The sequence below is a fragment of the Mesoplodon densirostris genome, chromosome 2, assembly GCF_025265405.1.
Source record: "Mesoplodon densirostris isolate mMesDen1 chromosome 2, mMesDen1 primary haplotype, whole genome shotgun sequence".
Lineage (NCBI taxonomy): Eukaryota > Metazoa > Chordata > Mammalia > Artiodactyla > Ziphiidae > Mesoplodon > Mesoplodon densirostris.
In genome coordinates, this window is record NC_082662.1 from 37,661,876 (window position 1) to 38,215,870 (window position 553,995).

Here is a 553,995-nt window from a genome sequence, read left to right on the forward strand (position 1 = left end):
GTGGCCAAGGTCTGGGGTGGGGCAAGCAGATGGGACGAGTGAATTTTCGGAGACAGATGAACTGAGTCCAGTACAGGCACATATACACCCTGGGTAGACTGCCTGGCTGCTGGATTAAGTGACTGAACTAAAGTGAACACTGAGCGCAAGAACAAAAGAGGACCACGTGGGTTCTTCTGCAGCCCTGTGAAACCACCAGGAAAAACCGCAAGATAGCCATCAAAGTTGGGACCTTAGCAACTGAAGGGCAGAGAACCCAGGACCCAAGGACAGTGCATGGCAGCCCCCAGACTTGGCACAGCTGAGAGAACCCAGACTGGATCCGAAACCATTTTATCTGATAACTGGAGAAACTGCTTCTGCCATTCTGAGTCCCTGTAAGCTATGTAAGATAGCATAGTGCAGTTATAGGGAGAGTGAGCGTGGAGAGAGCCTGCTCAGGTTTGCATCCTGGCTCTATCCGTGACCTTAGGCAAGTCACATATTCTCTGAGGCTCAGTTTCTTCATCTCTATAGTGTAGATAATACTAGTACCTATTTGTTATTAGAATTAAACATGCTTAGCACCGTGTCCTGCATAAAGAGTGCAGTAAATATTGGCTGTTACTATTATTCTTGCCCCTCCCCCGCCCCTCTTCCAACTCCTCTTCCCACTGTGACCACCACCATACCACCTCCTTGCTCCCCCACGCCCAGCCCCAGTCCTCTGCTCCAAGAGCAGTGGAGCGTAGACCTGGCCATGGCTTCTTCGCTCTGCTTTCCCCAGGGCTCTTCCCTATGAGCCTGAGCCATTCATCTCCCTGGTGACCTGAATCTGAACTAAGAGATGGATGTGGTGTGGCTGAGGCCAGGGTGGTAATGTGCTCCCTTATCTCTGTGCCCCTCACTGGGGCCTAGTTAATTTTCCCTTTGATTTTAATATAGATTTATTGAAAGTTTCAGTTATCAAAACAAACTGCAGCAGCAAATTGGTGTTCTTTGCTGGCCTACAGGTGCCTATAAAGCTGCCATGCTCAGGAACGAATGGCGCTCTCCAGGAGGTCAGTCATGGCAACAGGAAGTCCCTGGGGACATACACACTGCCGTTTAATATTTTTCTTATTAACCTTTTTCTTCTTGGCTATCTAAGCCTCCCCTTTAAATCGGAAATCAAATGGAGCCACCTGCCCAGAGAGGCTCTCTTCCCCAAGCTGCTCCACTGTTCCTTCTCCAGTCCTAGCCTCCCCACCTCTAATCCTCTGACTTCTCCCAACCTCGCCCATTGTTCCAGAGAGAGTTGTGATTCACATGCCCCAGAGGTATGGCCCAATGCCCCATCCCAACTGTGGAAGGTTGGCTTAGGCTATCCAGCCACTAGTCAGAAACAAAGAATCCCTAGAAAAGATTGGGGCCTCTTCCAGATCTGGTGCTCAGAAGGGAGGAAAAAGTTTTTTTTTTTTTTTTTTTTTTTTTTTTGCGGTATGCGGGCCTCTCACTGTTGTGGCCTCTCCCGTTGCGGAGCACAGGCTCCGGACGCGCAGGCTCGGCGGCCATGGCTCACGGGCCCAGCTGCTCCGCGGCATGTGGGATCTTCCCGGACCGGGGCACGAACCCATGTCCCCTGCATCGGCAGGCGGACTCTCAACCACTGCGCCACCAGGGAAGCCCGAGGAAAAAGTTTTTAAAGCAAAAGAGTTGTTTTCCAAAGGGCAGGCAGTCCTGTCAGGAGCTACTGAACTCAACAGAAGCAAAAAGGAGATGATGATCCTAGAGATTGGGCAGATTTTCCTTCCAGCCCAAGAACTGTCTGATTTCATTCTCACATCCCCACTGCCATTCCCAATAAGGCCCCTCCTCTCAATCCCAGCTTGATTTTTGAGACCCTCCATTTTCTGGTACCAATCTGCCTCTCTAAGTGCAACCTGGGTTCTTGCTTGCCCCAGTGGCTCTTATAGGTAGAACCCTCACTGCCACCTCTAGGCTCTGGAATCAGTCCTGTCCCAGGGGAGAGGCTTCATGACCTGGTAACCTCTCCTCTCCCGGTCATCATCTCCTCTTTTGGGCCTGAGGTGCTGCTGGGTCACTTGTAGATGCCGCATCCCAATTCCCAATGGCTTCTCCTTGCTCTTAAACATTCCCTGCCAGCAACAAGGGCTACTGCTCTTCCTTGGAACTCAGACTATGACTAAAGGTCCTGACGGCTGTAGCTGTGCAGCTAGAGTGGTGGAAGGTGCAAGGGTTTGGATCCAGAGAGTCCAGGAGTTGAACCTTGGCTCTGACACTTGCTGCCTCTGTGAGTTGGGGAACCTCTCTGTGCTTTCGTTGCATCTTGTGCTTGCATCTACTCTTTTCTAAGGACCACTCTATAATGAAATGACTTGTCTGTATCGCTCACCTACAATACTCTGAGATCCTCAAGGAAGAAGACTGTGTTTTAATGGTCTTTATATTCCAAATATGTCTATTTGATGAATAAGTAAAAAGTCTGTTTCCTCTACTATAAAATGGAGATAATACCTACATAAACAAGAAAGCACCTACCACAGTGCCAAACCAACATGAGGTAGGGGCTCAGTGAGTGAAATTTCCTTCATCAATTTTCCCTTGAAGTTGGTCATCAGCCACCAGCACTCCCACTTTTTGCCTGTTCGCATCTCGACTTCAAGTTCAGCTCTTCTCTCCTGTTGCCTGCTGGAGCCCTTCCACCACAGTTCAAGTGCCAGCATTCACCCTGGCCCCTTTAAAGTGGTGCCAACTTCTCCTCTCCTCTAGACCAGGCTCCCTCCATTTCTCCAAATCTACTCACAAACTTCTGTCTCCAGGTGGCTCTATTCCCTGGACTACCTTGTAGTTCATCTATAGCAGTGCAGATGCTCCCTACCGTCTATACCAGCTGGTGATACCAATAAATTTACATTAATGCTAGTACACCAATGTTGCTGATTCTAGGCCCCCGCCCGCTCCTGTAGAAATATTGGTCCCCTGCAATGTTCCTTGAAAAAAGCCTCAGTTGTGCCCATGGAGCAATACAAGCTACTATGATCCACTGGCTTCTGTCATTAAGTGCACCATGGATGCTGGCCTTGAATGCCTCTGCCTGATGTGCTCAATTCTCATGGTACCATGACAGTGTGAGAGCATGGCACTCTCTCACAAAGTAACAAGATGACTCCCTCCATATTACATGCAGCTAGGGGGATGTGAAGCCCCACAACAGGGAGGTTTGAGCTCTTAAGTGTTTCAGAGGCAGGTCTTTCCACTTATTTAACCAGTCCTTTTTCTTCCCATTTTGTACATCTACTAACAAACACCAGAGGAGCGAAAATAGGGTGAGTTTAATAAGAGCCATCATACTGAACCAGACCCACGATCCCTCTTCAACCCTTAGTCCTATTGTGGAGACTGGCTCATCTGCCAGAACCCCCTCTCCTCTATCATTAGGTTTCTCTCTGGAGCTCTGCTGGCCCTTCCAGCAATATGGTGTCCACTGGGTTATCCAATCATGCTGGTGTATACCTGATCCAGTTATGGGCTTGGTTCAAATTGTTTCCTCTGAGAGGATTTTCAGCCCCATGTAAAACTGTGGACTCAAATAGATATTTGGGTCAGGGGATGTTGCCTGGCTCCCCACGCTGGATGTAGCCAAGTATCAGCTCCAAATCCCATAGGACCACCATTACACTAAATTTCCCCCCCAGGATTTAGTGAATAAATTCCTTTTACTGCCTACCACCTTCTGTTACCTTCCCAGACTAGTGGGGCCTTGTCCTTACACTAGACCCCTTGTGGTTTCATAGCTCCTCCTTCCTGGTCTTGACTTGGTGTTCAAGTCCTCTACACTCAGGCTTCAACCTATGCTTCCAGCCTTATTTCCTAGTAGTTCTTTAACTCCCCTTCTCTTCCAGGCCAAAGGGACTGATTATTAGTCATCAAGGAGCTTTGTATTTCTCTGCCTCCAAGACTTTGCTGGTGGTTCTCTCAACGGGGAGTGCCTTCCCCATTCCCATCTCTCAACTGAACCCCGGGAGAAGCGTGCCCTGCTCCAGGAAGTATTTCCTGATCCCCAAGTGTCTATTCCTTCCCCTCTCCTGAGTCCCCAAACCCTATCTGCCTGTCACACCCTGCATGGTAGGTGGTAATGCACAGGCCGGAGGCTTGCTCAACATTCTTGATCTCTAGGCACTGCCCGACCACAGCCCCCAGGACCTGAGAATGCTGCTGTAGGGCTTTTAAGAGGGCATCCAAGGCCTTCAGGGGATCTCCTCCAGCAACCCCAGCTGAACTAAGAGCTTGTGTGTATACTTTTTCAAGATGCAACAAACAGTCTTTGAATGTCTGGTTTGTGCTAAGCTCCTTGAAAACTCAGGACAGGAACATGAGCCACAGACACAGTTCTTGCCCTTGTAGAGCTTACACTCTACTGAAGGAGACACATGGGTAAGGAACCAAGTGTCACTCTGAGTGATAACTGTGATCATAGAGACCAGTTGCCATGAAGGTTTTAGGATGAGGGGTCAATCACAGCTGGAAAGTTTTCTCAGAGCAGGTGACATTTAAGTCAAGTCTTAAAGGTTGAGCAGGACTTTCCCAGGCCCAGGAGGTGGGGAAGAAAAGAATGAAGAGGGCAATACAGGCAAAGGGAATAACATAAGCAAAGGCTCAAGGCAAAGAAATGGCCCACGTGTGGGTGGGAAGAAAGCCAGTACTACTGGAGCAGAAAGCGTGGCAAAGCGAGTGGTGAAAGAAGAGTTTGAAGAAGTAGCCAAGAGTTAAATTCATGTGTAGTCTTATAAGCAAGTCTTCTTAAGGTGTTTGGACTTGATCTTGAAGGCAATAGAGAGCCGCCCAAGGGTTTAAAGTAGGGCAGTGACTAGGTCAGTTCGGTGTTAGGGTGGTACTGTTCAAACTTTAATGTGCTTGCATTCCAAGCACCTGGAGATCTTGTTAAAATGCAAATGGTCATTCTGTGGTCCTGGGAAAGGCCTCAGATTCTGCATTTCTCAGAGTTCCCTGGTGACGCTGATGCTGCTGGTCCTCAGACCCCACGAGAAGTAGGCAGGTCTTAGTGCGATCTCTCTGGCCCTACTTCACACCTTCCCCAATGCATCCACTCACAGAGCATTCTTCTTTTCACTGAAAACGGTTCAAGGCTGCTGTGGCTCTTCACTTTTATTTAGCATCTATATTTTAGAAGTTGTTAATTGATAATTTGCTCCACGTCCAGCAAAGGATCAGGTGCAGAGGGCGCAGGGCTGGGGGAAGACAATAAGCAAGACATTTTCCTGCCCCAAAGTGTTCAGCGTCATCTGTGAAGGGGCAGTTTTCCCTGAGCTGCCCTCTGCCAGACTTGTCATAAACATGGTAAATGAGGCCTGTCTCAGTAGTGCTCCCTGGGGCCCCACCTCCTCGGCAGCCCCATCCAGAGATGATCCTGTTTATCCCTAACGGTTGTCTGTGACCTCTAAATCAATTCCCTGTCTGATACTAAAGCCTTGGTCCTCCCCAATCCTCCTCCCAATTCCAGGCTATGTCAATTTGTAAAATTGGAGGCACGTGTGATGACAGGCATTCTAAGCGCAGGCTCTGAAGTCAGACTGCCTCGGTTCATGGCCCAACTCCACTACTTATTAGCTGGGTGACCTTGGGCAAGTGGCTTAAGTTCTCTAAGCCTCAGTCTTCTCATCTGTAAATTGGGGGTAGTAATTCTTCCTGTGTCATGGGCTGTTTTGGGACCCAGATGTGGCAATGCCTATAAAGCACAGCCCCTGAAACAAGCAGAGAGTACCCCATAACTGTTAGCTATTGTTTTTATAAATACGAAAACCTATTGTACAGGAGCTTACCAAAGCCCCGTTGAAACCCTGTATAAGCGAAAATCCCTGTCATCCCCTCTCCACCTAGGATGGCTTTTTCTGCTTGTACCAACCCCTCCCTAATGCTGGAGAAACAGAACACAGCCCAAGGCCGGCAGTGCAGAGATCCCCCGCTGGATAAGGCAGCCTTTGGAGAGCATTTACAGGGCAGGAGTCTTCAGCCTCCCAAAGCTGAGGCTCCGTGTTGGAGGGGGATGATTTGTGGATTCCCTCCTACCTCCACGCATCCCCACAGTGTCCCCTCTGCCCGGGGTCACCCAGGCTGCCCCTCCTTCCGGCTGCAGGGAGAGAAGCAGCTTCAATCATTCATCTTAATGTCTTTATTAAGCAAGGTTATGACCAGGATGAGACAAGAAACAAGGTCTTTTAGTGTAAAAACACGGCTCCCTGGGCTTGGCCCCAGGGGACTCCTCCCCGGCACTGCTGCCGCTCCCAGCTACCGCTTCTGGAGGTCCAGGTCAGGCAAGATGATTCTGCCCTGATTTCTCTCTCTCCCTGCTTCTTTGGAAAGTTCTAAGGGCCTGCCCAGAGCTTTCATGTCCAAAGGGAAGAGCATGACTTGGCATTTGGTGGCAGCCACGGGGTCCTCAAGGCTGTGTTAGGCTTGAGCCCTAACTTGGGATCACTGTCCTCATCACCTCATCACTCACCTGCCATGTGCAGGCAGCGACAGCCTTAGCCACTGGGGCCGGAAGGGTGGGGTCGGGGGCACGATGGGGCCTGACCTGGAGTCTGGGCTCAGAGCCTAGGTGATAACAGTATTCCTGATTATGGAAAGATTGAGGAGGATCCTAACAGGACCATTCCACAAGTTCCCATTACTCAGAGAAGTTTTCAGAGCCATCGTGGAGTCAGCATATGCTCAGACCCAGGCCTGGGCTCTAGGGCAGTAGCTGTTGGCCCATAGAGCTCATGGCTTACTGACTCTTACCCATCCCCATGCGAGGGCAGCGGTTTGTGGGCAGCAACAGGGCCAACCCCCTGACCTGGAGAGAAGGGCAGAGGCTCCGGGAGAACCAGCATCAAAAAGCCTCAACCCAGAACACACAAGAAGGCCTCAAAGGGAGCCATGTGCCCAGACCCACCCTTCAGAGGCATGGAAAGAGTCCCCAGATAACCGTTCCCACATTTTAGTAACGTCACCCTGAGAACGCGAGTCCTTAGCTCACCGACATGGGAGGATGAGAATATGGAGCATGAAGAGGTCAAGGTTCAGAAGGAAGAGACGGGTCACCCAACACAGTTTGCTGACCACAGCCCTGCTAAGCCTCAGGCCACTGACTTGTTTCCCACCGTGCTGCTGCCTTCTCAATGGCCCTGGTTTCTCCCTCTATTTCAAGACTTATCCTGAACGTGACCTTCTCACACGGGCTTCCCTGAGGCAGGCTGGCATAGAAGAAAAGCTCAAGCTGTGGAGTCACGTGGTAAAACTGGGTTCCCATCCTCGCTCTACCCGCTTCAAGCCAAGCAACGCTGGGCAAGTCATTGCTGCTCCCTGAGGGTCAGTTCCCTCTTTTGTTCCTAAAGGTCTTGAGGGGTCACTGAGACAGTCTGTGTTCAGCTTAGAGTTCGACCTGGAACACAGCGGAGGAGAGAGAGATGGAGGAGGGAACCAGGGGTCTCAGTCCTCTTCATCACAGGAAGAACGCAGGGGTGTCCCCTACTCTCCTCCCTGCAGGCTGTGGGTGAGAGGCCTTGGCCAAGGAGGGCCGAGAGAGAGCAGGCGGGCTGTGGAGGGAATGCCAGAGCCGCTGAGGGCAGCACAAAGTCAGAGTGACTTAGCACTGGTCCCAGGGGCTGCATGAGCCAGGCAGGCTTTTACAGAGATATCCAGGGAACAAGAAATACCAGCAAGGAAGTTGCCCCATTAATAAATAAGAAGGCGGGAAATTAATGATGGTCTGAAAATGGCTGAGCTACTGAACTCGTTCTTTAAATCTGTCTTTAACAAGAAAAATAAAGAAAAGAGATTTGGCCAATTAGGGGGTAATGAAGACATTGTAAAAATAGCACCTGACAAAAAGCACACATTGGTGGCGGGGGGAGGCACTGAGTGAACATCTAATGGCCTTGACCCTGCCCCTACCCTGACCCCAGAAGAAGGCTAACAACGCAGGGGAGAACAGGGGATCATTACAGGGCCTGGGAAGGAGTAGGGAAGGACCAGAATGGGGAAACTCCGATTTGGGCTTAATTGATGTTTTTTAAGAACCTATTGTGAGCCAGGTACAGTGTTCTCCAACATTGTCTCCTGTGAAGACTGGAATAAAGGTGAGAATGGGGGCGAGGGGGGCAGATAAAAGGGGAGCCAGAATGAGGGCACATGAGGTGATTGAAGGGTGCCCAGAGATGGGGCATCTCTAAGGGCAAGGAAAAAGCAGGACCCTGATTAGAACCACAAAAAGTCTAGGCCCCTGACATATTTGGGGTGGCCGCTTTGGACCGTATGCCTGTAAACAGCAGAAGGGAACAGCCGAGGAGGCATGGGAGGGAAGGACAAATGTGTCAGAAGGAGAGACCTGGAGCCTAAAGGAGAGGGCACAAAGTGCTTACATGGAGGAAGGAAAGTGAGAGATGGTATTTGGGTGGGGCTTAGGGAAAGAGGGGCGGGGTGCGGGGGCCCTTCTGCTAAGTTCTGGAAAAAGCACACTGCTCGCCAGGTCCAGGGCTCCACCGCGGGCCAGGTGACTCACCCACTGAGCAGCATGGCAGCCTCAGTGACAGATGGCGTCGCAGGGTGAGTGTAAGCGAAGGATCTTCAAGAAATAAGAGAAGGGTGAGCTAGAAAGATGAGGGTGAGAAAGAAGTCCCAGAGAAGGCGTGACCTTGTAGGGCGAGCTACAGGGGTAGAGTCTGGTTGCTGCTCTGCACACCCCACCACCCAGGTCACTGGTCAGTTACAGCAGTACTCATCCCACCCACTCGCCCTGAGCAGCTAGGGACAGGGAGGGTGTCTGCAAGAGGAGCAGGGTCACAGAGGAGGAGATTTAAAGGTGGGCTCTTGGGCTTCCCTGGTGACGCAGTGGTTAAGAATCCGCCTGCCAATGCAGGGGACACGGGTTCAAGCCCTGGTCCAGGAAGATCCCACATGCCACGGAGCAACTAAGCCCGTGCACCACAACTACTGAGCCTGCGCTTTAGAGCCCGCAAGCCACAACTACTGAGCCCACGTGCCACAACTACTGAAGCCCACGTGCCTAGAGCCCGTGCTCTGCAACAAGAGAAGCCACCGCAATGAGAAGCCCACACACCGCAACGAAGAGCAGCCCCCGCCCGCCGCAACTAGAGAAAGCCTGTGCACAGCAACAAAGACCCAGTGCAGCCAAAAATAAATAAATAAAATAAATAAATTTATAATAAATAAATAAATAAATAAAGGTGGGCTCTTGGGAAGATCTAGGCAGGGAGGGAGGGGTGGGGCTTGAGGAAGAAAGTAAGGGAGGGAGCATGCAGGTCCAATCTACCCCAACCCGTGCCCCCTCTTATGTGCAATTGAACGTGGTCCTATGGCTAGGAAGGGAGCCAGTGCATCCTCACCCCTCTCCATCCTTTCCTAGGCCATGCTCCACCCTCCCCTGCAGTCCCTGGGTGCTGCCTTTGGGCTAACCCGCACTGCCCAGGGAAGCCAAGGCCCAGAGCTTCCCCCGGGGACAGAGGTGGTCCAGGGTCCGTCCTGAAATCTGGTTCCAGGATTCAGTCCAAAGTGGCTGGACTGTAACAACACTGACATCGTCCACGTGGGGCATGGGGGGTACAGACAGTGACACTGCAGGAGAAAAGGAGGGCAGTCGGTGATGAATAGGGGCAGCCAGAGTCTCGTTAGAGGGGGTGTGGAGAGGATGGCCACTGCAAGGATGAGCCTGGGGCCTGATTTATCATCTTCAGAGCTGATCTGAGTGAGAGGGGTTAAGTAGCAAGTTAATGAAATCTGCAGATGCTGCTAAATGGGGAGAGCTGGATGGCTAGAGGGGATACAGGAGGGAGGCAAGCAGGCAGGCTGGCCCCTGAAGAAGGGGACTCATGTGGAGGGGAGAGAGGATAGACGTAGCCCAGCTGAGGGGAATCCTGTCACATAGTCCCTGAAATCCGATTTTGTCCAGCCAGGGAGAAAGAGGTTAGACAGACAGCAGGGAGGAAGGGAGAAGCCAGGTCCTGTCCCAGGGAGGTCCGCAGGGACAACAAGCTTCACATCCCCCCCACCCCAATCCCAGTGGGCTTCAGCAAACACTTACTGGGCAGCCCCTGAGCCCCGGAGACGAGCAGGTGGGTGGGCCAGACGGGGCCTCTGCCATCTCTTCCCCCAGGCTGAGTGGTGAAACAAGTAACTACAGTTCGCTGCCGTGATAAGTGCTGTTGAGCAACACAAAGGAGGGAGCAATTAATTCTGACAGGGGAGGGCAGGGAGGTCAGGGTGACATTAAAGCAAGCCTTGAAAATAAGGATTTTACCAGGCAGAAAAGGGAACAGAGGGATGCTAGGCAGAAGGAACAGCACGAGCCGCTGCCAGGAAAAGCGCAAGGGAAGCGGAGGGAAAGGGAGCTGGCCCAGCAGAGACGCCTGTTCAGGGAAGGAAATGGGCCAGGGGAGACCAGCCAACAGCCCTGTGTGCTCCATGCACCGCTGGGCTCAGCTGGGGGCACCGGGTGTTGTGTAGCCAGCCCAGGTCCTGTGGTGGTCTGCATGTGCAGGGCAGGCCCGTGGGCAGCAGGATCCTCGCCAAAAGAGCTGCTTCTGCGTGCCAGCTGCACGCTCTACCTCTAACAGGAGACCAGGACCTCCATCATGGGGTTGACACAAGGATGAAATCAAAACATCCATAGAGCTTTTGGAACAAGGCCTGGCACACAGTAAGTGCTTACTAAATGTAAGTTATTATTATTTTGGTTGTTAATATTTCTAGGCTGAAGCTAAAAATCTGGGCCAAGGGTATGGCTGCAGCTGCAAAATGCAACCAGGGAGCCAGCAGAAAAGTGGCTACTTAGTAAGTAGAAACTAGGGCCCATGAGACAGAAAGTAATTTGTCGCTCTAGTGATGAGGTGGGACAGGATGCTGGTGAGACATCAGGGCCCAGAGATCCCTGAGAAGCGGGAAGACTGACACTAGGCTATCGAAAGGAATGTTGGGGACGAGGCTGTCAACACCTCTTCTCAGACCCGACAGGGGCAGTTCCTGGAAGCAGAGAAGGAGGGCGGTTTGCATCTGAAGGCTAAGCTCTCTGTTCCTTCCTCCAGCCCTCAGATCAGTCCTGGGAAGATGAGTGCAGCCCTTCCTACAGAGGCCCTCCCTTCTCTACTCTTGTCCTGAACAGTAACCTTCTCCCTGTAAAAGAAACTTCCCATAGGGAAGTAGCAAGGGTATAGTGGCAAGACATGTGTTTCACTCCTTTTTATTCTGTATTAACTAGGTATTCAGTGATTGTTTGTTGGATGAAGGACCAACTCAATATGTAAAAAATTTTGAAGCTCTTCTGCATAGCACATTATAATCATACTAGAAAAGCCTCCCCCAACCCCCTCTCCACACCTCTTTCCTCATTCCATCTCATGGCAGCTGGCATGAAGAGAATGGCTAATGGTGTGGCTAGTTAAAGAAAAGGCCTTGATACGATCCAGCAATTCCACGCCTGGGTATTTATCCAAAGAAAATGAAAACACTAATTCAAAAAGATATATGTACTCCTATGTTCATTGCAGCATTATTTACAATAGCAGAGATATGCAAGCAACCTAAGAATCTATCGACAGATGAATGGACAAAGAAGATGTGGTACATATATGCAATGGAATATTACTCAGCCATTAAAAAAAGAAATAATCTCGCCATTTGTGGCAACATGGATAGACCTGAAAGGTATTATGCTAAGTGAAATAAGTGAGAGAAAAACAAATATTGTGTGGTTTCCATTATGCATGGAATCTAAAAAAACAAAACAAACAAAACAGATAAATACAGAGAGCAAACCGGTGGTTGGCAATAGGAGCAGGGTGGGGGAGAAATGAAATAGGTGAAGGGGATTAAGAGGTACAAACTTCCAGCTATAAAATAAATGTCATGGAAATGTAATGTACAGCATAAGGAATATAGTCAATAATATTGTAACAACTTTGTATGTTGACAGATGGTTAATTAGACTACTTATTGTAGTGATCATTTCATAATGTATTAAAAAACTGAATCACTGTTGTACATCTGAAACTAATATAATATTGTATGTTAACTATAATTCAGTTTTTAAAATTAGATAGAAAATAAAATAAAGAAAAGGCCTTGGAGTCAGACAGCCCTGAGATTCAGACTTTGCTCTACTACTCACCAACTCCATGCTCCTTAGGAAGTTACATACCCCCTTAAGTCTCAGTTTCCTCTGCTGTAAAATGGTTATAATAATAATAATACCTACTTCATAGGTTTTTTGGATTAAATTAATAATTCATAATAGTTCTTATAAATAGTACAGTGTGCCTGGCACACAGAAATTGACTCTAAATGGGGTTGGATTCAATAAAATCAAAACAGTAGAGAAAATTGAAACAGTAGTATAGTAAACATCCTAATTCTCCCTTCACCTCCACCTTGTATCCCTTCAATATTTCTCTAGGGGACTGTTCTTTCCCTGTTGCTATATGGGTTTTTTTTAGTCAGGTCCTATAACTTTATTGTTTAGTAAAAACTGGGCTTTTAGACCCACGAAGTCATAAGGTTGTGTAGGCCCAGTAACAATCCATCCTCAGATGGAAGAGACAGATGTGAGACTGAGCATAAGCAGGACTGGAGGGCACAAGCAACCTGCCGAGCAGGTACCCCAGACTCCCCTATTGTCCATGACTGGTGCACCAGTGCGTTTCCTCTGCTCACACCTATTTGCATGGAGGAATGGCCAGGGAGTAGGAGGAAAAAGCCCTACCTTTGTTCTTGGTTGGATTGACTCAATACAGGGGGATAAGCTGAAAATGGACAGTGGCTGCACTGAAAGACAGTGATGAGGGAAAGTGTTCCCAATGGGCAGAGCACTGGTCATCCACTTTGTGTGGAAAGAGAAGTGACTTGGGGATAGAATATATCTGGACTCATGGACAGTGGTTAATGACTGGGCTGACTGGTCAGGGGCCTGGAAGGAGCAAGGTTAGAAGATGACAGACAAGAAAGTCTGGATAGTGGCCAGTGACTGGACCTATGAGAATGGACACAGGGAGATTGGTTCAAGATGGCGGAGTAGAAGGACGTGCTCTCACTCCCACTTGTGAGAGCACCAGAATCACAACTAACTGCTGAACAAACATCGACAGGAAGACACTGGAACTCACCAAAAAAGATACCCCATATCCAAAGACAAAGGAGAAGCCACAATGAGATGGTAGGTGGGGTGCAATCACAAAAAATCAAATCCCATAACGGCTGGGTGGGTGACTCACAAACTGGACCACAGAAGTCCACCCACTTCACTCCACCCAGAGTGAAGGTTCTGAGCCCCACATCAGGCTTCTCAACCTGCGGGTCCGGCAACGGGAGGAGGAATTCTCAGAGAATCAGACCTTGAAGGCTAGTGAGATTTGATTGCAGGACTTCAACAGGACTGGGGGAAACAGAGACTCCACTCTTGGAGGGCACTCAGAAAGTAGTGTGTGCATTGGGACCCAGGGGAAGGAGCAGTGACCCCATAGGAGACTGAACCAGACCTACCTGCTAGCACTGGAGGGTCTCCTGCAGAGGTGGGGGTTGGCTGTGTCTCACTGTGAGGACAAGGACACTGGCAGCAGAAGTTCTGGGAAGTACTCCTTGGTGTGAGCCCTCCCAGAGTTTGCCATTAACCCTACCAAAGAGCCCGAGTAGGCTCCAGTGTTGGGTCACCTCAGGCCAAACAACCAACAGTGAGGGAACCCAGCCCCACCCATCAGCAGACAAGCGGATTAAAGTTTTACTGAGCTCTGCCCACCAGAGCAACACCCAGCTCTACCCACCACAAGTCCCTCCCAACAGGAAGCTTGCACAAGCCTCTTAGATAGCCTCATCCACCAGAGGGCAGACAGCAGAAGCAAGAACTACAATCCTGCAGCCTGTGGAACAAAAACCACATTCACAGAAAGATAGACAAGATGAAAAGGCAGAGGGCTATGTACCAGATGAACGAACAAGATAAAACCCTAGAAAAACAACTAAATGAAGTGCAGATAGGCAACCTTCCAGAAAAAGAATTCAGAATAACGATAGTGAAGATGATCCAGGACCTCGGGAAAAGAATGGAGGCAAAGATCAAGAAGATGAAAGAAATATTTAACAAAGACCTAGAGAGTTAAAGAACAAACACCTAGAAGAATTAAAGAACAAAAAAACAGAGATGAACAATACAATAACTGAAATGAAAAATACACTAGAAGGAATCAATAGCAGAATAACTGAGGCAGAAGAACGGATAAGTGACCTGGAAGACAGAATGGTGGAATTTACTGCCATGGAACAGAATAAAGAAAAAAGAATGAAAAGAAATGAAGGCAGCCTAAGAGACCTCTGGGACAACATTAAATGCAACAACATTCGCAGAAGGAAAAGGAGAAGAGAGAGAGAAAGGACCCGAGAAAATATTTGAAGAGATTATAGTCGAAAACATCCCTAACATGGGAAAGGAAAATAGCCACCCAAGTCCAGGAAGCGCAGAGTCCCAAGCAGGATAAACCGAAGGAGAAACACACCAAGACACATAGTAATCAAAATGACAACAATTAAAGACAAAGAAAATTTATTGAAAGCAACAAAGGAAAAATGACAAATAACGTACAAGGGAACTCCCATAAGGTTAACAGCTGATTCCTCAGCAGAAACTCTACAAGCCAGAAGGGAGTAGCATGACATATTTAAAGTGATGAAAGGGAAGAACCTACAACGAAGATTATTCTACTTGGCAAGGATCCCATTCAGATTCGACAGAGAAATCAAAAGCTTTACAGACAAGCAAAAGCTAAGAGAATTCAGCACCACCAAACCAGCTCTACAACAAATGCTAAAGGAACTTCTCTAAGTGGGAAACACAAGAGGAGAAAAGGGCCTACAAAAACAAACCCATAACAGTTAAGAAAATGGTAATAGGAACATACATATTGATAATTACCTTAAATGTGAATGGATTAAATGCTCCAACCAAAAGACACAAACTCGCTGAATGGGTACAAAAACAAGACCCATATATATGCTGTCTACAAGAGACCCACTTCAGACCTAGGGACACATACAGACTGAAAGTGAGGGGATGGAAAAAGATATTCCATGCAAATGGAAATCAAAAGAAAGCTGGAGTAGCAATACTCATATCAGATAAAATAGACTTTAAAATAAAGAATGTTACAAGAGACAAGGAAGGACACTACATAATGATCAAGGGATCAATCCAAGAAGAAGATATAACAATTATAAATATATATGCACCCAACATAGGAGCACCTCAATACATAAGGCAACTGCTAACACCTCTAAAAGAGGAAATCGACAGTAACACAATAATATTGGGGGACTTTAACACCTCACTTACACCAATGGACAGATCATCCAAGCAGAAAATTAATAAGGAAACACAAGCTTTAAATGACACAATACACCAGATATATTTAATTGATATTTACAGGACATTCCATCCCCAAACAGCAGATTACACTTTCTTTTCAAGTGTGCATGGAACATTCTCCAGGATGGATCGCATCTTGGGTCACAAATCAAGCCTCAGTAAATTTAAGAAAATTGAAATCATATCAAGCATCTTTTCTGACCACAACGCTATGAGGTTATAAAGGAATTACAGGGAAAAGAACGTAAAAAACACAAACACATGGAGGCTAAACAACGTTACTGAATAACCAAGAGATCACTGAAGAAATCAAAGAAGAAATTTAAAAATACCTAGAGACAAATGACAATGAAAACACGATGATCCAAAACCTATGGGATGCAGCAAAAGCAGTTCTAAGAGGGAAGTTTATAGCTATACAAGCTTACCTCAAGAACCAAGAAAAATCTCACATAAACAATCTAACCTTACACCTAAAGGAACTAGAGAAAGAAGAACAACAAACAAAGCCCAAAGTTAGCAGAAGGAAAGAAATCATAAAGATCAGAGCAGAAATAAATGAAATACAAACACAGAAAACAATAGCAAAGACCAATAAAACTAAAGGCTGGGGGGCTTCCCTGCTGGCGCAGTGGTTGGAAATCTGCCTGCTAATGCAGGGGACGTGGGTTCGAGCCCTGGTCTGGGAAGATCCCACATGCCGCAGAGCAACTGGCCCGTGAGCCACAGCTACTGAGCCTGCACGTCTGGAGCCTGTGCTCCACAACGGGAGAGGCCGCGACAGTGAGAGGCCTGCACACCGCGATGAAGAGTGGCCCCCGCTCGCCACAACTGGAGAAAGCCCTCACACAGAAACGAAGACCAAACACAGCCAAAAATAAATAAATAAATAAATTAAAAATCTTTCTTTGTTTAAAAAAAGGAAAAAGACTAAAAGCTGGTTCTTTAAGACGATAAACAAAATTGATAAACCATTAGCCAGACTCACCACGAAAAAGAGAGAGAGGACTCAAATCAATAAAATGAAAAATGAAAAAGGAGAAGTTACAACAGACACCACAGAAATACAAAGCATCCTAAGAGACTACTACAAGCAACTCTATGCCAATAAAATGGACAACCTGGAAGAAATGGACAAATTCTTAGAAAGGTATAACCTTCCAAGACTGAACCAGGAAGAAATAGAAAATATGAACAGACCAATCACAAGTAATGAAATTGAAACTGTGATTAAAGATCTTCCAACAAACAAAAGTCCAGGACCAGATGGCTTCACAGGTGAATTCTATCAAACATTTAGAGAACAGCTAACACCCATCCTTCTCAAACTCTTCCAAAAAATTGCAGAGGAAGGAACACTCCTGAACTCATTCTAGGAGGCCACCATCACCCTGATACCCAAACCAGACAAACATACTACAAAAAAAGAAAGTCACAGACCAATATCACTGATGATTATAGATGCAAAAATCCTCAACAAAATAATAGCAAACAGAATCCAACAACACATTAAAAGGATCATACACCACAATCAAGTGGGATTTATCCCAGGGATGCAAGGATTCTTCAATATACGCAAATCAATCAATGCATAAACCATATTAACAAATTGAAGAAGAAGAACCAAATGATCATCTCAATGGATGCAGAAAAAGCTTTTGACAAAATTCAACACCCATTTATGATACAAACTCTCCAGAAAGTGGGCATAGGGGGAACCTACCTCAACATAATAAAGGCCATATACGACAAACCCACAGCAAACATCATTCTCAATGGTGAAAAACTGAAAGCATTTCCTCTAAGATCAGGAACAAGACAAGGGTGTCCACTCTCACCACTCTTATTCAACATAGTTTTGGAAGTCCTAGCCATGACAATCAGAGAAGAAAAAGAAACAAAAGGAATACAAATTGGAAAAGAAGAAGTAAAACTGTCACTGTTTGCAGATGACATGATACTGTACATAGAGAATCCTAAAGATGCCACCAGAAAACTATTAGAGCTAATCAACGAATTTGGTAAAGTTGCAGGATACAAAATGAATGCACAGAAATCTCTTGCGTTCCTATACAATAATGATGAAAAATCTGAAAGAGAAATTAAGGAAACACTCCCATTTACCATTGCAACAAAAAGAATAAAATATCTAGGAATAAACCTACCTAGGGAGACAAAAGACCTGTATGCAGAAAACTATAAGACACTGATGAAAGAAATTAAAGATGATACCAACAGATGGAGAGATATACCATGTTCTTGCATTGGAAAAATCAATATTGTGAAAATGACTATACCACCCAAAGCAATCTACAGATTCAATGCAATCCCTATCAAATTACCAAAGGCATTGTTTACAGAACTAGAAAAAAAAAGCTTAAAATCTGTATGGAGACCCAAAAGACCCTGAATAGCCCAAGCAGTCTTGAGGGAAAAAAGTGGAGCTGGAGGAATCAGACTCCCTGACTTCAGACTATACTACAAAGGTACAGTAATCAAGACAGTATGGTACTGGCACAAAAACAGAAATATAGATCAATGGAACAGTATAGAAAACCCAGAGATAAACCCACGCACCTATGGTCAACTAATCTATGAAAAAGGAGGCAAGGATATACAATGGAGGAAAGACAGTCTCTTCAATAAGTGGTGCTGGGAAAACTGGACAGCTACATGTAAAAGAATGAAATTAGAACACTCCCTAACACCATACACAAAAATAAACTCAAAATGGATTAGAGACCTAAATGTAAGACTGGACACTATAAAACCCTTAGAAGAAAACATAGGAAGAACACTCTTTGACATTAATCACAGCAAGATCTTTTTTGATCTACCTCCTAAAGAAAGGGAAATAAAAACAAAAATAAACAAATGGGACCTAATGAATCTTAAAAGCTTTTGCACAGCAAAGGAAACCATAAACAAGACGAAAAGACAGCCCTCAGACTGGGAGAAAATATTTGCAAATGAATCAACAGACAAAGGATTAATCTCCAAAATATATAAACAGCTCATGCAGCTCAATATTAAAAAAAAAACAACTCAATCAAAAAATGGGCAGAAGACCTAAATAGACATTTCTCCAAAGAAGACCTAAAGATGGCCAAGAAGCACATGAAAAGCTGCTCAACATCACTAATTATTAGAGAAATTCAAATCAAAACTACAATGAGGTATCACCTCACACCAGTTGAATGGGCATCATCAGCAAATCTACAAACAACAAATGCTGGAGAGGGTGTGGAGAAAAGGGAACCCTCTTGCACTGTTGGTGGGAATTTACATCATTACAGCCACTATGGAGAACAGTGTGGAGGTTCCTCAAAAAACTAAAAATAGAATTACCATATGACCCGGCAATCCCACTACTGTTCATATACCCAGAGAAAACCATAATTCAAAAAGACACATGCACCCCAATAGTCACTGCAGCACTATTTACAATAGCCAGGTTATGGTAGCAACCTAAATGCTCATCGACAGACAAATGGATAAAGAAGATGTGGTGCATATATACAATGGAATATTACTCAGCCATAAAAAGGAACGAAATTGGGTCATTTTGTTGAGACATGGATGGATCTAGAGACTGTCATACAGAGTGAAGTAAGTCAGAAAGGGAAAAACAAATATCGTATATGAAAGCATATATGTGGAACCTAGAAAAATGGTACAGATGAACTGGTTTGCAGGGCAGAAATTGAGACACAGATGTAGAGAACAAACGTATGGACCCCAAGGGGGGAAAGTGGCGGGGAGTGGTGGTGGTGTGATGAATTGGGAGATTGGGATTGACATATATACAGTAATATGTATAAAATGGATAACTAATAAGAACCTGCTGTATAAAAAAATAAATTAAATTAAATTAGAAACAAAAGCAAACAAAAATGGGCACAAAGTGTGACGATTTTTTATCACATGTTAATATACACCAGAGAGTATCTACCATGGAAGGAGCACTAAACCATCAAGTAAACAAAATGACTCTGCTTGTTGGCACTGGCCAGCCTCTGTCATCAGCAACCCCAACATCAACACAATGAACGCATGGATGAAGTAGCTATGATGGCAGGGATGGAGGGAAGTTATGCACAGGCCCAAAAGCATGGGTTGCTACTGACCAAGGCTAATCTAGCTACTGCCACTGCAGAATGTCCAACCTACCAGTAACAGAAACCCATGTTAAATCCAAGTATGGCACAATTCATTGAGGAGATCAATCGGCCAACTGGTGGTAAGTTGACTATTTGGGGCCCTTTCCATTCTAGAAGGAGCAGAAATTCACTTTGACAGGAATAGTTCTACATTCCAGTTATGAGTTTGCCTTTTCTGTCTAAAGGGCTTTAGCTAGCACCACCAAGTGAAGGTTTACAGAGTGTTTGATCCCCAGCATAGAATCCCATATAAAATCCACCACGTGAGACCAAGGGACCCACTTCACAGCATAGGAGGTGCAAGAGTGAGCCCACCACATAGGATCTGTTAGTTGTATCACACACTCCAGCATCTAGAAGCTGCCAGCCTAGCTGAGCACTCTAATAAACGTCCTGCATGCTAATCTTTGTCTCAAAATGTGCTTTTTGGGGAACACAACTTATGACAGTCAAAAAACAAAATAAGATCCCTAGGGACTTCCCTGGTGGTCCAGTGGCTAAGACTCTGCGCTCCCAATGAAGAGGAGGCGGGTTTGATCCCTGGTCAGGGAACTAGATCCCACATGCTGCAACTAAGAGTTTGCATGCCACAACTAAAGATCCTGCACGCGGCAACAAAGATCCCACGTGCCACAACTAAGACCCGTTGCAGCCAAATAAATAAATAAATATTTTAAAAAAATAAGATCTCTATCCATGTTGAGCTTACATTCTAGTGGGGGAAGCAAGCAAAAAACAATAAACATAATAAATAAGTAAATCATTAAGTATGTTGGAAGATGTTAAGTATGATAAGTTCTAAGACATAAAGGAAAAGTAGAGCAGAGTAAGGAGATCAGTGGTGCCAGGGTGGAGGAGTTGGCAGATAGGATGCAGTATTAAATCAGGTGTCAAAGTAGGACTTAGTGAGAGATGAGATTTGAGCAAAACTTAAAGGAGTTGAGAGAGTTGAATGAGTGGATATCTGGAGACATCCCAATTAAAGAGAATAGCAAGAGCAAACACCCTAAGTCAGGAGCCAATGTGTTTCAGGAGCACCCAGGAGGCCAGTGAGGGTAGATTAGGGTGAGCACAAGGGGAATACAATGACAGAAATAGAAATTGGAGAGTTAATGTGGGGCTAGAGGGTCAGATTATATAGGGCCATTTTAAAGATGATGGCTTTTACTTTGAGTAAAATGAGGACTGTGTCTTACTCATGTTCCTCCAGGAAGCCTTCCCTGGCTCTCTCTGGCTAGATGCACTCTCTCTGGTGCCTCCCCTGTGCTCTCACAGCCTCCTGGGTTTCTGCCATGGTTGCATTTATCACATTCTATTGTAACTGCCTCATTGTCTGTGTTACCCACTTTAATCGTGAGCTTTATGAGGACACATGGAGATTGCATTGGTCAAAGGGGATCATTGTGAGGATATAGATGGAAGTAAGGAGGTCAAGACATATAGCCACACAGTGAGACTTCACAGAGACTATAAAAACTTTGAGAACTGGAAGGTTATTCAGGATATAGCATAGTTCTAGAAAGTAGGTGTTTTCATTGCTGCCTCTGAATAGGCATTCATTGAGCTCCGCTCTCATAGTTCACCACTGTAGTCACTTACTACTCTGTCCTTGCACCTAACACTTCCAGCCAACATGAGTTTATATTTTCCAAGAAAAAGGATCTAATTGGTTTGGCCACACCCAGTCAATAACTCTGTTGAGCAGAGCGTTCTTGCTGTACCACTTCATGGACTCCTGGCCAGCCAGTAGTTTGGCTGCCTTTGGGTCAAGTGTCCACCCCTGATCCAGTTAGCTGTGGTCAGAGTAGTAAGATTGCTTGATACAAAGCATGGTCATCTATGAATATGAAAGCACCCAGAACTCCTTCTCCTGACAAGGGGCAATAGATGTGACTGTTATTCACTCTCCAGTACAGACTCCTCTCCATTACAGCACAATGACTGGCAAATAGGGAAGATCAATCAATCAATCTTGTATAAAGTCTACCCCTCCCAAGGGCTAGCACAATGGCTGGCACAAGATAGACAATAGTTATTTTGAAATGGAAGGCCAATGTATCCAAACAGCATTGTACAGAAGGAAAAAGTATAAAAGTAGTGGTTTTGCATGTGGATTCTTGCCCTAGACTGAGGTCAAATCCCAACTCTGCCACCCAGCAACCACATGACCACAAGCAAGATACATAACCTCTCTGAGACTTAGTTCTTGCCACAGATGGCTCTGATATCATAAAAGTGTTCGGTACATTAAATGAACAATATAATAAAGTACTTTTCTACAGTCCCTGGCAGGTGGTGATGCCTTAATAGAAAATGGTGTTATTTTCCTTTGTGAGACTCGTGCTAATGAGCACAGATCTCTAGGCTAAAGCCTGGTTTGGAAGGCAGCAGTCATGTCCCACTTTCAACTGAGTAAGGCAGGGTCCTACCATGCAGAGAGCACACTGATGGCAGGGCCAGGTCAACTGGCTGGACCCACAGTCTTCTCTCTGCCCACATCCACCAGGTTACAATTTCATGGGTCATCCAGGCAGCTGTTGCTGACTTTAGCAAAAAAAAGTACTCTGAAGGATGCACCCCCAAAACCTTTCTGAGTCAGTAATAAATACATTATTCACTGGACAAGCAGGCTGCTATACCTTTAATCTCCTGACATGAGGGGTGTCCAGCAGAGAATGGAGAAGGGAAGAGAGAGGAGGGAAAAATAGAGAGAGCAAGAGCACATTGACCAGAGTCAAGGATTCTATAAGCTATAACTCAGTATCTATCCAAGCCCATCTGGCCTGGAGAAGCCTTCTGGTCACCACCTCTGGAAACACAGGGATCAATAAGAAGATCAAGATAGAGATAGCTGTCTGTGCATTTATGTGCATGCAGACACATTTGAGATTGGAAGCTCATTCAGGGCAGAGAAAAGCCTAGGCTTACACCCTCTTGAGCCCTGCTCCAGGCTGGCACACAGCCTGGGACTGAGAGCTGATGGAAGGTGAGGTTCTTCTCTGGGACCTACTTAAGGAAGGGCTCCTCATGGAAGAGATTGCAAGAAGGTTTGGGGAAAAGAATACGAGTAGTCACCTTGGCTCAGGATATGTTGAAGAGGCACACAGGTAATGGGCAGGGAGAAGGAATAGAGACAGAGAGGGAGGCTGAGTCGCTGCTGCAAGCTGAGTCCTCAGCAGACCACACAAGGACAAAGGAAAGCCCCTTTCTCCATGGAGCACCGCCGTGGCCTGTGCTGTGGGCAGGAGTCTGCCGGCTCCAGCCTCCCTTTAGGACTTTCTGGGGCAATATGGCTGCACTTCTTGGTTCCCTCCAGGTGCTCCAGCTGCTACAAAGCCTTCTGCTCTGCCAGCCCCCCGCAAGGAGCCCCACACAGCAACGCCAACTCCCTCTTACTGTGCACAGCGTCTGGTGGCTTCGAGGTACACTTGTCAAGGGAGAAGTTTCTGTTAGGAGACCAGTTTTCTCTTTGCCCCACTCATTCATCTTTGAATTTCCTTTGAGGATTGGTGGTGCCTGAGGCACCACCAGGGGGCACTAGGGCCTCTAGGCACCAAGGGCCAAGGAAAAGGAAATCCCCGAAGCGTGGAGGTCCCAGGTGCAATTGCTGGGCCCCTGCAGCCCCCTCCGGCAGGACCTTGGCGCAGGAAATCGGGGAAACTGTGCTGGCTTATCTAACGAGAAATGAGAGGACTGGGCCAAAGAGCCCTATTTCTGTCCAGCCCTACACTACCTGCCATAAAATTAAATGATCACAATGAGTACATTAATTACCTGACATGAATGCTTTAACATAACAAAATTATTAGCCATTCCAGATTTAGTGTTTGTACAGCACTTTATATTTGCAAGGGTGTTGCAATAACTTACCCTGCTGAGGGTGCATTTCAGGCCCTGGACAACCTCCTAAAGCTTCTGCCACAGCTGGTCCCCTGTCCTTCTTGCCTTCACTGACTGCTTTTCTTCTTCTCCATCTGCTACCTGGCATCTCCTCCTGGCAGCCCCCTCATCTATTCATCGAATCTCTTTTACTTCAGAGAGACAGTTTTTTCACTTGAGCCAGGTCACCTGACCCTGCAGCAGAATGAAAGGGCTCTAGGGTGGCTGCCGTGGGCAGGGCTGGGGTCAGTGTCCGGCATGTCTCTCTCCAGGGCTGGCTGTGACTGACACATGATGGGCTTGGCGCATAACAGGAACTTGGAGTGTGAAGCCTGATGGCCCCCCAACCTCTACAGGAGTTGACGGCATGTCCTGTCATTTGCAGAATGTCCCCTGCACCCACCCCACAGCAAACCCAGGGCCCTCCAGGGGGCATGGCATGAGGAGACTCACCTCTGTGCCAATTCAATCCCACACTGGATGGGATATCACAGGACACTTCACTAGGAAAACTTGTTGCGGTTGGCCTGGGTGTGAAATCTGCTTCCCGGGCAGAGAGATCAAAAGGCCCCTTGATGGATGGCTGTGTACCCAGCTCTCCTTGCTCACTTTCATCTTCCTTCCAGAAGGAGGAGTAAACATTCAGCTAGTGAGCACTGCAGGTGTTCCCTCGAGGAGTGGAAAGGAATATCATTGAGAGCAGACAGGACCACCAATGAAGGTGTCCACAGGGATATCAAGGGTCTCAAGAAGGAGCAGAATGAAGGGCACTGCAGCAGCAGTTTCAGAATTTCTACATAGGAAGGTTTCTGGGGCAGTGGCAGTTTGGCTGGAAGGCAGTTGGGGGGACCTACCTTGAAGCCGCATTTGTATAGCTTGTATAATACAGAGCAGCGCTATTTCTTAACGTGCTTTCAGTCATACTTTACACAAGTGGAGAAGACATCCGTTTTCTATATAAAGTGTATCTTAATGCACAGCACAGGGGTTAAGAACAGAACTCTGGAGCTGGATTGTTTGAGTTCAAATTCTAGCTTCGCCATTAACCAGTTAGGTGAACTCAGGCACGTGCTTTAGCTTCTCTGTGATTGTTTCCTCATCTATAAAACGTGGGTAACTATAGTATCTACCTCTGGGACTTGCTGTGAGGATTAAAGGAGTTAATCCATTTGAAGCATTTAGCATATAGTAAATATTCATTAAGGATTAGCTACTACTTATTGGCAAGAGACTTGGGAGGGCCTAGGATGACTGTAGCACCCAAAGCGGGTATTGGGAAGTAAATTCCTAAGTCATTCAAAGTGAAGGGGAGGTGAGGAGAGGGAGTTGAGATTTAGGCTAGGAGTGGTATGTGCGGTGGGGTGCTGAGGAGACTCCTGGTAAAGTCCAGAGAATTCCATCTCCAAAGGGTCATGGGAGGGAAGGGCTGGGCTCCAGGTGATGGGAGGGCCTCAAACTTTTGCTGGGCATTAAGTGGTGGGGGCTGCCTGACACCCCTGTTAACTGGTCTAGATGTTTCACCTACAAGTAGTAGGGAGAATGTGGTATTTTCTTGCCTTTTGGAGAACAGGGTAGGCAGTGGAGGTGGCAGGTAGAGGCGGGATGTCTGTGCGGTGGGCAGGTGGCCCTGCACCCCTGGCCTGCCTCTGTCCTGTGCTGCCCATGGCTAATCCCCAGGTTCCTGGCCCAGACCCAAAGTGGTAACATGATGGAGATAAGATAAGCCCGACAGGCAAGGAGACTTGTCCCCTTTGGGTCACACAAAGCCCTAGGCCCACAGGATTGGGGGACATTGGGCACTTCATCCCACATCTCCCTCTTCAATGAAACAAGGGGGTCTGACAAGTTTCCCTTAAAAGCCTCCTCCATCAAAAGGCCCATTTGAAATTCCATGTCTTCTTGTGGTGGCCACCAGGAAAACGATGGAGCAGAGCTCGGTTCTAGGGTTTTGCTACCACTCTTCTGGGCTCTGGAACCTTAAAATTAAGATGACCAGGCCCAGTTCCCTCCTCCCCATGCTCTAGGCAGAGTAGGCTCATCCACCATGAGGTGAACAAAGAGTCCCAGATGCACATGTTTCTTCCTTGGAACCTCATTTTCAGGCAGACTCTGGATTGAGAATCAGAAAGCCAACTAGGAAACTTCTGACCTTGTTACTTGAGGCAACCTTCTGTTCTATGGGTCTTCAAAGGTCAGGAAGAAAATACTTGAACTACAGTTTATATGTATTTTTTATGTAAAGAAGAAAGAAATTTGGGGTTTGCTGATATTTGACATACACATTGAGACAGGCACCCTCACTTGGTGAGTCACTTGGTCACTTGTCATGTAGGGGACATGACGTATCCTGAGGGGAGAAGGGGAATTCAACAATATGGGGTTGACGGGGTGCTTATGACATATTGCAGTTAACACGTGTCCACCTAAGGGATTAACTGATTATATTAGTTAGCTTTAGTTAAACATCTTCATAGAATGGACAGATGGTTTTAAAAGATTCCTGCAAAGAGAACATGACTTTTAAATAATACCAAAAAAATGCAGGCCCAAGCAATCACTTCTATTCCTAGTAGGAGTTCTTAGTCAGATTATCAGACAAAAACAATTACAAGCCTATCAGATCTGACAAGAAAGCAGCAAAAACTTTAAAAAATTATTTAGAAGAGTAGAAGAGTACGTGAAATATGGGTTTACATAATTATAACAAATTCTGCCCTACTGTACCTTGAGATATTAGCCAAGAGTAGTAATTTAGAAATATATAAATATACATATATTGAGGGTGTGTGTGCTTTTTTCCTAAGTATGCATGGTTAAAAAATTTGGAGATCACTATTTTAGCTTGTCTGTGGCTCAGGTTTTGTCAAAAATAATTATTGTTTTTCAGAACAGTGATAAGATAAAACTTCATTTCTCTTAATTTGTGATATGTTATTTAGTGTCTGGACAGTCATTTTCTATCTATGAAACCTCATACAAGTGTCTCAAAACTCTCTGACCTTTGCTTTGATTACCTGTAAATCATTATAGGGATTACATAAAAATGTTTAAATGTCTGTCACATTGTGGGCCCTTGATAAATGGTTGACATTATTACAAAGAAAGATATTGCTAAACCAAATTAAGAGGATTAACAAATTAATAGGAGAAACAATATTTTGGCCAACATTTTTAAAAAATTTATTTCATAGAAGTATAATTGATTTACAATGCTGTGTTGATTTCTGCTATACAGCAAAGTGATTCAATTATACATATATATGTTCTTTTTCATATTCTTTTCCATTATGGTTTATTACAGGATATTGAATATAGTTCCCTGTGCTATACAGTAGGACTTTGTTGTTTATCCATTCCATGTATAATAGTGTGCATCTGCTATTCCCAACTCCCAATCCATCCCTCCCTCACCTGCCTCCCCCTTGGCAACCACAAGTCTGTTCTCTGTGTCTGTGAGTCTATTTCTGTTTCGTAGATAAGTTGATTTGGGTCATATTTTAGATTCCATATATAAGTGATCTCATATGGTGTTTGTCTAATTTGGCATAGATCCTGTGGTCCAGAATTTGGAGCTGACCTTGTCTGGATTCCTGCAACAGCTCTCTGTCTAATCTCCCTGCCTTCATTGTCCCCCACTGTTCCCTGGCTCCAGCTTCCCTTTTCATGTGACCAACAAACCAGTCCTCCTCATCACTTTCATCACTCATTTCCATGCTTACACACCTTCCATAATTCTCTTGTCCTAGACAATTCTCTATCTGTTATATACTGTCTCATATTGTTCAATAATTTTTCTTTGTTAGACTTCTCTTCCAGATAAAACTGTTGTAGTTAGTACTTAGAACTTACAAATAAGGAAAATCAGGTTGCCCTTGAGAGAATTTAACTTAATCAGCAGGTGATGAAAGGAACCCAAGGTCTCCTAGGCCCTTGGGAACAGTTACTAGACAACTAATCAGTGGTATTAACACATCTAAGGAAAGAAAGCTTCAGTATGGTCTGCAATAGAGGAAAGAGAGGAAAGCCAGAGTTTATTAAACTTTAGCTGAATGCATCCAGCAAAGTCCATTGGAGAAAGTTACTGGACACAGGGGTACCTGAGCACTTCAATCATTAGTCTTCAGGGCTGTTACTTCCTCCACCAGGAGAGGTTCTGCTCCATTGTACGTTCTACTTCCCTAGGTAATATACCCAGCATTCTTCTCATCTTTGACCTTCTGGATGAAATAGTCCCCTCTTTTAATTACAGTTGCCCCTTGAACAACACAGGGGTCAGGAGTACAGACCCTCCATGCAGTTGAAAACCTGTGTATAACATAGCTGGCCCTCCAACTACATGGTTCTTCCATATCCAAGTTTCCGCAGGTTTAACCAACCATGGATTGTATAGTATTTACTATTGAAAAAAATCTGCATGTAAGTGGACCCGTGCAGTTCAAACCCATGTTGTTCAAGGGTCAACTGTACTAGTTCTGGGAATACAATCAGGGCACTGGTTTACTAATTCTGCTTCCCAAGCACATCCAGATGGAGACGGAGGCCTCTGTTAGGGGTTCAAGCATTCTGGTCAATGGAAAATTATATCTCTATTGTTTATGTGAGTCTGATAATCAACGTTTGGTAATCTTAGTTTATGTGAAGCTGATAATTAGGTAAAGATCTAAGTGGAAAAGATGAAACTTACAGACCAGGAGAAAATAGAGCAGAACATTTTTTAAATTGTGTGGTTGAAATGTCCCTTTTAAGTACGATATAACATCTAGAAGCTGTAAAGGAAAAAATTTAACTAAGGAAAAAAATTCAAACTTCTATACAAAGAAAAACTATGATTTGAAAGACATTATAGACTGGGATTACATATGTGCAACATATACAAGAAATAAAGGATGAATACCCACTAAATATGAAGAGAAACTAATAATGAATAAGGAAAAGATAATCCAATAAAAAATGGGCAAAGGATATGAATTAGGAAAATCACAGAAAATATGTCCAATATCAATATGTTTTGCACATAGTTGAAAATGGTTCAAACTCACTTTTAACTAAGGAAATGAAATTTAAAAAGCAGTGATATTCCCCTTCCATAAGATTCATATACTTTTTTAATAATATATGAACATATTATTTAGTCTATTTTTTTAATTGAGGTATAACTGACATATAACAGCCTCAGATGTGCAACATAATAATTTGATATTTGTATATATTTTAAAATGATCACCACAGTAAGTTTAGTTAACACCCATTGCCACACGTAGTTACATAATCTTTTTTTTTTTTAAAGATTTTAAAAAATTTTATTTATTTAATTTATTTATTTTTGGCTGAGTTGGGTCTTGACTGCTGCGCACAGGATTACTCCAGTTGCGGCAAGGGGGGCTTCTCTTCGTTGAAGTGCGCGGGCTTCTCATTGCGATGGCTCCTCTTGCTGCAGAACATAGGCTCTAGGCATGGGGGTTTCAGTAGCTGTGGCATGCAGGCTCAGTAGTTGTGGCTCGCGGGCTCTAGAGCGCAGGCTCAGTAGTTGTGGCACACGGGCTTAGTTGCTCCGCGGCATGTGGGATCTTCCCGGGCCAGGGCTCGAACAGGTGTCCCCTGCATCAGCTGGCGGATTCTCAACCACTTTGCCACCAGGGAAGCCCCTTTAATTTTTATCAGAGTATAGTTGATTTAAAATGTTGTGTTAGTTTCTGCTGTACAGCAGAGTGAATCAGTTGTACATATACATATGTCTACTCTTTTTTAGATTCTTTTCCCATATAGGTCATTTTATAATTTTTAAAAGATACATTAGAGGGGTGTATCACTGTATTTAATTGAAAACTTGATAGTGTCTTTAATACAATTGATGAGGGTGTGTGGAAACAGATATTCTCAAAATACTTTTAATGGGATATCCCTTGGTAGAGCTTCTTTTGGAGGATCATTTGGAAGTATGTATTAAAATGTGACGCTTGTTATTATACTTGAAAGACAACTTGGCTAAGAATTGTTGGCATTTTTTTCCCCTCAGAACCTAAAAATCATGGCTCTATTGTTTTTCTGATGTTGATTGTTGCTTTAGCTCTTTTACCCCAGCATTTTCATTCATCCCTTGATTGGTCTGATTTCATCTTAAGTTTTTGTTTTGTTTTTGTTTTCCTTTTCAGGAAGGCATCATATATTATTTATTCCCTAAGTTATTGCTTGTTTGAAAATGTCTGTCTTCAGCTTGTTTACTTAAATGACAAGTTGACCAGATGGGCTGGTCTTGGGCTCACTTTATTTCCCTAGGCACTTTGCAGCCACTGAATCTGGTGGAGAAGACTGAGACAAGCCTGATTCTTCCCTCTTTTAAGTGACCTGCTTTTTCTGCCTAAATGACTGAGTAATTCCTTCTTCCTCCTGAAAACTGAAGGACTTAATCAAGATATATCTTGGTTTCAGTTGCTCATAATCGTTTTTTGTTTTGGAACACAATATGTCCTTTTAATGAGTAGATTCAGTTCTCCATAGTTCATAACAGGAAAATTTTCTTCTGTTATACATTAAAACAGCTTTTCTTTTTAATTTGTTGCATTCTCTGAGAACATCAATTTTCCTTAGGTTGTATCATCTTTATGTGTCTTCCATATTTTTTAAAATCTTCTCTCAAATTTTTTAGAAAATTGGCTTTTTTCTCTGATTCACTTGGTTTAATATTAAACCAAGAATCATTTTGGTCCCTGTTGTTTTACTTTATTTATAAGTTATGCAAGTGTTCATTGAGTCTCTAATTCATTTTCTCTGCTCTATAATATCTCTTTTCATCTCATTCTATTGTTTTATCATGTTGTCTTTGGGTTCTTTTACTTAATCCATGCTTTTAGAAATTTCTTCTGTAGCATGAACCATTCACGGACAATTTTCTTTTCCCCTGGTTATATTTTCCTCAACTGTGCATTCTTTATTTTTTGCATGCCATGTTCCTTTCTTTCATTGACTCTTTTTCTTTTCTATTTGCCATGTTATAATTACACATTTATCATGGTGATGTTGTGGAGGAATTCCTTCATGAGACCTATCCAACATTATTTAGTACAAGGCCCATACACAAATAAGACCGATCAGAATTCTAAGACAATTGGTAAAGGGATGCCTCTTATTTCTTTTTTATATTTAATAGCTTTGGTTTAGAATTACCATAAGAGTGTTTTATAAAATAATGAGGTTAATAGACAATATTTTATAATAACTATAAATGGAATATAACCTTTAAAAATTGTGAATCACTATATTGTATACTTGAAACTTATATAATATTGTACATCAACTATACTTCAATAAAAAATAATAATTTCTAAAAGAGAAAAGAAAATACTTAGCAGTCATAGCAGCTAAGCATACCTCACCCTCACTGTATATTCTCAGGCTACATATATGTAGATAGACTACCCTAGTCCACCCTCAAACTGTAGCTCTTAGGCCAAAACAAATCCCAATTCCAGTGTCACCTCCTCAGAGAGGTTTCCTCTGATTACCCTTTCTATGGGTATCCATGCTCTAGTTACTCTATCGAAGCACCTAGTTTTATGTCTTCAAAGTATTTGTCACTATCTGAAGTAGACTAAATGACAAATCAAGGTGAAGGTAGCAGGGGTTTTTACCAAAGGGTGGAGAAGCAATGGACTCTGAGTACCACTGAGGAGTATCCTCCTCTCCCAACACTACATAGGTATGAGAATATGAGCAGACTTTACTGGAGGGAGTTGCAGGGAAAGTAGCAAAAAGAGAGCCAGGTTTAGATAAGGCAAGAAGCAGAAGGAACATTCAGAGAAGTGATTGAAGGCATAGAGGAGTTGGAATTTCCAGAGGGCTAATGGAAAGTTTTGGCAGGGAAAAGAAAGTGATTTGATTAGGCTTAAAGAAGTATAGAGCATTTTAGGAATGACAGTTCCATAGAGGACAAATTTAGGAGGGGAGCAGATACTTATATTTGGGGCTTTGACCTGTGACAATAGGAATGAAGCTTGGCAGGTTCAGTCACAACTGACCCATGGAAAACAGTGGACACAAGGGCTTAATAAAAGTCAACTGTGGTCTGGAAGGTTCTGCAAGTATATGTTTTGATGCAGAGGTATGATTAGTCACAGCAGATGCAGCACAGGACAGTAGCAGGAGCAAAGAAGCTTGAAGTTCAAGGTTCTTTAAGGGGAGGGGTGAACAGTTGTCCTAAGAAGATTAAATTCTTAAGTTCAGTATCCACTGGTGTCCCGTTTAATAAGGGGTTGGAGGACTTGGTGCTTGTAGCTTGGGATTGGGTGTGTGGAAGGAGGGACTTAGTAGTGGCCCAGGAATTGAGCCTAGATCTTCAGGTGCAGATATAGATTTAGAACTTCCATTAGAGCACAATTTTTATTTTCATTCTCCATGTACAGAAATGATACCTAAACTATTATTTCAAAATATTTACACTTGCTCTTGCAAGTTCAAATTTTACAAGATTTGGGCCATTTCCCCCAAATTTCATTCTTATTGTTAGCATAGTATATATTTGCTTAATTTTTAATTTACAAAATTTGGGGGGTTAAGTTAAATTTTCCAACATAAGAGAAATCATGGTTTCCAGTTGGTGTAATGATGGGGTTCAGAAGTCTTAACAAAACTTAAAGTTGTCACATTTAGGGACTTCCCGGGTGGTGCAGTGGTTAAGAATCCGCCTGCCAATGCAGGGGACACTGGTTCAAGCTCTGCTCTGGGAAGATCCCACATGCCACGGAGCAACTAAACCCGTGCGCCACAACTACTGAGCCTGTGCTCTAGAGCCCATGTGCCACAACTACTGAAGCCTGCATATCTAGAGCCTGTGCTCCGAAACAAGAGAAGCCACGGCAATGAGAAGCCCGCGCACCACAACAAAGAGTAGCCCCTGCTCACCACAATTAGAGAAAGCCCGCACGCAGCAACGAAGACCCAATGCAGCCCTAAATAAATAAATTAATTAATTAATTTAAAAAAATTTTAAGTTGTCACATTTTAGGAAGGAAAGTATAAAGCTTAATTTTTAGTTTATTCTTTTATTTTCAGTGACTTATAGAATCAAGAGGAAATACATTAGCAGAACCAGGCCAGAACTATACAGTGAGGCTCCTTGCGTCTTCTTGCTCACTGAACTTCTGAGATCCTTTTGTCTCTAACACTCGGAGCTTTTTATAGGTATATTCCATTATTTTTTCACAGTGGAAGCTCTTTGTTTTCTACCTACATATAATCACTTCTAAGACACATATTTTTCCACATTTTTACAGCTCTGACATTGGGATGCTTCTTATAATCCAAACTATCTTTGATTAGATGAGATATAGCACTTTGTAGCATTCTCCCATATAACCTAACATAATTTCTGACACACAGTAAGCACTGAGCAAATGTTTGTTTATAGTTTGACTAATACATAATTGAAGAGGCCATTTAATTTGAATTACTTCTTAAATACAAACTTTAGCTTGACCTCTGGCATTTCTTCAAACTCTTAAGGTCCCCAAGTCTTTATTCAATAAAGTGTTAGATTGTTACAAAAAATAGAAGAAAGAAATAAGGAAAGTGTAATTAGTTACTGCTTTTACAATGACTTTTAAATAGATTTAATACTTAAAAGGTGTTCCGTAGTAATACCTACTTCACTTTTGTGTAGAATTTGTCACCAAAACCCCCCTGCATTACAGGAAGAAAAAAAAGACTAAACGAATAACAGAGAACGTATATGATTTGCCCAAGTTCCACAGCTAGTCAAAGTCTTGCTTTCCTGGCTCACAGTACTTGTTCTTTTCACTGGGCTGTACTGTCCCATGGAAAGGCAAATGGACTAAAAGCATTCTTAAATGCAGCCCATTTTTGCAAAGGTCATCTTAAAATTGATTGCCATGAAGTGAACTTCAAACTACACATGTGCTGTTGCCTTCATCTCCTTCTAGTCTTCAAAAGAAAGGGCGGGAGAAGATACTGCAGACCTAAAGCATAATTGCTTATTAGGCATCATTCAATGAAGGAGGCAGTAAGAAGTGAAACTACTATTATTGCATAGTAAAGAGCAGCTTATTTAGCTCTTGGGAAAGACCGAAGGATATTTACTACTAAAATGTAATTTTCACTCACTTTGAAGGAATCACCACAAGTGTCAATTCATTTTCCAACTTAGAACCTTTAAGTCATTCTCATGAAATGTTTCGTTAATAAATTTATTTATGTATGTATTAATTAATTTATTTATTTTGGGCAGCATTGGGTCTTCGTTGCTGCGCAAGGGCTTTCTCTAGTTGCGGCAAGCGGGTACTACTCTTCATTGTGGTGCACAGGCTTCTCATTGCCATGGCTTATCTTGTTGCAGAGCACAGGCTCTAGGAGCACGGGCTTCACTTCAGTAGTTGTGGCACTCGGGCTCAGTAGTTGTGGCACGCAGGGTCTAGAGCTCAGGCTCAGCAGTTGTGGTGCACGGGCGCAGCTGCTCCGAGGCATGTGGGATCTTCCTGGACCAGGGCTTGAACCTGTGTCCCCTGTATTGGCAGGTGGTTTCTTAACCACTGCACCACCAGGGAAGTCCCTCATGAAAGGTTTATATTCTTTTGTCTTGTGTGGCTCTTCTGCACAGTCCTCCATCGTGTCACTCCACTGCTTAGCTTCTATTCCACTTTTGGAATACCTTTCACTTCTACACACACATTTCCAGGCTCTCCTTAGGTCATCCCTTTCCTGCTCTTGTGTTCATGGCAATGATGTCTTATCTGACATCCATTTTAGCCAAGATTAACTTCCATTTGGGCAGACAGCAGAAGCAAGACTGCAATCCTGCAGCCGGTGGAACAAAAACCACATTCACAGAAAGATAGAAAATATGAAAAGGCAGAGGGCTATGTACCAGATGAAGGAACAAGATAAGACCTCAGAAAAACAACTAAATGAAGTGCAGATAGGCAACCTTCCAGAAAAAGAATTCAGAATAATGATAGTGAAGATGATCCAGGACCTCAGAAAAAGAATGGAAGCAAAGATCGAGAAGATGCAAGAAATGTTTAACAAAGACCTAGAAGAATTAAAGAACAAACAAACAGATGAACAATACAATAACTGAAATGAAAAATACACTAGAAGGAATCAACAGCAGAATAACTGAGGCAGAAAAATGGATAAGTGACCTGGAAGGCAGAATGGTGGAATTCACTGCTGTGGAACAGAATAAAGAAAAAAGGGTGAAAAGAAATGAAGACAGCCTAAGAGACCTCTGGGACAACATTAAATGCAACAACATTCTCATTATAGGGGTCCCAGAAGGAGAAGAGAGACAGAAAGGACCCGAGAAAATATTTGAAGAGATTATAGTCGGAAACTTCCTTAACATGGGAAAGGAAATAGCCACCAAAGTCCAGAAAGCAAATCAAGCCTCAGTAAATTTAAGAAAATTGAAATCATATCAAGCATCTTTTCTGACCACGACGCAATGAGATTAGAAATGAATTACAGGGGAAAAAACGTAAAAGACACAAACACATGGAGGCTAAACAATACGTTACCAAATAACCAAGAGATCACTGAAGAAATCAAAGAGGAAATAAAAAACTACCTAGAGACAAATGACAATGAAAACACGATGATCCAAAACCTATGGGATGCAGCAAAAGCAGTTCTAAGAGGGAAGTTTATAGCTATACAAGCTTACCTCAAGAACCAAGAAAAATCTCACATAAACAATCTAACCTTACACCTAAAGGAACTAGAGAAAGAAGAACAACAAACAAAGCCCAAAGTTAGCAGAAGGAAAGAAATCATAAAGATCAGAGCAGAAATAAATGAAATACAAACACAGAAAACAATAGCAAAGGTCAATAAAACTAAAAGCTGGTTCTTTGAGATGATAAACAAAATTGATAAACCTTTAGCCAGACTCATCACGAAAAAGAGGGAGAGGACTCAAATCAATAAAATTAGAAACGAAAAAGAAGAAGTTACAACAGACACCGCAGAAATACAAAGCACCCTAAGAGACTACTACAAGCAACTCTATGCCAATAAAATGGACAACCTGGAAGAAATGGACAAATTCTTAGAAAGGTATAACCTTCCAAGACTGAACCAGGAAGAAATAGAAAATATGAACAGACCAATCACAAGTAATGAAATTGAAACTGTGATTAAAGATCTTCCAACAAACAAAAGTCCAGGACCAGATGGCTTCACAGGTGAATTCTATCAAACATTTAGAGAACAGCTAACACCCATCCTTCTCAAACTCTTCCAAAAAATTGCAGAGGAAGGAACACTCCTGAACTCATTCTAGGAGGCCACCATCACCCTGATACCCAAACCAGACAAACATACTACAAAAAAAGAAAGTCACAGACCAATATCACTGATGATTATAGATGCAAAAATCCTCAACAAAATAATAGCAAACAGAATCCAACAACACATTAAAAGGATCATACACCACAATCAAGTGGGATTTATCCTAGGGATGCAAGGATTCTTCAATATACGCAAATCAATCAATGCATAAACCATATTAACAAATTGAAGAAGAAGAACCAAATGATCATCTCAATGGATGCAGAAAAAGCTTTTGACAAAATTCAACACCCATTTATGATACAAACTCTCCAGAAAGTGGGCATAGGGGGAACCTACCTCAACATAATAAAGGCCATATACGACAAACCCACAACAAACATCATTCTCAATGGTGAAAAACTGAAAGCATTTCCTCTAAGATCAGGAACAAGACAAGGGTGTCCACTCTCACCACTCTTATTCAACATAGTTTTGGAAGTCCTAGCCATGACAATCAGAGAAGAAAAAGAAATAAAAGGAATACAAATTGGAAAAGAAGTAAAATTGTCACAGTTTGCAGATGACATGATACTATACATAGAGAATCCTAAAGATGCCACCAGAAAACTATTAGAGCTAATCAATGAATTTGGTAAAGTTACAGGATACAAAATGAATGCACAGAAATCTCTTGCATTCCTATACAATAATGATGAAAAATCTGAAAGAGAAATTAAGGAAACACTCCCATTTACCACTGCAACAAAAAGAATAAAATATCTAGGAATAAACCTACCTAGGGAGACAAAAGACCTGTATGCAGAAAACTATAAGACACTGATGAAAGAAATTAAAGATGATGCCAACAGATGGAGAGATATACCATGTTCTTGCATTGGAAGAATCAATATTGTGAAAAATGCCTGTACTACCCAAAGCAATCTACAGATTCAATGCAATCCCTATCAAATTACCAATGGCATTTTTTACAGAACTAGAACAAAAAAGTCTTAAAATTTATATGGAGACCCAAAAGACCCTGAATAGCCAAAGCAGTCTTGAGGGAAAAAAGCAGAGCTGGAGGAATCAGACTCCCTGACCTCAGACTATACTACAAAGCTACAGTAATCAAGACAATATGGTACTGGCACAAGAACAGAAATATAGATCAATGGAACAAGATAGAAAGCCCAGAGATAAACCCACGCACCTATCGTCAACTAATCTATGACAAAGGAGGCAAGGATATACAATGGAGAAAAGACAGTCTCTTCAATAAGTGGTGCTGGCAAAAACTGGACCGCTACATGTAAAAGAATGAAATTGGAACACTCCCTAACACCATACACAAATAAAACCTCAAAATGGATTAGAGACCTAAATGTAAGACCAGACACTATAAAACTCTTAGAGGAAAACATAGGAAGAACACTCTTTGACATAAATCACAGCAAGATCTTTTGTGATCCACCTCCTAGAGTAATGGAAATAAAAACGAAAATAAACAAATGGGACCTAATGAAACTTCAAAGCTTTTGCACAGCAAAGGAAACCATAAACAAGACGAAAAGACAACCCTCAGAATGGGAGAAAGTATTTGCAAATGAATCAACGGACAAAGGATTAATCTCCAAAGTATATAAACAGCTCATGCAGCTCAATATTAAAAAAACAAACAACCCAATCAAAAATAGGCAGAAGACCTAAATAGACATTTCTCCAAAGAAGACCTAAAGATGGCCAAGAAGCACATGAAGAGCTGTTCAACATCACTAATTATTAGAGAAATGCAAATCAAAACTACAATGAGATATCACCTCACACCAGTTAGAATGGGCATCATCAGAAAATCTACAAACAAATGCTGGAGAGGGTGTGGAGAAAAGGGAACCCTCTTGCACTGTTGGTGGGAATTTACATTGTTACAGTCACTATGGAGAACAGTGTGGAGGTCCCTCAAAAAACTAAAAATAGAATTACCATATGATCCAGCAATCCCACTATGGGCATATACCCAAAGAAAACCATAATTCAAAAAGACACATACACCTCAATGTTCATTGCAGCCCTATTTACAATAGCCAGGTCATGGAAGCAACCTAAATGCCCATTGACAGACTAATGGATAAAGAAGATGTGGTACATATATACAATGGAATATTACTCAGCCATAAAAAGGAACAAAAGTGGGTCATTTGCTGAGACGTGGATGGATCTAGAGACTGTCATACAGAGTGAAATAAGTCAGAAAGATAAAAACAAATATCATATATTAACGCATATATGTGGAACCTAGAAAAATGCTACAGATGAACCGGTTTGCAGGGCAGAAATTGAGACACAGATGTAGAGAACAAACATATGGACACCAAGGGGGGAAAGCGGCGGGGGGTCGTGGGTGGTGGTGTGATGAATTGGGTGATTGGTATTGATATGTATGCACTGATGTGTATAAAATTGATGACTAATAAGAGCCTGCTGTATAAAAAAATAATAATAGTAATGTTAGCTCTGGGTTTTTTGCAGATGCTCTTAGAAAGTTGACACGATTCCACTCTATTCCTATTTTTATCATAAATGGGTACTATATTTTGTCAAATGGATTTTTTCTGCATCAGTTAATCTGATCATGTAATTTTTAATCTTTAGCTTCTTGATAGGTGGTTTACATTGACTGTTTTTAAAATGTTGAACTAGTCTTGAATACCTGGAATAAATTCCACTGGGTCATGGTAAAAAAAAAAAAAAAGATTAACTTCCATTTGCTCCTGAATATTTGATTTTTCTCTACCTACAAGCTTGTTTTGAAGCCAGATGTGTCCCAATGTGGAAGGGTCTATTTTCCAATTTCACTGAAGTTACTTCTTGGAATTACTTCTCTCCTGGGAAAAGCAGGGTGCCTTGCAATGAAGATCACTACTCCAGAAAATAATGGGCACTGATTTTACAAGTTAGAATGAAGGATCTTGAGAGTAGTGGTTGCCCTGCATTATGGGGAAAGTATCATATTGATGACTTATTTCTCCCTTTCTACCCAAACTGCTTGCAAGTTATCAGAGAAGGGACCTCCAGTGACTTCCAGATATTTCCCCCTTTGACTTGTTTTTTCAATTATTTGCTTATATTTAGTTAGTTAGTTTTACTTTATACCTATGTTGTACTTTTTAGCTATGTTTTAGCTAACTTTCTGAGCAGATTACTTAATCTGAGCATCAATTATTTTAACCATAAAATGTAGATGAAAATGCCTACCTATCAGGGGTTTTGAAAGAGTTAAGTGACAGCGCTTGTTTAAGAGTGGCTAGCTGTTTCATTTCATAGTTACTTCATCAAAAATGTTTCTCAGCTCAGTACTTTCCTTCACTATTTGCGACTTGAAATCACTCTAATCCCTTGCCATGCTCTTGTCCTAAATGTTCCTGCCCTGAACTACTTCAGCTTTTCCACATTCATGTGGTCTTCTAGTAGACTGACCATATTATTTACTTGGACATTTTTGAGAGTGTAAGGGGGCAGGAACCACCGGTTATTATGCTACGACAACAAGTGTCAGCTGGGAGTGTCCTAGGCAAATTCGAAGGTATCCTACTCATTAGTCCTCTCTTGGCTACAGCAGACTGCTTCCTACCCTGGGAAATATCTTTATGTTGTCCTTTCAAGACTCAGTTGTTTCACTGACCTCCTTACTCAGTATAAATTCTTCCCTCTGTCACCACTACTATCAGTACCTATGTTCAGAACTGCATATGTTTATTTTCTAAACCACTGTCCTTTAGCAACTTCTCCATTTCTGTTGAAGCCTAGACCACACTTCAGAGTTTATCTTTGACTTTCCATATTCCTTCATATCCAGCCAATTGGCAGAGATTGTCAACTTCAATTCTATAAACACTTATTGAGCATTTACTTTGTTCCAGAGACTAAATGAAGTGCTAGGGATAAAAAAATAAGATACAATCCTGATATACAAGAAGGCTCACATTAAATAATAAACATGAAACTAAATAATTGCAATTTAGTGTGTGAAGTGCAAAGAGGTAGTGTTTTTGGTAAAGTGGTGATGTCGACATGGAAGTTATCAACTCTGCTTGGGTGGTTCAAAGAAGGATTTGCAGAAATAAAGATGAAGTTGACCTGTGGCTTAGTATATGAATTAATTAATATTTTATTAACTACAATTTACTAGACACTATGCTATGCACAGGGAATACACTGATAAGCATGACATGTATGACCCTTGTCCTCTTGAAGCTTATAGGCTATTAGGGAAGGCAGACAGTACAAAAGTGAGAAGTATTAGAAAAAAAGAGGGGGCATCACGTGAATACATAAAGGGAGAACTAACCAACTCTGCAACCAAGTCCATAACAGTTAAGTTGAACTGTGAAAAGATGAATAGGAGTAGTTAGGTGAAGGGCAGAGATTGATAGGAGGGGGAAAGAGAGTAAAATCTTGAGGTGGAGAGAGTATGAGGTATTAAAACACTGAGAAGAGACCAATAGGGCTGGAGAGGAAAGAGGAGTGGGGAAAGGGACATGGCATGAAGCTGGAAATGTAGGCAGGGGTCAGAACTTACAAGACCTTGTAGACCACATTAAGGACTGTGGACTTTACCTCAGGTCAATGGGCAGCCATAATTTAAGCTTTGAAAGCAATGTAAACTGATTTGCTCTTTCTAGAAGGAGGCTGTTGCAGTAGCTTAGACAAGAGATGATGGTGGTAGAAATGGAGAAAATGGTGATTTTTAGAAATATCTAGAAAGTATAATGACAAAATTGGTAATTGATTTGTAATGAATGGTAAAGAAGGAATTGTCAAGGCTGGCTCCCAAAACAGCTGGTTCTGTTATTTACTGAATTACAGAACACCAGAGAAGGACCAGGTTTGGGAATGAAGATAACAGGTCCAGGTTTTGATATGCTGAGTTTGCAGTACCAGTGAAATATTCAGGTGGAGAGCTTATGTAGGCAGTTGCATATGTTTGTCTGGAGCTACAGATTTGACAGTTTTAGGTATATCAATGGTAATAAAGCCAAGGGAGTGAATGCATTTACCTCAGGAAAAATTCCAAGTGGGAAGATACATTAGAACAGAATGTGCAAAACATTTAATGGTTGTATAAAAGAAGATCTATCAAAGACGGTTAAGAGGAAGTAGCTAGAGAAGAAAGAAGAAAATCAGAAACATGTGATGTCACAGAAGTCAAAGGAAGAAAGCGTTTCAAAGAGGGAATGGTCGTGTAAAATGAGAAATAAAAATGGATGATCTTACTGAGAACAGTTTCTGAGAAATGGCAGGCACAAAATCCAGATTAGTGGGTTTAGGACTAAGTGGGAGGTGAGAAAATAGAGGCAGAATATGTAGGTAACACTTGCCATAAGTTTGGGAAGGAGAGAGGGGAGAAAGCAGTGAGACCTGAAGAAAGATGTGGATGAAGGACTGAGGGGGATCTTTCCTTTCCTTTCCTTTCCTTTCCTTTCCTTTCCTATGAGAGCTTCTTGAGTACATTTAAATACTGAATAGAAAAGAACCATTAAAGAACGGTGGAGAGTAAGTTTCCACACTGGAGAGTAATCAATAAGTGGTAGAAACAGGGTTCAAATTTGGATCTGTCTTCACTCATTCTTCACTTCCATCTCAATTTTAATAACTCTTACCATTGCAAACACACTTTGTGGTGCAATCACAAGTAAATTTTTTCTTGACAAATTATGCCATTGACATTATTATTTTTTTTTTTTAGAAATTTCATGTAATGTCTGAAACATTTATATTAACATATTTCCATACAAATAACCCAATGAAAGTTTAGTATTAGTTGTTTTGTTTGTTTGTTTATACTGTAGGTTCTTATTAGTCATCAATTTTATACACATCAGTGTATACATGTCAATCCCAATCGCCCAATTCAGCACCCCACCATCCCCACCCCACCACAGTTTTCCCCCCTTGGTGTCCATACGTCTGTCCTCTACATCTGTGTCTCAATTTCTGCCCTGCAAACTGGCTCATCTGTACCATTTTTCTAGGTTCCACGTACATGCGTTAATATATGATATTTGTTTTTCTCTTTCTGACTTACTTCACTCTGTATGACAGTCTCTAGATCCATCCATGTCTCAACAAGTGACTTAATTTTGTTCCTTTTTATGGCTGAGTAATATTCCATTGTATATATGTACCACAACTTCTTTATCCATTCATTTGTCGATGGGTATTTAGGTTGCTTCCATGACCTGGTTATTGTAAATAGGGCTGCAATGAATATTGGGGGTGGCTGTGGGCATTATTTTTGTGATATTTTCCATTCTTCAATATTCAAATCCTACCTCTTTAATGCCCTACTTAAATCCCACCTTCTCCCAAAACACTTCAGGACACCTCAAACCCTGATGGGTTCTCTGGCTTTTAAAATCCTGCAACAACCTGCCAGTGTTACTCATTTGATAAATTTTACCTGCATTACAATTGAGTTGGATATTATTTCACTTTTCTTTGTTTATTATTTAACATCACAAATCTATAAGCTTCTCAGAGGATAGGAGGTGCATTGTATTTTTTTGTTGTTTTTTTGGACTTTTTTTTTTTTTTTTTTTTGTGCTATGCAGGCCTCTCACTGTTGTGGCCTCTCCTGTTGCGGAGCACAGGCTCCGGACGCGCAGGGTCAGTGGCCATGGCTCACGGGCCTAGCCGCTCTGCGTCGGCGGCATGTGGGATCTTCCCGGACCAGGGCACGAACCCATGTCCCCTACCTCGGCAGGCGGACTCTTAACCACTGCGCCACCAGGGAAGCCCCGGACATCTTTTAAAACTTCATCCTAATGCCTTAAAACTTCATCCTAATGCCTTATCCATAGTATGTAGTCAATAAATATTTGTTGATTGATTGCTAGGTCAATCTCATCATTGATACTGGTTGAATATCTCTGAGAACTGTCTGCAACCACTTCAGAAAGTTTCATGTTGATATCATTCTGAGAAATGCAAGAGTTCTTATTTCTGCTGTGGATTTATTTTTTCCTTTTTGGTTATAAAACTGGGAATCTCAAAAAGACCCTTGGTTTGTATGTGTGTGCGGGGTGGGGGGGCGGCCCTTTTGAAAGGGATGGTGGAAAAAAAGCAGACCTTTTATTTTGTAAAGTTTTTTTGAAGCTTACAAGTTCTCATAAGAAGAAGTCCAAGTTGGTCGAACTTGAAGTTCCCCTCCTACTTTCTCCTCTTGCAGAACCTTTTTCTAAACCTACTTCCCTTAAAATGACTTTTATTGATTTTCGCTCAATGAGAGTTATTCTTCAGAATGAGGATGGAGGGGTCAGAGAGAGAAATTTACCCTGTGTTACCTGTGGAATAGGTGTACCTCCGTATCCAGTCTTGCTTTATTTGTTCTCTTTCCTGGATCCAGAAATCTGCACGCGGGGGATCATTAGGTCCTCTGTGTCTTGGTCGGAGCTTGAGTACAGTATACTAATAGATCAATTTATGTGTTCATTCATTCAGCAAACATTTATTGAGCAGGCATGTCCTAGGCATTGGAGATACTAAGATGAATAAGATGTAGTCGCTGCCCTCAGTGACCTCCAGATGTACACGAAGACACCAGCTTGCTGGGGGTTGGGGTCAGGGAAGGCTTCCTGAACGAGGTAACTGAATATCCTCCTTTGGGGAATCCTAAGAGAATGAAGAGATCAGGCTCATAAAATAAATATAAACATCTAATCAAGTTAGCCAATTAGAAAGACATTTAGTAAGACAGTCTTTTACCAGTATGTCCGTTGTTTCTTTTGCAATTTTCCCCTGATTTCTTTGTTTCTAGTCTACATTTAAAATTGCCAGGACTTCCCTGGTGGCACAGTGGTTAAGAATCCACCTGCCAGGGCTTCCCTGGTGGCGCAGTGGTTGAGAATCTGCCTGCCAGTGCAGGGAACACGGGTTCGAGCCCTGGTCTGGGAGGATCCCGCATGCCGCGGAGCGGCTGGCCCCGTGAGCCACAATTACTGAGCCTGCGCGTCTGGAGCCTGTGCTCCACAACAGGAAAGGCCGCGATAGTCAGAGGCCTGCGCACCGCGATGAGGAGTGGCCCCCGCTTGCCTCAACTAGAGAAAGCCCTTGCACAGAAACGAAGAGCCAACACAGCCATAAATAAATAAATAAATAAATAAATAAATTAAAAAAAGAATCCACCTGCCAATGCAGGGGACACGGGTTCGAGCCCTGGTCCGGGAAGAGCCCACACGCCGTGGAGCAACTAAGCCCATGCCCCACAACTACTGAGCCTGCGCTGTAGAGCCCGTGAGCCACAACTACTGAGCCCACGTGCCACAGCTACTGAAGCCTGCGCGCGGCTAGAGCCCATGCTCCGCAACAAGAAAAGCCACCGCAGTGAGAAGCCCATGCACCGCAACGAAGAGTAGCCACAGCTCGCAGCAACTAGAGAAAAGCCAGCATGCAGCAATGAAGACCCAACACAGCCAAAAATAAAATAAATAAATAAATTTATTTTAAAAAATAAAATAAAATTGCCTCCAATGTTATTTTTCTAAACCCTGATCTGATCCTGTCATTCCTGTCTTGAGAATTTTTAATGGCTACTCATTCATTCTGCATATTCATCCATCACCTACTGTGCTGTGTCAGGCAAATATCAACTGTTTGGGATGAGCAAACAATTCCTCCCTTCAAGAAGCCTATAGTCTAGGGTTTCCCTGGTGACACAGAGGTTAAGAATCTGCCTGCCAATGCAGGGGACACGGGTTCGAGCCCTGGTCCGGGAAGATCCCACACACCACGGAGCAACTAAGACCGTGCACCACAACTACTGAGCTTGCGTGCTGCAACTACTGAAGCCCGCATACCTAGAGGCCATGCTCTGCAACAAGAGAAGGCACTGCAATGAGAAGCCCGCACACCACAACAAAAAGTAGCCCCCCTTGTCGCAACTAGAGAAAGCCAGCGTGCAGCAACGAAGACCCAACACAGCCAAAAATAAATAAATAAATAAATAAATACAATAAAATAAAAAAGAAACCTATAGTCTAGACCGAGAGACAGACAAGTAAGCAGACAGTTTCCGTACAGTTTCATACTAGCTTTGACAGGGCAAGCAGATGTTTCTGTGGGTGTATACAGAGGCGCGCCTTGCCTGGTCTTGTGCTTCCTGAATCTTGTCCTCAGATTTAAATCAATGCAGTCCAACAGATACCAGTATCTATTGTGCTAAGTACTACGCAAAACAACTGCTTTTAAGCAGATCAAAGTCTAGTGGAGGAGCCTGAGAACTTAATCGATAATTCCTGCACAGTGTGGTCCGTGGATAGATAAATGCATAGGATGCTAGAATAACAGGGGTAGAAGAGGAGAGAGGACTGGTAGGCGGCAAAGCTTTTGGAAGAGATCATGCCTAAGCCGAGTCTTGAAGTATGAACAGGAGTTAGCTAGACGCTGAAGCATCCAGTTCCTTAACGTGACAAACAAGACCCTTCACAATCTGTTGCTCTACTTTGCCAGCGCACCCTTGTGTCTTCTATATCTTTGTTTTTTAAATTAGGAGCAAGGACCCCTGGATCATTTAGTGTTACACATGGGATATGAGAAAATACTGGATAAATGTGGTGCGTCTTTCTTAAGCATCAGTTTTACCAGATGATAAATAATATAAAACATTGTTTTATATTAAAGCACAATATATTTGTGGACTTCAAGGCAAATTTTGCATTGATTTTTTTTCAAGATAAAACAGGGTACATAAATTCCAAGCTAATGACAAGTCATTTGTGGCTTGCCCTTAGACACCACCATCAGCCACCACCCCTTTCTTGTGGAAAAGTTTGAAATGCACTATCTGAATGCACCAGGAACTTTCAGGTCTCTGTGCCTTAGCATATGCTATTCCCTCATCCGGAGTGCTGTTCCTACTTTCTCCCTAGGTAAACTCTACTTATCCTTCAAAGCTAACTTAAGTGTCATCCATAAGAGGGGACAGTTAATTTAGCACAGTTAAATTTTTTGGACACCCACTTACATCTCTGCCTCCTTTCCTAATAGCGCCAGGCAGAGTTAGGACCACCTTCTTTTGTGCTCCCACCACACTTTACCCAGAGTTTCCATTACAGCACTGCTCACACTGTACAGCGAAGCTTACTGTCTGTTCCCTTATCCATTGCTGCTGCTGAACTGTAAGCTTCTCTAGGGAAGGGACTATTTTTAACTTTATTTTATTTATTTATTTATTTGTTTGTTTCCGGTACGCAGGCCTCTCACTGTTGTGGCCTCTCCCGTTGCGGAGCACAGGCTCCGGACGCGCAGGCTCAGTGGCCATGGCTCACGGGCCTAGCCGCTCCGCAGCATGTGGGATCTTCCCGGACCGGGGCACGAACCCTCGTCCCCTGCATCGGCAAGCGGACTCTCAACCACTGCGCCACCAGGGAAGCCCTAACATTATTTTTATGTCCTTAGTGACTGGCACTTGGTAGCCCCTCAATCAATGTTTGTTGAATGTTGAGTTTATGGACCATCCCTTACTCTACATCCCTTCTGCTCTTACATTAAGTAATATCTCCTTTCCTTCTCATCTTCAGGGAGTGATGTGTTCCACAAAAGCCTATTTTCCAGATAAGTGAAATTTACCTCCTAAAGTATCAAAATCTGCTTTTGGTGGGAATTTACTTTTTTTAAAGTTTTTACACGCTTCCTCTCTTAAGTAAAATATACTAAGCATAATGTGTTCCTGATGACTTATCCCTGAAAGTACCAGCTTTATGCTGGCTTGGAATTCATAACATCCTCTGGGGACACTGACGGGATAGGACTTTTTGCCTCCACACCAAATAACTCCATTCTCTTCTGGTTTGAGAGTTCTTGTGCTCACTTCTTGTGTTTTGGTCACCACTTCTTAGTGTCAGTGTGCTCGCTCTAACAGCACTGCCTTTTGCTCCTGTTGTCTGTGTTTTAATGGATATTAAAATCCCAAAACTAATATATGTTCATTGACACACAAACAGAAACACTTAAAGTCCAAGTCCTTCCTTGTTCCTGGCCCCCCACCGTCCCCCCCACATTCACACTCCCACTCTCTAGGCATAAGCACTGTTAGCAGTGTAATGTACATCCCTACAGGCCATTTTCTTTTAACATGTGTGTATACTTGTGTATATACAAATATCAAATCATATTCTGCACACTGTTCTATGACTGGCTTTTCTTCCCACTTGACAATATACAATAGGTATTTTGCATGTCAGTACATCCAAGTCTATCTCATTCTTTTTAATGGCTGCCCCCTTTTAATTTGACAATCTTAATCAGCAGTGAATGGGAAAGCCAAATAATCAAGCTTATTAGAATTGTACCTAAGAAAGAGTAAATCGGCTCTGAGTGAAGGCTTGAGGAATTCTCCTAGGAGTAAAATGTGTTAACTTTAGTGCATAGTCTTTGTAATGTTTATCTTGGCTACTCTGGGACCCCTTTTGCTTATTTCCTGGTTCATTGTGTTTTGGATAGCTAAGGTTGCTGGATATATGACCTGTGAATTAGTGAGGTATTACATATTCGATTTTGCATTATATGATTATGCTGTGGTTTTGTGAGGGTTGTGCATTTAATTTTTAAATTTAGACTGTCTTTGTAGACAGGGATTATTTCTTCTAATCCTAAGTACTTGCATCATAGTGCAGACCATTGCATATGGTAGCAATTAGAACGTTTGGCTTGGTGATTGACATGGGGCTTCTTATCTATATCATCTACCTGTGAGATTGTGCACTGGATTTATGGGAACTCTATAAGCTCATCTGAGGAAGTATTTTACTACTAATGAACATCAAAGTACTGACAGCATCTTGTCCTATAAATAATAAAATCCTTTTTAGGATTTATATAGAGTTTTCTGCCTTCATCTACTATAGTAAGTGACTAAATCCTGTTAATTCCACCTTTTAGATTTCACTGTAATGTGTCCCCTCTTCTCCATTCCCACTGCCCTAGTACCTTGGTTCAGACCCTATTATATCCCAACTGAATTACCTGTAATAGACTCCTTAATTGGTCTCCCTACCTCCAGTCAAAACTCCACACTGCTCACCCAGTAACTAGTGCTCTCTTTTTTTTGTACTTTTGCTCTTAGAATTGGCATTTTATTTTATTATTATTATTTTTAAATTTATTTTGGCTGCATTGGGTCTTTGTTGCTGTGCATGAGCTTTCTCTAGTTGAGGCGAGCGGGTGCTACTCTTCATTGCGGTGCACGGGCTTCTCAATGTGGTGGCTTCTCTTGTTGTGGAGCACAGGCTCTATGTGCACGGGCTTCAGTAGTTGTGGCACGTGGGCTCAGTAGTTGTGGCTCGCGGGCTCTAGAGCGCAGGCTCAGTAGTTGTGGCACACAGGCTTAGTTGCTCCGTGGCATGTGGGATCTTCCCCGACCAGGGCTCAAACCTGTGTCCCTTGCATTAGCAGGCAGATTCTTAACCACTGAATCACCAGGGAAGTCCCTAGTGGTCTTTTTAACACAGAAATTCTATCAGGTCACACCCCTGAAAAACGCTCTAGGGGTTTCTCATCACCTGTAGAATAACGTCCACTTTCCTTAAATTAGTATACGTAACTTTTTTATGATTTGTCCCACTTCCCCTGATTTTCTCTTGCTACTCAATGCTCATACTTCAATTTCTAGGGAAATCAAGTGGCTTGTAGTTTCTCCAACACACCACACAAGAGAGTTCCCAATAAATGTTTGTTAATTGAATGAAAGAAACACCTTATGTAGTTAGAGTGACCATTCAACATGCTTGGTTCAGAATGGTCCCTGTTTACCCCTTCCACCCCAGCATAATTATTAATAGTGCTTCTTTTCACTATCAAACTTATCTCAGGCCCAAAAATTACATGGTTACCCTAATTATAGCAGTCATCAAATTGTTTTCTAACTCTAGTCTCACCTACTAGATAAGGAGCCCTTTGGGGGCAGAAATTTTATTCATTTTACTTTTATATCCTCATTTATTCATTCAGCTAAGAGACTGACACTGTTAGATGCTGAGGTATAATGCTGAATAAAGCAAACATGGTTCTTGCCTTCATGAAGCTTACAATCCAGCAGGAAAGAATAATCTAGCAGGAAGAATAGTGCCTAATACATTAAATGCCACTGTATGAATGAATGACTCAACGTGGAGATAAAGACTTAGAGGTTCCTTAACAACCCTGATCTCATGAATTACAGAGACAGAAATAGTCGTAAGCATAGACCTCTAGGTTGATCAAATTAACTATTTACTTAGAGTTGCTAACTAAAAATTTTAAATACAAACAATGCATACAACACATGTACACCTAAACATACATAATATTTAGATGCTACCTTAAAGTTAAACGTAAGAAAAAAGGGACCATGAAATAATAGCAAGAATGAGACTGTGAGGGCTCTATGTTTTTAGACGATTTGTAACCCCACGTGGTTCTTTGGAGGGCGGATTATCAGTATGTACTCCCCACCCCACCCCCCTTTTTTTTTGAGTTGAGAAATCTGTGATTTTAGAAATTGAGCCACAAAAAGGCGGGATTTCTTAAACCAGGATTAGATTTTGGTTGGGTTTCCCTTCCAGAGTTTGGAATACCTGCTACCCTAGAATAGTTAACCGTGTTCCCATGGGCAAGTTACAAAACCCTTTCAACCTCAGTTTCCTCTTCTATATATAAAATAGTGCTAATATTATCTCCAGAATTGATCGAAGGATAAACGGGATTATGTAAAGGCATTTAGTCCCATAACCCAGCTTCTAGAAGGCACTCAGGGAATGTTAGTTCTCCATCCATTTCCCTTATTTATCTTTCTGTACGTGGTGAATTAAAGGATGATATAAAATTATTTGAAAGGAAAGAACTGTAAATATCAACACCAATAACAATTTTTGTCTCAAAAATGCGTGCTGAACTAGGCCCTCTCCATCCCCTCTGCAAGTAACAGTTTTATTTATATTCATTTATTATCTTATTATTATAGGCAACGACCCAGAGAAGCATTCCAGGAGCAAAGTGATAGGTAAGATTTTTCTGGGAAAAAGGCAGAGTTTATGAGGGAGCCAGGATTTGGGAGTCATTCAGCTGCAGTGGGTGTCAGTATTAAAGATACCCATTTACTCTTGGTCGCTTTTGGTTCAAGAGAGGAAGGACAGCAAACCACCTACTGAGATCTTTCAAGGGGCGTAAATGTGAACAAAACCAGGAGCTCTCTTCAGTTTCCACAGCATCTCGAAACCTCAGGACTTTCGAGCTCTCTCGCGAAGGCCAGCAGGTCTGTGCTCCAGGAGTGTCCTGGCTCTGGACTCCATTTCCCAGAGTCCCTTAGTGCCCTAATGTATTCAGTGCTCAGAGTGCCTGTATGTGTGTGAGTGTGAATGTGCGTGTGTGTGTGTGCGCGTGTGTGTGTCTCCGAGTCCCTGGGAGAGTGGAGGCTCATTCACTGATTAGAGCCAGCGCTGAGAGGCAGCACTGCTCCTTCTCTTACACCAACCGAGTCTCTTGATCTGTACATGCAATCCCAGGCAGCTCGCGAACACAAACCCGGGGCCAGCCGCCTACTGCTGCTACTGCTGCTGCTGCTGCCGCTGCCGCCGCCGCCGCCGCCGCTGCCTCCGCCGGCTCTGCGCACCCGGGACTTTTCATGCACCACACTCACCGCCTCCTTCCCTCCGTGTCCTGAAAAGTGCGACCTTTCTCCCAAGGAATTTCCACGGCAAGTATGGAGACCAGAAAGGGGTGTGGATGCGTGTGCGTACATAAGAGGGGTGGGTGCGAAGGCAGCCGGCTGGCTCAGGAACCTGGCTAACTTTCCGGGTTCGTTTCCTAGGGATTCGGGCGGCTCCCCGCCCCCCCACCCCCCCGACAGGGGAAGGGGCTGGGATCTGGACTGGCGCGTCTCAGATCTTCGCGACGGTGCCTCCCGGCATCGGTGCCCTGCGCACTCCATGCGCTGCTTCAGTCAAACTTTCCGTCTTGAGTTTTCCTTAATGTGTTTTATTTGGGGGGTGCGAGGGGGAGGGACCACACGCGGGAACTGGACAAGTAGGAAGGGTGAGGGGGCAGGGGCGGCGAGGGAAGGGAGCGGGACTCCTTTTCTCCATCTTTTAATAAGCCACATTCCCACTTTGTTTGGGTCGAACGCTAGAATGCCCTCTTGCCCGGCTCCCCAGTGGATCCCGCGGTGATTTCCGGCGGGGCCCGGGCCGGGTGGTACTCAGCGGGGAGCCCGAGGCTGCTGGCGGGATGGGGAAGGGGCGATCCGAATGAGAAAGGACCTCGACCGCCCGCACACAACACACGGCCTGCCCAGTGGGGTACCCGGGGAGAGGCTGGAAACCTGGGGCCTCCGGGGGCTCGGCTTACTTTCCTGGAGGGGGCGGGGGTGAAGGGCGTGGAGGAGGTGGAGGTCGGGGTGGGGGAAGCCCCCGCGGGCAGGAAGGAGGCAGGTGCTGGCCCAGAGGTGGACCGCTCGAAATGCGGCGGGTAAACTCCCTGCTCCGCTCGGCCCGCGGGCCTGGTCTCAGAGCAGCCCGACCCGTGAGGGGTCTCCCGGGATTTTCGGGGCCGGGACTCTCTCTCCCAGCGGTTCCACCGAGCGGGGCGGGAGGACCGCCGTACAGACAGCGGCGCGGAGCTCTTTTTGTAGTTTTATTTTTATCTTAGACCTGCCTTAAACTGAGTAACAATTTCTCTTCTTCCGACTTGAGAACAAAACTTTTCAGCGAGCACGCCGGGCGCTGCAGTCCTGCGGCCACCGCAGCCGCGCTCGTCAGCCCGGGCGGAGCGACCTTCTCCGCCCGGAGCCAGGCCCGCCACCTCGCTCCCGAGCCTCTGGTCGCCCCTCTCCCCAACCTCGAGATTTTCAGGGCTCCGCCTGAGCGTTTCGCCTTTGTGCTTTGTAAGGGAGAGCCTTTTCTTCTAGGGCACAACAAACTTGGGCGGAGAGCTTCCGTGTGGCCCCCCGGGCGAGGCCGCCCACGGTGGTGAGGCCATCCGAGGGGATGCCCGGTCTGTCCTCCGCTCCAGGAGCCCCTCCAAGAGCTCGAGGTCCGGGTGGACCCCGGCCGGCCCGGCGCGCAGGAGCCCAGAAGTAGCGGGGACTCGGGCTACCCGAAGGCAGGGGGAGAGCTCTAGCTTCCCGATCAGAACGCGCTCTCTCGAGCCCGGCAGCGACTCCAGCGGAGGGCCAGAGCCCGGGCCCCGAGCCGGGCGCACGTCGCACCGGGGGGGGGGGTGTATGGGGCGGGGGCTCTCGGTTTGGGGCTCAATCCTGCCGGGCCGGGCCGGGCCGGCAGTCTGGGGTCTCTGGCCCGCGCCGCCTTCCGCCCTGGAGCAGCTCAGAGGGAAGAATCGGGCACTCTCTGCCCACGATGCCCACCAGCCACGTCTCGCCTCTCGCCTCCGCACCAGACTCGGCTTGAGGGGCAAAGGGGAAGGAAAGGAAAAATAAAGAGAAAAAAAGGGCCGGCCGGGAGGAAGCGGCGAGTCAGGCAGGAGGGAACAGAGCGGTCAGGGGTGCCGGCCTCCTCCTCTGCCCGTCTCGGGGGTTCTTCCCGCAGATGGAAAATGAGCCGAGGTGGGAAAGGCAGAAAAAGCGTCGAGGAAAAGCGATGAGGGCGTCTTCCATGCCGATCTCTACCGGCTCGCGGAAACCCAGCGAAAGTGGCGTCAATTCTCTCGCCGTACTCCGGGGCGAGTGGGGGAAGGCCGAGGACAGGGCGGCGCCGCGCCGCCGGTGACAGACGGGGCCGGGCGCCGAGCGAGTGGGGACCACACACCTGCTCTGCGAGTCGCGTCGTGTGCGGCGGCCGAGCGGCCGCGGCGCGAGAGGCAGAGCCCTCCCTCCCGCACTCCAGGCCCGCTGGCCGAGAAACGGGAGGGCCCGGCTCCCCTGCGCCTGCCCGCCTGTGCAGGAGCCCCGCAATCCAGGAGCCTGGTGGCTGCCCGCCGAAGCAGTGGCGCGCGGCGACAGGACCCGGGTGACCTGCGGGGCGGGGCTGTGCAGGGGCACGAGGTCCTTGGACTTTGATCGAAGGCAGCCTCCTCCGAGCTCCTGCCCCGCAGGTCATACCCGGCCGCGGACGAGGGCCCGTCGCACTTAGCGGTTCTTGCCTGGCTGGAGCCCCGGTTCCCCAAAGTTACAAACAGATGTTTCGCGCGGAGGTTGTTGGAACCTAAAGTATTGTTTGTGCAAAGGCAACCGAGAGCTGGAGGGAGAGGTCAGGCCGAGGAGTGGTGGGCTCGGCTCTGCGTTGGCCCTAAGTTTATGCAGGTTTCGCCTTCACTTCTTCTTCCTCCGTTTTCCCTAAAAGAGTTGGGTTTTCCCGGTTTGAAGACTTAGAGGCTGAGCTGTGCACCCGCTCGCTGAGCGGCAGCCCCGCGGCCCCGCACTCTCGGACAGGCCGGGTGGTCTTGGCTTCCCACCCGCTGGCCAAGCCGGGCCTGAGTCGGGGCCCAAACTTGGGACAGATACCAGGCCAAGTGTGAATCGCAGGCGTTGGCCCCAGCCATGGAACCGTGTTAGCCTTCTGCTTCCTGAGCTCGTGCATATGGTGGTAAAATTTCTGTTAGAGCGGTATTTCCAAATACCCCCGGGCATTTGGCGTTCGGGAATTCTCTTCAAGCTAAGAAGTCTGTGAACTTAAAAAAAAAAAAAAAAAAAAAAAGCTTCCCTGAGTTCTTCACAACCCTCCACCACCCTGGCCCCATTTCCCACTGTTCTTTGCTTTTTAAGATGCCTGTTAATTTTTTTAAGTTTATTTATGCAAAGGAAAAATATCGTTTAATTTGTTCTATTATTTTAATTCTTTGCTTTAGGAAATGGTTCAGAGACCACAAAAATGTCACCTGTTGTAATAAGCAGAGGGGGGTTGTGTGTGCGTTTTAATTACCAGCAGAGTCGTAGTTTGGTGGGCGTTCAGAGCTCGGGCTCCGGGAAAGAGGCTTTTGCAGCTTTCTTTGTGGCAGTCATTTGCAAGTGGGTTTGGCTCAGGGCAGCAGAAGCAGCCGCAGCTCCTCTTCCTTTTACGCCGATCCCCGGCGCGGGTCAGGAAAGACCCTGGACAGGGATGGTCAGAGGCTGGGGTGGGAGATTGCCCGCTCTCTGAGACTTTCTCTCTGGCTTTCGATTTTTCAATGGGAAAGTGGCTAGTTCGCGCCGGAGAGCGGGGAGCGCTGCGCATCAGCCCAGTTTCAGACATGTTCACGTTCCAAACGCCAGCTTCTTCGTTTCATTTGTCTTGGTTCTGGCATGTTTAACCACGCAATTAGTGATCTCACTAATTATTCAGTTAGCTGGCGTTTTGTAATCACTTTAAACCAGGGTCGGCTGTGTGATTTAGCAAACTGCCACACATACAGCCCTGAACCAAACCCATCACGTCAAGGATTTGAAATTTTAAAAACTCAATATTTGTTGGTCCCTCCGTCCAACCTCACTGCCTGCCAGACAATTTATTTAGCTTCGTGGATTGATCCCTCCTCCTTGTTTAGTTAATTCAACAAAGACTTTTTGCAATCTGTTTGGAGTTTGTCTGATGCCGTGGAAAAGTAGCTGATGATTTATTTGGTTGCTTTTCGATTTCTGTCTTCAGCCCTTCTTTCTCCTCCTTTCAGCGGGGATGTCAGCTGTTATTACTTCCTATTGATCCCTTTGCAAAGTGAGAAGTGAACTAAAATTAATGTCAATTCCACTGCTCAGATCAATAGCTGGAGTTATTTTAATCTGGATTTGCACGAAGTGCTAAATTTAAAAAAATCAGCATAGAGGCAGAAAAGTAACAGTTACTTACTTTCCCTTTGGCCGGTTCTTTACAGTCACCCAAATGCTCCATCAAGCTGATTATCTTACAATCCATATTTTTTTAATTAAGAGGGTCAGTTTTCTTATTTGGGGTTCTGTGTTTAAACCCATGACATTTTGACATTGGGAGTGTATTAACTATAGATTTTCATAATGACTGTGGTCTGCTGAAGCCTCATCTATACAAGTTGTTCATGTGAGGAGGGGGTAAGAAAGAAAAGGGAAAAGAAAAAAAGCACTCCCCCTTCCCCCACAGAGACCAACGCCCACACAGTGGAGTAAAAGAGATGTGGCCTGGGAAAATATTGTTGATTTATTTTCAGTATAATGAAGTTTCAAATGAATAACCAGGTTTGAGTGATTCACTGTGTTCTGTTGGAGTGTCCAGTGCTGTTGCCAGATTACTAATTTATTAAACTCATTTAAGATAATGAGGTGACCCAGGAAGTAAAAATAAAAAGCAAATCCTCTGGGTGATGGTTATTTTGGGGGGGAAAACATCCTTCTCCTCGCCCCTAGTGTATTATGTTTGCCCTTTTCTCCAGCTTGCCTCATATAGTATTGCTTGTTTGACAGACAAGTAGTTTGTTATTTCTGTTGTGAGGAGCTGCTTAGAACCCTTGGAACAGCCCTGGACCCACTTTCGGAGCATCCATGTTATATGACCATTAATCTGACTTGAAAACAGCCAAGAATAGGATGCCCAGACTTGTCAGGCTAACTGGCTGTCCTTGGCAGATCATTCCCTGCACTGCTATAACTTGAGAGGAAAGTTATTTAAAATTTGGGAGAGAGATAAATCCGTTAATGTGAGATACATAATCTGGTAATTTAGCAATGATGTCTATAAGGAAAGATGCCAAATGAGGAAACAGTCTGATGGTGTGCACTCATCTTCCCAATTAATAACAGTCATTGACATGTCTGATACAGGATGGGAGAAGGAAATACTCTCTATGCACTGCATTAAGCCGGGAGGATTCATCTACTGCTTAACTGAGGTCACTCTGTTTGAGGGAATATCAGATACTCCTTTATCTAGGTGTTTTTTTTTAAGGGAGGGGGTAAATTTATTTGAGACATGACTCTCAATTTAGAGGTTGTGATTTGTAGCAGATGGTGCTTTTTGCTTACACTTTAAGTTTCATTAAGTTTTTATTTAGTGTACATTCTTGAAGCTAATAAGTCCTAGTATTCATCTTATGTTATCCTGACTTTCATACACAGCCCTTCTCCCACCCCCTACTCAAAATAAATTTTTTTTTTCAAAATAAATTTTGAAACAGAATCAGTGGCTATGAAAATGTACAACCTAAATTTAAACGGGAAATTGAAAGAAGTCTTTCTGAACTACAATTTGTTCCAGGGGTCTTTAGCGGACATCAACTCTGACTGGGCCAGTAAGCAGAGGAAAGTAAGTCAGAAATTTTGTTAACATTTTGCTCTAAATGTCAATGGCAAATTCAAGGCAGTTTACAAATCTACTTAAGAGTGAGTGCATTAGTAACTAAAATTACCAATCAGTTCTTTGCTGCCCCTGGAAGACAGACGCTTCCAGAGAACATATGCCAAAGACACCCGTTATGTTTCTAAATATTGCCAGAGACGCCAGGCACTTTATTGATGAAGGTTTTGTTCCTTCTCAGAAAAGAGAAAGCCTATATGATTAGGGAGGGGTGTGGATCAAAAATAATGCTGCTGTTGTTTCTTCACATAGTACTTCTTTCTGGAAACAGTCTTAGATGATACATGAAGATGTGTGTTTATGTATGAGCCAATGTGTGTGATTTATCCACATGTACAATTTGTACCAACTAACACATGGAGGTGTTCATGATCTAGATGTGCTTGACTTAGGGATTTTTCAGTCTCAGGGCATTGTTAGGGAAGATGAAAAGAGGATGCGGATGCAGGGGGTCATATGAGTAGAACCTGGTCTCTGTTTGAACACCGGGCCTGCCATGAGCAGTGTATGCAGGTGCAGGCCCTTTAAAATATAGACCCCACCTAATCTACTGGGTGACTTGGCCTTCCAAAGCTCATTTGCTCAGGGAATATTGTATTTGAAGGTTTTATTTTATTTTTTTCCTTTGCTGGGCTCAGGCGCATTTCACCCGGAACGTGTAGGGACCAAAGTCGGCTACGCGTACATCACAGTAAGTTGTCTATTGATTTTCCTGAATGAAAATGGTCTGATGCTGCTGCCCACTGGCTCCTAAAGCCTGTGGTGTCTCTTGCCCCAGCATCTGTAAGCCAGAAGGATGGTGTTTTGATCACTTGGGGTTTCCCTTTTCTTTCCTCCCCTTGACCTTCCTCCCCCCTCTTTCTTTCTCTTTGCTGTTTCCGCAGGTCTTAGAAGGGGATGATTCCCCAGTAATATTCCCTGCCCTGATCCCAGGTGCCACTCCCTCCCAGGGAAGACTGCTTCTTGTGTGACGTCGGCCATAGAAAGAGACTCCGATGGACTTACACCGGGCAGCCTTCAAGATGGAGAACTCATCCTACCTCCCCAACCCGCTGGCATCCCCAGCACTAATGGTCCTGGCGTCCACGGCTGAGGCTAGCCGTGATGCTTCCATCCCTTGTCAGCAGCCACGACCCTTCGGTGTACCTGTCTCGGTAGACAAGGACGTGCATATTCCATTCACCAATGGTTCCTACACCTTTGCCTCTATGTACCATCGGCAAGGTGGGGTGCCGGGCACTTTTGCCAATCGTGATTTTCCCCCTTCTTTACTACACCTCCACCCTCAGTTCGCTCCCCCAAATCTAGATTGCACCCCAATCAGTATGCTGAATCACAGTGGAGTGGGGGCCTTCCGTCCCTTCGCTTCCACTGAGGACCGGGAGAGTTATCAGTCAGCCTTTACGCCGGCCAAGCGACTTAAAAACTGCCATGACACAGAGTCTCCCCACTTGCGCTTCTCAGATGCAGATGGCAAGGAATATGACTTTGGGACACAGCTGCCATCTAGCTCCCCCGGTTCACTTAAGGTTGACGACACTGGGAAGAAGATTTTTGCTGTCTCTGGCCTCATTTCGGATCGGGAAGCCTCATCTAGCCCAGAGGATCGGAATGACAGATGTAAGTACTTTGGTGCAGCCCTCCCCTAACCCCAGTAAGCCCTGCCTTACAATAGGATTCAACAGGTCGGTGGCATTTTTCATGCTCCTAGTAATGGGAAGGGCCGACTCCCTACCATTCAGTAGCTGTGGAGCGCTGACATTTACTTGTCTCTTGTCAATGAGCATTGATAGTTTTTGTAGGAAATGTTTTTCTGAAGGTAGCCAGAGGCACATTGGCCTGCACTGCCCTTCCCTCCAGGGCACCATTGTCTTATTCTCTGGGGACTCTGGAGTGGAGGGGGTGCTGTATATGGACCGGAGTGAACGTCATTTCATTAGGAAGTGTAGGTTCCTAGGGAATTTGCGGGGCTCGAAGAAACCGTCCATCCCTCCTCTCTTTGCTATTCTCATTATGTTTCTCTGATCTCGGTATTATTTTTTTAGTTTTTCCATTGTATCACATCCAGCAGACTCCACGTGATTTTATTTTTCACAACTCTCAGCCCTACTCCAAATCAGGCTATTTTTTCAGAGAAGGACAAAGGTGTCGTCAATCACCATAAAGCATTTCAAACAGCTGTGTTTTCCTTGCAATCGCAAGGCTAGAAAGTCGACTTCTCTTGGGATTTAACAGGTTTTCTGGGTGCTTATCCTGGGGCTCCCTTTTAGGACTAGACACAGCTGGCCTGTGTGGCGGCTCCATATTTGATGCTCACAACTATTATTAATTTCTGCTTAGGGAACAGCTCTGTCATGTTCTCCAAGTGCCTTGCTGGGCTCCGGCTACACTCACTAACAGTTGGGGCTAAACCTTTACTTGGAACTTGTAGAGTAGGAGCGTTGAACCCTGCCATCTTCACCTCTAATATAATCAGAAAATAATTGTGTTTTGAAGCTTTTGGACTATGGGTAGACCCCACAGAGCAGTTTTCTTCAAGCCTGGTGAGAATTTATGAACTGAGGGTGTTTTTCCACCCGATCCTTTGTTCTAAGATTTGCTTCATTTTATTTTCTTAAGAAAACTACATCTGAGGTTTGCTTTCCCCTCTTCCCTATTTTTTGTGCTCCCGTCCTCTCTATAACCACCGCCATGAATGTCATTTTTTTCTCTTCTCTTTATGGTGCCGAGGAGAGTAATAGAGACATTGCAGCTCTCTCCCCTGTCGGCACTGCTTCCTCAGGCTGTCTCCTTGAATTAGGCACTGTGTTAACTTTCCTGCGCTAAAAGGCATCTGCCTAAACCCAGCGTACCTTTTCAATAAAAGTCATCATAAAATCAACCTGCCTTGTAAATCCATCGCTCTTTGGTTTTGAAATATGTTGCGAGTGTGTCTTTTATGTCAGCGTCTGTAAGCCCAAGACCTCTCCACTTAAGGGAGAAGGCTGCTATCTGACAGCACAACTGCCCATGTTCTCTCTCTCTCTCTTTTGCTTTAGCTCCTATTCCACCTTTTCCCTTTCTGTACAGCTGATGTGTGTGTGTGTGTGTGTGTGTGTGTGTGTGTGTGTGCTGATCCTGCTTTGGGAATATACTTGCTGAACACAGATTGGCGTTGTATCGGTCTGTTTTAGTTTAGTGTAGTTTAGTTTTCATTTGTCGAAGTGCAAGTGATAAAGGCAAGCTCTAACCTGACCTCTGGCCCAAACTGTCCTGGGTTCGGGTGTGACAGATTCTGCTTTTTTCTCCAAACACTAGTTGAATATGAAATCCTCTTAAAACTAACATGCCACAGAGTAACACCTGGAGATCAAGATTCCTTTCTTCTCTCCTAACAAATCCAGCTTGTCTCCATTTTTCCATTTTTTAGCCCAAACCTGTCTCAGACCCCCAGAGCAGGAGGAAGCTTGTTAGTCAGGTCAGCACTCATAGATATGGATATCCATTCCCCTCTGAGTGTCAAAGCCATAACTCTTCCGTTTGCCTGGTTTGCATTGTGTAGGGGTGCCATCCCCCATGGAGATGGATCCCTCACACAGGAATACGCCTGGGTGGAGAAAAATTAAATGAGTCTGTCTCCCAAAGTGAAATGGAATTCTGACCTTGAAATTAATGAGATTCTGATCAGAAGGGTGGGGAAACTTCTTTTTTTCAAACTGTAGTGTTGTATAAATTGGAGCCCTTTCCCCTTTTATTTGTTTAAAATATCCTTTCTTTAATGAGTATTTTGTGTTCTCCTTTTTCTCTTACACAAACGTTAGACCTGTAGGCGTGTCTGTGAGTGTAGACTGTCCACTCACATTATTATCTAGAGTTGCATTTGTGACTGATCTTAAATGAGAAATAAAGGTACAAAGTGAATAGGAGACTGTTACCCTGTGATAACCCTGGATTTGTGCTTCTTTCTCCTTTCCTTCCCTTGGGTGGGGTAGCAGCCTTCACAGGGTTGTACTGGGGAGCATTTTTGCTTTTGATTTTGAGTATTTGGAAGGCTGGGGAAACATTTTTCTGTAAGGAAGGGTCGAAGAGGCACCATGACAAAGTCTGCTGCAGCTTTCTTGGCTCCTGTCATATGCTGACGTGTGTCGGAATATTTATGGTCTGTTTTATGTAAATACATATTTAAGGGCCGTTAGAAGGCCTGATTATTCCCACTAGATGCCTTTCAGGTCCTCCCTACAGAACCGTTTTGAAATAAGTAATATTTCTCAGATAATCGAGTGACAGTATACAAGACTGCTTCCAAGGGGAGAGCTTGAGGGGCAGATGGGGCAGTGAGGGGGTGGGGAGGCAAGAAGAGAGAGGATAGAAAGTGTTCAAAAGAGCAAAGTGATAGGATACAGTGGCTATTGCCCAGATTACCAGAAATTAACCGTGTATATTTTAGGTTTTGTAATTCTTAAAATTTAGAGTTAATCTTAGATATGGTTGACTGATTTTTCAGTTCTCTTCATATAAATAAAATTTTTTCATAAAATGTAAAAAAAGTTTTAATTAAATACAACAGTAAAACTCCTAAATAAGCATGTAGCTTTAGGGGTTTGCTGCGGGGTGGGATGAGTATGGGTGTGTGTGTCCCTTACTTAGAGTAGCAGTTTTATGCCTGAGTTCTAAGTCAATGAAAAAGAATCAGTTTTACAGTGGAAACACTGACAGTTTTTACTCTCGCAGCCTCCCCCTGCTCACACACTGCATCCATATGCAGATATGTCCACATCTGAGAGCATTTGAAAGAGGGGCCTGCAGACATGGTGTAATGCCCACGTGTTCTTTCCTTAAATCTGGGTACTGATAGGCAGGGTTTCTTTTGTGATTAAATATGCATTTTTGTAGAAAGAAATGTAGCTATTTGGGTGAAGTATTGTCTCTCCTAGTAGATGATTCCAGTTTGCTTGCCTGTTCATCTACCTGGCATCACAGGTGATTCCTGAGGTAGGTGTTGGGCTCTATGGAAAAAAGAAGCCTTTACTCAACAGGACTGACTTATGTGCCCTGGAAAAAGGGAGAAGTATTTTGTGAGAAGCCATTCGTGGAGGATGCATGATTCCCCAGGAAGGGGACTGAGGTAACTCCTGTTTATTGTCATGCCCTGAACCCGTCTCCAAGGCTCCTTGTCCAGGGAAATGAGGTGAAAATTTATGGACCAATTATGAATAGTCCACGTGTGTCTTACATATGAAGTGTCTACAGATATGTTTCCCAGGGCTTTTAAAATAAACATTTCCTCATTAAGGAAACTTTACAACAAAAGGGAAAATAAGTATTCTCTGCTGCCTTGTGCTAGAATCTATACATTTATTACCCCCTTAGCACTCTGGCTCTTATCATGTGCATTTCCTGATTGTTCTCTGTAGACCACTCCTGTGCCCAATTCCTGTCTGGGTGACACAGCAATTGGAGTTGGCTAGGATGCATGCTCAGCCTGAGGGCTGAGAGGGATCAGAACTGCCCTTGGGAAGTAATGACGGGCCCTGCCTTCTGGCTCACCTCAGAGATGGGCACTGGGCACTGACCCCAAGTGGCCCTCTTTCTTTGCCCTTCCCTGTGGTCAGGCAGATTCACAGGTAGGCAGGGAACCCTGTGGCTCACAGCAGTTCCCAGATGTTCTGCTTTGCTCTCATCTTTGATATATTCGAAGTTATTCAAATTTGAAAAGCCCTGAGTAGGAGAGATGGTATTTTGACTCTGAGATGTGTCTTTACAGTGGCACGTATCCTTGAAGACCCTATGTCCTAGGAATCAAATCAGCTGAGCCCACATAGGCCCAGGGCAGCCTGGAATGAGCAGGGCTGGCCACATCATGGGGGTGGTGTTGGGGGGCTACTTCCCAAGGGCTCTGGGACTACCCAGGACTACCTCTGGGTAGGGACCTTGATCTGGGCTTTTAGGAGAATTGCTCTTGCTGGGAAGAATGTTTGGGGCGGTTCTCAGGTCACCAGGCTCAACTTCTGGATTGTAGCTGGAGCAGATGACCACTCTGAAAGGGTGCAGAAATCACCAGAAAGATAGGTCAGATGGTGCCCTCTGTACTGATTGCCCAGACCTAGCCCGGTTGTCGGCTCAGCTGCTCCTGGGGTTCTCGTGGAGTCCCTTTTCCCTCCCCATCTGGGGTGGGTGAGGGAGGAGGGGGCGAGAACTCCTGTGATGTGTGTGGTTGTTTCTGGTTGTTCACTCCCAACACAGTCATGGAGACTCCTTTTCATGCTGCTGGGTTTAATTGTCTTGTTGGGATAAAGAAATGTTTGCACAGCTAAAGTGGGGCCGGGCTGGACGGGAGCAGTCCCTGATGGCTGCAGAGCCATCTGGCCTGGCTTGGCTTGGCTCGGCGCGCCGCTGGCCCGCCCGGCGGCTGGGCTCGCTCCCGCTCCCGCTCCCGCTCTTCCCCTGCCTTCGCTCCACGCCGCGCCGCTCTGGTCGGCGGCTGCCTCCTCGCACGGCCGGAATGCCTAATCACCATGGTGAGAAAACGGACACCGCAGCCGTCCTCCCTCCTTGCCTCGCGCCCTCCCTCCCATCAATTGTCATGCAGAAGTGATCCGGGCTGCCGTTTCCTCGCGGCCGCCAGCCAGCCCCTCGCCGCTCCCGGCAGAAGGGTGGCTAGTAATTGATCGTTTGGGGGAGGGGGCGCGGAGAGGCGCGAGGCCGGCGAGGGGGGAGGAAGGACCACAGAGTGGGCCCCGTTGGCTCACTTGAAAAGGACCCCCAGCCTCCGCCACGGAGATGGCGTTCAAGTGGTTTCAGAAATGTTGGTGACCTCGCCGTCGCTCGGCCGGACTCGGAGGCTGCGGGAGAACGCCGGGCGCTACCCCGAGGCCGGGCGAGCACCGCGCCGCCGCCGCCGCCCGCGGCCGGAACCCGAGGGCTGCCTGGTCCCCCACCCCCGCCCCGCCCTCCACGCCCAGCGCCCCCAGGTCGCACTGAGAACCGAGCCCTGGGCCGGTTTCCTGTACGTCGTCCGAGCCGCAGAGAGATGGGGTCGGGGTGAAGGGGTGGGAGGGGTTGTGGCCGAGGAGGGGGCGCGCCCACGCGGAGGTCGGGGCGATCGGGGTACCCGGAGGGAGGTGCAGATGGGTGGGTAGCGGAGTGAAGAGGCTAGGGGACACTGAGCGGGGAGGGGGCTTGGGGGGCGAGGCTGGGGGGAGGCGGGAGTGGGAGGAGGGAGCGCGGAGGGCACCGGGGCGCGTCGAGCCGGGGGCATGGACGTGTGCACGCGCGCATCTGGATCTGGCGTCGCCACCGGCATCCGAGGACTTTGAGGTTTCTCACGTAGGTTCGAAATGTTTTCCCCGTCCGTCTTGCTTTTCAAGTCCGGGGAATGTTTCCCGAGTCCCGGGGTTCGTGAATCGGCAGGATGGCTGGTATTCGGGCGAGGCGAGTCGCGGTCACCTCTGACCGTCTGAGGCTCGCAGCCAGCACAGCGGGGCTCGTTAATGTCCGGGCAATTTCTGGAACTCTTCCCACGGGAAGTTTTCCGGGGCTGCCTTCCGGTCAGTGGCCCCAGGTTGATTATTTGGTGGCCCTTTTTTGTTTGAAAACAAAAAACACACATTGTATCCAAATAACAAAAGTTGCTTTCCCTCCCCACCCCTTTTCCTCATTAGGCAGGGAAGAGGAAACTAAAAAATAGAATTATATTTTTATATTGGTTTTTCTTATTTTTAACCCTTATTAACTACACCCATCTGGTTAATAAATATTGGCACACTTTGAAATAGAGTCTTTGTAAATACTCGGGATTTGGAGTGACAATACACTTAATAGAGTTCTATTTTTATGATGGATTTTCATATTTTTAACTCTTTTTAACCACATCCCTCTGGTCAAAAAATTTCAGAACACATGTTGGAATATACTCTTTATAAATACTTGAGATTCGGAGTGATGTTACATTTTATTGTAAAACCCACACGATTTTAACACCAAGATAACAATAATTTTTGCATTTAAATATTCTCTTCACACAGTTCCGCAACATTTCCCAGTGCCGTATTACCCCTCCTAAAGAGAGATGAGCTGGAGACCTAAGGATGACCTATTGCTACATAGCAACTAAAATGCCTTAAATTTTTTTTTTAAATGCCACTTAAGTTGTGGCATTTGTGGTTGAAAAGAGTGTGTTTTTATCCTTTGGAAGCTCAAAAGTGTGTGCTACAGAGTAGAAATTTCTTAAATATCTCTTTCTTTGGGGCAAGGAGGAGAATTTTCTGCAAAAGAACTTTCACCTACTTAGTAACTCTGTTGTGCCTTTTCCAAGAAGAGATCCTGAGTTGGGGCTATGGGTTTAGGCCTGGAGAAATGAGAGGCTGTAGTATGAATCAGTCAACCTGGTAGATGCTAAGCAAACAGGAGTAAATCATGCCCTTCCAGCCTTACCCAATGGATCAGACTTTTCTATTATCTCAATCACATTTTAGTTTCAGTGTTAAAAAAAATTTTAGCACTAAATCAGTACCAATCACAGCAAAGCGTTCAATAAGTGTTAGTTGAGTATTGAATAAATTGATGGTAGTGATTATAATCTAATTTTTACTTTAAGTTTTCATCAATTTGCCACTCTTCAGCCTTGCACTGGATAGTATCCATAAAACTGTGCTATCCCAAAGGTGTAGTGGTTTGAGGAAAGAAAGGAATAATTTATATACCTTAAGTTTTGATGAGGAGGGAGTTTTAAGAGATGTGCAATTACCTTTCTCAAATACAGATTTATTGTGTTATTTTGGTTAAAAAACTTTCATAACTTAAAAAATAATTTAAAATTTGCTTTTCTCTCCTAACTCTCTAGAAACCTAAGATTGGAGTCTATCCCCTACCCAAATGTTTTCCCACAGCATTACATCACCTATCATGGAGTCTACAAAAATAGATCTTCTTTGGGTGTGTGTTTTAGTAAAAAAAGTTTCTACCTAGATCCTGGTTGCAGCTGGAACCAGACAAGTGATGTGGGAGTTTTGTAGACACATACAACCATCTGGCAATTCAGATATTTGACTGGCAATTTTCTCTGTGGAATGTGTTCTGAGTGAAGATGACCTAGAGGAAATGAAAGTTGTGTTTCTGGGGGGAGACGTGGTGCTGCATCCAGTACATTCTGTTCAGCAGACACGGAGCTTTAGGAAAGTCTAGAGCTGCATGGGTGAAGAAGGAACCTCTTGGTACAGTCTCATGAGAAATCAAGCCCGGTAAGCCTTAGTGTGACTCACCAGATGAGGGTTGTCTTTTTCCACTGAAATTCATTTGCAGGCTGAGACTTACGGCTTCGCATCCATCTTAGAGCAGCAGACAGTCAGAAAGCTGTAGGGAGGGGGCAAGGGCCAGCCCTGGAGAGACCTTTGCTTTATTTTCAGGTATATGATTTCCATTTAGGTGCTAGCTGATCCTATATCGCTCTCACTTGACCTTGCTTTTCAGAGTTTGATGTACACTGAGTCAGAATGGCCTAGCATAATAAATACCCATTAGAGGGATAAATACTGTATTTGCCCCTTTGAGCCTCAACTTGAAGGTGTTTCACATCAAAGGTGGGGAGGCAATATAACATAGTGGCTATGAGTTCAGCCTCTGGAGTAAAATCATGACCCTTTAGCTTACTTGCTCTGTGACCTTGAGCAAATTGCTTAACCTCTCTGGGCCTCAGTACTCTCATCTGTAAAGTGGGAATTACACAACCTAAGAGGGTTGTTGTGAAGGACTGAATTAGATTAAGCACACTGATAATGCTTAGAACAATTCCTCACACATACTAAGTGTGCAATACATAATGACTATTACTATTTTCAAGGACAATCTGGTGGTATAATCTTCCTTGTTAGAAGCACTGATGTAGACAAACACAGGGTCATTACTGACTAGCATGTATGTAGGATCCTTTCACGCACTCATGCCTTATGGCGATGTGGAAGAGGGAGGGAGAAAGGCTCAGAGCCCTTTTCTGTGATAGCAGCTGCTTCACCTCCCTGCATTATTATCCATCCACCAGGATTAGCCCTGGTGGCCCTCTGACCTCTTTCTTCCTTCATTTTATAAAGAAGCAAGGTAATATTATAGTTAAAGAAACTGAGTCTCTGAGTCAGGAAGGGACTTGACTAGGATTAGATATCTAGGCAGTGGCCCAGGTTAGAGAATCTGAATCTCATATTTTCTTATTCTGGAATTTTGTTTTATCCGATATTATTAGAAATAAATGGGCCATTAGAATTTGTGTGTGCTAGAAATTTGGGCCATATAAAATAGGATTTGCTTTAATGGTATTTGACTAGTATTAGAATTCAGAGTCCCAGAGTTTCTAGTATGTCCTCAGATTTTAAGTTATACAGTCACTTTTCCCCTCTTGCCTATGTGAGAGAAATCTGTGAACCTTCCCCCATCTGTGTGTGTCACAGTCCCACAGCATGATGGATTGTCTCTGCTTGGGGGAGGCTTAGGAAGGGGCTTGAAGAGGCCTTGTAGGTCAGGAGAGAAATACAGCAGCAGGACTGAGCCCGGGGGGGGGGTGCAGGGGGCTGCTGGGGAGAGATTAGCAGGGGAAGGGGAGGGCAGGGTTGGGCGGGGATAGGCCTCTTCCATAGTGTCTGTGTGCATTCTCCTAGGAGTAAAAGAGGGCTGTCCATTACCCTGAGCGCACAAATAAACTCAGTGTTTTTCTCTTTGTAGAAAGAAATCCCCAGGGGGCTTGGGAACACCAGAGAATGACTGTACATCAGTAGGAGAGGTGGGGAGTAGGAGGATGGGAGTGGGAAAGACTGACCCTCTGCCCGAGGACCTTGGATTTGAGTCTGTTATTTAAATATAGGTTTCTCTTCACATATATACATAGCAGAAATAGCCATTGGAGGCCAGTTGTCTGATACTTCAATCCTCATCCGTTCCTTCATGGCTCCATTTAAGAGAAGGGGTTCAAGTCGCTCTGGGGGGCAAAATGTCTCTGTAGATCATAGAGCACCTACTCCTCTCTCCCAGTCCCCAGTCCTTCCCACACACAGACACAGAAACATATGGGATGTAGGAAGGGAAACAATGAACATTCTTAATTTTGAGTTTTTAAAGAAGGGTGGAAAGTCTGGGATTTAGGCCCAAATGCCACAGTCATAGGAAGGAACTCTAGGAAAGAGTTGGGTCTGAGAGGTAGATAGGGAGGTAAAGGCAGCAGCGCATGCGAGGGTAAGTAATCAGCAGGACTGCAGTTAGGGCCTAGGCTTCAGCTTCCTTCCTGAGCAGTAAAATTAAAAAAAAAAAAAAAAAAAAAATCCTTAGAACAACAAAAGTCTGGACGCATGGGCTTCCTTCCTGACAGGCCAACCTGGTGGGGCTTCATTCAGCCTGAGCAGCAGTCAAGGCTGATTTACGGGTAAGAGGTCCCAGACAGACATGTGCTCTTAACCCTTTCCTAACTACTGAGGTGCCTCCTTGCAAATGCTGCCCTCCTCTTCCAGTTTCCCATCATGGCGTGGGTAGCTTTTTATTGTTGTTGTTTCTTTATTCAAAGAGAGTACCTGCTGCTGAAGGACCTAATATCGTCTCCATGAAAAAGCTGGGTCTCTGGAAGTTGATTGACTTGAAAGAGATCTTACCATCCAGTCTGTGATGGCTGGCATTGTGGCTTTGGCTGGTATAACTCTCAGGCTCTTGGTGACATTACATTGACTTTGGAGTGTTGTGTCCATCTCAGATCATGGGAAATGCCTCCTGGAATCTGTACTGGGGTGATCCTGTGAGCCTCCGATCTACATCTGTAAAATACTGATACTGCAGAAGGAAGGGTGCTGCTTCATCTTGGGTGTTTTTTGGTGGCATTGTGGGTAAAACTGCAGCAGAGTACAGGAGGCATGGTTCAGTTTCCAACCTGATAGAAAGTATGATACACTCATCAATTCATTTAATCATTCAACCAGTATTTCCTAAGTACTTGTGTCCTTCCAGACACTGTGCTGGGTGCTGGGGATACTATGATGAGCAAGACAGATTAGAGTTGCTGCCTTACTGGAGCTGAAAACTTAACAAGCAGTTGCAGGATGTTGTGAAAAGTACTCTAATAGGGGAAATATAAAACACCATGGAGTTAGAAACAGGAGCACCTATCTTGTCTATGAGTCAGGGATAGCTTTCTGGAGGGAGTGACCTTTAAGCTGATATCTGAAAATCAAGGAGTTACTTATTCAAAGAGGCTAGGTGTGGCAGTTTGCTTTTCTGGACCAAGTATGGCATCTGAATGCGGAAAAAAGAACTCCGGAGCTTCCAAGGATTGCTCATGATTGGAGTAAGAATAGAATTTCTCTCTACCAGGGCCTCAGACCTGACCTTGGGTCTCTATTATATTTCATCCTATAGCCAGGCATTCTTGAGAATGTCCATTTGGTGCTTATATGGTTCTGAGGCCCAGTATCATGTAGGATCTTGCTTTTAAAGTATCTTTCTAAAGATCAGTCACTATAAAATACTTTCTGATGACATATGATATCTTAAGACCCATGAGCACTCAGAACCATGCTTGGGATGGAGTAGACACTCAGGAAATATTTGCTGAATGCAGGAGGACCATGACCCTGCTGATGTTTAGTTGGATAGATTAAGTGCCCTAAACTTTATACTAAAGTTCATGCTCAGCTATGTACTTTGCCCTGCATGGAGACCTGATGGATCTCAGGATCTAGAGTACTTCCTGGCCGTTAAACTAAGCCACATCGCACCCAGGATTCTTGGCAGGATTTCTTGGCAAAGTTTCCTATGGGAGGTGCATTGCACAGACTTGACTTGCACGAGGGAGGTTAGGAGTGTAGTGCGAAGACTACCGAAGAAGGAAAAAAGGAAGGCAAAGCCAACTGTTGTCCCAGCCTGGCTCATGTAGGCATCCTAAAAACAGTTCCTTCCAGCCGGGGCCTCGGGACTCCGCCGTCTCTGCTGTGGTTTTCCTTCCCCAGGCCTCTTATCGCCATTGTCGTCGCTCTACATGCACAGCATTTCCTGAGCTCCTGTGTGTAGAGCCCTGGGCTCTGCGCTGTTTGTGGGGGAGTCAAAGAGTTAGGAGATGATACTTCCTCTTCTTGAGGGCCTTATGGTTAAGGTGAGTAGTTAAGATGTATATGTGAAAAAGAAACGATCGTGTAAGATAACAGACAGATAGGGCTCTGGGATTTCAGGAGAGGGAGTAATCCCCAAGGCTGGTTTCTCAAAATGTGATCTAAGGACCACCAGCATCCTGATCACTTGTGGTTGTGGTGGCGGAGGGGGTGGGTTGGGGATGGGGGAGAATGTTACTTATAATGCATATTCCCAGGGCCCACACCAGACCTCCTAATCAGAATCACAGGGAATGTGGCCTGGAAATCTGCATATTGAGCAAGCACGTGGTTCTCCTTAAAGTTTACTCTCCTTAAAGTTTATGACCCCCTCCTCCAGGGTGAGAGTCTCAGAGGGAAGCTCTGGCAGAGGAGTATGGCTTTGGAGGAAGGGGAGTCAGGACCAGACAGTGGAGAGGGAGAGGCTGGGATTCCACTGAGGAGCCCAGGGCTGGTAAGGGTGAAGACTCAGGGCTTGCCCATGGCAGTACCTTCTCCAGTCTCCTGTCGTGGGTGGGATCTGGCCGGCTGCCTCTCCTTCCCCGCGTTGCCTTCACTCCTCCTCGTGTTGTTTCCCTCTCCCTCCCTTATTGCCGATACAGCTGACTGTATTGGCGCAGACCTCCCCTTTCTTGGTGCAGCATTGTAATTGACATGGCCCAGCGGAGGGGTTCATGGTGCTTAGCCAGATGTGAGGGAGGCCAGTGAGCGCTTTGGTGCTCCTTGGGCTCCAGCCAGCTTGTCTTCTCACTGCTGTTATACTGCCGAGAAGGGGCTGGAGAGTATTTTTTGCCAGCCTCCTCTCTCCTCTTCCCCCTGAAGCTTCTGTTGCTGAAATGCTCATTTGGAAAGAAAGAAGGGTTAGAGGAATCTCACAGTGTCAGAATCGGTCACCAGCACCTGCAAGCTGGCTCTCTGCTTCAAGCTTTAACCCTTCTGGGGGCAGCTGCCAGTGGGCAGGAGGTTAAATGAGCCGCGAATAGGGGCCTGGTCCAAGGTTCGGGTGGCTGCAGACACCTGTATGCGAGTGGTTGCTCTTGTCAACCTTGGTAATGGACTTGGGGTGGTGTTCTTTTCCCAGCATACTTGCCCCTTCTTAAACACTCATCACTTTGTATTGTAATTATTTGCTTAATTGTCCCACCTCCAAGGACCCATGTCTGTCCCCTGTGTGACTCTATGCAGTATTTCTCCTCGTGTAGCACCTGGCTCAATAAACATTTGTTGGGAGAGTAAGGGAACCCAGGATCACTGTTTCCTGGGCCAGGTTATGCTGAGTGTTGCCAGCTGGCTCTACCCACTTTGACCTAGTCTGAAGGACCACACAGGATCCACCAAGGGCTGGGCACCCTGTGGCACATTTACACGTGGGAAGTGATGACAAGGAATAGAGGCGTTGCGTACAGCTCAGCAATGAGGCAGGAGCATAGAGCCAGAAGCTCTGACTTGTTATTTGCTAGTTGTGTAACTTTGGGTAAGTTGCTTTGTTTCTCTGAGCCCCAGCTCCTCATGTATAAAACGGGAAGTGGCAGATAATCTTTGCCCTACCTTATAGGGTTCTTGAATCAGAAAAGATAATACAGATGTATTTTGGTTATCTAAAAGTAACCATATAAAGGACACACAATATATATTTTATATATATATATATATATATCCCCTTCCAAGAACATCTGTCTAAAGCGTAAAATGGTCTTAGGAGACTAAAGTAGTTTATGAAATACCTGAGTGTTCAACCTAGAGGGAGCCCTCTTACATACTGTTTCATCCTTGAAGTTGGCTCCATAAGAGAGGCTGCATTCCCTGACACTGGCTGCAGCTGTTTATTTTCCTAGGCAGTTTGGGACAAAAGTTGTGTAGACTTTTTGTGAACGTAGGTTGGCAGGCCCTTTCTAAAACAGATCTGTAACATCTCAGCTGATATTTTATCTTGCCAGATTCCCATTGAAAGGAATGTACCCTCTGCCTTTCTTCTCAGCAAAGTTCAGAGCATCTTTATTTTTCGGTTTCCAGGGCCAGTGACTCTAATCCTACTTCGAGGAGGGAAATGTCTTGGCTCAGAGGCATAATGCTTCGGTCTAAGGAATGATAGGCAGAATCAAGGTGAAGAGGGCTTTCTGCCCCAGAGACCTTTCCTAGGCTGCGAGAATAGCCATGCTCTACAGGCGAGTAGGACAAGATGAAGAGGCCCTTGTCAGATATGGAAGGATTTGGAAGGGCCTTCCCTTAGGGGAGAGCTTTAGAAGTCAGAGCTGGGCCAGGAGGATTGGAAAGAGCAAGCATTTGAAAAAGGCTTTACTTGTGCGGTAAACTTCACTGTGTGATTATTTAATAGACCATTAACAAGCAGATTCATTAACAAGATCTTAATTAACAAGTTCCAGGGTTATTCCTCCAACTTCCCAAGGGAACTGTTCTCCTCCTATTTAGTCCCAGAGACTTCCTATCCTCCTTAAACTAACCACACCAGATGCATTTAAATTCAGTCTTTTTATTGCGAGTGAAATGACTGTGGGCAAAGACAGGCACAGAGGCCGCCCCTAATAAGAATAGTAACACCTTTGGAGCACTTTCTAGGTGTCAGGCCCAATTCTGAGTGCTTTACAGGCAATCATTTATTTAATCCTCATAACATTCCTATGAGATAGATATTGCCATTTCCATTTTACAGATGAGGAAACTGAGGCCCAGAGCGTTTTAGCAACACACTGTACTCATTGTCACAACAGTAGGAAATAGCAGAGATGAGATTCAAGTCCAGGCAGTCTGGCTCCAGAGTCAATGGGAAGGAGGAAAACCCCAGAAGAGGGAGGCCTGTGGGTCAGATTCATGAGGAAATAAGAATAAGAATAATCCTTGTATCTGCTCATCTGTGCTGGACACAGTTCTCAGTACCACATGTACGTATGTCAGGCTGTGTCCTTCTGCGAAATCTTCTATAGTGAGCAGCTGTTAGGTACAATCTGTTGGCCACTCACAAGCCTTTGTCACCCTGTCTCCACTGTGAGTTCTTATTCATCTCTGTTCTCAGTACCTAGAGTGCTGCCTGGAACGTACTAGTTATGATCTAAAACAAAACAAAACAAAACAAACAGTTTGTTAAATGTACCCCTTGATGGAAGGGGGAAGATGCTTTAGCGTCTGCTAAGTCCTAGTGCTTCTCACGGTGCAGTGCCTGCCTTTGGGATACTTCGCACTTTACAGATACCACCATTCAGAAGACCTAACTCTGAGACAGGACAGCTTCATCTCATCTTTCTGTGCCTCAGTTTCCTCAGGATAAAGTGGAATTAGCACTAGTACCAATCCCCTAGGGTTGTTACAAGGATTAAATGTGTTCATATAAAATGCAAATAAAGTCCTAAGAACAGGCCCTGGCACAAAGTAAGCCTTTAATACGAGTTAGCTAGAATCACTATTACAGGGGCTTGGGCACAGATCTGAAGTCTCTTGAACCAAGCTCTTCCCCTGACCCCCAACTTCTACTCTTGATAACATTTCAGGGACGGTGAACTCTGGTGAGCCCTGATCTCTTATGGGTTTGTACAGTTTGTGACAGGCCTTTCTATAGCCAAAAGAATTCCCGATTGATATTAAGGAGCTGGTACCCACAATGTTGTCCTTCCTTTTTGGCTCCAGTTAAATGGGGCTGGGGCAAGAAGGACTAGAACTCACCTGGTGAAACCCCCCCCCCCCACCTTTTTAACTGCCCTCAAAGGCATAGGGTGGAAATAACTAGAACTCTTACCCTGGAAAGGACAGTGAACCATCAGGACTTTCTTTTGGGATAAAGGGCTTGGTTAGTCTTGTTGTTGGCCTCTGCCCTGCCAGCCACTCAAATAGCAAAGTCTGTGGGCCAGCTATACTGGGGAGAGGATAAGGGAGTGGCAGAATGCCTAGAATCATTGGGAAATTTGAGCTAGGAAGGAACTATTGCAGGTTGCTTTATTTTTCTTATTATTTAATTACTTACCTGAAGCTTAAGACTGTGTTTTCCCCTTTATCCTAAGGGGGAAAAAATCCTTTTTCACTATCTAGATTCTCATCCCATTCGTACATTCTACAAAAACCCTTCTCCTCAATCTCAACTTGAAGACTTCCTAGAACACCTGTTCTCACAGCTGGCCACTTTTTTTTTTTTTTTGTGGTACGTGGGCCTCTCACTGTCGTGGCCTCTCCTGTTGTGGAGCACAGGCTCCGGACGCGCAGGCTCAGCGGCCATGGTTCACGGGCCCAGCTGCTCTGCAGCATGTGGGGTCTTCCCGGACCGGGGCACGAACCCATGTCCCCTGCATCGGTAGGCTGACTGTCAACCACTGCGCCACCAGGGAAGCCCACGGCTGGCCACTTTTGCTCCCACTCCAGTATCCACCCCCTGCCCCATCATCTGTAGTTAACGATCAATTGATGCTCATAAACCCCCAAACTGGCCTCCCTCTTCCCAACTTAGCATCCTTGTGTTCTTTCTAAGTAGCATGGCCACAATATCACTTTCTTTAGCAGCATTCTAACTTCTAAGAAGCTTAATAGGCAAGGAGATTGTGGGCTCTTTGACTTTCTCTGAGCCTCAGCCCTAAGTGGTTTATTCTATTAAGCTGATTCTTGATGGTGCATAGAGCTTCGCTGGATAAGAAGTTGGGGGCAGTGGGGGTGGGGTGCAGTTAGAGGCATAGGATGTTCTCAGTCCCCCTTCCACTATGCCCCTCCCTCCAAGCCATTCCTGCCCTGTGATTCTGTTTTCAGAGCTCAGGAATGAAGGGAGTGGTAATGGAGCTAAAGTAAAGAACATTTCTTAGAGGACTTAAGAAGTTGGCTTTTTTTCCTGAGCTGTGCTTTGCACTCTCCCCACTATCCTTCCTGCCCATTTGTTGCTGCTCTTCAATCAACCACTTTGGGATTTTTTTCCTTTCTTTCCTTCCACCTTAACTTTTGCCTCCACTCCCATTATAACCACACACACAAAAAAGAGTAATGAATACAAATTAAGAACTATTGATTCAAAGGCAGGAAATCCAGGTGTGGAATGTAGGAAAAAATAACAGATTCAGTTCTAAAAAGGAAACAATGCAGAATTCTTCTTGATATTTTTCTTCAGAGTTTTGCCAAGATGAATTTCTTCCTTCTGATATTTGGACCCAGATTAAAGATTTTCGGGTTTCCCTATGAACATTCTTTCTTACTTCAGGAGGGCCAGCAGGTTGGAGAGCAGAAGAGTGTCTGTTTTTTACTGAATCACAGTCAGCTGCAGAGAAACTTTAAGGGAACTTTGTGAGCAGGAGAAATGGGGCTGTTGGAGAATTGAGGGAAGGGAATCACGAGTGTAAGTGTAGAAAAAGTACAGGACAGACTTCACAGAGGAGGCAGGAAGAAAACCAAAAATGATCAGAAAGCTAAAAAGAAGGAAAGAAAACTTGAAGACGGAGGCAGGAAGACGATGGAAATTTTGAAGCATTTCAAGGAATTAAACATATTTTGTTTGATAACACAGTCATTGTTGGTGAAGGTATGGGGAGACAGGGTCCTGTACACATCATTGGTGTGAGTATAAAGTGGTACAGTCTCTTTGGAGGGCAGGTTAGCACTATTTGCCTATGAAAGTTTTAAATGCAAATATCCTTTGATGAGATTCAACAATAAGAAATTATCGTACATATATTTGGTCGAGTACCTAAAGATGTATGTACTTTATAGTATTGTTTGTAATTTGAAAAAACAGAAGCAACCTAAATGTAGATTGATAGGGAATTGATAAAATAAATTATGATACATCTGTATAATAGAATATTAGATAGTGGTTTTTAAAGATGAGTTAGAGCCATATGTGCTTATATGTAAAACAAGGTACAGAGAAGTATATGACCCCTTTGTATAGAGAAGAAGATACGTATATATCTTTATATTGATATTTGCATGCAGAACTTTTGAAAGGGTGTAAAAGTAATTGTTGACAGTAGTTTCCTCTGGGGAGTATGACTGAGATGGTAAGTAGGAGTAGTACTTTTTATTTTATGCTCTTCTATGGTATTTGAATAGTTAACATGTACATGTACTATTTTTATAATTTAAAAATCTGGTTTATAATTTAAAACAGATAATGTGGAAGTACTGGAGCAGAAAAAGGACGCTAGGTAAAAACTACAGAAATCCAAATAAAAAGTATGGACTTTGGTTAATAATAGTGTATCAATATTGGCTCATTAGTTATGACAAAGTACCATACTAAAATAAGATGTTAATAATAGGGGAAACTGAATGTGAGGGATATAGGAACTTTCTGTACTATCTTTGCAACTTTTCTGTAAATCTAAAAACGATTCTAAAAGATTTATTTTAAAAAAGACAATTTGGAAGACTATTTTATGGGAAAGATCCATAGCCTAGCACCTAAAGATTGAATATAAGAGAGATGAATTGATAAAAATGAATGATTCATCTGGTTCTAGAACTAATTACTAATTGGTTCCATTTCTTTCAAACGGCCAAGTGGGATGAGATGTACAGTCACAATTGCTGGACAAGTGTCTGATTTCTTGTTGTTGTTTATTAAATTAATTTTCTTTTCTGAATTAGTTTGTAAAAAAGTTTAATTGATGGTTGTTTCAGTTTCAATGTCCAAAAAGTACAGACTGGTCTGGGAGCTATATGGTGAAGGAATTTCAAAAATGAAGAGACTTAAAGGTGGTCAGATGCTTGCTGCTTTCTGCAGATGAGCAGGGTGGGGTGGACAGAGAGCGGATGTGAAGGGTATGTGGACTCCCACTTAACTAGCTCCGTTTATGGCCATTTCTGTGAGATTTGCCCCTCACGTCGGCACTGCAGCCAAGTAGAAGCAGGCCAGAAGACTCCATCCCTCGCCATCCTCTAAGTGGGGTCCCTTTCCTCCATGTACCATGAGGGCTAGTGGTGGCCATTGGAAGTTCTTTGCAGCATTAGGGTCTAGAAAACACAGACCTGCCATTGGCTCAATATATGTCCACATCTGTGTTTCTGCCACTGATGGTAAGAAATGGTTAAGACCACGTATAAGAAATGTTCCCTCTGAATTAGTTTACATGCCAACCAGAGGAAGGAGGACTTGGTTTTACCTTTCCATGTAGTGGAAGGAGATCTCTAGGCCCTGTGCCCAGTTGGCCTTGGCACCCAGTTCAGAGGAGGGATCCTCTGTAGTACTGGATATAACTGATGACTTCATCCTTCTTGGAATTCCCCTCCCTTGGCTTCTGGGACATGATACTCCCTTGGTTCTTTTTCTACTTCTTCAACCGTGTTTTTGTTCCCATAATACCTGGTGTTTCCCCTTATTGCAGCACTTTTTTTTTTTTTATCATGATAGAGAGTGAAGTGTGCAGGTGAGGGGAGTAGGGTGCTATGTTACTCTGTAGAGGAATTTTAAAACAACAATCAACTAAAAGTTTGCTTGCTTTTAAATACCATGACATGCTGACACTTTTAAACAATGTTGATTATAAAATATTTCTCCCCGAAAATATCTTTTGTTGGTCTAAGTTCTGAAAAATTGCTGTGGTTATTGAGTTTTAATAATACATATGTAAGTTTCAAATTTGCATCTTTTTTAGTATTTATTCTTTAATAAACATTGCATTCTGTAAGGAAGAATGGGGAGAACTTCCAGTTACACTGTGGGCCACTACATCTGCAGACCCGCTTCAAGTGTAAGTGCCTAACAGCTCAGAAGCATCTGAGCTCACTTAGGACACAGTTTCTATCCGTATTCATATGCAGGAATATGCAGTATCCAAGTCCTGTGATACTGCATATTCCTGCATATGAACAGTAGATTCAAAGTGAACAATGAGAGCATGTTAATTATAAAGAGGAGGAAGCATAAATTGAGTTATTTCAATTCTGCTATGCTTTGTGACCACTTGGAGTTCTTATTTATGTTTAAATTTTGGAACAGTGAAACAAGCTGTGAACTGAGGGGTGGGACATTTTTGTTTGGTCTGTGCAAATTTTAGTTCACCTAGTAAATAGTTTACTAAACTAGAATATCTCTAAAAATAAAACATTCCTTTAATATTGTCAATCATTTATGTTAAAACTAAAGAATTAATCAAGAAAATAGCTTTATGATTGATTATGTCATAAAAAATGTAAAACATGATATGCTGTGTCAAATATGCCTGGTATGCCTCTGGAGGTGATGTCTGAATTGAAATATGAGTGATGAGCAGGTGACAGCCACATAAGTGTTTGGAAGAAGGTTGTGTTGGCACATTTAAAGAGCAGAGAGAGGGCTTCCCTGGTGGCGCAGTGGTTGAGAGTCCGCCTGCCGATGCAGGGGACGCGGGTTCGTGCCCCGGTCCGGGAGGATCCCACATGCCGCGGAGCGGCTGGGCCCGTGAGCCATGACCACTGAACCTGCGCGTCCGGAGCCTGTGGTCTGCAACGGGAGAGGCCACAACAGTGAGAGGCCGCGTATCGCAAAAAAAAAAAAAAAAAAAAAGAGCAGAGAGAACGTCTGAGGGCTTGGATGGGGTGAACTTGGGGGGATGCAGCAAGAGATGAAATGGGGAGAGGCTAGACCTCCACGAATCTTTAGGGTCACAGAGAGTTTGGATTTTGTTCTAGATGCAACAGGAGGCCGCAGAGCGTTTAAACAGGGAGATGTACCATGTTGTCATTTATCATTTAAAAAGATTACTCGGGCTGCTATGTGAATAACCGACTGAAGGCAGGTAAGTGTCAGTAAAAGAGGACCACTGTAAAAAGGCCATTGCAGTGTCACAGTGAGAGAGGGGGAAGGAAGCATGTCGTCTTACACTTCTTGAAATATCCACAATGCCTTTCCCATAGTAGGTACTTAATAAATACTAAATAAATAAATTTATAAAGCACTAAGTGTCTTAAAACAAAACAAAACAAAACCAAAACTGCAACAGAACAGATGCTGAGTAACATGGTGTTAAGCCAAGAACCACTGACTATGACGCTCAACAGATTGGATTTTAGTCACAGCTCAAGCACTTATTAGCTGAGCTGCTTTGGGGCAGGTCATTTAAACTTTTTTGAGCCTCAGTTTTCATGTCTGCACAATGGGAGTGAGCTGACTCACCTTTTTGTTTTATTGAACAAATTAAATGAGCTAATGTATTTATAGCATGGTGCCTGATCTGTGGTAGCCACTCAATAAATAGTGACTGTTATGGTTAGCAGGACATGAGACAGTGGTCACTGGAGCTTTGATGTGGTTCCAGCCATAGGGACAGGGCATCTGAGACTCCTTAGGGTGTGAGGAACACTTTGGATCTTTTCACAGTTGAGATTCTGTCTCGTGAATCCAAACTTTCACTGGCTCTTGAGTAACTGGGTTTTCAAGTCTAATGAGGAAAAATAAGAAGAGAACTCTGGAAAGAGAAAGTTAGGGTTAGATTATTCTCTCAGCTCAGTTCTTCCCTTTGATTTTAGGAGGAGTCATATCTCCTGTCCCTTCATTTCCAAGTGGAAGAGTGAAGTCCTAAGGTATGTGCTTCCTTGCACACAAAATAGTTGCTCCCCAAAGCAAGTTTCCAGTTTTCTCTGCAAAATCTCCACGGAGCACAGGGAGCTATAGTCTTGTACCTAGTTAAATGCCTGACTTAAGGATGCAATCATAGCTGTTTGTCTCTGTAAATCATTTCACCCTCACCTAGAGCATTCCAGGTCTCTGGAACTGCAGCAATGACCATTCAGAATCTTTGAGGACAGGGTGGAGCTGGAGACAGCATTTATCCTCAGAGAGGAGAGAGCCACCTCTTTGGGGGTGATATATTTTTTCTTTCTCTTAAGGTTTTCTTGCCAAGATGTGTGTGTGTGTGTGTGTGTGTGTGTGTGTGTGTGTGTGTGAGAGAGAGAGAGAGAGAGAGAGAGAGAGAGAGAGAAAGAGAGAGAGGAAAAAGGCCCAACAGTGTAGAGAAACTGTTAGCACAAAGGCCAGGGGAGGGACTTTCCAGGGAAGACAAGGAAGTGATTTTGCCCAGTTTAAATCCCACTTGAACCGTGTGGTTTCTGAGTCCTGAACCTTTTGAGGTTCAAGTTGAGTGCACTCTCTACAAAACGTGATTTTCTGGTTCACATCAAAAAGGCTTTAAAAGACTTCGAAGTCTTTTCCTTGGGACATCAAACAGCCCTCCACAAAGCAGGATGCTGATGAGATGCGTGCAAATGAACAGATTCAGCTCTCCTGTGAGGATTAGATTCTCCTTAAGAAGCATGTGAAGTTGGAAACACGGGAGACCGGGCTACACCAAATATACTCCCACGTGGGGACCCCGGCACCCTCCCGCCTGTTTACCCTCAGTACCTCCTGGGCCTGGAAGCTGACCTTATTTGTTATAAGGTTCACATCGGAGTACCCAGGGAATTAGAAGCTGAAAACAAACTCTTCTGTATTCTCTACCTTGCCTAAGGCAACACTTATGTCCCCCAATAAAAGGTGTAAATTAACTTAGGAAAGATAGATCATTCCTTTGAAAAATTGTCAGTTGTCTAGGTGGCTTAGAGCAGAATTTTGCTTATTGAACCAACCTCAATCTTTAGAGAAATAAGGACTTAAATATCTGCTCTCTTAAGGTAAGTGGACTAGCCGACTTTGAGTTTGGGGTAGGAAACCAACCAACGCAGTAGACTGTTTCAGAGCCAGCAGCAGATGCTAACTGCATAGACACGGCTCTGGGTAGGTCTACAGCATATACACAGTCTCTATGCTGAGGAGCTAAAATGTTAATGATTAGCTTTAAGGTGAAGCAACTCCCCTGAAGAAACCATAATTAGCAATTAAAGTATATTTAAAAAACTGTTCCAACAAGCAGCTTCTAAATAAATAATTGTCACTGCTGATTGAACCTGTTTTCTTTCCCTGTGTTTCTTATCTTGTTCCTCCCTTGCATAACTTACAACCCTGTAAATGCTCAGTAGCTTTTAATATGATTCTGTCAATACGTTTACCATGGTGACTTGGGCCGTATTTGGCGAGCATTTGAAGAAATCAGTCACTGGTTGGAGGGAGGAAAGACAAGCTGTCGATATCCAGGGAGAAATGCTAATAACCCTGGTGACAAATCATCCTCTGGATTCTCCAAGGGTTAAGAAAAAGCACCTCTTAGACATGGGAGCTCAGGGCTAAGTGGTGGTGACTTGTTAGGAAGCACAGACATTAGCTGTCACAGACCTGCAGTGTCCTTTTCATTGTCTTACTTTGTACCTCTCAAAGACACAGATGAGTTTTGGAGACAAATGGGCCTGGATTTGGGTCCCGATTCCCCTGCTTTTTAGCTGTGTGACCTTGAGCAATGCCAAACCTTCATTTTCTCATCTGTGAGTTAGAGATTGTAATACCTAGCCTCAGAAGGGGGTGGAAAAGGCCTTGCACAAAGATATTATTCACCGCTTCTCAGATTCTTCTGGGAAAGGACACAAATGATAGAAGAAAATAAACTTCTGGCCCCAGCATTGTAATGATGAATAGAGAGTATAACGTATTTAGGAATCTTGCATTATCTAAACTTTTTGTGAATTTTGCGTTCTGGGTTTAATTTATCAAAATAATGTTTAAATATGCTTTATCATGAATAGAATTGGTGCTCTGATATGATACATTAATTCAACACATATTTATTGAATGCCTACTATGTGCCAGGCAGTTATAGACACAAAGGGCACAGCAGTGAATAAAATAGGTAAAGTCTGGACTACCAGTGAGTCTACGACTGCATCAGTCAGGAAACCTAGTACTGGCTATCTCTGAGGTCCTCTGTGACCCATTTGAGGGGACATCAAACCCTATGCCAGAGAATCCTGGGGAGGACTGGCTAGTTGCCATAATTTTAAGCAGGGAAAGATAGTGAAACATCTACCCAGAGAGAACTATTAATATTTTGGCATATATCCTTCGAGATTCTTTTTATGAGTAGATAGGTAAGTTAACAAAAATTTTATAAAAGTAGGATTATGTTAACATGCTAGCTTCTGACTTCCTTTTTCACTTTTTCATTTATTATAGATAGTGCTCTGTGTCAGTAAATATAGATCCATAACACGACTTTTAATAGCTACTTAGTATTCCATTGCAGGGATGTATCATATTTTATTTAACCAACCTCTGGTTGTCTAATTAGATCGTTTCCAGCTTTCCAGTATTATAAACAACACTTACAGAGAACATCTTTATAAAGTCACCTTTGTCAAGTGTCTGATCATTTTCTTAGGATATATTCCTAAAAGTAGAATCGCTGGATTAAAAGTATGCATATTTCAATTTTTATGCTTGTTGCCAGATTACTTATTTCTTTATGCTCTTATCAACACATTAGGATGAAACTTTTTAATCCTTGCCAATTTAATAAGCAAAAATGGTATTATGCTAATTTAATCTGCATTTATTTAGTTACTAGTGAAGTTAAACATTTTTTAATATTTTTTGAGATTAGTTTATCTTCTTTTTTGAACTGCCTGTTCATTTCTTTCTTTCTTTTTTTTTTTTTTTGCGGTATGCGTTCCTCAGTGTTGTGGCCTCTCCCGTTGCGGAGCACAGGCTCCCGACGCGCAGGCTCAGCGGCCATGGCTCACGGGCCCAGCCGCTCTGCAGCATGTGGGATTTTCCCGGACCGGGGCACGAACCCGTGTCCCCTACATCGGCAGGCGGACTCTCAACCACTGCGCCACCACGGAAGCCAACCTGTTCATATCTTTTATCCACGTGGTGTCCACCTTTCTCGTACTGATTTTAAGTACTCTTTTTTTTTTAAAATTAATTAATTAATTTATTTATTTATTTTTATTATTATTATTATTATTATTATTATTTTTTTTTTTTTTTTTGCGGTACGCGGGCCTCTCACTGTTGTGGCCTCTCCCGTTGCGGAGCACAGGCTCCGGACGCGCAGGCTCAGCGGCCATGGCTCACGGGCCCAGCCGCTCCGCGGCATATGGGATCCTCCCAGACCGGGGCACGAACCCGTATCCCCTGCACCGGCAGGCGGACTCTCAACCACTGCGCCACCAGGGAGGCCCTAAGTACTCTTTTTATTAATCCTTTTTAATCTATAATTTATGTTGTATATTTTTTTCCAGTTTATCATTTGTCTTGATGTATTGGTGGGGTGTTATTGTTGTTGGGTTTTTTTTTTTTTTTTTTTTTTGGCTGCACTGGGTCCTTGTTGCGGCTCTTTGTTGCAGCAGGCTTCTCTCTAGTTGTGGCGTGAGGGCTTAGTTGCCCCTTAGCATGTGGGATCTCAGTTTCCCAACCAGGGATCGCATCCACAACCCCTGCATTGGAAGGCGGATTCTTAACCTCTGGACCACCAGGGAAGTCCCTGTTGTTGTTTATTTTGCATATAGAAGTTTTTAATTTAATGAGGCATTTTATTATTCCTTTCCTTTTTAGTTTCTGACTTTTAGCTTGTCCTTAGAAAGGTGTAAGGCCACTCCTAATCAATCCCTAAAGCTTCCAATGTGCAGAAGTTACCTCAAAGATAACAGTCCCCAACTTGGAAAAAGCCTAAATCCTAAGGTCCCGTGGATGTCCACTCAAAGGGAAGAAAAGAAGTATCCATACCTGAGAGAGGAAGTCTGTAGGGCCTCAAGAACACCAATGAAGTTTACACCCTAATGGAAAATACAAAACAGTAATTTAAAAAAAATGTGATGAGTGATATTATAGGAGAAGGGTAGAGGATGCTATGGAAGGTAACAAAGAAGAAACCTGAGTCCAAGGTCTCAGGATATGCATCCTGGAAGAATAGATATTCAAGCTGAGATTTTAAGACTGAGTAGAAAAGTGAGGAAATACATTTCCATGCAAGGAAATGGCAAATGCAAAGACTTACAGTCTAGAACTGTAAGTTATGGTAGCCACTAGCCTTGTGGGGCTATTTAAAGTTAAATTAATTAAAATTAAAGAAGATTAAAATTTTATCTCCTTGGTCCCACTAGCTACAGTTCAAGTGCTGACTAGCTACATGTGGCTAGTGGCTATTATAGTGGACAGCTATAATATGGAACTTTTTCATCATTGCAGAAAGTTCTATTGGACAGTTTCTGTGGAGAAAGAGCTTGATGTATTCAGGGAACTGACAAGAGTTTACTCCAGCAGATACATACTTTGCCAGGGAGGGGAGGGGCGAAAGATGAAGAGGACATAGCAAAGAATGGAGGGACTTAGTCAAAGCTGACCCTGGGATTGGGGCTGATGTTCCCAGCCTGTTATAGAGGAAGTAAAAGGGAAACCGGGAAATAAGTTTAAGATTTATTATACAACAACCCTTCAGGTAGATATCATCTCCATTTTATAGTCTCAGAAGATTTAAGACATTGACCAACACACAGCTAGTTAGTGGCAGAGCTGGGATTCAAAGCCAGACCTGTCTGATGCCAAAAGCTTGTGCTTTTTCCCTGTATCACTGCAACAGATTGCAGAAATCTCTACCAAATGATCCCTTCAATCAGGATAGAAGGGATTCTGACTTAGAACAGACTCCTTCTCAACTTGGTCCTTCTTCTGTTGGGGGAATGTTAATCATGGGTGAGCTTGGGACCCCGCCTGGAGGTACAAGTGAGAGCTTAGAGGCAGAACTTTCTTTGGAGCCTTAGGCCTCCTGTTCCCTGAGTCTCAAAGAGAAACTCCTTCAGATATCTTACAGACCTTGATATTAGCCAAATTCAAGCAGGAGCTCTTCTCAGGACCTGGCCCTCAGAACCAGGACAGCATTGTCAAGGAGAGCAGCCAGCTTGAAGCAGCCCATCTGAAACCTGGCAGTGGTACTCCTATGTATCAGAATGTGTCCCTTGATTCATTCCCTGACCTAGGACCTGTTGTGGTGGCCACTTCCAAGATACTATCTTTGGAAAGAAAGAGTGCCCGTCCCCCATTAAAGGGGAATTCTTTGCCCTAGTACAATCCCATCTCATCCAGCAGTTGAGAGAAGTGTCAGGCCGTGCTTGCCCCAGCCCTAAGCAGCCATGGGGACCGAGGCTTTTAGTTTGCTGTCACAACTCCAGGCATTTTCTGAGCCTGTGAAAGTCATGCATGACAGGATATTAAAGAGAATTACCATCAGGATGTGAATTCTAGATTAGTCTGTTTCCCTAAGTACAGTATCTATTATTTTCTAGGGTGAACATGGTACCTTCACATTCTCTGATCTGGTATGAATGAATGAGGGGAAGATAAAATGTAGAATCATTCAGAACAGGAATAACGAAGGATACAAATCTGGGGAAGAAATACAAGAGATACGGTCAAGGTGATAGATAAAAGGATTAGCCTTGGAGATGAGCAGTTATTCTAAGAAGAGTGAAAGAAGAGAAAAATTTTAATTGATGGGGAGAAAGATTCTAGTGAACTCTACCTTTAAAGTAGGAAGTGAAGAACTGTGGAGGAAAGGACAGAGTAGCAGCTGAAAACTTAATGCATGGAGAAGGTTTGTGATCTCCGTTGAATGTAGTGCATAGATTACTCAAGACATGATTATAAGAAGAGTAAGCAGCATTTCTTCATTCATTCATTTATTCCACAAATTTATTATTATTTATTTGACTATATATTGTGAATTATTAGTTCGTAAGAATCCAGTGTAAACAAGATCCAGCTTTCCTTCAAGCAGCTTACAGTTGTGGAGAACACAGATATATAAACAGCCAAATACATTACATTGCAGCAAGTATTTTAAGACAGATAAGTTCATGGTATAGTTCACAGGACTTGTACCCAACCTAGAATTAGGTCAAGGAATTTTTTTTTTCAGTTTTATAACTTTATTTGACCATCAGCTATAAGTTCTCATCCAGATTTTTGAAAGCAGTGACAGGTACATAGGTATACAGCGTATAGATCTTGTTTCGTGGACCTTCATCCTCAGTATGTTTTCTGGACAACCACACCTGGACAGATACAGTATGGGGGATTCCTTATTCTTTTGGCCCAGACAGCTTTGTTGAGCCTGGTGTCAGTGCACTCAGCTGGAGTTCCCATTTTTTTCATGGCAAACTTCCAGATCTCTTTGAGTGCCCGAGGGGCATACTTCTTGAACTCTACTCCATGGATGTTCATGTAAATGTTGATGGTGTATTCTCTGGTCACTACCTCATTGATTTCAGAACAGTCCTTCTTGCCACCTTTTTTTATGGGACCCAGATTGGAAAGCAGGGGATCCTTTATGTTTCAGTTCACATGTATGTATCTCCTATGTGCAGCCTTTTCTGATTTCTTTCTGATTTTCAACAAAGCAGCTTTTCACTTATAAACACATCTAGCAGTACATAGTTGTTTATGTACTTTTTGTTTTTTTCCTAAGTACATTAATTTTTTCTTTTATATTGTGAAATATAGCATACCTGGAGAAAGATGCACAAACTATATGTGTACAGTTAAACAAATAATTGAACCCTCATGAAACCACAGCCAGCCCAAGAAACAGAACAGTTCCAGCATCCTAGTAGTCCTTTGTATACTTCTCCTTGGTCACAACCCATCTCTCCCTTACTTGGATAATCACTCCCTTGACTTTTATGATGATTACTTTCCAGCTTTTCTTTATAATTTTATTACCTATGTCTGTATCCCTAAACAATATAGTTTAATTTAGCATTTTTGGATCTTTATATGGGTAAAATCATGTTTTTGTACTGTTTGGGTCTTGTTTCTTTTGTTCATCATTAAAAGTTTAGGATTCATCCATATTATTGCATGTACTTGGAGTTTATTCATTTTTATTGCTGTGTTATAGTCCATTGTATGAATACACCCTGATTCATGTATCCATTCCAATGATGATTCATATTTAGGTTATTTACAATTTTTTTCTTATGGAAAATGCTACCATAAACATTTTTTATAAGTGTCTTGGTGTACAGGACACAAGTTTCATTAGGGTAGAGACCTGGAACTAGAATTGCTGGGTCCTGAGATAAGTGCTTCTTCAACTTTACTAGCTAACGTCAAACTGTTTCCAAAGAGGTTCTGCCAGTTTGTTCTATTACCAGCACGTAGAATTTTTGTTGTTCCACTTTCTTACCAATACTTGGTATTGTGAGACCTTTTTCATTTTTGCCAGGCTTGTGGATATATAACAATTTCTCAGTGTGTTTCTTACTTAAATTTCCCTGGTTACTGGGTAGAGTATGTTTTCATGTGTTTATTAGCCATTGATTTTCCTTTTTTTGTGAAGTACTTTTTCAGAGTTTTGTTGATTTTTCTATTGGGTTGTCTCTAACCTGATTTCTTCATGTAGACATAGTATTTCTCCTTCTAGTCAACCTATTCTCCCTATGAGTATCTCTTACAAATATATTCTTTTTTTTTTTTTTGGCTGCGCCTCATGCCTTGTGGGATCTCAGCTCCCCAACCAGGGATTGAACCCAGGCCACGGCAGTGAAAGCCTAGAATCCTAACCACTGGACCACCAGGGAATTCCCATCCTACACATATATTCTGTATTTTCTAACTGCTCTTCTTATCTCTAAACTCCATCCTCTTCATAGCTACCAGAGTTCTGTTTCTAAGACAAGCCCTGTTCTTGTAACTCCCATGCCTGGAACCCTTTGGTGACCCCCATGGCCTCACAGACAACACAGCGTGGAAGGCCCTCCATCATCTGCCCTCTGCCCAACAAGCCTCAGCTCTTACTGGATCCTCCCAACTCCTCCTCCCTCCTTTTTTACTGTAATTTCCATCTCTACCAAACTGCTTGCAGTCCCCTGAACACATAAAATTGTTTTACACCTGTCTTTGCCAGTTATCCTTTTTCTTCCTTTTGCCCTTCATTTGGAAAATACTCATCTTTTTAAAACTCTATTCAAAGGTCACTGCCTCTATGAAACCTTTCCAGCTTGCCTTCTCATCTCTCATTAACCTCTCCATCTCTTGTCCTTCTACTAAGCACACTATTGTTATTTCTAGCAGGGCATTTGTTTACTCTATTTCATGTATTGGTCCATATACCTGCCTCCCCCATCAGACTGTACATAAACCCTCTGAAGGCATGGGAAGCCCCTGAATGTAAGGAAATTTCTTATTCCTCTTTTCATTCCTAAGGCCTAGCACAGTGTCTGGTACAGAGCAGCTGGTGGTAAATAGCACAAATTGTTATTAATGTTATAACTATCATTAGGAGTACTTGTCTATCTGTTTTCCTTATTAGACTGTGAATTCCTTGAGGGCCCTGGTACTTGGGTGGCATGCAGTGACATTTGTCTAATGAATGAATAACTTATAAAAACTTCTGAAAACAACCATTGCTCTATAGCAATATTTGGAGTAGGAATATAGAAGTCATGAGTATTAAATTTGCAGAGAAACAAAACTGATTTACATCCATCTCATGAGAATGAAATTTTAGGCTCAAACTAATTCAAAGCAAAATTTTATAAAAAGAAATGTAAAATGTTATGCTTGGGTTAAATTTTTTTAAAGTATTTATGCCATAAGTTTATTTACAAACATATCTAGGATGTTGAGTTCAATCCTTTTTTCAAAGAGATTGCACCTCTTAAAATGCTCCTCTGCATATCTGTCTCATGGATTTTTTTTTTTATATTTATTTGGCTGCATCGGGTCTTAGTTGCGGCATGCAGGATCTTTGTTGCGACATGCGGGATCTTTTTTTTTAGTTGTGGCACACAGGATCTTTTAGTTGCGGCATGCGAGCTCTTAGTTGTGGGATGTGGGGTCTAGTTCCCAGACCAGGGATCGAACCCGGGTCCCCTGCATTGGGAGTGTGGAGTCTTAGCCACTGGACCACCAGGGAAGTCCCTCATGGATTATTTTTTAAGCAGTTGTTGTCTTACTATAAAGAAAGGTGCAGCAAATCCAGACCCAAAGTACGAAGTCATCATAGTTAATAACCACCGCTTGTTTTCCATTGAAAATGGTAAATTATTCCCTGGACCTTCCTCATAGTGGCTCTTACAGACCATAGAGGTTGTGAACCTCTCCGGATGCTCTGTTCCAGCATAGCGTTGTTGGGAGCTCTGAGAAAGGCGCAGAGACTGAAGGTAGAAGAAATGGCGGCAGCACCTGGGTTATAATATTAAGCTGTAAAAGTAGGAAAAACTTAACTTGTTGGTTCAGATGGAAAAGGAGTTCAAATTTGTTAGATGATACTGTCCTCCATCTAAAACAGTTAAGTTCTGCAGAGGATTATAATTTGCGTGTGACTGGAAAGATGAAAATCTAAGGAACACAGTGTCAGGAGATTATCCATTGGTTAGCACCTATGTCTGCTGTCTGAAGAGCTTGTCACTGTTACAGTGAAAGCTTGTACATGGCCCAGCTAAGACTTTCTTTGCTCAAGAAGAGTGCCTGTTCCTCCGAGTAACCATTCTGAAACTGTTTCCAAGATGAAACAATGGATGAAGTTCACATGCATGGTACTCTGTCATAGACAAACCTACAATGAATGATGTACAATTTCTGATCCACGACCTCTGCTTCCACCTCTTTCTCTCCTGCCCCCAAGAAAGCATATCATAATGGAAGTGAGCAGTAGTGACATTATTTATTATAGTGATAACCTTGATCTGTTCCAAGTTATATTTTCTAAAAACTCAATCATTTCTCTAAACTTTAATACTTTGTTAGTGGTAAGAAATTACTATATTCCTCACAATTGACATCTTGGTTGAGAACCAAGATATGTAGAGGTATATTTGTAGGAAGAAGAGAGATATTGGAATCACACCAACTATAATTCATATTGCAGTTCAGTCACTGCCATGTGATCCTTAGCTAGTTGCTTAATATCTCTGACTTTTATCTGAAAAATGGGCTACTTTATAAGTTGCTGTCAGGACTATAAATAATTATGTAAAACACTCAGCATAGTGCCTGCCTCCTAAATATCTTTCAAATCTGTATGTATGTATCTCTCCCAGCTCCCCACATCTCCGAGGCTGCATCCCTGTTTTAAGACACTAGCATCTGTGTTCTGGATTACTGCAGCATTGTTCTTACTGGTCTTTTGCCCCCGTCCTTTCTTGCCCTGTTTTATTCAGAGCAAAGGATATTCTTAACCCCTAACATATGGAGACAGATATGTAGCTACTGAGCGCCTATCACATGAAAGGAGCTGGTCTAGCATTTTATGCATTATCTCATTGAATCCTCACAATAAGCCTGTGAAGTAGGTATCGTCATTCACCTTTAAAGAACTAGAGGTTGCAGAGATTGAATGACTTGCCCACAGCCACTCTGCTAGGAAGTAAGGGGCGCTGTGTGTGTCCAGGTTTCTCTGGTTTCAAAGTATGTGCTTTGTTCCTGTTTCACGCTGCCTCTGCATCAGACTCAGAGCCTGGTGTTAAACCTCCTAATCCTGTGACTAACTCCCTGTGTGCTGATTCTGGGCTTACCACATGGTCTCCTAGGAATCTGGCTTTGCACATCAATTGGCTACAGGGAGATGATGATGGAGGCAAATATCTGGTCATATATTAATAACTGACACTCTAGTTTTATACTTCGGTTTTTTATGACTTAGTGAACATGCATAAAGCTCCCTGGGTTCTCTCAACTCTGACAGGATTGAGTGTCTAGACCAGTAAGACTGAGGGCCAGACTCTGGACTTTGATAAATTTGCCAAGGGAAATACCACCTGGTATGGGTCTTCTGGCAGCCAGCCTGCTGCTTCAAGTTACAATTTTCTGATGCCTACAATTAACCTTGATGACATTGATGAAAAATCTTATATTTGGTTCGAGACTTGACTGCTTTTATAGAATTTTAGCTGGTAAAAGAGATGCAGACACTCTCTGCACTTGGTTTCCTGAGACTTAGGCTAGTCTTTGTGAATGGTTGCTCATTTCTTAATGTTTTCTCAAGCATTCTATCAACAAACATGTTTAGAGCCCTATAACAAGGGGGAATACAAAGACATTTAGTAGTTTAAGATACTTACAGTGTAATGGGGATCATTAGACATGAAAAAAAGAAATGAGTACTTTCACATGATAAGCTTTCTGTGAATCAAATGGGTTTGAAGTGAGTGTTTGATGTAACATGTGTCTGGAGCTTATGTGGGAGCTCAATAAATATTTGTTGAATGATTGTTGAATGTTGACCTTCTAGATACCACTCTCGTGGACAACTTCTAATCCATACCTCTAGCCCTGACATCTCTAACAAGCCGCAGACTTGAGATATCCAACTCTCCACTGGACTGGTTAGCCTCAGTGAATAGCCCATGAGCACCTCAATCACAACATATCAAAACTGATTTTATTAACTTTCCCTCTTTGGAGAAGCAGTATAACCTCAGGATTAAGAGCACAGAGTCTGGGATATTGGCTATACTTATGGCTAAGTGACCTTAGGAAAGTCTCTTAGCTCTTCTTTCCTCGTGTGAGGGAAATATAAGGTTTTTCTTCAGATTCAATGAGATAATGGATACAAAGCATTTAACATAGTACCTGCACATAGTAATCATTAAATGTTAGCTATTGTCATAATATCCCCCGAACTTCCTGTTTTCCTTATTTGGTAATGATATCATTATCCACTCCAACCCTCTCCTTCACCACTCGCATCTAATTAGTTACCAAAAACTGTATGTTCTACCTTTTTACTATCTTTATGATTCATTCAACATATACTTACTCAACATCTGCTGAATGCCAAACATATTGCCAGGCACAAAAGACACAGAGATGAATATTTACCAGTTTCTGTGTTTGCAGAGACAGATACATACATAGTTGCAGCCTTCAGATGATCCACATAATGGAAATGCACAAAGTGTGTTAAAAAGAGCCTGGAAGAGATATCTCTTCCGCCTTTCAAACCCAATGCTCTCGCTTAAGCCTGCATCACCTCTTACTGTAGATACTGCAGGAGGTTTTTTTTCCTTCTTCTTTTGATTGATTTTGAAAATTTACAGGTAAAACAGAAATACTTGCTATAATAAATTACAGAACACTAATTACAAAGTAAAAGTCTCTTTTACTCCTTTAATTGACTCCCCTCCATAAAGGTAAGTACTGTCTACAGATTAGTATGTACCCTTCCAGACCTTTTCTTGTTTATACATGTGTACATTTATATATTTTATGGTAGATAAAAATATAGTTTTTTACACAAATGGAATCATACCATAAACATACCTCTTGCTTTTTCCACTTAATGATATATCTTTAAAATTTTTCCATGTCGAAATAAAAACAAAAATAAACAAATGGGACCTAACTAAACTTAAAAGCTTTTGCACAGCAAAGGAAACCATAAGCAAGACGAAAAGACAACCCTTAGAATGGGAGAAAATATTTGCAAATGAAGCAACTGACAAAGGATTAATCTCCAAAATATACAAGCAGCTCATGCAGTTCAATATCAAAAAAACAAACAACCCAATCCAAAACTGGGTGGAAGACCTAAATAGACATTTCTCCAGAGAAGATATACAGATTGCCAACAAACACAAGAAAGGATGCTCAACATCACTAATCATTAGAGAAATGCAAATCGAAACCACAATGAGGTATCACCTCACACCAGTCAGAATGGCCATCATCAAAAAAATCTAGGGGCTTCCCTGGTGGCACAGTGGTTGAGAATCTGCCTGCTAATGCAGGGGACACGGGTTCGAGCCCTGGTCTGGGAGGATCCCACATGCCGCGGAGCAACTAGGCCCGTGAGCCACGACTACTGAGCCTGCGCGTCTGGAGCCTGTGCTCCACAACAAGAGGCCGCGATAGTGAGAGGCCCGCGCACCGCGATGAAGAGTGGCCCCCGCTTGCCACAACTAGAGAAAGCCCTCGCACAGAAACGAAGACGCAACACAGCAAAAATAAATTAATTAATTAATAAAAACTCCTACCCCCAACATCTAAAAAAAAAAAAAAAATCTACAAACAATAGATGCTGGAGAGGGTGTGGAGAAAAGGGAACCCACTTGCACTGTTGGTGGGAATGTAAATTGATACAACCACTATGGAGAACAGTATGGAGGTTCCTTAAAAAACTAAAAATAGAACTACCATACGACCCAGCAATCCCACTACTGGGCATATACCCTGAGAAAACCGTAATTCAAAAAGAGTCATGTACCACAATGTTCATTGCAGCTCTATTTACAATAGCCAGGACATGGAAGCAACCTAAGTGTCCATCAACAGATGAATGGATAAAGATGTGGCACATACATCCAATGGAATATTACTCAGCCATAAAAAGAAACAAAATTGAGTTATTTGTAGCAAGGTGGATGAACCTAGAGACCGTCATGCAGAGTGAAGTAAGTCAGAAAGAGAAAAACAAATACCATATGCTAACACATATATATGGAATCTAAAAAAAAAAAGAAAAGGTTCTGAAGAACCTAGGGGCAGGACAGGAATAAAGACACAGACACAGAGAATGGACTTGAGGACATGCGGAGGGGGAAGGGTAAGCTGGGATGAAGTGAGAGAGTGGCATGGACATATATACACTACAAAATGTAAAATAGATAGCTAGTGGGAAGCAGTCACATAGCACAGGGAGATCAGCTCGGTGCTTTGTGTCCACCTAGAGGGGTGGGATAGGGAGGGTGGGAGAGAGACGCAAGAGAGAGGAGATATGGGGATGTATGTATATGTATAGTTGATTCACTTTGTTATGCAGCAGAAACTAACACACCATTGTAAAGCAATTATACTTCAATAAAGATGTTAAAAACTTTTTTTTTCTCCATGTCAATACATAATAGAATTACCTTGTTCTTTTAACCCCCAAATGCTATTCCATATTTTGTAACTACCATGATTTATTTAGTTATTTCCCTGTTGGAAGCTTTTCAGTTGCTTCCAGTTTTTTACTATTACAAGCACTGCTACAGCAAACTTTTTGCAGAAATATGCAATTATTTCTGCAAGTAAGTCTCTAGTAGTAGAAGTGCTGGGTTAAAAGATGTGAGAATTTAAATTTTTGTTAAAGTGTGCTCAGTTACCCTCCAAAAAGACTGCCATCCAACAGTGAATGAGAATGCTCATTTCCCCACATCTCATCAATACTGGATATTATCATTCCTTCAATTTTTGCAACTCTAATGAATTAAAAAGCTATACTTATATTTTGTAGATTTGCATTTCTGTGGTTACTAGTGAATTTGAGCATGCTTTAATGTATTTATTGATTATTTGTATATTTTCTGTGAATTGCCTTTCTATGTTTTTTGCCTGTCTCTATTAGATTGTTATCTTTTTCTTATTGATTTGAAGGCTTGCATCATTTCATTGTGATATTCTTTCTCTGTTACATATGTTACAAATATATACATATATATTTTAGTCTATTGCTTGTCTTTATTTACAGTGTCTTACATAATACAAAAGGTTTTCATATGTAGTAAAATTCATCAGCCTTTTCTATTATGGCTTCTGGGGTTTGTGTTTCTCTCCCAGAAGATTTTATACATATAATCTTTTTCCTCTCAATACTTTCATAGTTTTATTGTCCAAGTTAGATCCTTAATACAATTAAAATTAATTTTCGTCAATAGTGTGAATTAGGATTTTAACTTTAGTTTTTTCCTAAGAAAATTTTAATTGTCTTGACACAATTAATTAGTCTACATTTTTCCAACTGATTTGAAATGTCAGGTTGTACATGGGTCTGCTTCTGGATTCTATCCTGCTCCCCGGACTTTTGGGGTCCATTTTTGTACCAACACCACACTGTTTCGATTATTGTAGCATTATAAAATGTTTTTATACCTTATGGGACCCAAACCTACATATACTACCATTTTTTCTTTGTCACATTGTTTTTCCTTCTCATAATTTTCTTGGCTGCTTTTGTACATTTCCTCTCCCAGGTGAACTTTAGAATAAATTTACCCAGTTCCATAAAATATCCTATAAGTATTTTGATTGGAATTTCATTAAATTTATAGTTTAATTTGAGTCTCATCCAAGAACATGATGTATTCTTCATTTATTTTTGTCTTTTTTTTTTTTTTTTTTTTTTGCGGTATGCGGGCCTCTCACTGTTGTGGCCTCTCCCGTTGCGGAGCACAGGCTCCAGACGTGCAGGCTCAGCAGCCATGGCTCACGGGCCCAGCCACTCCGCGGCATGTGGGATCCTCCCGGACCAGGGAACGAACCCGTGTCCCCTGCATCAGCAGGCGGACTCTCAACCACTGCGCCACCAGGGAAGCCCTATTTTTGTCTTCTTTTAAAAACAACTAAGTTTAAGATATTTGCATTGATGTTCTTAAGTAAACTGGTAGTTTTCTCCTTCGTCTGTTTTTCCTGCTGGAGTAATATTAGTTTAGTACAACAGTTCTCAAACTTTCTGGTCTCAGGACCCATTTGTACTCTTAAAAATAATTGATGATCCTCAAAGAACTTTTGTTTATGTGAGTTTCCTGTCACTATTAGAATTTAAATGGAGAAAAATTTAAAACACAAGAATGTACAAGCATACATCTTCTTAATTGCCAGAGCAATGACATCATCACATGGCATTCCATCAGTCTCTGGAAAACTTCACTGTACACGTGTATGAGAAAATGAGAGTGAAAAAGCAAAAACATCTTAGTATTGTTATCAAAATAGTTTTGCCTTATGGGCTCCCAGAAAGGACTTCAGGGATCCCTAGACCATACTTTGAGAACTGCCAATCTAGCAGAATGAGTTATAATTTTTCCATATTTCCTGTGTACTAATATAAATAACGTAGAAATTATTTATGTCTTGAAGGTAGAACTAATCTGTAAATTATCTGGAACTGATGGTTTTTGGCATGATATAACTTTGCCTACCATTTCAATTTCCTATATGGTTATTATCTTCCTCACGTTTTATATCTCTTCTTGACTCAATTTGTACGTTTATATTTACCTAGAAAGTCATGGAATTTCAGGTAGATTTTTATTTTTTAAGTATAAAGTTATGCTTAAATTACAGTTTTTAGATTCTCTTTATGTCAAATATTAAACCCTCTCTTTTATTTTTGTTATTGTTTGCCTGTATGTTTTCTTTTTTATCCTTCTGTTGCTAGAGGTTTATCTGTTTTAAAGTCAGATTTATTGAGGTATAATTTACATATAGTAAAATTCACCCTTTATAGTGTACAGTTCTATGAGTTCTGACAAATCAATACAACCATGTAACAACCGGTACAATCAGGATACAGAAGAATTCTGCCATCCTCAGAAATTCCCTCATTCCTCTTTGTAGTCGATCTTTCCTTTCATCCCCAGTTTCTGGCATCATATTCCCTGTTTTAGTTGTTTATTCCTTTTTATTTCTGAGTAGTATTCCATTATACGGTTATATTGAAGTTATCTGTTCACCAGTTGAAGGATATTTGGGTTGTTTCCAGTTTGGGGCGATTATGAATAAAGCCACTATAAACATTTTCAGATAGGGTTTTTTTTGTGTGTGTGTGTGGTATGCGGGCCTCTCACTGTTGTGGCCTCTCCCATTGCGGAGCACAGGCTCTGGACGCACAGGCTCAGCGGCCATGGCTCACGGGCCTAGCCACTCGGCGGCATGTGGGATCTTCCCGGACCGGGGCATGAACCCGTGTCCCCTGCATCGGCAGGCGGACTCTCAACCATTTGTGCCACCAGGGAAGCCCTCAGATAGGGTTTTGTTTTTATTTTTCTTGGGTAAATACCTAGGAGTGGGATTTCTAGGTCATATGGTAAGTATCTGTTTGACTTTATAAGAAATTGCCAAATCATTTTCCTGTCATTCTCGGTTTAGTGGATTTCTGTTTCTTTTGTTCTTTCCTTTGCTTCTGTCAAATCTCTTTTTAGAATGTGTTTGGTCTCCTCACACTGATTCAGATAGCAAGGGCATGCCTCAAACATAAGATGCCAGGGAGGACACCTCAGTGACAAGACTTTGGAAGTGGTTGAGCAAGATGATATTATGTTTTCTGAATTGAGACACCCATGGGGGTCATAGGAGGGAGGGAAGGAAAATGGGATAGAAAGAAAAAGAGAGCAAAAGAAGAGGAAGTGGAGCTTCCCTGGTGGCGCAGTGGTTGAGAATCCGCCTGCCAATGCAGGGGACACAGGTTCAAGCCCTGGTCCAGGAAGATCCCACATGCCGCAAAGCAACTAACCCTGTGCACCACAACTACTGAGCCTGCACTCTAGAGCCCACGTGCCACAACCACTGAAGCCCGCGTGCCTAGAGCCCGGAGAAGCCACCGCAATGAGAAGTATGAGCACCGCAACAAAGAGTAGCCCCCACTCGCCACAACTAGAGAGGAGCCCGCACACAGCAATGAAGACCCAACACAGCCAAAAATAAAAATAAAAATAAATTTAAAAAAAAAAAAGAGGAAGAAAAGAAAAGGAAACAAAATGGTGCCTGAAAGGGGAGTGATGCATGCTACCCTATAATACCTTAATGTAACATGATGATGTCATGGGAGCCTACAGAGAACACTGACCTTGAGGACAGTAGGGGAGGGAAGGTGGACCAGGAACCATTAATGCAGATCCTGAAAGCCTGTGGTTCCAAAGTTCAATCTGAGTAAAGATAAGCTGTTATGGGCTTTGGAAAAGGGGAATGATCTGATCCCAGTGATTGTTGTGATGGGACTGGGGTTTGGGAAAAGGAAAGAGGCTGGAGGTGGGGCCAGCAGTGAAGCTGCTGTAAGAGTCTTGGGGGGCTCCTGGTACTATAAAGGGAAAGAAATTTGTGGGCTGGAAAATGTGGTAGGCATCCCATCAATACTTGTTTAATTAATTAATTAAGAAGTTTGATATTTTAAGTTTGTTGCAAGAAATAGAGGTTTGTTAGAACTGCAAATGAATGAACTGGAGATGGTGAAAACATTGAAAATGATATGGAAGAATGAGTAGGTTGAAAGGGGAAAAGAATCCTGAAAAATGAATTTAACAGTCTGGGGTAAGGGAAGGAGTTGGCAACAGAGACAGAGAATCAACTAGTCAGAAAGCTATGACTATAGCACAGGCTCTTTGGAATAAACATGGAAACCTGGTGAAGATCAAGGATGACTCTTGAGTTCTCTAGCTCCAGCACCTGCCATCTGTCCCTGATTGACCAGAGCTCGTCCTGGGACACCCTGAAGCCAGAGAGCCAAGTGATGAGAAGGAGAGCTCCTGAGGGGGTCTCAGCTTTGGGGTGGGGGTGAGGGCAAATTAAATGACCCTCAAGAACCTTTCTAGCCTTGGGAACTTGTGAAAATATTGCTAGTGAAATATTGCTAGTGATTCTAGTGAAAATATTGCTCAAGTGTCATATTCCCAGAATAAGAATAAGGACTCTCTTGATTTGGAGAAAGGCCCTAAGACCTTCAGAGGAAAAGACTAAGTAAAGGCTATGGGGTAACCCAAGCCAAGACAATTACCATTCATCTCTGGAGGTGTTTAATTTAGGAGAGAATCGGTTCTTTCCACTGCAGAATTTGTGGAATTTTTTGTCCAGTGCTCCTATAATGAGGTATGGTTACTACATGTTGTAGGAAAAGGAAGAAATCAGGCGGCAGGACAGATGTCTTCTCCCTTCAGATTACATGATTTTTGTTCATAGCTTCAATGGCACATTAAGGAAGAATTCAGTTCCCCCTTTACAAGAAAGGCCATTTACTTCTCAGAGCACCAAAAAACCCATGGAGTTGAGTCCTATGTAAGAAAATAGTGTAGTGTGAAAAATGACATCATAACGTTGCATTATTTATGTAACATTTGTTAGGAACCTACTAAGTGCTGGGTGCTGTTTCAGGCACTAGAAACACCGTAGTGAACAAAACACACTGAGGCCCTGCCCTCAAGAAGCCTCTGAATTTTGGTGGGAGCACATGGGAGAAAGTATTAACCTCACCTGAGACCAGGGAAAGCCTAAGAGAAGAGTGACACTTGTCACCCTCACTGTCTGTTCTCTACACACAACCAGAAGGATTTTTTTGAATCACAAAACTGAAAATGTTATTTATTCCCTTGCTTTGTTTCACCAATGGCTTCTCTGTGCTCTTCTGAGAAAGTTCCAAGTTGCATTAGCATGACCGGGTAGCACCCTGAGGGATCTGGCCTCACACCCGTCGCCCACAGTCTCCCTTACGCTCTGCAGTCCTGCCACCCCAGCCTTCTTTCAGTATCTCAAACATGTCTCCCCTCCTGCTTCTGCCTCTGGGTCTTGGCACCTGCTGTTCCCTTGATCCAGAACACGTGTTCTCCCACCCACCTCTTTGCCCCTACCCACCCTTGCCTCCAGCCCACTCTGCCCAGTTAATCCCACTGCCCTTCAGATCTGATCCAAAGTTCACTTCTCAGAGTTTTCCCAGCATTTGCCTTTTCCTGCAACTTTCGTAACAGCCTGTGTTTACTTTCCTGTCCCCTCTTCCTTTCTCCTCTCCTCCTTCCCTCAAACGTTAAACAAATGAACGCAAAGAGAAATAGAAAACGGTAAATTGCAGTAAATGCTTTGAAGGAAAAGAACAGCTTATAACATTTCAATAAAGACATATAATTATATTATTATATATATTAGTTCATCATTCACACAAATAGATGTCTAAAATCGTGTTGAATAAATGAATGAAGAATAATTATGAGTAAGATTTCTCTCATCGGAGGAGGTAGTAAAGAGAATTCCAGGCAAGGAAAATGACACGTGCAAAGATACAGAAGCATGAATGGGCATGAAGTAATTGGCAAATCACTAGAAATATGACTAAGTGGATTGGCTGGAGTTAAGATTGTAAAGGTGAGGAGGATCCTGTTTGTGACTTTGGCTTTTTTCCCTGTTGGGAGTGGGAGAAGGTGGTGGAAATCAAAGGTTTTTAAGCAAGAGAGTGTTATATTCAAAGAGGGATAGAGAGATAACTGATTCTTCATCTACTGCTATTTCATCCCCCAAATTTTAAATTCTAAAACTGAGAACTCCTACTCCTTCAGCATGGCTAGTTTATCAAAATCAGTTAAATCGGGAAATCATCAAAAATACTCCATATATGTTTTCAACATCTTACTCTAATTTAGAATATACAAATGCACTTGCTAATCTTCAGGTAGAGGGCCAAGGCATTTCCGTAAGTGTGGAGTCTTTGATTCTTTTTTTTTTTTTTTTTTTTTTGCGGTACCCAGGCCTCTCACTGCTGTGGCCTCTCCTGCTGCGGAGCACAGGCTCCGGACGCGCAGGCCCAGCGGCCATGGCTCACGGGCGTAGCCGCTCTGCGGCATGTGAGATCTTCCCGGACCAGGGCACGAACCCGTGTCCCCTGCGTCATCAGGCGGACTCTCAACCACCGCACCACCAGGGAAGCCCGAGTCTTTGATTCTTGAGTGACCGCACCCATATTGAATCATCTAATTGATTTCAACAGACCAAGTAACTTAAATATTTCTTATAAAATAACCTTGCCACAGACTCCATGATTATGATTTTTTTTCAGGTGTTTTTACATGATAGCATAATGGTTAAGAGCACAATCTCCCAAGCCAGACTGCCTGGCTTCAAATCCTGGCTGCACCACTTCCTAACTCGGGCAAGTTGTTGGCTTCTTTGTGCCTCAGTTTCCTCAATACTCACTTCAGAGAATTATTGTGAGGATCAAATCAATATTTTATATAAAGGCTTAATGTAGTGCCTGGCACATAGTCAACATTCAGTAGATGTTAACTATTTTCCAGTTGTCTCACCCACACCCAATTCAATAGCATTTTAAAGAGACTTTCCTTTATTGGGACTTTCCAAAGCATTTAGTTTAGTGTTCTTAGAAACAACAGTTCTCCTTCTTTTGTATCACTGTCTTACATAATATTTAATTAAATTATGTAAGTACAGTAACTACTACTATTGGCATAAATAAATTCTGGAACAATCACAAAGACTTACACTCAACTTGTGGAAGTGGATGTGGACGTGCGAGAGGGTAACCTACTAGCCAGGACCAGGCAGGGTGCTGTGGCCATTAGCCAGGGTGTGTTACAATGGGAAGGGGAAGTTCTAGTGAGCCCAGTAGGTCAGTAAAGAAGAGATCAGTTAAGAGAGCATCTACTCTTAGGTGACAACCTCTATCCTTCTTGCGTCCCCTCTCCTTTGCCCTTATAGCTATGCTTTAATTTCATCAATTCCCTAGGCCCAGGCCAGACCTGTAATCTTCCTAAGCATCAAAAAAGAGACAGCTCCCCTGTGGAATTTTTTTTTTTTTACATCTTTATTGGAGTATAATTGCTTTACAATATTGTGTTAGTTTCTGCTGTACAACAAAGTGAATCAGCCATATGTATACATATATCCCCATATCCCCTCCCTCTTGAGCCTCCCTCCCACCCTCCCTATCCCACTCCTCTAGGTGGTCACAAAGCACCGAGCTGATCTCCATGTGCTGTGCAGCAGCTTCCCACTAGCCATCCATTTTACATTTGGTAGTGTATAGATGTCAATGCTACTCTCTCCCTTCATCCCAGCTTCCCCTTCCTTCCCCCTCACCCCCACCATGTCCTCAAGTCCATTCTCTACGTCTGCACCTTTATTCCTGCCCTGCCACTAGGTTCATCAGTACTCCCCTATGGAATTTAAAATAAAAACAATACTAAATTATAAAATAAGCATAAGGAAGTCCAGTAAAGTCTGACTTTTCCCATGGTGATTATTTCGGTGCTTTTAAAAAAGTTTTCAGGTTCTGTCCCCAGAATTGTTGCAGAGGTTCCCTTTGCTTTGCTGGTGCCTTGAGAATATGTTTATCTATTGGGTAATCCAGCACTGCCTTTGACCCTTGCATTTTTTCCCAACCTCTCAGCCTCTGCCTAGAATCACTTTCCTCCCTATCAACCCTCGATCCCAAGATCCATCACTTTTAACTGCTTTCTTGCCAAAATCTTCTACCCCATTTCCTCACATACTTGTCCTTACACAGAACCCATCCAATAGCCCCCCCAAACATTAGATATATTGAATTTGAGGTGACTTTTCACTCCCAAGTAGAAATGCCCAATAGACAGTCGAACATAAAAGTCTGGAACCCAGGAGACAGAGTAAAAGTAGATAAAGGGATTTAAAGATCTGCAACACATAAGTGAAATTTGACCCCATGTATGTAGGTTACATCACCGAAAAAGGGCAGGTTGAGTGGGAAGAACAATGGCTGAGTTAAGAGCTCTGAGGAACATCACTGTGTAAGGGGCAGGGGAAGCAGGAGCTGCTGATGACAGAGGGAAGCTTGACATGCAACAAAGCCTGAATCCAAGGCAGGAGGGCTTGAGGAAGTGATGGTTACCAGTGTCAGACATAACAAAGAAGTGAGGTAAGATTAGACAGGGCCTGGCACCTGGTAGGTACTCCAGTGCCTACTTCTTCACTAAATAATACATTAGGATTGAAATCATTAGGATGTCATTGGTGATCTTGGTGCTAGGTTTGAGTTTCCAGAGAAGCAGACCTTGAGACAAGGATTAGTTTATTTGAAAGGTGAGGGAACACTGGGAGGTGGGAGAGAGTGAAATGGGGCCCAGGAGCAGCCAATAAAGGATGAGTTATCAAGCCAGCAACCACTGTGGGCAATTAGCGTTAATCCCGCTGGGAAAGCTCTGGAAGTCAGTGCAGAACACTCAGCTCACAGTTACCCCTCTCAGGAGTTGAGGGAGCTGGGGTATTATATACCGACTCCTGCAGGTCATTTGTTGAGGGCTGCTCTTAGGGGCATTAACTTACTGACATTTCCAGCCTGATACTTGGGCAGCAAAGCAGACCCTGGTTGCACGAAGAAGCAAATGAATGCAGGTGCTGGCAGTTGGAAGTCGGGTGTGCACTCAAGTAGTAAGGGCAGGGATATGGACAGGGTGGCAACAGCACCTTGGAATCTGCAGTTTCAGTGGCAGAAGCTAGAATTCTATGGACTGGTAGGAAGTTGGAGGTGAGACCTGGAGGTGATAACTGTAGATAACTATTTCAAGATGCTTGGCTGAAAAAAGAAGATAAAAGATACGTCAGTAGGCTGACTCAATGGAGGGCAGAAAAGAAGGGCAGAATAGGGCTTCCCTGGTGGCGCAGTGGTTGAGAGTCCGCCTGCCGATGCAGGAGACACGGGTTCGTGCCCAGGTCTGGGAAGATCCCACATGCCACGGAGCAGCAGGGCCCGTGAGCCATGGCCACTGAGCCTGCGCGTCCGGAGCCTGTGCTCTGCAGTGGGAGAGGCCACAACAGTGAGAGGCTCGCGTACCCTAAAAAAAAAAAAATAGGGCAGGATATAATGGGAGATCAGAACTTCCTGGTGATGGTGATTGAGGAAATTCTCATTTTCCCCTTCTTAGAGTGAGAAGTAGCGAGCTGCTCTAACTACTTCCCACTTCAGGGTTCTTCTTCAGCTTCCTTAGATCAGCATCCAGTTTTTTCTGCTGGGTTTGGGGACCTGAGTTCCCCCACTGAAGAAGCCCTGCTGAGCTAGTCTTTTCCAGCCTCAAGGTTGCAGAGATGCTAAGCCTGAAGAGCCAGAGGGGTAGACTGACTGTGGGTGCTGAGCAGATTGGGGCAGGAGTGGAGCCCAGTGGCAGACTCTGAGCCCACGGAGAACCACAGGGTCCGAGGAGAGGCCTGTGGGCTTTTCCACTGAGTGGCTCCTCGCTTGCCTGGCCTTCCTCTCTCATGTCAGCAAATGGCAACAATAGGTTGGGTTGAAGCATAACAGGCAAAACCACAAAGGAAACATTCTTGTGCCATTCATCTCAAGTATGGCTCTTTATTTGATTGCTGTCTATCTCAGCTAAAGCATAAGCTCATGAGGGCAGGGACTATATTCATTTTAGCACTATTGTATCCCTTGTGCCTGGCACATAATCAGTATTCAATCAATATTTGCTTAATGGGGAAGAAAAAACAAGTAATGCTGTCTATTGATGGTGCCTAAACCAATAAGAAGCTGAGATTTTTACCCCCCCACCAGAAATGGATTGTCTATGAAGCTAATGAAATTTAAACTTAAGGGCCCCTTATTTGCATGAGCTCCTAGGAGAGGCCTTCATGGTCACATTTTTTAAATTTGCAAAAAAATACCTTAATCAAAGCTGAAGATGACCACTGTTTCCACTCTAACTTCGTACTTCTCCTCATGTGGAATGGCTTTGAAGTAGCTGTGGGTGTTTTGGGGACCTGGTTAAAGGGAAGTTGAGTTGGGAATATAGTTTGTTTACTTGGATTTAATGGGATCTATTTATGCGGTTCACAGTCTCTTCTGTGCAGAGTTAACTTACTACTGGCTGTGCTGGTGTAGAAGTGGCTCTCAGGAGACCTGTTATTGCCCACTATGCTAACTCACTGGGGACCAGGACACAAAGGTGCATGGCCAGAGCTTCTATGGGCATGAACGTGCCCTAGGGTACCCTGCCATGGAAGAGAAACAAGACTAAAAATGTATGGTTCCAGAAACTAGTCATCACATATGTAAAATTGTAAGTGGAAATTTTAGTTTTTACTGATGCCTGGTCAAAACAGAACCTCTCACCTATCAGGAATATATTCCTTAATGCAGTATATACAATGATAAATGTATTATATATATTTTTCTTTTTTTGATGGGAATCACATGAGATAGAGTTTATTAAAATTCCTGTGTTTATAGGGCATAAACCTGTAGCAATGCTACTAATAATAAGTGCATTCTTATGTGAAGTTATGTTTTACACATTCCCAAAATATTGACATCACTGAAGATAACATAAAACTCTTAATGTGCACTATAACTAGGACATCAGTAATAAACTGGTAAAAGAATGTCAATAAAGTCCAAAAGTATTCAGGAAAATTTGAAATGCCCTGAATGCCTATATGAAAGAAATTTGATAGATGTTTCCCCAAATTTCACAAGAATCCTTTAAAAATTATATAACAATACTAATAGGGAGTTTTGAAGCTGAAAGAAATTCCCTATATTTTCAATAATAAACAAAGTTTGATCAATAATGGTAGATAAAAGACTGAATTATATTTCCCTTTTCTTTACAGAAAATTACAGTTAAAAATTGTTGTTCATATGAAGAGTTAATCAGAGTATGCAGTCTGTTAAAAAAATTTGTGATGCTTATGATTTTCCTCAACTTTTAACATTTTGTAATTTGTTGTGCTATCGTTTGTCATCCTGAATACTCACTTTTGAACCTGATTTATATTTGTAAGTTTTTAAAGAGAGCTCTCAAAGCTGTACATGCTAAGCTTCAACACATGGATCTGCTCCTGTATCCTCCCTCTCTCTTCCTGGCTTTAGGTGATTTTGGATGTGAAGCAACAGTCTTTAGAGTCGCAACTGTAGATAATTGGTGTATGACTAGTTGCCATGGAGACATTTTAGATGATGCCTGACCTCCTTTTTTGGTTTATAGAATAAATTGAGTTTCTAGAATTAACCAGGAGCTGAGGACCACTCCCTTCTGATACACTCATGGAGCTTGAGTTTTAATCTTACCCAGCTTCTTAATTCTAGAGTCTCTCTGAGCCCAGGCCCCAGGGACAGATTCCTTCTTCCTTTGCCATTTGGCTGGCTCTAGAATGGAGGCAGAGTTGAAGGGAAGAAGGGGGAAGAGCATCACATGCATTCTAATTCTAATTTGATGTCTCTTTGGGGGCAGTGCCTCCTAATTGGTCCCAGTTGGTACATCTCGTAGGAAATTTGGCAGAAATGAGAAAGGAGAAGACATACAATGACCGGTTGCAGTTAGTGGGGATATTTAGCCTGGAGAAGCAATGCCTCTGTTGGAAACCTGTATCACAGGTTTGAGCTTTTGTCACAACATTGTATAACATGTCTACTCAAAACTCAGTGCCATAACGTGGTTGGTGTTTTTTCTTGAATGCACAGGTATGTGGATCACTGAGCATCAGCTGATCTCAGCTGGGCTTAGCCGGGCTTGGCTTCAGGCTGCAGGTTAGGTCCGTGTCTGCTCTATGTTGTCCTTTATCCCCCTTGAACCATCAGCCACCAAAGGCGTGCTTTTCTCATGGTGAAAGTCAGGAGCCCAAGAGACCGATGCCAACCATGCAAGCACATTTCTAGCCTCTGCTTGCACTATGTCTGCTAACATTCCATTGGATGAAGCACATTAATGGCCAAGCCCAAATTCAAGGGTAGGAAAATCATCGCACCCTGCTTTGAGGGCAAGGCAAGTTATATGGGCAAGGCAACATCAGTGGGGCAGGGAAGATGGAGGTGGGGGAATGGAGGGGGTGAACACTTGGTGAACCATTATGTAATATATAAAAGAAAGTGCAGATTTCCTCACCTCTCAGTCCTCAACTCACCAGAGTCTACCCTCATTCCCTGCTTTTACCAAAATCACTGTCTTACTTATTTTGCCTCATTATACATAGAATCTGATTCTTCTTCATTCTCACTGAATTGCTTGCCTGCATTGCTGCTGTAGCCTGCTAACTGCTCCCCTTGTCTCTGGTCTTCTCCTTTCCCAATTTGTCATCCACAGAGCTGCCAGCTATTATCAGTATCACATCAGCATCAGCAACAGCATCAGCATTATTGTTATCTATTTTGCATTACACTTACTGGTTTATGTGCCTGCCTCCTTCATTATACTGAGAGCTTCTGGATGGCAAGAACTGGGTTTTATTTATCTTTGAATCTCCAGCATCCTGCACTGGGCCTGATGCATGTAAAACTTCAATAAGTGCATATGGAAAGAAGGAAGCAGAGAAGAAAGATGGGATTCCAATTTGAGTCTATATGACCTTAAAGCTTAAAATCTTTCTACTCTACCATAATTTAGCCTTAGTCACAGATGTGTTGCTGATAAAAACAAGGATAAAGCTCAAACCCTCTCACTCCTACAGTGGTGGAAAAGCAGGCTACTTGATCTAGATTAACTAAAGATTGTTTCTCCCATAGTAGCAATAATCCTTCCTGATCCTAATTCTTCAAAGATGGAAAGGTCTAGAAGCCACAAAATGTTTTAAATGGCCATAAGCACTTTAACTATGTGAAAAGATGCTCAACTTCACTCTGAGAGAAATGCATATGCCATTTTTTACCTATCAGGTTGGCAGAGATCAAAAAAGTTTGTAACGCTATACTGGTGAAGGGTGTGGAAAGAGATACATAAATTGCTGATGGGAGTGTAAATATGTTCAACCTCTACAGAGGGCAATTTGGCAATATCTTTCAGCTCTTTATGTACTGATATGGAAGGGTCTCCAATAGACCCTGTGTTGTAAGTGCAAAGGCAAGATGCAGAACACGGAGCAGAGTTACCTTTTGTGTGCGTGGAAGGAAGAAAATCAGATATACATATATGCTGTTATTGTTCAGACAAGCTCTGGAAAGATATATAAGAAACTGTTAATAACACTCCCTTTTGAGGAGGTGAATTGAGCTGGAGAACAAGGCTGAGAGGAAGATTTCTTCTTCACTGTATATTCTTTTGTATCTTTTAAGTTTTGTTCCATATAGAATAGAATTGTTTAGGTGACAGAAATGCTGTCAGAAGATCAACAAACTGGAAAACATATTTGTAACATAATATGGCAAAACGCCAATTTCCTTAATCTACAAAGAGTTTATAAATCAGTTAAATTAAGACAGAGAGAGAAAAAGGGAAGGGATATAAGAACTAGTTTTAGAAAGAAATACAAATGGCCAATATTTATATGAAAAAGATGCTTAACTCATACATTATTAAGGAAAATAAAGGAAAAATCAGAAGGAATGCTTCAGAGAAGAACTGAGCTCTGTTATTAGATGTGTTTAAGGAGAGACTAAGTGACCAATTATTAAAGTTGTTTGTTGAGAGGTTTCTTTCAAGCATCTGATAAAGGAAAGATTTCTAGCGTCCAAAGGAACTAATTATTTCCAATCATTAGGGTCTTTAATTCCTTATGGTGTTGACAAGGCCAAGCAAGCAAGCCTAGGGAAAGAAGGGAAAGGAAAATAATGGAAGTTCACCTAAAAGCACAAAAATCTCAGAAACGGAAGGGATCTTGGAGCTCATCTTTCAAACATCCCACCTAATGCATCGTCTCTTGGGGCACAGTTCCAGATTTGCCACTTAATAACATTGAGCAAGCTTATTACCAAATCATTCATTCGTTCAATAAATATTTACTGAGTTCCTTCAACGTGTCAGGCACAGCCCCTGTCCTCATGGAGACAGACATTAATCAAATATTTATTCAAACAAATGTAAAACTGCAACAGTGGCAGACTATGAAAGCCTAAGGGTGTGATATGACCCAGACAGGGATTTTAGGAAAGTTGAGCTGATTAGGCTGAATAGGAGTTTAACCATGCACCAGGGAGAGGGAAAACACACCTAGGCAGAGCCAACGGCATGCGCAAAGGCCCTATCAGGAGAGCTCACGACAAGGCCTATGACGGAAAAGACTGAAAATGGTGATGAGCATGTGGTATGAGGCGAGGCTGAGGAGCTAGCAGTCTGGCCTTGAGGGGTCCGTCATGGAGAGCCCTCAGAGGGTTTAGGGAAGGAGAAAAAGGGGACAAGTGCCTTGATCAGATTCACATTTTGAAACTATTAATCTGGCTACCTAGTGGAGAATGGATTGGAGGGAAGCAAGAGCAGATGGGCACAGGCGAGTTAGGAAGCAGATGCAATAGACGAGAGAGAATGGTCACTTAGATAAGAGTGCTGGCGGTGGAGCGATCTGGGCAAATGTGAAAGAGGTTTAGAAGTAAACTTGACCAGACTTGGTGATGGGCTAGATCTGATGACTGACAGAGAGGAAGGAACAATAATATTTCCTAATTGGAAAGATGGTGGTACCATTCACTCAGACAGAAAACAATGGAAGACAACTGTTTAGGAGGAAATCTCAGAGTTCAGCTTAGAACGTGCCAAATACGAGATGCTTTTGAGAAGACGTATCAGTCAGTTGGCAGCATTTATTTATGGAGTGTGTACTGTGCAACTGGCAGTGGAATATACAGATTTATTGTTTATTTGTGAAAAAGAAAAAAAAGGATAAACACAATTCCCCTTTTTCTGAGGCCCTTGCTGTTCCACTATTATATTGTCTGTTCCTTCTTACTTCTGTCATTTGTCTGACTCTCTCGACTCCTCATTTGTTGGGTGGAATGATCCAGTACCTCACATTTATGGTTTCTTGGCCTATTAATTTCTAAAGACCACTCTACTTCACTACGTAGTCCCATGGCCACACCATGAACCTTATTACTCAGAACTCATCGACCTTGAACTCCTTTCACTTTCAAACCCTCCTATACCTTCCAGCTCTCCCATTTTTTCTCCATGTCCATGTCTTCCTCCATTTGCTGTCCCATTTTTTTCCTCCCATTATTTCCAAGGCTTTTAAAAGGACTTCCTCCCTATTACGGCCTGACACATAGCAGACATGTAATAAGTATTTGTTGAGAGAATGAATGTCTACTTCCTTATCTCCCATTCATCCCCCAGCCCGTCATGGTCCAGTGTTGACCTCCATCACTCCACCTTTAGACCAGTAAGGCTTCCTACTTACCAAACCCAATGGATACTTTTCAGCTTTGTTTTATCAGAACGTTGCTGCCTTCCTTTTAAAACCCTGTTTCCTTAAGTTCTGCATTTTCTGCCTTTCTGATCACTTTTTCCTTTTTTTTTTTTTTTTTTTTGCGTTATGTGGGCCTCTCACTGTCGTGGCCTCTCCCGTTGCGGAGCACAGGCTCCGGATGCGCAGGCCCCGCGGCCATGGCTCACGGGCCCAGCCGCTCCGCGGCATATGGGATCCTCCCAGACCGGGGCACGAACCCATATCCCCTGCATCGGCAGGCGGACTCTCAACCACTGCGCCACCAGGGAGGCCCTGATCACTTTTTCTTCATATCTTTTGAGGGATCTTAACCCTCAAGGATTGTCTTCAACCTTCTTCATTTCTCCTTTACACATTTTCCCTAAACAATCACATCTGTTCTCTCTGTTGTTAATCCTGAAATATCTATGTCCAGCTTAGAACCCAAAGAATGTGTCTCCAACTGCCTACTGGATATTCTCACCAGGCACCCAGTAGGCATTCATTAAATATTTGTTAAATGAATGAATGAAAATTCCATAAGCACCTCACAGTTGTCATGTGCAAAAAAGAAATCATCTTTTCCTTGCAACCCACTCCTCCTCTTTTTATGTTTCTTATTCTGATTAATGGTAGCATCACCATCTAGTCCTTACTGATGTAAGGAGATCTGATTATTTTCACCCCTAAATGTGTTTGAATCTGTCTCCTCCTCTCTGTCCCCCCTACTACTATCCTACTTCTGGCCCTCATCAGATCCCTGCTGGCTTTTCCTTTCTCACTCTTACCATAGCTCACCTAGATTATTCCAGTAGGTTTAAAATTCATCTCTCTGGCCTTTATCTTGCTCCCCTCCAGTCTTTTTTTTTTTTTTTAATGAGATAAAAATTTACATAACATAAAATTAACCATTTTAATCATCTTGAAGTGTACAACTCAGTGGGTTTTAGTATATTCACAACGTTGTACAGCCATCACCACTATCAAATTCCAGAACACTTCCATCACTCCAAAAAGAAACCCTATATTTCCCAACTCTCCCCCTTCCTCCATCTCTTGACAACCACAAATCTACTTTCTGTCTTTATGGATTTGTCTATTCTGGACATCACACATAAATGGAATCATATAAGGTGGCCTTTTGTGTCTGGCTTCTTTCACTTAGCATAATGTTTCTGAGCTTCATCCACACTGTAACATATATCAGTACCTCATTCCTTTTTATGGCTGAATAATATTCCATCATATGGATATGTCACATTTTGTTTATCCATTCATCACTTGATGGGCATTTGGGTTATTTTCACTCTTTGACTATTATGAATAATGCTGTTGTGAATATTAGTGTACAGGGTTTTTTGTGGACATACGTTTTCAGATCTCTTTGGTATATACCTAGGAGTAGAAGTGTTGGATTACATGGTAACTCTGTGTTTAATATTTTGTGGAACTGCCAAATAATTTCCCATAGTGGCTGCACCATTTAAAGCTGCCATTCCTGGGACTTCCCTGGTGGTCCAGTGGGTAAGACTCCATGCTCCCAATGCAGGGGGCTGGGGTTCGATCCCTGGTCGGGGAACTAGATCCCTCATACATGCCACAACTGAGTTTTCATGCTGCAACTAAAAGAGCCCACATGCTGCAACTAAAGATCCCACATGCCGCAACAAAGATCCTGCGCGCTGCAACTAAGACCTGGAGCAGCCTAAATAAATAAATAAAATTTTTTTAAAGCTGCCATTCCCATTAGCAGAGTATGATGATTCCAATTTCTCCACATCCTGAACAACACTTGGTATTTTCTTTTTTGTTTGTTTGTTTTAATAGTCATCCTAGTGGGTGTGAAGTGATATCTCATTGTGGTTTTGATTTGCATTCCTCTAATGACTATTGATGTTGAGCATCTTTTCATTTTTTAGCTGTCTGTATATCTTCTTTGGATGCGAAGTCTTTTTAAAAAGTAATCTTGGGCTTCCCTGGTGGCGCAGTGGTTGAGAGTCCACCTGCCGATGCAGGGGACACAGGTTTGTGACCCGGTCTGGGGAGCGGCTAGGCCCGTGAGCCATGGCCGCTGAGCCTGCGTGACCCGAGCCTGTGCTCTGCAATGGAAGAGGCCACAACAGTGAGAGGCCGCGTACTGCAAACAAACAAACAAACAAACAAAAAGTAATCTCTACAAACTATGGTGAAATGCAAAACACAAGAAAAAAAAGCAATCCCATCACTGTACTTCAAAAATTTTAACCCCTCCTTATTGCTGAAATAATCAAATAAAAATTTCTTAATGTAGTACATGAGGCCCTTTCTGTCCCACCTCTTCTAACACTCTCCTCCTCACTCTTTACTTTTTAGCCATATTGAACAGAGGAGAGGTTGGGGGGATTTAACTTTTGTCTCTTTTTTTGTCAACCCAGTCTCCAACAATAGAGGATGTTCAACCAAAGTTAAGGAAGAGTCATCTGACCAGTGGAATGATAAGGTGGGATTAGGATACCTGCAAATCCCTGCTGGTTTTTCCTTTCTCATTCTTATCCTTCTTGTCTTGCTTCTTGGCAGCACTCACTTTGCCTTAACCAAGCCATATAAGTCCTAGACGGGACTAGATTCATGTCTCTAGACCTTTCTGTAAGGTTCTAGCTTTAGGTCTTCCTGGTCTGTCAGGTGTGTGCTTCCTCCTGTCCCTCCACTTTCTTGGGACTGTACAACCCAGGAGGAGGCAGGTGGGCAGAGGAAGAGGACGCATTGTTTTCTGCAGGCCCCTTCCCTCTCTTGTGGCTGCAAAGGGCTGGAAAGTCAGCTTCTACTGTGATTGTTATAATTTAAGGCAGTGAACATGTGCTCTGCTGGCGGCTATAAAGATTCAAATCATAAAGTTTTACAGTGGAACGGTTTCTGTAAAAGCATCGTTAGGAAGTGGGAACCATGCCTTTACTTCTTATGACATATGGGACTGCCTGGTTTGTTTTGGTTTTAGTGGAGTTTAGTAGGGTGATGGTCTGACTAATTAAAGTCAGGCCCTCTTCCTCGCCACAATGCTGTGCCTCATCCTTGGACAATGTAGGAAGGTGGAACTTTTCTCCCCACTCTGTTCCTTATCTCAGCTTATCAGGGACACAGAACTCTTAGAAATAAAGAATAGCCATTCAATTACTGAATATTTCAAAATCTCCTAACCTATCAGGCTTCATTCCTTGGGGAGTCCATGTCTTCCCTTTACTGGCCCAGGAGCAAATCTAGGCAGTGAAACAAGCCTAACTGAGATGATTGCCTTCAGGGGGATCAGCTGAGAAGCCAGGTGGGCCCAGTAACTAGGTCAACGGTAGAAACAAAGAGAATAATAATATGGTAGCTGTCTTCACCAGCTTCCACCTAACTGACTTGCCAAGATAACCAACACTCTATGCTCTGTGAAACACACTAACTAATGCCTACAGTGTACTCTCACCTGACAGTTACTGTCAATTTTGCTGTTACACAGTATGTTTAACTGTATGTTACACAGTTTCTCCCACCAGCTAACTTGTGTGCTTAACAAGACTCAGCTGTACTTGTTCCTAAACCTGTTTATGCCACTGGTAGCTGTTATTGTAATTACCTCATTTCATTAAATATTTTGTAAACTGAACAATATAAAATTAGAAAGAGGTGTTGTTTGTTGTTGTTTTATGAAAGTCAAGTTGAAAATTAAGGTGAGTTTCTAAAATAATTGCTCTTGAAAGAGATGTGGGTAAGACAGATTGAGGAAAAACATCACAACAATCTAAGAATCTGCACTCTAATTTCTTTAAGTTCTTGTTCCACTATAAAAAACTAAAACCAAGAACTGTAGACAATGTATTATGAGTGTGATTTATGCAGGAAAGGTCTGGAAAGCCAGTCAGCAGCACATGCCCTGGCCTTATATCAAAAAATTGGAGAATGAATACACATTTATATATTTTAAGTTAAAATAAAATGTTCAGGTAAATGTATATCTTTTGTAAGTGATGTTCTGCTTTACAGGACTTTCTGGATAATCAACCAGTGTGTTGGACAAGAAGGTTTCTTTGTAATAGGATTTATCATTTATTGGCGCCATTATTGAGTGTGTTAAATCATTACAGAAGAGGGCATTGATGTCCCCATTTCACAAGTGAAGAAACTGAGGCTTAGAGTGGTTAAACTTGTCCTAGTTCACTCAGAGACAGTGACCATCCCAGGTCTGTTAGCTGTAGAACCAAGAGGAAGAAGACACAAAGGCTAACGTGGAGTACATGAGTAAACAGAACAGCGGAAGAAGTATTTGTGTTTGATCTAAAAAGTAATAATAAGTAGAACCTGACAGACTGCTGGGAATAGAAATTGTTATCATCACTTTGGAAAAACATAGCATTATCTACATTTATTCAATCAGTATCTATTGAGACACCCACTCTGTGCCAAGCACTGTTCTAGATTCTGGGCATAAGACAATGAACAAAACAGACAGAAATCCTGACCTCATGCATTGCAGCTGACATTCCTGTAGAGCTGAGTGCTTAGCAGTTCCATCCCTAGGCATATCCCCTAGAGAAACTTTTGCTCACAAGATGTTCACAGCAGAATTGTTCATAATGGCAACAAAACAAAGCCTGTAAATAACCCAAATGTCCATTAACAGGAGAACGGATGAACAGATTGTGGTATATTCATGTAATTGAATACTATAGAGTTGTGCAAATGAAAGCATTACAACCATATGAATCAACACAGAGAACTCTTAGAAATATAATGTTGAGTAAGAAAACCCAGTTGCAGAAGAATACATATGGTGTGATACCCTCATAAAGTTCCAAAGCAAGCCATATATTGCTTAAAAACATACATTTTTGGTAAACTATAGAGAAAAATAAGGATCTGAGGAGGAAAAAATCCAGGATGGTGGTTACATGAGTGAGATGGAAGAGACAGGAAGATGGAATCCAGAAAGAGCACATAACTTTTTTTGTGTGTGTGTGTGGTATGCGGGCCTCTCACCGTTGTGGCCTCTCCCATTGAGGAGCACAGGCTCCGGACGCACAGGCTCAGTGGCCATGGCTTACGGGCCCAGCCGCTCCGCGGCATGTGGGATCCTCCCAGACCGGGGCACGAACCCGTGTCCCCTGCATCAGCAGGCAGACTCTCAACCACTGCGCCACCAGGGAAGCCCAAGAGCACATAACTATTAGTGGTCATGTTCTATGTCTTAAGTTGGATGGTGGTCCACAAATGTTCATTTATTATTTTGCTTCATATCATATATGATATGATATCTGTGTATCATATAACTCAGATATAACATTTAATACAATTTTAAGCCTCAAAAAAGGAAAAGAAAGTAGAAAAGTATAGAAATTGAAGTCAAAGATCTTGACTTGGAGAAGCTTGGGGTTAGGAAGCCAGAAAGCCAGACCTCCAGAAACAATTCACTTAGCGTGGTAGCTTGTACCAGGATCCAGGTTTTGGGTTTTCTTTCCTCCCCTCCCTTACAAGAGGACCTCCAGGCTTACAAGAGACCCCAGTGTGCAGTCTGTGGCTTCAGAAATATTGCAGAGACTGACATTGGGACCTTGCAGCCGGGGCAACATATGCTACAGGGAGGAAGCTGGAGGTGGCTTGGAGAAGATATATGTTGGAGTCACCAGTGTGTGGGCTTGGAGCCATCAGGCTGATGATACCCTTGGGCCTCAGGTTTTCACCATAGCTTTGAACCAAACTCTGTGTGTCTGTGTGTGTTTTTGTGGGGAAGTTTATGTTTTTGGAGCAGATAGAATACACCAACCAAAGTCTGTGAAAAAATTTGCCCTGGCCTTGGCAGAAACAGCAGATGGCCTCACCTGCATCCATCTTTGACCCCGTCATAATATTTGTCCAGAAGCAATGAAACACAGTGATGGAGAAGGAGCCCATCAGTTAGATTGGTTGGTTTGGTTACCAAAGAGGCAACGTAGTTCCTTGGGAAACACAGCTTATTAGGAAGGGAACAAAACAGTTATTATTAAAAGTAAGAAAAATGGAAATAAATTAAATTACATTTTTAAAGCTGCTTTCCGAGTGGTCCAAAGAGTATGCCAAGTGTTCCCCAACATATCTATTGATAACCTACTATGCACCAGTCTTAATCCTAGACTTTGAGAATTCATTAGTGAATAAATGGACATGGTCCTCTCCTTTACAAGGCTTATAGTCCAGAGGGAAACAAATAAGGAAACATAAATATTTATTGTACAAATGAGGATGAGCACTGTGAAGCAAATGGCACAAAGATATAGAATAATTGGATGATCTACTAAGGGTGGTCTCTGAAGAAATGCATTTAAATAAAGATCTGAAGTTAAGACCTGCAATGAGCAAAGCCATGTTCAAAAAGAAGGAACAGGTTATTTTAACAGTTCTGAGGCAGAAAAGTGCTTGTTGCATTTGAAGGATGAGAAAGAACCAGTGGCACCAGTGTTTTGAAGAATAAGAAAGAACCAGTTAGCTATTGCTACATAATAAACAACTACAAAAATCTCACCTGAATACAGCAGTAGCACTTATTTCTTATGCATCTGTAGGTTGGCTGATCTAGGTTCCACTTGGCCAGGTATCTCTGTTCCTTGCAGGAGGTTGAGCTCTAGTTTGATCCATGGATGTTCATTCTGCAGCTTCGGCTGAAGAGGTGGCAGCTACCTGGGGAGAACTCTTCTCTTCAGGAGGGCCAACCACACAAGCATATTTCAAGCCCATGTTTGGGTCATTTTTGACTCCATATACCACTGGCCAAAATAATCACATAATTGAGCCAAAAATCAAGGAGCAGGAAAGTAAACTCCTCCATGGAGTCTGGAATAATAATCTAATTGATCGCAGTCCACCTCTTGTTCATGACTATTCACAATCCTCTCACCTGTAAAATACACTCACTCACAATCCCAAGACTTGCCCAAATTTTATCTGAATCATTGTTCCTGGCTTAAAGGATCATGTTATATCCATGTCAGGTCTAACTATGGTTTCTCTTGATCTGAAAACCTAAGAAATAAAAAAAAAAAAAAACAACCATCCCCTGCCCCCAGTTCAACATAGAGTGGTGGAAAAGTACATGATAACAGCAATAAATTATTTCATTAAAAAAGGGAAGAACTAATTGTACATTGAAATCACCAGTCCATAGCAGTTCTGAAATTCTACTGGGCAAATGTTGACAGGCCCTACCATGCTGGGAGTTGGGAATGTTCCCTGATTAGGCCCTGGCTCTGCTTCCTGGGAGTGGGTCTCCAATCCATTGTTTTCCATGACTCAGAAAGTCCTACCTTTTCCATCATCCTTGGATAATTCTGAAGAGGACATTGAATAATATGCCTTTTTTGGTGGCTGAGCAGCTTTTTCAGTGTACTGCCTGGCTGTAGAAATCTGGGGACTCAGAGATCTTTTTACGTCTTGAACTGTCTCAGTCCCTTTTAGCTGGAACTGGCAGTGTATTTGCCAATACAACTCTCTCACAAACTTTGTGGGTTTCCCATGTATCCAGTACTAGTCAGTTCTATGTGCCACAAGCCATACCTACAGTTCATACAAGGCATGATCTATCCAGACTTAATTACTGGTACTCTGGATATGTCAGGCTGCTGTAGAACCATGCTCATAAGCTTTCTAGAAGCCTCTTTTCCAACCGAAAGAGCCTGTTAAATGCCACCTTGTTTTTTTCAGAGCTTAATGAAGACCCTCGATTTTAAATTCACCTTGAAACTTTATCTTCTGGCAGCACCATGGATTTGATCTTTAGCCCCAGGATGGATCTTAATTTGAAGATCTTTTACTAGAGAGGCTGGAGATGAGAAAGTTTTATTTTTCAACCCAATAAGTTCTGGGTTCTCAATATTCCTGCTGAACTCTGCTTGCAAACTAGCCAGTTCTCTTTGAGTTTATCTCTTTCTTGTTAGTGCCTCAACAAATGTAGCTAAAAGCAACCAGCTCATGCTTTCCATATTTTGCCATAAAATCTCCTCCTCCAACTCTACTGGTTCATTGGATACATTTTCTGCCTTCCAGATTATTATCGTTTAGCCAAATGCTTTACCACTACATAATACAATTTGCTATTATTCCTGACTTTTATACCAGCTTCCTTGGTGCCCACTATCTAGCTCCAAAGCTGGTGTCATGTATTTCAGATGTTCTGTTGTTTTTGTTATAACAACACCTCATTATTATTATTTTTTTAAGAATCAATTTGGATTGATTGGATCAAAGATCCAACCCCTGGAGAACTCTAACATTTAAATATTTAGTAGAAGAAAAGAAGAAAGTAGTCTGAGAAGGAGTGGACAGAGAGATGGTAAAACCAAGGAGCAGGAGGGGGAGTGTTTTAAAAAAGAACAAATGGTAAGCTTTATCAAATGTTACTGAGAGGTCAGAGAAAGAGACATGTCTTCAGGATTTGGCAATATGGAGGGCGGGTAACCTTGAGAGCCATTTTAGTGGAGTGACAGGGCAAATTCAAATTGACATGAAGAGTTAAGGGGAGGTGAGAAAAGGTATACAGCAGATGTAGACAATATCTTGGAAATGATTGGCTATAAAGAAGAGCATAAAAATATGACGGCAGGTGGAAAGGATGTGGGTTTAAGTGAAGGATTTTTTTTTTGATAGAAGATACGAGTGCACGTGTGTATGCTGATTGAAATGATCCAGAAAAGAAAAAGGCTGGTAATGCAAGAAAGAGAGATGATGATTAATGAAGCAGTTTTTAAAAGGCAAGGAGGGATGGGATCCAGAGTACATGGGGAGGTCTAGACTTTATTATTTATTTATTTATTTAAAATTTCTATTTGTTTCTTTTTTTTTTACATAAATTTTTAAAGTTATTTACTTATTTTTGGCTGTGTTGGGTCTTCATTGCTGTGCGTGGGCTTTCTCTAGTTGTAGTGAGAGGCAGCTACTCTTCGTTGCGGTGCGCGGGCTTCTCATTGGGGGGGCTTCTCATTGCGGTAACTTCTCTTGTTGCGGAGCACAGGCTCTAGGTGTGTGGGCTTCAGTAGTTGTGGCTCACGGGCTCAGTAGTTGTGGCACATGGGCTTTGTTGCTCTGCGGCATGTAGGATCTTCCCAGACCAGGGGTCAAACCCGTGTCCCCTGCATTGGCAGGCAGATTCTTAACCACTGCACCACCAGAGAAGTCCCAGGGCTAGACTTTAATAGGAAGAGGGTCATTGTCTCAGTTGTAACAAGAGGGCACAAGGAGAAGATGGGTGTTAATTCAGAGATAGGAAGCCAAACAATAACAGCTAACATTTTCGGGTGCCTTTTATTTGTCAGCCATTGTGCCAAACGTTTGCATGCAATATGTCAGTCCTGTGAACTTGGGTTTTTTTCATCCCCATTTTACAGATTAAAAACAACAGAGTCTTAAAGAGGTTAAGTGTTTTTCCTGAGACTTATCACCTTATAAGTAGCAGAGCTGGGACTTGAACACAGTCAGTCCAGCGTTGAACCCACACTCTTAACTTCTGTTCCAAGCTGATTCAATACATTTTTCCATAGTGGAATAGTATTTTTTAAAATGAGATTAAACCAAACCAGACCAGCACTGTCCAGTCTAGACCTCTGTAGCCTCCCTTCTTGAGTGGGCAGGAGGAGTGGGGAGAGTGTGCTGCAGTGAAGACGTTCAAGGGAAGGAGGGAGATCAGACGTGACACTAATACCAATCTGTTCCCCTGCATATACTGTATATTTTTCAAAGTATTTTTGCGTTCCTTCTCTCAGTGAGTGATGCATGGCTTAAATGGAGCTAAAAGTCTATCAGTAGGAAGAAAAGGAGCTGTGTTCTGGTAGTCATGAGGTACTTGAGTTCTAGGGGATCGGAAGTGGGATTTTTCCTATTTCACAGTGCAGCCTTGGCACGGCTGATGGCTATTTCAAGCATAGTGTTAACACACACCTTTCCAGGGGTGATTCCCAACTCCTTGTAAGCCAGTTAATTCTGCTCTACCTTGCTTAATGCCAGAAGCCCAGCTTTCAAATACCTGCTCTTGATCAGAAAGAAAACTGAAAGGAAGTATGTGGAGGACTCTCTCCAGTTTCACAGCACCACTATAGAGTAAGGAGAGGGGGAGAGCCACACCCGTATCAGAAAATAGACTCGTCATATTAACACATGCAATGCTTGGTGCCCGTTCATTTAGCAGATATTGAGCCAGGACCGAGCTCCAGGCCCTGAGCCGGCTGAGGGGGTACAGAGACAAATGAGGCTCTTCTCCTGACCTTGAAGAATTCCCAAGCCAGCGGGCAAGCAGATTATCCTGAAAAGGTGTCTGATGAAGATATGTCCAGGGAGCTGTGAGAACAAGCAGTGCCAGACTAGACAAGGAACCAGATCAAGGAGGACCAAAGAGTGTAAGCAGTGGTGCAACTTGATCTGATTTAAGATTATGATTTAGAGTTTGCTTTCACATACATGTTTATTATTCTATTTGAGTCAGATTTTCATATACTTCCCCCTTATTACCTTTTCTCCCTTGAGCCTTCCAGACGCTATCAGAATGAAACTTGCCAGGTGTGTGAAGGACCAAGGAACCGTGAGCAGGCTTTTCCAGGTCCAGCATCTGGGCCCACAGCCGGCCTCAGCTGTCCTAAGCCCCTTATCCTATCCAAGTGCTGAAATGTCTCCGAAATCTGCTTTCCCAGCCTTATGCTCCAGGTTCTCCTTCCTTCCCTGCTCTTCACAAGCTATAGAGCCTCTGAGGAAGGGGTGGGGTCATCTCATTTGCAGGCTTTATTAGCCAGGATAGGGTAATTACTACATCACACAAACCCTGTTTAGAAGGCAGCCTCATGGTGGTGATTTTGGAATTCAGGTTCATCAACCCCTAGGGTTCAGAACCCTCTGCTGGATGTTCTAGCTGGCATTTTAGAAAGAAGGAGAATATGGAAGAGCAAGTGGGAGATCTTTACTGGCCCAGGGGAAGTGGCATACATCCCCTCCACCTGCAATCCAACAAGCAGAGTTCTGTCACATCTCAGGGCAAGGGAAGCTGGGGAAGGCGGTGCAGCTGTGTGCCCGGGAAGGAGAGGAGCTGGGCCTCGGTGGGCACACAGTAGGCTTGGCTGCACGGTGTGGAGCTGACAGAGAGAGTAGACTATTGTGCTCTGGTGAGAACAACAGCGATGACAATAACGGGATCTGCCAATGTCTGGAGGCCTAGCATATTCTAATTCAGCTTTTAGGTTAGGATGTCTGGGAAAGGGACTATCCACGCATTAATGAAAGCCCATGCATGGGGGTGAGGGGTGAGTGAGAACTGCTCTGACTGGGACGGGAGGTGACTCTGGACTGGGAGGGGTTCTCTGCTAGGCTCTCTGAACAATGCTGTAACAGAGTCAGTCTAACGGTCTCTCTGCAGCCCTTTTCAATCAGGATGAGCATGAACGTGCTAAGGCCCCCCTTGAAGGTAATGAATCGGCCTCTCTCCTATGCATGTAGGATGTACCATCTAGATGTACTAGTGGTACCACCCTTGGGAGAACTAAGGAAACAGTTACTCAAGTAATTTTTCTGTTTCTCTGGTTCAGCTGAGGAACCTTGGTGAGAAACACTGCCTGAGAAGATGCAAATAGTATTTTTCTATTGGAAGAAAATTCTCTGGGCTCTTTCCCCCTCCCCTCAATCTCCTGCCCCCTGAAAGGAAGCAAACTGATGTCAGAAGAAATTCCTTTATAATAACAAAAACAAATGGGAGGTCTCAGGGGGATTGTTCGCATGGAGAGAACGTGGTCGTTTTAAGAATGAGAAAATGGTGACTCCTGTTCAGAGTTCTGGTTAAGTACCGGGTAGAAATTTTCCAACATCGTTTTGAATCAAGAGAGACAGTGAAATCACTGTAGTAAAACCTTTGAGTGGGAAAAATGTAAAGAAAACCAAATCCAACTAAGGCTCCTTTTCCCCAGGAAAGGCATTAGTCAGGCAGCCGCTGGAGCCAGCCGCCTTTCAAGAGCCTGTTTGTCAGTGTCACTGCGGTGACTCTCCATGCTCTGGGTTTTAATTCTAGCCTCTAATCTCAGTTGCTGCTGTGATAAATTAATTGTAATGATAGAGGCCCCCCTCACAAGGTCTGCACCGTTTGCTTGTAATGTGAGCGACAGGTTTAGGGCCTGCTTTATTTAAGATGCTGGGGTAATTACATGGGAGTTAGCATATGCAGGCAGAGATATGATTCATTCTTCCAGCCACAAGCATGACACAGCTGTTTGTGGGATAAAATAGGGGAACCGTGTTGTTACAAAATGTTCCCCTTATTATACCTCATTAAAAACAAGGCTGCGATAAGTCAGGGCTGGCAGTGAAGAAAATCTATTGCCCCTCTGTAAAACCTGATAGGAGAGGGGCTCAGAGCTGTGCTGTGTCATTTTATTTTTTTTTATTTTTTATTTTTTTGTCCTTTCTCTGACTCTTTTCTCCCTGTTATTCAGTATCTCACTAAATACTTGGGGAAGGAACAGTCTCCCAGACCTTCTTCCCTTCTTCTTATGATATAGGGTCTGCCCTTTCCCTTTCTTAGATAAAGCTGAGACTTTTCAGAAAGAGAGAGCATTCACTCAGAGCAAAGGAAGGGGGGGTCTTTTGGGTGACCTGTCCCAATTTTGTCCTTATCACCTTCCACAGGAGTCCACGGGCTAAGAGAGCGCACAGAGCAGAGAAAGCTCAGAGCCTCCAGCGGGGAGCAGAGCTTCAAAGTCAGAGACAATCACGGACAGGAGACAGAGGCTCCTTCCTTTTAAGAGACAGACGTGTGCTGTCTTCCCCCATCATCTTGCTTTTTAAAAATAACTTTAAAAATTGGGATGAATTTTGGCCTCATTTTCCTCCTTCTTTTCTCTCTCTCCAAGGGAACTAGTGAGAGTTTAAATCAACCTGCAGATTAACATTGAACTACAGACCCAGGGCCAAATAAATTAGGCTGTTCTTGATCAAAATGGATGGTTAGAAAAGCTAGGAGCCACAGCAGCGAGAACATTCTTCAGGCCATAGCTACTCAGGGCCATTTCAGAAGAGCTGTTCCATGCGACATACATGTGTCTGTTCAACAAGAAAGCTACTTGGGAGGCCAGAGAGCTTAGCGGTCAAGAGCATGGGCTGGGACGCTAGACGGCAGCGTCCAAATCTTAGCTCTACCACCTCCTAGCTGTGTGGCCTTGGGAAAATTGAGTCAATATCTCCATACCTCAATCTCTCCACTCTATAAAATGAAATTGGCAATAATATTACCTACCTCTAGGGTTGTCGTAAGGTATAAATAAGATAGTACATGAAAAGAAGAACAATGCCTGGAAAACAGCAAGTGCTCAGTAAGTGCTATTATTTTAAGTAGCAAAGTTAACAGCAGCAAACTGCTATGAGCAAGTGTGTTAGATCTAAATCTGTGTGATAGATTTGAAAAGACAGTTTTAAAAAATGTTGTTGCTGCCCCGGAAGTAAAGACTCTAACCTGACTTGTGACCCTTCTTCAGAGTTTGGACTTGGGGACAAAGTTTCAAAGTTTCAGTTAGAGACACAGGAAGGGAAGTCTCTGGGCATTCTTAGTTGTTTGAGCTCTAAACCAAAGACCTGGTCACCTTGGTAATAGCGGTGTCTTAGGCCTTTAAACTTTTTACACTGTGATTTACAGTAAGAAATATGTTTTACAGTGTGACTCATTACATACCCACTAACTGAAACAAAAGTTTCACAAAGGTAATACTTATCCATACTTTATGCAATGCACTCTGCCATTTTCTACCTTACTCTATTCTATTGTATTTCATTAAAATACACTCTTAAGTTGATATCACCCTCCACTAATAGATCTCACTTTGCAAGTGACAGGTACTTGGTTAGTTCTCAATAGGTGAAGTATTCTGGAGGAGGGGGTAGAATATGGAAAGAACAAAGACAAGTGTGTGTGGCATGTTCAGGGTGCAGCAAGTTTTAAAATACTGCTAGAATGATAAAAGTTGAAGTTGAAGAGGTAGGGCCAGATAATATAAAATCTTATATATGACACAAGTAAGTATGGTCAGAAAAGCATTAGATCCTAAGAGAAGAGATCATGCAGATTTAGAGATAACTATGAAACACCATAAGAAGAATTCTGAGAAGTTGTGGGAGTTCAGAGAAGATGAGATGGCTTTCAGGAGTTCCTTGTTTTCCTCAGGATTCTGTTCCCCACATTGTTCATGTATTCATTCATTCAATGAATATTTATTGAGTTCCCACTATGTGACAGGCACTCTCCCTTGGCTCTCCTCCATCTCCCTGGTTTCAACCACATGAGGATGACTTGGATTTTCAGCTGCCTATTAGGTATTTTCCAGCATGAAAAAGGAAAAGTCTTTTTCTCAAAACCACAGTTAAAGTCCCAGTGTATCCTTTTGACTTTGACTTGTGCTCATATCTGAACCAAAGCTCTTATGTCTGGGTCAGATCCATCAGCTGGAAGTGAGGGGTAAAATCTGCTTCATCAGAATCTCATAGACTAAAGATGGGGAAAAGGGTGGTCTTAAATACCCTACTTTGTTTCACAACTCTAAGTCTTCACTCATACTACTTCCACTGCCCGGGAAATGGTCTTTCATTATTTTGCCTAACTAAAGAGTTACTGTTTGTCCTTAGAAACCCTGCTCAGTAATTATCACCACTGTGAACTCTACTCTGCTAGACAGAGCTAATCACTTTCTTTTCTATATTCTTTTGTACTTTAAATATAAGTCTGTCGCTGGATTTATCAACTTATATTACAATTGTCTGTTTCAGGGTCATCTCTCCCACTGTACTGTAAATTGCTTCAGTGCAGGAACTATCTTAATTATTTTTGTATTCCCAACCCTCAGCTTGAACATAGTAGGTAATCAACAAATGTTTATTAAACTAAACTGTTTTTCATAAGACTAGTGGGGTAGCAAAATGTAACATCAACTAGAAAGGGAAATACTGGATATCTTTCTTAGGGGTAAAGACAAATAATGAAGGATCAAAGAAGAAATCAAAAGGGAAATTAAAAATTGAGATGAGGGGCTTCCCTGGTGGCGCAGTGGTTGAGAGTCCGCCTGCCGATGCAGGGGACATGGGTTCGTGCCCCGGTCCAGGAAGATCCCACATGCCGCAGAGTGGCTGGGCCCTTGAGCCATGGCTGCTGAGCCTGCGCGTCCGGAGCCTGTGCTCTGCAACGGGAGAGGCCACAACAGTGAGAGGCCCGTGAATGAAAATGATAACACAAAGTTTCAAAACTTATGGGCTGCAGCTAAAGCAGTGCTCAGGGGGAAATTTATAGCTATAAACATCTATATTTTAAAAAGAAGAGGGCTTCCCTTGTGGCACAGTGGTTAAGAATCCGCCTGCCAATCCAGGGGACAGGGGTCAAGCCCTGGTCTGGGAAGATCCCACATGCCGCAGAGCAACTAAGCCTGTGTGCCACAACTACTGAGCCTGCACTCTAGAGCCAATGCTCCACAACAAGAGAAGTCACTGCTGAGAAGCCCGTGCACTGCAATGAAGAGTAGCCCCCTCTCACTGCAACTAGAGAAAGCCCACATGCAGCAACAAAGACCCAATGCAGCCAAAACTAAATAAATTTAATAAATAAATAAGAAGAAATAGCTCAATTCAATAATCCAAACTTTCAACTTAAGAAACTAGAAAAAGAAGAGCAAATGAAGTAAGTCTGAAAACCCAAAGTAAGCAGAAGGAAGGAAATAATAAAGACTAGAGAATAAATAAGTGAAATATAGAAAAGAAAAACAAAAGAGAAGATCAACAAAACCAAAAGTTGTCTCTTTAGAAAGACCAAAAAATGGAGGAAACTTTATTTAGACTGAACAGAGGGAGAGCGAGAGAGAGAGAGAGAGAGAAGAATGAAATTACCAAAATTAGGAATGAAAGAAGAGACATTACTACCAATCTTACAGAAATAAAAAAGCATTATAAGGGAATACTATAAACAACTATATGCCAAAAAATTAGATAACTTAGATAAAATGGAAAAATTTCTAGAAAAAAATGCAAACTACCAACAGTGATTCAAAAAGAAATAAAAACTGTATAGACCTATAACAGGTAAAGAAAGTGAATTAGTACTTTTGAAACTTCCCACAAAGAAAACCCTAAGCCCAGATGGTTTCACAAGTGAATTCAACCAAACTTTTAAAGAACAATTAATACCAATCCTTGACAAACTCTTACAAAACACAGAAGAGGAGGGAACCCTTCCCAAATCATTCTGTGAGACCAGTATTACTCTGATACCAAAACCAGGCAAATACATCACAAGAAAATAAACCTACAGATCCCTTATGAATATATGTACAAAAATCCTCAGTAAAATTATAGCAAACCAAATCCAGCAACATCTAAAAAGGATCATGCACCATGACCAAATGGGATTTACCACAGGAATGCAAAGTTGGTTTAACATATGAATAAATCAATGCAGTACACCATACTAATAGAATAGAGGGCAAAAGCCACATGATGATCTCAATAGACACCAAAAAATGACAAAATTCAGCAGCGCTTCATGATTAAAAAAACACTCAACAAACTACGAATAGAAGGGAATTTCCTCAATGGTGAAACACTGGATGCTTTCCTCCTGAGATCAGGAACAAAGCAAGATGTACACTCTCATCACTTTTCAATATTGAGGTTCTATACAGAGCAATTAGGCAAGAAAATGAAATAAAAGCCATCCAGAGAGGAAAGAAAGGAGTAAACTGAATATTAAAAAGAATAACCCAATGTTAAAATGGGCAAAGTATTTGAATAGGTATTTCTCTAAAGAAGATACGTGAATGCTCACTAGACACATGAAAAGGTGCTCAATATCATTAGTTATCAGGGAAGTGCAACACGAAACCACAGTGAGATTCTATTTCACACCCACTAGGATGGTTATAATCAAAAAGTCAGGCAATAACAAGTATTGGCGAGGATGTGGAGAAATTGGAACACTAGTAAACTCCTTTTGGGGATATAAAATGTTGCAACCACTTTGCAAAACAGTCTGGCAGCTCCCCCAAAAGTTAAACATAGAGTTACCATTTGACCCAGCTGTTCTACTCCTAGATATTTAATCAAGAGAACTGAAACCATATGTCCGCACAAAAAGTTGTACACTGATGTTCACAGAAGCATTTTTCATAATAGCCAAAACAGGGAAACAATCTAAATATCCATCAACTGATGAATGGATAAACAAAATATGATTTATCTATACAATGAATAGTATTCAGCCATAAAAAGCAATAAATACCAAACATTTAAAGAAGAGTTAACACCAATCCTTCTCAAATTCTTCCCAAAAACTGAAGAGAAGGGAATACTCCCAAACTCATTTTATGAGGCCAGCACTTCCCCGATACCAAAGCCAGATAAGGACAGAGCAAGAAAAGAAAACTATAGGCCACTATCCCTGATGACCATAGACCTAAAAATTCTCAAAAAAAAAAAAATTAGCAAACTGAATTCAACAGCACATTGAAAGGATCATACACCGTGATCAAGTGGAATTTATCCTTGGGATGCAAGGATGGTTCAACATAGGCAAATCAATAAAGGTGATACACTATATTAATAGAATAAAAAATTAAAATCATATGACCATCTCAATAGATGCAGAAAAAGCATTTGACAAAACACAACATCCTTTCATGATAAAAACTCTTGAAAACTTGCTTATAGAAGGAACACTCCACAACATAATAAAGGCCATATATGACAAGCCCACAAATAACATCATACTCAACACTAAAAGGGTGAAAGCTTTTCCTGTTTCTGGAATAAGAAAAGGATGCCCATTCTCACATTCCTATTCAACGTAGTATTGGAAGTCCTAGCCATAGCAATCAGGCAAGAAAAAGGGGGGAAAAGGTGTCAAAATTAGAAAGGAAGAAGTAAAATTGTCTCTGTTTACTGATGATATGATTTTATATGTAGAAAATCCAAAAAACTCTGCCAAAAAAGAAACTGCTAGAACTAATCAACACATTCAGTAAAGTGGCAGGCTACAAAATCAACATACAGAAATCAGTTGTATACACTAACAATTAAATATATGAAAAATAAAGAAAGAAAGCATTGCCATTCACAGTAGTATCAATGACAATAAACTACATCAGAATAACCTTAACCAAGGAGATGAAAGATCTGTACACGGAAAACTGTAAGACTTTGATGAAAGAAATTGAAGAAGACACAAAGAAGTAGAAAGATATCCCATGTTCATGGATCAGAAGAATTAATATTGTCAAAACGTCCATACTATCCAAAGCCATCTATAGATTCAGTGTAATCACTCACAAAATTCCAATGGCATTTTTCACAGAAATAGAACAAACAGTCCTAAAATTTGCATGGAACCCCAAAAGGCCCTGAATAGCCAAAGTAATCCTGCGAAAAAAGAACAAAGCTGGAGGCACCACACTTTCTGATTTCAAACTATACTACAAAGCTATAGTAATCAAAACAGCATGGTACTGGCATAAAAATAGACATGTAGAGTGATGGAATAGAACTGAGAGCACAGAAATAAACCCTCAGACAAGGGATCCCAGAATACTCACTGGAGAAAGGATAGTCTCTTCAATAAATGGTGCTAGGAAAACTAGATGATTACATGCAGAAGAATGTAACTGGACCCCTATCTTACACCACTCACAAAAATTACTTCTAAATTGATTAAAGACTTAAACATAAGATCTGAAACCATAAAACTTCCAGGAGAAAACAAAGAGAAAAAGCTCCTTGACACTGGTCTTGACAATGACTTTTTGGATATAACAAAAGCACAAGCAACAAAAGCAAAAATAAATAAGTGGGACTATATCAAACTAAAAAGTTTCTGCACAGCAAAAGAAACAGTCAACAAATTGAAAAGACAACCTATGGAATGGGAGAAAATATTTGCAAATCATATATTGGATAAGGGGTTGATATTGAAAATGTATAAGGAACTTCTACAACTCAATAGAAAAAAATCTGATTAAAAATTGAGCAGAAGGGGTGGGAGGGAGGGAGATGCATGAGGGAGGGGATGTGGGAACAGATGTATATGTATGACTGATTCACTTTGTTATAAAGCAGAAACTAATAAAAAAAAATAGAAAAAAAAAATTGAGCAGAAGGGAATTCCCCAGAAGTCCAGTGGTTAGGACTCTGCACTTTCACTGCTGAGAGCCCAGGTTCATTCCCTGGTCAGGGAACTAAGATCCCACAAGCCACACAGCATGGCCAAAAAAATAAATAAAATTAGCAGAGGATCTGAATAGACATTTTTCCAGAGAAGACATATGAATGGCCAATAAGTACATGAAAAGGTGTTCAGTATCACTAACCATCAGGGAAATGCAAATCTAAACCACAGTGAGATACCACCTAACACATTTTATAATGGCTGTCATCAAGAAGACAAGAGATAAGTGTTGGTGGAGAAAAAGAAACCTTTGTGCCCTGTTGGTGGGAATGTAAATTGGTGCAGCTACTATGGAAAACAGTATGAAGGTTCCTCAAAAAATTAAAAATAGAATTAGTATACCATCCAGCAATCCCACCTCTGTGTATGTATCCAAAGGAAATGAAATCAGGATCTTGAAGACATATCTGCATTCCCATGTTCATTGCAGCACTATTCACAATAGCCAAGACATGGAAACAACCTAAGTGTCCATCAACGGATGAATGGAAAAAGGAAATGTATATACATATATGAAGTAATAGTATTCAGCCATTAAAAAAGAAGGAAATTCTGCCATTTGCGACAATATGGATGGACCTTGAGAGAATTATGCTAAGTGAAATAAGTCAGACAGAGAAAGACAAAGTATGATATCACTTGTATGTGAAATCTAAACAAGCCAAACTCATAGAAACAGAGAATAGAATGGTGGTTGCCAGAAGTAGGTGGGTGGGGGAAATGGAGAAATATTGGTCAAGGGGTACAAACTGCCAGTTATAAGATGAATAAGTTCTGGGGAGCTAATGTACAGTATGGTGATTATGTATTATAATACTGTATTATATATTTGAAAGTTGCTAAGGGAATAAATCTTAAATATTGTCACCACAAAAAAGAAATGTTAATTATGTGAGGTGATGGAGATATAAACTAGCACTACTGTGGTAATCATTTTGCAATATATGTGTATCACATCAACACACTGTACAACTTAAAATTGTACAATGTTATATGTCAATTATATCTCAATAAAGGTGGGGAAAAACAGGAATGAAGTACTGATACATGCTGTAACATTGATGAACCTTGCATACATCATGCTAAGTGAAAGAAACCAGACACAAAAGGCCATGTATTGTTTGATTCCATCTATGTGAAATGTCCAGAACAGGCAAATCTATAGAAAGAGATAGTATATTAGTAGTTGCCTAGGACTGGGGGAATAGGAGGATTGGGGGTAATAGCTTAAAGGTATGAATTTTGGGAGGTTGATGAAAATGTTCTAAAATTCATTGTGGCGATGGCTGCACAACCCTCTGAGTATACCCAGAACACTGAATTTTATACTTTTAATGGATCTATTGTATGGTATATAAACTATATCTCAATAAAGTTGTCTAAAAAAAAGATATCATGAAGACTTGAACTGAAACAGTAATAGTGAGGATAGAAAAGAGGGGATAAACTAAAGATAGATTACAGAACTGGAAAATCTATTGGACTTACTAAAATTTTGATTTATGAACAAGTGAGATTCATGATAAATTCATGATAAAATTTCTAAGTTAGGTGGCTGAGAGTAATTGGTAACACCATTAACAGGAACAGGAAATTTAAAAAAAGAAAAAGACTAAGTTTGGGTGGCAAGATAAATATTTTCCAGCTTTCACGGTACTTGGCACAGAGCAGGTGATGATAATTAAATATCTATTTAATTCAATAGTGCTAGGCACTAAGAACACAACAAGATGATGTCAAAGATTGCCTTCCAAGAATCTATAGTCTAATGGGAATACAGACAACTTGAAAAGTAGTTACAATAAAATGTGGCGAGTGTTTTGATGGGGCTGGTACAATTTGCTTTGGCAGCATGAAGTTAGGGGAACCTAACCTAGTCTAGAGAGCAAGAGAGACCTAAATGATGAGTTCACTAGGCAAGAGGGAATTGGAGTAGGGAAACATTTTGGTAGAAGGAAGACGATGAGCTTTCTAAGCTGAATAAACTGTGTACTGATTGGTCCAGAGGTGAGAGGGGAAAAGAAAGTAAATCAGATGGGCTGGAGCTCTGGGATGGCAGAGATCCGTTTTGTTCACTGCTGTATCCCAGTATTTAGAATAGTGTCTGGCACGTAATAAGTGCTCAATACATGTTCACTGAATGAATTAATAATGATTAATGAATTAATAAATAAATTAATAAGTGGTAAGAGATGATGCAATGAATAAAGAGGACAGTGGCAAGAGATGATGCTGGAGAAGTAGGCCAGGGCCAGTCATGTGGGGCTTTTATAATCCTTGTTAAGGAGCTTGGACTGAATCTTAAAGACAAGGGGAAGCCATTGAAGAGTTGTAGGTGGGGCAGAAATATGACAGATTTGTGTTTTAGAAGGAGCAGTATGGCAGTAGGGTGGAGAATAAAAAGGAACTCTGGGAAAGATTGGGTGACAGGGTGAACAAAGGGACCATCCACCGAGGTGGAAGGATGATTGTAAAGGGAAGAGGGAGGGAGTTCAGCTTTTGACATACTGAATCTTAGGTGCTTGTGGGAAATCCTGGTGAAGTTGGGGATACGGCAGTTTTACAAGGTGGAACCCGGAAGAGGGGTCTGGGCTGGTGATAGGGTCGGTAACATTTACATAGGAACTAAAACTGTGGAAGTAAAGGAGCTATCCCTGGAAGAGGGACCTATAGGCAGAGAATGAATGGGTGAATGAATGAGTGAATGAATGAATGGAATGCACAACCTGCTCTGATTAGCTTTGGCTAAAAACCTGCAGGATGAGGAGTGCTGAGGAAAGAAGGAAGGCTTAAATTATGAACCAGTGCTCCCTCCCAACCCCACACTGCAGGTCTGGATGTAAGGGAAGAAAGCTGTGTGCCCAGAAGGAGGCAAGGGAGACTTGCCACATCACGCTTGCCCTTTGCCACCTCACCAGTAATCGGGCTTTCTAGTCTAGTGTGGTGCTGCCGTGTATAATGGATTTGTGTGATGTGGGTGATGGTCCAGAGCCCAGTTCTTATTCTAGCTTGTCCCTTCCCCCCAACGATGAAACAGCCTCCCCTGTTCACCTAGCAAGTTGCTAAAACTAAAACAAGCATGTTTACTTGGGGATGCTGAGAACAGGGAACTGCTGGGGCAGACAATTAATTATAGTGTGAGAGCTGCATGAGGTGCCTCCAGTTTCTTGTGGTCCCTCTCCAAACTTCTGATGGCCAGAAAGGCTCTGGTGCCTGCCTCCTGCCCACCTGCCTATTGCTTCAAAGGTGAAGAATCCTGGCCAGTAACGTCTCCTCTGTGACACTGGCCTGGAGATGGGGGAGGAGCACCAGGACAATTTTTCCTCTGGCCAGTCTGCCCTTTCCCTGGATGCAGAGAAGAGTTAAACTAGTGTCACCTTTCAAATAAATTCTGGGTCTTAGAGCCCAGAATACCTGGAGCATCTCTGGAGGTTCCTTTAAAACACAGCTGTTACAACAGACATATTTCATTTTTCTATCTTTCTGATTGTGCCCCCCTTATCCACGATCCAGATAGTTTCTTAAGGTTCTTGTTGGTTCTGGGCACATGTGTCCATGATAATTCCTCTCCCCCCACCTCCCCCCAACCAGTATTCTACCCTATGCTTAGAGACCAAGCCCTTTCTATATAAAATCACCTGCCCTTTATGCCCTTGGACCTTTATCCACCTGTGTGGGATAATCCCCTGGAATCTTGAGTAAACACCAGGTCTCATGAGCATATGATCAGACTCCAGTGTATGGCAGTTTCTCTCATTCACCTGTGTGTGATAGCTCCATTGCCCCATCACCACCATGTGATAATCCTTCTCTTTGGCCTTAGTGTTGTTTTACTGAATGAGATCATCTCACCTAATCAAGTCCTCCACATAAAGGCCAAACCCTGTGAATATATGATCATCCTTACTTCCCTTCCCCAGAACATTGATAATCTCCCCATGCCCCCAAGTCCAACAGTTCCCCTTACTCGTGGGTTCATTTACTATCTACATTTATTGAGCACATAGTGTTACTGCTCCCATGACCCCCTTTTACATGTCCCCCTTCTTTCTGCTAGAAGTTGCCTCCTAAATTCTTGGGATACACCTTTCTCCAAAGCTAATGATGTTCCTTTTCTCATCTGGACTCCCAAGGCATCTGGACTGGACCTGGAGGCCAAGATGCCTGATACATGAAAAGCTCCTTGTGCTTCTACAAAAACAGAAGCCAGCTGGGGAAAAGCTTGGCCTGGCCAAGGAGCTTACTGGCTGGAAGCAGTGGATTAGCAGCAACCGGCCCTAACTTGGCCTTGATGACGGTTGCTTCTCCCTAAACCCAGGCATGCCAAAAAGAATCCAGCATTTACTATGGAGTGTATTTGGTGAGCAATACACATCCCTATTTTTTTCATTCATGGGTTTGTCTATCCTTCCAAACTACACTTCTTCCGGATTCCCAGAAGAGAAGGACACATTGGCAGGTGTGAAGTGGAAAACCTAGAGGTCCACAAGCCCCTGGTAATACTCTCACACCTTCAGTTGTAGCACAACCAGCCTCACCACCAAATTCTGCCCCAGGGGCTACCAGGACCAGTGTCATTGTGTTCTCTGTTTATTTCACTCACCACAGAAGCTCCCTGATTCCCAGAAAGCCTTCATCACCTGAACTGTCATCCCCTTAGGGCTCTGAATATCCCATAATCTAGTGGTTCTCAACCTTGCCTGCATATGGGAATCATCTGACAAACTTTTAAAATACTGATATCCTTAAGGTCCCCCTCCCTGCCAGGTTATGATTTCATTCTGGAGTGCAGCCTCAATGCTGGGATTTTTAAGGGTGATTCGAATGTTGGGCAGCCATGGTTGAGAACCACTGCCCAAATTTGACCCTTCTCTCACCCCTCCCCGCTCCACAATCCATCAAAATCCCCTACACCAGTAATTCTCAAATGTTAAAATCATCGAATCATCCAGGAGGGCTTGTGAAAACACAGCTTACTGGGCCCTACCTCCTGAGTTCTGATTTAGTAGGTCTGGAGTGCAGCCCAAAGATCTGCATTTCTAACAAGTTTCCAAGGGTTGCCAGTGCCACTGATCCAAGGACCCCACTTTGAGAATCATTTCCAATATCCTGCTCTCTTGCTTCCTTGACCTTCTCTCCTCCAATGATCTAATTCTCTGCCCCACCTCAGTCATGGAGTCCAACGTTCATCCCCCAAACCTTGTCATGACCAATGACTGTAGCCCTTCATAATGTCCATTTTATGCCTCCTGCCCTCCAGCCACCAATCTGCTCTTTGTTGTGCCCCAATTTCAACCCCAGTGGGACTGTACTCCACTGATCCTACCAGCTTCTCACTGTCCCTCACCCCCATCATGCCCTAACTTCTCCCCTAACCCAGCTTAGATCCCATGGCCCGATTTTATGTTTATTCCCTTGCATATACCCTCAATTCCCTCACTCCTCTTTCTTTCATTATACTCTCCTAGCAAAACTCCAACCCTAGTTAAGTCCGCCTCTTGCCTTCTCTCCGCTTAATTCTTTCTTCTCATTTAATTGAGAAAATGGAGCAATCAGAAGATAACTTCGACCTGCTCCCACCATCTCATGTACCAGTACATTTGTGTCCGTACCATTCTTCAGCTTTCTCTCCTGTTGCTATGGGTGACTGGTCATGCTTCTCCTCCAGAAAGAGAACCACTTATGCTCCGGATTCCAGTCCCTCTCACTTCCTTAAGGACACAGTTCCAGCGATTGTCTCCCCTGCTTACATCTCATCATCATATTTTCTCTGTCTACTGGATCATTCCTGTCAACATACAAACATGCAATGATATTTACCATCTTTTTAAAAACCTTCCATTGGTCCCCTTTCCCCCTACAGCTACTTCTCCACTTCTCCATTCCCCCCTGTGCCTACACTTGTTGTCAACCTCTTCTGCTTTCATTCTCGTTTGAACCCTCGCTAGTCAGATTTTCCCCCATCCTTCCTCTGAAATGGCTCTTGTCAAGGTCACTAGTGACTTCCCCTATTGCCAGATCCAATGGCCAATCCTCAGTGCACATGATGCTCGACCAATTCCCTCCTTGTAGAGCTCCACTTGGCTTCCAGGACACCTCTCTCTCTTGGTTCTCCTACCTCACTGCTTGCTCCTCTTTTGCTGTTTCTGACCTCTAAACTTTGTTGTACCCTTGGATTTGGTCCACAGATTTCTTCTCTTTTCTATCTATACTCCCATCCTACATAATCTCATCCAGTCTTGTGGCTTTTATACCAGCTAAATGCTGGTGACTCCCAGATGTATATCTCTAGCCCAGACCTCTCCCCTGAACTTCACACTCATGTACCCAGTTGCTTACTGGACATCTCTGGTTGCATGTCTAATAGGCAGTTCAAATGTATAAGCCCAGAACTGAACTCCTGATTCTTCTAACTGTACAGGCTCATATGAACCCCTTTCTTTCTGCCATATCAGTAAATGGTGACTTCAGTCTTCCATTTGAACCAGGCCCCAAACCTTGAAGTCATTCTTGACTCCTTTCTCTCACACCTTGCATACAACCTCTCAGCAAATCCTGATGGCTCTACCATCAGGATATATCCCAAATCTGACCACCGCTCTCCATCTCTACCATAGTACCCTGGTGTAAGCCACCATTCTTTCTCACCCAGATCATTGCAACAGTCCCCTAAGGTCTCCCACTTTCTCCCCTTGCCCCAGGACCTTTTAAAACATAAATCAAATCCTCTGACCCCTCTGACTTCATTCTGAATAAAATCCAAACCCCTTATCAAGGCTTCAAAGACCCCACGTTATCTGGCCTCCCTGCTCCTCTCTCATGCTGTTGGGTCCGCCCTTTGATCTCTCTGCTTCAGTCTTTCTGTTCTTAAATCAACAATTTAGAGCCTTTGCTCTTGCTGTTCCTTCAGGCCGGATTCTCCTTTCCCAGACACCCCCTCCCTGTAGGTCTCTGTCTAAATTCTGGTATCCAGAGGCCTTCACGATACGCCCACCACCCCTCCCCCCATAACCTAACCCCCACCTGGCACTCTTTGCCCCTTTTCTTGCTCTATTTCTCTATATAGACTTATACTTGAAATATTATGATTCGATTTGTTGATCGTCTGCCTTGCCCACTAGAATGTAAGCTCTGTGAGGAGGGACTTTATTTTGTTCGTGGCCGTTTCCCTAATGACCATATGGTAGGTGCTCAATAAATACTTGTTGAATTAATTAACTAATTGAAAACGGTTCAGGTCTTTCCTCCCCAGTGGCTGCAGCCCTGTTTGGGGAGGTGTTTCCAGGCTGCCTTTCTCTATTCTCTAATAGCCTCCTGGCCACCACCTGGGCCCCCTCCCTTCCCCAGGGCCTTCCAGACTATTCTAATTGCTCCTGCTGCAGAAGGAGCTAAAGAGGGAGGAGGGAGGGAGGAGCTCCATCTGGTGTCCAGGAAAATAAGGGAGCAAACCAGGGTCTGCTGTGCTAGGTCCACTGGGAGTCCACGAAGTGAGGCCAGGGAGCCTTGGGGCCTGGTGCCCTTTCGGCCCAGACTTGCTCTTGGCTCTTTTCTTCCCCTGTCAGAGGGTGGGCCTTGAGCTCCCCATAGAGGCCCCAACTTCTCTTGGTTTGGCCAACTAAGCTGAGCCCAGCTTTAGGCCCCCAAGATGCAGAAGGCAGTGGGGGTGGGGATGGTGAGAGACAATGGAGAGCCCAGAGCCAGCTCTCCTCTTCCACCAGCCTGAAGTGATACAATGATACAAAGGGAGAGTCTTGTGCAGGGGGGAAGGGGGTGGGAGAGCCCTTTGTCCCGCTATTTTCTACATTGCTGGGGGGTGGGGAGGGGTTGGAAGGTTGGGGAGGAGCTGGTAAGCGGCTGTCAATATGGGGAGGAGTAGAGAGTGGTGCAGAGGCCCTAGAAAGTTTTTGAATTTCAATCAGGTTGGCTTTGAAAGAGTTTGGCTTTTGTTGAAAGAGAGAGAAAGGTTAATGCTAAAGTTGAGGGGGAGGGGGTGGGTTTTGAAGATAGAGTCCTGCTTGCGGGCCAGTCAGCTGTGGGACACCCCAGCTGGCAGAAAGGCTGGGATGGGAGAGCGGAGAAGGAGCAGGGTCCCATCTCCCTTCGCGGGACCAGACTGAGGAGTGCCTGCCACTCAGAGAAGCATCAGGGTTACTACGAATGCGGGAAGGGAAGCACCATGGGGCAGAGCAGGGCAACTTCTTTCTTCCTTTTGCAAGCCTTACAGAGCCTTTGACTTTTTAAGCCAGCAAAGAGCGAAGTTTCCTCCCTCTCTCCCCTCCTTCCCACCCCACCCCATCACAGCAGCAGTGCATTGGCCCGGACTGACTTTGTGACAAGTGCAGGCTTAGGTTTGTTGGAGAGGGGAGGCAAGGGTGGGAGTCAGCTGTTTTCACTGCCTTTGTCCTCTGCTGACCCTCCTCTGCACCCTAACTCCTCCAAAAATGTAACACAAAAATGTGGAGCTATTGAGAAAAAGAAGGGATGCAGAAGCCGTAGCCATGAAACAGGCTAAAGATCTGCAATACCAAGGTTGGGGCTGTGGGGGCCTGGCATTGCCCGGCTCAGTACCACTGATGCCACAAATAACACAGAGTCCTCGGATCCGTCTCGTCTCTGAACTTCAAACACACACAAAAACACACACACACACATTTTTGTGAGTCTCCTGGCTAAGGCTGGAGGCGTGATTCTGTGCTTGGGGAATCCTTCTGGAGAAATCTCCTGCGGGTGGTCAGTTCTCCAAAAGGAACCATTATGTGTTCTTGGCCCCATGGATTATAGACCTGCCATGACACGCCCCCAGACCAATCCCTGAACTCCAGCCTGGAAATACCTGAAAAGAAAAGGTTCTCATGAAAAGAGGAAGAAAATTGGGGAATGGGATCATTCTTTTACATATGCACACAGTGTTAGGCCTCGTCCTCAGGGAGCAAATGTTCGTTCATTAAATATTTGTTAAGCATTCCTTGAGCTTGACATTGTGCCAGGCCCTCGGAGACCCAGAGGGAAGAACTATCCCTGCCCTCAAAGAGCTCACTGTCTAGAATAGAAAAACAAACAGTACACAAAGAATTATAATCCAATGAGATAATAATAATATCTCCATGTCACATAATATACTGTAACATAAATTACATCTAACTTCATTTGACAAGAGAATTCTACAGAAAAATGTGTGAACCAAATTTTAAGACTACATTCACATTTTTGTCTCAATTTTTGGTGCATTTGGAGTGTTTACAAAGGAAAAGCATTGCAGATGTGAAACCTTGCTCCACCAAGCAAGAAAAGGCTTGGATCCCAAACCCAGGCTAAGGGAGAAAGAGGAATGTGTCCATTTTTGTGTGCACACAAATTAATGTGCTAGAAAATGTCCATAGCTGTGCTGCTCTTCATCCAATGCCCCACTGAAAGTATTTTTCTGGTTTTAGTCTTCACCTGTTTTGCAGCCAAAAAGTAATCCCAGACTCCCCACTTCCAACCCCACCACCACCTCCACCAGGAGGTCCTCAGTTCATCTTTTAGGGCCAGATCTGAGGTGAAGAGAGGGCACTGGGATGTCAACCAAAGGAAGATTTCTAGGCCAGTGTTCTCAAAGCCTGGGCCCCAGACCACCAGCGTCATTATCACCTGGGAATTTAGAAACGCAAATCCTCAGGCCCCACCCCAGACCGACTGAACCAGAAACTCCATGTGTGAGGCCTAGCCATTTGTGTTTTAACAAGCTCTCCAGATGTTTCTGGTGCTCCCTAAAGTTTTAACGATGCTGAGCAACATTGCTACTCTTGGTTAGATAGTCCTGATGCTCCTCAAAAATAACTTGCTCTGGGTGGAAGTCAAGCCATGGACCAATCTAGCCCTGCACCTGTCTTTTGGTTAGTTCTTGGGCCCCTCTGCCCAAGGGTATGGACTTGAATGGCTCACACACAGTAGCTTTAAGAACCAATTTACAGGACTTCCCTGGTGGCGTGGTGGTTAAGAATCTGCCTACCAATGCAGGGGACACAGGTTCGAGCTCTGGTCTGGGAAGATCCCACATGCCACGGAGCAACTAAGCCCGTGCGCCACGACTACTGAGCCTGTGCTCTAGAGCCCGCGAGCCACAACTACTGAGCCCGCGTGCTGCAACTACTGAAGCCTGTGCACCGAGAGCCTGTGCTCCGCAACGAGAGAAGCCACCACAGTGAGAAGTCCCCACACCATAATGAAGAGTAGGCCCCGCTCATCCACGCACAGCAACAAAGACCCAATGCAGCCAATTAATTAATTGATAGCCACCCCGTAAACTCATTATTTCCCCTTTGATCCATGAGGATACTGGGGTGTGGAAAGTCTGTTGCTGTGTGGGGTTGCCTAGCCTTGAAGTAGCAGCAGGATTTGAACCCAGATCTGTTCGTTCCTCTTGACCACACCTTCTCAGGAGAGTTCCTCCAGGTCCTGGCTGCCTCCCAGGAGGAGGGACTCTCCTTGAGAGTCCTTCCAACATCAAGGAAACAGGACTCTGGCCAAGTCCACAGGCTGTGTCTGTCCTGGCTGGATTCCCTCTTGGTGAGGCTCAGGACCAGGCCCCGCCTAATTTCTTCCCTTCCCTTCTCCCGGCCAGCTGGACCCCACGCTGTCCTGGCCTGCCTGGCACCTGGGGGAGAGGGCAGAGTAAAGTCTGGACAGGGTACCATGGGCATCCCTTCCACCAAGTGTTAACCCCTGCGGCTGGCCCACAGCGGGGAAGCCCTCTTGCCGAGCTCTGCACCGACTGCTCGCCTGCCTGAGTTTGCATTATTTATTTAATGTCTTGTACCGTAAATAATGGTAACTTTATGGTTATTAGGAACGGGTTAAGGTACATGCGGGTAGCACCAGGCTGCCTTCAAAAGGAACAGTCCTGGCATAAAATGTTGCGATAATTGCTTTACTGCTGAGTGTTGGTCTTTATTTTGTGTCTGATTTGTCCCTTAAGCCAGCGTAACATTCTCCCCACGGCAGGAGAATGCAGAGAGCAAATTGAAGGGCTGAGCATGAACAATGCGACATGGCGCACTGCTGGGTTTTTCTTTTTTCCTCTTTCTTCGTTTCTCCCTTGACCTCCCTCCAATCCTCTCCCCTCCCCTCCCCCCCATGCCCTGCGCAGTCTCCGCCCCACTCTGGTTGGTAGACTCATTCTCCCCACCCTTGACACCTCAGGAAGGTATCCCGTCTTACCCCCTTATTTTGAAAATTAGGTTAAAAAAGCACTCCTATTTCTTACCTCTTCTCTGGGCAGCAAGCAAGACAAAACAAAAGAATAAACAGAAACAAGGAGGCTTCTTTTGCCTGGACCCAACACCAAGCAATGCCCGGGCATCTCAGCTCAGAGGTGGGTGTGCTTCATTTCACACAAGGAAGCTAGGTCTTGGCATGAGCCAGGACACTAATCTTCTCCTTAGGGCCCACCTCACCAACTTGATAGTCCCACCCAGGGCTGCAGTGGTCCGTGGCATGGGGAGGAGTAGGGGGTAGGTGTGCAGGAGGACTGGGTCTGCCAGCAACTTCCTGACAGTGGGACAGGGAAACGACCTCCAGTGGCCGCTGGGACTTTCTTCCTCTTCTCTTGGTACCATCACACCCAGGCAGGAAGACCTCTGGCCCCGCCTGCCGTGTGTCCTATAGAGGAAGGCTGTCATTCCAGGCCGTGGAACAGAGCAGAGGGCAGGGTGCCATGGGGCCCGCAGGCTCAGCCTTTCCCAGAGGTGGGCACTGCTGGCCTTCATCATTGCCCCGAGGGCCATCTCTCAGCCTCTGGCAATGCCCCATAGGCTGGGATGGTCCAAGAAAAGTAAAACCTCTGCCCCCTGTCCCAGAAAGCAGGCCCAGAGTCACCGGAGAGGGCCCTCTGGCTTACTCTAGACCTCAGGGAGTTTGGCAGAGGGGAGAACACTGAAGCAGGAGTCAGGAGGTCTGTGCTCTTACTTTTCCACCAACTTGGCGGGTGCTAGTAAACTTGTGGAGAGGGAAGTTCCTTGGAACCCTTCCATCTCAGTTCTGTCTGTAAAGCGAAGGCAAAAATGCCCACCTTGTGAGATGATGATGATCAAAAGGAGATAATGGATTAATACAAACCCCAGAACAAATGTGCAGGTTTATCAGGGAGGCTCGCCTAGCCCCGCGTGCTCTCTAGCCAAAGGCAAGCGGCTACTTCTGCGTAAGGGAGAGAAGGAGGTGGGAGTGGGGGAGAGCTGGGTGGGGGGGTGGTACAAAGAGGGGGAAAGAGGGTAGCAGAGACCCCTCGGCCCCCATAGCTCTCCACGGAGAAGGAAATCACTGTTGCTCTTTCTCCACCCGGCGGGTAACTCGGCTGTGCCCCGACTTGGCAGGACACCATTCAACCAGCACCTGGGGTCTCCTCTCACCCTCCAGCCCCAAACCCTTCCCCTTCTTTGGCTCGCTCACCTCCGTCCCTTTCTTCCCCCTCTAGGGTTTCTCCAACGGAGGAGACAACAGAGCCCAAGTGCGTTGCCAGCCACTGGCTTTAAGCTGTAGGAGGCTGAGGGCGTTTGTACTTCTCTCCACTTGCCCCACCTCTCCAGAGCCTAGTAACTCATCAGTAGCGGAAATTTGAACAAAGTGGAGAACCTGGGATGAAAGGAGAAAGGCGGCGGTGATTGGGGTGGGGGGAAAGGGGCAGGGGGATGGCTTTAATTAGGGCTTCTTGGCCTCTTTAGTCCCGGGGCTGGTTGGGGTAATCCAGTTAGAGTCCCAGGCTTTCATCTCAGCTGGCTGGCCTCTCTGAGGCCCTGTCAGAGCCTTTAGGGGGCAACAAGTAGCGGGCAGGCCCCGAGTCGGGTGGGGGTGGGTACCGCGCTCACTTCCAGCTGGACGCAGAGGGGGGCGCGGAATGAAGCCCCGCCAGCACAGCAGTTGGTGCCGGGCAGTGAAGTGGCCGGTGCGGGCAGCTTGGGCGCTGGGCGGCTGTCTCCTGACACCAGAAACTCTCTTTATGAAAGGATCAAGTCGGGAGCATTGTTCTCCGGGCCAGGGAACCAAGGGCTCAGAATGCTCTTTTGTGTGGAGGTGCTCCCCACACACACACTCCCCCTTCTTTTCTCTCCCTTTGAGCCACTGCTGGCTGTGCCTCTGCCCCCATGCTTGGGGGGAGCGATGGATGGTGGAGATGGGCTCTGGACAGACAGTCCTGGGGGAGCCATCTGTGCTGGGGTAGGATCCACTGGAGCTGAAAAATTAAACAGCATTTTCAATTAACTTTTCCTCCCTTGTTTGGTGGTGGGCTGAGGGGGGGGGTGGAGCAGGCTGGTTGAATTTAACCTTTGAAAAGCTACTGTGGAGGCGAGGAGGAGGGAATGACCTTTCTTCCCGAGGCAGGGGTGGGCGGGGGTGGGGAGCAGTGAGATTGTTTCCTCAGGCCAAGCAGGGGACCCTGTCCTCTGGTGAATATCCCCAGAAGCTCTTGGTGTCCTCGGCGGAGGTCCCACCTGCATAGAGTGGGTTTGTGCGTGTATCCCCAGAGGGCACACCCCAAGCAGAGATGGGGAGAGCTGCACAGGGTCAACAGGTGGAGGGAAGACAGTGTTGATCAGTAAGAACCTTGTTTCTCCCTTAATTACCCCCTTAATGCCTGTCCCTGTTTCTCTACACATCTTCCCTTCTTTTCCTCAAAAGGGCTGCTTTTTTCACTTCACCTCTTGGGATGGGTGCCCCAGAACACGGAAGAGCGCTTGTGGATGGACTCACTTCAGATATCTGACCCAGATGTGCTCAAAGGGCTCTCCAGCCCTGTCCGGTTGGCAATGTGGAATATAACCAGAATATAACATGGCCAGAAATCAGAGCCCAAGGGTTCAGGTTGTACACTTCTTGCATCACCAGTGCTGCATCCCACAGCCTTCTCCTCCTTCCCTGGGATCTGGGAGCAGATCTTCCTTAGGCTCCACGGGTCTCTTCCTCACTCAGGGCCTCACCTCTTCCTGGGGGCCCAGTGGTGAAGACTTCTCTTGCCATAATGAGAAGAACAGTCTGTAGTTTTCAGAGGATTCGTGCGTCTTCTCTTTGTGTGTGGGATAGATGGATAGGATTAATCCCTTTTTTATGATGAGGAAACTGAGACTCAAGAGAGGTTAATTTTGAAAAATATTGAAAAAATTCTTTGGATGGCACATCAAATCACCTGGGAGCCTCTTTCAAATTGCCCATCCCTACCCAAATGTCCCAAAACTCTCACCCCTCCTCCCCCTATCATGACTTCAGAGTAGAATTGATTAATGAAATTACATCCTGTGCATTTTCTGTTAGCCAAGTACGGAGTCCCATTGACAGGAGAGAAAATGAGGGAGGCCACTCAAATTAGCTGAGGCAAAAGAGGGAATAAACCCAATGGTTTCAGTTGCTTTTTCACCAGCGCTGGCTTTCATCAAAGCAACAGGGGAGGATGATGTTGGAAAACAAATATGGAAACGAGTTGTTTCAACCCTCCTAGGGCACAGTGGAGCATCATCCTCCCTCCCAAGCCCTCTCTTTGTCTCGTATGTCATGCTCAGTTAAGGACACTACACTCAGGCTTCAGCTCGGGGCCCTCTCTCCTTCACTGACTATGTTCACTCAAACTGCTTTTCCTTTGGTTCATCAAATGTACAAGCTTTCCTTTTCAGCATCTTAGCATCTACTTCATTCATCTCTCACCCACCTTTCCTGTCTCTGTGAATTTTACTGCTCAAAGAAGCTTTTCCTCTCCTCCAAAAGCAAATCCTGTCCTCGGATTATACTTTCTCATAGCACCTTGTACTTCCTTGATATAACAGATCATGGTTTGGAGTCATACATGGAGTTGGGACTGTTTAATATCTCTCCTCCACTAGAACTCAAGCACTGTGAGAGGAGGTATCCTGCCACTTTGTTCACTACCCTATCCCCAGTGCTTGTGGTAGGCACTCAGGGACTTAACACATGTTGAAAGAATGAATGAATGGATGGGGAAAGATAGCAACTCACAGAAAAAAATGAGCAAAATGAAAACCAAGTTCTCCCAGAGGTACAGATGAGAATCTCGCTTTGACATCTAGAAAATTACTTTCGAATCCCATAATGGAAGTCAGTAGGCATGAATGGTGCAGAGACCATTTATAGGGTAGCATGTGGGAGAGAACATCGCTGATGGTTGAGGGCTTTTAGGTGAGGCAAGGAAAGCAGGCAGCTGACTTCAGTTTTCCCCCTGTATTTCAAAGATGTCAGTTCATTTTTGGAGCCCTGAGGAGGAGAAGAAGAACGCTAAGAACTGTAACCAGGTGTGATGAAGAATAAGAGAAAAAAAGAGGCTTTGCCTGCTAGAATCGCTTTGGGTGAGGCCGCCCTAGTTTTCTGCAAAATAAAGGGATTGTCTTCAGGAAGCAGCAGAGGATAGATCCTGGGACTGTGAGCAAGAGGGTGAACCAGAGGAAATGGAGAGAAGCTTGAGCTAGTGAAGGGTTAAAGGGAATACACATGTTTAGCAGTATATTGAGGTTCAGGGGAAGGGAAAGGTGGGGGAAAGACCAGCGAGCATATAGACTGCTAATAAATGAAGAGAAGTGGGAGATCCATCTTACCTCCTACAGGGCAGAGATACTCGGCTCATTTTTTAGATCCATCTTTAAGAAGAAAAATGACAAAAAGGAATTTGGATAATTAGGAAGTAAATGCAGACTGTGCAAAAATCGGTACTGATAGAAAGCAGGTAGGAGAATCCTCAGAAAATGTAAAGGTTTCACAAATCAGCAAGCCTGGATGACATCCATCATGGGGTATTAAGGCTGGTGTTCTGGTGATGTGCTGAGTGGGGACCTGATGGAACCACTTATAATTATGTCTGGAAAATCATAGAAAGTAAAAGGAGCCATCAGGAGCCTGGGGAAGTGAAACGATGTGACTCCTGTCTTCTAAAACATGATGCGACGGTCCTACAAATGTTCACCCAGTCAGTCTGGAGATAGATACAAAGAACGGGGAGTGGGATATCTGTCATCTTGGGGAGAAAACTAGAATCGAGCTCAGTGGGGGTGTGTGTGTGTGCGTGCACACACCTAAGGGCCAAACCACACCAAACAGAATAACACTAAGTGATCAAATTGGAAACAGAAAAACAGATGTGTTGTAACGGGTGCGCCACAAGTGGCAGTTGTTAACACAGGTTCGGGTTCTCGCCAGTGGTGTAGGTATGCAAATGAAAACTGCACAGAGAAGAAAAATCGATGGCAGGGAATCCATTCTGGGAGAGGGACACCCTCCCAGTGAGCAGAGGATTCTGAGCCTCTTTAATGAGGTCTCATCTGGGGCTGGGAGAAAACTGCATGCAGCTGAAGAAGCTGATAGGAGGGTGTGGCTGAGGAACAGCACGGGGACCTGGAGAAGTCACCAGTGTGAGCGTCCGGTGATGTGTGCGATGGGGCCAGGTTGGAGCAAATCAATGTGTCTGGCGGGGGGGAACTCCCCCTGCTCTTCCAAGAGGCCAAAGGAAGGCCCCAGAAGCTGCCTTGCTCTGGGAGCTGGGTGCACAGTTTGGGTGTGGAGCCCTTGGGCCTAGAAAGGAGGTGACGCTGACACCCTGAAGTGGTTTCCAAAAAAGAGGGGAAGGCCCCTGAGGGGCCAGGCTGAGAGGGCGTGGCTTCTCATGGTAATGATCCTGTGGACTCTGCAGCCCCAGCGCCTGCACGCTTTTACAAGGTTAAAGCAACAGCTTGAACCTGTATGGGGCGAGCATTTGTTTCCTTTCCAGATTGCCAGCTAATGAGGAAAGATTAAAGGAACGAAATCTGTTTAGCTTGGCTAAGTGACGACCGAGGCGGCGGGAGTGGAGAGGCATGCTGGGCCTGCCCGGCCGAGCAAGCGGTGTGATAACCGTCTGCAGATTTCAGAAAGGTGTGTGTAGCTCCAGTGCAGGAAGAGCAGCTGTCTCGGGTGGTGCAAGGGGCCTCAGCCTCCATCAGTGGGAGGAAACCCATTGTGAGCTCAGCCGCTCGTGGTGCAGTAGGTCGACCTGCGGAGAAGAAGGCAAGGGTCTGGACTTCCCAGCTGAGCGAAGGGAAGGATTGAGCCAACCCACCTGCCCCACCCCCCAGCCTTCACTTGGCCCTCTGCTGACACCATTTTCAGCGTTCCTGAGGGCCTTCTCTGGCCTACAGCTATCCCCACTGCAGTCAGTGCCTTAGGGGGTTTGGAGCCCAAAAAGGTTACCCCACTTTGGAGCCTGTGGCAGATGTTCTTAGTAGCTGGTTTGGCAATTCACAGCCAGGCTGTTCTTTGATGATGTCTTCGGATAGTCTTCTAAGCCTGTGAGATCAGAACCTTCTAGGAGCAGAAAGAACTTCCCCCCAAAGGGGGGTCAACGGTGAGGCCCATGGTCCACTGTCCCAGGGGCCCCCAAGCCTGGACCCTTGGGGGAACTGGGATGCCTCTCATCCTGCTTCCTGTTGGCAATCTCACAGTTAAACACTTAAACAATCTTTCTTCCTCCTCTTTTCTCTCTCCCCCTCTCTCTCTTTCTCTCTCTTCTTTTCAGAGTTGACAGGGGCCAAATAAAGCCCTTTTTAAAAAAACACACAAAACAATTTTGTTCCTTCTGAAAGTGATGGAGTGAAAGTGAGTGCAGATTATAGGCCTGTGAGGCGAGGGCCTTCCTGATGGGGGGAGAAGTAGTGACATGATGGGAACCTAATGGCAGTAATTGGCCCTGGCTTTGACAGGGCCCATATCACAGCTCAGGAAAAGAGAGATGTTTAAAGTAAAAATTTACACAAAATTATATGTTTTCGGGGTGAAAAAGACTATTTGGATTTCATTTTTTTTCTTCCTCTTCTTCCCCCCAGGGCATGTTTCACGGGCCTTCCTCTGCCGGTGTGTGTATGTGTGCGTGTACGTGTGTGTATGCACACACGGACATGCAGCTGTCCCGCAGGTATATGTGCATTTTATCTCTGCATTGTCAGTGCCTTCCGTTTTCTCCCTTACTCAAACGGAGGCATTGCTCAGCTTTGGAAGTTTCTCTTTCTGAAGTAGAAAGAGCCTAAGAGAATGAAGGGAACGATTCCAGTAATATAAGAGGCCACCCTTCGTAATTTGGCCATAACAGAGCTTGTTCGGTCTCAATACAGTCTGCTAGCATCTAGTATTTATCCTTGTAGCTCTTAGTCCTAAATAAGACCAAGTAATAGATTGGGTAATTATATTTGTTTAGTGTCTAATTCCCACTCCAGAATGTGAGCCCTTTGAGTGCAGGTCTCTGTTTATCTCGTTCAGGGCTGTAATCCCAGCACCCAGCATAGCGCCCAGCACATAGCAGGCTTCCAGTATGGGTGGCCCAGGATAACTGAATTCTTTTAAGACAGGAGCTGGTTTGGAAGACCATGCCTTCCTGAGGATAAAATGCTGATAAATCAGACTTTTGTTTCAGGTACTAGAATACTCAGAAAATTGATTCTTCATTGCTTTTTAGAAATGTGGCCTGACAGGAAGACATCAGAGGAGGCACGGCAACGAGACTATTAGGTGTTCATCCTTTGTTGAGAATGCTTAAGACTTTCTTCATTGTGAGCAGTACTAGGATCTCTACAGTCAAACTCCAATCAATTCTTTGATGCTAATGACCATTCCCAGTGTAGGCTGGTCCACTCAAAGCCTGCAACTTACACTGCAGCTCCCTGTTTTACTTGGATTTAGGCAAAGTGTAGGGGCTAAGACGAGAACTAGTCAGCTATCAGTCTACTTTTGAGCTTTCTAAAAAAAAATCCCATTTGACTAACGTAATAACAAGACACACGAATGAAACTAAATTGAATGTTTTATTCACATGAGCTCAAGGTGAAGTACCAGAATCACAGAATCTCAGGTTGGGGAGTGGCTTTAGAGGTTCTGAAGTACACCCTTCACTAGTTGCATGCCTAATCTCTACAATAGCCTCTCAAACTCCAGTTGTGAAGATTGGTGTGTTCAGCCAGCGAGGTAGAGCTTAGAGTCAAGAAGTGCAAGGGCTAGGAGCTGGGCTGAGCAGAAGCCAGCCCTGGGGAAACGGTCCGTCACGAGGAACAAACAGAGTTAGATAGGGGAGACCTAGCAAGGGCTGTGCCAGGGAGTTGCTGTGGAGGTGGGAATCCTTTCTGAAAGGAGAGTCCAGGAGGTTGGTGTAGAATGGGGATGTATACGTAGCAGCAACAGGACCAGGCAGCATTCTATGACCTTCCCGTTTTACCTCAGTGTTTGAAGAAAATTTCAACCCAGGCAACCCAGGAGGTTCCAAGACCACCAGGGGAATCCAGAACACTGGGTGAACGTTGCTGGGGGTGGGACAGGGCATCAGTGTCTAGAATCAAATGGAAACAATGCTTCTAGAGCTGTGTTAGTCACTGAGATGATGTCGAGTCAGTACAATTCAGTGGATGGTTCTTGAATGATACAGGGTGTGGCCCATGTGCTCAGCACTGAGTTAGGTAATAGCAAGTAATGTTGGAAATGATTCATAGGATTGACGTGCTCTAGGAGTAGGGAAGATGAATTGGTCACTTATGGTCAGAATAGAGGCTCTTAAAGAAAAACTGAGGCATTCAGGGTTTTGGAACCATTTATTTGTACCAGCATTTATGGAATGACTACTCTATTCCAGGCATTTTGTATTTGGTGAAAGCCCCTCAGACCTACTATTTAATTTGAGTCACTTCCCTTTTATTTTCCCTTTACATGCTGAATTGAGATTGTAACAAAAAGAAAAAAAATGGCTGGTATTCCCTCCAAGAAAATCACAAAATGTGAAAAGTTTCTCTTACAACCTTGGAGTTCTCCAAGCTCTGTAGACAATCCAAGAGTCTAGGGTAACAGCTGCAGCTCACAGAATTTTCCTCCTCTGGCATTTGGCACAGAGATGGTAACCTTGTGCTCCTATATTACCTCTGCTTAGGAATATTAAAATTGTAAATTACATGAATTTTCCTAAAATACAGTCCTTTCACTGGGGTCTGGAATAACGACTTGGATGCAGGTGCCTCTGTGTACCACTTGGCTTGCCAGTCAGTGCAGCGTGTTGATCTGAAGATGAGATGCTAAACCCTTCTCGTCTGACCCGCTTGGACATGATGTTAGCTGTTACACCATAACCTCCTAAAAGGATAGCAAATGAACTATGGGTGGTATTTGCTTTTTCACTCATCTAAACTTTCTGCTTAAAATTATGGAATCTCAGAACCTTCTTGGCGGTCAACATTTTTTTCGATAGACTGCCTAGTCTAGGTTAAATGCTGGAGATACAGAGGTTTAAAAACAGTGTCTGCTTAAAGGAATTCATAGTTCACTAGGAGACAGCCCACCCAAAGAGATTGTTTCCGTATACTATAAGTGCTAAGTTAGATGAATAAGCAAGATGCGGCACCACCGATAAGCAGCAAGCACCTCAATCAGCTATACCTCAAGGAAGGCTCCACAGAGTTGGCAAAGCTTGAAATGATTCTTTAGGGAGGAAGAGAAGTTTGCTAAGCAGAGAAAAAGCAAAGGGCAGAGTATTCCAAGCGAAGGACATAGCATGATTGTTGAAGACGTCAATTTAAAGTCAACTAATCCTGGCTCTCGGTTCCTTAATACGCTTAGCAGTTCCTAAGTTCACTTTCCTCATTTTTGTGACAATTGTGTGCCATGTACAGGAAGAGTGAGAAAGGGAAAGGGCTTGAAGAGTCACTAAAAGAAAGGAAGATGGGAAGAAAATAGGGAGAGGGAGGAAGAGAGGGAAAAGGAAACCAGCATTTATTGAGTGGCTATTATGTGCCAGGTGGTTTTATATGATCTCATTTCATGTTATGGATGCCGTTTTCTAAATTAAGATGTGGTTCAGAGAGATGAATGAACTCCTTCACCCTCTCTTCACTTTTCAATCCCCTTCTGTCCTCCATTCCCACTGTAACTCTACCTCTCTTTGAAGCTCCCTGCTGCACTTAACCACCACCACTTGGATCTCTAACAGACACTCCATCCAAAATGCTGCAGTAATTTCCCCCACCAAACCCGCTTCTTCTCAACTCTTCCCATGTCACCTCCCCATCCACTTGCTCAAGTTGGAAACCCAGAATCACTCTTTGACCTTCCCCTCTTCCTCAGCCCCACATCTGATGCATCACTGAGTCCCGACCACTCTACCTCTAAAGTGTATCTCAAATGCATTCACTTCTGCCCAGCTTCTCTGGCACCACCTAAAAATCAGGCCATCATCACTCTTGAATAGTCTTCTTGTTTGATTTCTCTCTTCCATTCTTGCCACTTGCAATCCACCTGGCAACCCAGGAATCCTTTTAAGATACATGGCCCTTAGTCCTTCCCCAGCAAGATTTGCTCCCTGTCTACCTTGACTCTCCCCTCTTGGGGTCTTTGCATCCCACCCAGCTCACTCTACCCGACCCCTTCACATGGCTGCGTCCTTCTCATCTTTTAGATCTCCCCTTAAATGTCATTTCCTCAGAGAACTCTTCCCAGAGAGTTCTAAAAACTCTAAAACAGATTTCCCCCTATTTTTCTATTTCTTATCTTTTTGAAAAACTGTAGTGATATATTTATTTGTGTGTCTGTTTAATGTCTCCTCCGCTAAGCACAAGCTCTAGGAGGGTAGTCCTCTGTCTCTTTGTTCACCACTGAATCATCAACATCTTGCACAGTACCAAGCACAGAGCAGGCATTCAGTATGTTATATTTTAAAATATGATATGTTTTTTGTTAAAAAGGAGTATTAAGTGAAACTGGTTCAGGATAAAGAAGAGCTTGGATTTAAACCCATCTCTTCCTGACAACAAAGCCCATGCACTTTCTTCTCCATCACACTGCCTTCCTGAGGATGAGATCCAGCCTGGGCAGTCAGGCAGCGGTCTTCCTGGAGTTTGTTTCAGAGATGAGATGGAGAGGATCCTTCGGAAACTTAATCCTGACTGGACAGTGAGCTCTGTGAAGCTAAGGGCCATTTCTTCACTGTTTAGTAATGTGCCCGGCACAGGGTAGCTGCTCAGTAAATGATGAATGAACCAACCAATGTGCCATGAGAATCTCTCAGGTTTTCATATGAGCAAACGGGCAGAGGTACCATTTACTGAGGTGGAGAAGGGAGAGGAGGAGTAGAGTTATTGGCAGGTGGGGAGGAATGAAGAGTTTAGTTTTAGAATGACATATAGAGAAAGGCACAGTCGCCAATAGGCGTGTGTTTCAGGAACAATGAGAAGTTTATTCATTCAGTCATTTATTCACTTAATCACTCAACCAACAAATGTCTATTAAGAGCTTAGTATATATCAAGCACTATGTTAGGTGCTGAAAATGCGACAATAAATCAGATAAAGTCAAGTGAGGGAAATGGGTAAGAAGACAGATATTCAAATGCAAAGTGGTTAGTGCCATTGTAAAAGTAAGCACTTGGGGCAGTGGGACCTGTGAAGTGGAAGCAGAAAGACCTCCTGGAGAAAGTAAAGCCTCCATCTATCGCCTCCTGGAGGATGGAGGAACTAGCCTGACTAAAAGACAGGGAGAGTGTTCCAGGCAGCGGAAGTAGCATGTGCAAAAGCCCAGTGATTAAAAAGAAAAGAAAAGCATTCGGAGGACAGTACATAGCTCAGTAGGTGGGAGTCATGGTGTTGGGAGCAGGATGCTCTGTGCAAAGTAGTGAGACACCCAAGTTGTGGACCTCCTCGACATGCCCCCTTTCTGTCTCTCCATTGAGAGAGGACAGAGAGAGCTAAAAGTCACACGCAGATGTAAGTCACTGCTCACAGCCATGTGAGTGAAGGGAAAGTGGGCAGAGAGACAGTGGGGCTGGAATCATAACCTTGGACCAAACTAGTAAGAGTTTCAGTTGCCATAATAAAGAGTATGACTTCTAGGGGCAATTGGCAACCATCGAAAGTTTTTAATTGGGAAAGGTGATGGTGGTGGTGGTGACATGATCAGATACATATATTAGAAGTAACACATGGCTAGTATGAAAAATGGATTAATGGAAGCATGAACAGAAGCTACCATATTTTCTGTGAAGACATTCTTCAGATTGAAAATTAAAATGGTAAGAAAATACCAAAGTCCAAGATAGTTTGTATGTGTGTGTTTAAGAAGCTATCTATGTGAGTCTCAGTTCAAGTCTTCCCTACACCTCTCCCCCAGAGACAAATTTAACAATTCTGTTCTCTGGGCTACCGCATAACTCTGGCCGTAACAACTTGTTTGGAATTACTGTTTTTCTCAGCTCTCTCCCAAACAAGACTGTATGCTCCTCAAGGGCTGACTGTGCACGTTTCTTTGTATCCTCAACATCAGGTATGGTTCACGGTAAACAGTAGGTACTCAATAAATATTAGATGGATTGGAATGTATTGGGATACAGACAATCCCCAACTTACAATTATAAGACATGCTTGTTTGACTTTATGATGGTGGGAAAGTGATACACATTCAGTAGAATCCATACTTCGAATTTTGAATTTTGATCTTTTCCCGGGTTAGTGATATATGGTACAACACTCTTTCTGATGCTGGGCAGTAGCAGCGAGATACAGCTCCCAGTCAGCCACATGATCACAAGGGTAAATAACCAGTACACTGACAGCTATTTTGTACCCAGGCAACCATTTTGTTATTCACTTTCAGTCCAGTATTCAGTAAATTACATGAGATATTCAATACTTTATTATATTATATATTATTTATTATATAGGCTTTGTGTGAGATGATTTTGCCCAACTGTAGGCTAATGTGAGTGTTCTGAGCACATTTAAGGTAGACTAGGCTAAGCAATGATGTTCAGTAGGGTAGCTGTATTAAATGCATTTTTGACTTAGGATATTTTCAACCTAGGATGGGTTTATCAAGATGTAACCACATGGTAAGTTGAGGAAGAGCTGTCCTAATAAACTGGGATGATCTCATACTGTGAAATGTAATACATGTAAATTCCTGCACTTGGATCCAAACCTTCTGCACCAGTACAGGAAGGGAGAGCAAGATGATTCATTCAGCAAACAGCTGTTGAATAGCAAGTGTGCTTGACACTGGACATATAGCAGGAAACCACAGAGACGCGTTCTTTGCCCTCATGGAGTTTACAGGCTACTGGGATGACAGATTTTAGATGAGTAGCTAAACATAAGTGAAACGCCATAGAGAAGACCACAGAGTGCAATGGGGATCCAACCTGGTCTGTAGCTACATGGATCGTTCTTGCAGAACTTCACTGTTTCAGATTCACGTTTATTTCTGTTGTCACTTGATTAACGCCCATCACCCCACTACACTATGCACAGTGAAGGGTCTTTTTTTGCCCACCAGTGTATTCCCAGGAGAGTAGGCTCTCAACGGATGTTTACCTGAATGAAGGAGAGAATAAATGAACGAATGAGTGAGTGAATGAATGAGGAAGTGGGCATTCCAGGCAGAGGGAACAAGCACCACAGACCCATATGTCTGGGAACAGAGTGAGAAGAAGAACGACTGTCTGAGAAAAGCTGAGCACCAGCTACACATGTAACAACTAAGTGAGATGGCTGAAAACCTGGGCTTTGTTAAGAAAAATTGTCTCTCTTCTCTGCCTACTCTTTACTCGAGACTGTCCCTTGGGTGTGGTTTTCTTTCCTGGGGACCACACTTTAGAAAGGATTGTGAAAATATTTGCAGAACATTTCCATGTGGGAAGCTCCATCCCATGATGGAAGGAGCATGGGATTTCTGACTCAGACCTGAGTTTGAATTCCAGCTCTACCACTTGCTGGCTGAATCGGATGGATCACTTAAGTTCTCAGAGCCTGTGTTCCTGTCTATAGAGATAATAATATGCACATTCTGAAAGCTAAATAGAATAACATGGAAGATGCCTAACATGGTACCTGGCACACAGTAGGTCCCCAGTAAATGCGAGCCCCCCATCTACTAAAAGAAAAAGAACTCTGGGCTATTTGAGTTCAGGAAGGCTTCTTTTTTTTTTTTTTTTTTTTTTTTTTTTTTTTTTTTGCGGTATGCGGGCCTCTCACTGTTGTGGCCTCCCCCGTTGCGGAGCACAGGCTCCGGACGCGCAGGCTCCGGACGTGCAGGCTCAGCGGCCATGGCTCACGGGCCCAGCCGCTCCGCGGCATATGGGATCCTCCCAGACCGGGGCACGAACCCGTATCCCCTGCATCGGCAGGCGGACTCTCAACCACTTGCGCCACCAGGGAGGCCCTAGGAAGGCTTCTTGAAGGAGGCAAATTTTGAGCTGGTCACTTAAGGACTGGGGGATTCTATTTCATTGAAGAAGAGAGAGAGGCCCTAGTTAGGAAGGTGGGGGAAAGGTAATGGAGCATAGCACTGTGCTGGGCTCTGCACGTGGACAGAGAACCAAGTAGAGCCCAGTCCCCAGCTCCAGGCCAAGAGTTTCCCCACTTCCATCCCTGATCTCACCTTCCCAACAGGAAGGTAATGCCCTGGAACCATCTCTGACTAGGGTATCTCTTTTGGAAAGGAGGGAACCTACAGCCTCGTTCAGGATTTGCTCACAAACAGGCAGCCTCTGAGAGCCTGCATTCTTTGAGCTTGCGTAGTACACACACTCTACTAATGGAGGTTTGAGCAAGTACTTGTGTATGTGTGTGTGTGTGTGTGTGTGAGAGAGAGTGTGGTTGTGAGTGTGCGCCATGTGCACACACTGAAACACACAGTAAAGCCAGAACAAAGCGTGCTACCCACCCTGGGCTTGGAGCCTGGCAGTAACAAGCACCAGCGGCCCATCCAGAGGGTAACTTTGGGTATGGAAGGACTAGTAAGGGAGAAGGGAGGCGAGAGATGGGAAAGAACACATGTTCAAAAATAAACACTGCCTCCTGCTAAATGGTCTAGAAAGCATCTGTGAGAGGGGCTCTGGGCTGTGGGGTTTCCGAGGATGGTTAGCGCGGGAATGTTTTGTCTGTTGGTTGAGGTCGGGGGCTTCCACATCCTGCCCACCGCCACATCTGGGGAAGTCATCTGTGCTGGGCTGATGGCTCCCTGAGCACTCCTGTTTTAATGGCTCGTGGTGCCGCAAGAGGTGGCCCTGTAATGGCCGTTCCAGGCTGCCCTGGGAAGGGTCTGGGGCCCGCCCCAGGCAGCCGGTTGGCGTTTCTCCCACCCCAGCCATCTACCACCTTTCGGCCCCTCTTTGCCCAGGTGAGCTGGCCTGCATCCTGGTTGGGAGCCTCGGACTGGCTGTGGGGCAGCCGTGGGACTAGAGGACTCAGCATTTACGGGGGGGGAAGGATGTGGTCCGACTCTTCTGACTGCCATCCCCTTGATCAGGCACTGGCTCCGGCGTCCATCATGGTTTTCTCTCTTCCTCTGATGCAGTTCTGTCTCATGTCTTTGCCAAAGAGGGAGGTTCAGGGTTATGGGGTCACTTCTAAGACCAAGTGGTGCAGAAAGGGCAGGCACAGCACATTTAGAAAGAACTGCTCCTCCCTGTGAAGCAGGGTATTGGGAAGAGATGTGAAAGGAGCAAAGCAGAGAGCTGTGCCCAGGGTTCCTGCCTCGGCTGTCCCCTCAAGCCTAGAAGGACCCACTAGTAATTTCTGCCCTCACGCTCCAGTGCAGCCCCAACCTAGAGCCAGTCCCTCAGCCTGAGACAGGTAACTGCAGGTGCAGATAAACCTGCTCACCAGTGAACTCTGGAATGACGTGTTTTAATGGCCTGGTCCCCTCACCTTGCTGACAGCTCTGGACAATTACCTGGAGGGCCCGAGAGAAGGAGCATTGTGTGTAGCTACCTGCAGGCTACAAGGATGGGGTAACGGGCTGTGGCTTCAGCAAGGGTGAGACCCCCGCCCCCGAGGCAGCCTGGAGTGAGGGACCACAAGTGCATGAGGAGAAGCTGGAGGGGCAGAGGAGAGAGGAGGGCTTGCTCCTCTCAGCGAGGGCTCGTAAAGCTGCAGGTGTGCGATGTTGTTATTTAGTCTAGAGCCTGGTATGTGACAGCCCGGACCCTCTCTCCTGCGACTGCCGCCACCGCCTCTGCTGGCCAGATAATTAGTCCATTACGACTCTCCCACCTTGGGTGGGTGGGGGCAGGGTGAGAGCCCACCCTCAGACTCCTAGTAATTCAACTTCCTGTGTTTTATAGGAAGGAGGCTGTTGGGGGCAGAGAGCGAAAGGCCCTCCTCCCTAGGCTTGGCCAACCCCTTGCTCAGCGCCCAGCCCCCATCTCCCTCCTTCCACCCAAACCCCGTTGCCGTGGTGACCAAATGTTATTTCCCAGCTCCCTATTCCAACTAATTTGTAAAAGTTTTTTACATCTCTTACCTGCCTGAAAAATGAATATAAGACGGGTATATCTCTTCCCGAGTCTTGCTCTGCCTGTCTCTCTTCCCCTGCATCTCTCCTCTGTCTCTCTATTTTTATTACACGCTTATCGCCTTTTTCCCTCCTGCTTTTGAAATTGATTTCCTTTCCTTTCTCCCCCTATTCAGGACCTAAACGCTGAATGTTCGATATTTCATTTGAGACCGCTAATCGCATTACTGCCCTTGACGTTTTACAGATATCATATTATGGGCGCAAATTTGGCGAATTATTAGCGCTGTAATGTATAGCTTGTCAGAGGTATTTAAGACGCTAAGAGCCCAAGGCTTATCGGGGTTAGCAGAGAGCTCTCGTTGAGCTTTTGAAATGCAGAGAGCCAGTTATAAAACACACTGTGACTCTCTCTTCAGCTGGTGAAAAAAAGGAAAAGAGAAAAAGAGAAAGAAAAAGAAAAAAAAAATGTCACCCGTCTATCAGAGGCTTCCAGGGCTGATAACAAGCAAAATTCTTCTCTGTGGGTTTCACTGGAAATGTGAGAAGCTTTTAAAACATTTCTCAAGCTGTCTGGAAAAGAAAAAAAAAATCTTTATTGAAAGGATGTAGCAATCTTTTTTACTGTGGCCTATTTATCTCTGGGGAAAAAGCTGTAACAAGAAGATCCCCTACCGACCATCAGCCGTGTCAGGGCCCGCCTGGCTTTGGCGGCAGGACTTTGGTGCGGGAGCTTGCTGAGAGAGAGTGGGGCCGCCTTTAGCAAGAAGGGGAAAGGCTTCTGGCTCTAGTGCCTTCTTGTGGAAGAGGCAGCCTCAGCACAACGCCGAGTGCAGTGCTCAGGGCTCAGCAGACACATCTCATCAAATCCTTTTTGAATGAATGGATGACTGAACCAACCAACAAACCAAATCAACAGAGCCTTGCAGCTGCTGCCCCGCTTTGGCCGGCCTAGTAAGTGTGCACTGTACCTGTGGCCCCCTAGTATGGTAAGCAGTGACACCTGTGTGGCCACACGTGTTCTTTCAGACTCCCACGGCCATCCCTGCTCTCCGAGGCTGTGGGAGCCTCTCTGCCTTCCCGTCTCTTGTCTGCTGATGACATCTCCCCTCTACGTGGGAACTTTGGCACTCGGCTCAATATCTCCCTGCTCACCCCTGTCCCTGCCTTCATCCTGGGAATTTCCACGCCCACACAGATTATCCAAATCCTGGGATTCTCGACTCCAGTCTCCTTCACTCCTCCAGCAGAAGTCCACAGGAGCATGGCCCCCCCGCATCTGACCATCTCCTAGAATTTCTTCACCTCAGAAATCATGAACTCAGAAATTCCACCTTCTAACCAGAACCTTTATCCTTACATCTGTTCCACTTCCTCACTCCCATGGAATCTGCTTTTTGACCTCATTTAGACCTTCCATCCTTGGACCATTCCTAATTTAACAAGCCCATCATTCCTCTCCTAGCTTCACTTCCTTCCTTACCCAACCTTGACCCTTTGATCAATCTCTCTAAAGAATTTCTTCATTCAATTTCCTTACCCCTCTGCCTTTCTGCCCCCATCTGTCTGCCCATTTCAAATCCAAATCCATATCCGCACTTGCTTTCTCCTTGACTTCTGGCCTGCGATGCTTGACTAAGAAAATCACATAACCAATCCACCTGGTATCAACTTTATCCAGGCCCTGAATGCATGTCACCAGCCCTCTGGATTGTCCCATAATCGATTCTTTTCCATTTCCACAGCAGTTGTCTTAAGCCTTTCCCTCTCTCAAAAAATGTCCTTCCTTGCCTCTGTTTACCTCATTCTCCATAGATGACTTCACTTCCTGCTTTACAGAGAGAATAGCGGCCAACAGTCTCAAATTCTCCCCTCTAACCCTCCCCTTGGCACTGGCAGTCACCTTCCCTGCTCTGTATCCTCACTCAGTGCTAATTCCCCCACCTCTTGTGCCCAGCACTCCTGCCCCTTGAGACCTTGCACCATCTCTTCCTTTGTATTTTAAATGTCCCTCTTCCTACCAGTGCCTTTCCCTCCCTTCGAGCACCCTCAAATCTCGCCTTTAAACCTTCTTTTCATGTTATCTTCCAAGCACTTCCAAGTTACTGCCCCATCTTCCTCTTTCTTTTTACTAATAAACCTGTTCAAAAGCAGTCTTACTCTTATCCCCTCTACTTCCCCATTTCCAATTCACCCTTCCCATTGTAGACCATGTTCTATCTCTACTGATATTGTGATCACCTCTTTCTTCTTCAGATTATTTTTCCTTAGCTTCTCATTTCTTTGGCTTTTCTCTCCTCCTCATTCTCTTTCCCTAGCTTCTCCACCATCAACAGGGTTGCTCCCCAGAGTACGCTGCTTCACTTCTCTTCTTTCCTTACACATCTGCCCTGGCTGAGCTCCTCCAAGCCCATGGTGTCACTTGCCATCTGAACACTGATGATGCCCACGTCTACAGCCTCAGCCTCAACCTCTCTCCTGAATGTCATGCCCATATTCCAACTGCCAACTCACTATCTCCCCGTGAACCCAGAGCACCTTGGACTCAACATATTCAAAACTGACATTATTATATTCTTTTCAAGCCTGCAACTTAAATGATCCTTAAGCACCATCCAACCAAACACACCTGGTTCAACATAGAGGGGAGAATTCTCCCCTCTTCCCTTCCTTTTATCAGTCCTCTTTTACCTAAAAAGAAAAGAAATCTTTGGGGGTGGGGGGAGAAGTAAGTCCCTTGCCTTGTACCTCATATCAAAATTAATTCCAGATGAATTTAAAAGTTAAATGTAAAGGATAGAGCCATAACTAGATCTGCATCAGATATGTATCTGGTGAAGGAAGGACCTTCTTAGCATAAACACAATGGAAAAAGTCACCAAAATATTTAAATTGCGATACAACAACAACAAAAGCCTCATCATAACAAAAATAAAAGGCAAATGCCAAAATGCCACCTGAGAAACAAATATTTGCAGTAAACCTAGCAGAACATATGATGTCCTTAATATGTAAAGAGCTCTTACAAATCAATAAAAAGCACTAATAGCTCAATATAAAATGAACTAAGGCACGAACAAGCAATTCACAAAAGAAATATAAAAATCTTTAAAATGATAAAGTTAACATAAATTAAATAAATGACATAACATTTGGGTATATAAACTGGCAACTTTTAAAATTATAAAGCTCAATGCTTATTTAATAAGGTTGGCATTAGGCAGATATTCTTTTTTTTTTTTAATTTATTTATTTATTTATTTATTTATGGCTGTGTTGGGTCTTCGTTTCTGTGTGAGGGCTTTCTCTAGTTGCGGCAAGCGGGGGCCACTCTTCATCGCGGTGCGTGGGCCTCTCACTATCGTGGCCTCTCTTGTTGCGGAGCACAGGCTCCAGATGCGCAGGCTCAGTAGTTATGGCTCACGGGCCTAGTTGCTCCGCGGCATGTGGGATCCTCCCAGACCAGGGCTCGAACCCGTGTCCCCTGCATTAGCAGACAGATTCTCAACCACTGCGCCACCAGGGAAGCCCCTAGACAGATATTCTTATATACTATTAGTAAAATTATATATTTGTATAATCTTTCTGGAAGCAGTTTTGTAATGTGTAGCAAAAGCCTTAAAATATTCATGTCCTTTTTTTTGTAATTCCCTTTTTGGAATCTATTCTAAGAAAATAATTGGAAATGTGGTCAAAGATTTATGCATAAGAATAATCATTGCAGTATTATTTATAGCAGGGAAAATCTGAAAACAACTTAAATGTTTGACAACAAGGAAATCATTACATAAATTATAATACAATCATATGATGAGATATTGTGCAGCCCTTAAAAAAAATCTGTTTTTGAAGAATATTTCAGCAGAGATTCCAAAACAATGTTAAGTAAAAACTATGCATAAAAAAATATGGAAGGAATTACACCAACATATTATAGTGCATGGTGGGATTATGTCACTTCATTTCCTTCTTTAGAGTTCTCTTGATTTTCTAAATGATCTACAATCAGTATATATAACTTTTACAATCAGAAAAAAATATATATTTAAATTCTGATCATATAGTCACCAGTCATCCTTCAATGCTTGTGCTTCTACTACCTATGGCCTCCCAATATTTTAGTCCTCTTACAACCGCTGCCAGCGATCTTTTAAAAATACAAGTGTCACTCTTCTTAGATTCCACCCGTGCCTCCTGGAACCCTCAAGGTAAATTTAAGGTCCTCAGTAAGTTGCCCTAAGTGCTTCACAATCCAACCCCAACAGTCCTCAGTCCCATTTCCCATACACCTCAGCTTTCCCTAAACATACCCTGCTTTTGCATGATTCCATGGCTTTGCACATCTTGTGCCTTCTGCCTGTTGTACTCTTACTTCCCTTTTCCGTCTATAAGAGTATTTCTTCCAAACTCGGCTCAAGGACCCTCTCTTTCCCAAGCACCTGTTCTCTCTGTTGTGCACCCAAAGCACTTTGCCAGACTTCTATCATAGCAGTTAACCCCACTAGACTCTAAGAGCTCAGAGGCTAAAGTCTTTTCCTTATTTTTGCTTATTTTCTCAACACCTAGCACAAGGCCTGGCATGTGGTAGATATTCAGAGAATATCAGATGAGTGATTAGACTGAAGATTTCCAACTCTTCCCTGCCCCTTTGATGACAGAGAACAGGAGGGAGAGAGCCCCTCTAGCCATGACATTACAGGGTCAGAAGAGCTCTGGTCCCAACCTCCATGTTTGAATTCCCTCTGTTAGGACCAATTATCATCATCCAATCTCTGCTTGAATACCTCTTATGGGGGGGAGCTCATTACTTTTCAAAGCAGTCCTTATTTGGATATCTCTGATTGTTAGAAAATACTTTTCTTAAAATGAGCCCAAATCTTATGATCAGTCTAAGTTAGCTTTAACTTTTCACCCACTTTTCTTGGCTTTCCCCATGGGGGACACACAGGAATCAGCTCCCTCTTCCTTTATCAGCCTCCTTTTTACAAATTGATGATTCCCCCTTTCTTTCTATGGTGTTGAGTTTCCCACCCTCCCTTGCAGTCCTGTCTCCTCACGTGTGAAGTCAGTACAGATTCTCTCTCTCTCTGTTATTATTATGATGCTGCTGCTGATTCAGAACAGTTTACAGGTGTGAAAGTGCTATGGTTTACAATAGGTCTTCACATACATTATTTGGGGCTCTCAGAGGATGGTGCTCAGACCTGCCCTGCCTGTGGTGACCGAACCAGGGAGAGCAGGAAGAGACTGTCACTGTTTTGTGAATGCAGGTGAATATCATATTGGCTGCTAACTCATATTGAGCTTGTTATCAACTAAAACCCCAAACTCTTTTTTCACTGCTGAGTCACATCTCTTTCATCCTTTTCCTATGCTGTTATGTTTTTAGATCCAAATTCAGACCTTCCCACTTATTGTTATTATTATTATTATCTGCTACTATTTATTGAGTCCCTACTATATACCGAGGGTAGACACTTCAGATATATGCATATATTGACGTCTTTTATCAAATATTTGTATTCCTTATTAAAGCTAGGGTGGGCATAATTATTTCCATTTTACAGGTAGGAAAACTGAAGCTAAGATAGGTAAGCAAATTTCCCAAGGTTGAGTAGCTTTTTTTTTTTTTTTTTTTTTTTTTTTTTTTTGCTGTACGCGGGCCTCTCACTGCTGTGGCCTCTCCCGTTGCGGAGCACAGGCTCCGGACACACAGGCTCCGCGGCCATGGCTCGCGGGCCCAGCCGCTCCGCGGCATGTGGGATCTTCCGGGATCGGGGCACGAACCCGTGTCCCCTGCATCGGCAGGCGGACTCTCAACCACTGCGCCACCAGGGAAGCCCTGAGTAGCTTTTAAGAGGCAGAATTTTGTTGACTTCAAAGCCCATGTTCTTTTTTTTTTTTTTCATTATAAGCGTGCCTTTCAATGGGAAAGAAGGAATAGGACAGTATGACTTGAGTGCTTATTGTGTGATTGACACAGCGTTAGAAGCCTTGCATCAACAATCTCAGTTAATCCCCCCAACAATCCCACGAAAGGCATCCAGAGCCCACCTGCTGTCCACCTAAGTTTCCTACAAATGGGAACAGCCCAAAGCAGAGGGGATGACTGGGGCTTTCTGCTGAACAGCCCCTGAAGACCCACTGACCAAGGTGTGGGAGGAAGAGTAGAGCTCCAGCATCCTGGAGGAATGGGAGAGGCGGCCTGCCAGGCTCAGTAGGACTGAGCCATGGTGAGGCTGTCCCTGGACCTGCACCTGTAAGGACTAGTCTCAAAGGAAGGAGAAAGAGGATGACAAGAAGGTAGAGGGCTTTCAGTATCACAGAGATGGGCGTTTGCCCCTTCTCTCTGGTTTCGGAGGGGACTCCCTGGCTTTGAGAGCCTAACGCATGCTGAATTAGTGGCTGTTGTCTGAAACAACAGTAAACAAAAGTCCCCAGAGGGCTCTGGTCTGGGGTATTTGTGTAAGCTGAAAGCTTCAGTCCAAGTTGGTTCTCTCAAACTGTGCAATAAATAAAAACATGTATTAAGTGCTTGGTCTGGGCCAGGCTCTGTGCCAGGTGCTGGGACTCAAAGAGTAAGACACCTGCCCTGAAGCAGTTCAAAAGCTACCAACTAAGGCAGAGGTTAAGTACAGGCATGTAAAGGGTCACCTAGATCAGACTGAGGTCGAGTGCCAGAAGAGGCTTCCTCAGGAGATAATGCCAGACCCAAGTTATAAGAAGTTGGCAGTGGAAAAAAAGTGGATGGGCATTCCAAGCAGAGAAATCAGAATGAGCACAAGCAGAGGTACAAGAAAGCATCCTTTGTTAGGGGAAACTAGACCCAGTTCAGCACTGTAGAGGCATTTGGGTGAGGGACAGAACGCAGAAGATGAGGCTGAAGAGGGAGATGGACACCAGTTCATGGAAGCTCTTGTGGCCTCTGCTCGAGAGCTTGAACTTAATTTTTTAGTCAGTTCACATAATAGTTGCACCTAAATCCCAAGTACCATTTGTTTGCTGTTGGACTCTGCCAGAGCGATGGTATTTAGTCTAGTTTAGAGACATGAATCACCCTTTGGCCCACCGTTCTCTCCTTCAATCTGGGAATCCGAATGAGGTGGTCATTCCTTTATCATCACTGCCATCATCATCATCATCATCGTCATCAGAATAACAAAATAACACTTGGAATTGCATAGAGGGGAGAATTGTGATCCTCCATTTCATCAGCCTAAAGTCGGTGATACATCAAAGCATGTTTCTGACATTAGAAAATGGTCAAGTGGTCCTTCTCTGGCCATTTGTGATCTGACTCAGACATTTAAAGGGTGTAGAGAATTAAGACAACAAAGAACCCATCTAGAACAGAAGGTTATGACATATTTTTAAGCTCTTCAAGTGGAAATGTTATTCCAAGGGGAACTGAGTTGTCCAGATTACATATGAGAGTTACAGCGTCTCCTCGTGTTAGGAGGTATGAAGCTTTCTGGCTTCGTGGGGGTTGGGGAGGTAGTACAGAGGGAACAGCTTCACATATTTCCTTCCTTCCCTGTAGGGAGGGGCTTCTGATATACCCTCCCTTCAGGAGGTCTCTGCTTCTAAGAAATTTGTGGAACTCCTACTGACCTTGCCTTGCCTTGTCTACCATTAGGGTTCTTTGGAAGGAGCCCAGAGTCTAGGACAGTTGTGTTCCAAGTTTGAATTTCATTCGTGAATTAGCAGATCCACTGTGAATCAATAAATGGAGTATAGCTGTTTGGGGTACATCTCCAGCCTCTGAAGTCAACATCCATTTCCTGATACCCACGTGCATCCTTTGGTACACCGAGACAGCACAGAGCAAGGTGGAATTGACTTGCTGTCCTTCTGCCACGGCTCAAAGGGAACTACTAAGGTGGTGTCCCCTTACAGGTCTGGGATGATGAATGGGGCCTAGTTAAGGCTTCTAGTCAGAGAGTTCCGTTTTAAGAATCGGCTTCTTTGACCCTCTGTCGCATTCCTGACAGTGAGGCTGTTGGGAGTTGGCCATGTGCTGTGGGTGCAGGCAGTTCAAAAGAGACCTTGCTAGGAGGATATAGTGAGAACTCTGCAAACCCTCCTTCAGCCTAGGGAGGAGTGAGAAGGGCTGAAGAAGGGTGACAGGGCCCTGAAGCCTCTTCCTGCTTCCTTACTAAATAAGGGGACTCCTAAAATCTAAAACCTGAGAAGGAGGCCTTCTCTGTTTCCTGATCGCAGCACTATTATGGCCTTTCCTGTGTTTGCTGGTGATGATGGAGTAGTGACCTTAAGAGGTGTGGCCAGGACCCAATAGACTGGCTGGGAAAGCTGGGACTTCCCTCACTTACTCTTAGCTTCTCCCAGAGCGCTGAGTGGAGGCTGGGTTTCCAGAGTATCTTGAGGGCACAGAGGCAGAAGGGAACTCTGCCAGAACTGCTGATCTCCAGAACATCTTCCCAGAATAAGGCTGCCTTCCCTAGAACTCACCAAGTAGGCACTTTGGGGATAAGGCAAGTGTTACTTTGAACTGGGTCACTCTGGAAGGTTGGAGAGCAAGTGGTACAGATTTACAAGATCTCATAAAACAGCCATGGGACTGTTACAGGCTTCTGTGGTTGGAGGTTCTGGGCTGTCCAAAGGACTATAGGCCCTGTATCTCTGGGGCCCAGCACTGTAGGCTTGCAGCCTTCCTCGGCTCTCTCCTCCTCGCTTTCCTCCTGAGCTGCTGAGATGGGGAAGGATGGGATCTCGTTGCTTCACTCTCATGAAATGGCGCATCAGTAAGTGCTACTTAAGAAAACACATGGTCTGCCCCTCGAAAAGGCCCCCCTCCGCTGCTGCCGCCACCAACACCTTTCTTTATTCCGCCCAAACCTCACCAAGGGGAATTCGAAACAACTGTGGTGATAAATCCGCCTGCAGATAATTGGCAAGAAAACAACACTTGTGCAGTATATAACGTTTTATGGTTGTTTCATGTACTTTATTATAATACTAATGAGCAGTTATATATCAGGAGCTAACTGCACGCCGGATTAGCTTGTTAGCATGATATGAAATGGCAGAGCAAACAGTCCAGGCCCCTCGCTCCCTGCATGTTTCCCCCACCCTCCCTCCCTACCCCTCAGTCCCATTTGCACTCAGTAATTAGTATGCAAATTAGGCCCTGGGACCACACAAGTTCTAGTATATTACAAGGGCTTTATTATGCTCTTGTGAGTACATGATGGAAACGGCCCATGACAGTGTTTATCTCACTACCTCTGTCTTGCCACCTTCTTTATCTCTTTCTAACCCTCTGCACACACACACACACACACACACACACACACACACACACACACATCTTCCTTTGCATGGTCTGCAACCAACCTCTTCCTGAATCAGACCTCCAAACTTGATAGAGGCTTAACTAGGTCTTTCTACCTCTATTGAACATATGCAGTAACAGGAAGCCTGCTCCTTCTGGAAGCATGGTTCCATTCCAATTGCCATACTTGAACGAAAAGTCTCCCTTTTTCTGTGGTTGTGTGTGTGCCTGTGTGTGTGTCACAGACCCCTTTAAGAATTTAGGGGAAATTCTGGAAACTCATAGACCCCATACGTATTCACATATACACAACATTTATATTCAGTTTTAGGAATCCTAAAACCCATGCAAAGAGGAGGATCCATTGACTTTTTACCTCATATTGAGCCAAAATGCGCCTTTATTTAATTCTCATCCTGGAGTTAAAGTTCTATCCTTTGAGTCTCTTCAGAGAAAATGTATTATTTTTTTTACTCTATGATGAACTGCCAAATACTTAAGAATTCCTATCACATTTCTTAATGATTCTTTCCTCAGCTTCTCCAACCAATGATTACAAGTCGTGATTTCAAGACATCTTTCCATCTTGACCAAATCTGCCCTAATCACCAATGTCCCCCAAACAACATGAAGGCCAAATCAGAGCAGAATGTTCCCACTGCGCTTGTGGTGTGAGTGGCCTCCTTTGTTCTGTTCGCTGTATCTCTGCTAATGCGGCCAAGACCTTCAGAAGTCTTTTGGCAGATGTACATTCACCCCAAACTCCCAGGTCTTCTTCCCATGAATTCTTCTGAAGACATAACTCTTCAACACGTTCAGAATTTATTTTTAGCCTACATGTAGAACACTTACCTTTATCTGTTAAACTTCCAACTTGTGGAAGTAACTTTTGAATCCTGATTCTGTATTCCATCTTGTTGACTTGTCCCTAGCTTGTCTCACTATAAATTTGTTAGCCATATTGTTCATGGTTTCAAGGTGTTGATCAAAGTGCTAAACAGGGAAAAGGACAAAATCCTGTCCTATGTCACTGAAGACTTCTTTTTCAAACACTGACCAGTATTCTTTGGGAACAGTTATCCAGCCAGCTCTGGATCTACCTGTCTCTCTCCATGTCTCCTCTATCACCCTTTCTTTTCTGTCTGGTTTACCCTATAAAAGTTCTTTTCTATTTATTTATCTATTTATTTTTACTTATGGCTGCATTGGATCTTCGTTGCTGAGCACGGTCTTTCTCTAGTTGCAGTGAGCAGGGGCTACTCTTTGTTGCGGTGCGCGGGCTTCTCATTGCTGTGGCTTCTCTTGTTGCAGAGCACAGGCCCTAGGCGCACAGGCTTCAGTAGTTGTAGCATGTGTGCTCAGTAGTTGTGGCTCGTGGGCTCTAGAGCGCAGGCTCAGTAGTTGTGGCGCACAGGCTTAGTTGCTCCGCGGCATGTGGGATCTTCCCAGACCAGGGCTGGAACCCATGTCCCCTGCACTGGCAGGAGGATTCTTAACCCATGCGCCACCAGGGAAGTCCATATAAGTGTTCTTTAAACTCCCTCTCCTTCCTAAAAACAACTACCCTTGATCCTGTATATCTCCTGAAGCTACCCCTAGTTTTCTCATTCTCCTTGTAGCTGCACTTCTTGAAAGACCAGTCTACACTTTCCCACTTCCCATTCAGAGGTGACCTGGCTGGTCTGGCCTCTGCCCTCATAACTCCAATTAAACTGCTTTCACAAACTCAGTAACAACCTCTGAATTGCCAAATCCTGTGGACACTTTTCTATCTTTGTCTTCCTTAATTTCACTTTCACATTTGGCACCAAAAATCATTGCCTTCTTTTCAAAAGCTCTATTCCTATGACTCACCATGAGCCCATGATGTGACCCTCCTAGATCTTCCCTAACTCTGAGCATTTCCTTCTTGCTCTCCTTGGGTGGCTCCTGTTCTTTCACCTGCCCCCAAACCCTCAGCTTTCTACCTATAGTTGTGTTTTTCCTCTTCTTTTTATTTGTCCATTAGTTTGTGTGCTTATTCAAAATAAGTACCACTGAGCAATTTTATGTGCCATGCACCATATTAGAAGGTAAGATACAAGGATCAAGGTAGCACGGACTCTAGCTTCAAGGAGCTCGGGCTAAGAGTCCTAATTCAATGTGATGAGTGCTTGAAGGAAGATACAAAAAAGGCATTATAGGAGCCAAGAGAAATTAGTGAGCCAACTTGGAGAGGGTAGAAATGATTTCACAGAAAAGGTAATGTTAAAATCGGTCTTAAAGGATGAGTAGGGCTTTACTAAGCTCTCCTAATAATCCTTCATTTCTGAATCCACTATTTTATCATTTTTCATCTGTATCACTATACCACTTCCAAAATTTTCTGATTTCCATCTCACTCCTTGCTCCTATGCCCCTACCCAATCTGCTGTCCACACCCATCATGCAGAAGAGTCTAAAATGCAAATTTGATTCTTTGTAAAATCCTTCATTGACTTCCTTTGCTATAGGCTAAACTCCAGACTCTTCTGCATAGTATGCACAGTCTTTCCTATGAATCTGGCCTCTGTTTAACCTGCCAGCTCTCTTGGGGGGAAGGGGGCTTTTGGTTGGCAGGTGGTCCTGCCCACTGTGCTAGGGTGGGCAGGAGTTGGCCATGAGAAATCCAGCCTATAAAAGACATCCTCCCACATTGGCTTCAGTTGAATTTTGAAGAATGCTCCCCCATCCCACCCGAGCTCAAAGTCTGCACCTGATGGCTTCCCAAGGATACCTCCGATCCCCCTTCCTCTTCCGCTGCCCACATCTCCTTCCCAGGCAACAGCAAAGCCCCTCAGTATAAGCAGACAGGAGAGAGCGGGAGAGTAGCTACCCAAAGGAGAAAGATCAGAAAGGAAGAATCTGTAAAGCATGAGCACAGAATAATGGGCTTCATGAATACTTAGCATAAGGAAGAAAGGAAAAAAATCTGTGTAGCAGGCAGTTTTTGTAAAGCGTTGAACTGTACCACACATCACCCCCTGACAGGCCCTGATGTTAGCTCCTGGAATGGATCACAAGAGACTCATTAGAAAAAACAAATATTATCGCACGCTGAAATGATTTATGGAGAAAAATGAAAAATTTGGTGTTGTTGCGTTCCCTCTCACTCACTCCCCCTCGCCTCTGCCTTCTTATGGGGAAGTTATTTATGGCTCCAGACCCTTAACAAGAGAACAGCAAAGCTCTGAGCTGATCACTCCTGCAAACTGCCTACATTTGATTTTTATTAGTGACTTAAAGCTTCCTTTTTTTTCTTTATTGTCCTGGGCGAAGGCGAACCAAAATGCATTTTAATGCCTGCTATTCAGGCCAGATAAGAAATGTGTATATGCCTCCCCCACAAACCAGCCACTGCAGCATCTCTATCCAGAACGAAGCGTTCTGGGTGATGGAAGTGAGGAGGGAGAAAGACCAAACTCTGAGTGGACAAGCCAAGCGCCACGAACAAGGGCACTAATACATCCTCCTTTTGTGGTGGCTGCTGAGTACAATGAAACAGGTTTCCTTATTGAGGCCAAGGCTGAACCAGGTAAGTTTCAGACAAGGAAAGGAGACAGTCATTAACATTTATTGCGGTGTTTGCTATATGCCAGGCATAATTCTAGGTGTTTTCCCTTAGATTATTTCACTTAATCCTCCTAACAACTAGGAGTTAGTTAGGCTTATGTGCTTCCTTTTATGGAAGAGGAACTTGAACTTCAGAGAAGTCAAGTAACTTACCCAAAGTCACACAGCTAGTAATCAACTGAGCCAGGATTCAAATCCAGGTTCATCTCACATGGTTGTCTGGATTTTCTTCCTCTGTACCCACTGGCTCCTAGACTGAATCATGACATCTTTAGAATCATAACTTCTGAGCACTAATTGGAAGGCTCCTCAGAGAGCTATTTCATAGCCCCATCTCCTGCCCACCACAGAAGCTCCCCTTTTCCTGTGCTGGACAGGTCATAACCATTTCCCTGCTGGAAGCTGCTGTTTTCCAGGGCCTTCTGGGGCACTGTGGAACAGCTCCAGAGGGTCCCACATGTTTCTCACACTGATGGAGCATCTCCAGTCTGGTCAGATGCCTTCCCATTCTGGTCACCTCACTCTGGAAAATTATAGCTGTTAGCAGCCCTCTTAGCATGCATCTCCTGGATATGGGTAATTTTATAAAATGAAATCTTGAGAAATCCCTCTTGAGAAAAATTTTAGCCTTTGACATCCCCGTGTAGAGTGTGGTCCTTGCTTCCAGCACTGTGGCAACCAGGACTGGCGCTACAGGAGAATGTGGGCTTGACCTAACTAACTAACTGACTCGCCTAACCTGCCTAACCTTGTTTCGGCCTGGTGTCCATGGCCTTTGACCTCTGTCTCTGAACGCTGGTCCTCCAGGCCCTAGAGTCTCTCCAGCTGCTTCTCGGTACAGATGATGGTAGCACTAGGCCAAGAACACAGTGGGAACCAGTGCAGACCCCCTCCGACCCTGGAGGCAACTTTGCAGTAACCATCATTTTTCCTTTTCCTAGTTATTTCCATTCTGATTCAGAGAACAGTGAGCTCCTCCTGTGGAGCAGGCAGCTAACAAAGTTAACAGCTTCGTCTGTCCCGGGATGGGGAAGATGCTGGGAGTGGAGGAGTGGTCACCAAAGTGTAGGGAACCACTGTAGGGACAGTTTGGGAGCGCAACTCTGTGCTCTCTGCTCCACAGCTGGTCGGGGAGGGAAAGGGGAAGAGAGGATGGTGTTATTGACGACATGGGGTGGGGAGCCCCAGATGAAAGGCCACGGGGGCTGCACTTCGGTGCTATCCGTAACTCACTCTGACATCTGGACAGAAGGAAGGGCAGCAGACTAAAGAGTAGCCCCTCCCCCTCCCCTCCCCCTCCCTTCCCCCTCCCCACCTCTTCTTCATCCCAGGAGAACGGGGAGCCCAGCCTGGGGGCATCGCTAGCCCTTCCACCTGAGCAAATAAGGCTGGGCCAAAGGAGCCTGGAGAGAGAAGCAAGGGAGTGTGAGTCTGGAGGGTCTGAGCTTCCCGCCCTGCCCCAGCCCCTCCCGGGCCTGCTCTAGGCCAGCCGCACTGGGCCTCATTCCTGCAGGGCCCCGTCTCTCTGGGCCTCATTCCTGCAGGGCCCTGTCTCTCGGCAGTGTTGCTAGGTGCGGTGAGCCCGGCCCAGGCTCCGCCCGGAGACCACTGGGGAGGCTGGGAAGAAGGAGCCGTATTATTTGGTTGATCCCTCCCTCCCTCCCTCCCCCAGCCTCAGCACAGTGAGCTTTCCGGAGGGATGGTTATGAGCCAGCCCATCCCTAGGCCTTCCTCTTTGTGCAGAGACCTCCCCGTCAGACCCCCCACCTTCGCTCGCTCCCCCCTCCCCCTTCCCTCTGGTTCAGCAGAGCCAGAGTTAAGCCCGGGGTTAATGCCCAGTGACACCTGCAGGTTGGCTAGTGTTGTTGACATGGGGGTGGGGGGAGGGGAGGGGTGAAGGGGGAGATCGTTGGTGGCTTTATTATGGAGAACTCAGCAGGCCTGGGGCCTTCTATTGTCCAAGTGGCAAATAAATAAATAGGAGAAAGTAAGTCTTCCCCATGGCTTACCGACGGGAGGTTAACAGCTGGACATGACATGACAAATTGGGCATTTTTCTTTGGGGACTGATCCTTACAGCAGCTAGCAGGGAGAATGAGAGAGAGAGGGCGGCGGGGGGGTGGAGAGTTGAGAGGGAGAGAGAGAGGGAGAGAGAGCAGGAGCACAGACCCATCTAGTCACCGAAGTCAACGTTGAAGCCGCGTGTGCACGTCCATGGGTACGTCTCTGGGGTGTGCAGGGGACATGATATCGTATGTTGGATATCTGGGGGGGAAACAGGCATTTTGCGTGACTGCCTCAGGCATAAATCCCAGAGCTCCGGAAGCTGGATATCTGGCCCTGGGGAGAGATCTCACCCCTGGGATCTGTCTCCTTGGACCCCCCTCCCCCGCTCCGGCCAAATGGAAAACCAAAAGGTCAACATTGGCACGGATCCTAAAGGATCTCCTCCCTCCAGATGGGTGGGATTACTGGGCAGTTGGAAGCTGTGGAGCAAGCAGCGGCCTCAAGCCTGAGACTGCCCAGCGGCCTCTCACAAGTATGCCCAGTTGGCTGGAACTGGCCCCAGCTGGGCAGCAGAGCATCCCACTTGTATCTGTAGCGGGGGTCAGGGAGCAGCAGCTCTCCCTGGACCCCATCCCACCTTCTTTCTCTTCCCCAGGGAAGGCCCAGCAGGGTCTGGGGGCCCAGAGGAGATAACCTCTCCCAAACGATCTCAGTTGCCCACCATGAATTGGAGGAGGTGGGGGTGAAGGACTAAGCCGGAGCAGATGGAGAATGCTTGGTCTCTGCCGGGGCCCCAGAACCATTCAAGCCCAGGTCTGCTCTCCATCATCTTTTTCTGAAGCAGCAGCAGGTCATGGTTCATCGCTCAGACCTGGGGTCCCATCCTGTTCCTCCTCTGCTCAGCTCTGTGATCTTGGCACGTTAGTTAACCTCTCTAAGCCTCGATTTCCTTATAGATAAAATGGGGATAATACTAGGCTGATGGGAGGTTTAAATGAGTTGATGCCTGAAGTGCTGAGCGCAGAGGCTGGCACGTGATAAATCCTTTAAAATGCTACTTAAGATTGCTCTGGGGCTAGCCAGCCTTTTCCTTCCTTTTGCCCCGTGTTTTAAATTCACTGGGGTGGGGCTCTATGGAACTGTCCTCTGAAAAGGGAGGGGAGTGTATATCCAGTTCACATTCACAAAACTTGTATATCCACTATCTCCAAAGGCTGAATACAGACCAGGCTAGAGCCTCCATAAAACCTTGCCTGCAAGAATCACCCCCTTCCCTTCATCCTTCCAAAACTCATATTTCTAGCAGCAGGTGGCAAGGAGAATCCTTGCTGGTAGTGATTCTGCTCCCTACTTGCTCCATGGGGGGAAGCCTGGCCAGCATTCCAAGGACGTTTAGAGGGAAGAGAGGATTCCTGACTTTCCGGAGGGTTTGTGGCTTGTTCTTCTGGGAGGCAGACTCTCTGTTCTCCCTCTGGGACCAGAGAAAAACCACAGGAAAATGGTGAGAGAAGCTGAAGTAATTAATTCATTCAAGAAGGACTTAATGAACACTTATCAAGTGTCGAGCCCAGCTCTAGACACTGGAAATAGAGTCATAAACAAAGCAGGTGGAAACCCCTGTCCTCCTGAAGCTTATGTTCCAGGTATCTAAGAAAGGCCCCGCAGTGTCGGGGCTCCCCAGAGGTGCCTCCACCCCTTACCTGAGCCTCTCAGTGTGGCCAGGGCTTTTTGTGATCTTTGATGCTCTTCCTGTTGGATTCCAATCAGGCCTGCGCAGGAATCACAAAGGGGACCTGTGAGATGTGCAGGACACCAGCAAAGAGCCAGTGGAACAACTGGTACCTTTGGTTGGAGGGAGAGCAGCTTCCGGTGATTAACTGAAGCTTTATTAAAGGGAGATTTGAGAGGAGGAGGAGAAACGTGGAGAAGGAAGCTAGCATGTTTTGCATGCTTATTTCATACCAGAACACCAGGCACTTGACATTCATTGTCCAATTTCATCCTCATGGGCACTCTGCAAGGCAGTTAATATTATTCCCCTGGACTGATAAGGACACTGAGATTCAGAGGAGGAAGTGACTTATCCAAGATCCATAGTTGGTAAATGACAAGAATGGATTTGAACCCAGAGCCTTTGTTGTTTCTTCTGCCCCATAAAGCCCCACACTGGTTTGCTGGAGAAAGCCTGACAGACGGTTCAAAGGCAACAGCTGTAGAGGAGGAAGAGGGTGGGAGAGCCGGCCAGAGGGTGGAGGTGTTTGAAGGGCAAAGGACAGGAGAAATCTAGGGGGCCTAGAGAGTGGAGGAGAACTTGGAGCCTCCCTGAGAGAGCATGCTGCAGAAGAGCTCTCAGAGTTGTAGCTGCTGTCCTTGCCCCTGCCTCCTTCTACACTAGGTGAAGGTCAATCTGAACCTGATAGAGGGGGAATCGTTCTCTGAAGATCATTGCCAGGCCAGAGGACCAAAGGGGTGGAAGGTTTATAAACAGGAGGTTTGAAGCTGTGGGGCCTTCACACATGACAAAGGCAGTAAGCACATCATGACACCTCACAGGCATCTCAGATGGGCGTCTCCTGCAGATTGGGGGAGGAACTGGGGAGCTGACTCTCAGCCCTGGTGGTTGTGACCATTCAGCCTCATCACAGCCAGTACCAAAGTCTCAGTCCCTTGTCCTCCTCCCCAAGCCCAGAGCCTCGGCTCAGTGGCCCCAGGCCCAGCCCAAGAGTTCCCAGGGCCAGGGCTTCTACCTGGAGAATCACTCCACTGTAAGCCTCTGAAAGCAGGAACCACACAGGAGCTTTCATCTTCCAGGAAGTCCCTTCCCCCAGCCCCCTGCTACTCACTCCCCTATATAATATTCCACGTTAGAGCTCATAAATGCTGCTGCGGGTCCCCAGCCTGATTGAATTTGGAAGCCATTGTTTACAGACGTCTGGCTGTACAGGGGGATTTATTGAATTTTCCATGAAATGTTGCTCCCCTAATGCTGTAAAAGGCAAGCAGCCCACATCAGAGGAGCCCTGCGTTACAGGATCATGTTACCCCGAGATGGAGTGCTTGCTTCAGAATCGGTGATGCACCCAGCTCTGGCTAGAAACAGGCAAGAGAGGCCTCAGGGATGACTCCTGACCCCTCACTGGCATCCCAAAGCTGACACTTCTAAGGCAGCCTCAGCCCCTTCTTTCCCCTCGGCCCTCTTCCAATCAATCTCAAAGCCCTGGAGTTTCCACCTCCAGCCTACCCCTCAAATCCACCCTCCTCTCCTCCATCCCACCTGCTACTGCCTAGTTCAAACTCCTGCATTGTTATGGTCGCCTCACCAGTCTCCCCCTGCAGTTCTTTCTTGCCTGCGCTAATCCCTGTACAGTATTGTATCACCCAATGCAGATGGCACATAATAGGTGTTCCATCAATGTTCGTTTTGGAAACGAAGAGGAGTCAGGGCAGAAAGAAGGGAGGAAAGAATCAAGGTGTTGGTGAGTGCCACAGGCTGAAGGGGGCACCCTTCCCCCAGGGTCACTGGCACACTGGCCCTGGGGAATCTGTGAACACGGAGAGGCCCCGGGACAGGGGCGGGGCGTGGCCAACAGCCCCATGAGATGGCTAATATGGAGATGTGTCCTCGTGTGCATCACAGAAATGCACCTGGACCAAGTTTTCCCCATTTAAAAATCCTGTAGACCCTCATCACTTCTTGCGCTTCTGTCCCCTTCACTGTCTCACTGCTCAAAGGTTTATTTATACTTAACCACCTCACTTCCCACCACTGGCTCTTTGCGGCCATCATCCCTACTTCTCTATTGAATCTGTTCTCTTAAAGGTCATTAATCTGAATCCCCAAGTCTGTCTTAGTCCTCGTCCTTCCCAGCATCTCTTCAGCTAACCTGCTGGCCACCTTTTGGAAACCCTCCTCTCTCTCTGGCACCACGCGCCTGGTTCTCCTTGCAGACAGCTCCTTCTTTGGCTCTTGCCCTCCTCCCACCCGAAATAAAAGCAGGTATTTTCCAGTGTTCTGTCTTTGACCCTCTTCTCTCCGTGTATGCTTTAATCTGATGATCTCATCCGTCCCTGCAGCTGCAGCTTTCATCTTTATGTAGAGGACTCCTGAATATGAAGCTCCAAATCTGACCTCTTGCTGCTCTGATCCCGTTTTTCCAACTGCCTGGTGCATATCTTCAGTGCTCTGTCCCACAGACATGGTGGAACTGAATCCATCATCCATCCCCCACCACATCATAATTCACCTTCAGCAGTCCTTATTTCTGTTGATGACATGATCATCCTTTCAATTACCCAGTCATGAAATCCTGAAGAGATCTTTGCCATAGATGCTCTAGACTCATAAACCCACTACATCCTGTGTATCTCCACCTAGAGCAAACCTGTCTTTTTTTTTTTTTTTTTTTTTTTTTTTTTTTTTTTTGGCTGTGTTGGCTCTTCGTTTCTGTGCGAGGGCTTTCTCTAGTTGCGGCAAGTGGGGGCCACTCCTCATCGCGGTGCGAGGGCCTCTCACTATCGCAGCCTCTCTTGTTGCCGAGCACAGGCTCCAGACGCGCAGGCTCAGTAATTGTGGCTCACGGGGCTAGCTGCTCCGCGGCATGTGGGATCTTCCCAGACCAGGGCTCGAACCCATGTCCCCTGCATTGGCAGGCAGATTCTCAATCACTGCGCCACCAGGGAAGCCCGCAAACCTGTCTTATAACAGCCATTATTATGCCTTAACACACACACACACACACACACACACACACACACACACGCACAACTTGTTCTCTTTCCTTTATTTCTCAGCATTAAGAGCACCACTCTCCTTCCAGGCACCTAAGCCAGAGACCTAGGCATCCTTTTTCTCTTCTTTCCTGGCTTCACATCCCCCATGTCCCATCAGTCATTAAGTCCTATAGATTCCTTATCATCCCTTTTATATGTCCCCTTATCCCGAGCCCCTGCTACTGACTTAGTTCAGGTCCTAGTATGTCTCACTTATATTACCTAAAAATTCTCCCAATTGGTATTCACCATCCAATCTTTCTGTCACCCAACCTCCACACTGCTGCTAGCATGATCTTGCTAAAATGCCACCCCAATACCTGCCTGCAACCCTCTGAGGGCTCCTCATTATTCCCAGGGTAATATCCCAGCTCTCTAACGCCTCCAAGCATTTGCACACACTATTTATTCCCTTTACCTGGCCTGCTCTCGTCCACCCAAGCTCCCCACCCTGATGCCTTCATTCAACTTCTATTCAGTACACTCCGGATCATTCTTTAAGACCCAGCTCAGAGGTCCTTTCCTTTGTGAAGTCTTCGCCAACCGCTCCAGACATAAAGGAGCCCTTCTTTCCACTAAGCACTTTGTTCGTGCCATCATGTTCTCTCAGGACAGATGTGATGTCGCTTGTAATGCTCAGTATACATGGCCATCTTCCCCAGCCAGGCAGCGTCTGCTCTGTTCCAGCAGCCCCAGCACCTGGCACGAGGCCTTCCATCTGGGAGGCTCTCTCCCAGTGGTTGCTAAGCACAGGTCAAATTTAAGTAAAGGAAGCACAGCATACCCAAGGAAGCTTCCTCTACAGTGGGATTTTTCTCTCTCCACCTTTTCTCTTGTTCTCAAAAGGAGTGGAGTCCAAGAGTGACCGTCTCTTTCTTGCCTCGCATTGTTCCTAGACTGATCCCTGGTGTGTCCGGTGGTAGGAGGGGTTCACCAGCCACGAGTTTCTGAAGTCTTGGAACTCCCTGTTTCCCCCCAGCCTTGACCAGCCTCATCTACCATCCTTCCCTGTTCGGCCTCCCCAGTCTAGCAACCCCTTCCCCTTCCTCTCTCTTCCTCTTAGCTGGGGGACCCCTTTCCTACTTCTCCCCTCCAGCGTGACTGAAGGGCCTTGGAGGGAAAACAGTGCTCCTCCAGAGAGAGCATGTGTTCACCACGTTAGGAAAACACGCCAAGCCGCAGGGGCCGGCCTGACGGAGGGGGTCTCCAGGCAGGAGCAGGGAGAGTCCCCACACCAGCTTCTCAGCTCGCAGACAGTTCTACCCTCACTCTGAGCCGGGGTGGGCAGTGGCTCTGGAGAGAAATAGCAGGAAGGTGTTTTCTCAGATTTAACTGGTTTATTTATCTTGTGCCTGGGCTCCATCTGTCCAACTTCCACAGAGAGAAGCAGCAAGGGCTCCAAGCTACCACAGGAGCCCTGTCCTCAGCCCGCAGCTCTGCAGGGACCCAGAGCCAGCTGAGAAGTTTAGAGTTTAGCCTGGGACAACCTTAGGCCCTAGGGCCCAGAGGGACAGTAAGAGAGCAGATTGATCAAGAAGAGAGCACACGAGCAGGCCCGAGCCGTCCTGACTGCTAGCTGGTGTCCCTCCACGGTCCCTTTGTCAAGGCCAGGAGGCCAAGGGGGCTTAGAGGGGTGACCCAAAGCTACTCCAGAGAAGAAGACCAGAGGACCCAGGTCTGGCCTCTCCTACGGCAGCCAAGTGAGGCGGGTTTGATGAGGAGGCAGGTGGAGATCTCTGGGGTTAGGGAGACATTCCCCCAGGGAGCCTCCCAGGTGCCAGTGTCAGGTGCATGAGCTGGGAAGGCCATCGAGTGCTCGTGGCTGCCCTTGATTTCACAGCATCCTCAGGGCAAAGCTCCTCGTCTGGGTGCACAGGGAAGATCTAAGGGCTTGTCATCAACAATGAGCTGATGGGAAGAATCAGGCATGGGGAAATCAGGAGAGCCAGAGATTCTGAAAAGATGTAGAAAGGTTACTGTTCTTTCTTTTTTAAATAAATTTATTTATTTTATTTTTGGGTGTGTTGGGTTTGGCCCATGTGAGAAGCACAGGCTTCAGTAGTTGTGGCGCACAGGTTCAGTAGTTGTGGCTCGCAGGCTCTAGAGCACAGGCTCAGTAGTTGCGGCTCATGGGCTCTAGAGCGCAGGCTCAGTGGCTGTGGTGCACAGGCTTAGTTGCTCCGTGGCATGTGGGATCCTCCCGGACCAGGGCTCGAACCCATGTCCCCTGCATTGGCAGGTGGATTCTTAACCACTGAGCCACCAGGGAAGCCCCAGAAAGGTTACTTTTCTACCCTTAGGAATAGGAACCTCTCCAGAGAGCAAAGTCGTGCCTGCCCAGGACTTGCCCCAGATTCGTGCTCCACCTGTTGCAGCCCCGAGGTTAGGCCATAGGAGCTGTACCCAAGTATCACATAGCTAGGCTATGAATGATGGTTCTGGCCACCCCTTCTAGCCCCGAGCCTGTGGGTGGCTTCAGCAGCAACTCAGTGAAGCTCAGGGACTTCTTGGGCCTCCTTGTGATGCTTCCTTCCCCTGGTCAGGTTGGCCCCCTATTCATCTCATCCCCACTCTCCATCCCTGAATGTGTGTGTTCTCCTAGTGTCACATGGCAAACTTGAGCCATAGTTCCCAGAGCTGCGAGGTTTCTGAGGCAGGCCCAGACCCATCACTCAGGCTGTTAATGGAACAGTCAATATCCTCTAGCACCACCATCTCCACAGAGTGGAGGCTAAAGTCAAGTCTTCCCCTAGCCCCCACGAAAATTGGTCCCCTCTCCTATCTTCCATGCTTCTGGAAGTAGCACCAAAGTTTACTGCCATCTTCAATTCCTGACTTTATTTATCACCTACCTATCCCTAATCAGACAGCAAGTCCTATTCATTCTTTCCCCTATCCTTTCCCTACCCACACCCCCAAGGGCATGGAAAAACATGTTCCCACCTCCCAGAGGTAACCACTAGTAACCATCTGATACTGCATTTCTTTTGGACCTTAGAATCAGGAATATCTGAATTTGAATCCTGGCTCTACCACTTAACTGTGTGACTTTGAGCCTCCGTTTTGTCATCTGTAAAAGGAGCTATAATAGTATCTACTTCATAAGATAGGATTAAATGAAATGTAAGGAAGGTACTTCACACAATGCCTGACATGTAGTAAGGCTCAAGAAATATTAGCCACAGATTTACAGAAAAATTACAAACACAGTATAGAGAGTTCCTGTATGCCCCTCACTCAGCTTCCCCTAATGCTACCATCTTCAATCACCACAGTACATTTATCAAAACTAAGAAATTAACTAAACTACAGACTGGATTTGGATTTCCCCAATTTTTCCACTGATGCCCTTTTTCTGTTCTAGGATTCAATTCAGGAGACTACATTCCATTTTGTATCATGGTTTTTCCACTTATCATTATGTTGTGAGCATTTTCTAATTCCATTAAGTATGCTTCCAAGACACTTTTTCCAATGACGTTTAAATACTTCATTGTTTAAAAACAAACACTTCTATACAGAGAACAGAGTAATGGTTACCAGGTGGGAAGGGGGTGAGGGGCAAAATGGGTAAAGGGGATCAATGATATGGTGATGGATGGAAATTAAATGTTTTGTAGTGAGAATGCTGTAGGATATATAGAAATAGAAATAGAATGTTGTTCACATGAACCTTATATCATGTTATAAACTGTTACCTCAGTAAAAAATAAACTAAAACTTAAAAATAAATTAAAAAAACAGCTTTCACATGCCATAAAATTCACTCAAAAGTATTTCATTGTTTAGTGTATTTTAATATATTTAACTATTTTCCCTTTGATGAGTACTTAGGTGGTGCCTTCTTTCTTTTCACTAATGAACATTTTTGAACATACATATTTTTGAGAATTTCTGATAATTACCTTTGAAATTATTGGATCAAATTTATGAATTTTTAAAAAGTTGTTGTAGGGCTTCCCTGGTGGCGCAGTGGTTGAGAGTCCGCCTGCTGATGCAGGGGACGCGGGTTCGTGCCCCGGTCCGGGAAGATCCCACATGCTGCGGAGCAGCTGGGCCCGTGGGCCATGGCCGCTGAGCCTGCACATCCGGAGCCTGTGCTCTGCAACAGGAGAGGCCACAACAGTGAGAGGCCCGCGTACCGCAAAAAAAAAAAAAAAAAAAAAAAAAAAAAAAGTTGTTGTATACATATTGATAGACAGCATTCTAAAAAGGTTATACCAATTCACAGTCTCACAGCAGCGAATGATTATACCCATTTTCTTAAACCATTATCCATGTTATCAATTTTTAAATCTTTGTTAATAATCTCTGCATTATTGTAGCAACCTCCCCATTGGTCAGTTGGTCTTCCTACCTCCTGTTCACCTTGCACAACACCATCAGTTCATACATCCTAAGTTTACAATTTCACCATGTTCCTTCCCTGCTGAGAATCCTCAGTCCAACTCCCTGACTTGCCTGCTGCATAAGCTAGAGCTCCTCAGGCTGACATTCTACAAGCCAAGTCTTATTTTTGTCTCCTCCTGCCATGCACCTCCATGTTACCGCCCTCCAAGGGCCTGACCCAGAGCTGGAACTGGTTTGATGTGTGCCAGTGGAAGCCATTGCCCTCTAGCGCCTGGGAGAGCCATCAAAGGACAGGCTGCAGGCTATTGAAACAGGAAGGATGGAGGCTGCTTAGCAGCTCTGATAGACCTCACCCAAGATGATCTCAGGGTGCTCAGAGAAAGAAGCTCAGTAGCAGGCTCAGAACTTGTGATTGTGGAAACTGCAGATTCCTGTAACTGGCTTCCTTCAGGCTGTCCCCAGACATATCCATCTCAACATCTCCTCAAGAATGGAAATAAAACTCATCTTCCACCTCCTACCAGACCTGCTCCCCCTTCTCTTCCTTTTCTTCCCATCTTCCCGGTCACCTATGCCAGAAATGGGAGCAGTCCCAGCTTCTTCTGTTCTCCTCACTCTTCCCAGCACCAGTCCAGGTTTTATCAAGTCTCACTGTCCCTGTACCTGTCCCTGTCCCTGTCTGGGCTACTGGATCAGCCTCTGAGATGGCTCCCTGCTCCCATCTTGCCTCTGCCAATCCACTTGCCACACTGCAGACAGTTACTTCAGTACAAATCTGATCGTATCCCTTCCCTACTTAAAAACCACCAGTGGCATCCCCCGTTGCTCTGAGAACCAAGTCCAGACTCTCTAATACACTCTAGAAGGCCAGGCAGTGTCTGATCTCTACCTCCTTTCCAGCCTAATCTCTCGCCACCCTCCCCTTCTACAAACTCCAGCCATACTGACTTACTTTCAGCTTTCCAAGGCACCAGGTTCCAACTCCTTGTTTTTGCACACGCTGTTCCCTCCTCCCTCCCCTTCTCCCCTACCCTTCACTCCTGTCACCTCCAAGATTTCACCAGATCTTAGCTTAAACTCAATTCCTCCAGGAAGCCTTCTCTACCCTACCCCCCGAGATTAGGGTAGGTACCACTTCTATGTATTTCCACATCAAGCCATGTTCAGCCCTCTGATAAGGTTATCTTTTTATAATTGCCTGATTACTCATCTGTCTCTCCAACAAAACTGTGTGCTCAGTGAGACCGGGATTATATTTTGTTTACTGTTTGTTTTATCCATGGGGCCTAGCATAGTATCTAGAACATGCTAAGTGTTCCACAGATATTTGTTGAATATAAGAATGAATGAATACACCAAGCCATACAGCTGCCCAGTCCTGACATTCTCTGTGTCTCAATTAAATTTCTTTTTAGCCATTGTACCCTCTGCAAAGCTGTAGGAGTGAACATCTACGTAGAGCAATGAGAAGCTGCCCAGGCCAAGGACATGGGATTAAATTTCTGTTTGGTTTCTCTACAGTGTGCCCATCAACCCAGCAGGGAGAGGCAGCTTCTTATTAATATAATACTGAAAGGCCCATGGTAGACAAACTAGGATGGGATCAAAGAGAACTTGCTGGAACAAATATATGTCCAGCTAGTGTCATATCTCTGAGGATGCCTCTTGTACTAGTCAAGGTTCTAGCAAGGAACAGAGGTCCACAAATGGAGTAACTGAGGAAAGTTTAATGAAGGGACTATTTACAAAGAGAAGGTGAAGCACAGCAGGGGAGCTGTTACCACCCCTTGGCCCGAGCATCAACCAGATCCCAGAAAGAGCTGTGGCTGTGACTGCAGGTGTGCTTAGGAGCTGTGACCTTCAGAAAAGGAGGAAGGAGCCACGATATTATTTATCCCAACTGCTTCTCTCCTCCTGTCCTCCAATGTCCTCCATGCGTCGAACCCAATAGGAATCCTGAAGGCAAGGAAGTGTGCTTGAGGCAGTGCACAGAAGTCGGCTTCTGGAGGACAGGACAGGATAGAGAAGGGTGGTGTCTAGAGCTGGAGGGGCAAATAGAAAAGGGAGGCAGGATGGAGATGAGCAGAGCTGGGTCTCCTCGTCCACTCAGGCTGCACCCAGCACAAAGAGCAAGAGCCTCTGAAGAGGCAAAGCCCAGAATGTGGGACCCTGGCAGCCCAGTGAGCACTGAAGACAGACTTGGGCCAAAAATCTAGGAACTCTTATCACTGCGTAAGGAGTATGTTTCTCACCTGCCCTCACTCCTCGGTTATTCCACTCCCCTGGCATAGTGCCAGTTCCCAAACTTACACTGAGTAGGACTCCTGGCAGCTATTTCAAATTACATTTCTTGATCTAGTCATACGCAGCAAAGCTCCTTGTTCTGAAGAGCTGAGAACCTGCCAAGAGCTTCCTCAGTGTGTGTAGAGTGAAGGGCTCCAATGTTAGCCCCAAGAAGGAGGGGGCGTGGAATCAGCTGAGAAGAGAATGGAGAGACAGAAAGATCTACCTTTTCCCTAGAAATCATCCGAGGCACAGCTGGGGGCCCCATAACAGAGCAGTTCCTTGCTGGCAGCCATGTGGGGAGACAGCCTAGGTCCCCTCTGGAATTTCATAGCAAGCAGGTAGAAGGCAATGGCCTTCCCAGTTAACCTTCCCCACCCCTTCTCTCTGTTTCCGTCTCTTCCTCTTTATCTCCATTGCTTCCATTGTTCTAGCTCAGACCTGTCCTCATACTTCCTCCTAGATTTCTATTTATTTATTTGTTTATTTATTTTTGGCCATGCCACACAGCTTGCAGGATCTTAGTTCCCTGACCAGGGATCGAACCCATGCCCCCTACAATGGAAGCATGGAGTCCTGACTACTGGATCACCAGGGAATTCCCTTTTTTTAATTTTTAATTTAATTTTTATTTTATATTGGAACATAGTTGATTTACAATGTTGTGTTAGTTTCAGGTTTACAGCAAAGTGATTCAGTTTTATATATATATATATATATATATATATATATATATATATATATATAATGGAATGGATATATATATATATATATAAAATGGAATGGATATATATATATATTCATCCTTTTTCAGATTCTTTTCCCATATAGGTTATTACAGAATATTGAGTAGAGTTCCCTGTGCTATACAGTAGGTCCTTGTTTATTATCTATTTTATATATAGTAGTGTGTATATGTTAATCCCAAGCTCCTAATTTATCTCTCTCCCTGCCATACTTCCCCTTTGGTAACCATAAGTTTGTGTTCAAAGTCTGTGAGTCTGTTTCTGCTTTGTAGATAAGTTCATTTGCATTATTTTTTTAGATTCCACATATGTGATATTATATTTGTCTTTCTCTGTCTGACCTACCTCCTAGATTTCTGTAATAGCTTCCTAGCTAGTCTTAACAATTCTGAATCCTTAATTTTTCCTCCACACTGTTTTGAGAGTGATACTTCTAAATTGCAAATCCAACCATTTCTCACCCCTTTCTTAATTCCTTCAATGGCTCTTTTTTGCCTGTAGGACCAGGTCCAGACTCCTGAGTATAGTGTTCAAAGCCCTTTATGATCTGACCCCACCTACCTCCCTAGTCTCAGCTGCTATGGCTCCTCTCTGCATACCCTAAATTCCAGCTATACTGAAGTACTTCCTTTGCAAATACTAATTTATTTTTACCTCCGTGACTCCACATACCATTCATTTCCTCTGCCTAAAATGCTCTATGTCCCCTCATCTACCTGTTGAACTCCTACTCATTCTCCAAGACCCAGCTAGAGTGACACATCCTCCTTAAAGCCTTCCTTGATGCTGCTGATCATTCCCTCCTTTGTGCCTCTACCCAGAACATGTTTCTATCACTATACCATTTTCTAAGATGTGTTCACATGTTTTTCTCCCCCTTCAAACCATGAGCTTCTTAAAAACAGGTTTCCTTCAATCTAGCACCGTGCCTGGCACATAAAACACGATCCATAAAGAGCCAGTTCATGACAACCTGAATGACAAATGACTCCTTTCTCTGTCTTGAGACTTGCCTGCTGTCCTCTGCTAAACCTGCCCTCTGTTTACTACAACTCTTCCAGACGGTCTGGGCCAATTTATGATATCCCCTTGCCTCTCTTGTCTCTTCCTGGCTGTTCCTAATGTTCATTTTTAACCACAGTTCCCCTCTATAAGTGTTGCCTGACTGGCAGGGAGTACCCAGGGAGCTCAGAGCATAACTGAGCTGTCCTTGCCCACTGAGAACCCCAGGAGACTGGAAATAGCCAAGACAATCCCAGAACTAATGGTGAACCATGGGGCCTCACTCTGCATCTCTCTAGGGGCTGAGCTGAAGGAGCTTCTTTCTGCTTAGCTCTAAAACCTACCAGTTATTTTGAGTGTTAAATTTGAGATCCACTAGAATCCCTGTCTGCCCCTTTCCACCTCAAGGCCTGATTGTCATAGGATCTTGAGGGTCTTGCCTTGGGAATTCTGACCGTGCTTTTACTCTCCATAGGGGAGCCCAGATTTTCCTTTGTTGTTCATCTGTCACTACCCTGTTCTCTTCCAAATAACTCTTCTCTCTGTCCTCCCCACCCCCTTCACTGTTCCATTGTCTGAATCTAAACATGTCCTTTGTTCTTCACCCCCAAATCTTGGGACTTGTCATTCCCTCTTTTCTGGGATACCTTTATGTCCTTTTCCACTTGTTAAAGACCAACTTGTTATTCAAGGTCCATTTCAAATATCACCTTCTCCATAAAATCTTTTTTGATCCCTATTCCAAACCCCACAGAATCTCTCCCTTCTTTGAGTGCCATACTCTCCTGCACTTTTCTTACAGCCCTCACTATGTCCACCCCGTGTTGACAGTGTTCTCTCTAATCCTCTTATAAAAATGTAAGCTTCTGGATAGAAACTGTTCAGGTTTACATCCTGCACAATGCTTTGTCATAGTAGGTGCTCCATGAATATTTATTGCATTGGATTGAAATGCCTTGAGATTCAGGATCATCCATATTCATTCCTTCATTCACTGAACAAACCCTGATTAAGGGACATCTACAACTCTGTCTTTCATAAATTTGTCCAAAGACTTTTTAATTCATTTATGTTTTCTGCTAGACCCACAACTTGGGATAATGAATTTCTTAAGTTTACTGGCCCCTGTGTAAAAGAGCAATCACCTGTGTTCTCCCCAAATGTGCTCAAGTTTCAAAGCAAACCCATTTTGCCTAGGGTTTCAGGATTTCATGAGTAAGTCTCCAGCCACCTTCCCTACACCATTTGTGATTTCCTGCACGTCCCCCAGCAGCCCTCACATTTGCAGACTGGAGCGTGAGTCGTTTAGCCTTTCCTACCAAGGAGATTTTGCAGCCCCTTGGTCTCCTCCAGGACAGGACAGAACAGAATGACACAGCGGAGCCCTGCAGGTAGGACTGCCCCAGCTGGACACCTCGAGGAGTGTGTGCTCCTTCTTTAAGATCCTTGTTCACGGTTCTCTTAGTCTTTTGGCCAACAGCCTCGGGGAACTGTCTAAATGAAGAAGGATTTCCAGGTCCTTTGCCAGAACTGTGGCTGACCATGCAGAGTCGAGCACTGGAGAGGGGGTTTTGATGTGTTTATCACAAAAGGCATTGCCTTGCACTTGCCCACATTTAATTGAGTCTGTACCCTTTTGCCCTGAAGTCTTCCTGCCAACTAGGTCCAGGAGGATTCTGGAAAACAGCATCCCATGGCCTGCCCCCCAACCATATATACATACACACTCCAAGGGTCATAACTTTGGCTGGGTGCCTGGGGCTGTTTTCTGGGAGAGTCCTTGCACCATGGAAAATAGCAGTCTCTTCCATTTCTCCCTGTCCAGTCAGACACAAACATATAAGCCTTTGTCTACACCCTCAGAGACCCCGTAGTAGGCTTGGGGTGGGGGTGGGGAAATAGACACATACAATAGTATTATTAGCAGCAGCATTTACTGCTTATTGAGCTTATTGCCAGGTACTTTACATACGTTCTTTATATTGAGGAATCAGGTTTAATCCTTACAACAGCCCCACAAGGTAGGTATTTTAACCCCATTTTACAGATCAAGCCACCAAAGCACAGAGAGGTTAAATAACTGCCCCAAGTTCACACAGCTAGTAAGTTCACAGTTAGAATTTTTTCCCAGGTGTGTCTTACTCCCAAGTCTGTGTCCTTTGTTACTACATTACATGGTCTCAACACATAACAGTTACCTGACATGTCAGAGCCCTGGCGAAAGTGGTCAGTATTGGACTCTTCTGGTCTCTCCCCGGTTACCTGCCACCTATCTCAAGCTAATCTTTTCATACTTGAGCTTAAACCCCATTTCCTGAGGGAAGCTTTCCCCAGCCCCCATTATTCATGCCTATAACACCTGCCCTTGCCTCTTGCAGCCACATTTAAGCAATTGTTTGTTTCGTGTTTTCCTTTCCTACTGGAAAGCAAGTCCAGAGGGCAGGACCTATGACAAGTTTGTTCACCGTTTTGTCCCTAGCACCGAGCACAGTGCCTGGCACATAGTAGATGTTCATTAAACTTTCTTTCTCGGGGAGCTTCACTGGATTTCCAGCCCTCCCTCCTCCCAAGCTGGGAGCAGCACACCCCAGGCCAGCCCTCCTCTGCCACCTCCACCTTGCTTCTAGAACTTCCTTCAGTGGTGACACTCCAGCATCCCTTCACCTCAGTCCTCAGCCTTCCCATCTCTTGGCTACTGGGAGTTCGGTTTGTACTTTCGTGCCATTCTGTGGAAGCACGGCAGCCCCTCAGCTCCAGCAGGGGAGGGTGCTGACAGGAGCAGCCAGTAGCCAGGATACCAGGTTTCCCTTTGCTAAGCTTTTTCCTTAGGAATGATTTAAGGCCCCTAACAGATACGTGAAGAGCAAACCCACAATGAAGTCAGCACTCTGCTTATTAAGTGGAAAAAGCTGTGCTCGGCTTATTGAAATGTTCATTAGACAGATATATAGAGATGGGAAGGAGGAAGGGAGGGCGGGCAGCACAGCAGGCGAGGCCGGGGGCATCTCAGGGGAGACCTGGGGCCGGCCCTGAAGGAGAAGGTGGGTGACACCGGTGAGGAAGAGGGGCCACAGCTCTGACTCACTGCAAAGGAGAGCTGAAGGAAGGGTGCTCTCCCGGCGTCGTGAGGAAGCTTTGCCAGCTGAAGCTGCCATCTCTGTGAGGAGGTGGATGAAGGAGACTTGACCCCTAGGGGGTCGAGGCATCTCCAGCCCACTTTTGGGAATGCCCACTTCTCTGCATCAAATGTCATTCTCTTTGCCCGGGCACATAATTTCTGAAGAGTTCCGGCCCTGTTCATTTGCCTACTGTGAAGGCAAGAGGGTGACTGTGCTTTGTCAGGAAGAGTGGGCCCGTACAGAGAAGCATTGCGAAGCTGCCCCATCACTGCCCCCAGTGAGGGAGCCTCCTCAGGCAGAGCCCCCAGCCCCCTGCCTACAGCTCCATCAGCCCTGAGCTCCCTCTAGGAAGGGCTGTTCCTGGGCTGGGAGCTGAGGCTTGCTGGGCCCCTCGGACCAGGCAGAGTCATGGCTCCTTCACAGCCTCCAGGCTCCCGGCTCCCAGCCCCATCCAGGTAGCCCCAGCAGAGCTCAGAGCTCTGAGTAGGGTGGCCTTTAAAAAGGCTGCAGCCACTTGCTACTCAGGATCCCCTCCTGACACGTGGGGAGAACTCGTGGTGAGCAGGTACTTGTTGGGTGGTTCTGTGCCCCCAGCACTAGCACAGAGCCTGGCTCCTAAGAGGGCTTCTTCCATGGAAGGTTGAGTTGGTGGCTGATTGAGTGAGTCAAAATTCTGCACCCCTGTCCCACCCTTTCAGATAGTAGAAGAATCATGATGTGATTCGAGGACCAGGCACTGTTTTCAAACAGGAAAATCAGCCCCAAGATCTTCCAATATGTTCAAATTCCTTCCTTGCCTTCATTAGTTTGGCTCCTGGAGAATAGAGGTGGTGGTGACCATAATAAGAAAAAGGACACTGGCAGGAAAAGTGTGGGAATAGAAGGATAAAAATAGTATCTGTAGCATTTCAGAGAGTCTTCACACACATTACCTCCTTTAATCCTCATTCACTTGTTCAACAAATACTTGTTGAACTCCTTTTCCCTGTCAGACACTCCCAAGCACTGGAGCTACCTCTGTGAGCAAGACCCAAGCTGTCCCTCCGCCTGTGTAGCACATGGCCTTCTGGAGAGCAAACTTCATGACAATTCTGCATGGATTCCTTCGTTCAGCGAACAATGATGCCAGGCCAGACTCCTGGGGATGGAGAAATGAATCAGACATGAATCCTGCCCTAGAGAAGTTTATAGTCTATGAAGTACATGGACAAGGAAACAGACAATTATCAAACAGTGCAATAAATGCACTGAGAGGTTAGGGAAGCCCTCCTGAAGACTTTTGAGCTAAGTCTTTTTTTTTTTTTTTGCGCTCCACGGGCCTCTCACTGTTGTGGCCTCTCCCATTGCGGAGCACAGGCTTCAGACGCGTAGGCCCAGCGGCCATGGCTCATGGGCCCAGCCACTCCGTGGCATGTGGGATCCTCCCGGACCGGGGTACGAAGCCGTGTCCTCTGCATCGGCAGGCAGACTCTCAACCACTGCGGCACCAGGGAAGCCCTGAGCTAAGTCTTAAAAGAGAGCATATGTTTGTTTACCAGGCATTCAGGGAGAAGGAATTTCTAGGCACACAGAACATGGATTTGGGGGGGAATTTAAACCATTCAGCCATGAGGGAAGTAGTGGAAATGGTGTTAAAGAGGGAAGCCCAGGGCTTCCCTGATGGCACAGTGGTTGAGAGTCCGCCTTCCGATGCAGGGGACATGGGTTCGTGCCCCGGTCCGGGAAGATCCCACATGCCGCGGAGCGGCTAGGCCCGTGAGCCATGGCCGCTGGGCCTACGCGTCCGGAGCTTGTGCTCTGCAACAGGAGAGGCCACAACAGTGAGAGGCCCGCGTACCGCAAAAAAAAAAAAAAAAAAAAAAAAAAGAGGGAAGCCCAAATCGAGAAGGAATTGCCGTGCTAGGCCCTGGAACTGGAGCCATTCTACAGGCACTGGGGGTCACCGAAGAGGAAAAGTCCCCTTGGCAGCAGTGAAAGAGGTTGTCTAGAGGGGCCGAGCAAATGCAGGGCCCATTTGGGGCCGTCTCCCAATGGGTTGAGTGCATCAGACCAGGGCAGTGGCACTAGGATTGGTTGACTAAGAAACCTGCTGGATACAGGGACTGGAGGAGGCCATCTCCGTTTCACAATGGGGGAGAGTGCAGGGGCAGTGCCCCATCCAGGTGGACCCAGAGCCAGGTGGGGGGTCCAAGGGAGCTGTTGCTGTTTCAACCCGCAGGCAGTCCCCGCCTCTGATGCTGAGGCAGCTGACACCTGCTCCCAGGCCTTGAAGACTCCATTTCCCACTCCCTCCCTCTGCCTCGCTGACTTTGGAGGTGATTAGTAATAAAACTTTAACAAGCATCCATAGGTGTGTCTCCCTGTCACTTTTATGAGGCCATTTCCTGAGCAAAGATATAGGAGCGCCTTCAGCCTCTCCGAGCTGCTGTTTCAGTCTCCACCTCAGCCTGAGCAAGTCCCAGACAGCTGCAGGGGCTAAGTGGGGATGCCTGAAGGAGACTGGAATACAGTTAACTCAAAGAAGCCAAGAAAAGGCAGGTGCCAGCTCCTTTTATGCCCCAAAGGTTTCTTCCTATGGACTGGAAATTGTCACTGGGAAGCCTGGGGCCATTTTCCCTGCTGGAGCCATTACAAATCCAAAGGGGCTTCATTTCTCTTACCTTCCTTTCCTCCACCCCATGCAGCCCCTTCCAGGCTTGTCCTAGAGTTTCACTTTCTTGATTCATTCAATCAATATGTATTCATCCAATGCCACCACAGAAGGAAGCCAGGGATCCAGTCAAGAGCCATACTTGCTCCCTGCCCTTGGGCTGCTGGTGACCTGATTGGGGCTGAAAATGGCAGACACCTACCAAGTAATCCGAATACACGTGATCGAAGTTCTCTTAGGCAAGAATAAAACGCCATGGTGGGAACCCAGAAAATGGTGCACTTGACAAGTCCAGGGGAATGAGGAGAAGATGGGGAGTATTTCACCAGGAAGGGGATGATGGGCCTGGGGGCCTGGGCCTCACCGAATAAGAAGGATTTTGCGAGCTGGAGCAGAGAGAGGCAGCCTCTTCTTCCCTGGCAAGGTCCTCAGTCTGCAGGGGCAAGGCCAGGCTGGGCTCATTTGCTCTGAGCAAGCTCTAACTGGGCTGAGTGGAGGCTGAGCAGGGCTGCCGGGCTGTGGGCCCCCTGCTGCAGGGGTGGCTGAAGCAGCACAGCAGTTGTGGAGCAACGGGCTCTGTGCACAATGGCTGAGGGCTTGAGGGATGCAGTGCTTTCCTCCTGGCTCTGATGGTGCCTCTTCCAAGGCCCTCCAGGGAAGTGGGGCCAGGTGAACAGGAAGAGGGGAAGCTGCTGCACTTGACACTTTGGCTCCTCCCTTGTCCTAGAAATTCTCTATCACGGGGTTCTGTGACCCCACTGTTTCCTGTAGTATGACCTAGTGCACTGATGCCTGAGATTGGACAGACCTGGTTTCAAACCTTAGCTCCTGAATTTGAATCGCCTGATAACACCCGAGGCAAGTTACACTCTCTGAACCTCCACCTGTTAAAGAGAGATAGAGCACCTACTTCAAAGGGTTTTTGTGAAGTTCAAACGCAATGATAACTGTTAGGCACCGGAAAGCTGACAGCTTGTTTGCCCAGCACCACCCCCTTTCCCGCCTCTCCGAGTGCCCTTCAGTCTTGTTCCTGTGCTCCTTTTCTTTCACAAGCCCCTTGGGGTTCCCCAGGGCTGATGGCTCCTCAATCCATATGTCCTTGTATTTCTCTCCTGAGTTGGAGACCCACAGGCCTAGGCGCCCATTAGATTCAGCTAGTTCATCAATTATTAGATGCCTATCTTGCGAGAACTCTACTGGCTCCTGTGGATTCAGAGCTGGTGCCTGCCCTCCAGGATTTATAATCCCACAGTTTTATCCAATGGCCTCAGTTTCTTTGTGAAGTTGTAACTGAGGTCATCTGCTAAGAGGGGTGGGAGTGGGAGGAATGGGAGACCAGAGAGTGTTAACGGTTAAAAATAGCTGTAAAAGAACAGTTTTCAAATTTCCTCTTCCTCCCACCCTTGTTATTGCTACCCCTGTTTAGATCTCTGTCATCTCCCGCCTGGACTGTTGCAGTAGCCTTCTAACTCAGTGGTTTTCAACCTTGGCTAGATGTCTGAATCCCATGATGGAGATATTTTAAAAATCTGATGCCTGGATCTCTCCCCAGAGATTTGGATTTCATTGATCTTGATGTGGCCTGGGCATCAGCATTTTTAAAGCTCCCCCGTTAATTCTGTTGTGCAGCCAAGGATGAGAACCACTCTCCTGTCTTCCTGCCTCTGTTCTCATCCCCTCTAACCTGCTGTCCATCCCGTGTGTGGTCAGGGTGATCATTACAAGTTTGGTCGTGCTGTTCCCTTGCTTCTTTGCCCTTCGGTTTTCGGTTCCTCCAGCACAGGGACTATACCTGAATCAGCTCTGTATCGCAGTCCCTGGCATGGGGCCCTCAGTGGAGAGCACCCAGTTAGCATCCAGTGAATGAACTAATGAATCGGTAACCAACAAACTGACAGATAGCAGTCGGTTCTGTTACTAGGAATATGTTGGTGAGCGACAGCAATTCACCACCGAGCCAAGAGGATAAGGCCAGTTAGGTACAGATCTGGAAGCCTGGGGAGAAAGCAGACCCCGGGGAGGGTGGGAGGGAGGAAGGAGGCAGTGAGAGGTCAGAAAGGCAGAGTTTCCTGAGAGGTGAATTATCAGAGGGACCACCATGAGTCGGGCAAGCACCTCAGCCCAGGAGTAATGGAGTTAGGGAGGAAGGCCCCGGCAGAGCCAGAGAGCGATGGAAGCTGCTTAATCTGCCCCCAGGAAGTGCAGGCTGGGGACAAGCAGGCAGGAGGCAGCAGGCCATTCCTCAGCGGCTAATGCCCCCAGCCTAACGCGATTACCCCTTCCTTCTCCCTCGGCCCAGGCAAGGGGGAGGTTGCACGGAGGGCAAGCATGCCCCGCAGCTGGAGAGGGTGGGGGCCATGGCTGGAGAAATCCAATCAGGAGTTCCACTTCAGTACTAGCCCGAGTTACCCATTTTAGCTGGAGGGGCTGGCAGAGCCTGGGTTAGGACCCGGACGGAGATGCTGACGGGAGATCTGTGAAACCCACCATTCCACTCACCCCCCTGCCCCGGTGCCAATGGGACTTGATCCGAGACTCCCATCCCACTGTGTGACCCAACCCTGCCGGCCCGTGGCCTCCCCTCTTCTCTGAAGACGATATGCCACCTTGGGGCTGGGCCCCCGTCGCTGCTCCTCACGCCCCACCTCACAGCCTCTCACCCTCCCTCTCTGCTCCACATTGATATAAATGGAGGCTTCGGCTGCCTTTAAAGAGTCCGATCTATCAGAGGGGCACACGCTGCCCATAAATCTGCCGGGGCTGATGGCTCCCTAAGTGGACTGATAGGAGCTATTTCCGGCAAGGTGTTCAGTTACTGTGCCCCTCCCGTCCCTCCCCCCAGCTTGCCCTTCCCCAGGGGCAGGGACCCTTTTTGTCATCTGGTAATTGACATTTTTTCACTTGCACTTGGTCCTACAGAGAGAGTGCAGTGCCCAGCCTGGCCCCTAACCGGATTAGCATTGGCTTTCAGAGAAGGCCCCTCCGGAGTCGACCTTCCCGTTCAAGAGATCAAGATCGAGCTGTTGGCTCAACAAGGAAGGGGGCCGAGGTGGGAGGAGAGTGCCCTGGGGAGCCAAGACTAAGTGGGGGCAGAGGGGGGGAGATGAAGTCCCTGTCCCTCTCTGGCTAAGCCTGCCTGTTTCCAAGGCCTGGGCCTGTGGGGCATGGAAGGGACCAGAAGATAGGCTTGGGAGTGGGCGTCTCCATCCTGTTAGATCCATCTCCCCCTGCCCATCAAGGCTGCTTTGGGCTAGCCTTGAGCTTTCCTGGTCTAGAAATGACCTCTATTGAAGAGGGGATGGGGTCTCTCCAGATAAGTGGTATGGATCTGAGATAGAAGCTGGGGAAGCCTCAGGGCTGGCTGTTACACAGTAGGGGGTCTGGGGAGAACATACATTACCTTAATTTGGAGGGCAACTGCTAATGGATAGATTTCCCTGAGGGAGGGAGGAGGACCTCTAGAGCTCTGCCTGGCCTCCTGGCCCCAGGGCCCTGCCTGAGGAGACATAGAGATGCCCTTGGAGGTCACCCCAGTGGCCTCTGGTCAAGAGGTCATGATGGCTGCTCAGAGAACATCACTAACATAGCTCTAGTTCCCATCCCATCCTCTTATTGTTTTCAGAGGGCAGAAAGCTGAGCCTGCCTGATTATACAGGCTCAGGCCCTTGCCCCTGCCAAGGACTCCTAGAATATTCCTAAGGTTCTTGGGTCAAAAGAGGAGACAAAGCCAGAGATGGTGAAGGGCAGAGAACTAGCAGAGAATTATCCTGGAGTGTGTCCAGGAGGCACCTGTCAGGCTTCTCTCCTGAAGTCTGGGTTCTCTAGAATGGGATCAAGTGGGTGGGCCAGGATTCCTTACCAGGGTGCAGGAGGTGGGATATTCCTGCTATGGATTCTGGTTAGGGAACCAGGAAGAGTCCAAACAGAAGGCTTGAAAGAGTGTTATTTGGAACAAAACAAGATTTGCATATTACAGTGACCCCATTTCTGAGCAGCTGTGTGGGATGAGGACACAGCAGAAGGTGAAGGGAAGGACATGTGGTGAGACTTCCAGCTGCGCAGGATCCTCGGGCAGGAACATAAGTTGGCCACATAGCCCCTAGCCAGAGTCTTGGACCTGAAGGAGACTTTATCTCCTGCTCCAGGGAAGGGCCAAATAGTCACAGCAGTAACAGACTGAGCCCTGGGAATAACATCAAGAATGCCCATATCATGGCGGTTATTAATATCAACAGCACTTCTCACGAGATCTTTCAGGAGACTTGGAGAGAGCCTACTCCTTCTAGGTTGGGGGGTGGTAAGGAGGTGTGTAACCTTTGTTTAGGAGCAATCCAGAGAGATTCGGAGGTGGATCCCAGGACCACAGGGGAGCCTTCCAGAGCATAAGTATAGGTCTACATCCCTCCCTCCTTCCTTTCATTCATTCATTTATTCATTTATTCACTTGGTCATTCAGTGCACTGTGTAACGTGCCTTGTGCTGGTGACTGAAGGTGGGAGGTTAACCAGGCCCAACTCTTGCCACAAGGAGCTTGAGTCTAGCAGGGAGAAACAGACTTGTAAACAGATGATGAAACCCAGCCTGTGAGCCCGGAGGTCCCTGATAAAAGCAGCCTGGAAAGCCCAGCCTCGCCCTGCAGTTGCAGACTCCACCTAGACTCCTGGGCATCCCTACTTGCTTGACCCTCACACTTCTCAGATTCAACTTGTCCAAAATTGAACTTGCCATCCGTCCCCAAGTCTGCTCCCCCTTCAGTGTCCCTAACTCAGTGAATGATGCCATAGTGAACCAGCACTCAGCCACCACAGCCAAAATTTCAGCTCATCCTCGATTCCCTCCTAACCTTCAATGTCCACATCCAACTAGTGATTTGTCAAGAGTGTTCCCTTTTCCCCATGTACTTAACACTGTGCCACTCCTCTGCTGAGAATCCTCCAATCCTCCTATTCCTCTTACTCAGGGTAACACCTTTACTGTGGCCACAAGGTCCTGCAGGAGCTGCCTCTCCCACCCTCACTCTGCTCCAGCCACACTGGCTGCCTGGCTGTTCCTCAAACATTTAAAAATATTAATAAACACTTGCTATGACATAAGTATGTGTTATTTACATGTGCTATTTCACATAGACATTCGTGTACGTGTTCTTGACTTTCCTACCTGTGATCTTGAGAACACTGAATTTATCTTAACTCTTGTTGGATAAATTCACCACTGTAACCCCAGTGCCTGGCACATGGTAGATGCTTGTGTAATATCTGCTGAATAAATGAATGGGCAAATACCAAATGGAGTATCCCTGGATGAAGAAAGATCCTGGAGAAGTGCACTAGTCTAATCACTCTGCAGAACTTGGAAGGTGTTTCTCTACAGCCCTTGCACTCCTGGAGCTCTGTCCAGACCTATGACAATCAGAGACAGAGAGAACTCAAGGCCATGTGACTGACTGATGAGCAATGTGCCCATGACTCAAGGGGGCCCCAGCATCTGAGCTTGGTCTTAATGGATGAGGAGGATGCCCAGGCTGGGGACCAGTGAGGATGGAGTTATAGAGGCAGGAGAGGAGAGGCATGTGGAAGGTCATTTGGGCTGAGTTGCATCTTTCCCACAGACACACTGTGTGACTTGGAATAACTCATCTCCCCTCTCTGTTCTTTTTTCTTTTCATTTATGGAATGGGATGGGGGGATTAGATGGAAAGATTTCTGAAGGCCGTTCTTTCTTGAATATTCTAGAATGCTACACAAGCTGTTTGGGTGCAGACTGATTGACTGGGTCTGGAAGCTCAGCAGAGGAGCCTGGATTTTTGGTCTTGTTGGCAGAACAGTTTCTAGGCAGAAAAGTTGGTCTCAGAACTTAATCTGTTTCAGGACTAGAGGCAAAAACTTCCTTTCTGCCCTCCAAACAGACCTTGAGGTTTTTGGAAAATTGATCAAGACCAAAGACTTCACTTGCGGGCAGTCTGGGTGTGGAGCTAAAGAGAGGTGACTGCAGCAAAGGCATTGTCCCCCCAAGGGAGACTCTGGAAAGGAGCTTTTTTCTGTTTTTAGACTAGCCTCTCTCCCCGCCCCACTCTCCCAAAAAATTATTAAAAAGAATTATTGCCATTAGTACGTCTTTCCTACTGAAAGGAGAAAATCGCCTCATTCATAATTTATACCCTCAATTACTATTAATAAAGAAATATTTCAGCAGAAAATCGCCTGGGAAAATTACACGTAACATTGCATTAACATTCTATTTGAACATTTTCATCACATTTGTTATAGAGTTAATAAGAGGGATACGGTCCCCTGACTTCTTCATGAAATTATGGGCTGACGATGATAGTTTAATCTTTTAGACTTTATATAATATATTCACTTTACTAATTGAGCTATCCAAGGAGCAGTTAGAGATGTTCTTAAACGTGGAGACAGAGGAATCAGGGCCATGACTTTGCTGCCAGAGGCACCGCCTGTCAGGGTGGGGCATGGACGAAGCCTGCTGACTTAGGCGCTGGCTAGCCTAAACCCCACCCTGGCCAAGCCCAGGATCTTTGCATCACCTCCAAAGGCAGCAGCTACCCAAAACCAGCAGGAAGGCATGGGGGCTGCTGAGAGGGAACAGAGAGAAAGGGAGAAAGAAGACTATGGGGAGGTGAGCGGAGAGGAGAAAAGGAGACAGAAAGGGCATTCCTTTCTAGACCTTTCTTTCCATAGTCATTGACTTACATGCCTTATGCCTTCATTGTCCTGGGCCCCAGGGGGAGCTCAGACCTATGATGGTCTGTGGGATGGCTCTTGGCGGTGGTCCTAGGTACCAAGAGCTCCTGGAAGACCGAGGGCCATCCTAGCACAAAGGAAGGAAGTAGGGGGTGGGCCGGGGCAGGTGTTCAGGTCTTAACGGAAATGATGGGTGTATGTTTTGGGTAATGGGGAGGAGAGCTGAACCAAGTTAAGACCATTATTTGTAACTGCTTTAGTTGATGTGCTCCTCCATCCATTGCCTCAGTGAGCACCCAGCAATGCTGGGAAGCAGACCCAGCGAGGGGTGTAGTTCCCACTCCCGACTCAGCTCAAATGGTGCCTCCATGGGGACTTTTCTTACTCATCCCTTTCCTTGTCACTCTCTATGATTGATTTTGGGGGTAACATTTATCACTTCTTAAAAAGGCTTGTTTTCTCCCCTGCTAGAATTTAAGTTCTCTGTCAGTGCCATTCAATGTTGAATGCCCAGCACCTAGAACAGGGCCTGCATACAGTAGGCACTCTATATGTGTTTGTTGGGCTGACAGATGTGAAGTATAGAATGGTCAGAAAATGTAGCTGAGACCACAAAGTTCTGTCTGAGCAGAGACTAAAACTGAAGGCTCCTCCTTTCTAATTCACTTATGATTCTTGGCACCTCTTTTAATCTTACTTACCTGCTATATCAGCCAATGGGAAGGTGCCAGACCATGTCTCACCACCTTCATTGTTTAGATGGGAATGCAGGCCACCATCAGCCTTCCTTGTACTCCTGCAATAGTTTCCCTGCTTCCTTTCTTGCTCTCCCACAATCTGTTCTCTATACAGCAGCCAGAGTAATCCTTTAAAACATAAATCAGATTAGATTAATCCCTTGCTCCAAACTTTACCAGGTCTTCCCATCACAGACAGAGTAGAATCCAGTATCCTTATCCGGGCCCACAGGACCCATGGTCTGGCCCCTGGCTCTCTCTCCACCCCCACTTCCTGCCACTCACCTACATGCTCCCTTCACTCCAGCCACATAGCCTGGCTGCTCCTTTAGACACCAAGTACATTCCCCATCAGGGCCTTTGAACTTGGCTCCTCTGCCTAAAACACTCTTCCCACAGATTCCCATGGTCCTGTTGCTCACTTCATTCAGACAGGTGCTCAAATGTCACCTCTTCAGAGAGCCTTTCCCTGACCGCCTACCATCATGCTGGGCACCTCCTTTCCCTGTGTAATTTTTGTTCATTGCATTTGTCCCTTTCTGACTTCCTATTGTATTTTTACTTGTTGGTTGTCTACCTCCACCAGTACAAGGTAAGTTCCACGTTCACTGTTATATTTCCAGCACCTGGAACTGTACCTGGGACATGGTAAGTGCTCAATAAATTTACTAACTGAATGAATGAATTTTTGTTCCACTTTTCTCTGCACATACTCTGGGTGATCTCAACACACCCATGGAAGGGCTACTTCAATATGTCAATGGCTTCCAAATCTTAACTTCAATCCAAATCAGTCTCCTGAGGGTCCAACTCACTTTCCAACCACCTACTGGACATCTCCCCATAAAGTTGTCTAAAGCACAATACAGCCAGCCCTCCATATCCGTGGGTCCCGTATCCACAGATTTAACCAACTGCAGAATCTGTGGATACTGAGGACCGACTGAACTTCTCCATTTTACATAATAGACTTGAGCATCCGTGGATTTTGGTATCCGTGGGGGATCTGGAACCAATCCCCCATGGATACCAAGGACAACTGTCCTTGCAGAATTGAACGTCTCATTTTCCTCCTCTTTTAGTTCCCATTTCATTAAATGGCACCATAATCTTAGATGTGCAAACCAGAAACCTGGGATCATTTTTGACTCTTTCTTTCTCACTCATACATCCAATCTCCAAATTCTGTTTATCCCACTCTTAAATAACTCTCAGATCTATCCACCTCCCTCCATCTCCAAGGCTCCTAGCCTAATCCAGGCCAGAGCCATCATCTCTCTGCAGAATTACTGCATCAGCCTTCAACTGGTCTCCCTGCCTCCAGTCTCTTTTCCCTCTAATCCGTCCTCTACAGGATGTTTTATGTTTTATCTAAAACATAAATCTTTGAGTCAGAGATAATGTCCAGGCTTCTAGCTTGAGGAATTAGATGATAATGACTCCTATCACATTAAATGGAAGAGGAGGCCGTATGGGGACATGTGACATTTGACTGCCTTTGTGGCATTTTTTTAAAATAAATTTATTTTATTTTATTTATTTTTGGCTGTGTTGGGTCTTCGTTGCTGCGCGCGATCTTTCTCTAGTTGCAGTGAGTGGGGGCTACTCTTCGTTGCGGTGCGCGGGCTTCTCATTGCAGTGGCTTCTCTTGTTGTAGAGCTCGGGCTGTAGGCATGCGGGCTTCAGTAGTTGTGGTACATGGGCTCAGTAGTTGTGGCTTGTGGGCTGTAGAGCACAGGCTCAGTAGTTGTGGGGCACGGGGCTTAGTTGCTCCATGGCACGTGGGATCTTCCCGGACCAGGGCTCGAACCCATGTCCCCTGCATTGGCAGGTGGATTCTTAACCACTGTGCCACCAGGGAAGCCCCCCTTTGTGGTATTTTTTACCTTGACTGTCTCCTCCCACTAGATGGCAGAGATCGTCTCATTCACCTTTGTATCCTCTGTGTCCTCAGCACCCAGCACAGTGCCTGGCACAGAGCAGGTGCTTGTGAATGTTTATTGCATGTGACTGTCACCCTGAAATTCATTAGACAAGGAACTCTTTTGACATTCATGCCTCAATGGCACCCCACCACTGCTATTATAATATTTATCATACCATACTGTAATTCCTGTTTATTCATCTGATTCCTTGTTAAATGATGAGCCCCTCTTTCACAGATAAATCGTCAGCCCAAAGTGAGTGCTCAGTAACATTTGTCAACTAAATGACAGCCTGACTCTCTCCCTGGGACACTGCAACATTCCATTTACTGGTCCTTCTACTCCTCCTGCCCAGCCGGCCTCCACAGCAGCAAGGCCAGCCATTTTGCCTGGCTGATCTTCTCTGGCTCAGCCACTTCTCAGCTCTCTTGGTGTCTGTGACTCACTGCAACAAGGGTAGCTTTTGATCGCTGCCATCGGCTACCACCACGGAGGATCCTTCTCACCCCTCTTCTCTACAATATCAAGTACCCATGCCGTCTAAGAGAAACGTCTGTCCATAGAATTTTGTCCTGTTGCTCTGCTTGTGGAGAGGTGCTCCTGAGGAAGGATGATGGGGAGTTCACCAAGTAAACAATAAAGGGAAGGGTCCTCCAGGTGGAAATCACACTGGATGAAATGGACAAGTACAGGGAGGATTGAAAGAGGAGTTTTCTAGGACTTCATGGGGGAAAGCATGTGGGAGAATAGCATGAAAGAAGACTGAGGAGAAAGAGAAGCAGCAGAACACAGGTTGGGGGGTGGGGGAGCTTATGATATAATTATAATACGCTATAACAGAAATTATATAATTATTAAATTATTCAATAGTAATAATAGCTGTTATTAATTGAATGCCTAAAATGTGTCAGGTGGTGTGCCAAGTGCTTTACATGCATTATCTCATTTGCCCTTCGCTAGAACTCTGCGAGTTAGTTGCTAAGGAGTTTGAACTTCATCTCGTTTACCTTGAGGGCATGGGAATCCATTCAGGGCTTGAAGAAGGAGAACTGCTTGGTCATATTTGTCCAGAGCCTGCACATGGAAGGTTGCATGCAAAAAAAAGGAGATGTCAGAGAGAATAGACTGGTGGTTGCCAAGGGGCTGGGGGTGGGAGAGGGATGGATTGGGAGTTTGGGATTAGCAGATGCAAAATGGTATATGTAGAATGGATAAACAACAAGGTCCTACTGTATAGCACAGGGAATTATATTCAATATCCTGTGATAAATGGAAAAGAATATGAAAAAGAATGTATGCATGTAACTGAATCACTTTGCTGTACAGTAGTATTAACACAACATTGTAAATCAACTATCAATAAAAAAAAGTGGGGAGATGTCAGGATCAGGAAAACCATGGGGTCATTACTAAGCTATTAGTCCATGGGGACAACAGGCCAGAGAGAGGAGAAGAGGCCAGAATCCATGGGAGGAAACTAAAGGTGAGCATCACGGAGAGTAGACCTTCACTATGAACCAGGGCAGAAGCCTGAACTAGGAGTCTGGAAGTTTGGAAGGATATCAGAGGAGTTCTCATGGATAGTTTGAGTTTAAGGAGTTTACATCCACTGACAGTTGGATGTAAGAGTCTGATACTCCCAAGAGAGTTCCAGGGTAAACATAAAAATTAGAATCAATAGAATATAGATGGCAGTTGCTTCCGTGGGACCATATCCCCATTCAGGACAAAGAACTGGGCTTACCAGGCTCTTCATCAGTTAACCCTTGCCTACCTCCTGGGAATCATCCCTCAGTGTCCCCTCAGAGTTGCTCTCCCCTCCGGCCATACTATAATTCTTAGATTTCCCCAGCTGAACCATGCTCTTCCACCTGCAGGCCATTTCCTGGACTTTCCTTTCTGGGAAAACGAACTTTTCCCTACTCCTACTCCAGACAAAAATCAAGATTTAAATTGCTTGCCCTTGAGAAGGCTGATGTGCTAAGTCCAGGAGAACGTATACTTATCCTGTGCTTCCTGTAGTCCATAAGTACACCACCTCAAGCCCCTTCATGCTCCAGTTTAAGAAGCTTGGGTAGCATAGGCAAAAGCTTCCCAAGGCTTCACATGATTCCTTAATAAGTTCACTTAGAGAAGACAGATCCAGCCATTCACTGGCCCCAGGTGCCTGAGAGCCTAAGGCCTCACCCTTCAGTACTATTTTGGGAGGACAAGAGAATAAGAGAGATCACCCCGGTCAGCCTGCCTCTGCACCGCCATTAGGGATTCTGCAAGTTCATTCTTCCTTCATTTAATGAGCACATTTGTTTACTGTATCTTAGCTGCTGTTGCATCAGAGAAGCTTTTCCTGACCTCCAGGTCCAGGGAGCTGCCTCCTCTGTACTTGCTCAGGCCCCTGCACTCATCCCAGCCATAGCATTGCTCTCACTGGGTTGTTTTCTGTTTTTTTAAAGTACGTTTATTTATTTATTTATTTTTTGGCATTGGGTCTTCATTGCTGTGTGCAGGCTTTCTGTAGTTGTGGTGAGCGGGGGCTACTCTTCGTTGCAGTGCTCAGACTTCTCATTGCAGTGGCTTCTCTTGTTGCAGAGCACAGGCTCTTGGCACACGGGCTTCAGTAGTTGTGGCACAAGGGCTCAGTAGTTGTGGCACACAGGCTTAGTTGCTCCACGGCATGTGGGATCTTCAAGGACCAGGGATCGAACCCATGTCCCCTGCACTGGCAGGCAGATTCTTAACCACTGCACCATGAAGGAAGTCCCTCTCACTGTGTTTTTCTTACCTGTCTCTCCCATTCGTCTGAGAGCATCTTGAGAAATATTTGCTTAATAAATAGAATAATTGTGCCCCCACTATGTGTCATGCTCCGTGATGGGCCCTGGGGCCACCAGGTTGACTAGGCCAAGGGCCTGCCTTGAACGGCTGCCAATCTAGGGGCTTGATCCTCATCCCTGGAGTTCAGCTATTTGACTTCAATTAATTACTATAGATCACTTCATCATAGTAACAAATGCTTTTCAAGTCTTTGCATATACATAATTTCCTTTGATCCTCAAGCAGCTTTGAGGGGGGTGGTAGATAAAACAGAGATTAGTTCCCAGACCTTAGCTACCAGGAAGAATGGGGGGGAGGAGTGCCATCTTTGTTGTCATGAGTTCACCACTTGAAAGAACAGAGATGGAGGCCATGGGATTCCAGCAGTTCTCCTTTGTCCAGGGCTCCTTAGGGCAGAAGTGTGGCTATGCGGCCAGGTCTTATTCCATTTTTCACTCTATCTTGAGACATTGCCATCCGTGGCCCTAAGGCACGTAGGATCCCATCAGCCCTCCTGCTCCTCAGCCTGAGATAGAGACTGAGGAACTCTGGGCTGAGAGAGGCCACTGGCTGGGCTGTGACTCGAGTTCCTGGCCCAGCCAGAACAGGATGGGCCCCAGTGTAAACCGGATTCGCCTTGTAAACAGCTGAGCAGCTGGGCTCCATCTTGGCAGGGGAGTTCCAGCAACAACCCAGCAGGACAGCCCCAGCCCAGCAGGGTATTGTCCAAAGAAAAAGGGGGGGAAAAAAGCTGAGTAAACAAAAAGGGCTGGCCAGTTTTTTCGTCTCTGACTTGTTATTTCAGCCGACAGTTGCTGTGCTGACCGGGGGGCTGGGTTGGGCTGGGCCAGGCGAGTTTGGCTGACCGGGGCCAGGCTAAAGTCACAGTCAGCCTCCTCACCTCACCTCACTCTGCCTTCCCTGCTGTAGGCTCACTTCTGGGAAAGGGGCCAAAGATGGGGACTGCAAACCAGTGGGGACAGGCCCCAGGAGCTGATGAGAGGGTAAGGAGTTGGGCGTTTGCCAAGTTTCCGTGCGCACATGGAGGTAAGCAAGGTGCTGGGAGAACATAACAGAGATGTGACTAGTCCGGGCTGCTTGAGTAACACTGTCTCCGACAGCACCACTCTGACCCTACAAAGCAAGCTCACTCCAACCTTCCAATGATCTTGATCCCAAAGCACCATGTGGAAGCCTAGGATTGTCATTCTTATTGGATTTCACATCCTTGTCTTCCTTGGTCACTGCCCAGGTACAAGCCCCTGCAGGCTTCTCCCCTGTATTTTCATCCCCAAACCACTGTGCACTCCCTCCCCTTACCCACAGCCACCTCCCTTCCCAGCTTTTCCTCTCTGCCACCTGAAGCCACAAACCTTGGCTTCTTAATATTCCCTCTACTTCCCAACTTAACTGAAATTCACCTCCCTTCAAAGGCTTCTGCTTCTCCTACAGCTCTCTTCAATAGAGGCCATTCATTCTCCCAAGATCCCAGCCTCATTCTCCTCTCCTGCAGTACTTCCAGACTGTCACAAGTCTACTCCCGTGTAAAAAGAAAATCCCCTTTCCCTTCAAGCTCTTGCCAATTGGCTAGACCATGTATCACTTGCTATCATCATAATCTACCAACTTCTTTGTTGTTCCCCGACATCTGTACCTGTATCACTCTTCTCTACCCCATCTCCTGCCCTCATCTTAGGGATCTCAGGGCCCATGAAATGATGAGCCATCCAGTACCTCAGTTCTCAGGTCTTGACCGCCTTAACTTCAGTGACCTTTCCCAGCACTTTATTTGTCCATCCCTGATCTAATGTCATTCATTCATTTCACACATATTTAGTAAGCATCTACTCTGTTCTCAGCACCAGAGTGGTGAACAAAACGCTGTTGTCAAAGAGCTTTTGCTTTAGAGGCAGGAAACAGATGATGAAAAAATGCAAGATAATTAAGAGAGCATATTATGTATTATGAAGGAAATAAATAGTATGATAAGATAATGTGGTGGGAGGGACTCCTTTATATAGGATGATACAGGAAAGGACTCCACATTACATGTAACATTCACGTTGAGAACTGATAGATGAAATGGAGTCAGACATGCAAAGAAGGATCCTAAGAAAGGAAAGAACTGGGTGGAATAGGACCTGATAAGGAGGCCAGAGTAGCTAGGATGTAGAAAGGGGAAAGTGGTATAAGAAGAAGTCAGAGAGGCAACAAAAAGCCAGAATATGTGGGCCTCATAGCCTATGGCAAAAAGTTTGGATATACAATGGGAAGCTACTTAAAGGTTTTTAGATAAAAGGTTTTAGATAAAACTGCATTACCTCCAAAAATGTCACTCCAGCAAACTATGCTTTCCCCTCTTTCACACCAGTACTCCCACCCAAGAGGCAAAGACAGCATCCGTCAGGCTTCACCCCTGTATCCCTGGCACATGACTGGTTTCCAATAAATATCGTTCGCAAGAGGGAATGAATAATTGAATAAATTAATTCACAGTTGAACACCTCCTCTTTGACCTCATCAAGATCTCCAGTACCCAGTTCTAACATTTTCTCCCAGTGTAAAACCTGCTTGCTGTTTCTTTACCCTGACTCACCGCTGCACCTGCCCTGTAACACTACTAAGCACAGCCCTGACTCTGTATCATTGCCATGCTCTATCTCTATGCCCAGAGCTGAGAGCTACTGAGCAAAAGTATACAACTCTGCAGACATGTCTTCCAAATCATCTACGTCTCTGTGTTGACCCTCTTCTATCCCTCTATCGCTCTTGCAGCCTACTTTATCTAGAAAACCAGGACACCTACATGTCATCCCTCAACTTTGAGCCTCTCTCTTCAACTGCACTTAGACTCTTTCTTCTCTCCTTCTCTTTTTCCTAGAGGACTACCTCCTCTTGCTCAGGATCATGCTCCTCTGCCTGCATACAAGTCCCCCTGTAGTCTGATCTCTACCTTTCCTTCCTCATCTCCCTTCATTCTATGTCTTATCTTTTCACACCAAATCAGGCTGAACCCAATAGCCAACATAGCTAGTATGTATTGAGACCTTGTTATGTATCTGTCTCTGTTCTAAGCACTTTATATAAGTTAACTCATTTCATCATCACCATGACCTGTACTATACTATATGACTCTATAATATACTATCCATTCTATGCTACAACTGTCCACCTTCTACAAATGAAGAAACTGAGGCACAGAGAGGTTAAGTAACTTACCAAGGTCATGCAGCTAGTAAATGTTAGGGTTCAGATCTTGGCAGTCTGACAACAAACCTCATGCTTTTTGCTCTACTGTTTCTCTGCTGAGAGTACCCTTGTCTCTACTTCTTGGCCTAATTTCTACTCCTCCATAAAGACAGAGCTCACGAATCGTTAACTCCAGGGAACCCTCCCTTGCCACCCTTGCCCAATCTCTCTCCCAGCACCCTAGCCCTGCTGCAACAAATATCTAGCATGTAGTAGATGCCTGATAAAAATTTTTAACAGCATTATTGAGATATAATTCACATACCATATAATTTAAAATGTACAATTTAATGTGTGGTAGAGTGTTTTTTGTTTTTTGCTTTTTTTTGGTATATTCACAGGACTGTGCAACCAATACCACAATCTAATTTTAGAACATTTTGTCCCTCCTAAAAGAAACCCCATTAGCAGTCAGTCCCCCTTTTCCCACTCCACAGCCCTAAGCAACCACTGAACAGCTCTCTCTATAAGTTTGCCTACTCATAGCAACAGAATTCTTCAATATGTGTTCTTTTGTGTGTGCCTGGCTTCTTTCATAGAGCATGTTTTCAAGGTTTATCCATGCTGTAGCATGTGTCAGTACTTCATTCCTTTTCATGACCAAATAATATCCTATTATTTATCCATTTATCAGTTGAAAGGCATTTGGGTTGTTTCCACTTTTTGACTATGATGCATAATGCTGCTATGGACATTCACATTCATGTCTTTGTGTAGAAGTATGTTTTCCATTCTCTTGACTATATACCAAGTGAAAATTACAATCCCACCAGCAAATAATGAGGGTTCCAGTTTCTCTACATCCTCACCTACACTTGTTACTAGCTTTTTGGTTATAGCCTTCTGAGTAGGTATAAAGTGTTCTGACAAATGTTTTTTAAACTAAATATTAATCCAGGGGTTCTCAAGGAAGGTTGACATTGGAGTTAGGTGCTGAAGGGTGAGAATGAACTAACCAGGTGAACAAGGAGGACTGAGACACCCGGTTGCCAGGCAGAGGCTATGTTTTCTCTCTGCTGGCTCTGAGCTATGGAATATCACAAAGGACCTGAAACCATGTTGATGAGACCTACAGAAGACATGATCCTAGGAGGAACAATGACTGAATCAGAATATCACATGGTCTTGATTGGCTCGAATAAGGGGTAGAATCTTCCAGCCAGATGAAATGCAACCAGGATAAATATTTGAATTTGAGTACATGCAGAGGGAAGGGAGACAAAGCTAAAGAAGCTCAGGGGGATTTTTGATAGTAAATTCAGAAGAATTCAACAAGTACTATGTCTACCCACAAGCAGCTGGTATCATCTGGATCCCAGAACAATGGAGAGGACAGATAGTTCTGGTCCACCCTGCATTGGTCAGATTAACTTGGGGGCCTACATCCAATGTGGGAGACTAGGCACTGATCAACAGCTCTAATCACCACCCCCCCCCCAAGAACACAGAACTTGACAGTCTGCCAAGAATGGCACAATTCCTTTTTTTTTTTTTCCCCCCACCCCGGTACGCAGGCCTCTCACTGTTGTGGCCTCTCCCGTTGCAGAGCACAGGCTCCAGACGCGCAGGCTCAGTGGCCATGGCTCAGGCATGTGGGATCTTCCCAGACCGGGGCACGAACCCACGTCCCCTGCATCGGCAGGCGGACTCTCAACCACTGCGCCACCAGGGAAGCCCCACAATTCCTATTATTTAGCACCCATGACCTTCACAGCTGTCCTGGGAGCAGAATAATAATAATAGCTAATATTGTTGAATGCTTACCGTGTGCCCAACATTTTTTGTTCCAAGTGTTTTACACACGTAAACCACATAAGCCTTGTAACAACCGCGAGGTAGGTAAATATTTCAGATGAAGAAACAGGTGCGGAGGGTTAGGTAACTTGGCCAAGATCACACAGTTAGCAAGTGGTTGGACCAAGATCCAAAGCCAGACTACTGAAGAGTCTGAGCAAGCCAAAGATACAGAGGCTTTTGGGGAATCAGCACTAGTTGCTTCAGCAGGAGGGTCAAGGCTGGATCTTAATCTCTCCCCAGACTTGAGGAGCCCCAGTCTGAGCCTACACACTTGAGTACTGGTGCTGTGAGGCCTGCAAGGGGAGGGGCTCCATCACTGAGACAAGCAGCCTCTTACACGTGGGCTCATTTGAGCATGAAGGGCAGGAATGGGGACAGGCTGCATGTTTGAAGCTATTTACTAGCATTTCGGGCAGTTAATTCTGGGCGCTTGTCTGGGACAAGCAGCTGTTTGTGGATATTGTTTGCTGTTTCTGCCTCTCTCCTCATCCTAGGACTTCTGTGGACCTCCTCTGCTTGGGCAGGTCTCCACTAAGATCCTGGTCTGTCCTTGGACCACATCCTGAAGAACTTGTTCCAATGGGGAGGTTGTTCCTCTACCTAGTGTTATAATAGAGAAATGAAATCTCCAAAAGGTGAAATACCTTACTCAAATTTGTATCACTGTTAAATAATGAGGCTGAGATTTTGAACCTTGGGCTGTGACTCTGGATGCTTGCTTTTTTCCCCTTTATCATACAGACTTACTTTTCCTACCATGACGATAGAAAATGGACATAACATTCTCAGTGGAACAGAACTGGAGTGCCGATAGGTTATGATACTTGAAGTTGGGTCATAGTGGGAACCATGGACTAGAAATGCTCAATCTAGAGAAAAGAAGACATCAGGGAACATCATTAATGTTTTCAGATTCCCGAAAGGCTATTGTGTAGAACAGAGATCAAACCTTTTCTGTCTGAGCCCAAGGAGTTATATACAGACCAGTAGGTGGAACTTCCAGAGAAATAGATTTTAATTCAGCCTCTATGTGAACTTTCTAAACAGCCAAAGCTCTCCAGAGCAGACATGGTACCTGGGGATGCCTGCAGTCTCCTGGCCTTGGAGGTGTTTAGGCGGGCCACCTGTCAGGGATATTGTGAAGATGGGCTGGACCCTGAGAAATCTGAGGCTTTGAACAGAATAATCTGGAGTTCTTGGCTCCAAGTCCAGCCTCTCCTGGCCTTCAGAGTTCTGAAAGCCTCTGAGTACCACACTTGCCACCTGGCCTGCTCTCTCTGGTATGTGTCCTTCCTGTCCAAAGCATCCTCCAGCTTCTCCAGGAGACCCAGGGAAGAAGACCAGCATGGTGGGTCTGCTACCACCATGTGGGTGGGTGAACAGTTGGGTGGGTCACTGGCTCCTCCAGGTCTTGCTTTTCCTCTAACATTGGGTAGACCTTCCTAGGCCAGGAAGTGGAGCCTAGGCCAGGAAGTGGAGCCAAGGCCAGGTCCAGAGTCAGGGTCTGGGCCAGGGGTACTTCATGGGAGAAAGGCTTACCTATGTTCAAGAGCTGAGGTCTAGGGCCTAACCCTGGCTGAGTCAGGGAGTGTCCTGAAGGACTGGCTGTCTGGGGCTGAGGAGGGAAGGCTCATTTGAGAACATCTTCATTAGGATTTTCCTCTCGTCATACAGACTGTGCACCACACTCACACACATATATAACTATTGGAAAAACGATTTTAATACCCATGGCACATTGTCCTTGTGTGATATAAAATCCAATGACATGTGGCATTTGGAAAAGGTCACTTCTCCCATCAGGATTCATTAGCCTGTTTCAGCCTCTACGCCTGCAGGAGGGGTCCCAACTGCCTGTCCCCTGTAGCAGGGCCAGCTGGACAGGTGGAGCCCACAGGGACCCTCCCTAGAGAGCAAAAGGACTCCCCAGGGTGCTAGCCAGGGAATCCTTGCTTTGGCCAAGCTCCCTCTCACTCATGCCTGAGGAGTAAGGAGGGGTGGGATCCAGAGAAAATGAAGTCTCTGGCCAGGCAACCTTGGCTTCGGGGTCTGGAGTGCATGGGAAGGGGAAAGACAGACCCACAGCCTCAGTGTTTTTCTAAGAGTATCATCCTCTGGGCAGAGGGAATGAGAGTTGAGAGGCTCTGGAGAAAGAGCTGAGAGTACAGAATGGATGCTATGAGGAAGGGAAGGATGTGGGGGAAGAAGGAGGCCTGGGAGGCCACATTGGGCAGGATCCTGGGCCTTCCTTGGGGACCCTGGATAGAACCTGGGGTCTCCTAGTATTTTATTCATTCCTCTTTGCCAAAGTGGGGGCCCAGGCCTGTCTTCTTACTCCACTCTTGTGTTCTGTATGCTCTTAGATTTCGTCTCTGGGTATGAAGCAGCTGCGCCCACTAGCCAGGTCCACGGGAACGGGCAGTATCTGTCAGCACTGGTGTGGCCGAGGTTGAGCCATACATAGAACACTCGGCACTCACCTTGAGAGGTGATCCCCTTCCCAGCTAAATGGGAGCAGCCCGATCCTGGGGCTTTTGGTTTGTTTGTTGAGAGTTACCAATAGATCACAGAGAAGTCTAGTGTCAGAGTAGAAGAATGAGGACAGACAGAGCAAGAGAGATGACTCTGAAAACACTAAAACCGGGGCCCAGTGAGGTAGGAGGAGGGGAACAGGAAAGAGATACTCCCTGAGCGGAAGCCTGAGAAACCAGCACCCCAGCATAAGCAGAGAGGGCCCTGGACCCTGAACTGTGGGGTCGGCCCACTCACACACTCATGCACACCTTCTCCTAAATCTATTCTTGCACTCCAGTGTTTAGAGGATGGGAAAAGGTGGGGCCTCCAGCAAGGAGGCTAAGAAGGAGTATCCAGTGAGGCAAGAAGAAAACAGGAGAGTGTGTTGTAAAGGAAGCCAAGTGAAATAAGTGCTTAAGAAGGAGGGAGTGATCTACAGTGAAGTTGCTGCTGCCAATAGAATCGATGAGGATTACAGAGATTTAACCATCGGAACTGGTAAACCAGGCATCTTTGGCCATCCTGGCAAGAGCACTTTCAAGAGAGGATTGGAGGGAAGGAAGAAGAGAAAATGATGACTATTGACATCTTTTTTGAGGAGTTTTGCTCCTAGCAGCAGATAGATACATTTATACAAAGATTCATTTATTCATTTGCAAAACATTTATTGAGGCCCTAATCTCTGCGAGGTTCTGTATTCGGCGTGTGTGCCCAGAAGTAAGCAGCACAGCCCTTGACCTTGGCAGCCTCACAAAGTAATCAGTGAATGAACGAGATGAAGTCTCCGTTCTCCCGCTGACAATTTTAGCTTCATTTTCCTAACTGTTCACGTAGAGATATTAGAAATCCCTGCCCTCTCTGCTTACGAAACTCAACACGTCCTAGATTTTCTAAACTGCCCCAATTCCAAATGTTTCGACCTATTATCGCTCCAGGTGGTCACACTGGGTTCTAATTTTTGATTTAGAAATTGTGGTCATTATGGGATTGTTGTGAGAATCAAAAGAATTAATCACATGAAAGTATTCCGTGACCTGCCAAGGGCTCTATCAGTACAAGGCATTATTCAAACTGGCTTAGACTAGAGAGGCGGCTTAGTCACTCCCTTCTTTGTGCTTTCAGAGTAACGTGTACTTCCTCCTCTCCAGCACTGGCCTCCCTTGATTTTTAATGTGTTTCAAGGTGTGTGCCTCTCACACCAAATTGTGTCTGACACAGGGCCTGGCACCCAGTGTAACTTCTCAATGAAGATTTATTGGATTTCTGAATGGATGGGTAAATGGTGAGAGACATAGAAAAGTAAACAGCAAATTACGAAGTAAGACAGAGTAAAATGATAATTACATAGTAACACTTACTGAGGACTAATGCTCATTTCTTTTTTTTTTTTTTTTTTTTTTTGTGGTATGCGGGCCTCTCACTGCCGCGGTCCCTCCCGTTGCGGAGCACAGGCTCCGGACGCACAGGCTCAGCGGCCATGGCCCACGGGCCCAGCCACTCCGTGGCACGCGGGATCCTCCCAGACGGGGGCACGAACCCGCGTCCCCTGCATCGGCAGGCGGACCCTCAACCACTGCGCCACCAGGGAAGCCCCTAATGCTCATTTCTTTACATGCAGTACCTTTCATCCTTTCAGCTGCAATAGGAGGTAGAAGGTATTAATCTCTCTTACGGATGAGGCTCAGAGAGGTTAAATGACTTGCCCAAGATGCAGAGGTCCTGAGGACCTAGGGGCTCCAGCTCAGTCCGGCCTGCCCCAGGCTTACAGAAAGTATCCTTTGGCCCATGCATGGTCCCTTCCTTAGCCCATTCAGTTCAGAGCCCAGACAATTGGTCATGAACCCACCCCTGAAATCTTCTCCCCTCCTTCACCAGGGCCGGCCAGGCCAGGCTAGTCTAACCCTAAGCAGCCGCTAGGGCAGGAGCTGCCCAGAGCTTCATTCCTCTTATACGGCCCTTGTCAAATTCCAAAGCAAGTTGTAAATTCATTAACCTCGAAGGGATTAGGCTGTACAGCTTACTTAGCACCATAAACAAGATCATTGGGATGTTGATTTTCCTCTTTTATTGCTTCACTTGAGAAAGCCTAGCTGGCTCCAACTCTGGAAACAGAAGTTGGCTCCCCCAGCAGGGACTGCTACTGTCCCTTAGTAGTTTGCTGGTACCAGCAGGACTGGGATTTGGGGCTCAGGTGTAAGTCTCCCTGCAGGCTTGTCTTGACACAGCCAGAAGTAGCCACTTCTAATCCAGCCACCCAAGCCCCTCTCTCTAGAGCTGACTCTAGGCATCCTGGGGAAAAGTAGAAGAAAAAAGCTCAGATACCTACCTGCTCTCTAGGCCACCTGGCTCCCAGCAAAGATGGTCGTAAGGAGGCATCTCCCTTCTCCTGGCTCCCCAGCCCCTGAGGCCTCCTCTAGCTCAGCTGTTCCGTAGTTTAACCCATCTCTCCCTCCAACAGATTAATGTCCCCCGTGGGCAGGAATTGTTCCCTCTCCTGGTGCTTGGGATCCTATTTCCTCATGTCCCCTCTGAGGCCTAGCTCCAGCAATGATCCTCTCTCTGGAGCCCCAACTGTCTTCCAAACACTGAAAAGAAACAGAAACACACAATAGTCCTTATGCAAAACAACCCTGTGCCACTCTCGCTCCTTCCTTCTGGTTCTTGAATAGCTTGTCCACTCTTTCCCTCCCTTTGATTCCTTAAACCCCTGCAGCTTCACGTATGTCCCTGCTGCTCCCTGACCCTGCTCTTGTCAAGATCCAGCAACTACTCAAATACAATGTACTGTCAAGTCCAATGAGTGTATTTTACTCCTTTATTTGTATTCTTTCACCCAAAAGGTACTTAATGGGTTCCTAGATGCTGGTGACACAATAGTAAGCAAAAAAGAACAAAACTGAGAACCTGAGAGGTTAAATTTAGCAAAAGCACAGGCTGCCAGCCCACCTGGGTTCATACCGGGCAAGTTCCTTAACCTCTCTGAGCCTGGCTTTCTGACCTCTAAAATGGAATGATCATGGTATCGTTGTGAAGATGGTTGTGAGGATGAAGTGAATTATGGAGGCTCATAGCAAGTGCTCTAGCTACATTCACATTACATAATTCACCTAATAGCACACAGCTGGCAAGTGGTCGGGCCAGGCTTTGGACCCAAATCTACCTGATTCCAGAGCCTTCACTCTCAGTGGCATCAGCTACCTCCCTATTTTTCCTGCCTCCCCCTCACTCCCACCACCCTGGGCTATTTGGGCTTGGCACATGGTAGTTACCTGGAAAATCTTTGCTCAATGTGTTCATTTAATCGGTTTGTTCTGTGTTTGAGGAGGCTAGGGGATCAGAACAATAGTTTTGGGGGGGGGATTAATTAATTTATTTATTATTTATTTTTGGCTGCACTGGGTCTTTGTTGCTGCGTGCGGGCTTTCTCTAGTTGCGGCGAGCAGGGTCTACTCTTTGTTGTGGTGCGCGGGCTTCTCATTGTGGTGGCTTCTCTTGTTGCGGAGCACAGGCTCTAGGTGCTCAGGCTCCAGTAGTTGTGGCGCGCAGGCTTCAGTAATTGCGGCACGAGGGCTCAATAGTTGTGGCTCACGGACTGTAGAGTGCAGGTTCGATAGTTGTGGTGCACGGAATTAGTTTCTCCACGGCATATGGGATCTTCCTGGACCAGGGCTCGAACCCGTGTCCCCTGCATTGGCAGGAGGGTTCTGCACCACTGCACCACCAGGAAGCCCAACAACAGTTATTTAACAGATAGAAATGAAGTGGAGGAAACTGAGCCATTTTGAAGAGAAGATAATTATTTCCGTCATGGATATGTCCTTTGGGCTGTTGACAATTCAGATGGAGTTCTGGACAGACATCTAATTAGAGGCAGGTTTGGGAGGGGAAGCTGAAGTCCTCCAGGGTAAGAAGAGAGATTTTCCAAGAGCAGAGAGCACAAGAGTTACAGAGGAACTGGGAAGGGGCGACAAAGTACGGGAGTCAGGTCCACTGAAGAGGAGGGAGGGACAGGAAGAGGATAGATGGCAGAGCAGGAGCCTTGAGGGAAAGCCACAGATGCTGTGTGAAGGAGGCCATGAGGTTCCTTATTCCAGGAGGCAGATGAGAAGCCGGAAGAAGATTAGGAAGGGAGGGAGGGACAGGGAGCAGCAAGATCAAGGGAAGGGCTGGCCATTTTAAGAGAGAAGTTACACACAAGTTTGAAAGGGGAAGAGAAAGGACTAACCTAAGGGCAACACACAAGAGTCAGAGATAAGTAGATGTGAGGGTGAAGCCCCTCCGGGGACAGTGGGAACGGCTCTAGAGGACAGTAGGCACTGGTTTTGGAGGAAAGGCAGAGATTCTGAGGCCTGGTAGATGGAAGGAACCAAGTAGAGGGAAATGGCATTTGAGTTGAAGAGAAGAGTGGGGGGACTCCTTTTACGTGGTCGTCTCAGCAACAGAGTAATAGTGACAACAATGATTATAAAAACAGTTCCTGGCCTTCCCTGGTGGCGCAGTGGTTGGGAGTCCACCTGCCGATGCAGGGGACACAGGTTCATACCTGGGGATGCAGGTTTGTGCCCCGGTCCAGGAAGATCCCACATGCCACGGAGCGGCTGGGCCCGTGAGCCATGGCCGCTGAGCCTGCACGTCCAGAGCCTGTGCTCCGCAACGGGAGAGGCCACAACAGTGAGAGGCCCACGTACCGCAAAAAATAATAAAAAAAATAATAATAAAAATAAACAGTTCCGTGAGTAGCTCAACTTGAGAGGTACAAATTGAAATCTTTACCCCCTCCAATCTTTACCAGCTATACCTTGTCAAATACCCCTTCTTGGATGGTAGTTGAAACCTGAACAATATGGGCAAATTCCCCTGTCAATTCCCAATTACTTCTGCTTTTTAAAAGTTTATGCAATTTGAAATTCCAATCTCATTTCTGGCTTAAGGCATCCCTCTCCTGGTTTTTACTCCCCCTTCTACCACCTTGCAGGGTGAAGAGGGGGGCAAGTCAGCCTCTGGAGGATTGTCTCTCCCTCTGAACCAGCCTCCAGCTCCTCGGATGGGGTAGAGGGAGAGAGGATGGTCTGGCCTCTCTGACCCCCTCCAGGGTGCTGCAGCCCAGCTCTCCCGTGGAATTACTATTTCCCTGGCTAACAGTTAGGGTGTGGGGCTCTCTGTAGAGCTGGTTCTCCTGTAGGGCACATGTGCTCAAATCACTTAACCTGCCTGAGCCTTAGCTTGCTTCCTTTTCTATAAAATGAGTAACACTAGTTTCCACCTTACAGGATCAGCATTAAGGCTTAGACAAATGCTTGTACAGCACCTTATACACGGCACTTGTTCCACAAATGGAACTCCCATTACCGGATGCATGAGGCAGATAGCTCCTAGGCATGCATGGGCATTCCTGTCTCTGTCAAGATGTGTGTGTGTGTATACCTGTGTGTGCAAGAGAGAGTTATGTGTGGGCCGGGAATGGGGCACCCTTGTGAGTCAGCTATGTGTGTGTCATTGCCTACAGCTGACTGCAGGGCTGTAAATCCTGTCCCTGTGCCCACTAGAGTGAACACTTTATAGCCCAAGGTCAGGCCTGTGAATCATAAGCGGCCCAGCAGGAAGCAATCAGACTGAGCTGGGTGGGGCCAGGCCAGGGTGGGGTGCTGGGCTGGAGGAGTTCCCAGTATTAGGACCACTTGGAGAGGAGCCCTGGGCATATCCTGCAATCCCAGATGGCAAAGAGCCTGGCTGTTCTCAGCAGGGCTGCCGTTTCCCTGCAGCCTCCACTGGCAGGGTACCCTTCTCTACTGACAGCACCACTCACACTGGGGCTGGGGCCGCAGTCCTGCCCTCCCAGGATTGGCCTCTCCAGTATTCTGGGCCCCTGCACTGTGGGCGGGCGAGCCGCCCTTCAGGCTCACCTGAAGTTGGAGGATGCGGGTCCTGAGCCCAGGGCTCCCAGCCTGGTGGATATGGAGTGCCCGGCCCTTTGAGGCAGATGCTTTTATTTCTTCTTTTCCTTTCCAATCTGTCTTGGGGAAAGTGGCCCCAATAAGGCAGCCCTTTCACTCTGAAACCTTTTTATGACTCCAGCCATAATTAACTGGAGTAATAAAATTTTTCAAATCCAAATAGATATAATTAACATTTAATGCCCCTGGTTGGTGCTGGTGGCTGGGCCCATTAAGAGCGCAGTATTGATTGAGAAGGTGAGCCAGCTGGGCCTGCTGCTGGGCCAGGGGCAGAGGTGTCTGGAGCCTAGGGCTGCCTAGGGGCCAGGCCCCAGCCCAGGTGTGAGGAGGGTGGCAGGTGGCCAATCCCCATCCCTTCCTGGGGGACCAGGGTGTGAAGAGTATGGGGGCAGGACGGAGTCACCTCTGCCAACCATCTCCCGTGGCTCTCCCGCCTTCAGACCCTGTGACCTCAGGCCTCCCTCACCACCATGCACTTCTCTACCAGCCCTCACACTGCCTTTCTGGTGCCCGAGGCCACCTCCTCTCCCAGAATGTATAAGGAGAGGACAAGGCCACGTCTTCTCCCTGAAGAGTCCCCTGGCTTCAGGCATGCCTCTTCCCACTATTTCTCCTTTCTGACTCACTCTGCCAGGCTGGGTGCTTCAGGTTGAACTCTAAACCCAGGAAAGAAGCCTTTCCTGACTCCCTGACATGACTTACACATCCCGACCTCCAACGGAACCTCACATGCCCCAGGAAGCTAGAGAGAGTGGTACAGTTGCGGGGGGGGGGGCATTCATTTGAATCCCAGCCCCTCCACTTCCCTGCTGTGTGACCTTGGACAAGTCATCAAGCTTTTCTGAGCCCCAGTGTGCTTATCTGTGAAATAGAGATAAGAAGAATATCCACCTCCTAAATGTGTAGTAATGTCAACCTTAATCTCACTTATGTTTCTCAAGAGTCACAGGCGACGGGATTACTATCTCCTCTTTACGTGTGACAAAACAGGTTTTAAAAAGTCAAAATCCTCATCCCTGTGTCTTACACTTCTCTGTCTCTCCCAATAGTTAAATTTAATATATATTAAAAACAACATCTACACTGGGAACCAGAAAGAACAAGATGATTCTAAGATCAGACCACTGCCCTCAGGGAGCTCCCGGTCTGGTGGTGGTATAGTGCAGGGAAAAGGGGTGCACACAATCAGTTGGTTTAAGTTAAGGCTTCAAGGATAAGTGTGCAGGTTGTGAGCCCTAGTACAAGTTAAGAGGCAAAGTGCTGGAGGAGAAACAGGTGAAGGTCATGGGCCCAAGGCAAAGTCAGATATGAGGACAGAGGTATGACCAGGATGGACAAAGCACAATGGGGCCAATGTGTGTGGCTCTGTGACCATGAGGGTGCTGGTCCCTCCAATGGGGTATGGTCCTCGGAAAATGCATTTCCTGTGGGAAGCCCTAAGCTGGGGAGCAGGCATCTGGTGCCAGCACTCTCAGGCATGGTTTATGACATCCCAGCTCATCCACTCTTCATGTTAGAAGGGCCAGACTCCTCAGACAATCACCAACATGATGCCCGTGGTAGGGTGGGCAGCCCAGGCCCTGCTGGACAAGGAGTCTAGCTAGGGGGCTGAATGCCTTCTTCTGTCCGTCGTTGCTCACCTGTCCCCCTGCTCCCAGACTTACAGTCCTCTGCTCTCCATGAAGCTGGGTATTACCTATCCTTTGGGGCCTTCCTCTCAATGACCCCTTCCCAGCCTTTAGGAGCCCCACTCTTCCTTGGTGCTTTCCCAACCCAATGGGGCCTTCCACCGTGGCCCCGAGGACTACCTGCTCTAGGCTAGGTCTTGCACTGAACTTGAACTCGAGTGAGTCTCTGCTTTCTCCACCAGCCCCCTCTGGAATGCTTGCTCCCAGCAGGCCCAGGACCGTATCAGCACCATCTCTGTCCTTGGAGCCTAGCTGCTCTCCCAGGGCTGCTAGTTCAGGGGGCCGTGGGGAGGGATGCTGCTGACACCAGAGGCAGAGAAAGGAAGGTCGGGGCAGGCGTTAGCCACCCCTCCGCTCATTCTCTCGTTTGACATCATCCACTGCACCAGGCCTGCTGAGAAAATAGAGAAGTAACGTGTAATCACAGTGTGACAGGTGAGGCCGGGAGGCTATGGGGACGCAGAACCCAAAGGTCCAGAGGGTACCGCTTCTAGAGGAGCTCACCTTGAAGCTGAGCTCTGAAAGGAGGTGTTCCAGGCAGAGGAAACAAAGTGTAAAGCCCAAAGGTGAGAGGAAATGGCCCGGTTGAGAAACCGAAGGAACTCTGTGTGACCAGAGCATCGGTGTGAGGGCGAGAAGCAGCGAGGCAGGCGGCTGGCCGGGCACGCAGTGGTCTCCACGGGAGCGCCCCACAGGCCTTGCTGAGGAACCGGGTCCTTCAGGTCCCCGCACCATGATGTGCTGGTGGTGGGACTTCCCGTATCTCGCTTGACTCCTCTAAGTCTGGGTTCCCCGCTCAGTGAAATGGGGGTAATAATCCCAGCTCCCGCACCAAGCACAAGCCTCAAGCCGCTTTGTGCTGGGCCAGGACCGGCTTTTAGGGTGTGGTTACAGACATGGCCAAGACATGCCCTTCCACAAAGGGCTATTCTAGTCACCAGCCTCAGTTCCCTGTCTAAATGCTGAGAGGGCTCAATAACATGGAGGGGGTCTATGAGTCCTCCCGGCTCTGACATGCCAAGGCCGTGTTATCCCTGCCTCACAGCACACCCTGGGCCTGTGATGCCTACAGAACAAAGGACCAGGGGAGCCCCCAGCAAACTTTATCTCCCAGACTCCAGTATTCCCTCCATCCTCCTCCTATTCCAGCCACACACTGGCCCTGCTGGGCCGTCTCTCAGCCTCTGTCTTGGTCATGGCTCCACCCTTCCTTCTCTTGCCATCCTACACTCCAGACTTCCGGCGCCCCCCCCTCCAGGAAGCCCTCCACTCCTGTGCGTTGCGACCTCACTGTCCCCCTTAGCCCTCCTCACTTCAGCCTCGTAGTGGCATCTGCTGTGCCCAGCCTGAGAGCTTTGGAGCCTGGGCTGCACTTTTCTCCACAACCCCCAGAGCACTGGCTCCCAAACTTTGAGGGTGTTCTGGGACTAAGTTTGGAACTGCTCATGATAAAAATGAGAGAAAGAGAAAGGAAGGGACAGACCAATGGACAGAAGGAGAGAGGGCAGAGTCTCCCTTGAGCATTCCAGCCTGAGCCATGGTAGTCTTCACCCAGATCCTCCCTCAGCCCCGCTCCACAATTAGAACTGAGAACTAGGACACGGGAGCCTGGGGCCATGGCTTTCAGCCAGGGCCTGCTGGTTGAGGCTGGGCTCAGAGGCCCATGGCGCAGCTGGTACCAGGCTGTGCCTGGCCAGGCCTCCCGGCTGCCCCGCTGTCTCTGGCCCTCTTTGCACATAACCTCCAACCCAACCCCCCACGCAGCTGCCTTCCTCATGACACTGGCCTGTGTTGTCCTGATGACCGCTGACCGCTATGCCTGGCGGAGGGCTAGGCCCGCCCGGAAGGAGGGGTTCTAGAGCCTCTGGGCAGAGCCTCCCAAGGCTCCTGGTCCCCCTGCACTCCCAGGCCCACAGATGCTCCCCAGCAGGTCAGGAAGACATGCCAAGACCTACTCTGTGCAAGTCTCTGGGCTTCAGGTTCTGCACACTCTTCTCATTCACTTGGTAAAGCAACCTGGGTGCCAGTATTATCATCCTCAGTCTCTAGGGATGAGGAAATGAAGACTCAGCTAGATCAAGGTACCCAAGGGTACGTGGCTACTAGTGCAAAGTTGGGTTTCAAGACCAGGTCTGTCTGACCCCAGAACTCATGTGCCACCTTCCCAGGCTCCTCCCTAACTCCCACTCCCTACCTTCAGCTCAGCCCTGGCCCCGGGATTCTGCCTATGACTGAGCCACCAGGACAGAATGCAGAGAGTGCAGGTGGAGGGGATGCCAACGTGGAAAGAGATGAGGAGGCCACAAGCTTGAGGGGAGAAGAGATGTTTCTGGTGGGGGCACTGGGTCCAGAGCTGCCGTGGTAAGTGTCTCCTCTGGGTCATGAAAGCCCAGTAGGCACCCACAGAACAGATCCAGGAACAGATCCTACCCAGTCTCCTCCCCCTACACAGACCCCCATTAATTCCCACAATTCAACAAAGGGAGATGAGAACCCCCCACCACCGCCTGTTCCCTCCCATGCACTAGACTTAGCAGTGGGCAGGAGACCGCTGGACCTACAGTCCTACCCAGTCTTTGCTTCCTGATATGGATTACTTTGGCCAGGTGTTGTTTTTTTGGTTTTTTGGTTTTTTGCGGTACGCGGGCCTCTCACTGTTGTGGCCTCTCCCATTGCGGAGCACAGGCTCCAGACGCGCAGGCTCAGCAGCCATGGCCCACGGGCTCAGCCGCTCCGCGGCATGTGGGATCTTCCCAGACCGGGGCACAAACCCGTGTCCCCTGCATCGGCAGGCGGACTCTCAACCACTGCGCCACCAGGGAAGCCGTGGCCAGATGTTTTTAGTGTAGTCGACAGAACACAGCACTGGACTATAGGAGCCAAAAGTTTCACTTTTAAGCTTACTAGCAACAGACAAGTACTTTTACCTTTCCCTATCTAAAGAAACTGTCCCTATCTAAGGTGCTTAATATCCCAGGATATTAATAATAATAATAGCAAACACTTGACAAAGAGGGCTTATATGTGCCAGGCACTATTCAAATTACTTAAGCGTAGCCTTGTGAAATAAGTACTTTTAGTCTTTCCATTTTACAGATGAGAAAATTAAGGTACAGAGAAGTTAAGTAACTTTCCCAAGGTATTCAAAGGATCTTTTTTATTTAAATGGTTGATGAGAAAGTGACTTACGAAACTATAGAGATATTTTGTAAATGTAGAAGTACTTTATAAATGCGGAGACCATTTTCCTAAATAGAGATATTTGTAAGTTAGCAGGGGGGGATGCTTTTTTTGGTACATGCAGGAGTATTTTTTTTATTACATGACGCCTCGGTGTGAGAGATGGTTCTTCTCTGATTGGACCCATCTTCTCTACTCCAGACTTGGGGAGTGGGTCACGGTGGGTAGCCCACCAGGGCAAGGCCAGATTGCTCCTATTTAAAACTGCATTCCTACTTAAAAAATCACAACATATCAGACTTGGAAGGGGTAAATCCTTATAGTCCAGGTCACATAACTATCACCCCTGCAAGAACCAGCTTCTGCTGTGCCCAGGAGGGCCGGAGAGTAGACGGGGCTGGGAAAGAAGAAGCCTCCTTACAGAAAACTTGATTTAGAAGAGAAGCCCTAGAGAGTACTTTGCCTGCCTTACCCCACCCCACCACTCACCGTTCTCTTCACTTCACACACACACACACACACACACACACACACACACGTACACACATCCTCCCCGTTCACCTGCAATCAGGGTTGGGCTAGTGTACATACTTCCTCCCCGCCTACCCCACATCCAGGAAATGGAGCCCTTAGAACAGAAAACATGGGGTAAGACACGTTTCCCCAACAGCAAGGGGCCTTTCAGGAAGAGTGTGGGGTGCCTATTCTCAACTGGACTGCTGAATTGCTTTTTCTCTCTGCCTGGGGGCAAATGCCTGAACATTGCTGAGGTCTGGATGAGCTCGTTGGAGGCATATGTCCACTGATCCTACTGCCCCCCTGTCCTGGCTCAGGCTGGTATCTAGAAGAAAGGATAGCAGAGGAACTGGATGTTATCAGAGAGGACATTCAGTCTTGGGATAGAAATGAAGCAACGAGTAGCACAAGCTGGACTTAAGGGCACAAGAACTGGGCTGAGGTTGGCATCGAGATATAGCTCTGAAGTTGGTAGCTGGGATTATTAGGGGGAATTAGGATTGACTCGAGTTTAGATTGAAGTTTAGGATTTGAGCTAGGAGGTAGGGCTGAGTTGACTCAGAGGGCTGGGGTTAGGTTTTGCTTCAGGGTTTCCCTAGAAACTGCCCACTTCATGCAATCCAGCTGAGCCCATCTCCAAAAAAAGGGACCCTAATAGTTACCCTTGGCCTCTGCTCTGGGAGCTTTACTGAGGAAATAGGAGTGAGGGTGAGCGTTGGCTTTGGAAGGGAGCAGAGTCAGTGTCCCCCGACTAGGGAGCCATAGAGGTTAGGATCTCGATCCTCAGAGGGTGGTCCACAGACCAGCCGTGTCAGCTTCACCCAGGAGCTCTGTAGAAATGCAAAACCCTGGGATGGGCTCCAGAGCTGTGGAATGAGAGTTTACATTTTAACGTGAACTCCCAAGTGTTCCACAGACATTTCCAGTTTGAGAAGCACTGGGGAAGCATTCCTAGCAGGAAGGCCCGAGGTAGGGGTGGGAGAGGCCAAAGGACACCCAGCCCCTCGGCCTGCTCCAGGGCCCCCTGCCTGACAACCCCTCCAAGTGCTGGAGCCACAGCGACACCTACTGGCCACGGGCATCTAGGCTGCCCCCTCCAGGACATCTGGACCCTATGGTCCTGCTCTGCCTGGCCTCCAACCTGAAGCTGGCATTCCGGAGTTCTGGGGCTGTGGCTTCCCCAGCAATGCTGGAGCAGCTGTAGGATGGGCCAGGGCCTCAGGGTGGAGCAGGGCTATGTGCAGGCTGAGGCTCTGGGGCCTCCGTGTGAAGAAGGCAGGACAGGTGAGCAGGTGTCCTCAGGCACGTAGAACTCAGGTCACATCACAGCCCTGGCGTTCTCTCCACACTCAACAGCACAGAACGCATGTTTGCACTCTTCTCTTAGGTCCTCAGCCAAAATGGACAGGGTGCAGCTTCCCATCCCAATCAGCATCCAGCAGATGCCCCAGTGGGACTTGAACCTTTGTCTAAACAACTCTTCCTGGAAGCAGGATTTTAGGAGCTACAACAATTGAAAAGCAACTCAGGGAAGGGGAGTTGCTGGACTATTTCTGGTCCAGGGTGGTGGCTGCTGGAGGAGACTCCCACGACAGAATTCTAAGTTAAAGCAGGAGGCTAAGGCCAAAGGGCAGAGGAGTAAGAGGATGCGGAAGGAAGCCAGCCCACCTCAAGGACAGGGCTCAAGGGACTCGCCCCAGGGGACCGGGCTGGTCCAGAGGGCCCCCTGGGTGCCAGGCTGCTGGGCCAGGGCCACCAGGATCAGGAGAGGGGCCTCCTTCTGGGCAGCAGTCATCCCCCCTCCCATCATTCCCAAATCTCAGTTATTGCTGGATGCCCCTCTAGTCTGCTCTCAGCTCTGAGGAGGGGTTTGCCTGAGAACTAAATGATTGTGATTGCCCACCAGTGTCTGCATTAGTGGTGATTAGTTAAAACATCAGAGTCTAAACAGTCAATTGGTTCTAATAATTAATACTATGGCTCAGCTGTGATTGAGAGAGGGTGATGGAGAGAGAGAAGATAGATGGAAAGAGAAGAGGGAGAGAGGATTGGCAGAGGAGCCCTAGCTCTTTAACTACCATTTCCTGACCCCCCTCTGGTCCTGACGTCCCCCCTAGTGCCAGGGCACATCTGGCTCCTGATTCTGTGCGCTCACAAGAATTTTTAATAAATTACATCACTGAGTTATCATAACCACCCTATTAATCTCCGTGTTACAGGTAAGAAGAATGAGGCACAGAAAGGTAAAAGCCAGTAGATGCTCAGTAACAACTTGGTAAATGAACAGATAAGTAAAAGCATGAAGTACCCAAAACTGAAAGCCAAACCCAGGTTAGCCTGACTCCAAAAAGTTTGGGGGAAAAGGATTATGGAGGGAAGAATTTGCAGAGACAAAGGAAAAAAGAGAAAACACACAACCACTCTTCTCTCTCCCACCATCTCTCTCCTTATATATGCACTCCTCTCCCACATGTATTCCTCTCTGCCTCATCACAGAGATACACCTCTCTCTCTCTCTCCCTCTTTCTCTCTCTCAGAGAAACCTCCATCATTCACCCCTCTCCCAATACTTCCCTCTCTCCATGTGCCCTTGTGTCCCATGCACACTGGCCTCTGTAGTAAGTAAGCACTCAGAGAGCACTTGGGAATTGAAATAAACACACCCACCCTTTCCTCCCGCCTTCCCGCACACACCCACTCTCTTGCCCCCTCCACGAGTCAGGCCCAGAGGCCTCCAGCTGGGCTGTCTCTGGCTAGGCTTGCTAATCTTTGAACTGTCCCCAGATCTGGAAGGGCCACAGGGACTGCCCTGCCTGGCAGGGGCGGGGGCTCTAGCCCTGTCTCCTTACTTATCCTGGAGCAGGCTCAGCCTCTCCCCACCCCCTCCCCAGGTCAGGCGCAGCAGCAGAGCCAGCGAGCAGGATGGCTGTGTGTGCATTGCTATTAATCACCCCTCCTGGTCCGCTAACGAGGCTAATGCGGTAAGTGACAATAGCCCATCTTGGTTCCTGATTTAGGGGCTCAGGACGGAAGCTGGGCTCCTGGGAGTGAAGACGTGAATTCTCCACGACACTAAACCTTCAAATAAATCTCCTCCAGTCAGAGAAGCCCAGGGCACTAAATCCCACGTGCCAGTAATTGAAACCCTTAGAGCTTTCTCGGGTAGGGAAATTGCTGAGAAAAGGCAACCAGGGGTTCCAGGTGGGGTGGCAGGCCAGCACAGAGGCCGCAGAGGACCCTGTGACAGGGGAGGCTGCTGCGGTCCCTCGCTGAGCACGTGGGTATCTGCCTGTCCTGGTGGGTATGTCTGTCTGTCAGTGTTTCCAGACGTGGGATTTTATCGTCTGGTGGCCACTGCCCACTCTCTTCCCACCAAGTCTATGAACACTTGGTATTTTTCTGGGACAGCAGTTATGGAGCTTCTGTCTTCTGAGAGCCTCTGCCTTTTGAAACCCTTGCGGCCTCTGCCTCTCACTGACCATGAAAGCCAGGCTTCATTTAAGCAAAAGGAATTTTCAACATCACCTCAATTGCTTTCCTTCCCCTCTTCCCACCTCTCTCACCCCCAGCCACCCCATCTTTCCCTCCCCTACTGGACATTCTGCTTCTGTCCCTTTAAGTCCTCCTCCCATTAACTGGGTCACTGAATCATCCAACAGTCACTACCACTCTGTGCCAGACCTCCTTCAGGGTCCTGAGTGTACCAGGATGGGTCAGATAATTTCCCTGCCCTCAAGGAGCTCAGAGTCTACCAGGAGAGACAGATGGATAAAGAAATAACTGCAATATTATCCGATGTGTGCAATAACCGAGGTGTAGACATATAAGAAATATAACATGAAAAAGAGGAATTCCCTATCAGGGAAAGCTTCAGAGAGGAAGTATTGTCTGAGTGTGGTCTTAAAGAATAAATAGGAGTTACAAGTTGCCCATGGGGAGATGGATGTCATGGGCATTATTGGCAGTGAGAATTATAAGTGAACAGCTAGGTCTTGTCCAGCCATACATAGCACACAGCATTGCTGGAAGGAATATGAGACAGGAGAGAGACTGTCTGATAAGGAGTTCAGGATTTATGCTGTGGGCTTTGGGAGCCAAGGAAGGGTCTTAAGTAGCTGAACGATAGGATCCGATTTGTGTTTTTGGAATATCCTTCTAGCTGTAGAGATAGAAATGGATTAGAGGGGAGAGAGATGCATTAGGAAACTTAAGAGTAGATACTGGAGATGATGATGTCCGAACAAGGGCACTGCAGAAAAGAAAATGGTTCTGGGGTACTTGGGAGGTAAAAACAGCTACGATGTTGATTTACTGCACGTAGGGGCCTGAGTCGAGAGTAAGAGTCCAGATTGCTGATTTAGGGAATTCTGTAGGTGCTGGTGCCAGCCACTGAAATCGAAAAACAGGAGGAGGGCAGGTCTAGAGGAAGCTAAGTCTTGTTTCAGGCACGTTGAGCTTGAAGAGCCTGTGGGACATCCACGTAGAGAATCTGGTGTACAGTGATACATATGGTTCAGGACTGGAGGTACAAATTGAGGAAATGAAACCAGAGTAGAGATCATGCTGAGAGTGTGCAGAGAGGGGAGTGGATGATGGCGAGGATGACAACTAACATCAGAGGAAGGAGAGTGCTTGAGAGCATGGGCTCCACTATAGCACTGCCTGGGTGGAAAGTCCAGCAACACCACTTACTGGGCAACCATGGAAAGTTACAGAACTTCTTATGCCTCTGTGTCCTCGTTTATAAAATGAAGGGGGTGGTGAGGAATGGCACAATGCCTGGCACACGGTAAGCATTTGATCAATGTTATCACTTCCCTTCCTCCTCATCTATTCAACTCCTACTTATCCATCACATCTCAGCTTGTGTCTCTTCCTCAGTGAAGCCTTTCTGGATTCCTCTGAGCAGGGCAAATCTCCATATTATAGGCTCCCATAACCCTGTTCACCTCTCTTTGACACAACTGCAATGTTACAATTATTTGTAAAATTATTTTATTGCATGCTTCCTCACTGCTTTGCAGGCTCCATAAGGACAGAGATTTCGTGGTATCTTTAGACCTTGGTGTAGTGCTTCACACATGGAAAACACCCCACACCTATTTATCGAATTAATAAATGAATATAGCTGCAGTTCCATCATATTTGGCAAATGATGACCATCAAGGATCTGACTGAGAGCAGATTGATTGAGGGTAGGGTGAGGGGGATGAAAATCAGACTGCAATGAGTTTATAAGTGCTTGGGAGATGAAGGAGTATGGACAGCAAGCAAGACTCCTTGGAGCATCTTAGGTGAAAAGGGAAGCAGAAGGAAAGGGCATTAGCTACAATGCTAATGCCATAAGAAAGAGAGGGATGCATTGTTGGTACTGTTGTAACGGGGGAGACTGGAGGATGTATGTGCTGATGGAGGGAAGCATGAGGAGGGAAAGGGGAGGACGCAGGAGAGAGGGGAGAACAGGACAGCTTCCCGAGGAATGTGGGCAGGAATGGGATTCTGAGTCCAGGAGAAGGGATTAAGCTAAAACAGGATGGTGAAAACCTCTTGCCCTGAAACTGGAAGAGGAAACAAGGAAGTGAGTTTGGGTCTGGAAGTTGAGGGAATTTGTGCCTAAGGACTTCACATTTCTGAGTGAAGTAGGCAGGGACGCCACCTAGAAAGAGAGAGAGGGACAGAAGATGGGGAGGGGGACTCGAGACAGTAAAATATTATTGGATTGTCTCTGTGGGAAGGGGAGACAGAGCTGACCAAGGGCATGGAAGAGGATTGCTTAGTAGTGCTGAGATTGGAAACTATGAATTTTTATTGGCACATCTCTGCGTGGCTTTGTGATTTTCCCCAGCTGCGCTGAGCCGCCTGTGTGTCTGAGACAAAAAGGAGAATAGCTGGGTTGTGGAGAAGGCAAAGGAAGTAAAGAGGTTGAATATGTTGACAAGAGGGTGTTGCAGTGATGCGCCCTGGGGTCCAGGCTAGAATTCATGAGTAAGTGGTCTCAGGAGGTGGGAGGAGGGGAGAGAGAGAGAAGCAAGTGTGATGGGTACAAGGCCATGAGAGGGCTGGGGGAGAGGGAGTTCTTTCACAGAGCAATTTAGGTTGTTGACAAGGTTCTCCAGGGGGAAGTGATTCCACTGGACAAAATAACAGGAGCTGAGGAGGTCAGGGCAGTGACAGGGCTCGGGGTGACAGGTGAGTGTCAAAGTCCTTGGCAGATGTGGAGAAGGGGGATAACAGCGATGAGGGATGCAGCGTGGTACTTGCGCTCAGAGCCCAATGAGTGGAGAAGCAGTGGTCTGAAAGCGGCAGTGAGCACTAAGGAAGACACTGACCCTACCTCCTGGCCAGGAACCTGGAGTTGGAAGAAAAACAGCCAGCACTGGAGAGGACTGCCGGGAAGTGGTGTCTCTGGGGAATATACCAGGTTTCCGGGAAAGTGAAGAGAGGAAGTAAAGGGAGTATCTAGGGAGCAGGATGGAGAGGATTTTATTGGCATGGTACTCAGTCCCAGAGGGCGTGATGGGAAGATGGTCAAGAACCCCCTCCACCCCTCCTTTCCCAGCATCTCTCCTAGGACTGTCTGCATCTCTAGCCCACCTCCCCAACTTGACATCGCTCCTCCTGTACCATCTACTCCCCAGCCCACCTACCACACGCATGTTCCCCATCCCATCCTCACGTCCCTCCCTCCTCTTCCCACACCTCCTCCCCAGTTCTCTCCTCCCCAAACCCTCTTCCTGCCCTGCCCCATCCCAGCCGGCCTGAGTGAGCAGGAACCCCTGCACCTTCATTTCTCAGGTCACTGCTTGGCTAATGGGCTATTAATTTGCTCAATCGTCCCCTGTGAGGCAAACTCAATTTCTGCCGGCCAGTCGTCCCTCCCTGTCGACAGCGTGATTGATTGGAGGAACAGCTGTCACCGCCCGGCTGCCTGCTCCCTGCCTCCTTCCCCACAAGTGCCCGCCGCCCCTCCTCCTCGGGCCGCTGCCCCGCGCCCACAGAGGCAGCGCACCCCTGCCACCTGCCCAAGGATCTGTCGCCAGCAATGAAAAATGACAGAAATATTTAAGGACAAATAAGCCTTCCCAACGCAATTGAAAATGATTACAGGCAGCTACAGATGGGGCCAATCTGATGCGCAGCAGCAAATCAAATCGAATTTCCTTATCGGTGTATTATTTTAGGCGTTATCTGGCACGTTGATGCAGTTATCAATTCAATTTCAGCCGCCGGTCCGCTGTTTACTGTCTCGGCTTTGCTGGGAAAAGGTAAACATGCTCAGCCCAGCAAATTAATTTCTGGCTGAAGCCAGAGGCTACAAAGAACTGCTCCGCAGGACTCACGGCCCCCACCTTGGCCCTGGGCTACAGTGGGCCAGGCTGGCTGGGCCTGGGGCAGGCCAGAGCTTGCCCAGAGAGCAGAAGCCCCACTAGCTGCCTGCCCCTGCCTGGCCCCATCCCCAAGCAGGATTCAGGGCTCCTAGCGGGCTGAGGTGACCGCTGTTGACTCCGCGGCTGGTGCCAGGGAGAGGTGAAGGTCTCCCATTAATTCTCAGCTAAAAATGACAAATTCGTCTTGGACGACAATTAAATGAAGTCAGTAATTGATGCTAATTGATCTCCAGATGCGAGGGCTCCCCTCAGCCTTAGCAGCATGTGGCTGTCTTGCTTACTCTGACCACCCCAGCCCTTGCACACCCCCAGCCCTCCACTTCTCTCTCCTCCTCTCCTGGTCCTTGCACACCTCCCCTGGGCTCTGGGTCTCTGGACCCCAGAGGTCTGTGGGAGACAGCTGGCCAGGGCTAGGCTAGAAGGCAGTGCCCAAAGCCAAGAAGCTGGCCCACTGCCCATCCAGCCCTGCAGACACTTGTAATCAGTGCCCCAACTTCTCCCCATGAGCTTAGAAGGCAGGTAACGCTGCCCTCCTCGGCGCTTCAGGATTTACTGCCCACAGCTGCTGGAGGTTCCCACTTCATTTTTATAAGCCCATAGTCAGAGCCAGCAGGGGGTAAAGCACACTTGGATTTGCTTTACACAGCCCAGTCCTAGCATTTTGGCTCCACAGCAAGGAAGACACTGGGGGAGAATGAAGTGTGTGGGGAGAGTGTCCGGGTGTACTCAGTCTACACTTGCATATATACGTGTGCTCACATGTGTTCAACTAGATGGGAACAAATACCCACACTTGTCTGAGCACGTGTGTGTGCCAGTGCCCACACGTGCGTGTGTGTGTCCAGACATTTGAGAGGACATGTGTGCATGTCTATATGTGGATATTGTCCTGAACTGGGCCTATTTCTGCAGTTCATAATAAAGCCTAATCCCAAGGAACTCTGGGAAGCCCATCCACCCTACCCACCACTGGCCTGGCCCAGCACAGGGCACTGTCTGGAAGTCATTAGCTAAGCGAGGAGGGGAACTTAGCTAAGAGGAGAGAGGCTGCAGTTGTGTTTGGGGCAACCAAGGTCAATGGTGTGAAATAGCTGTGACCCCTGAAGCCCCACCAGCCTCTCAACAGTCTGGCTAGTGCACTTGGCTGGAGCAAATGCTCATGGGGCCAAGCATTTAGGGTCCATGCCCAAGACTCAGTGAGCTTGATTATGCCTTGGCCCAGAGCCCTTGGTTCCAGCTAGAGCCCAAGTGTGAGCCTAGACTACCCACAGGCTGACCTCTTCCTGGCTGTCTTGCAGATGTTTGCCATTGGCCACCCAAGAGCCATGTCTGGCTCAATCCAGGCCCCCTCTATTGCTAGAGACAGTAAATGGCATCCATCACAATAGGGGTCAGGGCACCAGCCCAGCTCCTGTTTCACAAGAAACTGGAGCTGGCAGGAGGCCATGTGGAATGGGCAATGCCAATCTGAGTTTCTGCCAGGAGAGTAGAAGGAGAAGGGAAGATGGCAAGGGCATGTGGGCATGAACATGTCACCCCATGAATTCTACCTGAGTGTATATGTCACGTGTCAGGGAGCCAGTGCTGTGTGAGGGGATCCTCCTTATGCAAGAAAGAGGAGCAAGGGAAGAAGAGCATATACAGTAGGATAGATGACCAGACCAGACCAGACCAGGGGCGAGGTAGGGGCAAGGAACTAGAGAAAACCCCCTCAACGTCTTCCAGCTAGCATCTGCATCTTCTGGGGGTTTAGCAAGGTCAGTGATCACTTATTCATTCATTCAAGGAATATCTTTTGGTTCCTACTTTTACAACTACTATCCTCTTACTTTGGGCTATGCCCTCTGCTAGACACTGGGGCTATAGCAGTAAACAAGTTACTCCCTGACCTCAAGAAATGTACAGTCTAAAGAGAGCAATAGACACATGATAGGCAATTATAACACTGTGTGACCAGAGGTAGCACAAGAAGCTGTGGGAACGCAGAGGAGGCACTCAGTGCAGTCAGGAGGAGTCAGGAAAGGCTCCCTGGAAGAAAGAATTCAGAGCCTTAAAGGATGAGTAAGATTTAGCCAGCCTGTGCAAATGGTCCCCGCCATATCCTTTTTGGTTGCTTGGCAAGCCCAAAGCAGAGACAGATAGGCCTCTTTGGTTCCAAGTGACTCTGGAACTGCTAAAAATGTCACCAGACCACCAGCCACTGGCCTGGGGTCTGGGCAGGAGGGTGCACCGCTGTTTTCAGGGCACCCCTGGGCACTGGCGGATAAGGGTGGGCCATAGCTAAATACACGTCTCTCCTCTGCCCGCCCCACCCCCACCTCCTCGATCAGGGATGCCTATTAATCCTGACAAATGATGACTTACGAACATGTAATGCAAACTGATTCATCATACATTCAAATCCACCGCCCCGCCCCAGCGGGAGGCCCCAGCCAGACAAGTGTATTACACGGATAATGTATTTGACGTATTAATAAAACCAGCCGCATTGCTCTGGCGCGGGGACTGGGGAATGCCAATATACGATGACAGATCACATATTGATGAAATCCAGATGTTTGGAATCGTAGTCTTGGGGCCTTGTTCGTATTGACTGAAGGTAAAAAATGCCATCTGTCAGCATGTTAACTCTTCCCGTCCCACGCTCAGCAGAGGCACCAATCACGGTTTTCTGGAGAGACGAGAAGGAAGAGGGGAATGAGTGAGAGGGCAGAGTGGTGGCTTGGATGGATGTGGTGGGGTAGATGGGTGTACTGTGGACATGATGGCTGGAAGGGACACTTTTCATGCCTTGTGTTCTTAACCTCTCAGCAGCATGCGACCCTATCGATGACGCTCCTTGAAACTCTTCCCTTCTTGGCTTTGATGACATCACCTTGTTTTCATCCTCCTCTTGGCTGTTCCTTCTTAGTCTTCAATGACTTAAACTTCCTCCACCTGTTGGAGTTACTCAGTGTTCTGTTCCAGCCTCTTCTTACTGTACACTCTGGCCCTAGGCGATCTCACCTACTCTTAACTTTTGTTGAGTATTTACCATATGCAAGACATTGTTCTAGACACAGAACATGCAGTGGTGAATTTCAGTCTTTATCTCATCAGCGTCTCCAGTTCTATAATTCTAGCTCTGGCTCACACATAGTGCCTACTCAGCATTTTCACAGGGTTGCCTTAACAGTTCCTCAAAGTAAGTTTATCCAAAACTGAACTCATTTTCTTCCTTACCAAGCCTATTGCTCTTCCTCCTGTTCCACAAGTCAGTAAATGGTCTAACACCTAGCAGTTGCTCAAGTCAGGCAGCTTGGAGTCATCCTTGACTCCTCTCTGTCCTTGAACCCCCATGTCCAATCCACCCGCTTCTGTTCATCTCCATCATCATCCACATCATCTCGCTAGAGCAGGTCACCTTCATGTCTCACCTGAGTTAGTCGATAACCTCCTAGATGGCCTTCCTGCACTTGATCTTGTCCCCTTAGACCATTCTCCGCTTTTCAGTTAGAATGATCCTTTTAAGATGTAAGTCTGGGACTTCCCAGGTGGCACAGTGGTTAGGAATCCGCCTACCAATGTAGGGGACACGGGTTCGAGCCCCGGTCCGGGAAGATCCCATGTGCCGCGGAGCAACTAAGCCCATGCGCCACAACTACTGAGCCGGCGCTCTGGAGCCTGCGAGCCACAACTACTGAGCCTGCGTGCCACAACTACTGAAGCCCGCGCACCGCAACAAAGAGTAGCCCCCACTCGTCACAACTAGAGAAAGCCTGCGCACAGCAACAAAGACCCAACGCAGCCAAAAATAAATAAATTTTTTTTAAAAAGATGCAAGTCTGATATGTCACTCTCCTGCTTAAAATTCTTCAGTGGCTTCTCACTGTATGTTAAAAAATAATAATAATAAGCCAAAATCATTAACATAGTTGAAAAGTCTTCCAGGATCCGGCCTCTCTTTCATCAGCTCTCAGTGCTCGGCCCCTCACTCTCTGCTCCAGCCATACTGGACCCTTTTCAACTCTTCACTTAGGCTTTCTCCCCTCTGTACCTTCAAGCATGCTGTTTTCTATCTAGAAACACTACTTCACCATCATTGCTTGACTGGTTCCCAGTCATTCTTCAAGCCTTTGCTTAAATGTCACTTATTTCACCTCCCAGACCAGATGATATACTCCCATAGTTCCACGTACTTCCCTTGTTCTAAGACCACACTGGGGATGTTTGTTGAATGTCTCTATCCACAGTTAGTTCTTAAGCTCCCTGAGGGCAGAGAGTGTGTCTGTCTGTTCATTACTGCATGGCATCCATACTGTAGCAGACCCATCTTTGGAACTCAACTGACATTTGTCAATGATTATTGAATCATTACCGAGGTGGGTGGATAGGTAGGTAGGTAGCTGGGTATTATGCAGTGGTTAAGAGCACTGGCTTTGGAGTCAGACAGATATGGATTTAAATCTCTGCTCTGAACCTTCCAGCTCTGTCATTTCATTGTTCTGAGCTCTGTTTTCCTCATTAGTGCGATAAAGACAGATTAATTATACCTACCTCATTGGACTGTTGTAAGGATTAGATGAGATTACATACGTGCAGCATTAAACCTACAGCCTAACATATACTAGCACTCAATAAACTGTTATTATTATTAATGGGCAGATAATGTTTAAGTGGATGGATGGATATATTGACAAACAAACCAGTAAATAGTTATATGGGTATGGATGTATAGGAAGAAGGAACTCCATGGAAGCCAAGAGGGCCAGGGTACCTACTGAGTGGTACACCATCTTGATCATAGGAGGGAAGAAGGCTGGATACAGGCAAGGCCAGGCTGGTGTCAGGATGGGGTAGATCCAGGCACAAACAGCAAACTGTGCTAGTGTCTTACTAGAGATAATAGTGACTCAGCACACAGCCCTGATTTAACCAGATCCTCACAAAAGTCCTGAGAGTTAGTTGTTATTATCCCTGTTTCAGACAAGAAGAAACTAAAGCTCAGACGTGTTAAATGATTTGCCTAATGTCTCACAGCTAGTAAGAGGCAACTCTGTTGAACGTTGCTTGAAGGCTCTCGGTCACCAGGAAATGGAAGCCCTTCCGTCGGGATTGCAGGAGGAAAAGGGTGGAGCACACACATATGTACACATAAACACACATGTATACACACGTACATACTCTTGAAAGTCCCAGCCTCCACTGCCAGTTGTCATTAGAGTTACCCTCCCCCTCATTTTAACCCTCCCCATTCTTAAGTCAGACACCAGTCAGTCAAGCTCTGCCTTTTGTGGTCCGTGGAAAAAAGATAATGAATTTGGGGTTTGCTGCTTGAATAAACAGAGAGGCAAGAATGGAGCCCACAGGCAGAACTGGGACAAACCCAAACAGGCCAAGCTGGAGAGGGAATCACATGTTTGGGAGTTGCAGGGCCGGATGTGGGTTAGTGATCTAGGAAGGGAGGGTTTTCACTTTGAATGAGACCCTCATCCTCCAGGGCCCAGTTCTGCACCAGGCCTCACTATGGAAGATGGCAAAGAAGGAGCAGCTGTGCCGGCCCTTGAGCTGCCAGTGGTCAGCAGTTCCCAACAGAGGGGCACAACAGAGGGCTGATCCTGGACCCCAGGTACCTGCGGCCTTGATCCAAGACTTGAGGGCCGGACTAGCTGGAGCCTGGCCCAGGCCAGGGAAAAGCTACTTGGCTGCGATGCCCCTCCTCAGCAGGCCTGTCCCCCGCTGCTTACAACCGCAGGCAGTCACTTCCTCGTGGAGCCTGGCTGTTTTCTGGTGGGGAGGTATCCCAGCAGCTCAGAAAGGGGAAGGGACCCTCTGGAGGTCCCACAACTAAGGAGCCTCCAGGCAGGGCCTGACTCAGCCCTGACTCTGCTCTCTGAGCTGGCGGTGCCCCAGGTGAGGCCGAGGGTAGGGTCAGGCCGCTCTGCTCTCTGCTCTCCTCCTGCCTGGGGGATACCTGCGGCAGGCGGAGAGGCGGAGGTGGCAGGAGCGGCGGAGCCGGCGGCGGGGCGGCGGGAGGGAGGTGCGGTAATGAATGTGGACGGGAGGCGGAATGAGCGATCCATCTTTGCATGGGAGGGGAGGGGAGGGGGCCGCGCGCCTTCCCCCCACACACTCACACACTCAATCAGGCGCTGTCAGACCTCCGGCCGCCTGGCATTTTGGTGAAGAATCTCTCAGCTAAAAATTGTTGTCAGTCCCATTTCCTCGTTATCAGTGCAAGGGCTGAGGCAGCGCCCGGGGATTAGCAGAAGCGGCGAGCGCCCGCCCGCACCGCCATCCACTGCCGATAACACCGGGCCTCCTGCCTCACCTCCCCCATTCATCATCTTTAGCAGTGACAGCCCGTCCCAGTCCCTGTCCCCATCCCCTCATGCTTCCCGCGTCTCCCCACGATGCTGCTCAGCCTGGCTCCTGACCTCCCTGGAGAGCTAGGCCTCCTGAAGAGGGACGGGATTCAACCTAGGCCCCTCGGACCTAGACCCACCTGTGGCCGAGGGCTTGGCCAGCTGTGGGGTGGGGGGGGCGGGGTCAGGAATGAGGAATGCTCAAGGAGAAGATGCTTTCGGTCTGCCTACCTGTGATGCTGGCAGCGGTGTTGGAGAAGGGATTCCTGCATTAGATGGGCAGCTGGACTAAGGATTTCTGGAGGCCTCTCCAGCCTGAGATGGACTCCCAGATACTGGGAACTGTGGAAGGGAAGAGCCAAAGGATGCCTAGGAAGAGTAGGGGGTTGAAGACTTTCTTCCCACCCCCGCAAGACCACAGCCCCTTCCTTTTGGCCATCCCCAGCGGTTTTATGGCCCGTTTTATGGCCACTGTAATGGCCCAGGTCAAAAGCTTCAGGGAGCTGTATTCTGGGAATTATGCAAACGAGGAGCAGGCCCAGGGCCAGAGTATGGATTTTGTCATTAAACCTGGGCAGGCCATGTCGTTAGTGCAGTAAAACCCACGTCATGACCACAGGTCTCAATATAAAATTATAGGGAACACAGCGGGGGAGGGGAAGCAGGGGGCCCACAGCCATGCTGACACCTGCCATTCCAGCCCCTGAGAAAATGGGGGTGGGATGGAGGGCATAGGCTGCAGGGTCTCTCCGCTGGTCCCTGTGAGTGCTATTCCTGAAGCTGGGAGCCAGGAAGAGGACCCATCGTCCCAAAAGGGAAACTGAGGCCAACCTCAGAAAAGGAGAAGATCCCTGTCAACAAAGCAGATGAACTGAGGACAGGTATATGGGAATGCTGGTGCCTGCTCCCAGATGTAGAGGGAGGAACCTGGACTCTAGGAAGCCCTAAGAGCCGTACTTGGTATCCCAGGCTGAGAGAGGCTGAAATCCTGATATTTCCACCTCAGCTCCTAGTCCATGCCCTAGACCCTACTCTTTCTCCATTCTTCTCTCTTACCATTTCCCCTCTTATGCCCAGATCCTTCCTCAGTGCTTGGTTTCACCAGCCTTGTCAACTCTCCCTTATTCATCCTTCATGCCTGCCATCAAGCAATGCCCACCCCCCCAACCCCCCTGGCTGGGTCCTACCACCCTCCTCTGGCCCCTTCCTGCCCACCCCTACAAGCACCCATTCATGCCTCCCTCAGCCCTGACCAGGGCTGCACTGACTGCAATCACTGATTTTCTTTTTCAGCTTTCCCACTAGTTTGTGATCTCCTTGAGGCCAGGAGTGTGTTATCTTTATCTCGGAGAAAGAGATAAAGATATCTCAGCTTCTCATAGAATAATACGTGATGTAGAATAATTGTTGTTAAATGTTTGCTGAATGAATAAATAAATGAAGCAATGAGATCAAGAGCCAAGTGCAGAGGCCCCTGTCTAGTTCTGAGCCTCAGTTTCCCCATCTGTAAAATAAAGATAATGGCCTGCAGAATTTCTAGGGCCTCACTCACCTCTGAGATTTTCTGGCTGAATGAAATTAGAATGAGCTTAGACTCCTCATCTCCCCACTCGCAGACCGGGACCACATCTGCTTCTTTTACTCAAAGCTGCCTTCCAGCCGTCCCCGGAGCATCGGAGGCACAGCCACCAGGGCACATGATCAGTAGAGTCCCTTCCCTTCCTCACAGACCTAGCCACACCAACTAGAGCCATCCCAACCTGACCCCGGCACACACAGAGCCTTCCCAGCTGACATCCCAGCTCTGCAAAGGTCATCTTGCTTCTGGGACAGTTAGCTCTTCATTCTTACCTCCCCTCCTTCCCTTCCTCTTCTCCACTGTCTCATTTCATCGTTGAGCCTCTAATCCATGCCAGGTCTTTTTTCTATTGTCTATAGATTAAAAGATGGTTAAGAAATGGTCCCCCCCCACAAGAAACTCACAACTGAATCATTCATTCATTCATTCCTTTGCTCCCATTCTCTGCCTGGAACTCTTCTAAGGCACATCTCAAATTTCATTTCTTTGGTTAAACCTTCTCTTTTTCCACTCCTCAAAACACACACCCAGAATGAATCCCTCTCTCTTCTGAGCTCTCAGATGACCTAGTCTGGGCATCCAGGAGAGCCGTGATCATCCTCAGTCTTGTGTCAAAAGGAGGTGGGTTCTTGTGTTCAGCCTGAACTGGGAATTCCCTCAGGCATAGGGTTACTAGACTTAGCAAATAAAAATACAGGACGTCCCGGTAAATTTGAATTCTAGAAAACGGATGAATAAGTTTTAACCTAAGTATATCCTGTGCGATAGTCGAGACATATTTATACTAAAAAATTATTCATTATTGATGTGAAATTCAGCTGGGCATCTTGTATTTTATCTGGCAACCCTACTGAAGCAACCGTCTAAGTCATCACTGGCATAGCCCTTTATGTCTCTAAAAGCTAATTTGACCCTCCCTAAGCACCAGAGGAAAGAAGAAACAGGGAGAAAGATGTGGCCTTAAGCTAAAGAAGTCCTTCCTACAATCAGAGTTTACATGGATAGACAGGGATGTTTCTAGATGAATAGGGCTCCTCAACACTGTGCCTGTTAGCAGAGGCCAGGGGAGCATTGGCTGGGGAGAGTGGCAAGGGAGGGAGTTTAGGTATCCCAATGGGTGCACTAGGCAACCTTCAGGCCCCTTCCTAGCACCGTGTGCTCTGGTTACCATCAGGGACAGAGTGGGTACAGAGTTCAGGCCCCCAGCGGGCCCCCAAGTCAGCATAGCCAGTGCTAAACCCACGTGTGGTTGTGTATCGGGGGTACACAATTTGAAGGGCATTTTGGAGGGGAAGAGCTCAGAATCTGTTATACTCACAGAGGCCAATGAGGTTATCCAAGTGAGAGGGAGTGAGACCTGAACTGGGAGAATGTAGATTCCAGGAATATTGAAGCAGAATGGAGAGGACTTGGTGGTTAAATGAATGTGGGAAGGGGAGTAAGGCCAGGGAGGGGGCCGAGGGCGAGGCGAAGGTTACTGGCTTGGGTGACCAGGTGAATGCAGGTGTCTTTCACTGAGAAGAGCACTGCTGAAGAGGGCGGGGAGGGGAAAGTGAAGAAGCTGAAGTACTCAATTCTGGATTGTTGAGTTTCAGATTTTTGTGGGACATTCAGGCATTTATGTCCATTAGGCATTTGGATATAGGGGTCCGAAGAACACGGGAGGGATCTGGCATAGAGAAATGGATTCTGGAGTCGGCAGGGCACAGGTGGGAGTGATGGCCATAAGAATGAACAAGATCATCCCAAATGCAGAGGGAGGAGAGGAGAGGCCATGGAAAGAAGCATGGGGAAAGCCACCCTGGCAGTCACCCAGGTCCTTTTCTGTCTTTCCCACTCAACTGTGAGCACCTCAGTTTCAGGGACTAGATCTGATTATATTGTGTGTCCCCACCACTCTGCACTAGGCCTGGTTCAGTGAAGACATCAATGTTTGTTGAATGACTGCAGGAAAGATTCCCCTTTCTCCCTCTTTTCTTCCTTCTCCCACTTTGGGGAGTGTGAAAGCAGTGAGGCTAAGGTAGAGACAGAGAGGGCCCTGGATACTCTGGGTGATGGTGTGATTAAACGAGAGCTGCTTCACTAACGTGTGAAATGAAGTGATCAAGGTTTGATTGCACAGAGCATTGATTGCGTCCTGATAGATTTCCGAGAGGGGCAGCTGGCTGGGGAGGTGCGGTGCACAGCCACAGCCTCTGGAACTGCAAAGCTGAGCGATGTTCATGGGCTCTGAGACCCTCAGGCTCACGCTTCCTCTAGGCCAAGAAGCCCTAGGAGGTAGCAGCCGGCTTGGGGTGGAGGACTGAGACAAGGCATTTCCCTCCACATATAGCCCGGCTTATATGTCTGTCTCTTCTTCCCTTACCAGGTAAGAAAAAGGCAGCAGCACTGTTTGACAGCCAGGCCCCTATTTGCCCCATCTGCCAGGTCCTGCTGAGGCCCAGCGAGCTGCAGGAGCATATGGAACAAGAACTGGAACAGCTGGCACAGCTGCCTGCCAGGTAAGCCACCTGATGGGGAGCCTGCCCGCCGGAGGCCTCCACTCGGGGTTCTGGCCAACAGGTCCCAGCCTTTTGGCAGAAGGCAAGGCCCTGCTGCCATTCTCCACTCTGCTTTCAATCCTCAGCTCCACCAGCTGAATGGTGCTGCCTTTCTCTTCTTCCTCTGTTTTTGGAGATGTGAGGAGAGTGAGCCTCAGCCTCAAAAGGGCACAAGAGGAGCTGGAAAGGGGAGGAGCCTCAGGGCAGGGTAACGGCAGCAGGGCCCGGGCCTGGCAGCTCCCCCAGAAGTGCAGCCTGGGGTTGCCATCCACCTTGTCTATGAATCTCAAGGTCTGAAAGGTGACAATTTTGAGAACATGCTCAGGCGTGTCCCCCCTGCTCCACCCCACCTCCCTTGTCCCTGCCTGAAGGACTGTACGGAGCCTCCTCCCGGGCCTTGTGGAGGAGCCATGGTTGTTAAAGGCAGCAGAGGAGGTGTGTAGCAAAATACCCCAAAGCTTAGCGGTTTAAAGCAACCATTTCATGATGCTTGTGGAATCTGTGGGGTCAGGAATTCAGACAGAGCACAGAGGGGGTGGCTTGTGTCTGCTTCATGATATCTGGGGCCCCAGCTGGGAAGACATGGTGGCTGGAAGCTGGGATCACCTGGCTGCTTCATTCACACGTCTGGTGGTTGATGTTGGCTGTCAGCTAGGACTTCAGCTGGGGCCGTAACCAAAGCACCTACACGTGGCTTCTCCTTGTGGCCTGTGGTTCCTCATAGCATGGCAGCTTAGGGCTTGAAAGCAAATGTTCCAGTCAACGAGATGGAATCTGGACCACCATTCATAACCTAGCCTCAGAAATCACTTAACATCACTTCTGCTGTCCTCTCTTGGTTGAGGCAGTATTAGCCCACCCAGATTTTAGGGGCAAGGACATGCACCCCACCTTTTGATGGAGAAGTGGCAAGCTCCTATTACAGAAGAGCATGTGGGATGGGAGACATGGTCATAGCCATCTTTGGGGAAAAGGGGAACACAGTCTGTTCCACTACTCCCAATCCCACCCCTTGTTCAATTCCAGTCACCAGAATTGGCTGATCTTCCTTCCTCTACCCTCTCACCTAATCCCCCGTGCAGGGTGTAGGAGACCAAAGGTGAATCAGAAATGGTCCCATGTAAGTTGGTGCAGCCACTATGGAAAACAGTACGGAGGTTCCTCAGAAAACTAAAAATAGAGCTACCATATGATCCAGCAATCCCACTCCTGGGCATATACCCAGACAAAAGTGTAATTCAAAAAGATACATGCACCCCTATGTTCACAGTGGAACTATTCACAATAGCCAAAACATGGAAACAACCTAAATGTCCATCAACAGATGAATGGATAAAGAAGATGTGGTACATATATACAAAGGAATACTACTCAGCCATAAAAAACAACGAAATAATGCTGTTTGCAGCAACATGGATGGACCTAGAGACTATCATACTAAGTGAAGTCAGGAAAAGAAAGACAAATACCATATGATATCACTTATATGTGGAATCTAAAATACGGCACAAATGAACCTATCTACAAAACAGAAACAGACTCACAGACATAGAGATCAGACTTTTGGTTGCCAAGGGGGAGTGGAGGGGGAGTGGGAGAGGGAGAGGGATGGTCTGGGAGTTTGGGGTTGGTAGATGCATACTATTACATTTAGAATGGATAAACAACAAGGCCCTACTGCACAGGGAACTATACCCAATCTCCTGGGATAAACCATAATGGAAAAGAATATAAAAAAGCATGTCTCTATGTGTATAACTGAGTCACTCTGCTGTACAGCGGAGATTGGCACAGCATTGTAAATCAACTACACTTCCATTTAAATAAAGAAGAAAGAAAGAAATGGTCCCACCCTCAGGAGCTCATAATAGCCGAGTAAGGAGAGCCAAGCACTAGAAATCCTGAGGGATAGAGACTGCTCTACAGGAAGAACAGGAGCTGTGGGAGCATCAAGGAGGCAGCAAACCCAGCTGAGAGCAGAGAAGGCCTCCTAAGGGAGGTGAGGCCTGGGCTGAATTTTGAAGGCCAAAATACTAGTTGCTGTGTTACAAGTTCCTCCAAAAATCCATGGCTTAAAACAACAAACACTTAATATTTCCGTTTCTGTGGGTCATCAATTCAGACACAGCTTAGTTGGGTAATTGTGGGTAGTTGGGGGTAGTTGTGGCTTCTGGCTCAGTCTCTCATGAGGCTGCAGCCAGGATGTCAGCCAAGGCTGCAGTCATCTGAAGGTTTGACGGGGTCTGCAGCATCCATTCCCAGGATGGCTCAGTCGCATGGCTGTTGGCAGGAGGCCTCAGTTCCTCAACATGCAGGTCTCTCCACAGGGCCGCTTGAGTTTCCCTGTGACATGGCAGTTGACTTCCCACGGAGGAAGTGATCCAAGAGAGAGACTAGAGAGGAAGCCACAATGCCTTTTATGATCTAGTCTGGGAAGTAATACACTATGGCTTCTAATGTATTCTATTCTACTCACTAGAAGCAGGTCACCAAGTCCAGCCCACACTCAACAGAGAATTAAACACTATAAGCTCTTGAAGGAGAGAGCACCAAAGAATTTGTGGGAATACTTAAAACTACCACAGAAGACTATACTAATGATGATAATAATAATCCTGGTGAACACCGTGTGCCAAGAACTTTATATTGTGTCAACTTATTTAATCTTCACAACAACCACTGGGCTAGTTAATAATTATTAACTCCATTTTACAGATGAGGAAACTGAGGTCAGAGAGGTTAAGTGACTTATCTAAAGTTGCACAGCCTGTGAAGTGGTAAAGATTCAAACCCAATCAATCTGACTCTAGAGCCCATGCTTTTAACCACTCCCACCTCCCTCACACACACACACACACACACACACACATACGCAGGACCAGCCTAGAACAGGCAGGGAGTGAAAGAAACACCCTTCTGCAATTGAGTTCCATACCTTGGCTATCCAGGAGTGTTTCTGGGTAATTTGCTCCCAGTGGAGGACTTCTCAACAGGAACTAAGAATAGAGGCAGAGATGGAGGGACCCGCAGAGCCTTGTAATCGCAGTGCACCCCTAAGGGTCTGGAGAATGAGGGCCAAAGCTCTCTTTCTGCCTCTTCATTGGGGGCCACGCTACAGCCTAATCCCTGTGGCCCCATCCCTGCACTGCCCAGGGCATCCACTTCTGCCCACAGAAGTGTTCCACCCCCACCCGTGACCCTGCACCAATCCCTCGTCCCTCACGTCCTCTCAAAGCATCCCCTACGTCCACACCCTTCGGCCCACGTCCATTTCCTCACCCGGAGTCTTCACATCTGCCCCGCCCCTCACCGCCATGTCTTGCGTGCCCCACTTCTGTGCCCCTCTCGTCCAGGCCCAGCCCAGCACCCCCTAACCCTTGGCACGTCCCCACTCCTCAACCCGGTGTCTGACAGCCGGACAGCGGGATCTGCACAGCAAGTGAAATTCCCGTCGGATCGATAAAGCCGAAGCGCTGGCGGCGACGGGTCGATGGTTTTATCTGTCTCGGCCCCGCGCGCCCGGCGCGCTGACAGTCCGACCGGCCGGCAAAGGCGTTCAAGGGCAGCCGCGCCCTCCGCCCCCTCCCCTCTTCTCTCCCGCCCCCCCACCCCACCCCCGCCACCTCCCTGCAGCCGCTGCGCCCACCGGACTGCAGGCTGGACCGGTTCGCCGCCGCCCTTGTGATTTATCTGGATTTTTAATTGGAAAAAATTTGCGAATTAATTGATTTCAGGAACTTGCCAATTAACATTGTAATTGGGTGCGTGATAAATTCCCAAGGAGCGTGTCAGCTCCCTCCGGGCTGAGGGCCGTGGCGCCCGGGTAGCTCGGGGAGGGACCCAGCCTTGGATGCCCTTGCCCCGCCCCTGCCCGCTCTCTAGGAGGCAGGAGGGGAGAAGTGGAGGTTGGGAGAAGATGTGGCACCCGGGCTCCCGAGACCCCTCCCTCCTCCTCTTCCCGCCGTCAGCGCCGAGCTTTAAGCAGGTATTTCACAGATGGGGAAACCGAGTCCTGCAGGAAGGCAGAGTTTGTGTGTGCATCACTCAGAGAGTTCTGGTCAGAGCTCAGATGAGGGCATCCCCATCCACGGCATGTGGCCAGCAGCCTTTTCCCCAGCTCTCCAATCCTCCCTTTCTGTTCCCTTCTCTCTGCTCCCCTCCCTTTCTTTTCTTTCCTCTTCTTTCCAATTGTCCCCTCCCCTCTCTTACCCTGCCTTTGCCTCCTTTTGCCCTCCTTCCCTTCCCTCAGCCTAGCCAGCTCCTGAGTCTGTGGATGCTGCTGCCAGGGTGCCTCTCCATCACCCTTCCACATGGTTGGTCCCAGAGGAGCTCTTCTGGGTGGGCCTGGTTTGTGCTCTCTGCCCCCTTCTGCCCAACAGCACAGAGCAGGCTGCTACTTTAGACACAATCTAGGGCTCACACAGAGGAGCAGGGACCTTCCAGCTCCCAAACTAGGGCTGGCTGGTTTTTACAGACACAGGCGCAAATGTATGTCCACAACATACAGGCACACGCGCACAGCCCCATTCCAACACACATAGATGTGCTCACACCTACCCCCTAAAAGAACCACTTCCCACATATGCTCATTCCCACGGGCACACGGGCACACAGACACAGGAAAAAGAGTCAGAACTCCCATTGGCAAAGCACTTACACTTTTCAAAGCACTTCTCCATTAGAGATCAGAGGCTGTGCCCACACACCCTCCCTCACCCAATCTTCTACCACTCCCCCTCTCAGTCCTGCACAGGCACTCCAATAGGCCCCCAGACTCAGCTACCTAGTACGAGAAGGGCAAAGTTAGACTGAGGACAGATAGTGGAGGGCCTTCAATGCTGGAAGGTGGTCTTGGAGGTAATGGGGTAATTAGAACATCGGTGAGCTGGAGAAGCCTATCAGAGAGCTGAGCTGTAGGAGAATCACTCTGGAGGCCAGTGTGGGACATGATTTGGGGGGTAGAAGCAGGGAAGCAAGTGAGGAGGTTAGGGTCCAGGGTACAGGTGGTGAAGCTGATCTAAGACAACGGCAGTGGCAGTGGGAACAGAGAAGAAGGAATGATGAGAGACTGGTGGTGGGGAGAAGCAAGAGAACTTAGCTGATTACTTGTGGGGTGCTTACTAGGAAGAGCTTTCTGACTTGGGTCACGGGAAGAGTGATGATGGCAGAGAAGCAGATATCTGAAGGAAGGAGGGGACAGTGGACAGAGCTCTGGGCAAGCTAAGCTTTCTCTAGGATGGTGATGGGGCGGAGACGATGTGTACAGAGAGGCAGGAAAATAGATGGGGGCTGAAGGTTGAAGGGCAGGTCGGGGAGTGGCCCCCAGTCTTCTCTGTGGCCCTCAAACAGGAGTTTCCACCCAGAGAGAGGAAAGAGCCTTGGATGCAGAAAGGCTGCGCAGAGCTGAAAGGAGGGCTTGGTTTGGTGGGGCCTGAACTCAGAGACCTTTTCTTGGAGGCTTCCGCAGCCACTTTGAGATCTGGCCTGTAGGCTGGGAAGCAGGATCTCTGCTCAGTGCTTTAAAGGGGCTGGAAGGAGGCAGAGGGAGGCTGGGTGACTCTAGAGGGGAGGCAGGGTGTGGAGATGGCAGTGCCCCCACCCCCACTTAGGCCTTATTTAAGGCCAGCCTCGGTGTTTGGTTGGGTAATGAACTAGATAAACAATTCCCCAAATAGATTAAAACGAAGTGTAACTTACAAAGGCGGCTGGTGATGATGGTTTATTCCTGGGCTGCACACCATTTCTTTATTTCCAAGGATAATTCAGTGTAAATCACCTTAATTAAAAGTGTCAGCCCAGCCCATGAATATTGTACTTAGGAACGCGTTTCCTGGGTCCCAGTTATAATTTAAAACCCATGGATCACTAGGCAGCGAGTGACTAAGAAGGGAGGAAATCGTTGGGGGCGGGCTGTGGAAACAGGGAGGGATGAAGGCAGAGCAGAGCGGATGGGCTGGGCGGGAGCCCGGCTGCCAGCGGCTCAGGGCTCAGACTCTCCTCTCCAAGGTGGGCCCTTCGCCAGTCTCCTGTGTCTGGGGGAACCAAGCACACTTGGAGGTAAGCAGGTTGTTGGAGGAAAGGTAGGGCAGTGGGGCGCTTGCTCAGGGAGAGGGAAGGAGTCTGGCGTAGTACCAGTCCAACTCAAGGGAAGGGGAAGAGGATTGCCAGGAAAAGATCCAGAGGACTAGCAAAGGGAGAGGGTGGACATCCTGGCCCTAAACGTCTCCATTTCTATTCACCAGTGCAGTAAACTAAAGCCCAGAGTCAGAAGTACACTCCCCAAAATGAAGAGAGAAAAAGAACTCAGAGCTCAGCCCTCCATCCTAACCCCTGAGTGTCTTTAGGAGGCTGTGTGGCCAACCGAAAAGTAGCACTTTGGACTCCGTCAGACATGAACTCAAATCCCAAACCCTGCATGGGCTGTGTGAGCAGAGAGGTGTCACGTAGTCTGCTAGTCAACTTTGTAAAGTTTTTGTGAAGGTTTAAAGAGATGACACATATAAAGTTCCTAGCCCATGCCTGTCACGTGTGGTGGGTACACAATAATTGTTCATTCTTTCCTCTTCTGTTTCACCCTGATCTTGCTCGGATAACACTCAGACTTCAGTCCAGGGGTCTGGCGAGAACAGTGTCATACAGTAGATGCCTCAGTTCTGCACCCGTTAAGTCCAGGAATGGGGCTGGCACAACGGCGACGTCAGCACTTGTTGACTGAGTGAAGGAAAGATAAAAGTAACAAACTCACACCTAGCAGTTCCTCAAAAGCAGCTCAGTTTCCTCTCTGTATTCCTGGTGCCTGGATCAGGAGCAGGAACATGGGGACAATTTATGAACAAAATGGCACTGACTGGAACCCAGGCTGGTGGTCCTCTCCTGCCTGTGACGCCCCCACTGTGTGATCAGACAGGCAGACGGCTGTTTTTTGTTGTTGTTTGTTTTTTCAACATTTTGGCCATGTCCCATGGCGTGTGGGACCTTAGTTCCCCGACCAGGGATTGAACCTGCGCCCCCTGCAGTGGAAGTTCGAATCTTAACCACTGGACTACCAGAGAAGTCCCCAGACAGCTGTTCTTACACTCAGATCTTAGCCTCAGCCTGCTGCTGCCAAGCCTTCTGGCCCCTGCACTGTGATGTACGTGTCTGCTTGTGTGGGTGTGTATCCATGTGTGTCTACATTTGTGGGTGCACGAGTGTCAGGTGTGTGTTGGCGCACATGGGTGTCTGTGCATGCTTGTGTGGATGTGGGCACAGCTCTTCATCCAGGCCTGGGTGACAGTTGTGAATGTCTTTAAGGGCACATCTCTGGGAACAGGACTCTGTGTGCCTGCACCTCTTCGTGCATGTCTGAGCCTCCAGGTGTGACCACATGTTGACAGAATTATAGAGACAATGGATATGTGTGTATCTGCCTTTATACCAGGGTTTCTCAACCTCAGCAATACTGACATTTGGAGCTGGATATTTTGTTGTGAGGGTCTATCCAGTACCCTGCAGGATGGTTAATCCCCTCTACCCACTCCATGCCAGTAGAAAACTCCCCGCCCCCACTTGTGACAATCAAAAGCTTCTCCACATGGGGCTTCCCTGGTGGCGCAGTGGTTGAGAGTCCGCCTGCCGATGCAGGGAACACAGGTTCGTGCCCCGGTCCGGGAAGATCCCACATGCCGCAGAGCAGCTGGGCCCGTGAGCCATGGCCGCTGAGCCTGCGCGTCCGGAGCCTGTGCTCCGCAACAGGAGAGGCCACAGCAGTGAGAGGCCCGCGTTCCACACACACACACAAAAAGTCTCCACATGTTGCCAATTGTCCCCTGGGGGGCAAAATGGCCCTGGGTGAGAACTCTTACTTTATCCAAATCTGCCTATGCCTTTGCTCACATATTGGGTGTGTCTATGCCTGACCCAGTGGGTGTTCCCTGTGTATACACCACGCGTGTGTGCCCGGTTTTTTATCTGCCCTGGGGGTGCATCTTTTGTGCTGTGTGGATCTCTTGGGTGTGCTCTACCTGTACACCTTGTATGTTCACCTGTGTGGGGACCCTATGTGAATTGGCTGTATCTGCCTTCTGTGTGTATCAGCCAGTGCCTGTGTGTGCATGTAATGTTTCTGTGCGCATGACAGCACGTAAGTGAACGTGTGAGCACAGATGTGGTGAGCACAGTCGGGGCGGCAGGGAGGGAGGGCCAGGAACAGGGATATTAATGTTTCTGAAGTGGATCTGATTTGATACGTCTTGTTCCATTGTCAGCATCTGTTTAGCGGGGATTTGTAATACTTTGTGGCTCTGGATCACTCATGCTTAGCGCAGGATTTGGCCTTGCATACCAATTTTGTTATTAAACACAGTCCTCGCCTCCCCCCCAGCCCATCCATCACCTCCCACCCCTGCTCCCCCCACTCTGAGCCGCCCACCGTATTTCAGGCCCCAGCTACCGCCCGACTGCCGTGCCTGCCGCGCCTGATGCCGGAGGGCCTGGGGCTGACAAATTGAATCAGGGGGAGATCATTCCTGGCCTAACGCAGTTTGCAGCATGTTGGAGGGAGAATTGACAAGAGCCATGTCAGTTCTATCACCCCAATCCCATAGGAGCTAAGAGCAGGCTGAGGTTGGAAGGAAGGGGGCAGGACAGGAAGAATCCTCAGGGCTGATAGGAGCAGTCAGGTAAAGCCCCTTTCCTCAGATCCACGAGACAGCCTACCATGCCTAGTGTCAGTACCCCTGCCCAGCAGCCCACTCTGGCCCCTGGCCCCTGGCCCCTGATGGAGGCTGAGTGAGGCAGGGCCAGCTGGGGCTGAATGAGCTGGATGGAGCTTGGCTGAGGGGGGCTGGGCTGGCTGGCTATGTCTTCCCTCCTTGGGATCTTCTTCCTATTCTACTCTTACGTGCCCTGGGCAGCAAGTGGAATGGTCACCCTGTTCTCTTCTTTCTTGGCAGCAAGAATTCCCTTCTGAAGGATGCCATGGCTCCAGGCACCCCCAAGGTAGGTGGACAATTGTGTTTTCCTCCTGCCCATCCTAACCTAAGCCCACTCAGAACTGGTTCTTGAGAAAAAGGAGCTCTTCTTGGATCCCCAGCTGTTTTCAGGGTTTCCTCGTCAGCTTGAGGCCTTGGGCTGCCCTGCGCACCTCGGGCTGCCCTGCGCACCTCGGGCTGCCCTGCACTATACACACGTGTGTATAGTCTGAATGTGAGTCACAGTATGCTCACTTGACTTTTTCTAGTCAGGATGGGGTCAAAGCCAAGAATGACCTGGGGGTGTGGGGGACCCAGACACTAAGTCTGGGGAGACTCAAAGGAGGAAGGTGAGCTGTAGCAGGTGAAGAAAAATATAGAAGTGCAGGTCGACAGGTGGTGCAGGGCCTTAGAAGCCAGACCATGGGATGTGTGCATGTGCTTTGTCCTGAGGGCAACAGGGGCCAGAGAGGATGCTGGGCTCTTTTGGGGAGACAATCTGACCCTCTGAACAGACACTATGGAAGGGAAGCTTGAAAGCATCAGATGGAGAAAGGAAGAGTGAAGGACAAGTGGCTCAAAGGAAGGGCCAGAGGCCTCAGGATGACATGACTTGTACCAAGGACTCCCATAGGTGGCCACATAGGTAGATGGTACTGCAAAGGTGATGCTTTGAGGGAGTGGGGACCTGGGGTTGGAGGACTAAACACTCACTCACTGAGTGTCCTCTCCCCCACCCCTCAGTAAGGTGGCATCCTGTCTTATAAGTTCTCACAATGACTTGTAAAGGCAAAAATCCTCAGCCCTTTCTACAGGGAGTGAGGAATGAGTGCTGAATGGATACATTTTTTTTTTGGCCGCGCCACGTGGCCTGCAGGATCTTAGCTCCCCAACAAGGCATTGGTCGAACCCTTGGCAGTAAAAGTGCGGAGTCCTAACCACTGGACCACCAGGGAATTCCCCAGAATGGATGAAGTCAGTAAGGGAGTGTGCGTGTGGAGAGATCAGAGCAGAAGCCAAGAAGAGTCTGGGACTCCTGTGCTGGGGGTCAAGAGAAGGTCCCAGAGCCGGGGAAGAAGAGGAACAGTGACGAGTGAGGAGGGGCACAGGAGAGCATGGTGTCCCAGGACCCCGAGAGAAAAAAATGCCAGAATGTCTGGGGTGGTCAGCAGTCAAGCAGAAAAAGGCTGGAGAAGGAGGCCATTGTATTTAGAAGTCTTAAAAGCACTGGTGACCTCTGAGAGAGCAGTTTTGGGAAAAGGAGCCAGAGTGACTATCTTACTTCCAGGGGGTTGGCCTGTCTCCCCTGCAGCCCCTTCAAAAAGGTGGGAGTGGACCCCGCACCTTCATTCAGGAAATCACTCAACACAGCAAGCTGGACAGAGGAGGGGCAGGGAACCTAGCCCAGCCCTGGACTGATGCAGGCCCTGGCCAAGGAAGCAAAGCCCTCCCAGCCCTAAAGAGAAAACGCGTTGGGGGAGAGGGGGGGGGCACACTGGCGGAGCTTGGCCCAGGCTGCAGTCTCCAGTGGCTATGGTTAAGGCAGACGGACGTGCTGACAGGTCAGCCATAAACACCGACCCCTGACACCTCAGCATGGCTGGCAGGCTGGGGACTGGACCCCAGTGAGGCCTGTGTTCAAAGCACACACACAGACACAATCCACGTCCACACCTGGTTCCCCACATACACAGATGCACACCCGCCTGGCCCCGTCAGAATACTCATACGGGAAGTCTTAAACATGTGCAGATTCCTGCAACCACCAACGCGGGCTCATTGATAATCAGACTCAGAGGCAAGGGCCGCTGCTCACCCACTTCTAGATATAGGCTCACACCCCCAAAGCTGCCTGTCTCAGGGTCTGTCCTCGGCCTGGAATGGGGCTTTAGGGAAGCAGGTCATGGGTAGAAGAGGCACGAGGTAGAAGGTTCAAGCAAGAGACTGAGAGGACAGGGAGGAGGAGGGAGGGAGGAGGAGGAGAGGGCGAGGGGGCCTCAGACAAGATTGATGGCCTCGTTGCCATTAAGAAAAAAATTAGCCGGTGGCGGCTATCATATTAAAGGGTGAAGAAGCCGTGAATTATTTTCTTAAAGATCTTATCGCTTACAATGATAATTTTACCTTCCAAAAGGCCACTTTTAATGAGGCAAAGAGCCAGGCAAAAAGTCATGATTTAATGTCGGGATTTTTTTTTCAAAACACATTTTACTGCTTTTTGGTCCATGTTTAAAAAGCGCCAGTGACCTTTTTTTATTCCGCTTGCCCCAGGTGTAATGCTGAGGCCTCTCAGGGCTTCTAACCTAGAGAGAATAAGAGAGAGCACACAAGCGTGAACTTTCTCATGATGGGGGGGTAGGGGCCCCACGATGCTTTCCCTCCTCAGCATCCTCCTTGGGACCAGAGAAGGAAATGAACATTGCCCGAAAGCCCACCTCTTTTCCGAGCTGTGGGCCAAGGCACCCACTAGGCCTCCCACTGGGCCTGGGTAGGTGAGGAAGGGGCTCCAAGTTGCAGGGAATCTCACCCCTGTCCCTGCCTGGCTTCTTCCCTCCTGCTCTTGGGATGAGGCCGAGTCAGGGAACCCTGCCAGACCAGCAGCTGCCCCCCCTTCCCAGGGCCCTTGCCTGAGGATGTGCAGCGTGGCCACCGCATGCAGGTCACATCCTAAGGCTCAGTCGGAGATGAAGGATAAATGGCTGCTCCATCTTTCCCAAATTGCTTTCTTTGGGCTGTCAGTGGCGATTTGGCATGGTTTTCTAAGCTGGGGAGGCCTCCTAGGGAATTGTATGCTTCCGGCTCTGGGCTGTGCAGGCTGGAAAAGGTGGGTGGGGGAGGAAGTATGGATTGCTTTCAGGCCTCCAGGCCCCCAGTTTGCAGTTGAACAGGCCTTGGCAAGAGGCAGCAAGAGCAGGCTGAACGTGCCATGTGGTATTTAGAATTGTGGTGCTCGTGTACAATTTAAAGCAGACAGTTTATTAATCTAAACTGCAGGCATATGTAGAAGAGGCCATGCAGGATTGACATGGGGGGGATTAGTTTTGCTGGGATTTTTGCTGGGGTCATCGCCACAGCACGGGGATAAATGGAGCCAGTGTACATCCCTAGCTGCACGAAGGAAACTCTTACACACTATTTAATTTACTGTCTCCATAGCGGGGCTGTCACCAGCCTGTATTAGGGGCAGGCAGGGCAGCAGGGATGTGGCTTTACCCCCAACCCCTCAGAGGGGTCCCAGAGTCTCTGCTCACTATGGGAGAACAAAGCCTATATATAGTCTCAGCCCACTGGGAGGCCTGCCCCACTGGGACAGAGATTAGCTGGGGTGGAAGAGGTTGGACCCTCTCCAGGGGTCTCCACCCATCCCTAGGATCAAGCTATCCTTTCCCACAACCAGACTCTGGGGGGCCTGACCACATGCCTTCAGAATCTCAAGCGGTCTCTACCCCTCTGCCCTCCTTTTCTCTGCCTCTATCCCAAAAGCTCCATAGGACCGGACACTCTAGGGGACTGACTGTAGGTCTCATTCAGCCTGAGGCCACGTGTCCTTTTTCTTCTTCCAGTCCCTCTTGTTGTCTGCTTCCATCAAGAGGGAAGGAGAGTCTCCGACAGCATCACCACACTCGTCTGCCACCGACGACCTGCACCACTCAGACAGATACCAGGTGAGGAGGGGTGGGCTGGGCCCTACCTTATAGGGCAGGCCTGGGGCTAACTCCTCCCATCCTCAGGATACAAGGGGAAAGGCCTGAACTGTGTTTGGTTCCCTCTGTGTCTAGCGCCTCTAACTGAACCAAAAGGCACAGGTGTCAGGGAACGTGCCGTAAATAGATGGGATTTTAGGGAGAGATGCCAAGGTCACCTGGGCTCAGGTGGGCTCTTCTGAAGCATCCCAGACATCTGGAGGTCTCCTCTAGGGTTCAGTTTCATCAGGGACCCAGGGACATAGCCCAGAATCACCTGAAGACTTCACACTTCAAAACCAGGATCCCCTGAGCAAATAACTATCAATCCTGCCAAACACTGGTGTCAGTCAGACAGACAGACAGACAGACAGACAGAGAGAGAGAGAGAGAGAGATTGCCTCTGAGTGCCTTGGGCAAACAGGAAGGGAATAACTACACAGTCCTAAAACAGCAGAGCAGGAGGGGGACCTAAGGGTAATATCCCAGCTTATACAGACCTTATTTGTGGTAGGAAGGAGAAGGATCTTCCTCCAGAAGCTTCTGAGGAGAGACAGAGCCCTGCCTTCAGGAGCCCCAGTCAGAGGGCAGAAAACAGGGCCTGCTCCAAGGAACATGCTGTCTAAATGGCAGCACGGCTTCTCAGGGAGCCCTTATGTGAAAAGGGAAACACAGCCCTGACTAATGCAAAGAGACAAGGCAGCAGGGACCTGTCATCTGGGGTAGAGAACCAGGGCCACTGCTGGTACACAGGAAGCCTTTCTTGGAATTCGAGGTCTTCTCTCTGGGCACTTTTTCCTCCCAGCTGACACAGCCTGGCGTCAGGGTGCAGAGTTTGGTGAGTGGAATACGGTGTGGGCTGTACACCAGATTCAACTAGCACCTCCTCTGCTGGATGCCCTTGTCTGGGACTCAAACTGCAGAGCCCAGAGTGCCAGCCCTGGGGAGGGATCCCTGCTCTTGTGAGCCCTGGTTTGAGAGAGGCAGTCAGTCCTCACCCAAACAATCCTGATTCAAGATGGAGAAATGACCCAACTCTAGGGGATTCTGGGATAGGGAGACAAGGCTCCATCCCAGAGAATTCTATCCCAAAGGGAGACAGAGCCCTGCCCTCAGAGGCGGATCCTCTCTATTTTAGCCACAGCATTCAGCTCCACTATTTGTTGAACTAAGGAAAAAGTAACCATCAGGCATAGGCATGGCATGCTAGGCATAGGCTAGGCGTGCTAAGGGATGGCACCAAGGCCTCTGCGATTTAGAGTCAACCTTTCCAGCTTCCATTCCTAACACTGCCTTCCGTGAATCCTGTGGGCTGTGCTCGCCACATCAATGCTAACCACTCGTTGGCTGTGCCACTCCTTTCTTGCCTCTCTGCTTTTACACATGCTGCTTTTAACCGGGTTATTTTACCCCACCCCATCAAATTTCTATTTATCCCTCAACAACCTGCCCAACTTCCCTCTGCTCCGGGAAGCCTTTCTGGATTAGCTTTCTCTTCTCATGACCCCTTCATGCCCATGTTATTGCCCTGATCATCTTATATCAACACCCATTTAAGTATGTTTCCATCATGTTCTAGTATATAACAAACCATCCCAAAACTTAGTGGCTTAATACAACTTATAATCTCTCATGATTTCTCATGATTCTGTCGGCTGAGTAGGCCTTTCCTCATTCATTAAGCTCATTCAGCTGGAGGACTAGCTGGCCTAGAAAGTCCAAAATGGCCTCACCACATGTCTGGGAAATTAGGGGCCTTGGTTTTCTTCCATACGGCCTATCATCCTCCAGGAGGTTAGATTGGCTTCCTTACTTGGCAGTCTCAGGACAGGGTCATGCCAAGAGGGCAAAGGCCAAAGCTGAAAGGCCTCTTGAGGCCTAGGCTCTGGAACTTACAAAGCTAACACAATCAAGGGATGAGGAAATGCAGCTCTTTGATAGGAGGAGCTGCAAAGAATTATGAACATACTTAATCTATCATGATGAGCCTGACCCTTGCACTAGACTGACGGGCTCGCCAAGGCCCCTTCTTTACTCCCTTCCTTTACTCACTTATCTAGTCCTCACTCATGCTCAGCCCAGGGTCTTTGCCTTCACGGGGTTAGATGTGCAAATAGATAATTACAGCCCAGTGTTTTAAGTGCTATGAAAGAGAAAATCAGAGTAAGATTCACAGAGGAGGTAATGACTGAACAGGATGAGTAGGAGTTCACTTTGGTGGACAAGGAAGAAAAGATATTCCAGATCAAGGCAACACTATGTATGTGCAAAAGGCAGAGGTGTAACACAGAATGATGTATTTGGGGACCCACTAGCAGTTCAGTTTTGTTAGAATGTAAAACACAAGAGGAACTGGTAGAAAGTGAAGCTGGAATCCCCTGATCTTTACACAACACCTGGCATGTAGTAGTTGTTCAATTACGTTGGACTGTTTTTAAAAAATCATCAAACTTGGCCCTGAAATCAGGAGGTACTGGTTTCTGGTTTGGATTCCCATTTCCTTAGCCCCTGCTGGGTTACCTAACCCTTTAACCATTACCTCACTTTACCCTCATAGCAACTGTGTAAGCTAGGATTCATTGCCCCCAATTTATAGCTAAGGAAACAGGCCTAGAGAGAAGTGACTTTTCTAAGAGCACATATATTATAAGTAACCAAGTCAGGATTTGAACTTGAGTTTGTCTGGCCCTGAATCCTAGATTGTTTCTCAGCCCTGCACTGGGCTTAGGGGCTTCCCTCATAAATATCCTCCTCTCCACCCCACGGATTTCTCCTGCATGCCAGACCCTGTTACTGGACGGAGATGACCTCCCAAGTAGAAGGGACAGGTCTGTAAACAGTCAAAATATCCAAGTTCAAAGGAAAGCCAAGGGACGGTGAAAACTCAGAGGAAGCAACTAACCCAACACTGGGGGAAAAGCGAAGTCATCCCAGAGTCCTGTAGGATGGACAACAAACAGTTAACCAAGCAGGGAATATGGGTGCATGGAGAATAATATAGCCCAAAGTCCAGAGTATGGGGTGCTCAAAGAGCTACAGGTAGTGTCAGGAGGGGAGAAGGAGAGAGCAGGAGTGGCCGAAGAAGAGTCTGGAGAAATAGGCAGAGCACGTCAGAGACGACCTGTATGCCACGGTGCAGATCTCAGTGGACAACCACTAAAGGATTTAAAGGGGAGGAAGAAAGAGGGTCAATTTTGCATGACACAAAGATCACACTGCATGTACGGTGGAGGATGGGCTACAGGGAGAAAAGCTGGAGATGAGAAGGCCAGATGGGAGACAACCGCAAATTCAGAGAGCTCCTAAGATTATGAACTAGAACAAGGACATCCAAGATAGGTGTAGTCACCGAAGAAACACGCAGGGATGGCTGGCCTGTGCCCAGCGCTGTGCCGGGCTCTGGCTTCACCCAGGACTCACACACGGCCCCATCCCTGGAGTGGTCAGCCCACCGACAACAATTTGTACAAGCCATATTGAGAGTAGAGATGGAAGTAGAGAGGAAATGATATTTTTCGGTTAGGCCTGTAAGGGCGAGAAGGAGATACACAGAAGGGAAGATAAAAAGATGTAGGAGACCTTTAAAGGTAGACTCTGAGATGAAAGAAGGCTTGAGTGTGAGGAATTGAAGGAGGGTGGGGTCAAGGACGACTCACTCTCAACTACCTGGTGTGGGCACACCAGAGTGGATGGTGGTATCCCGTTAGAAAACTGAGAATCCTGGAAGAAGGCACTTGTTTGAGGGATGCTGGGTTCCACTTTGGCCGCGTGGCTGTGCGCTGCCAGTGGCAGCTCCAAAGGTTGTCCAGAAGACAGCTGAAATGTTGGGAATCCTCTAATATCGGGACTGCTGAAAGGCTGGGGACTGGGGAAGAGACAGTTGGGACTCGCGGCGAGACTGGCCGCTGCGATCGGGAAGTCCTACGCCATCGCCCCAGCAAAGGGGTAGCCGCGCGGGAGGCGGGACCCAGGCGGGGTTCCGGGGCGGAAGGAGCCCCGCGCTAGGAGGGGCCGTGGAGTAGGGTGGGAGGACCTCGCAGCCACTAAAACCCGGGCGGGTTGGCTTTGCGGTCGGTGGGAGGGACCCCAGGGCGGCCTCAGCGTGTTGCGGCCGGAGTGCGAACCGCTGTTTCCTGGTCCCGGTCCGGCAGCCCCCACCACTTCTTGAACTTTCACCCCCGGCGCGCGACGGCAGCGAGTCACGTGATCAAGGCCAACATGGCCGCCGCCGCCGCTGGGAGCTGAAGTGCCGCCGCCGCCGGGCAGCCGGGGGGAATCCGCCCGCATCGCCGCCCTCGCCGGCCGGGCGGCCGCGGGGCCCGGAGCGCCGGAGGCCGGGGCTGGGGCGGCACCGCGCGGCGGCCACGGGGTCCCGCTAGAGCAGCCTCCGGCGGCTATGCCGAAGGCCCGGAGCGGCCGGCGGAGCAGGGGGGCCGGCGGGAGGGAGGAAGTAGGTTTGTTTACGGGCTGTTTGGGGCGGGGCAGGTGTGGACCGGGGGCTGGGGCTGGGGCTGGGGCTGGGGCAGGGGTCGGGACTCCAGGCCGCGCTGACGCTCTCTTCTCTTTTTTGCATTTGCCCGGGATCTTTTCCCAGACCTTCTTGCGAGTGCGAGCCAACCGGCAGACCCGACTGAATGGTGAGTCTTGCGCGGCCCCTCCCTCCGCCCCACCCCCGGCCTCCTCCCTCCCTCACTGCCTGCAGTTCTTGACTTCCCTGGGTCTCTTCGATATTAGGGCCCACTGGCTTCTTCACAGTCACAGCGCCTGAGTATATGCTGACCAAGGCGGCTGCCCTCAGTTTCTCCATCTGTCTAGTGGAGGTTATGGTCCCCAGCTCTTGCGTGAGCCTCTCTAGGCCTTGAAGAACCCTGGGGGTCAGTAAGTGCCAGAGAATGAGAAACAAGCCACACAATTCCACGCGGGAGCTCAGTTTTGAATTTGCAAACTGCTGGGACCTCACTGTACAAGCCGGCAGGGCGCTGAGAATGTTTTTCTTCCAGTTTTTAATCAGTGCCCAGTAGTGTGAATACAGCCTCTCTGCTGAGACTTGACAATGCAGTGAGATCTGGAGTTCCCACGGCAACAGGAACTAACTCATCCCAGGGCTTTTTGAGTTATCAGTCGGCCCACATTTCACAAAGGTGATCAGCGTGGGCTCGACAGCTCTTAGAGGCCTTCTCTGAAAGCACTCCTGTGTATGTACTACCTGGCAGGCCACCATCCGCCCCCCCGCCCCGCGCCCCTTTTGGATTCAAACCTCTGGAACATTCCTATTGCTGAACACAATTGAATGATCTAGTTTTTTGTGCTGGCTAGGGTGTGGTATATATGGGGGTTGTCTGTAAGGGCCTTGGGGGTCTCTAGGCCAACTGGTGAGTGAGGCCATGGATGTTCAAGATCCCCAGTTCCTGCCACTTGGTTTCTGCTGGGAGGCTGAGCCCCAGACTGGGAAAAGGAGAGCATTTATCATGAGCCGGCACCATGTCAAGGACCTTAATCATAACTGAGAGGGAGTGTTAACACACATTTTGTAGATGAGGAAACTGAGGCTGGGAGAGGTGAAGGTGATTTGTTTAGAACCACACAGCTGGGTTGTAACTGAGCCATGGTTTGAACTGGTTTGTTTACCTCCAGAGCCTGTGCTTCTTGGACCATGCCATGCTACCTCCTTGGCAATACTTTGACTTGTCCTACTCAGTGGAAGCCTCTAGGTAGGGAGCAAACTTTCCCTATCATGTTTTAGTAAGCTTAGTTCAGGACTTAGAAGATGAATGGCAAGAAAATAATCAAACCTGAATTGCTTATCTGAGAATTTCCAGGTGATGTCCAGTCCATCAGGGACTTTCCTGGGACTACAAGGAATTTTCTGGCATGGGTGGCCTGGGCAAGGAGAGCATCCAGTATCATGCCTTCCTTGGCAGTCCTATGAGATTCATTCCTTTATTCAATTATCAGTGTCTGTCATAGTCTCCTTCTTACCAGAGAGGCACTCCCTTGAGCTTTAGGCCGGGTAGGGGAGGAACCTTTGTAATGGCACACTGCTCCATACAGGCTTCTAGAAGTCTCAGGGTACCTTGCTCAATGCCTTTCTGATATCTAGCATCCCTTCTCCATCCTAGCCCTGGCTCTAGAGCAGTGGTCCCCAACCTTTTTGACACCAGGGACTGGTTTTGTGAAAGACAATTTTTCCACAGACTGGGGCGGGGGTGGGGGGGAAGGATGGTTTCAGGATGATTCAAGCGCCTTACATTTACTGTGCACTTTATTTCTATTACTATTGCACTGTAACATATAATGAAGTAATTACACAACTCACCATAATGCAGAATCAGTGGGAGCTCTGAGCTTGTTTTCCTGCAACTAGATGGTCCCATCTGGGAGTGATGGGACCACCTCAGCTCCACCTCAGATCATAGACATTAGATTCTCATAAGGAGCGCGCAACCTAGATCCCTCGCATGCGCAGTTCACAGTAGGGTTTGCGCTTCTGTGAGAATCTAGTACTGCCGCTGATCTGACAGGAGGCGGAGCTCAAGCCATAATTCGACCAATGGGGAGCGGCTGTAAATACAGATGAAGCCTCCCTCGCTCACCCACCGCTCACCTCCTGCTGTGTGGCCTGGTTCCTAACAGGCCATGGACTGGTACTGGTCCTTGGCTTGGGGGTTGGGGACCCCTGCTCTAGAGTGTCAAGATGGCCCAAGCCTGAGAGTCCAAGGGTTAGGGAAGTCAAGGTGAAGGAGTCTAGATCTTTGTCCACAAAATCAAGCCGGGCACCAGAACATAGTCACGTCTCCTATAGTGAGAGCACAGGAAATTGAAGAGACAGGCCAGGCTGCAGACCACGGTTTCTCAGACTCCATGCTCAGTCCTGGTGGGATGGTGGCTTTCTTGTTGATTTGGCTCTTTCTAGGGCTACTCTGTTTTAGGGTTGGAGTAGCTCCTTGCCTCAGACCCTCAACAGGCAGGAGCCCCAAGTGCATATTCTTGCTGACCTAGCACACTCACAGGATCAATCTTTGTTGATGCTGGTCAGTTGGGGGCACTCTTGGGACAGGAGAGCCTTCTAAGCTGTGGAGTCAGGCCTGGTTTCCTATGCTGCCTTTGCCACTTTTTAGCTACCTGGACAACTGCCTTGACTATCTTTTTCTGTTAAAATGGATAATACAACCTAGTTTCTTGACAGAATAAAATGAGCTACCTTGTATAAGGTATTTGGCTCTGAACCTTACACACAATTGAAGCTCTAAACTGTAACTTACCGACTCTCACCTGCATCACCTTTCACCTGTGTCTCGCTCCCTAAACTGCACTGATGAGCTTTCCACCAGGGTCAGTATCCACAGGAAGTTCTTTCTGGCCTTGCAGTGGGGAACTCTTCCCTCCTTGGCTGGCTCCACCCCTACCCCCACCCCAGTCAGTCTGGTCTCAGAGTGGCTAGCTCTACTTCTACTGTTGCATCACAGGAGGGGATAGAGGGAACAGAGTCCCTTGTTTTGACCCCTTCCTGCTTCAGTGACAGGAGGGCTGCAGAGAGGGATTAGTGAGCTAATTAGAAATGATTGTATCTCGGCATTAATTAGCAGTGCTGTGGGCTTGCAGCGTGCACTTTGGAATTGAGCCCCCTGCGGGGCAGCATGGCAGGGAGCCCTCTGCACTGATTAGAAATGATGGAACAGGTTTGGGTAGGCACAGTAAGGGCTACCCTCTCAAGGTATCTGGGCTGTCTGACTCAGATCCTCTATACCTTTATGACTGGGCCTCAGTCTCCTCTTCTGTAAAATGGGACCAGTGGACATGAGAGAAATTCTCACTGGGGTAATTCGACATAGGACACTAAGGTCTGTACCTCAGGGCTCTTGGCCCAGGAACAAAGGGGTTTTAACTGATAAATTAACAGCAGGCCAAATCAGGCCCCTGGAGGGACCTTGGATTCTAGCCAAGAAATGTTCTCTAAAGTTATGCTTCTTGACTCTAGAAGAGCCTATGGTCTTGGCCTTCTGGGGAGACACATAGCAAGTGCCAAGGAGAGCATCTTTGCTCACTGGATTCATTGAGCACTGCAGGTAGGAAGGTAAGGGTTGAGCTTGAGCCAGCTGTGGCCAAAGAGTGGACACTTCGCTGGCCTAGCACCAATCTCCTCCCCAGGTGCTCTTGGCAAGGTCCAGTCCCCAAAGGAGCCGAAGGTGCTGCATGATGAGGGCCAGATGAGGCACTGAACAAAAGGGCTAATGGCTGGCAGGAGGTCAGGATGTGTCAGCTCCACTGGGACCTTGGGAACTACAGTGACCGTCTGCCTGTTCTATGCTTTGTTTTCGGTTTCTCCATGCAGCTCGGATTGGGAAAATGAAACGGAGGAAGCAAGATGAAGGGCAGGTATGTCCCCTGTGCAGCCGCCCCCTGGCAGGATCGGAGCAGGAGATGAGTAGGCATGTGGAGCATTGCCTTTCTAAGGTAGAGGGGCCATCACCACCTACCTCCCCTCCCCTCCCCTCCCCTCCTTCCCCTGACACTAGCTGCTGACTGCCTCCAGATCTGTGGGCTCTTGGGGTCTCCCTGTGGTCTCAGCAGCTTCTTACTCTCTGTTCTTTGCTCTCTTCCTTTGCTTTTGCTCTCCCACTCCTCCCCTGGGGCTCCAGTGGAAAACTATTGGGGAAAAGCCCAGGTCTTTGACCTCTAGATTGGTTTACTTCAAAGGAGCCCTAGAGCTGGGGGCCTGTGGGGCACACTGCAGCTTGGGGCTAGGGCTGTGCCTTCCTTGCAGGCCCTGGGGAGCAGGTAGGGATGGCCTGGGACCCGCATGATCCTGCTCTGCTCTTCACAGAGGGAAGGCTCCTGCATGGCTGAGGATGATGCCGTGGACATCGAGCATGAGAACAGCAACCGCTTTGAGGAGTATGAGTGGTGCGGGCAGAAGCGGATACGGGCCACCACTCTCCTGGAAGGTGGTTTCCGAGGTACAAGCAGCTGACACATAAGCAGTGGCACTCTGGTGGCCAGGCCTCTGCTGGGTATCCATCTGTTGGGAGCCAAGAGGCCAGGGCTGGTGGCTGGTCATTCCACCACGTGCGAGCTGCTGCTGGTGGGGCTCCTTTGTGACCGTGCTGCCTGCCTGTGATGTGCATATTAAAATGGATGTATTTGGGTGGGGAAATGGAACTGTGAGGCTGCAAGCTAGGAGTGACGAGGGGGTCTCTCAGCCTCGGGTGATGCATTGAAGGTGACAGCCAAGCCACGTTAGCACCTGCATAAAATATTAAAGGGACGGTTATGCATTTATCACTCCATCCCTCTTAAGGCTGATAAATGAGAATCCAGCAACCTGCTGTACACCTCCAGCACTGGGGGCCCCGAGGGCTTCCAGGCAAACACATTGGATCCCCCCCCCCCGCCCCGCTCCTCCTCCTCGGCCCCATGTCAGGGAAATCAGTTACAGAGGAGAGAGTGAGTTATGGCAAAATTTGACCTCCCATGAGCTTCACTGGTGAATCTAATTTTAGCTCTGATCCCATCTCTTCTCCCTGGGCGCCCTCTACCCTGAAGCAAGGGGCCTGTGCCCAGCTGCTCCCTGCTTCCCTGGGACTCTCCCCTGCTGCTGCAGAGGACTCTGCAGGACCCTGCCCAGCCCCACTCCTACTTGGCTCCTTGGAGAGACATAGCTTGGCCCAGTGGAAGTCCCCCACCCCCACCAGGTCAAAGAGCAGACTGGTAGGTGCCCAGGGTCGGTGTCCTCTTGTCAAAGCCTTCTGCCTTGGGCAGGGCAAAGGGGGAGCTGTCAGCCTCCAGCTCTTCTGTCTTTCTGTGCACAGGCACAGCTGGCACTGCAGCTTGTGGTCATTAAGTGAGCCAGTCTGCTTCCCATCTGCCTCCAGTTCTCTGGGCAGCACCCTTGGGAGTATTGCTGTGTCTGGTCCCTGGGGAATCTCACAGCAGCTGGGAGGAGGGTCTCTGCCTCACTGGAGCAGTGCTTCTCAGGCTGGTGCTGAGGAGCGGTCCCCACAGTGCCATCCAGGGCAGACTGGCTACATGAAGGGGCCACGAGCCCAGGTGTGGCGTTACGCTTCTGGGCTTCTCTCATATTGCCCACGCGTTTGGGACAAGCCAAAGTGTAAATCAGGAAGGTTAATCAGGCCAGACCATTTCCCGAGCCTGAGCGCTGAGCTGGGAGGATGTCCGTTTGCCATTTCACTCTGGTCCTATCCTGGAGTTTCCGAGTGTCTGAGACCCAGGGAAGATGAGCAGCAAAGCCCAACGTCCAGTGACTTGTACACACAGGTGTCTCTTCAGGGGCAGTTCCAGGATGCCGCTCTGGGTTCGCTCTGTTGGGTGGCTGCAGATTTTCGTATCTTCCATTACTGCCGCAAGTTTTTCGTCAGGTTTCTTGGCACAGAACTGGACCTGGTGGCTTCTGGGCACCAGACAGGGCTTAGGGGGATGAAGCTGCATGGGACCTGCTGCTACAACCAAGTATTTCCCAGGCGCTGGGACGCACTTGCAGAGCGGGTGTGAGGGGCTCTTCAGCCCTATGGGCGGGTGTCAGTTTTCCCTGAGTGTTTACACTGTGAGGTTGTTCTTTTCAAGAATTCCTGAGAGGAGTTCAAAGGGGGCTTTTCTTTGAGCGATTTGGAGAGCGAGAATGAGAGTGAGACTTGAAGAGGGAACGGGGGCCGGAGGTGCCTTTATCTGCAGAGAATTGCTCCGGCTTTCCTGATAGAAGCTGCTGCCGCCTCTTAAACAGCTTAGTGCAGTCAAAAGACAGGCAGACTTGAAAGGCTGTTTTACAGCGAGATCAGCAGGGGCCACGAGGCAGAGAGCAGGGCGCAGTGGAGCGGAGGAGGCTGAGGCTCCTCGGTGGGGGGTGCTATCAAAGGAGGCCCTGTCTGATCCTGACCGCCTCTGCCCCCGAAACCCTGTCTGCAGGAGCTGGCCATCTGTCAGTCTACCCTCCTTGGCCAGGACCGATAGGCCCCAACTCTTGGGGGGTTGGGTGTGGCCCCGCCAGGCGGGCTGGTGTCAGTGTAGCGCATTGATCGCCCGCCGGGCGGGCTGGGCCGCAAGCCGGGCAGCGCGTGCTTAATGTGATTGAAAGGCAGTTAAAATGGCGGTGACCTTTTCAGGAGGAATTAGATTGCCTGCCAAGACCGGTTAGAGGGAGTGATAACGCTGGCTGAAGAAGCTGCCCAGCCGACTTCAGAGAGAGGGAGCAGAGGCAGGATGAGCAGGCGAGTGGTGAGGCCCATTTAAGCCGAGCCGTGCATGCTGACAACAGAGATTGCTGTCCTTGTTAGATATGAAAGAATTGCAGATAAGTTCCTGTATCCGATCAACTCCTATCCCTCCTCCCAGACCAGGACCCCTTCATCATCCTCAGCACAGCTTCCCACCAGGCCCACTGGGAGCTGGTCTGGTGGAGCAAATCGGTTTCCTTGAATGTATTCTGCCGTGGAACCAGTGAACAAGCAAGAGGTTTTGGTGGGACACTTGGCTGAGGGGAATGGGCCTTGGAGATGGGGCCTGTGGTTACTGAGGGTGAGGCCCAGATTGCTTAGGCCTGGGAGTACTTGGAATTGGTATCTTAGGACAAAGCGAAGGACCAGACAGAACAGGTAAGCACTGAGATAGGTCCAGCTGGAAGTGGATCTTTAAGAGTCTGAAGGAAGAGAGAAAGTTTTCAAGAGAGTAGTTTGGAAGAAACTTCCAGTGACTAGGAAACGCTCTGGCCTTCTCAGTTCTTGCAGACACCCTGGGCTGCGTGCCTAAGCTGTTGATTGTCCTCTCTGAACCTTAGGTTTGCTAACCTGCTAGTGCTGTTTCTCCCCACCCAGAGTTAATAATTGCATAAAGGGCAGCACATGGACCCTAGTACTGCACCAACATTCCCCTAAAAGAGCTCAACAGTTAGGGAAGAAAGACGCTCTTCTGGTGCCCCATGCCAGCCCTGGGCAGAGCAAGGGACCTCTAGGCTGGGCCACAGCGGAAACCTAATTATATAGCCCTTGGGGACAAACCGGCTCCTGCCTATAGTCAAAGGAGGTACGTGATGAATGAGCCCCAGCTCTCCTCATTGCCTGTCACCAGCTCCTGGGTCCCGGAGAAGAGACTTGTGGTGGGAGCTTTGGTCCCTCCTGTTTTGGTTGCCAGTGAAAGTCCACCCAGCTGGATTGGGGGAGCCTGGAGCTCATCATATCGGAATGGACAGGCTGGAGAGAGAATATGGAATGGTTGGCCTCAGATAAGGTCACAGTGATGTGGTGGGCACATGAGTGGCGAGATGGAGGGATTTCCCAGGAGGCGGCACAGGAAGTGGAAGGTGCTGGAACTCCCATCTTTGAGCCCTGGAGGGAAATGCATCCCTGGAATCCAGCACTGAGCCCCTTTGAATCAAACAGGTGTTGGACAGGGGTGATACTAAGAGAACCCACTGTCCAGGGCCTCTGCCCTGCCCCAATCCTGGCCTAGCGACTGCATCTTTCTCGAGTTCTTGCCTTGGATTTAGGCTGTTTCCATGTGGCCTGGGATGAGATGCCATGGAGAGGACAGGGCAGCTGTGGCACAGGTCTTTTTTTTTTTTTTTTTTTTTTTTTTGCGGTACGCGGGCCTCTCACTGCTGTGGCCTCTCCCGTTGCGGAGCACAGGCTCCGGACGCACAGCCTCAGCGGCCATGGCTCACGGGCCCAGCCGCTCCGCGGCATGTGGGATCCTCCCGGACCGGGGCACGAACCCGCGTCCCCTGCATCGGCAGGCGGACTCCCAACCACTGCGCCACCAGGGAAGCCCTGGCACAGGTCTTTTAAACTGGCTGTTGCTTGATAAAACTTCAGCTCCAGATTATGGGCCAAGGGGTTGAGAAGTGTTCTGAGCCCAGGGGCATGGAGAAATTGGCCTGGCCGTAGCTGCTGCCTCCTTTGCCATGTTGGTTTCCAAAAGATGGGAGCCCCAGATGCTAAAAATGTCCCCCAGCACAGCCCTGCTGCCGGGTGCAGTCAGTGACAGGTGTTGGAACAGCCGACTGCTGCGGGCAGTGTCGGAATGGAGAGCGTTAGGGCTGCCGCCTTCTACCTCCTTAACACCTTTAGTTATAACTGTTGCCTGCTGGGAGGGGCGAGGAGAGGTGGCAAGGAGCAGAGCACCTTCTGTGGCAACTGACGGGATTTAATCGCCTTTTGGAACCCAATTGTTAAGCTGGGACGGGGAGTACAGGCAGAAGGAGGAAGTATCAATGGTTTTAAACGGCGTCTGTCTCTCTGCGTCTCTCCTGACGTGAGGCAGTGAAACACGTTATCGAGGAGGCCCGGAAAGTGGCTAAGTGCGTTTGACACACGCCAACTCCCTGCCTCCACACTGGATAATTGCATTGTCAACTGTTCAGCGAGGTGGCAGGTGACACTGCAGGCCGATTGATTGTCCCGCATCGCAGCTCCCCAGACTGTCAGCTCCCCAATCGATGGCGTTTACACAAGACACCGTAACTGCATCTGTAACTAATTCCAGTGTAAAACTCTCCGGAAGCTGCTGCTCTGCACCCCCCCCCCCAAACCACACCTTTGGAGAGCACAGGCCTCCAGAGACCCCAGGACTCCTTTCTCCCTGGGCTCTGGTTTTGTTGGGAGCAGCAGGTGAGGAAATTGATGGCTCCTTTTTTGTGGTTTCATGTCCCAGTAAGCGGGCATCTCCAGTTTCTCAATCGATTATCTGATCAATTGATCAAATTAACGCTGATTTTTCTCTCTCTCTCTCTTTGACCTAAGGAAAAAGGAGTTTATGCGAGGGGGGTCGTTTTTATAAAATTTAGGCTTTGCTTATCATATATGCACTTAACCCTCTCCCTTTCTATTGCTAGTGTCCAGTTGGAGGGAAGAGGTTTTTTGCACCGCCCGTCCTCCCAGGACCAGGCCCCCACTGCTGAGCATCACTGACTCTCAGGCTTAGTCTGCCTGTGGGCAGCAGCCCAGCCCTTTGTGCCACAATACAGTGGGGCTGAGCCTCAGCAAGGTGGCCCCCCTGCTGACTAAAGGATACTCTGGGTCATCTTGCAGGTCCCAGGGGCAGAGTCCCTTCCCTGGATAGTAGCATCAGGAGTGGCAGCTTGCCTGTTATCCCCGGAGCTACACAGAACAGGAGCCAGAGGCTTGCAAAGGAGTACTCTGTGCCATCTTGCCTCTGAGTACTGGCTTGGGATGTTCCAGCAGCTGAGAACATAAAATGACTGTGGAGCCTTCTTCTCAAAGCAGGGTGGGGGGCGCAAGCTGGCAGGGGCGCTGTCTGCATAAAATGGCTTTATGGCCGTTTCTTTTTATTATAATTCTGCCAGAAGTTAGCAAGTGACATTTCATTAAGAAAATAAAGTTTAATGTGCTGGGAAGGAGGTTGGAGCTGGCTGGGGCAGCACAAGAGTGAAATTGGTGGCGGCAGCCTGTTGTGAACACCTGTGGGGGTAGGGAGAGGTTCCCAACATCTGTCTCTGCCGGGGGATGGCGTCAGGGTCAGAGGAAACTGCTCAGACCAGAGAGAGGCCTTTTCCTTGGCAAACAGGGTGTGTTGTGCTCTCCATCCTGCCAGGTTGGTCAAGGGAGCAGAAGGTCGCGGCTCACCTGAGAGCTGGGGTCTGAGAGGGAGGGTTGTGGCCTGAGAGGTTTCTCCAGGCCACCAGCTAATCAGGCCTTGGCCTTCCTTCTGGCACAGGGCTCCCAGGACCTAATAGAACAGCATTGTTGGCATTAAGCCATTACTGCTTGGGTGTGTTGTATGGCACCTGCTGTGAGCCTGGCCAGCTCTGTGCTGGATGATGCTGAGATCACAGACTTGGGCTTTCATTCTGGTAAGGGACAGTGACAATACATGGTAATAAATATGATTTTGGAGTTGCACAGGAGCCTGGATGGACGCCACGGAAGGGACCCCTATGTAGAAATGTCTGGGGACGTCTCGTCCACACTCAGCACCTTGAGGATAGGAATCAGATCTGGAAACACTGTCCTCAGTGTCAAGCCAGGCAGAGGGTGAGTTCGATAAAGGCTGAGAGAATGTTGAGGTGAGTTCATTCAGGAAGTATTTATAGAGCAACTACCATGTGTAGGCACTATGAATAGAAGGCATGATCGAGAAGAGTCAGACTCACAGAGCGAGTAGGAATTTGTTCTGTAGACCAAGAGGGAGATGTTTCTAGGCAGAGAGAACAGGAAGTACAAAGGCATGGGGGCATGAGAAAACATGCAGGACTTGGGAAACCACAATAGCTATGTTCCACTCGAGTACGAGACATGGTCCAGGCCTGGTAGGCAATGAGACTGCAGAGATAAGGACTTCGGCCACTGGGCTGCTTTATGTGTTGAGAAGCTAGGACTTTTCCTAGCAGTTTGGCGGTGTCCCGTTTTCTCAGCTTTGCCAAGGGAGCCATACTGGGCTGAGGAGTGGTGCCAGGATTCTCGGCTTTGCTTCTCGCCCACCCAAAAGGCAGGGCTGGGCAGGACCGGGCAGGCCCTGGCTAAGCCAAGGATGTGAGGCTGACTGCTGAGCTGCGTGTACTTGGGGGAGGGAGGTTGGCAGAGCTCGGGAGGCGCAGGCTGTAAGTGAACCTGACGGCTACATTCTGATTGATGGCGGAGTTTGTCTCCCAAACTGTCAGAGGGTTTATAGAGGTGCCATTCACCCACAAGGCGGGAATTGCTTGTCAGGACACTTGGCTGTGAACAGTAGACAGAGCTGTAACTTGGTGTTTTCTCAGCTTAATGGCCCCACTGCTGACCTGCCTGCTGCCTCGAGTTTGTTGGTGCCTGATTGTGGAGGGCAGATGAGGACTGGCAGGGAGGGGTGGAGCCTGGGCAGTGCCTGGCCTCTCTCTTTCCCTGGTGCTGCTTACCTCTGGGATGGGTGGAACCTTTGTGAGACCAGAGACCAGAGGTGTAGGAGGGAGAAGGATCAGGAAGAAAGTGCTTTCGAAATGGGCTTGAAAGGTGGAGAACATTCCAGATGGAGGGGAGAGCATGAGCAGGACACGGTGACGTTTGTGATGCAGTAAGTAGTCTATCCGTATATGTGGAGCTTATGGAGTGAAATGAGAGAAGGAGGGAAGGTGGAGAAGTGGGGGCATCTGGAGCTTAGCGGGTCTAACTGAGGAGCTGGGACTTGGTCGTGCGTGCAGAGGGGAGCTGCAGACACTGCTGGAGCAGGGAAAAGAAGGGTCGGAGCTCTAAGGTGACCGGGTGAAGGAACAGGCGAGAGGCATGACAACCCGTTACATGTCTGTTGCCCTGATGAGCGTGTTAAGACCCTGGAAGAGGGAAGAATGAACAAGAAATTTCTGAGATCATCGGGCAGAGCCCTGAACTGCTTCACACCTCTGATTCCACTCAACCCAGATCCCATCGCTTTCAGCCCCTTTTGTCCCCGGCAGGGCTGTTCCACTGGCTCATGAGATGTGGTCTGAGACAGGGACCACTGGGAGAAGACATGGGCAGGGAGGGAGAAGCAGCTTTGTGGTCACTGGCCCTGGGCCATCAGGAAGGGTGGTCCTGGGAGTCAGACCACATGGCAGGTGAGCGGGCCTGGAGTAGCTTCAGCAACTCAGCGCCTTACATCACCACCGCCACCACTGGCCGAGAGTGCCTGTGGCTGTGCCACATGCACCTCCGTGAGGTCAGCTACCTGCCCGGCCCTTGGCCCTGCCTCCGCCCACCTGCTTGCCTCCATGGACTGCTTTGAGAAGCAGGTGTGCATGCTTGTCCTCCTTAAGCCATACCTTCTTAATCCCTTTATAACTGCACTTGTCCAGGAATCTGGGCTGAGTGAGGTTGGGATGAATAATTAATGTCAGGCACTTCAGACACCAAATATTTGAACAGCTGCCTGGTGTTTTTGCTGGCAAGGACCTGACAGCCAAAACCAGGACGTTGGCTGGGGGTCCCGCTTTATGGCTCTGATGGGCCTTTGCCAGCCTACTCTCCCTTCTGGTAGACTTGTCAGGCTGGACCATAGGACACGGGATGCCCAGGTCCTGGGTGGGGGTGGCCTTGTAGACCTGAGTGTCTCTGTCTTCTTCCTGCTCTTAGACCTGGAAGACAGGTGTTCAGCATGCCTAGACTAGGTGTCTCCTGAGGACCTGACCTAGTGTATGAATGGGCTAGTTTATAAGCAGAGACCACTTGGAGCAGATGGCAGTGCAGAGATGGCTGAGGTACGCAGAGTGAAAAGGCCTGAAATGTCAGAGTCAAGAGCACCCAAGTTTCTTGGCTCTCTATATCCCAAGCCCACGTTTCTGATTGGCCTTACCTAGCCCCAAACCTGAGCCGTACCTAGGGAAACAGAAGGGGTACCCTTGGACTCGTCTTGCTGGCCCCAGGCCCTCCTCATATCCTGCTTCCCACAGGCTCTGGCTTCGTCATGTGCAGCGGCAAAGAGAATCCAGACAGTGATGCTGACTTGGATGTGGATGGGGATGACACTCTGGAGTATGGGAAACCACAGTATCCTTGGGGCACTGCGGGACAAGGTGGGGCTGGTGGGACAGTCCAAAGGGAATAAGAAAAGTAGCGAGCACCTCTGGTCACTCATCCACACCACGCCCGAGGGTCAGTGTCTCAGCTTAGGCCGGGGGAGCCCTCCTGAGGATTCAACCCTCATGGCCCACCGCAAACTAGGATCCATTGTCCTTGACCACCATGCCAGATACACGGAGGCCGACGTCATCCCCTGCACAGGCGAGGAGCCCGGTGAAGCCAAGGAGAGAGAGGCACTCCGGGGCGCAGTCCTAAAGCAAGTGTGGGCACAGGCTTGGGCGGGTGGGTTAGAGGGATGGGAAGCCCTGAGTAGGGTGTCAACCCAGTACCCGCCCTCAGGGTTATCCTGCCTGCCTTCAGGGCTCACTTCGTTCTTCTTCCTTTCCTCTAGTGGTGGCCCTCCCAGCACACGCATCACACCTGAGTTCTCTAAATGGGCCAGTGACGGTAAGTCCTGATGCAGGTTAGGAGTGATGGGGGGTGGTAGTGACTGCCTCAAGCCCAACCCCTCACCTGTGCTGCTCAGTCTGGCCAGAGTGTGAGTTGCCTCTCTGTCCCAGCAGAGATGCCATCTACCAGCAACGGTGAGAGCAGCAAGCAGGAGGCCATGCAGAAGACCTGCAAGAACAGTGACATCGAGAAGTGAGTGTTTGGCCAGGAGGGAGGCCCAGTGAACCACAGCTCAGTTGGAGGGCAAGGGGCCCTTTGCTACCAGGAAGGCCTGCTGCCCTGGGCACACAGCCGGCGGTGGGGCCCAGCTGGTGCTGAGCATGCCTCTGTGAATTGATCGCTGGGCCCAGGCCCTGGGAGCCTTGGTGGAAGGAGGAGCAGTCAGCCTGCCTGCCTGCCTGCCCACTGCAGAGGCCTCCGCCCCGGGAATGTGATGTATGGCTGCCCAGCCTAGCCAGCACACTTGATTCATCTCCAGTTTCTGTTTCTTAATCGGGAGCTAAATTGGTTTCATTTTTCTTGTCCCGGGTGGCACTTGCAGTGGGTTTTAGGCAGGAGTATTGGGTCTCATCACTTCTGGTAGGAATTTTTGGCCTGTGTTCTCAGGCAGGGGAAAAGGGGATCCGTTAGCACTTCTCCCAGGGTTGGGCAACCCCCTGGCCTGGATCCTCAGGAGCCACCAGGATTTGAAATAAGCAGGGCACCTTACTGCCTTTCCAGAAGCCCAGGCAAGGCTAGTTCTGGCCCCAGGAGGTGGCATTGTCCAGTTCTGGCTGCCTGGGCTGCTGCCATTGGCCATTGCCTAACTCCTCACAACCGCCCCTCCCTCCTCTCGAGGCTAGGTTGCCCAGGGTTAAAAGGCAGCCTCTTCATTCCAGGGCCAGTGTTCCATCTTGCCTTCTGCCAGGAGAGTGGATTGCAGGCCGGTGCAGGGCCGGGTCGGTGGCCCAGGGTCACCTCCCATTTGTTTCCCTCCATTTTGTGTTGTCATAAATTCATTCCAGCCCGTTGTGGTTGATCAGTTTATCTCGGCCAGGGCCGTGAGTGCTGCTGGCATGATGTATGGGCCGCAGCGCGGGGCCCAGCTGCCCATGAATCACCGCAGCTGCTCCATGTCAGCGCCAGAGCGGGCCGCACGGGTTCGGCGCAACCAGCTTGGGGTGGGGGGGAGGAATGACGTATGGATGTTTATTTAATAATTCTCTCCTACTCCAGCTGAGCGGGGCGGGCGGGGCCGTAAGGGGCACCCACCCTCATCTGGAGGGGCTGCTCATAAATCAGAAAGACAAGATCATTAATCAGGGATGGCGCCCAGGGGGAGGTGAGGGCCAGAACCAGTGGCTATCCATGAAGGTCCTACCCGCTGAGGGCTGGGGGAGCTGGGGACTGTCCCACCTGTGTGAGCACAGGCACCAGTGGGCAGGGCTGTCTGGGATGAGCTGGGGACTGGCTCAGTCATGTGCAGAGATCTCCATTGGGTCTGGATTTGCCAAGATTAGGGCCCTTCAGTCCCCATGATGTCTCTCTTCCCCGTACACATCATGGGTTCCCATCCTAGATCTTTTTCACAACCTAGGGAAGGAGAAAGGCAGGAAGACATGGCTTCTTCCAAGAAATTCTCCACCCCATACCCTAGAGGGGCTCAGGAATAGCTCACAACCTACCTGGGTCAGGGGCCTGGAGGATTGGGTATTTCACCAGAGCAAAGAATAGAGGCCAGTTATGTGCCGAGCAAATCCAAGATAGGGTGGGCTCTGGAATTGGATGTGGCCTTGGAGCCTTTGGAGATGGAAGTGGGAAATGGCTTCATTCTCTCCTGACCCCATCCTTTTTGCCTTCCCAGCTCTAAATCATTCTCTGGTTTGGGGCTTGACAGTTAGTTTTCTACTCGGGGGTAGGCTGCCCCCCAGCTCCAGGCCTTGGTTTCCCAATCTTTGAAATAACCTCATAGGATCAGCCTGGTCCTTGGAGAGGAAGGGAACACAGCTACCCATCCTTGTCTTCTTGTCAGGAACTTACCAACAGTCCAGGTGGGGATGGCACATAGAGCATTGGGCAAAGTGCCTGGGGGAGGAGCCAGCTGTGCAAGCGCTTGTGAGGAAGGAGGGGATGGTAAAAGCTTTCCAGAGCTGGAAAGTTGAATGGATGCTCCCAGGAAATCCGCCAATGCCAGGAGGAGTTGTAGTCAGAGCCTTTCTCAGCTTCCCTGGAGAGGGGCAAGGCAGAAAGAATCATGGACCCATGGAGTGATGGATCTAGAGCATCCCTGACATAGGGACACAGCCATCGGGAAGTCACATTCTGTGTCACTGCTAGTGCCCTAAAAGAGAAAGGTCAGAGATCAAAGTTCATTGCTGCCCATGAAATGTTTCCCATCGTCCTACCCATGCCCCCCCCCATTACCTCTTACACCCAGGAGGGACAGACTACCTGTAAGCTTTCAGGCTTTCTGGGCCAACTGTCTCCCCTAAGCTGGCAAGACAGGCCACCCTAGGAGATGGTCCTTGCCCACACACCACCCCTGTGATTCTACCTCAGCTCATTGAATACACCCTTTAAACCTCAGCTCTTACCCTTTATAGCCCTCTTCCAAATTCTCAACAACTTCCTGTAAATTGCCGGTAAGATAAACTTTCCTTTCTGATTGCGGCATCTGGGGTCTTCTTGGACACAGTCTCCTTTCCCAGTGTAGCACCTTCTGCTTACTCAGAAGTGAGCCTTCCAGCCAGATGGGGCTCTAGGGCCGCTAGGCCTTGGTTCCCACTGTTCCCTCAGCCTGGAGGCCTGTCTCCTCCTGGGTGTAGCCAGTGTAGGGTAGTGGTTACTTACACAGTTACTGGTTGATCACAGAATCAGTCTGCCAGGGTTTGAATCCCATCTTCCCCACTCTGTGAACCTTGGACAGTACTTAATGTTTCTGTGCTTATTTTCTTCATATATAAAATAGGAGTATTAGGATCTCCTCATGGGTTTTTTGTGAGGTGTAAATAAGATAATTACTTTTAATCCCTCAGTACAATCCCTGACATTTAGTAAATGCTTAATAAATTTTAGCTCTTTTATTTGTATTATTGTCATTATTATTCCCTAAAGCCTGTCTCCAGTGCCATCTTTTCTACACCTCCAGGAAGCATTCTTCGTCCTCTGAGCCTCTCCATGTTGACTTGTTTTAGGAGAGGTGGGAGGGATCACTCTTTAGAATAGTCCTAGCTATTCCCTGTTCAGTACTGCAGCTCAGAGAGTCTTCAGGAAGTTGTAGGGACCTTGTGCAGGGCTTGGACTAGGGGTGAGGACCAACAGGACATCTGACATGCCTAGGAAGAAGCAACTAGGAGCCCTTGAGGTAGGCTAGGACTGTAGCCTAGGGGCCTCATCAGTCCCCACATTCTTCACTCTCCCTGGGGGTTAGACCAGCTATTTCTTCAGCAGATGTTTATTCATACTCACGTGCCTAGTATGGGGCTAATGTTCAGAGTGTAGTGGTGTAGTGAGCAGCTTGCCCTCAGGGAAGTGAGTCTAGCAGTGACAGACATTTGTGGTTATACTGCTGTGGTGAAGTCCAGTACAGGGGCTGGAAGAACACAGAAGGGGCAGCCACCACTGGGGTACTGGCTGGGGGCTTGGAAAAGGCTTCTGGGAGGAGGTGGGAACTAGGCCTGAATGATGAGATGGGACTAGTGAGTTAGGAGGTTGGGGTGATCCAGAAGAAGCAGAAAGTGCTGAGAGGCCAGTGGAGTGAAAAATGGTGGGGTGTGTGGGGAAACTCGGGAGTTTGGCATGGATGGAGCATAAAGTACGTGGCAGGGCACTGAGGGATGTGGCTGGCGGGGACCGGCCCAAGGAGGCCGTTGTAAGCTTGTGGAGAGTTTGGTGGAGCTTTATTCTGAGGTAGACACTAAAATGTTAGAAGTAGTCAGGTTTGCAGAATTCTAGGTGCTAGGAGAACAGAATGGAATGAGGGGACTGGAGTCTGAGAGGCCATTCAGGTTGGTGGCACAATCCACAGAGGAAATCATGAGCACCTGGACTAGGGGTGGTAGCTATGGAAAGAAGTGGAGATGCCAGAGATATTAGGAGCTAGATGACAGATTTTGGATGTGAGGAGTGACTGGGAAGAAGTGGTTTGAGAATGGTTCCCGGGTGTCTGGTTTAGAAATTCACCAGGACGGAGGTGGAGGAGCAAGGAGGGTGAGGAGTGCAGTTCTGGAATGTGGAGTTTGCGGATCGAGGATATGGGTGGGGCGTCTAGCAGACAGCTATATATGCGATTCTGGAATTCAAGGGAGTTGTAGGCTGGAGGTTCAGGTTAGGGATGCCAGCCTGCTGCCTGCCCAGGTATGCCATCCTCTTTGCAGAATCACCGAAGATTCAGCTGTGACCACGTTTGAGGCCCTGAAGGCTCGGGTCAGGGAACTTGAGCGGCAGCTATCCCGTGGGGACCGTTACAAATGCCTCATCTGCATGGTGAGAGGAAGGGAACCTTGGGCGCCCTTGCTCAGGCTTCAGTGCTCCCTGGGGGTTGGAGAGGGTCTCTGCCCTGTGATCTGGGCCCTTCAGAGGGTGGGACAGCCTCCGAGTGACCCCTCCCTTCTCTGCCCATTTTCTCCCTAGGACTCATACTCGATGCCCCTAACGTCCATCCAGTGTTGGCATGTGCACTGTGAGGAGTGCTGGCTGCGGACCCTGGTGAAGTGGCATGGGGGTCGGGAGTGGGTGGCCATTTGGGGCACTGCCCAGATGTCCATGCTCGTGCTTAAGCCTGCTTCGGGGGAGGAGGAGCGAGGAGCCGGGGAGCAGAAGCATAGCCCACAGCCCGAAGCCAGGATGTTCACCCCCAAGCTCACTACCCTCTCTCCTCCCCCAGCCCAGGTTTATTAAATTCTCCCCACCCGTGGGTTCTCTTGCTTTCTCCCTTCCCCCATCCCCCCACCCCAGCAGGCCCATGTGTGATGCATAGCAGTGAGATCCCGGGTCAGGAGGAGGCTGGGTGTGGGTAAGCAGGACCAGGGCCTCAGCCCCTCCCCCTCCCATTACTAAGCTCCTTCTGCTCCTGCCCCTGTTCTTCGCTCGGGAGCAGCCATTAAAATGTCGCCCGGAGACAGCAATAAAAGGCCCGGACGTGGGCTCTGTGTCCTGATCAAAGGCCGCGTGTAATCTCGTTAGGGCCGCGGCAGCCACAGCTGGACCCAGCCTTGTTCTCATTACTGGGGCTCCCGCTGCGGGCCTGGCCAGCCGGTTTGATCCTGGCGTCTCCCCAACACAGGAGCGTGCCTGCCTGCTCACAGAGGCCGCCCATGCCTCCCCAGCGCAGGCGGGCAGGACCGATCCAAGGTCCCAGCACACAGCTGGTTCGGGGAGATGCAGCTGCAGGCCCAGGGGCTCACGAGCAAATGTGCCGCACAGGGTATAACCAGAGCCCTCCCTGTTCTCCCTGCAGGGTGCCAAGAAGCTCTGCCCTCAGTGCAACACCATCACAGCGCCCGGAGACCTGCGGAGAATCTACTTGTGAGCTAGCCACCCCAGGCAGGCCTTGCTTCGAGCGCCCCACCTGCCCCGCCTGTGACGTGACCCCCCCTTGTACATACTTACACACAGGTTCCCCGTGTACATACATGCACACACATGAACGCGCGCACACACATGAACGCGCGCACACACAGGACTCGAGCCAGAGTGGAGGCTGAGGCCCAGGCCCTGCCTGCTGGCTCCCACCGTGATTGGGGACCGTACCTGTTCCAGGTTCCGTTCCCAGGGTGGGGCAGGGAGGTGGGGGTAGGGGGAGTAGCCAGGCAAGGCTCCTGAGATCCAGCCCTCCCCCGACTGACAGACGGACAGACAGACATGCAAACACCAGACTGAAGCACATGTAATATAGACCGTGTATGTTTACAATGTTGTGTATAAATGGGACAACTCCTCACCCTCTACCCCGTCCCCTGCCCTTTGGTTGTATGATTTTCTTCTTTTGTTAAGAACACCTGGAAGCAGTGCCTCGTTCAGGGCTGGCTGGGGGCTCGGCCCATCCACCTCTTGGGGTGCCTGCCTCTCTCTCTCTCCCTCTCCCTCTCCCGTGGTTCTCTTCCCTCTCCCATGTGCTCGGTGTTCAGTGGTGTATATTTCTTCTCCCAGACGTGGGGCACGTGCCCCAAGGGACATGATCCTCTCCTTAGTCTTAGCTCCTGGGGCTCCTCATAAGGAGTTGGGGGAGGGGGGAGGCACAGGAAATGGGAACCGAGCTGAAGCAGGGGTTGAGATTGGGGCTGGATGAGGGTGCTCCTGGCTACCCAGCCTTCTGCAGAGAACCTTTCCTGGGATTAGACTGCTGTTCCCAGGGAAAAGTGTTGTCTCCCCTGCCCTTCTTGTGGGCCCCATGGTGTGATGCTGTGTCTGTATATTCTATACAAAGGTACTTGTCCTTTCCCTTTGTAAACTACATTTGACATGAATTAAACCAGTATAAACAGCTGCTGCTTCTGTGCATGTGTATAGGGAGGGGTGGTGGATGATGGGGTGGTATGAACAGAGGCAGTTAAGGGGTTAATTCCTGGCCGCAGTGCGGAAAAGGACTTGGCTACGGGTTTGTAAAGCAGTGTGGGGTTGGTCTGCTCAGGGGCCCTGGAGCACTGTCGGGTGGAGGTGAGGCCGGGACCTGGACTCCTGACTATTGATGGGTAGGGGCTCCAGGTTAATTCCTTATCGATGCAGAATCGTCAGCTCATTAATCACAGAAGAGGTCAGAGCTTGGGGCTACAGAAGGGTTGCAGGCTCTACCCCCCAGTCTAGGGCTGGAACAGCTATAAGCTTGGGTGAAAACGTAAGCCCCAAACCTCTGTCCCTTTCTAGTCCCTTGAAGTGAGCCAGGGACCAAAAATGGAACCACCATCTCAGTCCCCTGTGGCTTCTGTTCTCCATCCTAGTGACCAACAGCCTGGTATAGTTAACTGCCCAGATCAAACAAACAGTAGGAACCCCCTTTAACCAAAGTGGACCTTCAAGTCAGGGAACTGAGGCTGGGCAGCCAGCACTGGAGATGGAGCTTTGTCAAACCGTTATCCCCACGGCTGCCCAGTGCCAGTGGGTGAGCAGCATTCTGGGTACTTGGGCAGGGGCTCAAAGCTAAAGATGAGCCCTTGTCCACCACAGAAAGCTGTTTTGACAAAACAAGATCCTGCTAAAATTCAAGACCTCAGAGTATCTTTATGACTCCAGACTCCTCTCCTTCACACATTCTCACACAGCAGGCCCACCCTCCATCTTCCCAAATCTCAGACACACCTGTCTCCTCTGGGATGCCCACAGTGAATATTATAGAATCAGGTCCAGTTGGCAGCTCCTGTCCCTCTCTGCACCCAGATGACAAATCACCCTGGTTGGAGTCCAGCGAAGGCCCTTCACAGGCCCAGGCCCAGCTTGATGACACCAAATATTCTGAAAGCAAGGATCCTGGGGCCCAAGATTCTAGGGAATGTATGTGGCCCGTTGAGGCACAGCAGCCCCAGTGACGGCTGAGGGTTTGGAAGAGAAGTGGGCAATGCCCAATCCCCACCGGCTGGCTCCTTTCGGCTCTCTACTCCCCTCTCCCTGCCCTAGACTCACGTCAGTGGGTCCTTGATGGCTGGTTACTTCCACCCTGGGGACCATATGCTCTCTAACAGGAGACGTTAGCCCAGAGTGAGGGCATGCTGTGGGATCCTTGAGCACTGTCGCGTGCAGCACTGCCACCTGTTGGCCATGGCTAGGAATGCAGCCATAGGAACTGGCTGCCACAGTAGTGGGGGAGTCCCAGAGGGCTGAGGCGATGTAGGGAGAGCTTGGCTCTGGAGACAGAGGGTCCATCAGCCCTGAGACTATCAGGGGTCAGCTCCCACCCAGAGCTTTTCCAGCCATCTCCTTCACTGCCGGTCAAACTTTCAAAGCCCATCCCTGCCCCCCAAGTCCCTCGATCACCACAGTAAGCTCATTAAATCAACAAACATTTATTGAATGCCAGCTATGTGCCAGCATTGTGCAGCAGTGACTTGTAGAATGATAGATGATACAGGACTCTAAGGCTGAAGCCACTGCTTCTGCCTACGGAGGATCCAAGTGGGTCTCCCTCAAGGAGATGAAGGAGTTTTTTTCAGACCAGTGGTTCTGGTTCTGGTCTTTAGGGCTCCTGACTCAGCTTGTCCCAGCTCCCATCTGGTGCTGCTGTCTTCCTGCTCCCCACTCCATCTTCCCATTACACACACATCTTGCAACTTTTCTGGATCTAGCGGCTTCCTGGCAAAGTGTGGTACACCTGGACAGGCCCCCCACCTGTGTATCCTCAGCTCCCCATCTGGCTTCCACATCAGACTCCCTGGCAGTGAGAAGCCTGAGTGAACTGCCAAATGGGACCCACAGGGACGGCACTCCATGCTGTGGGGCTCTGCCCTTCCGGGACCTGGGAGCACAGATCACAGCCCCTGCCCCAGCCTGCCCCTACCCTCTGGCACCTCCCTGCGAAGCTCACCTTCTATTCAAGGAATCAGAGATCAATGCTGGGGCTCGTCCTCACCCCTACCCCCCACCCCCAGCTTTATTAACCCTTCACGGCCTAAATGCCACAGGAGTCAGCAGCCTGACTGTTGCACTTATCCAAACACAACCACTGCTAGGCTTCTGCAGAGACCTGCGCAGCCACTCCTGCCCCTAGAATCCTGGGATAAGCAAACCACCACAGTCCCCAGGACAGAGGCCCATGGAAATTCTCTACCTGGAGAACCATAAAGTCCCAGAGGGCTGCAGGGAGTTGAACTAGAAGAGGACCCCACCCATGGATGTAGGTTATGGGGAGGTGTCAGGCATTTATTTCTGGAGCAGAGGTGAGGTGGGTAGGGCAAGGACCTCAGCACTGGACGCAGCTGCGCATGAAGTTGACACAGAGGCTCGTGTAGTAAGTAGGGTAGTCGCGGAGATGGCTGACGTGTGCAGATGACTCGAAGTCCACAGAGTGCACCAGGACCCGGTGCGCCAGGCGTGCCTCCACCATGCGCTCCACGTCCCTGGCCAGGACCACCTCGTCGGCCCTGGAGTAGAGGTAGAGCTCGGGCCAGCGAGAGGCTGCATCGAGCAGCCTGTCATAGAAGTGGGTGTGGAAGAGGGAGGTGAGTGGCGCCAGCAGGACGTGGAACAGGACTGCCACCAGGGCAAAGGCCATCAGGAGCAGCAGGCGCAGCGCGGCAGGCCGGGGCTCCAGGATGGCTGCCAGTGCCCTCAGAGCCCCCAGCAGGTTGCCATCGCCAGGACCACTGTCAAAGATGGTGCCCACCACACGCAGGTGGCAGAAGCGCCGGTGGGTCTGCAGGAGCTCCAGCACGTATCGGTACAGCATGACGCCGGCGTTGCTGAAGACGTGGAAGAGCAGGGGCTCCTTCTCAACCTCGTAATCAAAGAGCAGCTCAAGCAGCTTCTGGGCCAAGACACGAAGTGAAGGGATGCCCAGGGACTCGGAGAAGAAGACCATGTGCCAGGGGGCTGTGTATCGGATCACGATGCAGCCCTGAGGAGAGGAGAGAGGCCCTGTCCATCCTCGGGGATGGGGTGGGGAGGTGGGGACCAGCTAAGGTCAGAGGGGTCCAGCAGCTCCAATTTCCACAGGCCCATAAGCTGGCAGTGCTCCAGGCCCTGCTGCAGTCTGGGCAACAGCTCACCTCTCCTAGACGCAGGAAGGTCCACTCCAGGCCCATTTGTGGAATAAGCGCTTCATGCTGGCCAAGCCCCCTCAGCCTGGGATGGTATGCGAGGCCTGGAGCCCAGAGCTCACTTTGGAAACATCTGGGCTGACCAGAAGGAAGCCTCCTCACTCTGGTCCGCTCCCTGTCTCCCTCCCACTCCTGACCCTGCACCCTCATCTGCTCAACTCTGGCACATTTAAGGCCTCACTGCTTGGCTACACCCTGCTACAGCGACTCTGCTCTTGCCTGTCCCTACTTCCCAGGGACAAACAGGTATCCCCACAAGACCCAACACCTGAGACAGCCTGCAGGCCCAGCCTTGACCACCAGAGGCCACCCGTGAGCCAGGCCCACATGGCGTCAGTCTGTGGCCACTGCCACCTTCCCGCAGGGCCCTGAGAACAGAGGCCATACTCCCAAATGTCTGGTTCCAAGGCCTGGGATCACTCCTCACTCTCCCTGAAATTCCAAATACAGTAAACTCCGTTGTTCCTCAAATTCTAAAATCTTTAGCTAAACTCTCTCTAGGCCTCTGTACCCCTCAATGCCTGGGTCAAGTACACCTCAAGGTCTCCACACAGATCCCCTTCTAGGCCAGTTAGAACAGGCAGCCAAAGCCACCCTGAGTCCTAATCCTCTCTCATTAACATGTGCCAGAGACAAAGGGCCCTTTGTCGGGGGAATCTGAGTTGGGCAGGCTCTGGGGTCAGACAGTTCTGGGCTCAATTCCTGGGACCAGCACTTATTAACAGTATGGATGAACAGCAATTTACTTCATCTTTCTGAGTCTGCATTCCCAACTGTAAGTTGGGATGACATCCATCTCCTGGGATTGTGGGGAAAATGAAATGAAAAAACGTACCTCGAGTGCCCAAAACAGCACTTGGCACAAAGTCCTCAGCTAAGAACAGCAGTCATTAGTGGTGGTAGGAGTAATAACAAGGAGAAAATTACATGCACGCAGTACTCGAATGACCCAGGGCCAGAGAGAGATGGTCAGCTGAGGTAACCCTGCCATCAGCCTCCTGACCTTGTCCCCTCCCGCTGACTGTGATCACATGTGCTCCAACTCCTCCTGGCTCTGCTCTCACCAAGACCCTAGCGTACCTAAGCACCCCTCCCAAGACTCTGCAGCGGGGGTCACGGATGCTACCTGGCCCCACAGATCTGGAAGATTTCACAAAGAGCTCTGCTCCAACTCCCCAGAGGGTGCTTTCCACCCACCCTCAACTTACACACAGCATCGCCCATGAACGCAAACATACTCCACACCACCACACACACACACGACCCTTGGGAAAAAAACACAGCCTTGTCCACCTCACACCCCACAGATGCAGACACCCATGGCACCCACTGCACCACCTGTGAAGTGCACAAAAAAGCACAGCCACCAACGCACGCCCACAGCGCACACACCACTGTAGGTACTACCTTCAGGAGCCCACACACATGTGTGCGCACACGCCCACACACGCTTCTCCCCAGAAGCATTCCCATGCAGCACTACCTGCTGATACGGGCATAAACTCAGCAGCAAGTCCTGGGAACTCACCGTCTCTGAGGGCGCATGTGCCCTCCACTTCCACGTCACCCGTGAGTGCATGCACAGAGCTTGCCTTGTGAACGCCCAACACCCCCTGTGAAGGAAGGGCACATACACCAAGCTTCCCTGGGCCTCGCTCTGAGTTTTCCATCTCTGCCGCCACCTCCCGAGTCAGATGCTCCTAGAACCCCCCCTGCACCAAGGACCGGGCTCTCACTGGCTGTCCGATCCCAGTCTCTTCTCTCTCCCCTGAAGACAACCATCTCTCCATCGCCACACATGCTCGGTCCCAGCCTGATCCATCTGCCCTCACCTCACTCTCCTGTATTTTCAGTCTCTTCCTCGTTCCAGATTCCTGCTCAAACCGATCTCATTTAAAAGAAATTAAAGCCTCTGCCTTCCCACCATGTTCCCCTCTAACTCTGTCCCACCCTCTCTTCACCTTCCCAAACTTTGACACCCACCCTCTCCACCTGGTCCCCTCCCACCGACTCCACTCTGACAGCTGCACTGCCCTTACCATGGTCGCCCACGTTCTCCCGAATGGCTAAATTCCATGACACATTTCGGTCCCCACCGTACTTTCCTTCCGGCAGCATTTGGGATTACGAGCTCTTAGAAACACTCTCTGGTAGCCCTGGCTCTTCAATAAGACAGAGACAGGAAAAAATGGACTGTTCTAGACTTATAAGAGACTTAAGGAACGAAATAACTAGATGCAATGGGTGATCCTGGATTGGACCCTGGTTCGGGAAAATCAGCTGTAAAGGACACTTTGGTGACTATCAGAGAATCTGAATATGGACTGGAAACTCGATGAGATTAAAATGTATTAACATGGGACGGTGGAGATCATGGTCCGAAAAAAAGCAGGATATAAAATAGTGTATTCAAGAGATCTTATTTAGGTAAAGAAAAGATGCACAAACAGAAAAAAAGCTGAAAGGATATATACTAAGGCTAAATAGAGGTGATCTCTAGGGGACAGACCATGATGTTTTTATATTCTTTTAAATAATAAAGTATCAGGAGTTTGGGGTTGGAAAATCTTTTTCTCTACCCCCATCTTATCCTCCTGACCAGGGGGTAAAGGCACCCACTCCTTTCCCAGACAACCCCCTGCCAACGAGCGCTGCCACCTCAACCCCTCTGCCTTCCCTGGGATCACTTCCTCCCTCCACTCCATCACTTCCTCCCATGCCGTCTGCCCCAAGAACATCTTTCCTCTCTCCCTCGACAGTGGTCCATTTCCCTAAGACTCTCTTCCTGTGGATTCCATCACATTCCCCTGAGTTTTCTTGTCCATCTGTAGCCACTCCTCCTTTCCACGTGGGACTCTCTTCGTCTTCTGCTCCTTTAAGCTTGGGTTCTGTCCTGGGCCTCTTCTCCTTGCCCTCTACACACTCCCTGGGGGAAATCTCATCCACCCCAGAGCCCATGGCTTCTCTTCTAGTGCTCCTTGTTTCAAAGAACCCAGGATCTGCTGCAGCCAGAAACCTGGCATTACCCAGACCCCTCCCTATCCCTGTGCCCACACACAATCTCTCATCCAATGACCACTCTACCTCCTAACAAGATCCTTGATCCATCAACTTCCCTCCACCAGCACCACCAGCCCCAAGGTCCTGGCCACCTCAACAAACTCACTTCCCAGCCTCTGGTCCTGGCCCCCACAATCCTTTCCCCACTCGGCAGTGAGGGACTCTCAGAAGCACAAGTGTAACATCACACCCCTGTTTAAGTCCCCTGAGGACCCTCCCAGCCTCATCTCTTCCCACTTGCCCTTTCTTTTGTCCTCTGTCCTGGCCACACTCACCTATTCCCAGTCCTCTGCCTGCCCTCAAGGATCTTAGTCTAATGGAGAAACCAAACTAGCCTCGCCCAGTAAGTAGAATTCAGAAGCAGCTGAAACTTCTTAAGGAATAAGGCAATGCCAGAGGACCAGGCTTGTTGGTTGAGGGGAGGCCTCAAGCTCAGAACTACATCTTTCCTCCAACCCCTCTCCCATTCCAGGGCCACCACGCACCTGGGGCACAGCACAGACGTGGGTCAGTGGAGGGAGGCTGAGAGGAGGGGGCCCCAGCTGGCCCTTCTCCCAGGTGACTGCCATTCCTCCTCAGTGCAGGGCTTCCAGCTGGTGGCTTGGGGTCTGTACTGATGCCTCCCTGCTTTGGGAGGTCTGGGCTGAGGAGGGCAGGGTCAGGCCAGTGGCCAAAACTGTGAAAGGGGCTTCCCAGATATAACCAGGCCCTCCCAAGGCTCTCCAATAACCACAGCCTCTACATACAACTCTTGGTGCATCCTGAGATGAAGCAAGGAAACCGCAGTCCTGAATCTCTCTTCCAAGAGGCCCTTCTACTCTGGAAACGTGAGGGTTCATGGTCAGCCCTAAGACAGAAACTCACCTGGTCAGAAAAGGAGAAAGCCCCAGGAGTCCAGACTATGCCCAGCACACCCGGCCCAGGTTCCTGCTGCCCAGAGAGGGAGCACTAGCCAACAGAGACTTGAGGTCTGGGCTGACTCCGCAGCTGGGAGCACATCTGGGATGGGCTGTCCACTGTGGGGCTTGGGGAGGAAGGAAGGGGGAGCAGGTCAGGGGGCTGAAGGGGACAGACCAGGCCACAGAGCTGGCTGCAAAGGGTGGATAATCCTGCCCAAGTCCCCACGGGCCCAGCGTCTTCCTCACAGGCTATTCTTGGTGCCATTCCCAGGCCTGCCTGGGCTGACTGGTGGTCAGCCTCCACTGCAGCCCGGAGATGAGGGCAGCCAAAGCTGGGAGAGCCCCGCAGAGCAGCCCCAGCGCACTGGGCGTCCGCACACCTGCAGTACTCACCCTTTTGTGGTAGATGGCGCTGTATTTGGCCAGGTTCTTGTCTGTGCAGCCACCCCAGCCCAAGAGAATCACCAAAGGCTGTCGAGTCCCCGCCTCCTTCCCGCCTTGGTTGGGGCTGTTCTCTGAAACACAAGCAGAGTGAGACTGTAATCCCTGGAGCTAGGGTTTGGGGTGGGGGTGACTGGCCAATCCAGAGCCAGCGCTACTCGGGCTGCTGGCAGGGGAGCGCCAGGGGCCAGGCCCAGGCATCCTGCCGGTAACTGTGCCTCAGGTTCCCAGGGGGCGCCTTCCTCTGTCCTTCACTTCAGCTGGCTTTTAGGCTTCTCAGGAGGCACTGCAGGGTAACTGGAAAAACCCACTTGAGAGCCCCTTTCTTTAGTGACGCAAAGACATAGCCCAGGTGAGAAAAGTGAAAAAAATACTTCCGCCATGCAATTTCACCTTCTAATCCAGGGATCTGCAAACTACAAGCCATGGGCCAAATTCGACCCATGATCTGTTTTCATATGACCTTCGAACTAAAACTAAAAATGTTTTTTACATTTTAAAATGCTTTTTTAAAAAAAATCAAAAGAAGATTTTGTGACGTGAAAATCATATGAAATTTAAATTTCAGTGTCCACAAATAAAGTTTTATTGAAACACAGCCCAGCTCATTCATTTACATAATGTCTATGGCTGCTTTCAAGCTAAACAGCAGAGTTGAGTAGCTGCAACAGAGACCACGCAGTTCACAAAGCCTAAGATACCGCCCTTTACAGAAAAAGTTTGCCAGTTGCTGTCCTAATTCCATGAGCAGACGGAAGAAGAAGGCTTTAAAAGGAGAAATGGGGGACTTCCCTGGTGACGCAGTGGTTAAGAATCCGCCTGCCAATGCAGGGGACACGGGTTCGAGCCCTGATCCGGGAAGATCCCACATGCCACGGATCAACTGAGCCTGTGTACCACAACTACTGAAGCCCGCATGCATAGAGCCCATGCTCTGCAACGAGAAGCCACCGCAATGAGAAGCCCGCGCACCGCAAGAGAGTAGCCCCCATTCGCCGCAACTAGAGAAAGCCCACGCACAGCAACGAAGACCCAGCGCAGCTAAAAATAAATAAATAAAATAATTATTTAAAAAAAAAAAAAAAAGGAGAAATGGATAGGGCAGTATAAGCAGGGAAGTGAAGCAGACAGACTCTGGCGGCCACTACCAAACCACCCACCCTGTCCTGACAGAGAAGAATAACAGCCGGTATTTACTGAGGTTTAACCCTCACAACAACAATACGAGTAATATTATTACAGATGAGGAAACTGAGGCACAGAGTGGTTAAGTTACTTGCCTAAGGTCACACAGGAAGTGTAGAGCTGGGAATCTGGTCCCTGCTCCCCATCCTAGCTAAGTCACTTGAGACCTTCTGTGCCACCAGCCCCGTCCACAACTAGAAGCTCATCTCCTTCGGTGACGTGCCAAGGCACAAGCCACCTGCCTCCTCCACGGCTGCTTCTGAAGGCCTCCCTGCAACCTTGTCGGTCAGACCTCATCTCATTTCCCCTTCCAAGTGAGTACCCACCCTCCTTGGGGCGACTTCTGTGCACGGACTGTCTGTTGCTAGTTATCTGCCCTTCTGAAAGGACGGGGGTGTACCCTTCCAAGGATCAAGCCACTTGGCTATGCTCAGCTGCCACCCTAAGATTTATGGATGCTGGTGGTGACCTGGCAACAGTAAATTTCAAGGCTAGTTAAGAGGATGGTAAATATAAATCACTAACCTTTGGACAAAAGGAAGACAACAATTTCCTGTGGAAATTAATGTGATTGAAAAGTTCAGTGTTCCTGCTCTCCAGCAGTGGCAACTCCAGCCTTTGGAGATTAACTGCCTGCACCCATGGGGATGCCAGACTGAGTTGCAACTCAGCCTGGACCAGGAGCTCCCAGCACCTCAGTCCCTTGCTGACCCCTGCCAGCCGTCCCAGGCTCCCCTGACACTGGCCTCAGCCTCCGATAGGAGAGATGGTCCCACAGCTCTAACCAGGCCACTCTCAATATTCTCACCACCTTTCTTGGCCTGGTGGCCTCCTGTCCTTGGCCAGGGCAGCTCTTCGCCTGCACTGGCCTTTCTGGTGGAGAGGCTCTATCTGGGCCTCACTGGGGCCCTGGCCCAACCTTGCTGGCAACGACTACCCGTAAAGCTCAGGCTGCAGCAGCCTCATGTGTGGTAATCAATAGCTACAGTTTGGATCTGCCTTTGACCCTCTGAGGTCCAGCAGCTGGATTTCTGAGACTTGCTCCAGGGAGGCTCCTTAACCTCTGTGCAGCTGTCTGAGCATGGGCTCCCCTCCCCCAGCCTATGGGGCTCCCCTCCAGGTACCACCACCAACACACCAGCAAAGGGTTTGGGGGTTTATCTCAAAAAGAGAGAAGGCAGCCAGGGGCGGTCACATCCCCTGGTGGCCGCTCTTACCAGCAGTGGTGGGGCATTCCCAGTCCAGGAAGGTTCAGACACTTCTGCCGGGCCTCGGAGCTGCCCCTCACCCCACAGCTGGGCTCTATAACTCCACTTTGCTCCACTGAAGGTTTTGCCGGCACCCTTGGCTTCACCAACTCAGGCAGAAATGACTCTTCACCAGATACACAACTCCATGAAGAAACTCAGAATACGGACACCCTGGACACACTGCCTCTTCCCAGAGCCCAAGCTTTCCATAACATTCCTAAAAGGAGAGAATTTGTCTTTCTACTCCAGCCAGGCATTTGAGGCCGCCCCCCTGAACCACAAGGTGCTCCTCCTACCCACAGGCATCTCCCACGCCCCCGACACAGTCTCTTCCCAGGGCCCCCTCTCCATGCCCATTCCTAACTCAGAGCCTTTGTTATGACCTCCTCCCACTGGAGCCACGCTGCCCATTCTGATTCTAGACATGGAGCACTATAAACCAGAAAAGTCCAAGATGCTCCGGGAACATGGCTGAGAGAGTGATCGTGACAGGGAAAGGCCTCCCACAGGAAGACACGCTTGCTGTGCTGGCCTTGACGGACCGTAGGAGCATGCCAGGTGGAGAAAGGGCATGAGCAGGGGCAGGGGACGATGGAGATGTTATCAGTTGTTCTGGGGCACAGCAAGCAGTCCTAGGAGGCTAGAAGCCTGGAAGAGGGAGCAGAAGTGGGCAGGAGAGCTGCCAAGAGTGGGACTGGGGCCCGATCCTGCAAGGCCCCCAAGCCATGCTTAGGAGTCAGGATTTTATCCAGAGCAGTGGAGAGCAAATGAAGATTCTGGAACTGGGGGAGTGGCATGATCCAGTCTGTATTGATTAAGGACTCGCACAATTACTCGTATAATGCCCGTCTCCCCTCAGCCAGTAGGCTCTGTGAAGGCAGGAACTGGGTTTGTTGCATTCAGCGCCACATCCCCGGTGCCCAGCACTGTAGCTGGCCTGTCTAGACACTCAGCAGAAACATGCTGAATGAATGAACACGTGGCTGCAAACTGAAGGATAGATCCAAGGAGCAAGAGCTGGCATTCTTCTTGTTACCCATTGCCCTTTCCAGAGTAATAAAAGTAATAGCTATGGCTATTGTTATTTATTGCCACATCTGGATCATGATTCCTCCATTCTCTGTAAAAGCCCCCGCTCCTTTTATGCTCCTTCCACTGGTCATCCCTCTCTCCCCCTCCCACTGCTGACATCTCCTGGCATCTGGCCACTGCCCCGCAGGCACTGAAGACTCGGGCACTGGCTCTGTCTCCCACTTCTACACCAGGACTTACCACAGCCCTGCACAGGCAATCAAACCCACCTTGGTCCTAAACCATCACAAACCTCTCTGAATTCCACATCTCCTTTAGCTTCTACCTCCCCCTCTTTGCCATCACCAAGAAAAACAATAACGATAACAGCAAAAAGAGAGTTGTGTCAGGCACTATTCGAAGCACTTTATATATCAACTCATTTAATCCTCACAACAATCGTACGAACAAGGTACTGTTATTATTCTCATTTTACTGATTAAAAGCTAAGCCACAGAGATAGTAAATAATTGCTCAAGGTTACACAACTAATAAGCAGTGAAGCTGGAATCCAAACCCAGGTGGTCTGACTCAGAGACCAGCTCATCACCACTACCCCAGGAGGCCCCCTGGGTAAAACAAACAAGTCTTAACCAAATCTCTTTCCACTCAGCTCCAAACCTGTACACATGGCTGCCCCTGTGTATCAACAGATCCAACACCAACCTCTTCCACCTGCTCCTCCTCAGGGACTGGCCATCGCAGTCAGAACCTCAACATACGCTGCCTCATTTGGTCCCTCGACCACCCTAGGAGTTAGCTACTATTGCTATCCCCATTTTACAGATAGGAAAACTAAAACACAGAGCGGGTAAGTCTTTTTCCCAAAAAACACACAGCCAGGAAGTGGCACAGCCAGCATCCATCTCTGGACCACCATGCCGCACTACCCTCCGCCTCCAGGACCTTGCACATGTTCCTCACTCCCCAGCCCTGGAGGCTGATGCTCCATGTTATGCTTTGCTAATGCCCACGCCACTTGCTGAGTCAGCTCACTGTTGACATCAAAGAAGCCCCCCTTGATGCCCTCCCCAGCCCCTTCATCACTAGACTGGGTTAGATGCCCCTCCTCTGTATTGTCACAGCACCACCATCACCATGCCACTGTGCTTATCCACTGCACTGAAAGGGCCCGTTAAGAACAGGTCGTGTTACGAGTGTAACACGCATGTTACTACTGTAACACGCAAGGCAAGAGTTGGCAAAAGCCTGAACCAGAGCAGTGGGGGACAGGTAGGAAGGGGGAAGGAAATGATAGGGAGAAGAGAATCACAACAATTTTGGAACATGTATTAAAAGCCTCAAAAAACATGCACTCTTTGACTTAGTAATTCTACTTCTATGAAAGAAAAATGTTTAATCATATGGAAATAGTCTGTAATACATTAAGCAGATCATAGACATAAATGTAAGAGCTAAAACTATAAAACTCTTAGAAGAAAATGTAAGAGGAAATCTTTGTGACCTTGGATTAGGGAATGGTTTCTTAGACATGACTAAAAGTACAAGGAATAAAAGAAAAACTAGACTTCATCAGAAGTGAAAACTTTTGAACATCAAAGGACACCATCAAAAAGTGAAGAAACCGGACTTCCCTGGTAGCGCAGTGATTAAGACTCCACCTGCCAATGCAGAGGACACAGGTTCGAGCCCTGGTACGGGAAGATCACATGTGCCGCGGAGCAACTAAGCCCGTGCGCCACAATTACTAAGCCTGCTCTCTAGAGCCCGCATGCCACAACTACTGAAGCCCATGCACCTAGAGCCCATGCTCCGTGACAAGAGAAGCCACCGCAATGAGAAGCCCACGCACCCCAATGAAGAGTAGCCTCCACTCACCACAACTAGAGAAAGCCCACGTGCAGCAACAAAGACCCAATGCAGCCAAAATAAATAAATAAATAAATTTTTTAAATGAAGAAACCCGTGGAATGGGAGATAATTTTTGCAAATCATACATCTGATAAGGGGTTTGTATCCAGGATACATAAAAAAAACTCTCACAATTCAAAAATAAAAAGACAAATAACCCAACTTTAAAATGGGCAGGAGTTGGTGGCGCGGTGCAGGGCTCTTAGGAACGAACGGCTTGGGCGCGGACTGGTATCCGGGGACTGTGACTTGCAGGGTCCACCATGGAACCAGAGCAGATGCTGGAGGGACAGACGCAGGTTGCAGAAAATCCCCACTCTGAGGACGGTCTCACAGACAACGTCGAGAGGATAGTAGAAAATGAGAAAATTAATGCAGAAAAGTCATCAAAACAGAAAGTGGATCTCCAGTCTTTGCCAACTCGTGCCTATCTGGATCAGACAGTTGTGCCTATCTTATTACAAGGACTTGCTGTGCTTGCAAAGGAAAGACCACCAAATCCCATTGAATTTCTAGCATCCTATCTTTTAAAAAACAAGGCACAGTTTGAAGATCGAAACTGACTTATTGGGAAGAACAGAAAAATTTGGTTTCCACTGTAGATTTACATGATTAAGAGGCAACTTTAATTGCCATGATTTCCCCCCCCCCCCCCCATTTTGGAAGTATAAGAATCATCAGGACAGCAGAACTTATTTTGGAGTTGCAGAAGAAGACATATCTCCCTTATTGATTTAATCACATACTTATTTAATGAGTGTATTCTGTGCAATTTTTTCTCAGATTGTCTTTAACTTTGTTTTTAAAATGACCTTCAAAATAAACTGTTAAAACATCAAAAAAATAAAAAAATAAAAAAATAAAAAAAAAATAAAATGGGCAAAGGATTTGAAGACATTTCTCCAAATAAGATGTACAAATGGCCAATAAGAACACAAAAAGGTGCTCAACATCACAGTCATTAGGGAAATGAAAATCAAAACCAGGAGACAGCACATTATACCCACTAGGATGGCTATAATAAAAAGTCAGATAATACCAAGTGTTGATGAGGATATGGAGCATTCAGAACCCTCATACACTGCTGGTGAGAATGCAAAAAAGGTGCATCTACTTTAGAAAGCAGTTCGGCAGTTCCTCAAAAAAAATTAAACATTGAGTTTCCATATGACCCAGCACTTCCACTCCTAGGTATATACCCAAGAGAACTGAAAACATATGTCCACACAAAAACCTGTGCATGAATGTTCACTGCAGCATTATTCACGATAGCCAAAAAGTAGAAACAATCCAAATGCCTATCACCTGTAAATGGATGAATAAAATGTGGTATATCCATTCAATGGAATATTATTTGGTCATAAAAAGGAATGAAGCACTGCTACAACATGGATGAACCTTGAAAACATATGCTAAGTTAAAGAAGTCAAACACAAAGACCATATATTGCATGATTCCATTTATATGAAATGTCCAGAACAGGCAAATCCACACAGTAGAAAGTAGATTAGTGGCTGCCAGGAGCTGGAGGGAGGGGGAAATGGGGAGAGACTGCTAATGGTTCAGGGCTTCTTTTGGAGGTGATGAAAATGCTCTGAAATTAGACAGTGGTGACAGTTGCACAATTTTGTAAATATACTAAAAACCAATGAATTGCACATTTTAAAAGGGTGAATTTTATGGTACGTGAATTGTATCTCAATAATGTTATTATTTTAAGAATTAACAGTAACACATTAAGCGAAAAAGCAAGCTGCAAAGAAGTATGTACAACAGAATACCTATATACATACATACACACATACCTACACATACTTATGCATAGAAAAAATACATCAAATATTAATAGCAATTATTTCTGGGATCAGAGGCAACTTCTTCTTCATGATTTTTTTTTCTACTCACTTTCTAAAATTCCTATGTATCACTTTTGCAATGAGAGTTAAAATATTATTTTTTTAAAAAGGGTGGGGGGAGGTGTCCTGCAGAGTCAACAGCACTTGAGAAGTCAAAGAGATCACGGATACCCAGAAGCCCCTTGGTGAGGCAGAAGTATTCTTTTTAACCCTGGCACTTCCTGAGTACCCCACAAAACAATTTAATCCCACAGGCTCTCTGTCCTCTGGACTTTTCTCAACAAACAACACTGACACCAATAATACAAGAATTACAGATACATACTATATTGTACAACAGTTCAAGTCATAAAACTAAAGCATAAATCGGACTGTGTATATCCCAGGGGCATATGGGGAAGACAAAGGAAAGGGCTGACAAGGCATAAGAATCTGTGGAACAATATGTACTTTTCTTCTGCAAGCCAGAACGAAAATACAAAGAATCTATGTTTTCTTCTTAAAATACAAGGAATAAAAGGATCCTCAGTTTCCGCTACTCCCAAGAAATACTTTCTAGAGTCTCACAGTTCCTATATTTAAACCAAATTACTTCATTTTAAATTTACTTTTTTTTTTTTTTTTGGAGTAACAGCATAGGAGAGTAGCATGGTATCTAGGAGTGCATACTGTATAAAACCATACCTGGGTTCAAATCTCTGGTTCTGCCACCAATAACTATGAAGCAGACCTTGAGCTAGTTCTCTAAGTTTCAATTTTCTTATCTGTGAAATGGGGATAATAATACATAGGACTGAATAAGATAGTGACTACTGAGGGCTTAGCATGTTACCCTGGCACAAAGAAAGAGTTCAATGAATTGAAATTATTATTACTTCATGAGGAATGCATGCTCCCTGTAGAAAAAGCAGAAAATGAATATCTCATAAAATCGGAACCATACTGCTTTTGTAATCTGCTTTCTTCAATTTAGCAATATATTTTGAACATCTCTCCCTGTCGGTTTACATATCTCTACACCATTCTTTTTAGTGGCTGCAGAGCAGCTATAGAATATTTCATAATTTATGGTGACCAAGCTCCCATTATTGGACATAATGTTGTTTCCAATCTTTTGCTGTTATAAAAATACTTTAATGGACACCTCTTTCTTCCTGCATGTCCTTAATTGTTTCCTAGAAATGGAAGTGCATGCAGGCAGTACTTCCTGATGGCAACTGAAATCTGCATGCACAGGCTTTGGAGTGAGGCTCCCAAGTTGGAATCTGGGATAACTTGGGGCAAGATGCTTCACCTCCCCTGAGCTTCTGTTCCTCATCTGTAAGACGGGATAAGAGTACTCCCTACTTCACAAGGTGGTCGTGAGAAGTAATAAAATTATAAGAGGGGTTCCTGGCAGGCCTGGCATGTGAGCCAGGCATGGTCAACAATGTAAGTGCAACAGAAACCACGGAGACCTCAGGCAAAGGAGGCCAGCAAAGGGTCCTTCAGGTCTGGAGCTCAGATCCAGGGCCTAGCATGGTGCCTGGTATAAAGCAGACAAATTAGGAAGGGTTTTTATTAAAGCATGAAAGAAAAGATACCGTGATTAAAAAAAATAAACAAAACTCCCCTGTTTAAAAAAGAAAAGTACCTATGGGGTCCCCACAGACAAGAGGGTCTAGTCCCAACCCTTCACCCGGGCCTTTGAGGCCTCTCTGGTATGTCAGCTCTTGAGATTTTCTCTCCGGCTCCTGAAAGCACCCGGCGGCCTGCCGCCAGGGCCCTGCTCTCTCGGGCCACTCTCAGTCCCCCCAGAGCCCCTAGTTCTGCACTTCCTGCTGCTCCCCATCTACCTGTCAGCCCTCCCGCAGCTCCAGGTCCAGCTTGGGCCACTCTACTCCAGGAAGGCAGCCGACCCCTGGGGCCCACCATGGTGGTCCGGACTGTGGTCCACCCCAGACTGTTTCCCCGGTGCCAGGGAAAACTTCCTGGGGGTCAAGACAAGGTCTACATTTCTTTGACCCCGGCAGGCGCTCAGCAGAAGAGCAGACTGACAATTAAGCCTGGGCCTACAATAAACCTATCACTTCCCTTCTCTGTGACCCCCACCCCCCACCCCCGGAAGGCTTTCTTTGTACTCTAAGAGTGAGCCCCTTGTCCCAGCCTCATTAATTCTGTGAATCAATTATTTCTAAAACATGTTTACTGAACATGAAAGCAACAGGGTGCCTTTAAGAAGGCCTGCTGGCCTGCCAGTGAGCCGCAGAGGGGCCCCGGGGCAGGACTTGGCTGACCATTCTCTGGCTGGGAGGAGGGGCAGCACAGCCCTGGCCTGGGATGGCAGAGCCACTTGGGCAGGGCCCAAGTGCTGCCAAACGACTCCCTTCAGCTCATTTGGCACTTCACCCTTGCCAGGCTCTGGCAACACTGAGCAAAACCCTCCAACAACACGACAGGGATCCCTGCTGTGGGAGCCCTGAGAACAGAACCTTCCCCAAGGAAATGAGATGAGAATACCCGATTCTCACTTAGGAGGGTGAGGGGATCACTGGTCAAAGAGGAGTGGGTGGGATGGGGGGAAATGCTAGGTCAAGGGATCAGCTTCAGCAAAGGACCAGGCAGACGACCCTCATTCGGCCCAGACAGCCACGGATATTTGCTGGTGGGGATCCCAGCAGAAGGACCCTGGGCTCTGAACGACCCCAGATCTGTAGCTGCCTTCCAGCTAACTGATGTGCCAGCAGAAACTGCTCGCCTCTCTATCAACTCACAGCAGTGCTGGGCTCTGTGGCTCTGATGCTCAATTATGGGGGAAAAGCAATTCCAGAAACCAAATATGACTGTCCTACACACTTCTTCACCATTAAACAGTAATTGCAAAAGAGAGACAATCTCTGGACCCCCAGAGATTGTCTGTGAGGCCCTGTCAGCCTGGAGGGGAGCTCTCTGCAGACAGGAAGAAAACAGATTCGGGGGATTACAGCGCTGTCACTTCCTTCTGAGGGCCATACCGCCTTGAGCTCAGCTCTGGGCTATGCACTTTGAGAGGGAAAGGAATGAGAAAACAAAGCCAATACAGAGGAGCAATCAGAAGGAGGAGGCTATTAGAACCACACCAGAGGAGGAACCACTGAAGGCCCTGAAGGTATTTCTCTTGGAGAAGAGAGATGAGCTGTCCTCTTGAAAAGAGACGAAGAGAGACTACCTTGCTCTGTGTTGCACCCACCACGACCTCCTAGCCCTGCAGTTACCACGTCTTTGTGAAACCACCTGCTACTAAGCCCTCAGCCCTCCCCAGAACCACAGCTCCTTGAAGGAGTCTGTGTGTGAGTCACTTCTGAGGCACCAGCAACTAACCCATCGCCAGGACACAGCAAATGCTGAACTGAAAGCAGAAAGGACAGGAAGGCCTACTGTGGCTCAAGAAAGATAAGTGCTTTCTAACAATCCCAGTTGCCTCCAACAGGCCAGGATATTTGGGAGGAAGCATCTTGTCAGGGAAGGGTCTGGTGGCAACAGCATGCTCTCATGCCAGGAGAAGGATGCAGGACAAAGTGGCCCCCTGAGATTTCTTCCAATTCTAGGACCCAGCCCCCTGAAGCAGGGAGGGGACCCACAAGGGGAGGAAATATACCAACGGAGCACCTGCTCCATGCCAGGCACACACATCCAGTCACTACCTTGTTAACCCTCACAATAGGGAATCTGAGGCTCAGAGAGGTTCAATAACTTGCCAAAGCCATAGAACAGCAGGAGGTAGAACTGAAATGCAAACCAAGACAGCCAGGTTGCCCACGTGGGATGAAGCAGAACTTCTGCCCTCCTGGCCATGCAGAAGGCAGCTCCAGCTCTTTGCAGCTGAAGGTTCTCCAAGGGCAATATTATTAACTGGCTTTATCTCCCACTGATGTCAAAACTTTTCAAAAGCATTTTTACATCTATAAGCCTAAGAGCCCTCGGCCGACAGAGGGCTCTAGGGAAATACAGCTGGTCTGGAGCCATCTGTTCTGGGGGAGCCTAGGGGTTGCACTCCCCTCCTAGACCCCACCCAAGGAACACAAGATGCAATGGGAGGGGTCTGGGAAGGCTCTCCTGAAAGAGGTAACACCTGAGCGAAGCCTTAAATAATGAACTAGGCAAGCGAGGGGGCAGTGTGGGGCAGCAGAGGGAAAGGGCATTCCAGACAGAAGAAATGGAGGGAGCACAGGCAGGGAAGCAAGAAGTGTGTGGAGAATCACAAGCAGTTTGGGGTTGCTAGAACATAAAACTCAAGTTGAACAGTGGAAGGACACAGTGATCAAAGAGGTAAGCAGGGTCTGCTAAATTATGGAGGACTTTGAATACCATGCTAAGGAATCTGGATTTGATTTATCCTGAGGGCAATAAGGAGCCACTGAAGGGTTTTATGTAGAACAGTGATAAGATCAAAGCTTTGCACTGGGAAGGTGGTTGTGGTAGCAATAGAAGAGGCTGAGCTGCAGCTGGAGGTGTGAAGACGATGTGGAGTAACGCAGACAAGACATGCAGCTCAGGCTGGGGTGTATGTCAAGGCTCCTCTACCATGATTCCCAATCAGGGCCAAACTTTCCATTCTCTGGGCCCCCAATCCGGCTCACATTGCCAGGCATCCAGACCTGCTCTACAGGCTACTAATTTTGTGGAGGCTCCCACACATCTTTCTGTAATGATATGACTGTAGAGAGGAAAACAAAGCTAATCATTAAGCTCACTCGGTGCCAAGCATTATGCTGGGTCCTTTACACAAATAATCTCAGTTGTGCAACCAACAACCCTAGGAGGGAGATTACTATTGGTACCCCAGCTGTGCAGATGAGGAAACCGAAGTTCAGAGCTGGAAGCCTGCCAAAGGTCATCCAGCTACTAAAGGGAGGAGTCAGGATTTGAGCAGACTTCTATTTCATGGCAGAGACGGCTCTGTAACCACTGCCAAGGAGAGTGCAGAGGAGGGAGGGATGAAGGTTCTGTGTCCTGGGCTTTTGCATGGACCCCGAGGAAAACAGTGGATGAAATATAATGGGTGGGACCCCTAACCACAACTGCCGAAGAAAGGCTAGCAGTGGGAAGCCCGACCCCAAACAAAGGAATCAGGAGGGCCTTCAGCTACCAGGAGAGAAGCGAAGGTACGGGCTTGGGAACTCCGACTAAAGAGACAGAAAGAAGGGCCCCAACCGGCGGGGTTAGGGGTCGGGTAAACGCCGGGAAGGGGCGGGGCTCGGACACGAAGAGCACTCTGGGGGAGGGGCTTACTAGGGGGCGGGGCTCTCTGGACCCGACCAAGTCTAGGGCCTGCGGTGAGGGGAACCCCCCCCGTGAGGGGTTGAGCCGCGAGAGGACAGGGCCGCAAGAGGGGCGGGACCACAGCTGCGCTTGAGACCCACAGTCTCCTTAGGTCACCTCCCCACGACTGGACCCAACCCTCGTTCCATACCCTGGCTCCGGCAGGGCTGATCCGGGATCTCGATGGTGTAGTCCAGCTGGGCCGAGGCCATGATGAAGGCGCCGGCCCTCAGCTCGGGCCTCCGGCCGGAACTCTCGCTCACGTTCCCGCACCTCACCCAGGGGCCTCCTGGGCACCGCCCAATCACCACCCACCTCCCTCGACGCTACCCAATCCCTGAGCCGCGCTCTGTGACCTCCCGCCTTAGCAACCACCGAGTCTCTCTCGGGGCCTCTCGCAGCACCCTGCTAGTTCGGCCCTAGCAACCATGCCCCGCCCCACTCTATCCCTGGCCCTCAGCCATTGGCTGACTCGCTTGATTTGGATCAGGTATTGGCCAGCCAGGACGCCGGTCAGGAAGAGTCCCCACCCTCCTGTGTAGGTAAGAGGGTCTGCGGGAGAGTTGCTGTGTTCTGGGGTTGGGGAGGGTCTTCCTTTCTAAACCGGGTCTTATCGTACCGGGTGGACAGCATTGCCCTTTGACTTACATCATCTAGCTAGCTCTACTATCCTCTACCAGCCGCAGCTCCGAGGGCTGGAGGTAGAAAACCGTGCAAAACGGCCACAGGAATGCGTGCCAGCCCATCCTCCACCCAGCTGGTCGAGGAATATTCTGACTGGTGAGGTGGGTAGGATGCAAAGGAGGTGCTATTTTCTAGCGAATACTTTAGAGAATGCCCTGTTCGTGCGGGACATAAAGGGGCTAGGGGATACAGTTTTCTTAAATTTATCCACGCGCTTAAAAAATATTTACTGACCACCTGTTACATAGGTGGACTCTAGTGAGGATTAAGTTTTTGGCTCTGACTTCCGTAAGTCTTAAAAGGAGAGGGAAGGAAATCATGCATGAGCCAACTGCAATACTGTGCAAGGGATAAGTACTACAAGAAGAGTAGGCCCTAAGGATTTTAGGAGCTCAGAATTAGAAGGGGCATTTATGGCAGTGCTGATGGCTCTTGAGCTGGGCTTTGAAAGACTTTTGGAGACATGAGACCTTACAGGGCTCAAAGAGAGGAAAGTGAGGGCTTCCCTGGTGGCGCAGTGGTTAAGAATCCGCCTGCCAATGCAGGGGACACGGGTTCGAGCCCTGGTCGGGTAAGATCCCACATGCCGCAAAGCAACAAAGCCCATGATCCACAACTACTGAGCCTGTGCTCTAGAGCTCGTGAGCCACAACTACTGAAGCCCGCGTGCCTAGAGCCTGTGCTCCACAACAAGAGAAGCCACCCAATGAGAAGCCCACACACTGCAACGAAGAGTAACCCCCGCTCGCCACAGCTAGAGAAAGCCCGCGTGCAGCAACAAAGGCCCAACGCAAGCAAAAATAAATAAATAAATTTATAAAAAGAGAGGAAAGTGAGGGGTCAGTGCCAGGAATTATGAGCATTTCCTGGCCAGAGGAGAGACTAATGGGAGAGCAACCTTGGAGGAACAGGTAGGCTCAGATTCTGGATCTTTGATACCACGCTCAGCTCTGAACTTATGGGTAGATCTTACTGATGGAAAAAATTTCCAATGCATTTTACACCCATGAGCACAAGAGCTTAGACTTTATCCTAAGGACAATGGGGAGACTGCAGGGCTTTAAGTGGAAGAGTAACAATCAGATTTGTGTTTTAGAAAGATCAGTGAAGAGAATGGATTGGGGACTGGGAGAAGGAGGGAGACCAGTTTTGGAAGTTGTTTTAGTAATGGGGAAGGATTATGGTGGCCTGAAACATGGAGAGGTAACAGGATTGAAGAAAGGGGATGGATTCCTTAGACACGAGTTTAAAAGAACTGGACTTGGTGACTGGTTGGACATGGGGTAAGTAGGAAAAATGACGAATGACTTCTAAATTCCTGCCTTGGGCAAACAGAAAGGAGAGTTCTTAGGAGAGGGTCAGTTCTGGGCATGGTGAGTTTGAGGTGCCAGTGGGACATCCAAGTGGAGGTGTCCAAGAGGCAGTTGAGTATGCCTGACTGGAGTTTGCAAGATAAGTCTAAACTGGAAATTAAAATGCGCAGTCTGTTGTGCCTTATATGGCAGCCACACGAGTGGATTGATTTGTTGGGCTTGCCCAGGGAGTATGTGTAGAGTAAGAAGAGAAGAGGGCCTAGGACAGAGCCCTGAGAAGTACCTACATTTCAGGTTCTGCAAAGGTAATTGAGATGAAGTGTCCACAGTGGTTAATTAATCTGTAGTAGAACACGGTTTCCCAGAAACCAGGGGAGGAAAGTGTTGAAGGCTGATGACTAATCAAGTAGAATAAGCTCTAAAAAAAATCCACTGGCTTTAGAAACAAGGAAGTGGTTGTAAAGGCAGTTTCAGTGGAGTGGTGGGAACTGAGGTCGAATTACAGTGAGTTTAGAAGTGGGTGGGAAGGTGAGGAAGTGAAGACTACACTTTTAAGAAGTTTGGCTCTTTAAGAGGCAAAAAGAGAGAAGAAAATAGCTGGAAGGAGAGGCAGGTTTTTATTCAGATGGGAGAAATGCTGGTGGCATGGATCCAGCAAAGAGAAAAAGATGATATTATAGGGAAAAAGAGATAACAGAGAGTGGGGCCCCCAGAAAAAGAATAAGGTAGGGCAGCAGTCCCCAACCTTTTTGGCATCAGGGACCGGTTTGGTGGAAGACAATTTTTCCATGGATGAGGCAGAGGAGGGGATGGTTCAGGCGGTAAGGCGAGCGGTGGGGAGCGATGGGGAGCAGCAGGTGAAGATTCGCTCCGTTGCCCACCGCTCACCTCCTGCTGTGCGGCCCAGTTCCTAACAGGCCACAGACTGCTACCCATCCACGGCCCCGGGGGCTGGGGACTCCTGAGTAGGGGATCCAAAACATTAGTGGAGAAGTTCACTTAGAGGGACATTTGCACTGTGACAGAAAGGAGGCATGTGAGATTAGTACATTAGTAGATTTGGTGGCAGGAACTTGAGAGAATTCTTGTATGGTGGTTCCTATTTTTTCTATGGAATAGGGACATGGTATCAGCCAGGGAGAAAGGGATTGGAGATGATTTGCAAGATTTGAGACCAGCAGAGAAGGATTGAAATCGCTGCAGTGGAGAATGGGAGCAAGATGACCGAGGTAGCATACAGCTTTCTGGGAAGTTAGAGCCCTATTGAGGTTGGTGACCATTATTTTGTAGCAGCAGCAGTCTGCATGGCTGTGTGCTATGGATTTTTCCCCCAACAATATTCAGCCATCTACTGGTGGCTGCAGAGAGGTGAATTGAGTTGATCCAGGTTTGAATTTTATCAGGTGGATGAAATGGAAGAACAAAGGACAAGGAAGTTGAGGATCCTGGCAAAAGAGTGGTTGAGATGGTGGATCTTAGACCCTAAACTGCATAGGAGAGAGTAAAAGTGTTATGGGCTGGAGATCCCAATGAAGTCCAAGAACCCATATCTTGGAAACAGTTGAATGAGAGAGTTATGATGAGAAAGTGGAGTAATGAAGTTTGAGTAGTTTCAAGTGATGACAGGGCCCAGAGTATGGCCATGGTAGCAGGTGGCCAAAGTGGAGTACAGAAGACAGCCAAGATGTTGACATGGCCATTGAAATCCCCCCAGACGATGGCAGGACCTGAGGAAGGAAAAGGGAAGAGGATGCTTGTGAGCCAGGTACCAGTAAAGCAGGTTGTTCTGGAGTCTGTAGATGACAGCAAGAGGAGGGGCAAAGGTCAATACAGCTGAATGGCATGACCCTAAAGTAGCAAGGGTTTTTACAAAGAGCAGGTAGAATAGGAACTGAATTGGACTTTGGTGGGGAGACATTAGCTCCTCTCCCAGTCCTGAGATCCCTTGGGTTTAAGAGTATAAGCAGCTAGCTTCCTCCAGGGTCGGCTATGCAGAAGTGGCGCCCTGAGGAAGAGCCAGCTTCCGGGGCAGGCTGGAGGTGAGCAGAGCGAGTGTGGAGCCGCTAAGTGTGGAGGAGACTTTGCTGATCAGAAACAAAAGTTTTCCAGGGAAGAGTAAGAAGGTTGGGAAGGGAAGGAAGGACAGGAAATCAGGTCAAGGAAGATGAAGCATAGAGCAATGAAGGGGTGAGGAGAACGTGGGCAGAGAGACTCTGGTTGACCTAGAGAGTTACATTTTGTGGGGAGGGCATGAAGCCAGGCCTGTGGAGTGGAGCTGGGGGCAGAAGTGAGTCTGGGGAGAGGAAAAGGGGGTCCATGGGTAGAGAATGAGGGTAGGTCTGGGAAGCTGGTGACGGCAGTAGGTTTTGCAGGAAGGAGATGGGGAAAATGGTCTATGGAAACAGGATGGAGGGAATGGTGGCTGGCTGTGGGGAAGAGATGGGGCAGATGGAGTCTGTGAAGAGGGTATGAGTGGGGAGCAGAAGGAAGGGCGTCTATGAGAAGAAAGTGGCAAATTATGTTGCATTTGGCCTTGAGGTGGAAGTAAAGGCCAGGACACCCTCTTTGGCTGGCCTGAAGTTGAAAGGAGAATGTTTCTGTGTATGTCTCTATCTCTTCTCCCTCTCTCTCTGAATGAGGAGCTGAGAGTGAAGCGTCGGGTTGGGAGAAGGCCTCTGTCCCATTGTGCAGGTGGAACCCGAAGGAACAGGAGACAGTGACTGCCTTATCTCCGAGGCCATGTGGGGACAAGGAGCCAGGCTGGCAGCCTATGCCCTGGAGGCTTCTTGCTTTTAGAAATGTGTCTTCTGATTTAGGAGGAAAAAAGCCCTCTGGGAAATTTTATTTAGAAACGAAACCTAGTGACCTTTTGATTTTTTTTTTTTTTTTTTTTGCCATGTGCGGGCCTCTCACTGTTGTGGCCTCTCCCGTTGCGGAGCACAGGCTCCGGACGTGCAGGCTCAGCGGCCATGGCTCACGGGCCCAACTGCTCCATGGCATGTGGGATCTTCCTGGGCTGGGGCACGAACCCGTGTCCCCTGCATCAGCAGGCGGACTCTCAACCACTGCACCACCAGGGAAGCCCTGATTTTTAATACCTCTTCTCACTTGTTGGTAAGGACCTTTGGCTTAGTACAAGAACTGAGGGTTTTGAGATTTCTGTGATTTTTGTTTCCTGGCACGAAGAAGAACCATTTGGCTGCTATAGAAATGATTTATGGATGAGTCCAGATTTATTAATCACCTCTGAAGATGGAGAGGAAATTAAAAACAAAGAGTCCACTCTGGGCTGAAGACAAAGTAGGTTTGTCGTCCTTGCAGAAGACCTTGCCAAGGTTAGAAGGCCACAAACAAACCAATTTGGACCGAGGTTCCTAATCCAGATTTTAATTTCATGTGCTTTGATTTTTTCAGACCATTTTCTCTCCAAGGTAAAATAATGACCATTTTAATTGGCTGCCACTTACAGAGAGTTTCCAATAAGCATGATGGCACACGTATATTTTTCTCTGGCATTCTGGGTGTGCTCTGGTTCTTATGATCAAGCTGGTGAAACTGACTTTTACTGCATGCTGCATGCCATGATCAGTTGACTATAAATTAAATCCTCTTTTCCAAAAGCCATTATCCATTAGTGCTAATTTGTTTGCTTCTCATTTCCACTGATCATTAGAGTCTCTGGTTGTGAGCACCAAATTGGAAATGATTTCTTTGACATTTCAAAAAATTTTCTCTCCTTCTTAAATGCCATTTGGCTGCAGCTAAAGAACATTATGGTTTGCAGAGGAACAGTTCACTCCAATTACAATTTAACTGACCGTTCATGGCACTGAATCCCTGTCCTTAGTGTCCAAAGATGACACCGCTGCTGACATTGCTATTTCCTGTCAGCTGTAAAATGCCTCATAGACTATGCACTGGCCTTCTTGGATGGAGATTCTGCCACTCTACGCATGGCAGCTTTGGGAAGTTGGTAGTTTTATGGACCTACATATCATGAACATTCAGATATAACCATCTAAACGGGAGCTGGCTGATTTCTTTACTCATTCACCAGCGAGCATTTATTAAACAGCTGTTTTGTGCCAGGCATTAGGCAGGCCCTGGGGACATAGAGACAGGGAGGACCAACCCCTGCCCTTGAGGAACTCACACTCTAGTGGGAGGGACGGTGAAGTTTTACAGCATAGCAGGAGAAGAGGTGGCATAAGTGGGACCACAGACCTGAGAACCCTTAGCTGTCTTGGGGAATTAGCCAAAGGGCAAAAAGGAGGCTGGCCATTCCTGATGGCAGAGCAGGGTTGAGATTGAAGTGGGCCCTGGAAGGGCCTGGGGAGTTGAGAAGTTGGTGTCTGCTGCAATGTGGAAGTAACTGCAGATGAGGCTAGGCTGGGGTCAAGTTTTGAAGGATCTTGAATGCCACATTGAGTTCAGACTTCATCCTGTAGGCCAGAAGGAGAAATTTGGGGGTGAAGAAGGGAGGAAGTGTAGAAGCTTGAGGGAAAGGCTTTGTTCATGTATTTGTTGGGGTTGACAGAGATCGAGCAAGTTTAAGAGGAGTCAGAGGAGATGGAGAGATTGAAGATAGAGGGGCAGAATCTAGCGCACACGGAAAGGCTGCGTGCCCATGTGGTGAGGTTAAGAATAGAGGGAGAGGACTTCCCTGGTGGCGCAGTGGTTAAGAATCCGCCTGCCAATGCAGGGGACACGGGTTCAAGCCCTGGTCCAGGAAGATCCCACATGCCGTGGAGCAACTAAGCCCATGCGCCACAACTACTGAGCCTGCACTCTAAAGCCCGTGAGCCACAACTGCTGAAGCCTGCATGCCACAACTACTGAAGCCCCCATGCCTAGAGCCAGTGCTCCACAACAAGAGAAGCCACAGCAATGAGAAGCCCGTGCACAGCAACGAAGACCTAACATAGCTAAAAAAAAAAAAAAAAAAAAAAAAAAGAATAGAGGGAGAAGGAGTTCCCTGGTGGCCTAGTGCTTAGGATTCCAGGCTTTCACTGCCGTGGCCCGGGTTCAATCCCTGGTCGGGGAACTGAGATCCCACAAACCACGTGGCACAGCCCCCCCCCCCAAAAAAATGGAGGGAGAGAAGGGATTTGCTCCTGATGGGCCCTGTTTTCTCTGTGAAGTAGGAAGCAAGGTTATCTGGGCGTCCTCCCTGATTCCTCCCCCTTTCATCCTCCACAGTCACACAGTCACCAGGTCCTGTCGCTCCTTCCTATGTGGCATTTCTACTTCTCTCCAACCCTAGTGTCATCAGCATCTTTTGCCGAGATTATGGGAACAGCTTCCTAACTGGTGCCCTGCCTCCAGTCTTGCCCCTTTCTGATCACCTTTCTACACTAGAGTCAAGATGCTATTCCTAGAACAAAGTCTTTTCTTGTCACTCTTGACTTAAAGCCCTTGACTTAAAATCCTCACGTTGCCCTCAGGGTAGAGTGCTGACCCTGCAGCCGAGCATCAAGGGCCCCTTGTTCTCTGGCCTCCACCCATTTTCCCAGCCTCGTCTCTTGCCGCTTCCATCCTCATACTGTGCTCCAGCCACTCTGAACAATCTTAGCAATGAAAATAAGAACTAAGCTTTATTGAGGGTTTCCTATATGTTAGGCAGTTTGTTGACCCTTATGAGGGTCATAATACCTCATAATACCTTATGAGGTATTATTATCCCCTCTTCTCAGGTAAGAGAACTGAAGCCTGGAGAGGTTAAGCAATTTGCCTAAGGTCACACAGCTGGGAGGTGGAAGATCATCCAACTCCAGTGTGTGTTCCTAACCATTACGACACACTGCGTTCCACTCGCAATTCTTTAAATATACCTTACACTCGCACGCTTCTGAGCCTCCGCATATTTTATTCCCTCTACCTGGAGTACAGCTTCCTCACCTCTTCACCTGACTGGCTGCAGATGCCTTTCAGCCTGGATGGCATCTCCTCTGGAAATTTTCCATAACAGCCCGCACCCCAACTAAGGCTGGGTTAGGTGTCCCTCGCTCACATTCCCAAAGTATCCTGTGCTTGCCCCATCCTAGCGCTTACCACACTATTGGACTTAAAATGGTTTATTTACAGGTCTCTATGCCACCCCCAAACTGCATACCCCTTGAGGGAAGGAACTCTGTTTTGTTCTCACAATTATCCCTAGAGGCCAAACCCAAGGATGGGACACACTTGTCTCTCAGTATTTGTTGACTTTCACGTTGAATGGAATTGCTGATAGTAAGGTTGGCAGTGGGGCAGAGGGACTCCTAGTCACATCTGAGACAATTTACTGAGGATTTACGTACAATGTGACAGGCACTGGAAACTGAAAGATGGGATGGCAGGAGGCAGCAGCCAGGGATGCAGGCTGTCCAAGAGAAGATGTCAGGGTGGAGAGGCGTCAGGGAAGATAGCCTTTTGAGCAGGAGGGATTGTCAGTGATGTTAGTTGTTGCAGCAACAGAACAAGTAAACAAAGGACTAAGATGTCCTCATTGACCTGGACAATTAGGAGGTTATCAGAGACATGGCTGAATGTGCAAGCAAGTGAAGGGGGAGTGCAGAGAAGCAGAATTGCAGTGGGTTGAGGAGAGACTGGTCCGTGGAGGATCAGAAAAGAGTGTGTAGACTGTTTTTAAGAAGCTTTTCTATGAAGGGCAAAAACCAGAGAGGTGACTGCAGGGGGACAAGAGGGTGAGGTGAGTGGGTTTTGTTTTCATTTTTGCTGATTTTTGTTTTAGGATAGGCAAGAATTAAGTAAGTTAACAAGAAAAAATGCCTAATTAAAGAGAGCAGTTGAGGATCCAGGGGAAGAGGGAGTAGTGGATGGAGTGGGGGCTCTAAAGAGGCAGGATGGGTGGGTGTAGAGCTCTGGTAAAGGGGTAAAGAAGGAAAAGAGAAGGATGGGCATGGATACCATAACATGGGAAGAATGAAGAGACTGTGAGGACGTTTTTGCCTAATGGCCTATAACTTTTTTGTGAAGCCCAAGAGTAGATCTCCTGAGAACAGGTGGAAGAGGTGGGAGGGTAAGGAGCTTGGAATTATAGACTTCCCAGGCTATTCACAAAGTTTAGGCTGTGGACCATGAGTGTGGATGCTGGATTGGATGGAGGTCACCAGAGTCCAGATTTTGTGCCTCTCCTACAAGCCCCAGCAGACCCTGGGATTTACCCCCATGAGAGCACTTACACTTTTCAGTAAAATCACCTGGTTCCCTTTCTCTCTACCCCACCAGTTTGTAAGCACCTTTTTTTTTTTTTTAACATCTTTATTGGAGTATAATTGCTTTACAATGGTGTGTTAGTTTCTGCTTTGTAACAAAGTGAATCAGCTATACATATACATATGTCCCCATATCTCCTCCCTCTTGCGTCTCCCTCCCACCCTCCCTATCCCACCCCTCTAGGTGGTCACAAAGCACCGAGCTGATCTCCCTGTGCTATGTGGCTGCTTCCCACTAGCTATCTGTTTTACATTTGGCCACTCCATGCCACTCTCTCACTTCGTCCTGCTTACCCTTCCCCCTCCCCATGTCCGCAAGTCCATTCTCTACATCTGCGTCTTTATTCCTGTCCTGCCCCTAGGTTGTTCAGAACCTTTTTCTTTTTAGATTCCATACATATATATGTGTTAGCATATGGTATTTGTTTTTCTCTTTCTGACTTACTTCACTCTGTATGACAGTCTCTAGGTCCATCCACCTCACTACAAATAACTCGTTTCTTTTTACAGCTGAGTATATATGTGCCACATCTTCTTTATTCTATCATCTGTCGATGGACACTTAGGTTGCTTCCATGTCCTGGCTATTGTAAATAGAGCTGCAATGAACATTGTGGTACATGACTCTTTTTGAATTATGGTTTTCTCAGGGTTGTAAGCACCTTGAGGGCAAAAAATATGTTTGTTATATTGACCAATGCCAGTCCCAGTGCTTGGCTAGGAGTGGCACCCAGGACATCTGTTTAATTAATTACTGTGTGGGGTTAAGGAAATTAAAATGCTCATTATGAGCACAGTGTGTTGGATGTCAATTTAAATAACACTTGTTGAATATCCATGATGTGCCAGGGATGATGCTGGCCAAAATTACGAAGATGGAACAGGTTGATGCTGAAATTGCCTAGCAGCTCATGGGTAAACAGGAGGACTTGGGTGCAAGAGGGTATGGCAAGTAAATCAGCACTGGGACAAGGGAGATGGGGAAGGACAGGACGCCTGACCTCAGAGGAAAAGAAATGATTGAGAAACAGTATGATTATTATTATTATTATTTATTATTTTTTATGAATTTATTTATTTTTGGCTGTGTTGAGTCTTTGTTGCTGTGCGCGGGCTTTCTCTAGTTGCGGCGAGCAGGGGCTACTCTTCGTTGAGGTGCACGGGCTTCTCATTGTGGTGGCTTCTCTTGTTGTGGAGCACGGGCTCTAGGCGCGCGGGCTTCAGTAGTTGTGGCTCGAGGGCTCTAGAGCGCAGGCTCAGTAGTTGTGGCGCACGGGCTTAGTTGCTCCGTGACATGTGGGATCTTCCCGGACCAGGGCTCGAATCCATGTCCCCGGCATTGGCAGGTGGATTCTTAACCACTGCGCCACCAGGGAAGTCCCAGCGGTATGAGAACTTTAGAGAATGGTGTGTGAAGCATGGGGAAGCTGGCAGCCTCCCCTTAGTTCTTACTGGAAGCAGTGACATGGGGGGCTGGGTAGGGGGGACAGACTCATATTTAAGGTGCGGCAAAACTTTGATGGAAGACGTTCTTCGGCCTGAATGAAGAAGGGTAATGGGGAACCCCTGGAGAGTTTTAAGCTGGGAAATATGCACGATTTGCATTTTTTAAAGAATCTCACATCACTACCTGGAGAATATAGCCAATATTTTGTAATAACTGTAAATGGAGTGTATCCTTTAAAAATTGTATAGAAAATAAAGCGCGTTTTATTTTAATGATATAAAAAGAAGACTGTCGCATCACTGTGGAGATTAGGTTGGGGTAAACCCGAAGATCAGTTAGGAGGCTGTTGCAGCGATCCACGTGAGGGGTGGGGGTAAACTACAACAGTGGCAGTGAAGATGAAGCTAAGTAGACTGATCTGAGGGAGATTTAGGTGGTGTAATTGGCAGAACCTGGCAGCAGATTGGATGAGGAGGGCAAGGGAGAGGAATACATCAACATAGCTCTTGAGTGACTAGGAGAGTGGCAACGTTCACTGAAATAGGACCAACATAGGGAAAGGAGCAGGGGTGAGGGCTTGATGAGTTCAGTTTGGGACTTATGGATTTGAAGAGTGTGTGAAACCTACCAAGGAAGACGTCTGTGGCCATTTAATCATATTCTCAGCCTGGGAGGGAGGTCCAGACTGAAAATACGGATTTGGGAGTCATAAAGCCTACAAATGTAATATGAACTCTTGAAAGTGCTACGTTTCTCCCCTTTCCCAGTTTTCTTTCTTTAATTCTTTTTAAAACTGTACTTATTAGGTTTTAGGGTTTTTTTTTTTCAATCATCATCAAATCTTATTTTGAAGAAAAGTTGAGATTAAAATAAATATGTGGCTGTAGTCTCTTGATTAAACATGGCTACGCCCCTGTATTTCCCCCTACCTCTCAAAACCTTGCTGACTTAACACTAAAGAAATATAAAAGGTATTAAGTTACAAAAGCTCAGAGAAGGAAGCAACAGCAGATGAAAGTCAACAGATATATGGAAGTAGAAGGCAGGTGGGGGAGTGTTACCTGGCTTGAAACATCCTAAGAAGTTACAAACCAGCTGCCAACCAGGGGGGATTACCAACAAGAAGCAAATCAGCTCACCCAGTTTAATCTCCAAGACGCTTAATGCCTTGGAAGCATGAGTTACTCCAGAAGGTCAGCCATGAGGTACAGGGCTAAACATGGGGGCGTGGCTGGAGTCTGTGTGCAGAGCACTTTGCTGCGGCCCCAGAGCTCCGCTCTCAAAAGCCAAACGACGACTCTAAACTCTCCTGCTGCATAAGGAGGAACTCTGGAGGCCTCCATACTCAGGGACTTCAGGCAGGGTTTGAAGGGCAGGGATGAGATACAGGGTGGAAAACCGAGGGATGGAGGGAAGATTTACACACTACATGGTGGCAGCCCTCATCCCTCCCCCACCCCACCCCCAGGATGCCAGCAGCCAGGCACTTAGCACCCCTACCCTCTCATCCTCCCTGGGAAAGTAGAAAACTCTTCTCCAGAGGCCCTGAGAACCCCAGGTGGGGAAAAAAGAAAAACAAAAAACCTCCACTGACTGACATTTGTGAGTTTCTCAATGAAAAGTCTAGTTGTTGCCTGTTAAAGAAATTTTCAAAAACTGAAGGACACAGCATGGAAGGCTTAGTATAATAACTGAAAAAGACCTGCACCAAGGCATATCATCATACAATTTCAGAAAAGGTTTTCAAAGCATCAAGAGTGAATAAACAAGCCACAGACAAAGGCACAGAAATCAGAATGATGTCAGATTTCTCAACAGCAACCCTGGGATGCTCAATCGAGGGAAGCTTGTTCTAACCTGGAATTACACACCCAACCAATCTGACATGAGGTCAGAATACTTTCAGATTTTCAAGGACACAGAAAAAAATTCATTTCTTAGGAAGCTACTGGAGAATGTGCTTCAACAAAATGAGAGAGTAAACCAAGGAAGACGAGGTGGATCCAAGAAATAGGGCAACAGCTAAGACAGGCAAAAGGAAATCCCAGGACAACATTTGTACGCCAAGCTTAGCAAGCAGCCAGTCCAAACTGGAGCAGAAAGATAGAGGTCCTTGGGACAGAGTTCTCCAGGGAGAAGATGGGACTGATCAGTTAGGGGTTGAACATTCAGAAAGATCATTGCTATGTGTTTGGAATATTTGGAAGAAAACAGCTCTAGTACTTAGAAAATTAAACAATTGAAAAAAGAAACAATTATTAACTCCAGGTAAAACCAACTTGTAAGAGAAGGAAAACGTAATAGTAGTTTACAGCTTGAATGAACAGTGTTTATTTACTTGGTCAATAATGTAAACACTAACTATTGATTTAACTATAAATTGTAGAAAACTATATTGTGAGAATGAGGGGAGAAAAATGGGGGTTAGAGGGTGCAAGAGAGCTAATTCCTCAGAATTAGAAATAAACAGTGCCTAAAATTGACAAATCAAATAATAGTAACGTATTAGTTTGCTAGGGCTGCCAGGACAAAGTGGCACAGACCAGATGGCTTAAACAACAGAAATTTATTATCTCACCATTCTGTACCTCTGATAAATGTGTCCAAGATCAAGGTGTCACAGGATTGGTTTCTTCTGAGGCCTCTCTCCTTTGCTTGCAGATGGCTGCCTTCTGGTGTCTTCAGATGGCCTTCCCTCTTTATGTGTCTGTGTCCTAATCTCCATTTATAAGGATACCAGTTATGTTGGATTAGGGCCCACCCTGATGACTTCATTTTAACTTAATTACCTCTTTAAAGACCCTATCTCTAAATAGAGTCACATTCTGAGGCCCTGGGGATTAGGGCTTGAACATATGGATTTGTTGAATTCAGCCCATAGCAAGTAGTATAAACTCATTATTTGGACAAATAGAAGTAACACCAGAAGAAATAGCCAAAAGAGTTGAAAGTGGTTGCCTCTGGAGTGAGACTGGAGGATGGAAAAGGGGGAAGCAGGCACTATTACTCTTTTACTTTGTCAGGTGGGCAGTGGGGCCTTGAACCCAGCCTGACTCTAAATCTCATGTTCTTCCCCACTACTACGAGATTTGGAGCTCCTCCAGGCCAGGGCAGTGCGGTGCGCCTCTTCACACCTCCCTCAGCACCTTGCACAGTGCTTTACTACATATGTATGACTTACAGCTGTATCACTATGACTTTAAAGCTGCCATTTGTCAGTTTTCTTTTCTTGTTTTAAAAAAAATGCTGATGGGGAAGACAGATCCAAGGAAACCTCGAGGGGCCATAATATGGAGCATCCAGCTGAAAGTTTCCCTCCCTTGGTGTTCTAGAATCGTTGGGTGCATCTCTGATAGCACTTTGAGTTTTGATCCTAGAAACGGTCCATCCACGGCAGGGGAGGGGCACAGGCTGCTTTCCTGCTGTTGGTGGTGTATCAACCCCTCCTTCCTGGGGTCTAGAACAGCCACTCATCCCCATTTTCTTGAGTCCAGTTTGGCTGTTAAAAGTGGCCATGGCCCCTGTAAGTTATTCTCAGACTTAGGGCTGTAATGTCATTCACAATGATTGATGCCTGATCCCATGAGGGGTTTTGGTCATTTTTATGTTTCGGTTGATCCACAGTTATTCACCTGGCTGTTAAGGCTGACAGGACATTGTAGTTGGCTCCATCCCTGAGGCTACGTGGATGCCCTTCCCAGGAGCACATACCCGGTGTCCTCTGGGGAGCAGTGGAGGTTGGTGTGTATGTCTGTCTGTCTTAGCATGCCTCAATTGCTTCCTGATAAAATTCTGAGAGTTGGGCCCCATCAATATCTCAAATACATGTGAGGAAACGTTAATTTAGAATCAATTTTAAGATGTTTCAGACTGTAAAGTCCTTTTAACTATATCTCTGGCGAAGATGTAGAAGCACTTTATGGGACTGTAAATTTCATGTTGAACAGTCTTCGTGAAATACACATCTCCCCTACACACAAGGTGTTTTCTCCATATCAATTATGGCCCTGCAAGTAATGTTTCACAAATATTCTGTAAAGCACAGAAAACCCCATGATAATGCGAAATATGACTTTCACTTGTCTGTTAGACAAAAGAATCACACATGCCTCTCTCCCATCAACACTAACATTTGTTATGGATAATAACACTTTCAATCACAACTATTTTTGGAAAGCTGGTTTATTTTAAACCTTCCCTCCCCCACTGAAAACACTCTCCCAAGGACACAGACTCCTACAAACCACAGCCCATTAATTTAACTATGGAATGAGAACTTTTTCTTCCCACTTTGTTTAAAAGTTGTTTTTAAGAGTTATTCTAAAGGCCACAGGTACAAGATTAAGGAGCATTTTACCTTGGCTGATTGGCGTAAGAGGGGCCTGGGTCTCTAAAGGCCCAGTCTCTGATGTTGTGTGAGGTGAGGACTGAGAGAGACCATGGTTTTAGGCAGCATCTGCATATCACCTGGAGCCTGTGGTCCTTTTAGTTGCGGGCACCAGCAGAGAAGCCAAAGAGCTAAAGATTTATATTGTATATTCTTACTTCCATGACAACACAGCTGGATCCTCCCTGTTCAAGTAGCAGGTGACCAGTCCTAGAGGTGTATTTTGAACGTCACTACATCCATGAGGGTGACAGAGGCTCACCCTGCCTCCAGATGATTGCTGGAAAAGCAAAACTCACAGGGTAACTACAGGCCTTGCATGGTTCTGAATACTTTGGTAACCTGTCTGTTTTCCCTCCTCTGTAGCCAACTTGAGGACTCACTGATCATGACTTCTGTAAAGCAGCAGGCAGCAATTAGCCGGCTCTTGAGTTTTTTACAGGATTGGGACAATGCTGGCAAAGTCGCAAAGAGTCACATCCTCAACAATTTCATTGAAACCAACCAAGGCAAGACTGCCCCTGAGCTGGAACAGGAGTTTTCCCAGGGAGCCAGCTTGTTCCTGGTCCACTTGACCACCTGGCTTAGACTCACGTATCCTTTGCTGAACAGGAAAACAAATAGGCAACCTTCAAAAGAGAAAAGGAACAAAGATAGTCGAGGGAGCTCTTCTCCTGATTCTCTCTCAGATTTTAGAACAGGACATCTGTGATCAAAATACCATCCCTGAAGTCAAGAACTCCCTCAACATCCTGTCTTCCCAATCTATAAATATATCCTCATTCTCACTGCTAACCTCTCTTGCTCCCATCAGAGCTGAAGTGGGTGTTCCTTGTCTAGGACTAATACTCTGTGTTGCGCTTGAATCCCCTCCCATCTCCCCAAGGACTTTATTCGTTCTCTCCTACAGCCTTCACTTTGGCCTCATTACTAGCTTTTTCATCAGCATGTATGTATGCTCAAATCTCTTCCACCTTAAAATTTTAATTCAGTCCTTGTCTGGAACCTATATTCCACCTTGCTTCTGCCCTTCGTGCGGAAGCCTGTTGAAAAGGCTGTTGACCTTCCCCGCCTCCCTTTCTCCTACACCCACTGCAGCCTGACTTCTGTCCCCTCCACTCCACTGACGCAGGTCTTGCCAAGGTTACCAATGCTTTTCTAATTGTGAAGCCCAGTGACCACATCCTCAGACCTTATACAGGACCTCTCAGTGGCATTTGTCAGCCAACCATTCCCACTTCTCAAAACATTCTTCCCTGAAACTAATGTAATGTTTATGTCAATTTTACCTCAATAAAAAAAAGAGAGAAGGAAAGCAAAAAGAAGCACATATAGACCATATCACCACACACACACACACACACACACACACACACACACTCTCACACACTTCCTGTGGTTTCTGATAGCAGCTCTCTTGGTTTTCTCCTTTCTTTCTGTCCATCCTACTCCTCTTCAGCCATGCCTTAAATGTTGGTGTTTGCCAGACTCCAGCCACAGCCCTCTTTTCTGCTTGCTCTCAGCTTCTCCCTAAGTGATCTAGCCACTGTCAGGATGTCAACACCACCTCAGTTTGAGGACTCTCAGATGTGTACCCTGCCCACATTTCTCTGGAATCTGAGTTCCATACCTGTTAACCCAGCTGCCACCTCCACTTGTCTCCCACAGACTCTCACGTTTCTGGCTTGGGAAACTAGGCGAATGGGACATCATTACGTGGGAAGAGAATACAAGGAAAGGAGTGAGTCTGGGGGTAGATAAGTTTGATTTGGGACATGTTGTGTTTGAGGTGCCTGTGCTCAGGAGCCCCAGAAGCAGACTTGGGGCTGAAGACAGATTTGGTCCCCATGATGGTGATAGTTTGAGTCGTGGGTGGATTTCAGGATATTCCTGCTCCGTATGCCCGTAGCACTCCATGGATTCATCTCAGACCCTTATGTATTTTTCTCGTTGTCTGAACCCTCTCCCCTTCCCTAAACCTCCTCTTTATTTAACTAATTTCTACTCCATTATTCAGGTCTCAATCCAAGCATCACTTTCTCAGGAAGCCCTTTTCAGAGCCCCAGACTAGTTTAGGTTCCCCTGTTAAATATACTCATGGCACTTCCTCTGTTTTAATAGTCATAACATCTTGTTATTACCTGCTTAATATCTCTCTTCCCCCACTGGATTGTAAGCTCTACAAGGGCAGGAATTACACCTGTTCTACTCCTCTCTGTATTTCTAACACCTAACACGTGCCTGGCACATAATGGGTACTTCATACATGTTTGTTGAACAAGGGAATGAATGAACCAGAGACTCTGAAGCTAAGCAGAACGAAAGGCTTAGGTAAACACAGCTCTCTCTTCTTATAGTTAATCATTGATAAAATTATTAATTAGACTCAGGCCTTGAACACAGTCTGATGGGAATCCACTGAATACATCTCTACATTAACCCCAATATTCTTAGACATTAGTGTGCATAAAAGAGGTTTAAAATGCAGATAACCAGCCTGCCTCCCCACCCCACCACCAGGTTTTGATTTAGTAGATTAAGGGTGGGTCCCTGGACTCTTTTATTTTTCTTTTATTTTTTAAAAATTAATTTATTTATTTTATTGTTTTTTTATTGGAATAAAATTGCTTTACAATGTTGTGTTAGTTTCTGCTGAACAATGAAGTGAATCAGCTATATGTATAGCTATATCCCCTCTCTCTTGGACCTCCCTCCCAAGCCCCATCCCACCCATCTAGGTCATCACAGAGCACTGAGCTGAGCTCCCTGTGCTGTACAGCAGGTTCCCACTAGCTATCTGGGCTTTTGTTTGTTTGTTTTGTTTTGGCTGCATTGGGTCTTCGTTGCTGCGCACGGGCTTTCTCTAGTTGTGGCGAGCAGGGCTACTCTTCATTGCGGTGTGCAGACTTCTTGCGGTGGCTTCTCCTGCTGCGGAGCACGGGCTCTAGGCGTGCGGGCTCAGTAGTTGTGGCATGCAGGCTCAGTAGTTGTGGCTCATAGGCTCTAGAGTGCAGGCTCAGTAATTGTGGCACACTGGCTTAGTTGCTCCACAGCATGTGGGATCTTCTCAGACCAGGGCTCGAACCCATGTCCCATGCATTGGCAGGCGGATTCTTAACCATTGTGCCACCAGGGAAGCCCTAGCTATCTGTTTTACACATGGTAGTGTATTGATGTCAAACCTAATCTCCCTATTCGTCCCACCCTCCCCTCCCACCTCTGTGTCCGCATATCCGTTCTCTATATCTATGTCTCTCCTCCTGCCCTACAAATAGGTTCATCTGTACCATTTTTCCAAATTCCACATATATGCGTTAATATACGGTATTTGTTTTTCTCTTTCTGACTTACTTCACTCTGTATGACAGACTCTAGGTCCATCCACATCTCTACAAATGACCCAATCTTGTTCCTTTTTATGGCTGAGTAATATTCCATTGTATATATGTACCACATCTTCTTTATCCATTCATCTATCATTGGACACTTAGGTTGTTTCCATGTCCTGGCTATTGTAAATAGTGCTGCAATGAACATTGGGGTACATGTGTCCTTTTGAATTATGGTTTTCTCAGGGTATATATACACCCAGTAGTGGGATTGCTGGATCATATGGTAGTTCTATTTTTAGTTTTTTAAGGAACGTCCATACTGTTCTCCATAGTGGCTGTATCAATATAGATTCCCACCAACAGTGCAAAAGGGTTCCCTTTTCTCCACACCCTCTCCAGCATTTATTGTTTGTAGATTTTGATGATGGCCATTCTGACCAGTGTGAGGTGATACCTCATTGTAGTTTTGATTTGCATTTCTCTAATAATTAGTGATGTTGAGTATCTTTTCATGTGCCTCTTGGCCATCTGTATGTCAGGACTCTTTAGTTTTCAAAAGAGCCCTGGGTTGACTCTGATGCCAGTGGTCTACAAATGGTGCTTTGAAAAACATCAGGATCTACAATCTGGCTTTGTCCCCATAACTCATGATGCTAACCTCACCAAAATGTTGTCACTAACTTGACAACATTTTCCACTCAACCAAAGGGTGATGTGAGTGAGGCAGTGTCAGATCCTAGCTTTATTTAAAACTTAGATATTTTATTCATCATGTATTTTTATATTATTTTTTTCTTTTTTTCATAATGCAGGAAATATTATTTAGTTACTGAGTTTTTTGTTTTGTTTTGTTTTGTTTTGTTGGGTATGCGGGCCTCTCACTGTTGTGACCTCTCCCGTTGCAGAGCACAGGCTCCGGATGCGCAGGCTCAGTGGCCATGGCTCACGGGCCCAGCCTCTCTGTGGCATGTGGGATCTTCCCAGACCAGGGCACAAACCCGTGTCCCCTGCGTCGGCAGGGGGACTCTCAACCACCTCACCACCAAGGAAGCCCAGTTACTGAGATTTTGATGCCCCCTTTAATTTCATACCTGAGGGAATTCCCTGACAGTCCAGTGGTTAGGACTCCTCGCTTTCACTGCCAAGGACCCGGGTTCAGTCCCAGGTCAGGGAACTGAGATCCCACAAGCTACACAACCAAAAAAAAAAAAATTTCATACCTGAAACAAGTGAGTCACTCGCCTCACACCCTCGTCCCAGCCCTGCTTGACCACTGCCCTTTCTAAAGCTCTCCTCTCTGGACTTTCCTGGTGGTCCATTGGTTGAGACTCCACACTTCCAATGCAGGGGGCCCAGGTTTGACCCCTGGTCTGGGAACTAGATCCTGTATCCATGCTGCAACTAAGAGTCCGCCTGCCACAACCAAGAAGTCCACACGCCACAACTAAAAAGATCCCACGTGCAGCAACTAAAGATTCCACACGCCGCAACGAAGATCCCATGTGCCACAACTAAGACCCAGCGCAGCCAAAAAAATTAATTAATTAATTAAAAAATAATAAATAAAGCTCTCTTCTTCTCTCCCTTCTCCCATCACCGTTTCTCAGTCACTGTTGCAGGGTCTTTCCTACCACCCCTTAAATATTAGTGTTTCTAAGAATTCTGTGTTCAGCCCTCTTCTTTGTTTTTTTTAATTTTATTTATTTATTTATTTTTGGCTGCATTGGGTCTTTGTTGCTGTGCGCAGGCTTTCTCTAGTTGCGGTGAGCTGGGGGCTACTCTTCGTTGCGGTGTGAGGGCTTCTCATTGCGGTGGCTTCTCTTGTTGCGGAGCACAGGCTCTAGGGCACGAGGGCTCAGTAGTTGTGGCGCACGGGCTTAGTTGCTCTGCGGCACATGGGATCTTCCTGGACCAGGGTTCGAACCCGTGTCCCCTGCATTGGCAGGCAGATTCGTAACCACTGCACTACCAGGGAAGCCCAAGCCCTCTTCTTTTCTTACTCAATTATTGCACTTGTTAACCGAGGCATTGTATCATTCTTCTCCATGTCCTAAGTGCTAATCAGAGCACCCAACATTTAGTGGACACTCAGCCAATGTTTATTAAATAAACCACGCTTTTTTTTTTTTTGGCCACGCTGCACGGCTCGTGGGATCTCAGTTCCCGACCAGAAATTGAACCCAGGCCACAGCAGTGAAAGCCCAGAATCCTAACCATTAGGCCACTAGAGAACTCCCAAACCACGCTTTTAATATACAGCTGTATATTCAGTTTCTACACCTGGAATTATTCATAATTTCCTAACTTTTTGTGACCTTATCATACCGGAGAGAAAAGAGACTGGCTGAAGAGACATAGCATTTTGAATCAGTGCCCCCCCCCCCACTTCTCCCCACTCCTCCAGTTGCAGTGGATTTTGAAGGAAAACAAATCAATATAGCATCATTATGTTTTGTAAAATTGACTGCCACCTAATCCCACATTAGCTTCAAACCCCTTTTTTAAACTTGAACTTCTAGAACCAATCAATAAAACTAAAGATTTATATATTATAATAACAAAAATTATTAGTTACCATGTATTGAGTCTTTTAATGCTCTAGGCACTGAACTCTGTGTACCGCACAAATATCTCATTTGGGCCTAACACCAAGCCTAATAGGTATTGGTATCATTCCCCCAACCACCACTTTTTTTTTTTTTTGGCCTCACCGCGAGGCATGTGGGATCTTAGTTCCCTGACCAAGGATCGAACCTGCGGCCCCTGCAGTGGAAGCGCGGACTCCCAACCACTGGACCACCAGGGAATTCAGTATGATCCCATTTTATAGGTTAGAAAGATGAGCCTTGAAAAGGTTGAATAATTTACTAGCAGGTGGCAGAGATAAGGATTAAAATGGGTGGTCTGGCTCCAAAGCCCATACACCATCCAGGCGACTTCAGTGTGTCCCTGCCACAGTCCCACCTACAACACCATCTGTGTCGATAGCCCACTCCCTCCCTCTGTTTGTCTATAGGCAGGAAGGGCTGACAGTAAGAACCCGGACTCTGAGTTAGGCTGCCTAGGTTCAAATCCCAGTTCCATCAGTTAACTTTGGGACCATGATCAGGTCCTTAAACTGTCTGAGATTGTTTCCTCATGAAGGAAGTGGAAATACTGATAGCACCCACTGCAGGGTGCGCTGAGGGTTAAATGAGACAATGCCAGCGAAGCAGTTAGCACAGTGCCTGGCACACAAAAAATGCTTAGTACTTGTTAACTACTGCTGATATCGTGGCAAACTTCTGGAACTAATTGCTGGAAATAATGGGCCAGAAATATGTATAATGAAGTGGTTATGAAAATAAGGCTAGCCTGGGACAGAGGAAAAAGAAGGTGACGAAAGTCGGTCAGCCTCACTGCTAGCTGAAGAAAAGAGGCACTGAGAAGGCATGGAGGCAGAAATGGGGGCTGGGGTTTCAGAGGAGCTGGGTGGTGGGCTGATAGCCTGGCCCCCAGCTAAAATGGCAACAGGCAGGGGAGCCTGGCTCCAGAGCAAACACTGTTTTTGCAGTAAAGAGCCTTTTCTAATGAGGCAATCTATCTCTACTTCTATTGGCATCCTGGGAACCAGGGTGCAGCTGAGATAATTTGCCTCATGCACCCTCCCTCCCCGACAAAGCACCATTACCTCCAACCCATTACATTAGCCTTTATCAGTCTTGGAAGCTCTCAGTCATCCTCCATGAGCTGCAATAATTTCAGCTAATTTCTTAAGTGTTCTAAGAGCCTGGGATGTGTTATAAGCCTAGTAATTGTTGACTGGTTCCTTTTCTGTTGTGGCTTGATTTCATACCTTGTATCCGAGCTGATGCGTGCTCTGGGTGCTTTATTACAACGAAGCTTTTTGCAAAAGCTCACATTAAAAAATAACATTAAGTACTGGGGTTGTTTTAAATCAGAGTTTAATTTTTCCACCATCTCCTGTTGTTCTTATTAGGAAGACACACAATTCTTCATAAAGATAGTGACCTCCATTATAAAGCTTTGAGCAAGTACAAAATTGAGAATTAATGATGAAGCTGATTATTTTTAGAGAAGTCCAAGAATGAGGCATAAAGTAATGAACTGGGCTAAGCCCAAGGGTGCAATGGTCATGGCACAGAGAAGCTTTGGAAATTGACCCCCAGCTTTCTGCATGCACCCTGCATTCATCAGCGCCTCTTACTCTCTAGAGAGCATGTCAGAGCCAAAGCGGCTGAACTACCCCAGAAGAGTTTCCTGGAGAACCATGAACATGCCTGCCACTACCCCCCATGCCCCTACCCCTTCAACCTAGTGGCCCCTCTCAGATAAAGGATACAATTCAGCTGTTGTTCAGCCTGGGCCATAGGTGGTATCAGGGATCAGACACGGGATGGAAAACCACCCTGAAATTCACTCTTTAACTTGTCATACAGCTACATGACTGGCTCACGTTTAGATAAGCTGCTCAGGTCCATCGGCATCTTCTTATCAGCTGTAAGCAGGTGAGTTCTGTTCTAGAGAAATGCTGGGGTCTCAGTTGCCTACCGGGCTTGTGGTATCCTTGACATTCACACCACATGGGACCTTAGCTTCTAGTTATCAGTGGGTACCTAGTAGCCCTCAGGATGGACCCAGAGGTGGTGGCAGCTGTGGTCCTGGTCTAGTTGCTCCTCCATCCCGTGTTCTCCATTGATACTTTGCTAGTCAGCACCCTCTTGGTTGTGAATTACAGAAAATCGACTCATACTGGACCAGGAAAAAGTAGAAATTATTAGACTACTTAACTGAAATGTCCAGAGAGTGGAAATCCATATTTCAGGCCTGACTATATCCAGGGGCTCAAAAAATGTCATCAGTACTTGGTCTCTCCCTCTTTTTTTCCATTTCTCAGTATTTGGTCTATACCGCTTTTTCTCCATTTCTCGGCTCTGTTTTCCTCTATATTCATAGGCCTCCATGTGTTGTAGTCCTCAGTACTCCAGACATGCATCCTTCTAGCTCAGTCACACCAAAAAGAGAACACGTCTTTCCCAAGCGTTCCCAAGAAAGTCCCAGGTTTTGAGCCTCATTGGACCAACTTAGGTCACATGCCTGGCCCCAAACCAATTACTGCAGCCAGAAGGATGACACACCTTCACCTGCTCACCCTCCCAAAACCACATGGCTCATGAGTGGTGGAGGGGTGATCTCCCATGGGACAGCTGAGGTGCCCTTTCAAGAAGAAGAGACACAGATGCTGGAAATCCAAGCACAGGAAATGGCCATTGTATTTAACTTCTGCATTTCCTTCTGGAAGGAAGAATTTCCAAACTATTATGTCACTTTACCCACGAACATTTCCTGGGTAGGAGGAGCATATGAAGAAAGGTCCTTGAGATCCCTTAGAAAGGTTAGTGTCAAGGAACTTGACAATGTCTTATTTCTACTTTTCTATCCCTCTGGACAGTAATCGATATCTTACAGAATTTCTTGAGGTTGGAGGGGCCCTAACACTCTTGGAAATACTTGCACTGAAGAAGATCGAGGAGGAGGACAAGAAGGAATCCATCAAGCTACTTCAGGTTATCGCAAACTCTGGCAGGAAGTACAAGGAGCTCATCTGTGAAAACTATGGTGGGTACCGTGTAGAACAAGGGTGTCACTTCTCCTGTCTCCCTGGGGGCCGCCCCCAGCACTGCTAGAGGAAAACGCATCACGGACCTGGTTGCACAGGAAGCATTCTGTAGAGTGGACTCACTTAGCTCCTGTCCGGATCACCACCGGACATTTTCTTGATTTATCATTTGCTCAAATCTTTCCATGGTGGTTTTGGAAATACTTCATTTCAAATATATCCTCTTTCGTGCATCCATTCAACAAAGATTTGTTGAGCCATTTATGAATAATTCTAGAAATAAGATTGACCTAAAATCGTTGAATATGTGTGCTAGGTATATGCTAAGGTGCTGGGAACACAAAGATGAATAAAATACAGTCCTCGTCCTCAAAGAGCTTACAGTGCCATGAGAAAAGGAAATAACCCGGTAATTTCAGTATGTCCCACCAAGTGGTCTGCTTGAGGTGTGCACAGGAGATGCCATCCCCCACGCATCCCTCTTTAAAGCACTTCCCTCACTGCTCTTTCCTCATTTCTCCCCCATGGCCTCTCTGAGCCTTGGTGTATTTATCCTAAAAAGGGACCAACACCTCCCTTTCAGTGTAGTTTCCAGGGCTAAATAAGGCACTATTTGTCAAAAAACATTTAGTGCTGAGCGCTATCTATGTGTTAGTTATCATACAGCAATCAAAAGTGCAAGTTTTATTTGTGCATTTTGCAGAGCCATTTTAAATTTTAAAACAGATTTTGACAAGTTAACATGCCTATGTTGAAACAAAATCCCCCAGCCACCTAGGCACGAGGTGAAAACAGTAGCGATGCAACATGAGAACAGAGCCTCGATTTTGCTTTGACTGGACAGGCTTTGTTAAATGCATCTTAATCCTATTACTTCATATTATGTAACCTTGAGTAAGGATTATTTTCATAAACCCCTTCCAATTTAGCATTTCCTCTCTCCTTTGCTCAGGTGTACGATCCATAGCAGAATTTTTGGCAAAGTCTAAGTCAGAAGAGACCCAGGAAGAAGTGCATGTTCTGTTGGATTCTTTGATCCACAGTAATCCCAAGTACCAGAATCAAGTGTACAAAGGTCTAATAGCTTTGCTGCCCTGTGCGTCCCCGAAAGCTCAGCAGCTGTCCCTGCAGACTCTCAGGACTGCCCAGGTGAGCCCAGGCTGCATGCTCCGGTGGTTCTGATTCCAACTCAGTAATCTGACAATTACCTTCCACAGTTGCACTCCATGCAGGCATGAGAAACAGAGCTCAACCTCCCACTGCATGTCTGCTGTTCCATCAGCGTTACTTCCAGAAGGCCGGGGCAGGGCAGAGAGTTCGTGTCTCCCAGCAGAGTGATTTGTCCTGTTTACTTAAGGATCAGAAAGATGTTGGCAGACTTAAAAGTGGTTGAGACAAGCAGCAAGGATGATGAAAGGACCGTAGAAAAGATTAAAGGAGTCAGTTTGGTAGGGAAAGAATCATGGTGCATTTGTAGGCAGCATTTAAGTGAAGAAAGAAGCCAGATCTCCGGTGCTTGGGAAAGCTCCATTTCTCTCATTGTCTTCTGCCTTCCTCTCGGTGCCCTAGAATGCAGCAAAGTCAGCTTTGGGGCATGGCGACCCCACGAAGACACCATGTAAGGAGGGAACAGAGGCTCCAAGAGAGGTTTTGAGATGAACCATCAAAAGCTCTCAGTAGTACAGCTCCAGGAAGGGCTGGAGGCAGGGAGGCAGTTAAGAGACCAAAGAGATGATACGGCCTGAACCATGGCAGGAGGAATCGAGGTGACCAGGTTGGACAGACATTTGGGAGGCAGAGTGTATGGGACTTGGGGCAGTAAAAGAAAAGGAGTCAAGAAGACACCAGCTTTGGACTTAGACCACGGGGTGAGTTGTGTGCCACCAAGAGAACAGGAAAAACGGATCTGATTTAGGTTTTGACCCAATAAACTTGATGAGCCTTGGTGGCTCCCAAGTGCCCATCTCAGGAGAAGGCCAAGCTGGTTGCAGAAGATGTAGATGGATGACTTGTGCAAAAAATACTGAACACTGAGCTCCCCTCCTGTAGAATCTGACAGATTTGGGTGGCCTTTAAGTTCCCCCAGGCAATTCTGATTCCTAGCTCAATTGAGGAATCACTGCTCGGGACATCTAGTAGAGATGCCCACAGGACAGTAGAAAATAAAAGTCTGAGGCTCCAGAGAGAGATCCGAGATGAAGATGGCAGTTTGGAGTTCATGAACAGAGAAGTGATATCCAAAAGAGTAGAAGTCAATAAGATCCCCCAGGTAGAATACACCAAGTACAAAGAGAAGGAACACTGCCAACATTTAAGAGATGAGCTGAGGAAGAAGATCAGCAAAACATCTGATTATCATTATTGTTTCCAGTTTCCATTTATTAAGTGCCTCCTACATGCCAGGCACTGTGCTCAGGGCTTGCTTACACTGTTTCTTTTAGTCTTCACAGTGGCTGATGGAGACAGGTATTATCATCCCCATTTTAAAAGTGATGCTAACGAGCCTTAGGAGGGTGTTCGGTGACTTATTCAAGGCCACACACTAAGTAGAAGATATATACCAAGTGAACATTAAAATCCAACTCTAACTCCAAAGTCCTTATTCTTTCCATATACCACTCTGCCTCCTTGAAAAAGAATGATGGCAGGGGGTGGGCGTGGGGGTGGGATGAACTGGGAGATTGGGATTGACATGTATACACTGATGTGTATAAAATGGATGACTAATAAGAAAAAGTAAATAAATAAAAAATAAACATTAAAAAAGAAAAAGAATGATAAGCCATAAAAGAAGAAGAGGAAAACACAGGGCTGTGAAAAATAAGGGAAAAGAGTTTCAAGAAGAAGGACATGGACTTCCCTGGTGATGCAGTGGTTAAGAATCCACCTGCCAATGCAGGGAACACGGGTTCAATCCCTGGTCCGGGAAGATCCCACATGCCGAGGAGCAACTAAGCCCTTGCACCACAACTACTGAAGCCCTGGCACCTAGAGCCTGTGCTCCCCAACAAGAGAAGCCACCACAATGAGTAGGCCCCGCTCTCCACCACTAGAGAAAGCCCATGCACAGCAACGAAGACCCAACACAGCCAAAAATTAATTAATTAATTAATTTTGAAAAAATAAAAGAAGAAGGACATGATCAGTTGGCTCAAATACAGCAGAGAGATTCAGTGCAGGTAGAACAGAAAGCTGAGCTCAGCAGGAAAAGTTTTGGTGAATTAGGGGACTGTCCGATGGCAGGAAAAATTAAATTACAGCCACCTGTCAAAGGATGCATGGAAGATGAAGAAGTAGCTTCCCCTGGGAAGCTTAGGTGTAAAGGGGGAAAGAGCAGTAGCAAGAGGAGACAGAGTTGAAGGACAGTTGCTTTCAATCTGGGTGATCTTGAGAATGTTTAATGCCAAAAGATAGGAGCCAGTGCACGGGTAGAAGACACAGACAGGAGGGTTGCCTGATTAGGTGAGATCCTGAGAGAGAGAAGATTTAGGATTTTGGATGAGTTCCACTCTCTCCAGCCTGTGCCTGTCTTTCCTGCAGCCAAGATAGCCGACTTGTCCCTGCACCTCTAGCAGTGGCCAGCTAGCCTCCACTGAGTGCCTCCTGAGCCAGAGGGTTCAGTGGCAACCTCGGCAGAGTCTCTGGAGATTCCTGGCTGCCCATCTCCGCCCCTCCTCTCCAGAAGAAATTAACTTCGGACTTCCCTGCTGGCGCAGTGGTTGGGAATCCGCCTGCCAAATGCAGGGGACACGGGTTCAATCCCTGGTCCTGGAGGATCCCGCGTGCCACAACTGCTGGGCCTGTGCGCCTGGAGCCCGTGCTCCGTAGCTGGGGAGGCCACCGCGGTGGCAGGCCAGCGCACCGCGGCGAGGAGTGGCCCCCACTCACCACAACTAGAGAGGGCCCACGTGCAGCAACGAAGACCCAACACAGGCAAAATAATTAATTAATTAATTTTTAAAAAGAGAGAGAGAGCTCTCCCTCCTTACTAGTATGCAAAAAATTGAGTATAATGTTAAAAAAAAAAAAGAAATTAACCTCTCGGGTGCGGGGCCAGGGCCCAGTGACTCACTGCTGCCCCCCTCTCCCCATTCAGCTAAGGCTGCCCGGCTGTTTGAAGTCAGCTTTTCACTTCTCCCAGGTGGACTAGACGGAAAGGAAAGAGTAACCACCTTGTCCTGCTGTCTTTCTTGCCAGTCGATCATCGGGACGACACACCCTGGCATTGTGGACTGCGTGCTGAGCGTGCTGCACACTATGCACCTGGAAGTCCAGTATGAAGGTAGGGGAGGCAGCCGGGTCTGCTCCAGATGGCACAGGGTCACCATGAGAACTAGGCAGCTTTGCTCTGAGACGTTTTCTCCTATTCACAAAGAGCCTTATTGAGTGTCCTAGACAGCCTCGGCAGACGGAAGGTGCTGGCTCTGTGCCAATGGGCAAGTTATTCAGAAAACGACAGTCACATTCTGTGCCTGGAATCAGCCATGTGCTCTAGCAGTTGTCAGAATGTGCCTGGGTCCAGAGCTGGCTCTGGTTCCCAGACTTATGTGGCACTTCCCCTCCAAACAAAAATCACCCTGAGGACTGTTCTTCTAAGAAACTAGATTGGGTAATGGTAGTATTAATACGTTTTCATTTATTGAGTATGCCTATGTGCCAGCCACTTTCCATGCATTGCTCCATTTAATTCTCAAAATAACCACAAGAGTATAGATTCTGGTACATATTAGGTATTCAAATGTTCAAATGAATGAATGGTGGGGGTTGGCATTTTTATGTTTTTCAAGCTAAAGCACTGAAGCACAGAGAGATTAAGTATGCTTCCCAAAGTTACACAGCTGACCAGATTCAAACCAGATCTGTCTGACTGCAAAGCCTATGCTTTTAACATGCAGCACATGGCAGGTGTTTCCAGGATGTTATTTCCTTCCCTGCTCTTACGATGGTTCAGAGAAGGGAGATTCTGTTTTCAACAGGAGAGATCAAGGAAGCGTTCTCTGGGAAGGTGGTATTTGAGCTGAGCCTTGAAAAATGGGAAGGTAGAAAGCAGAGAAGGGCATTCTGGAAAGGGGAATGGTGCAAAGGAAGGCCCAGACACAGGGAAGTACAAGATGTGTCTGGGGAGTGGTATGGAGATCATTTGGTGGAGGTTTGGTAGCAGTCTCGGTCTAGGAAGACCTAGGAAGGTAGGCCAGGACCAGATCATGGAGCACCTTGAATGTCAGATGGAATAGCAGGCCAGAGCCACAGGGAGACTTTAGGCTGGAGTTGTTCAGACAACAAAATGGAATGTGCTGATCTAGCAGGATAGAGAGGCCCCAGGAAGAGAGAGGAAGGACAGGACTGGGGAGCGCCTGGGTGTGGAGAGTGGGATGGCACATGAAGGGGGAATGGGCCTAGCCGAGGAGGCCAGGGCAAGGAGACCCATAAGGCAGGAAGGGTCTGGGTGGCACTACATATCAGGACTTCTGTGCCCAGGATGACAGGCTGAGCCCCAGGTCCAGGAAGCCTAGGAGGGTCAGAGGGAGGAGGCCGGTACCAGGGTTAAGGTATACAAGTGAGACCCTGGGGATCAGCAAAGGCCTGGCGCTTACTCCCAGCCTAGATTGTTTTTTGGAGGCAGTGTTGAGATTGAATGCCCACCTTATCTTTCCTTCAGCAGCACTGTCAACTTTGTATTTGTTTGACCCCTGTGGGGGTACATGGACTCCTGTGTTGGGAAATAATGCTATGTTGGAATTGGTTACCAGCTGGAGCAGAGCCTCTTAGCTGGGGAGGAGTTGCCAGGTGGAGTGGTAGAGGCACCTAAGTCAAGGTCAGGCCCAGCAGCAGAGAGTTGTTGCTGGCATTGGAGCAAGGGGGTGAGCTGGCGGTGGAATCATGTCAGGAGGCTTAATCAAACAACCCCGAGGAGACTAGATTGGGTGGCGCTGTGACCTCCCTCCCCTCACCCAACTTCCACATGGCAAAGTGACCATTCCGCCACTTCCCCCCTTAAGCATTTCTTCTCTGAGGGCTTCCCTGACCTGCCTTCACCCCTGCCCAAATGTCAGCCTCCTTCCTTTTTACCATCTTGCTCCCTCCTCCCCACCAGCACCTGCCTCCATTGAAGCAGTTATCTCCAGAATGGTAACTGCCCTTTACATAGACTGTGCACAGTTTCCATGCAGCTCTCATAGTTTTTGTCCTTATACCCCCAGCACAGTCCCCAGCATATGTTAGGTCCTCAGTAGGTGTTTGTTGCGTGCGTGAGGGAGGGAGGGAGTCCTGCACATGCACACTGTATTAGTGACTACTTGCCTAAATGCCTTCCCCTCTGAGCAGCTTCAGGGCAGGGACAGGGTCTGATTCATCTCTTTTTCCAGCTCAGGGCCTGGCATATAAAGGGTGGTGTGCAGTAGAAGTTTGTTGAATAAATTTATGAAAAAATGGCTTTGCTTCAGTTTCGCTGATGAAGTCCTCCAGAGTTGAACTGGCCCAGCTTCTTCCCATATCAGGCCCAATCTAGAGTCCTGCTGCGTTTATTACGTAACAACTGACTCTGGAGCATGAATTGTCACTGCCTTTTTTGGTTTGATGTCTGCTGGTGTGAAACTGTGCACCTCAAAATAATTTCGGATAAGCCAGACTCGTAACAGGGGTACAAGAAATGTCTGTTGAATGAAAGAATTATTCTTTTTTACCGGGCACTTCAAAATAGCCTTCGTGTCCCTGGGAATATAGAGCATGCATGTGCATTGATCGTCCACCAGGGGGAACTATTTCACACGATTGGTGGAGTGGAAGTTAAGGGCAAAAATATGGTTCTCAGTTTTCACGGCAACTCCTCCAAAGGCAGGAGAGGGAAAGTCTGACAGGTCTTAGGTGGGGCCTAACACTGATGACCGGAGGGGATCAGAGATGAATTTCTCTGAGTTTGAGGACACCAAATTGCAAGACCAAGGTGGAGCCCCCCCAGGATGGTGGCAACATCAGGGGGAGCCAGTGATATAGCTGAAGGGACTAAGCTTTATAAGGGCTTGTTTTCTAAAAACAAGTATTAATTGAACATCTGTGGTGTGCCAAGTGCTATGCCAAGTACTAGGGTTTTGTCTGTGTTTGTTTGTATTTGAGGAGAAAAAGGAATGGTTTGGAAGGAGGAAGTTACCGAGGCCGTGCTCTCTACCCTGTGTGCTGCATGGGGCGGGGGACGACATCCTTCCCTGAGAAGGCTCCAGGGAAAGTGGATTCTCAGGGGGAGTCCCGTGAAAACAGGAGGTGGAGAGGTTCGGTGGGCCTGGTGACCCTTTCTCTCGCAGTGGGCGTCTGTGATGGAGGAGCCAGGAGACGACCTCACCTCCTTTTCCACTGAGACCTTCCCCCCTCCAAACCTACCAACCTTACTGGCCTGTCACCCACCTCCTCTACTCTCTTTCCCATTACAACAGAGTGTCCCTACTCCCGTCACAGGCCACCTCCTTGACCCCAAGTTCCCCTCCAGCTCCTCATTTTTCCATTTTCTTCCATCATGTTGGGAATAAAATTTGAAATACCTAGTTTTTTCAGCCCAGATGGCTAAGTGGAAGCTGTGCGTCTTAAGTGACTCTTTACTTTCTGAGAGTTCTTAGGGCCAAGGCACAAGGTTCGGAGGAGGAAAAGGAGAAGGAAGGTAGGAGATGATAAGGCTCTTGAGCAGAGGTGGGGGGGTATTCTGGCTACCTATTTCTTATAACAAGTCACCCCAGTTTTAGTGTTGTAAAACTATCACTATTTTATTCTCACATATTATGTAGGTCAGGAATTTGAACATGACACAGCAGAGATGGATTATCTCTGCTCCATGATTCCCGGGGCCTCAGTTGGAAGACAGCTGGGACCACAGCAGGAACTCGAGTGAGGCTGATGAGGATCACTCTTACTGATTTTTCCTTTTGTCTCGGGCTCCAATATGGCTCCATGTGGCACTCTTACTGTTTTTATTTAACATTTTGATAGGTCGTTCTTCATTCATTTTTTTGCATTGATTTTTTAAATTGCATTAAAAAGTATCTATCTTGATTACTGGATTTTTTTTTTTTTTTTTGCAGTACACAGGCCTCTCACCTCTGTGGCCTCTCCCATTGCGGAGCACAGGCTCCAGACACGCAGGCCCAGTGGCCATGGCTCACGGGCCCAGCCACTCCGCGGCATGTGGGATCTTCCCGGACCGGGGCACGAACCCATGTCCCCCGCATCGGCAGGCGGACTCTCAACCACTGCGCCACCAGGGAAGCCCTTGATTACTGGATTTTGATCTCTCCCTTAAATTTTGCATCAGAGGCAAATGCTTCACTTGCCTCACCCAAGACCAAGCCTTGAGCAGCACAAGGAGGCTGGGATCTTCTGGGTCTTGAAGGTGGGACTCAGAGCTGGGACTGTGCACTGCAGCACCTACATGTGGCCTCTCCCTGTAGCTTAGGCTTCTCTCAGCTTGGTGGCCGGATTCTAAGAGGAATCCTGAGTGAGCTTCCAAGATATTCCAGACCGAAGCTGCATAGCCTTTCCTGACCTAGCTTTTTTTAAAAAATAAATTTATTTATTTTATTTTTGGCTGCGTTAGGTCCTCGTCGCTGTGTGCAGGCTTCCTCTAGTTGCAGCGAGCGGGGGCTACTCTTCGTTGCGGTGTGCAGGCTTCTCATTGCAGTGGCTTCTCTTGTTGCGGAGCACAGGCTCTAGGCACGCGGGCTCAGTAGTTGTGGCTCGTGGGCTCTAGAGCGCAGGCTCAGTAGTTGTGGTGCAGGGGCTTAGTTGTTCCGCGGCATGTGGGATCTTCCTGGACCAGGGATCGAACCTGTGTCCCCTGCATGGGCAGGCGGATTCTTAACCACTGTGCCACCAGGGAAGCCCAACCTAGCTTCTTAAGTCACATAGCATCATTTCCTGGCCAGATTCAAAGGAAGCAAGTAGATCCCACATCTTGATGGGAGGGGGGTCAAATGATTTTGTGGCCAAGTTTTAAAACCACTGCAGTGGGCCGTGTGGCAGCTGGGGCCCATATGTTGTGGCGGCTCCATGTCTGTCTAGGTGGGATAAGCGTCTCTTTCTTCCTTTTTCTCCCCTTTCTCCATATTTTCATGCAGTTTCCTGAAATATGTTTGTCTGGCCAAGCTGGGTTTTGTAACATTACATCTCCTCCATACCCATGCAGGGGCCCCTGGAGGAGGGGTGGGTCAGGGAGCCCCATGTTGAAGGTCGTAGGGAAAGCCCTGCCCTTCCAGGTTCCTACAAAAGAGTGGAAGAGGAAACCTGGGACCAAGTAATGGCTTTCTGGTCCCCACTGCAGCAGATTCTGATTGCCCATTCTTGTCTGTTCTTCACTTTGAAGTAGAAATAACCAGGGAAAGGGTTCTGACACTTACATCTGCTAATTTCTGAGGATGGTTTGTTTTTGGGTTTTTTTTCACAGAATTAAGACTTCAGAATTTCTTTTAATGATGATCCCCTTCAGTCTAAAAGAGTCAAAATTAAAATTAAGGGAGGACTTCTCCAAAGTGGTCCTGCCTGGAATTTATCTCCATGTATAATGGCTGTGAAGTGAAAAATGGCAGTTTCCTTCCAAGGAGGGTTGCTATTCCAGGAATTAGTGGCAGGCAGGGACTTAATCATGATGAGCAGTCTAAAGCCACAGAAGTATTCACTCACTGGTCTCCCTCCCTGGAGAAGAGGAATGTCAAAGTCACACAATTTTTTGGAAGGAGAAATTAATTCTGTTGGGAATTTGAAATATATATTTGTGCGTGTACATATATTAGTATCTGTTACAAATAAATTATTACCTTAGGAACATAAAAATTACTATGTATGACTTAATTAGAAACAGACAACTCATTGTAAATTAATTTGCCAAGTGTATGCTTACCCAAAAATCAACTGGCCAGATGACCAATTTGCTGAGTCCCCAATTCACCAAATTACCAATTTACTGAAAATGTTTACTTTAAATGTTTAAAATATTTAAAGTGTATAGCAGTTCCTCTTGGTTATATTGGTAGGGCCTAAGAGAGCTGGGAGAAGCCGGAACTTCTGAGTTCTCAGGGGTCTAAGCCTCTCTCTGCCCCTCAGTACCACTTTCTGCCCTTGGTTGGTCCCCTTCTCTGACCCTTGCCCTCCCTTTCTCTGCCCCACCCCCTCCCCATCCCCTCTTCTCCCAAGGATGGGCAGTCTAGGCCATGTAGCATGGTGACCTCCAGCAAGTTTCCTCACCAGGTCCCCCCTCCTTGCCCCTACTCCCTGCTACTGCAGCTACAGAGAGCTTGGGCAGAGACAAATGAAGATTCCTCAAAATGCTGCTATGAAGGCCACATGAAAGGCATTATATTCAAACTTTGCAGAAATCCGCAAAAGCTGTTAAATCAGTCCATCTATATTCATTATCTATTGCTATATAACAAATTACCCTAAAACCCAGTGACTAAAAAAAATAAACATTTATTTTCTCCCACAGTTTTTGTGGGTCAGGAATCTGGGAGCAGCTTAAATGAATGATTCTGGCTCAGGGTGTGTCATGAGACTGCAGTCAGGCGGTCAGCTGGGGCTGTAGTCATCCGAAGGCATGATCAGGTCTGGAGGACAGGCTTCCAGGGTGGCTCACTTACACGCCTGGCAAGTTAGTGCTGGTTGTTGGCAGGAAGCCTCCGTTCTTCACCATGTGGACCTCGCTATAGGGCTGCTTGAGTGTCCTGACATGTCAGCTGGCTTCTCCCAGAGCGAGTGATCCAAGAGAGAGCAAAGAGGAAACCCCAATATCTTTCATAATCTAATCTCAGAAGTTGCACATGTCACTTCTGTTTCACTCTATTCATTGGAAGCCAGTCACTAAGTTGAGCCCACACTCAAGGGGAGAAGAATTGGGCTCCACCTCTTGAAAGGAAACATACTAAAAACTTTGTGGACATATTTTAAAACCACTGTACCATCTGATAAAAATTGCTGAAAATTTAACAAATAGCTATAAGAAACAAGTTTATGGTAAAATGGAAATGTTTGCAAATTTGCAAAAATGGTCATTTGGAGAATAATTTTTTTTTCTAATTGACCTACAACCTACGATTAACTTGACATGCTCATAAAATGATCCTGTTTCCTATAGTGAAGTTGGAAGTGTGGCTTATCATCCACAAAGTACAACAGCAGGATTCATGGCTAAGCAAACTGCATTCACTGACACAGTGGACTCCTCTAGAAATGCTAGTGCAGGGAAACAGTGGCCCTAAGTGACCAAACAGGACAGACACAGACAAGTCTTCAAATGTGTAACATCTCTTCCCCTGTCCTCCAGAGACCTGGAGAGACTGGCGATGGGCAAGAACATCATTGTTAATTTTCCTGAGGTTCTTTGTTCTGTGAAGTTATGTAGATTCCTAATACTAAGAAGTATGATTGGGACTTCCCTGGCGGTCCAGTGGCTAAGACTCCACACTCCCAATGCAGAGGGCCGGGCTTTGATTCCTAGTCAGGGACCTACCCTGACCACCACCCCTCCCCTCACCCCCTGGAAACCATCAATCTTGTCTCTATGGATTCACCTATTCCAGATATTTCATAAAAGTGGAATCATATAATATATGAACTTTTTATCAGGCTTCTTTTGCTTAGCATACTGTTTTCGAGGTTCATCTATGTGGTAGCATGTATCAGTACTTTTCTTTTCTTTTTCGGTTGCACTGCGTGGCTTGCAGGATCTTAGTTCCCCGACCAGGGATTGAACCCAGGCCACCACAGTGAAAGCACTGAGTCCTAACCACTGGACCACCAGGGAATCCCAGTACTTTGTTCTTTATTATGGCTGAATAATATTCCATTGTATGGATATACCACAATTTGTCTCTCCATTCATCTGCTGATGGACATTTGAGCTGTTTCCACCTTTTGGCTATTGTGAATAGAGCTTCTATGAATATACATGCACATGTATCTGTTTGAGCACCTGCTTGCAGTTCTTTTGGGTATACACCTAGGAGTGGATTTGCCAGGTCATATGGTAATTCCATTTAATCTTTTGAGGAACCGTCATACTGTTTTCCACAGCAACTGAACCATTTTACATTCCCACCAGCAATGTTTGAGTGTTCCAATTTCTCCATATCCTTGCCCACACTTGTTATTGTCCAAATATATATATATAGCTATCCTAGTGGATGTGGAGTGGTGGAACCTCATTGCAGTTTTGATTTGCATTTACTTAATGACTAAAGATGTTGAACATCTTTTCGTGTGCTTGTTGATGTTTATGTTTCTTCCTTGAAGAGCTATCTATTCAAGTCCTATGCCCATTTTAAAACTTGGGTTGTCTTTTTGCTGTTGAATTGTAAGAGTTCTTTATATATTCTGGATACTAGAATGGTTTCTCCCATTCTGTTGTTATCTTTTCACTTTTTTGATAATGTACTTTGTTGGTTTACTTTTAAATAACTTAAGTTTTTCATTCATTCATGTACTTATTCAACAAGAGCAGGCACTGGGCTGGGCACTGTGTATATAGTGACAAATGAAACAAAGTCCCTGCTGTCCTAGAACTTTGTTACAGAAGCAATAATCATAGTAATAATAACTGGTGATCACTACCAGTGACTGAGGATGACTATGTGCCAGGCACTGTTCTAGCTCTTTCATCGTCTCCAGTGACACTCAGGATAATTCTGAGGAGTACGTAGTACTATCATCCCCGGTTTACAGGTGAGGAAACTGAGGCACAGAGCAATTAAATAGCCTGTCCAAAGTCTCAAAGATGTTAAGCAGGAAAGCTGTGGGTCACACCCAGACAGTCTGACTCCTGCACCCATCTCCTCACCACCACACTCTCTTGTCTCCCCAGTGTTATGAGAACAAGACTTTCTTCTTTGTTTTTACCAGTTTCGAGCAGCACACAAAACCTGAGGATAGACAACATCATTATTATTACAATAAAACATATTTTTAAAAATTATGTGTCTCAGCTTCATGCCCTTCACAAGGTCAAGCAAATACTAAAAGATTTCTTTTTTTTCTTTTTTTTTTTTGTGGTACGCGGGCCTCTCACTGTTGTGGCCTCTCCCGTTGCGGAGCACAGGCTCCGGACGCGCAGGCCCAGCGGCCATGGCTCACGGGCCCAGCCGCTCTGCAGCATGTGGGATCCTCCTGGACCGGGGCACAAACCCGGGTCCCCTGCATCGGCAGGCAGACTCTCAACCACTGCGCCACCAGGGAAGCCCCAAAGATTTCATTTTGAAAACTACAGCTTTTGCCCCGTAGAACCTTGTGCCTTTGTTTCCTCCTCTGAGTTGACACGGGGAGTAGTGTCAGCCTTTCCTGCTGTGTAAGAGGCACAGGTCTTGTGTAACTTCAGTGAACAACAGTCACAAGGCTCTGACACTAAAGGACAGTTTCACATAAAAACTTACTGAATGTTTTTAAAAGATACATTATTTCTCCAAAATTACATGAGCCCTTCAACTGTGACACTTTACTTAGCATTTATAAGTTTTATTATACAGTCTTCCAGAGTTTTTTAAAAATAGAAAGTTCTGGGCTTCCCTGGTGGCTCAGTGGCTGAGAGTCTGCCTGCCAATGCAGGGGACACGGGTTCGAGTCCTGGTCTGGGAGGATCCCACATGCCGTGGAGCAACTAGGCCCGTGCACCACAACTACTGAGCCTGAGCTCTAGAGCCCGTGAGCCACAACTACTGAGCCTGCGCGTCTGGAGCTTGTGCTCCGCAACGGGAGAGGCCACGATAGTGAGAGGCCCGCGCACCGCGATGAAGAGTGGCCCCCGCTCGCCGCAACTGGAGAAAGCCCACGCACAGAAACAAAGACCCAACACAGCCATAAATAAATAAATAAATAAATAAATAAAATTTTTAAAAAAATAGAGAGTCCTTGGGAAAAACTTGTTTCTAATTGCCCAGTTGGCCTGGCCCTAAACACTGTTTCCGCCAGGGCCTGATACTGTCTCCCCTCACCCCACCCTGCACCTGGTGTGGGGTGTGCCGCTTGGGTGACAGGGATGCTTCTAAGCACCAGCACACAGGCTGGTTGGGCTTGGCAAGACCGGCCCAGAAGGGCAGATACCAATGGGAGACACACCTTGGTAATTATTGATTCAGCAACAGGTATACCACCATAGCACGTAACACTAATTACCTTGTTGCTTGGCTTTTTTTTCTTTTTTCTTTCTTTATTTATTTATTTTGGTTGCGTTGGGTCTTCGTTGCTGCTCCCGGGCTTTCTCTAGTTGCAGCGAGCGGGGGCTACTCTTCGATGCGGTGCGCGGGCTTCTCACTGCGCTGGCTTCTCTTTGTTGCGGAGCATGGGCTCTAGGCGCGTGGGCTTCAGTAGTTGTGGCACACGGGCTCCGTAGTTGTGGCTGGCTGGCTCTAGAGCACAGGCTCAGTAGTTGTGGCGCACGGGTTTTGTTGCTCTGCGGCATGTGGGATCTTCCCGGACCAGGGCTCGATCCCACGTCTCCTGCATTAGCAGGCGGAGTCTTAAGCACTGCGCCACCAGGGAAGTCCCTTGCCTGGCTTTTTTAAACAAAATACTGCATAAAATATATTTTTAATGTTTCAACTTTGGGCTTTGAACAGGATTTGGTAAAAGAGGTGGCGGAATGTAAAGAGATCAAAGACAGGATGCAATTGGTCAGGAAGATGCCTGGCACGGGTCTTTTCCTGACAACAGTGCAATTTGCCCAACTTATTCATAACCTCAACTCTGCTGGAAAAGGCAGCAAAGCTGTATATGGATAGCACTGAGGTGCACTTCTTTAGTGTGGCCAGCAGGTGGCAGTCTTGTCTGGATGTGAGGACAAAGAACGGGGGCACTGGTTTTCCCAGGCTCTAGGAGCAAAGAATTGTAAAACCAACCTCATCAGTGCTGAGTGCCTTGGCAACGGTTGCCTGACAGAGCCACAATTCCCAGGTGCCATGCCATTTCTGAGGCACGTCTGCCACATGAATACGAAGCCTGCTGCTACAGCTCTGTCTCCCATTCACTGCAATTCCCTGGGCAAGTCTTTGTTCTGGGTTTCTGCATCTATCAGACAGGTGATCACAGAGCTTTCTTCTGCCGCTGACAGGCTGTGGGCTCCGTGGTTCCTCTTTGGATTGGAGGAATCCTTCCCCTTGCACTCCAGTTTCCATCGAGTGTCGGTGGCATGCTCCTTGCATGTAGCTGACACATACCCAATCTGTTATTTGTCCAATGAATGGGCACAGGTCCTGCAGACCTGCTTCTCAACCTCACTGGGCATGAACTCTCAAACTACAAACGCTCCTGATCCCACCCTCCTCCCTGAGGACTCTGATCCCTTCCTCCCCAGACCCCATACTTTCCTGTCTTCCTCCTATCTCTCTGGAAACTATTTCTCAGCCCTTCATACATCCCTTTTCCTCCGCCAGTCCCTTAAGTGTTGGTTTCTTTTTCTCCTAGGAATCAATCCCAGGTCTTCTTCTCTTCTCTTCCTTTTGATTCTGTGGTACCTCATCCACTCCCATGGTTTTAATTACCACCTATAATGATAGAAACAATAATAGCTCACTTTTATAGAGTATTGACTATATACTGAGTACTGCTCTAGCTCATTACTCATTTAGTCCTCACAACAAGCTGATGAGGCAGATATCACTATTATTCCTATTTTATGGATGAAGTGCAGAGTGGCTGAGTGACCACTGTGCAGCTCAGACCTCTCTCCTGAGCCTGAGAGCCTGACCCTCATATCCACTTACCTTCTGGACATCTCCCCTTGGATGTCACTGACCATGTTCAGAATTAGACTCCTGCTGTCATACAGAGTGAAGTAAGTCAGAAAGAGAAAAACAAATACCGTATGCTAATACATATATATGGAATGTAAAAAAAAAAAAAGGTTCTGATGAACCTAGGGGCAGGACAGGAATAAAGACGCAGATGTACAGAATGGACTTGAGGACACGGGGTGGGGGAAGGGTAAGCTGGGACGAAGTGAGAGTGGCATGGACATATGTACACTACCAAATGTAAAATAGATAATTAGTGGGAAGCAGCTGCATAGCACAGGGAGATCAGCTCGGTGCTTTGTGACCACCTAGAGGGGTGGGATAGGGAGGGTGGGAGGGAGACGCAAGAGGGAGGGGATATGGGGATATATGTATGCATATAGCTGATTCACTTTGTTATACAGCAGAAATTAACACAACATTGTAAAGCAATTATACTCCAGTAAAGATGTTAAAAAAAATTAGACTCCTGGTATTTCTGCTCCAAACCTTTCATTCTCCGAGGTCCCAATCTCAGCAAAAAGCATCCAATCACCCAGATTAGACATGTGGGTAATTGTCATCTCTTCCTGCTTCCCACCTTCAACCAACTTCTAACAAGACCAGTCAACTCCAATTCCTTAATATCATTCAGATCTGTTCTGCCTTCTCCATTCTGTCTCCACTGCTATAATTCAGGTCTTTGTATTTCTCACATCTACACTGATCTCCATCTCTCCAGCATGGTACCCGCACAGTCTATTTTCCTGGTCCCCCACCAGAGAGGTTGCAGTGGAGCTTAGTTTAACGGTGAAGAATATGAGGTTTGGAATCCAACAGAGTTATTTCACTACTCATTAGCTGTTTGACCTTGGGCAAGCTTGTCAATCTTTCTGAGTCTTAGTCTTCCCTGAAATGAAAGATGAGAAAACATCTCCTCTACAGGGTAGTTGGCACATGCAAAGCCTCCAGAAGCTGGGGCTGGCCTGCCTACACAGCCTTAGCTCTCACTCCATGACCCACGATGCTGTGTCCCAGACAGGCCTCCCTGTTTGCCTGGCTACCAGAGTGGCACACACTATCCAACATGGCACTTGCCACATTCTCCCTCCCAGTCCTTCTCTTCTCCCCATGGCCTTGCCAGTTCATGTGCCACCTTCTCCAGGGAAGTCTTCTGATTCTCTATCCCCCACGACCTCAACAGGCCCTCACACCAGCCTGGCTTCCTTTGTGTTCCCATGGCTCTTTTAACACCGAATCATAAATGCCAATTTCTTTACTGGTAGTCTGCAATGGACTGTGTCATCCCTGAGGGCAGTGATTGTATGTTAGTCCTCCTCATAGCCCAGGGATCCTGCACAGAGAAGATGCTCAATAATGATTTTGTGAGATGAATGAATCAGCCAATGAATAAATCGGTGGCTGCTTCAATTTAGAACAGTTGGGTGTTGTCAGCACCACAGGCTTCAGGCAAAGCTGCCAATGGCAGCAGTCTCCTGTTCCCTTTGCTTTCTGAATGACTCCACTATGCTGAGTAATTTGCACAGTGTATAGAGTTGTAACTGGCTGTGGTCTTCTGGAGATATCTGGGGAGGGACTAGCACTTCCACTTTGGGTGTAAACAGTAGCACCTGTGAAATTTAAAACTCAATCAAAAGTGATTCAGTGGGGGCTTCCCTGGTGGCGCAGTGTTTAAGAATCTGCCTGCCAATGCAGGGGACACAGGTTCAATCTCTGGTCCGGGAAGATCCCACATGCCGTGGAGCAACTAAGCCTGTGCACCACAACCACTGAGCCTGTGCTCTAGAGCACATGAGCCACAACTACTGAGCCCGAGGGCCACAACTCCTGAAGCCCACTGCCTACAGCCCGTGCTCTGCAACAAGAGAAGCCACCCAATGAGGAGCCCGCGCACCGCAACGAAGAATGGCACCCACTCACCACAACTAGAGAAAAGCTCATGTGCAGAAACAAAGACACAACACATCCAAAAATAAAAGTAAATAAATAAGTTTATTTTTTTTAAAAAAAGTGATTCATCGGGGAGTTCCCTAGTGGTCCAGCAGTTAGGACTCACTGCTTTCACTGCCGCGGCCCGGGTTTGATCCCTGGTTGGGGAACTAAGATCCCACAAGCCGACTGGCACAGCCAAAAAAACAACAAAAAAAAAACAATGATTCAGTGAATAACTCTTCATTTTGCCAAGGATCCCCATATATAATCAAGGAGCAGATACATAATCAGTGAAGGCTCAAGCATTTAGTGCCAAGTGAAGACGCAGAACCAGGTAGCTGTCTCCTGGAGAGCTTGGTCCCATGTGGGCAGAGAATGCCATTGGTGCTCAGGGAAATTTCATTAAAATATCCTCATCCATTCATTTTTACCCTGAATGTTCACCTAGCCACTTCTTGCTGCAGGAAAAGCTATCTGAGGCACAGGCTGGCATTTTTTCCAGGGCATCCTGGCACTAAGGTGCCACCAGCTTGTGCCTGGGAAGAGCCCAGCTACTACTGAGAGCTGTGCTGCAGCTGACCAGGCCCCTATAGTCAGATATGAGGAGGAGCCAACCACTCAGACCCCAAAACCAAGCAGCACGAATTCAAAAAAAAGGAAGAAAAGGTTTCACAACCAAACAATAAAAGAACAAGGGAGAAAGACTTGGGGATTGCAGGCACCAGGCTATAGCTGCCAAGTGGCCAGAGGCATCCCAGGCTGCATTTTTATCCAGGTGGGAGAGCGTTTGGGTGAAGACGGGGAGGCTCAGTGTCCTGGTCCCTTTCCCTCCACAGGGTTGCTGGCTCTGTGATTCCAGATTAGAACCATATCTGAGCAATAAGAGGTTGGGGTAGGGTGTAGTTGGGATTATGAGGGCTACCCCAGGAGACCTGGATGTAAGAAAGTGCCAAAGCAGTGGCCAGCTGTTTCTGAATCAGGTTGGCCCACAGAGGAAAGGGGCTGTCCCAGAGGCCTGCCCCCAGAGTACCAAGGACTGGAAGGGGTGGCACCAGACATCCTTGAGGATCTTCCTCGTGGGAGAGTAACTCTTTGATTCTGTGATTGGGAACAACAGGCTGAGACCAACTGGGGTTCATTCCAGGAATGCAAGGCTGGTTCAATACTCCAAAGTCAACCAATTTTATCTACCAGATTAACAGACTAAAGAAGGAAAATCACATTATTGTATATCAATCATTGCAGAAAATGCATGTGACAAAATTCAAAACTCATTGGTAATTTAAAATTCTCAGAAAAATAGGACTAGAGAAGAGCTTCCCCGGAAACTCCCTGGCACTTCAGTGGTTAGGACTCCACACTTTCACTGCCAAGGGCCCGGGTTCAATTCCTGGTTGGGGAACTACTATCCCACAAGGCATGCGGCACGCCGGGGGAAAAAATATAATAAAAAGAAGGAAAAAAGAAAGGTTGAGAGAAGACCTTCCACAGCTTGATAAAAAGCATCTACAAAAAGAAAACTCTACAGCTAACATTATACTTAATAACGAAAGACTGAATGCCTTCCCCCTAAATTCAGGAACAGAGCCATGGTGTCTGCTAAAGGATTACTTCTAGCAAAAGAAAAATAATCCTAGGAGACAATTCTCTACAGCTCTTCCACGTTTCTGCATAACTTGTAAATGAAATACTTACTGTTCTTTCTTCCAGACTATCTTTTCAAGGATGTTTGTTTAGCAAACAGCTTTGGAAAATAAAGATGTTTTGGGACTTCCCTGGTGGCGCAGTGGTTAAGAATCTGCCTGCCAATGCAGGAGACGCAGGTTGGATCCCTGGTCCAGGAAGATCCCACATGCCACAGAGCAACTAATCCTCTGTGCCACAACTGTTGAGCATGCGTGCCACAGCTACTGAAGCCCACGCACCTAGAGCCCGTTCTCCGCAACAAGAGAAGCCACCACTATGAGAAGCCCGTGCACTGCAACGAGCAACGAAGACCCCATGGAGCCATTAATTAATTAATTAATTAATTAACTAACTAACTAAAGGTCCATAAATTAAAAAAAAAAGACAAGAAAAGAAAGACAGTTTCCCCTTTAGAGCAAAAGGCAGGCATGCTTACTGACTGCTATATAACATTCAGGTTCTCTGAAATCAGGGTTCCTCTCTGTAATAAAACCCATTGCATAAGCAGGCATTCACCTGTGTTACTCCCATTTGACTTGGGGGAAAAGGGAACTGATGCAAAAAGAGAAAACCCATATAATCAATAGGAAGACTATAAAAGGAGACATCATTATACATGGTACATTCATTAAAATGATTTTTTAATGACATTATGAAAACTTCTTGCAATATATTTGAAAATTTAGATGAAAAGAGCAAGAAACTATAGCTTACCAAAACATACTCGAGAAGTAGAAAACCCACACTGTCCTCTAACCATTAAAGAAAATGAATCAGTAATTAATTTTTTCCATAAGATCAGAAGCTTCAGAGAATTCTATCAAACATTCAAGAAAAAATTATAGTCTTAAACTCTTCCAGAGATTAGAAAAACATAGTACATCCTTTCCAAAAATCCCTTTCACAGATTTTCCGGGAGGAGCGGCCATAGCACAGGAATAGACACCAGTCTTGGAGAGTTACAGTCAGTTAAGGAGAGAGTGGCAAATGTAGCTAAGTGGACTCTGGTCTCTCTTCACATCACTTGTTCTTTTTTTTTTTTTTTCGGCTGCCGTTGGGTCTTCGTTGTGGTGCACGGGCTTCTCGTTGCAGTGGCTTCTCTTCTTGTGGAGCGCTGGCTCAGTAGTTGAGGCACGCGGGCTCAGTAGTTGTGGCTTGCGGGCTCTAGAACGCAGGCTCAGTAGTTGTGGCGCACGGCCTTAGTTGCTCCGCGGCATGTGGGATCTTCCCAGGCCAGGGTTCGAAGCCGTGTCCCCTACATTGGCAGGCGGATTCTTAACCACTGTGCCACCAGGGAAGTCCCAGATCGCTTGTCTTTTACCTTTTACTAAAGATTTTGTGGAGAGGAATGTGTGGGAGGTTGCCGTCTCATCTAAGAGGGAAAGTTTCCAAGGTTTCATCTATTAGGTATGACCTTTGCTATAGTCTTTTGTAGATAGCTCTTACCACACTGAGATTCAATTTTTTCAAACTTTCTTTCTATTAAGATTATATATGTGCATTGCTAGATGGTACCTTATTCCTTTCACATACTGCTAGACTCAATTTGCTAATATTTTGTGTAGAATTTTTGCATCTATATTCACGAGTAAGATTGCTATATAACTTCAATAGAGCCTCACTTACAGCTGGGGGCAGGGAATCAGAGAACGTAGTTCCCAGCCTACAACTTAAACTCGGAACTGCTTTCTACAACAACAAGTTGGCTGTATCTTCTATTTCTTAACTAGGAACCTCTTTTTATTTCTACACATCAGCCATTTGTCTTTGAGAACCCACATACTTACGCTGATTTAAGTAAAACCTCAAAAGATTCCACTACCAATTCTCAAGTGTTTCTCTCCACGAAAGTCTTTGCCAAGACACAAAATATTTCATTAAATTGGGGAGAAATGTGTATGTGTGTACCATGCATGCCCATCCTCCCATATACTCGTTGGTCCCCCAACATTTGCGGTGCCTTTCTACGTACAAACAAATGCCTTTCTTCCATTGTAGAGAATTACCCCTAAACATGTTCTTACTGGGTAAAAGCTCCTGACAAGAAAATAAAAGGTGCAACTTCCCTGGTGGCGTAGTGGTTAAGAATCCACCTGCCAATGCAGGGGACACGGGATCGAGCGCTGGTCCGGGAAGATCCCACATGTCACCGAGCAACTAAGCCCGTGCGCCACAACTACTGAGACCGAATGCCACAACTACTGAAGCCCTTGCGCCTAGAGCTGGTGCACCACAACAAGATAAGCCACTGCAAGGAGAAGCCCGCGCACTGCAACAAATGCAACAAAGAGTAGCCCCCTGCTCGCCACAACTCGAGAAGGCCCGTGCACAGTAACAAAGACCCAACGCAGCCATAAATAAATCAATAGATTTTAAAAAAATTTTTTAAGTAAATAAAACATTAATTTTTGTTTTTCAAACAGGTAATACTGTTAATATTTCTCACGTAGTCTACACTGCATTCTGGTATGCAGATGAACTAGTCAGGGAAACAACTTTGACCTCGAAGTAAGTGGAGATGCCAGCAGCACTTGACTCTGCAGCTGGGGGGACAGCTCATCTCTAAGCCCTGTCTTCCATGCAGCAAGCACTTGTGTTCACCCGCTGTCCTATCACACCACATTACCTGCCCACTTCCAGCTCTGCCTGTCTGTGGTTCTTTTCTCTTTACAAAAATATTCAGTCCTCTGCCATCTTCCCAGGCTCTCCCACAGCCCATTGACCCCCTTTATAGCACTTGTCACCACACTGTTCGCCAGGCATATGAGGCGTCCTATGCAGATTTGCCGAAAGGCTGAGTCAGTGCTAGATGGAATGAATGACTGCGAAGCAGCTACAGAAAATGCCCTCTTTAAATTCTAATCCCCTCCTCCTTCCTGACATAATCTTTCCCTCCTTTTGCTTCCACCACTTCCTAGCTGTGGTACCTTAGGCAAGTGCTTTACCTCTCTGTGCCTCATTCCCTCAAATGTCCAATAGGGATAAGTCATCATGCTGTTGCAAAATGAAGCTCGTTGGTCACAGGGATCGTCACTGGGACACTGAACGGAGAGCCCTCAGCACAGAGCCTAGGCAAACAAGGCCTCAATAAGGGTCCGTCAGAAAGGAAAGTTTCTCTCAACTGCTGTCGACCTTGCCTCCTTTCTCATTTTCTGCTACACGTCCCCACCCACCTGCTCTGTCTCCCCCTCACCCCTTGTCTTTCCCCATCCTGTCTCCCTTTGAAGACCCGCCGTCCTTCCCTCCTCCACGAAACCTTCTGGATTCCTCAAAGCCCTTTGCAGCCCTACCTCTGTGGGGCCTCCAGCTCTTTTCAGCCTCTAAACCTCCAACCCTTCTTCCTCCGGCTGTGGCTGGTTCTGTGAGTCCCAGGGGGCCTCGGCCTCCTCCTCCCTCTCCCCTTTAACCACGAGCTCCAGAAGGGCAGGACTGAGGGGTCGCCGGCCCAGCTCCCCCGACACCTGGCACAGGGCTGGCCAGTAAGAGGTGCTAAGAAAGGTCGATAAAGGGTTGGGGGGAGGGGGTGCTGCTTTCTTGCGAGGGCGAGGGCGAGGGCGGGGAGTGGCGCGGCGGGCCTCTCCAGCGCCCCTGCCTTCCCCAGCCATCGAGCTGATCAAGGACCTCGTCAACTACGACGTGTGCCCGGCGCTGCTCAAGGGTCTCGTGGCGCTGCTGATACCGTCCTTCAAGGAGACCAGCAAACAGCAGTCACAGATCGTCAGCGGTAGGGATCCGCTGGGATCGGGGTGGTGGACCCCGACGGGACAGGGTGGAAGACAAGGGCGAGGGGTCCTCCAGCCTCACGGCCACTCCTCCCTCTTCCAGACTCTTCGGTTCTGCAGCTCACCGCCCACCTGCCGTTGTTCTTGCAGCAGGCCGCGGCCGCCAAGGCCATCGGGTAAGCGGGCAGCAGGTAGTGGGCGGATGCGGCAAGCCAGGCCCTGTCGCCGCCCATGGGCCCCCAAGAGCGCTCTGGCCGCCGAAGGGTCCCACGGGGCCGCTGCAGCCCGAATCCCACCCCCACCCCACACCACCCCCGCCCAGGATCCTGGCGCGAGGCAACACGAGCCTGGCCGCGGAGAGGCTACACCTGCGCGTGGTGCACAGCCTCATGGCCGCCATGGGCAACATGGACCACAGCAACAGCCAGCGGCAGGCCAGCCTCACGCTAGAGGTGCGCTGGGCGGCCGGGCGGCGGTGCTGCGGGCACAGCGCGTGGGCACGGCAGTCACGCCCCCTCGCCCGGCCACGCAGTACTTTGTGCAGTTATTCCCAGTGGTGGAGGAGCACGTGCGCTGGTCCATGGGGGAGGAACTCTACAAGCTCTTCCGTGTAAGTGCTCCCACCCCGTCGCGCCCTGCGGGACACAACAGTGCCCCTGTGCACAGCCCAGCGCACGGCCCCTCCCCTGGTACACCCCACACACTGATCGGCCTCGGCGCCGCCAGCGGGAGGGACTGCCCTGGCTTGGGCTTCTCCACCTGGCACCCTTCCGTCCCCTTTCCTGCCCTTCCAGTCAGCCTAAGAGCCTGACCGCAGCCTGCAGCCTCCATCTGCCCACGCCCAACTCCAAGTCCAGGCTGCCCTGGCATCCAGGCCAGCTCCCCGTGCTCCTGTCCTCAGGGCAACGCCGAGGACTTAGAGGTGAAAATAGACAGCATTCAGGCGGACATCTTGGCGACCAAAAAAGTCAATGTCACCAAAGGTGAGTGGGGTGTGAGGGGGCCTGGGGCAGAGGTGCGGGCGGCACCCAAACTCAGGCTCATCTCCCTGTCCCCAGAGCTGTATCTCAGTGGCCTCTCCGACAGCACCATGAGCTTTTACTTTGGCCATTGTAATCAGGGTCAGGTGGCCTACATCACACACTTCCAGAAAGAGGCTGTGGAAGCAAAGGACTAACAGAGCCTCCAAGGCAAGCCAGGAAGCCGAGGCTGTGTGGCAGGGAAGCCTGGCAGAAGGAAGGAGCCAGGGCCAAGCTCCGGTTGACTCCTCTTGGCCCTTGGTGGGAGGCTGGGGTTCTGCCCGCCAGAAGAGGAAAAGGAGAGCTGGCTGGGAAGGGTTCAGTAAACAAACGGTCTTGCTACCTATCTGGTGTCCGTGTGTGGAGGGCAGAGGGAGATCTAGTGAGAGTCATGACGATGGATCGGGGTGCCTCTGCTCACCAAGGATAAAAGCTGGTCTGAGGGGAAGGACCACCAACGTCGTAGAAGATTCAAGGGCACAGCCTGAGGAGCGGGCCTTACCTCAGCTCCCTGCTGGCCCCTGCGCTCTCCCATCCAGGACACCACACCGACCTGGTTTTTCTCCTGCCTCTCCGGTTGCTTCCTTTCATTCTCTTTTGCTGGTTCCTCCTCTTCAACCCAGTTTCCTTCAAGGTGGAGTGAGGCAGGACTCTGTGACCTGGAGCCTCATCCCTACGTTTACACCCTGGGGATTCCATTGCCTTAAATACCACTTCTGTGCAACGGCTCCCACATTTCTATTATTTCCAGATAAACATTTCTATGTCATTGTGTTGTCGACGAATAATTTAATCAGTTGATCTAAGAAAGCAATGGAAAATTTTATTCGAGCCAAATTGTGGCGTATAAGCCGGGAACAGCCTCTCAGAAAGCTCCAAGAACTGTTCTGCTTGTGAGAGGTCAAAGCACAGTTATCCAGGGCTTTGTACCTTAAATGACGTACACAGTGACATTCACACAATCCAGATCGACACCTACAAAGCAAGTAATGGGTCATGGGTCATCAGGGCCCCTTACAAGATCAAGAAGGAAGGTTATCTCCTAAGGAGTTATCTCGTTGATACTAAGAGAATGTTGCTTTTTAGAGTTGAGCAGGTATTTCTGCCGATGGGGAGGTTGGTCGATGCATGGTGCAGATACGCAATGCACAGTAGAGGGAGGAGAGGAGGCCAAAGGGCAGAGAAAAACTTTTATGTTCAAATTTTCCTTGACTCGCTTTAGAATATGGATTTATATTTCATCAGTGTCCAAAACTGACCTCCCAGTCCTGTGCCATCTTCCCCAACTCAACTGATGGCAACTCATCCTTCCTGCTTCTCAGAACAAAATCGTGGTGTTCTCCTTGATGTCTCTCTTTAACCTCTGGATCCATCCTGTCTGTTGACTCTACCTTCCAAATATATCCAGAATCCAACTATGTCTCACTACCTCCATTGCTGATACTCAGGTCCAAGCCACCATCATCTCTCCTCTAGCTGACTCCGCTTTCTGCCCCATTCTCTTTGTCAACGCAGCAGCCAGAGTGCTCCTTGTAAACTTCAGATTCTGTCACTCTGCTCAGAACCTTGCAGGGCTCTCCATTTCACTGAGTAAAGCCCAAGCCCTTACTGTTATGGCCTCCAGGGTGATCTAGTCTCCCATGACTTCTGAACTCTCTCCTACTTCTCTCTCTCTCTTCTTCACTGGGCTCCAAACACATTGGCTGTGTGGTTCTTGAAGGTGACAAAACAAGCTCCTGCTTTAGGGCTTTTGTGCAGACTTTTCTGCTCAACACATGAGAGAGGTTCTATTCCTAGAACCCTCACCCCAGGTGTCTGCATGGCTCACTCCTTGACCTCCTTTCAACTCTTTACACAAAAGGTATCTTCTCAGGACTTACCTCGTGGTGCAGTGGGTAAGAAACCGTGCTCCCAATACAGGGGGCCAGGGTTCGATCCCTGGTTAGGGAACTAGATCCCACGTGCACGCCACAACTAAGGAACTGGCGAGCCACAAGTAAGGAGCCCGCCTGCCGCAACTAAGACCCGGTGCAACCAAATAAATAAATAATTGTTTAAAAAAACAAAGTTATCTTCTCAGGGACGGTTACCCTTTTTTAAGTCACATCACACACTACCAACCCCTATACTCTGACCCCCAATGCCTACCACTGCTGTTTTTTCCATAGCACTTATTTGTGTGTTATTTATTTATTGTCTGTCTCCCCACCTGAATGTAAGCTCCAGTAGGGCAGGGATATTTGTTTTCATTACTGTTATGTCCCAAATGCTGAGAACAATGCCTGGCACATATGAATGAACGACCGAGTTACTGGGAGGGAATTGTCCCTCAAAGTCAGAGGCCATGAAGTCAGATGGCAGTAATTCTCCAGGGTGCCACAAGAGGGCATCACGGGCCCTGATCTTGTTGGTCAAAGGCAGCCTAATTTACCCCAAACTGGGATTTTTGAGCCTCAGCTTTCCTCTATTTGGGCAGAGGGAGGAGAGAAAAGCTAACGAAATATCGGTATGTTTTCCATAAAGCCAAATGGATTTCCTGTTTGAAAGACGTGTCCTGTCCTTTGGTGTCAAGTCACTCTTACTGTTTTTAGTCTTGGAATGGCCTTTTTGTAGAATCATGATTTTAACATCCAGTACCCCAGAAATTTTTTGGAAATTTTAATAATTGGAAAATCCAAAAATCTGGAAACCACTAGTCTAAGACGATAACACTTTAATAACAATGGAACTTTAAAACATGAAATCTTAGGGGACTTCCCTGGTGGTCCAGGGGCTAAGACTCCACGCTCCCAATGCAGGGGGTCCAGGTTCGATCCCTGGTCAGGGACCTAGATCCCACATGCTGCAACTAAGTGTTCTCATGCCGTAGCTAAAGATCATGCATGCCGCAGTTAAGACCTGGCTCAGCCAAATAAATACTTTTCAAAATAAATAAATAAAAATGAAATCTTAAGTATAATACAAATATCCAAAAGAAATATACGTTACATGAAATTTATTACTATACATATATTTTCCCCCAACTTTTTTTTTTATAACTTAGATTCTTCTTTTTTTTATTTTTTATTTTTTTTATTTTTTATTTTACAAATTTAATCAGTTATACATATACATATGTTCCCATATCCCCTCCCTTTTGCATCTCCCTCCCACCCTCCCTATCCCACCCCTCCAGGCGGTCACAAAGAACCGAGCTGATCTCCCTGTGCTATGCGGCTGCTTCCCACTAGCTATCTACCTTACGTTTGGTAGTGTATCTATGTCCATGCCGCTCTTTCACTTTGTCACAGCTTACCCTTCCCCCTCCCCATATCCTCAAGTCCATGCTCTAGTAGGTCTGTGTCTTTATTCCTGTCTTACCCCTATGTTCTTGATGACATTTTTTTCCTTAAATTCCATATATATGTGTCAGCATACAGTATTTGTCTTTCTCTTTCTGACTTACTTCACTCTGTATGACAGACTCTAGGTCCATCCACCTCATTACAAATAGCTCAATTTCATTTCTTTTTATGGCTGAGTAATATTCCATTGTATATATGTGCCACATCTTCTTTATCCATTCATCCGATGATGGACACTTAGGTTGTTTCCATCTCCGGGCTATTGTAAATAGGGCTGCTATGAACATTTTGGTACATGTCTCTTTTTGAATTATGGTTTTCTCAGGGTATATGCCCAGTAGTGGGATTGCTGGGTCATATGGTAGTTCTATTTGTAGTTTTTTAAGGAACCTCCATACCGTTCTCCATAGTGGCTGTACCAATTCACATTCCCACATTCCCATTTCCAAAAGTTCAAAACTACAAAAAGTTGAAAGAATGAGTACCTATGACCCATTTTCTTTCTCTCGCTCTCTTTACTGGGCTATTTGAAAGTTTCAGATATCATGACATTTCACTACTAAATATTTCACATTACGTGTCTACTAAGAATAAGGCCGTTCTCCTCCATAATTACTAGATCATTATTGTGGTAGTGTGAGTCATCGCCTCCACATACATCCACATCCTAATCCCAGGAACCTGTAGATATGTTACTTCACATGGTACAAGGGATTTTGCAGGTGTGATGAAGGATCTTGAGATGGGGAGATTCTCCTGGATTATCTAGGTGGGCCCCAGGTAATTACGAGGGTCTTTTTACGGCAGGAGGATCCAGAGTTAGGAGATGACACGACAGAAGCAAGAGATTTGGAGCGCAAGGAAGGGGTCACAGGCCAAGGAATGAAGCCAGCTTTCTAAAGGCAAGGGAACAGATTCTCCCTGGAAGCCTCTAGAAAGAATGCAGCCCTGTCAACACCTTAATTCTTCACTCCTGGCCTCCAGAAGTTGTTTTAAGTCACTAAGCGTGTGATAATTTGTTACAGCAGCAAGAAAACAAATACAATTATTAACTGAATAGCGTCACGTGAAATAGAGTACATACTAAAATTTCCACAAGGGTACCAAAAGTGTACCTTCTCCTTTCTTCCTGCCTTCCTTTTCTTGGTGTGTTCTGGGGTGTTTGTTCAGGATCCAGTTAAGGTTTGTATATTGCATTTGATTGTCATGCAGTATAAGCTTTTTTTTGTCTGTCTAACATTGTAACACTGTCTAATATTGTACATATTTTGGGCTGTGTTGGCTCTTCGTTGCTGCGCGCGGGCTTTCTCTAGTTGCGTGGAGCGGGGGCTGCTCTTCGTTGCGCTGTGCGGGCTTCTCACTGCGGTGGCTTCTCTTGTTGCCGAGCACGGGCTCTAGGCACGTGGGCTTCAGTGCTTGTGTCACTCGGGCTCAGAGGTTGTGGCACGCAGGCTCTAGAATACAGGCGCAGTAGTTGCGGTACCCGGGCTTAGTTGCTCCATGGCATGGGGGAGATTCCGGGACCAGCGCTTGAACCCGTGTCCCCTGCCATGGCAGGCGGACTCTTAACCCCTGCACCACCAGGAAAGCCCTAAGCTTACTTCTAAAGTTAAAATTTATAGCAATTACTTGCTGTCTTGATCCACATTAGAAACTGGAAACTTCAGATGATCTTGAGCATGTTTCCTCTTCTTTTTTTGGGGGGGGGGGCGCACCGCACGGCCTGCTGGGTTTCATTTCCCCAACCAGGGATAGAAGCCGCGCCCTCTCCAGTGGAAGCGTGGAGCCCTAACTCCTAGAGCGCCAGAGAATTCCTAGGATTTCTTATTTTTAACAGTTCTAGTTTTAAGGCTAAACTACCTCATCAGAAAGTATGTATATAAATACATATCATACGGAAATCAACCAACTATACTTCAATTTTTTGGAAGTGTTTTAAAAAGCCACGTTACACAAGTGCGGCAGTTAGAACCACAGTCCCAGAGGGGAGGGCCGCGCCCGAGGTGCTCACGTACTGCCTTGAAAAACCTTTGCAAACAGAGATGCCCAAGCCTGAACTTGAATTCAAGACCCGAACCAAAGCCAGGTTAAGCGATTAGTCTACAGCTAGCAACCGTCTATTGGACGACTGACTGCTCTGTGCCAGGCCCCGTGCCAGGCACAAGAAGCAGTTCAAGTTTAATGCCTTGTGGTCTCCAACGTGGAAACATAAAAACTCGAAGCCCTAGGAACAAAGTGTGTTCTCCAGCTTGTGAGTATTTGAATTCCTTATAACTGGGCTGCGGGGTGGGGGGGGGGGAGCGCTCGCGTTAAGGAAGCGGGGGGTGGGGGGCGATTCTCTCACGCCTGCTTCTTTTCTTCCCCGTCCCACTGCCGGGTGCCGCCTTCCTCGAACCAGGACCAATACCACACAACTGTGCGAACACCAGCTGCACCGTCCACAACAGGCTCGCTTCCTGCAGACAACCTCACAGGAACATGACACAACACCTTGCTCCCCCCGGCAAGTCCAGCTGCCTACGAATGACAGCCACAAAATCGCAAGCACGGATCACCCCTATATTACACCGAGCTCGCTTTGACTCTGCTGGGACTGCAGGCGCTTGGTCGGCTTCCGAAACCACAGGGACGTGACGCTTCTCAACACGAGAATACCAACAAACCAACCATCAAGGTGAAAACACGACACAGCGAAAAGTAATCCCGAGAGAAACACAAACCCGAACACACCACCACAAAAACGGCCTACAACAAAGTCGAAACAGCATCACTCTTTCCACCACGTGGAATGCTAACAGCAGACACACACCGAAGCACAACACGTTCTTCTTTTTGCACAAACTTATTAGCCTTGCGAAGACAAGGCTTCCAAAAATTGTTGAGCCACTCTGAATTATTTCTCTCCACGAAAATCTTCAGTAAAAGGCGAAAGATTTACGCGTGTTGAAGAGAAACCCCTCCAACGGTGTCATAACCTCTCACACAGTCCTCGGCTAACTGGAAGTCCCAAGGAACCAACGGTAACTATTTACCCCCACACAACGAGTGAGTCCTGCCATTATTTCAGAAAATTCTCTGAAAATATCCTGATTTCGAGCGGGAGCGGGAGTCAAAAGAAATAGAAGAATCTAGCTTTTGAAGGGAGACAAGATCCCGAGTGCAATGCACTGTGGGTATGTAAATGAAGCAGGGTCACGAACCCCGCGCTTTGGCAAACGCCTTCCTTTATTAGTTTTCCTGCTCGGTCTAGAGCCACCACCAGGGGGCGGAGCAGAAGACAGATAGGAATATAGTCGCCGAGCCCAACCAGAAAGTCTGTTTTATTTTGTTTTTCTTTTTTTTAAGGGACGACATATATTCCTTTTCCAAATGTTACAGTAACACCAGGAGGAAGAAAATGGTCTTAGCAGTTAGAAAAAAAAAAAAGTGCAAATCTGGGGTTTCGCCGTAAAAAGTTATTTACAACAGGGCTTCCCTGGTGGCGCCGAAGTTGGGAGTCCGCCTGCCGATGCAGGGGACACGGGTTCGTGCCCCGGTCCGGGAAGATCCCACATGCCGCGGAGCGGCTGGGCCCGTGAGCCATGGCCGCTGAGGCTGTGCGTCCGGAGCCTGTGCTCCGCAACGGGAGAGGCCACAGCAGTGAGAGGCCCGGGTACCGCAAAAAAAAAAAAAAAAAAAAGTTATTTACAACAATGTGGGGGGAGGGAAGACAAGAAGTTTCTTCACATTACAGACCTCTCCCCAACCCCAAAGCTTAATATTTGCTTACAAGTCAAAAAAGAGACACAGTTGGTTCACAAGCTGGAGGTTGGAACTTGAGTAACACACTTGAAAAACCTAGACAAGGGCAGCGTCCTCCCCAGCCCAGGTGCCACTGTAGGCACAGCACAAGAGACTACAGACAGCAGGGGAAGGTGGACACTCAGGGTTTGGGAGTGTAGGCACCCCCGCCTCTGGCTCAGGGATTTGGGGAGTAAACATAACCTACTTGGAGAAGAATCGGGGAAGACAACCAGCAAACTGCCTTCTGCGCGGCTGGGGACAGGGAAGGAGGTAGGGCCAGGGGCAGGAGAATTTCACATCACTAACCTAACTTGGGAAACCGCAAGGGACCATCTTCAACTGGCCTTAAGAGCAAGAGCAGATGGATGATGGTGTTGCCGAAATATCAGCTTCCCTGTGCACCACTGCCGAACAGAAATACGGAGACAGAGATTTTGGAGGAAGAGAGAGATGGCTTTATTTTTCTGCCAGGCAGAAGGGAAGACACAGCAGGCTAGCGCCTGAAGAACTGTGCTCCCATCTCCTTCGGGAATCGGAAAAGATTTTATATGTGGGGCTCGCAGCCTGGCATATATGATAAGGATCAAAATAGTGAAGGTCTTGCGTTCGTCTTCTTCCTGCATTATTTCTAAACCGTGACTGCTGGCATCAGGCAGCCTGGTAACTGGGTCGGTTTGTCTCGGGGCTGTTGGCCTGCTGCGACCATTTTTCTGAAATGCAAATGCTACAGGGGGTGATTTGCTACAAGGCAGTGCAGGATGTAATTCACATAGTGTTAAAGAGTCATAGGTTTGGGATGTCCCTGGTGGCACAGTGGTTAAGAATCCACCTGCCAATGCAGGGGACACGGGTTCGAGCCCTGGCCCGGGAAGTTCCCACATGCCAAGGAGCAACTCAGCCCGTGTGCCACAACTCCTGAGCCCGAGTACCACAACTCCTGAAGCCCGCGTGCCTAGAGCCCGTGCTCTGCAACAAAAGAAGCCACCCAATGAGAAGCGCGCGCACTTCAACGAAGAGTAGCCCCCGCTCGCCGCAACGAGAGAAAAGCCCGCGCGCAGCAACAAAGACCCAACGCAGCCAAAAATAAAAGGAAATACATAAATTTATTTATTTATTTTAAAGTGATTCAGTGGGGGATTCCCTGGCGGTCCAGCAGTTAGGACTCGGTGCTTTCACTGCCGCGGCCCAGGTTCGATCCCTGGTCGGGGAGCTAAGATCCCACAAGCCGAGTGGCACGGCCAAAAAAACAAAAGTGATTCAGTGAATAAATCTTCATTTTTACCAAGGATCCCCATACATAATCAAGGAGCAGATACATAATCAGTGAAGGCTCAAGCATTTAGTGCCAAGTGAAGACGCAGAACCAGGTAGCTGTCTCCTGGAGAGCTTGGTCCCATGTGGGCAGAGAATGCCATTGGTGCTCAGGGAAATTTCATTAAAATATCCTCATCCATTCATTTTTACCCTGAATGTTCACCTAGCCACTTCTTGCTGCAGGAAAAGCTATCTGAGGCACAGGCTGGCATTTTTTCCAGGGCATCCTGGCACTAAGGTGCCACCAGCTTGTGCCTGGGAAGAGCCCAGCTACTACTGAGAGCTGTGCTGCAGCTGACCAGGCCCCTATAGTCAGATATGAGGAGGAGCCAACCACTCAGACCCCAAAACCAAGCAGCACGAATTCAAAAAAAAGGAAGAAAAGGTTTCACAACCAAACAATAAAAGAACAAGGGAGAAAGACTTGGGGATTGCAGGCACCAGGCTATAGCTGCCAAGTGGCCAGAGGCATCCCAGGCTGCATTTTTATCCAGGTGGGAGAGCGTTTGGGTGAAGACGGGGAGGCTCAGTGTCCTGGTCCCTTTCCCTCCACAGGGTTGCTGGCTCTGTGATGCCAGATTAGAACCATATCTGAGCAATAAGAGGTTGGGGTAGGGTGTAGTTGGGATTATGAGGGCTACCCCAGGAGACCTGGATGAAAGAGAAAGTGCCGAAGCAGTGGCCAGCTGTTTCTGAATCAGGTTGGCCCACAGAGGAAAGGGGCTGTCCCAGAGGCCTGCCCCCAGAGTACCAACCACTGGAAGAGGTGGCACCACACATCCTTGAGGATCTTCCTCATGGGAGAGTAACTCTTTGATTCTGTGATTGGGAAGAACAGGCTGAGACCAACCGGGGTTCATTCCAGGAATGCAAGGCTGGTTCAACATCCCAAAGTCAACCAATTTTATCTACCAAATTAGCAGAGTAAAGAAGGAAAATCACATTATTGTGTATCAATCATTGCAGAAAATGCATGTGACAAAATTCAAAACTCATTCGTACTTTAAAAATCTCAGAAAAACAGTACTAGAGAAGAGCTTCCCTGGGAATTCCCTGGCACTTCAGTGGCTAGGACTCCACGCTTTCACTGCCAAGGGCCCGGGTTCAATTCCTGGTTGGGGAACTATGATCCCACAAGCCATGTGGCACGCCAGGGGCATGGGGTGGGGGTGGGGTGGGGGGAAGAAGGAGAAAAAGAAAGGCTGAGAGAAGAACTTCCCCAGCTTGATGAAAAGCATCTACAGAAAAAAACATCTACAGCTAACATTATACTTAATAACGAAAGACTGAATGCTTTCCCCCTAAATTCAGGAACAGAGCCACTGTGTCTGCCACAGGATTACTTCTAGCAAAAGAAAAACAGTCTTGGAGACAATTCTCTACAGGTCTTTCACGTTTCTGCATAACTTGTAAATGAAATACTTACTGTTCTTTCTTCCAGACTATCTTTTCAAGGATGTTTGTTTAGCAAGCAGCTTTGGAAAATAAAGATAGTTTCTGGACTTCCCTGGTGGCGCAGTGGTTAAGAATCTGACTGCCAAAGCAGGGGACACAGGTTTGATCCCTGGTCCGGGAAGATCCCACATGACACGGAGCAATTAAGCCTGTGTGCCACAACTGCTGAGCCTGCGCTGTAAAGCCTGCGAGCCACAACTACTGAGCCTGCGTGTCACCACTACTGAAGCCCGCACGCCTAGAGCCCGTGCTCCGCAACAAGAGAAGCCACCACGATGAGAAGCCCGTGCACCGCAACGAAGAGTAACCCCCGCTCACCGCAACTAGAGAAAGCCCGCGTGCAGCAACGAAGACCCCATGCAGCCATAAATTAATTAATTAATTAATTAATTAACTAACTAAAGGTCCATAAATTAAAAAAAAAAAGACAAGAAAAGAAAGACAGTTTCCCCTTTAGAGCAAAAGGCAGGCATGCTTACTGACTGCTATATAACATTCAGGTTCTCTGAAATCAGGGTTCCTCTCTGTAATAAAATCCATTGCATAAGCAGGCATTCACCTGTGTTACTCCCATTTGACTTGGGGGAAAAGGGAACTGATGCAAAAAGAGAAAACCCATATAATCAATAGGAAGACTATAAAAGGAGACATCATTATAGATGGTACATTCATTAAAATGATTTTTAATGACATTATGAAAACTTCATCCAATATATTTGAAAATTTAGATGAAAAGAGCAAGAAACTATAGCTTACCAAAACATACTCGAGAAGTAGAAAACCCACACTGTCCTCTAACCATTAAAGAAAATGAATCAGTAATTAATTTTTTCCATAAGATCAGAAGCTTCAGAGAATTCTATCAAACATTCAAGAAAAATTTATAGTCTTAAACTCTTCCAGAGATTAGAAAAAGATAGTACATCTTTTCAAAAAATCCCTTTCACAGGTTTTCTGGAGGAGCGGCCATAGCACAGGAATAGACACCAGTCTTGGAGAGTTACAGTCAGTTAAGGAGAGAGTGGCAAATGTAGCTAAGTGGACTCTGGTCTCTCTTCACATAACTTGTTCTTTTTTTTTTTTTTTTTTCGGCTGCCATCGGGTCTTCGTTGTGGTGCGCGGGCTTCTCGTTGCAGTGGCTTCTCTTGTTGTGCAGCGCTGGCTCAGTAGTTGAGGCACGCGGGCTCACTAGTTGTGGCTTGCGGGCTCTAGAACGCAGGCTCAGTAGTTGTGGCGCACGGGTTAGTTGCTCCGTGGCATGTATGATCTTCCCAGGCCAGGGCTTGAACCCGTGTCCCCTACATTGGCAGGCGGATTCTTAACCACTGTGCCACCAGGGAAGTCCCAGATCGCTTGTCTTTTACCTTTTACTAAAGATTTTGTGGAGAGGAATGTGTGGGAGGTTGCCTTCTCATCTAAGAGGGAATGTTTCCAAGGTTTCATCTATTAGGTATGACCTTTGCTATAGTCTTTTGTAGATAGCTCTTACCACACTGAGATTCAATTTTTTCAAACTTTCTTTCTATTAAGATTATATATGTGCATTGCTAGATGGTACCTTATTCCTTTTACATACAGCTAGACTCAATTTGCCAATATTTTGTGTAGAATTTTTGCATCTATGTTCACGAGTAAGATTGCTATATAACTTCTCTAGAGCCTCACTTACAGATTGGGGCAGGGAATCAGAGAACGCAGTTCCCAGCCTACAACTTAAACTTGGAACAGTTTTCTAAAACAACAAGTTGGCTGTATCTTCTATTTCTTAACTACGAACCGCTTTATAGTTCTACACATCAGCCATTTGTCTTTGAAAACCCACATCCTTACCCTTATTTAAAGTAAAACCTCCAAAGATTCCACTACCAATTCTCAAGTGTTTCTCTCCACGAAAATCTTTGCCAAGACAAAAAAGATTTCGTTAAACTGGGGAGAAATGCCTATGTGTGTACCATGCATGCCCATCCTCCCATATACTCGTTGGTCCCCCAACGTTTGTGGTGCCTTTGTACCTACCAACAAAAACCTGTCTTCCATTGTAGAGAATTACCCCTAAACATGTTCTTACTGGGTAAAATCTCCTGACAAGAAAATAAAAGGTGGGACTTCCCTGGTGGCGTAGTGGTTAAGAATCCACCTGCCAACGCAGGGGACACGGGCTCGAGCCCTGGTCCGGGAAGATCCCACATGTCACCGAGCAACTAAGCCCGTGCGCCACAATTACTGAGCCCGAATGCCACAACTACTGAAGCACCCGCACCTAGAGCCGGTGCGCCACAACAAGAGAAGCTACCGCGAGGGGGAGCCCGTGCACTGCAACAAAGAGTAGCCCCCCTGCTCGCCACGACTCGAGAAAAGTACCCGTGCACACTAACAAAGACTCAACACGGCCATAAATAAATAAATAGATTTTTCAAAATTTCTTTTAAAGAAAATAAAACATTAATTTTTGTTTATCAAACAGATAATACTGTTAATATTTCTCACGTAGTCTACACTGCATTCTGGTATGCAGATGAGCTAGACGTGGAGGGGCCAAAAGCACTTGACTCTGCAGCTGGGGGGACAGCTCATCTCTAAGCCCTGTCTTCCATGCAGCAAGCACTTGTGTTCACCCGCTGTCCTATCACACCACATTACCTGCCCGCTTCCAGCTCTGCCTGTCTGGGGTTCCTTTCTCTTTACAAAAATATTCAGTCCTCTGCCATCTTCCCAGGCTCTCCCACAGCCCACTGACCCCTTTTATAGCACTTGTCACCTCGGCCCCTGCCCTGGTACACCCCACACACAGATCGGCCTGGGCGCCGGCGGCAGGAGGGACTGCCCTGGCTTGGGCTTCTCCACCTGGCACCCTTCCGTCCCCTTTCCTGCCCTTCCAGTCAGCCTAAGAGCCTGACCGCAGCCTGCAGCCTCCATCTGCCCACGCCCAACTCCAAGTCCAGGCTGCCCTGGCATCCAGGCCAGCTCCCCGTGCTCCTGTCCTCAGGGCAACGCCGAGGACTTAGAGGTGAAAATAGACAGCATTCAGGCGGACATCTTGGCGAATGTCACCAAAGGTGAGTGGGGTGTGAGGGGGCCTGGGGCAGAGGTGCGGGCGGCACCCAGACTCAGGCTCATCTCCCTGTCCCCAGAGCTGTATCTCAGTGGCCTCTCCGACAGCACCATGAGCTTTTACTTGGGCCATTGTAATCAGGGTCAGGTGGCCTACATCACACACTTCCAGAAAGAGGCTGTGGAAGCAAAGGACTAACAGAGCCTCCAAGGCAAGCCAGGAAGCCGAGGCTGTGTGGCAGGGAAGCCTGGCAGAAGGAAGGAGCCAGGGCCAAGCTCCGGTTGACTCCTCTTGGCCCTTGGTGGGAGGCTGGGGTTCTGCCCGCCAGAAGAGGAAAAGGAGAGCTGGCTGGGAAGGGTTCAGTAAACAAACGGTCTTGCTACCTATCTGGTGTCCGTGTGTGGAGGGCAGAGGGAGATCTAGTGAGAGTCATGATGATGGGTCGGGGTGCCTCTGCCCACCAAGGATAAAAGCTGGTCTGAGGGGAAGGACCACCAACGTCGTAGAAGATTCAAGGGCACAGCCTGAGGAGCGGGCCTTACCTCAGCTCCCTGCTGGCCCCTGCGCTCTCCCATCCAGGACACCACACCGACCTGGTTTTTCTCCTGCCTCTCCGGTTGCTTCCTTTCATTCTCTTTTGCTGGTTCCTCCTCTTCAACCCAGTTTCCTTCAAGGTGGAGTGAGGCAGGACTCTGTGACCTGGAGCCTCATCCCTACGTTTACACCCTGGGGATTCCATTGCCTTAAATACCACTTCTGTGCAACGGCTCCCACAGTTCTATTATTTCCAGATAAACATTTCTATGTCATTGTGTTGTCGACGAATAATTTAATCAGTTGATCTAAGAAAGCAATGGAAAATTTTATTCGAGCCAAATTGTGGCGTATAAGCCGGGAACAGCCTCTCAGAAAGCTCCAAGAACTGTTCTGCCTGTGAGAGGTCAAAGCACAGTTATCCAGGGCTTTGTACCTTAAATGACGTACACAGTGACATTCACACAATCCAGATCGACACCTACAAAGCAAGTAATGGGTCATGGGTCATCAGGGCCCCTTACAAGATCAAGAAGGAAGGTTATCTCCTAAGGACTTACCTCATTGATACTAAGAGAATGTTGCTTTTTAGAGTTGAGCAGGTATTTCTGCCGATGGGGAGGTTGGTCGATGCATGGTGCAGATACGCAATGCACAGTAGAGGGAGGAGAGGAGGCCAAAGGGCAGAGGAAAACTTTTATGTTCAAATTTTCCTTGACTCGCTTTAGAATATGGATTTATATTTCATCAGTGTCCAAAACTGACCTCCCAGTCCTGTGCCATCTTCCCCAACTCAACTGATGGCAACTCATCCTTCCTGCTTCTCAGAACAAAATCGTGGTGTTCTCCTTGATGTCTCTCTTTAACCTCTGGATCCATCCTGTCTGTTGACTCTACCTTCCAAATATATCCAGAATCCAACTATGTCTCACTACCTCCATTGCTGATACTCAGGTCCAAGCCACCATCATCTCTCCTCTAGCTGACTCCGCTTTCTGCCCCATTCTCTTTGTCAACGCAGCAGCCAGAGTGCTCCTTGTAAACTTCAGATTCTGTCACTCTGCTCAGAACCTTGCAGGGCTCTCCATTTCACTGAGTAAAGCCCAAGCCCTTACTGTTATGGCCTCCAGGGTGATCTAGTCTCCCATGACTTCTGAACTCTCTCCTACTTCTCTCTCTCTCTTCTTCACTGGGCTCCAAACACATTGGCTGTGTGGTTCTTGAAGGTGACAAAACAAGCTCCTGCTTTAGGGCTTTTGTGCAGACTTTTCTGCTCAACACATGAGAGAGGTTCTATTCCTAGAACCCTCACCCCAGGTGTCTGCATGGCTCACTCCTTGACCTCCTTTCAACTCTTTACACAAAAGGTATCTTCTCAGGACTTACCTCGTGGTGCAGTGGGTAAGAAACCGTGCTCCCAATACAGGGGGCCAGGGTTCGATCCCTGGTTAGGGAACTAGATCCCACGTGCACGCCACAACTAAGGAACTGGCGAGCCACAAGTAAGGAGCCCGCCTGCCGCAACTAAGACCCGGTGCAACCAAATAAATAAATAATTGTTTAAAAAAACAAAGTTATCTTCTCAGGGACGGTTACCCTTTTTTAAGTCACATCACACACTACCAACCCCTATACTCTGACCCCCAATGCCTACCACTGCTGTTTTTTCCATAGCACTTATTTGTGTGTTATTTATTTATTGTCTGTCTCCCCACCTGAATGTAAGCTCCAGTAGGGCAGGGATATTTGTTTTCATTACTGATATGTCCCAGATGCTGAGAACAATGCCTGGCACATACGAATGAACGACCGAGTTACTGGGAGGGAATTGTCCCTCAAAGTCAGAGGCCATGAAGTCAGATGGCAGTAATTCTCCAGGGTGCCACAAGAGGGCATCACGGGCCCTGATCTTGTTGGTCAAAGGCAGCCTAATTTACCCCAAACTGGGATTTTTGAGCCTCAGCTTTCCTCTATTTGGGCAGAGGGAGGAGAGAAAAGCTAACGAAATATCGGTATGTTTTCCATAAAGCCAAATGGATTTCCTGTTTGAAAGACGTGTCCTGTCCTTTGGTGTCAAGTCACTCTTACTGTTTTTAGTCTTGGAATGGCCTTTTTGTAGAATCATGATTTTAACATCCAGTACCCCAGAAATTTTTTGGAAATTTTAATAATTGGAAAATCCAAAAATCTGGAAACCACTAGTCTAAGACGATAACACTTTAATAACAATGGAACTTTAAAACATGAAATCTTAGGGGACTTCCCTGGTGGTCCAGGGGCTAAGACTCCACGCTCCCAATGCAGGGGGTCCAGGTTCGATCCCTGGTCAGGGACCTAGATCCCACATGCTGCAACTAAGTGTTCTCATGCCGTAGCTAAAGATCATGCATGCCGCAGTTAAGACCTGGCTCAGCCAAATAAATACTTTTCAAAATAAATAAATAAAAATGAAATCTTAAGTATAATACAAATATCCAAAAGAAATATACGTTACATGAAATTTATTACTATACATATATTTTCCCCCAACTTTTTTTTTTTATAACTTAGATTCTTCTTTTTTTTATTTTTTATTTTTTTTATTTTTTATTTTACAAATTTAATCAGTTATACATATACATATGTTCCCATATCCCCTCCCTTTTGCGTCTCCCTCCCACCCTCCCTATCCCACCCCTCCAGGCGGTCACAAAGAACCGAGCTGATCTCCCTGTGCTATGCGGCTGCTTCCCACTAGCTATCTACCTTACGTTTGGTAGTGTATCTATGTCCATGCCGCTCTTTCACTTTGTCACAGCTTACCCTTCCCCCTCCCCATATCCTCAAGTCCATGCTCTAGTAGGTCTGTGTCTTTATTCCTGTCTTACCCCTATGTTCTTGATGACATTTTTTTCCTTAAATTCCATATATATGTGTCAGCATACAGTATTTGTCTTTCTCTTTCTGACTTACTTCACTCTGTATGACAGACTCTAGGTCCATCCACCTCATTACAAATAGCTCAATTTCATTTCTTTTTATGGCTGAGTAATATTCCATTGTATATATGTGCCACATCTTCTTTATCCATTCATCCGATGATGGACACTTAGGTTGTTTCCATCTCCGGGCTATTGTAAATAGGGCTGCTATGAACATTTTGGTACATGTCTCTTTTTGAATTATGGTTTTCTCAGGGTATATGCCCAGTAGTGGGATTGCTGGGTCATATGGTAGTTCTATTTGTAGTTTTTTAAGGAACCTCCATACCGTTCTCCATAGTGGCTGTACCAATTCACATTCCCACATTCCCATTTCCAAAAGTTCAAAACTACAAAAAGTTGAAAGAATGAGTACCTATGACCCATTTTCTTTCTCTCGCTCTCTTTACTGGGCTATTTGAAAGTTTCAGATATCATGACATTTCACTACTAAATATTTCACATTACGTGTCTACTAAGAATAAGGCCGTTCTCCTCCATAATTACTAGATCATTATTGTGGTAGTGTGAGTCATCGCCTCCACATACATCCACATCCTAATCCCAGGAACCTGTAGATATGTTACTTCACATGGTACAAGGGATTTTGCAGGTGTGATGAAGGATCTTGAGATGGGGAGATTCTCCTGGATTATCTAGGTGGGCCCCAGGTAATTACGAGGGTCTTTTTACGGCAGGAGGATCCAGAGTTAGGAGATGACACGACAGAAGCAAGAGATTTGGAGCGCAAGGAAGGGGTCACAGGCCAAGGAATGAAGCCAGCTTTCTAAAGGCAAGGGAACAGATTCTCCCTGGAAGCCTCTAGAAAGAATGCAGCCCTGTCAACACCTTAATTCTTCACTCCTGGCCTCCAGAAGTTGTTTTAAGTCACTAAGCGTGTGATAATTTGTTACAGCAGCAAGAAAACAAATACAATTATTAACTGAATAGCGTCACGTGAAATAGAGTACATACTAAAATTTCCACAAGGGTACCAAAAGTGTACCTTCTCCTTTCTTCCTGCCTTCCTTTTCTTGGTGTGTTCTGGGGTGTTTGTTCAGGATCCAGTTAAGGTTTGTATATTGCATTTGATTGTCATGCAGTATAAGCTTTTTTTTGTCTGTCTAACATTGTAACACTGTCTAATATTGTACATATTTTGGGCTGTGTTGGCTCTTCGTTGCTGCGCGCGGGCTTTCTCTAGTTGCGTGGAGCGGGGGCTGCTCTTCGTTGCGCTGTGCGGGCTTCTCACTGCGGTGGCTTCTCTTGTTGCCGAGCACGGGCTCTAGGCACGTGGGCTTCAGTGCTTGTGTCACTCGGGCTCAGAGGTTGTGGCACGCAGGCTCTAGAATACAGGCGCAGTAGTTGCGGTACCCGGGCTTAGTTGCTCCATGGCATGGGGGAGATTCCGGGACCAGCGCTTGAACCCGTGTCCCCTGCCATGGCAGGCGGACTCTTAACCCCTGCACCACCAGGAAAGCCCTAAGCTTACTTCTAAAGTTAAAATTTATAGCAATTACTTGCTGTCTTGATCCACATTAGAAACTGGAAACTTCAGATGATCTTGAGCATGTTTCCTCTTCTTTTTTTGGGGGGGGGGGCGCACCGCACGGCCTGCTGGGTTTCATTTCCCCAACCAGGGATAGAAGCCGCGCCCTCTCCAGTGGAAGCGTGGAGCCCTAACTCCTAGAGCGCCAGAGAATTCCTAGGATTTCTTATTTTTAACAGTTCTAGTTTTAAGGCTAAACTACCTCATCAGAAAGTATGTATATAAATACATATCATACGGAAATCAACCAACTATACTTCAATTTTTTGGAAGTGTTTTAAAAAGCCACGTTACACAAGTGCGGCAGTTAGAACCACAGTCCCAGAGGGGAGGGCCGCGCCCGAGGTGCTCACGTACTGCCTTGAAAAACCTTTGCAAACAGAGATGCCCAAGCCTGAACTTGAATTCAAGACCCGAACCAAAGCCAGGTTAAGCGATTAGTCTACAGCTAGCAACCGTCTATTGGACGACTGACTGCTCTGTGCCAGGCCCCGTGCCAGGCACAAGAAGCAGTTCAAGTTTAATGCCTTGTGGTCTCCAACGTGGAAACATAAAAACTCGAAGCCCTAGGAACAAAGTGTGTTCTCCAGCTTGTGAGTATTTGAATTCCTTATAACTGGGCTGCGGGGGGGGGGGGGGGAGCGCTCGCGTTAAGGAAGCGGGGGGTGGGGGGCGATTCTCTCACGCCTGCTTCTTTTCTTCCCCGTCCCACTGCCGGGTGCCGCCTTCCTCGAACCAGGACCAATACCACACAACTGTGCGAACACCAGCTGCACCGTCCACAACAGGCTCGCTTCCTGCAGACAACCTCACAGGAACATGACACAACACCTTGCTCCCCCCGGCAAGTCCAGCTGCCTACGAATGACAGCCACAAAATCGCAAGCACGGATCACCCCTATATTACACCGAGCTCGCTTTGACTCTGCTGGGACTGCAGGCGCTTGGTCGGCTTCCGAAACCACAGGGACGTGACGCTTCTCAACACGAGAATACCAACAAACCAACCATCAAGGTGAAAACACGACACAGCGAAAAGAATCCCGGGAGAAACACAAACCCGAACACACCACCACAAAAACGGCCTACAACAAAGTCGAAACAGCATCACTCTTTCCACCACGTGGAATGCTAACAGCAGACACACACCGAAGCACAACACGTTCTTCTTTTTGCACAAACTTATTAGCCTTGCGAAGACAAGGCTTCCAAAAATTGTTGAGCCACTCTGAATTATTTCTCTCCACGAAAATCTTCAGTAAAAGGCGAAAGATTTACGCGTGTTGAAGAGAAACCCCTCCAACGGTGTCATAACCTCTCACACAGTCCTCGGCTAACTGGAAGTCCCAAGGAACCAACGGTAACTATTTACCCCCACACAACGAGTGAGTCCTGCCATTATTTCAGAAAATTCTCTGAAAATATCCTGATTTCGAGCGGGAGCGGGAGTCAAAAGAAATAGAAGAATCTAGCTTTTGAAGGGAGACAAGATCCCGAGTGCAATGCACTGTGGGTATGTAAATGAAGCAGGGTCACGAACCCCGCGCTTTGGCAAACGCCTTCCTTTATTAGTTTTCCTGCTCGGTCTAGAGCCACCACCAGGGGGCGGAGCAGAAGACAGATAGGAATATAGTCGCCGAGCCCAACCAGAAAGTCTGTTTTATTTTGTTTTTCTTTTTTTTAAGGGACGACATATATTCCTTTTCCAAATGTTACAGTAACACCAGGAGGAAGAAAATGGTCTTAGCAGTTAGAAAAAAAAAAAAGTGCAAATCTGGGGTTTCGCCGTAAAAAGTTATTTACAACAGGGCTTCCCTGGTGGCGCCGAAGTTGGGAGTCCGCCTGCCGATGCAGGGGACACGGGTTCGTGCCCCGGTCCGGGAAGATCCCACATGCCGCGGAGCGGCTGGGCCCGTGAGCCATGGCCGCTGAGGCTGTGCGTCCGGAGCCTGTGCTCCGCAACGGGAGAGGCCACAGCAGTGAGAGGCCCGGGTACCGCAAAAAAAAAAAAAAAAAAAGTTATTTACAACAATGTGGGGGGAGGGAAGACAAGAAGTTTCTTCACATTACAGACCTCTCCCCAACCCCAAAGCTTAATATTTGCTTACAAGTCAAAAAAGAGACACAGTTGGTTCACAAGCTGGAGGTTGGAACTTGAGTAACACACTTAGAAAAACCTAGACAAGGGCAGCGTCCTCCCCAGCCCAGGTGCCACTGTAGGCACAGCACAAGAGACTACAGACAGCAGGGGAAGGTGGACACTCAGGGTTTGGGAGTGTAGGCACCCCCGCCTCTGGCTCAGGGATTTGGGGAGTAAACATAACCTACTTGGAGAAGAATCGGGGAAGACAACCAGCAAACTGCCTTCTGCGCGGCTGGGGACAGGGAAGGAGGTAGGGCCAGGGGCAGGAGAATTTCACATCACTAACCTAACTTGGGAAACCGCAAGGGACCATCTTCAACTGGCCTTAAGAGCAAGAGCAGATGGATGATGGTGTTGCCGAAATATCAGCTTCCCTGTGCACCACTGCCGAACAGAAATACGGAGACAGAGATTTTGGAGGAAGAGAGAGATGGCTTTATTTTTCTGCCAGGCAGAAGGGAAGACACAGCAGGCTAGCGCCTGAAGAACTGTGCTCCCATCTCCTTCGGGAATCGGAAAAGATTTTATATGTGGGGCTCGCAGCCTGGCATATATGATAAGGATCAAAATAGTGAAGGTCTTGCGTTCGTCTTCTTCCTGCATTATTTCTAAACCGTGACTGCTGGCATCAGGCAGCCCGGTAACTGGGTCGGTTTGTCTCGGGGCTGTTGGCCTGCTGCGACCATTTTTCTGAAATGCAAATGCTACAGGGGGTGATTTGCTACAAGGCAGTGCAGGATGTAATTCACATAGTGTTAAAGAGTCATAGGTTTGGGATGTCCCTGGTGGCACAGTGGTTAAGAATCCACCTGCCAATGCAGGGGACACGGGTTCGAGCCCTGGCCCGGGAAGTTCCCACATGCCAAGGAGCAACTCAGCCCGTGTGCCACAACTCCTGAGCCCGAGTACCACAACTCCTGAAGCCCGCGTGCCTAGAGCCCGTGCTCTGCAACAAAAGAAGCCACCCAATGAGAAGCGCGCGCACTTCAACGAAGAGTAGCCCCCGCTCGCCGCAACGAGAGAAAAGCCCGCGCGCAGCAACAAAGACCCAACGCAGCCAAAAATAAAAGGAAATACATAAATTTATTTATTTATTTTAAAGTGATTCAGTGGGGGATTCCCTGGCGGTCCAGCAGTTAGGACTCGGTGCTTTCACTGCCGCGGCCCAGGTTCGATCCCTGGTCGGGGAGCTAAGATCCCACAAGCCGAGTGGCACGGCCAAAAAAACAAAAGTGATTCAGTGAATAAATCTTCATTTTTACCAAGGATCCCCATACATAATCAAGGAGCAGATACATAATCAGTGAAGGCTCAAGCATTTAGTGCCAAGTGAAGACGCAGAACCAGGTAGCTGTCTCCTGGAGAGCTTGGTCCCATGTGGGCAGAGAATGCCATTGGTGCTCAGGGAAATTTCATTAAAATATCCTCATCCATTCATTTTTACCCTGAATGTTCACCTAGCCACTTCTTGCTGCAGGAAAAGCTATCTGAGGCACAGGCTGGCATTTTTTCCAGGGCATCCTGGCACTAAGGTGCCACCAGCTTGTGCCTGGGAAGAGCCCAGCTACTACTGAGAGCTGTGCTGCAGCTGACCAGGCCCCTATAGTCAGATATGAGGAGGAGCCAACCACTCAGACCCCAAAACCAAGCAGCACGAATTCAAAAAAAAGGAAGAAAAGGTTTCACAACCAAACAATAAAAGAACAAGGGAGAAAGACTTGGGGATTGCAGGCACCAGGCTATAGCTGCCAAGTGGCCAGAGGCATCCCAGGCTGCATTTTTATCCAGGTGGGAGAGCGTTTGGGTGAAGACGGGGAGGCTCAGTGTCCTGGTCCCTTTCCCTCCACAGGGTTGCTGGCTCTGTGATGCCAGATTAGAACCATATCTGAGCAATAAGAGGTTGGGGTAGGGTGTAGTTGGGATTATGAGGGCTACCCCAGGAGACCTGGATGAAAGAGAAAGTGCCGAAGCAGTGGCCAGCTGTTTCTGAATCAGGTTGGCCCACAGAGGAAAGGGGCTGTCCCAGAGGCCTGCCCCCAGAGTACCAACCACTGGAAGAGGTGGCACCACACATCCTTGAGGATCTTCCTCATGGGAGAGTAACTCTTTGATTCTGTGATTGGGAAGAACAGGCTGAGACCAACCGGGGTTCATTCCAGGAATGCAAGGCTGGTTCAACATCCCAAAGTCAACCAATTTTATCTACCAAATTAGCAGAGTAAAGAAGGAAAATCACATTATTGTGTATCAATCATTGCAGAAAATGCATGTGACAAAATTCAAAACTCATTCGTACTTTAAAAATCTCAGAAAAACAGTACTAGAGAAGAGCTTCCCTGGGAATTCCCTGGCACTTCAGTGGCTAGGACTCCACGCTTTCACTGCCAAGGGCCCGGGTTCAATTCCTGGTTGGGGAACTATGATCCCACAAGCCATGTGGCACGCCAGGGGCATGGGGTGGGGGTGGGGTGGGGGGAAGAAGGAGAAAAAGAAAGGCTGAGAGAAGAACTTCCCCAGCTTGATGAAAAGCATCTACAGAAAAAAACATCTACAGCTAACATTATACTTAATAACGAAAGACTGAATGCTTTCCCCCTAAATTCAGGAACAGAGCCACTGTGTCTGCCACAGGATTACTTCTAGCAAAAGAAAAACAGTCCTAGGAGACAATTCTCTACAGGTCTTTCACGTTTCTGCATAACTTGTAAATGAAATACTTACTGTTCTTTCTTCCAGACTATCTTTTCAAGGATGTTTGTTTAGCAAGCAGCTTTGGAAAATAAAGATAGTTTCTGGACTTCCCTGGTGGCGCAGTGGTTAAGAATCTGACTGCCAAAGCAGGGGACACAGGTTTGATCCCTGGTCCGGGAAGATCCCACATGACACGGAGCAATTAAGCCTGTGTGCCACAACTGCTGAGCCTGCGCTGTAAAGCCTGCGAGCCACAACTACTGAGCCTGCGTGTCACCACTACTGAAGCCCGCACGCCTAGAGCCCGTGCTCCGCAACAAGAGAAGCCACCACGATGAGAAGCCCGTGCACCGCAACGAAGAGTAACCCCCGCTCACCGCAACTAGAGAAAGCCCGCGTGCAGCAACGAAGACCCCATGCAGCCATAAATTAATTAATTAATTAATTAATTAACTAACTAAAGGTCCATAAATTAAAAAAAAAAAGACAAGAAAAGAAAGACAGTTTCCCCTTTAGAGCAAAAGGCAGGCATGCTTACTGACTGCTATATAACATTCAGGTTCTCTGAAATCAGGGTTCCTCTCTGTAATAAAATCCATTGCATAAGCAGGCATTCACCTGTGTTACTCCCATTTGACTTGGGGGAAAAGGGAACTGATGCAAAAAGAGAAAACCCATATAATCAATAGGAAGACTATAAAAGGAGACATCATTATAGATGGTACATTCATTAAAATGATTTTTAATGACATTATGAAAACTTCATCCAATATATTTGAAAATTTAGATGAAAAGAGCAAGAAACTATAGCTTACCAAAACATACTCGAGAAGTAGAAAACCCACACTGTCCTCTAACCATTAAAGAAAATGAATCAGTAATTAATTTTTTCCATAAGATCAGAAGCTTCAGAGAATTCTATCAAACATTCAAGAAAAATTTATAGTCTTAAACTCTTCCAGAGATTAGAAAAAGATAGTACATCTTTTCAAAAAATCCCTTTCACAGGTTTTCTGGAGGAGCGGCCATAGCACAGGAATAGACACCAGTCTTGGAGAGTTACAGTCAGTTAAGGAGAGAGTGGCAAATGTAGCTAAGTGGACTCTGGTCTCTCTTCACATAACTTGTTCTTTTTTTTTTTTTTTTTTCGGCTGCCATCGGGTCTTCGTTGTGGTGCGCGGGCTTCTCGTTGCAGTGGCTTCTCTTGTTGTGCAGCGCTGGCTCAGTAGTTGAGGCACGCGGGCTCACTAGTTGTGGCTTGCGGGCTCTAGAACGCAGGCTCAGTAGTTGTGGCGCACGGGTTAGTTGCTCCGTGGCATGTATGATCTTCCCAGGCCAGGGCTTGAACCCGTGTCCCCTACATTGGCAGGCGGATTCTTAACCACTGTGCCACCAGGGAAGTCCCAGATCGCTTGTCTTTTACCTTTTACTAAAGATTTTGTGGAGAGGAATGTGTGGGAGGTTGCCTTCTCATCTAAGAGGGAATGTTTCCAAGGTTTCATCTATTAGGTATGACCTTTGCTATAGTCTTTTGTAGATAGCTCTTACCACACTGAGATTCAATTTTTTCAAACTTTCTTTCTATTAAGATTATATATGTGCATTGCTAGATGGTACCTTATTCCTTTTACATACAGCTAGACTCAATTTGCCAATATTTTGTGTAGAATTTTTGCATCTATGTTCACGAGTAAGATGGCTATATAACTTCTCTAGAGCCTCACTTACAGATTGGGGCAGGGAATCAGAGAACGCAGTTCCCAGCCTACAACTTAAACTTGGAACAGTTTTCTAAAACAACAAGTTGGCTGTATCTTCTATTTCTTAACTACGAACCGCTTTATAGTTCTACACATCAGCCATTTGTCTTTGAAAACCCACATCCTTACCCTTATTTAAAGTAAAACCTCCAAAGATTCCACTACCAATTCTCAAGTGTTTCTCTCCACGAAAATCTTTGCCAAGACAAAAAAGATTTCGTTAAACTGGGGAGAAATGCATATGTGTGTACCATGCATGCCCATCCTCCCATATACTCGTTGGTCCCCCAACGTTTGTGGTGCCTTTGTACCTACCAACAAAAACCTGTCTTCCATTGTAGAGAATTACCCCTAAACATGTTCTTACTGGGTAAAATCTCCTGACAAGAAAATAAAAGGTGGGACTTCCCTGGTGGCGTAGTGGTTAAGAATCCACCTGCCAACGCAGGGGACACGGGCTCGAGCCCTGGTCCGGGAAGATCCCACATGTCACCGAGCAACTAAGCCCGTGCGCCACAATTACTGAGCCCGAATGCCACAACTACTGAAGCACCCGCACCTAGAGCCGGTGCGCCACAACAAGAGAAGCTACCGCGAGGGGGAGCCCGTGCACTGCAACAAAGAGTAGCCCCCCTGCTCGCCACGACTCGAGAAAAGTACCCGTGCACACTAACAAAGACTCAACACGGCCATAAATAAATAAATAGATTTTTCAAAATTTCTTTTAAAGAAAATAAAACATTAATTTTTGTTTATCAAACAGATAATACTGTTAATATTTCTCACGTAGTCTACACTGCATTCTGGTATGCAGATGAGCTAGACGTGGAGGGGCCAAAAGCACTTGACTCTGCAGCTGGGGGGACAGCTCATCTCTAAGCCCTGTCTTCCATGCAGCAAGCACTTGTGTTCACCCGCTGTCCTATCACACCACATTACCTGCCCGCTTCCAGCTCTGCCTGTCTGGGGTTCCTTTCTCTTTACAAAAATATTCAGTCCTCTGCCATCTTCCCAGGCTCTCCCACAGCCCACTGACCCCTTTTATAGCACTTGTCACCTCGGCCCCTGCCCTGGTACACCCCACACACAGATCGGCCTGGGCGCCGGCGGCAGGAGGGACTGCCCTGGCTTGGGCTTCTCCACCTGGCACCCTTCCGTCCCCTTTCCTGCCCTTCCAGTCAGCCTAAGAGCCTGACCGCAGCCTGCAGCCTCCATCTGCCCACGCCCAACTCCAAGTCCAGGCTGCCCTGGCATCCAGGCCAGCTCCCCGTGCTCCTGTCCTCAGGGCAACGCCGAGGACTTAGAGGTGAAAATAGACAGCATTCAGGCGGACATCTTGGCGACCAAAAAAGTCAATGTCACCAAAGGTGAGTGGGGTGTGAGGGGGCCTGGGGCAGAGGTGCGGGCGGCACCCAGACTCAGGCTCATCTCCCTGTCCCCAGAGCTGTATCTCAGTGGCCTCTCCGACAGCACCATGAGCTTTTACTTGGGCCATTGTAATCAGGGTCAGGTGGCCTACATCACACACTTCCAGAAAGAGGCTGTGGAAGCAAAGGACTAACAGAGCCTCCAAGCCAAGCCAGGAAGCCGAGGCTGTGTGGCAGGGAAGCCTGGCAGAAGGAAGGAGCCAGGGCCAAGCTCCGGTTGACTCCTCTTGGCCCTTGGTGGGAGGCTGGGGTTCTGCCCGCCAGAAGAGGAAAAGGAGAGCTGGCTGGGAAGGGTTCAGTAAACAAACGGTCTTGCTACCTATCTGGTGTCCGTGTGTGGAGGGCAGAGGGAGATCTAGTGAGAGTCATGATGATGGGTCGGGGTGCCTCTGCCCACCAAGGATAAAAGCTGGTCTGAGGGGAAGGACCACCAACGTCGTAGAAGATTCAAGGGCACAGCCTGAGGAGCGGGCCTTACCTCAGCTCCCTGCTGGCCCCTGCGCTCTCCCATCCAGGACACCACACCGACCTGGTTTTTCTCCTGCCTCTCCGGTTGCTTCCTTTCATTCTCTTTTGCTGGTTCCTCCTCTTCAACCCAGTTTCCTTCAAGGTGGAGTGAGGCAGGACTCTGTGACCTGGAGCCTCATCCCTACGTTTACACCCTGGGGATTCCATTGCCTTAAATACCACTTCTGTGCAACGGCTCCCACAGTTCTATTATTTCCAGATAAACATTTCTATGTCATTGTGTTGTCGACGAATAATTTAATCAGTTGATCTAAGAAAGCAATGGAAAATTTTATTCGAGCCAAATTGTGGCGTATAAGCCGGGAACAGCCTCTCAGAAAGCTCCAAGAACTGTTCTGCCTGTGAGAGGTCAAAGCACAGTTATCCAGGGCTTTGTACCTTAAATGACGTACACAGTGACATTCACACAATCCAGATCGACACCTACAAAGCAAGTAATGGGTCATGGGTCATCAGGGCCCCTTACAAGATCAAGAAGGAAGGTTATCTCCTAAGGACTTACCTCATTGATACTAAGAGAATGTTGCTTTTTAGAGTTGAGCAGGTATTTCTGCCGATGGGGAGGTTGGTCGATGCATGGTGCAGATACGCAATGCACAGTAGAGGGAGGAGAGGAGGCCAAAGGGCAGAGGAAAACTTTTATGTTCAAATTTTCCTTGACTCGCTTTAGAATATGGATTTATATTTCATCAGTGTCCAAAACTGACCTCCCAGTCCTGTGCCATCTTCCCCAACTCAACTGATGGCAACTCATCCTTCCTGCTTCTCAGAACAAAATCGTGGTGTTCTCCTTGATGTCTCTCTTTAACCTCTGGATCCATCCTGTCTGTTGACTCTACCTTCCAAATATATCCAGAATCCAACTATGTCTCACTACCTCCATTGCTGATACTCAGGTCCAAGCCACCATCATCTCTCCTCTAGCTGACTCCGCTTTCTGCCCCATTCTCTTTGTCAACGCAGCAGCCAGAGTGCTCCTTGTAAACTTCAGATTCTGTCACTCTGCTCAGAACCTTGCAGGGCTCTCCATTTCACTGAGTAAAGCCCAAGCCCTTACTGTTATGGCCTCCAGGGTGATCTAGTCTCCCATGACTTCTGAACTCTCTCCTACTTCTCTCTCTCTCTTCTTCACTGGGCTCCAAACACATTGGCTGTGTGGTTCTTGAAGGTGACAAAACAAGCTCCTGCTTTAGGGCTTTTGTGCAGACTTTTCTGCTCAACACATGAGAGAGGTTCTATTCCTAGAACCCTCACCCCAGGTGTCTGCATGGCTCACTCCTTGACCTCCTTTCAACTCTTTACACAAAAGGTATCTTCTCAGGACTTACCTCGTGGTGCAGTGGGTAAGAAACCGTGCTCCCAATACAGGGGGCCAGGGTTCGATCCCTGGTTAGGGAACTAGATCCCACGTGCACGCCACAACTAAGGAACTGGCGAGCCACAAGTAAGGAGCCCGCCTGCCGCAACTAAGACCCGGTGCAACCAAATAAATAAATAATTGTTTAAAAAAACAAAGTTATCTTCTCAGGGACGGTTACCCTTTTTTAAGTCACATCACACACTACCAACCCCTATACTCTGACCCCCAATGCCTACCACTGCTGTTTTTTCCATAGCACTTATTTGTGTGTTATTTATTTATTGTCTGTCTCCCCACCTGAATGTAAGCTCCAGTAGGGCAGGGATATTTGTTTTCATTACTGTTATGTCCCAAATGCTGAGAACAATGCCTGGCACATATGAATGAACGACCGAGTTACTGGGAGGGAATTGTCCCTCAAAGTCAGAGGCCATGAAGTCAGATGGCAGTAATTCTCCAGGGTGCCACAAGAGGGCATCACGGGCCCTGATCTTGTTGGTCAAAGGCAGCCTAATTTACCCCAAACTGGGATTTTTGAGCCTCAGCTTTCCTCTATTTGGGCAGAGGGAGGAGAGAAAAGCTAACGAAATATCGGTATGTTTTCCATAAAGCCAAATGGATTTCCTGTTTGAAAGACGTGTCCTGTCCTTTGGTGTCAAGTCACTCTTACTGTTTTTAGTCTTGGAATGGCCTTTTTGTAGAATCATGATTTTAACATCCAGTACCCCAGAAATTTTTTGGAAATTTTAATAATTGGAAAATCCAAAAATCTGGAAACCACTAGTCTAAGACGATAACACTTTAATAACAATGGAACTTTAAAACATGAAATCTTAGGGGACTTCCCTGGTGGTCCAGGGGCTAAGACTCCACGCTCCCAATGCAGGGGGTCCAGGTTCGATCCCTGGTCAGGGACCTAGATCCCACATGCTGCAACTAAGTGTTCTCATGCCGTAGCTAAAGATCATGCATGCCGCAGTTAAGACCTGGCTCAGCCAAATAAATACTTTTCAAAATAAATAAATAAAAATGAAATCTTAAGTATAATACAAATATCCAAAAGAAATATACGTTACATGAAATTTATTACTATACATATATTTTCCCCCAACTTTTTTTTTTTATAACTTAGATTCTTCTTTTTTTTATTTTTTATTTTTTTTATTTTTTATTTTACAAATTTAATCAGTTATACATATACATATGTTCCCATATCCCCTCCCTTTTGCGTCTCCCTCCCACCCTCCCTATCCCACCCCTCCAGGCGGTCACAAAGAACCGAGCTGATCTCCCTGTGCTATGCGGCTGCTTCCCACTAGCTATCTACCTTACGTTTGGTAGTGTATCTATGTCCATGCCGCTCTTTCACTTTGTCACAGCTTACCCTTCCCCCTCCCCATATCCTCAAGTCCATGCTCTAGTAGGTCTGTGTCTTTATTCCTGTCTTACCCCTATGTTCTTGATGACATTTTTTTCCTTAAATTCCATATATATGTGTCAGCATACAGTATTTGTCTTTCTCTTTCTGACTTACTTCACTCTGTATGACAGACTCTAGGTCCATCCACCTCATTACAAATAGCTCAATTTCATTTCTTTTTATGGCTGAGTAATATTCCATTGTATATATGTGCCACATCTTCTTTATCCATTCATCCGATGATGGACACTTAGGTTGTTTCCATCTCCGGGCTATTGTAAATAGGGCTGCTATGAACATTTTGGTACATGTCTCTTTTTGAATTATGGTTTTCTCAGGGTATATGCCCAGTAGTGGGATTGCTGGGTCATATGGTAGTTCTATTTGTAGTTTTTTAAGGAACCTCCATACCGTTCTCCATAGTGGCTGTACCAATTCACATTCCCACATTCCCATTTCCAAAAGTTCAAAACTACAAAAAGTTGAAAGAATGAGTACCTATGACCCATTTTCTTTCTCTCGCTCTCTTTACTGGGCTATTTGAAAGTTTCAGATATCATGACATTTCACTACTAAATATTTCACATTACGTGTCTACTAAGAATAAGGCCGTTCTCCTCCATAATTACTAGATCATTATTGTGGTAGTGTGAGTCATCGCCTCCACATACATCCACATCCTAATCCCAGGAACCTGTAGATATGTTACTTCACATGGTACAAGGGATTTTGCAGGTGTGATGAAGGATCTTGAGATGGGGAGATTCTCCTGGATTATCTAGGTGGGCCCCAGGTAATTACGAGGGTCTTTTTACGGCAGGAGGATCCAGAGTTAGGAGATGACACGACAGAAGCAAGAGATTTGGAGCGCAAGGAAGGGGTCACAGGCCAAGGAATGAAGCCAGCTTTCTAAAGGCAAGGGAACAGATTCTCCCTGGAAGCCTCTAGAAAGAATGCAGCCCTGTCAACACCTTAATTCTTCACTCCTGGCCTCCAGAAGTTGTTTTAAGTCACTAAGCGTGTGATAATTTGTTACAGCAGCAAGAAAACAAATACAATTATTAACTGAATAGCGTCACGTGAAATAGAGTACATACTAAAATTTCCACAAGGGTACCAAAAGTGTACCTTCTCCTTTCTTCCTGCCTTCCTTTTCTTGGTGTGTTCTGGGGTGTTTGTTCAGGATCCAGTTAAGGTTTGTATATTGCATTTGATTGTCATGCAGTATAAGCTTTTTTTTGTCTGTCTAACTTATGTATTGTACATATTTTGGGCTGTGTTGGCTCTTCGTTGCTGCACGCGGGCTTTCTCTAGTTGCGTGGAGCGGGGGCTGCTCTTCGTTGCGCTGTGCGGGCTTCTCACTGCGGTGGCTTCTCTTGTTGCCGAGCACGGGCTCTAGGCACGTGGGCTTCAGTGCTTGTGTCACTCGGGCTCAGAGGTTGTGGCACGCAGGCTCTAGAATACAGGCGCAGTAGTTGCGGTACCCGGGCTTAGTTGCTCCATGGCATGGGGGAGATTCCGGGACCAGCGCTTGAACCCGTGTCCCCTGCCATGGCAGGCGGACTCTTAACCCCTGCACCACCAGGAAAGCCCTAAGCTTACTTCTAAAGTTAAAATTTATAGCAATTACTTGCTGTCTTGATCCACATTAGAAACTGGAAACTTCAGATGATCTTGAGCATGTTTCCTCTTCTTTTTTGGGGGGGGGAGCGCACCGCACGGCCTGCTGGGTTTCATTTCCCCAACCAGGGATAGAAGCCGCGCCCTCTCCAGTGGAAGCGTGGAGCCCTAACTCCTAGAGCGCCAGAGAATTCCTAGGATTTCTTATTTTTAACAGTTCTAGTTTTAAGGCTAAACTACCTCATCAGAAAGTATGTATATAAATACATATCATACGGAAATCAACCAACAATACTTCAATTTTTTGGAAGTGTTTTAAAAAGCCACGTTACACAAGTGCGGCAGTTAGAACCACAGTCCCAGAGGGGAGGGCCGCGCCCGAGGTGCTCACGTACTGCCTTGAAAAACCTTTGCAAACAGAGATGCCCAAGCCTGAACTTGAATTCAAGACCCGAACCAAAGCCAGGTTAAGCGATTAGTCTACAGCTAGCAACCGTCTATTGGACGACTGACTGCTCTGTGCCAGGCCCCGTGCCAGGCACAAGAAGCAGTTCAAGTTTAATGCCTCGTGGTCTCCAACGTGGAAACATAAAAACTCGAAGCCCTAGGAACAAAGTGTGTTCTCCAGCTCTGTGAGTATTTGAATTCCTTATAACTGGGCTGCGGGGTGGCACGGGGGAGCGCTCGCGTTAAGGAAGCGGGGGGTGGGGGGCGATTCTCTCACGCCTGCTTCTTTTCTTCCCCGTCCCACTGCCGGGTGCCGCCTTCCTCGAACCAGGACCAATACCACACAACTGTGCGAACACCAGCTGCACCGTCCACAACAGGCTCGCTTCCTGCAGACAACCTCACAGGAACATGACACAACACCTTGCTCCCCCCGGCAAGTCCAGCTGCCTACGAATGACAGCCACAAAATCGCAAGCACGGATCACCCGTATATTACACCGAGCTCGCTTTGACTCTGCTGGGACTGCAGGCGCTTGGTCGGCTTCCGAAACCACAGGGACGTGACGCTTCTCAACACGAGAATACCAACAAACCAACCATCAAGGTGAAAACACGACACAGCGAAAAGAATCCCGGGAGAAACACAAACCCGAACACACCACCACAAAAACGGCCTACAACAAAGTCGAAACAGCATCACTCTTTCCACCACGTGGAATGCTAACAGCAGACACACACCGAAGCACAACACGTTCTTCTTTTTGCACAAACTTATTAGCTTTGCGAAGACAAGGCTTCCAAAAATTGTTGAGCCACTCTGAATTATTTCTCTCCACGAAAATCTTCAGTAAAAGGCGAAAGATTTACGCGTGTTGAAGAGAAACCACACAATAGTAGCATAGTCTCTCACACAGTCCTCGGCTAACTGGAAGTCCCAAGGAACCAACGGTAACTATTTACCCCCACACAACGAGTGAGTCCTGCCATAATTTCAGAAAATTCTCTGAAAATATCCTGATTTCGAGCGGGAGCGGGAGTCAAAAGAAATAGAAGAATCTAGCTTTTGAAGGGAGACAAGATCCCGAGTGCAATGCACTGTGGGTATGTAAATGAAGCAGGATCACGAACCCCGCGCTTTGGCAAACGCCTTCCTTTATTAGTTTTCCTGCTCGGTCTAGAGCCACCACCAGGGGGCGGAGCAGAAGACAGATAGGAATATAGTCGCCGAGTCCAACCAGAAAGTCTGTTTTATTTTGTTTTTCTTTTTTTTAAGGGACGACATTTATTCCTTTTCCAAATGTTACAGTAACACCAGGAGGAAGAAAATGGTCTTAGCAGTTAGAGAAAAAAAAAAGTGCAAATCTGGGGTTTCGCCGTAAAAAGTTATTTACAACAGGGCTTCCCTGGTGGCGCCGAAGTTGGGAGTCCGCCTGCCGATGCAGGTGACACGGGTTCGTGCCCCGGTCCGGGAAGATCCCACATGCCGCGGAGCGGCTGGGCCCGTGAGCCATGGCCGCTGAGGCTGTGCGTCCGGAGCCTGTGCTCCGCAACGGGAGAGGCCACAGCAGTGAGAGGCCCGGGTACCGCAAAAAAAAAAAAAAAAAAAAAAAAAAAAAAAAAAAAGTTATTTACAACAATGTGGGGGGAGGGAAGACAAGAAGTTTCTTCACATTACAGACCTCCCCCCAACCCCAAAGCTTAATATTTGCTTACAAGTCAAAAAAGAGACACAGTTGGTTCACAAGCTGGAGGTTGGAACTTGAGTAACACACTTAGAAAAACCTAGACAAGGGCAGCGTCCTCCCCAGCCCAGGTGCCACTGTAGGCACAGCACAAGAGACTACAGACAGCAGGGGAAGGTGGACACTCAGGGTTTGGGAGTGTAGGCACCCCCGCCTCTGGCTCAGGGATTTGGGGAGTAAACATAACCTACTTGGAGAAGAATCGGGGAAGACAACCAGCAAACTGCCTTCTGCGCGGCTGGGGACAGGGAAGGAGGTAGGGCCAGGGGCAGGAGAATTTCACATCACTAACCTAACTTGGGAAACCGCAAGGGACCATCTTCAACTGGCCTTAAGAGCAAGAGCAGATGGATGATGGTGTTGCCGAAATATCAGCTTCCCTGTGCACCACTGCCGAACAGAAATACGGAGACAGAGATTTTGGAGGAAGAGAGAGATGGCTTTATTTTTCTGCCAGGCAGAAGGGAAGACACAGCAGGCTAGCGCCTGAAGAACTGTGCGCCCATCTCCTTCGGGAATCGGAAAAGATTTTATATGTGGGGCTCGCAGCCTGGCATATATGATAAGGATCAAAATAGTGAAGGTCTTGCGTTCGTCTTCTTCCTGCATTATTTCTAAACCGTGACTGCTGGCATCAGGCAGCCCGGTAACTGGGTCGGTTTGTCTCGGGGCTGTTGGCCTGCTGCGACCATTTTTCTGAAATGCAAATGCTACAGGGGGTGATTTGCTACAAGGCAGTGCAGGATGTAATTCACATAGTGTTAAAGAGTCATAGGTTTGGGATGTCCCTGGTGGCACAGTGGTTAAGAATCCACCTGCCAATGCAGGGGACACGGGTTCGAGCCCTGGCCCGGGAAGTTCCCACATGCCAAGGAGCAACTCAGCCCGTGTGCCACAACTCCTGAGCCCGAGTACCACAACTCCTGAAGCCCGCGTGCCTAGAGCCCGTGCTCTGCAACAAAAGAAGCCACCCAATGAGAAGCGCGCGCACTTCAACGAAGAGTAGCCCCCGCTCGCCGCAACGAGAGAAAAGCCCGCGCGCAGCAACAAAGACCCAACGCAGCCAAAAATAAAAGGAAATACATAAATTTATTTATTTATTTTAAAGTGATTCAGTGGGGGATTCCCTGGCGGTCCAGCAGTTAGGACTCGGTGCTTTCACTGCCGCGGCCCAGGTTCGATCCCTGGTCGGGGAGCTAAGATCCCACAAGCCGAGTGGCACGGCCAAAAAAACAAAAGTGATTCAGTGAATAAATCTTCATTTTTACCAAGGATCCCCATACATAATCAAGGAGCAGATACATAATCAGTGAAGGCTCAAGCATTTAGTGCCAAGTGAAGACGCAGAACCAGGTAGCTGTCTCCTGGAGAGCTTGGTCCCATGTGGGCAGAGAATGCCACTGGTGCTCAGGGAAATTTCATTAAAATATCCTCATCCATTCATTTTTACCCTGAATGTTCACCTAGCCACTTCTTGCTGCAGGAAAAGCTATCTGAGGCACAGGCTGGCATTTTTTCCAGGGCATCCTGGCACTAAGGTGCCACCAGCTTGTGCCTGGGAAGAGCCCAGCTACTACTGAGAGCTGTGCTGCAGCTGACCAGGCCCCTATAGTCAGATATGAGGAGGAGCCAACCACTCAGACCCCAAAACCAAGCAGCACGAATTCAAGAAAAAGGAAGAATTCAAAAAAAAGAAACAATAAAAGAACAAGGGAGAAAGACTTGGGGATTGCAGGCACCAGGCTATAGCTGCCAAGTGGCCAGAGGCATCCCAGGCTGCATTTTTATCCAGGTGGGAGAGCGTTTGGGTGAAGACAGGGAGGCTCAGTGTCCTGGTCCCTTTCCCTCCACAGGGTTGCTGGCTCTGTGATGCCAGATTAGAACCATATCTGAGCAATAAGAGGTTGGGGTAGGGTGTAGTTGGGATTATGAGGGCTACCCCAGGAGACCTGGATGAAAGAGAAAGTGCCGAAGCAGTGGCCAGCTGTTTCTGAATCAGGTTGGCCCACAGAGGAAAGGGGCTGTCCCAGAGGCCTGCCCCCAGAGTACCAACCACTGGAAGAGGTGGCACCACACATCCTTGAGGATCTTCCTCATGGGAGAGTAACTCTTTGATTCTGTGATTGGGAAGAACAGGCTGAGACCAACCGGGGTTCATTCCAGGAATGCAAGGCTGGTTCAACATCCCAAAGTCAACCAATTTTATCTACCAAATTAGCAGAGTAAAGAAGGAAAATCACATTATTGTGTATCAATCATTGCAGAAAATGCATGTGACAAAATTCAAAACTCATTCGTACTTTAAAAATCTCAGAAAAACAGTACTAGAGAAGAGCTTCCCTGGGAATTCCCTGGCGCTTCAGTGGCTAGGACTCCACGCTTTCACTGCCAAGGGCCCGGGTTCAATTCCTGGTTGGGGAACTATGATCCCACAAGCCATGTGGCACGCCAGGGGCACGGGGGGGGGGGGGGTGGGGGGGGGAAGAAGGAGAAAAAGAAAGGCTGAGAGAAGAACTTCGCCAGCTTGATGAAAAGCATCTACAGAAAAAAACATCTACAGCTAACATTATACTTAATAACGAAAGACTGAATGCTTTCCCCCTAAATTCAGGAACAGAGCCACTGTGTCTGCCACAGGATTACTTCTAGCAAAAGAAAAACAGTCCTAGGAGACAATTCTCTACAGGTCTTTCACGTTTCTGCATAACTTGTAAATGAAATACTTACTGTTCTTTCTTCCAGACTATCTTTTCAAGGGTGTTTGTTTAGCAAGCAGCTTTGGAAAATAAAGATAGTTTCTGGACTTCCCTGGTGGCGCAGTGGTTAAGAATCTGACTGCCAAAGCAGGGGACACAGGTTTGATCCCTGGTCCGGGAAGATCCCACATGACACGGAGCAATTAAGCCTGTGTGCCACAACTGCTGAGCCTGCGCTGTAAAGCCTGCGAGCCACAACTACTGAGCCTGCGTGTCACCACTACTGAAGCCTGCACGCCTAGAGCCCGTGCTCCGCAACAAGAGAAGCCACCACGATGAGAAGCCCGTGCACCGCAACGAAGAGTAGCCCCCGCTCACCGCAACTAGAGAAAGCCCGCGTGCAGCAACGAAGACCCCATGCAGCCATAAATTAATTAATTAATTAATTAATTAACTAACTAAAGGTCCATAAATTTAAAAAAAAAAGACAAGAAAAGAAAGACAGTTTCCCCTTTAGAGCAAAAGGCAGGCATGCTTACTGACTGCTATATAACATTCAGGTTCTCTGAAATCAGGGTTCCTCTCTGTAATAAAATCCATTGCATAAGCAGGCATTCACCTGTGTTACTCCCATTTGACTTGGGGGAAAAGGGAACTGATGCAAAAAAAGAAAACCCATATAATCAATAGGAAGACTATAAAAGGAGACATCATTATAGATGGTACATTCATTAAAATGATTTTTAATGACATTATGAAAACTTCGTCCAATATATTTGAAAATTTAGATGAAAAGAGCAAGAAACTATAGCTTACCAAAACATACTCGAGAAGTAGAAAACCCACACTGTCCTCTAACCATTAAAGAAAATGAATCAGTAATTAATTTTTTCCATAAGATCAGAAGCTTCAGAGAATTCTATCAAACATTCAAGAAAAATTTATAGTCTTAAACTCTTCCAGAGATTAGAAAAAGATAGTACATCTTTTCAAAAAATCCCTTTCACAGGTTTTCTGGAGGAGCGGCCATAGCACAGGAATAGACACCAGTCTTGGAGAGTTACAGTCAGTTAAGGAGAGAGTGGCAAATGTAGCTAAGTGGACTCTGGTCTCTCTTCACATAACTTGTTCTTTTTTTTTTTTTTTCGGCTGCCATCGGGTCTTCGTTGTGGTGTGCAGGCTTCTCGTTGCAGTGGCTTCTCTTGTTGTGCAGCGCTGGCTCAGTAGTTGAGGCACGCGGGCTCACTAGTTGTGGCTTGCGGGCTCTAGAACGCAGGCTCAGTAGTTGTGGCGCACGGGTTAGTTGCTCCGTGGCATGTATGATCTTCCCAGGCCAGGGCTTGAACCCGTGTCCCCTACATTGGCAGGCGGATTCTTAACCACTGTGCCACCAGGGAAGTCCCAGATCGCTTGTCTTTTACCTTTTACTAAAGATTTTGTGGAGAGGAATGTGTGGGAGGTTGCCTTCTCATCTAAGAGGGAATGTTTCCAAGGTTTCATCTATTAGGTATGACCTTTGCTATAGTCTTTTGTAGATAGCTCTTACCACACTGAGATTCAATTTTTTCAAACTTTCTTTCTATTAAGATTATATATGTGCATTGCTAGATGGTACCTTATTCCTTTTACATACAGCTAGACTCAATTTGCCAATATTTTGTGTAGAATTTTTGCATCTATGTTCACGAGTAAGATGGCTATATAACTTCTCTAGAGCCTCACTTACAGATTGGGGCAGGGAATCAGAGAACGCAGTTCCCAGCCTACAACTTAAACTTGGAACAGTTTTCTAAAACAACAAGTTGGCTGTATCTTCTATTTCTTAACTACGAACCGCTTTATAGTTCTACACATCAGCCATTTGTCTTTGAAAACCCACATCCTTACCCTTATTTAAAGTAAAACCTCCAAAGATTCCACTACCAATTCTCAAGTGTTTCTCTCCACGAAAATCTTTGCCAAGACAAAAAAGATTTCGTTAAACTGGGGAGAAATGCATATGTGTGTACCATGCATGCCCATCCTCCCATATACTCGTTGGTCCCCCAACGTTTGTGGTGCCTTTGTACCTACCAACAAAAACCTGTCTTCCATTGTAGAGAATTACCCCTAAACATGTTCTTACTGGGTAAAATCTCCTGACAAGAAAATAAAAGGTGGGACTTCCCTGGTGGCGTAGTGGTTAAGAATCCACCTGCCAACGCAGGGGACACGGGCTCGAGCCCTGGTCCGGGAAGATCCCACATGTCACCGAGCAACTAAGCCCGTGCGCCACAATTACTGAGCCCGAATGCCACAACTACTGAAGCACCCGCACCTAGAGCCGGTGCGCCACAACAAGAGAAGCTACCGCGAGGGGGAGCCCGTGCACTGCAACAAAGAGTAGCCCCCCTGCTCGCCACGACTCGAGAAAAGTACCCGTGCACACTAACAAAGACTCAACACGGCCATAAATAAATAAATAGATTTTTCAAAATTTCTTTTAAAGAAAATAAAACATTAATTTTTGTTTATCAAACAGATAATACTGTTAATATTTCTCACGTAGTCTACACTGCATTCTGGTATGCAGATGAGCTAGACGTGGAGGGGCCAAAAGCACTTGACTCTGCAGCTGGGGGGACAGCTCATCTCTAAGCCCTGTCTTCCATGCAGCAAGCACTTGTGTTCACCCGCTGTCCTATCACACCACATTACCTGCCCGCTTCCAGCTCTGCCTGTCTGGGGTTCCTTTCTCTTTACAAAAATATTCAGTCCTCTGCCATCTTCCCAGGCTCTCCCACAGCCCACCGACCCCTTTTATAGCACTTGTCACCTCGGCCCCTGCCCTGGTACACCCCACACACAGATCGGCCTGGGCGCCGGCGGCAGGAGGGACTGCCCTGGCTTGGGCTTCTCCACCTGGCACCCTTCCGTCCCCTTTCCTGCCCTTCCAGTCAGCCTAAGAGCCTGACCGCAGCCTGCAGCCTCCATCTGCCCACGCCCAACTCCAAGTCCAGGCTGCCCTGGCATCCAGGCCAGCTCCCCGTGCTCCTGTCCTCAGGGCAACGCCGAGGACTTAGAGGTGAAAATAGACAGCATTCAGGCGGACATCTTGGCGACCAAAAAAGTCAATGTCACCAAAGGTGAGTGGGGTGTGAGGGGGCCTGGGGCAGAGGTGCGGGCGGCACCCAGACTCAGGCTCATCTCCCTGTCCCCAGAGCTGTATCTCAGTGGCCTCTCCGACAGCACCATGAGCTTTTACTTGGGCCATTGTAATCAGGGTCAGGTGGCCTACATCACACACTTCCAGAAAGAGGCTGTGGAAGCAAAGGACTAACAGAGCCTCCAAGCCAAGCCAGGAAGCCGAGGCTGTGTGGCAGGGAAGCCTGGCAGAAGGAAGGAGCCAGGGCCAAGCTCCGGTTGACTCCTCTTGGCCCTTGGTGGGAGGCTGGGGTTCTGCCCGCCAGAAGAGGAAAAGGAGAGCTGGCTGGGAAGGGTTCAGTAAACAAACGGTCTTGCTACCTATCTGGTGTCCGTGTGTGGAGGGCAGAGGGAGATCTAGTGAGAGTCATGATGATGGGTCGGGGTGCCTCTGCCCACCAAGGATAAAAGCTGGTCTGAGGGGAAGGACCACCAACGTCGTAGAAGATTCAAGGGCACAGCCTGAGGAGCGGGCCTTACCTCAGCTCCCTGCTGGCCCCTGCGCTCTCCCATCCAGGACACCACACCGACCTGGTTTTTCTCCTGCCTCTCCGGTTGCTTCCTTTCATTCTCTTTCGCTGGTTCCTCCTCTTCAACCCAGTTTCCTTCAAGGTGGAGTGAGGCAGGACTCTGTGACCTGGAGCCTCATCCCTACGTTTACACCCTGGGGATTCCATTGCCTTAAATACCACTTCTGTGCAACGGCTCCCACAGTTCTATTATTTCCAGATAAACATTTCTATGTCATTGTGTTGTCGACGAATAATTTAATCAGTTGATCTAAGAAAGCAATGGAAAATTTTATTCGAGCCAAATTGTGGCGTATAAGCCGGGAACAGCCTCTCAGAAAGCTCCAAGAACTGTTCTGCCTGTGAGAGGTCAAAGCACAGTTATCCAGGGCTTTGTACCTTAAATGACGTACACAGTGACATTCACACAATCCAGATCGACACCTACAAAGCAAGTAATGGGTCATGGGTCATCAGGGCCCCTTACAAGATCAAGAAGGAAGGTTATCTCCTAAGGACTTACCTCATTGATACTAAGAGAATGTTGCTTTTTAGAGTTGAGCAGGTATTTCTGCCGATGGGGAGGTTGGTCGATGCATGGTGCAGATACGCAATGCACAGTAGAGGGAGGAGAGGAGGCCAAAGGGCAGAGGAAAACTTTTATGTTCAAATTTTCCTTGACTCGCTTTAGAATATGGATTTATATTTCATCAGTGTCCAAAACTGACCTCCCAGTCCTGTGCCATCTTCCCCAACTCAACTGATGGCAACTCATCCTTCCTGGCTCTCAGAACAAAATCGTGGTGTTCTCCTTGATGTCTCTCTTTAACCTCTGGATCCATCCTGTCTGTTGACTCTACCTTCCAAATATATCCAGAATCCAACTATGTCTCACTACCTCCATTGCTGATACTCAGGTCCAAGCCACCATCATCTCTCCTCTAGCTGACTCCGCTTTCTGCCCCATTCTCTTTGTCAACGCAGCAGCCAGAGTGCTCCTTGTAAACTTCAGATTCTGTCACTCTGCTCAGAACCTTGCAGGGCTCTCCATTTCACTGAGTAAAGCCCAAGCCCTTACTGTTATGGCCTCCAGGGTGATCTAGTCTCCCATGACTTCTGAACTCTCTCCTACTTCTCTCTCTCTCTTCTTCACTGGGCTCCAAACACATTGGCTGTGTGGTTCTTGAAGGTGACAAAACAAGCTCCTGCTTTAGGGCTTTTGTGCAGACTTTTCTGCTCAACACATGAGAGAGGTTCTATTCCTAGAACCCTCACCCCAGGTGTCTGCATGGCTCACTCCTTGACCTCCTTTCAACTCTTTACACAAAAGGTATCTTCTCAGGACTTACCTCGTGGTGCAGTGGGTAAGAAACCGTGCTCCCAATACAGGGGGCCAGGGTTCGATCCCTGGTTAGGGAACTAGATCCCACGTGCACGCCACAACTAAGGAACTGGCGAGCCACAAGTAAGGAGCCCGCCTGCCGCAACTAAGACCCGGTGCAACCAAATAAATAAATAATTGTTTAAAAAAACAAAGTTATCTTCTCAGGGACGGTTACCCTTTTTTAAGTCACATCACACACTACCAACCCCTATATTCTGACCCCCAATGCCTACCACTGCTGTTTTTTCCATAGCACTTATTTGTGTGTTATTTATTTATTGTCTGTCTCCCCACCTGAATGTAAGCTCCAGTAGGGCAGGGATATTTGTTTTCATTACTGATATGTCCCAGATGCTGAGAACAATGCCTGGCACATACGAATGAACGACCGAGTTACTGGGAGGGAATTGTCCCTCAAAGTCAGAGGCCATGAAGTCAGATGGCAGTAATTCTCCAGGGTGCCACAAGAGGGCATCACGGGCCCTGATCTTGTTGGTCAAAGGCAGCCTAATTTACCCCAAACTGGGATTTTTGAGCCTCAGCTTTCCTCTATTTGGGCAGAGGGAGGAGAGAAAAGCTAACGAAATATCGGTATGTTTTCCATAAAGCCAAATGGATTTCCTGTTTGAAAGACGTGTCCTGTCCTTTGGTGTCAAGTCACTCTTACTGTTTTTAGTCTTGGAATGGCCTTTTTGTAGAATCATGATTTTAACATCCAGTACCCCAGAAATTTTTTGGAAATTTTAATAATTGGAAAATCCAAAAATCTGGAAACCACTAGTCTAAGACGATAACACTTTAATAACAATGGAACTTTAAAACATGAAATCTTAGGGGACTTCCCTGGTGGTCCAGGGGCTAAGACTCCACGCTCCCAATGCAGGGGGTCCAGGTTCGATCCCTGGTCAGGGACCTAGATCCCACATGCTGCAACTAAGTGTTCTCATGCCGTAGCTAAAGATCATGCATGCCGCAGTTAAGACCTGGCTCAGCCAAATAAATACTTTTCAAAATAAATAAATAAAAATGAAATCTTAAGTATAATACAAATATCCAAAAGAAATATACGTTACATGAAATTTATTACTATACATATATTTTCCCCCAACTTTTTTTTTTTATAACTTAGATTCTTCTTTTTTTTATTTTTTATTTTTTTTATTTTTTATTTTACAAATTTAATCAGTTATACATATACATATGTTCCCATATCCCCTCCCTTTTGCGTCTCCCTCCCACCCTCCCTATCCCACCCCTCCAGGCGGTCACAAAGAACCGAGCTGATCTCCCTGTGCTATGCGGCTGCTTCCCACTAGCTATCTACCTTACGTTTGGTAGTGTATCTATGTCCATGCCGCTCTTTCACTTTGTCACAGCTTACCCTTCCCCCTCCCCATATCCTCAAGTCCATGCTCTAGTAGGTCTGTGTCTTTATTCCTGTCTTACCCCTATGTTCTTGATGACATTTTTTTCCTTAAATTCCATATATATGTGTCAGCATACAGTATTTGTCTTTCTCTTTCTGACTTACTTCACTCTGTATGACAGACTCTAGGTCCATCCACCTCATTACAAATAGCTCAATTTCATTTCTTTTTATGGCTGAGTAATATTCCATTGTATATATGTGCCACATCTTCTTTATCCATTCATCCGATGATGGACACTTAGGTTGTTTCCATCTCCGGGCTATTGTAAATAGGGCTGCTATGAACATTTTGGTACATGTCTCTTTTTGAATTATGGTTTTCTCAGGGTATATGCCCAGTAGTGGGATTGCTGGGTCATATGGTAGTTCTATTTGTAGTTTTTTAAGGAACCTCCATACCGTTCTCCATAGTGGCTGTACCAATTCACATTCCCACATTCCCATTTCCAAAAGTTCAAAACTACAAAAAGTTGAAAGAATGAGTACCTATGACCCATTTTCTTTCTCTCGCTCTCTTTACTGGGCTATTTGAAAGTTTCAGATATCATGACATTTCACTACTAAATATTTCACATTACGTGTCTACTAAGAATAAGGCCGTTCTCCTCCATAATTACTAGATCATTATTGTGGTAGTGTGAGTCATCGCCTCCACATACATCCACATCCTAATCCCAGGAACCTGTAGATATGTTACTTCACATGGTACAAGGGATTTTGCAGGTGTGATGAAGGATCTTGAGATGGGGAGATTCTCCTGGATTATCTAGGTGGGCCCCAGGTAATTACGAGGGTCTTTTTACGGCAGGAGGATCCAGAGTTAGGAGATGACACGACAGAAGCAAGAGATTTGGAGCGCAAGGAAGGGGTCACAGGCCAAGGAATGAAGCCAGCTTTCTAAAGGCAAGGGAACAGATTCTCCCTGGAAGCCTCTAGAAAGAATGCAGCCCTGTCAACACCTTAATTCTTCACTCCTGGCCTCCAGAAGTTGTTTTAAGTCACTAAGCGTGTGATAATTTGTTACAGCAGCAAGAAAACAAATACAATTATTAACTGAATAGCGTCACGTGAAATAGAGTACATACTAAAATTTCCACAAGGGTACCAAAAGTGTACCTTCTCCTTTCTTCCTGCCTTCCTTTTCTTGGTGTGTTCTGGGGTGTTTGTTCAGGATCCAGTTAAGGTTTGTATATTGCATTTGATTGTCATGCAGTATAAGCTTTTTTTTGTCTGTCTAACTTATGTATTGTACATATTTTGGGCTGTGTTGGCTCTTCGTTGCTGCACGCGGGCTTTCTCTAGTTGCGTGGAGCGGGGGCTGCTCTTCGTTGCGCTGTGCGGGCTTCTCACTGCGGTGGCTTCTCTTGTTGCCGAGCACGGGCTCTAGGCACGTGGGCTTCAGTGCTTGTGTCACTCGGGCTCAGAGGTTGTGGCACGCAGGCTCTAGAATACAGGCGCAGTAGTTGCGGTACCCGGGCTTAGTTGCTCCATGGCATGGGGGAGATTCCGGGACCAGCGCTTGAACCCGTGTCCCCTGCCATGGCAGGCGGACTCTTAACCCCTGCACCACCAGGAAAGCCCTAAGCTTACTTCTAAAGTTAAAATTTATAGCAATTACTTGCTGTCTTGATCCACATTAGAAACTGGAAACTTCAGATGATCTTGAGCATGTTTCCTCTTCTTTTTTGGGGGGGGGAGCGCACCGCACGGCCTGCTGGGTTTCATTTCCCCAACCAGGGATAGAAGCCGCGCCCTCTCCAGTGGAAGCGTGGAGCCCTAACTCCTAGAGCGCCAGAGAATTCCTAGGATTTCTTATTTTTAACAGTTCTAGTTTTAAGGCTAAACTACCTCATCAGAAAGTATGTATATAAATACATATCATACGGAAATCAACCAACAATACTTCAATTTTTTGGAAGTGTTTTAAAAAGCCACGTTACACAAGTGCGGCAGTTAGAACCACAGTCCCAGAGGGGAGGGCCGCGCCCGAGGTGCTCACGTACTGCCTTGAAAAACCTTTGCAAACAGAGATGCCCAAGCCTGAACTTGAATTCAAGACCCGAACCAAAGCCAGGTTAAGCGATTAGTCTACAGCTAGCAACCGTCTATTGGACGACTGACTGCTCTGTGCCAGGCCCCGTGCCAGGCACAAGAAGCAGTTCAAGTTTAATGCCTCGTGGTCTCCAACGTGGAAACATAAAAACTCGAAGCCCTAGGAACAAAGTGTGTTCTCCAGCTCTGTGAGTATTTGAATTCCTTATAACTGGGCTGCGGGGTGGCACGGGGGAGCGCTCGCGTTAAGGAAGCGGGGGGTGGGGGGCGATTCTCTCACGCCTGCTTCTTTTCTTCCCCGTCCCACTGCCGGGTGCCGCCTTCCTCGAACCAGGACCAATACCACACAACTGTGCGAACACCAGCTGCACCGTCCACAACAGGCTCGCTTCCTGCAGACAACCTCACAGGAACATGACACAACACCTTGCTCCCCCCGGCAAGTCCAGCTGCCTACGAATGACAGCCACAAAATCGCAAGCACGGATCACCCGTATATTACACCGAGCTCGCTTTGACTCTGCTGGGACTGCAGGCGCTTGGTCGGCTTCCGAAACCACAGGGACGTGACGCTTCTCAACACGAGAATACCAACAAACCAACCATCAAGGTGAAAACACGACACAGCGAAAAGAATCCCGGGAGAAACACAAACCCGAACACACCACCACAAAAACGGCCTACAACAAAGTCGAAACAGCATCACTCTTTCCACCACGTGGAATGCTAACAGCAGACACACACCGAAGCACAACACGTTCTTCTTTTTGCACAAACTTATTAGCTTTGCGAAGACAAGGCTTCCAAAAATTGTTGAGCCACTCTGAATTATTTCTCTCCACGAAAATCTTCAGTAAAAGGCGAAAGATTTACGCGTGTTGAAGAGAAACCACACAATAGTAGCATAGTCTCTCACACAGTCCTCGGCTAACTGGAAGTCCCAAGGAACCAACGGTAACTATTTACCCCCACACAACGAGTGAGTCCTGCCATAATTTCAGAAAATTCTCTGAAAATATCCTGATTTCGAGCGGGAGCGGGAGTCAAAAGAAATAGAAGAATCTAGCTTTTGAAGGGAGACAAGATCCCGAGTGCAATGCACTGTGGGTATGTAAATGAAGCAGGATCACGAACCCCGCGCTTTGGCAAACGCCTTCCTTTATTAGTTTTCCTGCTCGGTCTAGAGCCACCACCAGGGGGCGGAGCAGAAGACAGATAGGAATATAGTCGCCGAGTCCAACCAGAAAGTCTGTTTTATTTTGTTTTTCTTTTTTTTAAGGGACGACATTTATTCCTTTTCCAAATGTTACAGTAACACCAGGAGGAAGAAAATGGTCTTAGCAGTTAGAGAAAAAAAAAAGTGCAAATCTGGGGTTTCGCCGTAAAAAGTTATTTACAACAGGGCTTCCCTGGTGGCGCCGAAGTTGGGAGTCCGCCTGCCGATGCAGGTGACACGGGTTCGTGCCCCGGTCCGGGAAGATCCCACATGCCGCGGAGCGGCTGGGCCCGTGAGCCATGGCCGCTGAGGCTGTGCGTCCGGAGCCTGTGCTCCGCAACGGGAGAGGCCACAGCAGTGAGAGGCCCGGGTACCGCAAAAAAAAAAAAAAAAAAAAAAAAAAAAAAAAAAAAGTTATTTACAACAATGTGGGGGGAGGGAAGACAAGAAGTTTCTTCACATTACAGACCTCCCCCCAACCCCAAAGCTTAATATTTGCTTACAAGTCAAAAAAGAGACACAGTTGGTTCACAAGCTGGAGGTTGGAACTTGAGTAACACACTTAGAAAAACCTAGACAAGGGCAGCGTCCTCCCCAGCCCAGGTGCCACTGTAGGCACAGCACAAGAGACTACAGACAGCAGGGGAAGGTGGACACTCAGGGTTTGGGAGTGTAGGCACCCCCGCCTCTGGCTCAGGGATTTGGGGAGTAAACATAACCTACTTGGAGAAGAATCGGGGAAGACAACCAGCAAACTGCCTTCTGCGCGGCTGGGGACAGGGAAGGAGGTAGGGCCAGGGGCAGGAGAATTTCACATCACTAACCTAACTTGGGAAACCGCAAGGGACCATCTTCAACTGGCCTTAAGAGCAAGAGCAGATGGATGATGGTGTTGCCGAAATATCAGCTTCCCTGTGCACCACTGCCGAACAGAAATACGGAGACAGAGATTTTGGAGGAAGAGAGAGATGGCTTTATTTTTCTGCCAGGCAGAAGGGAAGACACAGCAGGCTAGCGCCTGAAGAACTGTGCGCCCATCTCCTTCGGGAATCGGAAAAGATTTTATATGTGGGGCTCGCAGCCTGGCATATATGATAAGGATCAAAATAGTGAAGGTCTTGCGTTCGTCTTCTTCCTGCATTATTTCTAAACCGTGACTGCTGGCATCAGGCAGCCCGGTAACTGGGTCGGTTTGTCTCGGGGCTGTTGGCCTGCTGCGACCATTTTTCTGAAATGCAAATGCTACAGGGGGTGATTTGCTACAAGGCAGTGCAGGATGTAATTCACATAGTGTTAAAGAGTCATAGGTTTGGGATGTCCCTGGTGGCACAGTGGTTAAGAATCCACCTGCCAATGCAGGGGACACGGGTTCGAGCCCTGGCCCGGGAAGTTCCCACATGCCAAGGAGCAACTCAGCCCGTGTGCCACAACTCCTGAGCCCGAGTACCACAACTCCTGAAGCCCGCGTGCCTAGAGCCCGTGCTCTGCAACAAAAGAAGCCACCCAATGAGAAGCGCGCGCACTTCAACGAAGAGTAGCCCCCGCTCGCCGCAACGAGAGAAAAGCCCGCGCGCAGCAACAAAGACCCAACGCAGCCAAAAATAAAAGGAAATACATAAATTTATTTATTTATTTTAAAGTGATTCAGTGGGGGATTCCCTGGCGGTCCAGCAGTTAGGACTCGGTGCTTTCACTGCCGCGGCCCAGGTTCGATCCCTGGTCGGGGAGCTAAGATCCCACAAGCCGAGTGGCACGGCCAAAAAAACAAAAGTGATTCAGTGAATAAATCTTCATTTTTACCAAGGATCCCCATACATAATCAAGGAGCAGATACATAATCAGTGAAGGCTCAAGCATTTAGTGCCAAGTGAAGACGCAGAACCAGGTAGCTGTCTCCTGGAGAGCTTGGTCCCATGTGGGCAGAGAATGCCACTGGTGCTCAGGGAAATTTCATTAAAATATCCTCATCCATTCATTTTTACCCTGAATGTTCACCTAGCCACTTCTTGCTGCAGGAAAAGCTATCTGAGGCACAGGCTGGCATTTTTTCCAGGGCATCCTGGCACTAAGGTGCCACCAGCTTGTGCCTGGGAAGAGCCCAGCTACTACTGAGAGCTGTGCTGCAGCTGACCAGGCCCCTATAGTCAGATATGAGGAGGAGCCAACCACTCAGACCCCAAAACCAAGCAGCACGAATTCAAGAAAAAGGAAGAATTCAAAAAAAAGAAACAATAAAAGAACAAGGGAGAAAGACTTGGGGATTGCAGGCACCAGGCTATAGCTGCCAAGTGGCCAGAGGCATCCCAGGCTGCATTTTTATCCAGGTGGGAGAGCGTTTGGGTGAAGACAGGGAGGCTCAGTGTCCTGGTCCCTTTCCCTCCACAGGGTTGCTGGCTCTGTGATGCCAGATTAGAACCATATCTGAGCAATAAGAGGTTGGGGTAGGGTGTAGTTGGGATTATGAGGGCTACCCCAGGAGACCTGGATGAAAGAGAAAGTGCCGAAGCAGTGGCCAGCTGTTTCTGAATCAGGTTGGCCCACAGAGGAAAGGGGCTGTCCCAGAGGCCTGCCCCCAGAGTACCAACCACTGGAAGAGGTGGCACCACACATCCTTGAGGATCTTCCTCATGGGAGAGTAACTCTTTGATTCTGTGATTGGGAAGAACAGGCTGAGACCAACCGGGGTTCATTCCAGGAATGCAAGGCTGGTTCAACATCCCAAAGTCAACCAATTTTATCTACCAAATTAGCAGAGTAAAGAAGGAAAATCACATTATTGTGTATCAATCATTGCAGAAAATGCATGTGACAAAATTCAAAACTCATTCGTACTTTAAAAATCTCAGAAAAACAGTACTAGAGAAGAGCTTCCCTGGGAATTCCCTGGCGCTTCAGTGGCTAGGACTCCACGCTTTCACTGCCAAGGGCCCGGGTTCAATTCCTGGTTGGGGAACTATGATCCCACAAGCCATGTGGCACGCCAGGGGCACGGGGGGGGGGGGGGTGGGGGGGGGAAGAAGGAGAAAAAGAAAGGCTGAGAGAAGAACTTCGCCAGCTTGATGAAAAGCATCTACAGAAAAAAACATCTACAGCTAACATTATACTTAATAACGAAAGACTGAATGCTTTCCCCCTAAATTCAGGAACAGAGCCACTGTGTCTGCCACAGGATTACTTCTAGCAAAAGAAAAACAGTCCTAGGAGACAATTCTCTACAGGTCTTTCACGTTTCTGCATAACTTGTAAATGAAATACTTACTGTTCTTTCTTCCAGACTATCTTTTCAAGGGTGTTTGTTTAGCAAGCAGCTTTGGAAAATAAAGATAGTTTCTGGACTTCCCTGGTGGCGCAGTGGTTAAGAATCTGACTGCCAAAGCAGGGGACACAGGTTTGATCCCTGGTCCGGGAAGATCCCACATGACACGGAGCAATTAAGCCTGTGTGCCACAACTGCTGAGCCTGCGCTGTAAAGCCTGCGAGCCACAACTACTGAGCCTGCGTGTCACCACTACTGAAGCCTGCACGCCTAGAGCCCGTGCTCCGCAACAAGAGAAGCCACCACGATGAGAAGCCCGTGCACCGCAACGAAGAGTAGCCCCCGCTCACCGCAACTAGAGAAAGCCCGCGTGCAGCAACGAAGACCCCATGCAGCCATAAATTAATTAATTAATTAATTAATTAACTAACTAAAGGTCCATAAATTTAAAAAAAAAAGACAAGAAAAGAAAGACAGTTTCCCCTTTAGAGCAAAAGGCAGGCATGCTTACTGACTGCTATATAACATTCAGGTTCTCTGAAATCAGGGTTCCTCTCTGTAATAAAATCCATTGCATAAGCAGGCATTCACCTGTGTTACTCCCATTTGACTTGGGGGAAAAGGGAACTGATGCAAAAAAAGAAAACCCATATAATCAATAGGAAGACTATAAAAGGAGACATCATTATAGATGGTACATTCATTAAAATGATTTTTAATGACATTATGAAAACTTCGTCCAATATATTTGAAAATTTAGATGAAAAGAGCAAGAAACTATAGCTTACCAAAACATACTCGAGAAGTAGAAAACCCACACTGTCCTCTAACCATTAAAGAAAATGAATCAGTAATTAATTTTTTCCATAAGATCAGAAGCTTCAGAGAATTCTATCAAACATTCAAGAAAAATTTATAGTCTTAAACTCTTCCAGAGATTAGAAAAAGATAGTACATCTTTTCAAAAAATCCCTTTCACAGGTTTTCTGGAGGAGCGGCCATAGCACAGGAATAGACACCAGTCTTGGAGAGTTACAGTCAGTTAAGGAGAGAGTGGCAAATGTAGCTAAGTGGACTCTGGTCTCTCTTCACATAACTTGTTCTTTTTTTTTTTTTTTCGGCTGCCATCGGGTCTTCGTTGTGGTGTGCAGGCTTCTCGTTGCAGTGGCTTCTCTTGTTGTGCAGCGCTGGCTCAGTAGTTGAGGCACGCGGGCTCACTAGTTGTGGCTTGCGGGCTCTAGAACGCAGGCTCAGTAGTTGTGGCGCACGGGTTAGTTGCTCCGTGGCATGTATGATCTTCCCAGGCCAGGGCTTGAACCCGTGTCCCCTACATTGGCAGGCGGATTCTTAACCACTGTGCCACCAGGGAAGTCCCAGATCGCTTGTCTTTTACCTTTTACTAAAGATTTTGTGGAGAGGAATGTGTGGGAGGTTGCCTTCTCATCTAAGAGGGAATGTTTCCAAGGTTTCATCTATTAGGTATGACCTTTGCTATAGTCTTTTGTAGATAGCTCTTACCACACTGAGATTCAATTTTTTCAAACTTTCTTTCTATTAAGATTATATATGTGCATTGCTAGATGGTACCTTATTCCTTTTACATACAGCTAGACTCAATTTGCCAATATTTTGTGTAGAATTTTTGCATCTATGTTCACGAGTAAGATGGCTATATAACTTCTCTAGAGCCTCACTTACAGATTGGGGCAGGGAATCAGAGAACGCAGTTCCCAGCCTACAACTTAAACTTGGAACAGTTTTCTAAAACAACAAGTTGGCTGTATCTTCTATTTCTTAACTACGAACCGCTTTATAGTTCTACACATCAGCCATTTGTCTTTGAAAACCCACATCCTTACCCTTATTTAAAGTAAAACCTCCAAAGATTCCACTACCAATTCTCAAGTGTTTCTCTCCACGAAAATCTTTGCCAAGACAAAAAAGATTTCGTTAAACTGGGGAGAAATGCATATGTGTGTACCATGCATGCCCATCCTCCCATATACTCGTTGGTCCCCCAACGTTTGTGGTGCCTTTGTACCTACCAACAAAAACCTGTCTTCCATTGTAGAGAATTACCCCTAAACATGTTCTTACTGGGTAAAATCTCCTGACAAGAAAATAAAAGGTGGGACTTCCCTGGTGGCGTAGTGGTTAAGAATCCACCTGCCAACGCAGGGGACACGGGCTCGAGCCCTGGTCCGGGAAGATCCCACATGTCACCGAGCAACTAAGCCCGTGCGCCACAATTACTGAGCCCGAATGCCACAACTACTGAAGCACCCGCACCTAGAGCCGGTGCGCCACAACAAGAGAAGCTACCGCGAGGGGGAGCCCGTGCACTGCAACAAAGAGTAGCCCCCCTGCTCGCCACGACTCGAGAAAAGTACCCGTGCACACTAACAAAGACTCAACACGGCCATAAATAAATAAATAGATTTTTCAAAATTTCTTTTAAAGAAAATAAAACATTAATTTTTGTTTATCAAACAGATAATACTGTTAATATTTCTCACGTAGTCTACACTGCATTCTGGTATGCAGATGAGCTAGACGTGGAGGGGCCAAAAGCACTTGACTCTGCAGCTGGGGGGACAGCTCATCTCTAAGCCCTGTCTTCCATGCAGCAAGCACTTGTGTTCACCCGCTGTCCTATCACACCACATTACCTGCCCGCTTCCAGCTCTGCCTGTCTGGGGTTCCTTTCTCTTTACAAAAATATTCAGTCCTCTGCCATCTTCCCAGGCTCTCCCACAGCCCACCGACCCCTTTTATAGCACTTGTCACCTCGGCCCCTGCCCTGGTACACCCCACACACAGATCGGCCTGGGCGCCGGCGGCAGGAGGGACTGCCCTGGCTTGGGCTTCTCCACCTGGCACCCTTCCGTCCCCTTTCCTGCCCTTCCAGTCAGCCTAAGAGCCTGACCGCAGCCTGCAGCCTCCATCTGCCCACGCCCAACTCCAAGTCCAGGCTGCCCTGGCATCCAGGCCAGCTCCCCGTGCTCCTGTCCTCAGGGCAACGCCGAGGACTTAGAGGTGAAAATAGACAGCATTCAGGCGGACATCTTGGCGACCAAAAAAGTCAATGTCACCAAAGGTGAGTGGGGTGTGAGGGGGCCTGGGGCAGAGGTGCGGGCGGCACCCAGACTCAGGCTCATCTCCCTGTCCCCAGAGCTGTATCTCAGTGGCCTCTCCGACAGCACCATGAGCTTTTACTTGGGCCATTGTAATCAGGGTCAGGTGGCCTACATCACACACTTCCAGAAAGAGGCTGTGGAAGCAAAGGACTAACAGAGCCTCCAAGCCAAGCCAGGAAGCCGAGGCTGTGTGGCAGGGAAGCCTGGCAGAAGGAAGGAGCCAGGGCCAAGCTCCGGTTGACTCCTCTTGGCCCTTGGTGGGAGGCTGGGGTTCTGCCCGCCAGAAGAGGAAAAGGAGAGCTGGCTGGGAAGGGTTCAGTAAACAAACGGTCTTGCTACCTATCTGGTGTCCGTGTGTGGAGGGCAGAGGGAGATCTAGTGAGAGTCATGATGATGGGTCGGGGTGCCTCTGCCCACCAAGGATAAAAGCTGGTCTGAGGGGAAGGACCACCAACGTCGTAGAAGATTCAAGGGCACAGCCTGAGGAGCGGGCCTTACCTCAGCTCCCTGCTGGCCCCTGCGCTCTCCCATCCAGGACACCACACCGACCTGGTTTTTCTCCTGCCTCTCCGGTTGCTTCCTTTCATTCTCTTTCGCTGGTTCCTCCTCTTCAACCCAGTTTCCTTCAAGGTGGAGTGAGGCAGGACTCTGTGACCTGGAGCCTCATCCCTACGTTTACACCCTGGGGATTCCATTGCCTTAAATACCACTTCTGTGCAACGGCTCCCACAGTTCTATTATTTCCAGATAAACATTTCTATGTCATTGTGTTGTCGACGAATAATTTAATCAGTTGATCTAAGAAAGCAATGGAAAATTTTATTCGAGCCAAATTGTGGCGTATAAGCCGGGAACAGCCTCTCAGAAAGCTCCAAGAACTGTTCTGCCTGTGAGAGGTCAAAGCACAGTTATCCAGGGCTTTGTACCTTAAATGACGTACACAGTGACATTCACACAATCCAGATCGACACCTACAAAGCAAGTAATGGGTCATGGGTCATCAGGGCCCCTTACAAGATCAAGAAGGAAGGTTATCTCCTAAGGACTTACCTCATTGATACTAAGAGAATGTTGCTTTTTAGAGTTGAGCAGGTATTTCTGCCGATGGGGAGGTTGGTCGATGCATGGTGCAGATACGCAATGCACAGTAGAGGGAGGAGAGGAGGCCAAAGGGCAGAGGAAAACTTTTATGTTCAAATTTTCCTTGACTCGCTTTAGAATATGGATTTATATTTCATCAGTGTCCAAAACTGACCTCCCAGTCCTGTGCCATCTTCCCCAACTCAACTGATGGCAACTCATCCTTCCTGGCTCTCAGAACAAAATCGTGGTGTTCTCCTTGATGTCTCTCTTTAACCTCTGGATCCATCCTGTCTGTTGACTCTACCTTCCAAATATATCCAGAATCCAACTATGTCTCACTACCTCCATTGCTGATACTCAGGTCCAAGCCACCATCATCTCTCCTCTAGCTGACTCCGCTTTCTGCCCCATTCTCTTTGTCAACGCAGCAGCCAGAGTGCTCCTTGTAAACTTCAGATTCTGTCACTCTGCTCAGAACCTTGCAGGGCTCTCCATTTCACTGAGTAAAGCCCAAGCCCTTACTGTTATGGCCTCCAGGGTGATCTAGTCTCCCATGACTTCTGAACTCTCTCCTACTTCTCTCTCTCTCTTCTTCACTGGGCTCCAAACACATTGGCTGTGTGGTTCTTGAAGGTGACAAAACAAGCTCCTGCTTTAGGGCTTTTGTGCAGACTTTTCTGCTCAACACATGAGAGAGGTTCTATTCCTAGAACCCTCACCCCAGGTGTCTGCATGGCTCACTCCTTGACCTCCTTTCAACTCTTTACACAAAAGGTATCTTCTCAGGACTTACCTCGTGGTGCAGTGGGTAAGAAACCGTGCTCCCAATACAGGGGGCCAGGGTTCGATCCCTGGTTAGGGAACTAGATCCCACGTGCACGCCACAACTAAGGAACTGGCGAGCCACAAGTAAGGAGCCCGCCTGCCGCAACTAAGACCCGGTGCAACCAAATAAATAAATAATTGTTTAAAAAAACAAAGTTATCTTCTCAGGGACGGTTACCCTTTTTTAAGTCACATCACACACTACCAACCCCTATATTCTGACCCCCAATGCCTACCACTGCTGTTTTTTCCATAGCACTTATTTGTGTGTTATTTATTTATTGTCTGTCTCCCCACCTGAATGTAAGCTCCAGTAGGGCAGGGATATTTGTTTTCATTACTGATATGTCCCAGATGCTGAGAACAATGCCTGGCACATACGAATGAACGACCGAGTTACTGGGAGGGAATTGTCCCTCAAAGTCAGAGGCCATGAAGTCAGATGGCAGTAATTCTCCAGGGTGCCACAAGAGGGCATCACGGGCCCTGATCTTGTTGGTCAAAGGCAGCCTAATTTACCCCAAACTGGGATTTTTGAGCCTCAGCTTTCCTCTATTTGGGCAGAGGGAGGAGAGAAAAGCTAACGAAATATCGGTATGTTTTCCATAAAGCCAAATGGATTTCCTGTTTGAAAGACGTGTCCTGTCCTTTGGTGTCAAGTCACTCTTACTGTTTTTAGTCTTGGAATGGCCTTTTTGTAGAATCATGATTTTAACATCCAGTACCCCAGAAATTTTTTGGAAATTTTAATAATTGGAAAATCCAAAAATCTGGAAACCACTAGTCTAAGACGATAACACTTTAATAACAATGGAACTTTAAAACATGAAATCTTAGGGGACTTCCCTGGTGGTCCAGGGGCTAAGACTCCACGCTCCCAATGCAGGGGGTCCAGGTTCGATCCCTGGTCAGGGACCTAGATCCCACATGCTGCAACTAAGTGTTCTCATGCCGTAGCTAAAGATCATGCATGCCGCAGTTAAGACCTGGCTCAGCCAAATAAATACTTTTCAAAATAAATAAATAAAAATGAAATCTTAAGTATAATACAAATATCCAAAAGAAATATACGTTACATGAAATTTATTACTATACATATATTTTCCCCCAACTTTTTTTTTTTATAACTTAGATTCTTCTTTTTTTTATTTTTTATTTTTTTTATTTTTTATTTTACAAATTTAATCAGTTATACATATACATATGTTCCCATATCCCCTCCCTTTTGCGTCTCCCTCCCACCCTCCCTATCCCACCCCTCCAGGCGGTCACAAAGAACCGAGCTGATCTCCCTGTGCTATGCGGCTGCTTCCCACTAGCTATCTACCTTACGTTTGGTAGTGTATCTATGTCCATGCCGCTCTTTCACTTTGTCACAGCTTACCCTTCCCCCTCCCCATATCCTCAAGTCCATGCTCTAGTAGGTCTGTGTCTTTATTCCTGTCTTACCCCTATGTTCTTGATGACATTTTTTTCCTTAAATTCCATATATATGTGTCAGCATACAGTATTTGTCTTTCTCTTTCTGACTTACTTCACTCTGTATGACAGACTCTAGGTCCATCCACCTCATTACAAATAGCTCAATTTCATTTCTTTTTATGGCTGAGTAATATTCCATTGTATATATGTGCCACATCTTCTTTATCCATTCATCCGATGATGGACACTTAGGTTGTTTCCATCTCCGGGCTATTGTAAATAGGGCTGCTATGAACATTTTGGTACATGTCTCTTTTTGAATTATGGTTTTCTCAGGGTATATGCCCAGTAGTGGGATTGCTGGGTCATATGGTAGTTCTATTTGTAGTTTTTTAAGGAACCTCCATACCGTTCTCCATAGTGGCTGTACCAATTCACATTCCCACATTCCCATTTCCAAAAGTTCAAAACTACAAAAAGTTGAAAGAATGAGTACCTGTGACCCATTTTCTTTCTCTCGCTCTCTTTACTGGGCTATTTGAAAGTTTCAGATATCATGACATTTCACTACTAAATATTTCACATTACGTGTCTACTAAGAATAAGGCCGTTCTCCTCCATAATTACTAGATCATTATTGTGGTAGTGTGAGTCATCGCCTCCACATACATCCACATCCTAATCCCAGGAACCTGTAGATATGTTACTTCACATGGTACAAGGGATTTTGCAGGTGTGATGAAGGATCTTGAGATGGGGAGATTCTCCTGGATTATCTAGGTGGGCCCCAGGTAATTACGAGGGTCTTTTTACGGCAGGAGGATCCAGAGTTAGGAGATGACACGACAGAAGCAAGAGATTTGGAGCGCAAGGAAGGGGTCACAGGCCAAGGAATGAAGCCAGCTTTCTAAAGGCAAGGGAACAGATTCTCCCTGGAAGCCTCTAGAAAGAATGCAGCCCTGTCAACACCTTAATTCTTCACTCCTGGCCTCCAGAAGTTGTTTTAAGTCACTAAGCGTGTGATAATTTGTTACAGCAGCAAGAAAACAAATACAATTATTAACTGAATAGCGTCACGTGAAATAGAGTACATACTAAAATTTCCACAAGGGTACCAAAAGTGTACCTTCTCCTTTCTTCCTGCCTTCCTTTTCTTGGTGTGTTCTGGGGTGTTTGTTCAGGATCCAGTTAAGGTTTGTATATTGCATTTGATTGTCATGCAGTATAAGCTTTTTTTTGTCTGTCTAACATTGTAACACTGTCTAATATTGTACATATTTTGGGCTGTGTTGGCTCTTCGTTGCTGCGCGCGGGCTTTCTCTAGTTGCGTGGAGCGGGGGCTGCTCTTCGTTGCGCTGTGCGGGCTTCTCACTGCGGTGGCTTCTCTTGTGGCCGAGCACGGGCTCTAGGCACGTGGGCTTCAGTGCTTGTGTCACTCGGGCTCAGAGGTTGTGGCACGCAGGCTCTAGAATACAGGCGCAGTAGTTGCGGTACCCGGGCTTAGTTGCTCCATGGCATGGGGGAGATTCCGGGACCAGCGCTTGAACCCGTGTCCCCTGCCATGGCAGGCGGACTCTTAACCCCTGCACCACCAGGAAAGCCCTAAGCTTACTTCTAAAGTTAAAATTTATAGCAATTACTTGCTGTCTTGATCCACATTAGAAACTGGAAACTTCAGATGATCTTGAGCATGTTTCCTCTTCTTTTTTGGGGGGGGGAGCGCACCGCACGGCCTGCTGGGTTTCATTTCCCCAACCAGGGATAGAACCCGCGCCCTCTCCAGTGGAAGCGTGGAGCCCTAACTCCTAGAGCGCCAGAGAATTCCTAGGATTTCTTATTTTTAACAGTTCTAGTTTTAAGGCTAAACTACCTCATCAGAAAGTATGTATATAAATACATATCATACGGAAATCAACCAACAATACTTCAATTTTTTGGAAGTGTTTTAAAAAGCCACGTTACACAAGTGCGGCAGTTAGAACCACAGTCCCAGAGGGGAGGGCCGCGCCCGAGGTGCTCACGTACTGCCTTGTAAAACCTTTGCAAACAGAGGTGCCCAAGCCTGAACTTGAATTCAAGACCCGAACCAAAGCCAGGTTAAGCGATTAGTCTACAGCTAGCAACCGTCTATTGGACGACTGACTGCTCTGTGCCAGGCCCCGTGCCAGGCACAAGAAGCAGTTCAAGTTTAATGCCTTGTGGTCTCCAACGTGGAAACATAAAAACTCGAAGCCCTAGGAACAAAGTGTGTTCTCCAGCTCTGTGAGTATTTGAATTCCTTATAACTGGGCTGCGGGGTGGGGGGGGGGGAGCGCTCGCGTTAAGGAAGCGGGGGGTGGGGGGCGATTCTCTCACGCCTGCTTCTTTTCTTCCCCGTCCCACTGCCGGGTGCCGCCTTCCTCGAACCAGGACCAATACCACACAACTGTGCGAACACCAGCTGCACCGTCCACAACAGGCTCGCTTCCTGCAGACAACCTCACAGGAACATGACACAACACCTTGCTCCCCCCGGCAAGTCCAGCTGCCTACGAATGACAGCCACAAAATCGCAAGCACGGATCACCCCTATATTACACCGAGCTCGCTTTGACTCTGCTGGGACTGCAGGCGCTTGGTCGGCTTCCGAAACCACAGGGACGTGACGCTTCTCAACACGAGAATACCAACAAACCAACCATCAAGGTGAAAACACGACACAGCGAAAAGAATCCCGGGAGAAACACAAACCCGAACACACCACCACAAAAACGGCCTACAACAAAGTCGAAACAGCATCACTCTTTCCACCACGTGGAATGCTAACAGCAGACACACACCGAAGCACAAAACGTTCTTTTTGCACAAACTTATTAGCCTTGCGAAGACAAGGCTTCCAAAAATTGTTGAGCCACTCTGAATTATTTCTCTCCACGAAAATCTTCAGTAAAAGGCGAAAGATTTACGCGTGTTGAAGAGAAACCACACAATAGTAGCATAGTCTCTCACACAGTCCTCGGCTAACTGGAAGTCCCAAGGAACCAACGGTAACTATTTACCCCCACACAACGAGTGAGTCCTGCCATTATTTCAGAAAATTCTCTGAAAATATCCTGATTTCGAGCGGGAGCGGGAGTCAAAAGAAATAGAAGAATCTAGCTTTTGAAGGGAGACAAGATCCCGAGTGCAATGCACTGTGGGTATGTAAATGAAGCAGGGTCACGAACCCCGCGCTTTGGCAAACGCCTTCCTTTATTAGTTTTCCTGCTCGGTCTAGAGCCACCACCAGGGGGCGGAGCAGAAGACAGATAGGAATATAGTCGCCGAGTCCAACCAGAAAGTCTGTTTTATTTTGTTTTTCTTTTTTTTAAGGGACGACATTTATTCCTTTTCCAAATGTTACAGTAACACCAGGAGGAAGAAAATGGTCTTAGCAGTTAGAAAAAAAAAAAAGTGCAAATCTGGGGTTTCGCCGTAAAAAGTTATTTACAACAGGGCTTCCCTGGTGGCGCCGAGGTTGGGAGTCCGCCTGCCGATGCAGGGGACACGGGTTCGTGCCCCGGTCCGGGAAGATCCCACATGCCGCGGAGCGGCTGGGCCCGTGAGCCATGGCCGCTGAGGCTGTGCGTCCGGAGCCTGTGCTCCGCAACGGGAGAGGCCACAGCAGTGAGAGGCCCGGGTACCGCAAAAAAAAAAAAAAAGTTATTTACAACAATGTGGGGGGAGGGAAGACAAGAAGTTTCTTCACATTACAGACCTCCCCCCAACCCCAAAGCTTAATATTTGCTTACAAGTCAAAAAAGAGACACAGTTGGTTCACAAGCTGGAGGTTGGAACTTGAGTAACACACTTAGAAAAACCTAGACAAGGGCAGCGTCCTCCCCAGCCCAGGTGCCACTGTAGGCACAGCACAAGAGACTACAGACAGCAGGGGAAGGTGGACACTCAGGGTTTGGGAGTGTAGGCACCCCCGCCTCTGGCTCAGGGATTTGGGGAGTAAACATAACCTACTTGGAGAAGAATCGGGGAAGACAACCAGCAAACTGCCTTCTACGCGGCTGGGGACAGGGAAGGAGGTAGGGCCAGGGGCAGGAGAATTTCACATCACTAACCTAACTTGGGAAACCGCAAGGGACCATCTTCAACTGGCCTTAAGAGCAAGAGCAGATGGATGATGGTGTTGCCGAAATATCAGCTTCCCTGTGCACCACTGCCGAACAGAAATACGGAGACAGAGATTTTGGAGGAAGAGAGAGATGGCTTTATTTTTCTGCCAGGCAGAAGGGAAGACACAGCAGGCTAGCGCCTGAAGAACTGTGCGCCCATCTCCTTCGGGAATCGGAAAAGATTTTATATGTGGGGCTCGCAGCCTGGCATATATGATAAGGATCAAAATAGTGAAGGTCTTGCGTTCGTCTTCTTCCTGCATTATTTCTAAACCGTGACTGCTGGCATCAGGCAGCCCGGTAACTGGGTCGGTTTGTCTCGGGGCTGTTGGCCTGCTGCGACCATTTTTCTGAAATGCAAATGCTACAGGGGGTGATTTGCTACAAGGCAGTGCAGGATGTAATTCACATAGTGTTAAAGAGTCATAGGTTTGGGATGTCCCTGGTGGCACAGTGGTTAAGAATCCACCTGCCAATGCAGGGGACACGGGTTCGAGCCCTGGCCCGGGAAGTTCCCACATGCCAAGGAGCAACTCAGCCCGTGTGCCACAACTCCTGAGCCCGAGTACCACAACTCCTGAAGCCCGCGTGCCTAGAGCCCGTGCTCTGCAACAAAAGAAGCCACCCAATGAGAAGCGCGCGCACTTCAACGAAGAGTAGCCCCCGCTCGCCGCAACGAGAGAAAAGCCCGCGCGCAGCAACAAAGACCCAACGCAGCCAAAAATAAAAGGAAATACATAAATTTATTTATTTATTTTAAAGTGATTCAGTGGGGGATTCCCTGGCGGTCCAGCAGTTAGGACTCGGTGCTTTCACTGCCGCGGCCCAGGTTCGATCCCTGGTCGGGGAGCTAAGATCCCACAAGCCGAGTGGCACGGCCAAAAAAACAAAAGTGATTCAGTGAATAAATCTTCATTTTTACCAAGGATCCCCATACATAATCAAGGAGCAGATACATAATCAGTGAAGGCTCAAGCATTTAGTGCCAAGTGAAGACGCAGAACCAGGTAGCTGTCTCCTGGAGAGCTTGGTCCCATGTGGGCAGAGAATGCCACTGGTGCTCAGGGAAATTTCATTAAAATATCCTCATCCATTCATTTTTACCCTGAATGTTCACCTAGCCACTTCTTGCTGCAGGAAAAGCTATCTGAGGCACAGGCTGGCATTTTTTCCAGGGCATCCTGGCACTAAGGTGCCACCAGCTTGTGCCTGGGAAGAGCCCAGCTACTACTGAGAGCTGTGCTGCAGCTGACCAGGCCCCTATAGTCAGATATGAGGAGGAGCCAACCACTCAGACCCCAAAACCAAGCAGCACGAATTCAAAAAAAAGGAAGAAAAGGTTTCACAACCAAACAATAAAAGAACAAGGGAGAAAGACTTGGGGATTGCAGGCACCAGGCTATAGCTGCCAAGTGGCCAGAGGCATCCCAGGCTGCATTTTTATCCAGGTGGGAGAGCGTTTGGGTGAAGACGGGGAGGCTCAGTGTCCTGGTCCCTTTCCCTCCACAGGGTTGCTGGCTCTGTGATGCCAGATTAGAACCATATCTGAGCAATAAGAGGTTGGGGTAGGGTGTAGTTGGGATTATGAGGGCTACCCCAGGAGACCTGGATGAAAGAGAAAGTGCCGAAGCAGTGGCCAGCTGTTTCTGAATCAGGTTGGCCCACAGAGGAAAGGGGCTGTCCCAGAGGCCTGCCCCCAGAGTACCAACCACTGGAAGAGGTGGCACCACACATCCTTGAGGATCTTCCTCATGGGAGAGTAACTCTTTGATTCTGTGATTGGGAAGAACAGGCTGAGACCAACCGGGTTCATTCCAGGAATGCAAGGCTGGTTCAACATCCCAAAGTCAACCAATTTTATCTACCAAATTAGCAGAGTAAAGAAGGAAAATCACATTATTGTGTATCAATCATTGCAGAAAATGCATGTGACAAAATTCAAAACTCATTCGTACTTTAAAAATCTCAGAAAAACAGTACTAGAGAAGAGCTTCCCTGGGAATTCCCTGGCGCTTCAGTGGCTAGGACTCCACGCTTTCACTGCCAAGGGCCCGGGTTCAATTCCTGGTTGGGGAACTATGATCCCACAAGCCATGTGGCATGCCAGGGGCACGGGGGGTGGGGTGGGGGGGTGGGGGGGAAGAAGGAGAAAAAGAAAGGCTGAGAGAAGAACTTCCCCAGCTTGATGAAAAGCATCTACAGAAAAAAACATCTACAGCTAACATTATACTTAATAACGAAAGACTGAATGCTTTCCCCCTAAATTCAGGAACAGAGCCACTGTGTCTGCCACAGGATTACTTCTAGCAAAAGAAAAACAGTCCTAGGAGACAATTCTCTACAGGTCTTTCACGTTTCTGCATAACTTGTAAATGAAATACTTACTGTTCTTTCTTCCAGACTATCTTTTCAAGGATGTTTGTTTAGCAAGCAGCTTTGGAAAATAAAGATAGTTTCTGGACTTCCCTGGTGGCGCAGTGGTTAAGAATCTGACTGCCAAAGCAGGGGACACAGGTTTGATCCCTGGTCCGGGAAGATCCCACATGACACGGAGCAATTAAGCCTGTGTGCCACAACTGCTGAGCCTGCGCTGTAAAGCCTGCGAGCCACAACTACTGAGCCTGCGTGTCACCACTACTGAAGCCCGCACGCCTAGAGCCCGTGCTCCGCAACAAGAGAAGCCACCACGATGAGAAGCCCGTGCACCGCAACGAAGAGTAGCCCCCGCTCACCGCAACTAGAGAAAGCCCGCGTGCAGCAACGAAGACCCCATGCAGCCATAAATTAATTAATTAATTAACTAACTAACTAACTAAAGGTCCATAAATTTAAAAAAAAAAGACAAGAAAAGAAAGACAGTTTCCCCTTTAGAGCAAAAGGCAGGCATGCTTACTGACTGCTATATAACATTCAGGTTCTCTGAAATCAGGGTTCCTCTCTGTAATAAAATCCATTGCATAAGCAGGCATTCACCTGTGTTACTCCCATTTGACTTGGGGGAAAAGGGAACTGATGCAAAAAGAGAAAACCCATATAATCAATAGGAAGACTATAAAAGGAGACATCATTATAGATGGTACATTCATTAAAATGATTTTTAATGACATTATGAAAACTTCGTCCAATATATTTGAAAATTTAGATGAAAAGAGCAAGAAACTATAGCTTACCAAAACATACTCGAGAAGTAGAAAACCCACACTGTCCTCTAACCATTAAAGAAAATGAATCAGTAATTAATTTTTTCCATAAGATCAGAAGCTTCAGAGAATTCTATCAAACATTCAAGAAAAATTTATAGTCTTAAACTCTTCCAGAGATTAGAAAAAGATAGTACATCTTTTCAAAAAATCCCTTTCACAGGTTTTCTGGAGGAGCGGCCATAGCACAGGAATAGACACCAGTCTTGGAGAGTTACAGTCAGTTAAGGAGAGAGTGGCAAATGTAGCTAAGTGGACTCTGGTCTCTCTTCACATAACTTGTTCTTTTTTTTTTTTTTTTTTCGGCTGCCATCGGGTCTTCGTTGTGGTGCGCGGGCTTCTCGTTGCAGTGGCTTCTCTTGTTGTGCAGCGCTGGCTCAGTAGTTGAGGCACGCGGGCTCACTAGTTGTGGCTTGCGGGCTCTAGAACGCAGGCTCAGTAGTTGTGGCGCACGGGTTAGTTGCTCCGTGGCATGTATGATCTTCCCAGGCCAGGGCTTGAACCCGTGTCCCCTACATTGGCAGGCGGATTCTTAACCACTGTGCCACCAGGGAAGTCCCAGATCGCTTGTCTTTTACCTTTTACTAAAGATTTTGTGGAGAGGAATGTGTGGGAGGTTGCCTTCTCATCTAAGAGGGAATGTTTCCAAGGTTTCATCTATTAGGTATGACCTTTGCTATAGTCTTTTGTAGATAGCTCTTACCACACTGAGATTCAATTTTTTCAAACTTTCTTTCTATTAAGATTATATATGTGCATTGCTAGATGGTACCTTATTCCTTTTACATACAGCTAGACTCAATTTGCCAATATTTTGTGTAGAATTTTTGCATCTATGTTCACGAGTAAGATTGCTATATAACTTCTCTAGAGCCTCACTTACAGATTGGGGCAGGGAATCAGAGAACGCAGTTCCCAGCCTACAACTTAAACTTGGAACAGTTTTCTAAAACAACAAGTTGGCTGTATCTTCTATTTCTTAACTACGAACCGCTTTATAGTTCTACACATCAGCCATTTGTCTTTGAAAACCCACATCCTTACCCTTATTTAAAGTAAAACCTCCAAAGATTCCACTACCAATTCTCAAGTGTTTCTCTCCACGAAAATCTTTGCCAAGACAAAAAAGATTTCGTTAAACTGGGGAGAAATGCCTATGTGTGTACCATGCATGCCCATCCTCCCATATACTCGTTGGTCCCCCAACGTTTGTGGTGCCTTTGTACCTACCAACAAAAACCTGTCTTCCATTGTAGAGAATTACCCCTAAACATGTTCTTACTGGGTAAAATCTCCTGACAAGAAAATAAAAGGTGGGACTTCCCTGGTGGCGTAGTGGTTAAGAATCCACCTGCCAACGCAGGGGACACGGGCTCGAGCCCTGGTCCGGGAAGATCCCACATGTCACCGAGCAACTAAGCCCGTGCGCCACAATTACTGAGCCCGAATGCCACAACTACTGAAGCACCCGCACCTAGAGCCGGTGCGCCACAACAAGAGAAGCTACCGCGAGGGGGAGCCCGTGCACTGCAACAAAGAGTAGCCCCCCTGCTCGCCACGACTCGAGAAAAGTACCCGTGCACACTAACAAAGACTCAACACGGCCATAAATAAATAAATAGATTTTTCAAAATTTCTTTTAAAGAAAATAAAACATTAATTTTTGTTTCTCAAACAGATAATACTGTTAATATTTCTCACGTAGTCTACACTGCATTCTGGTATGCAGATGAGCTAGACGTGGAGGGGCCAAAAGCACTTGACTCTGCAGCTGGGGGGACAGCTCATCTCTAAGCCCTGTCTTCCATGCAGCAAGCACTTGTGTTCACCCGCTGTCCTATCACACCACATTACCTGCCCGCTTCCAGCTCTGCCTGTCTGGGGTTCCTTTCTCTTTACAAAAATATTCAGTCCTCTGCCATCTTCCCAGGCTCTCCCACAGCCCACCGACCCCTTTTATAGCACTTGTCACCTCGGCCCCTGCCCTGGTACACCCCACACACAGATCGGCCTGGGCGCCGGCGGCAGGAGGGACTGCCCTGGCTTGGGCTTCTCCACCTGGCACCCTTCCGTCCCCTTTCCTGCCCTTCCAGTCAGCCTAAGAGCCTGACCGCAGCCTGCAGCCTCCATCTGCCCACGCCCAACTCCAAGTCCAGGCTGCCCTGGCATCCAGGCCAGCTCCCCGTGCTCCTGTCCTCAGGGCAACGCCGAGGACTTAGAGGTGAAAATAGACAGCATTCAGGCGGACATCTTGGCGACCAAAAAAGTCAATGTCACCAAAGGTGAGTGGGGTGTGAGGGGGCCTGGGGCAGAGGTGCGGGCGGCACCCAGACTCAGGCTCATCTCCCTGTCCCCAGAGCTGTATCTCAGTGGCCTCTCCAACAGCACCATGAGCTTTTACTTGGGCCATTGTAATCAGGGTCAGGTGGCCTACATCACACACTTCCAGAAAGAGGCTGTGGAAGCAAAGGACTAACAGAGCCTCCAAGGCAAGCCAGGAAGCCGAGGCTGTGTGGCAGGGAAGCCTGGCAGAAGGAAGGAGCCAGGGCCAAGCTCCGGTTGACTCCTCTTGGCCCTTGGTGGGAGGCTGGGGTTCTGCCCGCCAGAAGAGGAAAAGGAGAGCTGGCTGGGAAGGGTTCAGTAAACAAACGGTCTTGCTACCTATCTGGTGTCCGTGTGTGGAGGGCAGAGGGAGATCTAGTGAGAGTCATGATGATGGGTCGGGGTGCCTCTGCCCACCAAGGATAAAAGCTGGTCTGAGGGGAAGGACCACCAACGTCGTAGAAGATTCAAGGGCACAGCCTGAGGAGCGGGCCTTACCTCAGCTCCCTGCTGGCCCCTGCGCTCTCCCATCCAGGACACCACACCGACCTGGTTTTTCTCCTGCCTCTCCGGTTGCTTCCTTTCATTCTCTTTTGCTGGTTCCTCCTCTTCAACCCAGTTTCCTTCAAGGTGGAGTGAGGCAGGACTCTGTGACCTGGAGCCTCATCCCTACGTTTACACCCTGGGGATTCCATTGCCTTAAATACCACTTCTGTGCAACGGCTCCCACAGTTCTATTATTTCCAGATAAACATTTCTATGTCATTGTGTTGTCGACGAATAATTTAATCAGTTGATCTAAGAAAGCAATGGAAAATTTTATTCGAGCCAAATTGTGGCGTATAAGCCGGGAACAGCCTCTCAGAAAGCTCCAAGAACTGTTCTGCCTGTGAGAGGTCAAAGCACAGTTATCCAGGGCTTTGTACCTTAAATGACGTACACAGTGACATTCACACAATCCAGATCGACACCTACAAAGCAAGTAATGGGTCATGGGTCATCAGGGCCCCTTACAAGATCAAGAAGGAAGGTTATCTCCTAAGGACTTACCTCATTGATACTAAGAGAATGTTGCTTTTTAGAGTTGAGCAGGTATTTCTGCCGATGGGGAGGTTGGTCGATGCATGGTGCAGATACGCAATGCACAGTAGAGGGAGGAGAGGAGGCCAAAGGGCAGAGGAAAACTTTTATGTTCAAATTTTCCTTGACTCGCTTTAGAATATGGATTTATATTTCATCAGTGTCCAAAACTGACCTCCCAGTCCTGTGCCATCTTCCCCAACTCAACTGATGGCAACTCATCCTTCCTGCTTCTCAGAACAAAATCGTGGTGCTCTCCTTGATGTCTCTCTTTAACCTCTGGATCCATCCTGTCTGTTGACTCTACCTTCCAAATATATCCAGAATCCAACTATGTCTCACTACCTCCATTGCTGATACTCAGGTCCAAGCCACCATCATCTCTCCTCTAGCTGACTCCGCTTTCTGCCCCATTCTCTTTGTCAACGCAGCAGCCAGAGTGCTCCTTGTAAACTTCAGATTCTGTCACTCTGCTCAGAACCTTGCAGGGCTCTCCATTTCACTGAGTAAAGCCCAAGCCCTTACTGTTATGGCCTCCAGGGTGATCTAGTCTCCCATGACTTCTGAACTCTCTCCTACTTCTCTCTCTCTCTTCTTCACTGGGCTCCAAACACATTGGCTGTGTGGTTCTTGAAGGTGACAAAACAAGCTCCTGCTTTAGGGCTTTTGTGCAGACTTTTCTGCTCAACACATGAGAGAGGTTCTATTCCTAGAACCCTCACCCCAGGTGTCTGCATGGCTCACTCCTTGACCTCCTTTCAACTCTTTACACAAAAGGTATCTTCTCAGGACTTACCTCGTGGTGCAGTGGGTAAGAAACCGTGCTCCCAATACAGGGGGCCAGGGTTCGATCCCTGGTTAGGGAACTAGATCCCACGTGCACGCCACAACTAAGGAACTGGCGAGCCACAAGTAAGGAGCCCGCCTGCCGCAACTAAGACCCGGTGCAACCAAATAAATAAATAATTGTTTAAAAAAACAAAGTTATCTTCTCAGGGACGGTTACCCTTTTTTAAGTCACATCACACACTACCAACCCCTATACTCTGACCCCCAATGCCTACCACTGCTGTTTTTTCCATAGCACTTATTTGTGTGTTATTTATTTATTGTCTGTCTCCCCACCTGAATGTAAGCTCCAGTAGGGCAGGGATATTTGTTTTCATTACTGATATGTCCCAAATGCTGAGAACAATGCCTGGCACATATGAATGAACGACCGAGTTACTGGGAGGGAATTGTCCCTCAAAGTCAGAGGCCATGAAGTCAGATGGCAGTAATTCTCCAGGGTGCCACAAGAGGGCATCACGGGCCCTGATCTTGTTGGTCAAAGGCAGCCTAATTTACCCCAAACTGGGATTTTTGAGCCTCAGCTTTCCTCTATTTGGGCAGAGGGAGGAGAGAAAAGCTCACGAAATATCGGTATGTTTTCCATAAAGCCAAATGGATTTCCTGTTTGAAAGACGTGTCCTGTCCTTTGGCGTCAAGTCACTCTTACTGTTTTTAGTCTTGGAATGGCCTTTTTGTAGAATCATGATTTTAACATCCAGTACCCCAGAAATTTTTTGGAAATTTTAATAATTGGAAAATCCAAAAATCTGGAAACCACTAGTCTAAGACAATAACACTTTAATAACAATGGAACTTTAAAACATGAAATCTTAGGGGACTTCCCTGGTGGTCCAGGGGCTAAGACTCCACGCTCCCAATGCAGGGGGTCCAGGTTCGATCCCTGGTCAGGGACCTAGATCCCACATGCTGCAACTAAGTGTTCTCATGCCGTAGCTAAAGATCATGCATGCCGCAGTTAAGACCTGGCTCAGCCAAATAAATACTTTTCAAAATAAATAAATAAAAATGAAATCTTAAGTATAATACAAATATCCAAAAGAAATATACGTTACATGAAATTTATTACTATACATATATTTTCCCCCAACTTTTTTTTTTTATAACTTAGATTCTTCTTTTTTTTATTTTTTATTTTTTTTATTTTTTATTTTACAAATTTAATCAGTTATACATATACATATGTTCCCATATCCCCTCCCTTTTGCGTCTCCCTCCCACCCTCCCTATCCCACCCCTCCAGGCGGTCACAAAGAACCGAGCTGATCTCCCTGTGCTATGCGGCTGCTTCCCACTAGCTATCTACCTTACGTTTGGTAGTGTATCTATGTCCATGCCGCTCTTTCACTTTGTCACAGCTTACCCTTCCCCCTCCCCATATCCTCAAGTCCATGCTCTAGTAGGTCTGTGTCTTTATTCCTGTCTTACCCCTATGTTCTTGATGACATTTTTTTCCTTAAATTCCATATATATGTGTCAGCATACAGTATTTGTCTTTCTCTTTCTGACTTACTTCACTCTGTATGACAGACTCTAGGTCCATCCACCTCATTACAAATAGCTCAATTTCATTTCTTTTTATGGCTGAGTAATATTCCATTGTATATATGTGCCACATCTTCTTTATCCATTCATCCGATGATGGACACTTAGGTTGTTTCCATCTCCGGGCTATTGTAAATAGGGCTGCTATGAACATTTTGGTACATGTCTCTTTTTGAATTATGGTTTTCTCAGGGTATATGCCCAGTAGTGGGATTGCTGGGTCATATGGTAGTTCTATTTGTAGTTTTTTAAGGAACCTCCATACCGTTCTCCATAGTGGCTGTACCAATTCACATTCCCACATTCCCATTTCCAAAAGTTCAAAACTACAAAAAGTTGAAAGAATGAGTACCTATGACCCATTTTCTTTCTCTCGCTCTCTTTACTGGGCTATTTGAAAGTTTCAGATATCATGACATTTCACTACTAAATATTTCACATTACGTGTCTACTAAGAATAAGGCCGTTCTCCTCCATAATTACTAGATCATTATTGTGGTAGTGTGAGTCATCGCCTCCACATACATCCACATCCTAATCCCAGGAACCTGTAGATATGTTACTTCACATGGTACAAGGGATTTTGCAGGTGTGATGAAGGATCTTGAGATGGGGAGATTCTCCTGGATTATCTAGGTGGGCCCCAGGTAATTACGAGGGTCTTTTTACGGCAGGAGGATCCAGAGTTAGGAGATGACACGACAGAAGCAAGAGATTTGGAGCGCAAGGAAGGGGTCACAGGCCAAGGAATGAAGCCAGCTTTCTAAAGGCAAGGGAACAGATTCTCCCTGGAAGCCTCTAGAAAGAATGCAGCCCTGTCAACACCTTAATTCTTCACTCCTGGCCTCCAGAAGTTGTTTTAAGTCACTAAGCGTGTGATAATTTGTTACAGCAGCAAGAAAACAAATACAATTATTAACTGAATAGCGTCACGTGAAATAGAGTACATACTAAAATTTCCACAAGGGTACCAAAAGTGTACCTTCTCCTTTCTTCCTGCCTTCCTTTTCTTGGTGTGTTCTGGGGTGTTTGTTCAGGATCCAGTTAAGGTTTGTATATTGCATTTGATTGTCATGCAGTATAAGCTTTTTTTTGTCTGTCTAACTTATGTATTGTACATATTTTGGGCTGTGTTGGCTCTTCGTTGCTGCGCGCGGGCTTTCTCTAGTTGCGTGGAGCGGGGGCTGCTCTTCGTTGCGCTGTGCGGGCTTCTCACTGCGGTGGCTTCTCTTGTTGCCGAGCACGGGCTCTAGGCACGTGGGCTTCAGTGCTTGTGTCACTCGGGCTCAGAGGTTGTGGCACGCAGGCTCTAGAATACAGGCGCAGTAGTTGCGGTACCCGGGCTTAGTTGCTCCATGGCATGGGGGAGATTCCGGGACCAGCGCTTGAACCCGTGTCCCCTGCCATGGCAGGCGGACTCTTAACCCCTGCACCACCAGGAAAGCCCTAAGCTTACTTCTAAAGTTAAAATTTATAGCAATTACTTGCTGTCTTGATCCACATTAGAAACTGGAAACTTCAGATGATCTTGAGCATGTTTCCTCTTCTTTTTTGGGGGGGGGAGCGCACCGCACGGCCTGCTGGGTTTCATTTCCCCAACCAGGGATAGAACCCGCGCCCTCTCCAGTGGAAGCGTGGAGCCCTAACTCCTAGAGCGCCAGAGAATTCCTAGGATTTCTTATTTTTAACAGTTCTAGTTTTAAGGCTAAACTACCTCATCAGAAAGTATGTATATAAATACATATCATACGGAAATCAACCAACCATACTTCAATTTTTTGGAAGTGTTTTAAAAAGCCACGTTACACAAGTGCGGCAGTTAGAACCACAGTCCCAGAGGGGAGGGCCGCGCCCGAGGTGCTCACGTACTGCCTTGAAAAACCTTTGCAAACAGAGATGCCCAAGCCTGAACTTGAATTCAAGACCCGAACCAAAGCCAGGTTAAGCGATTAGTCTACAGCTAGCAACCGTCTATTGGACGACTGACTGCTCTGTGCCAGGCCCCGTGCCAGGCACAAGAAGCAGTTCAAGTTTAATGCCTCGTGGTCTCCAACGTGGAAACATAAAAACTCGAAGCCCTAGGAACAAAGTGTGTTCTCCAGCTCTGTGAGTATTTGAATTCCTTATAACTGGGCTGCGGGGTGGCGGGGGGGAGCGCTCGCGTTAAGGAAGCGGGGGGTGGGGGGCGATTCTCTCACGCCTGCTTCTTTTCTTCCCCGTCCCACTGCCGGGTGCCGCCTTCCTCGAACCAGGACCAATACCACACAACTGTGCGAACACCAGCTGCACCGTCCACAACAGGCTCGCTTCCTGCAGACAACCTCACAGGAACATGACACAACACCTTGCTCCCCCCGGCAAGTCCAGCTGCCTACGAATGACAGCCACAAAATCGCAAGCACGGATCACCCCTATATTACACCGAGCTCGCTTTGACTCTGCTGGGACTGCAGGCGCTTGGTCGGCTTCCGAAACCACAGGGACGTGACGCTTCTCAACACGAGAATACCAACAAACCAACCATCAAGGTGAAAACACGACACAGCGAAAAGAATCCCGGGAGAAACACAAACCCGAACACACCACCACAAAAACGGCCTACAACAAAGTCGAAACAGCATCACTCTTTCCACCACGTGGAATGCTAGCAGCAGACACACACCGAAGCACAAAACGTTCTTCTTTTTGCACAAACTTATTAGCCTTGCGAAGACAAGGCCTCCAAAAATTGAGCCACTCTTGAGTTAGTTCTCTCCACGAAAATCTTCAGTAAAAGGCGAAAGATTTACGCGTGTTGAAGAGAAACCCCTCCAACGGTGTCATAACCTCTCACACAGTCCTCGGCTAACTGGAAGTCCCAAGGAACCAACGGTAACTATTTACCCCCACACAACGAGTGAGTCCTGCCATTATTTCAGAAAATTCTCTGAAAATATCCTGATTTCGAGCGGGAGCGGGAGTCAAAAGAAATAGAAGAATCTAGCTTTTGAAGGGAGACAAGATCCCGAGTGCAATGCACTGTGGGTATGTAAATGAAGCAGGGTCACGAACCCCGCGCTTTGGCAAACGCCTTCCTTTATTAGTTTTCCTGCTCGGTCTAGAGCCACCACCAGGGGGCGGAGCAGAAGACAGATAGGAATATAGTCGCCGAGCCCAACCAGAAAGTCTGTTTTATTTTGTTTTTCTTTTTTTTAAGGGACGACATATATTCCTTTTCCAAATGTTACAGTAACACCAGGAGGAAGAAAATGGTCTTAGCAGTTAGAAAAAAAAAAAAGTGCAAATCTGGGGTTTCGCCGTAAAAAGTTATTTACAACAGGGCTTCCCTGGTGGCGCCGAAGTTGGGAGTCCGCCTGCCGATGCAGGGGACACGGGTTCGTGCCCCGGTCCGGGAAGATCCCACATGCCGCGGAGCGGCTGGGCCCGTGAGCCATGGCCGCTGAGGCTGTGCGTCCGGAGCCTGTGCTCCGCAACGGGAGAGGCCACAGCAGTGAGAGGCCCGGGTACCGCAAAAAAAAAAAAAAAAGTTATTTACAACAATGTGGGGGGAGGGAAGACAAGAAGTTTCTTCACATTACAGACCTCCCCCCAACCCCAAAGCTTAATATTTGCTTACAAGTCAAAAAAGAGACACAGTTGGTTCACAAGCTGGAGGTTGGAACTTGAGTAACACACTTAGAAAAACCTAGACAAGGGCAGCGTCCTCCCCAGCCCAGGTGCCACTGTAGGCACAGCACAAGAGACTACAGACAGCAGGGGAAGGTGGACACTCAGGGTTTGGGAGTGTAGGCACCCCCGCCTCTGGCTCAGGGATTTGGGGAGTAAACATAACCTACTTGGAGAAGAATCGGGGAAGACAACCAGCAAACTGCCTTCTACGCGGCTGGGGACAGGGAAGGAGGTAGGGCCAGGGGCAGGAGAATTTCACATCACTAACCTAACTTGGGAAACCGCAAGGGACCATCTTCAACTGGCCTTAAGAGCAAGAGCAGATGGATGATGGTGTTGCCGAAATATCAGCTTCCCTGTGCACCACTGCCGAACAGAAATACGGAGACAGAGATTTTGGAGGAAGAGAGAGATGGCTTTATTTTTCTGCCAGGCAGAAGGGAAGACACAGCAGGCTAGCGCCTGAAGAACTGTGCGCCCATCTCCTTCGGGAATCGGAAAAGATTTTATATGTGGGGCTCGCAGCCTGGCATATATGATAAGGATCAAAATAGTGAAGGTCTTGCGTTCGTCTTCTTCCTGCATTATTTCTAAACCGTGACTGCTGGCATCAGGCAGCCCGGTAACTGGGTCGGTTTGTCTCGGGGCTGTTGGCCTGCTGCGACCATTTTTCTGAAATGCAAATGCTACAGGGGGTGATTTGCTACAAGGCAGTGCAGGATGTAATTCACATAGTGTTAAAGAGTCATAGGTTTGGGATGTCCCTGGTGGCACAGTGGTTAAGAATCCACCTGCCAATGCAGGGGACACGGGTTCGAGCCCTGGCCCGGGAAGTTCCCACATGCCAAGGAGCAACTCAGCCCGTGTGCCACAACTCCTGAGCCCGAGTACCACAACTCCTGAAGCCCGCGTGCCTAGAGCCCGTGCTCTGCAACAAAAGAAGCCACCCAATGAGAAGCGCGCGCACTTCAACGAAGAGTAGCCCCCGCTCGCCGCAACGAGAGAAAAGCCCGCGCGCAGCAACAAAGACCCAACGCAGCCAAAAATAAAAGGAAATACATAAATTTATTTATTTATTTTAAAGTGATTCAGTGGGGGATTCCCTGGCGGTCCAGCAGTTAGGACTCGGTGCTTTCACTGCCGCGGCCCAGGTTCGATCCCTGGTCGGGGAGCTAAGATCCCACAAGCCGAGTGGCACGGCCAAAAAAACAAAAGTGATTCAGTGAATAAATCTTCATTTTTACCAAGGATCCCCATACATAATCAAGGAGCAGATACATAATCAGTGAAGGCTCAAGCATTTAGTGCCAAGTGAAGACGCAGAACCAGGTAGCTGTCTCCTGGAGAGCTTGGTCCCATGTGGGCAGAGAATGCCACTGGTGCTCAGGGAAATTTCATTAAAATATCCTCATCCATTCATTTTTACCCTGAATGTTCACCTAGCCACTTCTTGCTGCAGGAAAAGCTATCTGAGGCACAGGCTGGCATTTTTTCCAGGGCATCCTGGCACTAAGGTGCCACCAGCTTGTGCCTGGGAAGAGCCCAGCTACTACTGAGAGCTGTGCTGCAGCTGACCAGGCCCCTATAGTCAGATATGAGGAGGAGCCAACCACTCAGACCCCAAAACCAAGCAGCACGAATTCAAGAAAAAGGAAGAATTCAAAAAAAAGAAACAATAAAAGAACAAGGGAGAAAGACTTGGGGATTGCAGGCACCAGGCTATAGCTGCCAAGTGGCCAGAGGCATCCCAGGCTGCATTTTTATCCAGGTGGGAGAGCGTTTGGGTGAAGACAGGGAGGCTCAGTGTCCTGGTCCCTTTCCCTCCACAGGGTTGCTGGCTCTGTGATGCCAGATTAGAACCATATCTGAGCAATAAGAGGTTGGGGTAGGGTGTAGTTGGGATTATGAGGGCTACCCCAGGAGACCTGGATGAAAGAGAAAGTGCCGAAGCAGTGGCCAGCTGTTTCTGAATCAGGTTGGCCCACAGAGGAAAGGGGCTGTCCCAGAGGCCTGCCCCCAGAGTACCAACCACTGGAAGAGGTGGCACCACACATCCTTGAGGATCTTCCTCATGGGAGAGTAACTCTTTGATTCTGTGATTGGGAAGAACAGGCTGAGACCAACCGGGGTTCATTCCAGGAATGCAAGGCTGGTTCAACATCCCAAAGTCAACCAATTTTATCTACCAAATTAGCAGAGTAAAGAAGGAAAATCACATTATTGTGTATCAATCATTGCAGAAAATGCATGTGACAAAATTCAAAACTCATTCGTACTTTAAAAATCTCAGAAAAACAGTACTAGAGAAGAGCTTCCCTGGGAATTCCCTGGCGCTTCAGTGGCTAGGACTCCACGCTTTCACTGCCAAGGGCCCGGGTTCAATTCCTGGTTGGGGAACTATGATCCCACAAGCCATGTGGCACGCCAGGGGCACGGGGGGGGGTGGGGGTGGGGGGGAAGAAGGAGAAAAAGAAAGGCTGAGAGAAGAACTTCCCCAGCTTGATGAAAAGCATCTACAGAAAAAAACATCTACAGCTAACATTATACTTAATAACGAAAGACTGAATGCTTTCCCCCTAAATTCAGGAACAGAGCCACTGTGTCTGCCACAGGATTACTTCTAGCAAAAGAAAAACAGTCCTAGGAGACAATTCTCTACAGGTCTTTCACGTTTCTGCATAACTTGTAAATGAAATACTTACTGTTCTTTCTTCCAGACTATCTTTTCAAGGATGTTTGTTTAGCAAGCAGCTTTGGAAAATAAAGATAGTTTCTGGACTTCCCTGGTGGCGCAGTGGTTAAGAATCTGACTGCCAAAGCAGGGGACACAGGTTTGATCCCTGGTCCGGGAAGATCCCACATGACACGGAGCAATTAAGCCTGTGTGCCACAACTGCTGAGCCTGCGCTGTAAAGCCTGCGAGCCACAACTACTGAGCCTGCGTGTCACCACTACTGAAGCCCGCACGCCTAGAGCCCGTGCTCCGCAACAAGAGAAGCCACCACGATGAGAAGCCCGTGCACCGCAACGAAGAGTAGCCCCCGCTCACCGCAACTAGAGAAAGCCCGCGTGCAGCAACGAAGACCCCATGCAGCCATAAATTAATTAATTAATTAATTAACTAACTAACTAAAGGTCCATAAATTTAAAAAAAAAAGACAAGAAAAGAAAGACAGTTTCCCCTTTAGAGCAAAAGGCAGGCATGCTTACTGACTGCTATATAACATTCAGGTTCTCTGAAATCAGGGTTCCTCTCTGTAATAAAATCCATTGCATAAGCAGGCATTCACCTGTGTTACTCCCATTTGACTTGGGGGAAAAGGGAACTGATGCAAAAAGAGAAAACCCATATAATCAATAGGAAGACTATAAAAGGAGACATCATTATAGATGGTACATTCATTAAAATGATTTTTAATGACATTATGAAAACTTCGTCCAATATATTTGAAAATTTAGATGAAAAGAGCAAGAAACTATAGCTTACCAAAACATACTCGAGAAGTAGAAAACCCACACTGTCCTCTAACCATTAAAGAAAATGAATCAGTAATTAATTTTTTCCATAAGATCAGAAGCTTCAGAGAATTCTATCAAACATTCAAGAAAAATTTATAGTCTTAAACTCTTCCAGAGATTAGAAAAAGATAGTACATCTTTTCAAAAAATCCCTTTCACAGGTTTTCTGGAGGAGCGGCCATAGCACAGGAATAGACACCAGTCTTGGAGAGTTACAGTCAGTTAAGGAGAGAGTGGCAAATGTAGCTAAGTGGACTCTGGTCTCTCTTCACATAACTTGTTCTTTTTTTTTTTTTTTTTTCGGCTGCCATCGGGTCTTCGTTGTGGTGCGCGGGCTTCTCGTTGCAGTGGCTTCTCTTGTTGTGCAGCGCTGGCTCAGTAGTTGAGGCACGCGGGCTCACTAGTTGTGGCTTGCGGGCTCTAGAACGCAGGCTCAGTAGTTGTGGCGCACGGGTTAGTTGCTCCGTGGCATGTATGATCTTCCCAGGCCAGGGCTTGAACCCGTGTCCCCTACATTGGCAGGCGGATTCTTAACCACTGTGCCACCAGGGAAGTCCCAGATCGCTTGTCTTTTACCTTTTACTAAAGATTTTGTGGAGAGGAATGTGTGGGAGGTTGCCTTCTCATCTAAGAGGGAATGTTTCCAAGGTTTCATCTATTAGGTATGACCTTTGCTATAGTCTTTTGTAGATAGCTCTTACCACACTGAGATTCAATTTTTTCAAACTTTCTTTCTATTAAGATTATATATGTGCATTGCTAGATGGTACCTTATTCCTTTTACATACAGCTAGACTCAATTTGCCAATATTTTGTGTAGAATTTTTGCATCTATGTTCACGAGTAAGATTGCTATATAACTTCTCTAGAGCCTCACTTACAGATTGGGGCAGGGAATCAGAGAACGCAGTTCCCAGCCTACAACTTAAACTTGGAACAGTTTTCTAAAACAACAAGTTGGCTGTATCTTCTATTTCTTAACTACGAACCGCTTTATAGTTCTACACATCAGCCATTTGTCTTTGAAAACCCACATCCTTACCCTTATTTAAAGTAAAACCTCCAAAGATTCCACTACCAATTCTCAAGTGTTTCTCTCCACGAAAATCTTTGCCAAGACAAAAAAGATTTCGTTAAACTGGGGAGAAATGCCTATGTGTGTACCATGCATGCCCATCCTCCCATATACTCGTTGGTCCCCCAACGTTTGTGGTGCCTTTGTACCTACCAACAAAAACCTGTCTTCCATTGTAGAGAATTACCCCTAAACATGTTCTTACTGGGTAAAATCTCCTGACAAGAAAATAAAAGGTGGGACTTCCCTGGTGGCGTAGTGGTTAAGAATCCACCTGCCAACGCAGGGGACACGGGCTCGAGCCCTGGTCCGGGAAGATCCCACATGTCACCGAGCAACTAAGCCCGTGCGCCACAATTACTGAGCCCGAATGCCACAACTACTGAAGCACCCGCACCTAGAGCCGGTGCGCCACAACAAGAGAAGCTACCGCGAGGGGGAGCCCGTGCACTGCAACAAAGAGTAGCCCCCCTGCTCGCCACGACTCGAGAAAAGTACCCGTGCACACTAACAAAGACTCAACACGGCCATAAATAAATAAATAGATTTTTCAAAATTTCTTTTAAAGAAAATAAAACATTAATTTTTGTTTCTCAAACAGATAATACTGTTAATATTTCTCACGTAGTCTACACTGCATTCTGGTATGCAGATGAGCTAGACGTGGAGGGGCCAAAAGCACTTGACTCTGCAGCTGGGGGGACAGCTCATCTCTAAGCCCTGTCTTCCATGCAGCAAGCACTTGTGTTCACCCGCTGTCCTATCACACCACATTACCTGCCCGCTTCCAGCTCTGCCTGTCTGGGGTTCCTTTCTCTTTACAAAAATATTCAGTCCTCTGCCATCTTCCCAGGCTCTCCCACAGCCCACCGACCCCTTTTATAGCACTTGTCACCTCGGCCCCTGCCCTGGTACACCCCACACACAGATCGGCCTGGGCGCCGGCGGCAGGAGGGACTGCCCTGGCTTGGGCTTCTCCACCTGGCACCCTTCCGTCCCCTTTCCTGCCCTTCCAGTCAGCCTAAGAGCCTGACCGCAGCCTGCAGCCTCCATCTGCCCACGCCCAACTCCAAGTCCAGGCTGCCCTGGCATCCAGGCCAGCTCCCCGTGCTCCTGTCCTCAGGGCAACGCCGAGGACTTAGAGGTGAAAATAGACAGCATTCAGGCGGACATCTTGGCGACCAAAAAAGTCAATGTCACCAAAGGTGAGTGGGGTGTGAGGGGGCCTGGGGCAGAGGTGCGGGCGGCACCCAGACTCAGGCTCATCTCCCTGTCCCCAGAGCTGTATCTCAGTGGCCTCTCCGACAGCACCATGAGCTTTTACTTGGGCCATTGTAATCAGGGTCAGGTGGCCTACATCACACACTTCCAGAAAGAGGCTGTGGAAGCAAAGGACTAACAGAGCCTCCAAGGCAAGCCAGGAAGCCGAGGCTGTGTGGCAGGGAAGCCTGGCAGAAGGAAGGAGCCAGGGCCAAGCTCCGGTTGACTCCTCTTGGCCCTTGGTGGGAAGCTGGGGTTCTGCCCGCCAGAAGAGGAAAAGGAGAGCTGGCTGGGAAGGGTTCAGTAAACAAACGGTCTTGCTACCTATCTGGTGTCCGTGTGTGGAGGGCAGAGGGAGATCTAGTGAGAGTCATGATGATGGGTCGGGGTGCCTCTGCCCACCAAGGATAAAAGCTGGTCTGAGGGGAAGGACCACCAACGTCGTAGAAGATTCAAGGGCACAGCCTGAGGAGCGGGCCTTACCTCAGCTCCCTGCTGGCCCCTGCGCTCTCCCATCCAGGACACCACACCGACCTGGTTTTTCTCCTGCCTCTCCGGTTGCTTCCTTTCATTCTCTTTTGCTGGTTCCTCCTCTTCAACCCAGTTTCCTTCAAGGTGGAGTGAGGCAGGACTCTGTGACCTGGAGCCTCATCCCTACGTTTACACCCTGGGGATTCCATTGCCTTAAATACCACTTCTGTGCAACGGCTCCCACAGTTCTATTATTTCCAGATAAACATTTCTATGTCATTGTGTTGTCGACGAATAATTTAATCAGTTGATCTAAGAAAGCAATGGAAAATTTTATTCGAGCCAAATTGTGGCGTATAAGCCGGGAACAGCCTCTCAGAAAGCTCCAAGAACTGTTCTGCCTGTGAGAGGTCAAAGCACAGTTATCCAGGGCTTTGTACCTTAAATGACGTACACAGTGACATTCACACAATCCAGATCGACACCTACAAAGCAAGTAATGGGTCATGGGTCATCAGGGCCCCTTACAAGATCAAGAAGGAAGGTTATCTCCTAAGGACTTACCTCATTGATACTAAGAGAATGTTGCTTTTTAGAGTTGAGCAGGTATTTCTGCCGATGGGGAGGTTGGTCGATGCATGGTGCAGATACGCAATGCACAGTAGAGGGAGGAGAGGAGGCCAAAGGGCAGAGGAAAACTTTTATGTTCAAATTTTCCTTGACTCGCTTTAGAATATGGATTTATATTTCATCAGTGTCCAAAACTGACCTCCCAGTCCTGTGCCATCTTCCCCAACTCAACTGATGGCAACTCATCCTTCCTGCTTCTCAGAACAAAATCGTGGTGTTCTCCTTGATGTCTCTCTTTAACCTCTGGATCCATCCTGTCTGTTGACTCTACCTTCCAAATATATCCAGAATCCAACTATGTCTCACTACCTCCATTGCTGATACTCAGGTCCAAGCCACCATCATCTCTCCTCTAGCTGACTCCGCTTTCTGCCCCATTCTCTTTGTCAACGCAGCAGCCAGAGTGCTCCTTGTAAACTTCAGATTCTGTCACTCTGCTCAGAACCTTGCAGGGCTCTCCATTTCACTGAGTAAAGCCCAAGCCCTTACTGTTATGGCCTCCAGGGTGATCTAGTCTCCCATGACTTCTGAACTCTCTCCTACTTCTCTCTCTCTCTTCTTCACTGGGCTCCAAACACATTGGCTGTGTGGTTCTTGAAGGTGACAAAACAAGCTCCTGCTTTAGGGCTTTTGTGCAGACTTTTCTGCTCAACACATGAGAGAGGTTCTATTCCTAGAACCCTCACCCCAGGTGTCTGCATGGCTCACTCCTTGACCTCCTTTCAACTCTTTACACAAAAGGTATCTTCTCAGGACTTACCTCGTGGTGCAGTGGGTAAGAAACCGTGCTCCCAATACAGGGGGCCAGGGTTCGATCCCTGGTTAGGGAACTAGATCCCACGTGCACGCCACAACTAAGGAACTGGCGAGCCACAAGTAAGGAGCCCGCCTGCCGCAACTAAGACCCGGTGCAACCAAATAAATAAATAATTGTTTAAAAAAACAAAGTTATCTTCTCAGGGACGGTTACCCTTTTTTAAGTCACATCACACACTACCAACCCCTATACTCTGACCCCCAATGCCTACCACTGCTGTTTTTTCCATAGCACTTATTTGTGTGTTATTTATTTATTGTCTGTCTCCCCACCTGAATGTAAGCTCCAGTAGGGCAGGGATATTTGTTTTCATTACTGATATGTCCCAGATGCTGAGAACAATGCCTGGCACATACGAATGAACGACCGAGTTACTGGGAGGGAATTGTCCCTCAAAGTCAGAGGCCATGAAGTCAGATGGCAGTAATTCTCCAGGGTGCCACAAGAGGGCATCACGGGCCCTGATCTTGTTGGTCAAAGGCAGCCTAATTTACCCCAAACTGGGATTTTTGAGCCTCAGCTTTCCTCTATTTGGGCAGAGGGAGGAGAGAAAAGCTAACGAAATATCGGTATGTTTTCCATAAAGCCAAATGGATTTCCTGTTTGAAAGACGTGTCCTGTCCTTTGGTGTCAAGTCACTCTTACTGTTTTTAGTCTTGGAATGGCCTTTTTGTAGAATCATGATTTTAACATCCAGTACCCCAGAAATTTTTTGGAAATTTTAATAATTGGAAAATCCAAAAATCTGGAAACCACTAGTCTAAGACGATAACACTTTAATAACAATGGAACTTTAAAACATGAAATCTTAGGGGACTTCCCTGGTGGTCCAGGGGCTAAGACTCCACGCTCCCAATGCAGGGGGTCCAGGTTCGATCCCTGGTCAGGGACCTAGATCCCACATGCTGCAACTAAGTGTTCTCATGCCGTAGCTAAAGATCATGCATGCCGCAGTTAAGACCTGGCTCAGCCAAATAAATACTTTTCAAAATAAATAAATAAAAATGAAATCTTAAGTATAATACAAATATCCAAAAGAAATATACGTTACATGAAATTTATTACTATACATATATTTTCCCCCAACTTTTTTTTTATAACTTAGATTCTTCTTTTTTTTATTTTTTATTTTTTTTATTTTTTATTTTACAAATTTAATCAGTTATACATATACATATGTTCCCATATCCCCTCCCTTTTGCGTCTCCCTCCCACCCTCCCTATCCCACCCCTCCAGGCGGTCACAAAGAACCGAGCTGATCTCCCTGTGCTATGCGGCTGCTTCCCACTAGCTATCTACCTTACGTTTGGTAGTGTATCTATGTCCATGCCGCTCTTTCACTTTGTCACAGCTTACCCTTCCCCCTCCCCATATCCTCAAGTCCATGCTCTAGTAGGTCTGTGTCTTTATTCCTGTCTTACCCCTATGTTCTTGATGACATTTTTTTCCTTAAATTCCATATATATGTGTCAGCATACAGTATTTGTCTTTCTCTTTCTGACTTACTTCACTCTGTATGACAGACTCTAGGTCCATCCACCTCATTACAAATAGCTCAATTTCATTTATTTTTATGGCTGAGTAATATTCCATTGTATATATGTGCCACATCTTCTTTATCCATTCATCCGATGATGGACACTTAGGTTGTTTCCATCTCCGGGCTATTGTAAATAGGGCTGCTATGAACATTTTGGTACATGTCTCTTTTTGAATTATGGTTTTCTCAGGGTATATGCCCAGTAGTGGGATTGCTGGGTCATATGGTAGTTCTATTTGTAGTTTTTTAAGGAACCTCCATACCGTTCTCCATAGTGGCTGTACCAATTCACATTCCCACATTCCCATTTCCAAAAGTTCAAAACTACAAAAAGTTGAAAGAATGAGTACCTATGACCCATTTTCTTTCTCTCGCTCTCTTTACTGGGCTATTTGAAAGTTTCAGATATCATGACATTTCACTACTAAATATTTCACATTACGTGTCTACTAAGAATAAGGCCGTTCTCCTCCATAATTACTAGATCATTATTGTGGTAGTGTGAGTCATCGCCTCCACATACATCCACATCCTAATCCCAGGAACCTGTAGATATGTTACTTCACATGGTACAAGGGATTTTGCAGGTGTGATGAAGGATCTTGAGATGGGGAGATTCTCCTGGATTATCTAGGTGGGCCCCAGGTAATTACGAGGGTCTTTTTACGGCAGGAGGATCCAGAGTTAGGAGATGACACGACAGAAGCAAGAGATTTGGAGCGCAAGGAAGGGGTCACAGGCCAAGGAATGAAGCCAGCTTTCTAAAGGCAAGGGAACAGATTCTCCCTGGAAGCCTCTAGAAAGAATGCAGCCCTGTCAACACCTTAATTCTTCACTCCTGGCCTCCAGAAGTTGTTTTAAGTCACTAAGCGTGTGATAATTTGTTACAGCAGCAAGAAAACAAATACAATTATTAACTGGATAGCGTCACGTGAAATAGAGTACATACTAAAATTTCCACAAGGGTACCAAAAGTGTACCTTCTCCTTTCTTCCTGCCTTCCTTTTCTTGGTGTGTTCTGGGGTGTTTGTTCAGGATCCAGTTAAGGTTTGTATATTGCATTTGATTGTCATGCAGTATAAGCTTTTTTTTGTCTGTCTAACTTATGTATTGTACATATTTTGGGCTGTGTTGGCTCTTCGTTGCTGCGCGCGGGCTTTCTCTAGTTGCGTGGAGCGGGGGCTGCTCTTCGTTGCGCTGTGCGGGCTTCTCACTGCGGTGGCTTCTCTTGTTGCCGAGCACGGGCTCTAGGCACGTGGGCTTCAGTGCTTGTGTCACTCGGGCTCAGAGGTTGTGGCACGCAGGCTCTAGAATACAGGCGCAGTAGTTGCGGTACCCGGGCTTAGTTGCTCCATGGCATGGGGGAGATTCCGGGACCAGCGCTTGAACCCGTGTCCCCTGCCATGGCAGGCGGACTCTTAACCCCTGCACCACCAGGAAAGCCCTAAGCTTACTTCTAAAGTTAAAATTTATAGCAATTACTTGCTGTCTTGATCCACATTAGAAACTGGAAACTTCAGATGATCTTGAGCATGTTTCCTCTTCTTTTTTTCTGGGGGGGGGGCGCACCGCACGGCCTGCTGGGTTTCATTTCCCCAACCAGGGATAGAACCCGCGCCCTCTCCAGTGGAAGCGTGGAGCCCTAACTCCTAGAGCGCCAGAGAATTCCTAGGATTTCTTATTTTTAACAGTTCTAGTTTTAAGGCTAAACTACCTCATCAGAAAGTATGTATATAAATACATATCATACGGAAATCAACCAACCATACTTCAATTTTTTGGAAGTGTTTTAAAAAGCCACGTTACACAAGTGCGGCAGTTAGAACCACAGTCCCAGAGGGGAGGGCCGCGCCCGAGGTGCTCACGTACTGCCTTGAAAAACCTTTGCAAACAGAGATGCCCAAGCCTGAACTTGAATTCAAGACCCGAACCAAAGCCAGGTTAAGCGATTAGTCTACAGCTAGCAACCGTCTATTGGACGACTGACTGCTCTGTGCCAGGCCCCGTGCCAGGCACAAGAAGCAGTTCAAGTTTAATGCCTCGTGGTCTCCAACGTGGAAACATAAAAACTCGAAGCCCTAGGAACAAAGTGTGTTCTCCAGCTCTGTGAGTATTTGAATTCCTTATAACTGGGCTGCGGGGTGGGGGGGGGGGAGCGCTCGCGTTAAGGAAGCGGGGGGTGGGGGGCGATTCTCTCACGCCTGCTTCTTTTCTTCCCCGTCCCACTGCCGGGTGCCACCTTCCTCGAACCAGGACCAATACCACACAACTGTGCGAACACCAGCTGCACCGTCCACAACAGGCTCGCTTCCTGCAGACAACCTCACAGGAACATGACACAACACCTTGCTCCCCCCGGCAAGTCCAGCTGCCTACGAATGACAGCCACAAAATCGCAAGCACGGATCACCCCTATATTACACCGAGCTCGCTTTGACTCTGCTGGGACTGCAGGCGCTTGGTCGGCTTCCGAAACCACAGGGACGTGACGCTTCTCAACACGAGAATACCAACAAACCAACCATCAAGGTGAAAACACGACACAGCGAAAAGAATCCCGGGAGAAACACAAACCCGAACACACCACCACAAAAACGGCCTACAACAAAGTCGAAACAGCATCACTCTTTCCACCACGTGGAATGCTAGCAGCAGACACACACCGAAGCACAAAACATTCTTCTTTTTGCACAAACTTATTAGCCTTGCGAAGACAAGGCCTCCAAAAATTGAGCCACTCTTGAGTTATTTCTCTCCACGAAAATCTTCAGTAAAAGGCGAAAGATTTACGCGTGTTGAAGAGAAACCCCTCCAACGGTGTCATAACCTCTCACACAGTCCTCGGCTAACTGGAAGTCCCAAGGAACCAACGGTAACTATTTATCCCCACAAAACGAGGGAGTCCTGCCATTATTTCAGAAAATTCTCTGAAAATATCCTGATTTCGAGCGGGAGCGGGAGTCAAAAGAAATAGAAGAATCTAGCTTTTGAAGGGAGACAAGATCCCGAGTGCAATGCACTGTGGGTATGTAAATGAAGCAGGGTCACGAACCCCGCGCTTTGGCAAACGCCTTCCTTTATTAGTTTTCCTGCTCGGTCTAGAGCCACCACCAGGGGGCGGAGCAGAAGACAGATAGGAATATAGTCGCCGAGCCCAACCAGAAAGTCTGTTTTATTTTGTTTTTCTTTTTTTTAAGGGACGACATATATTCCTTTTCCAAATGTTACAGTAACACCAGGAGGAAGAAAATGGTCTTAGCAGTTAGAAAAAAAAAAAAGTGCAAATCTGGGGTTTCGCCGTAAAAAGTTATTTACAACAGGGCTTCCCTGGTGGCGCCGAAGTTGGGAGTCCGCCTGCCGATGCAGGGGACACGGGTTCGTGCCCCGGTCCGGGAAGATCCCACATGCCGCGGAGCGGCTGGGCCCGTGAGCCATGGCCGCTGAGGCTGTGCGTCCGGAGCCTGTGCTCCGCAACGGGAGAGGCCACAGCAGTGAGAGGCCCGGGTACCGCAAAAAAAAAAAAAAAAAAAAGTTATTTACAACAATGTGGGGGGAGGGAAGACAAGAAGTTTCTTCACATTACAGACCTCTCCCCAACCCCAAAGCTTAATATTTGCTTACAAGTCAAAAAAGAGACACAGTTGGTTCACAAGCTGGAGGTTGGAACTTGAGTAACACACTTAGAAAAACCTAGACAAGGGCAGCGTCCTCCCCAGCCCAGGTGCCACTGTAGGCACAGCACAAGAGACTACAGACAGCAGGGGAAGGTGGACACTCAGGGTTTGGGAGTGTAGGCACCCCCGCCTCTGGCTCAGGGATTTGGGGAGTAAACATAACCTACTTGGAGAAGAATCGGGGAAGACAACCAGCAAACTGCCTTCTGCGCGGCTGGGGACAGGGAAGGAGGTAGGGCCAGGGGCAGGAGAATTTCACATCACTAACCTAACTTGGGAAACCGCAAGGGACCATCTTCAACTGGCCTTAAGAGCAAGAGCAGATGGATGATGGTGTTGCCGAAATATCAGCTTCCCTGTGCACCACTGCCGAACAGAAATACGGAGACAGAGATTTTGGAGGAAGAGAGAGATGGCTTTATTTTTCTGCCAGGCAGAAGGGAAGACACAGCAGGCTAGCGCCTGAAGAACTGTGCGCCCATCTCCTTCGGGAATCGGAAAAGATTTTATATGTGGGGCTCGCAGCCTGGCATATATGATAAGGATCAAAATAGTGAAGGTCTTGCGTTCGTCTTCTTCCTGCATTATTTCTAAACCGTGACTGCTGGCATCAGGCAGCCCGGTAACTGGGTCGGTTTGTCTCGGGGCTGTTGGCCTGCTGCGACCATTTTTCTGAAATGCAAATGCTACAGGGGGTGATTTGCTACAAGGCAGTGCAGGATGTAATTCACATAGTGTTAAAGAGTCATAGGTTTGGGATGTCCCTGGTGGCACAGTGGTTAAGAATCCACCTGCCAATGCAGGGGACACGGGTTCGAGCCCTGGCCCGGGAAGTTCCCACATGCCAAGGAGCAACTCAGCCCGTGTGCCACAACTCCTGAGCCCGAGTACCACAACTCCTGAAGCCCGCGTGCCTAGAGCCCGTGCTCTGCAACAAAAGAAGCCACCCAATGAGAAGCGCGCGCACTTCAACGAAGAGTAGCCCCCGCTCGCCGCAACGAGAGAAAAGCCCGCGCGCAGCAACAAAGACCCAACGCAGCCAAAAATAAAAGGAAATACATAAATTTATTTATTTATTTTAAAGTGATTCAGTGGGGGATTCCCTGGCGGTCCAGCAGTTAGGACTCGGTGCTTTCACTGCCGCGGCCCAGGTTCGATCCCTGGTCGGGGAGCTAAGATCCCACAAGCCGAGTGGCACGGCCAAAAAAACAAAAGTGATTCAGTGAATAAATCTTCATTTTTACCAAGGATCCCCATACATAATCAAGGAGCAGATACATAATCAGTGAAGGCTCAAGCATTTAGTGCCAAGTGAAGACGCAGAACCAGGTAGCTGTCTCCTGGAGAGCTTGGTCCCATGTGGGCAGAGAATGCCACTGGTGCTCAGGGAAATTTCATTAAAATATCCTCATCCATTCATTTTTACCCTGAATGTTCACCTAGCCACTTCTTGCTGCAGGAAAAGCTATCTGAGGCACAGGCTGGCATTTTTTCCAGGGCATCCTGGCACTAAGGTGCCACCAGCTTGTGCCTGGGAAGAGCCCAGCTACTACTGAGAGCTGTGCTGCAGCTGACCAGGCCCCTATAGTCAGATATGAGGAGGAGCCAACCACTCAGACCCCAAAACCAAGCAGCACGAATTCAAAAAAAAGGAAGAAAAGGTTTCACAACCAAACAATAAAAGAACAAGGGAGAAAGACTTGGGGATTGCAGGCACCAGGCTATAGCTGCCAAGTGGCCAGAGGCATCCCAGGCTGCATTTTTATCCAGGTGGGAGAGCGTTTGGGTGAAGACGGGGAGGCTCAGTGTCCTGGTCCCTTTCCCTCCACAGGGTTGCTGGCTCTGTGATGCCAGATTAGAACCATATCTGAGCAATAAGAGGTTGGGGTAGGGTGTAGTTGGGATTATGAGGGCTACCCCAGGAGACCTGGATGAAAGAGAAAGTGCCGAAGCAGTGGCCAGCTGTTTCTGAATCAGGTTGGCCCACAGAGGAAAGGGGCTGTCCCAGAGGCCTGCCCCCAGAGTACCAACCACTGGAAGAGGTGGCACCACACATCCTTGAGGATCTTCCTCATGGGAGAGTAACTCTTTGATTCTGTGATTGGGAAGAACAGGCTGAGACCAACCGGGGTTCATTCCAGGAATGCAAGGCTGGTTCAACATCCCAAAGTCAACCAATTTTATCTACCAAATTAGCAGAGTAAAGAAGGAAAATCACATTATTGTGTATCAATCATTGCAGAAAATGCATGTGACAAAATTCAAAACTCATTCGTACTTTAAAAATCTCAGAAAAACAGTACTAGAGAAGAGCTTCCCTGGGAATTCCCTGGCGCTTCAGTGGCTAGGACTCCACGCTTTCACTGCCAAGGGCCCGGGTTCAATTCCTGGTTGGGGAACTATGATCCCACAAGCCATGTGGCACGCCAGGGGCACGGGGGGTGGGGTGGGGGGGTGGGGGGGAAGAAGGAGAAAAAGAAAGGCTGAGAGAAGAACTTCCCCAGCTTGATGAAAAGCATCTACAGAAAAAAACATCTACAGCTAACATTATATTTAATAACGAAAGACTGAATGCTTTCCCCCTAAATTCAGGAACAGAGCCACTGTGTCTGCCACAGGATTACTTCTAGCAAAAGAAAAACAGTCCTAGGAGACAATTCTCTACAGGTCTTTCACGTTTCTGCATAACTTGTAAATGAAATACTTACTGTTCTTTCTTCCAGACTATCTTTTCAAGGATGTTTGTTTAGCAAGCAGCTTTGGAAAATAAAGATAGTTTCTGGACTTCCCTGGTGGCGCAGTGGTTAAGAATCTGACTGCCAAAGCAGGGGACACAGGTTTGATCCCTGGTCCGGGAAGATCCCACATGACACGGAGCAATTAAGCCTGTGTGCCACAACTGCTGAGCCTGCGCTGTAAAGCCTGCGAGCCACAACTACTGAGCCTGCGTGTCACCACTACTGAAGCCCGCACGCCTAGAGCCCGTGCTCCGCAACAAGAGAAGCCACCACGATGAGAAGCCCGTGCACCGCAACGAAGAGTAGCCCCCGCTCACCGCAACTAGAGAAAGCCCGCGTGCAGCAACGAAGACCCCATGCAGCCATAAATAAATTAATTAATTAATTAACTAACTAACTAAAGGTCCATAAATTTAAAAAAAAAAGACAAGAAAAGAAAGACAGTTTCCCCTTTAGAGCAAAAGGCAGGCATGCTTACTGACTGCTATATAACATTCAGGTTCTCTGAAATCAGGGTTCCTCTCTGTAATAAAATCCATTGCATAAGCAGGCATTCACCTGTGTTACTCCCATTTGACTTGGGGGAAAAGGGAACTGATGCAAAAAGAGAAAACCCATATAATCAATAGGAAGACTATAAAAGGAGACATCATTATAGATGGTACATTCATTAAAATGATTTTTAATGACATTATGAAAACTTCGTCCAATATATTTGAAAATTTAGATGAAAAGAACAAGAAACTATAGCTTACCAAAACATACTCGAGAAGTAGAAAACCCACACTGTCCTCTAACCATTAAAGAAAATGAATCAGTAGTTAATTTTTTCCATAAGATCAGAAGCTTCAGAGAATTCTATCAAACATTCAAGAAAAATTTATAGTCTTAAACTCTTCCAGAGATTAGAAAAAGATAGTACATCTTTTCAAAAAATCCCTTTCACAGGTTTTCTGGAGGAGCGGCCATAGCACAGGAATAGACACCAGTCTTGGAGAGTTACAGTCAGTTAAGGAGAGAGTGGCAAATGTAGCTAAGTGGACTCTGGTCTCTCTTCACATAACTTGTTCTTTTTTTTTTTTTTTTTCGGCTGCCATCGGGTCTTCGTTGTGGTGCGCGGGCTTCTCGTTGCAGTGGCTTCTCTTGTTGTGCAGCGCTGGCTCAGTAGTTGAGGCACGCGGGCTCACTAGTTGTGGCTTGCGGGCTCTAGAACGCAGGCTCAGTAGTTGTGGCGCACGGGTTAGTTGCTCCGTGGCATGTATGATCTTCCCAGGCCAGGGCTTGAACCCATGTCCCCTACATTGGCAGGCGGATTCTTAACCACTGTGCCACCAGGGAAGTCCCAGATCGCTTGTCTTTTACCTTTTACTAAAGATTTTGTGGAGAGGAATGTGTGGGAGGTTGCCTTCTCATCTAAGAGGGAATGTTTCCAAGGTTTCATCTATTAGGTATGACCTTTGCTATAGTCTTTTGTAGATAGCTCTTACCACACTGAGATTCAATTTTTTCAAACTTTCTTTCTATTAAGATTATATATGTGCATTGCTAGATGGTACCTTATTCCTTTTACATACAGCTAGACTCAATTTGCCAATATTTTGTGTAGAATTTTTGCATCTATGTTCACGAGTAAGATTGCTATATAACTTCTCTAGAGCCTCACTTACAGATTGGGGCAGGGAATCAGAGAACGCAGTTCCCAGCCTACAACTTAAACTTGGAACAGTTTTCTAAAACAACAAGTTGGCTGTATCTTCTATTTCTTAACTACGAACCGCTTTATAGTTCTACACATCAGCCATTTGTCTTTGAAAACCCACATCCTTACCCTTATTTAAAGTAAAACCTCCAAAGATTCCACTACCAATTCTCAAGTGTTTCTCTCCACGAAAATCTTTGCCAAGACAAAAAAGATTTCGTTAAACTGGGGAGAAATGCCTATGTGTGTACCATGCATGCCCATCCTCCCATATACTCGTTGGTCCCCCAACGTTTGTGGTGCCTTTGTACCTACCAACAAAAACCTGTCTTCCATTGTAGAGAATTACCCCTAAACATGTTCTTACTGGGTAAAATCTCCTGACAAGAAAATAAAAGGTGGGACTTCCCTGGTGGCGTAGTGGTTAAGAATCCACCTGCCAACGCAGGGGACACGGGCTCGAGCCCTGGTCCGGGAAGATCCCACATGTCACCGAGCAACTAAGCCCGTGCGCCACAATTACTGAGCCCGAATGCCACAACTACTGAAGCACCCGCACCTAGAGCCGGTGCGCCACAACAAGAGAAGCTACCGCGAGGGGGAGCCCGTGCACTGCAACAAAGAGTAGCCCCCCTGCTCGCCACGACTCGAGAAAAGTACCCGTGCACACTAACAAAGACTCAACACGGCCATAAATAAATAAATAGATTTTTCAAAATTTCTTTTAAAGAAAATAAAACATTAATTTTTGTTTCTCAAACAGATAATACTGTTAATATTTCTCACGTAGTCTACACTGCATTCTGGTATGCAGATGAGCTAGACGTGGAGGGGCCAAAAGCACTTGACTCTGCAGCTGGGGGGACAGCTCATCTCTAAGCCCTGTCTTCCATGCAGCAAGCACTTGTGTTCACCCGCTGTCCTATCACACCACATTACCTGCCCGCTTCCAGCTCTGCCTGTCTGGGGTTCCTTTCTCTTTACAAAAATATTCAGTCCTCTGCCATCTTCCCAGGCTCTCCCACAGCCCACCGACCCCTTTTATAGCACTTGTCACCTCGGCCCCTGCCCTGGTACACCCCACACACAGATCGGCCTGGGCGCCGGCGGCAGGAGGGACTGCCCTGGCTTGGGCTTCTCCACCTGGCACCCTTCCGTCCCCTTTCCTGCCCTTCCAGTCAGCCTAAGAGCCTGACCGCAGCCTGCAGCCTCCATCTGCCCATGCCCAACTCCAAGTCCAGGCTGCCCTGGCATCCAGGCCAGCTCCCCGTGCTCCTGTCCTCAGGGCAACGCCGAGGACTTAGAGGTGAAAATAGACAGCATTCAGGCGGACATCTTGGCGACCAAAAAAGTCAATGTCACCAAAGGTGAGTGGGGTGTGAGGGGGCCTGGGGCAGAGGTGCGGGCGGCACCCAGACTCAGGCTCATCTCCCTGTCCCCAGAGCTGTATCTCAGTGGCCTCTCCGACAGCACCATGAGCTTTTACTTGGGCCATTGTAATCAGGGTCAGGTGGCCTACATCACACACTTCCAGAAAGAGGCTGTGGAAGCAAAGGACTAACAGAGCCTCCAAGGCAAGCCAGGAAGCCGAGGCTGTGTGGCAGGGAAGCCTGGCAGAAGGAAGGAGCCAGGGCCAAGCTCCGGTTGACTCCTCTTGGCCCTTGGTGGGAAGCTGGGGTTCTGCCCGCCAGAAGAGGAAAAGGAGAGCTGGCTGGGAAGGGTTCAGTAAACAAACGGTCTTGCTACCTATCTGGTGTCCGTGTGTGGAGGGCAGAGGGAGATCTAGTGAGAGTCATGATGATGGGTCGGGGTGCCTCTGCCCACCAAGGATAAAAGCTGGTCTGAGGGGAAGGACCACCAACGTCGTAGAAGATTCAAGGGCACAGCCTGAGGAGCGGGCCTTACCTCAGCTCCCTGCTGGCCCCTGCGCTCTCCCATCCAGGACACCACACCGACCTGGTTTTTCTCCTGCCTCTCCGGTTGCTTCCTTTCATTCTCTTTTGCTGGTTCCTCCTCTTCAACCCAGTTTCCTTCAAGGTGGAGTGAGGCAGGACTCTGTGACCTGGAGCCTCATCCCTACGTTTACACCCTGGGGATTCCATTGCCTTAAATACCACTTCTGTGCAACGGCTCCCACAGTTCTATTATTTCCAGATAAACATTTCTATGTCATTGTGTTGTCGACGAATAATTTAATCAGTTGATCTAAGAAAGCAATGGAAAATTTTATTCGAGCCAAATTGTGGCGTATAAGCCGGGAACAGCCTCTCAGAAAGCTCCAAGAACTGTTCTGCCTGTGAGAGGTCAAAGCACAGTTATCCAGGGCTTTGTACCTTAAATGACGTACACAGTGACATTCACACAATCCAGATCGACACCTACAAAGCAAGTAATGGGTCATGGGTCATCAGGGCCCCTTACAAGATCAAGAAGGAAGGTTATCTCCTAAGGACTTACCTCATTGATACTAAGAGAATGTTGCTTTTTAGAGTTGAGCAGGTATTTCTGCCGATGGGGAGGTTGGTCGATGCATGGTGCAGATACGCAATGCACAGTAGAGGGAGGAGAGGAGGCCAAAGGGCAGAGGAAAACTTTTATGTTCAAATTTTCCTTGACTCGCTTTAGAATATGGATTTATATTTCATCAGTGTCCAAAACTGACCTCCCAGTCCTGTGCCATCTTCCCCAACTCAACTGATGGCAACTCATCCTTCCTGCTTCTCAGAACAAAATCGTGGTGTTCTCCTTGATGTCTCTCTTTAACCTCTGGATCCATCCTGTCTGTTGACTCTACCTTCCAAATATATCCAGAATCCAACTATGTCTCACTACCTCCATTGCTGATACTCAGGTCCAAGCCACCATCATCTCTCCTCTAGCTGACTCCGCTTTCTGCCCCATTCTCTTTGTCAACGCAGCAGCCAGAGTGCTCCTTGTAAACTTCAGATTCTGTCACTCTGCTCAGAACCTTGCAGGGCTCTCCATTTCACTGAGTAAAGCCCAAGCCCTTACTGTTATGGCCTCCAGGGTGATCTAGTCTCCCATGACTTCTGAACTCTCTCCTACTTCTCTCTCTCTCTTCTTCACTGGGCTCCAAACACATTGGCTGTGTGGTTCTTGAAGGTGACAAAACAAGCTCCTGCTTTAGGGCTTTTGTGCAGACTTTTCTGCTCAACACATGAGAGAGGTTCTATTCCTAGAACCCTCACCCCAGGTGTCTGCATGGCTCACTCCTTGACCTCCTTTCAACTCTTTACACAAAAGGTATCTTCTCAGGACTTACCTCGTGGTGCAGTGGGTAAGAAACCGTGCTCCCAATACAGGGGGCCAGGGTTCGATCCCTGGTTAGGGAACTAGATCCCACGTGCACGCCACAACTAAGGAACTGGCGAGCCACAACTAAGGAGCCCGCCTGCCGCAACTAAGACCCGGTGCAACCAAATAAATAAATAATTGTTTAAAAAAACAAAGTTATCTTCTCAGGGACGGTTACCCTTTTTTAAGTCACATCACACACTACCAACCCCTATACTCTGACCCCCAATGCCTACCACTGCTGTTTTTTCCATAGCACTTATTTGTGTGTTATTTATTTATTGTCTGTCTCCCCACCTGAATGTAAGCTCCAGTAGGGCAGGGATATTTGTTTTCATTACTGATATGTCCCAGATGCTGAGAACAATGCCTGGCACATACGAATGAACGACCGAGTTACTGGGAGGGAATTGTCCCTCAAAGTCAGAGGCCATGAAGTCAGATGGCAGTAATTCTCCAGGGTGCCACAAGAGGGCATCACGGGCCCTGATCTTGTTGGTCAAAGGCAGCCTAATTTACCCCAAACTGGGATTTTTGAGCCTCAGCTTTCCTCTATTTGGGCAGAGGGAGGAGAGAAAAGCTAACGAAATATCGGTATGTTTTCCATAAAGCCAAATGGATTTCCTGTTTGAAAGACGTGTCCTGTCCTTTGGTGTCAAGTCACTCTTACTGTTTTTAGTCTTGGAATGGCCTTTTTGTAGAATCATGATTTTAACATCCAGTACCCCAGAAATTTTTTGGAAATTTTAATAATTGGAAAATCCAAAAATCTGGAAACCACTAGTCTAAGACGATAACACTTTAATAACAATGGAACTTTAAAACATGAAATCTTAGGGGACTTCCCTGGTGGTCCAGGGGCTAAGACTCCACGCTCCCAATGCAGGGGGTCCAGGTTCGATCCCTGGTCAGGGACCTAGATCCCACATGCTGCAACTAAGTGTTCTCATGCCGTAGCTAAAGATCATGCATGCCGCAGTTAAGACCTGGCTCAGCCAAATAAATACTTTTCAAAATAAATAAATAAAAATGAAATCTTAAGTATAATACAAATATCCAAAAGAAATATACGTTACATGAAATTTATTACTATACATATATTTTCCCCCAACTTTTTTTTTTATAACTTAGATTCTTCTTTTTTTTATTTTTTATTTTTTTTATTTTTTATTTTACAAATTTAATCAGTTATACATATACATATGTTCCCATATCCCCTCCCTTTTGCGTCTCCCTCCCACCCTCCCTATCCCACCCCTCCAGGCGGTCACAAAGAACCGAGCTGATCTCCCTGTGCTATGCGGCTGCTTCCCACTAGCTATCTACCTTACGTTTGGTAGTGTATCTATGTCCATGCCGCTCTTTCACTTTGTCACAGCTTACCCTTCCCCCTCCCCATATCCTCAAGTCCATGCTCTAGTAGGTCTGTGTCTTTATTCCTGTCTTACCCCTATGTTCTTGATGACATTTTTTTCCTTAAATTCCATATATATGTGTCAGCATACAGTATTTGTCTTTCTCTTTCTGACTTACTTCACTCTGTATGACAGACTCTAGGTCCATCCACCTCATTACAAATAGCTCAATTTCATTTCTTTTTATGGCTGAGTAATATTCCATTGTATATATGTGCCACATCTTCTTTATCCATTCATCCGATGATGGACACTTAGGTTGTTTCCATCTCCGGGCTATTGTAAATAGGGCTGCTATGAACATTTTGGTACATGTCTCTTTTTGAATTATGGTTTTCTCAGGGTATATGCCCAGTAGTGGGATTGCTGGGTCATATGGTAGTTCTATTTGTAGTTTTTTAAGGAACCTCCATACCGTTCTCCATAGTGGCTGTACCAATTCACATTCCCACATTCCCATTTCCAAAAGTTCAAAACTACAAAAAGTTGAAAGAATGAGTACCTATGACCCATTTTCTTTCTCTCGCTCTCTTTACTGGGCTATTTGAAAGTTTCAGATATCATGACATTTCACTACTAAATATTTCACATTACGTGTCTACTAAGAATAAGGCCGTTCTCCTCCATAATTACTAGATCATTATTGTGGTAGTGTGAGTCATCGCCTCCACATACATCCACATCCTAATCCCAGGAACCTGTAGATATGTTACTTCACATGGTACAAGGGATTTTGCAGGTGTGATGAAGGATCTTGAGATGGGGAGATTCTCCTGGATTATCTAGGTGGGCCCCAGGTAATTACGAGGGTCTTTTTACGGCAGGAGGATCCAGAGTTAGGAGATGACACGACAGAAGCAAGAGATTTGGAGCGCAAGGAAGGGGTCACAGGCCAAGGAATGAAGCCAGCTTTCTAAAGGCAAGGGAACAGATTCTCCCTGGAAGCCTCTAGAAAGAATGCAGCCCTGTCAACACCTTAATTCTTCACTCCTGGCCTCCAGAAGTTGTTTTAAGTCACTAAGCGTGTGATAATTTGTTACAGCAGCAAGAAAACAAATACAATTATTAACTGAATAGCGTCACGTGAAATAGAGTACATACTAAAATTTCCACAAGGGTACCAAAAGTGTACCTTCTCCTTTCTTCCTGCCTTCCTTTTCTTGGTGTGTTCTGGGGTGTTTGTTCAGGATCCAGTTAAGGTTTGTATATTGCATTTGATTGTCATGCAGTATAAGCTTTTTTTTGTCTGTCTAACATTGTAACACTGTCTAATATTGTACATATTTTGGGCTGTGTTGGCTCTTCGTTGCTGCGCGCGGGCTTTCTCTAGTTGCGTGGAGCGGGGGCTGCTCTTCGTTGCGCTGTGCGGGCTTCTCACTGCGGTGGCTTCTCTTGTTGCCGAGCACGGGCTCTAGGCACGTGGGCTTCAGTGCTTGTGTCACTCGGGCTCAGAGGTTGTGGCACGCAGGCTCTAGAATACAGGCGCAGTAGTTGCGGTACCCGGGCTTAGTTGCTCCATGGCATGGGGGAGATTCCGGGACCAGCGCTTGAACCCGTGTCCCCTGCCATGGCAGGCGGACTCTTAACCCCTGCACCACCAGGAAAGCCCTAAGCTTACTTCTAAAGTTAAAATTTATAGCAATTACTTGCTGTCTTGATCCACATTAGAAACTGGAAACTTCAGATGATCTTGAGCATGTTTCCTCTTCTTTTTTTGGGGGGGGGGCGCACCGCACGGCCTGCTGGGTTTCATTTCCCCAACCAGGGATAGAAGCCGCGCCCTCTCCAGTGGAAGCGTGGAGCCCTAACTCCTAGAGCGCCAGAGAATTCCTAGGATTTCTTATTTTTAACAGTTCTAGTTTTAAGGCTAAACTACCTCATCAGAAAGTATGTATATAAATACATATCATACGGAAATCAACCAACTATACTTCAATTTTTTGGAAGTGTTTTAAAAAGCCACGTTACACAAGTGCGGCAGTTAGAACCACAGTCCCAGAGGGGAGGGCCGCGCCCGAGGTGCTCACGTACTGCCTTGAAAAACCTTTGCAAACAGAGATGCCCAAGCCTGAACTTGAATTCAAGACCCGAACCAAAGCCAGGTTAAGCGATTAGTCTACAGCTAGCAACCGTCTATTGGACGACTGACTGCTCTGTGCCAGGCCCCGTGCCAGGCACAAGAAGCAGTTCAAGTTTAATGCCTTGTGGTCTCCAACGTGGAAACATAAAAACTCGAAGCCCTAGGAACAAAGTGTGTTCTCCAGCTTGTGAGTATTTGAATTCCTTATAACTGGGCTGCGGGGTGGGGGGGGGGGGAGCGCTCGCGTTAAGGAAGCGGGGGGTGGGGGGCGATTCTCTCACGCCTGCTTCTTTTCTTCCCCGTCCCACTGCCGGGTGCCGCCTTCCTCGAACCAGGACCAATACCACACAACTGTGCGAACACCAGCTGCACCGTCCACAACAGGCTCGCTTCCTGCAGACAACCTCACAGGAACATGACACAACACCTTGCTCCCCCCGGCAAGTCCAGCTGCCTACGAATGACAGCCACAAAATCGCAAGCACGGATCACCCCTATATTACACCGAGCTCGCTTTGACTCTGCTGGGACTGCAGGCGCTTGGTCGGCTTCCGAAACCACAGGGACGTGACGCTTCTCAACACGAGAATACCAACAAACCAACCATCAAGGTGAAAACACGACACAGCGAAAAGTAATCCCGAGAGAAACACAAACCCGAACACACCACCACAAAAACGGCCTACAACAAAGTCGAAACAGCATCACTCTTTCCACCACGTGGAATGCTAACAGCAGACACACACCGAAGCACAACACGTTCTTCTTTTTGCACAAACTTATTAGCCTTGCGAAGACAAGGCTTCCAAAAATTGTTGAGCCACTCTGAATTATTTCTCTCCACGAAAATCTTCAGTAAAAGGCGAAAGATTTACGCGTGTTGAAGAGAAACCCCTCCAACGGTGTCATAACCTCTCACACAGTCCTCGGCTAACTGGAAGTCCCAAGGAACCAACGGTAACTATTTACCCCCACACAACGAGTGAGTCCTGCCATTATTTCAGAAAATTCTCTGAAAATATCCTGATTTCGAGCGGGAGCGGGAGTCAAAAGAAATAGAAGAATCTAGCTTTTGAAGGGAGACAAGATCCCGAGTGCAATGCACTGTGGGTATGTAAATGAAGCAGGGTCACGAACCCCGCGCTTTGGCAAACGCCTTCCTTTATTAGTTTTCCTGCTCGGTCTAGAGCCACCACCAGGGGGCGGAGCAGAAGACAGATAGGAATATAGTCGCCGAGCCCAACCAGAAAGTCTGTTTTATTTTGTTTTTCTTTTTTTTAAGGGACGACATATATTCCTTTTCCAAATGTTACAGTAACACCAGGAGGAAGAAAATGGTCTTAGCAGTTAGAAAAAAAAAAAAGTGCAAATCTGGGGTTTCGCCGTAAAAAGTTATTTACAACAGGGCTTCCCTGGTGGCGCCGAAGTTGGGAGTCCGCCTGCCGATGCAGGGGACACGGGTTCGTGCCCCGGTCCGGGAAGATCCCACATGCCGCGGAGCGGCTGGGCCCGTGAGCCATGGCCGCTGAGGCTGTGCGTCCGGAGCCTGTGCTCCGCAACGGGAGAGGCCACAGCAGTGAGAGGCCCGGGTACCGCAAAAAAAAAAAAAAAAAAAGTTATTTACAACAATGTGGGGGGAGGGAAGACAAGAAGTTTCTTCACATTACAGACCTCTCCCCAACCCCAAAGCTTAATATTTGCTTACAAGTCAAAAAAGAGACACAGTTGGTTCACAAGCTGGAGGTTGGAACTTGAGTAACACACTTGAAAAACCTAGACAAGGGCAGCGTCCTCCCCAGCCCAGGTGCCACTGTAGGCACAGCACAAGAGACTACAGACAGCAGGGGAAGGTGGACACTCAGGGTTTGGGAGTGTAGGCACCCCCGCCTCTGGCTCAGGGATTTGGGGAGTAAACATAACCTACTTGGAGAAGAATCGGGGAAGACAACCAGCAAACTGCCTTCTGCGCGGCTGGGGACAGGGAAGGAGGTAGGGCCAGGGGCAGGAGAATTTCACATCACTAACCTAACTTGGGAAACCGCAAGGGACCATCTTCAACTGGCCTTAAGAGCAAGAGCAGATGGATGATGGTGTTGCCGAAATATCAGCTTCCCTGTGCACCACTGCCGAACAGAAATACGGAGACAGAGATTTTGGAGGAAGAGAGAGATGGCTTTATTTTTCTGCCAGGCAGAAGGGAAGACACAGCAGGCTAGCGCCTGAAGAACTGTGCTCCCATCTCCTTCGGGAATCGGAAAAGATTTTATATGTGGGGCTCGCAGCCTGGCATATATGATAAGGATCAAAATAGTGAAGGTCTTGCGTTCGTCTTCTTCCTGCATTATTTCTAAACCGTGACTGCTGGCATCAGGCAGCCCGGTAACTGGGTCGGTTTGTCTCGGGGCTGTTGGCCTGCTGCGACCATTTTTCTGAAATGCAAATGCTACAGGGGGTGATTTGCTACAAGGCAGTGCAGGATGTAATTCACATAGTGTTAAAGAGTCATAGGTTTGGGATGTCCCTGGTGGCACAGTGGTTAAGAATCCACCTGCCAATGCAGGGGACACGGGTTCGAGCCCTGGCCCGGGAAGTTCCCACATGCCAAGGAGCAACTCAGCCCGTGTGCCACAACTCCTGAGCCCGAGTACCACAACTCCTGAAGCCCGCGTGCCTAGAGCCCGTGCTCTGCAACAAAAGAAGCCACCCAATGAGAAGCGCGCGCACTTCAACGAAGAGTAGCCCCCGCTCGCCGCAACGAGAGAAAAGCCCGCGCGCAGCAACAAAGACCCAACGCAGCCAAAAATAAAAGGAAATACATAAATTTATTTATTTATTTTAAAGTGATTCAGTGGGGGATTCCCTGGCGGTCCAGCAGTTAGGACTCGGTGCTTTCACTGCCGCGGCCCAGGTTCGATCCCTGGTCGGGGAGCTAAGATCCCACAAGCCGAGTGGCACGGCCAAAAAAACAAAAGTGATTCAGTGAATAAATCTTCATTTTTACCAAGGATCCCCATACATAATCAAGGAGCAGATACATAATCAGTGAAGGCTCAAGCATTTAGTGCCAAGTGAAGACGCAGAACCAGGTAGCTGTCTCCTGGAGAGCTTGGTCCCATGTGGGCAGAGAATGCCATTGGTGCTCAGGGAAATTTCATTAAAATATCCTCATCCATTCATTTTTACCCTGAATGTTCACCTAGCCACTTCTTGCTGCAGGAAAAGCTATCTGAGGCACAGGCTGGCATTTTTTCCAGGGCATCCTGGCACTAAGGTGCCACCAGCTTGTGCCTGGGAAGAGCCCAGCTACTACTGAGAGCTGTGCTGCAGCTGACCAGGCCCCTATAGTCAGATATGAGGAGGAGCCAACCACTCAGACCCCAAAACCAAGCAGCACGAATTCAAAAAAAAGGAAGAAAAGGTTTCACAACCAAACAATAAAAGAACAAGGGAGAAAGACTTGGGGATTGCAGGCACCAGGCTATAGCTGCCAAGTGGCCAGAGGCATCCCAGGCTGCATTTTTATCCAGGTGGGAGAGCGTTTGGGTGAAGACGGGGAGGCTCAGTGTCCTGGTCCCTTTCCCTCCACAGGGTTGCTGGCTCTGTGATGCCAGATTAGAACCATATCTGAGCAATAAGAGGTTGGGGTAGGGTGTAGTTGGGATTATGAGGGCTACCCCAGGAGACCTGGATGAAAGAGAAAGTGCCGAAGCAGTGGCCAGCTGTTTCTGAATCAGGTTGGCCCACAGAGGAAAGGGGCTGTCCCAGAGGCCTGCCCCCAGAGTACCAACCACTGGAAGAGGTGGCACCACACATCCTTGAGGATCTTCCTCATGGGAGAGTAACTCTTTGATTCTGTGATTGGGAAGAACAGGCTGAGACCAACCGGGGTTCATTCCAGGAATGCAAGGCTGGTTCAACATCCCAAAGTCAACCAATTTTATCTACCAAATTAGCAGAGTAAAGAAGGAAAATCACATTATTGTGTATCAATCATTGCAGAAAATGCATGTGACAAAATTCAAAACTCATTCGTACTTTAAAAATCTCAGAAAAACAGTACTAGAGAAGAGCTTCCCTGGGAATTCCCTGGCACTTCAGTGGCTAGGACTCCACGCTTTCACTGCCAAGGGCCCGGGTTCAATTCCTGGTTGGGGAACTATGATCCCACAAGCCATGTGGCACGCCAGGGGCATGGGGTGGGGGTGGGGTGGGGGGAAGAAGGAGAAAAAGAAAGGCTGAGAGAAGAACTTCCCCAGCTTGATGAAAAGCATCTACAGAAAAAAACATCTACAGCTAACATTATACTTAATAACGAAAGACTGAATGCTTTCCCCCTAAATTCAGGAACAGAGCCACTGTGTCTGCCACAGGATTACTTCTAGCAAAAGAAAAACAGTCTTGGAGACAATTCTCTACAGGTCTTTCACGTTTCTGCATAACTTGTAAATGAAATACTTACTGTTCTTTCTTCCAGACTATCTTTTCAAGGATGTTTGTTTAGCAAGCAGCTTTGGAAAATAAAGATAGTTTCTGGACTTCCCTGGTGGCGCAGTGGTTAAGAATCTGACTGCCAAAGCAGGGGACACAGGTTTGATCCCTGGTCCGGGAAGATCCCACATGACACGGAGCAATTAAGCCTGTGTGCCACAACTGCTGAGCCTGCGCTGTAAAGCCTGCGAGCCACAACTACTGAGCCTGCGTGTCACCACTACTGAAGCCCGCACGCCTAGAGCCCGTGCTCCGCAACAAGAGAAGCCACCACGATGAGAAGCCCGTGCACCGCAACGAAGAGTAACCCCCGCTCACCGCAACTAGAGAAAGCCCGCGTGCAGCAACGAAGACCCCATGCAGCCATAAATTAATTAATTAATTAATTAATTAACTAACTAAAGGTCCATAAATTAAAAAAAAAAAGACAAGAAAAGAAAGACAGTTTCCCCTTTAGAGCAAAAGGCAGGCATGCTTACTGACTGCTATATAACATTCAGGTTCTCTGAAATCAGGGTTCCTCTCTGTAATAAAATCCATTGCATAAGCAGGCATTCACCTGTGTTACTCCCATTTGACTTGGGGGAAAAGGGAACTGATGCAAAAAGAGAAAACCCATATAATCAATAGGAAGACTATAAAAGGAGACATCATTATAGATGGTACATTCATTAAAATGATTTTTAATGACATTATGAAAACTTCATCCAATATATTTGAAAATTTAGATGAAAAGAGCAAGAAACTATAGCTTACCAAAACATACTCGAGAAGTAGAAAACCCACACTGTCCTCTAACCATTAAAGAAAATGAATCAGTAATTAATTTTTTCCATAAGATCAGAAGCTTCAGAGAATTCTATCAAACATTCAAGAAAAATTTATAGTCTTAAACTCTTCCAGAGATTAGAAAAAGATAGTACATCTTTTCAAAAAATCCCTTTCACAGGTTTTCTGGAGGAGCGGCCATAGCACAGGAATAGACACCAGTCTTGGAGAGTTACAGTCAGTTAAGGAGAGAGTGGCAAATGTAGCTAAGTGGACTCTGGTCTCTCTTCACATAACTTGTTCTTTTTTTTTTTTTTTTTCGGCTGCCATCGGGTCTTCGTTGTGGTGCGCGGGCTTCTCGTTGCAGTGGCTTCTCTTGTTGTGCAGCGCTGGCTCAGTAGTTGAGGCACGCGGGCTCACTAGTTGTGGCTTGCGGGCTCTAGAACGCAGGCTCAGTAGTTGTGGCGCACGGGTTAGTTGCTCCGTGGCATGTATGATCTTCCCAGGCCAGGGCTTGAACCCGTGTCCCCTACATTGGCAGGCGGATTCTTAACCACTGTGCCACCAGGGAAGTCCCAGATCGCTTGTCTTTTACCTTTTACTAAAGATTTTGTGGAGAGGAATGTGTGGGAGGTTGCCTTCTCATCTAAGAGGGAATGTTTCCAAGGTTTCATCTATTAGGTATGACCTTTGCTATAGTCTTTTGTAGATAGCTCTTACCACACTGAGATTCAATTTTTTCAAACTTTCTTTCTATTAAGATTATATATGTGCATTGCTAGATGGTACCTTATTCCTTTTACATACAGCTAGACTCAATTTGCCAATATTTTGTGTAGAATTTTTGCATCTATGTTCACGAGTAAGATTGCTATATAACTTCTCTAGAGCCTCACTTACAGATTGGGGCAGGGAATCAGAGAACGCAGTTCCCAGCCTACAACTTAAACTTGGAACAGTTTTCTAAAACAACAAGTTGGCTGTATCTTCTATTTCTTAACTACGAACCGCTTTATAGTTCTACACATCAGCCATTTGTCTTTGAAAACCCACATCCTTACCCTTATTTAAAGTAAAACCTCCAAAGATTCCACTACCAATTCTCAAGTGTTTCTCTCCACGAAAATCTTTGCCAAGACAAAAAAGATTTCGTTAAACTGGGGAGAAATGCCTATGTGTGTACCATGCATGCCCATCCTCCCATATACTCGTTGGTCCCCCAACGTTTGTGGTGCCTTTGTACCTACCAACAAAAACCTGTCTTCCATTGTAGAGAATTACCCCTAAACATGTTCTTACTGGGTAAAATCTCCTGACAAGAAAATAAAAGGTGGGACTTCCCTGGTGGCGTAGTGGTTAAGAATCCACCTGCCAACGCAGGGGACACGGGCTCGAGCCCTGGTCCGGGAAGATCCCACATGTCACCGAGCAACTAAGCCCGTGCGCCACAATTACTGAGCCCGAATGCCACAACTACTGAAGCACCCGCACCTAGAGCCGGTGCGCCACAACAAGAGAAGCTACCGCGAGGGGGAGCCCGTGCACTGCAACAAAGAGTAGCCCCCCTGCTCGCCACGACTCGAGAAAAGTACCCGTGCACACTAACAAAGACTCAACACGGCCATAAATAAATAAATAGATTTTTCAAAATTTCTTTTAAAGAAAATAAAACATTAATTTTTGTTTATCAAACAGATAATACTGTTAATATTTCTCACGTAGTCTACACTGCATTCTGGTATGCAGATGAGCTAGACGTGGAGGGGCCAAAAGCACTTGACTCTGCAGCTGGGGGGACAGCTCATCTCTAAGCCCTGTCTTCCATGCAGCAAGCACTTGTGTTCACCCGCTGTCCTATCACACCACATTACCTGCCCGCTTCCAGCTCTGCCTGTCTGGGGTTCCTTTCTCTTTACAAAAATATTCAGTCCTCTGCCATCTTCCCAGGCTCTCCCACAGCCCACTGACCCCTTTTATAGCACTTGTCACCTCGGCCCCTGCCCTGGTACACCCCACACACAGATCGGCCTGGGCGCCGGCGGCAGGAGGGACTGCCCTGGCTTGGGCTTCTCCACCTGGCACCCTTCCGTCCCCTTTCCTGCCCTTCCAGTCAGCCTAAGAGCCTGACCGCAGCCTGCAGCCTCCATCTGCCCACGCCCAACTCCAAGTCCAGGCTGCCCTGGCATCCAGGCCAGCTCCCCGTGCTCCTGTCCTCAGGGCAACGCCGAGGACTTAGAGGTGAAAATAGACAGCATTCAGGCGGACATCTTGGCGAATGTCACCAAAGGTGAGTGGGGTGTGAGGGGGCCTGGGGCAGAGGTGCGGGCGGCACCCAGACTCAGGCTCATCTCCCTGTCCCCAGAGCTGTATCTCAGTGGCCTCTCCGACAGCACCATGAGCTTTTACTTTGGCCATTGTAATCAGGGTCAGGTGGCCTACATCACACACTTCCAGAAAGAGGCTGTGGAAGCAAAGGACTAACAGAGCCTCCAAGGCAAGCCAGGAAGCCGAGGCTGTGTGGCAGGGAAGCCTGGCAGAAGGAAGGAGCCAGGGCCAAGCTCCGGTTGACTCCTCTTGGCCCTTGGTGGGAGGCTGGGGTTCTGCCCGCCAGAAGAGGAAAAGGAGAGCTGGCTGGGAAGGGTTCAGTAAACAAACGGTCTTGCTACCTATCTGGTGTCCGTGTGTGGAGGGCAGAGGGAGATCTAGTGAGAGTCATGATGATGGGTCGGGGTGCCTCTGCCCACCAAGGATAAAAGCTGGTCTGAGGGGAAGGACCACCAACGTCGTAGAAGATTCAAGGGCACAGCCTGAGGAGCGGGCCTTACCTCAGCTCCCTGCTGGCCCCTGCGCTCTCCCATCCAGGACACCACACCGACCTGGTTTTTCTCCTGCCTCTCCGGTTGCTTCCTTTCATTCTCTTTTGCTGGTTCCTCCTCTTCAACCCAGTTTCCTTCAAGGTGGAGTGAGGCAGGACTCTGTGACCTGGAGCCTCATCCCTACGTTTACACCCTGGGGATTCCATTGCCTTAAATACCACTTCTGTGCAACGGCTCCCACAGTTCTATTATTTCCAGATAAACATTTCTATGTCATTGTGTTGTCGACGAATAATTTAATCAGTTGATCTAAGAAAGCAATGGAAAATTTTATTCGAGCCAAATTGTGGCGTATAAGCCGGGAACAGCCTCTCAGAAAGCTCCAAGAACTGTTCTGCCTGTGAGAGGTCAAAGCACAGTTATCCAGGGCTTTGTACCTTAAATGACGTACACAGTGACATTCACACAATCCAGATCGACACCTACAAAGCAAGTAATGGGTCATGGGTCATCAGGGCCCCTTACAAGATCAAGAAGGAAGGTTATCTCCTAAGGACTTACCTCATTGATACTAAGAGAATGTTGCTTTTTAGAGTTGAGCAGGTATTTCTGCCGATGGGGAGGTTGGTCGATGCATGGTGCAGATACGCAATGCACAGTAGAGGGAGGAGAGGAGGCCAAAGGGCAGAGGAAAACTTTTATGTTCAAATTTTCCTTGACTCGCTTTAGAATATGGATTTATATTTCATCAGTGTCCAAAACTGACCTCCCAGTCCTGTGCCATCTTCCCCAACTCAACTGATGGCAACTCATCCTTCCTGCTTCTCAGAACAAAATCGTGGTGTTCTCCTTGATGTCTCTCTTTAACCTCTGGATCCATCCTGTCTGTTGACTCTACCTTCCAAATATATCCAGAATCCAACTATGTCTCACTACCTCCATTGCTGATACTCAGGTCCAAGCCACCATCATCTCTCCTCTAGCTGACTCCGCTTTCTGCCCCATTCTCTTTGTCAACGCAGCAGCCAGAGTGCTCCTTGTAAACTTCAGATTCTGTCACTCTGCTCAGAACCTTGCAGGGCTCTCCATTTCACTGAGTAAAGCCCAAGCCCTTACTGTTATGGCCTCCAGGGTGATCTAGTCTCCCATGACTTCTGAACTCTCTCCTACTTCTCTCTCTCTCTTCTTCACTGGGCTCCAAACACATTGGCTGTGTGGTTCTTGAAGGTGACAAAACAAGCTCCTGCTTTAGGGCTTTTGTGCAGACTTTTCTGCTCAACACATGAGAGAGGTTCTATTCCTAGAACCCTCACCCCAGGTGTCTGCATGGCTCACTCCTTGACCTCCTTTCAACTCTTTACACAAAAGGTATCTTCTCAGGACTTACCTCGTGGTGCAGTGGGTAAGAAACCGTGCTCCCAATACAGGGGGCCAGGGTTCGATCCCTGGTTAGGGAACTAGATCCCACGTGCACGCCACAACTAAGGAACTGGCGAGCCACAACTAAGGAGCCCGCCTGCCGCAACTAAGACCCGGTGCAACCAAATAAATAAATAATTGTTTAAAAAAACAAAGTTATCTTCTCAGGGACGGTTACCCTTTTTTAAGTCACATCACACACTACCAACCCCTATACTCTGACCCCCAATGCCTACCACTGCTGTTTTTTCCATAGCACTTATTTGTGTGTTATTTATTTATTGTCTGTCTCCCCACCTGAATGTAAGCTCCAGTAGGGCAGGGATATTTGTTTTCATTACTGATATGTCCCAGATGCTGAGAACAATGCCTGGCACATACGAATGAACGACCGAGTTACTGGGAGGGAATTGTCCCTCAAAGTCAGAGGCCATGAAGTCAGATGGCAGTAATTCTCCAGGGTGCCACAAGAGGGCATCACGGGCCCTGATCTTGTTGGTCAAAGGCAGCCTAATTTACCCCAAACTGGGATTTTTGAGCCTCAGCTTTCCTCTATTTGGGCAGAGGGAGGAGAGAAAAGCTAACGAAATATCGGTATGTTTTCCATAAAGCCAAATGGATTTCCTGTTTGAAAGACGTGTCCTGTCCTTTGGTGTCAAGTCACTCTTACTGTTTTTAGTCTTGGAATGGCCTTTTTGTAGAATCATGATTTTAACATCCAGTACCCCAGAAATTTTTTGGAAATTTTAATAATTGGAAAATCCAAAAATCTGGAAACCACTAGTCTAAGACGATAACACTTTAATAACAATGGAACTTTAAAACATGAAATCTTAGGGGACTTCCCTGGTGGTCCAGGGGCTAAGACTCCACGCTCCCAATGCAGGGGGTCCAGGTTCGATCCCTGGTCAGGGACCTAGATCCCACATGCTGCAACTAAGTGTTCTCATGCCGTAGCTAAAGATCATGCATGCCGCAGTTAAGACCTGGCTCAGCCAAATAAATACTTTTCAAAATAAATAAATAAAAATGAAATCTTAAGTATAATACAAATATCCAAAAGAAATATACGTTACATGAAATTTATTACTATACATATATTTTCCCCCAACTTTTTTTTTTTATAACTTAGATTCTTCTTTTTTTTATTTTTTATTTTTTTTATTTTTTATTTTACAAATTTAATCAGTTATACATATACATATGTTCCCATATCCCCTCCCTTTTGCGTCTCCCTCCCACCCTCCCTATCCCACCCCTCCAGGCGGTCACAAAGAACCGAGCTGATCTCCCTGTGCTATGCGGCTGCTTCCCACTAGCTATCTACCTTACGTTTGGTAGTGTATCTATGTCCATGCCGCTCTTTCACTTTGTCACAGCTTACCCTTCCCCCTCCCCATATCCTCAAGTCCATGCTCTAGTAGGTCTGTGTCTTTATTCCTGTCTTACCCCTATGTTCTTGATGACATTTTTTTCCTTAAATTCCATATATATGTGTCAGCATACAGTATTTGTCTTTCTCTTTCTGACTTACTTCACTCTGTATGACAGACTCTAGGTCCATCCACCTCATTACAAATAGCTCAATTTCATTTCTTTTTATGGCTGAGTAATATTCCATTGTATATATGTGCCACATCTTCTTTATCCATTCATCCGATGATGGACACTTAGGTTGTTTCCATCTCCGGGCTATTGTAAATAGGGCTGCTATGAACATTTTGGTACATGTCTCTTTTTGAATTATGGTTTTCTCAGGGTATATGCCCAGTAGTGGGATTGCTGGGTCATATGGTAGTTCTATTTGTAGTTTTTTAAGGAACCTCCATACCGTTCTCCATAGTGGCTGTACCAATTCACATTCCCACATTCCCATTTCCAAAAGTTCAAAACTACAAAAAGTTGAAAGAATGAGTACCTATGACCCATTTTCTTTCTCTCGCTCTCTTTACTGGGCTATTTGAAAGTTTCAGATATCATGACATTTCACTACTAAATATTTCACATTACGTGTCTACTAAGAATAAGGCCGTTCTCCTCCATAATTACTAGATCATTATTGTGGTAGTGTGAGTCATCGCCTCCACATACATCCACATCCTAATCCCAGGAACCTGTAGATATGTTACTTCACATGGTACAAGGGATTTTGCAGGTGTGATGAAGGATCTTGAGATGGGGAGATTCTCCTGGATTATCTAGGTGGGCCCCAGGTAATTACGAGGGTCTTTTTACGGCAGGAGGATCCAGAGTTAGGAGATGACACGACAGAAGCAAGAGATTTGGAGCGCAAGGAAGGGGTCACAGGCCAAGGAATGAAGCCAGCTTTCTAAAGGCAAGGGAACAGATTCTCCCTGGAAGCCTCTAGAAAGAATGCAGCCCTGTCAACACCTTAATTCTTCACTCCTGGCCTCCAGAAGTTGTTTTAAGTCACTAAGCGTGTGATAATTTGTTACAGCAGCAAGAAAACAAATACAATTATTAACTGAATAGCGTCACGTGAAATAGAGTACATACTAAAATTTCCACAAGGGTACCAAAAGTGTACCTTCTCCTTTCTTCCTGCCTTCCTTTTCTTGGTGTGTTCTGGGGTGTTTGTTCAGGATCCAGTTAAGGTTTGTATATTGCATTTGATTGTCATGCAGTATAAGCTTTTTTTTGTCTGTCTAACATTGTAACACTGTCTAATATTGTACATGTTTTGGGCTGTGTTGGCTCTTCGTTGCTGCGCGCGGGCTTTCTCTAGTTGCGTGGAGCGGGGGCTGCTCTTCGTTGCGCTGTGCGGGCTTCTCACTGCGGTGGCTTCTCTTGTTGCCGAGCACGGGCTCTAGGCACGTGGGCTTCAGTGCTTGTGTCACTCGGGCTCAGAGGTTGTGGCACGCAGGCTCTAGAATACAGGCGCAGTAGTTGCGGTACCCGGGCTTAGTTGCTCCATGGCATGGGGGAGATTCCGGGACCAGCGCTTGAACCCGTGTCCCCTGCCATGGCAGGCGGACTCTTAACCCCTGCACCACCAGGAAAGCCCTAAGCTTACTTCTAAAGTTAAAATTTATAGCAATTACTTGCTGTCTTGATCCACATTAGAAACTGGAAACTTCAGATGATCTTGAGCATGTTTCCTCTTCTTTTTTTGGGGGGGGGGGCGCACCGCACGGCCTGCTGGGTTTCATTTCCCCAACCAGGGATAGAAGCCGCGCCCTCTCCAGTGGAAGCGTGGAGCCCTAACTCCTAGAGCGCCAGAGAATTCCTAGGATTTCTTATTTTTAACAGTTCTAGTTTTAAGGCTAAACTACCTCATCAGAAAGTATGTATATAAATACATATCATACGGAAATCAACCAACTATACTTCAATTTTTTGGAAGTGTTTTAAAAAGCCACGTTACACAAGTGCGGCAGTTAGAACCACAGTCCCAGAGGGGAGGGCCGCGCCCGAGGTGCTCACGTACTGCCTTGAAAAACCTTTGCAAACAGAGATGCCCAAGCCTGAACTTGAATTCAAGACCCGAACCAAAGCCAGGTTAAGCGATTAGTCTACAGCTAGCAACCGTCTATTGGACGACTGACTGCTCTGTGCCAGGCCCCGTGCCAGGCACAAGAAGCAGTTCAAGTTTAATGCCTTGTGGTCTCCAACGTGGAAACATAAAAACTCGAAGCCCTAGGAACAAAGTGTGTTCTCCAGCTTGTGAGTATTTGAATTCCTTATAACTGGGCTGCGGGGTGGGGGGGGGGGGAGCGCTCGCGTTAAGGAAGCGGGGGGTGGGGGGCGATTCTCTCACGCCTGCTTCTTTTCTTCCCCGTCCCACTGCCGGGTGCCGCCTTCCTCGAACCAGGACCAATACCACACAACTGTGCGAACACCAGCTGCACCGTCCACAACAGGCTCGCTTCCTGCAGACAACCTCACAGGAACATGACACAACACCTTGCTCCCCCCGGCAAGTCCAGCTGCCTACGAATGACAGCCACAAAATCGCAAGCACGGATCACCCCTATATTACACCGAGCTCGCTTTGACTCTGCTGGGACTGCAGGCGCTTGGTCGGCTTCCGAAACCACAGGGACGTGACGCTTCTCAACACGAGAATACCAACAAACCAACCATCAAGGTGAAAACACGACACAGCGAAAAGAATCCCGGGAGAAACACAAACCCGAACACACCACCACAAAAACGGCCTACAACAAAGTCGAAACAGCATCACTCTTTCCACCACGTGGAATGCTAACAGCAGACACACACCGAAGCACAACACGTTCTTCTTTTTGCACAAACTTATTAGCCTTGCGAAGACAAGGCTTCCAAAAATTGTTGAGCCACTCTGAATTATTTCTCTCCACGAAAATCTTCAGTAAAAGGCGAAAGATTTACGCGTGTTGAAGAGAAACCCCTCCAACGGTGTCATAACCTCTCACACAGTCCTCGGCTAACTGGAAGTCCCAAGGAACCAACGGTAACTATTTACCCCCACACAACGAGTGAGTCCTGCCATTATTTCAGAAAATTCTCTGAAAATATCCTGATTTCGAGCGGGAGCGGGAGTCAAAAGAAATAGAAGAATCTAGCTTTTGAAGGGAGACAAGATCCCGAGTGCAATGCACTGTGGGTATGTAAATGAAGCAGGGTCACGAACCCCGCGCTTTGGCAAACGCCTTCCTTTATTAGTTTTCCTGCTCGGTCTAGAGCCACCACCAGGGGGCGGAGCAGAAGACAGATAGGAATATAGTCGCCGAGCCCAACCAGAAAGTCTGTTTTATTTTGTTTTTCTTTTTTTTAAGGGACGACATATATTCCTTTTCCAAATGTTACAGTAACACCAGGAGGAAGAAAATGGTCTTAGCAGTTAGAAAAAAAAAAAAGTGCAAATCTGGGGTTTCGCCGTAAAAAGTTATTTACAACAGGGCTTCCCTGGTGGCGCCGAAGTTGGGAGTCCGCCTGCCGATGCAGGGGACACGGGTTCGTGCCCCGGTCCGGGAAGATCCCACATGCCGCGGAGCGGCTGGGCCCGTGAGCCATGGCCGCTGAGGCTGTGCGTCCGGAGCCTGTGCTCCGCAACGGGAGAGGCCACAGCAGTGAGAGGCCCGGGTACCGCAAAAAAAAAAAAAAAAAAAGTTATTTACAACAATGTGGGGGGAGGGAAGACAAGAAGTTTCTTCACATTACAGACCTCTCCCCAACCCCAAAGCTTAATATTTGCTTACAAGTCAAAAAAGAGACACAGTTGGTTCACAAGCTGGAGGTTGGAACTTGAGTAACACACTTAGAAAAACCTAGACAAGGGCAGCGTCCTCCCCAGCCCAGGTGCCACTGTAGGCACAGCACAAGAGACTACAGACAGCAGGGGAAGGTGGACACTCAGGGTTTGGGAGTGTAGGCACCCCCGCCTCTGGCTCAGGGATTTGGGGAGTAAACATAACCTACTTGGAGAAGAATCGGGGAAGACAACCAGCAAACTGCCTTCTGCGCGGCTGGGGACAGGGAAGGAGGTAGGGCCAGGGGCAGGAGAATTTCACATCACTAACCTAACTTGGGAAACCGCAAGGGACCATCTTCAACTGGCCTTAAGAGCAAGAGCAGATGGATGATGGTGTTGCCGAAATATCAGCTTCCCTGTGCACCACTGCCGAACAGAAATACGGAGACAGAGATTTTGGAGGAAGAGAGAGATGGCTTTATTTTTCTGCCAGGCAGAAGGGAAGACACAGCAGGCTAGCGCCTGAAGAACTGTGCTCCCATCTCCTTCGGGAATCGGAAAAGATTTTATATGTGGGGCTCGCAGCCTGGCATATATGATAAGGATCAAAATAGTGAAGGTCTTGCGTTCGTCTTCTTCCTGCATTATTTCTAAACCGTGACTGCTGGCATCAGGCAGCCCGGTAACTGGGTCGGTTTGTCTCGGGGCTGTTGGCCTGCTGCGACCATTTTTCTGAAATGCAAATGCTACAGGGGGTGATTTGCTACAAGGCAGTGCAGGATGTAATTCACATAGTGTTAAAGAGTCATAGGTTTGGGATGTCCCTGGTGGCACAGTGGTTAAGAATCCACCTGCCAATGCAGGGGACACGGGTTCGAGCCCTGGCCCGGGAAGTTCCCACATGCCAAGGAGCAACTCAGCCCGTGTGCCACAACTCCTGAGCCCGAGTACCACAACTCCTGAAGCCCGCGTGCCTAGAGCCCGTGCTCTGCAACAAAAGAAGCCACCCAATGAGAAGCGCGCGCACTTCAACGAAGAGTAGCCCCCGCTCGCCGCAACGAGAGAAAAGCCCGCGCGCAGCAACAAAGACCCAACGCAGCCAAAAATAAAAGGAAATACATAAATTTATTTATTTATTTTAAAGTGATTCAGTGGGGGATTCCCTGGCGGTCCAGCAGTTAGGACTCGGTGCTTTCACTGCCGCGGCCCAGGTTCGATCCCTGGTCGGGGAGCTAAGATCCCACAAGCCGAGTGGCACGGCCAAAAAAACAAAAGTGATTCAGTGAATAAATCTTCATTTTTACCAAGGATCCCCATACATAATCAAGGAGCAGATACATAATCAGTGAAGGCTCAAGCATTTAGTGCCAAGTGAAGACGCAGAACCAGGTAGCTGTCTCCTGGAGAGCTTGGTCCCATGTGGGCAGAGAATGCCATTGGTGCTCAGGGAAATTTCATTAAAATATCCTCATCCATTCATTTTTACCCTGAATGTTCACCTAGCCACTTCTTGCTGCAGGAAAAGCTATCTGAGGCACAGGCTGGCATTTTTTCCAGGGCATCCTGGCACTAAGGTGCCACCAGCTTGTGCCTGGGAAGAGCCCAGCTACTACTGAGAGCTGTGCTGCAGCTGACCAGGCCCCTATAGTCAGATATGAGGAGGAGCCAACCACTCAGACCCCAAAACCAAGCAGCACGAATTCAAAAAAAAGGAAGAAAAGGTTTCACAACCAAACAATAAAAGAACAAGGGAGAAAGACTTGGGGATTGCAGGCACCAGGCTATAGCTGCCAAGTGGCCAGAGGCATCCCAGGCTGCATTTTTATCCAGGTGGGAGAGCGTTTGGGTGAAGACGGGGAGGCTCAGTGTCCTGGTCCCTTTCCCTCCACAGGGTTGCTGGCTCTGTGATGCCAGATTAGAACCATATCTGAGCAATAAGAGGTTGGGGTAGGGTGTAGTTGGGATTATGAGGGCTACCCCAGGAGACCTGGATGAAAGAGAAAGTGCCGAAGCAGTGGCCAGCTGTTTCTGAATCAGGTTGGCCCACAGAGGAAAGGGGCTGTCCCAGAGGCCTGCCCCCAGAGTACCAACCACTGGAAGAGGTGGCACCACACATCCTTGAGGATCTTCCTCATGGGAGAGTAACTCTTTGATTCTGTGATTGGGAAGAACAGGCTGAGACCAACCGGGGTTCATTCCAGGAATGCAAGGCTGGTTCAACATCCCAAAGTCAACCAATTTTATCTACCAAATTAGCAGAGTAAAGAAGGAAAATCACATTATTGTGTATCAATCATTGCAGAAAATGCATGTGACAAAATTCAAAACTCATTCGTACTTTAAAAATCTCAGAAAAACAGTACTAGAGAAGAGCTTCCCTGGGAATTCCCTGGCACTTCAGTGGCTAGGACTCCACGCTTTCACTGCCAAGGGCCCGGGTTCAATTCCTGGTTGGGGAACTATGATCCCACAAGCCATGTGGCACGCCAGGGGCATGGGGTGGGGGTGGGGTGGGGGGAAGAAGGAGAAAAAGAAAGGCTGAGAGAAGAACTTCCCCAGCTTGATGAAAAGCATCTACAGAAAAAAACATCTACAGCTAACATTATACTTAATAACGAAAGACTGAATGCTTTCCCCCTAAATTCAGGAACAGAGCCACTGTGTCTGCCACAGGATTACTTCTAGCAAAAGAAAAACAGTCTTGGAGACAATTCTCTACAGGTCTTTCACGTTTCTGCATAACTTGTAAATGAAATACTTACTGTTCTTTCTTCCAGACTATCTTTTCAAGGATGTTTGTTTAGCAAGCAGCTTTGGAAAATAAAGATAGTTTCTGGACTTCCCTGGTGGCGCAGTGGTTAAGAATCTGACTGCCAAAGCAGGGGACACAGGTTTGATCCCTGGTCCGGGAAGATCCCACATGACACGGAGCAATTAAGCCTGTGTGCCACAACTGCTGAGCCTGCGCTGTAAAGCCTGCGAGCCACAACTACTGAGCCTGCGTGTCACCACTACTGAAGCCCGCACGCCTAGAGCCCGTGCTCCGCAACAAGAGAAGCCACCACGATGAGAAGCCCGTGCACCGCAACGAAGAGTAACCCCCGCTCACCGCAACTAGAGAAAGCCCGCGTGCAGCAACGAAGACCCCATGCAGCCATAAATTAATTAATTAATTAATTAATTAACTAACTAAAGGTCCATAAATTAAAAAAAAAAAGACAAGAAAAGAAAGACAGTTTCCCCTTTAGAGCAAAAGGCAGGCATGCTTACTGACTGCTATATAACATTCAGGTTCTCTGAAATCAGGGTTCCTCTCTGTAATAAAATCCATTGCATAAGCAGGCATTCACCTGTGTTACTCCCATTTGACTTGGGGGAAAAGGGAACTGATGCAAAAAGAGAAAACCCATATAATCAATAGGAAGACTATAAAAGGAGACATCATTATAGATGGTACATTCATTAAAATGATTTTTAATGACATTATGAAAACTTCATCCAATATATTTGAAAATTTAGATGAAAAGAGCAAGAAACTATAGCTTACCAAAACATACTCGAGAAGTAGAAAACCCACACTGTCCTCTAACCATTAAAGAAAATGAATCAGTAATTAATTTTTTCCATAAGATCAGAAGCTTCAGAGAATTCTATCAAACATTCAAGAAAAATTTATAGTCTTAAACTCTTCCAGAGATTAGAAAAAGATAGTACATCTTTTCAAAAAATCCCTTTCACAGGTTTTCTGGAGGAGCGGCCATAGCACAGGAATAGACACCAGTCTTGGAGAGTTACAGTCAGTTAAGGAGAGAGTGGCAAATGTAGCTAAGTGGACTCTGGTCTCTCTTCACATAACTTGTTCTTTTTTTTTTTTTTTTTTCGGCTGCCATCGGGTCTTCGTTGTGGTGCGCGGGCTTCTCGTTGCAGTGGCTTCTCTTGTTGTGCAGCGCTGGCTCAGTAGTTGAGGCACGCGGGCTCACTAGTTGTGGCTTGCGGGCTCTAGAACGCAGGCTCAGTAGTTGTGGCGCACGGGTTAGTTGCTCCGTGGCATGTATGATCTTCCCAGGCCAGGGCTTGAACCCGTGTCCCCTACATTGGCAGGCGGATTCTTAACCACTGTGCCACCAGGGAAGTCCCAGATCGCTTGTCTTTTACCTTTTACTAAAGATTTTGTGGAGAGGAATGTGTGGGAGGTTGCCTTCTCATCTAAGAGGGAATGTTTCCAAGGTTTCATCTATTAGGTATGACCTTTGCTATAGTCTTTTGTAGATAGCTCTTACCACACTGAGATTCAATTTTTTCAAACTTTCTTTCTATTAAGATTATATATGTGCATTGCTAGATGGTACCTTATTCCTTTTACATACAGCTAGACTCAATTTGCCAATATTTTGTGTAGAATTTTTGCATCTATGTTCACGAGTAAGATGGCTATATAACTTCTCTAGAGCCTCACTTACAGATTGGGGCAGGGAATCAGAGAACGCAGTTCCCAGCCTACAACTTAAACTTGGAACAGTTTTCTAAAACAACAAGTTGGCTGTATCTTCTATTTCTTAACTACGAACCGCTTTATAGTTCTACACATCAGCCATTTGTCTTTGAAAACCCACATCCTTACCCTTATTTAAAGTAAAACCTCCAAAGATTCCACTACCAATTCTCAAGTGTTTCTCTCCACGAAAATCTTTGCCAAGACAAAAAAGATTTCGTTAAACTGGGGAGAAATGCATATGTGTGTACCATGCATGCCCATCCTCCCATATACTCGTTGGTCCCCCAACGTTTGTGGTGCCTTTGTACCTACCAACAAAAACCTGTCTTCCATTGTAGAGAATTACCCCTAAACATGTTCTTACTGGGTAAAATCTCCTGACAAGAAAATAAAAGGTGGGACTTCCCTGGTGGCGTAGTGGTTAAGAATCCACCTGCCAACGCAGGGGACACGGGCTCGAGCCCTGGTCCGGGAAGATCCCACATGTCACCGAGCAACTAAGCCCGTGCGCCACAATTACTGAGCCCGAATGCCACAACTACTGAAGCACCCGCACCTAGAGCCGGTGCGCCACAACAAGAGAAGCTACCGCGAGGGGGAGCCCGTGCACTGCAACAAAGAGTAGCCCCCCTGCTCGCCACGACTCGAGAAAAGTACCCGTGCACACTAACAAAGACTCAACACGGCCATAAATAAATAAATAGATTTTTCAAAATTTCTTTTAAAGAAAATAAAACATTAATTTTTGTTTATCAAACAGATAATACTGTTAATATTTCTCACGTAGTCTACACTGCATTCTGGTATGCAGATGAGCTAGACGTGGAGGGGCCAAAAGCACTTGACTCTGCAGCTGGGGGGACAGCTCATCTCTAAGCCCTGTCTTCCATGCAGCAAGCACTTGTGTTCACCCGCTGTCCTATCACACCACATTACCTGCCCGCTTCCAGCTCTGCCTGTCTGGGGTTCCTTTCTCTTTACAAAAATATTCAGTCCTCTGCCATCTTCCCAGGCTCTCCCACAGCCCACTGACCCCTTTTATAGCACTTGTCACCTCGGCCCCTGCCCTGGTACACCCCACACACAGATCGGCCTGGGCGCCGGCGGCAGGAGGGACTGCCCTGGCTTGGGCTTCTCCACCTGGCACCCTTCCGTCCCCTTTCCTGCCCTTCCAGTCAGCCTAAGAGCCTGACCGCAGCCTGCAGCCTCCATCTGCCCACGCCCAACTCCAAGTCCAGGCTGCCCTGGCATCCAGGCCAGCTCCCCGTGCTCCTGTCCTCAGGGCAACGCCGAGGACTTAGAGGTGAAAATAGACAGCATTCAGGCGGACATCTTGGCGACCAAAAAAGTCAATGTCACCAAAGGTGAGTGGGGTGTGAGGGGGCCTGGGGCAGAGGTGCGGGCGGCACCCAGACTCAGGCTCATCTCCCTGTCCCCAGAGCTGTATCTCAGTGGCCTCTCCGACAGCACCATGAGCTTTTACTTGGGCCATTGTAATCAGGGTCAGGTGGCCTACATCACACACTTCCAGAAAGAGGCTGTGGAAGCAAAGGACTAACAGAGCCTCCAAGCCAAGCCAGGAAGCCGAGGCTGTGTGGCAGGGAAGCCTGGCAGAAGGAAGGAGCCAGGGCCAAGCTCCGGTTGACTCCTCTTGGCCCTTGGTGGGAGGCTGGGGTTCTGCCCGCCAGAAGAGGAAAAGGAGAGCTGGCTGGGAAGGGTTCAGTAAACAAACGGTCTTGCTACCTATCTGGTGTCCGTGTGTGGAGGGCAGAGGGAGATCTAGTGAGAGTCATGATGATGGGTCGGGGTGCCTCTGCCCACCAAGGATAAAAGCTGGTCTGAGGGGAAGGACCACCAACGTCGTAGAAGATTCAAGGGCACAGCCTGAGGAGCGGGCCTTACCTCAGCTCCCTGCTGGCCCCTGCGCTCTCCCATCCAGGACACCACACCGACCTGGTTTTTCTCCTGCCTCTCCGGTTGCTTCCTTTCATTCTCTTTTGCTGGTTCCTCCTCTTCAACCCAGTTTCCTTCAAGGTGGAGTGAGGCAGGACTCTGTGACCTGGAGCCTCATCCCTACGTTTACACCCTGGGGATTCCATTGCCTTAAATACCACTTCTGTGCAACGGCTCCCACAGTTCTATTATTTCCAGATAAACATTTCTATGTCATTGTGTTGTCGACGAATAATTTAATCAGTTGATCTAAGAAAGCAATGGAAAATTTTATTCGAGCCAAATTGTGGCGTATAAGCCGGGAACAGCCTCTCAGAAAGCTCCAAGAACTGTTCTGCCTGTGAGAGGTCAAAGCACAGTTATCCAGGGCTTTGTACCTTAAATGACGTACACAGTGACATTCACACAATCCAGATCGACACCTACAAAGCAAGTAATGGGTCATGGGTCATCAGGGCCCCTTACAAGATCAAGAAGGAAGGTTATCTCCTAAGGACTTACCTCATTGATACTAAGAGAATGTTGCTTTTTAGAGTTGAGCAGGTATTTCTGCCGATGGGGAGGTTGGTCGATGCATGGTGCAGATACGCAATGCACAGTAGAGGGAGGAGAGGAGGCCAAAGGGCAGAGGAAAACTTTTATGTTCAAATTTTCCTTGACTCGCTTTAGAATATGGATTTATATTTCATCAGTGTCCAAAACTGACCTCCCAGTCCTGTGCCATCTTCCCCAACTCAACTGATGGCAACTCATCCTTCCTGCTTCTCAGAACAAAATCGTGGTGTTCTCCTTGATGTCTCTCTTTAACCTCTGGATCCATCCTGTCTGTTGACTCTACCTTCCAAATATATCCAGAATCCAACTATGTCTCACTACCTCCATTGCTGATACTCAGGTCCAAGCCACCATCATCTCTCCTCTAGCTGACTCCGCTTTCTGCCCCATTCTCTTTGTCAACGCAGCAGCCAGAGTGCTCCTTGTAAACTTCAGATTCTGTCACTCTGCTCAGAACCTTGCAGGGCTCTCCATTTCACTGAGTAAAGCCCAAGCCCTTACTGTTATGGCCTCCAGGGTGATCTAGTCTCCCATGACTTCTGAACTCTCTCCTACTTCTCTCTCTCTCTTCTTCACTGGGCTCCAAACACATTGGCTGTGTGGTTCTTGAAGGTGACAAAACAAGCTCCTGCTTTAGGGCTTTTGTGCAGACTTTTCTGCTCAACACATGAGAGAGGTTCTATTCCTAGAACCCTCACCCCAGGTGTCTGCATGGCTCACTCCTTGACCTCCTTTCAACTCTTTACACAAAAGGTATCTTCTCAGGACTTACCTCGTGGTGCAGTGGGTAAGAAACCGTGCTCCCAATACAGGGGGCCAGGGTTCGATCCCTGGTTAGGGAACTAGATCCCACGTGCACGCCACAACTAAGGAACTGGCGAGCCACAACTAAGGAGCCCGCCTGCCGCAACTAAGACCCGGTGCAACCAAATAAATAAATAATTGTTTAAAAAAACAAAGTTATCTTCTCAGGGACGGTTACCCTTTTTTAAGTCACATCACACACTACCAACCCCTATACTCTGACCCCCAATGCCTACCACTGCTGTTTTTTCCATAGCACTTATTTGTGTGTTATTTATTTATTGTCTGTCTCCCCACCTGAATGTAAGCTCCAGTAGGGCAGGGATATTTGTTTTCATTACTGATATGTCCCAGATGCTGAGAACAATGCCTGGCACATATGAATGAACGACCGAGTTACTGGGAGGGAATTGTCCCTCAAAGTCAGAGGCCATGAAGTCAGATGGCAGTAATTCTCCAGGGTGCCACAAGAGGGCATCACGGGCCCTGATCTTGTTGGTCAAAGGCAGCCTAATTTACCCCAAACTGGGATTTTTGAGCCTCAGCTTTCCTCTATTTGGGCAGAGGGAGGAGAGAAAAGCTAACGAAATATCGGTATGTTTTCCATAAAGCCAAATGGATTTCCTGTTTGAAAGACGTGTCCTGTCCTTTGGTGTCAAGTCACTCTTACTGTTTTTAGTCTTGGAATGGCCTTTTTGTAGAATCATGATTTTAACATCCAGTACCCCAGAAATTTTTTGGAAATTTTAATAATTGGAAAATCCAAAAATCTGGAAACCACTAGTCTAAGACGATAACACTTTAATAACAATGGAACTTTAAAACATGAAATCTTAGGGGACTTCCCTGGTGGTCCAGGGGCTAAGACTCCACGCTCCCAATGCAGGGGGTCCAGGTTCGATCCCTGGTCAGGGACCTAGATCCCACATGCTGCAACTAAGTGTTCTCATGCCGTAGCTAAAGATCATGCATGCCGCAGTTAAGACCTGGCTCAGCCAAATAAATACTTTTCAAAATAAATAAATAAAAATGAAATCTTAAGTATAATACAAATATCCAAAAGAAATATACGTTACATGAAATTTATTACTATACATATATTTTCCCCCAACTTTTTTTTTTTATAACTTAGATTCTTCTTTTTTTTATTTTTTATTTTTTTTATTTTTTATTTTACAAATTTAATCAGTTATACATATACATATGTTCCCATATCCCCTCCCTTTTGCGTCTCCCTCCCACCCTCCCTATCCCACCCCTCCAGGCGGTCACAAAGAACCGAGCTGATCTCCCTGTGCTATGCGGCTGCTTCCCACTAGCTATCTACCTTACGTTTGGTAGTGTATCTATGTCCATGCCGCTCTTTCACTTTGTCACAGCTTACCCTTCCCCCTCCCCATATCCTCAAGTCCATGCTCTAGTAGGTCTGTGTCTTTATTCCTGTCTTACCCCTATGTTCTTGATGACATTTTTTTCCTTAAATTCCATATATATGTGTCAGCATACAGTATTTGTCTTTCTCTTTCTGACTTACTTCACTCTGTATGACAGACTCTAGGTCCATCCACCTCATTACAAATAGCTCAATTTCATTTCTTTTTATGGCTGAGTAATATTCCATTGTATATATGTGCCACATCTTCTTTATCCATTCATCCGATGATGGACACTTAGGTTGTTTCCATCTCCGGGCTATTGTAAATAGGGCTGCTATGAACATTTTGGTACATGTCTCTTTTTGAATTATGGTTTTCTCAGGGTATATGCCCAGTAGTGGGATTGCTGGGTCATATGGTAGTTCTATTTGTAGTTTTTTAAGGAACCTCCATACCGTTCTCCATAGTGGCTGTACCAATTCACATTCCCACATTCCCATTTCCAAAAGTTCAAAACTACAAAAAGTTGAAAGAATGAGTACCTATGACCCATTTTCTTTCTCTCGCTCTCTTTACTGGGCTATTTGAAAGTTTCAGATATCATGACATTTCACTACTAAATATTTCACATTACGTGTCTACTAAGAATAAGGCCGTTCTCCTCCATAATTACTAGATCATTATTGTGGTAGTGTGAGTCATCGCCTCCACATACATCCACATCCTAATCCCAGGAACCTGTAGATATGTTACTTCACATGGTACAAGGGATTTTGCAGGTGTGATGAAGGATCTTGAGATGGGGAGATTCTCCTGGATTATCTAGGTGGGCCCCAGGTAATTACGAGGGTCTTTTTACGGCAGGAGGATCCAGAGTTAGGAGATGACACGACAGAAGCAAGAGATTTGGAGCGCAAGGAAGGGGTCACAGGCCAAGGAATGAAGCCAGCTTTCTAAAGGCAAGGGAACAGATTCTCCCTGGAAGCCTCTAGAAAGAATGCAGCCCTGTCAACACCTTAATTCTTCACTCCTGGCCTCCAGAAGTTGTTTTAAGTCACTAAGCGTGTGATAATTTGTTACAGCAGCAAGAAAACAAATACAATTATTAACTGAATAGCGTCACGTGAAATAGAGTACATACTAAAATTTCCACAAGGGTACCAAAAGTGTACCTTCTCCTTTCTTCCTGCCTTCCTTTTCTTGGTGTGTTCTGGGGTGTTTGTTCAGGATCCAGTTAAGGTTTGTATATTGCATTTGATTGTCATGCAGTATAAGCTTTTTTTTGTCTGTCTAACTTATGTATTGTACATATTTTGGGCTGTGTTGGCTCTTCGTTGCTGCGCGCGGGCTTTCTCTAGTTGCGTGGAGCGGGGGCTGCTCTTCGTTGCGCTGTGCGGGCTTCTCACTGCGGTGGCTTCTCTTGTTGCCGAGCACGGGCTCTAGGCACGTGGGCTTCAGTGCTTGTGTCACTCGGGCTCAGAGGTTGTGGCACGCAGGCTCTAGAATACAGGCGCAGTAGTTGCGGTACCCGGGCTTAGTTGCTCCATGGCATGGGGGAGATTCCGGGACCAGCGCTTGAACCCGTGTCCCCTGCCATGGCAGGCGGACTCTTAACCCCTGCACCACCAGGAAAGCCCTAAGCTTACTTCTAAAGTTAAAATTTATAGCAATTACTTGCTGTCTTGATCCACATTAGAAACTGGAAACTTCAGATGATCTTGAGCATGTTTCCTCTTCTTTTTTGGGGGGGGGAGCGCACCGCACGGCCTGCTGGGTTTCATTTCCCCAACCAGGGATAGAACCCGCGCCCTCTCCAGTGGAAGCGTGGAGCCCTAACTCCTAGAGCGCCAGAGAATTCCTAGGATTTCTTATTTTTAACAGTTCTAGTTTTAAGGCTAAACTACCTCATCAGAAAGTATGTATATAAATACATATCATACGGAAATCAACCAACCATACTTCAATTTTTTGGAAGTGTTTTAAAAAGCCACGTTACACAAGTGCGGCAGTTAGAACCACAGTCCCAGAGGGGAGGGCCGCGCCCGAGGTGCTCACGTACTGCCTTGAAAAACCTTTGCAAACAGAGATGCCCAAGCCTGAACTTGAATTCAAGACCCGAACCAAAGCCAGGTTAAGCGATTAGTCTACAGCTAGCAACCGTCTATTGGACGACTGACTGCTCTGTGCCAGGCCCCGTGCCAGGCACAAGAAGCAGTTCAAGTTTAATGCCTCGTGGTCTCCAACGTGGAAACATAAAAACTCGAAGCCCTAGGAACAAAGTGTGTTCTCCAGCTCTGTGAGTATTTGAATTCCTTATAACTGGGCTGCGGGGTGGCACGGGGGAGCGCTCGCGTTAAGGAAGCGGGGGGTGGGGGGCGATTCTCTCACGCCTGCTTCTTTTCTTCCCCGTCCCACTGCCGGGTGCCGCCTTCCTCGAACCAGGACCAATACCACACAACTGTGCGAACACCAGCTGCACCGTCCACAACAGGCTCGCTTCCTGCAGACAACCTCACAGGAACATGACACAACACCTTGCTCCCCCCGGCAAGTCCAGCTGCCTACGAATGACAGCCACAAAATCGCAAGCACGGATCACCCCTATATTACACCGAGCTCGCTTTGACTCTGCTGGGACTGCAGGCGCTTGGTCGGCTTCCGAAACCACAGGGACGTGACGCTTCTCAACACGAGAATACCAACAAACCAACCATCAAGGTGAAAACACGACACAGCGAAAAGAATCCCGGGAGAAACACAAACCCGAACACACCACCACAAAAACGGCCTACAACAAAGTCGAAACAGCATCACTCTTTCCACCACGTGGAATGCTAGCAGCAGACACACACCGAAGCACAAAACATTCTTCTTTTTGCACAAACTTATTAGCCTTGCGAAGACAAGGCCTCCAAAAATTGAGCCACTCTTGAGTTATTTCTCTCCACGAAAATCTTCAGTAAAAGGCGAAAGATTTACGCGTGTTGAAGAGAAACCCCTCCAACGGTGTCATAACCTCTCACACAGTCCTCGGCTAACTGGAAGTCCCAAGGAACCAACGGTAACTATTTATCCCCACAAAACGAGGGAGTCCTGCCATTATTTCAGAAAATTCTCTGAAAATATCCTGATTTCGAGCGGGAGCGGGAGTCAAAAGAAATAGAAGAATCTAGCTTTTGAAGGGAGACAAGATCCCGAGTGCAATGCACTGTGGGTATGTAAATGAAGCAGGGTCACGAACCCCGCGCTTTGGCAAACGCCTTCCTTTATTAGTTTTCCTGCTCGGTCTAGAGCCACCACCAGGGGGCGGAGCAGAAGACAGATAGGAATATAGTCGCCGAGCCCAACCAGAAAGTCTGTTTTATTTTGTTTTTCTTTTTTTTAAGGGACGACATATATTCCTTTTCCAAATGTTACAGTAACACCAGGAGGAAGAAAATGGTCTTAGCAGTTAGAAAAAAAAAAAAGTGCAAATCTGGGGTTTCGCCGTAAAAAGTTATTTACAACAGGGCTTCCCTGGTGGCGCCGAAGTTGGGAGTCCGCCTGCCGATGCAGGGGACACGGGTTCGTGCCCCGGTCCGGGAAGATCCCACATGCCGCGGAGCGGCTGGGCCCGTGAGCCATGGCCGCTGAGGCTGTGCGTCCGGAGCCTGTGCTCCGCAACGGGAGAGGCCACAGCAGTGAGAGGCCCGGGTACCGCAAAAAAAAAAAAAAAAAAAAGTTATTTACAACAATGTGGGGGGAGGGAAGACAAGAAGTTTCTTCACATTACAGACCTCTCCCCAACCCCAAAGCTTAATATTTGCTTACAAGTCAAAAAAGAGACACAGTTGGTTCACAAGCTGGAGGTTGGAACTTGAGTAACACACTTAGAAAAACCTAGACAAGGGCAGCGTCCTCCCCAGCCCAGGTGCCACTGTAGGCACAGCACAAGAGACTACAGACAGCAGGGGAAGGTGGACACTCAGGGTTTGGGAGTGTAGGCACCCCCGCCTCTGGCTCAGGGATTTGGGGAGTAAACATAACCTACTTGGAGAAGAATCGGGGAAGACAACCAGCAAACTGCCTTCTGCGCGGCTGGGGACAGGGAAGGAGGTAGGGCCAGGGGCAGGAGAATTTCACATCACTAACCTAACTTGGGAAACCGCAAGGGACCATCTTCAACTGGCCTTAAGAGCAAGAGCAGATGGATGATGGTGTTGCCGAAATATCAGCTTCCCTGTGCACCACTGCCGAACAGAAATACGGAGACAGAGATTTTGGAGGAAGAGAGAGATGGCTTTATTTTTCTGCCAGGCAGAAGGGAAGACACAGCAGGCTAGCGCCTGAAGAACTGTGCGCCCATCTCCTTCGGGAATCGGAAAAGATTTTATATGTGGGGCTCGCAGCCTGGCATATATGATAAGGATCAAAATAGTGAAGGTCTTGCGTTCGTCTTCTTCCTGCATTATTTCTAAACCGTGACTGCTGGCATCAGGCAGCCCGGTAACTGGGTCGGTTTGTCTCGGGGCTGTTGGCCTGCTGCGACCATTTTTCTGAAATGCAAATGCTACAGGGGGTGATTTGCTACAAGGCAGTGCAGGATGTAATTCACATAGTGTTAAAGAGTCATAGGTTTGGGATGTCCCTGGTGGCACAGTGGTTAAGAATCCACCTGCCAATGCAGGGGACACGGGTTCGAGCCCTGGCCCGGGAAGTTCCCACATGCCAAGGAGCAACTCAGCCCGTGTGCCACAACTCCTGAGCCCGAGTACCACAACTCCTGAAGCCCGCGTGCCTAGAGCCCGTGCTCTGCAACAAAAGAAGCCACCCAATGAGAAGCGCGCGCACTTCAACGAAGAGTAGCCCCCGCTCGCCGCAACGAGAGAAAAGCCCGCGCGCAGCAACAAAGACCCAACGCAGCCAAAAATAAAAGGAAATACATAAATTTATTTATTTATTTTAAAGTGATTCAGTGGGGGATTCCCTGGCGGTCCAGCAGTTAGGACTCGGTGCTTTCACTGCCGCGGCCCAGGTTCGATCCCTGGTCGGGGAGCTAAGATCCCACAAGCCGAGTGGCACGGCCAAAAAAACAAAAGTGATTCAGTGAATAAATCTTCATTTTTACCAAGGATCCCCATACATAATCAAGGAGCAGATACATAATCAGTGAAGGCTCAAGCATTTAGTGCCAAGTGAAGACGCAGAACCAGGTAGCTGTCTCCTGGAGAGCTTGGTCCCATGTGGGCAGAGAATGCCATTGGTGCTCAGGGAAATTTCATTAAAATATCCTCATCCATTCATTTTTACCCTGAATGTTCACCTAGCCACTTCTTGCTGCAGGAAAAGCTATCTGAGGCACAGGCTGGCATTTTTTCCAGGGCATCCTGGCACTAAGGTGCCACCAGCTTGTGCCTGGGAAGAGCCCAGCTACTACTGAGAGCTGTGCTGCAGCTGACCAGGCCCCTATAGTCAGATATGAGGAGGAGCCAACCACTCAGACCCCAAAACCAAGCAGCACGAATTCAAGAAAAAGGAAGAATTCAAAAAAAAGAAACAATAAAAGAACAAGGGAGAAAGACTTGGGGATTGCAGGCACCAGGCTATAGCTGCCAAGTGGCCAGAGGCATCCCAGGCTGCATTTTTATCCAGGTGGGAGAGCGTTTGGGTGAAGACGGGGAGGCTCAGTGTCCTGGTCCCTTTCCCTCCACAGGGTTGCTGGCTCTGTGATGCCAGATTAGAACCATATCTGAGCAATAAGAGGTTGGGGTAGGGTGTAGTTGGGATTATGAGGGCTACCCCAGGAGACCTGGATGAAAGAGAAAGTGCCGAAGCAGTGGCCAGCTGTTTCTGAATCAGGTTGGCCCACAGAGGAAAGGGGCTGTCCCAGAGGCCTGCCCCCAGAGTACCAACCACTGGAAGAGGTGGCACCACACATCCTTGAGGATCTTCCTCATGGGAGAGTAACTCTTTGATTCTGTGATTGGGAAGAACAGGCTGAGACCAACCGGGGTTCATTCCAGGAATGCAAGGCTGGTTCAACATCCCAAAGTCAACCAATTTTATCTACCAAATTAGCAGAGTAAAGAAGGAAAATCACATTATTGTGTATCAATCATTGCAGAAAATGCATGTGACAAAATTCAAAACTCATTCGTACTTTAAAAATCTCAGAAAAACAGTACTAGAGAAGAGCTTCCCTGGGAATTCCCTGGCGCTTCAGTGGCTAGGACTCCACGCTTTCACTGCCAAGGGCCCGGGTTCAATTCCTGGTTGGGGAACTATGATCCCACAAGCCATGTGGCACGCCAGGGGCACGGGGGGGGGGTGGGGGTGGGGGGGAAGAAGGAGAAAAAGAAAGGCTGAGAGAAGAACTTCCCCAGCTTGATGAAAAGCATCTACAGAAAAAAACATCTACAGCTAACATTATACTTAATAACGAAAGACTGAATGCTTTCCCCCTAAATTCAGGAACAGAGCCACTGTGTCTGCCACAGGATTACTTCTAGCAAAAGAAAAACAGTCCTAGGAGACAATTCTCTACAGGTCTTTCACGTTTCTGCATAACTTGTAAATGAAATACTTACTGTTCTTTCTTCCAGACTATCTTTTCAAGGATGTTTGTTTAGCAAGCAGCTTTGGAAAATAAAGATAGTTTCTGGACTTCCCTGGTGGCGCAGTGGTTAAGAATCTGACTGCCAAAGCAGGGGACACAGGTTTGATCCCTGGTCCGGGAAGATCCCACATGACACGGAGCAATTAAGCCTGTGTGCCACAACTGCTGAGCCTGCGCTGTAAAGCCTGCGAGCCACAACTACTGAGCCTGCGTGTCACCACTACTGAAGCCCGCACGCCTAGAGCCCGTGCTCCGCAACAAGAGAAGCCACCACGATGAGAAGCCCGTGCACCGCAACGAAGAGTAGCCCCCGCTCACCGCAACTAGAGAAAGCCCGCGTGCAGCAACGAAGACCCCATGCAGCCATAAATTAATTAATTAATTAATTAACTAACTAACTAAAGGTCCATAAATTTAAAAAAAAAAGACAAGAAAAGAAAGACAGTTTCCCCTTTAGAGCAAAAGGCAGGCATGCTTACTGACTGCTATATAACATTCAGGTTCTCTGAAATCAGGGTTCCTCTCTGTAATAAAATCCATTGCATAAGCAGGCATTCACCTGTGTTACTCCCATTTGACTTGGGGGAAAAGGGAACTGATGCAAAAAGAGAAAACCCATATAATCAATAGGAAGACTATAAAAGGAGACATCATTATAGATGGTACATTCATTAAAATGATTTTTAATGACATTATGAAAACTTCGTCCAATATATTTGAAAATTTAGATGAAAAGAGCAAGAAACTATAGCTTACCAAAACATACTCGAGAAGTAGAAAACCCACACTGTCCTCTAACCATTAAAGAAAATGAATCAGTAATTAATTTTTTCCATAAGATCAGAAGCTTCAGAGAATTCTATCAAACATTCAAGAAAAATTTATAGTCTTAAACTCTTCCAGAGATTAGAAAAAGATAGTACATCTTTTCAAAAAATCCCTTTCACAGGTTTTCTGGAGGAGCGGCCATAGCACAGGAATAGACACCAGTCTTGGAGAGTTACAGTCAGTTAAGGAGAGAGTGGCAAATGTAGCTAAGTGGACTCTGGTCTCTCTTCACATAACTTGTTCTTTTTTTTTTTTTTTTTCGGCTGCCATCGGGTCTTCGTTGTGGTGCGCGGGCTTCTCGTTGCAGTGGCTTCTCTTGTTGTGCAGCGCTGGCTCAGTAGTTGAGGCACGCGGGCTCACTAGTTGTGGCTTGCGGGCTCTAGAACGCAGGCTCAGTAGTTGTGGCGCACGGGTTAGTTGCTCCGTGGCATGTATGATCTTCCCAGGCCAGGGCTTGAACCCGTGTCCCCTACATTGGCAGGCGGATTCTTAACCACTGTGCCACCAGGGAAGTCCCAGATCGCTTGTCTTTTACCTTTTACTAAAGATTTTGTGGAGAGGAATGTGTGGGAGGTTGCCTTCTCATCTAAGAGGGAATGTTTCCAAGGTTTCATCTATTAGGTATGACCTTTGCTATAGTCTTTTGTAGATAGCTCTTACCACACTGAGATTCAATTTTTTCAAACTTTCTTTCTATTAAGATTATATATGTGCATTGCTAGATGGTACCTTATTCCTTTTACATACAGCTAGACTCAATTTGCCAATATTTTGTGTAGAATTTTTGCATCTATGTTCACGAGTAAGATTGCTATATAACTTCTCTAGAGCCTCACTTAACAGATTGGGGCAGGGAATCAGAGAACGCAGTTCCCAGCCTACAACTTAAACTTGGAACAGTTTTCTAAAACAACAAGTTGGCTGTATCTTCTATTTCTTAACTACGAACCGCTTTATAGTTCTACACATCAGCCATTTGTCTTTGAAAACCCACATCCTTACCCTTATTTAAAGTAAAACCTCCAAAGATTCCACTACCAATTCTCAAGTGTTTCTCTCCACGAAAATCTTTGCCAAGACAAAAAAGATTTCGTTAAACTGGGGAGAAATGCATATGTGTGTACCATGCATGCCCATCCTCCCATATACTCGTTGGTCCCCCAACGTTTGTGGTGCCTTTGTACCTACCAACAAAAACCTGTCTTCCATTGTAGAGAATTACCCCTAAACATGTTCTTACTGGGTAAAATCTCCTGACAAGAAAATAAAAGGTGGGACTTCCCTGGTGGCGTAGTGGTTAAGAATCCACCTGCCAACGCAGGGGACACGGGCTCGAGCCCTGGTCCGGGAAGATCCCACATGTCACCGAGCAACTAAGCCCGTGCGCCACAATTACTGAGCCCGAATGCCACAACTACTGAAGCACCCGCACCTAGAGCCGGTGCGCCACAACAAGAGAAGCTACCGCGAGGGGGAGCCCGTGCACTGCAACAAAGAGTAGCCCCCCTGCTCGCCACGACTCGAGAAAAGTACCCGTGCACACTAACAAAGACTCAACACGGCCATAAATAAATAAATAGATTTTTCAAAATTTCTTTTAAAGAAAATAAAACATTAATTTTTGTTTATCAAACAGATAATACTGTTAATATTTCTCACGTAGTCTACACTGCATTCTGGTATGCAGATGAGCTAGACGTGGAGGGGCCAAAAGCACTTGACTCTGCAGCTGGGGGGACAGCTCATCTCTAAGCCCTGTCTTCCATGCAGCAAGCACTTGTGTTCACCCGCTGTCCTATCACACCACATTACCTGCCCGCTTCCAGCTCTGCCTGTCTGGGGTTCCTTTCTCTTTACAAAAATATTCAGTCCTCTGCCATCTTCCCAGGCTCTCCCACAGCCCACCGACCCCTTTTATAGCACTTGTCACCTCGGCCCCTGCCCTGGTACACCCCACACACAGATCGGCCTGGGCGCCGGCGGCAGGAGGGACTGCCCTGGCTTGGGCTTCTCCACCTGGCACCCTTCCGTCCCCTTTCCTGCCCTTCCAGTCAGCCTAAGAGCCTGACCGCAGCCTGCAGCCTCCATCTGCCCACGCCCAACTCCAAGTCCAGGCTGCCCTGGCATCCAGGCCAGCTCCCCGTGCTCCTGTCCTCAGGGCAACGCCGAGGACTTAGAGGTGAAAATAGACAGCATTCAGGCGGACATCTTGGCGACCAAAAAAGTCAATGTCACCAAAGGTGAGTGGGGTGTGAGGGGGCCTGGGGCAGAGGTGCGGGCGGCACCCAGACTCAGGCTCATCTCCCTGTCCCCAGAGCTGTATCTCAGTGGCCTCTCCGACAGCACCATGAGCTTTTACTTGGGCCATTGTAATCAGGGTCAGGTGGCCTACATCACACACTTCCAGAAAGAGGCTGTGGAAGCAAAGGACTAACAGAGCCTCCAAGGCAAGCCAGGAAGCCGAGGCTGTGTGGCAGGGAAGCCTGGCAGAAGGAAGGAGCCAGGGCCAAGCTCCGGTTGACTCCTCTTGGCCCTTGGTGGGAGGCTGGGGTTCTGCCCGCCAGAAGAGGAAAAGGAGAGCTGGCTGGGAAGGGTTCAGTAAACAAACGGTCTTGCTACCTATCTGGTGTCCGTGTGTGGAGGGCAGAGGGAGATCTAGTGAGAGTCATGATGATGGGTCGGGGTGCCTCTGCCCACCAAGGATAAAAGCTGGTCTGAGGGGAAGGACCACCAACGTCGTAGAAGATTCAAGGGCACAGCCTGAGGAGCGGGCCTTACCTCAGCTCCCTGCTGGCCCCTACGCTCTCCCATCCAGGACACCACACCCACCTGGTTTTTCTCCTGCCTCTCCGGTTGCTTCCTTTCATTCTCTTTTGCTGGTTCCTCCTCTTCAACCCAGTTTCCTTCAAGGTGGAGTGAGGCAGGACTCTGTGACCTGGAGCCTCATCCCTACGTTTACACCCTGGGGATTCCATTGCCTTAAATACCACTTCTGTGCAACGGCTCCCACAGTTCTATTATTTCCAGATAAACATTTCTATGTCATTGTGTTGTCGACGAATAATTTAATCAGTTGATCTAAGAAAGCAATGGAAAATTTTATTCGAGCCAAATTGTGGCGTATAAGCCGGGAACAGCCTCTCAGAAAGCTCCAAGAACTGTTCTGCCTGTGAGAGGTCAAAGCACAGTTATCCAGGGCTTTGTACCTTAAATGACGTACACAGTGACATTCACACAATCCAGATCGACACCTACAAAGCAAGTAATGGGTCATGGGTCATCAGGGCCCCTTACAAGATCAAGAAGGAAGGTTATCTCCTAAGGACTTACCTCATTGATACTAAGAGAATGTTGCTTTTTAGAGTTGAGCAGGTATTTCTGCCGATGGGGAGGTTGGTCGATGCATGGTGCAGATACGCAATGCACAGTAGAGGGAGGAGAGGAGGCCAAAGGGCAGAGGAAAACTTTTATGTTCAAATTTTCCTTGACTCGCTTTAGAATATGGATTTATATTTCATCAGTGTCCAAAACTGACCTCCCAGTCCTGTGCCATCTTCCCCAACTCAACTGATGGCAACTCATCCTTCCTGCTTCTCAGAACAAAATCATGGTGTTCTCCTTGATGTCTCTCTTTAACCTCTGGATCCATCCTGTCTGTTGACTCTACCTTCCAAATATATCCAGAATCCAACTATGTCTCACTACCTCCATTGCTGATACTCAGGTCCAAGCCACCATCATCTCTCCTCTAGCTGACTCCGCTTTCTGCCCCATTCTCTTTGTCAACGCAGCAGCCAGAGTGCTCCTTGTAAACTTCAGATTCTGTCACTCTGCTCAGAACCTTGCAGGGCTCTCCATTTCACTGAGTAAAGCCCAAGCCCTTACTGTTATGGCCTCCAGGGTGATCTAGTCTCCCATGACTTCTGAACTCTCTCCTACTTCTCTCTCTCTCTTCTTCACTGGGCTCCAAACACATTGGCTGTGTGGTTCTTGAAGGTGACAAAACAAGCTCCTGCTTTAGGGCTTTTGTGCAGACTTTTCTGCTCAACACATGAGAGAGGTTCTATTCCTAGAACCCTCACCCCAGGTGTCTGCATGGCTCACTCCTTGACCTCCTTTCAACTCTTTACACAAAAGGTATCTTCTCAGGACTTACCTCGTGGTGCAGTGGGTAAGAAACCGTGCTCCCAATACAGGGGGCCAGGGTTCGATCCCTGGTTAGGGAACTAGATCCCACGTGCACGCCACAACTAAGGAACTGGCGAGCCACAAGTAAGGAGCCCGCCTGCCACAACTAAGACCCGGTGCAACCAAATAAATAAATAATTGTTTAAAAAAACAAAGTTATCTTCTCAGGGACGGTTACCCTTTTTTAAGTCACATCACACACTACCAACCCCTATACTCTGACCCCCAACGCCTACCACTGCTGTTTTTCCCATAGCACTTATTTGTGTGTTATTTATTTATTGTCTGTCTCCCCACCTGAATGTAAGCTCCAGTAGGGCAGGGATATTTGTTTTCATTACTGATATGTCCCAGATGCTGAGAACAATGCCTGGCACATATGAATGAACGACCGAGTTACTGGGAGGGAATTGTCCCTCAAAGTCAGAGGCCATGAAGTCAGATGGCAGTAATTCTCCAGGGTGCCACAAGAGGGCATCACGGGCCCTGATCTTGTTGGTCAAAGGCAGCCTAATTTACCCCAAACTGGGATTTTTGAGCCTCAGCTTTCCTCTATTTGGGCAGAGGGAGGAGAGAAAAGCTAACGAAATATCGGTATGTTTTCCATAAAGCCAAATGGATTTCCTGTTTGAAAGACGTGTCCTGTCCTTTGGTGTCAAGTCACTCTTACTGTTTTTAGTCTTGGAATGGCCTTTTTGTAGAATCATGATTTTAACATCCAGTACCCCAGAAATTTTTTGGAAATTTTAATAATTGGAAAATCCAAAAATCTGGAAACCACTAGTCTAAGACGATAACACTTTAATAACAATGGAACTTTAAAACATGAAATCTTAGGGGACTTCCCTGGTGGTCCAGGGGCTAAGACTCCACGCTCCCAATGCAGGGGGTCCAGGTTCGATCCCTGGTCAGGGACCTAGATCCCACATGCTGCAACTAAGTGTTCTCATGCCGTAGCTAAAGATCATGCATGCCGCAGTTAAGACCTGGCTCAGCCAAATAAATACTTTTCAAAATAAATAAATAAAAATGAAATCTTAAGTATAATACAAATATCCAAAAGAAATATACGTTACATGAAATTTATTACTATACATATATTTTCCCACAACTTTTTTTTTTATAACTTAGATTCTTCTTTTTTTTATTTTTTATTTTTTTTATTTTTTATTTTACAAATTTAATCAGTTATACATATACATATGTTCCCATATCCCCTCCCTTTTGCGTCTCCCTCCCACCCTCCCTATCCCACCCCTCCAGGCGGTCACAAAGAACCGAGCTGATCTCCCTGTGCTATGCGGCTGCTTCCCACTAGCTATCTACCTTACGTTTGGTATTGTATATATGTCCATGCCGCTCTTTCACTTTGTCACAGCTTACCCTTCCCCCTCCCCATATCCTCAAGTCCATGCTCTAGTAGGTCTGTGTCTTTATTCCTGTCTTACCCCTATGTTCTTGATGACATTTTTTTCCTTAAATTCCATATATATGTGTCAGCATACAGTATTTGTCTTTCTCTTTCTGACTTACTTCACTCTGTATGACAGACTCTAGGTCCATCCACCTCATTACAAATAGCTCAATTTCATTTCTTTTTATGGCTGAGTAATATTCCATTGTATATATGTGCCACATCTTCTTTATCCATTCATCCGATGATGGACACTTAGGTTGTTTCCATCTCCGGGCTATTGTAAATAGGGCTGCTATGAACATTTTGGTACATGTCTCTTTTTGAATTATGGTTTTCTCAGGGTATATGCCCAGTAGTGGGATTGCTGGGTCATATGGTAGTTCTATTTGTAGTTTTTTAAGGAACCTCCATACCGTTCTCCATAGTGGCTGTACCAATTCACATTCCCACATTCCCATTTCCAAAAGTTCAAAACTACAAAAAGTTGAAAGAATGAGTACCTATGACCCATTTTCTTTCTCTCGCTCTCTTTACTGGGCTATTTGAAAGTTTCAGATATCATGACATTTCACTACTAAATATTTCACATTACGTGTCTACTAAGAATAAGGCCGTTCTCCTCCATAATTACTAGATCATTATTGTGGTAGTGTGAGTCATCGCCTCCACATACATCCACATCCTAATCCCAGGAACCTGTAGATATGTTACTTCACATGGTACAAGGGATTTTGCAGGTGTGATGAAGGATCTTGAGATGGGGAGATTCTCCTGGATTATCTAGGTGGGCCCCAGGTAATTACGAGGGTCTTTTTACGGCAGGAGGATCCAGAGTTAGGAGATGACACGACAGAAGCAAGAGATTTGGAGCGCAAGGAAGGGGTCACAGGCCAAGGAATGAAGCCAGCTTTCTAAAGGCAAGGGAACAGATTCTCCCTGGAAGCCTCTAGAAAGAATGCAGCCCTGTCAACACCTTAATTCTTCACTCCTGGCCTCCAGAAGTTGTTTTAAGTCACTAAGCGTGTGATAATTTGTTACAGCAGCAAGAAAACAAATACAATTATTAACTGAATAGCGTCACGTGAAATAGAGTACATACTAAAATTTCCACAAGGGTACCAAAAGTGTACCTTCTCCTTTCTTCCTGCCTTCCTTTTCTTGGTGTGTTCTGGGGTGTTTGTTCAGGATCCAGTTAAGGTTTGTATATTGCATTTGATTGTCATGCAGTATAAGCTTTTTTTTGTCTGTCTAACTTATGTATTGTACATATTTTGGGCTGTGTTGGCTCTTCGTTGCTGCGCGCGGGCTTTCTCTAGTTGCGTGGAGCGGGGGCTGCTCTTCGTTGCGCTGTGCGGGCTTCTCACTGCGGTGGCTTCTCTTGTTGCCGAGCACGGGCTCTAGGCACGTGGGCTTCAGTGCTTGTGTCACTCGGGCTCAGAGGTTGTGGCACGCAGGCTCTAGAATACAGGCGCAGTAGTTGCGGTACCCGGGCTTAGTTGCTCCATGGCATGGGGGAGATTCCGGGACCAGCGCTTGAACCCGTGTCCCCTGCCATGGCAGGCGGACTCTTAACCCCTGCACCACCAGGAAAGCCCTAAGCTTACTTCTAAAGTTAAAATTTATAGCAATTACTTGCTGTCTTGATCCACATTAGAAACTGGAAACTTCAGATGATCTTGAGCATGTTTCCTCTTCTTTTTTTCTGGGGGGGGGGGGGGGCGCACCGCACGGCCTGCTGGGTTTCATTTCCCCAACCAGGGATAGAACCCGCGCCCTCTCCAGTGGAAGCGTGGAGCCCTAACTCCTAGAGCGCCAGAGAATTCCTAGGATTTCTTATTTTTAACAGTTCTAGTTTTAAGGCTAAACTACCTCATCAGAAAGTATGTATATAAATACATATCATACGGAAATCAACCAACCATACTTCAATTTTTTGGAAGTGTTTTAAAAAGCCACGTTACACAAGTGCGGCAGTTAGAACCACAGTCCCAGAGGGGAGGGCCGCGCCCGAGGTGCTCACGTACTGCCTTGAAAAACCTTTGCAAACAGAGATGCCCAAGCCTGAACTTGAATTCAAGACCCGAACCAAAGCCAGGTTAAGCGATTAGTCTACAGCTAGCAACCGTCTATTGGACGACTGACTGCTCTGTGCCAGGCCCCGTGCCAGGCACAAGAAGCAGTTCAAGTTTAATGCCTCGTGGTCTCCAACGTGGAAACATAAAAACTCGAAGCCCTAGGAACAAAGTGTGTTCTCCAGCTCTGTGAGTATTTGAATTCCTTATAACTGGGCTGCGGGGTGGCGGGGGGGAGCGCTCGCGTTAAGGAAGCGGGGGGTGGGGGGCGATTCTCTCACGCCTGCTTCTTTTCTTCCCCGTCCCACTGCCGGGTGCCGCCTTCCTCAAACCAGGACCAATACCACACAACTGTGCGAACACCAGCTGCACCGTCCACAACAGGCTCGCTTCCTGCAGACAACCTCACAGGAACATGACACAACACCTTGCTCCCCCCGGCAAGTCCAGCTGCCTACGAATGACAGCCACAAAATCGCAAGCACGGATCACCCCTATATTACACCGAGCTCGCTTTGACTCTGCTGGGAATGCAGGCGCTTGGTCGGCTTCCGAAACCACAGGGACGTGACGCTTCTCAACACGAGAATACCAACAAACCAACCATCAAGGTGAAAACACGACACAGCGAAAAGAATCCCGGGAGAAACACAAACCCGAACACACCACCACAAAAACGGCCTACAACAAAGTCGAAACAGCATCACTCTTTCCACCACGTGGAATGCTAGCAGCAGACACACACCGAAGCACAAAACATTCTTCTTTTTGCACAAACTTATTAGCCTTGCGAAGACAAGGCCTCCAAAAATTGAGCCACTCTTGAGTTATTTCTCTCCACGAAAATCTTCAGTAAAAGGCGAAAGATTTACGCGTGTTGAAGAGAAACCCCTCCAACGGTGTCATAACCTCTCACACAGTCCTCGGCTAACTGGAAGTCCCAAGGAACCAACGGTAACTATTTACCCCCACACAACGAGTGAGTCCTGCCATTATTTCAGAAAATTCTCTGAAAATATCCTGATTTCGAGCGGGAGCGGGAGTCAAAAGAAATAGAAGAATCTAGCTTTTGAAGGGAGACAAGATCCCGAGTGCAATGCACTGTGGGTATGTAAATGAAGCAGGGTCACGAACCCCGCGCTTTGGCAAACGCCTTCCTTTATTAGTTTTCCTGCTCGGTCTAGAGCCACCACCAGGGGGCGGAGCAGAAGACAGATAGGAATATAGTCGCCGAGCCCAACCAGAAAGTCTGTTTTATTTTGTTTTTCTTTTTTTTAAGGGACGACATATATTCCTTTTCCAAATGTTACAGTAACACCAGGAGGAAGAAAATGGTCTTAGCAGTTAGAAAAAAAAAAAAGTGCAAATCTGGGGTTTCGCCGTAAAAAGTTATTTACAACAGGGCTTCCCTGGTGGCGCCGAAGTTGGGAGTCCGCCTGCCGATGCAGGGGACACGGGTTCGTGCCCCGGTCCGGGAAGATCCCACATGCCGCGGAGCGGCTGGGCCCGTGAGCCATGGCCGCTGAGGCTGTGCGTCCGGAGCCTGTGCTCCGCAACGGGAGAGGCCACAGCAGTGAGAGGCCCGGGTACCGCAAAAAAAAAAAAAAAAGTTATTTACAACAATGTGGGGGGAGGGAAGACAAGAAGTTTCTTCACATTACAGACCTCCCCCCAACCCCAAAGCTTAATATTTGCTTACAAGTCAAAAAAGAGACACAGTTGGTTCACAAGCTGGAGGTTGGAACTTGAGTAACACACTTAGAAAAACCTAGACAAGGGCAGCGTCCTCCCCAGCCCAGGTGCCACTGTAGGCACAGCACAAGAGACTACAGACAGCAGGGGAAGGTGGACACTCAGGGTTTGGGAGTGTAGGCACCCCCGCCTCTGGCTCAGGGATTGGGGGAGTAAACATAACCTACTTGGAGAAGAATCGGGGAAGACAACCAGCAAACTGCCTTCTACGCGGCTGGGGACAGGGAAGGAGGTAGGGCCAGGGGCAGGAGAATTTCACATCACTAACCTAACTTGGGAAACCGCAAGGGACCATCTTCAACTGGCCTTAAGAGCAAGAGCAGATGGATGATGGTGTTGCCGAAATATCAGCTTCCCTGTGCACCACTGCCGAACAGAAATACGGAGACAGAGATTTTGGAGGAAGAGAGAGATGGCTTTATTTTTCTGCCAGGCAGAAGGGAAGACACAGCAGGCTAGCGCCTGAAGAACTGTGCGCCCATCTCCTTCGGGAATCGGAAAAGATTTTATATGTGGGGCTCGCAGCCTGGCATATATGATAAGGATCAAAATAGTGAAGGTCTTGCGTTCGTCTTCTTCCTGCATTATTTCTAAACCGTGACTGCTGGCATCAGGCAGCCCGGTAACTGGGTCGGTTTGTCTCGGGGCTGTTGGCCTGCTGCGCCCATTTTTCTGAAATGCAAATGCTACAGGGGGTGATTTGCTACAAGGCAGTGCAGGATGTAATTCACATAGTGTTAAAGAGTCATAGGTTTGGGATGTCCCTGGTGGCACAGTGGTTAAGAATCCACCTGCCAATGCAGGGGACACGGGTTCGAGCCCTGGCCCGGGAAGTTCCCACATGCCAAGGAGCAACTCAGCCCGTGTGCCACAACTCCTGAGCCCGAGTACCACAACTCCTGAAGCCCGCGTGCCTAGAGCCCGTGCTCTGCAACAAAAGAAGCCACCCAATGAGAAGCGCGCGCACTTCAACGAAGAGTAGCCCCCGCTCGCCGCAACGAGAGAAAAGCCCGCGCGCAGCAACAAAGACCCAACGCAGCCAAAAATAAAAGGAAATACATAAATTTATTTATTTATTTTAAAGTGATTCAGTGGGGGATTCCCTGGCGGTCCAGCAGTTAGGACTCGGTGCTTTCACTGCCGCGGCCCAGGTTCGATCCCTGGTCGGGGAGCTAAGATCCCACAAGCCGAGTGGCACGGCCAAAAAAACAAAAGTGATTCAGTGAATAAATCTTCATTTTTACCAAGGATCCCCATACATAATCAAGGAGCAGATACATAATCAGTGAAGGCTCAAGCATTTAGTGCCAAGTGAAGACGCAGAACCAGGTAGCTGTCTCCTGGAGAGCTTGGTCCCATGTGGGCAGAGAATGCCATTGGTGCTCAGGGAAATTTCATTAAAATATCCTCATCCATTCATTTTTACCCTGAATGTTCACCTAGCCACTTCTTGCTGCAGGAAAAGCTATCTGAGGCACAGGCTGGCATTTTTTCCAGGGCATCCTGGCACTAAGGTGCCACCAGCTTGTGCCTGGGAAGAGCCCAGCTACTACTGAGAGCTGTGCTGCAGCTGACCAGGCCCCTATAGTCAGATATGAGGAGGAGCCAACCACTCAGACCCCAAAACCAAGCAGCACGAATTCAAGAAAAAGGAAGAATTCAAAAAAAAGAAACAATAAAAGAACAAGGGAGAAAGACTTGGGGATTGCAGGCACCAGGCTATAGCTGCCAAGTGGCCAGAGGCATCCCAGGCTGCATTTTTATCCAGGTGGGAGAGCGTTTGGGTGAAGACGGGGAGGCTCAGTGTCCTGGTCCCTTTCCCTCCACAGGGTTGCTGGCTCTGTGATGCCAGATTAGAACCATATCTGAGCAATAAGAGGTTGGGGTAGGGTGTAGTTGGGATTATGAGGGCTACCCCAGGAGACCTGGATGAAAGAGAAAGTGCCGAAGCAGTGGCCAGCTGTTTCTGAATCAGGTTGGCCCACAGAGGAAAGGGGCTGTCCCAGAGGCCTGCCCCCAGAGTACCAACCACTGGAAGAGGTGGCACCACACATCCTTGAGGATCTTCCTCATGGGAGAGTAACTCTTTGATTCTGTGATTGGGAAGAACAGGCTGAGACCAACCGGGGTTCATTCCAGGAATGCAAGGCTGGTTCAACATCCCAAAGTCAACCAATTTTATCTACCAAATTAGCAGAGTAAAGAAGGAAAATCACATTATTGTGTATCAATCATTGCAGAAAATGCATGTGACAAAATTCAAAACTCATTCGTACTTTAAAAATCTCAGAAAAACAGTACTAGAGAAGAGCTTCCCTGGGAATTCCCTGGCGCTTCAGTGGCTAGGACTCCACGCTTTCACTGCCAAGGGCCCGGGTTCAATTCCTGGTTGGGGAACTATGATCCCACAAGCCATGTGGCACGCCAGGGGCACGGGGGGTGGGGTGGGGGGGTGGGGGGGAAGAAGGAGAAAAAGAAAGGCTGAGAGAAGAACTTCCCCAGCTTGATGAAAAGCATCTACAGAAAAAAACATCTACAGCTAACATTATACTTAATAACGAAAGACTGAATGCTTTCCCCCTAAATTCAGGAACAGAGCCACTGTGTCTGCCACAGGATTACTTCTAGCAAAAGAAAAACAGTCCTAGGAGACAATTCTCTACAGGTCTTTCACGTTTCTGCATAACTTGTAAATGAAATACTTACTGTTCTTTCTTCCAGACTATCTTTTCAAGGATGTTTGTTTAGCAAGCAGCTTTGGAAAATAAAGATAGTTTCTGGACTTCCCTGGTGGCGCAGTGGTTAAGAATCTGACTGCCAAAGCAGGGGACACAGGTTTGATCCCTGGTCCGGGAAGATCCCACATGACACGGAGCAATTAAGCCTGTGTGCCACAACTGCTGAGCCTGCGCTGTAAAGCCTGCGAGCCACAACTACTGAGCCTGCGTGTCACCACTACTGAAGCCCGCACGCCTAGAGCCCGTGCTCCGCAACAAGAGAAGCCACCACGATGAGAAGCCCGTGCACCGCAACGAAGAGTAGCCCCCGCTCACCGCAACTAGAGAAAGCCCGCGTGCAGCAACGAAGACCCCATGCAGCCATAAATTAATTAATTAATTAATTAACTAACTAACTAAAGGTCCATAAATTTAAAAAAAAAAGACAAGAAAAGAAAGACAGTTTCCCCTTTAGAGCAAAAGGCAGGCATGCTTACTGACTGCTATATAACATTCAGGTTCTCTGAAATCAGGGTTCCTCTCTGTAATAAAATCCATTGCATAAGCAGGCATTCACCTGTGTTACTCCCATTTGACTTGGGGGAAAAGGGAACTGATGCAAAAAGAGAAAACCCATATAATCAATAGGAAGACTATAAAAGGAGACATCATTATAGATGGTACATTCATTAAAATGATTTTTAATGACATTATGAAAACTTCGTCCAATATATTTGAAAATTTAGATGAAAAGAGCAAGAAACTATAGCTTACCAAAACATACTCGAGAAGTAGAAAACCCACACTGTCCTCTAACCATTAAAGAAAATGAATCAGTAATTAATTTTTTCCATAAGATCAGAAGCTTCAGAGAATTCTATCAAACATTCAAGAAAAATTTATAGTCTTAAACTCTTCCAGAGATTAGAAAAAGATAGTACATCTTTTCAAAAAATCCCTTTCACAGGTTTTCTGGAGGAGCGGCCATAGCACAGGAATAGACACCAGTCTTGGAGAGTTACAGTCAGTTAAGGAGAGAGTGGCAAATGTAGCTAAGTGGACTCTGGTCTCTCTTCACATAACTTGTTCTTTTTTTTTTTTTTTTTCGGCTGCCATCGGGTCTTCGTTGTGGTGCGCGGGCTTCTCGTTGCAGTGGCTTCTCTTGTTGTGCAGCGCTGGCTCAGTAGTTGAGGCACGCGGGCTCACTAGTTGTGGCTTGCGGGCTCTAGAACGCAGGCTCAGTAGTTGTGGCGCACGGGTTAGTTGCTCCGTGGCATGTATGATCTTCCCAGGCCAGGGCTTGAACCCGTGTCCCCTACATTGGCAGGCGGATTCTTAACCACTGTGCCACCAGGGAAGTCCCAGATCGCTTGTCTTTTACCTTTTACTAAAGATTTTGTGGAGAGGAATGTGTGGGAGGTTGCCTTCTCATCTAAGAGGGAATGTTTCCAAGGTTTCATCTATTAGGTATGACCTTTGCTATAGTCTTTTGTAGATAGCTCTTACCACACTGAGATTCAATTTTTTCAAACTTTCTTTCTATTAAGATTATATATGTGCATTGCTAGATGGTACCTTATTCCTTTTACATACAGCTAGACTCAATTTGCCAATATTTTGTGTAGAATTTTTGCATCTATGTTCACGAGTAAGATTGCTATATAACTTCTCTAGAGCCTCACTTAACAGATTGGGGCAGGGAATCAGAGAACGCAGTTCCCAGCCTACAACTTAAACTTGGAACAGTTTTCTAAAACAACAAGTTGGCTGTATCTTCTATTTCTTAACTACGAACCGCTTTATAGTTCTACACATCAGCCATTTGTCTTTGAAAACCCACATCCTTACCCTTATTTAAAGTAAAACCTCCAAAGATTCCACTACCAATTCTCAAGTGTTTCTCTCCACGAAAATCTTTGCCAAGACAAAAAAGATTTCGTTAAACTGGGGAGAAATGCATATGTGTGTACCATGCATGCCCATCCTCCCATATACTCGTTGGTCCCCCAACGTTTGTGGTGCCTTTGTACCTACCAACAAAAACCTGTCTTCCATTGTAGAGAATTACCCCTAAACATGTTCTTACTGGGTAAAATCTCCTGACAAGAAAATAAAAGGTGGGACTTCCCTGGTGGCGTAGTGGTTAAGAATCCACCTGCCAACGCAGGGGACACGGGCTCGAGCCCTGGTCCGGGAAGATCCCACATGTCACCGAGCAACTAAGCCCGTGCGCCACAATTACTGAGCCCGAATGCCACAACTACTGAAGCACCCGCACCTAGAGCCGGTGCGCCACAACAAGAGAAGCTACCGCGAGGGGGAGCCCGTGCACTGCAACAAAGAGTAGCCCCCCTGCTCGCCACGACTCGAGAAAAGTACCCGTGCACACTAACAAAGACTCAACACGGCCATAAATAAATAAATAGATTTTTCAAAATTTCTTTTAAAGAAAATAAAACATTAATTTTTGTTTATCAAACAGATAATACTGTTAATATTTCTCACGTAGTCTACACTGCATTCTGGTATGCAGATGAGCTAGACGTGGAGGGGCCAAAAGCACTTGACTCTGCAGCTGGGGGGACAGCTCATCTCTAAGCCCTGTCTTCCATGCAGCAAGCACTTGTGTTCACCCGCTGTCCTATCACACCACATTACCTGCCCGCTTCCAGCTCTGCCTGTCTGGGGTTCCTTTCTCTTTACAAAAATATTCAGTCCTCTGCCATCTTCCCAGGCTCTCCCACAGCCCACCGACCCCTTTTATAGCACTTGTCACCTCGGCCCCTGCCCTGGTACACCCCACACACAGATCGGCCTGGGCGCCGGCGGCAGGAGGGACTGCCCTGGCTTGGGCTTCTCCACCTGGCACCCTTCCGTCCCCTTTCCTGCCCTTCCAGTCAGCCTAAGAGCCTGACCGCAGCCTGCAGCCTCCATCTGCCCACGCCCAACTCCAAGTCCAGGCTGCCCTGGCATCCAGGCCAGCTCCCCGTGCTCCTGTCCTCAGGGCAACGCCGAGGACTTAGAGGTGAAAATAGACAGCATTCAGGCGGACATCTTGGCGACCAAAAAAGTCAATGTCACCAAAGGTGAGTGGGGTGTGAGGGGGCCTGGGGCAGAGGTGCGGGCGGCACCCAGACTCAGGCTCATCTCCCTGTCCCCAGAGCTGTATCTCAGTGGCCTCTCCGACAGCACCATGAGCTTTTACTTGGGCCATTGTAATCAGGGTCAGGTGGCCTACATCACACACTTCCAGAAAGAGGCTGTGGAAGCAAAGGACTAACAGAGCCTCCAAGGCAAGCCAGGAAGCCGAGGCTGTGTGGCAGGGAAGCCTGGCAGAAGGAAGGAGCCAGGGCCAAGCTCCGGTTGACTCCTCTTGGCCCTTGGTGGGAGGCTGGGGTTCTGCCCGCCAGAAGAGGAAAAGGAGAGCTGGCTGGGAAGGGTTCAGTAAACAAACGGTCTTGCTACCTATCTGGTGTCCGTGTGTGGAGGGCAGAGGGAGATCTAGTGAGAGTCATGATGATGGGTCGGGGTGCCTCTGCCCACCAAGGATAAAAGCTGGTCTGAGGGGAAGGACCACCAACGTCGTAGAAGATTCAAGGGCACAGCCTGAGGAGCGGGCCTTACCTCAGCTCCCTGCTGGCCCCTGCGCTCTCCCATCCAGGACACCACACCGACCTGGTTTTTCTCCTGCCTCTCCGGTTGCTTCCTTTCATTCTCTTTTGCTGGTTCCTCCTCTTCAACCCAGTTTCCTTCAAGGTGGAGTGAGGCAGGACTCTGTGACCTGGAGCCTCATCCCTACGTTTACACCCTGGGGATTCCATTGCCTTAAATACCACTTCTGTGCAACGGCTCCCACAGTTCTATTATTTCCAGATAAACATTTCTATGTCATTGTGTTGTCGACGAATAATTTAATCAGTTGATCTAAGAAAGCAATGGAAAATTTTATTCGAGCCAAATTGTGGCGTATAAGCCGGGAACAGCCTCTCAGAAAGCTCCAAGAACTGTTCTGCCTGTGAGAGGTCAAAGCACAGTTATCCAGGGCTTTGTACCTTAAATGACGTACACAGTGACATTCACACAATCCAGATCGACACCTACAAAGCAAGTAATGGGTCATGGGTCATCAGGGCCCCTTACAAGATCAAGAAGGAAGGTTATCTCCTAAGGACTTACCTCATTGATACTAAGAGAATGTTGCTTTTTAGAGTTGAGCAGGTATTTCTGCCGATGGGGAGGTTGGTCGATGCATGGTGCAGATACGCAATGCACAGTAGAGGGAGGAGAGGAGGCCAAAGGGCAGAGGAAAACTTTTATGTTCAAATTTTCCTTGACTCGCTTTAGAATATGGATTTATATTTCATCAGTGTCCAAAACTGACCTCCCAGTCCTGTGCCATCTTCCCCAACTCAACTGATGGCAACTCATCCTTCCTGCTTCTCAGAACAAAATCGTGGTGTTCTCCTTGATGTCTCTCTTTAACCTCTGGATCCATCCTGTCTGTTGACTCTACCTTCCAAATATATCCAGAATCCAACTATGTCTCACTACCTCCATTGCTGATACTCAGGTCCAAGCCACCATCATCTCTCCTCTAGCTGACTCCGCTTTCTGCCCCATTCTCTTTGTCAACGCAGCAGCCAGAGTGCTCCTTGTAAACTTCAGATTCTGTCACTCTGCTCAGAACCTTGCAGGGCTCTCCATTTCACTGAGTAAAGCCCAAGCCCTTACTGTTATGGCCTCCAGGGTGATCTAGTCTCCCATGACTTCTGAACTCTCTCCTACTTCTCTCTCTCTCTTCTTCACTGGGCTCCAAACACATTGGCTGTGTGGTTCTTGAAGGTGACAAAACAAGCTCCTGCTTTAGGGCTTTTGTGCAGACTTTTCTGCTCAACACATGAGAGAGGTTCTATTCCTAGAACCCTCACCCCAGGTGTCTGCATGGCTCACTCCTTGACCTCCTTTCAACTCTTTACACAAAAGGTATCTTCTCAGGACTTACCTCGTGGTGCAGTGGGTAAGAAACCGTGCTCCCAATACAGGGGGCCAGGGTTCGATCCCTGGTTAGGGAACTAGATCCCACGTGCACGCCACAACTAAGGAACTGGCGAGCCACAAGTAAGGAGCCCGCCTGCCGCAACTAAGACCCGGTGCAACCAAATAAATAAATAATTGTTTAAAAAAACAAAGTTATCTTCTCAGGGACGGTTACCCTTTTTTAAGTCACATCACACACTACCAACCCCTATACTCTGACCCCCAATGCCTACCACTGCTGTTTTTTCCATAGCACTTATTTGTGTGTTATTTATTTATTGTCTGTCTCCCCACCTGAATGTAAGCTCCAGTAGGGCAGGGATATTTGTTTTCATTACTGATATGTCCCAGATGCTGAGAACAATGCCTGGCACATACGAATGAACGACCGAGTTACTGGGAGGGAATTGTCCCTCAAAGTCAGAGGCCATGAAGTCAGATGGCAGTAATTCTCCAGGGTGCCACAAGAGGGCATCACGGGCCCTGATCTTGTTGGTCAAAGGCAGCCTAATTTACCCCAAACTGGGATTTTTGAGCCTCAGCTTTCCTCTATTTGGGCAGAGGGAGGAGAGAAAAGCTAACGAAATATCGGTATGTTTTCCATAAAGCCAAATGGATTTCCTGTTTGAAAGACGTGTCCTGTCCTTTGGTGTCAAGTCACTCTTACTGTTTTTAGTCTTGGAATGGCCTTTTTGTAGAATCATGATTTTAACATCCAGTACCCCAGAAATTTTTTGGAAATTTTAATAATTGGAAAATCCAAAAATCTGGAAACCACTAGTCTAAGACGATAACACTTTAATAACAATGGAACTTTAAAACATGAAATCTTAGGGGACTTCCCTGGTGGTCCAGGGGCTAAGACTCCACGCTCCCAATGCAGGGGGTCCAGGTTCGATCCCTGGTCAGGGACCTAGATCCCACATGCTGCAACTAAGTGTTCTCATGCCGTAGCTAAAGATCATGCATGCCGCAGTTAAGACCTGGCTCAGCCAAATAAATACTTTTCAAAATAAATAAATAAAAATGAAATCTTAAGTATAATACAAATATCCAAAAGAAATATACGTTACATGAAATTTATTACTATACATATATTTTCCCCCAACTTTTTTTTTATAACTTAGATTCTTCTTTTTTTTATTTTTTATTTTTTTTATTTTTTATTTTACAAATTTAATCAGTTATACATATACATATGTTCCCATATCCCCTCCCTTTTGCGTCTCCCTCCCACCCTCCCTATCCCACCCCTCCAGGCGGTCACAAAGAACCGAGCTGATCTCCCTGTGCTATGCGGCTGCTTCCCACTAGCTATCTACCTTACGTTTGGTAGTGTATCTATGTCCATGCCGCTCTTTCACTTTGTCACAGCTTACCCTTCCCCCTCCCCATATCCTCAAGTCCATGCTCTAGTAGGTCTGTGTCTTTATTCCTGTCTTACCCCTATGTTCTTGATGACATTTTTTTCCTTAAATTCCATATATATGTGTCAGCATACAGTATTTGTCTTTCTCTTTCTGACTTACTTCACTCTGTATGACAGACTCTAGGTCCATCCACCTCATTACAAATAGCTCAATTTCATTTATTTTTATGGCTGAGTAATATTCCATTGTATATATGTGCCACATCTTCTTTATCCATTCATCCGATGATGGACACTTAGGTTGTTTCCATCTCCGGGCTATTGTAAATAGGGCTGCTATGAACATTTTGGTACATGTCTCTTTTTGAATTATGGTTTTCTCAGGGTATATGCCCAGTAGTGGGATTGCTGGGTCATATGGTAGTTCTATTTGTAGTTTTTTAAGGAACCTCCATACCGTTCTCCATAGTGGCTGTACCAATTCACATTCCCACATTCCCATTTCCAAAAGTTCAAAACTACAAAAAGTTGAAAGAATGAGTACCTATGACCCATTTTCTTTCTCTCGCTCTCTTTACTGGGCTATTTGAAAGTTTCAGATATCATGACATTTCACTACTAAATATTTCACATTACGTGTCTACTAAGAATAAGGCCGTTCTCCTCCATAATTACTAGATCATTATTGTGGTAGTGTGAGTCATCGCCTCCACATACATCCACATCCTAATCCCAGGAACCTGTAGATATGTTACTTCACATGGTACAAGGGATTTTGCAGGTGTGATGAAGGATCTTGAGATGGGGAGATTCTCCTGGATTATCTAGGTGGGCCCCAGGTAATTACGAGGGTCTTTTTACGGCAGGAGGATCCAGAGTTAGGAGATGACACGACAGAAGCAAGAGATTTGGAGCGCAAGGAAGGGGTCACAGGCCAAGGAATGAAGCCAGCTTTCTAAAGGCAAGGGAACAGATTCTCCCTGGAAGCCTCTAGAAAGAATGCAGCCCTGTCAACACCTTAATTCTTCACTCCTGGCCTCCAGAAGTTGTTTTAAGTCACTAAGCGTGTGATAATTTGTTACAGCAGCAAGAAAACAAATACAATTATTAACTGGATAGCGTCACGTGAAATAGAGTACATACTAAAATTTCCACAAGGGTACCAAAAGTGTACCTTCTCCTTTCTTCCTGCCTTCCTTTTCTTGGTGTGTTCTGGGGTGTTTGTTCAGGATCCAGTTAAGGTTTGTATATTGCATTTGATTGTCATGCAGTATAAGCTTTTTTTTGTCTGTCTAACTTATGTATTGTACATATTTTGGGCTGTGTTGGCTCTTCGTTGCTGCGCGCGGGCTTTCTCTAGTTGCGTGGAGCGGGGGCTGCTCTTCGTTGCGCTGTGCGGGCTTCTCACTGCGGTGGCTTCTCTTGTTGCCGAGCACGGGCTCTAGGCACGTGGGCTTCAGTGCTTGTGTCACTCGGGCTCAGAGGTTGTGGCACGCAGGCTCTAGAATACAGGCGCAGTAGTTGCGGTACCCGGGCTTAGTTGCTCCATGGCATGGGGGAGATTCCGGGACCAGCGCTTGAACCCGTGTCCCCTGCCATGGCAGGCGGACTCTTAACCCCTGCACCACCAGGAAAGCCCTAAGCTTACTTCTAAAGTTAAAATTTATAGCAATTACTTGCTGTCTTGATCCACATTAGAAACTGGAAACTTCAGATGATCTTGAGCATGTTTCCTCTTCTTTTTTTCTGGGGGGGGGGCGCACCGCACGGCCTGCTGGGTTTCATTTCCCCAACCAGGGATAGAACCCGCGCCCTCTCCAGTGGAAGCGTGGAGCCCTAACTCCTAGAGCGCCAGAGAATTCCTAGGATTTCTTATTTTTAACAGTTCTAGTTTTAAGGCTAAACTACCTCATCAGAAAGTATGTATATAAATACATATCATACGGAAATCAACCAACCATACTTCAATTTTTTGGAAGTGTTTTAAAAAGCCACGTTACACAAGTGCGGCAGTTAGAACCACAGTCCCAGAGGGGAGGGCCGCGCCCGAGGTGCTCACGTACTGCCTTGAAAAACCTTTGCAAACAGAGATGCCCAAGCCTGAACTTGAATTCAAGACCCGAACCAAAGCCAGGTTAAGCGATTAGTCTACAGCTAGCAACCGTCTATTGGACGACTGACTGCTCTGTGCCAGGCCCCGTGCCAGGCACAAGAAGCAGTTCAAGTTTAATGCCTCGTGGTCTCCAACGTGGAAACATAAAAACTCGAAGCCCTAGGAACAAAGTGTGTTCTCCAGCTCTGTGAGTATTTGAATTCCTTATAACTGGGCTGCGGGGTGGGGGGGGGGAGCGCTCGCGTTAAGGAAGCGGGGGGTGGGGGGCGATTCTCTCACGCCTGCTTCTTTTCTTCCCCGTCCCACTGCCGGGTGCCACCTTCCTCGAACCAGGACCAATACCACACAACTGTGCGAACACCAGCTGCACCGTCCACAACAGGCTCGCTTCCTGCAGACAACCTCACAGGAACATGACACAACACCTTGCTCCCCCCGGCAAGTCCAGCTGCCTACGAATGACAGCCACAAAATCGCAAGCACGGATCACCCCTATATTACACCGAGCTCGCTTTGACTCTGCTGGGACTGCAGGCGCTTGGTCGGCTTCCGAAACCACAGGGACGTGACGCTTCTCAACACGAGAATACCAACAAACCAACCATCAAGGTGAAAACACGACACAGCGAAAAGAATCCCGGGAGAAACACAAACCCGAACACACCACCACAAAAACGGCCTACAACAAAGTCGAAACAGCATCACTCTTTCCACCACGTGGAATGCTAGCAGCAGACACACACCGAAGCACAAAACATTCTTCTTTTTGCACAAACTTATTAGCCTTGCGAAGACAAGGCCTCCAAAAATTGAGCCACTCTTGAGTTATTTCTCTCCACGAAAATCTTCAGTAAAAGGCGAAAGATTTACGCGTGTTGAAGAGAAACCCCTCCAACGGTGTCATAACCTCTCACACAGTCCTCGGCTAACTGGAAGTCCCAAGGAACCAACGGTAACTATTTATCCCCACAAAACGAGGGAGTCCTGCCATTATTTCAGAAAATTCTCTGAAAATATCCTGATTTCGAGCGGGAGCGGGAGTCAAAAGAAATAGAAGAATCTAGCTTTTGAAGGGAGACAAGATCCCGAGTGCAATGCACTGTGGGTATGTAAATGAAGCAGGGTCACGAACCCCGCGCTTTGGCAAACGCCTTCCTTTATTAGTTTTCCTGCTCGGTCTAGAGCCACCACCAGGGGGCGGAGCAGAAGACAGATAGGAATATAGTCGCCGAGCCCAACCAGAAAGTCTGTTTTATTTTGTTTTTCTTTTTTTTAAGGGACGACATATATTCCTTTTCCAAATGTTACAGTAACACCAGGAGGAAGAAAATGGTCTTAGCAGTTAGAAAAAAAAAAAAGTGCAAATCTGGGGTTTCGCCGTAAAAAGTTATTTACAACAGGGCTTCCCTGGTGGCGCCGAAGTTGGGAGTCCGCCTGCCGATGCAGGGGACACGGGTTCGTGCCCCGGTCCGGGAAGATCCCACATGCCGCGGAGCGGCTGGGCCCGTGAGCCATGGCCGCTGAGGCTGTGCGTCCGGAGCCTGTGCTCCGCAACGGGAGAGGCCACAGCAGTGAGAGGCCCGGGTACCGCAAAAAAAAAAAAAAAAAAAAGTTATTTACAACAATGTGGGGGGAGGGAAGACAAGAAGTTTCTTCACATTACAGACCTCTCCCCAACCCCAAAGCTTAATATTTGCTTACAAGTCAAAAAAGAGACACAGTTGGTTCACAAGCTGGAGGTTGGAACTTGAGTAACACACTTAGAAAAACCTAGACAAGGGCAGCGTCCTCCCCAGCCCAGGTGCCACTGTAGGCACAGCACAAGAGACTACAGACAGCAGGGGAAGGTGGACACTCAGGGTTTGGGAGTGTAGGCACCCCCGCCTCTGGCTCAGGGATTTGGGGAGTAAACATAACCTACTTGGAGAAGAATCGGGGAAGACAACCAGCAAACTGCCTTCTGCGCGGCTGGGGACAGGGAAGGAGGTAGGGCCAGGGGCAGGAGAATTTCACATCACTAACCTAACTTGGGAAACCGCAAGGGACCATCTTCAACTGGCCTTAAGAGCAAGAGCAGATGGATGATGGTGTTGCCGAAATATCAGCTTCCCTGTGCACCACTGCCGAACAGAAATACGGAGACAGAGATTTTGGAGGAAGAGAGAGATGGCTTTATTTTTCTGCCAGGCAGAAGGGAAGACACAGCAGGCTAGCGCCTGAAGAACTGTGCGCCCATCTCCTTCGGGAATCGGAAAAGATTTTATATGTGGGGCTCGCAGCCTGGCATATATGATAAGGATCAAAATAGTGAAGGTCTTGCGTTCGTCTTCTTCCTGCATTATTTCTAAACCGTGACTGCTGGCATCAGGCAGCCCGGTAACTGGGTCGGTTTGTCTCGGGGCTGTTGGCCTGCTGCGACCATTTTTCTGAAATGCAAATGCTACAGGGGGTGATTTGCTACAAGGCAGTGCAGGATGTAATTCACATAGTGTTAAAGAGTCATAGGTTTGGGATGTCCCTGGTGGCACAGTGGTTAAGAATCCACCTGCCAATGCAGGGGACACGGGTTCGAGCCCTGGCCCGGGAAGTTCCCACATGCCAAGGAGCAACTCAGCCCGTGTGCCACAACTCCTGAGCCCGAGTACCACAACTCCTGAAGCCCGCGTGCCTAGAGCCCGTGCTCTGCAACAAAAGAAGCCACCCAATGAGAAGCGCGCGCACTTCAACGAAGAGTAGCCCCCGCTCGCCGCAACGAGAGAAAAGCCCGCGCGCAGCAACAAAGACCCAACGCAGCCAAAAATAAAAGGAAATACATAAATTTATTTATTTATTTTAAAGTGATTCAGTGGGGGATTCCCTGGCGGTCCAGCAGTTAGGACTCGGTGCTTTCACTGCCGCGGCCCAGGTTCGATCCCTGGTCGGGGAGCTAAGATCCCACAAGCCGAGTGGCACGGCCAAAAAAACAAAAGTGATTCAGTGAATAAATCTTCATTTTTACCAAGGATCCCCATACATAATCAAGGAGCAGATACATAATCAGTGAAGGCTCAAGCATTTAGTGCCAAGTGAAGACGCAGAACCAGGTAGCTGTCTCCTGGAGAGCTTGGTCCCATGTGGGCAGAGAATGCCACTGGTGCTCAGGGAAATTTCATTAAAATATCCTCATCCATTCATTTTTACCCTGAATGTTCACCTAGCCACTTCTTGCTGCAGGAAAAGCTATCTGAGGCACAGGCTGGCATTTTTTCCAGGGCATCCTGGCACTAAGGTGCCACCAGCTTGTGCCTGGGAAGAGCCCAGCTACTACTGAGAGCTGTGCTGCAGCTGACCAGGCCCCTATAGTCAGATATGAGGAGGAGCCAACCACTCAGACCCCAAAACCAAGCAGCACGAATTCAAAAAAAAGGAAGAAAAGGTTTCACAACCAAACAATAAAAGAACAAGGGAGAAAGACTTGGGGATTGCAGGCACCAGGCTATAGCTGCCAAGTGGCCAGAGGCATCCCAGGCTGCATTTTTATCCAGGTGGGAGAGCGTTTGGGTGAAGACGGGGAGGCTCAGTGTCCTGGTCCCTTTCCCTCCACAGGGTTGCTGGCTCTGTGATGCCAGATTAGAACCATATCTGAGCAATAAGAGGTTGGGGTAGGGTGTAGTTGGGATTATGAGGGCTACCCCAGGAGACCTGGATGAAAGAGAAAGTGCCGAAGCAGTGGCCAGCTGTTTCTGAATCAGGTTGGCCCACAGAGGAAAGGGGCTGTCCCAGAGGCCTGCCCCCAGAGTACCAACCACTGGAAGAGGTGGCACCACACATCCTTGAGGATCTTCCTCATGGGAGAGTAACTCTTTGATTCTGTGATTGGGAAGAACAGGCTGAGACCAACCGGGGTTCATTCCAGGAATGCAAGGCTGGTTCAACATCCCAAAGTCAACCAATTTTATCTACCAAATTAGCAGAGTAAAGAAGGAAAATCACATTATTGTGTATCAATCATTGCAGAAAATGCATGTGACAAAATTCAAAACTCATTCGTACTTTAAAAATCTCAGAAAAACAGTACTAGAGAAGAGCTTCCCTGGGAATTCCCTGGCGCTTCAGTGGCTAGGACTCCACGCTTTCACTGCCAAGGGCCCGGGTTCAATTCCTGGTTGGGGAACTATGATCCCACAAGCCATGTGGCACGCCAGGGGCACGGGGGGTGGGGTGGGGGGGTGGGGGGGAAGAAGGAGAAAAAGAAAGGCTGAGAGAAGAACTTCCCCAGCTTGATGAAAAGCATCTACAGAAAAAAACATCTACAGCTAACATTATACTTAATAACGAAAGACTGAATGCTTTCCCCCTAAATTCAGGAACAGAGCCACTGTGTCTGCCACAGGATTACTTCTAGCAAAAGAAAAACAGTCCTAGGAGACAATTCTCTACAGGTCTTTCACGTTTCTGCATAACTTGTAAATGAAATACTTACTGTTCTTTCTTCCAGACTATCTTTTCAAGGATGTTTGTTTAGCAAGCAGCTTTGGAAAATAAAGATAGTTTCTGGACTTCCCTGGTGGCGCAGTGGTTAAGAATCTGACTGCCAAAGCAGGGGACACAGGTTTGATCCCTGGTCCGGGAAGATCCCACATGACACGGAGCAATTAAGCCTGTGTGCCACAACTGCTGAGCCTGCGCTGTAAAGCCTGCGAGCCACAACTACTGAGCCTGCGTGTCACCACTACTGAAGCCCGCACGCCTAGAGCCCGTGCTCCGCAACAAGAGAAGCCACCACGATGAGAAGCCCGTGCACCGCAACGAAGAGTAGCCCCCGCTCACCGCAACTAGAGAAAGCCCGCGTGCAGCAACGAAGACCCCATGCAGCCATAAATTAATTAATTAATTAATTAACTAACTAACTAAAGGTCCATAAATTTAAAAAAAAAAGACAAGAAAAGAAAGACAGTTTCCCCTTTAGAGCAAAAGGCAGGCATGCTTACTGACTGCTATATAACATTCAGGTTCTCTGAAATCAGGGTTCCTCTCTGTAATAAAATCCATTGCATAAGCAGGCATTCACCTGTGTTACTCCCATTTGACTTGGGGGAAAAGGGAACTGATGCAAAAAGAGAAAACCCATATAATCAATAGGAAGACTATAAAAGGAGACATCATTATAGATGGTACATTCATTAAAATGATTTTTAATGACATTATGAAAACTTCGTCCAATATATTTGAAAATTTAGATGAAAAGAACAAGAAACTATAGCTTACCAAAACATACTCGAGAAGTAGAAAACCCACACTGTCCTCTAACCATTAAAGAAAATGAATCAGTAATTAATTTTTTCCATAAGATCAGAAGCTTCAGAGAATTCTATCAAACATTCAAGAAAAATTTATAGTCTTAAACTCTTCCAGAGATTAGAAAAAGATAGTACATCTTTTCAAAAAATCCCTTTCACAGGTTTTCTGGAGGAGCGGCCATAGCACAGGAATAGACACCAGTCTTGGAGAGTTACAGTCAGTTAAGGAGAGAGTGGCAAATGTAGCTAAGTGGACTCTGGTCTCTCTTCACATAACTTGTTCTTTTTTTTTTTTTTTTTCGGCTGCCATCGGGTCTTCGTTGTGGTGCGCGGGCTTCTCGTTGCAGTGGCTTCTCTTGTTGTGCAGCGCTGGCTCAGTAGTTGAGGCACGCGGGCTCACTAGTTGTGGCTTGCGGGCTCTAGAACGCAGGCTCAGTAGTTGTGGCGCACGGGTTAGTTGCTCCGTGGCATGTATGATCTTCCCAGGTCAGGGCTTGAACCCATGTCCCCTACATTGGCAGGCGGATTCTTAACCACTGTGCCACCAGGGAAGTCCCAGATCGCTTGTCTTTTACCTTTTACTAAAGATTTTGTGGAGAGGAATGTGTGGGAGGTTGCCTTCTCATCTAAGAGGGAATGTTTCCAAGGTTTCATCTATTAGGTATGACCTTTGCTATAGTCTTTTGTATATAGCTCTTACCACACTGAGATTCAATTTTTTCAAACTTTCTTTCTATTAAGATTATATATGTGCATTGCTAGATGGTACCTTATTCCTTTTACATACAGCTAGACTCAATTTGCCAATATTTTGTGTAGAATTTTTGCATCTATGTTCACGAGTAAGATTGCTATATAACTTCTCTAGAGCCTCACTTACAGATTGGGGCAGGGAATCAGAGAACGCAGTTCCCAGCCTACAACTTAAACTTGGAACAGTTTTCTAAAACAACAAGTTGGCTGTATCTTCTATTTCTTAACTACGAACCGCTTTATAGTTCTACACATCAGCCATTTGTCTTTGAAAACCCACATCCTTACCCTTATTTAAAGTAAAACCTCCAAAGATTCCACTACCAATTCTCAAGTGTTTCTCTCCACGAAAATCTTTGCCAAGACAAAAAAGATTTCGTTAAACTGGGGAGAAATGCCTATGTGTGTACCATGCATGCCCATCCTCCCATATACTCGTTGGTCCCCCAACGTTTGTGGTGCCTTTGTACCTACCAACAAAAACCTGTCTTCCATTGTAGAGAATTACCCCTAAACATGTTCTTACTGGGTAAAATCTCCTGACAAGAAAATAAAAGGTGGGACTTCCCTGGTGGCGTAGTGGTTAAGAATCCACCTGCCAACGCAGGGGACACGGGCTCGAGCCCTGGTCCGGGAAGATCCCACATGTCACCGAGCAACTAAGCCCGTGCGCCACAATTACTGAGCCCGAATGCCACAACTACTGAAGCACCCGCACCTAGAGCCGGTGCGCCACAACAAGAGAAGCTACCGCGAGGGGGAGCCCGTGCACTGCAACAAAGAGTAGCCCCCCTGCTCGCCACGACTCGAGAAAAGTACCCGTGCACACTAACAAAGACTCAACACGGCCATAAATAAATAAATAGATTTTTCAAAATTTCTTTTAAAGAAAATAAAACATTAATTTTTGTTTCTCAAACAGATAATACTGTTAATATTTCTCACGTAGTCTACACTGCATTCTGGTATGCAGATGAGCTAGACGTGGAGGGGCCAAAAGCACTTGACTCTGCAGCTGGGGGGACAGCTCATCTCTAAGCCCTGTCTTCCATGCAGCAAGCACTTGTGTTCACCCGCTGTCCTATCACACCACATTACCTGCCCGCTTCCAGCTCTGCCTGTCTGGGGTTCCTTTCTCTTTACAAAAATATTCAGTCCTCTGCCATCTTCCCAGGCTCTCCCACAGCCCACCGACCCCTTTTATAGCACTTGTCACCTCGGCCCCTGCCCTGGTACACCCCACACACAGATCGGCCTGGGCGCCGGCGGCAGGAGGGACTGCCCTGGCTTGGGCTTCTCCACCTGGCACCCTTCCGTCCCCTTTCCTGCCCTTCCAGTCAGCCTAAGAGCCTGACCGCAGCCTGCAGCCTCCATCTGCCCATGCCCAACTCCAAGTCCAGGCTGCCCTGGCATCCAGGCCAGCTCCCCGTGCTCCTGTCCTCAGGGCAACGCCGAGGACTTAGAGGTGAAAATAGACAGCATTCAGGCGGACATCTTGGCGACCAAAAAAGTCAATGTCACCAAAGGTGAGTGGGGTGTGAGGGGGCCTGGGGCAGAGGTGCGGGCGGCACCCAGACTCAGGCTCATCTCCCTGTCCCCAGAGCTGTATCTCAGTGGCCTCTCCGACAGCACCATGAGCTTTTACTTGGGCCATTGTAATCAGGGTCAGGTGGCCTACATCACACACTTCCAGAAAGAGGCTGTGGAAGCAAAGGACTAACAGAGCCTCCAAGGCAAGCCAGGAAGCCGAGGCTGTGTGGCAGGGAAGCCTGGCAGAAGGAAGGAGCCAGGGCCAAGCTCCGGTTGACTCCTCTTGGCCCTTGGTGGGAAGCTGGGGTTCTGCCCGCCAGAAGAGGAAAAGGAGAGCTGGCTGGGAAGGGTTCAGTAAACAAACGGTCTTGCTACCTATCTGGTGTCCGTGTGTGGAGGGCAGAGGGAGATCTAGTGAGAGTCATGATGATGGGTCGGGGTGCCTCTGCCCACCAAGGATAAAAGCTGGTCTGAGGGGAAGGACCACCAACGTCGTAGAAGATTCAAGGGCACAGCCTGAGGAGCGGGCCTTACCTCAGCTCCCTGCTGGCCCCTGCGCTCTCCCATCCAGGACACCACACCGACCTGGTTTTTCTCCTGCCTCTCCGGTTGCTTCCTTTCATTCTCTTTTGCTGGTTCCTCCTCTTCAACCCAGTTTCCTTCAAGGTGGAGTGAGGCAGGACTCTGTGACCTGGAGCCTCATCCCTACGTTTACACCCTGGGGATTCCATTGCCTTAAATACCACTTCTGTGCAACGGCTCCCACAGTTCTATTATTTCCAGATAAACATTTCTATGTCATTGTGTTGTCGACGAATAATTTAATCAGTTGATCTAAGAAAGCAATGGAAAATTTTATTCGAGCCAAATTGTGGCGTATAAGCCGGGAACAGCCTCTCAGAAAGCTCCAAGAACTGTTCTGCCTGTGAGAGGTCAAAGCACAGTTATCCAGGGCTTTGTACCTTAAATGACGTACACAGTGACATTCACACAATCCAGATCGACACCTACAAAGCAAGTAATGGGTCATGGGTCATCAGGGCCCCTTACAAGATCAAGAAGGAAGGTTATCTCCTAAGGACTTACCTCATTGATACTAAGAGAATGTTGCTTTTTAGAGTTGAGCAGGTATTTCTGCCGATGGGGAGGTTGGTCGATGCATGGTGCAGATACGCAATGCACAGTAGAGGGAGGAGAGGAGGCCAAAGGGCAGAGGAAAACTTTTATGTTCAAATTTTCCTTGACTCGCTTTAGAATATGGATTTATATTTCATCAGTGTCCAAAACTGACCTCCCAGTCCTGTGCCATCTTCCCCAACTCAACTGATGGCAACTCATCCTTCCTGCTTCTCAGAACAAAATCGTGGTGTTCTCCTTGATGTCTCTCTTTAACCTCTGGATCCATCCTGTCTGTTGACTCTACCTTCCAAATATATCCAGAATCCAACTATGTCTCACTACCTCCATTGCTGATACTCAGGTCCAAGCCACCATCATCTCTCCTCTAGCTGACTCCGCTTTCTGCCCCATTCTCTTTGTCAACGCAGCAGCCAGAGTGCTCCTTGTAAACTTCAGATTCTGTCACTCTGCTCAGAACCTTGCAGGGCTCTCCATTTCACTGAGTAAAGCCCAAGCCCTTACTGTTATGGCCTCCAGGGTGATCTAGTCTCCCATGACTTCTGAACTCTCTCCTACTTCTCTCTCTCTCTTCTTCACTGGGCTCCAAACACATTGGCTGTGTGGTTCTTGAAGGTGACAAAACAAGCTCCTGCTTTAGGGCTTTTGTGCAGACTTTTCTGCTCAACACATGAGAGAGGTTCTATTCCTAGAACCCTCACCCCAGGTGTCTGCATGGCTCACTCCTTGACCTCCTTTCAACTCTTTACACAAAAGGTATCTTCTCAGGACTTACCTCGTGGTGCAGTGGGTAAGAAACCGTGCTCCCAATACAGGGGGCCAGGGTTCGATCCCTGGTTAGGGAACTAGATCCCACGTGCACGCCACAACTAAGGAACTGGCGAGCCACAACTAAGGAGCCCGCCTGCCGCAACTAAGACCCGGTGCAACCAAATAAATAAATAATTGTTTAAAAAAACAAAGTTATCTTCTCAGGGACGGTTACCCTTTTTTAAGTCACATCACACACTACCAACCCCTATACTCTGACCTCCAATGCCTACCACTGCTGTTTTTTCCATAGCACTTATTTGTGTGTTATTTATTTATTGTCTGTCTCCCCACCTGAATGTAAGCTCCAGTAGGGCAGGGATATTTGTTTTCATTACTGATATGTCCCAGATGCTGAGAACAATGCCTGGCACATACGAATGAACGACCGAGTTACTGGGAGGGAATTGTCCCTCAAAGTCAGAGGCCATGAAGTCAGATGGCAGTAATTCTCCAGGGTGCCACAAGAGGGCATCACGGGCCCTGATCTTGTTGGTCAAAGGCAGCCTAATTTACCCCAAACTGGGATTTTTGAGCCTCAGCTTTCCTCTATTTGGGCAGAGGGAGGAGAGAAAAGCTAACGAAATATCGGTATGTTTTCCATAAAGCCAAATGGATTTCCTGTTTGAAAGACGTGTCCTGTCCTTTGGTGTCAAGTCACTCTTACTGTTTTTAGTCTTGGAATGGCCTTTTTGTAGAATCATGATTTTAACATCCAGTACCCCAGAAATTTTTTGGAAATTTTAATAATTGGAAAATCCAAAAATCTGGAAACCACTAGTCTAAGACGATAACACTTTAATAACAATGGAACTTTAAAACATGAAATCTTAGGGGACTTCCCTGGTGGTCCAGGGGCTAAGACTCCACGCTCCCAATGCAGGGGGTCCAGGTTCGATCCCTGGTCAGGGACCTAGATCCCACATGCTGCAACTAAGTGTTCTCATGCCGTAGCTAAAGATCATGCATGCCGCAGTTAAGACCTGGCTCAGCCAAATAAATACTTTTCAAAATAAATAAATAAAAATGAAATCTTAAGTATAATACAAATATCCAAAAGAAATATACGTTACATGAAATTTATTACTATACATATATTTTCCCCCAACTTTTTTTTTTATAACTTAGATTCTTCTTTTTTTTATTTTTTATTTTTTTTATTTTTTATTTTACAAATTTAATCAGTTATACATATACATATGTTCCCATATCCCCTCCCTTTTGCGTCTCCCTCCCACCCTCCCTATCCCACCCCTCCAGGCGGTCACAAAGAACCGAGCTGATCTCCCTGTGCTATGCGGCTGCTTCCCACTAGCTATCTACCTTACGTTTGGTAGTGTATCTATGTCCATGCCGCTCTTTCACTTTGTCACAGCTTACCCTTCCCCCTCCCCATATCCTCAAGTCCATGCTCTAGTAGGTCTGTGTCTTTATTCCTGTCTTACCCCTATGTTCTTGATGACATTTTTTTCCTTAAATTCCATATATATGTGTCAGCATACAGTATTTGTCTTTCTCTTTCTGACTTACTTCACTCTGTATGACAGACTCTAGGTCCATCCACCTCATTACAAATAGCTCAATTTCATTTCTTTTTATGGCTGAGTAATATTCCATTGTATATATGTGCCACATCTTCTTTATCCATTCATCCGATGATGGACACTTAGGTTGTTTCCATCTCCGGGCTATTGTAAATAGGGCTGCTATGAACATTTTGGTACATGTCTCTTTTTGAATTATGGTTTTCTCAGGGTATATGCCCAGTAGTGGGATTGCTGGGTCATATGGTAGTTCTATTTGTAGTTTTTTAAGGAACCTCCATACCGTTCTCCATAGTGGCTGTACCAATTCACATTCCCACATTCCCATTTCCAAAAGTTCAAAACTACAAAAAGTTGAAAGAATGAGTACCTATGACCCATTTTCTTTCTCTCGCTCTCTTTACTGGGCTATTTGAAAGTTTCAGATATCATGACATTTCACTACTAAATATTTCACATTACGTGTCTACTAAGAATAAGGCCGTTCTCCTCCATAATTACTAGATCATTATTGTGGTAGTGTGAGTCATCGCCTCCACATACATCCACATCCTAATCCCAGGAACCTGTAGATATGTTACTTCACATGGTACAAGGGATTTTGCAGGTGTGATGAAGGATCTTGAGATGGGGAGATTCTCCTGGATTATCTAGGTGGGCCCCAGGTAATTACGAGGGTCTTTTTACGGCAGGAGGATCCAGAGTTAGGAGATGACACGACAGAAGCAAGAGATTTGGAGCGCAAGGAAGGGGTCACAGGCCAAGGAATGAAGCCAGCTTTCTAAAGGCAAGGGAACAGATTCTCCCTGGAAGCCTCTAGAAAGAATGCAGCCCTGTCAACACCTTAATTCTTCACTCCTGGCCTCCAGAAGTTGTTTTAAGTCACTAAGCGTGTGATAATTTGTTACAGCAGCAAGAAAACAAATACAATTATTAACTGAATAGCGTCACGTGAAATAGAGTACATACTAAAATTTCCACAAGGGTACCAAAAGTGTACCTTCTCCTTTCTTCCTGCCTTCCTTTTCTTGGTGTGTTCTGGGGTGTTTGTTCAGGATCCAGTTAAGGTTTGTATATTGCATTTGATTGTCATGCAGTATAAGCTTTTTTTTGTCTGTCTAACATTGTAACACTGTCTAATATTGTACATATTTTGGGCTGTGTTGGCTCTTCGTTGCTGCGCGCGGGCTTTCTCTAGTTGCGTGGAGCGGGGGCTGCTCTTCGTTGCGCTGTGCGGGCTTCTCACTGCGGTGGCTTCTCTTGTTGCCGAGCACGGGCTCTAGGCACGTGGGCTTCAGTGCTTGTGTCACTCGGGCTCAGAGGTTGTGGCACGCAGGCTCTAGAATACAGGCGCAGTAGTTGCGGTACCCGGGCTTAGTTGCTCCATGGCATGGGGGAGATTCCGGGACCAGCGCTTGAACCCGTGTCCCCTGCCATGGCAGGCGGACTCTTAACCCCTGCACCACCAGGAAAGCCCTAAGCTTACTTCTAAAGTTAAAATTTATAGCAATTACTTGCTGTCTTGATCCACATTAGAAACTGGAAACTTCAGATGATCTTGAGCATGTTTCCTCTTCTTTTTTTGGGGGGGGGGCGCACCGCACGGCCTGCTGGGTTTCATTTCCCCAACCAGGGATAGAAGCCGCGCCCTCTCCAGTGGAAGCGTGGAGCCCTAACTCCTAGAGCGCCAGAGAATTCCTAGGATTTCTTATTTTTAACAGTTCTAGTTTTAAGGCTAAACTACCTCATCAGAAAGTATGTATATAAATACATATCATACGGAAATCAACCAACTATACTTCAATTTTTTGGAAGTGTTTTAAAAAGCCACGTTACACAAGTGCGGCAGTTAGAACCACAGTCCCAGAGGGGAGGGCCGCGCCCGAGGTGCTCACGTACTGCCTTGAAAAACCTTTGCAAACAGAGATGCCCAAGCCTGAACTTGAATTCAAGACCCGAACCAAAGCCAGGTTAAGCGATTAGTCTACAGCTAGCAACCGTCTATTGGACGACTGACTGCTCTGTGCCAGGCCCCGTGCCAGGCACAAGAAGCAGTTCAAGTTTAATGCCTTGTGGTCTCCAACGTGGAAACATAAAAACTCGAAGCCCTAGGAACAAAGTGTGTTCTCCAGCTTGTGAGTATTTGAATTCCTTATAACTGGGCTGCGGGGTGGGGGGGGGGGGAGCGCTCGCGTTAAGGAAGCGGGGGGTGGGGGGCGATTCTCTCACGCCTGCTTCTTTTCTTCCCCGTCCCACTGCCGGGTGCCGCCTTCCTCGAACCAGGACCAATACCACACAACTGTGCGAACACCAGCTGCACCGTCCACAACAGGCTCGCTTCCTGCAGACAACCTCACAGGAACATGACACAACACCTTGCTCCCCCCGGCAAGTCCAGCTGCCTACGAATGACAGCCACAAAATCGCAAGCACGGATCACCCCTATATTACACCGAGCTCGCTTTGACTCTGCTGGGACTGCAGGCGCTTGGTCGGCTTCCGAAACCACAGGGACGTGACGCTTCTCAACACGAGAATACCAACAAACCAACCATCAAGGTGAAAACACGACACAGCGAAAAGTAATCCCGAGAGAAACACAAACCCGAACACACCACCACAAAAACGGCCTACAACAAAGTCGAAACAGCATCACTCTTTCCACCACGTGGAATGCTAACAGCAGACACACACCGAAGCACAACACGTTCTTCTTTTTGCACAAACTTATTAGCCTTGCGAAGACAAGGCTTCCAAAAATTGTTGAGCCACTCTGAATTATTTCTCTCCACGAAAATCTTCAGTAAAAGGCGAAAGATTTACGCGTGTTGAAGAGAAACCCCTCCAACGGTGTCATAACCTCTCACACAGTCCTCGGCTAACTGGAAGTCCCAAGGAACCAACGGTAACTATTTACCCCCACACAACGAGTGAGTCCTGCCATTATTTCAGAAAATTCTCTGAAAATATCCTGATTTCGAGCGGGAGCGGGAGTCAAAAGAAATAGAAGAATCTAGCTTTTGAAGGGAGACAAGATCCCGAGTGCAATGCACTGTGGGTATGTAAATGAAGCAGGGTCACGAACCCCGCGCTTTGGCAAACGCCTTCCTTTATTAGTTTTCCTGCTCGGTCTAGAGCCACCACCAGGGGGCGGAGCAGAAGACAGATAGGAATATAGTCGCCGAGCCCAACCAGAAAGTCTGTTTTATTTTGTTTTTCTTTTTTTTAAGGGACGACATATATTCCTTTTCCAAATGTTACAGTAACACCAGGAGGAAGAAAATGGTCTTAGCAGTTAGAAAAAAAAAAAAGTGCAAATCTGGGGTTTCGCCGTAAAAAGTTATTTACAACAGGGCTTCCCTGGTGGCGCCGAAGTTGGGAGTCCGCCTGCCGATGCAGGGGACACGGGTTCGTGCCCCGGTCCGGGAAGATCCCACATGCCGCGGAGCGGCTGGGCCCGTGAGCCATGGCCGCTGAGGCTGTGCGTCCGGAGCCTGTGCTCCGCAACGGGAGAGGCCACAGCAGTGAGAGGCCCGGGTACCGCAAAAAAAAAAAAAAAAAAAAGTTATTTACAACAATGTGGGGGGAGGGAAGACAAGAAGTTTCTTCACATTACAGACCTCTCCCCAACCCCAAAGCTTAATATTTGCTTACAAGTCAAAAAAGAGACACAGTTGGTTCACAAGCTGGAGGTTGGAACTTGAGTAACACACTTGAAAAACCTAGACAAGGGCAGCGTCCTCCCCAGCCCAGGTGCCACTGTAGGCACAGCACAAGAGACTACAGACAGCAGGGGAAGGTGGACACTCAGGGTTTGGGAGTGTAGGCACCCCCGCCTCTGGCTCAGGGATTTGGGGAGTAAACATAACCTACTTGGAGAAGAATCGGGGAAGACAACCAGCAAACTGCCTTCTGCGCGGCTGGGGACAGGGAAGGAGGTAGGGCCAGGGGCAGGAGAATTTCACATCACTAACCTAACTTGGGAAACCGCAAGGGACCATCTTCAACTGGCCTTAAGAGCAAGAGCAGATGGATGATGGTGTTGCCGAAATATCAGCTTCCCTGTGCACCACTGCCGAACAGAAATACGGAGACAGAGATTTTGGAGGAAGAGAGAGATGGCTTTATTTTTCTGCCAGGCAGAAGGGAAGACACAGCAGGCTAGCGCCTGAAGAACTGTGCTCCCATCTCCTTCGGGAATCGGAAAAGATTTTATATGTGGGGCTCGCAGCCTGGCATATATGATAAGGATCAAAATAGTGAAGGTCTTGCGTTCGTCTTCTTCCTGCATTATTTCTAAACCGTGACTGCTGGCATCAGGCAGCCTGGTAACTGGGTCGGTTTGTCTCGGGGCTGTTGGCCTGCTGCGACCATTTTTCTGAAATGCAAATGCTACAGGGGGTGATTTGCTACAAGGCAGTGCAGGATGTAATTCACATAGTGTTAAAGAGTCATAGGTTTGGGATGTCCCTGGTGGCACAGTGGTTAAGAATCCACCTGCCAATGCAGGGGACACGGGTTCGAGCCCTGGCCCGGGAAGTTCCCACATGCCAAGGAGCAACTCAGCCCGTGTGCCACAACTCCTGAGCCCGAGTACCACAACTCCTGAAGCCCGCGTGCCTAGAGCCCGTGCTCTGCAACAAAAGAAGCCACCCAATGAGAAGCGCGCGCACTTCAACGAAGAGTAGCCCCCGCTCGCCGCAACGAGAGAAAAGCCCGCGCGCAGCAACAAAGACCCAACGCAGCCAAAAATAAAAGGAAATACATAAATTTATTTATTTATTTTAAAGTGATTCAGTGGGGGATTCCCTGGCGGTCCAGCAGTTAGGACTCGGTGCTTTCACTGCCGCGGCCCAGGTTCGATCCCTGGTCGGGGAGCTAAGATCCCACAAGCCGAGTGGCACGGCCAAAAAAACAAAAGTGATTCAGTGAATAAATCTTCATTTTTACCAAGGATCCCCATACATAATCAAGGAGCAGATACATAATCAGTGAAGGCTCAAGCATTTAGTGCCAAGTGAAGACGCAGAACCAGGTAGCTGTCTCCTGGAGAGCTTGGTCCCATGTGGGCAGAGAATGCCATTGGTGCTCAGGGAAATTTCATTAAAATATCCTCATCCATTCATTTTTACCCTGAATGTTCACCTAGCCACTTCTTGCTGCAGGAAAAGCTATCTGAGGCACAGGCTGGCATTTTTTCCAGGGCATCCTGGCACTAAGGTGCCACCAGCTTGTGCCTGGGAAGAGCCCAGCTACTACTGAGAGCTGTGCTGCAGCTGACCAGGCCCCTATAGTCAGATATGAGGAGGAGCCAACCACTCAGACCCCAAAACCAAGCAGCACGAATTCAAAAAAAAGGAAGAAAAGGTTTCACAACCAAACAATAAAAGAACAAGGGAGAAAGACTTGGGGATTGCAGGCACCAGGCTATAGCTGCCAAGTGGCCAGAGGCATCCCAGGCTGCATTTTTATCCAGGTGGGAGAGCGTTTGGGTGAAGACGGGGAGGCTCAGTGTCCTGGTCCCTTTCCCTCCACAGGGTTGCTGGCTCTGTGATGCCAGATTAGAACCATATCTGAGCAATAAGAGGTTGGGGTAGGGTGTAGTTGGGATTATGAGGGCTACCCCAGGAGACCTGGATGAAAGAGAAAGTGCCGAAGCAGTGGCCAGCTGTTTCTGAATCAGGTTGGCCCACAGAGGAAAGGGGCTGTCCCAGAGGCCTGCCCCCAGAGTACCAACCACTGGAAGAGGTGGCACCACACATCCTTGAGGATCTTCCTCATGGGAGAGTAACTCTTTGATTCTGTGATTGGGAAGAACAGGCTGAGACCAACCGGGGTTCATTCCAGGAATGCAAGGCTGGTTCAACATCCCAAAGTCAACCAATTTTATCTACCAAATTAGCAGAGTAAAGAAGGAAAATCACATTATTGTGTATCAATCATTGCAGAAAATGCATGTGACAAAATTCAAAACTCATTCGTACTTTAAAAATCTCAGAAAAACAGTACTAGAGAAGAGCTTCCCTGGGAATTCCCTGGCACTTCAGTGGCTAGGACTCCACGCTTTCACTGCCAAGGGCCCGGGTTCAATTCCTGGTTGGGGAACTATGATCCCACAAGCCATGTGGCACGCCAGGGGCATGGGGTGGGGGTGGGGTGGGGGGAAGAAGGAGAAAAAGAAAGGCTGAGAGAAGAACTTCCCCAGCTTGATGAAAAGCATCTACAGAAAAAAACATCTACAGCTAACATTATACTTAATAACGAAAGACTGAATGCTTTCCCCCTAAATTCAGGAACAGAGCCACTGTGTCTGCCACAGGATTACTTCTAGCAAAAGAAAAACAGTCTTGGAGACAATTCTCTACAGGTCTTTCACGTTTCTGCATAACTTGTAAATGAAATACTTACTGTTCTTTCTTCCAGACTATCTTTTCAAGGATGTTTGTTTAGCAAGCAGCTTTGGAAAATAAAGATAGTTTCTGGACTTCCCTGGTGGCGCAGTGGTTAAGAATCTGACTGCCAAAGCAGGGGACACAGGTTTGATCCCTGGTCCGGGAAGATCCCACATGACACGGAGCAATTAAGCCTGTGTGCCACAACTGCTGAGCCTGCGCTGTAAAGCCTGCGAGCCACAACTACTGAGCCTGCGTGTCACCACTACTGAAGCCCGCACGCCTAGAGCCCGTGCTCCGCAACAAGAGAAGCCACCACGATGAGAAGCCCGTGCACCGCAACGAAGAGTAACCCCCGCTCACCGCAACTAGAGAAAGCCCGCGTGCAGCAACGAAGACCCCATGCAGCCATAAATTAATTAATTAATTAATTAATTAACTAACTAAAGGTCCATAAATTAAAAAAAAAAAGACAAGAAAAGAAAGACAGTTTCCCCTTTAGAGCAAAAGGCAGGCATGCTTACTGACTGCTATATAACATTCAGGTTCTCTGAAATCAGGGTTCCTCTCTGTAATAAAATCCATTGCATAAGCAGGCATTCACCTGTGTTACTCCCATTTGACTTGGGGGAAAAGGGAACTGATGCAAAAAGAGAAAACCCATATAATCAATAGGAAGACTATAAAAGGAGACATCATTATAGATGGTACATTCATTAAAATGATTTTTAATGACATTATGAAAACTTCATCCAATATATTTGAAAATTTAGATGAAAAGAGCAAGAAACTATAGCTTACCAAAACATACTCGAGAAGTAGAAAACCCACACTGTCCTCTAACCATTAAAGAAAATGAATCAGTAATTAATTTTTTCCATAAGATCAGAAGCTTCAGAGAATTCTATCAAACATTCAAGAAAAATTTATAGTCTTAAACTCTTCCAGAGATTAGAAAAAGATAGTACATCTTTTCAAAAAATCCCTTTCACAGGTTTTCTGGAGGAGCGGCCATAGCACAGGAATAGACACCAGTCTTGGAGAGTTACAGTCAGTTAAGGAGAGAGTGGCAAATGTAGCTAAGTGGACTCTGGTCTCTCTTCACATAACTTGTTCTTTTTTTTTTTTTTTTTTCGGCTGCCATCGGGTCTTCGTTGTGGTGCGCGGGCTTCTCGTTGCAGTGGCTTCTCTTGTTGTGCAGCGCTGGCTCAGTAGTTGAGGCACGCGGGCTCACTAGTTGTGGCTTGCGGGCTCTAGAACGCAGGCTCAGTAGTTGTGGCGCACGGGTTAGTTGCTCCGTGGCATGTATGATCTTCCCAGGCCAGGGCTTGAACCCGTGTCCCCTACATTGGCAGGCGGATTCTTAACCACTGTGCCACCAGGGAAGTCCCAGATCGCTTGTCTTTTACCTTTTACTAAAGATTTTGTGGAGAGGAATGTGTGGGAGGTTGCCTTCTCATCTAAGAGGGAATGTTTCCAAGGTTTCATCTATTAGGTATGACCTTTGCTATAGTCTTTTGTAGATAGCTCTTACCACACTGAGATTCAATTTTTTCAAACTTTCTTTCTATTAAGATTATATATGTGCATTGCTAGATGGTACCTTATTCCTTTTACATACAGCTAGACTCAATTTGCCAATATTTTGTGTAGAATTTTTGCATCTATGTTCACGAGTAAGATTGCTATATAACTTCTCTAGAGCCTCACTTACAGATTGGGGCAGGGAATCAGAGAACGCAGTTCCCAGCCTACAACTTAAACTTGGAACAGTTTTCTAAAACAACAAGTTGGCTGTATCTTCTATTTCTTAACTACGAACCGCTTTATAGTTCTACACATCAGCCATTTGTCTTTGAAAACCCACATCCTTACCCTTATTTAAAGTAAAACCTCCAAAGATTCCACTACCAATTCTCAAGTGTTTCTCTCCACGAAAATCTTTGCCAAGACAAAAAAGATTTCGTTAAACTGGGGAGAAATGCCTATGTGTGTACCATGCATGCCCATCCTCCCATATACTCGTTGGTCCCCCAACGTTTGTGGTGCCTTTGTACCTACCAACAAAAACCTGTCTTCCATTGTAGAGAATTACCCCTAAACATGTTCTTACTGGGTAAAATCTCCTGACAAGAAAATAAAAGGTGGGACTTCCCTGGTGGCGTAGTGGTTAAGAATCCACCTGCCAACGCAGGGGACACGGGCTCGAGCCCTGGTCCGGGAAGATCCCACATGTCACCGAGCAACTAAGCCCGTGCGCCACAATTACTGAGCCCGAATGCCACAACTACTGAAGCACCCGCACCTAGAGCCGGTGCGCCACAACAAGAGAAGCTACCGCGAGGGGGAGCCCGTGCACTGCAACAAAGAGTAGCCCCCCTGCTCGCCACGACTCGAGAAAAGTACCCGTGCACACTAACAAAGACTCAACACGGCCATAAATAAATAAATAGATTTTTCAAAATTTCTTTTAAAGAAAATAAAACATTAATTTTTGTTTATCAAACAGATAATACTGTTAATATTTCTCACGTAGTCTACACTGCATTCTGGTATGCAGATGAGCTAGACGTGGAGGGGCCAAAAGCACTTGACTCTGCAGCTGGGGGGACAGCTCATCTCTAAGCCCTGTCTTCCATGCAGCAAGCACTTGTGTTCACCCGCTGTCCTATCACACCACATTACCTGCCCGCTTCCAGCTCTGCCTGTCTGGGGTTCCTTTCTCTTTACAAAAATATTCAGTCCTCTGCCATCTTCCCAGGCTCTCCCACAGCCCACTGACCCCTTTTATAGCACTTGTCACCTCGGCCCCTGCCCTGGTACACCCCACACACAGATCGGCCTGGGCGCCGGCGGCAGGAGGGACTGCCCTGGCTTGGGCTTCTCCACCTGGCACCCTTCCGTCCCCTTTCCTGCCCTTCCAGTCAGCCTAAGAGCCTGACCGCAGCCTGCAGCCTCCATCTGCCCACGCCCAACTCCAAGTCCAGGCTGCCCTGGCATCCAGGCCAGCTCCCCGTGCTCCTGTCCTCAGGGCAACGCCGAGGACTTAGAGGTGAAAATAGACAGCATTCAGGCGGACATCTTGGCGAATGTCACCAAAGGTGAGTGGGGTGTGAGGGGGCCTGGGGCAGAGGTGCGGGCGGCACCCAGACTCAGGCTCATCTCCCTGTCCCCAGAGCTGTATCTCAGTGGCCTCTCCGACAGCACCATGAGCTTTTACTTTGGCCATTGTAATCAGGGTCAGGTGGCCTACATCACACACTTCCAGAAAGAGGCTGTGGAAGCAAAGGACTAACAGAGCCTCCAAGGCAAGCCAGGAAGCCGAGGCTGTGTGGCAGGGAAGCCTGGCAGAAGGAAGGAGCCAGGGCCAAGCTCCGGTTGACTCCTCTTGGCCCTTGGTGGGAGGCTGGGGTTCTGCCCGCCAGAAGAGGAAAAGGAGAGCTGGCTGGGAAGGGTTCAGTAAACAAACGGTCTTGCTACCTATCTGGTGTCCGTGTGTGGAGGGCAGAGGGAGATCTAGTGAGAGTCATGATGATGGGTCGGGGTGCCTCTGCCCACCAAGGATAAAAGCTGGTCTGAGGGGAAGGACCACCAACGTCGTAGAAGATTCAAGGGCACAGCCTGAGGAGCGGGCCTTACCTCAGCTCCCTGCTGGCCCCTGCGCTCTCCCATCCAGGACACCACACCGACCTGGTTTTTCTCCTGCCTCTCCGGTTGCTTCCTTTCATTCTCTTTTGCTGGTTCCTCCTCTTCAACCCAGTTTCCTTCAAGGTGGAGTGAGGCAGGACTCTGTGACCTGGAGCCTCATCCCTACGTTTACACCCTGGGGATTCCATTGCCTTAAATACCACTTCTGTGCAACGGCTCCCACAGTTCTATTATTTCCAGATAAACATTTCTATGTCATTGTGTTGTCGACGAATAATTTAATCAGTTGATCTAAGAAAGCAATGGAAAATTTTATTCGAGCCAAATTGTGGCGTATAAGCCGGGAACAGCCTCTCAGAAAGCTCCAAGAACTGTTCTGCCTGTGAGAGGTCAAAGCACAGTTATCCAGGGCTTTGTACCTTAAATGACGTACACAGTGACATTCACACAATCCAGATCGACACCTACAAAGCAAGTAATGGGTCATGGGTCATCAGGGCCCCTTACAAGATCAAGAAGGAAGGTTATCTCCTAAGGACTTACCTCATTGATACTAAGAGAATGTTGCTTTTTAGAGTTGAGCAGGTATTTCTGCCGATGGGGAGGTTGGTCGATGCATGGTGCAGATACGCAATGCACAGTAGAGGGAGGAGAGGAGGCCAAAGGGCAGAGGAAAACTTTTATGTTCAAATTTTCCTTGACTCGCTTTAGAATATGGATTTATATTTCATCAGTGTCCAAAACTGACCTCCCAGTCCTGTGCCATCTTCCCCAACTCAACTGATGGCAACTCATCCTTCCTGCTTCTCAGAACAAAATCGTGGTGTTCTCCTTGATGTCTCTCTTTAACCTCTGGATCCATCCTGTCTGTTGACTCTACCTTCCAAATATATCCAGAATCCAACTATGTCTCACTACCTCCATTGCTGATACTCAGGTCCAAGCCACCATCATCTCTCCTCTAGCTGACTCCGCTTTCTGCCCCATTCTCTTTGTCAACGCAGCAGCCAGAGTGCTCCTTGTAAACTTCAGATTGTCACTCTGCTCAGAACCTTGCAGGGCTCTCCATTTCACTGAGTAAAGCCCAAGCCCTTACTGTTATGGCCTCCAGGGTGATCTAGTCTCCCATGACTTCTGAACTCTCTCCTACTTCTCTCTCTCTCTTCTTCACTGGGCTCCAAACACATTGGCTGTGTGGTTCTTGAAGGTGACAAAACAAGCTCCTGCTTTAGGGCTTTTGTGCAGACTTTTCTGCTCAACACATGAGAGAGGTTCTATTCCTAGAACCCTCACCCCAGGTGTCTGCATGGCTCACTCCTTGACCTCCTTTCAACTCTTTACACAAAAGGTATCTTCTCAGGACTTACCTCGTGGTGCAGTGGGTAAGAAACCGTGCTCCCAATACAGGGGGCCAGGGTTCGATCCCTGGTTAGGGAACTAGATCCCACGTGCACGCCACAACTAAGGAACTGGCGAGCCACAAGTAAGGAGCCCGCCTGCCGCAACTAAGACCCGGTGCAACCAAATAAATAAATAATTGTTTAAAAAAACAAAGTTATCTTCTCAGGGACGGTTACCCTTTTTTAAGTCACATCACACACTACCAACCCCTATACTCTGACCCCCAATGCCTACCACTGCTGTTTTTTCCATAGCACTTATTTGTGTGTTATTTATTTATTGTCTGTCTCCCCACCTGAATGTAAGCTCCAGTAGGGCAGGGATATTTGTTTTCATTACTGATATGTCCCAGATGCTGAGAACAATGCCTGGCACATACGAATGAACGACCGAGTTACTGGGAGGGAATTGTCCCTCAAAGTCAGAGGCCATGAAGTCAGATGGCAGTAATTCTCCAGGGTGCCACAAGAGGGCATCACGGGCCCTGATCTTGTTGGTCAAAGGCAGCCTAATTTACCCCAAACTGGGATTTTTGAGCCTCAGCTTTCCTCTATTTGGGCAGAGGGAGGAGAGAAAAGCTAACGAAATATCGGTATGTTTTCCATAAAGCCAAATGGATTTCCTGTTTGAAAGACGTGTCCTGTCCTTTGGTGTCAAGTCACTCTTACTGTTTTTAGTCTTGGAATGGCCTTTTTGTAGAATCATGATTTTAACATCCAGTACCCCAGAAATTTTTTGGAAATTTTAATAATTGGAAAATCCAAAAATCTGGAAACCACTAGTCTAAGACGATAACACTTTAATAACAATGGAACTTTAAAACATGAAATCTTAGGGGACTTCCCTGGTGGTCCAGGGGCTAAGACTCCACGCTCCCAATGCAGGGGGTCCAGGTTCGATCCCTGGTCAGGGACCTAGATCCCACATGCTGCAACTAAGTGTTCTCATGCCGTAGCTAAAGATCATGCATGCCGCAGTTAAGACCTGGCTCAGCCAAATAAATACTTTTCAAAATAAATAAATAAAAATGAAATCTTAAGTATAATACAAATATCCAAAAGAAATATACGTTACATGAAATTTATTACTATACATATATTTTCCCCCAACTTTTTTTTTTTATAACTTAGATTCTTCTTTTTTTTATTTTTTATTTTTTTTATTTTTTATTTTACAAATTTAATCAGTTATACATATACATATGTTCCCATATCCCCTCCCTTTTGCGTCTCCCTCCCACCCTCCCTATCCCACCCCTCCAGGCGGTCACAAAGAACCGAGCTGATCTCCCTGTGCTATGCGGCTGCTTCCCACTAGCTATCTACCTTACGTTTGGTAGTGTATCTATGTCCATGCCGCTCTTTCACTTTGTCACAGCTTACCCTTCCCCCTCCCCATATCCTCAAGTCCATGCTCTAGTAGGTCTGTGTCTTTATTCCTGTCTTACCCCTATGTTCTTGATGACATTTTTTTCCTTAAATTCCATATATATGTGTCAGCATACAGTATTTGTCTTTCTCTTTCTGACTTACTTCACTCTGTATGACAGACTCTAGGTCCATCCACCTCATTACAAATAGCTCAATTTCATTTCTTTTTATGGCTGAGTAATATTCCATTGTATATATGTGCCACATCTTCTTTATCCATTCATCCGATGATGGACACTTAGGTTGTTTCCATCTCCGGGCTATTGTAAATAGGGCTGCTATGAACATTTTGGTACATGTCTCTTTTTGAATTATGGTTTTCTCAGGGTATATGCCCAGTAGTGGGATTGCTGGGTCATATGGTAGTTCTATTTGTAGTTTTTTAAGGAACCTCCATACCGTTCTCCATAGTGGCTGTACCAATTCACATTCCCACATTCCCATTTCCAAAAGTTCAAAACTACAAAAAGTTGAAAGAATGAGTACCTATGACCCATTTTCTTTCTCTCGCTCTCTTTACTGGGCTATTTGAAAGTTTCAGATATCATGACATTTCACTACTAAATATTTCACATTACGTGTCTACTAAGAATAAGGCCGTTCTCCTCCATAATTACTAGATCATTATTGTGGTAGTGTGAGTCATCGCCTCCACATACATCCACATCCTAATCCCAGGAACCTGTAGATATGTTACTTCACATGGTACAAGGGATTTTGCAGGTGTGATGAAGGATCTTGAGATGGGGAGATTCTCCTGGATTATCTAGGTGGGCCCCAGGTAATTACGAGGGTCTTTTTACGGCAGGAGGATCCAGAGTTAGGAGATGACACGACAGAAGCAAGAGATTTGGAGCGCAAGGAAGGGGTCACAGGCCAAGGAATGAAGCCAGCTTTCTAAAGGCAAGGGAACAGATTCTCCCTGGAAGCCTCTAGAAAGAATGCAGCCCTGTCAACACCTTAATTCTTCACTCCTGGCCTCCAGAAGTTGTTTTAAGTCACTAAGCGTGTGATAATTTGTTACAGCAGCAAGAAAACAAATACAATTATTAACTGAATAGCGTCACGTGAAATAGAGTACATACTAAAATTTCCACAAGGGTACCAAAAGTGTACCTTCTCCTTTCTTCCTGCCTTCCTTTTCTTGGTGTGTTCTGGGGTGTTTGTTCAGGATCCAGTTAAGGTTTGTATATTGCATTTGATTGTCATGCAGTATAAGCTTTTTTTTGTCTGTCTAACATTGTAACACTGTCTAATATTGTACATATTTTGGGCTGTGTTGGCTCTTCGTTGCTGCGCGCGGGCTTTCTCTAGTTGCGTGGAGCGGGGGCTGCTCTTCGTTGCGCTGTGCGGGCTTCTCACTGCGGTGGCTTCTCTTGTTGCCGAGCACGGGCTCTAGGCACGTGGGCTTCAGTGCTTGTGTCACTCGGGCTCAGAGGTTGTGGCACGCAGGCTCTAGAATACAGGCGCAGTAGTTGCGGTACCCGGGCTTAGTTGCTCCATGGCATGGGGGAGATTCCGGGACCAGCGCTTGAACCCGTGTCCCCTGCCATGGCAGGCGGACTCTTAACCCCTGCACCACCAGGAAAGCCCTAAGCTTACTTCTAAAGTTAAAATTTATAGCAATTACTTGCTGTCTTGATCCACATTAGAAACTGGAAACTTCAGATGATCTTGAGCATGTTTCCTCTTCTTTTTTTGGGGGGGGGGGCGCACCGCACGGCCTGCTGGGTTTCATTTCCCCAACCAGGGATAGAAGCCGCGCCCTCTCCAGTGGAAGCGTGGAGCCCTAACTCCTAGAGCGCCAGAGAATTCCTAGGATTTCTTATTTTTAACAGTTCTAGTTTTAAGGCTAAACTACCTCATCAGAAAGTATGTATATAAATACATATCATACGGAAATCAACCAACTATACTTCAATTTTTTGGAAGTGTTTTAAAAAGCCACGTTACACAAGTGCGGCAGTTAGAACCACAGTCCCAGAGGGGAGGGCCGCGCCCGAGGTGCTCACGTACTGCCTTGAAAAACCTTTGCAAACAGAGATGCCCAAGCCTGAACTTGAATTCAAGACCCGAACCAAAGCCAGGTTAAGCGATTAGTCTACAGCTAGCAACCGTCTATTGGACGACTGACTGCTCTGTGCCAGGCCCCGTGCCAGGCACAAGAAGCAGTTCAAGTTTAATGCCTTGTGGTCTCCAACGTGGAAACATAAAAACTCGAAGCCCTAGGAACAAAGTGTGTTCTCCAGCTTGTGAGTATTTGAATTCCTTATAACTGGGCTGCGGGGGGGGGGGGGGGAGCGCTCGCGTTAAGGAAGCGGGGGGTGGGGGGCGATTCTCTCACGCCTGCTTCTTTTCTTCCCCGTCCCACTGCCGGGTGCCGCCTTCCTCGAACCAGGACCAATACCACACAACTGTGCGAACACCAGCTGCACCGTCCACAACAGGCTCGCTTCCTGCAGACAACCTCACAGGAACATGACACAACACCTTGCTCCCCCCGGCAAGTCCAGCTGCCTACGAATGACAGCCACAAAATCGCAAGCACGGATCACCCCTATATTACACCGAGCTCGCTTTGACTCTGCTGGGACTGCAGGCGCTTGGTCGGCTTCCGAAACCACAGGGACGTGACGCTTCTCAACACGAGAATACCAACAAACCAACCATCAAGGTGAAAACACGACACAGCGAAAAGAATCCCGGGAGAAACACAAACCCGAACACACCACCACAAAAACGGCCTACAACAAAGTCGAAACAGCATCACTCTTTCCACCACGTGGAATGCTAACAGCAGACACACACCGAAGCACAACACGTTCTTCTTTTTGCACAAACTTATTAGCCTTGCGAAGACAAGGCTTCCAAAAATTGTTGAGCCACTCTGAATTATTTCTCTCCACGAAAATCTTCAGTAAAAGGCGAAAGATTTACGCGTGTTGAAGAGAAACCCCTCCAACGGTGTCATAACCTCTCACACAGTCCTCGGCTAACTGGAAGTCCCAAGGAACCAACGGTAACTATTTACCCCCACACAACGAGTGAGTCCTGCCATTATTTCAGAAAATTCTCTGAAAATATCCTGATTTCGAGCGGGAGCGGGAGTCAAAAGAAATAGAAGAATCTAGCTTTTGAAGGGAGACAAGATCCCGAGTGCAATGCACTGTGGGTATGTAAATGAAGCAGGGTCACGAACCCCGCGCTTTGGCAAACGCCTTCCTTTATTAGTTTTCCTGCTCGGTCTAGAGCCACCACCAGGGGGCGGAGCAGAAGACAGATAGGAATATAGTCGCCGAGCCCAACCAGAAAGTCTGTTTTATTTTGTTTTTCTTTTTTTTAAGGGACGACATATATTCCTTTTCCAAATGTTACAGTAACACCAGGAGGAAGAAAATGGTCTTAGCAGTTAGAAAAAAAAAAAAGTGCAAATCTGGGGTTTCGCCGTAAAAAGTTATTTACAACAGGGCTTCCCTGGTGGCGCCGAAGTTGGGAGTCCGCCTGCCGATGCAGGGGACACGGGTTCGTGCCCCGGTCCGGGAAGATCCCACATGCCGCGGAGCGGCTGGGCCCGTGAGCCATGGCCGCTGAGGCTGTGCGTCCGGAGCCTGTGCTCCGCAACGGGAGAGGCCACAGCAGTGAGAGGCCCGGGTACCGCAAAAAAAAAAAAAAAAAAAGTTATTTACAACAATGTGGGGGGAGGGAAGACAAGAAGTTTCTTCACATTACAGACCTCTCCCCAACCCCAAAGCTTAATATTTGCTTACAAGTCAAAAAAGAGACACAGTTGGTTCACAAGCTGGAGGTTGGAACTTGAGTAACACACTTAGAAAAACCTAGACAAGGGCAGCGTCCTCCCCAGCCCAGGTGCCACTGTAGGCACAGCACAAGAGACTACAGACAGCAGGGGAAGGTGGACACTCAGGGTTTGGGAGTGTAGGCACCCCCGCCTCTGGCTCAGGGATTTGGGGAGTAAACATAACCTACTTGGAGAAGAATCGGGGAAGACAACCAGCAAACTGCCTTCTGCGCGGCTGGGGACAGGGAAGGAGGTAGGGCCAGGGGCAGGAGAATTTCACATCACTAACCTAACTTGGGAAACCGCAAGGGACCATCTTCAACTGGCCTTAAGAGCAAGAGCAGATGGATGATGGTGTTGCCGAAATATCAGCTTCCCTGTGCACCACTGCCGAACAGAAATACGGAGACAGAGATTTTGGAGGAAGAGAGAGATGGCTTTATTTTTCTGCCAGGCAGAAGGGAAGACACAGCAGGCTAGCGCCTGAAGAACTGTGCTCCCATCTCCTTCGGGAATCGGAAAAGATTTTATATGTGGGGCTCGCAGCCTGGCATATATGATAAGGATCAAAATAGTGAAGGTCTTGCGTTCGTCTTCTTCCTGCATTATTTCTAAACCGTGACTGCTGGCATCAGGCAGCCCGGTAACTGGGTCGGTTTGTCTCGGGGCTGTTGGCCTGCTGCGACCATTTTTCTGAAATGCAAATGCTACAGGGGGTGATTTGCTACAAGGCAGTGCAGGATGTAATTCACATAGTGTTAAAGAGTCATAGGTTTGGGATGTCCCTGGTGGCACAGTGGTTAAGAATCCACCTGCCAATGCAGGGGACACGGGTTCGAGCCCTGGCCCGGGAAGTTCCCACATGCCAAGGAGCAACTCAGCCCGTGTGCCACAACTCCTGAGCCCGAGTACCACAACTCCTGAAGCCCGCGTGCCTAGAGCCCGTGCTCTGCAACAAAAGAAGCCACCCAATGAGAAGCGCGCGCACTTCAACGAAGAGTAGCCCCCGCTCGCCGCAACGAGAGAAAAGCCCGCGCGCAGCAACAAAGACCCAACGCAGCCAAAAATAAAAGGAAATACATAAATTTATTTATTTATTTTAAAGTGATTCAGTGGGGGATTCCCTGGCGGTCCAGCAGTTAGGACTCGGTGCTTTCACTGCCGCGGCCCAGGTTCGATCCCTGGTCGGGGAGCTAAGATCCCACAAGCCGAGTGGCACGGCCAAAAAAACAAAAGTGATTCAGTGAATAAATCTTCATTTTTACCAAGGATCCCCATACATAATCAAGGAGCAGATACATAATCAGTGAAGGCTCAAGCATTTAGTGCCAAGTGAAGACGCAGAACCAGGTAGCTGTCTCCTGGAGAGCTTGGTCCCATGTGGGCAGAGAATGCCATTGGTGCTCAGGGAAATTTCATTAAAATATCCTCATCCATTCATTTTTACCCTGAATGTTCACCTAGCCACTTCTTGCTGCAGGAAAAGCTATCTGAGGCACAGGCTGGCATTTTTTCCAGGGCATCCTGGCACTAAGGTGCCACCAGCTTGTGCCTGGGAAGAGCCCAGCTACTACTGAGAGCTGTGCTGCAGCTGACCAGGCCCCTATAGTCAGATATGAGGAGGAGCCAACCACTCAGACCCCAAAACCAAGCAGCACGAATTCAAAAAAAAGGAAGAAAAGGTTTCACAACCAAACAATAAAAGAACAAGGGAGAAAGACTTGGGGATTGCAGGCACCAGGCTATAGCTGCCAAGTGGCCAGAGGCATCCCAGGCTGCATTTTTATCCAGGTGGGAGAGCGTTTGGGTGAAGACGGGGAGGCTCAGTGTCCTGGTCCCTTTCCCTCCACAGGGTTGCTGGCTCTGTGATGCCAGATTAGAACCATATCTGAGCAATAAGAGGTTGGGGTAGGGTGTAGTTGGGATTATGAGGGCTACCCCAGGAGACCTGGATGAAAGAGAAAGTGCCGAAGCAGTGGCCAGCTGTTTCTGAATCAGGTTGGCCCACAGAGGAAAGGGGCTGTCCCAGAGGCCTGCCCCCAGAGTACCAACCACTGGAAGAGGTGGCACCACACATCCTTGAGGATCTTCCTCATGGGAGAGTAACTCTTTGATTCTGTGATTGGGAAGAACAGGCTGAGACCAACCGGGGTTCATTCCAGGAATGCAAGGCTGGTTCAACATCCCAAAGTCAACCAATTTTATCTACCAAATTAGCAGAGTAAAGAAGGAAAATCACATTATTGTGTATCAATCATTGCAGAAAATGCATGTGACAAAATTCAAAACTCATTCGTACTTTAAAAATCTCAGAAAAACAGTACTAGAGAAGAGCTTCCCTGGGAATTCCCTGGCACTTCAGTGGCTAGGACTCCACGCTTTCACTGCCAAGGGCCCGGGTTCAATTCCTGGTTGGGGAACTATGATCCCACAAGCCATGTGGCACGCCAGGGGCATGGGGTGGGGGTGGGGTGGGGGGAAGAAGGAGAAAAAGAAAGGCTGAGAGAAGAACTTCCCCAGCTTGATGAAAAGCATCTACAGAAAAAAACATCTACAGCTAACATTATACTTAATAACGAAAGACTGAATGCTTTCCCCCTAAATTCAGGAACAGAGCCACTGTGTCTGCCACAGGATTACTTCTAGCAAAAGAAAAACAGTCCTAGGAGACAATTCTCTACAGGTCTTTCACGTTTCTGCATAACTTGTAAATGAAATACTTACTGTTCTTTCTTCCAGACTATCTTTTCAAGGATGTTTGTTTAGCAAGCAGCTTTGGAAAATAAAGATAGTTTCTGGACTTCCCTGGTGGCGCAGTGGTTAAGAATCTGACTGCCAAAGCAGGGGACACAGGTTTGATCCCTGGTCCGGGAAGATCCCACATGACACGGAGCAATTAAGCCTGTGTGCCACAACTGCTGAGCCTGCGCTGTAAAGCCTGCGAGCCACAACTACTGAGCCTGCGTGTCACCACTACTGAAGCCCGCACGCCTAGAGCCCGTGCTCCGCAACAAGAGAAGCCACCACGATGAGAAGCCCGTGCACCGCAACGAAGAGTAACCCCCGCTCACCGCAACTAGAGAAAGCCCGCGTGCAGCAACGAAGACCCCATGCAGCCATAAATTAATTAATTAATTAATTAATTAACTAACTAAAGGTCCATAAATTAAAAAAAAAAAGACAAGAAAAGAAAGACAGTTTCCCCTTTAGAGCAAAAGGCAGGCATGCTTACTGACTGCTATATAACATTCAGGTTCTCTGAAATCAGGGTTCCTCTCTGTAATAAAATCCATTGCATAAGCAGGCATTCACCTGTGTTACTCCCATTTGACTTGGGGGAAAAGGGAACTGATGCAAAAAGAGAAAACCCATATAATCAATAGGAAGACTATAAAAGGAGACATCATTATAGATGGTACATTCATTAAAATGATTTTTAATGACATTATGAAAACTTCATCCAATATATTTGAAAATTTAGATGAAAAGAGCAAGAAACTATAGCTTACCAAAACATACTCGAGAAGTAGAAAACCCACACTGTCCTCTAACCATTAAAGAAAATGAATCAGTAATTAATTTTTTCCATAAGATCAGAAGCTTCAGAGAATTCTATCAAACATTCAAGAAAAATTTATAGTCTTAAACTCTTCCAGAGATTAGAAAAAGATAGTACATCTTTTCAAAAAATCCCTTTCACAGGTTTTCTGGAGGAGCGGCCATAGCACAGGAATAGACACCAGTCTTGGAGAGTTACAGTCAGTTAAGGAGAGAGTGGCAAATGTAGCTAAGTGGACTCTGGTCTCTCTTCACATAACTTGTTCTTTTTTTTTTTTTTTTTTCGGCTGCCATCGGGTCTTCGTTGTGGTGCGCGGGCTTCTCGTTGCAGTGGCTTCTCTTGTTGTGCAGCGCTGGCTCAGTAGTTGAGGCACGCGGGCTCACTAGTTGTGGCTTGCGGGCTCTAGAACGCAGGCTCAGTAGTTGTGGCGCACGGGTTAGTTGCTCCGTGGCATGTATGATCTTCCCAGGCCAGGGCTTGAACCCGTGTCCCCTACATTGGCAGGCGGATTCTTAACCACTGTGCCACCAGGGAAGTCCCAGATCGCTTGTCTTTTACCTTTTACTAAAGATTTTGTGGAGAGGAATGTGTGGGAGGTTGCCTTCTCATCTAAGAGGGAATGTTTCCAAGGTTTCATCTATTAGGTATGACCTTTGCTATAGTCTTTTGTAGATAGCTCTTACCACACTGAGATTCAATTTTTTCAAACTTTCTTTCTATTAAGATTATATATGTGCATTGCTAGATGGTACCTTATTCCTTTTACATACAGCTAGACTCAATTTGCCAATATTTTGTGTAGAATTTTTGCATCTATGTTCACGAGTAAGATGGCTATATAACTTCTCTAGAGCCTCACTTACAGATTGGGGCAGGGAATCAGAGAACGCAGTTCCCAGCCTACAACTTAAACTTGGAACAGTTTTCTAAAACAACAAGTTGGCTGTATCTTCTATTTCTTAACTACGAACCGCTTTATAGTTCTACACATCAGCCATTTGTCTTTGAAAACCCACATCCTTACCCTTATTTAAAGTAAAACCTCCAAAGATTCCACTACCAATTCTCAAGTGTTTCTCTCCACGAAAATCTTTGCCAAGACAAAAAAGATTTCGTTAAACTGGGGAGAAATGCATATGTGTGTACCATGCATGCCCATCCTCCCATATACTCGTTGGTCCCCCAACGTTTGTGGTGCCTTTGTACCTACCAACAAAAACCTGTCTTCCATTGTAGAGAATTACCCCTAAACATGTTCTTACTGGGTAAAATCTCCTGACAAGAAAATAAAAGGTGGGACTTCCCTGGTGGCGTAGTGGTTAAGAATCCACCTGCCAACGCAGGGGACACGGGCTCGAGCCCTGGTCCGGGAAGATCCCACATGTCACCGAGCAACTAAGCCCGTGCGCCACAATTACTGAGCCCGAATGCCACAACTACTGAAGCACCCGCACCTAGAGCCGGTGCGCCACAACAAGAGAAGCTACCGCGAGGGGGAGCCCGTGCACTGCAACAAAGAGTAGCCCCCCTGCTCGCCACGACTCGAGAAAAGTACCCGTGCACACTAACAAAGACTCAACACGGCCATAAATAAATAAATAGATTTTTCAAAATTTCTTTTAAAGAAAATAAAACATTAATTTTTGTTTATCAAACAGATAATACTGTTAATATTTCTCACGTAGTCTACACTGCATTCTGGTATGCAGATGAGCTAGACGTGGAGGGGCCAAAAGCACTTGACTCTGCAGCTGGGGGGACAGCTCATCTCTAAGCCCTGTCTTCCATGCAGCAAGCACTTGTGTTCACCCGCTGTCCTATCACACCACATTACCTGCCCGCTTCCAGCTCTGCCTGTCTGGGGTTCCTTTCTCTTTACAAAAATATTCAGTCCTCTGCCATCTTCCCAGGCTCTCCCACAGCCCACTGACCCCTTTTATAGCACTTGTCACCTCGGCCCCTGCCCTGGTACACCCCACACACAGATCGGCCTGGGCGCCGGCGGCAGGAGGGACTGCCCTGGCTTGGGCTTCTCCACCTGGCACCCTTCCGTCCCCTTTCCTGCCCTTCCAGTCAGCCTAAGAGCCTGACCGCAGCCTGCAGCCTCCATCTGCCCACGCCCAACTCCAAGTCCAGGCTGCCCTGGCATCCAGGCCAGCTCCCCGTGCTCCTGTCCTCAGGGCAACGCCGAGGACTTAGAGGTGAAAATAGACAGCATTCAGGCGGACATCTTGGCGACCAAAAAAGTCAATGTCACCAAAGGTGAGTGGGGTGTGAGGGGGCCTGGGGCAGAGGTGCGGGCGGCACCCAGACTCAGGCTCATCTCCCTGTCCCCAGAGCTGTATCTCAGTGGCCTCTCCGACAGCACCATGAGCTTTTACTTGGGCCATTGTAATCAGGGTCAGGTGGCCTACATCACACACTTCCAGAAAGAGGCTGTGGAAGCAAAGGACTAACAGAGCCTCCAAGCCAAGCCAGGAAGCCGAGGCTGTGTGGCAGGGAAGCCTGGCAGAAGGAAGGAGCCAGGGCCAAGCTCCGGTTGACTCCTCTTGGCCCTTGGTGGGAGGCTGGGGTTCTGCCCGCCAGAAGAGGAAAAGGAGAGCTGGCTGGGAAGGGTTCAGTAAACAAACGGTCTTGCTACCTATCTGGTGTCCGTGTGTGGAGGGCAGAGGGAGATCTAGTGAGAGTCATGATGATGGGTCGGGGTGCCTCTGCCCACCAAGGATAAAAGCTGGTCTGAGGGGAAGGACCACCAACGTCGTAGAAGATTCAAGGGCACAGCCTGAGGAGCGGGCCTTACCTCAGCTCCCTGCTGGCCCCTGCGCTCTCCCATCCAGGACACCACACCGACCTGGTTTTTCTCCTGCCTCTCCGGTTGCTTCCTTTCATTCTCTTTTGCTGGTTCCTCCTCTTCAACCCAGTTTCCTTCAAGGTGGAGTGAGGCAGGACTCTGTGACCTGGAGCCTCATCCCTACGTTTACACCCTGGGGATTCCATTGCCTTAAATACCACTTCTGTGCAACGGCTCCCACAGTTCTATTATTTCCAGATAAACATTTCTATGTCATTGTGTTGTCGACGAATAATTTAATCAGTTGATCTAAGAAAGCAATGGAAAATTTTATTCGAGCCAAATTGTGGCGTATAAGCCGGGAACAGCCTCTCAGAAAGCTCCAAGAACTGTTCTGCCTGTGAGAGGTCAAAGCACAGTTATCCAGGGCTTTGTACCTTAAATGACGTACACAGTGACATTCACACAATCCAGATCGACACCTACAAAGCAAGTAATGGGTCATGGGTCATCAGGGCCCCTTACAAGATCAAGAAGGAAGGTTATCTCCTAAGGACTTACCTCATTGATACTAAGAGAATGTTGCTTTTTAGAGTTGAGCAGGTATTTCTGCCGATGGGGAGGTTGGTCGATGCATGGTGCAGATACGCAATGCACAGTAGAGGGAGGAGAGGAGGCCAAAGGGCAGAGGAAAACTTTTATGTTCAAATTTTCCTTGACTCGCTTTAGAATATGGATTTATATTTCATCAGTGTCCAAAACTGACCTCCCAGTCCTGTGCCATCTTCCCCAACTCAACTGATGGCAACTCATCCTTCCTGCTTCTCAGAACAAAATCGTGGTGTTCTCCTTGATGTCTCTCTTTAACCTCTGGATCCATCCTGTCTGTTGACTCTACCTTCCAAATATATCCAGAATCCAACTATGTCTCACTACCTCCATTGCTGATACTCAGGTCCAAGCCACCATCATCTCTCCTCTAGCTGACTCCGCTTTCTGCCCCATTCTCTTTGTCAACGCAGCAGCCAGAGTGCTCCTTGTAAACTTCAGATTCTGTCACTCTGCTCAGAACCTTGCAGGGCTCTCCATTTCACTGAGTAAAGCCCAAGCCCTTACTGTTATGGCCTCCAGGGTGATCTAGTCTCCCATGACTTCTGAACTCTCTCCTACTTCTCTCTCTCTCTTCTTCACTGGGCTCCAAACACATTGGCTGTGTGGTTCTTGAAGGTGACAAAACAAGCTCCTGCTTTAGGGCTTTTGTGCAGACTTTTCTGCTCAACACATGAGAGAGGTTCTATTCCTAGAACCCTCACCCCAGGTGTCTGCATGGCTCACTCCTTGACCTCCTTTCAACTCTTTACACAAAAGGTATCTTCTCAGGACTTACCTCGTGGTGCAGTGGGTAAGAAACCGTGCTCCCAATACAGGGGGCCAGGGTTCGATCCCTGGTTAGGGAACTAGATCCCACGTGCACGCCACAACTAAGGAACTGGCGAGCCACAACTAAGGAGCCCGCCTGCCGCAACTAAGACCCGGTGCAACCAAATAAATAAATAATTGTTTAAAAAAACAAAGTTATCTTCTCAGGGACGGTTACCCTTTTTTAAGTCACATCACACACTACCAACCCCTATACTCTGACCCCCAATGCCTACCACTGCTGTTTTTTCCATAGCACTTATTTGTGTGTTATTTATTTATTGTCTGTCTCCCCACCTGAATGTAAGCTCCAGTAGGGCAGGGATATTTGTTTTCATTACTGATATGTCCCAGATGCTGAGAACAATGCCTGGCACATATGAATGAACGACCGAGTTACTGGGAGGGAATTGTCCCTCAAAGTCAGAGGCCATGAAGTCAGATGGCAGTAATTCTCCAGGGTGCCACAAGAGGGCATCACGGGCCCTGATCTTGTTGGTCAAAGGCAGCCTAATTTACCCCAAACTGGGATTTTTGAGCCTCAGCTTTCCTCTATTTGGGCAGAGGGAGGAGAGAAAAGCTAACGAAATATCGGTATGTTTTCCATAAAGCCAAATGGATTTCCTGTTTGAAAGACGTGTCCTGTCCTTTGGTGTCAAGTCACTCTTACTGTTTTTAGTCTTGGAATGGCCTTTTTGTAGAATCATGATTTTAACATCCAGTACCCCAGAAATTTTTTGGAAATTTTAATAATTGGAAAATCCAAAAATCTGGAAACCACTAGTCTAAGACGATAACACTTTAATAACAATGGAACTTTAAAACATGAAATCTTAGGGGACTTCCCTGGTGGTCCAGGGGCTAAGACTCCACGCTCCCAATGCAGGGGGTCCAGGTTCGATCCCTGGTCAGGGACCTAGATCCCACATGCTGCAACTAAGTGTTCTCATGCCGTAGCTAAAGATCATGCATGCCGCAGTTAAGACCTGGCTCAGCCAAATAAATACTTTTCAAAATAAATAAATAAAAATGAAATCTTAAGTATAATACAAATATCCAAAAGAAATATACGTTACATGAAATTTATTACTATACATATATTTTCCCCCAACTTTTTTTTTTTATAACTTAGATTCTTCTTTTTTTTATTTTTTATTTTTTTTATTTTTTATTTTACAAATTTAATCAGTTATACATATACATATGTTCCCATATCCCCTCCCTTTTGCGTCTCCCTCCCACCCTCCCTATCCCACCCCTCCAGGCGGTCACAAAGAACCGAGCTGATCTCCCTGTGCTATGCGGCTGCTTCCCACTAGCTATCTACCTTACGTTTGGTAGTGTATCTATGTCCATGCCGCTCTTTCACTTTGTCACAGCTTACCCTTCCCCCTCCCCATATCCTCAAGTCCATGCTCTAGTAGGTCTGTGTCTTTATTCCTGTCTTACCCCTATGTTCTTGATGACATTTTTTTCCTTAAATTCCATATATATGTGTCAGCATACAGTATTTGTCTTTCTCTTTCTGACTTACTTCACTCTGTATGACAGACTCTAGGTCCATCCACCTCATTACAAATAGCTCAATTTCATTTCTTTTTATGGCTGAGTAATATTCCATTGTATATATGTGCCACATCTTCTTTATCCATTCATCCGATGATGGACACTTAGGTTGTTTCCATCTCCGGGCTATTGTAAATAGGGCTGCTATGAACATTTTGGTACATGTCTCTTTTTGAATTATGGTTTTCTCAGGGTATATGCCCAGTAGTGGGATTGCTGGGTCATATGGTAGTTCTATTTGTAGTTTTTTAAGGAACCTCCATACCGTTCTCCATAGTGGCTGTACCAATTCACATTCCCACATTCCCATTTCCAAAAGTTCAAAACTACAAAAAGTTGAAAGAATGAGTACCTATGACCCATTTTCTTTCTCTCGCTCTCTTTACTGGGCTATTTGAAAGTTTCAGATATCATGACATTTCACTACTAAATATTTCACATTACGTGTCTACTAAGAATAAGGCCGTTCTCCTCCATAATTACTAGATCATTATTGTGGTAGTGTGAGTCATCGCCTCCACATACATCCACATCCTAATCCCAGGAACCTGTAGATATGTTACTTCACATGGTACAAGGGATTTTGCAGGTGTGATGAAGGATCTTGAGATGGGGAGATTCTCCTGGATTATCTAGGTGGGCCCCAGGTAATTACGAGGGTCTTTTTACGGCAGGAGGATCCAGAGTTAGGAGATGACACGACAGAAGCAAGAGATTTGGAGCGCAAGGAAGGGGTCACAGGCCAAGGAATGAAGCCAGCTTTCTAAAGGCAAGGGAACAGATTCTCCCTGGAAGCCTCTAGAAAGAATGCAGCCCTGTCAACACCTTAATTCTTCACTCCTGGCCTCCAGAAGTTGTTTTAAGTCACTAAGCGTGTGATAATTTGTTACAGCAGCAAGAAAACAAATACAATTATTAACTGAATAGCGTCACGTGAAATAGAGTACATACTAAAATTTCCACAAGGGTACCAAAAGTGTACCTTCTCCTTTCTTCCTGCCTTCCTTTTCTTGGTGTGTTCTGGGGTGTTTGTTCAGGATCCAGTTAAGGTTTGTATATTGCATTTGATTGTCATGCAGTATAAGCTTTTTTTTGTCTGTCTAACTTATGTATTGTACATATTTTGGGCTGTGTTGGCTCTTCGTTGCTGCGCGCGGGCTTTCTCTAGTTGCGTGGAGCGGGGGCTGCTCTTCGTTGCGCTGTGCGGGCTTCTCACTGCGGTGGCTTCTCTTGTTGCCGAGCACGGGCTCTAGGCACGTGGGCTTCAGTGCTTGTGTCACTCGGGCTCAGAGGTTGTGGCACGCAGGCTCTAGAATACAGGCGCAGTAGTTGCGGTACCCGGGCTTAGTTGCTCCATGGCATGGGGGAGATTCCGGGACCAGCGCTTGAACCCGTGTCCCCTGCCATGGCAGGCGGACTCTTAACCCCTGCACCACCAGGAAAGCCCTAAGCTTACTTCTAAAGTTAAAATTTATAGCAATTACTTGCTGTCTTGATCCACATTAGAAACTGGAAACTTCAGATGATCTTGAGCATGTTTCCTCTTCTTTTTTGGGGGGGGGAGCGCACCGCACGGCCTGCTGGGTTTCATTTCCCCAACCAGGGATAGAACCCGCGCCCTCTCCAGTGGAAGCGTGGAGCCCTAACTCCTAGAGCGCCAGAGAATTCCTAGGATTTCTTATTTTTAACAGTTCTAGTTTTAAGGCTAAACTACCTCATCAGAAAGTATGTATATAAATACATATCATACGGAAATCAACCAACCATACTTCAATTTTTTGGAAGTGTTTTAAAAAGCCACGTTACACAAGTGCGGCAGTTAGAACCACAGTCCCAGAGGGGAGGGCCGCGCCCGAGGTGCTCACGTACTGCCTTGAAAAACCTTTGCAAACAGAGATGCCCAAGCCTGAACTTGAATTCAAGACCCGAACCAAAGCCAGGTTAAGCGATTAGTCTACAGCTAGCAACCGTCTATTGGACGACTGACTGCTCTGTGCCAGGCCCCGTGCCAGGCACAAGAAGCAGTTCAAGTTTAATGCCTCGTGGTCTCCAACGTGGAAACATAAAAACTCGAAGCCCTAGGAACAAAGTGTGTTCTCCAGCTCTGTGAGTATTTGAATTCCTTATAACTGGGCTGCGGGGTGGCACGGGGGAGCGCTCGCGTTAAGGAAGCGGGGGGTGGGGGGCGATTCTCTCACGCCTGCTTCTTTTCTTCCCCGTCCCACTGCCGGGTGCCGCCTTCCTCGAACCAGGACCAATACCACACAACTGTGCGAACACCAGCTGCACCGTCCACAACAGGCTCGCTTCCTGCAGACAACCTCACAGGAACATGACACAACACCTTGCTCCCCCCGGCAAGTCCAGCTGCCTACGAATGACAGCCACAAAATCGCAAGCACGGATCACCCCTATATTACACCGAGCTCGCTTTGACTCTGCTGGGACTGCAGGCGCTTGGTCGGCTTCCGAAACCACAGGGACGTGACGCTTCTCAACACGAGAATACCAACAAACCAACCATCAAGGTGAAAACACGACACAGCGAAAAGAATCCCGGGAGAAACACAAACCCGAACACACCACCACAAAAACGGCCTACAACAAAGTCGAAACAGCATCACTCTTTCCACCACGTGGAATGCTAGCAGCAGACACACACCGAAGCACAAAACATTCTTCTTTTTGCACAAACTTATTAGCCTTGCGAAGACAAGGCCTCCAAAAATTGAGCCACTCTTGAGTTATTTCTCTCCACGAAAATCTTCAGTAAAAGGCGAAAGATTTACGCGTGTTGAAGAGAAACCCCTCCAACGGTGTCATAACCTCTCACACAGTCCTCGGCTAACTGGAAGTCCCAAGGAACCAACGGTAACTATTTATCCCCACAAAACGAGGGAGTCCTGCCATTATTTCAGAAAATTCTCTGAAAATATCCTGATTTCGAGCGGGAGCGGGAGTCAAAAGAAATAGAAGAATCTAGCTTTTGAAGGGAGACAAGATCCCGAGTGCAATGCACTGTGGGTATGTAAATGAAGCAGGGTCACGAACCCCGCGCTTTGGCAAACGCCTTCCTTTATTAGTTTTCCTGCTCGGTCTAGAGCCACCACCAGGGGGCGGAGCAGAAGACAGATAGGAATATAGTCGCCGAGCCCAACCAGAAAGTCTGTTTTATTTTGTTTTTCTTTTTTTTAAGGGACGACATATATTCCTTTTCCAAATGTTACAGTAACACCAGGAGGAAGAAAATGGTCTTAGCAGTTAGAAAAAAAAAAAAGTGCAAATCTGGGGTTTCGCCGTAAAAAGTTATTTACAACAGGGCTTCCCTGGTGGCGCCGAAGTTGGGAGTCCGCCTGCCGATGCAGGGGACACGGGTTCGTGCCCCGGTCCGGGAAGATCCCACATGCCGCGGAGCGGCTGGGCCCGTGAGCCATGGCCGCTGAGGCTGTGCGTCCGGAGCCTGTGCTCCGCAACGGGAGAGGCCACAGCAGTGAGAGGCCCGGGTACCGCAAAAAAAAAAAAAAAAAAAAGTTATTTACAACAATGTGGGGGGAGGGAAGACAAGAAGTTTCTTCACATTACAGACCTCTCCCCAACCCCAAAGCTTAATATTTGCTTACAAGTCAAAAAAGAGACACAGTTGGTTCACAAGCTGGAGGTTGGAACTTGAGTAACACACTTAGAAAAACCTAGACAAGGGCAGCGTCCTCCCCAGCCCAGGTGCCACTGTAGGCACAGCACAAGAGACTACAGACAGCAGGGGAAGGTGGACACTCAGGGTTTGGGAGTGTAGGCACCCCCGCCTCTGGCTCAGGGATTTGGGGAGTAAACATAACCTACTTGGAGAAGAATCGGGGAAGACAACCAGCAAACTGCCTTCTGCGCGGCTGGGGACAGGGAAGGAGGTAGGGCCAGGGGCAGGAGAATTTCACATCACTAACCTAACTTGGGAAACCGCAAGGGACCATCTTCAACTGGCCTTAAGAGCAAGAGCAGATGGATGATGGTGTTGCCGAAATATCAGCTTCCCTGTGCACCACTGCCGAACAGAAATACGGAGACAGAGATTTTGGAGGAAGAGAGAGATGGCTTTATTTTTCTGCCAGGCAGAAGGGAAGACACAGCAGGCTAGCGCCTGAAGAACTGTGCGCCCATCTCCTTCGGGAATCGGAAAAGATTTTATATGTGGGGCTCGCAGCCTGGCATATATGATAAGGATCAAAATAGTGAAGGTCTTGCGTTCGTCTTCTTCCTGCATTATTTCTAAACCGTGACTGCTGGCATCAGGCAGCCCGGTAACTGGGTCGGTTTGTCTCGGGGCTGTTGGCCTGCTGCGACCATTTTTCTGAAATGCAAATGCTACAGGGGGTGATTTGCTACAAGGCAGTGCAGGATGTAATTCACATAGTGTTAAAGAGTCATAGGTTTGGGATGTCCCTGGTGGCACAGTGGTTAAGAATCCACCTGCCAATGCAGGGGACACGGGTTCGAGCCCTGGCCCGGGAAGTTCCCACATGCCAAGGAGCAACTCAGCCCGTGTGCCACAACTCCTGAGCCCGAGTACCACAACTCCTGAAGCCCGCGTGCCTAGAGCCCGTGCTCTGCAACAAAAGAAGCCACCCAATGAGAAGCGCGCGCACTTCAACGAAGAGTAGCCCCCGCTCGCCGCAACGAGAGAAAAGCCCGCGCGCAGCAACAAAGACCCAACGCAGCCAAAAATAAAAGGAAATACATAAATTTATTTATTTATTTTAAAGTGATTCAGTGGGGGATTCCCTGGCGGTCCAGCAGTTAGGACTCGGTGCTTTCACTGCCGCGGCCCAGGTTCGATCCCTGGTCGGGGAGCTAAGATCCCACAAGCCGAGTGGCACGGCCAAAAAAACAAAAGTGATTCAGTGAATAAATCTTCATTTTTACCAAGGATCCCCATACATAATCAAGGAGCAGATACATAATCAGTGAAGGCTCAAGCATTTAGTGCCAAGTGAAGACGCAGAACCAGGTAGCTGTCTCCTGGAGAGCTTGGTCCCATGTGGGCAGAGAATGCCATTGGTGCTCAGGGAAATTTCATTAAAATATCCTCATCCATTCATTTTTACCCTGAATGTTCACCTAGCCACTTCTTGCTGCAGGAAAAGCTATCTGAGGCACAGGCTGGCATTTTTTCCAGGGCATCCTGGCACTAAGGTGCCACCAGCTTGTGCCTGGGAAGAGCCCAGCTACTACTGAGAGCTGTGCTGCAGCTGACCAGGCCCCTATAGTCAGATATGAGGAGGAGCCAACCACTCAGACCCCAAAACCAAGCAGCACGAATTCAAGAAAAAGGAAGAATTCAAAAAAAAGAAACAATAAAAGAACAAGGGAGAAAGACTTGGGGATTGCAGGCACCAGGCTATAGCTGCCAAGTGGCCAGAGGCATCCCAGGCTGCATTTTTATCCAGGTGGGAGAGCGTTTGGGTGAAGACGGGGAGGCTCAGTGTCCTGGTCCCTTTCCCTCCACAGGGTTGCTGGCTCTGTGATGCCAGATTAGAACCATATCTGAGCAATAAGAGGTTGGGGTAGGGTGTAGTTGGGATTATGAGGGCTACCCCAGGAGACCTGGATGAAAGAGAAAGTGCCGAAGCAGTGGCCAGCTGTTTCTGAATCAGGTTGGCCCACAGAGGAAAGGGGCTGTCCCAGAGGCCTGCCCCCAGAGTACCAACCACTGGAAGAGGTGGCACCACACATCCTTGAGGATCTTCCTCATGGGAGAGTAACTCTTTGATTCTGTGATTGGGAAGAACAGGCTGAGACCAACCGGGGTTCATTCCAGGAATGCAAGGCTGGTTCAACATCCCAAAGTCAACCAATTTTATCTACCAAATTAGCAGAGTAAAGAAGGAAAATCACATTATTGTGTATCAATCATTGCAGAAAATGCATGTGACAAAATTCAAAACTCATTCGTACTTTAAAAATCTCAGAAAAACAGTACTAGAGAAGAGCTTCCCTGGGAATTCCCTGGCGCTTCAGTGGCTAGGACTCCACGCTTTCACTGCCAAGGGCCCGGGTTCAATTCCTGGTTGGGGAACTATGATCCCACAAGCCATGTGGCACGCCAGGGGCACGGGGGGGGGGTGGGGGTGGGGGGGAAGAAGGAGAAAAAGAAAGGCTGAGAGAAGAACTTCCCCAGCTTGATGAAAAGCATCTACAGAAAAAAACATCTACAGCTAACATTATACTTAATAACGAAAGACTGAATGCTTTCCCCCTAAATTCAGGAACAGAGCCACTGTGTCTGCCACAGGATTACTTCTAGCAAAAGAAAAACAGTCCTAGGAGACAATTCTCTACAGGTCTTTCACGTTTCTGCATAACTTGTAAATGAAATACTTACTGTTCTTTCTTCCAGACTATCTTTTCAAGGATGTTTGTTTAGCAAGCAGCTTTGGAAAATAAAGATAGTTTCTGGACTTCCCTGGTGGCGCAGTGGTTAAGAATCTGACTGCCAAAGCAGGGGACACAGGTTTGATCCCTGGTCCGGGAAGATCCCACATGACACGGAGCAATTAAGCCTGTGTGCCACAACTGCTGAGCCTGCGCTGTAAAGCCTGCGAGCCACAACTACTGAGCCTGCGTGTCACCACTACTGAAGCCCGCACGCCTAGAGCCCGTGCTCCGCAACAAGAGAAGCCACCACGATGAGAAGCCCGTGCACCGCAACGAAGAGTAGCCCCCGCTCACCGCAACTAGAGAAAGCCCGCGTGCAGCAACGAAGACCCCATGCAGCCATAAATTAATTAATTAATTAATTAACTAACTAACTAAAGGTCCATAAATTTAAAAAAAAAAGACAAGAAAAGAAAGACAGTTTCCCCTTTAGAGCAAAAGGCAGGCATGCTTACTGACTGCTATATAACATTCAGGTTCTCTGAAATCAGGGTTCCTCTCTGTAATAAAATCCATTGCATAAGCAGGCATTCACCTGTGTTACTCCCATTTGACTTGGGGGAAAAGGGAACTGATGCAAAAAGAGAAAACCCATATAATCAATAGGAAGACTATAAAAGGAGACATCATTATAGATGGTACATTCATTAAAATGATTTTTAATGACATTATGAAAACTTCGTCCAATATATTTGAAAATTTAGATGAAAAGAGCAAGAAACTATAGCTTACCAAAACATACTCGAGAAGTAGAAAACCCACACTGTCCTCTAACCATTAAAGAAAATGAATCAGTAATTAATTTTTTCCATAAGATCAGAAGCTTCAGAGAATTCTATCAAACATTCAAGAAAAATTTATAGTCTTAAACTCTTCCAGAGATTAGAAAAAGATAGTACATCTTTTCAAAAAATCCCTTTCACAGGTTTTCTGGAGGAGCGGCCATAGCACAGGAATAGACACCAGTCTTGGAGAGTTACAGTCAGTTAAGGAGAGAGTGGCAAATGTAGCTAAGTGGACTCTGGTCTCTCTTCACATAACTTGTTCTTTTTTTTTTTTTTTTTCGGCTGCCATCGGGTCTTCGTTGTGGTGCGCGGGCTTCTCGTTGCAGTGGCTTCTCTTGTTGTGCAGCGCTGGCTCAGTAGTTGAGGCACGCGGGCTCACTAGTTGTGGCTTGCGGGCTCTAGAACGCAGGCTCAGTAGTTGTGGCGCACGGGTTAGTTGCTCCGTGGCATGTATGATCTTCCCAGGCCAGGGCTTGAACCCGTGTCCCCTACATTGGCAGGCGGATTCTTAACCACTGTGCCACCAGGGAAGTCCCAGATCGCTTGTCTTTTACCTTTTACTAAAGATTTTGTGGAGAGGAATGTGTGGGAGGTTGCCTTCTCATCTAAGAGGGAATGTTTCCAAGGTTTCATCTATTAGGTATGACCTTTGCTATAGTCTTTTGTAGATAGCTCTTACCACACTGAGATTCAATTTTTTCAAACTTTCTTTCTATTAAGATTATATATGTGCATTGCTAGATGGTACCTTATTCCTTTTACATACAGCTAGACTCAATTTGCCAATATTTTGTGTAGAATTTTTGCATCTATGTTCACGAGTAAGATTGCTATATAACTTCTCTAGAGCCTCACTTAACAGATTGGGGCAGGGAATCAGAGAACGCAGTTCCCAGCCTACAACTTAAACTTGGAACAGTTTTCTAAAACAACAAGTTGGCTGTATCTTCTATTTCTTAACTACGAACCGCTTTATAGTTCTACACATCAGCCATTTGTCTTTGAAAACCCACATCCTTACCCTTATTTAAAGTAAAACCTCCAAAGATTCCACTACCAATTCTCAAGTGTTTCTCTCCACGAAAATCTTTGCCAAGACAAAAAAGATTTCGTTAAACTGGGGAGAAATGCATATGTGTGTACCATGCATGCCCATCCTCCCATATACTCGTTGGTCCCCCAACGTTTGTGGTGCCTTTGTACCTACCAACAAAAACCTGTCTTCCATTGTAGAGAATTACCCCTAAACATGTTCTTACTGGGTAAAATCTCCTGACAAGAAAATAAAAGGTGGGACTTCCCTGGTGGCGTAGTGGTTAAGAATCCACCTGCCAACGCAGGGGACACGGGCTCGAGCCCTGGTCCGGGAAGATCCCACATGTCACCGAGCAACTAAGCCCGTGCGCCACAATTACTGAGCCCGAATGCCACAACTACTGAAGCACCCGCACCTAGAGCCGGTGCGCCACAACAAGAGAAGCTACCGCGAGGGGGAGCCCGTGCACTGCAACAAAGAGTAGCCCCCCTGCTCGCCACGACTCGAGAAAAGTACCCGTGCACACTAACAAAGACTCAACACGGCCATAAATAAATAAATAGATTTTTCAAAATTTCTTTTAAAGAAAATAAAACATTAATTTTTGTTTATCAAACAGATAATACTGTTAATATTTCTCACGTAGTCTACACTGCATTCTGGTATGCAGATGAGCTAGACGTGGAGGGGCCAAAAGCACTTGACTCTGCAGCTGGGGGGACAGCTCATCTCTAAGCCCTGTCTTCCATGCAGCAAGCACTTGTGTTCACCCGCTGTCCTATCACACCACATTACCTGCCCGCTTCCAGCTCTGCCTGTCTGGGGTTCCTTTCTCTTTACAAAAATATTCAGTCCTCTGCCATCTTCCCAGGCTCTCCCACAGCCCACCGACCCCTTTTATAGCACTTGTCACCTCGGCCCCTGCCCTGGTACACCCCACACACAGATCGGCCTGGGCGCCGGCGGCAGGAGGGACTGCCCTGGCTTGGGCTTCTCCACCTGGCACCCTTCCGTCCCCTTTCCTGCCCTTCCAGTCAGCCTAAGAGCCTGACCGCAGCCTGCAGCCTCCATCTGCCCACGCCCAACTCCAAGTCCAGGCTGCCCTGGCATCCAGGCCAGCTCCCCGTGCTCCTGTCCTCAGGGCAACGCCGAGGACTTAGAGGTGAAAATAGACAGCATTCAGGCGGACATCTTGGCGACCAAAAAAGTCAATGTCACCAAAGGTGAGTGGGGTGTGAGGGGGCCTGGGGCAGAGGTGCGGGCGGCACCCAGACTCAGGCTCATCTCCCTGTCCCCAGAGCTGTATCTCAGTGGCCTCTCCGACAGCACCATGAGCTTTTACTTGGGCCATTGTAATCAGGGTCAGGTGGCCTACATCACACACTTCCAGAAAGAGGCTGTGGAAGCAAAGGACTAACAGAGCCTCCAAGGCAAGCCAGGAAGCCGAGGCTGTGTGGCAGGGAAGCCTGGCAGAAGGAAGGAGCCAGGGCCAAGCTCCGGTTGACTCCTCTTGGCCCTTGGTGGGAGGCTGGGGTTCTGCCCGCCAGAAGAGGAAAAGGAGAGCTGGCTGGGAAGGGTTCAGTAAACAAACGGTCTTGCTACCTATCTGGTGTCCGTGTGTGGAGGGCAGAGGGAGATCTAGTGAGAGTCATGATGATGGGTCGGGGTGCCTCTGCCCACCAAGGATAAAAGCTGGTCTGAGGGGAAGGACCACCAACGTCGTAGAAGATTCAAGGGCACAGCCTGAGGAGCGGGCCTTACCTCAGCTCCCTGCTGGCCCCTACGCTCTCCCATCCAGGACACCACACCCACCTGGTTTTTCTCCTGCCTCTCCGGTTGCTTCCTTTCATTCTCTTTTGCTGGTTCCTCCTCTTCAACCCAGTTTCCTTCAAGGTGGAGTGAGGCAGGACTCTGTGACCTGGAGCCTCATCCCTACGTTTACACCCTGGGGATTCCATTGCCTTAAATACCACTTCTGTGCAACGGCTCCCACAGTTCTATTATTTCCAGATAAACATTTCTATGTCATTGTGTTGTCGACGAATAATTTAATCAGTTGATCTAAGAAAGCAATGGAAAATTTTATTCGAGCCAAATTGTGGCGTATAAGCCGGGAACAGCCTCTCAGAAAGCTCCAAGAACTGTTCTGCCTGTGAGAGGTCAAAGCACAGTTATCCAGGGCTTTGTACCTTAAATGACGTACACAGTGACATTCACACAATCCAGATCGACACCTACAAAGCAAGTAATGGGTCATGGGTCATCAGGGCCCCTTACAAGATCAAGAAGGAAGGTTATCTCCTAAGGACTTACCTCATTGATACTAAGAGAATGTTGCTTTTTAGAGTTGAGCAGGTATTTCTGCCGATGGGGAGGTTGGTCGATGCATGGTGCAGATACGCAATGCACAGTAGAGGGAGGAGAGGAGGCCAAAGGGCAGAGGAAAACTTTTATGTTCAAATTTTCCTTGACTCGCTTTAGAATATGGATTTATATTTCATCAGTGTCCAAAACTGACCTCCCAGTCCTGTGCCATCTTCCCCAACTCAACTGATGGCAACTCATCCTTCCTGCTTCTCAGAACAAAATCATGGTGTTCTCCTTGATGTCTCTCTTTAACCTCTGGATCCATCCTGTCTGTTGACTCTACCTTCCAAATATATCCAGAATCCAACTATGTCTCACTACCTCCATTGCTGATACTCAGGTCCAAGCCACCATCATCTCTCCTCTAGCTGACTCCGCTTTCTGCCCCATTCTCTTTGTCAACGCAGCAGCCAGAGTGCTCCTTGTAAACTTCAGATTCTGTCACTCTGCTCAGAACCTTGCAGGGCTCTCCATTTCACTGAGTAAAGCCCAAGCCCTTACTGTTATGGCCTCCAGGGTGATCTAGTCTCCCATGACTTCTGAACTCTCTCCTACTTCTCTCTCTCTCTTCTTCACTGGGCTCCAAACACATTGGCTGTGTGGTTCTTGAAGGTGACAAAACAAGCTCCTGCTTTAGGGCTTTTGTGCAGACTTTTCTGCTCAACACATGAGAGAGGTTCTATTCCTAGAACCCTCACCCCAGGTGTCTGCATGGCTCACTCCTTGACCTCCTTTCAACTCTTTACACAAAAGGTATCTTCTCAGGACTTACCTCGTGGTGCAGTGGGTAAGAAACCGTGCTCCCAATACAGGGGGCCAGGGTTCGATCCCTGGTTAGGGAACTAGATCCCACGTGCACGCCACAACTAAGGAACTGGCGAGCCACAAGTAAGGAGCCCGCCTGCCACAACTAAGACCCGGTGCAACCAAATAAATAAATAATTGTTTAAAAAAACAAAGTTATCTTCTCAGGGACGGTTACCCTTTTTTAAGTCACATCACACACTACCAACCCCTATACTCTGACCCCCAACGCCTACCACTGCTGTTTTTCCCATAGCACTTATTTGTGTGTTATTTATTTATTGTCTGTCTCCCCACCTGAATGTAAGCTCCAGTAGGGCAGGGATATTTGTTTTCATTACTGATATGTCCCAGATGCTGAGAACAATGCCTGGCACATATGAATGAACGACCGAGTTACTGGGAGGGAATTGTCCCTCAAAGTCAGAGGCCATGAAGTCAGATGGCAGTAATTCTCCAGGGTGCCACAAGAGGGCATCACGGGCCCTGATCTTGTTGGTCAAAGGCAGCCTAATTTACCCCAAACTGGGATTTTTGAGCCTCAGCTTTCCTCTATTTGGGCAGAGGGAGGAGAGAAAAGCTAACGAAATATCGGTATGTTTTCCATAAAGCCAAATGGATTTCCTGTTTGAAAGACGTGTCCTGTCCTTTGGTGTCAAGTCACTCTTACTGTTTTTAGTCTTGGAATGGCCTTTTTGTAGAATCATGATTTTAACATCCAGTACCCCAGAAATTTTTTGGAAATTTTAATAATTGGAAAATCCAAAAATCTGGAAACCACTAGTCTAAGACGATAACACTTTAATAACAATGGAACTTTAAAACATGAAATCTTAGGGGACTTCCCTGGTGGTCCAGGGGCTAAGACTCCACGCTCCCAATGCAGGGGGTCCAGGTTCGATCCCTGGTCAGGGACCTAGATCCCACATGCTGCAACTAAGTGTTCTCATGCCGTAGCTAAAGATCATGCATGCCGCAGTTAAGACCTGGCTCAGCCAAATAAATACTTTTCAAAATAAATAAATAAAAATGAAATCTTAAGTATAATACAAATATCCAAAAGAAATATACGTTACATGAAATTTATTACTATACATATATTTTCCCCCAACTTTTTTTTTTATAACTTAGATTCTTCTTTTTTTTATTTTTTATTTTTTTTATTTTTTATTTTACAAATTTAATCAGTTATACATATACATATGTTCCCATATCCCCTCCCTTTTGCGTCTCCCTCCCACCCTCCCTATCCCACCCCTCCAGGCGGTCACAAAGAACCGAGCTGATCTCCCTGTGCTATGCGGCTGCTTCCCACTAGCTATCTACCTTACGTTTGGTATTGTATATATGTCCATGCCGCTCTTTCACTTTGTCACAGCTTACCCTTCCCCCTCCCCATATCCTCAAGTCCATGCTCTAGTAGGTCTGTGTCTTTATTCCTGTCTTACCCCTATGTTCTTGATGACATTTTTTTCCTTAAATTCCATATATATGTGTCAGCATACAGTATTTGTCTTTCTCTTTCTGACTTACTTCACTCTGTATGACAGACTCTAGGTCCATCCACCTCATTACAAATAGCTCAATTTCATTTCTTTTTATGGCTGAGTAATATTCCATTGTATATATGTGCCACATCTTCTTTATCCATTCATCCGATGATGGACACTTAGGTTGTTTCCATCTCCGGGCTATTGTAAATAGGGCTGCTATGAACATTTTGGTACATGTCTCTTTTTGAATTATGGTTTTCTCAGGGTATATGCCCAGTAGTGGGATTGCTGGGTCATATGGTAGTTCTATTTGTAGTTTTTTAAGGAACCTCCATACCGTTCTCCATAGTGGCTGTACCAATTCACATTCCCACATTCCCATTTCCAAAAGTTCAAAACTACAAAAAGTTGAAAGAATGAGTACCTATGACCCATTTTCTTTCTCTCGCTCTCTTTACTGGGCTATTTGAAAGTTTCAGATATCATGACATTTCACTACTAAATATTTCACATTACGTGTCTACTAAGAATAAGGCCGTTCTCCTCCATAATTACTAGATCATTATTGTGGTAGTGTGAGTCATCGCCTCCACATACATCCACATCCTAATCCCAGGAACCTGTAGATATGTTACTTCACATGGTACAAGGGATTTTGCAGGTGTGATGAAGGATCTTGAGATGGGGAGATTCTCCTGGATTATCTAGGTGGGCCCCAGGTAATTACGAGGGTCTTTTTACGGCAGGAGGATCCAGAGTTAGGAGATGACACGACAGAAGCAAGAGATTTGGAGCGCAAGGAAGGGGTCACAGGCCAAGGAATGAAGCCAGCTTTCTAAAGGCAAGGGAACAGATTCTCCCTGGAAGCCTCTAGAAAGAATGCAGCCCTGTCAACACCTTAATTCTTCACTCCTGGCCTCCAGAAGTTGTTTTAAGTCACTAAGCGTGTGATAATTTGTTACAGCAGCAAGAAAACAAATACAATTATTAACTGAATAGCGTCACGTGAAATAGAGTACATACTAAAATTTCCACAAGGGTACCAAAAGTGTACCTTCTCCTTTCTTCCTGCCTTCCTTTTCTTGGTGTGTTCTGGGGTGTTTGTTCAGGATCCAGTTAAGGTTTGTATATTGCATTTGATTGTCATGCAGTATAAGCTTTTTTTTGTCTGTCTAACTTATGTATTGTACATATTTTGGGCTGTGTTGGCTCTTCGTTGCTGCGCGCGGGCTTTCTCTAGTTGCGTGGAGCGGGGGCTGCTCTTCGTTGCGCTGTGCGGGCTTCTCACTGCGGTGGCTTCTCTTGTTGCCGAGCACGGGCTCTAGGCACGTGGGCTTCAGTGCTTGTGTCACTCGGGCTCAGAGGTTGTGGCACGCAGGCTCTAGAATACAGGCGCAGTAGTTGCGGTACCCGGGCTTAGTTGCTCCATGGCATGGGGGAGATTCCGGGACCAGCGCTTGAACCCGTGTCCCCTGCCATGGCAGGCGGACTCTTAACCCCTGCACCACCAGGAAAGCCCTAAGCTTACTTCTAAAGTTAAAATTTATAGCAATTACTTGCTGTCTTGATCCACATTAGAAACTGGAAACTTCAGATGATCTTGAGCATGTTTCCTCTTCTTTTTTTCTGGGGGGGGGGGGGGGCGCACCGCACGGCCTGCTGGGTTTCATTTCCCCAACCAGGGATAGAACCCGCGCCCTCTCCAGTGGAAGCGTGGAGCCCTAACTCCTAGAGCGCCAGAGAATTCCTAGGATTTCTTATTTTTAACAGTTCTAGTTTTAAGGCTAAACTACCTCATCAGAAAGTATGTATATAAATACATATCATACGGAAATCAACCAACCATACTTCAATTTTTTGGAAGTGTTTTAAAAAGCCACGTTACACAAGTGCGGCAGTTAGAACCACAGTCCCAGAGGGGAGGGCCGCGCCCGAGGTGCTCACGTACTGCCTTGAAAAACCTTTGCAAACAGAGATGCCCAAGCCTGAACTTGAATTCAAGACCCGAACCAAAGCCAGGTTAAGCGATTAGTCTACAGCTAGCAACCGTCTATTGGACGACTGACTGCTCTGTGCCAGGCCCCGTGCCAGGCACAAGAAGCAGTTCAAGTTTAATGCCTCGTGGTCTCCAACGTGGAAACATAAAAACTCGAAGCCCTAGGAACAAAGTGTGTTCTCCAGCTCTGTGAGTATTTGAATTCCTTATAACTGGGCTGCGGGGTGGCGGGGGGGAGCGCTCGCGTTAAGGAAGCGGGGGGTGGGGGGCGATTCTCTCACGCCTGCTTCTTTTCTTCCCCGTCCCACTGCCGGGTGCCGCCTTCCTCAAACCAGGACCAATACCACACAACTGTGCGAACACCAGCTGCACCGTCCACAACAGGCTCGCTTCCTGCAGACAACCTCACAGGAACATGACACAACACCTTGCTCCCCCCGGCAAGTCCAGCTGCCTACGAATGACAGCCACAAAATCGCAAGCACGGATCACCCCTATATTACACCGAGCTCGCTTTGACTCTGCTGGGAATGCAGGCGCTTGGTCGGCTTCCGAAACCACAGGGACGTGACGCTTCTCAACACGAGAATACCAACAAACCAACCATCAAGGTGAAAACACGACACAGCGAAAAGAATCCCGGGAGAAACACAAACCCGAACACACCACCACAAAAACGGCCTACAACAAAGTCGAAACAGCATCACTCTTTCCACCACGTGGAATGCTAGCAGCAGACACACACCGAAGCACAAAACATTCTTCTTTTTGCACAAACTTATTAGCCTTGCGAAGACAAGGCCTCCAAAAATTGAGCCACTCTTGAGTTATTTCTCTCCACGAAAATCTTCAGTAAAAGGCGAAAGATTTACGCGTGTTGAAGAGAAACCCCTCCAACGGTGTCATAACCTCTCACACAGTCCTCGGCTAACTGGAAGTCCCAAGGAACCAACGGTAACTATTTATCCCCACAAAACGAGGGAGTCCTGCCATTATTTCAGAAAATTCTCTGAAAATATCCTGATTTCGAGCGGGAGCGGGAGTCAAAAGAAATAGAAGAATCTAGCTTTTGAAGGGAGACAAGATCCCGAGTGCAATGCACTGTGGGTATGTAAATGAAGCAGGGTCACGAACCCCGCGCTTTGGCAAACGCCTTCCTTTATTAGTTTTCCTGCTCGGTCTAGAGCCACCACCAGGGGGCGGAGCAGAAGACAGATAGGAATATAGTCGCCGAGCCCAACCAGAAAGTCTGTTTTATTTTGTTTTTCTTTTTTTTAAGGGACGACATATATTCCTTTTCCAAATGTTACAGTAACACCAGGAGGAAGAAAATGGTCTTAGCAGTTAGAAAAAAAAAAAAGTGCAAATCTGGGGTTTCGCCGTAAAAAGTTATTTACAACAGGGCTTCCCTGGTGGCGCCGAAGTTGGGAGTCCGCCTGCCGATGCAGGGGACACGGGTTCGTGCCCCGGTCCGGGAAGATCCCACATGCCGCGGAGCGGCTGGGCCCGTGAGCCATGGCCGCTGAGGCTGTGCGTCCGGAGCCTGTGCTCCGCAACGGGAGAGGCCACAGCAGTGAGAGGCCCGGGTACCGCAAAAAAAAAAAAAAAAGTTATTTACAACAATGTGGGGGGAGGGAAGACAAGAAGTTTCTTCACATTACAGACCTCCCCCCAACCCCAAAGCTTAATATTTGCTTACAAGTCAAAAAAGAGACACAGTTGGTTCACAAGCTGGAGGTTGGAACTTGAGTAACACACTTAGAAAAACCTAGACAAGGGCAGCGTCCTCCCCAGCCCAGGTGCCACTGTAGGCACAGCACAAGAGACTACAGACAGCAGGGGAAGGTGGACACTCAGGGTTTGGGAGTGTAGGCACCCCCGCCTCTGGCTCAGGGATTGGGGGAGTAAACATAACCTACTTGGAGAAGAATCGGGGAAGACAACCAGCAAACTGCCTTCTACGCGGCTGGGGACAGGGAAGGAGGTAGGGCCAGGGGCAGGAGAATTTCACATCACTAACCTAACTTGGGAAACCGCAAGGGACCATCTTCAACTGGCCTTAAGAGCAAGAGCAGATGGATGATGGTGTTGCCGAAATATCAGCTTCCCTGTGCACCACTGCCGAACAGAAATACGGAGACAGAGATTTTGGAGGAAGAGAGAGATGGCTTTATTTTTCTGCCAGGCAGAAGGGAAGACACAGCAGGCTAGCGCCTGAAGAACTGTGCGCCCATCTCCTTCGGGAATCGGAAAAGATTTTATATGTGGGGCTCGCAGCCTGGCATATATGATAAGGATCAAAATAGTGAAGGTCTTGCGTTCGTCTTCTTCCTGCATTATTTCTAAACCGTGACTGCTGGCATCAGGCAGCCCGGTAACTGGGTCGGTTTGTCTCGGGGCTGTTGGCCTGCTGCGCCCATTTTTCTGAAATGCAAATGCTACAGGGGGTGATTTGCTACAAGGCAGTGCAGGATGTAATTCACATAGTGTTAAAGAGTCATAGGTTTGGGATGTCCCTGGTGGCACAGTGGTTAAGAATCCACCTGCCAATGCAGGGGACACGGGTTCGAGCCCTGGCCCGGGAAGTTCCCACATGCCAAGGAGCAACTCAGCCCGTGTGCCACAACTCCTGAGCCCGAGTACCACAACTCCTGAAGCCCGCGTGCCTAGAGCCCGTGCTCTGCAACAAAAGAAGCCACCCAATGAGAAGCGCGCGCACTTCAACGAAGAGTAGCCCCCGCTCGCCGCAACGAGAGAAAAGCCCGCGCGCAGCAACAAAGACCCAACGCAGCCAAAAATAAAAGGAAATACATAAATTTATTTATTTATTTTAAAGTGATTCAGTGGGGGATTCCCTGGCGGTCCAGCAGTTAGGACTCGGTGCTTTCACTGCCGCGGCCCAGGTTCGATCCCTGGTCGGGGAGCTAAGATCCCACAAGCCGAGTGGCACGGCCAAAAAAACAAAAGTGATTCAGTGAATAAATCTTCATTTTTACCAAGGATCCCCATACATAATCAAGGAGCAGATACATAATCAGTGAAGGCTCAAGCATTTAGTGCCAAGTGAAGACGCAGAACCAGGTAGCTGTCTCCTGGAGAGCTTGGTCCCATGTGGGCAGAGAATGCCATTGGTGCTCAGGGAAATTTCATTAAAATATCCTCATCCATTCATTTTTACCCTGAATGTTCACCTAGCCACTTCTTGCTGCAGGAAAAGCTATCTGAGGCACAGGCTGGCATTTTTTCCAGGGCATCCTGGCACTAAGGTGCCACCAGCTTGTGCCTGGGAAGAGCCCAGCTACTACTGAGAGCTGTGCTGCAGCTGACCAGGCCCCTATAGTCAGATATGAGGAGGAGCCAACCACTCAGACCCCAAAACCAAGCAGCACGAATTCAAGAAAAAGGAAGAATTCAAAAAAAAGAAACAATAAAAGAACAAGGGAGAAAGACTTGGGGATTGCAGGCACCAGGCTATAGCTGCCAAGTGGCCAGAGGCATCCCAGGCTGCATTTTTATCCAGGTGGGAGAGCGTTTGGGTGAAGACGGGGAGGCTCAGTGTCCTGGTCCCTTTCCCTCCACAGGGTTGCTGGCTCTGTGATGCCAGATTAGAACCATATCTGAGCAATAAGAGGTTGGGGTAGGGTGTAGTTGGGATTATGAGGGCTACCCCAGGAGACCTGGATGAAAGAGAAAGTGCCGAAGCAGTGGCCAGCTGTTTCTGAATCAGGTTGGCCCACAGAGGAAAGGGGCTGTCCCAGAGGCCTGCCCCCAGAGTACCAACCACTGGAAGAGGTGGCACCACACATCCTTGAGGATCTTCCTCATGGGAGAGTAACTCTTTGATTCTGTGATTGGGAAGAACAGGCTGAGACCAACCGGGGTTCATTCCAGGAATGCAAGGCTGGTTCAACATCCCAAAGTCAACCAATTTTATCTACCAAATTAGCAGAGTAAAGAAGGAAAATCACATTATTGTGTATCAATCATTGCAGAAAATGCATGTGACAAAATTCAAAACTCATTCGTACTTTAAAAATCTCAGAAAAACAGTACTAGAGAAGAGCTTCCCTGGGAATTCCCTGGCGCTTCAGTGGCTAGGACTCCACGCTTTCACTGCCAAGGGCCCGGGTTCAATTCCTGGTTGGGGAACTATGATCCCACAAGCCATGTGGCACGCCAGGGGCACGGGGGGTGGGGTGGGGGGGTGGGGGGGAAGAAGGAGAAAAAGAAAGGCTGAGAGAAGAACTTCCCCAGCTTGATGAAAAGCATCTACAGAAAAAAACATCTACAGCTAACATTATACTTAATAACGAAAGACTGAATGCTTTCCCCCTAAATTCAGGAACAGAGCCACTGTGTCTGCCACAGGATTACTTCTAGCAAAAGAAAAACAGTCCTAGGAGACAATTCTCTACAGGTCTTTCACGTTTCTGCATAACTTGTAAATGAAATACTTACTGTTCTTTCTTCCAGACTATCTTTTCAAGGATGTTTGTTTAGCAAGCAGCTTTGGAAAATAAAGATAGTTTCTGGACTTCCCTGGTGGCGCAGTGGTTAAGAATCTGACTGCCAAAGCAGGGGACACAGGTTTGATCCCTGGTCCGGGAAGATCCCACATGACACGGAGCAATTAAGCCTGTGTGCCACAACTGCTGAGCCTGCGCTGTAAAGCCTGCGAGCCACAACTACTGAGCCTGCGTGTCACCACTACTGAAGCCCGCACGCCTAGAGCCCGTGCTCCGCAACAAGAGAAGCCACCACGATGAGAAGCCCGTGCACCGCAACGAAGAGTAGCCCCCGCTCACCGCAACTAGAGAAAGCCCGCGTGCAGCAACGAAGACCCCATGCAGCCATAAATTAATTAATTAATTAATTAACTAACTAACTAAAGGTCCATAAATTTAAAAAAAAAAGACAAGAAAAGAAAGACAGTTTCCCCTTTAGAGCAAAAGGCAGGCATGCTTACTGACTGCTATATAACATTCAGGTTCTCTGAAATCAGGGTTCCTCTCTGTAATAAAATCCATTGCATAAGCAGGCATTCACCTGTGTTACTCCCATTTGACTTGGGGGAAAAGGGAACTGATGCAAAAAGAGAAAACCCATATAATCAATAGGAAGACTATAAAAGGAGACATCATTATAGATGGTACATTCATTAAAATGATTTTTAATGACATTATGAAAACTTCGTCCAATATATTTGAAAATTTAGATGAAAAGAGCAAGAAACTATAGCTTACCAAAACATACTCGAGAAGTAGAAAACCCACACTGTCCTCTAACCATTAAAGAAAATGAATCAGTAATTAATTTTTTCCATAAGATCAGAAGCTTCAGAGAATTCTATCAAACATTCAAGAAAAATTTATAGTCTTAAACTCTTCCAGAGATTAGAAAAAGATAGTACATCTTTTCAAAAAATCCCTTTCACAGGTTTTCTGGAGGAGCGGCCATAGCACAGGAATAGACACCAGTCTTGGAGAGTTACAGTCAGTTAAGGAGAGAGTGGCAAATGTAGCTAAGTGGACTCTGGTCTCTCTTCACATAACTTGTTCTTTTTTTTTTTTTTTTTCGGCTGCCATCGGGTCTTCGTTGTGGTGCGCGGGCTTCTCGTTGCAGTGGCTTCTCTTGTTGTGCAGCGCTGGCTCAGTAGTTGAGGCACGCGGGCTCACTAGTTGTGGCTTGCGGGCTCTAGAACGCAGGCTCAGTAGTTGTGGCGCACGGGTTAGTTGCTCCGTGGCATGTATGATCTTCCCAGGCCAGGGCTTGAACCCGTGTCCCCTACATTGGCAGGCGGATTCTTAACCACTGTGCCACCAGGGAAGTCCCAGATCGCTTGTCTTTTACCTTTTACTAAAGATTTTGTGGAGAGGAATGTGTGGGAGGTTGCCTTCTCATCTAAGAGGGAATGTTTCCAAGGTTTCATCTATTAGGTATGACCTTTGCTATAGTCTTTTGTAGATAGCTCTTACCACACTGAGATTCAATTTTTTCAAACTTTCTTTCTATTAAGATTATATATGTGCATTGCTAGATGGTACCTTATTCCTTTTACATACAGCTAGACTCAATTTGCCAATATTTTGTGTAGAATTTTTGCATCTATGTTCACGAGTAAGATTGCTATATAACTTCTCTAGAGCCTCACTTAACAGATTGGGGCAGGGAATCAGAGAACGCAGTTCCCAGCCTACAACTTAAACTTGGAACAGTTTTCTAAAACAACAAGTTGGCTGTATCTTCTATTTCTTAACTACGAACCGCTTTATAGTTCTACACATCAGCCATTTGTCTTTGAAAACCCACATCCTTACCCTTATTTAAAGTAAAACCTCCAAAGATTCCACTACCAATTCTCAAGTGTTTCTCTCCACGAAAATCTTTGCCAAGACAAAAAAGATTTCGTTAAACTGGGGAGAAATGCATATGTGTGTACCATGCATGCCCATCCTCCCATATACTCGTTGGTCCCCCAACGTTTGTGGTGCCTTTGTACCTACCAACAAAAACCTGTCTTCCATTGTAGAGAATTACCCCTAAACATGTTCTTACTGGGTAAAATCTCCTGACAAGAAAATAAAAGGTGGGACTTCCCTGGTGGCGTAGTGGTTAAGAATCCACCTGCCAACGCAGGGGACACGGGCTCGAGCCCTGGTCCGGGAAGATCCCACATGTCACCGAGCAACTAAGCCCGTGCGCCACAATTACTGAGCCCGAATGCCACAACTACTGAAGCACCCGCACCTAGAGCCGGTGCGCCACAACAAGAGAAGCTACCGCGAGGGGGAGCCCGTGCACTGCAACAAAGAGTAGCCCCCCTGCTCGCCACGACTCGAGAAAAGTACCCGTGCACACTAACAAAGACTCAACACGGCCATAAATAAATAAATAGATTTTTCAAAATTTCTTTTAAAGAAAATAAAACATTAATTTTTGTTTATCAAACAGATAATACTGTTAATATTTCTCACGTAGTCTACACTGCATTCTGGTATGCAGATGAGCTAGACGTGGAGGGGCCAAAAGCACTTGACTCTGCAGCTGGGGGGACAGCTCATCTCTAAGCCCTGTCTTCCATGCAGCAAGCACTTGTGTTCACCCGCTGTCCTATCACACCACATTACCTGCCCGCTTCCAGCTCTGCCTGTCTGGGGTTCCTTTCTCTTTACAAAAATATTCAGTCCTCTGCCATCTTCCCAGGCTCTCCCACAGCCCACCGACCCCTTTTATAGCACTTGTCACCTCGGCCCCTGCCCTGGTACACCCCACACACAGATCGGCCTGGGCGCCGGCGGCAGGAGGGACTGCCCTGGCTTGGGCTTCTCCACCTGGCACCCTTCCGTCCCCTTTCCTGCCCTTCCAGTCAGCCTAAGAGCCTGACCGCAGCCTGCAGCCTCCATCTGCCCACGCCCAACTCCAAGTCCAGGCTGCCCTGGCATCCAGGCCAGCTCCCCGTGCTCCTGTCCTCAGGGCAACGCCGAGGACTTAGAGGTGAAAATAGACAGCATTCAGGCGGACATCTTGGCGACCAAAAAAGTCAATGTCACCAAAGGTGAGTGGGGTGTGAGGGGGCCTGGGGCAGAGGTGCGGGCGGCACCCAGACTCAGGCTCATCTCCCTGTCCCCAGAGCTGTATCTCAGTGGCCTCTCCGACAGCACCATGAGCTTTTACTTGGGCCATTGTAATCAGGGTCAGGTGGCCTACATCACACACTTCCAGAAAGAGGCTGTGGAAGCAAAGGACTAACAGAGCCTCCAAGGCAAGCCAGGAAGCCGAGGCTGTGTGGCAGGGAAGCCTGGCAGAAGGAAGGAGCCAGGGCCAAGCTCCGGTTGACTCCTCTTGGCCCTTGGTGGGAGGCTGGGGTTCTGCCCGCCAGAAGAGGAAAAGGAGAGCTGGCTGGGAAGGGTTCAGTAAACAAACGGTCTTGCTACCTATCTGGTGTCCGTGTGTGGAGGGCAGAGGGAGATCTAGTGAGAGTCATGATGATGGGTCGGGGTGCCTCTGCCCACCAAGGATAAAAGCTGGTCTGAGGGGAAGGACCACCAACGTCGTAGAAGATTCAAGGGCACAGCCTGAGGAGCGGGCCTTACCTCAGCTCCCTGCTGGCCCCTGCGCTCTCCCATCCAGGACACCACACCGACCTGGTTTTTCTCCTGCCTCTCCGGTTGCTTCCTTTCATTCTCTTTTGCTGGTTCCTCCTCTTCAACCCAGTTTCCTTCAAGGTGGAGTGAGGCAGGACTCTGTGACCTGGAGCCTCATCCCTACGTTTACACCCTGGGGATTCCATTGCCTTAAATACCACTTCTGTGCAACGGCTCCCACAGTTCTATTATTTCCAGATAAACATTTCTATGTCATTGTGTTGTCGACGAATAATTTAATCAGTTGATCTAAGAAAGCAATGGAAAATTTTATTCGAGCCAAATTGTGGCGTATAAGCCGGGAACAGCCTCTCAGAAAGCTCCAAGAACTGTTCTGCCTGTGAGAGGTCAAAGCACAGTTATCCAGGGCTTTGTACCTTAAATGACGTACACAGTGACATTCACACAATCCAGATCGACACCTACAAAGCAAGTAATGGGTCATGGGTCATCAGGGCCCCTTACAAGATCAAGAAGGAAGGTTATCTCCTAAGGACTTACCTCATTGATACTAAGAGAATGTTGCTTTTTAGAGTTGAGCAGGTATTTCTGCCGATGGGGAGGTTGGTCGATGCATGGTGCAGATACGCAATGCACAGTAGAGGGAGGAGAGGAGGCCAAAGGGCAGAGGAAAACTTTTATGTTCAAATTTTCCTTGACTCGCTTTAGAATATGGATTTATATTTCATCAGTGTCCAAAACTGACCTCCCAGTCCTGTGCCATCTTCCCCAACTCAACTGATGGCAACTCATCCTTCCTGCTTCTCAGAACAAAATCGTGGTGTTCTCCTTGATGTCTCTCTTTAACCTCTGGATCCATCCTGTCTGTTGACTCTACCTTCCAAATATATCCAGAATCCAACTATGTCTCACTACCTCCATTGCTGATACTCAGGTCCAAGCCACCATCATCTCTCCTCTAGCTGACTCCGCTTTCTGCCCCATTCTCTTTGTCAACGCAGCAGCCAGAGTGCTCCTTGTAAACTTCAGATTCTGTCACTCTGCTCAGAACCTTGCAGGGCTCTCCATTTCACTGAGTAAAGCCCAAGCCCTTACTGTTATGGCCTCCAGGGTGATCTAGTCTCCCATGACTTCTGAACTCTCTCCTACTTCTCTCTCTCTCTTCTTCACTGGGCTCCAAACACATTGGCTGTGTGGTTCTTGAAGGTGACAAAACAAGCTCCTGCTTTAGGGCTTTTGTGCAGACTTTCCTGCTCAACACATGAGAGAGGTTCTATTCCTAGAACCCTCACCCCAGGTGTCTGCATGGCTCACTCCTTGACCTCCTTTCAACTCTTTACACAAAAGGTATCTTCTCAGGACTTACCTCGTGGTGCAGTGGGTAAGAAACCGTGCTCCCAATACAGGGGGCCAGGGTTCGATCCCTGGTTAGGGAACTAGATCCCACGTGCACGCCACAACTAAGGAACTGGCGAGCCACAACTAAGGAGCCCGCCTGCCGCAACTAAGACCCGGTGCAACCAAATAAATAAATAATTGTTTAAAAAAACAAAGTTATCTTCTCAGGGACGGTTACCCTTTTTTAAGTCACATCACACACTACCAACCCCTATACTCTGACCCCCAATGCCTACCACTGCTGTTTTTTCCATAGCACTTATTTGTGTGTTATTTATTTATTGTCTGTCTCCCCACCTGAATGTAAGCTCCAGTAGGGCAGGGATATTTGTTTTCATTACTGATATGTCCCAGATGCTGAGAACAATGCCTGGCACATATGAATGAACGACCGAGTTACTGGGAGGGAATTGTCCCTCAAAGTCAGAGGCCATGAAGTCAGATGGCAGTAATTCTCCAGGGTGCCACAAGAGGGCATCACGGGCCCTGATCTTGTTGGTCAAAGGCAGCCTAATTTACCCCAAACTGGGATTTTTGAGCCTCAGCTTTCCTCTATTTGGGCAGAGGGAGGAGAGAAAAGCTAACGAAATATCGGTATGTTTTCCATAAAGCCAAATGGATTTCCTGTTTGAAAGACGTGTCCTGTCCTTTGGTGTCAAGTCACTCTTACTGTTTTTAGTCTTGGAATGGCCTTTTTGTAGAATCATGATTTTAACATCCAGTACCCCAGAAATTTTTTGGAAATTTTAATAATTGGAAAATCCAAAAATCTGGAAACCACTAGTCTAAGACGATAACACTTTAATAACAATGGAACTTTAAAACATGAAATCTTAGGGGACTTCCCTGGTGGTCCAGGGGCTAAGACTCCACGCTCCCAATGCAGGGGGTCCAGGTTCGATCCCTGGTCAGGGACCTAGATCCCACATGCTGCAACTAAGTGTTCTCATGCCGTAGCTAAAGATCATGCATGCCGCAGTTAAGACCTGGCTCAGCCAAATAAATACTTTTCAAAATAAATAAATAAAAATGAAATCTTAAGTATAATACAAATATCCAAAAGAAATATACGTTACATGAAATTTATTACTATACATATATTTTCCCCCAACTTTTTTTTTTTATAACTTAGATTCTTTTTTTTATTTTTTATTTTTTTTATTTTTTATTTTACAAATT

General features: G+C 47.1%; 4 protein-coding genes, 1 long non-coding RNA gene, 9 other non-coding genes and 7 pseudogenes across 18 annotated transcripts; 3 read left to right on the plus strand and 18 right to left on the minus strand.

The window, feature by feature from the left end:
* Nucleotides 1-57,001: 57,001 nt before the first annotated feature.
* Nucleotides 57,002-274,734, plus strand: RNF220 (ring finger protein 220). 3 transcript variants are annotated; one of them, XM_060089689.1, is made up of 14 exons: nt 57,002-57,626; nt 237,521-237,653; nt 246,626-246,671; nt 250,207-250,308; nt 254,921-254,963; nt 258,659-258,780; nt 259,151-259,283; nt 267,692-267,788; nt 267,991-268,077; nt 268,213-268,268; nt 268,385-268,463; nt 272,627-272,735; nt 272,883-272,957; nt 273,709-274,734. In XM_060089689.1, exons 1-14 carry the CDS (start codon nt 57,002-57,004, stop codon nt 273,778-273,780), a joined length of 1,779 nt encoding a protein of 592 aa, XP_059945672.1. In that variant the 3' UTR covers nt 273,781-274,734. The 3 variants fall into 3 exon arrangements, with proteins under 3 accessions (XP_059945672.1, XP_059945673.1, XP_059945674.1); XM_060089690.1 differs by having other exon boundaries at nt 258,659-258,702; XM_060089691.1 differs by lacking the exons at nt 57,002-57,626; nt 237,521-237,653; nt 246,626-246,671; nt 250,207-250,308 and adding an exon at nt 254,478-254,776.
* Nucleotides 229,639-254,251, minus strand: LOC132483861 (uncharacterized). Its single transcript, XR_009531126.1, has 3 exons — nt 253,983-254,251; nt 243,390-244,403; nt 229,639-229,900 (listed from the first exon to the last, which is right to left on the minus strand). It is a non-coding gene; the product is annotated as an uncharacterized LOC132483861 (long non-coding RNA).
* Nucleotides 274,735-276,231: 1,497 nt separating the features above from the next.
* Nucleotides 276,232-295,222, minus strand: TMEM53 (transmembrane protein 53). 3 transcript variants are annotated; one of them, XM_060083022.1, is made up of 5 exons: nt 295,062-295,209; nt 284,799-285,048; nt 282,349-282,470; nt 281,803-281,903; nt 276,232-277,794 (listed from the first exon to the last, which is right to left on the minus strand). In XM_060083022.1, the coding sequence occupies exons 4-5, from the start codon at nt 281,893-281,895 to the stop codon at nt 277,141-277,143; spliced, it is 747 nt and encodes a 248-aa protein (XP_059939005.1). In that variant the 5' UTR covers nt 281,896-281,903; nt 282,349-282,470; nt 284,799-285,048; nt 295,062-295,209; the 3' UTR covers nt 276,232-277,140. The 3 variants fall into 3 exon arrangements, with proteins under 3 accessions (XP_059939005.1, XP_059938999.1, XP_059939016.1); XM_060083016.1 differs by lacking the exons at nt 281,803-281,903; nt 284,799-285,048 and having other exon boundaries at nt 295,062-295,222; XM_060083033.1 differs by lacking the exons at nt 282,349-282,470; nt 284,799-285,048; nt 295,062-295,209 and adding an exon at nt 281,542-281,699 and having other exon boundaries at nt 281,803-281,876.
* On the plus strand, nt 287,957-288,582 carry LOC132479494 (protein dpy-30 homolog). The gene has a single exon (XM_060083015.1). It carries the CDS (start codon nt 288,038-288,040, stop codon nt 288,335-288,337), a length of 300 nt encoding a protein of 99 aa, XP_059938998.1. The 5' UTR covers nt 287,957-288,037; the 3' UTR covers nt 288,338-288,582.
* Nucleotides 295,223-295,612: 390 nt separating the features above from the next.
* Nucleotides 295,613-343,179, plus strand: ARMH1 (armadillo like helical domain containing 1). The gene is made up of 13 exons (XM_060083048.1): nt 295,613-295,695; nt 309,196-309,308; nt 310,325-310,552; nt 317,730-317,798; nt 318,743-318,909; nt 319,863-320,059; nt 323,108-323,192; nt 341,882-342,004; nt 342,106-342,178; nt 342,325-342,454; nt 342,535-342,612; nt 342,904-342,985; nt 343,061-343,179. The coding sequence occupies exons 3-13, from the start codon at nt 310,347-310,349 to the stop codon at nt 343,177-343,179; spliced, it is 1,329 nt and encodes a 442-aa protein (XP_059939031.1). The 5' UTR covers nt 295,613-295,695; nt 309,196-309,308; nt 310,325-310,346.
* A 6,033-nt stretch (nt 343,180-349,212) lies between these two features.
* LOC132484838 (U5 spliceosomal RNA) lies at nt 349,213-349,328 on the minus strand. The gene has a single exon (XR_009531379.1). It is a non-coding gene; the product is annotated as a U5 spliceosomal RNA (small nuclear RNA).
* Nucleotides 349,329-362,199: 12,871 nt separating this feature from the next.
* On the minus strand, nt 362,200-362,315 carry LOC132484839 (U5 spliceosomal RNA). The gene has a single exon (XR_009531380.1). It is a non-coding gene; the product is annotated as a U5 spliceosomal RNA (small nuclear RNA).
* A 12,872-nt stretch (nt 362,316-375,187) lies between these two features.
* On the minus strand, nt 375,188-375,303 carry LOC132484836 (U5 spliceosomal RNA). Its single transcript, XR_009531377.1, has one exon. It is a non-coding gene; the product is annotated as a U5 spliceosomal RNA (small nuclear RNA).
* Nucleotides 375,304-388,188: 12,885 nt separating this feature from the next.
* LOC132484837 (U5 spliceosomal RNA) lies at nt 388,189-388,304 on the minus strand. The gene has a single exon (XR_009531378.1). It is a non-coding gene; the product is annotated as a U5 spliceosomal RNA (small nuclear RNA).
* Nucleotides 388,305-401,199: 12,895 nt separating this feature from the next.
* On the minus strand, nt 401,200-401,315 carry LOC132484835 (U5 spliceosomal RNA). Its single transcript, XR_009531376.1, has one exon. It is a non-coding gene; the product is annotated as a U5 spliceosomal RNA (small nuclear RNA).
* Nucleotides 401,316-414,186: 12,871 nt separating this feature from the next.
* On the minus strand, nt 414,187-414,296 carry LOC132484851 (U5 spliceosomal RNA; annotated as a pseudogene).
* A 12,873-nt stretch (nt 414,297-427,169) lies between these two features.
* On the minus strand, nt 427,170-427,279 carry LOC132484845 (U5 spliceosomal RNA; annotated as a pseudogene).
* A 12,894-nt stretch (nt 427,280-440,173) lies between these two features.
* On the minus strand, nt 440,174-440,289 carry LOC132484840 (U5 spliceosomal RNA). Its single transcript, XR_009531381.1, has one exon. It is a non-coding gene; the product is annotated as a U5 spliceosomal RNA (small nuclear RNA).
* A 12,871-nt stretch (nt 440,290-453,160) lies between these two features.
* On the minus strand, nt 453,161-453,276 carry LOC132484842 (U5 spliceosomal RNA). The gene has a single exon (XR_009531382.1). It is a non-coding gene; the product is annotated as a U5 spliceosomal RNA (small nuclear RNA).
* A 12,871-nt stretch (nt 453,277-466,147) lies between these two features.
* Nucleotides 466,148-466,257, minus strand: LOC132484846 (U5 spliceosomal RNA; annotated as a pseudogene).
* Nucleotides 466,258-479,140: 12,883 nt separating this feature from the next.
* LOC132484847 (U5 spliceosomal RNA) lies at nt 479,141-479,250 on the minus strand (annotated as a pseudogene).
* A 12,876-nt stretch (nt 479,251-492,126) lies between these two features.
* On the minus strand, nt 492,127-492,236 carry LOC132484848 (U5 spliceosomal RNA; annotated as a pseudogene).
* Nucleotides 492,237-505,130: 12,894 nt separating this feature from the next.
* On the minus strand, nt 505,131-505,246 carry LOC132484843 (U5 spliceosomal RNA). Its single transcript, XR_009531383.1, has one exon. It is a non-coding gene; the product is annotated as a U5 spliceosomal RNA (small nuclear RNA).
* Nucleotides 505,247-518,115: 12,869 nt separating this feature from the next.
* On the minus strand, nt 518,116-518,231 carry LOC132484844 (U5 spliceosomal RNA). The gene has a single exon (XR_009531384.1). It is a non-coding gene; the product is annotated as a U5 spliceosomal RNA (small nuclear RNA).
* Nucleotides 518,232-531,103: 12,872 nt separating this feature from the next.
* Nucleotides 531,104-531,213, minus strand: LOC132484849 (U5 spliceosomal RNA; annotated as a pseudogene).
* Nucleotides 531,214-544,096: 12,883 nt separating this feature from the next.
* On the minus strand, nt 544,097-544,206 carry LOC132484850 (U5 spliceosomal RNA; annotated as a pseudogene).
* Between the last annotated feature and the right edge of the window lie 9,789 nt (nt 544,207-553,995).

Excerpts from the sequence above, each read along its gene's own strand:
- RNF220 (XM_060089689.1), top strand. The coding sequence starts at position 57,002 with ATGGACTTACACCGGGCAGCCTTCAAGATGGAGAACTCATCCTACCTC. Across the intron at positions 259,284-267,691 it reads CCTGGAAGGTGGTTTCCGAG|GCTCTGGCTTCGTCATGTGC; the intron begins GTACAAGCAGCT and ends TGCTTCCCACAG. Across the intron at positions 268,269-268,384 it reads CTCTAAATGGGCCAGTGACG|AGATGCCATCTACCAGCAAC; the intron begins GTAAGTCCTGAT and ends CTGTCCCAGCAG.
- LOC132479494 (XM_060083015.1), top strand. The coding sequence starts at position 288,038 with ATGGAACCAGAGCAGATGCTGGAGGGACAGACGCAGGTTGCAGAAAAT.
- ARMH1 (XM_060083048.1), top strand. The coding sequence starts at position 310,347 with ATGACTTCTGTAAAGCAGCAGGCAGCAATTAGCCGGCTCTTGAGTTTT. Across the intron at positions 320,060-323,107 it reads AGACTCTCAGGACTGCCCAG|TCGATCATCGGGACGACACA; the intron begins GTGAGCCCAGGC and ends CTTTCTTGCCAG. Across the intron at positions 342,005-342,105 it reads GCAGTCACAGATCGTCAGCG|ACTCTTCGGTTCTGCAGCTC; the intron begins GTAGGGATCCGC and ends TCCCTCTTCCAG.
- TMEM53 (XM_060083016.1), bottom strand. The coding sequence starts at position 295,122 with ATGGCCTCGGCCCAGCTGGACTACACCATCGAGATCCCGGATCAGCCC. Across the intron at positions 282,471-295,061 it reads TCAGCCCTGCCGGAGCCAGG|AGAACAGCCCCAACCAAGGC; the intron begins GTATGGAACGAG and ends CTTGTGTTTCAG. Across the intron at positions 277,795-282,348 it reads GCGCCATCTACCACAAAAGG|GGCTGCATCGTGATCCGATA; the intron begins GTGAGTACTGCA and ends TCCTCTCCTCAG.